At 39.9% G+C, this 562,769-nt stretch overlaps 9 protein-coding genes, 1 long non-coding RNA gene and 1 other non-coding gene across 32 annotated transcripts; 6 read left to right on the top strand and 5 right to left on the bottom strand.

Moving 5' to 3' along the window:
- Positions 1 to 418: 418 nt before the first annotated feature.
- On the top strand, positions 419 to 5,861 carry SLC7A3 (solute carrier family 7 member 3). 2 transcript variants are annotated; one of them, XM_081792356.1, is made up of 12 exons: positions 419 to 634; positions 1,617 to 2,016; positions 2,412 to 2,570; positions 2,754 to 2,931; positions 3,136 to 3,248; positions 3,375 to 3,597; positions 3,773 to 3,912; positions 4,013 to 4,115; positions 4,360 to 4,520; positions 4,708 to 4,874; positions 5,224 to 5,332; positions 5,481 to 5,861. In XM_081792356.1, exons 2-12 carry the CDS (start codon positions 1,647 to 1,649, stop codon positions 5,609 to 5,611), a joined length of 1,854 nt encoding a protein of 617 aa, XP_081648482.1. In that variant the 5' UTR covers positions 419 to 634; positions 1,617 to 1,646; the 3' UTR covers positions 5,612 to 5,861. The 2 variants fall into 2 exon arrangements, with proteins under 2 accessions (XP_081648482.1, XP_081648483.1); XM_081792357.1 differs by lacking the exons at positions 2,754 to 2,931; positions 3,136 to 3,248 and having other exon boundaries at positions 420 to 634.
- Positions 5,862 to 17,350: 11,489 nt separating this feature from the next.
- TEX11 (testis expressed 11) lies at positions 17,351 to 269,878 on the top strand. The gene is made up of 30 exons (XM_081792399.1): positions 17,351 to 17,455; positions 18,215 to 18,272; positions 38,414 to 38,535; positions 39,469 to 39,553; positions 42,947 to 43,026; positions 48,196 to 48,276; positions 48,365 to 48,484; positions 58,186 to 58,266; positions 70,595 to 70,680; positions 91,295 to 91,349; positions 94,768 to 94,863; positions 96,790 to 96,871; positions 101,085 to 101,163; positions 138,798 to 138,949; positions 141,811 to 141,896; positions 148,525 to 148,662; positions 176,148 to 176,250; positions 180,102 to 180,226; positions 182,953 to 183,038; positions 187,255 to 187,311; positions 191,427 to 191,467; positions 192,623 to 192,709; positions 200,833 to 200,903; positions 202,573 to 202,689; positions 215,759 to 215,831; positions 244,546 to 244,695; positions 246,086 to 246,194; positions 247,101 to 247,221; positions 268,590 to 268,754; positions 269,641 to 269,878. The coding sequence occupies exons 2-30, from the start codon at positions 18,236 to 18,238 to the stop codon at positions 269,710 to 269,712; spliced, it is 2,757 nt and encodes a 918-aa protein (XP_081648525.1). The 5' UTR covers positions 17,351 to 17,455; positions 18,215 to 18,235; the 3' UTR covers positions 269,713 to 269,878.
- On the top strand, positions 201,735 to 201,819 carry TRNAR-UCG (transfer RNA arginine (anticodon UCG)). The gene has a single exon. It is a non-coding gene; the product is annotated as a tRNA-Arg (tRNA).
- A 15,771-nt stretch (positions 269,879 to 285,649) lies between the features above and the next one.
- DLG3 (discs large MAGUK scaffold protein 3) lies at positions 285,650 to 343,509 on the bottom strand. 7 transcript variants are annotated; one of them, XM_081792943.1, is made up of 20 exons: positions 342,796 to 343,509; positions 339,407 to 339,457; positions 338,866 to 338,990; positions 338,504 to 338,673; positions 338,069 to 338,205; positions 337,586 to 337,730; positions 336,816 to 336,975; positions 335,051 to 335,207; positions 334,535 to 334,637; positions 312,752 to 312,866; positions 297,997 to 298,173; positions 297,685 to 297,760; positions 294,881 to 294,926; positions 293,125 to 293,166; positions 291,730 to 291,780; positions 291,010 to 291,111; positions 290,232 to 290,404; positions 289,700 to 289,809; positions 288,990 to 289,081; positions 285,650 to 287,887 (listed from the first exon to the last, which is right to left on the bottom strand). In XM_081792943.1, the coding sequence occupies exons 1-20, from the start codon at positions 343,150 to 343,152 to the stop codon at positions 287,781 to 287,783; spliced, it is 2,496 nt and encodes an 831-aa protein (XP_081649069.1). In that variant the 5' UTR covers positions 343,153 to 343,509; the 3' UTR covers positions 285,650 to 287,780. The 7 variants fall into 7 exon arrangements, with proteins under 7 accessions (XP_081649069.1, XP_081649067.1, XP_081649070.1 ...); XM_081792941.1 differs by lacking the exon at positions 294,881 to 294,926 and adding an exon at positions 296,764 to 296,863 and having other exon boundaries at positions 342,796 to 343,508; XM_081792944.1 differs by lacking the exon at positions 293,125 to 293,166 and having other exon boundaries at positions 342,796 to 343,508.
- An 8,126-nt stretch (positions 343,510 to 351,635) lies between these two features.
- On the top strand, positions 351,636 to 354,194 carry LOC145714447 (uncharacterized). The gene is made up of 2 exons (XR_014136863.1): positions 351,636 to 353,172; positions 353,879 to 354,194. It is a non-coding gene; the product is annotated as an uncharacterized LOC145714447 (long non-coding RNA).
- GDPD2 (glycerophosphodiester phosphodiesterase domain containing 2) lies at positions 354,097 to 364,545 on the bottom strand. 3 transcript variants are annotated; one of them, XM_081793952.1, is made up of 16 exons: positions 364,224 to 364,545; positions 362,507 to 362,620; positions 362,132 to 362,235; positions 361,751 to 361,844; positions 361,503 to 361,562; positions 361,169 to 361,267; positions 360,898 to 360,991; positions 360,606 to 360,751; positions 360,398 to 360,480; positions 360,150 to 360,300; positions 357,934 to 358,155; positions 357,571 to 357,719; positions 355,363 to 355,510; positions 355,137 to 355,219; positions 354,868 to 354,896; positions 354,097 to 354,777 (listed from the first exon to the last, which is right to left on the bottom strand). In XM_081793952.1, exons 2-16 carry the CDS (start codon positions 362,609 to 362,611, stop codon positions 354,725 to 354,727), a joined length of 1,620 nt encoding a protein of 539 aa, XP_081650078.1. In that variant the 5' UTR covers positions 362,612 to 362,620; positions 364,224 to 364,545; the 3' UTR covers positions 354,097 to 354,724. The 3 variants fall into 3 exon arrangements, with proteins under 3 accessions (XP_081650078.1, XP_081650077.1, XP_081650079.1); XM_081793951.1 differs by lacking the exon at positions 364,224 to 364,545 and adding an exon at positions 362,833 to 362,960; XM_081793953.1 differs by lacking the exons at positions 362,132 to 362,235; positions 362,507 to 362,620; positions 364,224 to 364,545 and adding an exon at positions 362,263 to 362,378.
- A 1,596-nt stretch (positions 364,546 to 366,141) lies between these two features.
- KIF4A (kinesin family member 4A) lies at positions 366,142 to 488,219 on the bottom strand. 2 transcript variants are annotated; one of them, XM_081793043.1, is made up of 31 exons: positions 488,122 to 488,219; positions 487,659 to 487,799; positions 487,430 to 487,544; positions 483,336 to 483,526; positions 481,896 to 481,988; positions 478,694 to 478,860; positions 478,360 to 478,454; positions 443,877 to 443,993; positions 442,859 to 443,034; positions 436,589 to 436,650; positions 429,127 to 429,259; positions 427,371 to 427,429; positions 427,159 to 427,264; positions 422,623 to 422,670; positions 421,327 to 421,512; positions 412,247 to 412,350; positions 410,922 to 411,066; positions 410,063 to 410,173; positions 407,467 to 407,550; positions 406,787 to 406,900; positions 386,862 to 387,017; positions 386,641 to 386,741; positions 382,201 to 382,330; positions 380,625 to 380,795; positions 380,135 to 380,242; positions 379,039 to 379,116; positions 378,584 to 378,682; positions 377,863 to 378,045; positions 368,831 to 368,947; positions 367,206 to 367,328; positions 366,142 to 366,933 (listed from the first exon to the last, which is right to left on the bottom strand). In XM_081793043.1, exons 2-31 carry the CDS (start codon positions 487,776 to 487,778, stop codon positions 366,733 to 366,735), a joined length of 3,693 nt encoding a protein of 1,230 aa, XP_081649169.1. In that variant the 5' UTR covers positions 487,779 to 487,799; positions 488,122 to 488,219; the 3' UTR covers positions 366,142 to 366,732. The 2 variants fall into 2 exon arrangements, with proteins under 2 accessions (XP_081649169.1, XP_081649170.1); XM_081793044.1 differs by lacking the exons at positions 366,142 to 366,933; positions 367,206 to 367,328; positions 368,831 to 368,947; positions 488,122 to 488,219 and having other exon boundaries at positions 377,869 to 378,045; positions 378,537 to 378,682; positions 487,659 to 487,778.
- A 71-nt stretch (positions 488,220 to 488,290) lies between these two features.
- Positions 488,291 to 517,855, top strand: PDZD11 (PDZ domain containing 11). Of its 9 annotated transcripts, XR_014136774.1 has the most exons (9): positions 488,291 to 488,397; positions 489,147 to 489,246; positions 489,696 to 489,779; positions 490,052 to 490,108; positions 490,405 to 490,503; positions 491,015 to 491,075; positions 514,536 to 514,640; positions 515,579 to 515,727; positions 517,841 to 517,855. XR_014136774.1 is itself a non-coding variant. In XM_081793049.1 (8 exons), exons 2-8 carry the CDS (start codon positions 489,160 to 489,162, stop codon positions 515,656 to 515,658), a joined length of 573 nt encoding a protein of 190 aa, XP_081649175.1. In that variant the 5' UTR covers positions 488,291 to 488,397; positions 489,147 to 489,159; the 3' UTR covers positions 515,659 to 515,781. The 9 variants fall into 9 exon arrangements, 8 of the variants coding, with proteins under 8 accessions (XP_081649175.1, XP_081649178.1, XP_081649179.1 ...); XM_081793049.1 differs by lacking the exon at positions 517,841 to 517,855 and having other exon boundaries at positions 515,579 to 515,781; XM_081793051.1 differs by lacking the exon at positions 517,841 to 517,855 and having other exon boundaries at positions 488,350 to 488,409; positions 515,579 to 515,781.
- Positions 496,704 to 517,831, bottom strand: ARR3 (arrestin 3). 4 transcript variants are annotated; one of them, XM_081793048.1, is made up of 18 exons: positions 516,291 to 517,831; positions 515,560 to 515,621; positions 515,303 to 515,340; positions 514,988 to 515,018; positions 514,592 to 514,652; positions 514,348 to 514,392; positions 502,158 to 502,357; positions 501,972 to 502,031; positions 501,729 to 501,796; positions 500,952 to 501,087; positions 500,673 to 500,757; positions 500,339 to 500,411; positions 499,804 to 499,941; positions 498,166 to 498,249; positions 497,890 to 497,913; positions 497,665 to 497,717; positions 497,379 to 497,388; positions 496,704 to 496,870 (listed from the first exon to the last, which is right to left on the bottom strand). In XM_081793048.1, exons 2-18 carry the CDS (start codon positions 515,560 to 515,562, stop codon positions 496,774 to 496,776), a joined length of 1,206 nt encoding a protein of 401 aa, XP_081649174.1. In that variant the 5' UTR covers positions 515,563 to 515,621; positions 516,291 to 517,831; the 3' UTR covers positions 496,704 to 496,773. The 4 variants fall into 4 exon arrangements, with proteins under 4 accessions (XP_081649174.1, XP_081649172.1, XP_081649171.1 ...); XM_081793046.1 differs by lacking the exon at positions 497,379 to 497,388; XM_081793045.1 differs by lacking the exon at positions 497,379 to 497,388 and having other exon boundaries at positions 498,166 to 498,261.
- An 8,391-nt stretch (positions 517,856 to 526,246) lies between the features above and the next one.
- Positions 526,247 to 531,156, top strand: P2RY4 (pyrimidinergic receptor P2Y4). The gene has a single exon (XM_081794351.1). The coding sequence runs from the start codon at positions 527,877 to 527,879 to the stop codon at positions 528,969 to 528,971; it is 1,095 nt and encodes a 364-aa protein (XP_081650477.1). The 5' UTR covers positions 526,247 to 527,876; the 3' UTR covers positions 528,972 to 531,156.
- Positions 531,157 to 549,839: 18,683 nt separating this feature from the next.
- Positions 549,840 to 555,370, bottom strand: AWAT1 (acyl-CoA wax alcohol acyltransferase 1). The gene is made up of 7 exons (XM_081793133.1): positions 555,295 to 555,370; positions 554,239 to 554,346; positions 553,899 to 553,969; positions 552,822 to 553,026; positions 551,966 to 552,137; positions 550,214 to 550,413; positions 549,840 to 549,994 (listed from the first exon to the last, which is right to left on the bottom strand). Exons 1-7 carry the CDS (start codon positions 555,368 to 555,370, stop codon positions 549,840 to 549,842), a joined length of 987 nt encoding a protein of 328 aa, XP_081649259.1.
- Positions 555,371 to 562,769: the final 7,399 nt, after the last annotated feature.

Raw genomic sequence — 562,769 nt, forward strand, 5'->3', positions numbered from 1 at the left:
AGGGATCAGAGTCAGATGGCTGTCCATAATCTGGTATAGTCCTTGGGAAAGATTTTAGAGGTGAGGAACCTCGTGTAGAAAAGCAAGGCAAGGAAGACTGAGGGAGTGGGAGTTGGAGACTTCCTGTGCTGTTTCCTCCTCCACTTCTCCCCCTCCCCCACTCCCGCCAATCACAGATTCTGACCATTAAGAGATAAAGGTAGAAAATCCCATGGAGTCTCCGGCCAGGCCAGTCTCACTGTCCTGCTCTGACTATAAGCGCGGAGAATGGAAAAAGGCTCCCCTCCCCCGCCCCCTGTCTCGCTCCTTGCCACGCCGGGCTGCTGTTGCAAGTGGGAAGCAGTCTCAGGCCGCACGCAGTCCTTTTTGCAAAGCCAAGGAGTGAATGAATGAGAGGGAGAGAGAGAAAGAGAGACAGAGAGGTGGTGTAGGGAGGATTAGGGGTGGGATTCCATGACGTTACCGGCTCCGCCTCCCGATGTATATAAGGGGGCGCTGGGCGCGCAACGACCCCAAGCAGCAGCTTTGAAGCCTGAGCACCTGAAGTCGCTAGCCCCAGCCCAACTCGGTTTAACTCCGCCTCACCCAACCCGATTTGAGACTCTCCTCTCCCTGGGCTTGCAACAGCTCTCCGGTAAGCCTTGGGGGCCGACAAGTGTGTCGGAAGGGGATGGCGAGGGTCTGGGCATACCTAGGATTCTCTGGCAACCAGAGCATGCAGTTACATCAACGCGGCCGTGACCTGTTGCTGGCGAGACCCCGGCCCCAAGAACCAAGGTTCCCGTCTCCACCTCAGCCCCAGACCGTTTCTAACGGGGACATAAGAATCTGGGAGCTGAGTTAGGGGGCATAGGGTGGAACCGTCTCTAGTGCGAGCAATTTCAGGCTGCTCTGGGGCCCCTCTCGGGGTGCATCTCCAAATCTTTAGATGTCGAAGCCCCGCCCCACTGTTGATTCTTGCTGGTCAGCCTAGCAAGGCGGGAGGAAGTGGGGGAACATTTGCTTACTCCCCTGGGCGACAGTAGCACGGTTTACACGGTGTGGGCAGGGTGAGTAGGGATGGAATTGAGTCGGTGCTCACTTTTGATCAGCAGTGGAGGTCGGTCCTCTCCTCCCTCCGGGCAATCTGGGAACCTTGCCTATTAAGTAGCCCTTGGGGTAAGCACTGAAAAGGAACGTGGAGAGTGGATGTGAGAAGGGCGTTCTGCCCAGAGTTGCTGGCTGCCCCTGGGATGAGTTTGTTTAATTCCCAAGCAGCCACAGGCCAGAAAACGGACACAGAACAGGTTCCATGGTTTCTGGGTTGAGGTCTAGGATAAACCCTAGTTTCTCCGTCAGAGAAAGAGATGGATACTGACTGAACACCCATGAGGTGCCAGGCCACTGTACCATAGGGATCTTTCACCTGCTTTTTCTGCAAATTAGTCCTACAAACCTGTGAGGTATTATTTTTCCTACTTGTTAAAGGAAGAAACTGAGGTTAGAGGAAGAGACTTGAATATCCTCCCCATCCCCCCCCATCGCGCCTGGGCTTGGTGGAGTGTGTATTGTAATGCACTCTTAGAGCTTAGGGATAATGAACCCTATTGAAGGGCTTTTGTCTTGTTTCTCTCCAGATCCTAGAATCCTCTTCAATTCCAGCTAGAATGCTGTGGCACGCACTTCGCAGATTTGGTCAAAAGCTGGTACGCAGACGTACCCTGGAGCCTGGCATGGCAGACACTCGCCTTGCCAGATGCCTGAGCACTCTGGATTTGGTGGCCCTGGGTGTGGGCAGCACGTTGGGTGCAGGTGTGTATGTCTTGGCTGGCGAGGTGGCCAAAGATAAAGCTGGACCATCCATTGTGATCTGCTTTTTGGTGGCCGCTCTATCTTCTGTGTTGGCTGGACTGTGCTATGCGGAGTTTGGTGCCCGAGTTCCCCGTTCTGGTTCTGCGTATCTGTACAGCTATGTCACCGTGGGTGAACTCTGGGCCTTCACCACTGGCTGGAACCTCATCCTCTCCTATGTCATCGGTGAGATGGTGGGGCAGGGAGGGGCTTCAAATCAGGAAGTGGTGAAGTGATGTAGTCTTCAACATTCACAGGACTCCAATACCCTTAAATGTGTTTGTTATGGGGCTGGGAGGGTTGAAGGTGTGGTGGAGAAATTGTTCCTTCTACTTATCTCTGCTCTGGTTTCCTTAATTAACTGGTTTGGGTTTTTAAAAAGTAAGATTAAGGGTGCCTGGCTGGCTCAGTCGTTGGAGCATGTGACTCTTGATCTAGGGGTTGTGAGTTTAAGCCCCACGGTGGGCGTAGAGCCTACTTAAAAAAAAGTAAGAATAGATGAAAACAGTAGGGATTATTTGTGTGACTGATTTGGGGGAGGGAGGAAACTTGACCCCCTGTTTCTCCCTCTGCTCTACCAGGTACAGCCAGTGTGGCCCGGGCCTGGAGCTCGGCTTTCGACAACCTGATTGGGAACCACATCTCTCGTACCCTGCAGGGGAGCATCTCACTGCATGTTCCCTATGTCCTCGCAGAACATCCAGACTTCTTTGCTCTGGGCCTTGTGTTGTTGCTCACCGGTGAGGGAAAAGACAGGGTTAATGGTGGGAGGCAGGGCTAGGAGGGACCAAGCCTGAGAAGGGCTTGATGGAGGTGATAATGGTGAGAAAGCAGAGACGCTGGGCAGGAAAGGTGTGCACTGAGGCGGGGAAACAAATCTTGGACTGAGGACTTCATGAGTCCTGATTGCCTCTTTCCCACAGGATTGCTGGCTCTGGGGGCCAGTGAGTCAGCCCTGGTTACCAAAGTGTTCACAGTGGTGAACCTTTTGGTTCTTGGTTTTGTCATCGTCTCTGGCTTCATTAAGGGGGACTTGCACAATTGGAAACTCACAGAAGAGGACTACAAACTGACCGTGGCTCGACTCAATGACACGTATAGGTTAGGAGATTCACTCTCCGGAGATTCGGAGCTGGGAGCATGACGGGGAGCCAGGGGCGTCTGCGCTAAGGCATTCAGGATTGGGTTGGGGAGGAATGGGAGCTTAGGTCTTGAGCACCTGGCTGAGTAGTTTGGCATTAGGGAAAAGGCACAGAGTTGGCTGAACACACCTTTTACCTTTTCCACCCTTTTCTTCCACTTTAGCCTGGGCCCTCTGGGCTCTGGAGGATTTGTGCCTTTCGGCCTCGAGGGGATTCTCCATGGAGCAGCTACCTGTTTCTATGCATTTGTTGGTTTCGACTGTATTGCTACCACTGGTAACACAGTCATGCGGGTTCTGTCTGGGGCTTGGACACAGCGAATGCTCAGTTTGCATGCAGATTGGGGGTGGCAGAGGAGCGAACCTGCTTAGCTGATTCAGAAACTTGTGCCCCTTCCTGCAGGCGAAGAAGCTAAGAATCCCCAACGTTCCATCCCCGTGGGCATTGTGATTTCACTGTTGGTCTGCTTTTTGGCATATTTTGGTGTCTCTTCGGCACTTACGCTTATGATGCCTTACTACCAGCTTCAACCTGAGAGCCCCCTGCCGGAGGCCTTTCTCCACACTGGATGGGCCCCTGCCCGCTATGTTGTGGCTATTGGATCCCTCTGTGCTCTTTCTACCAGGTCAGTGGCAAACGTTTGTTCTCCTCTGCAGTCAGAGTCTTAGGCTTGAGCATTTGGTACCTGAGAAGAACCCTTAAAAGGGCTGTGAGGAGAAGGGGGAGACTCCTTAACCTCACAGGCTCAGGGGATAGAGATTGCAGTCACCTCACGCCACTCTGGGCATTCCTCCCTCCAGCCTCTTGGGCTCTATGTTCCCCATGCCTCGGGTGATCTATGCGATGGCAGAGGATGGCCTCCTGTTCCGTGTCCTCGCCAGGATCCACAGCGGCACACACACCCCCATCGTGGCCACTGTGGTCTCTGGCATTGTTGCAGGTAAAACGGTTGTCTCTGTCCTTCCCCTCGTTCTTTGACCGATTCCCTCAACTTTGTTTTTGGCTTCCCTCACATCTTGCTTTCTGCCCATCAATTCCAGCATTCATGGCATTCCTCTTTGAGCTCGCTGATCTTGTGGACCTTATGTCAATTGGGACCCTGCTTGCTTACTCCCTGGTGGCTGTTTGTGTCCTCATCCTCAGGTGAGACTCCCTCTGTGAGCTAGGATTTGGGTTTTTGTTCTTGGATGAGGAGTGATGGGGATGTGTTCTCCCTCCTCCTTCCTCTGCCTTCGTTATCCTGACTCTCCTGGAGGAATATGGATATTCCTCCCCGCCAAAAGGAGCTTCCACCCTTCTGGCTTACGTGGGAGCTTCAGCTGCCTGCGAGAAGATGCTCAAGTGGTTAAGGGTTGTTCCTAATACTGCCTTCTTACTCTTGCCTCAGGTATCAGTCTGAGGTGAAGAATGAGGAGGATCAGGTGGAGCTGCAGGAGGAGAAGACAGCTGAAGCCGAGAAGCTGACCCTACAGGGACTATTTTGTCCACTCAACTCCAACCCCACTCCACTCTCTGGCCAAGTTGTCTATGTTTGCTCCTCATTGGTTGGTGAGCGATAGAAATTTTCTCTGGGGTGGCTTTGAGGTCAGCATGATGGGGGGAGAGAGGGTGTGGCATTTGGTGGCCGAGGACAGCCTAGAGAGAACGGTGACCCTCCTTGGAATGGGGTGGCCTAATGTCTTAACGTGTTGGTCTCAAGAGTTGGTTTTGATGTTTCTCAACTTGACCCTTGAAGCTCTGCTGCTGACTCTTCTTTGCCTGGTGCTGACCAAGTGGCCCGTTCCACTGCTTTCTGGAGACCCAGTGTGGACTGCAGTGGTTGTGCTCCTCCTGATGCTCATTACTGGGATCACTGGGGTCATTTGGAGACAGCCACAGAGCTCCACTCCCCTTCACTTTAAGGTAAATGACCTCTTTCTTTCCACCTACCAACCCATGTCAGAAGACTAGGCTCCAGATGCCTTGTGATCTAATAGAGTTTGTAAGTGTTCTTTCATTGGACAAGAAAGGAAAGATACAGGAGATACCTAGGCCAATGACTTCTTCTCTCACTCTCCATAGTTCCTTTCCAGTTCTATTTCCCCAAACGTTGTATTCTTGGAGTCCTATACGATGTACATTCAGTGAGTGGGCATTGAAATACACAATATGAGTAGGAGTTGGACCCTCCATTTCCTGGCCCCAGTAGGTTAGGGATCTCTTTCTAGGTCACCGCATGGTATCTACAAAGGAGATTTTGCTTTGTTCCTAGGTACCTGCTTTGCCTCTTCTCCCACTAATGAGCATCTTTGTGAATGTTTACCTTATGATGCAGATGACAGCTGGCACCTGGGCCCGATTTGGGGTCTGGATGCTGATTGGTAGGTATCCACTTGGGAAGGGTATCCCAAGGGTATACCAATTGGGTATCCTATCCCAATGCTTTTCCCTCTTGGTCTCAGGTAGGGAGACCTATTAAGCCTTTACAGGTCACTATTTCCCTACCTCACAGCTACCTTTCCCCACTAGGGTTTGCTATCTACTTCGGCTATGGGATCCACCACAGCCTGGAAGAGGTTAAGAGTGACCAACCTCCATTCAAGTCTAGAGCCAAAACCTTAGACCTTGATCTCAGCAGTGCCTGTACACCTTCGATTTGACATCGTCATACCTGAATGCTGTCTGGTCCCCCTGCACAATAATGGAGAGTACTCTTGAGCACATGGGAAGCTAGGCCTCCCATGGGATGTTGGTGGGGGAACACTAGAGCTCTGTATTTATCGTGGAGTGAAAGATGTGTCTTTGCTGTGCCTCATTCTTTTTTTTTTATACTGGTCTACTTCTCAATTGTGTCTGTAGTTGCTTACTGGCTTTTACAAAGTTATTATTAAAGGAAACTAGAAAAAGAAACTATGTCTTGTTCTTTGCTTGCTAGAGATGATGTGGAGCCTGACTTTCTGTGTGGAGAGCTTCAGATGAGTGTCCTCTGTGCACTCCAGTCACCACAAAAGTATCTTGTGCCTGTGTGTGTTTCTTGTTGGCTCAGGTTTTGAGGAGGGTGGTGTGACCACTTGTCAAGTCTAGTCACACTTGAAGGAACGATCTTGAGATAGGTTTCCCTCTTGCTGTACTAAAGGTTAGATTCTAAATAAGTAGGACAGCAACAGTTGTCTTTGGGATTTGGGGGTGGACTCTGATCTCAACACTGGCATTGGTTGGGACCTACACTGAGACCATTGTCTTCTGTTCCACCCCTTCTAGTTGGACCAGACCCAGACTCTTGTGATTTCCTGGGCAACAGAAATTTTGGCTGGGGTATTTGGCACTGCCGGGAGGAGGGGTGGACAATAGGGGGGTAACTGGTAAAGGACTGTATGTATGTCTAGATAGTGATTGCTATAGAAGTAGTAAGGGAACAGAGGTCAGAGCTTTTGCTCACACCATGAACTATTCATTTGTCCATTTTTTCAACAAACATACGTGGAGCTCTTATTAAAATGCTAGGCCCCATGCTGTGTCCTAGGGGTATAAACGTGAATAAAACAGTCCCTGCCCTCAAGGAACTCAAAATCCAGGGGAGGAGACAAGCAGGTGAACATGAAACAATGTGACCTGGACCAGGGCAGGGTAAGTGCTGAGTGCTACAGAAGCACAACGGACGTGCTTGACCCAAGTCTTGAATAGGTATTTCTGAAGTGGACTGAGGGAAGGGTTCACTTGTCAGTGAATAGTGTGCACAAAGCCATGTGCATGGTGAAAGAGCAGATTGTATTTGGAGGTATGACACGTAGTTCAGTGTGGCTGGAGGGTAGCGTATAGGGGGTTGTGAAATACAGCAGAGACCATATGAATGGCTTTTGTATATCCGACCAAGGAATTTAGGTACTCTCTTTATAAGTGGTGTGTGTGTGGAGGGGAGGCGGGCAGGTTACTGAAGGATTCTAAGTAAGGAAGATGGTTGGATTTGTTAGTCTGGCAGCAGCAAGGAGGATGGCTTGGAAGAGGCTGGGGGAAGCTAGAGCAGTGAGCTAATAGTTACCATTTGTTGAGTATTAATGATATGCCAGCCCTTGTGCATACAATCTCATTTAGTCCTTGCAATAATTCTATGATATAGAAGTTACGAAAATTCATTTCTACAGATGACGGGGACAGGCTTTGGGTAAAAAATATGCTCTAGATCACATAACTTGGAATGGTCAGTGCCAGGATACAGAACCCAGTTCTGCCTGACTCTGCAGTCTATGCTCTTTAACCATTGTGTGACATTGCTAGTAGTAATTAGTTAGGAAGACAATTGTGATCATTTGGGGGTTCTCGGTCAGTTGGATGTAGGGTAAGAGAGAAGCAGATGGCTTAGGTTTCTGGGTGGAGTTTCTGATCGAATGATCAAATTATTAGCTGAGATAGCAAAAGAGGAAGAGCATATTGGGGGAAAGATGAATTCAGTTCGATATGCTCATTTATAAGTATGTAAATTTAGCTTCCTACGGGTGAAGATAATGTAATCAATAATTGGAACTTGAAGCTAGGTTAGAAGTCTGGGCTAGAGTTACAAATTGAGGGGGCATCAACTCAGGACATACATGTATGTGAAGAAAATTTTGGGGACACCTGGATGGCTCAGTTGGTAGAGCATGTGGCTCTTGATCTTGGGCTTGTAAGTTTGAGACCCACATTGTGTGTAGAGATTACTTAAAAAAATTTTTTTGTAGCATAAATTGTATAATTTTCTTTATATATAAAGAGCTCTTACAAATCAATATGATGAATCACCTGATGAATGAATAAAAGATGTAAATAGTTTTCAGAAAAAACATATAACACCAAACAAATATTAAGATACTCAGTCTCACACATTAAAGAAATGCAAATCAAAACAACAATGAGATCTCGGTTCTTACCTTACAGACCAGCAAAACAAACTTTTTTTAAGATTTTATCTTTAAGTAATCTATACCCAATGTGGGGCTCAAACCCACAACCCCAAGATTGAGAGTCTGAGAGTCTGTGATGTACTGAATGGGCCAGCCAGGTGCCCCACAGCAAAACATTTCAATGACTAGGTGTTGGCAAAAGTGAGGGAGAATAGGCAGTCTCCTGCATCATGGGGATGTACATTTTTGTAACTTTTTTGGAGAGTAATTTGCTAATATAACAATTAAAAACATTCTTTTGGATCTGATGGCTCCACTTATAGGGGTTTATTTATTTTTTAATTTTTTTAATGTTTTGTTTTTTGAGAGAAAGAGACAGAGTGCAAGCGGGGGAGAGGCAGAGAGAGGGAGACACAGATTCTGAAATAGGTTCCGGGCTTTGAGCTGTCAGCCTGGAGCCTGATGCGGGGCTCGAACCCATGAACATGAGGTCATGACCTGAGCCAAAGTGGGAAGCTTAACTGACTGAGCCACCCAGGCACCCCTCCACTTACAGGAATTTAAAACATTTTACATATATATAAGGATATGTACTGTGACAGTATAATACAATAAAACTTGGAAGCTACCTAGTGTGCATCAGCAAGGAACTAGTTAAGTTACAATGCATTAATTCATTGAAATATTTATAGAGCCAGTAAAAAAAATGAGAATTATATGTGCCAAGAGGTGATATGGAAAGATCTCCAAGATATACTATTGAGTAGGAACAAAACCCCCAAGGTGCAGAACATTTGTGTGAAAGTGCAAAAGAGGATGTATTTATACATTATTTATTTTCTGGGAAAATATATAGCAAACTTAACCTCTGGGTTTTCTTCTGTACTTTCAGTTGTTTTTTTCTTTTTAACCCAGATACAAACAATACTTTTTTTCATTCCTTTTATATCATAACAGTAAAAGATTGGGGGGAATTCTGACATTTAAGGGATAGAGGGGGAAGACTCAGCACAAAAGAGAAGGAATGACTGAAGATACAGGACAGTGATGGTGGAAGGAGGGAGGAAAGCACTTTGCAGGAACAGTCAACAATGCCAAATGCTGCCTTAGGGAGTCAAGTTAAATAAGGACAGAAAAGGGTTCATTGGTTTTGTCAGTTAGTAGTTCATTGAAACTATTTCAAGAGTAGTTTTGGTCAGATGGTGGGGAGTGGAGGCCACATTGGAGTGGGTTGAGTAAATGGAGGGTGAGGAAGTGGATACAGCATTTCAGGCCAACATCTGAAGGGAATTTCTAGGATGGGCAGTTTTTGTATTTATATGCTTAAAAGAAGATTGCCAACAAAGTGAATACACTTTGTAACTACTGTTTAAATACATCATTTGTGGGGTTCTGGGTGGCTCAGTGGGTTAAGTGTCTGACTTCAGCTCAGGTCATGATCTCATGGTCCCTGAGTTCCAGCCCCACGTCGAGCTCTGTGCTGACAACTAACTCAGCCTGGAGCCTGCTTCGGATTCTGCGTCTCCCTCTCTCTCTGCCTCTCCGCTGCTCGCACTCTGTCTCTCTCAAAAATAAATAAACATCAAAAAATTTTTTTAAGTAAATCATTTGTGAAGGAGGGACTACTTCTCTGATTTGGTGTTCTAGTCTTTTTTCATTCAGTGTAATATTTCCCAAACCTTAGACTTTCATGAATTTTTCTCTATTTGTGTAATCTTGTAATGTTAAAAAACCCTCACTTTTTAAAGCTTAAATGCATTTATTTTCTATATGTATTTTTAAAAAGTTTTCTTAAAAATTTTTTTTTTATTTTTTTAAAAATTTACATCCAAGTTGCTGAGCATACAGTACAACAATGATTTCAGGAGTAGATTCGTTAGCGCCCCTTACCCATTTAGCCCATCCCCCTCCCACAACCCCTCCAGCAACCCTTTGTTCTCCACAATTAAGAGTCTCTTATGTTTTGTCCCCCTCCCTGTTTTTATATTGTTTGCTTCCCTTCCCTTATGTTCATCTGTTTTGTATCTTAGAGTCCTCATATGAGGGAAGTCATATGATATTTGTCTTTCTATGACTGAGTAATTTCACTTAGCATAATACTCTCTAGTTCCAACCATGTAGTTGCAAATGGCAAAAAAAAATTTTAATGTTTATTCTTGAGAGACAGCATGCGTGCGAGGGAGAGAGGGAGACAATCTGAAGCAGGCTCCAGGCTCTGAGCCATCAGCACAGAGCCCACTGCGGGGCTTAAACCCACGAACCGCGACATCATGACCTGAGCCAAAGTCAGATGCTTAACTGACTGAGCCACCCTGGCACCCCTAAACATTTTATTTATTTAAGTAATCTCTTCAACAAATGTGGGGCTTGAACTCATGATCCCAAGACCAAGAGTCGCATGTTCTTCTAACTGAGCCAGCCAGGCACCCCAATACACTGATTTTCAAAGGAAAACATTTTACCACTATCATACATGGAAAGCAAAGTATTTTCCTAATACATATAAGGATGTCCAAATAAATATCCAACTATTAAAAAATGTTTGGCTCCATACAAAATAATCCTTATCTGTAGCTTTCCATGGTTTTAGTTATCTTTGGTCTGGAACCAAATGGTCTTCCTGATGTATAGTCAGTAGGTCCATAGTACTGCATCACAATGCCTATGTCATTTACCTCACTTCATCTTATCATGGAGGCATTTTATCATCTCACATCATCACAAGAAGAAGGGTGGGTACAGTACAAGATATTGTGAAAGAGACCACATTCACATAACTTATATTGTTATAATTATTCTATTTTATTAATATTTATTGTTTATCTCTTGTTGTGCCTAATTTATAAATTAAACTTTATCATAGGTGTGTATGTATAGGAAAAAACAGTATATATGGTGTTCAAGACTATCTGGGAGGCATTTACTGGGGGTCTTGGAAGATATCTCCTGTGGATTAAGGGGGACGGACTATCATAACCACACTTTAGAAATACTTAGGCTGTTGGGGGCGCCTGGGTGGCTCAGTCTGTTAAGCATCCAACTTCGGCTCAGGTCATGATCCCATGGTTTGTGGGTTCGAGCCCCGCATCAGGCTCTGTGCTGACAGCTCAGAACCTGGAGTCCGCTTCAGATTCCGTGTCTCCCTCTCTCTCTGCCCCTCTCCTGCTCACACTCTGTGTGTGTGTGTGTCTCTCTCTCTTTCTCTCACGCTCAAAAATAAACATTGTAAAAAGAGAAATACTTAAGCCGTCAATGAATAATCTCTGTAGGATGTTATGCTTGAAGATGAGTAGAAAATTGCTTTAGGCGTGGTCTAATGGCCCAAATATGTATAAAGACAGAGCAGGAAATAGTGAGTGTCCTAAGAGAGGTATGCATGAGAGTTCACATCAGAGAGTTCTGGGAAATCTTCATGGAGGTTGAGGCTAATTGGGGCACAAAGGATAGGTAAAATATGTAATTTCAGAAATCGTGGGGAGAGTGTTTCAGGAAGAGGGAAACTTGTGCACAAAGACAAGAAACTGGGAAAGTTCATAATTCAGTTTGCCTACAGCCTAGGATTTTGCTTAGGGATAAAGTGGAAAAATAAAGCAGGAAAGATAGATTCCAGTCAGACTCTTGATGGCCATTCATTTCAGGGCAAGAAGTGTGTCGATGCATGTTCTAACATGTGAAGGAAAGAGTGGTTCTGTGATTTGCTTCAATGAATTACACCTCAGTTACCCAGTCACATGGTTATACTCTAGATCTTGTCAGAATGTACACCTCTGAAATCACTAATTCAAACATCAGAAGTAACCCCACTACAATAATTCTTTGACCTCATGAATTCCTTAATTCATTCTCCTCTCCCACATACATTGTCTCTTTTTATCGGTTTCCTCCAGTCTTCACTTGCTCCCTTACCCACTTAAATTCCTGAATTTATTATCATTATGAGTCTTGCAAATATCTTCACCTCCCTAGGCAATACTCTGGAGTACTTACACCCTGCTCCCCAGAGGAATCCAAATAACACACCTGTGCTGTCCAGGATTGTTGGAGATAATCATATATTGGGCAGCTTAATGATGATCAACCTTCATTAGGTCCTCAAGACTACTGGGGAACCTTTTTTTTCTCACTGATTCCCCAGAACTCTGAAACAACTGTTTCTTACCTTATTCACATTCTTCAAGTCTCTCCCTCCTACTCTCTGCTATTGACTTTGTCTCATATTTTATTGAGAAAACACATGCCCATCAGATAAAAACTCCCTCATCTTCCTGTGGATTTTTTTAAATGAAAATAGCTTCTCGGGGCACCTTGCTGGCTCAATTGGTAGAACATGCGACTCTTGATTTCAGGGTCATGAGTTCGAGCCCCAGTCGAACACTTGGGCATAGAGATTACTTAAAAACATTTTTAAAAAAGACTCAAAAGATTATTTTTTAAAAAAGTTAAAATAGCTTCTCTTTTTTTCCCCAATGATAAAAATATATGTTCATTGTAGGAAATTGAAAACTACAAATATAAAGAAAGTAAAGATTCTCCCAGATTCCACCACTCAGAAGATAAACACTGTTAACCTTTTGGTAAATACTGTTCCAGATATTTTTGTTGAAATATTCATACAATTTTACATAAGTGTATACCTTCTCTGTAAACTTTTTCTTTTCCTTTCGTTTCTTTTTATGATTTATGCAGTTCATACCCAGGTGGAAAGCATCCCAAGAGTTTTTTAGTCACTCAAATCTATATAATTACATCTTTTTGAGCAGTTGCTGACTTTTTTCTTTTTTAAGCTCAATGGTAGCATATAGGCATCTCCCTAGTTTTATACCATTAGATTGTTTTCACAGAAGTGTTTTTAGAGGCTGTGTAAGTCTTCCACTGTATGGCACTAATTACCTTAAGTTGTATAACTAGTCCACATTTAACTAGATGAACATTTAAGTGGTTTACAATGCTTCAGTGAATGTTTCTGTTTATCTTTGCAAATTTTTCCAATTTCATCTTGGGGAAGATTTCTAGGAGAAGAATTGTTAGGTAATAGTACACACATGTAAGATTTTGATATATATTGTCAAACTGCCCTCCAGAAAAGTTGCAATAATTTGTACTCCTACCAACAGTGCACAAGAGCGCCTGCTTTGTTTATATTGCTAATTTGAGGTATTGTTAATCCTCCTTTCAACCTTTGCCAATCTGATAAATGATAAAATCTTAGCTTGTTTTAATTTTCACTTCTTTGATTACTGGTGAGGTTGAATATCTTTTCATATATGTTTCTTCCTGTGTAAATTGATCATGTCCTTTTCTGATATATTTTCTAGAGTAATTTGTCTTTTTAATTTTAAGAGCTTTTTTTAAAGAACTCTTTTTATGTTAGATATAGCAACTCTTTATCTGTTATATATGTTGAAAAAATCTTTCTCTGGTCTGTGGTTTATCTTTCAACCTTGCTTCTAATGCCATTCAGAAGATTTTATTTATTTATTTTTAAAGGTTTTACTTATTTATTTTTGAGAGTGAGAGAGTAGGGGAGCGGCAGAGAGAGAGGGAGAAGAGAATCCCAAACAGGCTCTGTACCATCAGCATGTAGCCCTATGTAGGCTTGAACTCAAGAACCATGAGATCATGACCTAAGCTGAAATCAAGAGTTGCATGCTTAACAGACTGAGCCACCAGGTGCCTCAGAAAATTTTAATTTTTATGTTGTAAAAGTTACTAGTTTTCCTTTTTGATTCTGGTTTTTGGATGATGTTTACATCTTGCCATTGTGTTTATAAAATATTCACCCATATTTTCTCTGAGAAATTTTATGATTCAATTTAATCTTTGATTAATCCCATATTTGTTTATTCATTTATTTTAATTTATTTATTTATTATTTTTTTAATATGAAATTTATTGTCAAATTGGTTTCCATACAACACCCAGTGCTCATCCCAACAGGTGCCCTCCTTATTTATTTATTTTTAATGTTTATTTTGAGAGAGAGAGAGAACACGGGGGAGGGGCAGAGAAGGAGGGAGACACAGAATCTGAAGCAGGCTCCAGGCTCTGAGCTGTTAGCAGAGAGCCCGATGCAGGGCTTGAACCCCATGAATTATGAGATTATGACCTGAACTGAAGTTGTATGTTTAACCGACTAAGCCACCCAGGCACCCTGCCCAGTATTTATTTGGGTATATGAAGTGAGGCGGGGACCTAGTTTCCTAATATTTTATTTTATTTTATTTTATTTTTTTTTTCAACGTTTTTTATTTATTTTTGGGACAGAGAGAGACAGAGCATGAACGGGGGAGGGGCAGAGAGAGAGGGAGACACAGAATCGGAATCAGGCTCCAGGCTCTGAGCCATCAGCCCAGAGCCTGACGCGGGGCTCGAACTCACGGACCGCGAGATCGTGACCTGGCTGAAGTCGGACGCTTAACCGACTGCGCCACCCAGGCGCCCCTCCTAATATTTTATTTTTGAGAGAGAGAGAAGCAGAGAGAGAGAAGCAGAGAGAGAGGGAGGCACAGCTTCTGAAGCAGGCTCCAGACTCTGAGCTGTCACCTGATGCGGGCTTGAACTCATGAACTGTGAGATCATTACCTGAGCCGAAGTCCGACACTTAACCAACTGAGCCACCCAGGCACCCCTGTTTACAGTAGTTTTAATATTTGGTAGAGCCAGCTTCTCTCCCTTACTCCATTATCACTGTCGTTTTTAGAATTTTTCTGACTATAATTGCATGTTTTTTGGGAAAGTGTTTTTGTTTTTTTTTTTTAACAAGGTGTAATGCTACCTTATTAACTAATTTGTATTCTTGGTTGCTTACTCTCTTTTAACCTACTCTATTAATGAGAGTCTTAATAAGCTCTCATTAGAGTCCGAGCTGTTCACCTGTCTTATGTGCTATTTATTTCACCACTTCTGCAATAATTTGTCAAAGAGCAGGAGAATGAAATTTATAGTTTATGCTAGGGTAAGGGAAGATAAGCTACAGCCTGTTGAGTGCCATTTAATGGCATTTCACTACTCATTCTTGCACATCCTTAATATGCACCTGCTTCCTTTATTATCCCCTTTCCTCTTCTTTCTTTTACTTTTTTTTCTCTTTTAATTCTTCTTCCTTACTTGTAACATCTAGGGAGGCTATCTAGATCAAAAACAAAAACATTGGAGAAACCCATATGACGACATAAGGGGTTTCACCCTTTCTGCATATTTTTCTTTATTCACTGGCCCTTTCAATGGAGTGGTAACAGTTCAGTAAGTCCTGAATTTGGCGGCATATTTACAGCCAGTATTAATCAATAGAGCCATTTGATTCTTGTATGCCTTATATAATCTTGGATAACACAATATCCATTCTACTACAGACATTATATTTTGTAAGTAATCTGTACACCTAACACGGGGCTTGAATTCATGTCCCCAAGATCAAGAGTTGCATACTTGGGATGCCTGGGTGGCTCAGTCAGTTAAATGTCCAACTCTTGAGGGGCACCTGGGTGGCTCAGTTGGTTGAGTGTCTGACTTTGGCTCAGGTCATGATCTCATGGCTAGTGAGTTCGAGCCCTGTGTTGGGCTCTGTGCTGACATCTCGGAGCCTGGAGCCTGCTTCAGATTCTGTGTCTCCCTCTCTTTGCCCTTCCCCTGCTTGCACTCTGTCTCTCTCTCTCTCAAAAATAATAAATAAACATCAAAAAACTTTTGAAGAAAATAAATGTCCAACTCTTGATTTCAGCTCAGGTCATGATCTCAGGGTCGTGAGATGGAGCCCTGTGTCTGGCTCTGTGCTGACAGCAAGGAGGCCTCTTGGGATTCTCTCTCTCTCTCTCTCTCTCTCTGTACCCCTCCCCTGCTCGTGCTTTCTCTCAAAATAAATAAATAAACATTAAAAAAATTAGAAAAAAAGAGCCGCATGCTCTTCTGACTGAGCTAGCCAGGCACCCCTACTACAGACATTATTAATCACTAAGAGCTCTAAGATGTATATGAAAGGACCACCCTGGGCTTGACAGACAAGGTCTAATTTTCTCCCTGTTCCCTGTTCATTTATGAACAAAGAAGTTATGGTAGAGCCAGGGTCCTTGGTGGGATGATGGAAGTTGGGAGCCCTTAGTTTGTCAACAGGGAAATGGGGAACAATAACGGGAACTAATATTTGCTATATGTTAGCCACTGTTCTAGATGCCTTGTGTATACTATTCTATTGAACAAGAATCCTAGAACTACTTTTATTTCTATTTTACAGAGGCAAAAATTGAGGCAGTGAGACTGTAAGCAGCTAGCACAGAGTATGTGGTGCATGAGGATTCAGTCAACTATGTGATACTCTACCGCCCTTTTCCACCAGACTTCTTCCCCAAATTTAGCAATCTAGGATTGTAAAATGAATACCAAATTGCAGGATGCAAAAGAAGAGGAGTAATAGCTGTACTTTCCCTCTTTTCCCTTTTTTGTTCACTGTACTATGTGATCTAGCAGAGAATTTTGAAGAGGGAAAAATTATTTTTAGAAACTCCATCTTTTCCATGATAAGTAATGCCTGACTCTGAGACTGTCAGGGTCAGGAGGAAACTCTCAATGTTCCCAGAATTGAGGCCACAACCTCTTTTTTTAATCCTGCTAGCCAGCTTCACATCTGGCTTGACTGAGGTACACAAGACTTAAAAGAGGGGTATGTGAGGGAACAGACGGAAAGCTTGTTAATATTTTGATTTTGAATTTTCCCCCCAAATTTGGAGGCTTCATGCCTTAACCCTGTTGTCTCTGAATAGAGATTTCAGTAAAAGGCCACTCCTTGGTTGCAAGCATCACTCCATAGATTTAGCCGGAACCAAACATGTTTCTTTATATATTCCACTCCCATCCTTAAAACCATTTGTTTGGAAATGGATGGGACCCCTGCCCTTACTGCGAGCCTTGCAGGGGAATCATTAATTTCCCTCCGATTTGACAAAGGCATGGCAGCAGAAACATGTTTTGGAACTACAGGGTTTTTCATTCCTCTCAACTTCTGATATTTCTTCTTAATTTTTTTAAAGTTTATTTTGAGAGAGAGAAAGATGCAGAGAGAAAGAGGCAAAGAGAGAGGGAGAGAATTCCAAGCAGGCTCTGCATTATCAGGGCAGAACGTGGTGGTGGTGGGGGGGGGGGGGCGGGGCTCAAACTCACCAACCATGAGATCATTACCTGAGCTGAAACCAAGAGTCAGACACCTAACCAACTGAGCCACCCAGGCACCCATCTACTTTTGATATTTCTGACCTTTAACAATCTAAAACTAGTGGGCAACATTGTTTATCTTTCTTCCTTCCTCTCTCTTTCCCCTCCCTCCATCCCTGTCTCCTTTTTCTTTGGAAGGCTTGCTCTGCTTGCCTGCACCCCTCTCTCAATAACTGTAGTATACTTCCGCTATTGCACGACATTCCCTTACTCTCAGTGATTCTCACCCTGGCTCTCTAAACTGCAACCCCTGGACTTAAGGGCCTAGACGCTTATGACGCTTACGTTCCCCATCGTGGGTGAAGGCCAATTGGGCGTGGCATTGGTGACGTCGCAATCGGGGGAGGTGCCTTCTGAGCGTCGACTGGCACTGTGCACGGAGTTTGTGGAGAAGAGGCTTCGGCCGTGGCGTTCTCCACTGAGGTGCGTGATTTAGTAGGTAGAAGGGCTAAAGGTGGGTCAGCCATGGGCTAGTTGAGTGGTTTATAACTAGAAGGAAGATGTGGCCCTCATTTAAACACTTTTTAGAGTGGCCCTGAGGCAGTGGTTTTGAACTACAGAGTTGCTGTAGCTGACTCTCAGGTGAAGGAAAATGGGCAAAGGCAGTTTTTTGTTTTGTTTTGTTTTGTTTTTTTACTTGATGAAGTATGGGATTGGTTCGCGGCCACTGGAAGCAGTAGGTAAAAGTTTGGATATGAATGACCAAAATTCTGTTAAAGCCGGAGGGTCGGAGATTTTTTGGGGGCGGGGTGCTGAAGGCGCTAGCTGGCTCTGCGAGAGCGGGGAAAAAAGACAGTGAGTGATTGGATACTTTGAACGTGTGGGCAGTGGAGGGGGGGGGATTTTGAACCAATTAGGAGGCAATGTGTATCAGCCGGACCAATCACAGGATACCCCGGGCCCTGGTTTCCTTGTCGTGGGGTGGATTATGAAAATTTACCCCAGATCGGGTTCTGAGCCGTGGCCCCCGTTGGACTGCCGCAGCCTGGCGCCACGCCTGTTGGGCGTCACGCATGTTTGGCGCTGCGGCAGCCTGGCTCTGGCCCCCCATTAACTGATTTTTCAGGGTTTTAAAATTTCTTCAGCATTTTACCCCTTAGGATAACAAATAACTGGAAAATTTGAAAAGAAATTTATTGAGGATAAAGGACAGAATATTGAAAATATTTTCTTATTTCATAGGTCTGAGCCAGAGATTTAATAATGGACGAAACGGATTTTCGTTTCATGGACTTTAAAGGTATATAGCTTTAGATGTTAATGAAGAAAAATGTCACACTGTTTGTTGCCTTATCTAAGATCCTCTAAATGGATTTTGTTTCTGAATTTTATCACTTTGGTCCAAATTTAACAAATTTAGGTCCAAAGTTTCTCATTTATGTACAGGAAAAACAACATAGATGTTTACGACACTGGAACCCTTTTATAAGCTGGTACAGGGAAACAATTCACAACTCATCGATTATTTTCTGACAATTTTTATGGCATGCAAAATAACAATGGTTTAATCTGAATTAGATATCAATTGTGCTGAAAGTGCATTAAAAATATTACTGGAAGATCCTGAAGTGACTTGCATAATTAACAGTTAAAAATAAATTCTATCCTGTGTGGTTTTATTTATTTATTTTTTCTGTGTAGTTTTAAGTTTAAGTGCATTTTATTGTATCTTAATTATTTTGAAAACTGGTAATCCATGTATGGTATTTATGGGAAATCATAATAAACAAAAGCAATTTGATTTGACCAGAACACCAGATTCCTCAATCATACCAGACATGAGAGAGTTTATGGTATTTCCTTTTTTCTGGGAACATGATTAGACCTGTGGTGCATTCATATTCATATTATAGTGAAGTATGTTTTAACCAGCATGGCTATAAATCTATTAGGTTGATGTTTCATTAATGCTTGTCATTTATTATTATTTTTTATTTATTTATTTTTAATATGAAATTTATTGTCCTGTTGGTTTCCATACAACACCCAGTGCTCATCCCAAAAGGTACCCTCCTCAATACCCATTACCCACCCCCCCATCAACCCTCAGTTTGTTCTCAGTTTTTAAGAGTCTCTTATGCTTTAGCTCTCTCCTCTCTAACCTCTTTATTTTTTTCCTTCCCCTCCCCCATGGTCTTCTGTTAAGTTTCTCAGGATCCACATAAGAGTGAAAACATATGGTATCTGTCTTTCTCTGTATGACTTACTTCACTTAGCATCACACTCTCCAGTTCCATCCATGTTGCTACAAAGGGCCATATTTCATTCTTTCTCATTGCCACGTAGTATTCCATCGTGTATATAAACCACAATTTCTTTATCCATTCATCAGTTGATGGACATTTAGGCTCTTTCCATAATTTGGCTCTTGTTGAAAGTGCTGCTATAAACATTGGGGTACAAGTGCCCCTATGCATCAGCACTCCTGTATCCCTTGGGTAAATTCCTAGCAGTGCTATTGCTAGGTCATAGGGTAGATCTATTTTTAATTTTTTGAGGAACCTCCACACTGTTTTCCAGAGCAGCTGCACCAGTTTGCATTCCCACCAACAGTGCAAGAGGGTTTCCGTTTCTCCACATCCTCTCCAGCATCTATAGTCTCCTGATTTGTTCATTTTAGCCACTCTGACTGGTGTGAAGTGGTATCTCAGTGTGGTTTTGATTTGTATTTGTATAAGGAGCGACGTTGAGCATCTTTTCATGTGCCTGTTGGCCATCCGGATGTCTTCTTTAGAGAAGTGTCTATTCATGTCTTCTGCCAATTTCTTCACTGGATTATTTGTTTTTCGGGTGTGGAGTTTGGTGAGCTCTTTATAGATTTTGGATACTAGCTCTTTGTCCGATATGTCATTTGCAAATATCTTTTCCCATTCCGTTGGTTGCCTTTTGGTTTTGTTGATTGTTTCCTTTGCTGTGCAGAAGCTTTCTATCTTCGTGAGGTCCCAATAGTTCATCCCCTTGCCTTTGGGGATGTGTCAAGTAAGAAATTGCTGCTGAGGTCAGAGAGGTCTTTTCCTGCTTTCTCCTCTAGGGTTTTGATAGTTTCCTGTCTCACATTCAGGTCCTTTATCCATTTTGAGTTTGTTTTTGTGAATGGTATAAGAAAGTGGTCTAGTTTCATCCTTCTGCATGTTGCTGTCCAGTTCTGCCAGCACCATTTGTTAAAGAGACTGTCTTTTTTCCATTGGATGTCCTTTCCTGCTTTGTCAAAGATTAGTTGGCCATACGTTTGTGGGTCTAGTTCTGGGGTTTCTATTCTATTCCATTGGTCTATGTGTCTGTTCTTGTGCCAATACCATGCTGTCTTGATGATGACAGCTTTGTAGTAGAGGCTAAAGTCTGGGATTGTGATGCCTCCTGCTTTGGTCTTCTTCTTCAAAATTGCTTTGGCTATTCGGGGCCTTTTGTGGTTCCATATGAATTTTAGGATTGCTTGTTCTAGTTTCGAGAAGAATGCTGGTGCAATTTTGATTGGGATTGCATTCAATGTGTACATAGCTTTGGGTAGTATTGACATTTTGACAATGTTTATTCTTCCAATCCATGAGCGTGGAATGTTTTTCCACTTCTTTATATCTTCTTCAATTTCCTTCATAAACTGTCTATACTTTTCAGCATACAGATCTTTTACATCTTCAGTTAGGTTTATCCCTAGGTATTTTATGCTTCTTGGTGCAATTGTGAATGGGATCAGTTTCTTTATTTGTCTTTCTGTTGCTTCATTATTAGTGTATAAGAATGCAACTGATTTCTGCACATTGATTTTGTATCCTGCGACTTTGCTGACTTCATGTATCAGTTCTAGCAGACTTTTGGTGGAGTCTATCTGATTTTCTATGTATAATATCATGTCATGTGCAAAAAGTGAAAGCTTGACTTCATCTTTGCCAATTTTGATGCATTTGATTTCCTTTTGTTGTCTGATTGCTGATGCTAGGACTTCCAACACTATGTTAAACAACAGCAATGAGAGTGGACATCCCTTTTGTGTTCCTGATCTCAGGGAGAAAGCTCTCAGTTTTTCTCCATTGAGGATGATATTAGCTGTGGGCTTTTCATAAATGGCTTTTATGATGTTTAAGTATGTTCCTTCTTTCCCGACTTTCTCGAGGGTTTTTATTAAGAAAGGATGCTGAATTTTGTCAAATGCTTGTTCTGCATCGATTGACAGGATCATATGGTTCCTATCTTTTCTTTTATTAATGTGATGTATCATATTGATTGATTTGTGAATGTTGAACCAGCCCCGCAGCCCCGCAGCCCAGGAATGAATCCCACTTGATCATGGTGAATAATTCTTTTTATATGCTGTTGAATTCGATTTGCTAGTATCTTATTGAGAATTTTTGCATCCATATTCATCAGGGATATTGGCCTGTAGTTCTCTTTTTTTACTGGGTCTCTGTCTGCTTTAGGAATCAAAGTAATGCTGGCTTCATAGAATGAGTCTGGAAGTTTTCCTTCCCTTTCTGTTTTTTGGAATAGCTTGAGAAGGATAGGTATTATCTCTGCTTTAAATGTCTGGTACAATTCCCCTGGGAAGCCATCTGGTCCTGGACTCTTATTTGTTGGGAGATTTTTGATAACTGATTCAATTTCTTCGCTGGTTATGGGTCTGTTCAAGCTTTCTATTTCTTCTTGTTTGAGTTTTGGAAGTGTGTGGGTGTTTAGGAATTTGTCCATTTCTTCCAGGTTGTCCAGTTTGTTGGCATATAATTTTTCATAGTATTCGCTGATAATTGTATTTCTGAGAGGTTGGTTGTAATAATTCCATTTTCATTCATGATTTTATCTATTTGGGTCATCTCCCTTTTCTTTTTGAGAAGCCTGGCTAGAGGTTTATCAATTTTGTTTATTTTTTCAAAAAACCAACTCTTGGTTTCGTTGATCTGCTCTACAGTTTTTTTAGATTCTATATTGTTTATTTCTGCTCTGATCTTTATTATTTCTCTTCTTCTGCTGGGTTTCAGCTGCCTTTGCTGTTCTGCTTCTATTTCCTTTAGGTGTGCTGTTTGATTTTGTATTTGGGATTTTTCTTGTTTCTTGAGATAGGCCTAGATTGCAATGTATTTTCCTCTCAGGACTGCCTTCGCTGCATCCCAAAGTGTTTGGATTGTTGTGTTTTCATTTTCATTTCTTTCCATATATTTTTTAATTTCTTCTCTAATTGCCTGGTTGACCCAGTCATTCTTTAGTAGGGTGTTCTTTGACCTCCATGCTTTTGGAGGTTTTCCAGACTTTTTCCTGTGGTTGATTTCAAGCTTCAGAGCATTGAGGTCTGAAAGTATGCATGGTATGATCTCAATTCCTGTATACTTATGAAGGGCTGTTGTGTGACCCAGTATGTGATCTATCTTGGAGAATGTTCCATGTGCACTCGAGAAGAAAGTATATTCTGTTGCTTTGGGATGCAGAGTTCTAAATATATCTGTCAAGTCCATCTGATCCAATGTATCATTCAGGGCCCTTGTTTCTTTATTGATCTTGTGTCTAGATGATCTATCCATTGTTGTAAGTGGAATATTAAAGTCCTCTGCAATTACCACATTCTTATCAATAAGGTTGCTTATGTTTGTGATTAATTGTTTTATATATTTGGGGGCTCCCGTATTCGGCACATAGACATTTATAATTGTTAGCTCTTCGTGATGGATAGACTCTGTAATTATTATATAATGCCCTTCTTCATCTCTTGTTACAGCCTTTAATTTAAAGTCTAGTTTGTCTGATATAAGCATGTCTACTCCAGCTTTCTTTTAAGTTCCAGTAACATGGTAGATAGTTCTCCATCCCCTCACTTTCAATCTGAAGGTGTCCTCAGGTCTAAAATGAGTCTCTTGTAGACAGCAAATAGACGGGTCTTGTTTTTTTTATCCATTCTGATACCCTGTGTCTTTTGGCTGGAGCATTTAGTCCATTTACATTCAGTGTTATTATTGAAAGATATGGGTTTAGAGTCATTGTGATGTCTGTAGGTTTCATGGTTGTAGTGATGTCTCTGGTACTTTGTCTCATAGGATTCCCCTTAGGATCTCTTGTAGGGCTGGTTTAGTGGTGACGAATTCCTTCAGTTTTTGTTTGTTTGGGAAGACCTTTATCTCTCCTTCTATTCTAAATGACAGACTTGCTGGATAAAGGATTCTCAGCTGCATATTTTTTCTGTTCATGACATTGAAGGTTTCCTGCCATTCCTTTCTGGCCTGCCAAGTTTCAGTAGAGAGATCAGTCACGAGTCTTATCGGTCTCCCTTTCTATGTTACAGCACGTTTAAATCTAGCTGCTTTCAGAATTTTCTCTTTATCCTTGTATTTTGCCAGTTTCACTATGCTATGTCGTGCAGAAGATCGATTCAAGTTACGTCTGAAGGGAGTTCTCTGTGCCTCTTGGATTTCAGTGCCTTTTTCCTTCCCCAGTTCAGGGCAGTTCTCAGCTATGATTTCTTCAAGTACACCTTCAGCACCTTTCTCTCTCTCTCTTCCTCCTCTGGAATCCCAATTGTGCATACATTATTGGGTTTCATCGCATCACTTAGTTCTCTAATTCTCCCCTCATACTCCTGGATTTTTTTGTCTCTCTTTTTCTCAGCTTCCTCTTTTTCCATAATATTTATCTTCTAATTCACCTATTCTCTCCTCTGCCTCTTCAATCCGAGCTGTGGTCGCCTCCATTTTATTTTGCAACTCATTTATAGCATTTTTTAGCTCCTCCTGTTTCTTAGTCCCTGGATCTCTGTAGCAAGAGATTCTCTGCTGTCCTGTATACTGTTTTCAAGCCCAGCGATTAATTTTATGACTATTATTTTAAATTCATTTTCTGCTATAGTGCTTAAATCGTTTTTGATCAGTTCGTTAGCTGTCGCTACTTCCTGGAGTTTCTTTTGAGGAGAATTCTTCTGTTTCGTCATTTTGGATAGTCCCTGGAGTGGTGTGGAACTGCAGGGCTCTTCCGCTGTGCTGTCTGGAGTAACTTGCGTTGGGGGGCGGGGCTGCAGTCAGACCTGATGTCTGCCCCCAGCCCACCGCTGGGGCCACAGTCAGACTGGTGTGTACCTTATCTTCCCCTCTCCCAGGGGCAGGACTCCCTGTGGAGTGGTGTGGCCCCTGTCTGGGCTACTTGCACACTGCCAGGCTTGTGGTGCTGCTTTGATGGGATCTGGCGTGGTAGCCGGGGTGGATCTGCAAGGTGCACAGGGGCGGGAGGGGCAGACTCAGCTCGCTTTGCCTTCAGTGGTCTGCTTCGGGAGGGGCCCTGCGACACTGGGAGGGAGGCAGACCTGTTGGAGGGATGGATCCATAGAAGCACAGTGTTGGGTGTTTGTGTGGTGCAAGCAAGTTCCATGATGGGAACTGGTTCCCTTTGGGATTTTGGCTGGGGGATGGGCAAGGGAGATGGTGTTTCCCAGTGCCTTTGTTCCCTGCTGAACTCAGCTCTGTCCTCAGGGGCTCAACAACTCTCCCTCCCATTGTCCTCTAGCCCTCCCACTCTCTGAGCAGAGCTGTTGACTTATAACATTCCAGATGTTAAGTCCCACTGGCTGTCAGAACACACTCCATCCAGCCCCTCTGCTTTTGCGAGGCTCTGCCTTGCCGGGCGGGCTGCCCCTCCACCGCCCCAGCTCCCTCCTGCCAGTCTGTGTAGTGCACACTGCCTCTCCGCCCTTCCTACCCTGTTCCGTGGGCCTCTTGTCTAAGCTTGGCTCCGGAGAGTCTGTTCTGCTAGTCTTCTGGTGGTTTTCTGGGTTATTTAGGCAGATGTGGGTGGAATCTAAGTGATCAGCAGGACGTGGTGAGCCCAGCATCCTCCTATGCCGCCATCTTCCTCCTTATTTCCTTTCTGTAGGTTAGTATTTAAGTGGTACAGGCCATATTTGAAGAATCTGGCTCTTCCTCTTTCCTGGACAGCCCTTCAGGCAGCTCCAATGCTTGTTGTTTAAAAACACCAATAAAGCCTTAAGTATTTAAAAAAAACTTTTTATTTATTTTTAATGAGGGTAATTTAATTTAATTTGTTTTTTAATTTCAGTTTTTTAATTTTTAAATTATTTTTGTTTATTGATGCAAAAAAGTGGTTTTATTCATGGGGACAGGACCTGTGGGCAAAAAGAGCTGCCTTTTTTTTTTAATTAAAAATGTTTTTAAGCTTATTTACTTATTTTGAGAGAGAGAGAGTGTGCAAGCAGGGGAGGGGCAGAGAGAAAGGGAGAGAGAGAATTCCAAGAAGGCTCTGCACTGTCAGCACAGAGCTGTATGCAGGGCTCAAACTCACAAACTGCGAGTTCATGACCTGAGCCCAAACCAGAAGTTGAACACCTAGCCGACTGAGCCACCCAGGGACCCAAAAGCTGCCTATTTTTATTTTTTAAGTAAACTCTACACCAAATGTGGATTTCAAACTCAGGACCCTGAGATCAAGAGTTGCATGTTCTACTGATTGAGCCGGTGAGGGGCCTCCAAAGCCTTAAGTTTTAAGTTAGGATATAGTATCTATTTATATTATTATCTTATTTATTTTAAAGTAATCTCTCCAGTTATAGTGGGACTTGAACCCACAACTCGAATATCGAGAATTGCACACTCCACTGACTGAGCCAGCTAGGCACACCAAGAATAAAGTATCTTAAAGATACAGACATGGAATAAAGATTATGACTTTTAAGTACAATTGTCAGCCAATGCAGGCTTGAACTGTGGAGGTGCACTTACGTGGAGATTTTTTACAGTATGATATTATAAATATTTCTCTTCTTTATGATTTTCTTAACATTTTCTTTTCACTAGCTCACTTTATTGTAAGAATACAGTATATAATATACATAACATAACAAAATATGTTAATTGACTGTGTATGTTATTGGTAAGTCTTCTGACCAACAGTAGTCTATTATAGTTAAGTTTTTTGAGAGTCAATTCATAGAGATTTTTGACTGTGTAGGGGTCAGTGACCCTAACCCCTGTGTTGTTCAGGGGTCAATTGTATATGGTATTTGAAATCTTATATTTACATAAATATTTTAAGCACACAGAAAATTATAGAGAATATCAGAACTAATATCTGTATACCTAGCACTAAGTTTTGTTGAACTTTTTTTTAATGTTTGTTTATTTTTTGGAGAGAGACTGAGCATGAGTGGGGGAGGGGCAGAGAGAGAGGGAGACAAAGAACCTGAAGCAGGCTCCAGGCTCTGAGCTGTTGTCAGCACAGAGCCCAATGCGGGCCTCGAACCCACAAACCTTGAGATCATGACCTGAGCCAAAGTCACACAGTTAACTGACTGAGCCATCCAGGTACCCCAAATTTTGTGGAGTCTTAACAATTTGCTATATGCTTCAGATAGTTCATTGTTTCAGAGAACTAAAAGATTACATGTACCACTTTTTCATCTTTTAAAATTTTACATAAATTATATCAGTTTGTGTAATTTTTTTTCTGCAGCTTGTCTTTTTTTGCTCAGTGTGTGTTTTTAATATTTACCCATATGGATAGTTTAGTTCTAGTTGATTTGTTTCCACTGCTGATGATTACTATTACTTTGAATACAGGTGTTTCACAATTTATTAATCCAATCTCATTTGTTGGCTGTGAGTTGTTTTTTGTAATATTTGCTATTACAAACAACAGCACACAATGAACATTGTGTTTCAGAGAGTTTAACAGGACTTTTTCTTTTTTTCTTTTATTTTTTTTAAGTAATCTCGACACCCAACATGGGGTTTAAACTCCCGACAGGGAGCCAGCCAGGCACCCCTATAATTTGGATTGTCAGAATTTAACCTAATTAGCCTTTCTTCGTGTGGCTACTAAAAACTAGAAAATTATTTGTGTCTGCACTGTTTCAGTCGGACAGTACTGCACTACAGCCTCACCCACCAGTGCTCGAGAAATAAATTTAGTGGGTAATAACCAACATTTTTAAATGAAAAACCACAGAGCAGAAAATGTCATCGTGTACTGCATATAATAAGGGTAAAATCATTTCATTAAACTTTTGGTCCAAAGTGTAGATGTGATGTAAAATATATTTCTTTGCCATAGGTGGTGGTCAAAAAATGTCTGAAAACCCCTGCCAGGGGTGCCTGCCTGGCTCAGTCAGTAGAGCATGCAACTCTTGACCTCGGGGTTGTGAGTTCAAGCCCCATGTTGGGTGTAGACATTATTTAAAAAAATAAATAAACTTAAAAACAATACAAATTATATAGCTCAATATATCTAAAATATATTTATATAGTCAATATAAAAATCATTCATGGGATATTTTACATCCTTTTTTTGGTCCAAAGTCTTTGAAAAAGTCAGATACGTATTTTATACTTAAAGCACATCTCATTTTGGATTTGCCTCATTCTGAGTTCTCAATAGTTACATGTGGCTAGTATCTACCCTGTAGTGGCAGTGCTGTTCTAGGGTATACATTTAGGAGTGGAACTGCTGGGTCAAAAGCTATCAGCATCTTTAACTTTATAAATATTTCCAAATTTCTGTTCAATGTAGTTTTAGCAGTTTATACTCTCTTCCTTTCTCTTTGCCCTGTATCCTTGCTAAGAATTGGTATTGTCAGACTTAAAAAAATTTGCAAGTGTGAAGAGTATTGTTGTTTTTATTTTGTATTTTTTAAAATTTTTTAAAAAAATTTAAAGTTTATTTTTATTCATTTTGAGAGTGAGAGAGTGAGCTAGCAGAGGAGGGGCAGAGAGAGAGGGAGAGAGAATCACAGGCAGGTTCAGTGCTGTCAGCACTGAGCCCAATGTGGGGCTTGAACTCACTAACTGTGAGATCATGACCTGAGCTGAAACCAAGAGTCAGACACTTAACTGAGCCACCCAGGTGCCCCTAGTTTTTAAATTTTTTTAATGTTTATTTATTTTTGAGAGAAACAGAGTGCAAGCCGGGGAGGGGCAGAGAGAGATGGAGACACAGAATGTGAACCAGGCTCCAGGCTCTGAGCTGTCAGCACAGAGCCCCATGTGGAGCTCAAAGTCATAAGTGGTGGGATCATGACCTGAGCTGAGGTCAGACTCTTAACCAACCAAGCCAGCAAGATGCCCCTGTTGTTTTTAATTAACATTTTATTTTGGAATAGTTTTAGATTTACAGAAAAATTGCAAAAATAGTGCAGAGTTCCCATATTATCCCTAGCCAGTTTCTGTTTCATTAATGTTACCATCTTATGAGTGTTGTTTTATTTTTTTATTATTTATTTATTTATTTATTTATATTTATTTATTTTAGAGAAAGGGTGCAAGTGGGGGAGGGGGCAGAGGGAGAGACAGAATTTTTTTTTCTGAGGCAAATTTTATTGGCAGAACACAAGTGTTTTACAAATGCAAGATACTTAAGCAACGAATACATTTTATTTTATTTTTTATTTTTATATTTTTTGACTTTTTAAACAGTGGACTTTATTTTTTTTAAATCACTTTTTACTTACTTACTTACTTATTTATTTATTTATTTATAATATATGAAATTTATTGTCAAATTGGTTTCCATACAACACCCAGTGCTCATCCCAAAAGATGCCCTCTTCAGTACCCATCATCTACCTTCCCCTCCCTCCCACCCCCCATCAACCCTCAGTTTGTTCTCAGTTTTTAAGAGTCTCTGATGCTTTGGCTCTCTCCCACTCTAACCTCTTTTTTTTTTTCCTTCCCCTCCCCCATGGGTTTCTGTTAAGTTTCTCAGGATCCACATAAGAGTGAAAACACGGTATCTGTCTTTCTCTGTATGGCTTATTTCACTTAGCATCACACTCTCCAGTTCCATCCACGTTGCTACAAAGGGCCATATTTCATTCTTTCTCATTGCCACGTAGTATTCCATTGTGTATATAAACCACCATTTCTTTATCCATTCATCAGTTGATGGACATTTAGGCTCTTTCCACAATTTGGCTATTATTGAGAGGTGCTGCTATAAACATTGGGGTGCAAGTGCCCCTATGCATCAGCACTCCTGTATCCCTTGGGTAAATTCCTAGCAGTGCTACTGCTGGTTCAGAGGGTAGGTCTATTTTTAATTTTCTGAGGAACCTCCACACTGTTTTCCTGAGTGTCTGCACCAGTTGCATTCCCACCAACAGTGCAAGAGGGTTTCCGTTTCTCCACATTCTCTCCAGCATCTATAGTCTCCTGATTTGTTCATTTTGGCCACTCTGACTGGCATGAGGGGATATCTGAGTGTGGTTTTCATTTGTATTTCCCTGATGAGGAGCGACGTTGAGCATCTTTTCATGTGCCTGTTGACCATCCGGATGTCTTCTTTAGAGAAGTGTCTATTCATGTTTTCTGCCCATTTCTTTTTTTTTTTTTAATTTTTTTAACGTTTATTTATTTTTGAGACAGAGAGAGACAGAGCATGAACAGGGGAGGGCAGAGAGAGAAGGAGACACAGAACCCAAAACAGGCTCCAGGCTCTGAGCTGTCAGCACAGAGTCCGACGTGGGGCTCGAAGTCACGGACTGTGAGATCATGACCTGAGCCGAAGTTGGACGCTTAACCCTCCGAGCCACCCAGGCGCCCCTCTGCCCATTTCTTCACTGGATTGTTTGTTTTTCAGGTGTGGAGTTTGGTGAGCTCTTTATAGATTTTGGATACTAACCCTTTGTCCAATATGTCATTTGCAAATATCTTTTCCCATTCCGTTGGTTGCCTTTTGGTTTTGTTGATTGTTTCCTTTGCTGTGCAGAAGCTTTTTATCTTCATGAGGTCCCAATAGTTCATTTTTGCTTTTAATTCCCTTGCCTTTGGGGATGTGTCAAGTAAGAAATTGCTGCTGAGGTCAGAGAGGTCTTTTCCTGCTTTCTCCTCTAGGGTTTTGATGGTTTCCTGTCTCACATTCAGGTCCTTTATCCATTTTGAGTTTGTCTTTGTGAATGGTGTAAGAAAGTGGACTAGTTTCATCCTTCTGCATGTTGCTGTCCAGTTCTGCCAGCACCATTTGTTAAAGAGACTCTTTTACTGAGAACAAACTGAGGGTTGATGGGGGGTGGGAGGGAGGGCAGGGTGGGTGATGGGTATTGAGGAGGGAACCTTTTGGGATGAGCACTGGGTGTTGTATGGAAACCAATTTGACAGTAAATTTCATATATTAAAAAAAAAAAAAAAGAGACTCTTTTTTTCCATTGGATGTCCTTTCCTGCTTGTCATAGATTAGTTGGACATACGTTTGTGGGTCTAGTTCTGGGGTTTCTATTCTATTCCATTGGTCTATGTGTCTGTTCTTGTGCCAATACCATGCTGTCTTGATGATGACAGCTTTGTAGTAGAGGCTAAAGTCTGGGATTGTGATGCCTCCTGCTTTGGTCTTCTTCTTCAAAATTGCTTTGGCTATTCGGGGCCTTTTGTGGTTCCATATGAATTTTAGGATTGCTTGTTCTAGCTTTGAGAAGAATGCTGGTGCAATTTTGATTGGGATTGCATTGAATGTGTAGATAGGTTTGGGTAGTATTGACATTTTGACAATATTTATTCTTCCAATCCATGAGCGTGGAATGTTTTTCCACTTCTTCATATTTTCTTCAATTTCCTTCATAAGCTTTCTATAGTTTTCAGCATACAGATCTTTTACATCTTTGGTTAGATTTATCCCTAGGTATTTTATGCTTCTTGGTGCAATTGTGAATGGGCACAAATACATTAAAAAAAATTTTTTTTAACGTTTATTTATTTTTGAGACAGAGAGAGACAGAGCATGAGCAGGGGAGGGTCAGAGAGAGAGGGAGACACAGAATCTGCAATGGGCTCCAGGCTTCGAGCTGTCAGCACAGAGCCCGACGCGGGGGTCGAACTCACGGACCGTGAGATCATGACCTGAGCTGAAGTCGGCTGCTTAACCGACTGAGCCACCCAGGCGCCCCGGGCACAAATACATTTAAAATTTTTTTTTTAACGTTTATTTATTTTTGAGAGAGAGAGAGAGAGCATGAACGGGGGAGGGTCAGAGAGAGAGGGAGACACAGAATCTGAAACAGGCTCCAGGCTCTGAGCTGTCAGCACAGAGCCTGACGCGGGGCTCGAACTCACGGACCGGAGATCATGACCTGAGCCAAAGTCGGATGCTTAACCGATTGAGCCACCCAGGTGCCCCACAAATACATTTTAAAGACAGAAGTGAGCATAGCTCAGGGAAACTCAACAGTATGTCTTCTAAATTATATGAAAGAGAGAATCTTTAGCAGGTTCCACTCTCAGCATGGAGCCCAATGTGGGGCTTGATTCCACAACCCTGGGATCATGACCTGAGCTGAAGTTGAGTCAGATGCTCAATTAATTGACTGAGCTCTCCAGATGTTCCCATGAGTGTTATTTTAGTTTTCATTTCCCTGGTAACTAGTGAAGTTGGGTGTATTTTTATAGATTTACAGGTCATTTGTGTTTTCTCTTCTGTACACGTAATGTTTTCAGTCAAATTTTGTTAAAATGAACCACAAAAGACCATGTGGCAGTTCTAGGTCATTTTCTTGTCAGGGAAAATTGATATAACAGCCATCTTTAAAAGAATTTTTTTTTACTGTTTATTTTTGAGAGAGACAGGGACAGAGTGAGAGTGGGGGAGGGGCAGAGAAAAAGGGAGACAGAATCCAGAACAGGCTCCAGGCTCTGAGCAAGCTGTCAGCACGGAGCCTGACGTGAGGCTGGAACTCACAAACCACGAGATCATGACCTGAGCCGAAGTTGGACGCTTAACCAACTGAGCCACCAGGCACCCCAATATCCATCTTTTTGTATAAACAGTTCAGTTTCAAGACCAAGAAGAAATTGGTCTCAGTTATATACCCATTTGGGCTAAATAAGTGTAATTCCTTTTCTGTATGCCAGCTCTTCAACTATTTGAAGATATTTATGTTGCCTGGGAAGTCTTCTTCAGATTAAGCATTTTCAGTTTCTTCAGTCATTCCTCATATTCTTTGGTTTCTAGTCCTTTCAATGTCTTGTGTGCTTTCCTCTGAACATGCTCTATTCTTTTCATGTTATTCCTTAAAGCATGGTACTCATAACAACACAATTCTTTAGGGTTTATATGATCAGCACAAAACAATCCTTTATAGATTTAGGAGTGATCATTCTGTTATATACTGATGTAGTTAAGATCAAATTTATGTTTTCCTTTTTTGGGGTGTGTGTGTGTGTGGCCAGTCACACTACCCTAGTGATTCATTTTGAGCTTTTTGCCCCCAAAAGACCCTCAGTCTTTTTTTAGTACGTGCTGCTGTTAAGCTACATCTTGCCTGTCATATATTGGTACAGTTAGTTTTGAAGACTTAAATGCAGGACTATACTTTTTTTTTTTAGCAGGTTCCATACCTAACATGGAGCTTGAACTCATGAACCTGAGATCAAGAGTTGCTTGGTGTACTGACTGAGCCAGCCAGGCACCCCTAATAATTTTTTATCTGACATTAATCCTATTGCTACGAACTGGAGATTTCATTTTTATTGCTGATTATATCATCTATCTCAGCTTCTTCATCTAACTCATTGATAAAATTGTTAAATAGGACAGGTCTAAGAACAGAATGCTATGCCATGAAAAACCTCACTTAAGGTTGACATCAGTCTGTTACTCAGCATGCTTTGGTGTGCCTTTGCCACCTGCCTGATTTGTTCTTGTCTCCAAAGTCTAGCAGCTGTCTTATTTTATACTTGGCTTTGGCCCTAGATTTAGAATCTCTGGTTCATCTTTTCAAAGGACTCTTGGGGCCCTTTGTATATGCACTCCAGTTGCCAACTCTCCTGTTCACCATTTTCCCCCCAGTTTTACTGAGATATAATTGACATATAGCATTGTGTAAATTTAAGGTATACAGTGTGGTGTATATATATATATATATATATATGTAAATGATTACCACAATAAGGTTAGTTAACACATCCATCTTCTCTGTCCTCTCACATAGGTTACAGTGTTTCTGGGATGTGGGGAAATGGGTAAAGGTTGTCGAAGTGGACCAACCTCCTTTACCTTTGAGGCTGCCTTTTGTTTTTTGAGTTTTTTGTTTGTTTTTAGTAATCACTATACACAACATGGAGCTTAAACCCATGACTCCAAGATTAGGAGTCGGATGCTCCTCCCACTGAGCCAGCTAGGTGGCCCCGAGGCTGCTTTCCTGATGTTGAACAAAGTTGGATGCCATATTGTGCTATCCTGCTCTTGACCTATAGCCTCCAGGGATTTCAACTCTGTAGAACTTTTTCTTTCTTTCTTTCCCCTGCCTCCCCTTCCTCCCTCCTTCCTTTTCCTTTCTTTTTTTTTTCTTTTCTTGTTCTTTCTTAGAAATCAGTTTTATTTAGGCATACTTTACATACAGTAGAATTCACATATTTTAAATGTCCAGGTTGATGCCTTTTTTGGGCAAATGTAATCCATATAAACAACATTTGAATCAAGAAACTGAACATTCTCCGGATGCCTGGCTGGCTTATTTGGTAAAGCATGCAGCTCTAGATCTCAGGGTTGTGAGTTTGAGCCCCACATTGGGTGTGGAGCCTCCTTAAAAAAATTTTTTTTAAGTAAAGAAAGAAACAACATTTTCGTCTCAGAAAATTCTGTCATGCCCCTTTGTAGTCAGTCTACCCCTCCCTCTACTCTAGGCAACCACTGTTCTGATTTCTCACGGTAGATTAATTTATAAATGAAATTATACAGTATGTATCCTTTTTTTCTATGCTGTCTTTCACTAAGCATAATTGTTTTTCTTGATATTTATTTATTTTTGAGACGGGGGAGAGGCAGAGAGAGAAGGGGACAGAAGACCCCAAGTAGGCTCTGTGCTGACAGCCAACAGCCAGATCCTGGGCTCGAACTCACAAACTGAGAGATCATGACCTGAACTGAAGTCAGACGTTTAACCGACTGAGCCACCCTGGTGCCTTGAAGCATAATTGTTTTGAAATTCATCCATATTGTTGCATATATGGGTAGTTGTTTTTTTAGTCCTATGGTCTCCAAAGTTTAGTGTACCGAATGTGACTGGATGTATTTCCTTACCAGAATCAAGCTGGAAATTCCTTTTTGGTTAACATGATACTGTCAGCTCCTGCTTCCCCCACACTCCCAGCCACTTGCCCTCCAACACTTTATATAGCTTTTTATCTCCTATTGAGCTCAGGCTTAGATTTGCTCCAGTCCCTGAGCTGGTACTGTCCAGGGCAAAAAAGAGAATAGTAGTAAAGTGGAGTAGGGAAGAGTTTGGTTTGAAGTGAAGTCATACTGGCCATCAGGTTTGAGATTTAACATGCTGGGGACATACTTGAGGCACCTGTTGAGCTTTGGAGCTAGCTGTATCATTTTTGTTTGTCATGATTTTCATGGAGTTAGCCTGCCCTGCATCCTTTTCTAGTCCTCTAGGACCAAGATGCTGCTGAGAAGTACAATACATTGCTGTGAATAGTTCTCTTTGAACTGTGATGCATGCAGTTCCACCTGACTTCTGCGTTATGAGTCACTGCTTGGGTTCCCTTATACCATACCCAGTTTGTCAGTTGGGACCTCTTGGAATATTGTATAAAAAATGATTATCTTTTTGACCACAGAAAATAAGATCTATACTCTGATTTTAGTGTAAGACTAAATCTGTTTGCCTGAGTTTGCCATGCCCTTTTGACACTTTGGATATTTGGCTCTCCTCATTCAAGCCAGTCTGTGCTGGAATACCTTTTCTTAGCCCACAATAAGAATTATAGTGTGGTACTCTGAATGGTATTGGCTCATTTTTTCTTTCCCTGCTGTTTTTTAGTTGTGTCAATCTTGGCATATCACTTGCTTCAGGCTTTTCCCTATAGAACTAGTATAGTTGAAAGTATAGGATTTCAAATGAGAAAGCCTGAGTTCAAATCCTAGTTTGCTACTTTTTCTTTTTATCACCTTTGAGAAGTCACTGCACTTTTTAAATTTCAGTTTCTGCATCTTATAAAATAAAAAATGCTCCCTTGCAGAGTAGATTGATGAGTAAATGAGAATGCAGGTGAAAAAGCTTTGAGACTGTAAAGCATTATGCAAATGTTAATTTTATTGTCATTTTTGTTTTTTTCTCACTAAAGAGGTTGCAGATAATCGTTGTGACTCCGAGTAAAATCTTGAATTGACCCTGGCAGGTCTTTGAGCTGCTTTGGCTTTCAAATGACGGGTTGAGCTGATGGAGGCCATAGGGAGAGACTTGGCAGGACTTTTGATAGATTTTTTCCATGTTGTAATGGAACTTCCCTTTCTCAAGGATAGGGAAAATGCTTATTTTATATTATTCCATACCTAGAATGCTGTCTACCAAATCAGAATTAATTGGTACTGATTAACATGGCTATCTCAATAGAGTGACCCCATCAGGATGAATCTCATTTAAATTAAATTGACTGAAGTCATGCTGTAAATCATAGTTTATTTCAGCAGCCAGGAAGATAATGTAATTATTTTCTTTCAAAATGTACAATCTTACTTGATAAAACGTTAATACAGCGTGTTGTCTTCAGATCTCGGGAATAGGCTGTATTTATAGAAGCTCTTTTCTGAGCTTCTCCCAGAAGTGTCTCCTTCATAATGTAAGTCAACGATTCAGCTCTGTGATCTCTACTACTTACCTAGCTTTGCTGACTGTGTTTTATCATAAAACAGTGCAGTGCTGTCATTGCCTCAGCTGGTGTCAATCAAGTTGCTCAACTGAATGACATTGAGAATATGTTTTGAAAGTACCAGGATTATACTGACAATGAATTCTATAAAACATTAAGAGAACATCCACAAGTCAGAATTAATGTCTTTACAATCTCATGTATTATGTAACCACAAGTTATAATTAGTATTCTACTAAAATATATTTGACTTTTTTTAAAAAGGAGCTCAAATTAAAAATTTACATTGGGTTTTTGTTTCCTTTCCAAAAACATTTCAAGAATCTGTTTTTAAATAATATTTGGATACTTAAAAACATTTTTAAACTTTCCTATTTTTTTATTGAAGTATAATTTACATACAACATTCTATTAATTTCAGGTCTATAGCATAATGATTTGGTAATTGTACATATTGTGAAATAATGACTACAAGTCTAGTTAACATCTGTCACCATGAATAGTTACAAAGTTGTTTTTTTTTTGTGATGAGAACTTTAAAAAATTTTTTCATGTTTTTTGAGAGAGAGAGAGAGAGAGAGAGAGAGAGAGACAGCATGAGCAGGTGAGGGGTAGAGAGGGAGACAGAATCCGAAGCAGGCTCCAAGCTCTGTGCTGTCAGCACAGAGCTCAATGTGGGGCTCGAATTCAAGGACCACGAGATTATGACCCGAGCTCGGTGCTCAACTGGCTGAACCACCCACGTGCCCCTGTTGTGATGAGAACTTTTAAGATTTACTCTTTTAGCAACTTTCTTTTTTTTTTTTTTTTTAATTTTTTAACGTTTATTTTTGAGACAGAGAGAGACAGAGCATGAATGGGGAAGGATCAGAGAGAGAGGGAGACACAGAATCTGAAACAGGCTCCAGGCTCTGAGCGGTCAGCACAGAGCCTGACGCAGGGCTCAAACTCACGGACCGCGAGATCATGACCTGAGCTGAAGTCGGCCGCTTAACCGACTGAGCCACCCAGGCGCCCCTTTTAGCAACTTTCAAATACACAATACAGTATCATTAGCTATTGTTGCCATGCTGTACATTACATCCCCATGACTTACTTTATAACTAGAAGTTTGTACCTTTGACTCCCTTCCCCCATTTTGCACCCCCCACTGCCAGCAACCACCAGTCTGTTCTCTGTATCTATGAGCTTGTTTTTTTTTTAAGATTCCACATATAAGTGAGATTATATAATATATGTTTTTCTCTATTTGACTTATTTCACTTAGCATAATGCCCTCAAAGTCCATCTACGTTGTCACAGATTGCAAGATTTCATTCAGATAAAAAGATTTCATTCTTTTATGGCTGAATAATACTCCATTGTATGTATTCCGCAAATTTTTATCCATTCATCTGTTGATGTTCACTTAGGTTGTTTCCATATTTTGGTTATTATTGTAAATAATACTGCCATGAATGTGGGGGAGCATATATTTTTTCAAGTTACTGTTTTCATTTTCTCTGAATAAATACCCACAAGTAGAATTGCTGGATCATATGGTATGTCTATTTTTAATTTTTTGAGAAACTTCCATACTGTTTTACGTAGTGGCTACACCAGTTTACATTCCCACCAACAGTGTGCAGGGGTTCCTTTTTCTTCACATCCTTGCCAACACTTATTTCTTGTCTGTTTGATATTAGCCATTCTAACAGGTGTGAGGTGCTATCTCATTGTGATTTTGATTTTCATTTCCCTGATGATTAGTGATGTTGAACATCTTTTCAGGTACTTATTGGCTTTCTGTATGTCTTCTTTAGAAAAATGTCTATTCAGATCTTCTGCCCATTTTTAAAGTGGGGTTTTTTTTTTTTGCTTTTTTTATTAAGTAATCTGCATCCCACATGGGACTTGAGCTCACAACCCTGAGATCAAGAGTTGCATGCTTTACTAACTGAGCCAGCTGGGTGCCTGTTTGCTTTATGAAGTCTTAATATGAATCTATTTTCTGATGCTTAACTGAAAGTTTTTAATTTAGCAGATTTATTATTGTAGCATGTTAAAAATTCTTTCAGAATGTGCTCTTATAGTATTGTTAAGAATATTAACATTCTTGCTAGTTGATGCTCAGAAATGTAAGAAATTAGAGATGTGTAGAGGTTATGGAGACTTCTATTACATGAGTTTGGAAAAACCTCAATTTGATTATATGAAGGGCATTAATTATGATTTTACATCATACTTGGGTTTTAAGGAATTCTGTGGCCTAGTAAGATTCAGTTATATGGAATCTGGAACTTAGATTGTTTAGAAAATGGTGACATCACTTGTACAGATTCAATAATTGGTTAATGTTGTTGGTAATTGGGCATGTCATTTTTTTTTTCTCACAAAGTAAGGTCAAGACTTCAGTGCCAGCGTGAGTTAGTTATGTCTGTCTAATGCTTAAAAATATTAATAAGTATTTCAATTTTAATGGGTATTCTCAGTCTCCCTTCAGAATTTCTACATTTTCTAGTTTTGAAGACATTGTTAATTTAAATCTTGTAGTTGTAAGATGATCCATTTGTGAAGTCAAGCCATTTTACTTTCTGACAATGAGTGATGATTAAGTTATTAAACAAGTGACTCTCAGGGAATGCAAATTTTATTTGAAATTGTACTCTACCCTTACCTAAAAGAAACTTTATCTCCAGTTTGGTTTTACTCTAATGATAATTCAAGTTTTTTCATGCTATATTTATTTTACCAAAGATCTAAGAACAGATTTAAAGATGATTTTCTACTTTTTCCCAATGGTGATAGTTCACAGCACTTGTATCATCCATTGTTATTTTAGAAATTGTTGAAAACCTGATTGTAAGAGATAATTCACCTAGCATACCTGAGACAATTGAAAGACTCTTCAATGACATAGCAAATATCAACAGGGATTCTATGGCTGAAATACAGGATGCTCAGGTTGGTATAAAAATTTTGTTTATGAAAAATTTTTGAAAGATTTTATTTTATTTTATTTTTTTAATTTTATTTTTTTTTAACGTTTATTTATTTTTGAGACAGAGAGAGACAGAGCATGAACGGGGGAGGGTCAGAGAGAGGGAGACACAGAATCTGAAACAGGCTCCAGGCTCTGAGCTGTCAGCACAGAGCCCGATGTGGGGCTCGAACTCACGGACCGTGAGATCGTGACCTGAGCCGAAGTCGGCCGCTTAACCGACTGAGCCACCCAGGTGCCCCTGAAAGATTTTGTTTTTAAGGAATCTCTACACTCAATGTGGGGCTTGAACTCATAACCCCAAGACAGGAGTCACATGCTCCACTGACTGAGCCAGCCAGGTGCCTCTGATAAGTTTTGATGATTCACCATTTTAATTATATAAAAAAATAGCCATTGTGATTAACCATTATAAATACATAGAAATCTGTCTTTGGATTTTCAAGCCTAATGGCTTAAAAACAACTAAAGCAAAGAATAAATTATACAAAGTGGCATAATTAATTGCTCAATTATGTGAAATTTAATGAATATAGAAGTTCAAAGAAGGGAGAGATCAATATAGACTATAGTGGTTGCTGAAAGCTTCATGTGTGAGACCGAACTGGATTTGAGTTACATAAAAACAAGGGGAGGAGGTATATTAGGTAAAACCAGTAGTATGAATAAAAGTGCATAGATATAAATAAACAAGTTGTGTTCATGGGACAGTCACGTAATGTGACTACGTTTTTGGGAGGCAAGGTAGAATGGGATTAGATTATGAGGGGCCTGTAAATGACCTACAATAGTCACATAAGCATAAGACATGCAAGAAAATCCATATCATTGGAGGTGGATGGTATTTTAACTGAGGTATTTTAACTTTAAAAACATAAAATGTTTTTCTTGTCCAGGTTGAAGAAATGGCAGTAAACCTATGGAACTGGGCAGTTACCAAGAGAGTAGGTTCAGTTATAAGTGAAGAGCAGAAAGCTAAATGTATGTATACATTCATTTTACAAGGAATATTTTTATTATACATTAGGTTGTGTTCCTGCAGTTTAAATAATATTTTGACTGGTTCATAAATGGGTATTTATGAAAAGAAAAATAAACAAAATGATCTATACATAGAAGTTTCTTAAGCAAACATCTTGAATTTTGTGATTTTTCAGAGGTTAGTTCCTGATTAATAAAAGTTTAAAAGCATCACTGCTTCTTTATCCATTCATCAGTTGATGTACATTTGGGCTTTTTCCATAATTTGGCTGTTGTTGATAATGCTGCTATAAACATCAGGGTGTGTATAAAGAAGCTGTGGTGTATATATACAATGGAATATTACTCAGCTATCAAAAAGAATGAAATCTTGCTGTTTGCAATGACATGGATGGAGCTAGAGGGTATTATGCTAAGCGAAATAGAGAAAGACAAACACCATATGATTTCACTTATATGTGGAATTTAAGAAACAAAACAGTGAACATATAGGAAAGAAGAAAAAGAAGCAAACCATAAGAGACTCTTAAATTGGAGGACAAACTGAGGGGTGATGGAAGGAGGTGGGTGAGGGATGAGCTAAATGGGTGATGGGTATTAAGGAGGGCACTTGTTATGATGAGCACTGGGTGTTGTATGTAAGTGATGACTCACTGAATTCTACTTCTGGAACCAACATTGCACTGTATGTTAACTAACTAGAATTTATTTTTATTTTATTATTTTTAAAAAGTGTTTATTTTTGAGAGAGAGAGAGCACGATCAGGGGAGGGGCAGAGGGAGAGAGAGAGAATCCCAAGCAGGCTCTGCACTGTCAGCACAGTGCCTGATGCAGGGCTCCAGTTCACAAGCTTTGAGATCCTGACCTGAGCCAAAATCAAGAGTCGGAGGCTTGACTGACTGAGCCACCCAGACACCCCAAATAAAAATTTGGAACAAAAAAATTAAGTGGGAAAAGTGGAGATTACAAATACACATCCACAGAGTGAGTAAAGAGTAAAAGAAAATATATTAATTTATGAATGCAGTTTAACACACACACACAAATACACACAAATAAAAGCATCACCTCAAGAAATTGTCTGGTAGTGAAAAACAAAGATGATTAAAGGATGGGAAAATGAGAACTTGATGGCACGTTAAAGGACACATGGATTATCTTTCCTGGAGAAGAGATGATCAGAATCTTCAGGATTCTGAAGGACTCTCAAATAGCAGTTTCCTTTCTCCATTAATAATAGAATGAGAACTGTTGCTAAGTGAGAGATTTAGATTTAAAAATTGGTAAAGAATAGTTTCCTCATGAGGTGGGTTGATGGACTTTGGACTGAGTTACTTGAGAACAATTATAGGAGTTTTTTCTACCTGTGAGAGCAAACTAAAAGAACAACAACAAAACAAAACCCCCAAACCAAACTCATGTGCTTGGATGCATTAAATGTGGTCCACTGTCTGGCAGAATTCTAGTGCTTTAGCTAACTGGCTGGGTTAGTGTGCTGACAGTTTCTCATTTCCAACAGTGATAGTGACAGTTAATGCATTTGTGGAAAGTATATTGCTCCATTATAAAGGATACATCGAGGCAACAAGCCAAAACGTGAATCTCTGGCCTGCTTGGCTTTCTGAAGACAAATGAATTTTGTCTGTATGCAGCAAATGGAATTCATTGCTAAGTATTTATGTTTATGAATATAAACCAAACTGTATACAATTTCAGTGTAGGTCTAGGGTAATTAATTAGTGGTTAATACAGTCAATAATAAACTTACTCATTAGTCTATACCTCTGTTAGGATGCTTAGAGAATAGGTCTACCTCTGTAACTGTCGGATAAATATGGATATCATTGCTCCTAGGAGTCTTGGTTCTTGTAGTTATGGGGAGAGAAGAGTTAGAAGTTTATCTGTTGAAGAAACATAGTACATAGTTGAACTGTGTGATATTAAAATGCATTAATTCTAAGCTCCTACAATTCTGCCTATCAAGGAACATTGTTGTAGCTATTTTTCACTACTTGTCAAATAGAGATTTGGTAGATGGACCTCTCCCAGAGTGGGAAAATAATTGAGAGATCAGGTTCCTTGAGAATACCAAAGAATTAGTAAACTTTCGAAAAATAAAGGAAACATTTTCAAAACTGGAAATGTAAGACAATGTAAATACATGATTAGGAATTAATTTGATGAAAGTTTTTTTCAGAAACCACTTTATTAAAGGATGATTAGAATGTACATTTCATGATGAGTAATAAGAAACTGACTTCAATTACCCCATAATTTCACCTGGGCAAATCTCTTTTTCGATGGAATATTAATTGAAAATGGTATTAGTATAGGTTGAATGGCTGCTGAGATCATCTAACATCAGGGCAACTAGTTCAGTTACTTGTGAAGTCATCTTTATTGTTTTTTAATTTTTATTTACTTTTGAGAGAGAGAGAGAGAGTGGAGGAGGGGCAGAGAGAGGGGGACAGAGGATCTGAAGCCAGCCACACGTGGAGCTCAAACCCACGAACCGTGAGATCATGATCTGAGCCGAAGTTGGACACTTAACTAATGAGCCACCCAGGTGCCCCTGAAGTCATCTTTAAAACGTGGACATGTTTTCTGATGAGAGAAACTGTGTAAATAAAGAGCTTACAGTTATTCAGACTTTCCTATTTTCAGGGGAAATGAACTGTATGAAGAGGATATCTATATTTTCTGAGTTATACCTCAAGAACTTTTACATCATCTATAGAAAAGAATATATTTAGACAGATTCACAGTTTAGGGGAATAATCTAAAACTATGCCCGGGGTGCCTGGGTGGCTCAGTTGGTGAAGTGTCCGACTTTGGCTCAGGTCATGATCTCGTACTCTTTGAGTTCGAGTCCCACATCAGGGTCTGTGCTGACAGCTCAGAGCCTGGAGCTTGCTTCAGATTCTGTATCTCCCTCTCTCTCTGACCCTCTCCTGCTCACACTCTGTGTGTCTCTCTCAAAAGTAAGTAAACATTAAAAAAATAAAAAAAACAAAATTATTCTAATGTTCAGAAATTTTGTCAGATGTTGAATATCTTTAGATTCCAGTTGTACTTAGAATTATTTTGCTGTCAGCATGGTACATACAAGAGCATCAAATGGAATCAGGTATCTTTAGTAAGCCTTCAGAATTTAAGACTTGCAGAAATTAAAATTTGAAAATTAAATATCTGATTGGAGCATTAAGCAAATAATTCATTTGATAATTTTCAGGTCATTTATTTTTGATAATTGATTTTTTTCAAAAAGACTTTAAAGTTACTACTTTAACAACAAAAGTGCTTGCACTTTGCTCCTCATTTCTTTTTGTTAAGTGTATATAAAAGGAGAATGAATGTTTTGTGTTTATGGGCATCTAATTACTGTTTTGCAGTACGGCATGTTGCTTGCAAGTTGGTGTGTATGTGTGAAGTCTCAACTGCTTCAGAAGATGCTATTCGAAGACAGATTTTGGTAAGTCCTAATTAAATGAGGAGAAAGTGCAGATGCAATGAGATAGTCGTTACTCCTTATGAAGATGGTTACAGTTAGTGTGAACCTGGAAGGGGGTTATATCCTTTAGTGCTATCCATGTTCCTTTTAGGATAATTATACCTATTACAATTAAAGGTCTTAGCAGTGCTATTGTCATTACAGTGATTCAGTGGACTAAATGTTGAACTTAAATTCAGGATTTATGATAAGTAAAAAAAATAATAGTTCTCTGCTCCATCCTTCCCACCTGTCCTGCTCCCTGGAAGTAAGTATATTTTTTTAGTGGAAAATATTTGTCCAGTGTTGTAAAACACTATTTTATTGAAAAGCTCAAGTGTATGCACAAAGATAGTACAATGATTCCCCCATTTACCCATCGCTCAGCTAGAATAACCTCCAATTCCTGACCACTCATTTTTTCTATATCTTCTCCAACAGCAAATCCCTGGCCCTGTGGATTATTTTGAAACAAATCCAAAATACATCACTTTGTTCATAAATATTTCAATATGTGTCTCTAAATGACAAGATGTCTTTAAAAATTTTTTTTAATGTTTTATTTTTATTTTTGACAGAGAGTATGAGGGGAAGGGCAGAGAGAGAGGGAGACACAGAATCCAAAGAAGGCTCCAGGCTCTGAGCTTTCAGCACAGAGCCCTATGTGGGCCTTGAACTTGCGAATCGTGAGATCATGACCTGACCCAAAGTCAGATGCTTAACCGACTGAGCTACCCAGGTGCCCCTAAGGTGTCTTTTTAAAACATTTTTTTAATGTTTATTTATTATTTTTGAGAGAGAAAGAGTGTGAGCAGGGGTAGGGCAGAGAGAGAGGGAGACACAGAATCTGAAGCAGGCTCCAGGCTCTGAGCTGTCAGCACAGAGCCTGCCGCAGGGCTCGAACTCACAAGCCATGAGATCATGACCTGAGCTGAAGTCGGACGCTCAACCAACTGAGCCACCCAGGAGCCCCTAAGGTGTCTTTTTTATTCAGAGAAACCCAATGCCCATTATCACACCTGCTAAAATTTAACAAAGATTTCCTAAAATAATCAAATATCCAGTCTTCCCCTTCTGGCTGTATGTTCCCACATTCTTACTTTCTCATTTGTTCTTGCTCACTTCTTTCTCTCCCTCTTTCCCGTTGTTTTCTTAGAACCAGAATTAAAGAAAGTCCACATCTTGTGTTTTGTTAATATGTCTCTTTTAATCTACATGTTTCCCCTCCTGTTTTTAATCTGTTGAAAAATTTATTTGTTGAAGAAACGAGATTGTTGGTACTATAGAGTTTCCTAAATTCTGGATTCCGATGACTGTATCCTTATGGTGTCATTTAATATAGTCCTCTGTTCCCTGTTTTTCCTGTAAACTGGCAGGTGGATTTAGAAACTTGATCTGATTCAGGTTTGATTTTTGTCAAGAATAATTCATAGGCAATATGGTGTACTTCCATCAGGAAGCACCAATGTCTGTTTGTCTCTTTTGTGTTAGTGCCCTTTGATGATTATTGTCCTTAGATCCATTATTTCTGTAGGTGTTTGCATATTCTACTTCTATATTCCTTCTTTGTTTATTTACTGGAATAGAGAGAAACTTTCCCTCATCAACTATTTGGCTACCTTGAAGTATACCTTTATAAGAAAGGGCGGTCTTGACTCTTTCCCTTTATTTAGCAGTTTTCAGAACAATGACTTATTTTCTCTAACATCCTTAAATGATACTCACATAGATTTTTTAAAAGTTTCGTTGTGAACTCATGGATTTTTAACATTTTTAATGCATTTAAATCCATTGTAATTATTCTTATTGAAGCACCTATCTTTGGCCAGAAGGAGCCTCTGGAAGTGATTCTGAAGCCTTTTGACACTACTCCAGTAATCTTTAATAGTAAAACTGAAATAATAATCACATAAAATTTGATTTCTTTTTAAAAAATTTTTATTTATTTTTGAGAGAGTGACAGAGCACGAGTCAGAGAGGGGCAGAGAGAGAGGGAGACACAGAATCCGAAACAGGCTCCAGGCTCTGAGCTGTCAGCACAGAGCCCGTCGCGGGGCTCAAACCCACAAACTGCGATATCATGACCTGATCTGACGTCGGACACTTACCCGACTGAGCCACCCAGGCTCCCTAAAATTTGATTTCTAATGTGACAAGATGTCCAGGCTCATCTTGTGTAGTTCTTGCCCTAGAGCAGAAATTATTCATTCTTTGAAGGAGCCCTGTTTCCTTTTAGTGGAGAATGTTATTTAGAAACCACAATCTGGAAATTACAAGTGCTCATTGCTATTGCATTGGTCATTGTTCCTAGACCTTTTTACTGGACATAGATATGAAATACATATTTTTTGAAAGGGAAAATATATGATGAATTCATAGTGATATTTCCAGTGATATTTAGGATTATAGGATTTTACTTAGCTTCTTAATTTTATATTTGTGTCTCTTTTCCTAGTCCTGACAATATTGGTGCCTAACAACATTAATGTAGTGAATAACTGGTTTTATCCAAAAAATGTATGATAGTTTCATAAGATAGCAATGTCGATAATAAAGAATGATTTCTAAAAATAGTTCAAGAGATTTTTTTGCACTTGCTTTTATTCTTAGGATCTGTTTCACTAGGGGTGTATAGTCAAAGTATTGTTTTAATATTATTGAAATATTGTTTTAAAAGTACTTGAAATAATTTCATTTTCTGTGATGAAACTATAGATTGACTCGATACATAGTTAGATTCATTCATTCATTTATTTATTTATTTATTATTTTTTAAAATTTTTTTAGATTCATTTATTTTTGTTTGCTTTTGCTTTTTAGCTGTTGCTTTTTTTCTGCCATTTTGATTGAATATTCTTTTATAATTGTGTCAAATATTTACATGGTTCCAAAGTCAAATCTACTAAGGGAAGTATATTCAGTTAAGTCTAGCCTCCATTTGTGTCCTCTCCACCCTGTTCCCTCCCTTCCCCTGTGGATAGCTATTTTTGTTTATTTTATTGTTTATCCTTTTGTTTTTTAAATAAAAGCAAACATTTGTTTTATAAAAATAAAATTTTCCCCTCCCCCAAAGGTTCTTAGATAAATAGTAAGTAGCATTCCATATATATACTTTTCTCCACTTTTTTTTTTTTACCTCATTTAACATTATAGCCTAGAGATCATTCCATAGCAGTATGTAGAGATATTCCTCATTTTTTTTTTTTTTATAGCTACATAGTATTCGGTTGGTACATGTACCTTATTGTGTTCAACCAGCTTCCTTCCATGGACATTTCAGTGCTGCAATGAATTGCCTTGTACATATGGGTTTTTTTTCTTCCTATTTTAAGGCTATTAATTGTAATCATTTCTGTTTTCATTTCTCATGGTTACCTCAATATATTTTATTTTCTTAAATTTTTTTTAAAGTTCATTTACATATTTTTGAGAGAGGGAGAGATAGGGGGAGCAGAGAGGGAGAGAGAGAATTCCAAACAGGCTCTACATTGTTAGTGCAGAGCCTGACGCAGGGCTCGATCTCACAAACTGTGAGATCATGATCTGAGCTGAAATCAAGAGTCTGACACTTAACCGACTGAGCCACCCAGGTGCCCCTACCTCTATATATTTTAATCATATGCTAGTATCACTGTATTAGTTTGCTAGGGCCTCCATAACAAAATAACACAGACTGAGTGGCTTAAACAATGCACATTTATTTTTTCACAATTCTGGAGGCTGGACATTCAAGATCAAGGTGTGGGTAGGTTTGGTTTCTTCTGAAGCGTTGGGCTCTGCACTGACAGCACAGAGCCTGCTTGGGTTTTTCTCCATCTTTATGCTCCTTTCTCTCCCTTTCTCTCCCCAAATAAACAAACATTTAAAAAAGCTTTAAAAAATGATATTGCCTTATTTCTATCTGTTAGTTCCCTTAATTCTATTTCTTCAGATATTCTTCTGTTTGTTGAGTGTGATGTCCTTTCATGGGGTTGGTTTCCCTCAAGGGTTTGCTGATTCTTGCTCATATTTGATTTGAGATTCCTTGATAGTTTAATAGTCATGCTATTTATTATAACCCTGATCCAGTGACTGATGGAGAAGTAGGACTGGATGTTTTGCTGGAACTCTATTTTTCTCCAGCCTATGTGATTGTACTCACTGTTCCTTCCTGGGGAGGAGAGAAGATATCTCTTGGTGGGGAAGCCAACTGCCTGATACTACTGTTTACATCCAGGATGTTTCCACATTTTGCATTTTTATGCATTTTGGTATGTGGGTTTTTGCTTCATCCCATTTGCTATTTTTCAGAGGTTCCGTATAATTTCAGGTCAACTGAAAATGCCACTTATTTTCCAGGACTCTTATTGAATAAGAAAAAAATATATTTTCTCTTATTTCTAGGGTGTATCCCTAGAGATTATATTTATCATTACAAATATATGATATGACATATGTAATCTAGGGATTTATAGTATATAAAAATTTATACTAAAGTTTATAGTGTACTTATGTCCTATATATAAATATATAGGAAAATGTATAGTATATCTATTATATATATTTTATATACACATACACATCATTTCTAGGGATTTGTGGTAGAAGGGGTAGGGCTGCAGTGTTTGCTCAATCCTCCATCTTGATTCAGTTCTTGTTTGCTTCCATAGCATTTTTCCATATTATACATCAACTATTTAGATGTCTGTTAGTTACGATATTGTGAGCTTCTTTAGTGTGCCTGGCTTGTAAAGGATACTTAATAAACATTGTTGGATTAGTAAAAATTTTATTAGAGATATAATTAAGAACTGGAACTGAGATGTGTTGACTTACATTCTAATGCTTATCATATAACTTTCTTCAAGTATGTGAAACATTAATTTTTCAGAAATGTCTGCTCCTAAGTTATCCCAATGTTTTCTTTTAATATTTCTTAGAAGATGTGTTTTCAAATTATTAATTTTTTATTATTGCTTTTCTTGAGACCATTTCTATTAAATTATGGAGTTCAAAGCAGAACATAGAACTATAATAAATGCTGTTACTTTATTTTTGTGGATTACACTACTGAATATGGACAGACGATTAAATATTTTATCTACTACCTTCCTCAACCAGTTTGGAGAAGTTGCGAATTTTAAAAATTATTTTCTTACTTCTCTCTTCCAGATGAATATGAAAACAGGAAAAGGGTGGGTGGATGTTGGAAATGCTATGATGGCTGATGGATTTTTTCAAGCTGCCATGGTTGTAAGTTACTGATTTTTAGCTGTGGCCATTATTAGTAACAGTTGTGGTTATTCTTGTCATGACATTGTATTGTGATTTTATTTTTCAGGGTCTAGAGCAGTTATATTGCAAATTAATGCAGAGAGCCTCCACTGAGGCCGACATAACTTTGCAGAAGAGTGCTATGGAGAGGGACCTTTTCAAAGTGGTTTCTTACCAAGCAGAGGCGGTAAGTATCATAGTCACTACAGTCTTATAGTGGCGCATTTTGTATATATAAATGCAAAAGTGATGAGATATAACTTATTAGAAGAAAGTCAGGTGTCATTGGATTTTTATATAGGATATTATATTTGACCTTTTATTTTATCTCTGTTTTATATCTGAAGGTAACATTATTAATGGTGATTGGTATCTGTGTGGGGGTGGTTGAAGTTAGAAAGGCTGATATATAACTAAACATCGTTTTCAATCATTGCATGTAATATCCATCATTTATTTATGGCAGTAGCCTGTACTTGAAATACCTGTCTGTTTGTGACTCTCTGTTACCTTCACAGTCTGCCTAAAATTAATTGCCTGAAAAGAGTCTTCTCATTTGCAATTGTTCTGGGTTGTTTGCTGATGTTTTCTGAAAGTCTGCTGTTATCAGTGTTTAAAGTTGTATATTACCTCTGTTTGGCTTGTGGATTTCCTCCTTTGTCACCATGCAGTTAGGTATGCATTTTTAGTTGACAAAATGTAAGCCATGATGAGTTTGCTGTCTGTAATTATGTAATTCTAGAAATGAAAGAGACTTTAAAAATCATCTAGTATAATCCACTTATTTTTATTTTTTTAACATCTTTATTGAGATATAATTCATATACTACAAAATTCACACATTTAAAATGTACAATTCAGTGATTAAGTATATTCATAGAATTATGCAACCTTTACCACAATCAAGCCAGCAGAGGGAAGGAAATAATAAAGATTAGAGCAGAAGTTGGGGCGCCTGTTTGTAGCAACATGGATGGAACTGGAGAGTGTTATGCTAAGTGAAATAAGCCATACAGAGAAAGACAGATACCATATGTTTTCACTCTTTTTTTTTTTTAATTTTTTTTTTTAACGTTTATTTATTTTTGAGACAGAGAGAGACAGAGCATGAATGGGGGAGGGTCAGAGAGAGGGAGACACAGAATCTGAAACAGGCTCCGGGCTCTGAGCTGTCAGCACAGGGGCCCGATGTGGGGCTCGAACTCACGGACCGCGAGATCGTGACCTGAGCCGAAGTCGGCGCTCAACCGACTGAGCCATCCAGGCGCCCCATATGTTTTCACTCTTATGTGGATCCTGAGAAACTTAACAGAAACCCATGGGGGAGGGGAAGGAAAAAAAAAAAGGAGATTAGAGTGGGAGAGAGCCAAAGTATAAGAGACTCTTAAAAACTGAGAACAAACTGAGGGTTGATGAGGGGTGGGAGGGAGGGGAGGGTGGGTGATGGGTATTGAAGAGGGCACCTTTTGGGATGAGCACTGGGTGTTATAGGGAAACCAATTTGACAATAAACTTCATATATTGAAAAAAAAAAAAGGAAGAAATTGGGGCGCCTGGGTGGCTCAGTCTTGTTAAGCATCTGACTTCGGCTGAGGTCATGATCTCACGATTAGTGGGTTTGAGCCCCTGTCCGGCTCTGTGCTGATAGCTCCGATAGCCCAGATTCTGTGTCTCCCTCTTTCTCTGCCCTTCCCCTGCTCATACTCTGTCTATCTTCCTCAAAATAAACATTTAAAATTTTTTAAAAAAAGATTAGAGCAGAAATAAATGATTTAGAAACTAAAACAAATAGAACTGATCAATGAAACCAGGAGCTGATTCTTTGAAAAAAATTAATAAAATTGATAAACCTCTAGCCAGACTTATCAAAAAGAAAAGGACCCAGGGGTGTCTGGGTGGCTCAGTCGGTTAAGTATCCTTCGGTGCAGATCATGATCTCTCAGTGAGTTTGAGCCCTGCCTTGGGCTCTGTGCTGGTTTTGTGGAGCCTGCTTGGGATTCTCTCTCTCTCCCTCTCTCTCTGCCCCTTCCCCACTTGTGCTCTCTCTCTCAAAATAAATAAAAAATGATAAAAAAAATAATTTTTAAAAATAATAAAAATGGCCCAAATAAAACCACGAAAGAAAACCAACACCACAAAAATACAATTATGAGAGAATATTATGAAAAACTATGTGCCAACAAATTGGACAATCTGGAAGAAATGGATATATTGCTAGAAACATATAAGCTACCAAAACCAAAACAGGAAAAATAGAAAAATTGAACACACCGATAACCAGCAAAGAAATTGAATCAGTAGTCAAAAACCTCCCAACAAACGAAAGTCCAGGGCCAGATGGCTTCACAGGGGAATTCTACCAAATATTTAAAGAAGAGTTAATAGGGATGCCTGGCTGGTTCAGTCAGTGAAACATGCGAATCTTGATCTCAGGGTTGTAAGCTCAAGCCCCATGTTGGGAGGAAAGATTACTTAAAAGTAAAATTTTTTTAATGTGAAAAGTAAGAGGATTTTATTAACTTTTGTATGTTCTTGGGGAAAACCATTCACATGTAAAAGTTTAACATTTGTTATAAGATATATTCAACTTTATTTTACACAAAGTTTTTCATTTGGATTGGACATAATTTTTCATTTCGACAGGACTTTGCCATGATTATAGTGAGAAGCTCTTGAGATAATTGCATCATCATAGGGGTCAAGATAAACTGGTAGGGATTTTAGTCATATCTGTTATTCAATTACTGTGGTATAATGGAATATATGCTATAAAGTAGATACAGAAGAAGCTATCCATAAAAAAGGTGTAAAACACAGGTAAAGAAAATATGCAAATTATAGTATTGCATATGTATTTTAATTAATGGAACTAACATTTTTAACTCACATGTTCTTTTATGTGATATAAATGTAACAAGGGAGGATGCTTTTAAATTCCTTTTTTTCTTTATAAATTTTTTATTTAAATTCTAGTTAGTTAACATATAGTGTAATATTGTTTACAGGTATAGAATTTAGTAGTAGTGATTCATCGCTTATATGTAACACCCAATGCTCAACACAATAAGTGTCCTCCTTAATACCCATCACACATTTAGCCCATACCCCACATACTACCTTCCATCAATCCTCAGTTTGTTTTCTATCATAAAGAGTCTTTTATGGTTTGTTTCCCTCTCTTTTTTTCCCCTTTTCATATGTTCATCTGTTTTGTTTCTTAAATTCCACATATGAGTGAAATCATCCAGTTGTCCCAGCCCCATTTGTTGAAAAGACTATTCCTTCCCTATTGAATGATCTTGGCACCCTTGTCAAAAATCAATTGATCATAAATCTGAGGGTTTATTTCTGGACTCTTGATTACTTTTCATTGATCTATATGTCTGTTTTGCTTCTGTTCCCTTCCCCCCTTTACTAGGGTAAGACCACTTGTAGACTCTGGCAGGGTCACATGGATATAGGAAACATGAGTTTATCCATAAAAACTGATGGAGGGTACCCTGACAATGCAAAGCAAGTGGAAAGCCCAGTTTCTCTATTATACCAAGGGCTGTGGTCTACTGTCTCTCTCTACTAGTTAAAAAAGTAGTAATGGGGTGCCTGGATGTCTCAGTCAGTTGAGTGTCTGACTCTTGATTTTGACTCAGTTCGTGATCCCAGCATTGTGGGATTAAGCCCTGTGTTGGGCTCCAGCTGGACATGGAACCTGCTTGAGATTGTCTCTCTTGGGCACCTGGGTGGCTCAGTCATTAAGCATCTGACTTTGTGAGTTCGAGTCCCACATCGGGTGAGCTCGAGCCCTGCTTCAGGTGAGCACAAGCCCCACTTTGGGTGAGCATGAGCCCTGCTTCGAGTGAGCTGAATTAGCTACTTCTGTTTTCACATATCACTGTTTTTACTGGAAAGAGTGACTGATAGATAAATTGTGTTCATTCAGATTTGGGTATTTGGTATAAATTTTCATTAAAAATTTTTTTTAATGTTTATTTTTGAGAGAGAAAGAGATAGAGTGTGAGCGGGGCAGGGGCAGAGAGAAAGGGAGATAGAATCCAGAGCAGGCTCCAGGCTCTGAGCAAGTTGTCAGCACAGAGCCTGACACAGGGCTCGAACTCACAAACCACAAGATCATGATCTGAGCCGAAGTCAGACGCTTAACCAACTGAGCCACCCAGGCGCTCCAGCATGTATTTTCATTAAAATGAATAAAGTGAGAATGTGACTTCAAGGAAAGCAACCGACAGTACTTGTTGATGGATAAAATTTAAGCTTTTAAGTAAAAGTTAGAATTTTGGAAAACTTCTATCTCCATCATGAATTTGACAGCTTCCAGATACTTAAACTTTTCTGATGAAATTGATGATATTAACTAATGTGATTAAAAAATTTTTTTCTTAAAAGACCTTTCTTTTTAAAAAATTTTTTAATTTATTTTGAGAGAGAGAGAGTGAGCAGTGGAGGGGCAGAGAGAGAGGGAGAGAGAGAATCCCAAGCAGCCTCCATGCTGTCAGCACAGAGCCTGATTGTGGGGCTTGAACTCACCAACTGTGAGATCATGACCTCAGCTGAAATCAAGAGTCAGATGCTTAAACTGACTGAACCACCCAGGCGCCCCTAAATTTTTTTTTTACTTTGAAATAATTTTAGATTCACAGGAAGTTGCAAAAATAGTAAGGAGAATTCTGGTGTACCTTTCACCCAGTTTTCCTCAGTGGTAATGTCTTATGTAAATATAGTGCATTATAAAACCAGGAAATTGACATTATTACAATCCATAGGCCATATTCATATTTCACCAGTGTTACATGATAAACTTCTATGTGTGTCTGTAGTTCTATACAGTTTTATCACATGGATAGATTCATATAACCACCAACAACACAATCAAGATCTAGAACAATTCCATCACCACAAAGATCCCTTGTGTTTCCTCTTTGTAGTTATACCATGTCCATTCCCCCATTCCCAAATCCCATCAGCTAATATTCTCTCTCCCAGTAGCTAATTCTCTGTATTAATATCATAGAATATTAATATTCTAAAATTTTGTCACTTGGGATTATATAACTAGAATCATATAGTATGTAACCTTTTGATATTGCTCTTTTAAAAGTTAGCATGATTTATTTGACATCCATCCAAGTTTTGTGTATCAATAGTTTGTTCTTTAGGGGTACTTGAGTGGCTCAGTTGGTTAAGTGTCCAACATCAGCTCAGGTCATGATCTTGTGGCTCATGAGTTCAAGCCCCACATTGGGCTCTGTGCTGACAGCTCAAAGCCTGGAACCTGCTTGGAATTGTCTTCCTCTCTCTATGCCCCTCCCCTATTCACACTCTGTCTCTCTCTCTCCCTCAAAAATAAATAAACATTAAAAAAGTTTTGTTCTTTATTTGTAAGTAGTATTCTACGGTATGGATGTACCACAGTTTGTCTAGCCATTCAGTATGGAAGGCATTTGGGTTTCTCCAGTTTTTGGCTATTATAAATAAAGTCGGTCAGAACATTTGTGTAGAGGTTTGTATGTGGATGTAAATTTTCAATTCTATGGGATGAATGCCCAGCATTGCAATTGCTCGGTTGAATTGTTAGTGTATGTTTATTAGTTTGTTTTTTAAGAAAGGACCAAACTATTTTCTAGCATGGCTGTGCCATTTAATTTAATTTAATTTAATTTAATTTAATTTATTTTTTTAATGTTTGTTTATTTTTGAGAGAGAGAGAGAGAGAGAGCACGAAAGTGGGGGAGAGGGGCAGCAAGAAAGGAAGACAGAGGATCTGAAGCAGGCTGCATGCTCTAAGCTGTCAGCAGAGTCCGACGCAGGACTCAACGAACCGCAAGATTCTGACCTGAGTAGAGGTCGGTCGCTCAACTGACTGAGCCACTCAGGTGCCCTGAATCGCTGTGCCATTTTAAACCCATGAGCAATATATGGAAGATCCCATTTTCTGCATGCTTGCCAGCATTTGGTATTGTGACTAATTATATTACTTATTCCATTAGATGTCTAGTGATATTTCATCATGGTTTAATTTGTAGTTCCCTAATGAATAATGTTGAATATTTTTTCATGTACCTATTTGCTATCTGTATATTCTCTTAAGTGAAATGTAGGTTCATGCTTCTTATCCATTTTCTAATTGGATTATTTGATTTTTTTATTGTTGAATTTTGAGAATTATGTATTCTACATTTGAGTCCTTTGTTGTATATGTATTTATAAATATTTTCTAGTCTGCAGCTTGTCTTTTCATCCTTTTAATAGGGTTGCAGAGCAAAAGTATTTAATTTTGATAAAGTTTAGTTGATTTTTTACAATGGATTGTGCTTCTGGTATTCTGTCTCAAAAGCCTTCACCAAGCTCTAGATCTGAAAGATTTTCTCCTCTGTTTTTTTCTAAAAGTCTATAGCTTTGGGGCACCTGGGTGACTCAGTTGGTTAAGTGTCTGACTCTTGGTTTTGGCTTAGGTCATGATCTCACGGTTTGTGGGTTCCAGCCTCACGTCAGGCTCTGTGTTGCCAGTGCAGATCCTGCTTGGGATTTTCTCTCTTTCTCTCCCTCTCTGTCTGCCCCTCCCATGCTCTCTCTCTCTCTCTCTCTCTCTCTCTCTCTCTCAATAAATAAACTTTAAAAAAATAGAAAAACTACCTTAAAAAAAGTTCTATAGCTTTACCTTTTCCATTTAAATCTATGATTGATTTTGAGTTACTTTTTTTTTTATAAGGAGTGAGGCTTAGATTAACTCTTTTTGTTGTCGTTGTTTATGGATATCTAATTGCTCCAGCACCATTAGTTGAAAAGACTATCCTTCCACTACTGAATTTCTTTGCACATTTGTTAAATATCAATTCACCACACTTATTTATCTGGGTGTATCTATTTCTGGGATCTCTTTTAAATCTATGGATCTATTCTTTCAATACCAAATAGTTTTGACTGTTGTGTCTATCAAGTTTTAAAGTTTAGTACGGAGATTCTTTCAATTTTATTGTTTATCAGAATTGTTTAATTCTAGTCTAATTCCTTTGCCTTTACACATAAATTTTATTTTTTTATTATTTTTTGTATTCATCATTTTTTTATTTATAATAGGCCAAAAATGTAAGCATTTTACAAAGTCAAATTACTATCACAGGTAATTATAGCACATCTATATTTGAAGGATATTTCAGCCATTAAAATATCTGTACAAAGTTTTTTTTAAATTTAATTTAATTTTTTAAAAATTTATATCCAAATTAGTTAGCATATAGTGCAACAATGATTTTAGGAGTATATTCCTTAGTGGCCCTTACCCATTTATCCCATCCCCACTCCCACAACCCCTCCAGTAACCCTCAGTTTGTTCTCCATATTATGAGACTCTTCTGTTTTGTTCCCCTCTCTGTTTTTATATTATTTTTGTTTCCCTTGCCTTATGTTCATCTGTTTTGTCTCTTAAAGTCCTCATATGAGTGAAGTCATATGATTTTTGTCTTTCTCTGACTGACTAATTTCACTTAGCGTAATACCCTCCAGTTCCATCCATGTAGTTGCAAATGGCAAGATTTCATTCTTTTTGATTGCTGAGTAATACTCCATTGTATATATATATACCACATCTTCCTTATCCATTCATCCATCGATGGACATTTGGGCTCTTTCCATACTTTGGCTATTGTTGATAGTGCTGCTACAAACATGGGGGTGCATGTGTCCCTTCGAAACAGCATACCTATATCCCTTGGATAAATGCCTAGTAGTGCCATTGCTGGGTAGTAGGGTAGTTCTATTTTTACTTTTTTGAGGAACCTCCATACTGTTTTCCAGAGTGGCTGCACCAGCTTGCATTCCCACCACCAATGCAAAAGAGATGCTCTTTCTCTGCATCCTTGCCAACATCTGTTGTTGCCTGAGTTGTTAATGTTAGCCATTCTGACAGGTGTAAGGTGGTATCTCATTGTGGTTTTGATTTGTATTTCCCTGATGATGAGTGATGTCGAGCATTTTTTCATGTGTTGGTTGGCCATCTGGATGTCTTCTTTTGAGAAGTGTCGATTCATGTCTTTTGCCCATTTCTTGACTGGATTATTTGTTTTTTGGGTGTTGAGTTTGATAAGTTCTTTGTAGATTTTGGATACTAACCCTTTATTTGATATGTCATTTGCAAATACCTTCTCCCATTCTGTGTGTTGCCTTTTAGTTTTTCTGATTGCTTCCTTTGCTGTGCAGAAGCTTTTTATTTTGGGAGGTCCCAGTAGTTCATTTTTGCTTTTGTTCCCCTTGCCTCTGGAGACGTTTTCAGTAAGAAGTTGCTGTGGCCAAGATCAAAGAGGTTTTTTGCCTACACATGAATTTTAGAATATTATCTACATTCACAAAAATATTGTCTACATTTACCAAAAAATCTTTTTCTGGAATTATGATGGGAGTTGTGTGAAGTCTGTATATCAATTTGGGGAGAATTTACATCTATTAATTTTTTGTTTTTGTTGCTTGAGCCTTAGTTTTCATATTTAAGAAATCATCACCTAACATGAGGTCATGAAGATTTAACGCTCCTGTATTTTAATCTAAGAATTTTATAGTTTTTAGCTTTTATATTTGAATCCATCATCCATTTTTAGTCAGTTTTTCATATGGTGTGAGGTAGGTATCCTACTTCATTCTTTAACATTGGGTATCCAGTGCCAGCATCACTGTTTTTAAAAGACAATTTTTCCTAATTGAATTGTCTTTGCACTCTTATAAAAAGTCATTTGATCTTAAATGTAAGGATTTATATCTGGACTCTGTTTTATTCCATTGATTTATACGTCCCTTGTCACTACCAGTCTCGATTACTGTAGCCTTGTGGTAAGTTTTGAAATTGGGAAGTATGAGCCCTGCAACTTTGCTCTTCATTTTATTTTTTAATTTTTAATTATTATTTAATGTTTATTTATTTATTTTGAGAGAACACATGTGCATGTGAACCAGGGAGAGGCAGAGAGGGAGGGAGAGAGAGATATTCACAGCAGTTCAGACTGTGAGGTTATTAGGAGCCTATTTTAGGACAAAAAGCTCCTATTTAACATTTAAAAATCCCTCTAGGGATGCTTATCTGCCCAACTCTTTTTTTTTATTTAAAAAATTTTTTTAATGTTTATTTATTTTTGAGAGACAGAGCACAAGTGGGGAAGGAGCAGAGAGAGAGGGAGACACAGAATCTGAAGCAGGCTCCAGGCTCCAAGCTGTCAGCACAGAGCCCAACGCAGGGCTCAAACTTACGGACTGGACCGTGAGATCAGTACCTGAGCCAAAGTTGGCACTTAACTGACTGAGCCACCCAGGCGCCCCTACCCAACTCTTGATTTCATGGACTGAGGTCATGATCCCAGGGTCGTGGGATTGAGCCCTGCATTAGGCTTGTACTAAGCGTAGAGCCTGCTTGGGATTCTCTCTCCCTCTCTCTGTCTCCCTCTCTGTCTTTCTCTCTCTTCCTCTGCCTCTCTCCCTTGCTCATGCTCATGCATGTGCATTCTCTCTCTAAAATAATAAATAAGTAAATAAATAAAAAAAAATCCCTCTAATGTGGAGATAAATGCAAGAGCTATTCAAGCTGGGTAAACATCTATTAGACATGGCATTATATCATAATATAATAACATAAGATTGTACACCAGTTTTGCCATTTCCAGAACAAAGTAAATGACTCCCATTCACTGTCAACTCGTGTTACCCAGGATTATTTTTATTTTTCTGTATTTAGAGCTGGCTATTGTGTGTAGTTAGACCAACCAGTGTTGCTAAAAAGACTAGGAAACAAATTAAGACTTTTTAACTCCAGTTACAAATATGTTAAATTGACTTATAGACAAATAGCTTGTCATTTTATTTTAACCAATTATTGATATTTTTCCACTTTCCTAGGCAATTGCTTTAGGGGATTTTCAAAGAGCATCTTCATGTTCACTGCGCTGTAAGGATATGTTGATAAGGCTCCCCAAAATGGTGAGTGAAATCTGCATTTATTCTCCAAGAGTTTGAACATGAGCTACATCAAGTTCTAAGAAGAATCATTACTACTTCATGCAACCTTTTAGAGATTGTATTTGAGTCCATTCCACTTACTTAGCTGATCTTTGAAATATTTTCTTTGTTCTTTACTAGAAAGGGGGTTTAAAAAAGCAAAAGGTTATTTCTTAAAATTTCTTTGCTTTCCTTTTTTGTCAAACCATTTTGATAATATTTCCTTCATATTTCAAGCTCTGTGATGAAAAAAATGAAAAAAAAAAGAGGTTTTTTTTTTTCCCTGCTGGCAAGGTTGACAACAGTTAGTCATATCACTGCCACAGTGTTTTTCTATCTTGGGTTGCGGAAGTGTGAGAAATTTGATAGGGTAAATAAAGCCTACTTCCCAGACCAGTTCTCATCACAGTTCCAGGGTTGAAAAAAATCCAGGGTTGATAAGTTTTAATTTTTCAACTTCATCTCCTATTCTTATCCTGTTCTTTTTCTTTTCTCACTGACTATGTCTACTTCATTCTCTACTATCACAGAGGGAATTGATAACAAAGATATATTTGGATATTAGGGTGAATGTTCCTACTTGTGAGATTGGTGTTACTTTCCCCCAAATACTCTGTTATAATATAGAACTTAATTTAGTAAATATTTACATATTGCCAGTTATATGATTGTGCTATCCCCTGTGCACCTCTCTCTCTCTTTCTCCTCTTTCTCTCTCTGTCTCTTCTTTTTGTCCATGACCAGGGCTCCATCCCCTCTGCAACATCTGCAGCTGTTCATCCCCCAAACCATGTCTCTGCACCTCCTACCTTCCACGATGTGGCCTCTTCTCTTCCTGTAGTTGTGCAGTTTGTTCTGTCAGTCCTCAGATTGATTTATTGGGTATTCATAATGATTTTATACTTATCTAGCTGTGTTCAAGGGATGAGGCAAGCCTAGGGTCCTCCTACCTCTCTGCCATCTTAGCTCCTTATTAGCTTTAATATTATACATAAACTCTGTTACTGTACATCTGTGTTCACAAATGACATATATTTTGTGCCCAATAACATAGATTTATACTTATTTTTAAATATATTTTCCCTTTATATCATACAGAAAAAAAGATTTATAAATTGAAACTACAATAATACTTTTATATTTACCGAGTTACTTTTATCAGTTTAAAATATTTTTATTTTAAAGTATATTTATTTATTTATTTTGAGAGAGAGAGAGAGAGAGAGAGAGAGAGAATAACAGTGCGAGTGGGATAGGGGCAGAGAGACAGAGAATCCCAAGCAGGCTCTGCAGAGCCTGATGCGGGGCTTGAACTCACCAGTCGTGGGATAATGACCTGAGCCAAAATCAAGAGTCAGACGCTTAACTGACTGAGCCATCCAGGTGCCCCAAACCTAGTATGGTCTTCTCTAATTTTTTTTAATGTTTATTTATTTTTGAGAGAGAGAGAGAGAGAGAGAGAGAGAGACAGTGGGTGAGCAGGGGAGGGCCAGAGAGAGAGGGAGACACAGAATCTGAAGCAGGCTCCAGGCTGTCAGCTGTCAGCACAGAGCCTGACATGGGGCTCAAACCCACGAACTGTGAGATCATGACCTGAGCTGAAGTCTGATGCTTTACCGACTGAGCCACCCAGGCACCCCTAACCTAGTATAGTCTTAATAGGACAGGTCCTACTTTGTTCTTTTTCACCATTGTAGCTTTTCTAAGACTTGAGACTTCCATATTCATTTTAGAGACAGTTTGTTAAGTTTGGTGAAAAACTATTGGGATGTTGATTGAAATAGTTGATTAAATTAATTTGGAGAGCATCACTATCTATATAATATTGAGTTTTTCTATCCTTGACTGATAAATCCTAACTTATATAATTTTCTTTAATGTGTCTCAACATAGTTTTGTAATTTTCTGCATAAAGATATTTCATATTCATTTGCTATCATAAGTGATATCTTAAATATTATATTCTTAAATTGATTGTCATTGATGTATAAGAATGAAGCTGCTTTTAAATGTTTGATATCCAGCAACTTTTCTGAACTCTAATTAATTAAAAACTTTTTTTTGTAAAATCTCTTGGATTGTTTGCATTTTAATGTTTTTACCATCTCTTTCTTTTGGCTCTGGCTCTGTTGCTATCTATTTCACATTATAATTTGCTTTAAGACAGAGACCTTTCTTTAATATGCTTTGGAGAGTAAATGGACGCTGAATAGTATATTGAAGATATGAAAGGAGACTCTTAGGTAGTGTTTAGGAAAAGAAAGTTTTTGGTATCTTGCAAAGTGTTAGAGGTGATAAAGGGAAAAGCACATGCAGAGAGAGAGGAAAGGGCTGAATTAGAAGATCTAGTATATATAATACAAGAGTAATTATGCCTTTGTCAGATTGGGGCTACTAGTAAATGACCTTTAATTCTAGAGTTCAGAGTTTGTATTTTATGTGGAAGGTGGTTGATAGAATTATATTGTTAGGACACTAACAGTTTTAATTTTTTGAAGCTTATTTATTTATTTTGAGAGAGAGAGAGAGAGAGAGAGAGAGAGAGAGAGAACGAGTGGGGAAGAGAGGCAGAGGAGAGAAGAGAATCCCAAGTAGGCTGCATGCTCATGGAACCTTACATGCGACTCAATCCCACAACCCTGGGATCATAACCTGAGCTGAAATCAAGAGTCAGATCTTCAACTGACTGAGCCACCTAGGCATCCCAGGACACTAACAATTTTAAAGGTCAATGAAATTATGTAGTGTGTTTTTGATGGGCTTAAGGTTTAGACGGGACTTGAAAATCTAGAGCAGAAAATCTTATGAGAGGAAATGATCAGATACAGGTTAGAGAAGAGCTAACATAAAGTTATTCGCTTAAAAGGAATTAATGAACTAAATAAACCAATCCTCTTTTTCTGAGACATCCTTCCTGTATGCCAAAACTGGGTTAGGAATTACTGTAAAGTGTTAACATGAAGGCAGAAGGTGACTCTGTATTGGTTCAGCAGAGAAATTAAGTGTTTGGAAAATTGTGTCTTAGGGTACAAGAGAAGTAACTAATGACCTATTGTTGGTTATTATTGAGGTATCAGAGGATTAAAGAAAGCTGAGTCAGGGAGGGATTGGAAGGTAAATGTCTTAAAGCCATTAAGGAAGAAAGCCAGGCAATTATCATTCAATTATTGCTACACCGTTATAATTGAACAAAATTAAAAAATACATGATCTATAAACGTATAAAACATAACAGAATCACAAAGAAAATAGCTTGGAACTTGGGACTGGAAAAATAATAGGAAGTTTGTTTTTTTCTGAGTTAAAATCCTAATATATAAAGTAATATGTAGAAGATTAACTTATCTGGTTAATTAAAAATACAAAACCTCTGATTGAACTGAAAAGTTAGTGATCAAATTCATTTGTAGCAGCAATATCTAATAGAGTTTTAAAAATCATCCATATAATCTCATGTTGGCATTGTAAAGTAGATATTCAGTTGGAGCTATCATTTCTGGGCTGGTAGATATAACAGTGGCTGGAGGTTCTAGAGATCCCATGGGTCCTGAATCTTGCATAAGTCCCTTTCTGTATGACCAATATACAACACACTTACAGATCTCTGCCTTCTTTGTATTTTTTTTTTTTGCCATGTGTATTGCTTGCAAAATGAAAGGTTAATACTCCATAGAAGGCTGGGAACATATATTTTTTATTTTTATTTTTTTCAATATATGAAATTTATTGTCAAATTGGTTTCCATACAACACCCAGTGCTCATCCCAAAAGGTGCCCTCCTCAATACCCATCACCCACCCTCCCCTCCCTTCCACCCCCCATCAACCCTCAGTTTGTTCTCAGTTTTTAAGAGTCTCTTATGCTTTGGCTCTCTCCCACTCTAACCTCTTTTTTTTTTCTCCTTCCCCTCCCCCATGGGTTTCTGTTAAGTTTCTCAGGATCCACATAAGAGTGAAAACATATGGTATCTGTCTTTCTCAGTATGGCTTATTTCACTTAGCATCACACTCTCCAGTTCCATCCATGTTGCTACAAAGGGCCATATTTCATTCTTTCTCATTGCCACGTAGTACTCCATTGTGTATATAAACCACAATTTCTTTATCCATTCATCAGTTGACGGACATTTAGACCCTTTCCATAATTTGGCTATTGTTGAGAGTGCTGCTATAAACATTGGGGTACAAGTGCCCTATGCATCAGCACTCCTGTATCCCTTGGGTAAATTCCTAGCAGTGCTACTGCTGGGTCAGAGGGTAGGTCTATTTTTAATATTTAATATTTAATTAATATTAATATTTAATATTTAATAAAGCCACTGTTTTCCTGAGTGGCTGCACCAGTTTGCATTCCCACCAACAGTGCAAGAGTGTTTCTGTTTCTCCACATCCTCTCCAGCATCTATAGTCTCCTGATTTGTTCATTTTGGCCACTCTGACTGGCGTGAGGTGATATCTGAGTGTGGTTTTGATTTGTATTTCGCTGATGAGGAGCGACGTTGAGCATCTTTTCATGTGCCTGTTGGCCATGGATGTCTTCTTTAGAGACGTGTCTATTCATGTTTTCTGCCCATTTCTTCACTGGATTATTTGTTTTTCGGGTGTGGAGTTTGGTGAGCTCTTTATAGATTTTGGATACTAGCCCTTTGTCCAATATGTCATTTGCAAATATCTTTCCCCATTCCATTTGTTGCCTTTTAGTTTTGTTGGTTGTTTCCTTTGCTGTGCTGAAGCTTTTTATCTTCATAAGGTCCCAGTAATTCATTTTTGCTTTTAATTCCCTTGCCTTTGGGAAGGCATGAGTCAAGTAAGAAATTGCTATGACTGAGGTCAGAGAGGTCTTTTCCTGCTTTCTCCTCTAGGGTTTTGATGGTTTCTTGTCTCACATTCAGGTCCTTTATCCATTTTGAGTTTCTTTTTGTGAATGGTGTGAGAAAGTGGTCTAGTTTCATCCTTCTGCATGTTGCTGTCCAGTTCTCCCAGCACCATTTGTTAAAGAGACTGTCTTTTTTCCATTGGATGTCCTTTCCCGCTTGTCATAGATTAGTTGGACATATGTTTGTGGGTCTAGTTCTGGGGTTTCTATTCTATTCCATTGGTCTATGTGTCTGTTCTTGTGCCAATACTATGCTGTCTTGATGATGACAGCTTTGTAGTAGAGGCTAAAGTCTGGGATTGTGATGCCTCCTGCTTTGGTCTTCTTCTTCAAAATTACTTTGGCTATTCAGGGCCTTTTGCGGTTCCATATGAGTTTTAGGATTGCTTGTTCTAGCTTTGAGAAGAATGCTGATGCAATTTTGATTGGGATTGCATTGAATGTGTAGATAGCTTTGGGTAGTATTGACATTTTGACAATATTTATTCTTCCAATCCATGAGCACGGAATGTTTTTCCACTTCTTTATATCTTCTTCAATTTCCTTCATAAGCTTTCTATAGTTTTCAGCATACAGATCTTTTACATCTTTGGTTAGATTTATCCCTAGGTATTTTATGCTTCTTGGTGCAATTGTGAATGGGATCAGTTTCTTTATTTGTCTTTCTGTTGCTTCATTATTAGTGTATAAGAATGCAACTGATTTCTGTACATTGATTTTGTATCCTGCAACTTTGCTAAATTCATGTATCAGTTCTAGCAGACTTTTGGTGGAGTCTATCGGATTTTCCATGTATAATATCATGTCATCTGCAAAAAGTGAAAGCTTGACTTCATCTTTGCCAATTTTGATGCCTTTGATTTCCTTTTGTTGTCTGATTGCTCATGCTAGAACTTCCAACACTATGTTAAACAACAGCAATGAGAGTGGACATCCCTGTCGTGTTCCTGATCTCAGGGAAAAAGCTCTCAGTGTTTCTCCATTGAGGATGATATTAGCTGTGGGCTTTTCATAAATGGCTTTTATGATGTTTAAGTATGTTCCTTCTTTCCCGACTTTCTCGAGGGTTTTTATTAGGAAAGGATGCTGAATTTTGTCAAATGCCTTTTCGGCACTGATTGACAGGATCATATGGTTCTTACCTTTTCTTTTATTAATGTGATGTATCACGTTGATTGATTTGCAAATGTTGAACCAGCCCCGCATCCCAGGAATGAATCCCACTTGATCATGGTGAATAATTCTTTTTATATGCCGTTGAATTCGATTTGCTAGTATCTTATTGAGAATTTTTGCCTCCATATTCATCAGGGATATTGGCTTGTAGTTCTCTTTTTTTACTGGGTCTCTGTCTGGTTTAGGAATCAAAATAATACTGGCTTCATACAATGAGTCTGGAAGTTTTCTTTCCCTTTCTATTTTTTGGAATAGCTTGAGAAGGATAGGTATTATCTCTGCTTTAAACATCTGGTAGAACTCCCCTGGGAAGCCATCTGTTCCTGGACTCTTATTTGTTGGGAGATTTTTGATGACTGATTCAATTTCTTCGCTGGTTATGGGTCTGTTCAAGCTTTCTATTTCCTCCTGATTGAGTTTTGGAAGTGTGTGGGTGTTTAGGAATTTGTCCATTTCTTCCAGGTTGTCCAGTTTGTTGGCGTATAATTTTTCATAGTATTCCCTGATAATTGCTTGTACCTCTGAAGGATTGGTTGTAATAATTCCATTTTCATTCATGATTTTATCTATTTGGGTCATCTCCCTTTTCTTTTTGTTCTCAAAAAGAGAAGAGGTTTATCAATTTTGTTTATTTTTTCAAAAAACCAACTCTTAGTTTCATTGATCTGCTCAACAGTTTTTTTAGATTCTATATTGTTTATTTCTGCTCTGATCTTTATTATTTCTCTTCTGCTGGGTTTAGGCTGTCTTTGCTGTTCTGCTTCTACTTCCTTTAGGTGTGCTGTTAGATTTTGTATTTGGGATTTTTCTTGTTTCTTGAGATAGGCCTAGATTGCAATGTATTTTCCTCTCAGGACTGCCTTCGCTGCATCCCAAAGCGTCTGGATTGTTGTATTTTCATTTTCGTTTGTTTCCATATATTTTTTAATTTCTTCTCTAATTGCCTGGTTGACCCAGTCATTCTTTAGTAAGGTGTTCTTTAACCTCCATGCTTTTGGAGGTTTTCCAGACTTTTTCCTGTGGTTGATTTCAAGCTTCAGAGCATTGAGGTCTGAAAGTATGCATGGTATGATCTCAATTCTTGTATACTTATGAAGGGCTATTTTGTGACCCAGTGTGTGATCTATCTTGGAGAATGTTCCATGTGCACTCGAGAAGAAAGTATATTCTGTTGCTTTGGGATGCAGCGTTCTAAATAGATCTGTCAAGTCCATCTGATCCAATGTATCATTCAGGGCCCTTGTTTCTTTATTGACTGTGTGTCTAGATGATCTATCCATTTCTGTAAGTGGGGTGTTAAAGTCCCCTGCAATGACCACATTCTTATCAATAAGGTTGCTTATGTTTGTGAGTAGTTGTTTTGTATATTTGGGGGCTCCAGTATTCGGTGCATAGACATTTATAATTGTTAGCTCTTCCTGGTGGATAGACCCTGTAATTATTATATAATGCCCTTCTTCATCTCTTGTTACAGCCTTTAATTTAAAGTCTAGTTTGTCTGATATAAGTATGGCTACTCCAGCTTTCTTTTGGCTTCCAGTAGCATGATAAATATTTCTCCATCCTCTCACTTTCAATCTGAAGGTGTCCTCAAGTCTAAAATGAGTCTCTTGTAGACAGCAAATAGATGGGTCTTGTTTTTTTATCCATTCTGATACCCTGTGTCTTTTGGCTGGAGCATTTAGTCCATTTACATTCAGTGTTATTATAGAAAGATATGGGTTTAGAGTCATTGTGATGTCTCTAGGTTTCATGGTTGTAGTGATGTCTCTGGTACTTTGTCTCACAGGATCCCCCTTAGGATCTCTTGTAGGGCTGGTTTAGTGGTGACGAATTCTTTCAGTTTTTGTTTGTTTGGGAAGACTTTTATCTCTGCTTCTATTCTAAATGAGAGACTTGCTGGATAAAGGATTCTCAGCTGCATATTTTTTCTGTTCATGACATTGAAGATTTCCTGCCATTCCTTTCTGGCCTGCCAAGTTTCAGTAGAGAGATCCATCACGAGTTTTATCGGTCTCCCTTTATATGTTACAGCACTTATCCCTAGCTGCTTTCAGAATTTTCTCTTTATCCTTGTATTTTGCCAGTTTCACTATGCTATGTCGTGCAGAAGATCGATTCAAGTTACATCTGAAGGGAGTTCTCTGTGCCTCTTGGATTTCAGTGCCTTTTTCCTTCCCCAGTTCAGGGCAGTTCTCAGCTATGATTTCTTCAAGTACACCTTCAGCACCTTTCTCTCTCTCTTCCTCCTCTGGAATACCAGTTATGCGTAGATTATTTCTCTTTACTGCATCACTTAGTTCTCTAATTCTCCCTTCATACTCCTGGATTTTTTTTATCTCTCTTTTTCTCAGTTTCCTCTTTTTCCATAATTTTATCTTCTAGTTCACCTATTCTCTCCTCTGCCTCTTCAATCCGAGCCGTGGTTGTCTCCATTTTATTTTGCAGTTCATTTATAGCATTTTTTAGGTCCTCCTGACTGTTCCTTAGTTCCTTGATCTCTGTAGCAATAGATTCTCTGCTGTCCTCTATACTGTTTTCAAGCCCAGCGATTAATTTTATGACTATTATTCTAAATTCACTTTCTGTTATATTGTTTAAATCCTTTTTGATCAGTTCATTAGCTGTTGTTATTTCCTGGAGATTCTTTTGAGGGGAATTCTTCCGTTTCGTCATTTTAGATAGTCCCTGGAGTGGTGCGGAACTGCAGGGCACTTCCCCTGTTCTGTCTTGAATAACTTGCGTTGGTGGGCAGGGCCGCAGTCAGACCTGATGTCTGCCCCCAGCCCACCGCTGGGGCCACAGTCAGACTGGTGGGTACCTTCTTTTCCCCTCTCCTAGGGGTGGGATTCACTGTGGGTTGGTGTGGCCCCTCTGGGCTACTTGCACACTGCCAGGCTTGTGGTGTTGGGGATCTGGCGTATTAGCTGGGGGGATCGGCAAGGTGCACAGGGGCAGGAGGGGCAGGCTCAGCTCACTTATCCTTCGGAGATCCGCTTCGGGAGGGACCCTGTGGCACCGGGAGGGAGTCAGACCCGCCGCTGGAGGGATGGATCCGCAGAAGCGCAGCTTTGGGTGTTTGCGCGGAGCAAGCAAGTTCCCTGGCAGGAACTGGTTCCCTTTGGGATTTTGGCTGGGGGATGGGCGAGGAAGATGTCGCTGCTGAGCGCCTTTGTTCCCCACCAAGCTGAGCTCTGTCGTCGGGGCCTCAACAACTCTCCCTCCCGTTGTTCTCTAGCCTTCCCGCTCTCCGAGCAGAGCTGTCAACTTAGAACCTTCCAGATGTTAAAGCCCGCTTGCTGTCAGAACACACTTCGTCTGGCCCCTCCCCTTTTGCAAGCCAGACTCAGGGCCTCTGCTTGGCCGGCGGGCTGCCCCTCCCCCCTGGCTCCCTCCCTCCAGTCCGTGGAGTGCGCACCACCTCCCCGCCTCCCCGCCCTTCCTACCCTCTTTCGTGGGCCTCTCCTCTGCCCTTGGCTCCGGAGACTCCGTTCTGCTAGTCTTCTGGTGGTTTTCTGGGTTATTTAGGCAGTGTTATGCCCAGAATTCGTGATCCCCAAAGACCACCAGGGAGCCGAGTCCGATGCAAAAGCAAAAGAACCTTTATTCGAGATAGCTCGAGCTCAATCCCCTACCTGCACCGACGCAGCGATGAGATACCAGGGAGAGAGAGCGAGTTTCAAAAGCACAAAGGTTTTACAGGGGTCTAGGGGCAGTTGGTGAGGTAATGGCTGTGGCCTCAGCCGATTGGCTGGGGAAGGGTCGTGGCCTCGGCTGATTGGCTGGGGAAGGGTCGGAGTCCTGTTACGCAGGTCGCTGGGCGTGTTTTGATCAGGAAGTGGTGAGGAACGGGTGAGCGGGAGGTTACTCAAGGGGAGGAGGCGCAGTCTGAGGTTTCTGTGATTTTCCCGGAAAAGGGGTCATGTCGGGGACATAGTCACTCAAGGTGGAGAACACAGAACAAGATGGAGTCGGCTGGTGTAGGCCCGCCCTTTCAGCAGGTGTAGGTGGAATCTGAGTGATCAGCAGGATGCGGTGAGCCCAGCGTCCTCCTATGCCACCATCTTCCCAGGGGCAGTGGAACATATTTGTTAAAGACCTATTTTTATGAATTTTAATACTTCATACCCCATTTTGTCTGTTTTGTTTGCTGATCTATCTGTAATGACTAAAATAGTGCCTGATAGGGGCACCTGGGTGGCGCAGTCGGTTAAGCGTCCGACTTCAGCCAGGTCACGATCTCGCGGCCCGTGAGTTCGAGCCCCGCGTCAGGCTCTGGGCTGATGGCTCGGAGCCTGGAGCCTGTTTCCGATTCTGTGTCTCCCTCTCTCTCTGCCCCTCCCCCGTTCATGCTCTGTCTCTCTCTGTCCCAAAAATAAATAAAAAACGTTGAAAAAATAAAATAAAATAGTGCCTGATAGACAGGAGATGCTTAGTAAATATTTATTATTGAATGTATAAATGAGTGCATGGAGCAGTATTGGTAGTTAAAAAGATTTTTCTTGTCATTACATTGAAAATAAGCTGTGAGTCTCTTGAAAGATATTTTAGTATTTTGTAGCTTTGTTGTTGTAAGTTTATTATTTTCTATTCTTTTTTTTGTTCCTAGGAAGTAACATTTAACGTAGGTATACTTGAAGGTATTGTGAGGGCTGAGACAAATACTAAGGAAACTGAATGAAGACTCAGTACAATTAGATGTTCATAGAAAGTTTTATTTTCCATTTTCTCCTGTACAAGTTAGTTGCAGGCTTCTCTGTAGTAAATGGATGTGAGCTGCATTATACCAGTATAGCTGTATAATTGGTGTGTGAACCTGTGGGATCTGGGGCATGTAATGGGTTAAGCTTTTTCTGCTGAAGTGTCAAGAATGCATTTAAGTACTTCTGGATTCTTGCCAGTCCCACATTACCAAGACTGTTCTTTATTTTAGATTCAAATATACAGTAGGTCTGAAGTGCTCAGGCATGCATATTGAATTTCTTTCTGAATGTACTGTAATTCAAAAGGAAACTTTTTTGAAGGAAGACAGGTCTTTATACATTACTTATGAATAACTTGCCTCAGATCTTGGATTCGTAATTGAAGGTCTGCTTCTGTAGTCTCAGGTAAAACTCATAAAGGATTCCATTATATGGGTATATCAGATTTTGGAGAGATGGTGTCTATAAATATTGAAGGGATAGTTGGATAAATTTTTAGAATTAAAAAATTTTTCTCTTATTCTATTTCCTAGTATTTTGACAGATGAAAATTATGTACGATATGGCATTGATGCAGGCACAAAGATGCTGATAATCCATAAAAAGTATTTTCCAATGGCACCATTCACATACTCATTTCTACTTTTATCTTAGTGGTAATTTATGTAAAGAATATTTTTGTTGTGGGGGTGCCTGGGTGGCTCAGTCGGTTAAACCTCCAACTTCAGCTCAGGTCATGATCTCACGATTTGTGGGTTTGAGCACCATGTCGGGGCTGACTGACAGCGTGGAGCCTGGAGCCTGCTTCGGATTCTGTGTCTCCCTCTCTCTTTGCCCCTCCTCTGCTCTCACTCTGTCTCTTTCTCTCTCTCAAAAATAAACATTAAAAAATGAATATTTTTGTTGTTAAAGAAGGTTCATTAAGCTATATCTAAATTAAATAAGTCCTATGACTTGTGTTGGATGCATTTCAAAACTTTAGAATTTTTTAAAATTTATTTTTGAGAGAGAGCAAGTAAGAGAGGGCAGGGGAAGGGCAGAGAGAGAGAGAGAGAGAGAGAGAAAGAGAGAGAGAGAATCCAAAGCAGGCTCCACTCTATCAGTACAGACCCCCCATGTCAGTCTTGAACTCACAAACTGTGAGATTCGTGACCTGAGCCAGACTTGAGCGCTGAACGAACTGAGCCATCCAGGCACCCCAAAACTTTAGAATTTTTTAAAAGTTGTCTTGCTCTAAAAAAATCCCCTTCCATGGTGATTTTTTTTTCTTTTGACTATACTCGCTGACCTAATAATGCCTCTTACTGGATTTGGCAACCTGCAGAGGAGGTTGTTGTTTTGCTAGGCAATGATTAGGTTTCCCATTTCCTGTTACAAAGTACCTTTCAAGTTCTAATAGTAATGTATTGTACTTTCCATATATAACTAATGCCTCAACATGAATATTTTGTAACTCCTCTTTACATAATTTTGGAGGTTTTGATAAGGAAGATTGGGTTATTTTGATGCACAGAATACTTTAAATCATGAATCTGACTTTTTTTTTTATTATTGCAGACTGGATATCTTCATATTCTCTGTTACAACTTTGGAATAGAAGCCTACAAGCAGAATAAATATGATGAAAGTTCTTTCTGGCTTAGGTAATATAAATAAAAAATTTAGGGATATCATACAGTTCACTTAATACTTACTGTATGGTACTTTGTCAGTTTAAACATTCTGTGACGTCAAAAGCCAACATGCTAAATTTATTTATTCCTTTAACATGTGTTGTTTATTCTTACATGTTGCCAGTTGATAGGAAAATGTATTCTATTATTGATATAACAGAAGTGTATGTTCTTCTTTAATTCCTCCTTTGTATCACCATCAAGAACATGGAATTAAAAAAAAATTTTTGTTTTGGTACATATTGCTGTCCGCCAACCCCAGAGTGTAAGGTAGATGGGTGAGAATAGGATCAGGATCAGCTAAAATTGTTAATCTTTTTTTTTTAAAGACATGAATTAAAAAAATTTTTTTTAATCTTTGTTTATTTTTGAGAGAGAGACAGAGTGTGAGCAGGGGAGGAGCAGAGAGAGAGGGAGACACAGAATCTGAAGCAGGCTCCAGGCCCGGAGCTGTCAGCACAGAGCCCAACATGGGGCTCGAACTCACGAACCGTGAGATCATGACCTGAGCCGAAGTCGGATGCTCAACCGACTGAGCCACCCAGGCGCCCCTAAAATTGTTAGTCTTAAGTGAATTTTGGTATTTTAATATCATTGAAATAAGTATATATTTAGCACTTACTATATGATCAGTATTATACTAATATTTATACTGTTGTGTTGAATCTATAAATATTAAGGGAATAGCGTAAAAATATAACAACTGTATACAAGAACTCTGTCTTTGGCCAAATACCTAGGCACAGCACAGGTTCTGACACATAGTAGATACTTAATAATTGCTAGTTAAATGAATTTATGTGAAAAATGAATTTTTCTGGAGATGTCACATAAGGTGCTTTGGACCTCAAAAGATTATGGAGTGAAATACATCAAATCAGTTCACTAAATGTTTCTCCATTCTCAGTATAGGGTTAGTTCTGGTTATTTGGAGATATTTTCAGGGTTAGTTTGACTATGGTGAAAATTACATTTGCCACTAACAAAATAATACATATATGGACTTTAAGATTATAGCAATCACAGGTGTATATATCTCTAACCAAATATTTATGCAAATAACTTTTTATGTAAAAGACTTTTTAAAGTGTAAAGAGTGATCAAAGTCTATAAAGAACCATGTCTTTTCTGCCACATTCTTTTGATCATGTCCCCTTATTAGAGGTCCACAGATTAAGGGAATCTTGGTGTAATTATGAATGAAATTTGGGAATCCTTTAGGTTACTTTACTATAGGAATCAAGGTACCCACCTCAGTGTATTCAATGACAAATTTAGTTAGGACTCTGTTCAATATAAAATTTGAGGTCTTTGAAATCAGAATGCTAGCTTTGGAAATAATATTTAAGAGTTCTTTTGTTTAATAAAATGCATTTTTTTGGGCCACCTGGCTGGCTCAGTTGGAAGAGCATATGACGCTTGATCTTGAAGTGTGGTTCAGTCCCCATGTTGGGTGTAGAGATTATTAAAAAATAAATAAACTTTAAAAAAAATTTCCTCCCTCCAACTCCTCCCCTTTTGTAGTTCTTGCCTATTGAGCTCTGCTCTCTGCTCCTAGCATAAGACACGCATAAGTAGATGGGAAGAGACTATTGACAGATACAGAACTTTCTTTCTTCCACAATCTAGGGGATTTCAATTGTCCTGGTGGAATTTAAATGTAGTGTTGATCTTTTAAAGTCCTAACAATTTGTATATATATTATGTTAAATTTGGCTTTTTATAAAAGGTGTACAGAAATTGCACTGTAACTAATTAGTATTCTAAAAGAAGCACTGTAAACCAAACAAATACAAATAAGTCTAACTCAAAAGGCTTCGTGGTTACACTGATTTACTGCAGAGATTTTACAGATATTTTTTCTCCCTGGGAGAAAAGGACTTTAATCCCAAACCTTTGTCATATTCTTTTTTTTTTTCAATATATGAAGTTTATTGTCAAATTGGTTTCCATACAACACCCAGTGCTCATCCCAAAAGGTGCCCTCGTCAATACCCATCACCCACTCTCCCCTCCCTCCCACCCCCCATCAACCCTCAGTTTGTTCTCAGTTTTTAAGAGTCTCTTATGCTTTGGCTCTCTCCCACTCTAACCTCTACCTTAGTCATATTCTTAATCATGGATAATTTTTCTTTTATGTCTAGTAGTTTTTTTCTAAATCATTCAACTATGTTACTTGGAGCTACTGGTTGGGAAACACTTGGGAGGCTCACTTTTTTTTCCTTTTGCTGTAAGAAGACCTATTTGCTAATTGTGGCAAATTAAATATAGAGGAAAACTGTCAAAATGAAAGGGTAATATAGTGGATATAGTAGGAATGTTTAAAATTTCTTTGCTGATTAAATAAAATAAAATTTCTTTGCTGACTAAAGAAGTTATATATGCTAATTATAAAAATTTAAATGTTACAAATATATATGGTAAGTAAAAGTCCTTTGTAATCCCACACTCATAAATGTTCAGTATTAACATTTTTCAAAGTTTAAAAAAATGTTTATTCATTTATTTTTAGTGGGGAGAAGGGCAGAGAGAGAGGGAGGGAGAGAGAAAAATTCCCAAGCAGGCTCTGTGCTGAGTGCAGATCCCAATGTGGAGCTTGAACTCACAAACCATGAGATCATGACCTGAGCTGAAATCAAGAGTCCAGTGCTCAACCAACTGAGCCACCAAGGTGTGCCACAAATAGTTCTTAAAAGGTTTTTTAATATGTTAAATGACAAGGAAGACATGACAATCATTGAAATGCATTTGGAGGATTTAAGGAATTGAGGAGTTTTTTCAAAATGGACTGTAAATAAGGAAAATTAATGGAATGAAACCAAGCCAAAGAGTATACATGGGACAATTCTGATTTGGTGATCTCTTGTTAGAGACAGTGAAATAGATTGAGAAGATGACAGAAGACATTTGAATTGAACAAAATCATGGAGAATTGGATAAAGCCCTGAAGGTGTTCTATAAAAAATAATCTAATTGATCTTAATAAATGAAATATAAATGACCCTATTTCTTTGACCTATGGGTCAGAGATTGCTTATAAATTCCTGACAAGTTCTTTGTAGGTTAAATTGGGAGTATTTCTCAACCCTTTGTGCGAGAGCTCTGTGCTGCCCTTTCCCCTTCAGAATCCAAAGAAAGCATGCGTGATTTCTTCAGCGTTCTTCTGAGACCGTGATTACAGTTTATATTTTCTTTTTTTAATGTTTACTTATTTTGAGAGAGAGAGAGAGAGAGCGAGCAGGGGAGGGGCAGAGAGAGAGAGAGAATATCCTAAGCAGGCTCCACAGCTGTAAGCGCAGAATGTGACATGGGACTTGAACCCATGAACTGGGAGATAATGACCTGAGCCAAAACCAAGAATCGGATGCTTAATCAACTGAGCTACCTAGGTGCCCCTAGAGTTTATATTTTCTTTTAAAAAACCCCACAATCTAGACGTAGTGTGCTAGACTTTTTGGATTAGGTAGACAGTATGTTAGAGGAGGAGTAATTTTTGAGGTCTTCTAACACCACTTAAAAAAATTGTTTTTAAACATTTGTTCATTTTTTGAGAGACAGAGAGAGAGCACAAACAGGGGAGGGGCGGAGAGAGGGGAGACACAGAATCCAAAGCAGGCTGGGGCCTGAACTCAAGAAACACGAGATCATGACCTGAGCCTAAGTCGGACGCCAACCGACTGAGCCACCCACGTGCCCTCTAACACCACTTTTAATTTCTCTAAAGCTAATCTAAAACCTGACTCAATTGGTAGCTAATGTGAGTTGCTTCCTATTAGTTAGGAATAGTTTTTACTCTGCATGGGATGTGTGTCTCTTTCCTGCTTCTGTAAAACTTCTTGCATCTCTCATGGGATCAAAAGAGGAGAATTTAGCAAAAATTATGCTACTGTTTTCTAAATTCATAGTGCTTAGAGGTAGTGAACTAGATTAGTTAGAAATTTCCATGTTGGGTTTCAAAATAGCTATTATGTTTACAATAAGGTAAGTATTTATGAGATATTTTTATTTATCAGTGCTTAGCCTTTACTGTGCTTATACAGGAATATATATTACCAGAGGTCTTCTGTTTTTTTTTTAAAGATTTTATTTAAAAAAATTTTTTTAACGTTTATTTATTTTTGAGACAGAGAGAGACAGAACATGAATGGGGGAGGGTCAGAGAGAGGGAGACACAGAATCTGAAACAGGCTCTAGGCTCTGAGCTGTCAGCACAGAGCCCGACGAGGGGCTTGAACTCACGGACCGCGAGATCATGACCTGAGCCGATGTTGGCTGCTTAACTGACTGAGCCACCCAGGCGCCCCTAAAGATTTTATATTTTTAAGTAATCTTTATACACAATGTGGGGCTTGAACCTACAACCCCAAGATCATGCATTGCATGCTCTACTGACTGAGCCAGCCACACACCCCACCAGAGGTCTTCTAATAAGGAAAGAACAAAGGAAATAGAAGTGTATTTTATGCACAAATATTGATGATTCAGTATATGAGCCCAATGAAAATTTGTATCAGTTTTTTTTAAAGTTTATTTACTTATTTTGAGAGAGAAAGAGAGAGAGGTGGGGGGGTAGAGAGAGAGGGAGAGAGAGAATCTCAAGCAGACTTCACACTGTCAGTGCAGAGCCCAATGTGGGGCTCGAACCCATAAACTGCAGGAGCATGACCTGAGTGGAAATTGAGTCAGCCACCCAACTGACTGAGCCACCCAGATGCCATGCATCAGTTAATGCTCCTTAATGTTTATCCCTTTATTTTCCCTTTATTCTCAGCCCAAAATCTTGAGAATTTGACAGTATTATTAGTATTTTTTAAAATTTTTGTTTATTTATACTTGAGAGAGAGAGAGCTAGAGAGCATGAGTGGGGGAGGGGCAGAGAAAGGGAGACAGAATCTGAAGCAGGCTCCATGCTCCAAGCTGTCAGCACAGAGCCTGACATGGGGCTTGAACTCAACGACCTTAGTTGAAGTCGGATGCTTAACTGAGCCTCCCAGGTGCCCCAGCAGTATTATTTATGGGCAGGCAATGTGATCTAAAGAACGATCACAGAGCTAGCAGTAGAAAATCTGTTACTAATCAATTGTGTGACTTTGTGTCATTCACCTAACAATGTGCTTGCATTGTCCTTATCTGAAAAATGGGTACAGTATTATCTGTGTTACAAGCTTGTAATGAAGATGACATAAGTGACATAATAGGACTTTGAAAAGTTAAAGGTATTATATAATCATAGACTATCATAAAATTATTAACTATAAAGTTGATCATATATAAGACCTATTTTAATGGTAACTGGAATGTATTAGCACCATCTTGTGGAAATAGAATGAATTGTATAACAGCAATTTTTTTTTATTTTTTATTTATTTTTTATTTTTTATTTATTTAATATATGAAATTTACTGTCAAATTGGTTTCCATACAACACCCAGTGCTCATCCCAAAAGGTGCCCTCCTCAATACCCATCACCCACCCTACCCTCCCTCCCACCCCCCATCAACCCTCAGTTTGTTCTCAGTTTTTATTTTTTTTATTTTTTTTATTTTTTTATTTTTTAATATATGAAATTTACTGTCAAATTGGTTTCCATACAACACCCAGTGCTCATCCCAAAAGGTGCCCTCCTCAATACCCATCACCCACCCTGCCCTCCCTCCCACCCCCCATCAACCCTCAATTTGTTCTCAGTTTTTAACAGTCTCTTATGCTTTGGCTCTCTCCCACTCTAACCTCTTTTTTTTTTTTTTTTCCTTCCCCTCCCCCATGGGTTTCTGTTACGTTTCTCAGGATCCACATAAGAGTGTATAACAGCAATTTTAACAAGATAATTTACTAAACACTGTAAGAATCTTTACTAAACAGCTGTAAGAATCTTCATAGATCGTCTGGTTCAGTAATTTAGGAACTATATTCTGTGGTGCTCTCTGGTTCTACCAGAAAAACTTCAGAATCTCCTCTAAAAGGAAAAGGAGACTTAGCCGCAATCCTCTAAGATACTCATCTTGTTTTAGAGAAGTTAGACATTAATAATTTTTTAAAGTAGTATATCCTTGTAAGATTTTGTTTGAAAAAAATGATTAGCTTGCTTACAGTTTGAAAATGACTGGTATTGATCAATTTCATCTTGTGTAGATATGAAAATGTACGTGTAGAGAGATTTATACAGGGACATCTAGCTGGGACACAAGATCTCCAGTCTTTTTTTTTTTTTTTTTTTTTTTACATTTATTTATTTTTGAGACAGAGAGAGACAGAGCATGAATGGGGGAGGGTCAGAGAGAGAGGGAGACACAGAATCCGAAGCAGGCTCCAGGCTCTGAGCTGTCAGCAAAGAGTCTGACACGGGGCTCGAACTCACAGACCGTTTGGATCATGACCTGAGCCAACGTCGGACACTTAACCGACTGAGCCACCCAGGTGCCCCAAGATCTCCAGTCTTTTAGGAATAGTTTTTCTCCAAAGGTCAGTAATGATGTTCCATCTTTGATTCCTGATTTTGACTAATATGAGTCTTTCCTTTTTTTTGGTCAGTCTAGCTAAATGTTTGTCAATTTGTTGGATCTTTTCAAAGCATCAGCTTTTGGTTCTATTGTTTTTTTCCTATTGTATTTCAGTTATTTAACTTAATTTCCCCTGTAATCTTTATGACTTTCCCTCTCTGTGCTTGTTTTAGATTTAGTTTGCTCTTTCTTTTCCATTCTCCTAATATGGAAAGTTGAGATCTTACTTCTCTTTTAGTATTATTATAGGTATAAAATTTCCCCTAACCATTGCTTTCCATCCTATAAGTTTTGGTATGTTGTTTTCCTTTTCACTCAGCTCAAGGTATTTTCTAATTTCTCTTGTGACTCATTGATTATTTAGGAGTGTGTTGTTTAATTTCCACATATCTACTTGATTTCTAATTTAATTTCACTTAGGTGAAGAACATACTTCCTATGACTTCAATTCTGTTAAATCTGAGGCTTTTTAATATATTTTATTCTGGAGAATGTTCTGTGTTCACTTGAGAAGAAGGTGTATCTGTTGCTATTGGGTGGAGTATGGTATAGATGTCTGTTATGTTAGTAGGTAATATAGTGTTGTTCAGGTCTTCTCTATCCTTTTTGATGCTCTGCCTACTTCTTTTATTGAAAGTGGGGTATTGAAATGCTCAACTGTCATTGTTGAATTATGTATCTCTTGATTCGGTTTTGTCAACTTTCATTTTATGTATTTTGGGGACTGTGTTTTTAAGCTTATATATGTTTATAATTGTTCTATTATCCTGATAGATTAGCTTTTTTATCATTATAAAATATCCCTCTATCTCTGGTAATATTTGTTTTTTGTCTTAAAGTCTATTTCGTCTGATATTGGCATAGCCACTCTAGATAGTACTCTTATGGTTGTTTACGTGGTATATCTTTTTCCATCCTTTTCTTTCAACCTCTTTGTATCCTTGAATCTAAAGTGTGTTTCTTGTTAACAGTACGTAGTTGGATATTTTTTAAAACTTCAGTCTGAAATCCCTGCCATTTGATTTTATTGTTTAATCCATTCATCTTTCCAATGTTGACGTTATTGTTGGATTTATAGCTGATATTTTGCTTTTTGTTTTCTACATGTCCATGACTACATATTTCAAATACACTTTTCCTCCTTTACTACTTTTTTTATCCTAAGTGAATATCTTTTGAAACTTAATGAATTTATTTTTTATTGTGGTAATGAATATATATAACATAAAATCTGCTATTTTAATTATTTTAAATGTACAATTGCATTAATTACATTCATGGTGTTGTACAACCATCATTACAATCTACTTCAAAAAATTTTTCATCACCCCAAACAGAATTCTAACTTTTAAAAAAATTTTTTAATGTTTATTTATTTTTGAGAGAGAGAGAGAGAGACAGAGTGTGAGTGGGGGAGGGGCAGAGAGAGAGGGAGACACAGAATCCGAAGCAAGCTCCAGGCTCTGAGCTGTCAGCACAGAGCCCGATGCGGGGCTTGAACCCACAAGCCGTGAGATCATGACTTGAGCTGAAGTCAGACGCTTAACTGATTGAGGCACACAGGCGCCCCAAAAACTCTAACTTTTTAACGTTAACTCCACCTTCCTCCTTCCCCAGTCCCTAGTAATCTTTAATCTACTTTATGTCTTTGTGAATTTGCCTATCTTAGGTATTTCATGTAAGTGGAATCATATAATATTTGTCTTTTTGTGTCTGGCTTATTTCACTTAGGAGAATATTTTTCTTTTTTTAATGTTTATTTATTTTTGAAGGGGGGAGGAGCAGTGAGAGAAAGGGAGAGAGGACCTGAAGCAGGCTTTGCGGTGACAGCAGAGAGCCCAATGCGGGGCTTGAACTCACAAACTGTGAGATCATGACCTGCGCGGAAATCAAGAGTCAGATGCTTAACCGACTGAGTCGCCCAGGTGCCCCCTAGGAGAATATTTTCAAGATTTATCCATATTGTAGCATGTATGAGAATTTCATCCCCCCCCCCTTACCAATAATTTATTGTGGTAAAATATGCATAACATAAAGTTTACTGCCGTTTTAATCATCTTTAAGTGTACAATTCAGTGGCATTAAGTACACTCACAGTGTTGTGTAACCATTACCACTGTCTACTTCTGGAATGTTTTCATCATCCTAAACAAATTCTGTACCCATTAAACACTAACTCCCCTTTCGCTCACCCCTAATAACCTGTTTTCTACTTTCTATCTCTATGACTTGGCATATTCTAGGGTCCTCATGAATAAGGTCATACATTATTTGTCCTTTTGTGTTTGGCTTACTAGCATAATGTTTTCAGTGTTCATCCATGTAGTAGCATGTATCAGTATTTCATTCTTTTTATGGGTGAATAATATTCAATTTTATGGATTTACCACGTTTTGTTTATCCATTCACCAGGTGATGAAAATTTGGGTTATTTCCATCTTTTTTGTTATTCTGAATAATAATACTGTAAACATTGGTATATATGTATCTGCTCAAGTCCCTGCTTTCACTTCTTTTGTGTATATACCTAGAAGTGGAATTGCTGGGTCTTGTAAATGGATATCTTACAGTATACCATTTTAAATTGTTAAATAATTTTTAAAATTATATATTCTTCATTTTCTTTATGGTTGTTCTTGGGCTTACAATTATACATCTTAATTTATTAGAAGCTACTTCAGATTTATATGAACTTTCAGTAAATTGCAGAAGTTTTACTTCTATATTGACTTGATTCCCTTTTTTCTTTTTTTGCTATGCTCATTATACATGTGCCTACATATATTTATTTATTTATTTATTTATTTTTTTTTTTTTCAACGTTTTTTATTTATTTTTGGGACAGAGAGAGACAGAGCATGAACGGGGGAGGGGCAGAGAGAGAGGGAGACACAGAATCGGAAACAGGCTCCAGGCTCCGAGCCATCAGCCCAGAGCCTGACGCGGGGCTCGAACTCACGGACCGCGAGATCGTGACCTGGCTGAAGTCGGACGCTTAACCGACTGCGCCACCCAGGCGCCCCGTGCCTACATATATTTAAACACTCAACAATACATGGTTATAATTATTGCTTCATATAATTAGCCTTCTCATCAGTTTTGGTTTTCTTCATTTATTCCTGTAGATTTAAGTTAACATTTGGTCTTATTTCCTTACCCTACTTATATCTTTATTCCCACTCATTTCTTTGTGTTGTCATAGTAAAATATATTAAATACGTAATGCCCCAACAATAAAATTTTATAGATATTTATGTAGTTGCTTTCTAAATAAGGGAGGAAATAAGAAATATGTAGTCATATTGTCTTTTATAATTATTCAAATAATTGCTAACACTTTTCTTCATATGAATTCACATTATTTTCTGGGGTCATTTGCTTTCAGCCTGAAGAATGTCCTTTTGTATTTCTTGTAAGGCAGATCAGCTAGCAAGAAATTCTTTCAGTTTTTGTTTATCTGGGAATGTATTTAGTCTTCTTTTGAAAAATAGTGTCTCTAGATATAGGATTCTTAGTTGACAGTTTTTTCTCTTTAAGCACTTTGCGTCATCACTGCTTTCTGGCACTGATAATTTGTGATAAAGAGCCAGCTTTTAATCTTATTTCCTTTTAAATGATGAGTCATTTTTCTCTAACTGCTTTCAAGATTTTCTCTTTATCTTTACTTTCAGTAACTGGACCATGATGTGTCTGGGCATGGATTTGTTTATGTGTGATCCTCCTTGGAGTCCATTAAACTTCTTGGATGTGTAGATTATTGTTTTCCATCAAATTTGGGAAGTTTTCAACCATTATTTCCTTGAATATATTTTCTATTCCTTTCTCTTGCTTTTCTCCTTCTAGTACTCTCATGCATATGTCATACTGAATGATGTCTGACATGTCTTTGAAACTCTATTCTTTTTTTCCACTCTTTTCCCCTGTTTGTTCTTCAGATTTGTATAATCACTATCAATCTATCTTCAAGTTTATATATTCTTTTTTTTTGCCTGCTCAAATCTATTTTTGAGCCTCTCTAGTGCATTTTCCATTTCAGTTATTTTACTTTTCAACTTCAGAATTTCTACTCAGTTCTTTTATAATTCCTGTCATTTAATTGTTATACTCTTATTTTTAATTTTTTAAAATGTTTATTTATTTTGAGAGAACTTGAGTAGGGGAGGGGCAGAGAGAGAGAGGGAGACACAGCATCTGAAGTAGGCTTCAGGCTCTGAACTGTCAGCACAGAGCCCAATGTGGGGCTCAAACCCATGAACCGTGAGATTATGACCTGAGCCAAAGTCGGACGCTTCACCGACTGGGCCACCCAGGCGCCCCTTAATTATTGTACTCTTATTCTCTATTTGCATCATTGTTATCATGCCTTCCTTTAATATTTTAAATATGGTTTCCTATAGTTCTTTAAAGAACTATATGTTTATAATGGCGGCTTTGAAGTATTGAAGTGCAATATCTGGGACCTCTCAAAGGCAGTTTCTGTTGCCTTCTCTTTATCCTCTGTATAAGTCACACTTTACTGTTTTATTGCATGTATTGTAATATTTTGTTGAAAACTAGATATTTTGGATAATATCTGGCAGCAAGTGTGCATACCAATTTCTCCCCTTTCTGGAACTTACTGTTCTTTTTATTGTTCGTTTATTTATTTATTTGGTCATTTGACTGGACTAATTCTGTTTATTTTTCTCACAGTGTGTGACCTATAATGTTCCTGCTCAGAGTTTTTCCCCTTGTTTTTGTCTTTCTGTGGCTTTCTAGGCTTCACCTCTGCAGCCACATAAGCCACTTGTTGGTCAAAGGTATGTAAAGTCCCTTAGCCAGTTAGATATTCACTCTTTCCTGTTGGATGTGTATTTGACTTAGAGGTTGTTTTCATAGTTCAGTGAGTTTATTATTTTGCTCTCCATTCAGCCAGGGGCTAATAGCTAGTAGGTTATTTTTCTGATCATGACTGAGAGGGCAGTCTTGGGCATGTGCACAACCTCCCAGACCCTCAAATATGAGTGCAATATGATTTTTGAATAAAGACGTGTTTTAGAGAAGTTTTAGGTTTGCAGCACATTTGAGAGGTAGGTACAGAGATTTTCCACATGCCCCCTGATCCTGCACATTCATAGCCTAACCCTAATCAACATCACTCACCAGAATGGTACATTTTTTACTAAGAATGAGCCTACATTGACACATTGTAATCCCCCAACTCTATAGTTTACCTCAGGGTTCACTCTTGTTGTATATTCTACAGGTTTAGACAAATGTATAATGACATATATCCACCATTACAACATTTTAGTTATCATACAGAATAGTTTCACTTTCCTAAAAATCCTCTGTGCTCTGCCTATCCATCCCTCCCTTTTCCCTAAACTCTATCAACTACTGATCTTTTTGGTCCCGATAATTTTGCCTTTTCTGGAATGTTGGAATCATATAGTATATCATTTTCAGATTGGCTTCTTGTTTTCACTTTGTAATAATGTTTTGTGTTTCCTCCATGTGTTTTCTTGTCTCAGTAGCTCATTTATTTTTAGTGCTATATAATATTCCATTGTCTGCATGTTCCACAGTTTATTTGTCCATTTCCCTACTGAAGGACATTGTGGTTGCTTCCAAATTTTGTCAATTATGAATAAAGCTGCTATAAATGTCCACGTGCAGACTTTTGTATGATCATATGTTTTCCGTTCTTTTGGGCAAATACCAAGGACCGTGATTGCTGGGTTATGGTAAGAATATATTTTGTTTTGCAAGGAACCACCAAACTCTCTTACGGTGGCTGTATAATTTTGTATTCCCACCAGCAATGTATGAGAGCTTTATTACTCCACATTCTCACCAGTGTTAGGTGCTTGTCAGTGTTTTAGACTTTGGCTATTCTGATAGGTGTGTACTGGCATTTATTTTATTATTGTTTTAATTTACATTTTCCTCATGACATATGATGTGGAACATCTTTTTTTTTTTAATTTTTTTTTTAACGTTTATTTATTTTTGAGACAGAGAGAGACAGAGCATGAACGGGGGAGGGTCAGAGAGAGGGAGACACATAATCTGAAACAGGCTCCAGGCTCTGAGCTGTCAGCACAGAGCCCGACGCGGGGCTTGAACTCACGGACCGCGAGATCATGACCTGAGCCGAAGTCGGCGGCTTAACCGACTGAGCCACCCAGGCCTCCCGCTGTGGAACATCTTTTAATAGTCTTATTTGCCATCTGTATATCTTTTTTGGTGAGGTATTTGTTAGGAACTTTGGACCATGTTTTAATTGAGTTGTTTATTTTTTTTTTACTGTTGAGTTTTAAAAGGTTTTTTTTGGTATATTTTAGATATCAGTCCTTTATTATATGTGTCTTTTGCAAATATTTTCTCTGAATCTGCGGCTTATCTTCCAATTCTCTTGATACTGTCTTTCACAAAGCAGTTTTATTTTTATTTTTTTTACTTTCTTACAGATTTTATTTTTAAGTAATCTCTATACCCAACATGGAGCTTGAACTTACAACCCCAAGGTAAAGAGTTGTATGCCCTACCAACTGAGCCAGTCAGGCACCCCAGGAAGTTTTTAATTTTAATGAAACCTAGCTTATCAGTCATTTATTTCATGGATTGTTTCCTTGGTATTGTATCTAAAAAGATATCACAATACTCAAGGTCATCATCTAGGTTTTATCCTATATTTTAGAAGTTTTATAGTTTTGCACTTTTCATTTAGATCTATGATTCTTTTTGAGTTAATTTTTGTGAAAGATGTAAGGTCTGTGTCTGGATTCTTTTTTTGTGGGGGGAGCATGTTGATGTTCAGTTGTTCCATCATCATTTGTTTGAAGAGACTATCTTTATCTTTGATCCATTGTATTACCTTTGCTCCTCTGCCAAAGATCAGTTTAAGGTATTTATGGGGGCTCTCTATTCTGTTCTATTAATCCATTTGTATTTTCTTTAGCCAATTCCTTGATTACCATAATAATGCACTATCTTGATTGCTGTAACTTTATAATAAACCTTAAAGTTGTGTAGCTGCAGTCCTGTCCTGCAATATTGTATTGTCTATTCTCATCTTTTGCCACTTCATATAGACTTAGAATGTTGAACCAGCCTTGCATACCTGAGATAAATTTCACTTTGTTGTTGTGTATAATTTTTTAAAATTATTTTTTGGATTTTATTTGCTAATATTTTATTGAGTATTTTTACATCTGTGTTCATGACATGTATTGGGTCATAGCTTTCCTGTAATGTCTGACTGGTTTGGGTATTAGGGTAATGCTGGCTTCATAGAATGAGTTAGGCCATATTCCATCTGCTTCTGTCATAAAGAGATTGTAGAGAATTGGTATAATTTCTTCCTTAAATGTTTAGTAGAATTTACCAGTGAGCACATCTGAGCTTGGTGCTTTCTGTTTTGGGATATTGTTAAGTTTTTATTCAATTTCTTTGGTAGATAACGGCCTATTTAGACTGTTTTTGTGTGAGTTTTGGCTGCTTGTATCTTTTTTTTTTCAAACATTGTTAAAGTTTATTTTGAGAGAATGAGAAAGTACAAGTGGGGGAGGGGCAGAGAGAGAGGGAGGGAGAGAGAGAGAATTCGAAGCAGGCTCTGCACTGTCAGCACAGAGCCTGATGTGGGGCTTGAACCCATGAACTGTAAGATCATGACCTGAGCCGAAGTTGGACGTTTAACAGGCTGAGCCACCCACACTCCCCTGCTTATATCTTTCAAGTAATTGGTCCATTTAATCTAGGTTATCAAATTTGTGGGCACAGAGTTATTTAGTTATTTATAGTATTCCTTTATTACCCTTAAAATTTTCATGGTATCTGTAGTGATGTCCCCTTTTTCTTGGTTTGGGTTTTTTTTTGTTTGTTTTTTACGATTTTTTAAAAGTAATCGCCACACTCAACATCGCACTCACAACCCGATGATCAAGAGTCACAAGCTCTACCAACTGAGCCAGCCAGGTGCCCCTCATTTATGACAGTAATAGTTTGTGTCCTCTCTTTTTTTCTTAGTTAGCCTGGCTAGAGGCTTATCAGTTTTACTGATAATTTCAGATACCAGCTTTTGGTTTCATTGATTTTACTCTATTGATCTCTGTTGATTTCTTGTTTTCAATTTTATGATTTCTGCTCTAATTCTTTTCAGTTTTTCCCTTCTGCTTTCTTTCGATTTAATTTGCTTGTCTTTTTGTAGTTACTTAAGGTGGAAACTTAGATTATTGATTTTAGATCTTCTTTTCTAATCTATATTTTCAATGATATAACTTTTTCTCTAAGCACTGCTTTTGCTGCATCTCACACATTTTGATAAGTAGTGTATTCATTTTCATTTAGTACAAAATATTTTTAAACTTATTTTGAAATTTCTCCTTTGACCCATGTGTTATTTAGAGGGGTATTGTTTAATCTCCACATATTTTGGGATTTTTCAGCTATCTTTCCATTATTTACTTCTAGTTTAATTCCATTGTGGCCTGAGAGCAGACATTATATGACTTCTATACTTATAAATTTGTTAAAGTCTGTTTTATAGCCCACAATGTGGTTTATCTTGGTAAATGTTCCATATGAGTTTGGTAAGAATGTGTATTTTGTTGTCGTTGGATGTAGTAGTCTATAGATGTCAGTTATATCCAATTGATTGATGGTGTTGTTGAGTTCAACTATGTTCTTACTGTTTGTTTTTTTGCCTGCTCTATTTCTGAGAGAGTGGTGTTGAAATATTCAACAATGATAGTAAATCCATCTATTTTTCTTTGCTGTTCTATCAGTTTTTGCCTCACACAGTTTGATGCTCTGTTAGGCTCATACACATTAAGAATTGTATGTCTTCTTGGAGTTTTGACCCTTTTATCATTATGTTATGCCCTTCCTTATCCCTAATACTTTCCCTTACTTTGTTTTGTTTTTAATTTTTTATGTTTTTATTTTATTTTGAGAGAGAGAGACAGAGCACGAGCGGGGAGATGGAGAGAGAGAGAGGGAGACACAGAATCCAAAGCAGGCTTCAGGCTCCAAGCTGTTGGCACAGAGCCTGACGCAGGACTCGAACTCGCGGACAGTGAGATAATGGCCCAAGCCGAAGTCTGATGCTCAACCAACTGAGCCACCCGGGCGCCCCTCCCTTACTTAGAACTCTGCTCGCTGAAATTAATATACCTACTCCTGCTTTCTTTGGATAATTTTAGCATGGTATATTTTTTCTTTATCTGTTTATTTTTAATGTCTATGTGTCTTTATATTTAAAGTGGTTTTCTTATAGACAACACAGAGTTGGGGTATATTTTTGATCCACTTTGACAGTCTCTGTCTTTTAATTGGTGTATTTAGACCATTGAAATTCAAAGTGATGATGATATTGTTGGATTAATATCTACAATATTCATTACTGTTGTCTATTTGTTGCCTTTGTGCTTTTTTCCTACTGTCATTTGTGGTTTTAGTTGAGTATTTTATACGATTCCATCTTTCTTTCATTAGCATATAGGTTATACTACTTTTTTAAAAGATTTTAGTTTTAAGTTATCTCTATACCCAGCATGGGCTCAAACTCACAACCCCGAGATCAAGAGAAGCATGCTCCACCAACTGAGCCAGTCAAGCGCCCCACTTCTTTTTTATTTTAACTTTTTTAGTGGCTTCCCCAGAGTTTGCAATATACATTTACAATTAATCCAAGTCCACTTTCAGGTAACACTATACAACTTCATGAGTAGTGTCAGTACTTTGTAAGAATTCTTCAGAATTCCCCCTTCCCATCCATTTGTATCATTGCTGTCATTTATTTTACTTTATTCTAAGCATATATATATATATATATATATATAGCCTATAAATAAGCATACATAATTGAATATCTTGTTGCTATTATTTCAAATTGTTTTCTGTTAGAAAAATTAAGAAAAATAAAAGTTTTTATTTTACCTTAATTTCTTCCTTCTTTGATGCTCTTCCTTATTTTATACAGATACGAGTTTCTGACCTGTATTATTTCCCTTCTTTCTAAAGAACTTCTGTTAACATTCCTTATAAGGCCAGTCTACCGACAACAAATTCTCTCAGTTTTTGTTTATCTGAGAAAGTCTTTATTTTTCATTTACTTTTGAATGATATTTTCTTAGGGTTCAGAATTCTAGGTTGGTGGTATTTTTCTCTCAACACTTTAAATACTTCACTGTATTCTCTTCTTGCTTGCATGGTTTCTGAGAAGTTGAGTGTAATTATTATTTTTGTACTTTTATAGATAAGGTATTTTTTCTTCTAGCTTGTTTAGGGATTTTTTCTTTATTTTTGATTTTCTGTAATTTGAAAATGATATCCCTAGGTGTAATTTTTTTTTTTTTTTGGTATTTATACTGCTTAGTGTTCTCTGAGATTCCTGGATCTGTGGTTTGATATCAGACATTAATATCAGATATTAATTTGATATCAGACATTAACAATGAAATTCTCATTCATTATTGTTTCAAAATATTTCCCCTGTTTCTTTTTCTCTTTTTCCTCCTTTTTGTATTCCCATTATACTTACGTTATACCTTTTGTAGGTGTGCCATAGTTTTTGGATATTCTGTTCTGGGTTTTTTTTCAGTCTTTCTTCCCTTTGCTTTTTGTTTTCAAGGATACTCATAGATTGTTTCCTCAGCCATGTCCAGTTTATTAAAAAAACCCATCAAAGACATTCTTCATGTCATTTACAGTCATTTCTAGTTCTAGCAATCCTTTTTGGTTCTTTTTTAGAATTTCCATCTCTTTGCTTACATTGCCCATCTGTCTTATTTTAAATTTCTGGACTGTTAATTCTAATATCCTTGCCATATCTGGATCCAGTACTTTCTCTGTCTCTTCAAACTGTGTTTCTTTTTGCCTTTTGGTATTCCTTGTGATTTTTTCTTGATAACTTGACATGTTGTACTGGGTAAAAGGAACTGCTGTAAATAGGTCTTTTTTTAAATGTTTATTTATTTTTGAGACAAAGAGAGCCAGCATGAGCAGGGGTGGGGCAGAGAGAGAGGGAGACATAGAATCTGAAGCAGGCTCCAAGCTCTGAGCTGTCAGCACAGAGCCCGACGCGGGGCTCACACTCATCAACTGATGAGATCATGACCTGAGCCGAAGTCAGATGCTCAACCGACTGAGCCACCCAGGCACCCCTGTAAATAGGTCTTTACTAACATGGTGGTTAGGTGTTGGGGAGGGTAAGAGTTCTATAGTCCTGTGTTTAGTTCTTAGTCTTTTGGTGAGTGTATGCCTCTGAACTGTGAACTTCACAAATATTTACCAGTTTTTTTTTCACTCTTAGGTAGTATAGCCTGGCTAGAGTAGTCTAGAGTTGAGCGTTTCTCTTCCCCAGGTCAGTTAGTCTCTGATAATACCCCAGGAGGTTAGACACTAGTTAGTTTCCCTTGAAGGCAGGCCTTGTTAAGAACAGATTGGTTCCTTATCATCAATTCCGACAGAGCCCAAGAGGATTTTCTTTGATATTTACTATGGGAATCTTGAGCAACTGGAGGTAAATCTGACAATATTGTCTGTATCCCCCTAAGACTATGTTTTCCTGGAGTTTTAAGTTCTCAGACTTGTTCACAATGAACCTCCAGCAATCTGTAAATTATAGTTCACAGTTTCCTGCTTCAGCACTGGTTCCCTTGGCAGTTTCCACTGGTGAGTCCTTCCTATGGTAAGCCACAGTTCCTTGTATTTGCCTGTCCATCTCTCCAATGTGGGGGCCAGTGGTTTGCCCTTTGTCCTCCCCTCTCTTAGGGATCCAAGAAGAGTTGTTGATTTTTTAGTCTTTACAGCTTTTTATTTGTTAAGATGAAGTAGTGACTTCCAAGTTCCATGTGGAACTGAAAACTGGAAGTGTGATTTGATTTTTAAGTTTAGCTTCCTTACCATTACCTTGGATCAGAGTAGTTAAATTTTCTGCATTTGGTAAGAGGTTCTACTTAAGTCACTTGAGCCACTCAGGCCTAGGGTTGTTTTGTTTTTTTAAGTAGGCTCCACTCCCAGTGTGGGGCCCAACTCCAAGGCTTGTACGTAAGCATGATCCTGAGATCAAGACCTGAGCTGAGATCAAGAGGATGCTTAACCGACTGAGCCACCCAGGCGTCCCAGGCTTAGGGCTCTTTGCTGATGTATATGTGTGTGCCTTGAGGAATGCTTTCTAGTCTGCCCCACATATCCTTCTGGTTGCTCCTGAGGGGGTGCAGCTAGAGCATATGCATAGCCTTCTGTATCCCCAGGGATGAGTGTGACCTCCCACATTATTCTTCTTGGCTATCCCTTTCCCTGGTTCTCTCTGTTAAAAATCTTGCTGGTCTGCTATTTCACTTGTTGCTACTATTACCACAGAGCTACCAACCCCCTCTTAAATTGCTCACTACCAAAATTTCCCTTGTTTTTGACAGTGTCCTCAGGCAGGAACTTTTTGCTTCATTCCAAATAAGCATAGATGCTGAACTCTTTTTTCTTTATTGCCTGTTTCTTCCCCTGGGCAGAAGCTGTGTGCCACACTACTGGAGTTGGTAGGGGGAGCATGGTTTGCTTCTTTTGGTATAAGAGTGGATGTTGGGGAGATTGGTAACCGCTGATCTTCTTAGCATGTCCTCCTGGCATAGAACCTCTGCTTAATGAGTCTGGTTGAAGGTGATTGGGGTATCAGTATTCTTGACCTGTCACACCTAGGGTAAGAGTCCTTACCCTGAGAGTGAAAACTGGGTGGGTAAGGGAAGATCCTGTCCTCTAATTGTGCCTGCCCAGAATAGCACTTCCACAGCACAGGCCTGGAGAGGATAAGACAGGCTAGCAGTCTGTCCCTCCTAGGTGAAACCATAGCCTAGGAGTCTAGGAGCTGGAGGGAAAGGGAATTACTACCTTCTTGACAGCACCCATCTGGAGTAGTTTTCATCACAGGGAGCTGGTGTGGATAGAAGCAGATTGTGACTCAAATGACACAGACTCTCACTGTTCTTACTGACATTTAGTTGTTGTTGTTGTTTTAAAGAAATGTTTTTCCATTTGCCATATGCCTTTAGGAAAATTTCCAGAGACTTTAACTGGTTGTTTTTTTAATTGATTTTTCCAGGCAAATTGTTGTTTCACTGGGGAGAGGGTCCAAGAGCTCCTTATACCACCATTGCAGAAGTTTTGTCCTCATTGGTTATTTTAAAAACTGGAAGTAGGTTTAATATACCAAAGGAGACCATTCTATGAGATAGAGCTTAGAATAACTAGGCTCATGTTGTAGTCTTGTTAGTGATCTGAAAACTCAGTTTGGTAATTTTGAGTCTTTTAGAGTTTTTTAAAGGGAGTATTTCAAAGTAATGTCTTCAATTTAGTTCAGCTCACCAAAATTTTACTGACATCCTTCCTTGGAATACCAGTTTTATGGTGAATAATCTTTGTTTTGCTTTTTAAGTTTTAGGTTTTAAAACCCTGAGGCTCATATTAATATATTATTTGTGATTATTGGAATGTCCCATAGATAATATGGTTTGCTAATTAAAGCATAGACTGGAAATCAAATTTCACTACTCCCCAACCCTTCACTCTCATTTTCAGTACCAATCTAGGAAATATTAGAAATCACTTAACTGCTAAATTGGTTCATTCAGCTGCAAAATGGAACTAATAGTGCCTCACAAGGGTGTTGTGAAGCTTAATACATATTGCTAAAGCATGTGTTTCTGTGAAAACTCCTGTATTTGTTTTATTTTAAAAATGTATTCCTATTTCTTAGACTTTAAAATGTGCTCATTGAATAAGAGCTTATGTACACAAGTGAACTAGTCTAATGCAGCAAAATACTATATATGTAAGACATCTATATAGGAACAATATGGAAAAGAACAATAATATGGTATTGATTTATTGGCTATACATCCTGAGGAAATTGTGTTTTTTTTACAGTTTGAAAGAATTGCTTTATATAATTGATATTCCTATATTAATTGGCTAATAATATATTGTAGTGCAAAATAGAAAAGTTGGAATAAAGTCTAATTATACCATGTCTTCTTAGTGATACATAATCTTAAAAATATAATTTGAAATGAACATGTATTTTTTTTCCTTTTTTTAATGATAGCCAAAGCTATGATATTGGGAAGATGGATAAGAATACTGTTGGGCCAGAAATGCTGGTAAGGATCATGTTAAATATTGCAGAAGTAGGTTGAAGAAATACATTTTATGTTATTGTTACTAAATTATAATAGTCTATCACTCCTCTTTGAGTAGATTATCCTTTGGGCACATCATTAATATCTTAGTACATTAGTTTCTGTAAAATTACATACTAATAGAATCTTACGTGTATGGTAGGTTCTTACACCCATGAGTTAATATATGTAAACACTTGGAACAGTGTTTAGCTATGTAAATTTTAGATTTTATTATTGCATGTTAAAAATATAGATTTTCCCTTAACTACCCATATAGAATGTGCTTGGTATTTTAATATTTAATCAAGTAAAATATGATTAGGTATGTAAATCTGATGTAAAAGTAATTTAAAATATATACCATAGCAAAATGGAATTTTGTTTGAATATTCATCTTTCCTTCTTATCATTATGGTGTATCAATCAAAATATAACTGAATACCTATGTATATCTAGCAATGTGATAGTTGGGGACTAAAAGAGAAGTGTGAAACATGACTTCTACCCTTAAAAAGCTTCTGTTTGAAGGGTAAAACTAATAGAAATGAATATAATGGAATATTATTCAGCCTCAAAAAGGAAGGAAATTCTGACATATGCTACAACATAGATGAACCTTGAGGACAGAATTATTTTTGTTAATGTTTATTTATTTTGAGAGAGAGAGAAAAAAAGTATGAGCAGGGGAGGAGCAAAGAGAAAGGAAGAGAGAGAATCCCAACCAGGCTACAAGCTCAGCATAGAGCCTGATACGGGGCTCGATCCCAAGACCCTGGGATTGTAACCTGAGCTGAAATCAAGAGTCAGATGCTAAAAAAAAGTTACAGAGAGGGAGGGAGGCGAACCATAAGAGACTCTTAAATACAGAGAACAAACTGAGGGTTGATGGGGGTGGGGGAGAAGGGAAAGTGGGTGATGGGCATTGAGGAGGGCGCTTGTTGGGATGAGCACTGGGTGTTGTGTGGAAACCAATTTGACAATAAATTATATTTAAATAAAAAAGAGTCAGATGCTTAACTGACTGAGCCAGACCAGGTGCCCCTTGAGGACAATATTCTAAGTGAAATAAACCAATCACAAAAAGAAAAATATTGTATAATTCCATTTAAGTATCTTGATGTAGTCAAATTCATAGAGACATAAAGTAAAATGGTGGTTGAAGGAGTTTGGAGGGAGGACAACATGGGAACCTATTGTTAATGGATACGAGTTTCAATTTTGCAATATTAAGAGTTTTGGAGGTGTATGATGGTAATAGTTGAACAACAGTGTGAATATATTTGATACTACTGAACCATACACTTAAAAATGGTTAAGATAGTCAATTTTATGTGTATTTTAGCACAATTAAAATAATAAAAAAATTGTTATAGTGTAACATGGAATATTATATAGGAATGAGAATAAATGAGCTACAATAATTGCAATGATATATTCTCACATACAATGTTGAATAAACAGAGCAATTTATAAAGTAGTACATACTGTATGATTCCATAAATGTAAATGCCAAAAGCAAGTAGAGCTAAAGTGTACATGGTACTGGAAAACAAGTAATTGGTTACTCTTGTTTGGAAATCATGTCAAGGAGAGTCTTGAGGTGAACCTGTTGCTGTTAATGTTATATTTCTTGATTTCTATGTTGTTATCATACACGTGCTAACTTAGTGAAAATTCAGAGCTGTACTATTGAGATTTTTGAACTTTTTTGTATGTATTGTATACTTCAGTTAAAGTTTCAAAAATAGATTTTAAAAACTAGCATAAATGAAACAATTGGGAAAAATAAGTGATAAACTGTGTGGTACAGTAAAGGGAAATATCAGGGTTGCCAGAGCAGTTGAAGAAGCTTTCTGGTAGGAAGGCCATGAAAAGTAGATGGGGTCCATACAGTGAAAATGGAGAGAGAAGAGAATACCAGGCAAGGGACCAAGATGAGATGATGTCTGGAGGAGGGATTAGGGATGGAAGACTACAGTAGTTAAGCATGATTGAAATGTCATATTCATATTGTGAAGTATGGAGAGGTAAGATCATGAAATAGATTATGAAGTAGTTTTTCTTTCATGCTAGCAGCACTTTATTGAAGTATAGTTTATATATACTAAATTGTACAAATCTTTTTTTTAATTGTACAAATCTTAAGTGTACAGCCTGATGAATTTTAACATGTCTAGATAGTCTTGTAACTACCATACAGATCAAGATACAGAAATTTCCATGACTCTCAAAAGTTCCCTTGGCCCTTTCTGGTTAATAGCCATTCATAGCCCCAAGATAAAACCACTATTCTGGCTTCTGTGGCTGTAGATTATTTTTGTTTTTTCTTGAACTTTGTATAAATGGAATCATATAGTATCTACTGTTTTATGTATGGCTTCTTTTCCTTACGTAATGGTTTTGAGATTCATTCATTTTGTTACATCTTTCTGATTATTTGACTCTTTTAGTATTATGAAATAGTTACAGTTTTTCTTAGAGATGCCATATTTACTCCACAAAAGCTCTGGGGAGTTTATAAGTTGAGAGTTGTTCCATAATAATAATAATAATAATAATAATAATAATATTAAGTACATTATATACATCTTATTTGATCCATTTTACTTTTTGAATTTAAAAACTCAGAAATAGGACACACTAAGTACCATTTCTCTAGATTTACAGAGCTCTAATATGTTAAGATTATCTTTGCCTGGTCTCAACATCCTCATTATATTTAGAGGCAGATTCTTTAGTGAAATAGAGCTCCTTCTTTCAAAATCTAAGTCTGTAGTTAAATATATCAATGCTGGCTAGAGTTATTCCCCTTATCAATGTAAACCTAGTTGGAGAAACTGACTTATTCAGGAATACATTATTAATTTTAAAACTTAGCTGAGTTAGGAGAGATCTTCTTTACAGGAAAGTATATGAGTCACTATTAAAATGATGGTATGTGTGCTCTTGGTCCAATTGGTTAATCTCAAGTAGGCTGTAAAGTATTTGAGAGAGGGATTGTGTCTTTCTATTTATCTCTTTTGATGAAGGCCTAATGCAATGCTACCTATACAATAAGTGGGAAGATGATTAAATTGAATATTGCTGTGCTTTAGTTTCCTTTATTTTTAAAGTGAGAATAATAAAGTACTTCAGTGCTAAAACACTGTTAGGAAAATCATTATATTAACACAATTGTATTAAATTGAAATAAACTATTATAAAATTCTTAGACAGTATTTGATGTGGGCAGCATAATGATGAGACGTAACCCAAGACTATGTGGTTACCTAAGGAAATGCTATTTAATAATAATGACTTAAGTTTGAGAAGATGCCTGTCACTTTGTAAGTACTAGGCAGCCATTGTATTGCAATTTAACCCTTTGACCGAGTGCTTTTTCTATTTTTAATTCTAGGCTAAAGTTCTTCGGTTACTAGCCACTGCTTATTTGGATTGGAATGACAGAGAATATTGTGATAAGGCTCTCCATGCTGTAAACCTAGCAAACAAGGTATGAAAGGTTTTTAGTTTTGCATATTAACTTAATGAATTTTTAAAGCTTTGATTCACATTTTGAAATCTAGTTTAGCCATTTGCTTCAGTATTCCTGCTTTTTTAATTTATTTGCTCTTTATTTTTTAAAAAAAATTTTAACATTTTAATTTATTTTTGAGAGACAGAGACAGAGCACGAACAGGGTAGGGGACACAGAGAGAGGGAGACACAGAATCCAAAGCAGCCTGACACAGGGCTCAAACCCATGAACCCGGAGATCATGCCCTGAGCCAAAGTGGGACGCTTAACTGACTGAGCCACCAGGCACCCCGCTCTCTATTTTTTTATGATATGCAGATTGCATTATAATGGAAAATTAGAAGTAAAAAAGAAAATGGTGGTATTTTTTAATGTCTATTTTTGAGAGAAAGAAAGAAAGTATATGTGAGCCAGGGAGGGGCAGAGAAAGAGGGAGACACAGAATCCAAAGTGAGCTCTAGGCTCCAAGCTGTCAGCACAGAGCTCAACATGGGGCTTGGACCCACAAACTGTGAGAGATCATGACCTGAGCCAAAGTCGGATGTTTAATGAACTGAGCCACCCAGGTGCCCCCAGGTGCCCCTTGGTGGTATCTTTTATATTTAGTAAAAAATAACATATAATTAAATTGCCTTGACTTAGTGACAATTCACAGATGGTACCAGGTAAAACAAAAATGTTTCTCTCATATTAAGAGCCCTACATTTTTTTTTCTGGGTGATTGCCAGAAGGGAGGTGGGTTGGGGGATGCGTGAAATCGAGTGAGAAACACCAGTGAGAAAAGTTACAGAAAAGAAAAGAATATTGTAGGGAGAAAGCTGATGGATTTAACAGGTAGTTATGATTTCTGAAAGTGTAAGTTCAGGAAACAAGGATAGACACTATAGTGCAAATGTTATACAAGTGAATCTATGATTATACAATGAATGCAAAGTGTTGTCCATTCTCTGGAATTGTTTGTTAATGAAATCAAAGAGAAAACCAGAATGTCAACTTGTGTGAGTGTAGTAGACTGAAGAAAAACAGATCCTGCCAAGATTTGGAAGACATGTACATCTCTGAAGGTAAAAGGGAATTGAATCCAAGACCTATTTCAACGTATCTTTTAGGAAATGAAGTAATGCAATAAATTAAAATTTGCAACCTCAGCTTATTATTTGTATTTATGTCATCTATATTTGCAAACCCTTTTAATACCAGTGCATACTTTCCCTAACTTTCCATTCTTAAGGCATCTCACACATGAATTGCTATAATTATTTGCTGTGTTTAGAGCTGAGTACAATGTTCATGTAGAAGCTGATTGGCTTTGTAGAGAGAAAGTTTCTCTTCTATGGGCCTAGACTGCACTTTTAATTTTAGCCAGCTGTGTAAAGATGTGTTCTGTCAGGCAAAAGTGGAACTAGGCAAGAAACCCACAGATGGCGTAGAACCAGCTAACAAGGATTTGGAAAAACTGTTGAGAGTACGTTGTTATTAATAGTAAATCTGACAGGCATGTCCTGCAGGGAAGACAGTATATTTTCATTTCATTCAACCATGTTTCCAAAGCACCTTAATTGTTATTAAAATCTCAAAAGAAAGCAAATGTAATTGATATTGAATTTTGCTTACAAGGATAAGAATACAGCCTTATATTTATACAGTTTATTGACCTACCATTAAATGCTTGCCACTCAATCAAATGTGTTTTTTTCCCCTTGTATTATTTCATTTAGATTGAATGAAATATCAGAAAATATCCTCAGGGATAAACTGGATTTTGTGATCTGATCTTTTATAATTTTGATTTTCTTTGATCATGAGTTATTCTGTTATGATTGAACAAAACAGGCAATTATTTGAAAACTGTCTTTTACATTCTACAGTTTTAATGTCATTGTGATTTCTCTGTTTAAAATAGGAACATTTAAATCCAGCTGGGATTTTCCTAAAGATGAAAATCCTCTTGAAGAGTGAAACAGCCAATGAAGAACTCCACGAAGGTATCATCTGTGTGAAGAACACACAATTTTGGAATATCATAACCAATTTGTTGAATATCAGATCGTTTATAGTATGCTAATAATAGGTGCAATTTGACGGTGACTGAGAAGGAAATTGGTCACATAGGAAAGGGAGAAGATTGTTAGCCAGGAAGAAAAAGAGAAGGGAAAGGGAATAGTTACAAATATAATAGGTAGTGAAAAAAGCTGAATAAGAATTATCAATTTTTTTTAGCTTAGCAAAAATTGCAGCTGCCCAACCCTTCTGAAGTTGTTTACCACAATGAAAAAAAGATTAACTTTGGATAGAAAAAGCCTTTGTAGTGCTGTGCTTTTTATAATCACTTGTATAAACATTGCTATTTTTTTTTCAAAATTCTTAAGGGACTAAAATTTACACCTCACAGGGTAAACATCCTGATATACATCTGTGTGTCATTTGGCAAGTCACTGAATTTTTCTGTGCTTCAGTTTCTTCATCTTCAAAGAGATATAATAATAATGTCTACCTGATTAGTTAGTTTGAGAATCCAGTGAGAAAATGTATATAAAGCATTTTGCACCATACCTGGTGCAGAGTGTGCAAAACATGTTACATATTATTGTAGCTATTATTGCTGTTACTACTACCAAAAGTCTCTCTATGCACACTGACCACTTAATAGTGTTTCAACTATGTTTAGACATAAAATAATTGACTCTAAATATTTTTAATGTGTACATGCTTTAATTTTATATAAAAATATAGTTGCATTATAGAGTTGCATAATTTTTACTATATAAAAGTATATTCTAGTATAATAATAACTGATTATCCATTAAACAATAACAATTTAAAATGTTTTTAATGTTTATTTAAAAAAATTTTTTTTAACGTTTATTTATTTTTGAGACAGAGAGAGACAGAGCATGAACAGGGGAGGAGCAGAGAGAGAGGGAGACACAGGATCTGAAACAGGCTCCAGGCTCTGAGCTGTTAGCACAGAGCCCGACGCGGGCGGGGCTCGAACTCACGGACCGTGAGATCATGATCTGAGCCGAAGTCAGACGCTTAACCGACTGAGCCACCCAGGCGCCCCTTAATGTTTAGTTTTTGAGAGAGACAGAGAGCAGGAGCAGGGGAGCAGGAGAGATGGAAGGGGACAGAGAATCTGAAGCTATCAGCGGAGAGCCAGATACGGAGCTCAAACTCATGAACTGTGAGATCATGACCTGAGTCAAAGGCAGACGCTTAACTGACTGGGCCACCCAGGTGCCCCAACAATAACAATTTGTAATAAATAGGACAATAATCAAATTTAGTAGTAGCTCTAAATTTAGTGCTAATTTAGTTTCTGAAACTTTCTGTGCCCTCTAAAATTTTAGCTAATCAATAAGAGACCTCAAGCTGAAATATATAGAGGATTCTGTATCTCTAGGTAATGGTATCATCTCAGTATACACAGGCTGAAAAATGTTAGGAACCAGGAGGACAACTCCACTTGTTTTGTAGTCGGAGAATAAACAAATCAATTAACCAATTAGAGGAATAGGTTTACTGAAACCCAATACAATATAGGAAGACCAGAGAGATTTTTGGAGTCACCTACTTTATATTTTTATGAAATTTTTTAATGTTTATTTTCGAGAGAGAGAGGCAGAGCACGAGTAGGAGAAGACAGAGAGAGAGGGAGACAAAGAATCTGAAGTAGGCTGTAGGCTCTGAGCTGTACGCACAGAGCCCAACGTGGAGCTCGAACTCACGAACATGAGATCATGACCTGAGCCGAAGTCGGATGCTCAACTGACTGAACCACTCAGGCGCCACAATAATTTTTTAAATGTGTATTTATTTTTGAGAGGGAGAGAGAGAGAGAGAGCGAGAGAGAGAGAGAGAGAGAGGCAGAGAGAGAGGGAGACACAGAATCTGAAGCAGGGTCCAGGCTCTGAGCTGTCAGCACTGAGCCCGATGTGGGGCTCAAACTTGAGAACTGCAAGATCATGACCTGAGCCAAAGTCAGACATTTAACCAACTAAACCATCCAGGCACCCCTGGAGTCAACTACTTTAAAGTTGATTAATTTTAGATTAGAATTCTCCATTACAAATTTTACCAAAACACAGATAAAAAGAAGAGCTTAAAATGAAATTATTCTTTATTCCCAGATTGTTTTTATTTAATCTAGTTTCTTGGTATTCAGAGTAATGAAGTTGCTATGTCAGATTACAAATTAAGAGACTTCTCTGAATCCAAGTTTTCTATAGTTTAAAATATTAAATTATCTTTTACTTTGTTGTGTTGAGAGAATATATGAAACTTGCATTTTTTATAGTCTGTTCATTTCTTTGCTAGTGAAAGTACTTTACACTCAGAATGGTCAATCTTGGGGCACCTGGATGGCTCATTGGGAAAGTGTCACAGCTCATGTCATGATTTCATGGTTTGTGAGATTGAGCCCTGCATGGGACTCTGCGCTGACAATGCGGAGCCTGCTTGGGATTCTATCTCTACCCCTCTCTCTGCTCCTTCCCAGCTCACTCTTTCCCTGTCTCTCAAAATGAATATATAGACTGAAAAAAATAAAATGGTCACTCTAACTGCTGGCATTAGCATTTCACCAGTATTTTTTGTAAGTAAAAAAAGTGGAAATCAAAAAATATACATTTTTTTTTATTATGAAAGACTAGCAACACGCATTAAAGAGAACTTTTGGAAAAGTTGTCCGTATGCATTCCATGAGACTATGGAAAAGATATTCATAGTCTTCATCATTCACTGTACAATTCCTGTACAATAAGGATTTTTGTGTTTTGTCCACTACTGGGTTCTTAGCACTGATCATAGTTCCTGGCACAGAGAATACACTTGTTAGTTATTTGGTATATAAATAATCTGAACACAATCACTTCTGGCAGTTTGATCATTTAATTTCAGCATTTTTCTATTTTGGTTAAATTTGTTTGTTTTCGGGGCACCTGGGTGACTCAGTTGGTTGGGTGACCAACTTCGGCTCAGGTCATGATCTCACAGTTTGTGAGTTCAAGCCCCACGTTGGGTTCTGTGCTGACAGCTCAGAGCCTGGAGCCCACTTTGGATTCTGTCTCTCGCCCTCTCTGTACCCCTCCCCTGCTCACGCTCTGTGTCTCTCTGTCTCTCAATAATAAATAAACGTTAAAAAAATTAAAAAAAAATAAATTTGTTTGTTTTCTAGAATTTTGACCACATAATACATGCAGGCTTTATTTTCTGATTTTTTTACTTACTAGTCTTATAAACATTTTTCATATTAGTGCATATTCAGTTTTTCTATGTTATTTCATATTCAACACTTTTAATAGTTTCATAATAGTTTATCATCTGCCTATAGTGGACATTCGAGAATATACTTCCTTTTTATTGTTATTATATATACACTGATTTTAATATCTTTGCTTATAAACATCTTCCCATATTTCCGATGACTTTTCAGAAGTATACTTTCTGCGTTAGAGAGGATACATAACAACAACAGGTGTCATTTACTGAGTCTTACTAAGTTCTAGGTGTTTTACTATGTAATTTTCATTCATTTTCTCATGTAACACTCTCAACAGACCTAAGTGACTAGTGATATATTCCCCATTTTACAGATGACAAAACTAAGGCTCAGAAAAAACTATAGCCTATATGGCCTATAACCATATAGGTGGCAAGTGGTTTCAAATATAAGTCTATCTGATTTCAAGTCTCAAGCTTTTAACCACTGTGTTCATAACATATAGTATTACCAAACTGCTTTGCAAAAACATTTTGTCAAGTTACTTTAACATCCTTAGAAGAGTACCTGTTTCACTATACTCTAGCATTGGATGTCTTTACTTTATAAAAAGATTTTTTAAAGTTTATTTATTTTGAGACAGAAAGAGCTAGTGGGGTGGGGGGTGGGGAGAGAGAGAGAGAGAGAGAGGGAGAGAGAGAGAGAGAGAATCCCAAGCAGTCTTCACACTGTCAGCGTGGAGCCCCAATGTGGGGCTCAAACCCATGAACTGTGAGATCATGATTTGAGCTGAAGTCTGGTGCTTAACCTACTGAACCACCCAGATGCCCCAAAAGATTTTGATAAATTATTAGGCAAGATGTGGTGTATGGCAAACGTTTAGAAAGTAGATTTTGAACAAAGGAAAGTTATTGAAAATAGCTAAGTTTCCTCAGAAATGAAACTGATATGATTATTTCATCTTCTCTCTTTTTTAGCTGTCATGGAAATACTACATCTTGATATGTCTCTAGACTTTTGTCTGAACGTTGCTAAACTGCTGATGGATCATGAAAGGTACAGAATTGATTTTCTTTTCTCTAAAGACTAACATTTTTTAAGGTTTCTATTAATATGTATTGAATATATCCATTTATATCCATCCATATTCACATAGCACCATATCTGCCATTATGCTGATAAAATTAGAAGATTGAACTGCTTGATTAATGATTTAAACAATCAATAGTCAAGTTAATTTTAAAATTTACATTAAAATTTTGAAAAAGAAATAAAATGAAAAAGGAATAAGGTAGTTGGTGCTTTATAAAACAGGAGTTAGGCCTAGGTTAACCTACAGGGCAGTGTCATGTGGAACAGGAAGGCACGAATGAGTGCAGTTCTATGAGTAATACACCTCTCTGGCTCTGTCTTTATGTTACCATTAATGTCAAAAGGGGCCTTAAAGTACATAAAGACTTCTTAATCGTTCCCAAACTTAAGTGTGCCTCAGAATTACTGAGGAATAAGCACTTGAAACAATGTTCAACATCATTAGCCATCAGGGCAATGCAAATCAAAACCACAATGAGAAACCACTTTGAACCAGTAGGATGGCTATTATCAAAAAGACAGATAATCACATATGTTGGCAAGGATATAGAGAAATTGTAACCCTCATACACTGATGGTGGAAATGTAAAATTGGGCAGCTGCTTTGGAAACTATTAGTTCCTCACTAAGTTAAACAGTTACCATTTGACCCAGCAATTCCACTCCTGAGTTAAATAGAAAAAGTATGTCCATAAAACACTTATATGTGAATGTTCATAATATTATTCCTAATACTCAAATGTGGAAACAACCAAAATGTCTAATAACTGATGAATAGGTAAACAAAATGTGGTATACCCACATCATGGAATATCATTTGCCAATAAACGGTGTAATGTATGGAAGTGTTGAATTACTCTATTGTACATCTTGAGATTAATATAACACTGTACATTAACTAACTGAAATTAAAATAAAAACTTAAGAGGTGCCTCGGTGGTTCAGTCTTTTGGGTGTCTGGCTCTTGATTTCAGCTCAGGTGATGATCTTGCAGTTTGTGGGTTTGAGCCCTACATTGGGCTCTGCACAGCACAGAGCCTGCTTGGGATTCTCTCTCTCCCCCTCTTTCTGCCCCTCTCTCCTCAAAATAAATAAATAAACTTAAAAAAAGTAAATAAGAAAAACTTAAAAATATTAAGAAAAATAAAAAGAAACAGAATACTGATACATGTTATAACATGGATGAACCTTAAAAACATGATGCCAAGTGCAAGAAGCCAGTCACAAAGATCACATATTGTTTCATTCCATTTATATGATATTTCCAGAATAGATGCAGTTATAGAGACAGGAAGTAGATAAGTGGTTGCCTAGGGCTGTGAGAGTTGGGGAAGATGGGGAGAGACTGCTATTGGGTATGGCACTTCTTTCTGACGTGATGGAAATGTTTTAGAATTGATTGGGTAATGTGTGCACAACTCTGTGTATATATTAAAAACCACTGAATTGTGTACTTTAAATGGATGCATTGTATGGTATGGGAATTATACCTCAATAAAACTTATCAAAAATGTTCACTAGGGTACTTTATAAAAATATAGAGATCAAGCTCTACCTTATTCCAGCAAGCCCTGACCTCTATTTTTTATTAGTTCTTCAGGTGGTTCTGAGAACCGCTATTTTAGGTCAGTTAGTAAACTATCTATAAAGGGTGAGGTAGTAAATATTTTAGCCTTTGTAAGGCATAAAGTTTCTGTCACACCTACTTTACTCTGCTGTTGTAGTGTGAGAAAAAAGCAGCCACAGAAAATCTGTAAATAAATGGAAGTGACTGTGTTCCAATAGAGCTTTATTTATAAAAACATGTCACTGTTTAGATTTGGCCTGCAACTATATAGCTTGCCAACCATTGTTGCAGACCGATCTCCTACCTGACACACGACTTTTGGATGAGAAGTCATTTAGCCTCTTATAGAATATCTATGGAAGAGGAGATGATGATGATAACATCATGTTTTTACAAAGCTGGAACACAAAATTTTTTCTTATATACAATTGATACATATTTGCCAGTAATTAAAAATTTTTTTAATGTTTTTATTTATTTTTGAGAGAGAGAGAGAGAGAGAGAGCCGGAGAGAGGGAAAGAGGGAAAGAGGGAGAAAGAGAGAATCTTAAGCAGGCTTCACGCTCAACATGGAGCCCGATGCGGGGCTTGATACCATGACCCTGGGATCATGACCTGAACCAAAATAGAGAGTAAGACATTCAACCAACTGAACCACCCAGGCAACCCTCCAGTATTTTTTTTAAAGTTTATTTATTCGAGAGATACAGAGACAGCACAATTGGGGGAGGGGCAGAGAGAGAGAGGGAGAGACAGAGAATCCCAAGCAGGCACATGCCACCAGCACAGAGCTCAACGTGGGGCTCGAACCCATGAACTGCGAGATCATGACCCGAGCTGAGATCAAGAGTTGGATGTTTTATATATAAAGAATTTCCTTTCTTTTTAAGGCTGAGGAAGATTTTATTGTATGTGTATATGCCACATTTTGCTTATCCATTCATCAGCTGATGGAAGGTAAAACTTCCACATTTTAGCTATTGTGGATAATGCTGCGATGAATGGGGGTGTAAAAAAAATCTCTTTGAGAATTTGCTTTCAGTTTTTTTGTGTGTATATTCAGAAGTGGAGTTGCTGGATAATATGGTAATTTTTAATTTTTTCAGGAATTGTCATACTGTTTTCACAGTGGGTGTACATATTACATTCTCAGCAACAGGGCACAAGGGTTCCAATTTCTCCAAATTTTGGCCAACTCTTGTTTTGTTTTGTTTTTTTGTAGTAGTTATCCCAATAGGTGTGAAGTGGTATCTCGTATAGTTTTGATTTGCATTTCCCTAATGACTAGTGATGTTGACCATCTTTTCATGTGATTTTGGCCTATTTCATCTTTAGAGAAATGTCTATTCAAGTCCCCTGCCATATTTAAAAAAAATTTTTTTTTTAATGTTTATTTTTGAGAGAGAGAGACACAGAGTGTGAGCAGGGGAGGGGCAGAGAGAGAGGGAGACACAGAATCTGAAGCAGGCTCCAGGCCCTGAGCTGTCAGCACAGAGTCTGACATGGGGTTGAACCCATGAGCTGTGAGATCATGACCTGAGCTGAAGTCAGACACCCAACCGACTGAGCCGCCCAGGCGCCCCGACCTGCCCAGTTTTTAATCAGGTCGTTTAGTTTTAGGAGTTCATGATGTATTCTGGATATTAAATCCTTTTGAATATATATGATTTGCAAATATTTTCTCCTATTCTATGGATTGCCTTTTCACTCTGTTGGTAGCGTCTTTTGATGCAAAATTAAAAAATTTTTTAAGTTTGTTTATTTATTTGTTTATGTAATTTCTACACCCAACATGGGGCTTGAACTCTTGACTCTGAGATCAAGAGTCACATGCTCTTCCAACTGAGCCAGTGAGGCACCCCCAATTAAAAAATTTTTTTTCGGGGTGCCTGGGTGACTCAGTCGGTTAAGTAGCCGTCTTTAGCTCAGGTCATGATCTTGCAGTTTGTGAGTTTGAGCCTGGCATTGGGCTCTGTGCTGCCAGCTCAGAGCCTGGAGCCTGCTTCAGATTCTGTGTCTCCCTCTCTCTTTGCCCCTCCCCCACTCGTGCTCTGTCTCTTTCTCTCTCAAAAATAAATAAACATTAAAATTAAAAAAATTTTTTTTTCATGAAATCCAATTTGTGTTTTTTTCCCCTTTTATTTCCTATTCTCTTAGTGTCATATCTGAGAGATCTTTGCCAAATATAATATGATTTCCCCTATGTTTTCTTCTGGGAGTTTCATAGTTTTTACGTCTTACATTTAGGTCATGGATCCATTTTGAGATCATTTTTCTATATGGTGTGAGACAAAGTTCCAACTTAATTCTTTTGCATGTGCTACCCAGTTTCCACAGCGTCATTTGTTGAGAAAACTATCTTTTCCCCATTGAATTGTCTTGGCACTCTTATTAAAATTCATTTGACCTTATATGTGAGAGTTTATTTCTGGGTTTTCTATTCTGTTCCATTGCTTTGTATGTCTATCTTTATGCCAGTACCATTCTGTTTTTATTACTTTATGTTTGTATTGAGTTTTAAAATCAGGTAGTGTGAGTCCTTCAGCTTTTTTATTTTCAGAATTGCTTTGCATATTCAGAGTCCTTTGAGATTACATATGAATTTTAGGATGAATTTTTCTATTTCTGCCAAAAAGCATCATTGGGATTTTGGTAGGGATTGCATTGAATCTGTAGATTACTTCAGGTAGTATTGGCATCTTAACAATATTAAGTCTTCCAATCCATGAACATGGAATGTTTTTCCATTTATTTATGTCTTCTTTAATTTTGTTTAAAAATGTCTTTTTAAATTTTTATTTATTTATTTTGAGCAAGAGAGAGAGAGAGCATGAGCAGGGGAGAGGCAGAGAGAGGGAAAGAGAATCCCAAGCAGGTTCCACACTGTCAGTGCACAGCCTGATGTGGGGCTTGAACTCATGAACCGTGAGATCATGATCTGAGCTGAAATCAGGAGTCGGATGCTTAATTGACTGAGCCATCCGGGCACCCAGAAATATCTTATCGTTCTCATTGTACGAGTTCTTTACCTCCTGGCTGAGTTAATTCTTAAAGTTTTTTCTTTTCTTGATGCTATTATAAATGGGGCTGTGTTCTTAAAATTTTTAAATGTTTATTTATTTTTTTTGAGAGGGAGAGAGTGTGAGTGGGGGAGGGACAGAGAGAGAGGGAGACAGAGAATTCCAAGCAGGCTTCATGCTCAAGTTTGGAGCCTGATGTGGGCTTTATCCCATGACTATGTGATCAGGACCTGAGCCAAAAACCGACTGAGCCACCCAGGTGCCCGTGTTAAATTTTTTTCAGATGGTTTATTGTTAGTGTATAGAATTGCAACTGATTTTTGTGGATTGATTTTATATGCTGCTACTTTGCTGAATTCGTTTATTTATTTTAACAGGTTTTTGTTTTTGTTTTTGTTTTTGTTTTTGTTTTGTTTTGTTTTGTGGAGGGGTGCCTGGGTGGCTCACTTGACGGCTAAGCGTCTGACTTCGGCTCAGGTCATGATCTCAAGGCACTCCTGAGTTTGAGCTCCACATTGGGCTCTCTGCTGTTATTGTGGAGCCCGCTTCAGTTCCTGTCTCCCTCTATCTCTACCCCTCTCCAGGTTGTGCTTTCTCTCTGTCTCAAAAATAAATAAAAACATCAAAAAAAAATTTTAAACCCTTAACAAAAAAATAGTTTTTTTTTGTAGAATCTTTAGCATTTTCTATATATAAGATCATATCATCTATGAACAGAGATAATTTTATTTCTTACTTTCCAATTTGGATAGATGCTTTTTATTTCTTTTCCTTGCCTAATTTCTCTGGCTTCCAGTACTGTACTGAACAGGAGTCACTAAAGCAGACATCCTTACCTTGTTCCTGGTCTTAAAGAAAAAGTTTTTAGTGTTTCACCATTGAGTATGAGATTCACTGTGGGTTTTTCATATTACTATGTTCAGGTAGTTTCCTTCTATTCTTAGCTTGTTGGATGTTTTTATTATGAAAGCTTGTTGAAGTTTTCAAATTATTTTTCTGCATCTATTGAGATGACTGTGTGATTTTTATCTTTCATTCTGTCAATGTGGTGTATCACATTTACTGATTTTTATATGTTGGACCATCCTTGTATCCTAGGAATAAATCCCACTTGGTCATGGTATATGATCTTTTTAACATGCTGTTTAATTTTTTTTGTTGAGGATTACCTTATTACTAGTATTTTGTTGAGGTTTTTTGTATATGTATTCTTCAGGAATACTGGCCTGTAGTTTTCTTTTCTTGTAGTGTCTTTGTTTGTTTAGGAAGAAGTTTTTTTTTTTATTGAAGTATGATTGACATACAGTATCCTATTAGTTTAATGTATATATTGTAGTGATTTGATATTTTTATACATTGAAAAATGATCCCTGTGATTAGTTTACTTACCATCTGTCACCATGCAAAATTATTACATTATTATTCATTATATTCTCTATGCTGTTTATTACATCCCTGTGACTTATTTATTTTATGATTGGAAGTTTGTACCTCTGAATCCCCTTCACCTGTTTCACTCACCCTCCAAACCCCCTCTACTGTCATACTCTGGTAATCAACAGTTTGTTTCCTGTATCAATGAGTCTGTTTCTGTTTGTTTTGTTTGTTCGTTTCTGTTGTTTTTTAGATGCCTCATATAAATGAAGTCATACAATATTAGTCTTTTGCTGACTTATTTTGCTTAGCCTGATACCTTCTAGGTCCATCCACATTGTCACAAATGGCAAAATTTTATTTTATTTTTTTTTTATGGCTGAGTAGTGTTCCATTGGAGATAATGTACCACGTCTTTATCCATTCATCCATCACTGGACACTTAGGTTGTTTTTATAGTTTGGCTTTTATAAATAATGCTGCAATGAAGATAATGGTTCAAATTTCTCTTCAGATTATGTTTTCGGGGCACTTGGTTGGCTCATTTGGTTAAGTGTCCAACTTCACCTCAGGTCATGATCTCATGGTTGTGAGTTTCACCCCCACATTGAGCTCTCTGCTGTTAGCAGAGCCCGCTTAGAATCCTCTGTCCCGTCTTCTCTCTGCCCCTTCCCTGCTTGTGCTCTTTCTTGCATGTGCTTGCTCTCTCTCTCGCTCTCTCAAAAATAAACATTAAAAAAAAATTGGTGTTTCCATTTTCTTCAGATCCTCAGAAGTGTAATTGCAGGATTGTAGGGTAGTTCTATTTTTAATTTGTTGAGGAAACTTCATACTGTTTTTCATAGTGGCTGCCTTGATTTACATCCCCTCCAACAGTATACAAAGATTCCTTTTTCTCCACATCCTTGCCAACCCTTTTTATTTTTTGTCATTTTGATAATAGCCAATCTGACAGGTGTGAGGTGATATCTCATTGTGGTTTTCATTTGCATTTCTCTAATGATCAGTGATACTGAGCATCTTTTCATGTGCTCACTGGCTATCTGTTTGTCTTCTTTGGTAAAATGTCTATACAAGTCCTCTGCCCATTTTTAATATGGTTTACTTTTTTAACATCAAGTTGTATAAGTTCTTTATATGTTTTGGATATTAACCCCTTATCAGATGTGTGATTTGCAAATATTGTTTCTTAGCCAGTAGGTTCTATTTTCATTTTGTTGATGGTTTTCTTCACTGTGCAAAAGCTTTTTAGTTTGATGTGATTTCCTTTATCAATTTTAGCTTTTATTGCCGTTGCCTGAGGTGCCTGGTCCAAAAAAATATCACTAAGACTGATGTCAAATAGCTTATTGCCAGTGTTTTCTTGTAGGAGCGTTATGGTTTCAGGTCTTATATTCAAGATTTTAATCCATTTTGACTTTATTTTTGTATATTGTATAAGATAAAGGACCGGTTTCATTTTTTTGCATGTAGCTGTTCAGTTTTCCTAACACCATTTATTGACGAGACTGTCTTTCCCCCATTATATATTCTTGCCTCCTTTGCCATAGATTAACTGACCAAATATGTGTGGGTTTATTTCTCAGCTGTCCATTCTGTTCCATTGATCTATGTGTCTGTTTTCATGTCAGTACCATACTGTTTTGATTACTCTATTGTATTGTATTGTATCTGTGTAAAATCCAGGAGCATGATACCTCCACCTTTGTTTTTCTTTCTCAAGATTGCTTTGGCTATTTCTGGTCTTTTGTGGTTCTGTACAAATTTTGGGATTTTTGTTCCACTTCTGAGAAAAATGCCATTTGTATTTTCTTTTTATTGTTGTTGTTTGATATCAGGGTAATACTGGCTTCATTAATAAGTTTCAAAGTGTTTCCTTCTCCCCAATTTTTTGGAAGACTTTGAGAAGGATGGCATTAAGTCTTTAAATATTTGGTAGAATTTGGGAGTAAAGCCATCTGATCCTGAGCTTTTCTTTGTTGAGAGATTGTTGATTACTGCTTCAGTCACTTTACTAGTTCTAGGTCTGTCAGATTTTCTTTATTATTATTATTATTATTATTATTATTATTTATATTTGAGAGAGAGAGAGAGACAGTGCATGAGCAGGAGAGGGACAGAGAGAGAGTTGGAGACAGAATCTGAAGCAGGCTCCAGGCTCTGAGCTATCAGCACAGAGCCCGACGTAGAGCTCGAACTCACAAGCCATGAGATCATGACCTGAGCTGAAGTCAGACACTCAACCAACTGAGTCACCCAGGCACTCCAGGTTTTCTATTTCTTAATGATTCAGCCTTAGTAGGTGGTTATGTTTTTAGGAATTCATGAATTTCTCTAGGTTTTCCAATTTGGTATATGAGTTTTCATAGTAGTCCTTTATAATTCTTTTAATTTCTGAGACATTAGTTGTAATTTTTTTCTTTCATTTCTGATTTTATTCAAGTCTTCTCTCTTTTTTTCTTAACCTAGCTGAAGATTTGTCATCACTTTTGTTTATCTTTGCAAAAAAACCAACTTAGTTTCATTGATTTTTTTTCTATTGTTTTTCTGATCTTTATTTCATTTATTTCTGCTCTAATTTTATTATCTCCTTCCTTCTGGTAGCTTTGTGGTTAGTTTGTTCTTCTTTTCTAATTTGCTACATTATAAAATTGGGTTGTTGATTTGAGATCTTTCTTATTTTTGAATATAAGCATTTATAGACTTAAATATCTCACTTAACCTGGCTTTTTCTGTTTTTTATAAATTTTGGTAATTTGTATTTTCATTTTCATTCAATCTTAACTATTTTCTAATTTCCCTTGTGATTTCTTCTTCATTTCATTGCTTGTTTAAGTGTGTTGTTTAACTTTTTAAATAATTTTTTAATGTTTATTTATTTTTGAGAGAGAGAGAACGAGAGACAGAGCATGAGCAGGGGAGGGGCAGAGAGAGGGAAGCAGGTTCCAAGGCTCTGAGCTGTCAGCACAGAACCCAATGTGAGGCTCAAACTCAGGAGCTGTGAGATCATGACCTGAGCTGAAGTTGGACACTTAACCACTGACCCACCCAAGTGCCCCAGTGTGTTATTTAATTTCTAAAAATTCTGAATTTTTTCATATTTTCTTCTGTTACTGATTTGTAACTTTATACTTTTGTGGTCAGAAAAGGTAGTTTGTATAATGTCTAGCTGTTAAACTCTATTGAGACTAAATTTGTGGCTTAACTTATGATCTATCCTGGAAAATGTTCCATGTGCACTTGAGAAGAATGTATATTCTGTTATTGGGTAAAATGTGCTGTATATGTCTGTTGGTTTATTGTGTTGTTGATATCCTCTATTTTTTACTTATCTTCTGTCTGGTTGTTCTATTCTTTTTTTTTATTTTTTTTTTTAACATTTATTTACTTTTGAGAGACAGAGAGAGGCAGAGCGTGAGCAGGGGAGGGGCAGAAAGAGAGGGAGATACAGAATCTGAAGCAGGCTCCAGGCTCTGAGCTGTTTGTCAGCCCAGAGCTCGACGCAGGGCTCGAACTCACGAGCTGTGAGACCATGACCTGAGCTGAAGTCGGACGCTCAGCCAACTGAGCCACCCAGGTGCCCGATGGTTGTTCTTTTCATTTTTGAGAAGAGGTCTTGAAGTCTCCAACTGTTATTGTAGCATGCTATTTTACCATCAGTTCTCTTAAATTGATGCTTTGTTACTAGGTATGTAAATATTTATAATTGTTATATCTTCTTGCTTTATTGGATTATTGGATTTTTAATTAATGCATCATGTCCTTCTTTGTCTTTTGTAACTTTGATTTAAAGTCAGTTTTGTCTAATACTAGTATAACCACCACTGCTCACTTTTGGTTACTATTTGCATAGAATATCTTTCTCCATCGTTTCATTTTCTACCTGTTTGTATCTTTGGGTCTAAAGTGAGTGTCTTCCAAACAGTATGTAGCTGGATTCTGTTTATTCATTATTCCAATTTCTGCCTTGTGATTGGAGTTTAATCAATTTACATTTAAAGAAATTACTGATAAGGAGGGACTTACTTTGTTATTTTATTTTTTGTTTTATATATGCCTCATGGATTTCTTTGATCCCTCATTACCTGAATATTATCTTTAAGAGTGACAAACATTTTTTCCCAATTTTACATTCTAAAGGAATCTATCACATAGGAAAGAGTTTGCAAATCAGTGAACCATGAGCTGGGTGGGTGTGGCCAGAGATGTGTTGCTTAGGGATGAATTAATTGCCAGTATTTAACAATTTCACATGAAAATCAGGGTTTCTGACTTCTTTTTTTTTTTAATTTTTTTTTAACGTTTATTTATTTTTGAGACAGAGAGAGACACAGCATGAACGGGGGAGGGGCAGAGAGAGAGGGAGACACAGAATCTGAAACAGGCTCCAGGCTCTGAGCCATCAGCCCAGAGCCCGACGCGGGGCTCGAACTCGCGAACCGCGAGATCGTGACCTGAGCTGAAGTCGGACGCTTAACCGACTGAGCCACCCAGGCGCCCCAGGGTTTCTGACTTCTTGAAAAAAATTGAAAGATCTGGAAACACTTGGTCAATATTTCCTACTAAGCAACAATCATTTGGGGCTAAATGGTCATTGCTATCTTTAGACATGGGGCATGTATTCTCCAGTTTGACATAGTCCCCACACTTCTTTATTTTCTACCTTAACCTATGTGTCAAGTTGTCATTTATCTTTTTTTGTGTTATTATTTTTATAGCAAATATAAGAGGAAATTAAATGTTTATGGCACACACATCTCTTTCAAAAATGAGAGAATGTAAGCCTGAGAGGACGTTTTAAGAAAATGAGAAAGAACAAATTTCTTTGTGATGGAAGTAAAAGATTTCTGTGTTTAATGTACAAAGTGTGCCTGTGTCAAAATATAATTATAAGAGAATATTATGAAAAATTGTATGCCAACAAACTGGGCAATCTGTAAGAAATGGACAAATTCCTAGAAACATACAAACTACCAAGACTGAAATAGGAAGAAATAGAAAATTTGAACAGACCCATAATCAGCAAAGAAATTGAATCAGTAATCAAAAATCTCCCAACAAAGAAAAGTCCAGAGCCAGATGGCTTCTCAGGAGGAAATCTACCAGACATTTAAAGAAGAGTTAATACTTATTCTTCTTAAACTGTTCCAAAAAATAGAAGTGGAAGGAAAACTTGCATCTATTTCTTAGAGGTTAGGGGGCTTATTGGATGAGATGCTTTCAAAGCTCGTGTTGCCCTAGAAGCAAATTTTAAGATGGTGGTTAGTGTCCAGATAGTTTATAAAGGAGGGCTCTTAGGATCAATACCTATGAGGGGAAGAAAAGGAGACTAAACTAGGTAAGGGGAGAAATTGGGCTAATTTAAAGTTAGAAGGCTTCAGCTTACCCCATGGGGAACTCTGAAGCTGGGATGGCCCTTCAGAATTGTTTTCAGTTAGAATAAGATGGCTATGTCTTGAAGGCCAGTGTTAAGTAGTCTTGGATGTCAGCTGCCCTGGAAAGGGGGCATCACCTTGGGTGAGGTGGCTCTCTTCAAGGGTAGTTCCTAAAGAGTCACCTGGAAATAAATACTTCAGTCCTGAAGGGGAGATTTGTGTGATATAGCATTCATGACAAGGTACTAATATTTTTGGAACTGTTGAAAGAATTCAACTTGTTCCTGTCATCCATGGGAAAAATCTCTGCTTTCGCTCAAAGACTTGACCTCTTTGGTGAATATGACAACCCATATAAACACTCTGAATCTGCCTCTGCAAATGCATTCATAAGTAATTACACAAATGTAAATTGTAATTCATATGTTCTTAGTGAAGTAATTTCTTTGGGAAACTCATTTGGCAAAGAATAATCTGACTCACTTTTCTATGCTGAAATTGGTTTCCAGAGATAGAAATGATTACCTTAACTACATATTCAAAGATTGAATTCTTAAAATGTTTTCTCATTTCCAACATCATGATAATGAAAAACATTATTTATTTTGACTTTCTCAATTAATACTAACGTGAATGAAGAACTACAAATTGAACTGTAGTGTAGTGTGGTATTGAATTCTAATTAGACAACTTTGGCATATCAGATGTAGTGGACATTAATTGCTCTTGATCGGCTGTCAGTCATTCATTCCACTTTTCTCTTGATAACAGTATCCAGATTTTCATGTAGGCACCTACTTTTTCCCTATCAGCCATATGAATATTGACATATTGGTATAAAAGAGAGAGAAGAAAGAATTTCAGCTTTCTATTTCCCAATCAACAGAGAAATCAAAGTCAGAAGAAAAATTTGGTAAATTAAGTATATTTATTTTTAAATTTCAAAGTTAAAGTATAGCTTCTATTTTCTTACCTGTTTGTACTATGTTAACATACTTATACCATTGTTTAGTTAATACTAAAGGTTCATTATGTATCTGGCAGTTGCTTTTTCTTATAGTCTGTTTCACTCATTTATGTTACATATTTGGCATCTGTAGACAGTATAGGAAGTTGCATTATATAATGGACAATGATAATTTTATAGCAAAAGCATAAGTATATTTTATGTATAGAAGTTTGTTTTAGCAATTAAAGCTAAGAGCTAAGTGTACAGAGCATTAACTGTTAGAAAGTGAATGCAGTCCTGCTATGTACTATAAGCTAATGTAGTACAGACCTAAGCTTCTGATGATCTACCTTGATGCAAGGATAAAATTAAAAAAAAATTGTTTTAATGTTTATTTTTTTAAGGGAGAGACAAGAGTGTGGGGGGGGTGGGGCAGAGAGAGAGGGAAACACAGAATACAAAGCAGGCTCTAGTCTCTGAGCTGTGAGCACAGAGCTTGACATAGGGCTTGAACTCACAAACCACGAGATCATGATCTGAGCCAAAGTTGGATGCTTAACTTACTGAGCCACCCAGGTGCCCCACGGATAAAATATTGAATGCATTGATGAATGGATGGAAATACCATGTCTCTTAAGTGATCTTTTTTTTTTTTTAATTTCACCACTTACAGCCAAGCTTCATTAGAAGTCAGAGTGTAGACAGTTCTAGGCTATCCACTTATGAGATCCTGATAATATGTGGTGCTAAGATAAGGGAAGAACATATGCTTTACATTCTAGAAAATCAGATAGATGGCTTGATACTCTGTTATTATGAGTCATTTTCCTGAAATTGTTAGGTTATGTCTGTTTACTCTCTGACTTTATCATTTAAGTAAACTTGTCAAAAGATAAAGTAAGTTGAATTTGCGTGCCCTTTTCTGAACAAATCCTTGATGTTTTGTTAATGGTTCTCAGACTTTAATGTGTGTATGATTAGCTCAAGATCTTGTTAAAATAGAGATTCTAATTCAGTAGGTCTGGAATGAGGCTTGAGATCTGCGTTTCTAATAAGCTTTCCATGTGATGCTGATGCTGTTGGTCTGTAGACCACACTTTGAGTAGCCAAATTTAGGACTCTACTGCATTCATTTATTCATTCATTCATTCATTTTAAAGGGGTGGGTGGAAAGACAGAGAGAGGGAAAGGGAGAGAGAGAATCTTATGCTGGCTCTGTGCTCAGCATGGAGCCCAGCGCTGGGCTTTATCTCATGACCCTGAGGTCATGACCTTAACTGAAATCAGGAGTTGGACACTTAACTGACTGAGCCACACAAGTGCCCCTCTACTGCTCTTTTTGTAAAACAAAATCAAAGTTTTCCTTCTCTAGTTTTCATTACCCCTTCAATTTTCTGTAATTTTATTAAAGACATCTATAACTTATAAGTCTCATTTATAAACCTAGGGGACCTGAACTCTTTTACAACAGCTAAGTTTCTATTACTGGCTTCTCACCTTGAGCTTTAATTCCTTCCTTTCAAAATTTTTATCTATTTTATTTTTTACTCTGTAAACATATGATTATAATAAAAAAATGAAAAGAAAAAGATCATATCTAGTTTTATTGTCCTAACAAATAATCTGTATTTAGTTTATTCTTTCCTTGAACTCCTTGTCTGTATTAGTTTTTTCTTTCCATCAACTCCTTGTCTGTATTAGTACATGCTTTTTCTTAGTTGTAATTTTAACATAGGTCACTTTATCTTGTTATTGGCAAAAAGGCTCAGACTCTTTCTTTTGTACTGCTTAGGTGGGGTTAATCAGTTACTGTTCATTCCAGTAATAAGAATACTAAATCACATAATCAAACTAAGAGATTTTGAATTGGAATGAGACTTCCAAGATAGAGTCAGAAACCTTGAGATAAAGTGATCTAGAAATGTCTATGCAACAGAAAAAAAATTTGAACAAGATTGTAGGAGATCAGATTGACATTGCCAAACTAAAATCAAGAATAGAGAAAAGCGGGGACTCTGGGTGGCTCAGTTGGTTAAGCATCCAACTGTTGGTTTCAGCTCAGGTCATAACTGCAACAGTTTTTGTGGGTTTGAGCCCTGTGTAGGGCTCTGTGTTCAGAGTGCAGAGCCTCCTTGGGATTGTCTCCCTCTCTCTCTGCCCCTCCCCCGCTCATGCCATCTCTTTCTCTCCCAAAATAAATAAATAAACTAAAAAAAAAGAAGAATAGAGAGAAGCAAAATCAAGCTTCTAAAGTCAAGATCAGAATTTTTGGAAGTCAGAATTAGATATAGGGAAAGCAGTTTGTTTAGGCTCAAGTAAAAAGAAAGACCAAAAAACCTTGCAGATTAACTACTTTGTTCTCAACCTTCCTATTATAAAAGACCTGATGTTTTATCAACAGTTTTTGAACTCACTGTTGAATATTACAATAAAATTTTTAGAGCTCTCTCAATTCTACACAATGAATGAATTCCAGAAAAGTTCTGTTTAGAAAAAATTTAATACAGTAAATATTATTTTTCCATGGATTAACATTATAAAATAAAAATGACTTACCTCTAAAAATTTTTTTGGCTCTAATATATAATAAAGTTATATTTGGGGATGCAGCATATTTTTTAAATCATACATTTAAATGAAATTTACTCTTCTGATAATATAATAACAAGTTCTTGAATGGGTTGCACAAATGGCATGCTGAGATGAGTGAGATAATATCCTGAAAATCTGGAGAAAGAGACAGATATAATATTGAAGACCTAATACTCTCAACACTAATTCCTTCCTGGGATAGATCTAAAAGGTTATCACCAGACACTAGGAAGTAAAAGCAAACATCACTGGCTCTTGGGATTTAATTTAATCATGTTTGCATGGATATTCTCACCTAACAGCCACTGTCAAAGCTCTCTGTTGGCAAGAATTATCACCATAGATCTTTCATCTCCTCTCCCATTTCAGGTCAAGTATCCAAACAACATACTTTGTAGGGAATCTGTTAGAATTGTTTATTCTAATAAAAATTTTTAATGAGTTTATTGTTAGAAAAAATAGTTCCATTTTATAGGAAAGGAAGGTGGTACAGAATATGTATTCAGTTCTTGCACCTTCACTGTATGTGGTTTGGATCATTGGTTTATGTGTTTTCTTCCCCCCCCCCGGGGGTTTGGTTTTAGGGTACTTGAGATGGGAAGAGGAATTGAAGGGATTTTTAAGGTTTATTGCTTCTTGGAGACAAGAGTTGGATTTTCCTTAGCACATTGGATACAGTTAAGTTCATTTTATCAACAAAAATTTTGCCTGATGCAGCATGTTGTATGGGGTCTGGTTGGAGATAAAAAGAAACATAAGAAACAGACATTCCTCTGGGCACCTGGGTGGCTCAGTCTGTGGAGTGACTGGCTTTGATTCAGGTCATGCTCTCAGGGTTTGTTAGTTCGAGCCCTGCGTCAGGTTCTGTGCTGACCGCTCAGAGCCTGGAGCCTATTTCAGATTCTGTCTCCCTCTTTCTCTGCCCCTCCCCCGCTTGTGCTCTGTTTCTCTCTCTCAAAAATAAATAAACATTTAAAGAAATTAAAAAAAGAAATAGACATTCTTCTAATGAATTTACAATCTGCCACAGCAAGCTAAGCATATATATGATCAGTTAACTGACAATAAAATGCAGGAAATGAGAAATGCATGGTATAGGTGATAAATCCTATATAAATTTAGAAGGGGGAGCGAAAGATCACTGTAGGCTCCATTGATCAGAGAATGCTAAGTGGAGGAGATAGGGACTTAGAGAATGTATAAGATTTGTATAGGTGAATGAATTAGGAATTCCTGGCAGGAAGATTAGAGTGAGCAAAAATGTGAGCACAAGGCAGGTTTAGAGACATTAATTTAGTCCAATTTAGCATCTTTTATGTAAAGAGCAGCATATGGAAGGCATAGGCACTTCTTTTAGGGAACTTACAAGCCTTATTGGAAAGAGTGTATGTGTAAAGATAACAATATAAGATAGCACATAGTAAATGGGGATAACTGCCAAATTAGTATAGGAATTCAGAAGAGGCATAGATCATTATAGACTGGGAACGTCAGAAAGAGTTCTTTGAACGTGAGACTTCAGCTGGGCTTTGAAGATGGGAGAGAATTTAATAAAGTGGAAAGGAGGAGTTAAGGACATTTGTAGTGAGTAGATAGGAGGACAGCGTCATCTGTTCAGAATATGATGACTAATGGATCAGAGAGGCTGTAGCATACATTTTATATAAAAGGTGTAATGAGATATAAAGTTAGGTACATTGGAGTCATTTGTGAAAATCCTTGAAAATCAAATTAAAGTACTTTATGCTGTAGGCAAATCAGGACCCACTGGAGGTTTTCAAAGGTAGTGACGTGCTAATGAAAACATATGCAAGAAGTTGACTGGGGTGAGATTAGAGGTAGGAAAATCAATTAAGAATCATTGCAGGTAGCTCACATATGAAGTGATAAGAACTTGAGTCAGGTTGATAGTAGTGGGAATTCATTCTTTCCCATCTGAGTTCTTATTATGTACTAGCAATTTTGTTGCTGGGCATTAAAAATACAAAAATTAAATAATATATAGTCCTTGGTCTCAAGGAGATCATTGCCTGATGGGGAAGAATAGCTCATAATTATGAAACAAATACAATCACGGAATATTTTGGTGTCACCAAAGAGGGCCTAGTAAGTAGATGATTATAAATATAAAATTATTCTTACCTACATATTTGGCATTAGAATTACATTGTTTTGAGTTACTGTGCTCTCTTGCTATATATGCTTTTTTTCCCAACCATGTTAGTAACTAATTTGCCAGTCCCACACTATCTTCAGGACCTATCTTTTTTTTTTTAAAAACATTTCCACAGTAAAGCCATGAACTATTTTAAAAAGTTCTTGCCATAAACTATACAAATAAGGAATCTTGTTCTCAGACCTTCCAGTATAGAAAATGGAAGGAAGTGATGGAAATGAAAGACTTGACAAATAATAATTGCAGGCTTCAGTACCCTACTTTCAGCAATCCAGACAGAAAACTACAAGGAATCTTTGGGCTTGAACCATATGTTAGACCAAATGGACCCAATAAACATTTATAGAAGAACATTCCATCCAACAGCAGCAGAATATACATTCTTCTCAAGTGCACATGAAATATTCTCCAGGATAGATAATATCACAAAACAAATTTTAACAAATTTAAGAAGATTGAAATCATACTAGTTATCTTTTACATCCACAATGGTATGAAATTAGAAGTCTGCAACAAGAGGAAAGCAGGAAAATCTACAAATGTTCAACAGGAGTATGAAATTAACACACCCTGAAACAACCAATGGGTCAGAGAAGAAATCAAAAGAGGAATAAAAAATATCTCAAAACAAATGAAAATGGAAACACCCCTCCCCCCCAATCTGTGGGATGCTGCAAGAACAGTTCTGAGAGGGAAGTTTATAGCAATACATGCACATATTAAGAAAATAGATCTCAAATAAACAACCTAACTTCATAGTTCAAGGAACTAGAAAAAGAAAAGCAAACTAATCTAAAAGCTGTCAGAAGAAAGGAGGTAACAAAGATTAGAGAAGAAATAAATGAAGTAGAGACCAGAAAAACAATAGAAAAGATAATGAAATGAAGAGGAGTTTTTTTTTTAAAGATAAACAAAATTGATACAACTTTAACTAGACTAAGAAAAAAGGAGACAAGACTCAAATAAAATCAGAAATGAACAAGGAGGGGTGCCTGGGTGGCTCAGTTGGTTGAGTGAACGACTTCGGCTCAGGTCATGATTTCACGGTTTGTGAGTTCGAGCCCCGTGTCGGAATCTTTGCTGACAGCTCAGAGCCTGGATCCTGCTTCTGATTCTGTGTCTCCCTCTCTGTCTGCCCCTCCCCTACTCATGCTCTGTCTCGCTCTGTCTCAGAAATAAATAAACATTAAAAAAAAATTTTAAAAAAAGAAATGAACAAGGATCCATTATAGCTGACACCACACAAATATAAAGAATTATAAGAGAATATTATGAACAATTATATGACAACAAATTGGATAGCCTAGAAGAAATGGATAAAATCTTAGAAACATACAATCTACCAGGACTGAATGAGGAAGAAATAGAAAATCTGAACAGAACAATAATGAGTAAGGAGATTCATCAGTAATCAAAAACCTCCCAACACAGAAATGCCAAGGATCAGAAGGCTTGACTGGTGAATTCTGCCAAATACTCAAAGAAAAATTAATACCAATACTTCTCAAACTCTTCCAAAAAAATGAAAAAAGAAGGAGGTTCCGGAAGATGGCGGCGTAGGAGGACGCGGGGCTCACAACGCGTCCTGCCGATCACTTAGATTCCACCTACACCTGCCTAAAGAACCCAGAAAACCGCCAGAGGATTAGCAGAAGGGAGTCTCCGGAGTCAAGCGCAGACTAGAGGCCCACGGAAGAGGGTAGGAAGGGCGGCGAGGCAGTGCGCGCTCCACGGACTGGCGGGAGGGAGCCGGGGCGGAGGGGCGGCTCGCCGGCCAAGCAGAGCCCACGAGTCTGGCTGGCAAAAGCGGAGGGGCCGGACAGACTGTGTTCCGACAGCAAGCGCGACTTAGCGTCTGGGAGGTCATAAGTTAACAGCTCTGCTCGGAAAGCGGGAAGGCTGGAGGACAAAGGGAGGGAGAGCTGCTGAGCCCCCGGACGGCAGAGCTCAGCTTGGCGGGGAACAAAGGCGCTCGCCAGCGCCATCTCCCCCGCCCATCCCCCAGCCAAAATCCCAAAGGGAACCAGTTCCTGCCAGGGAACTTGCTCGCTCCGCGCAAACACCCAACTCTGTGCTTCTGCGGAGCCAAACCTCCGGCAGCGGATCTGACTCCCTCCCGCTGCCACAGGGCTCCTCCTGGAGTGGATCACCTAAGGAGAAGCGAGCTAAGCCTGCCCCTCCACCCCCCGTGCACCTTGCCTACCCACCCCAGCTAATACGCCAGATCCCCAGCAACACAAGCCTGGCAGTGTGCAAGTAGCCCAGACGGGACATGCCACCCCACAGTGAATCCCGCCCCTAGGAGAGGGGAAGAGAAGGCACACACCAGTCTGACTGTGGCCCCAGCAGTGGGCTGGGGGCAGACATCGGGTCGGACTGCGGCCCCGCCCACTAACTCCAGTTATACACCACAGCACAGGGGAAGTGCACTGCAGGTCCTCACCACGCAAGGGACTCTCCAAAATGACCAAACGGAAGAATTCCCCTCAGAAGAATCTCCAGGAAATAACAACAGCTAATGAACTGATCAAAAAGGATTTAAATAATATAACAGAAAGTGAATTTAGAATAATAGTCATAAAATGAATCGCTGGGCTTGAAAACAGTATACAGGACAGCAGAGAATCTCTTGCCACAAAGATCGAGGGACTAAGGAACAGTCACGAGGAGTTGAAAAACGCTTTAAACGAAATGCAAAACAAAATGGAATCCACGATGGCTCGGCTTGAAGAGGCAGAGGAGAGAATAGGTGAACTAGAAGATAAAGTTATGGAGAAAGAGGAAGCTGAAAGAAAGAGAGATAAAAAAATCCAGGAGTATGAGGGGAAAATTAGAGAACTAAGTGATACACTAAAAAAAAATAATATACGCATAATTGGTATCCCAGAGGAGGAAGAGAGAGGGAAAGGTGCTGAAGGGGTACTTGAACAAATTATAGCTGAGAACTTCCCTGAACTGGGGAAGGAAAAAGGCATTGAAATCCAAGAGGCACAGAGAACTCCCTTCAGACGTAACTTGAATCGATCTTCTGCACGACATATCATAGTGAAACTGGCAAAATACAAGGATAAAGAGAAAATTCTGAAAGCAGCAAGGGATAAACGTGCCCTCACATATAAAGGGAGACCTATAAGACTCGTGACTGATCTCTCCTTTGAAACTTGGCAGGCCAGAAAGGCTTGGCACGATATCTACAGTGTGCTAAACAGAAAAAATATGCAGCCGAGAATCCTTTATCCAGCAAGTCTGTCATTTAGAATAGAAGGAGAGATAAAGGTCTTCCCAAACAAACAAAAACTGAAGGAATTTGTCACCACGAAACCAGCCCTACAAGAGATCCTAAGGGGGATCCTGTGAGACAAAGTACCAGAGACATCACTACAAGCATAAAACATACAGACATCACAATGACTCTAAACCCATATCTTTCTATAATAACACTGAATGTAAATGGATTAAATGCGCCAACTAAAAGACATAGGGTATCAGAATGGATAAAAAAGCAAGACCCATCTATTTGCTGTCTACAAGAGACTCATTTTAGATCTGAGGACACCTTTAGATTGAGAGTGAGGGGATGGAGAACTATTTATCATGCTCCTGGAAGCCAAAAGAAAGCTGGAGTAGCCATACTTATATCAGACAAACTAGACTTTAAATTAAAGGCTGTAACAAGAGATGAAGAAGGGCATTATATAATAATCACAGGGTCTATCCACCAGGAAGAGCTAACTATTATAAATGTCTATGCGCCAAATACCCGAGCCCCCAGATATATAAAACAATTACTCATAAACATAAGCAACCTTATTGATAAGAATGTGGTCATTGCAGGGGACTTTAACACCCCACTTACAGAAATGGATAGATCATCTAGACACACAGTCAATAAAGAAACAAGGGCCCTGAATGATACATTGGATCAGATGGACTTGACAGATATATTTAGAACTCTGCATCCCAAAGCAACAGAATATACTTTCTTCTCGAGTGCACATGGAACATTCTCCAAGATAGATCATATACTGGGTCACAAAACAGCCCTTCATAAGTTTACAAGAATTGAAATTATACCATGCATACTTTCAGACCACAATGCTATGAAGCTTGAAATCAACCACAGGAAAAAGTCTGGAAAACCTCCAAAAGCATGGAGGTTAAAGAACACCCTACTAACGAATGAGTGGGTCAACCAGGCAATTAGAGAAGAAATTAAAATATACATGGAAACAAACGAAAATGAAAATACAACAATCCAAACGCTTTGGGATGCAGCGAAGGCAGTCCTGAGAGGAAAATACATTGCAATCCAGGCCTATCTCAAGAAACAAGAAAAATCCCAAATACAAAATCTAACAGCACACCTAAAGGAAATAGAAGCAGAACAGCAAAGGCAGCCTAAACCCAGCAGAAGAAGAGAAATAATAAAGATCAGAGCAGAAATAAACAATATAGAATCTAAAAAAACTGTAGAGCAGATCAACGAAACCAAGAGTTGGTTTTTTGAAAAAATAAACAAAATTGACAAACCTCTAGCCAGGCTTCTCAAAAAGAAAAGGGAGATGACCCAAATAGATAAAATCATGAATGAAAATGGAATGATTACAACCAATCCCTCAGAGATACAAACAATTATCAGGGAATACTATGAAAAATTATATGCCAGCAAATTGGACAACCTGGAAGAAATGGACAAATTTCTAAACACCCACACTCTTCCAAAACTCAATCAGGAGGAAATAGAAAGCTTGAACAGACCCATAACCAGCGAAGAAATTGAATCGGTTATCAAAAATCTCCCAACAAACAAGAGTCCAGGACCAGATGGCTTCCCAGGGGAGTTCTACCAGACATTTAAAGCAGAGATAATACCTATCCTTCTCAAGCTATTCCAAGAAATAGAAAGGGAAGGAAAACTTCCAGACTCATTCTATGAAGCCAGTATTACTTTGATTCCTAAACCAGACAGAGACCCAGTAAAAAAAGAGAACTACAGGCCAATATCCCTGATGAATATGGATGCAAAAATTCTTAATAAGATACTAGCAAATCGAATTCAACAGCATATAAAAAGAATTATTCACCATGATCAAGTGGGATTCATTCCTGGGATGCAGGGCTGGTTCAACATTCGCAAATCGATCAACGTGATACATCACATTAACAAAAAAAAAGACAAAAAAATGAAAAGAGGGAACACTTCAAAACTCATTTTACTAGGCCAGCATTACCCTGATAACAAAGCCAGATACAAGAAAACTATAGACCTATAGTCTTAATATATATGTAAACATTCTCAATAAAATATTAGCAAACTGAAATCAACACACATTAAAATGGCTAAACAGCATGACCAAGTGGGATTTATCCCTGGGATGCAGGGATGGTTCAATATATGCAAAACAGTAAATGTGATACAGTACACTAATAGAATGAAAGATAAAAATCATGATTTTTTATGTGAGGAATGGGGAAAATAGGTGGAGTTTAAAATATACAAACTTCAAAAAAAATATATACAAACTTCTAGTTATAAAATAAATAAGACTCAGGGATACAATATTCAGCATAGGGAATACAGTTAATGATATGTAGTACATTATATAGTGACAGATGGTAGCTAGATTTAGCATGGTGATCACTTTGTAATGTATATAATCACTATATTGTACATCTGAAACTAATACAATATTGTATCTCAACTGCATATAAATTTAAAAAATCATGATTTTCCCTAGATGCAGAAAAAGTGTTTGACAAGTTACCATATCCTTTCATGATAAAAAAAATCCTTGAACAAATTGTGTATAGAAGGAACATACCTATATGTCTGAGGATTAAGTACAGTAATTCATGTAATATTCATGGGACATAGTAAGCATTCGATAGATTTTGGCTATTATTAATTTTGAAGAATTATTGGAGCTAATACTTTATTTCAAGTTGAGCCATGTGTCTCCAGAATAGAATTCATGTTTACCATTTTATATAAGGCTAGTAGTACTGGACATGATTGAGATGCTACATTTAGCTTGTTAAGCAGTTTTATGAGCATCACTTGTGAGTTGTGCATAAGAGTAAATTACAGGACACTTTTACTAACAGTGAGCCCATTTACAAGCATTGAACTGATGATTACTAAAATGCTATTTAGCATGAGCAATGATTATATGTCAGCAAGAGACAACGTGTAGTGTATTGGAATGAGTCCCTGCTACTAACTGAATGACTTCAGACGCATCATTTAGTTTCTCAGGGCCTTTGAAAAGCACAATAATGGGCCCCTAAGGCCCATCCATAACCTAATTCTTGGGATTCTTAATTTGTTACCTTACAAGGCAAAAGGAATTATGCATATAAAGCTATTAATCAGTTGAATATAAAATAGGGATATTATCCTGGATTATCTGGGTGTGCCCAGTATAATCACATGAGCCCTTAAAAGCAGAAGAGGTATGCAGAAGGTGAAGTCAGATACATTCAAAGCACAGTGTTCAAAAGGAATTCAAGTGGCCTCGAGGGGCTGAGAACAAATCCCAGTTGAAGGCCAGCAAGAAAATGAGACTCAGTCCCCAGAACCTTACAGAACTGATTTTTTGCCAATACCCGAATAAGCCTAGAAGCAGATTCTCCTCTAGAGCCCCCCAGATAAGAGCCCAGGCCAGCCAATACCTTGACTTGGCCTTGTGAGACTCTAAGCACAATTCCCGGGTGAGCCTGCCTAGATTTCTGACCTACAGAGTTGTGAAATAATAAACGGGTGATTTAAGCTGCTAAATTTGTCATAATATGTTACAGCAGCAGTAGAAAACCAAAGCCTCTAGTGCTTCTGTTAATGAGGGGTTAGAGGACGTTGGAATAAATAAACGTTAGGGTTCTTTCTAGCTCTAAATTGTGGTTGCAGGATTCTCAGTTAGCTGCTGGTCTGTGAGCTAAAGCCTAACAATCATAAATAGGATGGTCACATAACACACAGACAAAAAAATACTATACTGGATACATATCTTTAAAGGTTACATATGGCAGAGCTACAGGTTGGGGGGACACTGTAATGCCAGATCAACTAGATTGCTAAGTGGGTTTTTTCAACTGCAAAGCAAATAATTGCAGCCAAAGCCAGGTTCTTCAGGTGTAGCCTAAAATTAGTGTTCAATGAAAAGTTTACTTTCTATATGTAGATTATTTATACCCTTAAATGGAAAATTATTGTTACTATTAAACCAGAAGATCAGTGATGTCTATATACCTACTAGCATTATAACAATTTGTAGTTCCTAATACTTTAAGGAATCAGTTATATCCTATATTTCTAACACATAGCAAATTCTCACAGTTCATTATATTTGGCTTACATATCCTTTTTTTGTGTGTGAAACTAACTCCAGGGAGCAGAGATCTTGATATTATCTGTAAATAAGTAGAGCATTCCTTAGAAATGTAACAGTATTTTTAGAGCAATCTTCAGGGTTCTCTGTGCAAGGTGGCAGTGAGTTTGTAATGACAGTTCTAGCTGGCCTTCCCATCCACTTCTAGCAATTATGCAAAGTAATACTGGAGCACCTGGGTGGCTCAGTGGGTTAAGCGTCCGACTTGAGCTCAGGTCCTGATCTTGCGGTTTGTGAGTTCCAGCTCCGTGTCGGGGCTGTGCTGACAGCTCGGAGCCTGGAGCCTGCTTCGGATTCTGTGTCTCCTTCTCTCTCTGCCCCTCCCCCACTTGTGTTTTGTCTATCAAAAATAAAAAAAATTTAAAAATTAATGCTGAATATCCTTTATTTTCTTATTTTTTAAACAACAGCTTTATTGAGGTGTAATTGACATATAATTCACAGCATATATTTAAAATAAGTGCACAATTCAATAAATATTGACATATATAAATGATATGTACTATATATTCATGTATAGACACACATTTGTATATACATACATTTTTGTATACATAGGATGAATATGTTTTCACGTGTGTATATACACACATGCATGGATATACATATGTGTGTATTTACATACATACATGCATGCACAGTTATGAACTCATCATCACAATCAGGATAATGAACATAGTTATCACCCCCAAGTGGTTCCATGTGAACTTTTTAAAAAAATTTTTTTAACATTTATTTATTATTGAGAGACAGAGAGAGAGACAGAGTATGAGCAGAGGAGGGGCAGAGAGAGAGGAAAACACAGAATCTGAAGCAGGCTCCAGGCTCCGAGCTGTCAGCACAGAGCCCAATGGGGGGCTCGAACTCACAAACCGCAGGATCATGACCCAAGCCGAAGTCGGACGCTTAACCGACTGAGCCACCCAGGCGCCCACCTTGTGACCTTTTATAATGCCTCTTCCCCCTGCCACCACCTCTTTACCAGGCAACCATTGGATCATTTATTGATCACTTATGTCACTATAGATTAGTTTGTATTTTCCAGAATTTTGTATAAATGGAATCAGAGTATTTATTCCTTTTAGTCAGGCTTCTTTAACTCACCATAATTACCTTAGATCCATCCATGTTACTATGTCTATCAATAGTTCTTTCCTTTCTGTTGATGAGTAGTAATCTGTTGTATGGATATATAGCAATTTGTTTATCCATTCATTTGCTGATGAAAACATTTTGGTTATTTTCAGTTCAGGTCTGTTACAAATAAAATTGCTATGAATATTCATACACGTTTTTATATGGGTATATACTTTTCCTTAGTAAATACCTAGAAGTGAAATGGCTGGATTGGATGGTAAGTGTATGTTTAACTTTTTAAGAAACTTTTAGGCTCTTTTCAAAAGTAGCTGTAACAATTCACATTCCCACCAGCAACGTATGAAAAGTGTCAGTTCCTCCACATCCTGGCCCACACATAGAATGTTCAGCGTTTTTAATTTCAGTAAATACAGAATGACATCTCATTGTGGCTCGAGTTTGCATTTTTGTAATAACTAATAGTGTTGATCATCTTTTCATATGCTTGTCATCTGTGCACCCTTTTTTTGTGAAGTGTCTGTTCAGGTCTTTTGCCCATGTAAAAATTTGGGTTGTTTTCTCAATATTGAGTTAGAGAGTTCTTTATTCTGTAACCAATCTCTTATTAGATATATGATTTCCAAATATTTTCTGCCTGTGGTTTGGATTTGTATTCTCTTAATAGACTTTTTTGAAGAACAGAAGTTTTTAGTTTGATGAAGTCTAGTTTATCAATTTTCTCTCGTATGGAGGCTTTGGTGTCCTATCAAAGAAATCTTTGATTAACCCAGGTCACAAATAATTTCTCTTATGTTTTCTGTCAGAAGTGTTTTTGGCTCTAGGTTTTACATTTAAGTCTATGATCCATTTGACTTAATTTTTGTATGTTCATTCTTGGAATAAACCCCACTTTGTTATGATATATTATACTTTATATATTGTTGAATTTGTATATGTGCTGCCGAAGTGAGCACTATATATTGTTGGATTTGATTTGGCAAAATTTTGTTTAGAATTTTTGCATGTATGTTGATGACAGATATTGATTAGTAGTTTTATTTTTTTATAATTTATGTATCTGGTTTTTGTATCAGGGTTAATGCTGGCCTCATAGAATAAGTTGACAAGTACAACCTCCCTGTCAATTTTCTGAAATAAATTAATATTATTTCTTCCTTAAGGATTTGGTAGAATTAAATAGAGAAATTTGGGGCCTGGAAGTCTCTTTGGTGGCAAGGTTTTTCACTACATACACAATTTCTTTAATAGATATAGTGTTATTCATGTTACTGATTTCTTCTTGAGTGAGATTTCATAATTTGAGTCTTTTAAGGAATTTGTTTCACTGGAGATGTCAAATATATTGGCAGATAGTTCTTTATAATATTCCCTTGTTAACTTTTTTTTTTAACATTTGTAAATGTCTATAGTGATGTCAACCCTCTTGTTTTTGTTATTGGTAATTTGTATATTCTCTCATTTGTTTTGATTAGTCTGGCTAGAGATTTTCCAATTTTATTGATCTCAAGGAAATAGTTATTCATTTCACTGATTTCCGCTTTGAAGTTTATTTATTTCTTTATTGTGCTTACTTTGGGTTATATTTGCTCTTGTTCTTAGAATTCTTTAAGATAGATGATGATATGATTGATTTGAGAACTTTCTCTTTTTTTTGGTAAGAATTTACTACTATTAATTTTCCATGAAGTATCACCTTTTAGCAACATCCCACAAATTTTAAATGTTGTTTTTTCATCTTTACTCAATTCAAAATACCGTCAAATTTCCCTTTTGATTTTCTTATTTAGCCCATGGGCTATTTAGAAGTGTGCTAGTTTCCAAATATCTGAGCATTTTCCTAAAGATCTTTCTGTTAATTGATTCCTAATTTAATTCTATGTGTCCAGAGAATATACTTTGTATGATTTGAATTTTTTTGAATACACTGAGACTTGTATTATAGCCCAGAGGATAATCTATTTTGGCAAATGTTCAGTGTGTACTTGAGAATAAGGTATATTTTGCTGTAGTTGGGTGTGTTTTCAGTATGAGGAGAGCTGTAGATTTATTGTAGATGTTCTTTATCAAGTTGAGAAAGTGGCCTTCTATTTTCACCTTTTCGAGATGATAGTTTTTTAAAATCACGAATTGGTATTGAGTTTTGTCAAATCCTGTTTATGTATAAGTTGATATGAGCATGTGATCTTTCTTCCTTACTGTGTTAATATGGTAAATTGCAATGATTATTTTTCAAATGCTAATCAGTCTTACATTCCTGAAATAAACCCTCTTGGTCATGGTGTTACTTCTTTGAATGTATTGCTTTTTCCTACTTGTTAATATTTGTTAAGGATCTTTGCATCTGTATTTGTGAGGGAAATTGGTCTATAGTTTCTGATTTTGTACTGCCTTTGTCTGACTTTGTTACCAGGATAATATTGTCTTGATGAAATGAATTGGGAAGTGTTTGCTTCTCTATTAGGTCTGGAAGATATTTTATAGAATTTTTGTTAATTCTTTTTTAAATATTTGGTAGAATTCCTCAGTGAAACTGTTTTGTTCTGAAACATCTTTTTCGGGAGTTTTTATTTATTTTTTATTTTTTTCAAGAGTTTTTATTTTTATTTTTTTTATGTTTATTTATTTTTGAGAGAGAGAGAGAGAGCACATGTAGGGGAGGGGCAGAGAGCAGGGTGGACAGAAGATCCCAAGCAGGCTCCACACTGACAGCAGAGAGCCCAGTGTGGGGCTCAAACCCACAAACTGTGAAATCATGACCGGAGCCAAAGTTAGATGCCTAACTGACTGCGCCATCCAGGCGGCCCTTTTACAGGAGTTTTTAAATTACAAATTCAATTTCCTTAATAGTTGTAGTTATTCAATTTTATATATTTTATAAATATGTTGTTATTCAAATTATATATTTTATATTTCACTGGTGAATTGTGTTAGTTTTGTTGCTTTGGGAGGAATTGGTCCATTTCATCAAACTTATTAAATTTATGTATGTGGAATTGCTCATAGTATCCTCTTGTCCTTTTGATGTATGGAAGGTCTGTAATAATATCCCCTGCTTCATTCCTGATACTAGTAATTTGAATCTGGTCTCTTTATTTCTCAGTCTTGCTAGATGGTTGTCAATTTCATATAATATATATATATATTTTTTTCATTTTTAAATTTGACACACAATGTTAAACTAGTTTCAGGTGTACAGCATAGTGATTCAGTATCTTTATACATTATGCTTTGCTCACCACAAGTGTAGCTACCATCTGTCAGCATACAAAACTATTACAATATCATTGACTATATTGATGCTGTTCCTTTTATTCCCATGACTTTATCCCACAACTGGAAGCCTGTATCTCCTATTCCCCTTCACCCATTTTGCCCATTCACCCACCCCTCTTTTGTTTATTTATTCATTTTTTTCTGTTTTGAAATTCCACATGTAGAATCATACAGTATTTGTCTTTGACTTATTTCACTTAACTTAATACCCTGTAGGCCCATCTATGTTGTTGCAAATGGCAAAATCTCATTCTTTTTTATGGCTGCTTAATATTCCATTGCATATATATTAATCTATTCATCTGTTTATGGACACTTAAGATGCTTCCATAACTTGGCTATTGTAAAATATGCTGCAATAAAAACAGGGATGCATCTTCTGGAGTTGTTATTGTTTTCTTTGAGTAAATACCCAGTAGTAGAATTATTGGATCATATGGTATTTCTATTTTTAAGTTTTTGAGAAATCTCAATACTGTTTTCCACAGTGGCTGTACCAGTTTACATTTCCACCAACAGTGCATGAGGGTTTCTTTTTATCAACATCCTCACTAACACTTTTGTCTTTTTGTTTTGGCCATCTGACAAGTGTAAGCTGATATCTCATTGTGGTTTTGATTTGCATTTCTCTGATAATGAATGATGTTAAGCATCTTTTCATGTATCTTTTTGTTAATATACATTTTTTGAAGAACCAACTTTAGCTTTTAGATCTATTGATTTTTCTATTTTTTGTTTTAATTTTATTGATTTCTGCTCTTATGTTTATTATTTACTTATTTCTGCTTACTTTAAGAGGTTTAATTTGTTCTTCCTTTTCTAGTTTCTTCACAGTGATAGCTTACCTTACTGATTGGGAGACTTTTTTTTCTTTTCTAATGTAAGCCTTTAAGGATAAAAAACTTCCCTGTCAGTGCTGCTATATCTGCACCCCACAAATTTTGGTATATTGTTTTCAGTTTAACTCGGTTATCTTTCTGGTACTGATTTCTATCTGATCTGTGTTACCAGAGAACATACTGTATGTTTTAACTTAAGCTTCTTAAGGTTTGTCTTATGGCCCAGAATATGGTCTATTTCAGTATATATTCTGTGGACACTTGGAAAGATTGTGTATTCTGCTACTGTTTGATGATGTCTACTGTAAATGTCAGATCCTGTTAGTTGATGAGTATGTATCTTAACTGGTTTTTGTTTAGTTCTGTGAATTTTTGAAAGGGAGTGTTGAAGTCTCCAACTCTAATTGTGGACTTATTTCTTCTTTTAGTTCTAACCGGTTTTGCTTCTTGTGCTTTGCAGGTGTGTGTGTGTGTGTGTGTGTGTGTGTGTGTGTGTGTGTATGTAGGTTTATATCTTCTTTTTTGCTAGTAATAATCATGGCAAAGCTTTCTTTTTTAAGAATATTTTTTAATGTATATTTTTGAGAGACAGAAACAGAGTATGAATGGAGCAGGGGCAGAAAGAGAGGGAGACACAGAATCTGAAGCAGGCTCCAGGCTCTGAGCTGTCAGCTCAGAGCCAGAGATGGGGCTTGAACCCATGAACTGCGAGATCATGACCTGAGCTGAAGCTGAATGCTTAACTGACTGAGACACCCAGGTGCCTCCATGGCAAAGCTTTCTTAACAACTAAAAGCTACAAAGCACAGTCAGGAAAAGTAAAGCTAAAAGGCACTAGGACCAAAGTCTGAAGGACACTGGGAACAAGCTTCCAAGAGTTCCTTCCCAATAGAGTTGCACAGGACATGCTTAATTCTTCTAGCAATGAGTATGACAACACGTGTGAACCGTTATCAGGCAGCTCATTAGAGACTAAGTCCCTAAGGCTTTACAGTACCCCTCCCTAGCACATACCAAGATTCCAGACACCCAGAAGGGAAGTAGATGTTCAGTATAAACCATTTTGTTTGCACAGTCCAGGCATAGTGAGTCACCCTTATTGTTAAGGGAAAGTTTTATATCAGTGTAGGGAACTCAGCCAAGGGCCAACTTTGCCAGCAGGCCTTTCTTTTTTTTTTAAGTTTTCATTTAAATTCCAGTTAGGTAGCATACAATGCAATATTAATTTTGGGTGTATAATTTAGTGTTTCAACACTTACATATAACACCTGGTGTTCATCAGAAGTGCACTCCTCAATCCCCATCACCTATTTCACCCTACCCATCCCCTTCTGGTAACCATCAGTTTATTCTCTATAGTTAGGTGTCTGTTTTTTGGTTTTGCCTCTCCCTTTTTTCCCTATGATCTTTTGTTTTGTTTTATAAACTCCACATACAAGTGAAATCGTATGGTATTTGTCTTTGACTGACTTATTTTGCTTAGCATAATACACTCTAGCTCCATCCACATAGTTGCAGATGGCAAGATTTCATTCTTTTTATGGCTGAGCAATATTCCATTGCATATATATACCACCTCTTCTTTTTTTTTTTTTGCTTTGTACTTTTTGAGGTAGTCACTATGTATTTTATTTATTTATTTATTTATTTATTTAAATTTTTTTATTTTTATTTTTTAATATATGAAATTTACTGTCAAATTGGTTTCCATACAACACCCAGTGCTCATCCCAAAAGGTGCCCTCCTCAATACCCATCACCCACCCTGCCCTCCCTCCCACCCCCCATCAACCCTCAGTTTGTTCTCAGTTTTTAACAGTCTCTTATGCTTTGGCTCTCTCCCACTCTAACCTCTTTTTTTTTTTTTTCCTTCCCCTCCCCCATGGGTTTCTGTTGAGTTTCTCAGGATCCACATAAGAGTGAAACCACCTCTTCTTTATCCATTCATCAGTCAATGAACACTTGGACTGTTTCCATAATTTGGCTATTGTAGATAATGCTGCTGTAAACATTGGGGTGCATGTATCTCTTTGAATTTGTATTTTTGTACTCTTTGGGTAAATACCTAGTAGTGCAATTGCTGGATCGTAAGGTAGTTCTATTTTTAACTTTTTGAGGAACTTCCATACTGTTTTCCAGAGTGGCTGCACCACTTTGCATGCCCACCAACAGTGCAAGAGGGTTCCCCTTTCTCCACATCCTTGCCAACACCTGTTGTTTCTTGTGTGCAAGCAGGGCTTTCTAATAATAGGCAATCTCAGCTTTGCTATGTGTACTCTTTTCTGCACTGTGTCATTTACTGATGTATATATTCTTACCAAACATAAACATATAACTGATGGGTATATACCCCTAAGGCTGTAATTTCTGTAAAGTAGCATTTCCAAGTCCTTTTTAATGTGCCTCTTTCAAGATTCTATATATGTATTTATCTACATTTTTATTCCATTACCTGAATTGCTTCTCTAGTTTTTCAGCCTCAAAATCTTGTTTTTCGGTTTTTTTATTCTAATATAATAATGCATTCTAGTTTTTTTCTCCTTTACTGTATCTTTTCCCCCCAACAATTGTTTCTTCTTTCAATTATATTTTGGTAAAATACTCGTTTTCCTTTACAGCTAATGGTTTATTCACATAGAAAAAAAGAAAGTAAAGGGCCATTGGCTTTCAGGAGGGGTTGTTGAGGAGCCTTTCCTTCTCCTTCAGATCCCTGAAGGGATGAGGGCTCCAGGGAAAGCTAGAGAGGACATCATGCCCAGGTAACAGATTCCTAAGAGGTGACACTAAGAGACAAGGCCTGTGGATAGGGGCTGAGTCTGTAGAGAGAAGGGGAAGTTGCTGAAAGCGTGGATCTGGTAGAGGCAACAAATAGCCTGGATTTGCTGTTAAGTTCTGAGTTGTCAAAGCCCTGAGCAGCTTGGTTGGGTGAGTGAAAGGGCTTAAAGAAATGTGGAAGGCCTGACCCACCCTGTCTGCCTCACTCTGTAGATGGAGAGTTTGTATATGGTAGCATATTCCTGGCAGCAGTTCATATGACTTTATTATATCCTAATTGTCAGCATTTATTTTGACCACATCTTTAGCATTTGTACAGATATCTCATGGGCGGAAGAGGACTCAAGTAAAATGATTTATAGGTAACTTAAGTTATTGAAAACATTTAATAGGGGAGTTAAATAATTTTCCTTCGAATCATATCTATCACCATTGTTATTGTGACCCTGAATATTATTTTCACAGGAAGTCAGAATAAAATGGGAAAAACTCTGGGGTAAACAGACTTGGCTGCAAATCCTGCATGCTGCTTTTGTGTCTATTTTCTGGATTTCTGAGCCTCAACTGCAAAATGAGTATGATGCAACACACTTTATGGTGTTACTATGAAAATTTAATAAGATAGGGTGTATAAGGTGCTTAATGCACTACTTAGCATAGAACAAATACTCAATATTTGTAACCTTTCATTACTTTCATGACTGACTCTCTTTATGCATTTTCTATGAACAGTATCTTGTATCATGCCATTAAATATTCTTCATTTGTAATGTTTGAAGAAAATTTGGGTTTTTCATGGGGAGAATGATTTTAATAGTTTTTTAATTATTTTTCTCCAGAATTGATGACAGGAAAAGCCAAATTGGGAGTTCTGGTTTTCTTTCCTATAGATTTCTATGTAAAAAAGAAATCTATGTTACATGATTTATATCTATATAGTTATCTTCTGATACTTGGATATCAATTTTTTTCTTTTTCCTCTTTTTAGGTGTTAAGGAGACTACTAGGAGAAAAGGGATAGTGAAAGTTTAAAAATCAAGCAGAACTAAAAAAATTTAAATAAATAAAAACCAAGCAGAACTTTTAGGTAAAGCCTTCTGATTTGAGATGGTTGACAATCAAATTGGCCAAAACCAAAGTTTCATTATATTAGGTGATGCTGGTGGGAATTTAAATTTTTATATGCACTGATTGACATTTCCAAGTTGCCAGCTTCTCCAGCACCCATTCTTTTGGGGGACAAATTGACGGGATCAAAATTTAAAGTGCTCATACTCAGCAGTTTTATTCCTTCGTATTTAAATGTGGTACCTCGCATGTTTACAAGGATATTTGCTGGAACATTGCTTGTAATAGTGAAATATTGAAAACATCCTGAATACCATCAATAGAGGAATAGATTAGAAAAGTAAGTTATCTCTATACTATAAAAATACTATGTGGGAATTAAAAAGTATAAGGTAAATCTATATGTGATGAACTCTAAGACATGGTATTGAGAGAAAAAAAAGCAAAGTATATGTAATATGTCATTTATATATTGTAAAAACTATGTTTAAGTACAGACATATAAATGTACCAGGGAAGGCCCAAAGAAGGTACTTATTAATCTTACAAGTGTCTACCTCTTAGCAAGGGGCTGGTACAGGGTAGGGGTCCAAGGAAATGTAAGCTTTATCTTTGTTATTTGTACTTTTTTATTAAATTTTTAAAAATTTTTGTAAAATACACCTAACATAAAATTTACCATCTTAACCATTTTTAAGTGTCCAGTTCACTATTGTTAAGTACATTCACATTGTTTTGCAACCAATCTCCAGAGCACTCTCTTCATCTTGCAAAACCGAACCTCTATGCCCACTGAACAATAACTCCTGAGTCCCCCTTCCCCAAGCCCCTTGTATATACTAATCTACTTTCTGTCTCTATGAAGGACTAGTATAAGTACCCTATATTAGTGAAATTATACAGTATATTTGCCTTTTTCTGACTGGTGTATTTCACTTAGCATAATGTTCTCAAAATTCAACCATTTTGTAGCGTGTGTCAGAATTCCCTCCCTTTTAAAACCTGCATAATATTCCATTGTATGTATATACTACATTTCATTTATCCATTTAGCTGTTGATGAGACTTAGGTTACTTCCATCTTTTGGCTATTGTGAATAATGCTATGAAAATGGATATACAAATATTTATTTGAGACCCTGCTTTCAGTTATTTCTGGTTTATACCCCAAAACAGAATTACTGGATAATATGGAAATTCTATTTTTAATTTTTTAAGGAACTGCTATATTTTTTCCCATAATAGCTATGTCATTTTACATGCCCACCAACAGTGGCACAAGATGTCCAATTTTTACATCCTCACCAACACTTGTTATTTTTTATTTTTTTTGATAGCACCTATCCTAATGGGTGTAAGGTGGCATCTTAATGTAATTTTGATTCGCATTTCACTAATGGTTTGTGATATTGATTATCTTTTCATGTGATTGTTGCCACTTGTATGTCTTTTTTGGAGAAATGCCTTTTCAAGTTATTTACCATTTTTTAATCTTTTTTTTTAACGTTATTTATTTTTGAGACAGAGAGAGACAGAGCATGAACAGGGAAGGAGCAGAGAGAGAGGGAGACACAGAATCTGAAACAGGCTCCAGGCTCCGAGCTGTCAGCACAGAGCCCGACACGGGGCTCGAACTCATGGACCGTGAGATCATGACCTGAGCCGAAATCGGACGCTTAACCGACCAAGCCACCCAGGCGCCCCTATTTACCATTTTTTAAATCAGGTTGTTTGCTTTTTTTGTTGTTGAGTTTTAGGAGTTCTTTACATATTCTGGATATTAATCCCATATCAGATATGATTTGAAATTTTTTCTCCCATTCCATAGATAGCTTATCTTACTCTGTTGTATCCTTTGTTACACAAAAGTTTTAAATTTTAATGTAGTCCAGTTTATCTATTTTTGCTTTTGTTGCCTGTGATTTTGGTATCATATCCAAGAAATTCTTACCAAATCCAGTATTATGAAGATTTTCCCCTATATTTTCTTCTTTTTAATGTTTATTTATTTTGAGAGAGGGAGAGAGAGAGAGAGAGAGAGCATGCACAAGCATGGGAGGGGCAGAGAGAGGGGGGCAAGAGAGAGAGAATCCCAAACAGGCTCCACACTGTCAGTACAGAGCCTGATGTTGGGGCTTGATCCCACTAACGGTGAGATCATGATCTGAGCCAAAATTGAGTCAGGTGCTCAACTAACTAAGCCATCCAGCCCTGTGTTTTCTTCTAAGAGTTTTATACTTTATTCTGTTTAGGTCATTTGATCCATTTTCAGTTCATTTTTGTATATGGTATAATATAAATGTCCAATTTCATTCTTTTGCATACAGATATCCAATTGTCCCAAGATCATTTATTGAAAAGACTGTTCTTTCCTCCGCTGAATGGTCTCAGCACCCTTGTTGAAAATCATTTGATTATATGTGAGGCATTTTATTTCTGAACTCTGTTCTGTTCCATTGGTGTATATATCTGTCTTTATGCCAGTACCACACTGTTTTGATTACCTTTGTTGTAAATTTTGAAATCAGGAATTGCTAGTCTTACAGCTTTGTTCTTCTGTTTCAGGTTTGTTTTGGCTCTTTGGAGTCCCTTGTAATTCCATATGAATTTTAGGGCGGAGTTTTCCATTTCTGCAAAAAAACAAAAAAAAAACATCATTGGGATTTTCATAGAGATTGATTACATTTATTTTTTTTAAATGTTTATTTATTTTTGAGATAGAGAGCACATGTGAGCCGGGGGAGGAACAGAGGAAGAGGGAAAGAGAGAATCCCAAGCAGTCTCTGTGCTGTCAGTGCAGAGCCCCGTGCCCGGCTAGAAATCAGAACCGTGAGATCATGACCCGAGCCAAAATCAAGAGTTGGGCCCTTAACTGACTGAGCCACACAGGCGCCTCAGTAGGGATTACATTTACATCTGTAGATCGCTTTGGTAGTGTTGGCATCTTAACAATATTACATCTTCTAATCCGTGAGCTGTTTGCATTTTTAAATAATCCAGATATATTGGTGTACTATTTGTGTGATCAAGCATAAATAAACTTTTTAAAGGAGCTGTTGGCAGAGGGAACTGGTAAATTTCTTTTTTTCTCTTTCAGTTTTATTGAGATATAATTGACATTCATCACTGTGTAAGTTTAATGTGTATATCATAGGGGCACCTGAGTGGCTCAGTCAGTTAAGCATCTGACTTCAGCTCAGACCATGATCTCACGATTTGTGGGTTCGAGCCCCGCATTGGGCTCTGTGCCGACAGCTCAGAGCCTGGACCCTGCTTTGGATTCTGTGTCTCCTTCTCTCTCTCCCCCTCCCCAGTCCGTACTCTGTCTCTCAAAAATAAATAAATGTTAAAAAAATTAAAAAAAAATAAAGTATATCATAATGGCCTAACGTGGTCAAAATGCACAAACCTCCAATTATAAGGTAAATAAATACTGGGGGTATTACATACAACATGACTGTAGTTAACACTACTGTATGGTATATTTGGAAGTTGCTAAGCGAGTAGATCCCAAAAGTTCTCATCACAAGGGACTAGTAAATTTCTAATGTCAGTTCATGTGTCTTTGCTTGATCTCATGTTCCAATTTTTATAAATTGGCATTAGTTCTGGAGGCAAAAGCATAAATTAGACATTAGGAGAGAGATGATTATTTGACTGTAGGTGTTCATGACAAGAAAATGTTTGTGGCTGAATAAATTAAACTGAAATTGAATTAAATAGTTTATTGTTTGTTTTTTTTAATGTTTATTAATTTTTGAAAAAGAGAGAGACAGAGTATGAGTGAGGGAGGGGCAGAGAGAGAGGGAGACAAGAATCTGAAGCAGGCTTCAGACTCCAAGCTGTCAGCACAGAGCCTGACGCAGGGCTCAAATCCATGAACCATGAGATCATGACCTGAGCCGAAGTCGGACCCTTAAACAACTGAGCCACCCAGGTGCCCCTAAATAATTTATTGTTAACAAATTGGCTTATTTAGACATGTAATTATATTACCTAAGCTCAGATACAGTTTTATCTTGCATGTTTTGCTCACTGTCAATAGTCCCATTGATCTAAAACCAGTTATTCTATTCATGCCATTTAAAATTGTGTTTCATTGAACAGAGAATTTGTTGGGTTTGATTTAATGAAGATTATCTGTGAACGTTTTAAGTCATCAGAAGATATTGGAAAAGCTCTACTGCTCCACATTGACATGCTTTTACAAAGAAAGGAAGAACTGCTTGCCAAGGAGAAGATTGAAGAAATCATTATAGGTCAGTAGGGTTTCTGCAGGTTTTAGAAAGGTGTTAACATACATATAATTCTTAGATAGATGTCAGAACAGTGGCAAAATTCTTAGGTCAGAGGATTCATTTTTCTAACTTCCTTTTTTTCTCCCTAATCGCCATGAACTGTAACACCTCATGGATTCAGATTCCACATGTTCAGCAAGCTAGAATGAGAAACTAAGCAGAAATAGCAAAACAGCAAAAACATACAAACCTCTGAGCTTAAATCCTCCTATGTAGTGAAAAACTGTGAGATTAGAGACCTAATATCATGATTTCAGTGTGATCTCAAGTAAGCTGTGTGCCTTCTGGCAAGTTAATAACATCTCTGGATCTTGTTTTTTTCTAACTATAAAATTAGAGGTTGTGAGGGGTGCCTGGGTGGCTCAGTCGGTTGAGTGTCTGACTTCAGCTCAGGTCACGATCTAGCGGTCTGTGAGTTTGAGCCCCGCATCAGGCTCTGGGCTGATGGCTCAGAGCCTGGAGCCTGCTTCCGATTCTGTGTCTCCCTGTCTCTCTGCCTCTCCCCCGTTCATGCTCTGTCTCTCTCTGTCTGAAAAATAAATAAATGTTAAAAAAAAATTAAAAAAAAAAATTAGAGGTTGTGAAATACATTCCTATTTTTTTTTTAAGTTTTTATTTATTTATTTTGAGAGAGAGAAAGCACAAGTCGGGGAGCAGAGGGGGTGGGGGAGAGAGAATCCCAAGAAGGCTCCACACTCCATGAAGAGCCAGATGCAGGGCTCGATCTCACCAATTGTGAGATCATGACCTGAGCCAAAATTGAGTTGGGTGCTTAACCGACTGAGCCACTCAGGAGCCCCATTTTTTTTTTTTTTTGCATTCCTGTTTTTAACTTCTTTTTTAACCCCATGATCCTTTCTTAATGCAATCTTATTTGAATCCTGTCCCAAATAAAAGATTAGAGTTTCTGTTAAAGCAGAGATGTAGAACCAGATTTCATCATTTCCCTGACCCTCTATCTCTCTGCAGATTTCTATACCTTGAAGAACACAGATAAGTATGATCCCTTTCTTAGAAAATTCTCACCCCAATACATCCTCCTAACTCTACACATATACAGAGATATAACAGGAGTGATAGTAAATCTTAATACTGGGTTGTATTCTGAGTAATGGTGTAGTAGGTGACTTACTGCTTTCTTTATATTTTACCAGATTTCTTGAATTTTTACAAGTTTGTATCATGTTTTTATAAAAACATAATCATTGATACTTTTTAAAAGGAAATATTTTGAGTAGATAATCTCGAAGAACCTTTTGAACTCTAGATTCTGTGAACCATATTTTACTGATAATACGCTCCTTGCAGACCCTCACTAAGTATCCAGTTATTTTTAGACCCAATTTTGATAAGTTTGATTACCTGGTTTTCCAATCCTTAGGATTTTTTTAATGTTTATTTATTTCTGAGACAGAGAGAGACAGAGCATGAGTCAGGGAGGGGCAGAGAGAGAGGGAGACGCAGAATCAGAAGCAGGCTCTAGGCTCTGAGCCGTCAGTACAGAGCCCGACACGGGGCTTGAACTCACAAACCGTGAGATCATGACCTGAGCCAAAGTCGGTCGCTCAACCTACTGAGCCACCCAGGTGTCCCAACCAATCCTTAGGATTTTAATGGTAGCATATTACAGAGAAAGGGTCTACAGGGAAATACACAGATAATGTGACTACAAGGAAGGAGAAAACTCTACAAATTTTATAAATCAGTTTCAAATACTTTTAATTTAAAATATTTTTTAAAAAACAAAAATCTGTACTATATAATAATTCCCAAAGGTATCACTATGATATGTTAATAGTACAGTAAAATACAATAGCTGTTACTGTTGTTGACCTTGAATGAGCAAATGTTAAATTGTGCTTCAGAAAACTAGAAAGTATACTAAAAAAAACATAATTTATAAAACATAATTTTTAGAAAAATTAAGAACTTTAGTGAAATAATTTAGACTTTTTAAAATAAAAAATTTTATGTTTAATGAAAGTTAACTGTCGCTTTACTAGAAAATGTGTTTATCCAAAATGACTAATTTTCCTAAGATTATAGTTAGCCAGTTTTGTTGTGACACCTAATTATAAACTTACATTCTCAAAGTATATTTTAAGTAATATTCAATAGCTTTTTAGTCTCATGTGAGTTATTTTATCTAAGCCATGGAACAAATTATGTCTGCTGACTGGGCTGGGGCGTCAGAGATTCTTAGTGTTCTTATTAAGAGTTTTGTGGAAATTGATAGTGCCAAAAGGGTAGGAGAGAAGGGACTATAGAATTCTATTACAGTTTAAACTTTACCTTAATCTGTGCTAATGTATTTGAGCCCTGTAAATGTCTAGACCAGAAACAATCAGACATGAGTTACAATTTAAAGTAATAAAGTTTATGTGTAAACGTGGTCTTAAAGTATTTTACAAAGGCTTTAAGGTATAATTGGCCTTTCTTGTGAACTTGATCTGATCTTGTTAGTACATAATAATATAAGCAGTTCTTATTAACGATTTTTAACATTGCTGTCTGTTCATTCACAGTAACATTAAAGCACCAGATGATGATCAAATTTGGAACATGGATAATATGTTAAAAAGAGACTAGGCTGGGAAACTATCACAAATTGATAGAAGAATTACTGTGATTATAGCAAACTCTGATTGTATTACATAATCAGTTTTGCTAGTAAATCTAAAATTGATGATGAAAATCTGTCTGAATGTGATTGTGTTTGTAGCCATTACTTAAAGATTATAGGTTCTGAATATAGTTAGCACTCTTTATTTAATGTGATAGATCTTGATTTTTGTTTTTAGAGCTTGGGTTTTTATTTTCAGGTCACCGAAGAGGAAGAAAACTGAAACCAGAATTAGTGAGCTGTTTTCACAACATTCTGTGGCAGAAAGCTGCCAGAAGTTTTGAGGTTTGGGAGCAATCTATTTTCATTCTTTATCTTCTTTCTCTAATCTAACAAATAAGTGTGTTCACTGAAAAATAATAGAGCATCAAATACTTGAATAATCTCTTTGTTTAGGTACCACCTATGTATTAAATATTCATAATGTAGAATGTTAATGGGCATTGGATAAGAATTTATTTAAAGCTACTAAGATGTGGTTTATCCCCATTAGGAGCTTACAGTGAAGGGGAAATGATGTATCTGATATTAAGATATAGGGAAGTAATTTATTGTAACATGATGAGCAAGAAAGAGTTATATTCCCTTTAAAAAACTGATTTAGAGTACACAGGGGATTTGTAGGGCAATGAAAATATTTTGAATGATACTATGATGATGGGTACTTGTCATTATACATTTGTGTAAGCCCATAGAATATACATCACCAAGAGTGAACCCTAATGTAAACTATGGAATTTGGGTGATTATGATGTGTCCATGTAAGTTCATCAGTTATAATAAATGTACCAATTTGGTAGAGGATGTTGATAATGCGGGAGGCTATGCATGTGTGGGGGCAGGAGGTATATAGCCAATCTCTGTACATTTCCTCTCAATTTTTCTGTGAATCTAAAAACTCTTGTTTTTAAAAAATTTTTTATTAACTTATTTATTAGAGAGAGAGAGCTCACGAGCTGGGGTGGAGAGCAGATGGAGAGAGAGAGAAAATCCCAAGCAGGCTCCGTGCTCTCCATGGAATCTGACACAGGGCTTAATATCATGACCCTGGGATCATGACTTGAGCCGAAACCAAGAGTCAGACACTCAACTGACTGAGCCACCCAGGTGCCCCAAACCTAAAACTGCTTTTTAAATAGGTATTGTGCAATAAAAATGCCAAAAAGTAGTAATATTTTTTCTCTTTACAAAAGAATCCAGGTTTATTGTAGAAAAATTTGAAACTTCAGACAAGTTTTTTTTTGTTTTGTTTTGTTTTGTTTTGTTTTGTTTTTTTTAGAAAGTAAAGAATACACGTGCCTGGCTGACTCAGTGAAACATGTGACTCTTGATACTGGGATCGTGAATTCAAATCCCATGTTGAGTGTAGAGCTTACCTTAAAAAAAAAACTTAAGAATACTCAAAAACACAGGCAGTAATTTATCTGACATTGGTGGTAGCAACATTTTTCTAGATATGTCTCCTGAAGCAAGGGAAACAAAACCAAAAATAAACTATTGGGACTGCATTAAAATAAAAAGAATCTGCATAGCAAAGGAAACAGTCGATAAAACTAAAAGGCAATCTTTGGAATGGGAGAAGATACTTGTAAATGACATATCCATTAAAAGGTTAGTATCCAAAATATATATAAAGAAGTGATACAACTCAGTCTCCCCGCAAATAATCCAGCTAAAAATGGACAGAAGACATGAAGAGACATTTCTCCAAAGAAGACATCCAGATGTCCAGCAAACACATGAAAAGATGCTCAACATCACTCATCATCAGGGAAATGCAAATCAAAACTATAATGAGACACCACTTCACACCTCTCAAAATGGGTAAAGGAAAAAAAATGAGAAACCACAAGTGTTGGTGAGGATGTGGAGAAAAAGGAACCCTCTTTCACTGTTTGCAGGAATGGTACGGCTGCCCTGGAGAATGGTATGGTGGTTCCTTAAAAAGTGAATAATAGAACTACCCTACTAACCAGTAATCACACTACTGGGTATCTATCCAAAAAATATAAAAACACTAATTCAAAGGGATGAATGCACCTATTACTGTAAATAATAACAGCATTATTTACAATAGCCAAATTGTGGAAGCAGCCCAAGTGTCCATTGATAGATGAATGGATAAAGAAAAAGTGGTATATATATACAATGGGATATTAATCAGCCATAAAAAAGAATGAGATCTTGCCATTTGCAATGACATGGATGGAACTAGAGAGTATTATGCTAAGTGAAATAAGTCAGGCAGGGAAAGACAAACACCATATGATTTCACTTATATGTGGAATTTAAGAGACAAAGCAAGTGAGCAAAGGGGAAAAAAAAGAGAGACAAACCAAGAAACAAACTCTTAACTATAGAGAACAAAATGATTGTTATCTAAAGGGTGGTATGTGGGGGGATAGGTGTTTGTAGCCATAGGTGAAATAGGTGATGGGAATTAAGGACTGCGGTTGTCATGATCAGTACTGGGTGATGCATGGAATTGTCGAAGCACTGTATTGTACACATGAAACTAATAGAACACTGCAAGGTAACTACACTAGAATTAAAATAGACATAAAAACAATAAACAACCTAACTTTATACCTCAAGGAACTAGAAAAAGAATAAGCCCAAAGATAGCAGAAGGAAGGAAACAACAAAAAGCAGGAGCAGAAATGAATGAAATAGAGATTTAAAAAACAGTAGAAAATTTCAGTGAAAATGAGAGTTGGTTTTTTGAAAAGATAAATGAAATTGACAAATGTTTAACTAGACTAACCAGGAAAAAAAGACAGCAAACTCAAATAAAATTAGAAATGAAAGGGGAAACATTACAATTGATACCACATAAATACAAAGGATTATAAGAAGCTATAGTGAACAATTATATGACAACAAATTGGATAACTTAGAAGAAATGCATAAATTTCTAGAAATACACAATGTATCTAGGTTGAATCATGAACAAATAGAAAATGTGAACAGATAATAATGATTTGAGGAGATTGAATCAGTAATCAAAAATCTCCCAATGAAGTAATGGCTACTACCAAATGGTTTCACTGGTAAAATTCTACCAAACATTTGAAGAAGAATTAATGCCAATTTGTTCTCAAACTCACACTTATCCCAGACACTTCCAAACTAATTTTACATGGCCAACATTGACCTGACAAAGCCAGACAAGGACACTACAAGAAAAGGTAACTACAGGCCAATATCCCTGATGAACAAAACCCTCAACACAATACAAGCAAACTGAATTCAACAGCATTTTAAAAGGATTTTACCCAATGACCAAGTAGGATTTTCCTCTGGAATGCAAGGATGGTTTAACATCTGCAAGTCAGTAAATATGATACATCACATTGAACAGAATGAAGGATAAAAATCATATGATTATATCAATAAATGCAGAAAAAAACATTTCACAGAATTCAGCATCCTTACGTTATGAAAACTCAACAAATTAGGTGTAAAAGGAATGTACCTCAACATAATAAAGGCCTTACATGACAAGCCCACAGGTAACATCATATTCCATGGTGAAAAATGGAAAACTTTTCATCAAAGATCAGGAACTAGACAAGGATGTTCATTCTTACCACCTCTATTCAACATAGTATTGAAGGTCCTAACCAGATCATTTAGGCAAGAAAAATAAATAAAAGGCATTCAAATTGGAAAGGAAGAAGCAAAATTGTGTTTACAGATGACATAATATTATATATAGAAAACCTTAAAGACTCCACCAAATAAAACTGCTGAAGAAATTCAGTGAAATTGCAGGATATGAAATCAATATACAAAAATTAGTTGCCCTTTTAGGTATAATCCATGAACTATCTGAAAAAGAAACTAAGAAAACAATCCCATTTAACATGGCATCTAAAATACTTAAAAATAAATTTAACCAAGGAGATGAAAGATCTGTACACTGAAAACTGTAAGACATTGATGAAAGAAATTGAAGACACAGATAAATGGAAAGATATCTTGTGTTTGCAGATTGGAAGAATTAATAGTGTTAAAATATTCATACTAGCCAAAATATCTACAGGAAAACCTGTCATTTGTAACAACACAGATGAATCTGGAAGACATTATGCTAAGTGAAGAAAGACAGACACAGAAAGACATATACTGTGTGATCTCAGTTTATATGTGGAATCTAAAAGAGTCAAACTCAGGGCGCCTAGGTGGCTTAGTTGGTTGAGTGTCCAACTTCAGCTCAGGTCATTATCTTGCGGTCCATGAGTTCGAGCCTGCGTCAGGCTCTGTGCTAACAGCTCAGAGCCTGAAGCCTGCTTTGGATTCTGTGTCTCCCTCTCTCTCTGCCCCTCCCCTGCTTGTGCTCCGCCTCTCTCTCTCAAAAATAAACATTTTTTAAAAATAAAAAAATAAACAAACAAACAAATAAATAAATAAATAAATAATTCGAACTCCTAAAAACAATAGAATGGTAGTTATCAGGGTTTGGGAATTGGGGGAATTGGGGGTATGTTGGTCAAAGGATACAAACTTCAGTTTTTGAATGAATAAGTTACAGAGACCTAAGTTACTTCATGATGCCTATAATTATAATAATGTATTGTGTACTTGGAATTTGCTAAGAGAATAATTTTTAGGTGTTTTCACCACAAAAAAGGTAACTATTTGAGGTGGTGGATATGTTAATTAGCTTGATTGTGGTGATTATTTCACAATGTATTCATATATCAAAATGTCTTCTTTTACTCCATAAAATCAGGTACTGCAAAATAGAATGGCATTCTTGTTTTCTTTTAGAGGGCCTGTATTTCTTTACTGAGCAGATGTAAAATTACTTCAGAATTCTCTTCTATTATTCTGTATCCTTCCCCTCATTTTCCAGTCTTGCAGGATGTTTATTTTTAAACTCCCATTTCCATCCTTGGAGAAGAATATAATCTTAATTCTAAATAGTCAAAGGCAATGTTGGAGCTAAACAGTATAGCTGTTTCCAGTTACAGAGTGTTTTATTCCATTTGGGTCCTAATGGCTCTTGTTCTTCATTGAAAATGTGAAGCTTCATGATAGAGGGTCCAAGAGACTCATCTTCCTTACCTTGGTGTGCATGAGCAATCCGAATTTTCTTAGCTTAAAAAAAAGTTATCCAGGTTATTTCTATCATTTTTCCTAATGGTGTCTTACCACTGAAAATTTGTTGGTGCCTCAAAAGTGAAAAAAAAGCAAAACAAACATTCTACAAAAACACAGTGGCATTTTATTATAAGAGTGAAAACCTAGAAATCAATGAGATATCCAATATTAAGAAAATCATTGCGTATTAACTTAATATAAATATTCCTTAAATTGACAACTGTTGAGACTCCATAATAACATAGTTTAACATTTACAAAACAAAGTCAAATGGAGAGAATAGGACGTGAAACTCTAACATAAGCTATGATTGCAACTATATACAAATACAAAAGGACAAAGTTAAAATGGAATGTAGAAAAATAAAAATAGCTGTATTAGCATGGTGAATTATGGATATTCTCTTTTAAAAATTTTATCACTGTCATTTTAATAACTTAAAAATTAGATTTTGAGTTTTCTAGGGTAGTTCATTACCCCTCAGACTTTTCATCCTACACGTGACGTTTCTTTTTAAAAATTTATTGAGGTAAAATTGAGAAAATTATATAAGTGTACAATATGATTTGGTTAGGTATATGTATACATTGTGAAAGAGTTCTAACCATTGATTTAATTAACATATTTGTCACCCTTTTCTGGCGAAAACACTTAAGTCCTACTCTCTTAGCAAAACTCAGTTATACAATACAGTATTATCAGCTATAGTCACCATATTATACATTAGATCTTCAGGCTTTTTTCATCTTATAACTGAAAGTTTGTACCATTTTACCAACCTCTCCCCATTTCCCCTACCCCTTCCCCTCACAACCACTATTGTACTCTCTGTTTCTATGAGTTTGACTGTTTGTTTTCAGATTCCACATATAAGTGATCACATGAAATATTTGTCTCTTTCTGGCTTATTTCACTAGTATACTAGTCCTCCAGGTTCATCCTTGTCTCAAATGGCAGGATTTCCCTCTTTTTTATGGCTGAATAAGATTCTATGACATACATATACCATATTTTCTTTATCCGTTCATCAGTAAATGGACACTTGGGTTTTTTATAGCTTGACTAATTGTGAATATTTAACATGGGAGTACAGGTATCTCTTTCACATAATGAAGTGGGATTGCTGGATCATATGGTAGATCTAATTTTAATTTCTTGAGAAACCTCGATACTATTTTCCATGGTGATCCTACCATTTTACATTCCCACCAATATCATACAAGGTTTCCCTTTTCTCCACATCTTCACTAACATTTATGATCTTTTGCTTTTTGATGATAGCAGTTTTTGATGTGAGATGGATGACATCTCATTGTGGTTTTGATTTGCATTTTCTGAAAGATTAGTGATGTTGAGCACCTTTTCTTGTACCTGGTGACCATTTATATGTCTTCTTTGGAAAAATGTCTATTCAGATCCTTTGCCCATTTTTAAATTGGATTTTTTTTTTTACTATTGAGTTGTAGGAGTTCTTTGTATATTTTGGATATTAACCCTCTATTGACTATGTGCTTTGCAGATATTTTCTCCCATTTCATAGGTTGCCTTTTACTTTTGTTGATGGTTTCTGTGAAATTTCTAATATGGGGAAAGGAGAGAATATTAATTGTCACTTTATCTGTAACTTACACTGATCCAGATGGATCATAAAATTTACTTATAACTCAACTAGAGAGGGTGTTGTGGTTTTGTTGCCTGAAAAGGAAAATAAAACAATCTTTTGTTTTTTTTCTAGAGGTGACTTAGAAAAATTAAGGTCAAATGTGGAGATACCTCTGTAATTTTCTTATTTCTTTTTAAACTTCAGGTACAAAATTATGCTGAAGCCCTAAACTGGTACCATTATTCTCTGAGATTTTATGCAATCGATAAAACGGATCTGGACTTGGCCAAGCTGCAGAGGAATATGGCTTCCTGTTACCTGCATTTGAAACAACTTGATAAGGTCCTTTGATTTATCTATTTTTCAGTGGCAGAAAATGTCACGTGCAATGGCAGAGAGATAGACACAGTTTGGTGTGACATCTTGGCTATTAGGTTAGAATGTCTGAGAGTTTCTTCATATAAGATGAACTCAAATTGATATTTTCCTGATTGGGACTTCCCAGAAGGAGAGAATTAGGAAAACCATTAATTCCATTAGTTACTGGGGGGGGGGGAGTTGGCACCTTTTTCTGAAAAGTAATATATCATTGGAACTTTTAAGCAAAGTTGTCTGCTACTAACCATTTGCAGCATTGTCCTTTGAAACAGACTAAATTATAAGGTATGCTTTTATTGGTCAAGCATTCAGTGTGGGAAAATACTTGTATAAAATGGTCTTTTACTTACTGGGTAACCTGTTGCCTATACAACCACTCTAGAAAATGTTTAGCATTTGATTGTTTATCAGGACAAAATTCTAGGAGGTGAATGAGAAAACAACTTATTTAAAGATAAACCATTCATATTTCCCAAAGCAATTGGGACATTTCTTCCTTTGGGTATCATGTAGTATGCACATATTGGGGAAGGGTATTGGCTTGTGGAAGAACAGGTGAAAAGGACAAGTGTGGACCCAGATAAAATATGAAGGCCTTTGTTGCTTTTCAGGTTTTAATGATAAGTTTAGGGGGGGATATGTGATTAAGGGTTGTAATTCCAGACATTTTCTTTGAGTTTTTGTTTACTTTGAGGGGTTGTTTATTTGACTAAATACTTCAAATTTTCTTTCAAAACAATATTTACCATTTAGTTTATATATTCAAAATTCATAGTTCTAGAAGAGAAGTTGAAACGTTACTTAGTTCATGATATTTCAGCACAGGCTAGCACTTAAGTGTTTCAGAAAGACAGTTGACTACTGTTTACTGAAAGTCCTGAAAAAGTTATCACACAGATTTTGTTACCTAATTCATTATATTTCTGCATAGGATACTATTAACTATTTCAGAAAGATAGTTGCTTACTGCTTACTTGAAGACTTAAAGAAGGTGATAAGAAAGTTACTGTAACTTCCATGATTTATGTTGGCCTGGCAGATTGCGAAGGACCTGCACCTGGAGCCAGACATGCCATTTGTGGGGAATGGTTGCATTTTCACACCAAGGAAGGATATCTGTTCAGCTAATGCCAACGGAAAGGGCACGGCACAAGATACTATGATAGCCTCTGAGGTTACAGACGTGAACAAGACGTAGTTGCCTTTGATTTCAACCAAGCAGTTGGCATCAGGGTATTTTAATAGGCAGATAAACAGATCATGGCAAGGAAGAAAATCTAAGTGTTGGAAATATTCTATAAGTTAGGCATGCAAATAGTTGGTATCATATAAGTATATCAGCAGGGAACAGGTCTTCAGCCATAGAGATTTGGATTCAAAGGCAGAACTCAAATCTTTATGTAGACAGACTAGAAAGAGCAAGGTAGAGTTCCAAACCTAAAGGGATGAGAATACAAGGCTGTTTTAAAGGTCAGGAATAGCAGGCCAGGCTGGAATGCAGTTCCTAGGAGAATATGAAGTGAGTAGACACAATCTTTCAAGACTTGAAGCAGTGCTTCTTTTTTTTTTTTTTTAAAGTAATCTATACCCAATGTAGGGCTCGAACTCAAGACACTGAGATCAAGAGTCACATGTTCCACCAATTGAGCCATCCACGCACCTCGAAGCAGTGCTTCTTAAGTCTCCTCTAACAAATATGAAGTTTGATCCTAGAGCCTAATATAGGACTTAGTCTATAATTTGGAGTTCAAATGGTATTGGTAGAAGGGGAAGAAGAAAAGAGCAGGAAACCAGGCCCATCCTAATAGTGTATGTTCAGTATGCGATTATATCACTTAAGGCCAGATTGGTGGTGAAGCCGAAGGTTATTTTCAGTATGATCAATGTAATCTTGTTTGATTACTGTTAGTGTATTTTTCTCTTTCATCCTTCCTGTCTCGAACTTAAACATTGATTTGGTACCCTTCATATGTAAGGAATACTCTCCTATGCACTAAGACAGAAAGGTGAGAAGAAGTAACACAGTCCATTATATTTTACTATTTTACTGTTCCCACCTTGTTAATTTTCATCGTCTGCTTTTTTTTTTCACTCCTTCCCTTGAGCTGTTTGAATGCTATTCAGGAAATTTATGAAACCATGTTTATTGGATCTGCTAAAATTTCATAGTTTTTCAGCTAGGCACTCTGTAAAACGGACTCTTGTTAACTTTCTGTCATATTCCTCACAATGGTGATTCCAGGATTTTTTTGTTTTTAAGCCCCCATACCTTACCCTTCCCTTTATCAAACAACTTTATCTTAAAAAAAAAAAACAAAAAAAAAACGTTATCTTGTGGCGTGCCTGGGTGGCTCAGTCGGTTGAGCGTCCCGCTTTGGCTCAGGTCATGATCTCACGGTTTGTGAGTTCAAGCCCCATGTCGGGCTCTGTGCTGACAGCTCAGAGCCTGGAGCCTGTTTTGGATTCTGTGTCTCCCTCTCTCCTGGATTCTGTGTCTGCCTCTCTCTCTGCTCCTCCCCTGCTCGTGCTCTGTCTCTCTCTGTCTCAAAAATAAATAAACATTAAAAAATTTTTAAAAAAAACTTTATCTTGTAAGTTTCTGAACTTGCAGCCACTAACATGAACTTCATCAACTTCTCCTTTCTTTACTCATCTCTTTACTCTTTCTTCCTTATCTCTTAGAAAGAACATTCTCTGGAAACCTTCTCTACCAATCTCACTTTAGCTCTTTAATATTTTTCTCTCAACTATTTCTTTCCTTGTCACTACAGTTATTTTGAGGTCTTTTTTATTCAGAAACCTTTCTTCATTCTTGTCATCCTACTCAAATTACAGTTCTCTCTTTGTCCTTCCTTTTTTCACCAATCTTTTTAACCTAAAATTAATGCTGACATTTTTTTAGTGTCCATTTATTAAAAAAAATGTTTATTGACTATTATACATTAAGTACTGTCCTAGGCATTGGAGTATAGTAATGAACAAAGTAGACATAAACACCTATACCCATGGAGTTTATCGTTCTACTAGGAGAGACAGACAATAAAAAGATGAATATTATGGTATATTACAGAAGTCAACAAATTTTCTGTAAAGAACCAGGTAGTAAATATTTTAGGTTTTCTAGGCCATACAGCCTTTGTTGTAAATACTCAACTCTGATTTTGTACCATGAAAGCAATTGTAGGCCATATGTAAACAATTTGGCATGGTTGTGTTGTAATAAAACTTACTTAGGAACACTGAAATTTGAATTTCATATAATTTTCATGTGTAATAAAATATTATTCTTCTTTGGAATTTTTTCAACCTTTCAAAAATGTACAACCCTTCTTAGTTTGTGGACTGTACAAAAATAGATGGTGGTCTAGAAGTGGCCCAAATGCCATAGTTTTCTGACCCTGTTATATTAAATAGTGGTAAGTGCTAAGGAGAAAACTAAGCAGGAAAGGGTGGCATTAAATATTTTAGAAGAGCAATGAAGGGTTGAAATTTTAGATAACAGTGGCCAAGGAAGGCCTCAGTGAGAAGGTGGCTTTTGAATAGAGACCTGAGGAAGTGAGGGATCTGGCTATGTGGATATCTGAAAAAACAGCAGTCCAAATAGTGGGAATTGAAAGTGCAAAGGTTGTGGGGATAGGAGCATACCTGGGGTATTTGAGGGATAGCAAAAGGACTAATGTGGCTGCAACAGAAGTAATATTAGGAAAAGCAGAAGCTGTGATCAGGGAAGTAGTGGGGAAACAGATCCCATAAGAAAGACATTGTAGGTCATTGTAACGATTTATGTCATTAACTCTGAGTGAGATGGGAAGCTAATGAGGGGCCTTGGGCAGAGGAATCACATGATATGACTTGCATTTTAATAAGATCACTCTTATCACTGTGTTGGATAGACTAGGGTGGGTGCAAGGGTGGAAGCAAGGAGACCAGTTTGGAGGCCATTGAAATAACAAGGCAAGAGATGAGGTGGCATGGACCAGTGCGGAAGAATTGTGGATCGGGATCAGATTCTGGATAGATTATAAAAGTAAAGATGATAGAATTCCCTGACATACTAGACAGGGTAGAAGAGAAAGAATAGACAAGGCTGACTCTAAGGTTTTTGGCCTCACCACCTACTCCCCACTTGATTTTTACATCTATGATTCTATAAACTGCTCTTTTGAAGACAAGTGACCTTTTAATGATCAAGTCTAATCTTTTCTCAGTCCTTCTTGTCTTCTGATCTCTCTAGAACAAAACAGTATAATACTGTCAACCACTTCATCCTTCTAGAAACCTTCTCTTTGGCTTCTATGACATCTTCTCTTAATCCTATTTATTATTCTGACTATTCTTTATCTATTTCTGTTACTGTCTCTTTTCACCAAATAAATATTGGATGAGGGCAAGTACTATGTTTATCCTGTTCACTATTTTATCCCTAACACCCACAACCATGCTTTCAATAAACATTTGTTGAATGAATTTATTCTCTGATCTCTCTTTTTTCTTCTGTACACTCTACCCTCAGTAATCCTTTTTAGCTTCAACTCTTCATTCCCAAATCTGTATGTCTAGCCCTGATCTCTGTCATAGCCCACATTCACTTTTATACTATCTTTGGGTATATCCAGCTCTTGTCTAAGACTGAAATTTTAGATTCATGGATTCCTTCTTTTCTATTCATCATGTGCCATGTCTGATCAATTCTACCTCTGCAATATTTTTGCCAGCTGTCTCCTCTTCCATCTTTACCTCACTACTCTAATCCAAGCTTTCATCACCTCTATGACTATTAGAATAATATTTTAACAGTTACAGGGAGCCACTCGATAGTCTTCAGTGGCTCCTTGTAAATAAAGACCAAATTCCTTAGTTCTAGTGTCCTCCAGAATCCATAAATAATGATCCTGTTTTATTTCCATTACATGTATACTATGTTTAGCCTGAATTGAATTATTTGTAGCTTCCTAACCATGATCTATGCTTTTCTACCTCTGTACCCTTTTCCATGCTTCTCCATTGCAAAATACCTCTTCGCTGCATCCCTACATTATGAAATTTCCCTTTTCAGAGCCTATCCTAGTGACAGTCTTAGCTTTATAAGGAAATTTCTGAGTCTTGCTCTTCCACTAAAACTTTGTAACATTTCTGTTTATACCCAGGTGCTTATGTTCTGCCTTGTGTTCTAGTTATTTATATACCTGACTTAGTCCCCTATTAGATTGCCACCTCCTTGAGGGAGGGACCATAGCTTACCTTTATTTTCCCTGATAGCTAGCATAGAGCCTAATGCATAGTGAACACTCATTACATAAAGAATAGTCATAGAAACTCAATAAATACCTGTCAGTTTCTTGTGATGAAAGGAATTGCACTTGTTCATGCTATTTCTGATAATTGGAAACTAAAAGTGATCAAGATCTGTGCTTGATTATCAGAACTGAAGGAGATTGTATTATATTAGAAATCACCCCATTATTCCTTTCTATCATTTCTTTTCCTTTTGGAAGAGGGAAACACATTTTGTTTTATTTTTTTTAAATGAAATACTAAATCATATTTCAGAAGTTAATTTGGGTGGGTCAAAGGAGTTGGAGAATATATTCCTCTAAACTCTTAGTAGATTATGTTACAGATTCCTTAGTTCATGCATTTAGCAACATCCTTTTGAGATAGCAATTCTAAATATAGGTAATTTCTTTGGTTTATTTTTGAAATCATATAAATGTATATTTTTCATTGCCATTATCCACTGAGTATCTCCAATACTTTGTTTGAGACAATATTAAACTATGTAGTTTCATAGACATCAACTCTGAGTTTCTAGTACCTTAAGTCCAGTATCTTAATTTTATTATATTATTTTTGAGAGTTTTTAAGTGGTTTGTGTAAGTCATAGGCTTGAATAGACAGATTTAGTGGGTCTAAGTATAGGAGCAATTGATCAGAACTTGATATAATGAGATTTTGTTGCAAATCATAACAAAACCTTAATTTTCATTAAGAGATGGGTAATATTTTGGTGATCTTGGTAAACGGTAATATTCAGCTGAGCATTCTTTAACTCAGTGCAGAAATCTCATCCTCAGGTAACAACTGCAATTTAGCTACATGAAATATCATTAGTACTACTCTAGATTGATGAAATTAAAGCACATTCTCAAAGCACAGTGTGGTGATAAGACTTACAAGATAAGACTTTTTATAGAATATTTATATAACCTAAAGTGAAGACAACCACGTCTCATGTGTCGGTTTTACATTGGTTCTATTTACTATATAGAGTTTTAAAATCATGCCATTCCATTGTAGGACTGAAAATGACCTTGTGATCAGAAGAAATAAACTAGTAATGTTCACTAGGTGGCACTGTGGGCTTTGTTTCTATTATAATAGCTTTTCATTGATTTTGTGATGCTTTGGCAGGTATAGCTGTTCCCACAAATGTATCTGTATGAATATAAAAGAAAACACAAGTAAAAATGAGACGAAGTTCTGTTGTAGCTCATTCTTGATACAGCTATACCATAAAAATACTGTAATTGAGGTTTCAAGTCAACAAATATTTATTGAATGCCTAATTTGTGCCTGGAATTATAGAATAAGTAGAATACATGATCCTTTCTATATAGATCAGCTTAAAGTATTACTGTAGAAACAAAGTTTACATGTACAACATAATTACAAAGTAATAAAAGTACACATTCAAATATCAAGTAGTGTGGTATATATATATCATATGAATTTAGAATCAGAATATGTCGATGAAGCTTTATGAATACTGACTATGAATACTGTATGAATGACTTTATGAATACTGACAGAAGCTTTTTTTTTTTTAAACATTTATTTATTTATTTATTTTTGAGACAGAGAGAGACAGAGCATGAACGGGGTAGGGTCAGAGAGAGAGGGAGACACAGAATCTGAAACAAGCTCCAGGCTCTGAGCTGTCAGCACAGAGCCTGACGCGGGGCTCGAACTCACGGACCGCGAGATCATGACCTGAGCTGAAGTCGGACCCTTAACCGACTGAGCCACCCAGGCGCCCCTGACTGAAGCTTTATGAATATGTACATATGACTTAAAGCTGAAAAGAGTAACTAATATGTCAGAAGACAGAGTCAGATAGATAATCACACCTCAATAGGCTGAAATGGTGATCCCATTTGAACAAGATGCAGATCCAGTTATGGGAATAACAAAATATTCCATACTTGGATCCCCCAAAACAACTGTACAAGAACAGAATAGATGAAATGTCACTTAACAGTAGTACAGGTAGGGGCGCCTGGGTGGCTCAGTCCGTTAAGCATCCGACTTCAGCTGAGGGCATGATCTCGCGGTTTGTGAGTTCCAGCCCCGCGTCGGGCTCTGTGCTTACAGCTCAGAGCCTAAAGCCTGCTTGGGATTCTGTGTCTCGCTCTCTCTCTGCTCCTCCTCTGTTCACGCTCTGTCTTTCTCTGTCTCAAAAATAAATAAAACATTTTAAAAAATTAAAAAAAAAACAGTAGCACATGTAAAAGATTTGTTGTTTTTAGTTGACTGTGAGCTCAACATAAGCCAATAATGCTAAGAAAATTAATTCAAATTAAGTTGTGTCAATAGAAATGTGAAGGAGTGGTAATCGCCCTGTATTCTGCTCTGGTTATAGCATACCTGCAGTATTGTGTAGGACTAGGAGGCAACACTTTTGAAGGATGATTTTGACAAACTCTAAATAGAGTGCCAAGGGGTAGGCACTCAGGGTGGTGAGACCACTCAAACCATCTTACTTGAAGAATAGTTAAAAGTAGATAGGGATTTTAAACTTGGAAAATGGAAGATTTAGAAGGAACATTAATAGCTTCCTCCTAATATTTGAATGAATGCCAATGATCAAAAGAATTATATTTATTTCATGCATATTTCCATGGGTGAGACATATAGGGAGTAAGATTTCAGGTCATCATAAGGAAACTCTGTCTAATGATTAGACCTGTCCCAAACTGAAATGGATTTTCTTAAAATATAGTAAATTCCCTCTCCCTGAAGGTATTTAAGCAGAGACTGAATGACTGACTACTTGGTGTGAGTGTTATAAAGAAGATTCAAGCATCAGAAGAATTTTTTTGACTAAGAGAATCTTCCAACCATATCGGTCTAAGATATTATAGTCTGGCAAAATCTATAAATAGTCAAAGAAGATTTTTTGGAGTTCATAAGTTCAAAGATTGTTGAATTTTTAGAACCAAAGGGGCTCTTACAAATCATTATTAATTTACTTTAAAAATTGAATTTATTGAAGTATAATTTACACTAAAAACCACCCCAGTATACCCACTACCTCAATCTAGTTATAGAATATCTTCACTACCTCAGAAGATTCCTTTGTGCTCCTTCCAAGTCAGTCCCCATCTACACTCTCGGCCCCAGGCAATGACTAATACACTATTCATCACTATTGATTAGATTTACTTATAGATTTATCTAGATTTACAGAGTTTCATATACATGTAATCATACAGTCTGTGCTTTCTTTTGGTCTAACTTCTTTCATCATAATGTTTCAGAGAATCACTCATGTTGTTACATATATCATTAGATTGTTCCTTATCATTCCTGAGTAATATTCCATGGATATATCACAATTTGTTTATCCATTTATCTATTGGTGGACATTTTGGTTGTTTCCAGTTTGAGGCTATTATGTATAATGCTACTATGAACATTCAAGGCAGAAGTCTCTGTATAGATATTTGTTTTGATTTCTCTGGGGAAGTATCCAGAAGTGGAATTGCTGAGTTATGGTAAGTTATATGGTAACAATATTTCTAAGTTTATAAGAAACCACCAAAGTGTTTTCCAAAGGAGTTTTACCATTTTACATTCCTGCCATCAATGGATGAAGGTGCCAGTTCATCCACATCCTTGTCAACATACGGTATTTTCAACTTTTTAATTTCTATAATTCTAGTAGGTATGTTGTGGGTTTGTTTTAATAAAGTCAAATTTATTATATTTTCTGTTATGGTTTGTTTATTATGTCCTTAGAAATCTTTTCTTGCCCCAGGATGAAAGAATTTTTCTTCTGTGCTTTCTTTTTTTTCACTTTTGATATGTTTTATTATAGCATTCCTAATAAGCTGGGCTGTACATTGGCTGTACATTTCTTCTATGCTTTCTTATAGACATTTTATAGTTTTAGCTGTTTTTAGACCTGTGTTCCATTTTGAGTTAATCTATGTGTGTGTGTGTATTTGTGTGTGTGCACATAAAGAAGAGAGAGACAGAGATAAAGGTTAAGGTTCATTTTCCCCCCATACAGATTCCATGTTCTTCTAGTACCAGTATTGAAAGACTGTCCTTACCCAATTGAATTATCTTGGCACCTTTGTCAAATATCAGGTGATCATAAATATTGAGATCTGCTTCTGTACTCTGTTCTATTCTGTACTCTATTCTGTTGATTCCATTGATTTCTTTGTATATGTCCTTATGCTAATAATACCTCACGGTCTTGACTAATGTTGTATTACAGTAAGTCTTGAAATCCAGCTGGTAAGTCCTCAACTTTGTTCTTTTTTAGAATCTTTTGACTACTCTAAATCCTTTATATTTCCACATAAAGTGTAAAATCAGCTTATTATTTACTACAAAAAAGTGTCTGGTGGGATTTTTATTGGGATTGCATTGAATCTTTAGGTCAACTTAAGAAACAGTTAACATCTTAACAGAATTGTATTCAAATCCATTAACACAGCATAGCATTTTATTTATTTAGGTCTTCTTTAATTTCTTTCATCATTATCTTATAGTTTCCAGCACAAGAATCTTGCTTATTTTTTGCTGACTTTATCCCAGAGAATCCGTGTTTTTTTTTTTTTTAATGTTTATTTAATTTTGAGAGAGAGAGACAGAGACAGAGACAGAGCAGGGGAGTAGTAGAGAGAAAGAGGGAGACCCAGAATCCGAAGCAGGCTCCAGGCTCTGAGCTGTCAGCACAGAGCCCAACGCAGGGCTCGAACTCACAAACTGCGAGATCATGACCCGAGCTGAAGTCAGGCGCTCAACCTACTGAGCCACCCAGGTGCCCCGAGAATCCGTGTTTTTGATGGTATAGTAAATGGTCTTACTTTATTATTTCAATTTCCAAATGTTCATTCTAACATTTCCAAATGTTCATTGCTAACATATAGAAATATAATTGATTTTTAAAATTATGGTAAAATGTACCATCTTAACCATTTTTTAAGTGCACAGTTCTGTGGCATTAAGTACATACACAATATTCTGCATCCCTCTCCACAACTCTTTTTAGCATGCAAAACTGAAACTCTGTATCCACTAAACAATAACTCCTTGATCTCTTCACTGCTTAACCCTTGGCAACCACAATTATGTGTTCTGTTTCTATGGCTTTGACTACTTTAGCTACCTCATATAAGTGGAATCAGACAATATTTGTCCATTTGTAACTGGTTTGTATCACAGAGTATAATGTCCTCAAGGTTCATCTGTGTTATAGAATGTATCAGAATTCCCTAACTTTTTAAGACTCAGTGATATTCCACTGTATGTATATACCACTTTTTGTTTATCCATTCATCTGTTGATGAACCCTTGGGTTGCTTCCTTTTAGTTTTTGTGAATAAAATTGCTATGAGCTAGGTATACAAGTATCTGAGTCCCTGAATTCAGTTCTTTTGTATATATACTTAGGATTATATGGTAATTCTATGTTTAACATTTTGAGGAATAGCCACTGTTTTTTACATGATGGCTATGTCATTTTACATTCCCACCAGAAAGCAGAAGTGTCCCAATTTCTCCACATCCTGATCAATTTCTAGTTTTTTGATAATAGCCATCCTAGTGGGTATGAAGTGGTCTCTTGTATTTTGATTTGCATTTCCCTAAATGAGCACTGATGTTGAGCATCGTTTCATGTACTTATTGGTCATTTGTATATCTTCTTTGGAGAAATTCCAAGTCTTTCTGCCCATTTTTTAATTGGGTTGTTTATTTTTTAGTTGATGAGTTGTAGGAGCTCTTTATGTATTCTGGATATTTTTATTATCAAGATATAATTTGTAAATATTTTCTCCCACTCTATGGATTGTCATTTTCCTTTCTTGAATAATGTCCTTTGAAGCACAAACATTTTGTACTTCTGATGAAGTCTAAGTATCTATTTTTTAGTTTAGTGTCTTATCCAGGAAATCACCACCAAATCCAATGTCATAATTTCCTCTTATGCTTTCTTCTAAGACTTATAATTTTAACTTTTACATGTAGGTCTTTGATCCATTTTAAGTTACTTTTTATATATGGGGTACAATAAAGATCTGACTTCATTCTTTTCCATGTGAATATCCTATTTTCCCAGGATAATTTGTTGAAAAGACTGTCCTTCCATTGAATGGTCTTATCAGTCTAATAAAAAATCATTTGAACATATATGTGAGGGGTTATATCTGGGCTTTCTATTCCGATTCATTGGTCTGTATGTCTGTCCTTATGCAAGTACCACACTGTTTTGATTACTGTAGCTTTGTACTAAGTTTTGAAATTAGGAAGTGTGAGTCATCCAAGTTTGTTCTTTTTTTTCCAAGTTTTTTTGGCTACTCAGAGTCCCTTAAGATTACATATGAATTTTAGGATGGGTTTTTCTATTTCTACACACACACAAAAAAAACAAAACAAATGGCATTGAGATTTTCATAGGGGTTGCATTGAATCTGTAGATCACTTTGGTTGTCTTCTTTTTTTAATGTTTATCTTTTGTTGTGGTAGAATATATATAATCTTCAATTCTAGTTAATTTTAAAAATTTCCTCCTTTAAAATTTTAAAATGTTCCCTGTGTTCTTATGACATTATTGACTGTATTTATTACTCTCATATTTCTTTTTGTCAGCCTTCATTTCTGAAGTAATTTCTTCTAATTTTTTCTGAGATCTAACACTTCATTTCTGATTTTTTCTAATTCTGATTTTATGCCATTCTTTTATATCTTGTATAATTTTCTTAATGTTTTCAACCTCATTTTGAAATGGTTGGTTACAGTTTTGACCTTTTGTAATTGAAGTATAATTAACATACAATGTTATATTAACTTCTGGTGTACAACACATTCAGTCAACAGTTCTATAATTAGTGCTGACCGTGATAAGTGTAGACACCATCTGTCACCATACATTATTACAATATTACTGACCATATTCCCTATGCTGTACTTTTCATCACTATGACTTATTTTATAAATGGAACTTTGTACCTCTTAATCGCATTTATCTATTTTGCACATCCCCCCCCCCCCCACAACTTCCACTTTGGCAGCCACCAGTTACTTCTCAGTATTTGTTGTTTTTGTTTGTTTTGTAGATTTCACATATAAGTGAAATCATGTAGTATTTATCTTTCTCTGATTGACTTACCTCACTTATCATAATACCCTTTAGATCCATCCATGTTGTTGCAAATGGCAAGACCACATTGTTTTTTATGATTGAGTAATATTCCAGTGTGTGTGTGTGTGTGTGTGTGTGTGTGCACGTGCACACACACTGTATACACCACTTTATTCATCTGTCAGTGAGCACTTGGGTTGCTTCTGTATATTAGCTATTGTAAATAATGCTACAGTAAACATAAGAGTGCATATACCTTCTTGAATTAGTCTTTTTATTTAGGTAATACCTGCAGTGGAACGGTTGGATCATATATTAATTTTTACTATAAAAATAGTATTACTGTTTTTTATTTTTTCTGATGAGCCTCTGTACTGTTTTCCACAAGGGCTGTAACAATTAACATTTCAATCAACACTGCAATGAGGATTCCCTTTTCTCCACATTTCTTGCCAAAACTTGTTCATTCTTGTCTTTTTAATACTAGCCATTCTAACAGATGTAAGGTGATATCTCATTGTGGTTTTGATTTTCATTTCCCTGACAATTAGTGATGTTGAGTTATCTTTTCATGTGTCTGTTGGCCATTTGTATGCCTTCTTTGGAGGAATATCTATTCAGGTTTTCTGCCCATTTTTAAAAAATGGGTTGTTTGTTTTTTGGTGTTGAGCTATATAAGCTCTTTATATATTTTGGATACTAACCCTTTATTGGCTATATCATTTGCAAATGTCTTTTCCCATTCCATAGGTTACCTTTTAGTTTTGTTGGTTGTTTCTTTTACTATGCAGAAGCTATTTATTTTGGTATAGTCCAAATAGTTTGTTTGCTTTTATTTCCCTTGCTTGAGAAGACACATCCATAAATAGTTGCTAAGGCTGATGTCCAAGAGATTACTGCCTATGTTTTCTTTTAGGAGTTTTGTGATTTCAGGTCTCACATTTAGGTCTTTAATCCATTTCTATTTTATTTTTTGTATATAGTGTAAGAAGGTGGTCCAGTTTCATTCTTTTGCATGTAGCTGTCTAGTTTTCACAGCATCATTTTTGAAGAGACTGTTTTCCCCATTGTATATTCTTACCTCCTTTGTCAATAGATTAATTGACCATACAGGTGTGGGTCTATTTCTGAGTGTTCTATTCTGTTCTATTGACCTATGTTTCTGTTTATGTGTCAGTACCATACTGTTTTGATTACTATAGCTTTGTGGTATCTTTTGATATCTGAAATTGTGAAACCTCCAGCTTGATCTTTCTTAAGATCGTTTTGGGGGTGCCTGGGTAGCTCAGATGGTTAAGCATCCAACTTCAGCTCAGGTCATGTGGGTTTGAGCCCCACGTCAGGCTCTGTGCTGACAGCTCGGAGTCTAGAGCTGGCTTCAGATTCTGTGTCTCCCTCTCTCTCTGCCCCTGCCTCTCCCCCACTTGTGTTTGCACTCGCTCTCTCTGAAAATAAAATAAACATTAAAAATATTAAAGATAGTTTTGACTACTTGGGATCTTTTCTGGTTCTATACAAAATTTAAGATTATTTGTTCTTGTTCTGTGAAAAATGCTATTGGTATTTTAATGAGGGATGGCATTGAATATATAGATTACTTTGGATAGTATGCACATTTTAATATTCTTTCAATCCATGAATTGGGTATATCTTTCTGTTTGTATTCCTTTTTTTTTAATGTTTATTCATTTTTTTCAATATATGAAATTTATTGTCAAATTGGTTTCCATACAACACCCAGTGCTCATCCCAACAGGTGCCCTCTTCAATACTCATCACCCACCCTCCCCTCCCTCCCACCCCCCATCAACCCTCAGTTTGTTCTCAGTTTTTAACAGTCTCTTATGCTTTGGCTCTCTCCCACTCTAACCTCTTTTTTTTTTCCTTCCCCTCCCCCATGGTCTTCTGTTAAGTTTCTCAGGATCCACATAAAAGTGAAAACATATGGTATCTGTCTTTCTCTGTATATGGCTAGGAATTTACCCAAGGGATACAGGAATACTGATGCATAGGAGCACTTGTACCCCAATGTTTATAGCAGCACTCTCAACAATAGCTAAATTATGGAAAGAGCATAAATGTCCATCAACTGATGAATGGATAAAGAAATTGTGGTTTATATACACAATGGAGTACTACGTGGCAATGTTTATTGATTTTTGAGAGAGAGAGAGAGACAGAGTGCAAGTGGGGGAGAGGCAGAGAGAAGAGGGAGACACAGAATCTGAAGCAGTCTTCAGGCTCTGAGCTGTCAGCACAGAGCCCGACGCGGGGCTTGAACTCATGGACCATGAGATCATGCCCTGAGCTGAAGTCGAATGCTCAACCGACTGAGCCACCCAAGCACCCCTGTATTCCTTTTTTATGTAATAAATAGTTTCTTTTATTTTTCATAAATGAAGGTGATGAGGAAAAGCAGGCTTAGAGGAAGAAGAGGGTGCTTTCAAAGGCTTTGGAGGTTCTTTACCTCGTCTAATGTGACTTCAAAAACTTTAAACTTTAAAAAAAAATTTATATATGATTTATTGTCAAGTTGGCTAAGATACAGTGTATACAATGTGCTCTTAGTTTTGGGGGAAGATTCCTGTGATTCATTGCTTACATACAACACCCAGTGCTCATCCCAACAAGTGCCCTCCTCAATGCCCATCACCCAATTTCCCCTCTCCCCTGCCCCCTCCATCAACCCTCAGTTTGTTGCTTGTATTTAAGAGTGTCTTATGGTTTGCTTTCCTCCCTCTCTGTTTATAACTATTTTTTCCCCTTCCCTTCCCCCATGGTCTTCTGTTAAGTTTCTCAAGATCCACATATGAGTGAAAACATAGGATATCTGTCTTCCTCTGGCTAACTTATTTCACTTAGCATAACACCCTCCAGTTCCATCCACGTTGCTGCAAGTGGTAGGATTTCATTCTTTCTCATTCCCAAGTAGGATTCCATTGTATATATAAACCACATCTTCTTTATCCATTCATCAGTTAATAGACATTTAGGCTCTTTCAATAAATTGGCTATTGTTGAAAGCACTGCTATAACATTGGGGTACATGTGCTCCTATGAATCAGTACTCCTGTATCCTTTAGATAAATTCCTAGTGGTGCTATTGCTGGGTCATAGAGTAATTTTATTTTTAATTTTTTGAGGAACCTCCACACTGTTTTCCAGAGTGGCTGCACCAGTTTGCATTCCACCAACAGTGCAAGAGAGTTCCTGTTTCTCTACATCCTCGCCGTTTGTCTTCTTGGATTGCTTTCATCAGTGTCTTATAGATTTAGAGCATAGGTCTTTCACCTCCTTGGTTAAATTTATCCCTAGTTATTTTATTCTTTTTAGTGCAATTATAAATCAGGTTTTTAAAGATTCTATTTAAATTCGAATTAGTTAACATACAGTGTAATATTAGTTTCAGGTGTATAATATAGTGATTCAACACTTCCATGCTACACCCGGTGCTCATCACAAATACATTCCTTAATCCCCATCACCTATTTGACCCATCTCCCACACACATCCCATCTGGTAACCATCAGTTTGTTCTCCATAGTTAAGAGTCTGTTTTTTGGTTTGACTCCCTCTCTTTTTTCCCCTTTACCTGTTTGTTTTGTTTCTTAAATTTTCCACCTATGAATGAAATCATACAGTATTTGTCTTTCTGTGACTTCCTTCATTTAGCATAATACTCTCTACCTCTATCCACATTGTTGCAAATGAAAGATTTCATTCTTTTTATTTACTGACTTTGAGACAGAGAGAGCTGGGAGAGGGACAGAGAGAGAGGGAGAGGATCCCAAGCAGGCTCCATGCTCAGGAGCCTGATGCAGGGCTCAATCTCATGAACCGTCAGATCATGACCTGAGCCAAAATCAAGAGTCAGACTCTTAACTGACTAAGCCACCCAGGTGCCCCAAGATTTCATTCTTTTTGATGATTGAGTAATATTCCATTATACACACACACACACACACACACACACACACACACACACACACACTACCACATCTTTATCCATTCATCAGTCGATGGACATTTGAATTCTTTCTATAGTTTGGCTATTGTAGATAAGGCTGCTATAAACATTGGGGTGCATGTATCCTTTTGAATCAGTATTTTGTTTCCTTTGTGTAAATACGTAGTAGTCTAATTGCTGGATCGTAGGACAGTTCTATTTTTAATTTCTTGAAGAACCTCCATACCATTTTCCAGAATGTGTGCACCAGCTTGCATTTCCACCAACAGTATAAGAAGGTTTCCCTTTCTCCACATCCTGTCCAGCACCTATTGTTTCTTACATTGTTGATTTTTAGGCATTGTGACAGGTATGAGGTGGTATCTTATTTTAATGTTTTTGTTCTTATCATTGACTAATTTTAATAAACTTAAAAAATTATATTTCCATTCTTTCATTGTTTCAACATTATAATTTCCCTTTTTTGTTTCAAATTTTTAAACTCTAGTTAGTTAACATATAGTGTAATATTGGTTTTAGAAGTAGAATTTAGTTGTCACTTACATATAACACCCAGTGCCCCACAGAACAAGTGCCCTCCTCAATACCCATCACCCATTTAGCTCATCCCCCACCCCTTCCCTCCATTAACCCTCAGTTTGTTCTCTGTAGTTAAGAGTCTCTTGAGGTTTGCTTCCCTCTCTTTTTTTCCCCTTTGTTCATCTGTTTTGTTTCTTAAATTCCACATATGAGTGAAATCATATGGTTTTTGTCTTTCTCTGAGTTATTTCACTTAGCATAATACACTCTAGCTCCATCCACGTTGTTGCAAATGGCAAGATTTCACTCTTCATTCTTCTTTATCTATTCATCAGTCAGTGAACATTTAGGCTCTTCCCATAGTTTGGCTATTGTTGATAAGGCTGCTATAAATATTGGGGTGCATGTGCCCCCACTGAATCCGTATGTTTGTACCATTTGGGCAAATCCCTAGTAGTGTAACTGCTAGATTGTAGGGTAGTTCTATTTTTTTAATGTTTATTTTTGAGAGAGAGTGAGAGAGAGAGCACGCGGGAGGGCCAGAGAGAGAGGGAGACAGAGGATCTGAAGTGGTCTCCACGCTGACAGCAGAAACCCTGATGCAGGGCTTGAATTCACGAACTGTGAGATCATGACCTGAGCCAAAGTCAGATGCTTACCCAACTGAGCTGCCCAGGTGTCCTGGGTAGTTCTATTTTTAACTTTTTGAAGAACCTCCATACTGTTTCCCACAGTGGCTACACCAGTGTGCATTCCCACCAACAGTGTAAGAGGTTTCCCCTTTCCCCGCATCCTTGCTAACATCTATAGTTTCCTGTGTTGATAATTTTAGCCATTCCCACAGGTGTGAGGTGCTATCTCATTTTGGCTTTGATTTGTATTTCCCTGATGATGAGTGATGTTGAGCATCTTTTCATGGAAACATGTCTATTTATGTCTTCTGCCCATTTTTTTAAAACTTGGATTATTTGTTTTGAGGGCGTTAAGTTTTATAAACCATTTATATATTTTAGCTACTAACCCTTTATCAGCTATGTCATTTGCAAATATCTTCTCCCATTCCATAGGTTGCCTTTTAGTTCTGTTGATTGTTTCCTTCACTGTGCAGAAGACTTTTATTTTGATGTAGTCCCAATAGGTTGTTTTTCTTTTTGTTTCCCTTGCACTGGGGACATATCTAGAAAGAAGTTGCTTATGGCCAATATCAAAGAGGTTGCTGCCTGTGTTAAGGTTTCAGGTCTCACATTTAGGTCTTTGATTCATTTTGAATTTATTTTTATGATGTTGTAAGAAGTGATCCAGTTTAATCCTTTTACATGTTGCTGTCCAGTTTTCCCAACACCATTTGTTAAAGAGACTGTCATTTTTCCATTGGATATTCTTTCCTGTTTTGTTAAAGATTAGTTGACCATATAGTTGTGGGTTCATTTCTGGGTTTTCTATTCTGTTCCATTAATCTATGTGTCTATCTTGTGCCAGTACCATACTGTTTTGATCACTACAGCTTTGTAATATAACTTGAAATATGGAATTGTGATAGCTCCAAGCTTTGCTTTTCTTTTTCAAGGTTGCTTTGGCTATTTGGAGTCTTTTGTGATTCCATACAAATTTTAGGATTGTTTGCTCTACTTCTGTGAAAAATACTGGTGGTATTTTGAAACGGATTGCATTAAATATGTAGACTGTTTTGGGTGATATATACATTTTAACAATATTTGTTCTTCCAATCCATGAACATGAGTGTCTTTCCATTTCTTTGTGTCATTACTGATGGAATAATATATTCCATCAGTGTTAGATAGTTTTCAGAGTATAAGTCTTTTACTTTTTTCATTAGGTTTATTCCTAGGTGTCTTATGATTTTTGGTGTAATAGTAAATGGGATCTAGTTTTTGATTTCTCTTTCTGCTTCTTCATTTTTAGTGTGTAGAAATGCAACATATTTCTGTATGTTGATTTTGTATCCGGCAACTTTACTGAAATTGTGTGTCAGTTCTAGCAAATTTTTGGGTAGAGTCTTTTCGTGTTTTCTATATGGTGTATTGTGTTGTCTGAAAATAGTGAAAGTTTGACTTCCTTGCCAATTTTGAGGCTTTTTATTTTCTTTCCTTTTTGAAAAAAATTTTTTATGTCTTTATTTTATTTTGAGAGAGAGACACAGTATGAGTGGGGGAAGAGGTAGAGAGAGGGAGACACCGAATCTGAAGCAGGCTCCAGGCTCTGAACTGTCAGCACAGAGCCTGACGTGGGGCTCCAAGTCACAGACTGTGAGATCATAATCTCAGCTGAAGTCGAACGCTTAACTGACTGAACCACACAGGCGCCCTTGGAGGCTTTTTATTTCTTTTTGTTGTTGGACTGCTGAGGCTAGGACTTCCAGGACTATGTTAAATAACAGTGGTGAGACTTGACATTCCTGTCTTGTTCCTGACCATAGAGGAAAAGCTCTTAGTTTTTCCCCATTGAGGAAGATATTAGCTGTGGTATTTTTTGATATGGTGTTTATTATGTTGAGGTAATTTCTCTCTACTTTGTTGAGGGTTTTTTTTTTAATCAAAAATGGATACTATATTTTGTCAAATGCTTTTTCTGCATTTTTGAAATGATTATATGGTTTTTATCCTTTCTTTTATTAATGTGGTGTATCACATTGGTTGATTTATGAATAATGAACCACTCTTAAAGTTTAGGAATAAATTCTAGTTGAGCATGATGAATGATTCTTTTAATGTGTTTTTGGATTCAATTTGTTAGTATTTTATTGAGAATTTTTACATCCATGTTCATCAGGGATATTGGCCTGTAGTTCTATTTTTCAGTGGAGGTTTTTTTTTTTTCTTTTCCTTGCTTTGGAGTCAGAGTAATGCTGGCTTCATAGAATGAATTTGGAAGTTTTTCTTCCATTTCTGTTTTTTTGGAATGGTTTGAGAAGAAGCCATCTGGCCTTGGACATTTATTTTTTTGGGAGATTTTTGGTTACTGACTCAATTTCTTTGCTGATTATCAGTCTGTTCAAGTTTTCTATTTCTTACTGTTTCTGTTGTGATAGTTTATATAATTCTAGGAATTTATCCATTTATTCTAGTTTGGCCAATTTGTTGTCCTATAATTTTTCATAATATGCTTTTAGAATCCTTTGTATTTCTATGGTGTCAGTTTTTATTTCTCTTCCCTCATTTCTGATTTTATTTCAGTCATCTCTCTTTTTTCCTTGAGAAGTCTGGCTAAAGGTTTATCAATTTTGTTTATGTCTTCAAAGAACCGGCTCTTGGTTTCCTTGATCTTTTCTATTTTTTAAGACTATTTCATTTATTTCTGCTTTAATCTTTATTATTTCCTTCTTTCTACTAGTTTTAAGCTTGTTCTTTTTTTTTATCTTTTAGGTATAAGGTTAGTTTGTTTCAGATTTTTCTTGTTTCTTTACAGAGGCCTGTATCACTATAAGGTTCTTTCCTAGAATTTATTTTGCTGCATTCCAAAGAGTTTGCACCCTTCTGTTTTCTTTATTTGTCTCCATGTATGTTTTGATTTCCTATTTGATTTATTTGTTGACCTATGTGTTTAGTATCATGTCGTTTATCCTCCATGTGTCTTTTTCCTCCAGATTTTATCTTTTTTTTAAAAAAACAATTTTTTAAATATTTATTTATTTTTGCAAGAGAGAGGCAGAGCACCAGAGGGGGGAGGTAGAGAGGGAGACACAGAATCCGAAGCACGCTCCAGGCTCTGAGCTGTAGCACAGAGTCCGATGGCGGGGCTGGAACTCAGGAACCCTGAGATCATGACCTGAGTGGAAGTCAGATGCTTAACCAACTAAGCCACTCCAGATTTTGTCTCTTATTTCAGTTTATTGTTGTCAAAAAAATGCTTGGTATGATTTCAATATTCTTAAATTTATTAAGACTTTTTTTGTGGGCTATCATGTGACATATCCTGGAGAAAGTTTCATATTCACTTGATTTTGAAGATTTTGATTACTTATTAAATCTTACCTGTTATTGGTCTGTTCAGATTTTCTATTTCAACCTGATTCAATCTAGATAGGTTGCATGTTTCAAGTATTTATCCATTTTTTTAGTTTTTTCAATTTGTTGGTATATAATTATTCATAGTAATAATTTATGATCATTTGTATTTCTGTGGTGTCAGTTTTCATGTTCTAAGCCAAACATGATGCATCCCATAAGCTTGGATATGCTGTGTTCCCAGTTTCTTTTGTCTCAAAATACTTTGTGATTTTCCTTTTGATTTCTTCTTTGACCCATTGGTTGTTCGGGAATGTGTTGTTTAATCTCCATGTATTTATTAATTTTTCATTTTTCAGTCATTTATTTCTAGTTTTTTACCATTGCGTTTTGAAAAGACACTTGATAGAATTTCAGTCTTCTTAAATTTGTTAAGGCCTGCTTTCTAGCCCAACTTATGGTCTATCCTAGAGAATGATCCTTGGGTGCTCTTTAGGAGAAGTATATATTCTGATGCTATTGGATAGAATGTTCTGTAAATATTTGTAAGGCCCATTTTGTCTATAGTGTTATTCAAGTCCACTATTTAATTTTCTGCCTGGGTGATCTATGCATTGTTGAAAGTGGGGTGTTGAAGTCCCCTATTGTTTATTATTGCTCTCTATTACTCTCTTCAGTTGGTTAGCATTTGATTGATTAATTGTTAAATTCAAGTATAATTAATATACATTGTTATATTAATTTCGGGAGTACAATCTAATGATTCAACAATTGTATACATGTCTTAATGCTCATCAAGATAAGTGTACTCTTGGGGTGCCTGGGTGGTTCAGTCAGTTAAGCATCTCACTCTTGGTTTCAGCTCAGGTTGTGATCTCATGGTTTGTGAGATTGAGCCCCGTGTCTGCTTGGGATTCTCTCTCTCCATAGCTCTCTGCCCCTACCCCACTCACTCATGCACACATGCTCTTTCTCCCTCTCTCTCAAAATAAATAAACTTAAAAAAAAAAGATAAGTGTACTCTTAATCACCTTTGTCTCACTTATCCCCTACCCACCTTTTCTCTGGCAGCCACCAGTTTGTTGTCTTTATTTAGAGTCTCTTAATGTCTGTCCCCTTTTTCCCCCTTTGTTTTGTTTCTTAAATAACACATGAGTGAAATTATATGGTATTTGTCTTTCTCTGACTGATTTCACTTAACATTATATTCTCTAGACTCTCTAGTTTCATCCATGTTATTGCAAATTGCAAGAGTCCATTAATTTTTATGGCTGAGTAATATTCCACAGTGTATATATACTATGTTTTTTTTTTTAATCCATCAATGAACATTTGGGTTGTTTCCATATTTTGGCTATTTTAAATAATGTTGCAATATACTGTAAATAATGCTGCAATAAGCATAGGGGTGTAATGTTTTCAAATTAGTGTTTTCCCTTTTTTAGGTAAATGCTCAGTAGTAGAATTACTGGATCATATGGTAATTTTAATTTTAAGTTTTTGAGGAAACTCCATAATGATTTCCACAGTGGTGCTACCAATTTTCATTGCAACTAACAGTACATAAGGTTCCTTTTTCTCCATATCTTTGCCAGCACTTGTTATTTCTTGTGTATTTGAATTAACCGTCCTGACAGGTGTGAAGTGGTATCTCACTGTGGTTTTAATTTGCATTTCCATGATGATTAATGATGTTGAATATCTTTTTGGTTAATATAAGTTTTAAATGTTTAGTTGCTCTAGGGGCACCTGGGTGGCTCAGTCAGTTAAGTGTCTGACTTCAGCTCAGGTCATGATCTCATGGTTCGTGGCTTTGAGCCCCACATTGGGCTCTGTGCTGACAGCTCGGAGCCTGGAGCCTGCTTTGGATTCTGTCTCCCTCTCTCTCTCTGCCCCTCCCCACTTGTGCTCTGTCTATTTCTCTCTCTCTCAAAAATAAACGTTAAAAAATTTTAAAAAATATTTCCTTGCTCTAATGTTGAGTGTGTATATATTTACAATTTTTATATCCCCTTGATTAATTGACCCCTTTATCACTATATAGCGGCCTTCTTTGTCTATTGTGAGCAATTTTGACTAAAGTCTATTTTATCTGATATAATCACTGCCACTTTTGCTCTTTTCCTCACCATTTGCATATAATATCATTTTCAGTCCTTTCAGTTTATGTGTTTCCTTAAAGATAAGTTAGTCACTAGTAGGTAGCATACTGTTGGAGTTTTTATAATTATTATTATTATTATTATTGTTATTATTAAAAACCCATTCAGGGGCATCTGGGTGGCTCAGTTGGTTAAGCATCCAACTTCGGCTCAGGTCATGATCACTTCATGGGTTTGAGCCCCGTGTCAGTCTCAATGCTGACAGCTCAGAGCCTGGAGCCTGCTTCAGATTTTGTGTCTCCCTCTCTCTGCCCCTCCCCCGCTCGTGCTCTGTCTCTCTCTCTCTCTCTCTCAAAAATAAATAAACATCCAAAAAAATTATTTTAAAAAAACCCATTCAGCCACTCTGTGTTTTTGATTGGAGAATTTGTTCCATTTATATTTAAAGTAGTATTGATAGGTAAGTACCTACTATTCCCATTTTGTTAATAATTTTCTTAGTTTTTAATTCCTGTATTTCTTTCCTTCTATTGCTGTCTTTTTTTAATGCTTATTTATTTTTATAAATTTTTTAATGCTTATTTATTTTTGAGAGAGAGAGATAGAGAGAGAGACAGACAGAGCATGAGTGGGGCAGGGGCAGAGAGAGAGAGGGAGACACAGAACCTGAAACAGGCTCCAGGCTCCGAGCTGTCAGCACAGAGCCTGACGTGGGGCTCGAACTCACGAACCATGAGATATGACCTGAGTTGAAGTCAGACCCTTAACCAACTGAGCCACCCAGGCTCCCCAATGCTTATTTATTTTTGAGAGAGACAGACCGCAAGCACAGGAGGGGCAGAGAGAGAGGGAGACACAGAATCCCAAGCAGGTGCCAGACTCTAAGCTGTCAGCACAGAGCCCAAAGTGGGGCTCGAACTCATGAACTATGAGATCATGATCTGAGCTGATGTCAGACACTTAACTAACTGAGCCACCCAGATGCCCCTCTCTTGCTGTGTTTTTAAAAATTATTCTTGTAGGGGCGCCTGGGTGGCTCAGTCGGTTAAGCGTCCGACTTCGGCTCAGGTCATGATCTTGCGGTTCGTGAGTTCGGGCCCCGCGTCGAGCTCTGTGCTGACAGCTCAGAGCCTGGATCCTGTTTCAGATTCTGTGTCTCCCTCTCTCTCTCTGACCCTCCCCCATTCATGCTCTGTCTCTCTCTGTCTCAAAAATAAATAAACGTTAAAAAAAATTAAAAAATAAAATAAAATAAAAAATAAAATAAAAATTATTCTTGTAGTAGTATGCTATAATTCCTTTTTGTTTATCTTTTATGTATGTAGTATGAGTTTTTTCTTTGTGGTTATCATGCGGTTTACATAAAACATCTTCTAGATATAACAGTCTATTTTAAGCTGTTAACTACTTATCTTCAAATGCATAGAGAAACTCTACACTTCTGCTTCTGCTCTCCCCACATTTATGCTATTCATGTCACACTTTACATACTTTTATATTGCACACCTGTTAACAAATTTTTATAGCTATAGTTGTTTTTAATATTATTGTTTTTAACTTTTATAGTAGAGATAAAAGTGATTTACACAGTATCATAACAGAATTGGGGTGTTCTGAATTTTATATATTTTTATAACCTATTGAACGATATTTTGGATGCTTCCAAGTTTGCACAATTTGAGTGAAGTTTCTATAACCATTAACATGCAGATTTTTGTGTGGACATTAGCTTTCAGCTCATTTGGGTAAATGCTAAGAAGGACAGTTGCTGAATCATATGTGAGAGTATGTCTAGTTTTATAAGAAACTACCAGACTATCTTCCAAAATGGCTCTACTATATTTTTTCTTACTAGAAATGAATGAGAAGTATAATTTCTCCACATACTCACCAGCATTAGCTTTTGTCAGTGTTTTAGATTTTAGCCATTTTAATAGTTGTACAGTGATATTGTTCTAATTTGCATTTCCTTGGTGAAATATAATGTTGTGCATCTTTTTCTGTGCTTATTTGCCATCTGTATGTATTCATTAGTGTGGTGTCTGTTCAAGTCTTTCTCCCAATTTGTTTGTTTGTTTGTATTTTGGGAGAGCACTCACGTTCCCTCTCCCTCTCTCTCAAAATAAATAAACAAACATAAAAAATAAAAATGCAACATCACAAGCACAATCCATGAAAGAATAAAGTGTGGGTTGGACATCATTAAAATTAGAAACCTCTGATCTGTGAAAGACTGTTAAGAGAATGAAAACATAAGCCATACTGTGAGAGAAAATATTTGCAAAATATGTACCTGATAAAAAATTGGTGTCCAAAATATACAAAGAATTCAACAATAAAGCAACAAACTACTAAATTATAAATTGGGGAAAAGGGGGCATCTGGGTGGCTCAGTTGGTTGAGTGTCTGATATCGGCTCTGGTCAAGATCTCTCAGTTCATGAGTTCAAGCCCCACATTGGGCTCATTGCTGTCAGCCTGTCAACCTGTCAGCACTGAGCCCACTTAGGATCCTCTGTCCCCTCTCTCAGCCGCTCCCCTGCTTGTTCTCTCCCAAAAATAAATAAGTAAATAAATAAATAAACCAACAAATAAATAAATAAATAAATCAGGGAAAAACAAATACCATATGATTTCACTCATATGTGGAATTTAAGAAATAAAACAAATGAGTATATGGGGACAAAAGAGAAAGGCAAACCAATAAACAGACTCTTAACTATAGAGAAGAAACTAATGGTTACCATAGGAGAGGTGAGTGGTGGGTAATGGGTTAAATAGGTGATGGGGATTAGGTAGTGCACTTGTGCTGAATACTGGGTGTTGTATGGAAGTGTTGAATGTTCACACATGAAACTAATATTATACTGTCTGTTAACTAACTGGAATTTAAAGGAAAACTTTAAATAAATAAGTAAAAAATAAAGAGTCATCACCAGATCAAAGATCACTTCAATTTTCTTCTATGTTACTTTCTAAGAGTTCTGTTCATTGGGGTTTTATATTTAGGTTCATGACCCATTTTGACTTAATTTTTGGAAGGTTTATGATCTGTGTTCTGATTCTTTTTTTTTTTTTTTTTAGTTTGCATGTGGATTTCCAGCTGTTCCAACACAATTGGTTGAAAGGACTATCCTCTTTCTTTTTTTTAAATTTCTGGTAACCCCCTCTACCAGTGTGGAAATTACTTAGTGTTTCAGTTCTTTTAATGGTTGTCTTAAGAGTAGAGTCCTTATTTAACTGTCCATGTTTTCAATGTCTGTACTGCACTTTTGCTAATTTACGTTATTTTTCAGTTCATTAATTTTCCCTTCTCATGTTTCTAATCTGCCATTAAGCCTATCCATTATGTTTCCACTTGGGTTATTGTATTTTTCATTTCAAGTAGTTCCTCCTTTTCAAATCATCAAGGTCATATTTTGTGTTTTATGTTTCCTACAAAGTTCTGTGATATACAAGATGTGTAACAACTAATATGGCATGGGCAGTGGTCAGTCAGAATTGATATCAGGTGGAAACAACCACTGTATTGTATCAAAATGTCCTATTGAATATCAAACTATATATATATCAAAAATACATATATATCTTTTATTTCCTTGAACTTTAAAAACAGGTGTTTTATAGACAGTTTTTGATAATTTTGGTGTCTGCATTTTGAGAATCTGTTTCTGCTATTTGTTGTTTCTGCTGAGTCTCACTTATGGTGCCTTGCTTTTTAGTATGCTTGATTTTTTTTATGTTTACTACTCATGATTCTTGAAAAATTATTTTTGGAAACATTTTGAAGCTTAAGATGAAGTTTCCTTCCCCCAGAAAGGATTTACATTTGCTTCTTCAGATGCTTGGGACCAACATCAACCATTCATGAATCAACCATTCATCACTTGAGGTCTTTTGGCTTCCCCTATGATGTAATTTGGTGCTGTAAATGTATGAGAAAGCCTGTGTCACCCCACAGAGATTGGTTCTCCCCACCCCATTCTGCTGTGTTCCTCTCAGAACCAAAGGAACTTTCTTTGCACTCCCCTGGGGATGTGGGTAGGAGTAGTTTACTTGTGGTTTGCCCTTAGCCTAAGAGTGTGATCCCTTGGGTCTTGATGTCTTTTTCCCTGACCTGGTGAGTTTCATTAAATCTAAGCTAACATTTGTTTAGATTTATAAATGCCCCCAGAAAAAAAGTGGCTTTAATTCTCTGCTTGTTTCTCTGGAACCTCACTTTTCCTTAGGTTTTAGTGTCTTGTAAGTTGCTTTGGAATAGAAAAAAATGTTATCTAACATTTTTCATTGTTTTCAGTAGGAGGGTCAGTCTGACGTATTTAATGCACACTATTTACATAAGCAGAACTCACTGTTTCTTTAGTGTTTTAAGAGAACAGTTCTTTAAAAATTTTACTTAGAATCACATCTTTTCATGATGAGTATCCTCAGCCATTGTGATTATGTTAATAATATTAGTAAAATATGGTAAGGTCTTCCTTATTACTTTTATAAAAGAGGTCCAATATTTCTCTTTTTCAGGCTAGAGCATCAGTGAGAGAAGCTGAACGACATGATCCTACAAATATTTTCACTCAGTTTTATATATTCAAGATTGCTGTTTTAGAGCAAAACTCTACCAGAGGTATAAATGTTATTTATGAATTATATTTGACTGTTAATACAAATAATAATAATCCTTTTGTACTTTAAAGGAAAAAAATTGTTTTTAAGACAGCGGAGTTGTATATTCTATATTCTAGCTTTCCTATGTAATTAAAAATTATGTTTACAAAGCTTTGGGATAGGAGGGAGTTTATACTGTAAACCCAATTCAGTTAAGAGTTGTTTTAGACAATCAAAGTCTCCAGCTTACTTTTATTTTAATTTTTTATTAGTGTTTATTTATTTTTAAGAGAGAGAGAGAGAGAGAGAGAGAGAGAGAGACCAGGAGCAGGGAAGGGTCAGAGAGAGAGGGAGACAGAGAATCTGAAGTAGGCTCCAGGTTCTGAGCTGTCAGCACAGAGTCCAATGCGGGGCTTGAACCCATGAACCAGAGCTGAAGTCAGACGCTGAACAGAGCCACCCAGGTGCCCCAAAATAGATTTCCTATTAAACTTTGTCATATTCTATTAAAATAAAATAATTTTACTTCTTAAACATAACACCAGCTCAATCTTTTTACTTTTTCCCCAGTTATCTGTGACCATTTTTTAAAGCCATGTTTATTGATGATATATAGAATAAAATTTACTAGTGTATGATTCTTTGGGGTTTATATTAATAATTCTGTGAATAATTCTATTTGTTTTGACAAGTATATACAGTTAGGTAACCACCATTACAATCATGATACAGAACAATAAAATTACTCAGGCTCCTTTGTTGTCATACCTTCCTGCCACTTTTAGCCCTGGGAACAACTAATATTTTTGCCTTTTCTAGAATGTGATATAAATGGGATCATACAATATGAAGCTTCTTGTGCCTTTTTTTCACTTAGGATAATGCATTTGAAACTCATTCATACTGTTGTGTTTCCGTAGTTCTTTTTTATTGCTGAATAGTAATCTATCGTATGTATGTACCACAGTTTGTTTCTTCATTTCCCATTTGAAGTATGGATGGTTTCCATTTTGGGTGACTGTGAATAAACATGCTATAAACATCTGTTTACAGATTTTGTGTGATGACAGATTTAACTTCTGTAGGGTAAATTTCCAGGAATTGGATTTTTGGGTTGTATGATAAATATGTGTTTAACTTTATTAGAAACTGCCAACCTGTTTTCCTAAGTAGATTTACAATTTTACATTCTAACCAGCTATGTATTAGTGTTCTAGTTGGTCTACATTCTCACCAGCACTTTGAATTGTCCTTTAAAAAAATTTCTACCTATTCTAATAGTTGGGTAGTGATATCTTACTGTGGTTTTAACTAGCATTTTTGTAATGTCTAATATTTGACATCCATATATCTTCTTTGGCAGAGTGTTTTTATAAATCTTTTAACCAGTTTTCTATAGGGAACTTTGTTTTCTTTTTCTTTAATTCATCTCTATATGTTTTATTCATCTTATACCATAGTAGCTCGAACATAGGAAAGAAATATATTTTGGTTACTGAGATATAGGGAACTTTGTTTTCTTATTATTGAGATTTGAAAGTTCTTTATATGTTTTAGATATAAATTATCAGGTGTGTTTTACAAATTTTTATTTTTATTTTCATATCAATGTCTTTCATGAGAAATTTGACAGTCTAATTTATCTTTTTTCTTGTTTTATGGATTGTGCTTTTGGTAATATACCTAGGAAATCTTCATCTAATCTAAGGTCACAAAAATTTTCTCCTATATTTTCTTCTAGAAATTTTATAGGTTTAAGTGTATGGTTAGTTCTATGATCAATTTCATATTAATTTTTGTATTTAATTTAAGGTATGAACCAAAGTTATTTTTTATTTTTTATTTTTTTGCACATGGCTATCTAATCATTCGGCATCATTTTTTCCAGCATTATTTATTTTAAAACTATCTTTTTTCAACTGAATTACCTTTGCACATTTATTAAAAATTCAGTTGTCGGGGTGCCTGGGTGGCTCAGTCGGTTAAGCATCCGACTCTGGATTTTGGCTCAGGTCATGATCTCATAGTTCTTGAGTTTGAGCCCCAGCCCCATGTTGGGCTCTGTGCTGGCAGCATGGAGCCTACTTGGGATTCTCTCTTTCTCACTGTCACTCTGCCCCTCCCCTGCTTTTGCTCTCTCTCTCTCTCTCTCTCTCTCTCTCTCTCAAAATAAATAAATAAAACTTTAAAGAAGAAAAGAAAAGAAAATCAATTGTAATATGTGTGTTTGGGTCTCTTTCTGGTTTCTTAATTCTGTTGCATTGATCTATTCATCTATCTTTACACCACTTTTGCACTGTCTTAATTAGTTTAGCTGTGTAATAAATTTGAAATCATGTAGTCAAAGATCATAACTTTATGTGACTTAATACTTTTAATTATGTTGAGGCTTGTTATATGACCCAGAATATTGTCTTTATTTATAAATGTTCAATGTGCACTTGAGAAAAATGTGTATAAACTATAGATGTTTATAACATTCAGGTCAAGTTGATCAATAGTGTAAAGTGTACTATATCCTTGCTGATTTACTACTTGTTCTATCAATTAAGAGAAGGTACTGAAATCCTTGAATACAATTGTGGATTTGTTCATTTTTCCTTGTAGTTCTATAAGATTTTGTTCTTTGTGTTTTGATATGTTGTTATTTGATGCATAGATATTTAGGATTGAATATCTATCTAAGGAGTTAAATGAATTAACTCCTTATCATCACAGAGTAACTTTCTGTCACTGATAATATTCTTTGCTCTGAAATCCATTTTGTCTGATATTACTATAGCTACTCCAGCTTTCTTTTGATTACCTTTACCATAATATATATTATCCCATGGTTTTTCTTTTAACTAATTTTGTCTTTATGTTTAAAGTATGTTTCTTGTAGGTAGCATATAGTTGAAAGTTGCTTTCTTTAAACATTTTTTTTTAATTTTTTTTTTAACGTTTATTTATTTTTGAGACAGAGAGAGACAGAGCATGAACGGGGGAGGGTCAGAGAGAGAGGGAGACACAGAATCTGAAACAGGCTCCAGGCTCTGAGCAGTCAGCACAGAGCCCGACGCGGGGCTCGAACTCACATACCGCGAGATCGTGACCTGAGCCGAAGTCGGACGCTTAACCGACTGAGCCACCCAGGTGCCCCGAAAGTTGCTTTCTTTAATTCAGCATGACTATCTGCCTTTTACTCAAGTCATGTAGACTATTTTTATTTAACATGATTATTGATATGGTTAGGTTTAAATGTAGCATCTTATTTGTCTTCTGTTCGTCCTGTTCTTTTTTGCCACTTTTCTTTTTTCTACTTTCTTCTGGATTGAGTACCTTTTATGATTGTATTTATTTCATTTTTGGCTTATTAGCTCTCTTTGTTGTGTTATTTTAATTGTTACTTAAGTTCTGTAGTGCATATACTTAACTTACTGTATTCTACCTTTAAGATATATAATTGAATGTAATACCACCATTCGTTTTTCAGTTTTCGTTCTGTTTTATAATCCATTTTATGAGTGTACCAAAATGTATTTAGCCCATCCATCATTGATGGAGTTTAGGTTGCCCCTATATTGCACTCTTAAAAAAATTGCAGGATGAACATATTTTTATGTTTTTGTTCACTTTTGCAAATGTATCCATGGGATAAATTCACAGGGGTGAATTGCTCAATTGGGCATTTTTCTGACATTCAAGTCTTCCTTGACAGTTTAGCAATTTAGATGAATTTATGAAAATTAACTAATATTTTAAAGCTGTTACTGCTCTTAAAATGAGTTCCAAAGTCACTGTGGTATAATTAACCCTAGATTGCTATTATCTTTGATAAGAATATCTCCTTTTCTTTTTTTTTTTTTTAACTCTTTCCTTCTTTTTCAGCTTTGCGGGCAATTAATACATTAGAGAAGTTAATAACAGGTGTAGTACCAAAAGAGAATGCGCTACGTGTGGACAAAGATTCACCTGTCACGCTTCTCAGTTTAATTGCCCAATTTGCTCTAGAGGTAATTCTTATGTATTTATCTATAAGATTTTTTTACCTCTTTTCCTTTTTAAGATATAATTAATGGAAGTCCTTAGAGGAGTTTGCTACAAAGAAAACAAATTGGTCAGTTGGTTGTGAGAAGTAGGATCAAGGGTTTGTTTGTTTGTTTGAGATGAATGAGAATGTTTATATGCTGATGGAAATGATCCAGTAAGAGAACAAAAAGTTGACATTGCAAGAGAGAAAAGGGAGAATTGTTAGAGCAATGTCCTTAAGCAGGGGGGAAGTGATGGACACAAGTGTGTACATTCAGGGATTGGCTTTAGGAAAGAACATGCATAGTTCATCTATGCTAGCAGTTGAGAAGTTGGAGTATGTGGTGTGGTCCCTGGTGTGTGAATAAATGTAGTAGTGGTAATCTGGAAGTTTTTTTCCTGGCTGCTTCAGTTTTTTCAACGAAATAGGAAACAAGATCATCACCTGAGAGTGAGAATGGGAGAGGAGGTGTTGGGGAGTTTGAGAAGTTAGGATAAGGTGTAAACTAATCATTCAGAAAAGCAAGAAAGTGAATGACAAAGGTAGTGTGGGATGCTTGCCCAGTAAGAATTAAGGCCTATTTGATGAATTTTTAAAATAAAACAAATAGTTATACAGGTTTTTATCCAGCCACTTTCAGCTGCATGGATGTAGGCACAAAAGTCAGTGGAAAGTTGAATTTAACCAGGCTTGTCGTTTTGCCAGATGAATACAATGAAGCAAAAGAGGAGTAGGATAATCAAGGAACAAGGTACTGGTTATAATAAATTCCCATGGAATTTCACCTGGCCATGGAGGAGGACATCAAGGGGACGAGAGACAATGAAAAATTAGTAGCATGAATGGATTGGAGGTTTAAGTGCAGTTGAAGGATTGCTAGAGTGAATATAAAGGAGTGAATTAGAAAGGTAGGAGATAGTGGTCAGAAAGTAGAATACAGGAAGCAGAGCAGGGTGCAGGACTAGGGTGAGGAAAGGAGGCACTTAAGGAAGCACTCACTTTGTGAGTCATGCAAGTGCAGAGTTAGTTCTTGCGTGATCCTGAGAGCGAGTGCTTCCTTAAATTTTGCACCTTAGGTGCCCCACTTGCATCAGTCACCTAGCTCACCTTAGTCCCAGCCCTGACTATGAGTGTGGAAGGTTTGCAACCATTAGTATTGACAGGGTCCAACATAGAGATCAATGGAACAGAATAGAAAACCCAGGAATAAACCCACAATTATATGGTCAATTAATCTTCAACAAAGGAGGAAAGAGTATGCAATGGGAAAAAGACAGTCTCATCAACAAACAGTGTTGGGAAAACTGGACAGATACATGCAAAAGAATGAAACTGGATCACTTTTTTACACCATACACAAAAATAAACTCGAAATGAATTAAAGACCTAAATGTGAGATCTGAAACCATAAAAATGCTGGAAGAGACCACAGGCAGTAATTTCTCTGACATCAGCCATAGGAACATTTTTCTAGATATGTCTCCTGAGGCAAGGGAAATAAAAGCAAAAATAAACTATTGGGACGCCATCAAAATAAAAAGCTTCTCCACAGTGAAGGAAGCAATCAACAAACCTACAAGGCCACCTGTGGAATGGAAGAAGATATTTGCAAATGACATATCCGACAAAGGGTTAGTATCCAAAATATATAAAGAACTGATACAACTCAATACCCTAAAAACAAACAATCCATGGTTAGAAGACATGAACAGATATTTCTCCAAAGAAGACATCCAGATGACCAACAGACACATGAAAAGACCCTCAACAATAACGATAGGGTCCCATTGATGACTATGCTAGTGAACAGCTAAGGTAAGTGACAGAGTAGAGTTCAAGGAAATAAGAGACAAGGATATTAGGAGGATCATCTGTCTATATATTGAAAGTGCCAAAAACTAAGACAGGAGAAGTTTTTTGAGAAAATAACTGTGCAATAGATAGGTCATCAAGAAATAAAAAGAAATGGCCTGAGAGCTGATAGATCAGCACAATGAGGAGTGGTGGGTGATATAGTCTGATGACAGGAAATTCAAAGCTGGGGAGTTTAGGGAGGAAGAAGGGAGAATAATTTTAAAACAGCAATGAAGAACAAAAATGACACCTATTACATCTCCAGGTCCATGGATAGAAGGGAGATCTGAGAAAAACCACCACTACTTGAGAGGGCTTTTTGGAAGCAGTATCCTTGGTGGGACCTAGATTTCCATTATAGAAAGAATGTGGAGGGAACTTTAGGGAAGATGTTGCTCCTAGAGAAGATTTTGATGAAAATGAACTGAACTTCAGAGACCGTAGTAGAAAGATTGGGGGAGGTGGGGAGAAATTGGAAAAGAGGAAAAAAGAAAGGATTTATAGAGCTTTATCATGATTGGAGTGCTGGAAATGAGAGTCCGGGGTTCTTTTGGTTACTGCTAATAAACTGGGATAAAGAGCACAATAAGATTAGTCTGAGTGGATTCAAGGCAGTGTTGGCAAGGCAGTGAGTATTTATGGATAAGGAGGAGTGGGTTTCTGGGGCCAACATGACCTGTTCTGTTTTTGTCAATGAGTTATTTCTTCATGCTACCATCTTGCATTAGTTCTTTCGATAATAAAAAATGAACAAATTCAGAATTTTTTCTTGTCATTAATGGACAGGAATATAGATAACATTTTCTAAGTATCACTTTGAGAGATAATTTAACATATTATATTTGTCCTGTTTAGAATGGACAACAAATTGTGGCAGGAAAAGCTTTGGAATATTTAGCTCAATATTCAGAAGACCCACAACAAGTCCTTTCGGCTTTAAAGTAAGTAATTCACATCCTATAGATGTGGAAGGATTTCTTGTAAATCTTATTCTTAATCTATAAGCTTTGTCGAAAAGGTGCTGATATGATCAGGTCTACTATACCAACTGTTGTTTTAAATTTTTTTCCAAGCTTTATTGAGATATAATCAACAAATAATATTGTGTAAGTTTAAGGTGTATAACCTGATACTGCGAAGTGGTTTGCACAACAGAATTAGTTAACATATTCATTACCTCAAGAAATTACAGTTTCTTTGGGTTTGGTGAGAACATTTAAGATTTCGTCTCTTCCCAACTTTCAAATATGTAATAAATACATAATACAGTCTTCTTAATAACCATAGTCACCATGCTCTACATTATAGCCCCAGAACTTGTGCATCGTAGAATTTGAAGTTTGTACCCTTCCTCCACACCCACCTTCTAGCAAACATCATTCTATTCTCCTTCTATGGGTTTGGCTGTTTTTTAAAGATTCAACATGTAAGTGAGATAATACAGTATTTGTCTTTCTTTTCACTTAACACAATGCCCTCAAACTTGATCCACGTTGTCACAAAAGGCAGGATTTCCTTTTTCTATATGGCTGAATAATATTCCTGTGTGTGTGTGTGTTGTATGTCTGTCTGTGTGTGTGTGTGTGTGTGTGTGTGTGTGTGTAAATATCACATTTTCTTTATCCATTCATCTATCAATGGACATAGGTTATTTCCATGTCTTGGCTGTTGTATATAATGCTGCAGTGTACATGAGGGTTCAGGTAGCTCTTCAAGATAGTGATTTTCTTTCCTTCAGATCTATACCCAAAAGTGGGATTGCTGGATCATAGGGTAGTTCTGTTTTTAATTTTTGAGGAACTTCCATGCTATTTTCCAGTGGCTGTACCAAGTTATATTTCCACCAACAGTGTTCATAGTTTCCCTTTTTTCCACATCCTCACCAACACTTACCTCTACATTTTGATACTAACAGGTGTGAGGTGATATCTCAGTGTGGTCTTGATTTGCATTTCCCTGATGATTAGTGATGTTCAGCATCTTTTCATGTATTTGTTGACCATGCATGTCTTCTTTGGAAAAATGTCTATTCTGGCTATTCGGGGTCTTTTGTGGTTCCATACAAATTTTAGGATTGCTTGTTCTAGCTTCGAGAAGAATGCTGGTGCAATTTTGATTGGGATTGCATTGAATGTGTAGATAGCTTTGGGTAGTATTGAAATTTTAACAATATTTATTCTTCCATTCCATGAGCATGGAATGTTTTTCCATTTCTTTATGTCTTCTTCAATTTCCTTCATAAGCTTTCTATAGTTTTCAGTATACAGATCTTTTGCATCTTTGGTTAGGTTTATTCCTAGGTATTTTATGCTTCTTGGTGCAATTGTGACTGGGATCATTTTCTTTAATTGTCTTTCTGTTGCTTCATTATTGGTGTATAAGAATGCAACTGATTTCTGTACATTGGTTTTGTATCCTGCGACTTTGCTGAATTCATGTATCAGTTCTAGCAGACTTTTGGTGGAGTCTATCGGGTTTTCCATGTATAATATGTCATCTGCAAAAAGTGAAAGCTTGACTTCATCTTTGCCAATTTTGATGCCTTTGATTTCCTTTTGTTGTCTGATTGCTCATGCTAGGACTTCCAACACTATGTGAAACAACAGCAGTGAGAGTGGACATCCCTGTCTTGTTCCTGATCTCAGGGGGAAAGCTCTCAGTTTTTCCCCATTGAGGATGATATTAGCTGTGGGCTTTTCATAAATGGATTTTGTGATGTTTAAGTATGTTCCTTCTATCCCGACTTTCTCGAGGGTTTTTATTAAGAAAGGATGCTGAATTTTGTCAAATGCTTGTTCTGCATCGATTGACAGGATCATATGGTTCTTATCTTTTCTTTTATTAATGTGGTGTATCACATTGATTGATTTGTGAATGTTGAACCAGCCCTGCATCCAGGAATGAATCCCACTTGATCGTGGTGAATAATTCTTTTTATATGCTGTTGAATTCGATTTGCTAGTATCTTATTGAGAATTTTTGCCTCCATATTCATCAGGGATATTGGCCTGTAGTTCTCTTTTTTTACTGGGTCTCTGTCTGGTTTAGGAAGCAAAGTAATGATGCTCAACGTTGCTCCTCACCAGGGAAATACAAATCAAAACCACTCTCAGATACTACCTCACGCCAGTCAGAGTGGCTAAAATGAACAAATCAGGAGACTATAGATGCTGGAGAGGATGTGGAGAAACGGGAATCCTCTTGCACTGTTGGTGGAAATACAAACTGGTGCAGCTGCTCTGGAAAACAGTGTGGAGATTCCTCAAAAAATTAAAAATAGATCTACCCTATGACCCAGCAATAGCACTGCTAGGAATTTACCCAAGGGATACAGGAGTGCTGATGCATAGGGGCACTTGTATCCCAATGTTTATAGCAGCACTCTCAACAATAGCCAAATTATGGAGAGAGCCTAAATGTCCATCAACTGATAAATGGATAAAGAAGTTGTGGTTTATATATACAATGGAATACTACTTGGCAAGGAGAAAGAATGAAATATGGCCTTTTGTAACAACGTGGATGGAACTGGAGAGTGTTATGCTAAGTGAAATAAGTCATACAGAGAAAGACAGATACCATATGTTTTCACTCTTATGTGGATCCTGAGAAACTTAACAGAAGACCATGGAGGAGGGGAAGGAAACAAAAAGGTTAGAGAGGGAGGGAGCCAAAACATAAGAGACTCTTAAAAACTGAGAACAAACTGAGGGTTGATGGGGAGTGGGAAGGAGGGGAGAGGGTGGGTGATGGGTATTGAGGAGGGCACCTGTTGGGATGAGCACTGGGTGTTGTATGGAAACCAATTTGACAATAAACTTCATATTTAAAAAAAAAGAAAGGAAAAATGTCTATTCAACTCCTTTGTCCATTTTTTAATCACATTTTTTGCTTTTTTTTTCCTATTGAGTTGTATATGTTCCTTATTTGTTTTGTATATGAACCCCTTATCAGATACATGGTTTGTAAATATTTTCTCCTATTCCATAGATTGCCTTTTCATTTTGTTTCCTTTGCTGTGCAGAAGCTTTGTAGTTTGATGTAGCCTCAATTGTTTATTTTTGCTTTTGTTGCTTGTGCTTTGGGTGTCATATCCAAAAAATCATTGTCAGGGAGCTTTTCCCCTATGTTTTCTTTTAGGAGTTTTACTGTTTTCAGGTCTTCTGTGTTTAATCCATTTCAAGTTAATTTTTGTGAGTAGTGAAAGATAGTGGTCCAATTTCATTTTTTTGCATGTGAATATCCAGTTTTACCAGCAACATTTATTGAAAAACTCTCTTTCCCCCACTGAATATTTTTGGCTCTCTTATTATTTCTGGGCTGTCTATCTTTTGGTCTGTGTTACTATTTTTTGTGCTGTTACCATGCTGTTTTGATTACTAATGTACTGTTGCTTTGTAGTATAGTTTGAAATCAGGGAGCATGATGTCTTTAGCTTTATTCTTCTTTCTCAAGGTTGCTTTGGCTATTCAGGGTATTTTGTGTTTCCATATGAATTTTAAGATTGTTTTTCTATTTCTGTGGGAAATGTCCTTGGAAATTTGATAGGGATGCTTGAAGTTAAAAAATGATACCAGTTGAATTTGATTTCTCCCCTCTCTCTTTCTGTGAAGAAAAATGGTTTACCAAAAGGTTTATCAAAAGATAGATGTACACCTCAGATAAATATATAAAATCATTCAGGATTAGATGGTATTTTTAAAAAGATTTTTAGGGTTTGAAACTTTATAAACTACCTTATTTTGTCAGTTCATCATGATGCTGTTATATTCCCTTGAAAGAACAGTCATCCTAGTTTACGTGGAACCCAAAGGCCAGTTCCAGTTTCCTTAAAAAAATAGTAAGATTTCTACATTGTACCTGATGTTCTAGCAGGTGATTTGGATATAAACTGGGGAACTATTTAAGAATTCGTCATAAGCATCACTTCTGTTTTAAATTATTTTCTTAAATTACTCTTCCAAAATTATAAAATTTATGTTTTCATTACAATCATTAAAACAATACAAAGATCTATAAGTAAAATAAACTTAGTCTCCTCCTTACCCTCTCTTTTCTCACTTCTGCCTCCTAGGATAATCAAGATTAATAACTTGGTAAATATTCTTTCACATGTTTTTCCTAAGCATCATTTTTTTGTATTACTTTATCATACAGGTGTTTGTTTCGTCTGGCTCTTCCAAAAGTTTCTCAGATGTCAGAATCTGAAAGCAGGTACATTATTTCAGTAGAAGTGGTGTATTTGCCATTAGAAAAGTTGTAGTAACTTTCAGTATAAACCTTATGTTGAGAGATGTATAGTCTTGTGGGTAAGATTAATATAGGCTCTGGGGCAGTCTTCCTGGGTTCATAGCCCATCTCTAATATCTCTAATATTAACTATGATTTTACTATGACATTGCATCTGTTTTCCCCCTCTTTTTTAAAAATTCACCCATTTAATTTTTTTAATGTTTATTTTTGAGAGAGAGAGAAAGAGAATGCGAGCAGGGGAGGGGTAGAGAGAGAGGGAGACACAGAATCTTAAGCAGGCGCCAGGCTCTGAGCTGTCAGCACAGAGCCTGATGCAGGGCTCGAACTCATGGACTGTGAGATCATGACTGGAGCCGAAGTCAGACGCTTAAGTAACTGAGCCACCCTGACACCCCAGTTTCCCCCTTTCTTAACATGACGCATATATAGTCATATCTCTTACTTTCCCACAGAAATGTATAACCTGGTTGGCTTGTTGATTGTGAATCTGTATTAGCTCAGCTAGGAGTATTCAAATACATTTCTGCTCACAGCTTCTGTGGCATAAGACATCAGGAACTTAACAATTGGTGGAAGAATTGGGTCACCAATTTTTCATTCACAAAATCCACTACCTCCTAATGATTTGAAAGAAAACTCCATCAAGGTCTTGCTTAGGGATAACTTTTAGAGAAGTAACTATTCATCTCTATATTCTCTGCTTAGATAAAAACTCTGTAACAATGTATCTATACTTTGCTTTTCCTATATATATAATTTGTACTTGGGATCAATACATTTTTTCAGCTGAATTCTTTAGGAAATGTCTGACTGATATGACTGATGACATTATTTTTTATAATATAAATTTGGCCTCTTCTTTATAGGTTGTATGAGTACATTAAGAGGGAACCCAATCGAACTAAAAATACAAAAAGATAGAGACAATTGGAAATTTTAATAATGACCACATATTTGATGATATTAAGAAATTAATCATTAGACATAAGATGAAGTGTGGTTATGTCTTTTAAAGGAATTTCTATCTCTTAGAGATACATCCTAAAATATTTATTAATGAAATGATGTGATGTCTGGAATTGGCTTAAAAATAGTAGGGGAGGGAAAGGAGTGGGTGGAGGTATCATTGAAATAAGATTGATGATGAGTTTACTAATTATTGAAACTGAGTAATGGGTACATGGTGATTCATTTATCTGTTAACATAGAAACATCTTGGGAATTTTCCACAGTAGAAAATTTAAAAACAAAATGGTACGATGATAGCATTGTATGGTGACTAATGGCAGCTACACTTGTAGTGAGCAATGCATGATGTATAAACTTGTCCAGTTACTGTGTTGTACACCTGAAAATAGAGTAACATTATGTGTCAATTATACTTCAATTTAAAAAAAACTTTACAAAATCATCTTAAAATTTTTTTTAAATAAAAGAGGAAACTCAGAGACTAAACATAGCTAATAGATTATAACAGCTATTTGAGGGCTAGGACTATTTGTATTTATCTTTGTATCTCTGAAACCTAGGACAGTATGTGACACATAATAGTCCCTCAGTTTATTGAAATGGCTGAATATCAGTTCTTCACAAGAAGATCTTTAGCACTGGTCTTACAAAGCACTTCATATTCCATGTAATTGTATCATATAGTCAAACCCCATTCATTAAAGACAATTTGGAAATGGGGAAAGGAAAGGAATCCTGTTTAAATTCATAATAACTTAAATTACAGAATTGTTTAAATATATACCTATATTGTTTTCAAGTAAATACAGTAATAAAGAACATCTGCTAGCAGTGTTTTCAGATAGCAGTCAGGACCTTATTTAACAAATAGATTAATTTGTTGGTTGTTTTTTTTTTTAAGCCCGATTCAATGGAAGAGTCAAAGAATTGAGTTCCAGTTTTAGCTATTTCACTAACTCTGGTTCACATTAGACAACAACAATTTATTTAACTTCTCTAAGCTTTATTTTCTTCATCTGTTAAATAAAAAAAGCCAGGGGCACCTGGGTGACTCAGTTGGTTAAGCGTCAGACTTCAGCTCAGATCATGATCTCACGGTTCTTGAATTTGAGCTCCGCATTCGGCTCTATGCTGACAGCTCAAAGCCTGGAGCTTGCTTCAGATTCTGTGTCTCCCTCTGTCTGCAACCCCCACCCCCACCCTCTGCTCACACTCTGTCTCTGTCTCTCTCTCTCAAAAAATAAATAAACATTAAAATTTTTTTGAATGAATGAATAAATAAATAAAGCTAGACTGGGTAATTTCTAAAGTTCCTTTTTCTTCTAAAAATTCCATGGTTTTCATTTAGCAGAATCTACCTAAGTAGTATAACAATTCACATGTTAAAAATTTTCTACACAACTTGTCTCTTAAATAGACTATATACATCCCTTTCCAGGTCCTCATTCTTATTTATACTATTTATTTGCATTAATGAACCCTAACTAGATTATTTTATATAGTGACTGAATTAAATAAGTGAAGAAGTCAACTTTAGAGCAGCTGAAATTCAAATTAATAAAATTTACTTTAAGAAGTTACTTTATAAAAACCAGACTTCTAATATTTATCCCTGAGAAAGCTGCTACTTTTATTATAATACTAGAGCTCTTCATGATGAGGCTAGTCTTATAGTATGCTCTACCCTATCTCCTGTTAACTTCCTTAGTTGAGTTGGCCAGTACTTCCATATTCATTCCTTTGTTTAATAAAATGGCATGTTTTCCTCTGTTAAAATGTATATACCCCTTAAAGAAGTTTGACAAAGGGTCAAGAACCTGTGTAGTAGTCTTGAAATTGTCATTAATTGCATGACTTTGGACAAATAATCCCCCATTTCCAGATCTATTTCCTCATCTGTGAAATAAAGGATCTGGACTGGATAAGTGGTTTTTAAAATCTATTCCTCAGAACTCTGGAAATTCTGTGGCACTGCCTCATGGACTTCCAGGAAGATGAGGCTCTAGGCCTCTACCCACCACTGGTTCAACCAGAGCAACTAAACTTGTATCTTTTCTCATATAGTAGATTTTCATAAAACTTTATTTGAAATAAGGGTTCCACCTCTTGCACTGTTGGTGGGAATGCAATGGTGCAGCCACTCTGGAAAGCAGTGTGGAGGTTCTTCAAAAAATTAAAAATAGACCTACCCTATGACCCAGCAATAGCACTGCTAGGAATTTACCCAAGGGATACAGGAGTACTGATGCATAGGGGCACTTGTACCCCAATGTTTATAGCAGCACTCTCAACAATAGCCAAATTATGGAAAGAGCCTAAATGTCCATCAACTGACGAATGGATAAAGAAATTGTGGTTTATATACACAATGGAGTACTATGTGGCAATGAGAAAGAATGAAATATGGCCCTTTGTAGCAACGTGGATGGAACTGGAGAGTGTGATGCTCAGTGAAATAAGCCATACAGGGAAAGACAGATACCATATGTTTTCACTCTTATGTGGATCCTGAGAAACTTAACAGGAACCCATGGGGAGGGGAAGGAAAAAAAAAAGAGAGAGAGGTTAGAGTGGGAGAGAGCCAAAGCATAAGAGACTGTTAAAAACTGAGAACAAACTGAGGGTTGATGGGGGGTGGGAGGGAGGGGAGGGTGGGTGATGGGTTTTAAAGAGGGCATCTTTTGGGATGAGCACTGGGTGTTGTATGGAAACCAATTTGACAATAAATTTCATATATTTAAAAAAAATGAAATAAGGGTTCCAATTCCCCCTCTTCAAAAAAAAAAAACAAAAACTTTAACATCACAAAGATCACTATCTGCTCCAAAATTCTGTGACTCTGTCATAAAACCTTACCAGCCATTGAAATGCTTTGCTGAGAGTGGGGGTAGAGGGGAAGAGAGAAAAAAACTGTGAGGGCACTGGGGAATGAGAAACAGTATCATATAGTGAGGAAAAATGGTGTTGAAATGATAGGTTGGAGCCTTGAACAATAAACTTCACAATTTTATGTTGTCTTTGTGCAGCTCTCTTGGGGTCTCTTTTTGGTACTTTTTTTTTTATAAGTAAAGCCTTGGAACAGTCAGAAAACACTCTTTATTTTTTAGGAAGAAAGAAATGGATCGACTTTTGGCTTGCTTGAATAAAGGTAAATATCTTGTTTATTTTCAGTTCTTCATCTTGCCTCTGTCTTCTATTAAATTCTCCAAGTACATGGAGCACACGGACTCAGACTTCATGTTTGAGTTAAACTTCATGCTTTTATTAATGTTTGCCATAGCAGTCTACTTTGGTTTCTTTATTCACAAGCAGAGAAGAGTTTGTCATCACTAACATTCATCTCCAAATGTGATTTCAGCTCTCTTTTTATTCCAACTCGTTTTAAAGACCTTTATGTCCTTCCTTCCTCCCTCCGTCCCTTCCTTGCTTCCTTCTTTCCATCCTTCCTTCCGCTTAATTTTCACGCCCTCTGAATCAAAACTTGATTATTTACTCTGTTATTTTGAAACTTGTTTAACTACCCGAGTCCATGTCATCTCCCTTATCTATTAATAATTCTTCCCTCTGCACTTCAAGCTAACGTCCTAGCCACCACAGCAAATTCTTTTTTCCAACTCTATGCTTTCTTACCCGCTGTCTCTTTTGTCTAACCGGTCTTCCTATTTCCGCTACTCATGTACCGATTTCCTTTTGTCCAAACACATTCCCAAGTCCCTATCTTAGAAACTCTATTCCATTTATTGCAGCTGTTCAATTTTATAACTCAAATATCTGTCAACAAGGTGTCAAATGTAGCAAAGTGGTTTAAAAGCTTTTAAACTTTGCTTGTTGGTATTCTTTTCTATCAGAAGGGGGTGTGGGTATGTAATGAATGCCTTCTGATGATGACAGCATGTTTTGGTTCTTTACCATGCTTGCTCTGGGAGCTCAGTAAGTATTAATGCCAACCTATTGATACTCTTCCAGTTCTCTATCTCCATTTCAGTCTTTTTAATGATTGTTCCTACTCTTGGTTTCTTTACATGTAAATACTATCTTTCTGCCTCAGGTGTTGAGTGATTACTCTAATTAAAATTTTAAACCTCTCCAAAGATGTGTTTGTTCCCGAAAATTTGAGTTAACGGCTTCTCAGAGCTTTGGTAATGCTGTCATTTTAATTACTTTTGGTATGGGCTTGTACACACACAGACCAAAAGAACGTTCTACTTTCAAATTCATGTTTGAATTTTTAAGGCAGTATTAACAATTTTGCTAAAGATTAAAGTAAAAGACTTCAAATATAAAATCTTTCTGTTCATTGCAGCAGTCCTGAAAATTGCTCATTCTTTTCATGACGAGAACTCGACTGAAGACTCAACGGTTAATGAAGCTCAGTGGTTTCGAAAAATAGGTAAAAGGAAATTCCGTGGCTATGTATAGAATCAGAAATATATGGATTCAAATTCTGGCTCTTTTATTTGTAGCTATGGGTACAAGGATAAATTAATCTCAATTTCATTATTTATAAAAGGGGAACAATTAAACATACTTTATAAGGCTACTAAGGATTTTAAGTAAAACTGTGTATGTACCTGGGACATAGTAGGTACTTAATAAATGTTAGTTTTCTTTTTCTCTAGAAATGGGTCTAAGAATAAAATGATGAATTATAACTGCAAATTCCCAAGGGTGTGCTCCTAAATTTGGTCTAGAATGCCTAACTTATCTCTAAGTTTGATTTATCAGAATAAACTACATTCAGAGCGCCTGGCTGGCTCAGTCAGTACACCATACGACTCTTGATCTCAAGCTCATGAATTCTATGTTGGGCATAGAGATTACTTAAAATAAATAAACAAGTAATAAACTACATGCAACAAAATGGATGAATCTCACAAACTAATATTGAACAGAAGTCAGACATGGATTCTATTTATATGTAGCAAAAAAAGCAGGCAAAACTAATTGATGATATTAGAGCTCAAGATGGTGGTTACCCTTAAAAAGGGTTGGACTTGAAAAGGGGTAATTGGGTTGCTTCTGAGTTTTTGCTAATAATCAAGATCTGTCTTGATCTGGATTGGTTACATGGATATATTCACTTTGAAAATTAATCAAGATGTCCAATTATATGTTGTGTAATTTACTTTTTGTAGGTTTAATTTCAGTAAAACCATTTTAAAAATTGTGGAGGCAATTCCTTCTCAGCCTTTTGGCTAAAATCAAGTACAGAAATTGTGGAGGCGGTAACTACAGTGATAAGTAATCAAGAGCAATTAACCAGCAATGTCACAAAGTAGACTCATTCTACATGAATCTTTTTCTACTTTACAGGATTTACTGGGGCTCTAATCTAGGAGAAAATGGAATAAACACATTGGTCTGGCTTCTAAAAAACCTATGGAAATAATGGAAAATAACAGATATTTAAACTACATAAAGGATCAATGACTTTGATCTTTTGGACGTTTGAAAAGTTATTTTCCAATACTTCTTTTACTGACTTCTCATTTTCATTTTCATTTTCCAATGTGAAGATTATACTAAATGTTGCCTAATGGGGTCTTCCAGTGCTCTATGAAAGATATGAATCTTTCCAGCAATTTTCTTCATCCTTTGATTCTAGTGTATTGTGTTCTTTGCTGATTTTTTTTTCTTTTCAAGTTTTTAAATTCCAGTAGTTAATATATAGTGTAATATTAGTTTCAGTTGTAGAATTTAGTGATTCATTACGTACATACAACACCCAGTGCTCATCACAAGTGCCCTCCATAATACCCATCACCTATTTAACTCATCCCCCACCCACCTCCCTCCGATAACCCTGAGTTTGTTCTCTATAGTCAAGAATCTGTTTCATGGTTTGCCTCTCTTTTTTATTTCCCTCTGTTCAGTATTTTGTATCCTTTGGGTAAATACCTGCTAGTGCAATTGCTGGATTGTAGTGTAGCTCTATTTTTAACTTTTTGAGGAACCTCCATACTTTTTTCCAGAGTGGCTGCACCAGTTTGCATTCTGACCAGCAGTGTAAGAAAGTTCCCCCTTCTCCACATCCTTGCCAATATCTGTTGTTTTCCTGTGTTGTTAATTTTAGGCAATCTGACTGGTGTGAGGTGGTATCTCACTGTACTTTTGATTTGTATTTCCCTGATGATGAGTGATATTGAGCATCTTTTCATTTGTCTGTTGGCCATCTGGATGTCTTCTTTGGAAAAATGTCTATTCATGTCTTCTGCCCATTTTTTAATTGGGTTATTTGTTTTTGGTGTGTTAAGTTGTATAAGTTGTTTATATATTTTGGATACTAACCTTTTATCAGATGTGTCATTTGCAAATACCTTCTCTCATTTCATAGGTTGCCTTTTAGTTTTGTTGATTGTTTTCTTTGCTGTGCAGAAGCTTTTTATTTTGATGTACTCCTCATAGTTTCTTTTGCTTTTTGTTTCCCTGGCATCCAGAGAGATATCTAGAAAGAAGTTGCTTATGGCCATTGTCAAAGTGGTTACTGCCTGTGTTCTCTAGGATTTTGATGGTTTCCTGTCTCACAATTAGGTCTTGCATCCACTTTTTATTTACATGGTGGCGAATTTATTTTCATGATGGTGTAAGAAAGTGGTCCAGTTCCATACTTTGGCATGTTGCTGTCCAGTTGTGTCAACACCATTTGTTGAAGAGACTCTTTTTCCATTGGGTATTCTTTCCTGATTTGTCGAAGATTAGTTGACCATATAGTTGTGGGTTCATTTTTGGGTTTTCTCTTCTGTTCCATTGATCTATATGTGTCTGTTTTTGTGCCAGTAACATACTGAACTGATCACTACAACTTTGTAATATAACCAGAATTCTGGAATTGTGATGCCTCTGGCTTTGCTTTTCTTTTTCAAAATATTGAAAATATTTGGCTATTTAGGGTCTTTTGCAGTTACATTCAAATTTTAGGTATGTTTGTTTTGGCTCTGTGAAAAATACTGGTGGTATTTTGAATAGGGATTGCATTAAATGTGTAGATTGTTTTAGGTAGTATAGATATTGTAACAATATTTGTTCTTCCAATCTATGAGCGTGGAATGTCTTTCCATTTCTTTGTGTCATCCTCAGTTTCTTTCATCAGTATTTTATAGTTTTCAGAGTACAAGCCTTTTATCTCTTTGGTTATGTTCATCCCTCGGTGTCTTATGGTTTTGGATGCAATTATGAATGGGATTAATACCTTGATTTCTCTTTCAGCTGCTTCATTATTGGTGTATGGAAATGCAATAGATTTCTGTACATTGATTTTGTATCCTGTGACTTTAAGGAAATTGTGTATCAGTTCTAGCAATTTTTTGGTAGACTCCAAAAAAATGTGGCTAGGACTTCCAGAACTATGTTAAATAACAGTGGTGAGAGTGGACATCCCTGTCTTGTTCCTGAGCATAGATGAATAGCTCTCAGTTTTTCCCCATCAAGGATGATATTAGTTGTGGGTGTTTCATATATGGCCTTTATAAGTTTGAAATATGTTCTCTCTATCCCTACTTTATTGAGGGTGTTTATCATGAATAGTTGTTGTACCTTGTTAAATGCTTTTTCTGCATCTATTGAAAGGATCATGTTTCTTATCCTTTCTTTTATTAATGTGGTATATCACATTGATTGCTTAATGAATTTTTTTTAATGTGGTGTATCATATTGATTGATTTACAAATATTGATCTACTCTTGCAGACCAGGAATAAATCCCATGTGATCATAGTAAATGATTCTTTTAATGTGGTGTTGGATTCAATTTGCTAGGATTTTGTTGAGAATTGTTCACATCCATGTGCATCAGAGATATTGACCTATCATTCTCTTTTTTGGTGGATTCTTTGTCTGGTTTTGGGTAATGCTGGCCTCATAGAATGAATTTGGAAGTTTTCTTTACATTTCTAGTTTTTTAGAATAGTTTGAGAAGAATAGATGTTAGCTCTTCTTTATTTGTTTTCTTAAAATTTTCTTTTAATGTTTATTTTTGAGAGAGAGAGACAGCGCAAGCAGGGGAAGGGCAGAGAGAGAAAGAGGGAAATACAGAATCTGAAGCCAGCTCCAGGCTCTGAGTGGTCAGCACAGAGCCCAACATGGGGCCCAAACTCACGAACTGTGAGATCATGACCTGAGCTGAAGTCTGACACTTAACTGACTGAGCCACCCAGGCACCCCATTAGCTCTTCTTTAAATGTTATGTAGAATTCCCCTGTGAAGCTGTCTGGCCTTGGACTTTTGTTTGCTGGGAGTTTTCTGATTGCTGATTCAATTTCTTTGCTGGTTATGTGTCTGTTCAAGTTTTCTATTTCTTCCTGTTTCAGTTTTGGTAGTTTATATGTTTTTAGGAATTTATCCATTTATTCTAGGTTGTCCAATTTGTTGTCATATAATTTTTCATAATATTCTTTTATAATTGTTTGTATTTCTGTGGTGTTGGTTGTTATTTCTCCTCTCTCATTTGTGATTTTATTTATTTGCGTCCTTTCTCTTTTCTTTTTGATAAGTATGGCTAGCGGTTTATCAACTTTATTAATTTTTTCAAAGAACCGGCTCCTAGCTTCATTGGTTTGTTATACTGTTTTTGTAGTTTCTATATAATTTCTTTCTGTTCTAATCTTTATTATTTCCTTCTTTGGCTTTAGGCTTCATTTGTTGTTGTTTTTCTAGCTACTTTAAGTGTAAGGTTAGGTTGTTTATTTGAGATTTTTCTTGCTTCTTCAGGTAGGCCTGTATTGTTATACTTCCCTTTTAAGACCACTTTTGCTGCATCCCAAAGGTTTTGGACCATTATGTTTTCATTTTCATTTGTTTTCATGTATTTTTTAATTTCTTCCCTGATTTCCTGGTTGACCCATTCGTTCTTTAGTAGCATGTTGTTTAATCTCCATGTGTTTGTGGTTGTTCCAATTTGTATCTTGTGGTTGACTTCAAATTTCATAGTGTTGTGGTCAGAAAATATGCCTGGTATGATCTTAGTCTTTTTGTACTTGCTGAGGCCTGATTTGTGACCTAGTATGTGATATGTTCTGGAGAATGTCTTATGTACACTTGAAAAAAATGTGTATTCTGTTGCTTTAGGATGAAATGTTCGGAATATATCTGTTAAGTCCATCTAAACTAGTGTGTTATTCAAAGCCATTGTTTCCTTGTTGATTTTCTGCTTAGATGATATGTCCATTGCCCTAAGTGGAGTGTTAAAGTCCCCTACTATTGTGTTATTTATCAATAAGTTCCTTTATGTTTCCTAGTAATTGTTATATATATTTGGGTGTTCCGAGTTGGGGGCATAAATATTTAGGACTGTCAGATATTCTTGATGGATAGTCCCCTTTCTTATAATATAGTATCTTTGTTCATCTTTTGTTAGAGTCTTTGGTTTAAAATTTAGTTTGTCTACAGAGAGGGAGGGAGGCAAACCACAGGAGATTCTTAAATACAGAGAACAAACTGAGGGTGGATGGGAAGGGGTGAGGGAGAGGAGAAAATGGGTGCTGGGCATGGAGGAAGGCACCTGTTGGGATGAGCACTGGATGTTGTATGTAATCCAATCTGACAACGAATTATATTAAAAAAAACATTTAGTTTGTCTAATATAAGTATTGCTACTCTGGCTTGCTTTTGACTTCCATTTGCATGATAAATATTTCTCCATCACCTCATTTCAATCTGTAGGTGTCTTTAGGTCTAAAATGAGTCTCTTGTAGGCGCATAAAAACAAAACTGGGTCTTGTTTTTTTTTTCATTCTGACACCCTGTGCGTTGATTGGAGCATTTAGTCCATTTACATTCACAGTAATAATTATTGATAGATATGTAGTGCCACTTTATTACTTGTTTTGTCATTGTTTCTGGAGATTTTCCCTAATATTTCTAGTCTTTGTTGCTTTTGGTCTTTCTTTCCCACTTAGAGTCCCCTTTAATATTTCTTTCAGGGTTGGTTTAGTGGTCACAAACTGCTTTAGTTTTTGTTTGAGGAAACTCTTTATCTCTCCTTCTATTTTGAATGATAGCCTTGCTGGATACAGTATTCTTGGCTACAGATTTTTCTCATTCAGCATGTTGAATATATCATACCCCACTCCCTTCTGACTTGCTAATTTAATTACAAATTTAATTACAGTATGTCTTGATGTTATCCTGCTTTGTTGATTTACGTGGGAGTTCTCTGTGCCTCCTGGATTTGTATTTTTCTTTCTCCAGATTAAGGAAGTTCTCAGCTATTATTTCCTCAAAAAACTTCTGTCCCCTTTGCTGAACTTTATTTATTTTTATTTTTATTTTTTTTCAATATATTAAATTTATTGTCAAATTGGTTTCCATACAACACCCAGTGCTCATCCCAAAAGGTGCCCTCCTCAATACCCATCACCCACCCTCCCCTCTCTTCCACCCCCCATCAACCCTCAGTTTGTTCTCAGTTTTTAACAGTCTCTTATGCTTTGACTCTCTCCCACTCTAACCTCTTTTTTTTTTTTTCCTTCCCCTCCTCCATGGGTTTCTGTTGAGTTTCTCAGGATCCACATAAGAGTGAAAACATATGGTATCTGTCTTTCTCTGTATGGCTTATTTCACTTAGCATCACACTCTCCAGTTGCATCCACGTTGCTACAAAGGGCCATATTTCGTTCTTTCTCATTGCCATGTAGTACTCCATTGTGTATATAAACCACAATTTCTTTATCCATTCGTCAGTTGATGGACATTTAGGCTCTTTCCATAATTTGGCTATTGTTGAGAGTGCTGCTATAAACATTGGGGTACAAGTGCCCCTATGCATCAGTACTCCTGTATCCCTTGGGTAAATTCCTAGCAGTGCTATTGCTGGGTCATAGGGTAGGTCTATTTTTAATTTTCTGAGGAACCTCCACACTGCTTTCCAGAGTGGCTGCACCAATTTGCATTCCCACCAACAGTGCAAGAGGGTTCCCGTTTCTCCACATCCTCGCCAGCATCTATAGTCTCCTGATTTGTTCATTTTGGCCACTCTGACTGGTGTGAGGTGATATCTGAGTGTGGTTTTGATTTGTATTTCCCTGATAAGGAGCGACGTTGAGCATCTTTTCATGTGCCTGTTGGCCATCCAGATGTCTTCTTTAGAGAAGTGTCTATTCATGTTTTCTGCCCATTTCTTCACTGGGTTATTTGTTTTCCGGGTGTGGAGTTTGGTGAGCTCTTTATAGATTTTGGATACTAGCCCTTTGTCTGATATGTTATTTGCAAATATCTTTTCCCATTCCGTTGGTTGCCTTTTAGTTTTGTTGGTTGTTTCCTTTGCTGTGCAGAAGCTTTTTATCTTCATAAGGTCCCAGTAATTCATTTTTGCTTTTAATTCCCTTGCCTTTGGGGATATGTCGAGTAAGAGATTGCTACGGCTGAGGTCAGAGAGGTCTTTTCCTGCTTTCTCCTCTAAGGTTTTGATTGTTTCCTGTCTCACATTCAGGTCCTTTATCCATTTTGAGTTTATTTTTGTGAATGGTGTGAGAAAGTGGTCTAGTTTCAACCTTCTGCATGTTGCTGTCCAGTTCTCCCAGCACCATTTGTTAAAGAGACTGTCTTTTTTCCATTGGATGTTCTTTCCTGCTTTGTCAAAGATGAGTTGGCCATATGTTTGTGGGTCTAGTTCTGGGGTTTCTATTCTATTACATTGGTCTATGTGTCTGTTTTTGTGCCAATACCATGCTGTCTTGATGATGACAGCTTTGTAGTAGAGGCTAAAGTCTGGGATTGTGCTGCCTCCTGCTTTGGTCTTCTTCTTCAAAATTGCTTTGGCTATTCGGGGCCTTTTGTGGTTCCATATGAATTTTAGAATTGCTTGTTCTAGTTTCGAGAAGAATGCTGGTGCAATTTTGATTGGGATTGCATTGAATGTGTAGATAGCTTTGGGTAGTATGGACATTTTGACAATATTTATTCTTCCCATCCATGAGCAGGGAATGTCTTTCCATTTCTTTATATCTTCTTCAAGTACCTTCATAAGCTTTCTATAGTTTTCGGCATACAGATCTTTTACATCTTTGGTTAGATTTATCCCTGGGTATTTTATGCTTCTTGGTGCAATTGTGAATGGGATCAGTTTCTTTATTTGTCTTTCTGTTGCTTCATTGTTAGTGTATAAGAATGCAACTGATTTCTGTACATTGATTTTGTATCCTGCAACTTTGCTGAATTCATGTATCAGTTCTACCCTTTGCTGAATTTTAACATACTTTTATCAATTCCAGTGGTGAGCTCCTTGGTGATCCTTATTTTTTAGATAGATTTATTCCATCTAAGAACATATCGTATGTCCCCAGTTTTTAAAAAATATTCAGCACTACCTCCATTAGTTATTGGCTAGAATCAAAGATTGGAAGTGACAGAAGTCTTTAAATTTACCTGGAAAAAAATTCTCTAAAAATCTAAAGTTAGCTTTTTTAACCCAAGAAATACCTCAGCATATTAATATTAAAGATGCAGGTAGTGAAGATTATAATGGTACAGATTAAAGAGTAGATTTCCATAATTACATTTCATATTTGTTAACTTTCAGCTTGGAATTTGGCTGTGCAATGCGACAAAGACCCAGTGACAATGAGAGAGTTTTTCATCCTTTCTTACAAGGTAAGTCTCTTCTAATAAGAATCTCATGAAGGGACCGCAACAAGGGTATGTCCACTCTGGCTATGGCCAAGGACTAAATATAGAGTGGTATTGACTTTTACACTGGGAACTTTTAGAATACACATCTAAACAGGAATGGCCTACGGAGAATTAGATCCCTGGGGGAACAATGTGCAAACATGGAGCAGTTCTCCCCATACCAAAATAGCACGAACAACAATCAGGGAACCTAAAGTTCTACCATAAGGGACTTATTCCCTTACTTTTGAAGGAATTTCAGTCTCTCAGAGTCCTATATTAAAATATAACTCTCTTTAGGATTGGAATACTCTAAGTTGTCAACTAATAAAGTTTTGGAACAGTTATAAGTCAATAGGAGTATAGAATAGGCAACTGGGGTCATCAGGATGTGAAAAGAATGCTAAGAATCTTAGGCCTACTTTATAATTTTTCCTAGAACAGGTTCTGGGTATAAGTATTTGTAAGATTATTTTGCAATTAGAAACATTTTAAAACAGTCATTAGCCTCCAAGTTGGAGAGATCAAATGCCAGAAAGGAAACAATATTGATGAGAGAATAAAAAAAGAGGGGCTAAGAATATCTGTCTTACACATTGAGGAGTACACAGTCTGATATGTTGATATAGATGAAATGTTAAGAGTTTTAGAACTGAAATGAACTATAGAGCTAATCTAGTATACTCCCTCATTTTAAATACGAGTAACCTGAGACCTAGAGATATTGGGTGTTTTGAAATGCTGTTAATTCAATGACAGTGATGATTATGATCACTAAACATTCTGAGAGATTAAGAAATAGTCTTTCGGGGCGCCTGGGTGGCTCAGTCGGTTGGGCATCTGACTTCGGCTCAGGTCACGATCTCGCGGTCCGCGGGTTCGAGCCCCGCGTCGGGCTCTGGGCTGATGGCTCAGAGCCTGGAGCCTGCTTCGGATTCTGTGTTTCCCTCTCTCTCTGCCCCTCCCCCGTTCATGCTGTGTCTCTCTCTGTCTGAAAAATAAATAAACGTTAAAAAAAAAATTAAAAAAAAAAAAAGAAATAGTCTTTCACAGCTTAGGTATAATTGCTATTTAAATTAGGTGAAATAAATTAGTTTTAGTTTGAACATTTTTGATAGTACTAGCAGGGTTCTATGTAAGAATCCAAAGTGGCCCAGTGGTTTATTGTAGTAAAAGCTGGGAGCTTTTTCTAAAGTTAGAGGACAAGGTTTAATGATTAGGTTATCCTAATGCCTGTCAAGATTTGGTATTGTCTCTTTCAACCATGACAATATGTGTGGTATTTTCAGCTCTATTCAATACAAAGGAGAAATCTATTTGCCAGGGGAAAACTCACTTAGAAATTACAACATAAAGCAAGAAGTAAATCACTAGATAGAAATACAGGGCCAAATGACAGTACTTATCACTGGGAAGATAAGAAAATTGTGAAGACATGAAGCTTTTTATCTCTAGAAAGTTCCTTAAAAACAATGGAAAGTAATATAAAATTAAAACCGTAAATCAGTGTTATAGTCTGTATAAGGTGAGGTGTGTTTTTCCAGCTGAATTTTTTCATTCAGACAGGATGTTGCTGATATTCATTTTGATTGTTTGTGTTCACCTGGCAGAATTCGCACTATTCATTGATGTTCTGGTTATTTCTTATCAGCTGTCCCGGTTTTGTCCTTCTGATCAAGTAATTCTGATTGCACAGAAAACATGTTTACTTATGGCAGCTGCAGTTGATCTAGAGCAAGGGAGAAAAGCTTCAACAACTTCTGAACAGGTAATGTGCAACCTTCAAAGAAAACACAAGGAAGAGTTTAGTGTGCCATTTGGTGTGTTTGCCTTCCCTGATGCAGTTCTTTCTGATTCTCTTTAAAGAATCCTTTCATCCTTTCCAGCAGCATCTTGATTTCAAAGGTTTGTAATGGCTCATTCCTCCCTAAGGAAAGGTCACATTTGGCTTGGCCTCTTCTTTTAAAAAGATTGAATATCTCTTCTTTTAAAATGTCTCTTTCCATGGACCACTCTTTCTGAATCTGTTTTTAGCTATTCTTCATCATCTCCCTGCAATCATATGTGGCCTATAAGAATGAGATTTTTTTCTATTTTTGTTTCCTTTTACACATTCTCTAAGGAAGAATTCATCTACCTCCACAGCTTTGATAACCATCTGATTATTTACTTGGCTTGTTTTTCTTCACTCTAATTGGATTTGCTTTCTTTAGCCCACACCCTTAAATATTTTATCAGTAACTGAATTTTAACAAGAAGACAGAATTACTGCCTTTGCCTGAATTCCACTCTTAGCTTCGTAAATCTTACCCCTTTTAAGAAATACCAACATCAACATCCCTGTCTCCCATGGACCAGAGTATTGGTTTATCTTTAGTTTTTTACCATCTTTCTTCCAAGCTAAGAAAATTGTCTCTAAGCTAGACCAGTAGCATTTTGGTATGATTTTAAAATCTAGATCTCTCTGCTTATTATCTCTTACCTAGACAAAGAAAACTTCCCAATTTCCCATATTTGCCAGCTTTTCTTTCCAAATCGTATAAAATCCTTCCTGCTGTTTATTTCCTTCCTTCTGTTAATTTCTTCTTTCATATTATTCTTCAGATCTGGAACAAACTGTCACCACATCTCTGCCAACATATTTCCCTTCCTTTCTGTTCCCTTGTTGAGTTCAACTAAACATTAGAGGAGCACCTGGGTGGCTCAGTCAGTTGATTCTCTGACTCTTGATTTCGACTCAGGTCATGGTCCCAGGGTCGTGGGATTGAGCCCTTTGTAGGGCTCTGCACTGAGCATGGAACCTGCTTGGGATTCTCTCTCTCTCTCTCTCTCTCTCTCTCTCTCTCTCTCTCCTCTCCCTCTCCCTCTCCCTCTCCCTCTCCCCCCCCCCCTGCCGCCCCTTCCCCTATTCGTGCTCATTCTCCCTCTCTCTCTAAAAAACAACGACAGAAAAAAAAGAAAGAAAAGAAGACCATTTGAGTACCAAGTACTCTGCTAGGTACTGGAGATAAAGAGGACAAAATCCTTATCCTCGAGGAGTAAAGGGGCCTCTTTTTAGAAATCTTTCCATTGTAAAAGATGAGAAAAGAATCTTTGTGCCCCAGAGCAAAATCAAACCAACCATTTTGCTTCTTAACAAGTATGAGTAAATGTGATTTTATTCTCGATAGGGTCTTTTGCTTTACTTAAAAATAGTAATAACATCTTGTTTTTGCATAGTGCTTTTAACCTTTTAAAAGTTTTTCCTTAAGTTGATAGTCCTGACTTTGTTAAATTTTGTATCTCAGTGAATAGAGATCAAATTGATGTGAGGGAAATTTCACACTCTTAAATTCATTCCTTTGTTTTGTCTTTTTCCAACAACTGTTCTTTTTTTCTGTATTCTTTCTCTTGCATACATTAATGTTCCCTAAAAACTCTAACCTAGTAACCCTTCTATAATCTTCTTTGCTTTTGAAAGAATAGATCATTGAAGATGCACTTCTTCCTATCACCATCTAAGTCTGATCCCTATGAATTAGACCTTGGTGCTGTCTCTCAGTAAAGACTTGTGGAATTCTATTATATTTATCTACTCCTTGTTCTCTAAATACTCATGAATTAGAGTTTTCCAAATAAATAGATGATGAAGGAATATAGATGGAATATGTAATGTTATCAACATTGTCTGTACTCCCCTGAGTATGAGTTAGGGGGAAGTAAAAGATGCTTTAAAAAATACAGCAGGTGTAATATATCTGTGTGTGTGTGTGTGTGTGTGTGTGTGTGTGTGTGTGAGAGAGAGAGAGAGAGAGAGAGACAGAGAGAGAGAGAGAGATTGCATCTTATTCATTCACCTATGAATGAATACTTGGGTTCTTCTATAACTTGGCTATTATAAAATAATGCTGCAATAAACAAGGATACATACATCTTTTTAAATTAGTGTTTTTGTTTTCTTTGGTGATCCAGAATTACTAGATCATATGGTATTTCTATATTTAATTTTTTTAACTCCTTACATGTGTGAATAGGCTTATTTATTTCAGGTGAAAATGAAATCTGTACTTACCTTAAGCTCAACCAAGAATTGAAAACATATTAAAGCACATTATAATTAATGTATGTCATCTAAGAATATTACACTAACATGCTTTCAATTTTCCCTTCCATCTTTTGTACTATTGTTGTTACACATTTTACTTTACATATGTTATAAACCTTCAGTATATTGTTCTTATTTTTTATTGGGCCATAAATTTTTAAGAGCTATGAAATAGAAGTAAAATGTTCTTTATATTTATGTACATTTTAAGTACTTCTTCAAATCTTAATTTCTTTGTGGAGATCCAAATTACTGTCTGATACCCTATTCCTTCTACCTCAAGAACTTTATGAACAATTTTTTTTGTAGCGTAAATCTATTGAATTTCTTTAATGTTTTTCTGAAAAAGCATTCTTCCTTTATTTTTCAGTTATATTATTTAAATCCTTTTTGATCAGTTCATTAGCTGTTGTTATTTCCTGGAGATTCTTCTGAGGGGAATTCTTCCGTTTGGTCATTTTGGATAGTCCCTGGAGTGGTGAGGACCTGCAGGGCACTTCCCCTGTGCTGTGGTGTATAACTGGAGTTGCTGGGCGGGGCCGCAGTCCGACCTGATGTCTGCCCCCAGCCCACCGCTGGGGTCACAGACTGGTGTGTGCCTTCTCTTCCCCTCTCCTAGGGGCGAGATTCCCTGTGGGGTGGCGTGGCCCGTCTGGGCTACTTGCACACTGCCAGGCTTGTGGTGCTGGGGATCTGGCGTATTAGCTGGGGTGGGTAGGCAAGGTGCACGGGGGCAGGAGGGGCAGGCTTAGCTCGCTTCTCCTTAGGTGATCCACTTCAGGAGGGGCCCTGTGGCAGCGGGAGGCAGTCAGATCCGCTGCCGGAGGTTTGGCTCCGCAGAAGCACAGAGTTGGGTGTTTGCTCGGAGCGAGCAAGTTCCCTGGCAGGAACTGGTTCTCTTTGGGATTTTGGCTGGGGGATGGGCGGGGGAGATGGCGCTGGCGAGCGCCTTTGTTCCCCGCCAAGCTGAGCTCTGCTGTCCGGGGGCTCAGCAGCTCTCCCTCCCTTTGTCCTCCAGCCTTCCCGCTTTCTGAGCAGAGCTGTTAACTTATGACCTCCCAGACGCTAAGTCACGCTTGCTGTCGGAACACAGTCTGTCTGGCCCCTCCGCTTTTGCCAGCCAGACTCGGGGGCTCTGCTTGGCCTGCGAGCCGCCCCTCCGCCCCGGCTCCCTCCCGCCAGTCCGTGGAGCGCGCACTGCCTCGCCGCCCTTCCTACCCTCTTCCGTGGGCCTCTCGTCTGCGCTTGGCTCTGGAGACTCCGTTCTGCCTCTTCCTTTATTTTTCAAACATTGTTTTGCTGTGCATAGACTTTAGAACGTTAAGGGTTTTTTTTCTTTTTTCCTTTTTCATCAGTTCTTTTTAACTTTAGCACTTTAGAGATATCACTCTGCTGTTGGGCTTGCACAATTGCTGAGGAGTCTGTTAGTCTCATCTTTATTTGGTATATAGATATCTTATTTTTCCCATTGATTGCCTACAGGAATTTCTTTTCATCTTTGCTTTTTAGCAGTTTGAATATAGCATATCTAGGTTTTTAAAAAATTTCTTTTTAAATCCTTGCCATTCTTTGAGCTTTTTGCAATTATGGTTTGATGTGTTTCATTAAATTTGAAAAACTTCTTGACTACTATCTTTTCAAACATTTCTTCTGTCCCATTAATCTCTTTTCTCCTCCTAGGGTTCAATTTACACATATAGTAGACTATATGGTATTTTGTACCACAGGTCTTGTGTGTTGTGATATTTCTTTTTTTCTCATTTCTTCAATGTAGGTATTAAATATTTAATATGTAAACATTAAATAACACACTACTGCACAAGCAATGGACCAAATCAAAAATCAAACTGCAAATCAAAATATGTCTCCAAACAAACAAATAAAAAAGAAAATAGAATATTCCAAAACCTTGAGATGCAGCAAAAACAGGTTTTAGAGAGATATTTATGCTATAAATGCTTGTGTTAAGAAACAAATTCAGGGGCACCTGGGTGGCTCAGTCAGATTAAGCATCCAACTTCAGCTCAGGTCATGATCTCACTGTTCATGGGTTCAACCCCCCACCTTGGGCTCTCTGCAGTCAGCACAGAGCCTGCTTTGGATACTCTGTCTCTTTCTCTCTCTCTCTCTGCCCCTCACTCTCAAAAATAAACTTTAAAAAAAGTTCTCTAAAGGGGTGCCTGGGTGGCTCAGTCGGTTACGTGTCCAACTTTGGCTTAGGTCATGATCTTACAGTTTGTGAGTTTGAGCCGGCATCGGGCTCTGTGCTGACAGTTTGGAGCTTGTAGCCTGCTTCGGATTCTGTGTCTCCTTTTCTCTCTGCCCCTCCCCTGCTCGCACTCTATCTCTTTCTCTCTCTCTCAAAAATAAGTGAACATTTTTTTAAAAAGTTCTCTAAAAAAAGTTTAAATAAATAATACACCACAAAGAACTAGAAAAAGAAGAAACTTAGCTGAAATTTAGTAGAGGAAGGAAATAAAAATAAATAAATAAAATAGAGACCAGAATAAACAGCAACATAACATTGAAAGTAATTACCAGTTTTTCCAAAAAAATAAAATTGGCTATGCTTTAACTACATTAACTAAGAAAAAAAGAGAGAAGACTCAAAAACCAAAATGAGAAATGGAAGAGAAAATAATACAAGAGTTAATCAGATTATTATTATTATTATTGTGATAATAGATTAGGATAAACAATTATATACTAACAAATAAGATAACTTAGAAAAATAAAAACAGATAATTCCTAAAAATGCACAAGTTACCAAGATTGAATCATGAATCTTGAATCCAAGAAATAAGAAATCTTAGACCATTAACAAGAATGAAAGTTGAATTAGGAATAAAAAATTTCCTAGCACAGAATAGCCCAAGACTACATGGTATCATTGGTGAATTCTACCAAACTTTAAAAAACATAATTGATGACAATCTATCAAAATCTTACAAATAATGGAATAGAGGGAACACATTCAAAATCATTCTGTGAGGCCAACATTACCCTGATACCAAAGCAGGATAAAAACAGTACAAGAACAAAAAAATTCCAATTTGTCTGATATAAATATTGGTACTCTGGCCTTCTTTTGACATCCATTTGTGTGATAAAGTTTCTCTACCTCCTCACTTTCAATCTGTAGGTGTCTTTAGGTCTAAAAATTAGTCTCTTGGGGCACCTGGGTGGCTCAGTCGGTTAAGCATCTGATTTTGGCTCAGGTCATGATCTCATGGTTTGTGGGTTTGAGTCCCGCATCGGGCTCTGTGCTGACAGCTCAGACCCTGGATCCTGCTTTAGATTCTGTGTCTCCTCCATCTCTGCACCCCCCCACCCCTGCTGTCACTCTGTCTCTCTATCAAAAATAAACATTTAAAAAAATTTTTAAATGAGTCTCTTATAGACAGCGTATAAATAGGTCTTGTTTTTATTATCCATTCTGACACCCTGTGTCTTTTGATTGGATCGTTTAGTCCATTTACATTCAGAGTAATTCTTGATATATATGTATTTAATGCCATTTTATTACTACTTTTGTCATTGTTCCTGGAGATTGTCTCTGATCCTTTTTATGTCTTTGTCACTTTTAGTCTCTCCTTTGTACTCAAAAGAGTCCCTTATAGGGGTGCCTGGGTGGCTCAGTCAGTAAAGCATCCAACTTTGGCCCAGGTCATGATCCCATAGTCTGTGGGTTTGAGCCCTGCGTCGGGCTCTCTGCTGACAGCTCAGAGCCTGGAGCCTGCTTCAGATTCTGTGTCTCCCTCTCTTTCTGCCTCTCTCTTTCAAAAATAAACACTAAAAAAAATTTTTAAAAAAAAAAGTCCCTTATAATATTTCTTCCAGGGCTGGTTTAATGGTCATAAACTCCTTTAGTTTTTGTCTGGGAAACCCATTATCTCTCCTTCTATTCTGAATGATAGCCTTGCTGGATAGAGTATTATTGGCTGCAGAGTTTTCCCATTCAGCACTTTGAATATGTCATACCACTCTGTTCTGGCTTGCCAAGTTTCTGTTGAGAATTCTCCACCTAGGCTTATGGGTTTTCCCTTGTAAGTTAAGGACTTTTTTGCCTTGCTGCTTTTAAGATTTTTTTCTTTATCACTGTATTTTTCCAGCTTAATTATAGTATGTGCTGTTGGCCTGCATTTGCTAATTTTGATGGGAGTTCTCTGTGCCTCCTGGATCTGGATGTCTGTTTCCTTCCCCGTATTAGGAAAGTTTTCTGCTATTATTTCTTGAAATAAATTTTCTGCCCCCTTATTTCTTCTGGGACTCTTATAAAATGAATGTTACTACATTTGATGGAGTCACTGAGTTCCCCAAATCTATTCTTGTGTTGCTTAATTCATCTTCCTCTTGTGCAGCTTCATTATTTTTGATTATTTTGTCTTCTAGTTCACTAATTCATTCCTCTGCTTCTAACCAGCATACTGTTCATTGCATCAAGCAAGTTTTTAATCTTGTGTATTACACTCTTCATCTCTGACTCTTTTTCAGCTCATTTATCTCTGTGGTAAAGGTCTCACTGATGTTTTCTATTATTTTCTCAAGCCCAGTGAGTACCTTATGATTGTTGCTTTACATTCTCTGTCAGGCATGTTACTTGTATCTGTTCCATTTAGATCTCTGCCTGTGGCCTTATCTTGTTCTTTCATTTGGTATAAATTCCTCCATCTTTGCATTTTGTCTGAGTCTCTGCCTTCTGTGTGTTAGAAAAGCCAGTTATGTGGGGCGCCTGGGTGGCTCAGTGGGTTAGGTGTCCAAGTTCGGCTCAGGTCATGATCTCCCAGTTCGTGAGTTTTGGCCCCACGTTGGGCTTTGTGCTGACAGCTCAGAGCCTGGGGCTTGCTTCAGATTCTGTGTCTCCCTTTCTCTCTGCCCCTCCTCTGCTCACACTCTCTCTCTCTCTCAAAAATAAACATAAAAAAATTAAGAAAAGAAAAGCCAGTTAATGTCTTCTGCTCCTGAAATGTCCTTTTGAAGAGGAGGTTATGTAGTACCCAAGACATGACACTTCAGGGAGTGTCTCCAGTGTGTGCTGCATGTGATCTGCTTTTGTGATTTGGCTGCTCTTTTAGGCCACTTGTTTGCAGAGGTTCTCCTTGCCTTCTGTGGGCAATGTTTGGTCCTTGGCCTGAATATGGCAAGTTTTAAACTAGGTGTGCTTCAGTCTTTTTGTGAAACCAGACCTGACATCACCTCCACCAGAACTGAGGCCTTACAGAACTCTCTGGTTGGGAGATGTGTGGGCAGGGGTTTGTGCCGGTCTTTTGGGGAAGTGGCTTGCTGTGCTGAGACTGAGGCAAGCTTAACTGAGAAGGGCAGTCCCACTAGCGCACAGCGGGGTGGGAATTGGTGTAAGCAAGTCTGGCAGCCAGTGTCCGTGCTGAGCTGCATCCCTCAGGTGGCTCTGTGTTTATGCTGAGGGGCTGGGGAGGGAAACACTGCCAGCTAGCTCTTTCATTCCCAGAGAGGCCTGAAGGAATAGTCTTCCTCCTGTGTACCCCAGGCGTTCTTCAGATTGCTGTTTCCATGCTGTCTTACCCCAGGTTATTTGCCTGCCTTCTTTCCAGGAGCAGTGCAGTGCCCTCCATTTTCTATCCCAGCGAAGCCTGCTGACCTTTCAAACTTCATGCTTTAAGCCCACTGGTTGCAAAACACGAAATTCAGCCCTTCTCATTTTCCTCATTTTACAAGCCAGTGGCTTTGGTGAAACATTCTCCTTGTGCATTCCCTTATGTGCCCACCGCCCCCCCTGCCTCCCTCCCTCCCTCTTCTCTGCAACCACAGCTCCCTCCCCTCCACAGCACTCATGATCTGTTTCTCCCCTAAACAAAGTCTCTGTACTACCTACCTTTTTCAGTGTGGTCTCTTCTGTCCTTTTATTTGTGGTTTGTTCTGTCAGTCTTCAGGTTGGTTTCTGGGGAATTTAGGATGATTTGATAGTTATTTTTTTAAGTTAATTTATTTCTGAGAGAGAGCATGCACACATGAGTGAACAGGGGAGGGGCAGAGGGAGAGGGATAGTGAGAATCCCAAGCAGGCTCTGTGCTGTCAGTGCAACACCTGACATGGGGCTTGATCTCAAAAACCATTAGATCATGACCTGAGCCGAAATCAAGAGTCAGATGTTTAACCAACTGAGCCACCCAGGTGCCCCTGATTTGATAGTTATCTAGTCATGTTCATGGGAAGAGACAAGCCTCGTGTTCTCCTACTCTCCTACCATCTTCCTTTCTTCCTTCTATGTTTAATTTTTTGACCCATAAAAAAAGAATGAAATTTGATGATTTGCAACAATATGGATGGATATAGAGTATATTATGCTAAGTGAAATAAGTCAGACAGAGAAAGGAAATATATACCATATGATCTCATTAATATGTGGAATCTAAAAAAGAAAACAAAGGGGCGCCCTGGCTGGCTCAGTTGGTTGAGTGTCTCTTGAAGCGTCTCTTGATTTTGGCTCAGGTTGTGATGTCACGGTCTGTGAGATTGAGCCCACATCAGACTCTGCACTGTCTGCTTGGGATTCTCTCTCTGCCTCTCCCCTGCTCGTGCTCGCATGCTGTCTCTCTCTCTTTCTCTCAAAATAAATAAACATTAAATAAAAAGGAAAAAGAAACAGGGCAGGAATTTGTTGGGGAAAGCTGGTGTCAAAATAGAAACTGAGCAAATCATTCAGCATTTTAAAAATAATAATAAAATATAATGGGGCATCTAGGTGGCTCAGTCAGTTGAGTGTCTGACTTTGGTTCAGGTCATGATCTTGTGGTTTGTGAGTTCGAGCCCCACATTGGGCTCACTGCTGTCAGACTGTTAGCGCAGAGCCCACTTCAGATCCTTTGTCCCCCTCTCTGTACCCTTCCCCTGCTTGCGCTCTTCCCAAAATAAATACATATTTAAAAAATAATAATAATTAGGGGTGCCTGAGTGGCTCAGTCAGTTAAGCATCCCACTTTGGCTCAGGTCATGATCTCATGGTTCATGCGTTCGAGTCCTGTGTCAGGCTCTGTGCTGACAACTCAGAGCCTGGAGCATTCTTCAGATTGTGTCTCCCTCTCTCTCTGCCCCTCCCCTGCTCATGCTCTATGTCTCTCAAAAATAAACAGTAAACATTAAAAATATGTATATTAAAAATAATAAAATATAAAAAAGAAAACAAGCAAGCAGAGTCTTAAATACAGAGAACAAACTGGTGATTGCCAGAGGGGAAGTGATTATGGTGATGGGCAAAATAGATGAAGTAGATTAAGAGGTATAAACTTTCAGTTATAAAATAAATAATTCATGGACATGAAAAGTACAGCATAGGGAATATATTCCATAATATTTTTTTTTTTAATGTTTTTTATTTATTTTTGGGACAGAGAGAGACAGAGCATGAACGGGGGAGGGGCAGAGAGAGAGGGAGACACAGAATCGGAAACAGGCTCCAGGCTCCGAGCCATCAGCCCAGAGCCTGACGCGGGGCTCGAACTCACGGACCGCGAGATCGTGACCTGGCTGAAGTCGGACGCTTAACCGACTGCGCCACCCAGGCGCCCCTATTCCATAATATTTTAATAACGTTGTGTGGTGACTACACTTATCACGGTGAGCATTGAGTACTGTATAGAATTTTCAAATCAATATGTCTTGCAAATGAAACTAATAAACACTGTATGTCAGTTATACTTCAAAAAAAAATATACAGCAATTTAAATTTATCAAGGCACTATATCACTTTCCTAGAATGGGGTGGTTAAACTACTGCTGACTGGCCAAATCAGGCCCATGGCCTCTGTTTCTACAGCCTGAGTGTTAAGAATGGTTTTTACATTGGTAAAAGGTTGTAAATGAAAATTTTTTAAAAATGTCAATGAAAGTTTGTGTGGCTGGCAAAGCCTAAAACATTTACTGTTTGACATTTTATGGAAAAATATCCTGACCCCTATCCTAGATTATTTTTTAACAGATTTATTGAGGTATAATTAACATACCTTACAGTTTACACTGTGAAGTATACAATTTAATGATATTTAGAATATTTAGGTTTGTGCAACTGTCAACACAACAGAATTTTAAAACATTTTCATCAATCTAAAAAGAAATCCCTTACCTATTAGTAGTCATTCCCCATCCCAAGCACCAAACCTAGGCAACCACTAATCTATTTTCTGTCTCTATAGATTTGCCAATTCTGGATATTTCATATAAACTGCATCATAGGACTTAGTCTTTTCTGACTGGCTCCTTTTATAATTTTTCAATAATGTTTAATAGGTTCTCCATGTTTCAGTTGGATCGGTACTCCATTCCCATTGATGGCTGAATGATATTCCATTGTATGAATATACCACATTTTGTTTATCCACTAATCCTTTGATGGATATTGAGTTTTTCCGATTTTTAGCTTATTTTCCAAATAATGCTATGATGATCATTCATGTACAAATTTTGTATGGATATGCTTTTCATTTCCCTTGAGTATATACCTAGGAGTGGAATTGCTAGGTTTTATGCTCAATCTTTTGAGGAACTACTAGACTATTTTCCAAAGCAGCTACACCATTTTCCACTCCCACCAGCACTGGACAAGGGTTCCACTTTCTCCACCTCCTTGCCACCACTTGCTGTTCTGTCCTTTGGATTATGGTCATGCTAGTGAGTATGAAGTGCTATCTCATTGCAGTATTGATTTGCATTTTTCTTTAAAATTTTTTTTAATGTTTATTTATTTTTGAGAGAAAGAGTGAGACAGAGTGTGAACAGGGGAGGGGCAGAGAAAGAGACAGGGAGACACAGAATCCAAAGCAGGTCTCAGGCTCCAAGTTGTCATCACAGAGTCTGACAGAGGGCTCGAACCCACGAACTGCAAGATCATGACCAGAGCTGAGGTCACTTAACCGACTGAGCCACCCAGGCCCCCCTTCTCTGTTAACTTCTAAACTATCTTCTGTTGGTATTACACACAGATGTTAATCTTGACTAATTACTAGGGTGGTTGCTTTATGTGTAGGTTGTAGGTGTGTGTGTGAGCACATGTGCATTTGTGTGTGTTTAAAAATGCTTTTTGGCATAAATTGTTCCAGAGTCTGATCCAATTAATGTAAGTCCCCTTTGAAGTAGTAGGGATCTTCTTAACTTTCTCTTTCTCTGGTTCCCTCTGTAAACCTGTGGCTGATCTTCTGTTTTGCATGTTGATATCATTGAGCTGTCAGCCTCTTTTTAAGCACCCAATACCAGAATCTCCTCTGTGGTTTTTGTTTTTGTTTTTGTTTTTGTTTTGTAGTGGTCTTAGACTTGAACATCCCCAACCTCTGTTCCAATTAAAGTCAGTCCCCTTAGGGGGAGATATAGAGCTCACTCTTCTTTTTTCTTTTTTTCTTTGAGACACACACACACACACACACACACACACACAGATGAGCAAGAGGCAGAGGGGGAGAGAGAATCTTAAGCAGGCTCCACACCCAGCATAGAACCTGATGTGGGGCTCAATCTCATGACCATGAGATCATGACCAGAGCCCAAATCAAGAGTTGGACACTTAACTGGTTGAGCCATGCAGACTCCCCTTAAGCTCATTCTTCTAATAACCTGCCTCTCCTCCTCCTGAGAAGAAATTTTGTACCACTGTTTTAGAGCTGGAGGTGGGAACAGTGGCACATTTCTCTCAGAGTGACAGTGCAGCTGTATGAGTAAGGGGCTGAGCAGGAGTCATAGTACCTGTCATTCTGAGCTTGCTTCTTCCAGCAAGCTGGAATCCAAAGATTCCATCTTCCATGGAAATCCTGTCCTATAAGCAAGCTGAAGTGAGGGAAATTGAGACCAAATAATCATAGTTTTCCATGCCTAGTTATTGGGCCTGAACAGAGGAAGAGAGCTCCAGGCCTCTCATTTGTGCTTTTTTTTTTTTTTAATTTTTTTTAACATTTATTTATTTTTGATACAGAGAGAGAGAGACAGAGCATGAATGGGGGAGGGGCAGAGAGAGAGGGAGACACAGAATCGGAAGCAGGCTCCAGGTCCTGAGCCGTCAGCCCAGAGCCCGACGCGGGGCTCCAACTCACGGACCGCGAGATCGTGACCTGAGCCGAAGTCGGACGCTTAACCGACTGAGCCACCCAGGCGCCCCACATTTGTGCTTTTTTATAATAGAGCTTCTGCAATACAGACCTGGGGGAGGAGGAGGAGAGATGCTGGCAGGATGCCTTCTGGAAATCCCTAACCTGGAAGCTGAGAGTAGAGGGACCCCCATCTTCTTGGCCATACCCACCTAAAGTCGCACTCATACTGAGCTGGGGGTGGTTGGTGAGCAAATCATGGTTCCAACTATCACAGGTGCTTACTGTTCTTACTGAGATTAGGAGATTTCTGTAAATAGAGGTTTGTCTGTTTTCTGTTTGCCTTTTGGATAGTTTCCTGAGAGTTTACATAATTGTGTTTTATAATTCACCAGTTATGTTTGTTTTGCTAGGGAGAGGGTCCATGGAACTCCTCATACTATCATTCTGGAAGTGCTACTCTTTTTTCCTAGATTATTAAACAAATTGGTAGTGCTCAAGATTTTCTATTTAATCTTCATTTCCTGGGACATTAAGAAAACTACAAATAGAGTTATTTTTATATAAACTATGAAATGTCCAGTTTCAACTGTTACTTTTCTATCATTGTATTTTAACTGTTTTTCATGAATAAGATATATTATTTTAACTTGCTTAAAGTTTTGTCTGGTTGAGACTAATTTTCTTGTTGCATTGTTGCCAAATAGACCCAGCTACTGAATCGTGCACTTGAGGAGATAAATGAATGCAAACACATCTGGAATATTCTGAAAGAAACAGGTACAGTGGGAACTAGGAGTTTGGTAACACAGTTATGAAAGGCATTTCAAGTCTAAATAACCCAGTCTTTATTACCAGAAATCTGTGCCACTTCAGTGCTTAATAACCAGTCAAGTGTTTCTTTGAAGACTAATTTTTCCCTACTGTCTGTATGTAGTTTGACTCTGACACACTGCTTGGACTAATAATTTTTTTACTTTGCTTTTTGTGGAGGTATAGTATTGAGTATAAAAATAGGATCATTATTGTTCAATATGACATTATTATCCTTAGGTCACTAGATTTTGTGTCTAATTTAATCAAGCTCTGATTCTGAGTGAATGTAGGCTACAGAGCCTTCCAAATGATAATCATATCAGATACTATTAACATTTTGTTATGAAATAATAAAAATAGTAATAAACCTTTTAAAGTTATGTAGTAACTTGCTAATGTTTCTTCATTAAGGATGGTAGTGGCTTTTAGGTTTAGACAGACTTTTATATATTTTGTCCGTCTGTTCCTATTTCACTTAGAATTTTAAAAAATCAATATTGAATTGAATTACATGCCTTTTCAGCTTCTATAGAGATAACTATATGGTTTTTCTCTTTTGAAGTATTAATATATTGAATTAAAGTAATAGATTTCCAAAATTAAGTCATCATTGCATTTCTGGAATAAACCCTATTTGATCATGGTATGTTACTATAAATGTTGATGAATTTGGTTTCCTAATATTTAGAAATTATTGTTCTGTTATTTTCTTTTTGTGTATATGTGACATCTTTGATGAATTTTGGTATTGAGCTCTAGGAATTATAAGGAAGAACATAAACACATAAAATTTAATTCACCTCTCTCAGTCTCTGATAGGCATTTAAAAGAATTAAAACAACCAAAAGAAAGGGTAGAGAATACCTGAGTAACATTTATAGAAGATTTATTAGAAATATACATTATAGCCTGAAAATAGAAAATTAATCTTCTCTTTATGTGCCCTTTGAACATTTACAAAATTGATCACAAGGAAAGCCTAAATAAATTCCAAAACATAGAAGTAAAACAACTAATTGATGGAATCTAGAAACAAAACCCTTGACCACTTGGGACATTTTAAAACACAGAAACTACAAAATACTTAAAAAATACTGATCATGAAAATACTTTATAACAGAATCTAAAGTACTAAAGCAGTTCTCAGAGCAAAATTCATAGCTTCAATGACTGTCATTTAACAAGTATGTCAGAATGTCAACTGTCCACTGAGAAAATAATTTCTTCTTTCTAGGAACATAGCCGGACTATATATATACCTATATATTTCTGTATCTGTATCTGTATCTCTATCTATCTGTATGTTATTACAGAATTGAAAATTAAAACAACAGTGAGATACTACTACATACCTATTAGAATCACAAAAATCTAAAACACTAACAACACCAAATGCTGACAGGTATGTGGAGCAACAGGAAACTCCTATTCGTTGCTAGCAGGAATGGAAAATGGTATAGACACTTGGAAGACAGTTTGGTACTTTCTTACAGAACTAAACATACTCCAGGCACCTGGGTGGTTCAGTCAGTTGAGTGTCCAACTCTTGATTTCAGCTCAAGTCATGATCTCACAGTTCATGGGTTTGAGCTCCACGTCAGGCTCCATGCGGAGTGTGGAGGCTGTTTGGGATTCTCTCTCCCCCTCCCTCTGCCCCTCTCCTGCTTGCTTCCCTCTTTCTCCCAGTAAGTAAGAAAGTAAATAAATAAATAAATAGCATTTAAAGTAAAATAAAAAATTTTTAAAAAGGCAACAGAATTGATTTTTAGGTTTTGATGCTGTCGTATGTTAGATTAAATGGAATAGCAGATCTTGAGTACATTTATAATGTTTATTTTTAAAATTTTTTTAATCCTAGTTAATTAACATACACTGCTACACTAGTTTCAGATGTACAATATGGTAATTCAACAGTCCCATACATCACTCTGTGCTCATTAGGACAAGTGCCCTTCGTAATCCCCATCACCTATTTAACCCATCCCCCCACCACCACCGTCCCCCCTCGTAACTATCAGATTGTTCTCTATAATTAAGAGTCTGTTTCTGGCTTTATCTCTTACTTTTTTCCCTTTTCTTGTTTCTTTTGTTTCTTAAGTTCCACGTATGAGTGAAATCATATGGTATTTGTTTTTCAATTCTGTTGTATAAAAATCTGCAGTATTCAAGCTTAATGATAATCTACTGTCAAGTCTCTGTAACCATAATAAAAAATATAAAAACATAAACTAACAAACTATTATTTAGAAGTTTATAAAAAAGGACAGATTCTTATACAACCAATGCAGATAACTATACTGCCATGAAAAGTAGGGAGACTTTGTAAAAGAAGGAGGGATAAGATAGGGAAGAGATGAATGAGAACCATATTATTTTAAAGTATTTTAATTTAATTTACAGATATAGTGTCTACTAAATTGTTTTGAATTACAAATAATTTACTAAGAAAAGATTTTCTCCTATATTCAGAAAATAGAACATTAAAACAACATCAACAATATTCCAAATACATAACCACAATAAGATTTCCCACGTCAATTTATTCAGTCCTATGTAATTGATGTTCTGCTGGATCTTGGGCCAGCCGTCTGCTTTCATAAAACTGTATGCTTTTAAACTAGAAAAAAAACCTGGAAATCCTCATTAAGTGCACTGGTATGGTCCCAAAGTTGTCTATGCAGTGTCAACTCAGAAACTTGTAATCTAGAGTCTATTCTGACATGTCGACAGTTTGAAGTACCTGATATAGCCCTTTCCTGTGAGGCTCTGAGACTGTAGTACTTGGTTAAATATACAAACTCTTGCCTGTCACTTATGGTAGAGTGTTCAGGAAAACATCAGAGTAAAACAAAAACTGTTTGTACATTACAGAGATTTAATGTCTGTGGTTAATTTAGTAAAGTAACCAATAATATCAGAATGGAAGGAAAGTAAAATTCTCTGTTGGGGTACAGTACATAACTACATCATGAGAGTTTTTTAAGTTTATTTATTTGTTTTGAGAGAGAGAGAAAGTAGGGGAGAGGCAGAGAGAGATGGAGAGAAACAATCCCAAGCAGGCAGAGCCTGATGCAGGGCTTGAACTCATGAGCCTGAGATCATGACCTGAGCCAAAACCAAGAGTCAAGACATTTAACCAACTGAGCCACCCAGGTGCCTCTGATTTTTTTCTCTGACCCGCTGATTATTTAAGATTATGTTATTTAATTTCCATATATTTGTGAATTTTCCACTTTTCTCTCTGTTACAGATTTCTGTATTCTGTGGTGATCAGAGAATATGCTTTGTATGATTTTAGTCTTATTAAATTTATTGAAACTTGTTTTGTAGCCAGATATATGGCCTATTCTGGAGAATATTTCATGAGCACTTGAGAAGAATATGTATTGTGATATTGTTAGGTGGAGTATTTTCTATATGCCTATTAGGCCTAATTGATTTATACTGTTGTTCCCATCCTGTATTTCCTAGTTGATCCTCTATCCTGATATTCTGTCCATTGAAAAAAAACTTATAAGACTTATGATTAGTTTTCTCTTGAGGTTTTACTCAAGATAATAATCTCTAGGAACTGCTCAGAAGGTGTGCAATTTCCAAAAATTTTTATGTTAGTAGAGTTTTACTTATAAAACTTTAATATAAGGAAGGCTAAGTATCTCTTCTGATTTTGCAACTCTTACAACTCTTAAGGAATACTAACCCATCAAATGAACCTAATTACTTCTCACATTTCTCTCTTTATGAGGAGAAAGAATGAATTTTTGCATTTTTTCAGGGTTCCTTTTGGAAATCTGAAAGATAGTTTTAGGTTTAAAAGTTATCCTGAAACCTTTATATCTTTTATATCTGGTAAAGTGGCTTTTTGGAAGGCAAATCAAAAGTTGTTAGAGGGGATTTGGGTACTTGATTAAGATAGGATCATGGATGCCTCAGAAACAACACGTGGTTACCTATCTAAACAAACTGACATCAAAACATTTAACTTATTTATTTTTAATTTTTTTAATGTTTTTTGAGAGAGACCGCGAGTAAGGGAGGAGCAGAGAGAGAGGGAGACACAGAATTGGAAGCAGGCTCAAGGCTCTGAGCTGTCACCACAGAGCCCAACATGGGGCCCAAACTCACGAACCATGAGATCTTGACCTGAGTCAGATGCTTAACCAACTAAGCCACCCTGGTGCCCTGACATCAAAACATTTTAAAAAGAAGCATAGGAGATAACACAATTATAAAGAAATTTAGCTCTTTGATAAATGAGGAAACTTTTGTTCTTTGCCTGCCATTAAATGATCAAGCATAAAGACAACATAAAGATCAGAAAATTATGCAAGTAAAACGCAGACTCTGCTATCTAGGCAGATTACATAGAAAATAAAGAATAACCTTTCTTATTATAAATGAAGGCATTAATCAGTGAACTAAAGGAAGAAGTCCCATCAAAATCAATATAATTTTGCTACATTTAAATATGTTACAGAACTTTATTTCAGACTCAGGTTTAAACCAGTGCAAATAAAATTTACTTTCCAAATCATTCCTTCATTATATGCTCTTTTATATTCTGAAACAAACTGACAATCTATTCTGTGATCTGCCAGGTCAAAACTATTTTCACAGTACTAAGACATGTAGTTTCCCAGAGTCTATGTGATATGTGATACTGTAATAGATTGAATACAGAAGCATATATAAGAATCTAGCTATTTCTATTAAGTCAGATTAAGGAGATTTTCAGAAATTTACAAGTCTTCTCATTGATTTTTTTTTTAACATTTATTTATTTTTGAGACAGAGAGAGAGACAGAGCATGAACCAGGGAGGGTCAGAGAGAGAGGGAGACACAGAACCTGAAACAGGCTCCAGGCTCTGAGCTGTCAGCACAGAGCCTGACGCGGGGCTCGGACTCTCGGACCGTGAGATCATGACCTGAGCTGAAGTTGGATGCTTAACCGACAGAGCCACCCAGGCGCCCCTCATTGAATTTTGAAATACAATTTTATTTTGAAAATTGACATTAGCATTCAGTGATTTTGTCTCAGATAAGTTCAATCAGTATATATAAGTTTTCTGTTCTAATTTCTAATATGGAAGTTATTGGTAGATATAATCTACATATGAAAAATCTCTTTGGAAGCTCCTTATAATTTTTCCAGAGTGCAAAGGGGTCCCAAGAACAGAAGTTTGAGAAGTACTGCTTTAGGAATAAACTACATTTTCCTTTAAAAACAAAAACACATATCCATTTGTTAGATATTGCTTATAATATAATGTCAGCCACTTGTTTTAATTGTAACTTTTAACCAAAATAATTTTTATTTCAAAAAGAAAATTTAGAGAGGTGCAGTTGAGAACCATCTCTTACCCATAGCAAAGTTCATGAGCACACATAGCATAGCTTTCTGTGGCCACCCCCATCCCTTTTATTTATTTTTTTAAAGGAAAAATGAACACGTTCATTAACATCACTCAGAGATACCAACTCTGCATAAATTAAGAAGTGATAGTATAAAACTTAAATCTGTGCTTTGTAATTAATATTTAAGTATTCGATTTTACTTAAAATTTGTCTTTTTATCCAGTAATTGTTTATTAATTAACTCAATAGTAGTCTAACATTTTAAGTTGACTAAATATCTTGGAAATTATCTTAAATCTAACATACTACAGCATATAGTTACTGCTGAAATCAAGTTTGTCACAACAGTGATTCAATTTTAGTCAAATACACTTTACATTTTTTATAATCTTAAATGTTATATATGAGAACTGTATAACATTTAATCAGTAAACCTGTATACATTAGGAAAAAACAGAGCCAAGTAAAATTAAATATATGCTTGTTTTATACTTTATACAGATAAATCTCAAAAAAGACCACTCTTTATTTTAAACCAAAATTATTTAACTAAGCTCATTTGCCAAAGATTTACCCTAACCTTAAAATGTTTCTGAGTTGGCAGAATTTTTTTATAAGAATACTTCTAGATTAGCATGTTTAAAGTATTAGAAGTTCAATTTCCTTTTTGTGGGAATTTTAAGAATATTTGTATATAAGTGCTTACTCATGTCTATAAGCCAGAAGAGAGCTCCTTTAACGTACAAGACTTTATAATATTTTGTGGGGACCAGCCAGACATGAGAAAACATTTCACACTCACATGATGTGAGGTCAAGGCCTTTCTCAATTATTGACAGAGAGGCACAGACATAGGGAGCTTATGGATTCAGAACTACAACTTCAGTAGCTACAGGTCAACAGTAAACACAGAAACTCACCAGTCCAGATACCATAGTGCTGTTTTCCCTTCCAGAAGACTTGAAATAATTGTATAATTTGAGCTCAAAATGGGCAAAAAAAAGCAACAAAAAAGGCTAACAAATTAAATTGCCTGTTGTTTCTTACCCAGGGACATAATCCATTGAATCCATTTACAGAAGTCACCAAATGGTCTGACCACATTCCCATTCATTGCTGCTACTGGGGGCAGGGGGAATAGCTTACTGGCTATATGCAAACCAGAAACAAAATGAAACATAAACTCAATAGGCAAGAAAAAAGTATTCATCAAAGTTTTGTTGGCGCTTGAAATTCAACCTGGAAGCCAAGAGAAGATGAGTTTAAGCAGTCCATGAAAATGAACATGTGTTAAAGATTTTATTTAGGTCACTAATTGATGAAGAAGCCTAAAGATTTTAGAACCAATTTCAATTTTAATTTCACTTTGCTTGTTTTTCTCTTGTTTTTTATATTCTTACTGTTAATTCAGCAGTATCTCTTCTCTCTTTTGTTGTTTATAGTTTACTGTTATTTCTGTGATGGTTTTATTTTGTCTTCTCATTTCCTTTTATATGTCTGAAATGGCTCATATTTCACTTTCTTTGTCTACAAGCCATTCCTGAGCTCTTGAATCCCTGCTTTATATTCTTATTTTATAGACATGATTACTTAATTAATATTTTGAAATTCAGGCTGACATATTTGGTCACTATTTTATTCTGCTTTATAACAATATTTCTCTGGTGAGAATTTTCTTCCTACCATTTTTCCTTATCTCGTTTTCAAGTAATATCTTCTACTGTTATTTCTTTTATCTTTTTTAAAGTTTTATTTTGTTGTGGTAAGAACACTTAACATGACATCTATCCTCTTAACAGAGTATGGAATGTACAATATAGTAGTGTTTACTATAGGTGTTGTGTTGTATAGAAGATCTCCAGAATGTATTCATCTTGTTCAAATGTAACTTTATGCCTGTTGACTAGCATTTCTTTGTTTCCCTTGCCCCCAGCTCTTAGCAACTACCATTCCACTCTTTGATTCTATACATTTGACTCTTTTAGTTATCACATATAAGTGGAATCATATAGCATTTGTCATTTACTGGCTGGTTTATTTTACTTAGTGTAATGTCCTCAAGGTTAATCCATGTTGTCACATATTGAATAATTTTCTTCCTTTTTAAGGCTGAATAGTATTCTGTTACATGTAAATAACACATTTTCTTTATCCATTCTTCCTTCAATGGATATTTACATTGTTTTCACATCTTGGCTATTGTGAATAATACTGCAGTGAACACTGCAGTGCTAATATCTCTTCAAGATCCTGATTTCAGTTATTTTGGATAAATACTAGAAATAGGATTGCTGGATTACAAAGTGGCTCTGTTTTTAATTTTTTGAGGAACCTCTCTACTGTTTCCTATAGTGGCTGTACCATTGTGCATTCCAACCAACAATGTATAAGAGTTCCAATTTCTCCACATCCTTACCAAAACTTGTTATCTTTATATATATATGTATGTCTTCATGTATATAGTAGCCATTCTGAAAGGGCGAGTGATGTCTCATTGTGGTTTTTCTTTATAGATTTTATTTGTAAGTAATCTCTACACCCAACGTTGGACTTGAACTCACAACTCTGAAATCAAAAGTCACATGCTCTACTGACTGAGCCAGCCAGGTGCCCCTCGTTGTGGTTTTGATTTGCATTTATGTGATGGTTAGTGATGTTGAATATCTTTTCATATACCTGTTGGCCATTAGTATGTCTTCGTTGGAGAAATATCTATTCATGTCTTTACCTCATTTTTGAATTGGGTTATTTTTGCTATTGAGTTGTGATAAGTTATCTTTAATTGAGTTACTTTTTTTTTTGTTTGTTTGTTTGTTTTTACAACTAGTGTATTTGCAGAAGATTCATGTGGAAAGGAGGCCAGGGCCATGATTCAGTCTTGCAGAAATTAATGGTTATGACATAAGGTTGTTGTTGTATAAATGATTTCTTGTAGTCTCTACATTTGATAGAGGTGGCTATAGGGCTTCTCATAACAGATTCTTCTCTACTGCCTCACTAACAAGCTACATACTCTTCAGCGCTTTATCTTCTGTCTTCCAGATATGTTCCTTACACCAGCCTAAAAACTCTGTTTTCGTTATTATAGATAAAGGAAATGCACCTTGGGGTGTGCCCTTCACTTTGGAATGTTATACTTTTCCTGGCCTTTTCTGATATTCAGTTTTTATCTTTAAAACATATATGTTTGTGCATATTTGTATGCATATATGCTAGACTATAGGCCCCATGAGGAAATATACTGTGTCTGCTTTTGCTTATCTTTATATGTGCAATACCTATCACATCCATGATATTTGGTTCATGCATGAATGAACAGAAGAATATGTATTTATTATACACAGATACATATGAATGCATATATCGTATAAAGTCTTGGAAGAATACACACAAAACTCAACATTTGATACTGCTATCTCTTAGCATAGGCTTTATTGAGATTGGGAGATTTACTTTTATTTTTTATTTTATTTTTGTATCATTTGAATTTTTCAGTGAATATGTAGTAAATAAAATAAATAAATAAATAATTTTTTAATAAATAAAACAAAACAAATATAATAATAATAAATAAATAATAAATAGGTTAATCAATAAAACAAAATAAATATATAAATAAATATATAAATATAAATAAATAAATAAATAAATAAATAAATAAAAAGGTTCTGTGCAATGAAGGAAACAACCAACAAAACTAAAAGGCAACCTATGGAATGGGGGAAGATATTTGCAAGTGACATATCTGATAAAGGGTTAGTATCCAGAATATATAAAGAACTTATAAAACTCAAAACCCAAAAAACAAGTAATCCAATTAAAAAATGGGCAGAAGGGGCACTTGGGCGGCTCAGTCAGTTAAGCATCCATCTCCTGACTTCAGCTCAGGTCATAATCTCGTGGTCATTTCATTGAGCCCCATGTCAGGCTCTGCACCGGGCATGGAGCCTGCTTGGGATTCTCTCTCTTTCCCCCCTCTCCCCACCCCCTTCAGAAAAAAAGATTCTTTCTCTCTCTCCTTCTGCCCCTCTCCCCGACTTGTATGCACTTTCTTTCCAAAAAAATTGGGCAGAAGACATGAAGAGACAGACATTTTTCCAAAGAAGACATACAGATGGCCAACAGACACATAAAAAGATATTCAGTATCACTCATCATCAGGGAAATGCAAATCAAAACTGCATTGAGATATCACCTCCCACCTGTCAGAATGGCTAAAATCAACAACACAGGAAACAACAGGTGTTGGCAAGGATGTGGAGAAAGGGGAACCCTCTTGCACTGTTGGTAGGAATGCAAACTGGTGCAGCCACTCTGGAATACTGTATGGAGATTCCTCAAAAAGTGAAAAATAGAACTACCCTATGATCCAGCAATTGTACTAAGTACCCAAATAATACAAAAATATGAATTCAAAGGGATACATGTGCCCCAATGTTTATAGTGGGATTATCTATAATAGCCAAATTACGGAAACAGCCTAAGTGTCCATCAACTAGTGAATGGACAAAGAAGATGTGGGGTGTGTGTGTGAGTGTGTTTGTGCATGTGTGTATATATACATACATATGTCAGAGAATGACAAATACCATATGATTTTGCTCATATGTGGAACTTAGGAAAAAGACAAATGAACAAAGGTAAATAGAGATGCAAACTAAGAAACAGACTCTTAACTATTGAGAACAAACTGATGGTTACCAGAGGGGAAGTGGGTGGGGGGACAGGTTAAATAGGTGATGGGGATTAAAGAGTGCACTTGTTATGAGCACTGGCTATTGTATTGAAGTGTTGAATCTCTATATTGTACACCTGGAACTAAAATTACACAGTGTGCTAACTAACTGGAATTTAAATTAAAACTTTAAGAAAATGGTATAGGATCCCCCTTTATAAAAAAATATATCTTGTTACCTTTGAGACTTACACGTGTGGTATTGGTATTTATGCTCAACCTGTTGATTAGATACTTTAAGATTAACCTGGAGAGTAGGGGCAGAAATTATCGGCAAGTTCTTTTAGATAATTCTGTTGATTCATGTAATTTTCAAATTTAAATATAAGGCATTTATTTAAAAAAGAATGAGATGGGAAAAAATACATTTAGAAAAAATGAATCTGACTTGTTAAAAGTTTTTATTTCTTAAGACTGATTAAGACTGGTAATTTCTAATGAAATAATGCCTAAAAGTATGAATCCAGCTTGTGAGTAATGTAAATAAATCATTAAGCTACCAACTGTAAATAGACAAATTACGTGAAAGTGTAAAGCTGATGAATCATAAGCTTCTGGGGCAAAATTGGAAAACACTAACCTTCTAAAAATCTATTCCAAATCAAAGTTAATTAAGAACTATATAAACAATGATTGAAATCTAGTACTATGTGAATTAGCTTTTACAAAAGGTTTAATCCTGACATGTCATTATATTAGTGACCTAAGGAAAGCTGCTTATCACATTTATTTAAAAAGTCCTTATTAAATTCAAAATGCTACTAAGTATTGTGGAAACATAAGGAAATGTTTTATTGTCTCTGTCTTTAAGAAATTTACAGTGAAGGGAAGGAGGTAAGAAACCTAATTCATTGCACATATACAAAGCAAAATGAAGTAGCTTCACTAATAGAAATATAAAGTGTGTGGGACCACAGAGCAAGAAATGGTCCATTCCAAAAGGCAGTATTTGAATTTATTCTTGAAGAATGATTAAGATTTAATGGTTATAAAAAGAAGTAGAAGGTGTTAAAAGCTGTGGGAACTGAATAAACAAAAGCCAAGTATGTAAGAGAGCATTGTTAGTTTTGGAGCTCTTGTTCAGGGTTTATATAGTGGGAGGTGAAGCTGAAAGTAGTGTGATTTATGATGTGTCCTTTCCAAACAATAAATCAGGCCAGCAATATTTACTTAGTCCAAGCTACCTTATCTCTCATCTGGATCACTGTAATAGCTTCCCAACTATCCCCTCTGCTCCCACTTTTGCCCCTTTGTAAATCCAGTAGCCACACAGCAGTCAGAGTATTATAAGTCAGATCATGTCAGTCCTCTTGTACTTCCCATTTGCTTGGACTTAAAATTCAGTCATTGCCATGATCTACAAGGCCATGGATTATCTGGCCCTTGGTTACCTCTCTGACCTCATCTCCCATCACTCTGCCTCTCAGCTCACTGTACTCTAGTCCTACTATATCAATAATACATAGTACCTCCTGCCTCTGAGCCTTTGTGTTTGCCATTCCTTTTTCCTAGAATACTCTTTTCCTGGATATTCATATGGCTTGCTCCCCCACACCCTCTGCTCAAGCGTCATTTCCCCACCTCAGAGAGATCTTTCCTGACCACACTTTTTCTAAAGTAGCAACTTTAATCACTACTTCCATAACCTATATATTTTTTACAACACACATCACATCTCTACTTGATATATTATATATTGTTTCTCTCCCCAACTAGAATCTAAGTTCCATACAAGTTGAAAAGTTGTCTGTCATGTTCATTCTTTATCTCTACCTTCTAAAACTATCTGGCACATACTGGGGATTAATAAATATTTATTAAATAAAATGTTGCTATAGCACCAGAAATTCTATCATTAGGGATGCCTGGGTGGCTCAGTTGGTTAAGCATCTGACTTTGGCTCAGGTCATGATCTCACAGTTCGTGGGCTCTGTGCTGACACCTTACCGCTCAGAGCCTGGAGCTTGCTTCAGATTCTGTTTCTGTCTCTCTGCCCCTCCTCCACTCAAGTGAGCTCGCTCTCTCGCTCACTCTCTGTCTCTCAAATATAAATAAACTTAAAAAAATAAATTCTATCATTAAAGAGTCATTCATTTGAGTATTAGAGTATTTTGGTCTTTGAGAGCCCTCTATGCAAAAATCACTGAGAAAGCTCACAATTTAAGTCATTATCAGCTTGTACTTTGGGAGAGAAACATTTAGAAAAAATACCTCAATAAAGATTCAACTTGGGATATAGGTATAGGGCAGAGAAAGGCACATCAGGTGTCCAGGAAAAGAAAAAGGAAATTTAAGGGGAAGTAGGAATTATGCCAAAGATGACTGCTTATGATTATAAGATACTCCAAACCTTTCTAACATAAGGGAGCTCACTGCTGCTTAATAGGTCTTTCTGGTTCCTTTTCAGAGTCTCCATTGAAGAACATAACTTTTAGATGTTGCTAGGAATATCCTTGGAATCATACTGTACATAAAGTGTCATCCAGTGTTAAGTCTAGAAGTAATCTTAGTGATTAGAATTCTTTAAGCTATTTTGTACTATGAGTAATTTTTTATCCCAAAATAATGAAGATAGAGAAAAGCCTTTAGTTGTTTTTTGGGTCCTTGCAAGGAAGAATTTAACTTATCTCCAGTGCTATAATTTTGACCTTATTTATACTTTATACTAAGTATTCATCTAAAATGTCATCATTCAAAATCTTAGTGGTTATAGTAAACAGAATAAAACCCAGCATGAATCCTCTACCAGCAGAAAGGCAGTTCAGCTGACAGAATTATCTATGTATCTATTTATTTATATTTGTATACATTTATATTTATATATTATAGTCTCCTCAGCCCAGAACTTGAAGGGTCATTCTAATTTATCCAAATGCAATAGATAGAAGCTATCATTTATCAAGGCTCATGTTGGAATTACCTGTTTCACTTGCACACACCAAAACTAGGATTAAATGCTTATTCCTTCATCAGGCATTCTTTGCTTGGTTCCTCCATTGGCTTAATAACTAGCAGTTAGTTTGTCATGAGTTGCTTTTGGCTCAGAGATTAGTACTCATTGGATAAGAAATTCTCAGAGATGATAGTTTTGAGATTAGCCAAGAGGAAAAGCAATTGGAGCTGATCCTCAGGCACATTAAACAGAATGAAAACACTTGAATGGATTTTCTAGTGTACATTTTGGGTCAGGTCTTAGGCCCAGAAATAGAAGAACCTGAACTTAAGATTTTCTCTACAAAGGAAATTAAACAATTATCTGGAGATACCCAAGTATCTCTGATAGAAGTTGCTCCTGAAAATCTTCAATTTTGGCAGCATTCCATTTGAATTATGCCTCACAGGCAGCATAAACTTACCTTAATAATACAAAGCAAAGCCCTATGGCAATGAGTAGGGATTTTGATTACATTACAGGGCTGTGGAGTCACTAAAGAAATGTAGCAGGGGTCACAGTTCAGGAGATAGATTTTTTCGTGGTTCTCAGATATTTATCATGATCTATACTATTCCTTCCCCCAAATGCCTGACCTAATTAGGAATGTCATTCAAGTATCCTTGTACCTGACATATTTCCTTGTGTACATTGTGGTTTTCTTTTATAAAAATACAGATGTGAATCTGGAAATTTTTTCATACAATCATCATGGCACGATGACTCCTGGTCAGAGTAAAGTGTATGTAATAGCTCACCCATAAACCGTCATTATTGATTTCTAGGTTTCCCAAACATTAAACTTCACTTCAGTCCTGATATGTATATAAAACATTATACATATTAACTATAGAATACACATTCTTTTCAGGTGCACTTGTAACATTTACCAAAATAGATCATATGCTGAGTCAAAAGGCAAGTCTCAATAAATATCTAAGGATTGAAATCATACAAAGTATGTTCTCTGAACCAAGTAAACTAGAAATCAACAATAGAAAGATGATTAGAAAACCCCCACTGTTGGAAATCTAAAAGAAACACTTCTATATAACTCACCAAAGAAGAAATCAAAATAAAAATTATGGAATATATTAAACTTTCAAAAATGAAAAATATGACATGAAACCTTGTGAGATATAACTAAAATAAGGGAACATCAATAGCTTTAAATGCATATATTAGAAAAGATGAAGGGTTGAAAATCAATAATCTTAGCCTCCCACCTGAATCTAGGGAAATAAGAGCAAATTAAACCCAAGGAAAATAGAAGGAAGAACATAACAAAAAAGAGAGAAGAAAACAATGAAATAGAAAGCAGATATACAAGAGAAAATCAACAAAGCCAAAAGTCGATTTTTTGGAAACATTACTACAAATTGAATCCAAGCTAGATGGAGCAATAAATAGAAAGAAAGGGCACAAATTACTAATATCAGTAATTCAAATGTAGACATCACTACAAATCTTTCTAAAGATCTAAATCTAATCTAAAAAGGCAATAATAGACACTGTGAATAACTGTATGCCAATAAATTTGATAATCTTGACAAAATTAACAAGTTATTTGAAAAGTATACCTATGACAATTGGTGCAAAGAGAATCTGAATAGTCCTATTTAGAATATTTCAATAGTGCTATGCCTGTAAAGAAATTTAATCTTAAATACCTTCCCACAAGGAAAATGGCTTCAATGATATAAATTCTTCTAAATATATAAGGAAGAAATAATATCAACCCTGTAAAAGTATCTCATATAGGAAATAGAGAAAGAGGGTAACGATTTTATGAGGCCAGCATGATTCTGATGACAAAATCTGACAAATTTCAAGCCAAAAAAAGGTATAGGTCAAAATATTCAATAATAGATGGAAAAATCCTAAAAATCCAGAAAACTGAATCCAGCAATATATAAAAAGGATAACATAAACAAGTAGGGTTTGTTCCAATAATTCAGCCTTTAAAAAAACATACACAAAATGGTTTTCTATCCCTCTGTTTTATTTTAAGTGGTAGTTTTTTTAATGTTTATTTATTTTGAGAGAGAGCGAGTGAGCACAAGCCGGGGAGGTTTGAAGGGGGGCAGAGGACCTGAAGCAGGCTCTGCGCTGCCAGCAGACAGCCTGATATGGGGCTCGGACTCACGAACCATGAAATCATGACCTGAGCTGAAGTCAGACATCCAAGTGGCCTTCTATTTTATTTTAAATAAAAATTTAAAAATAAATGAATTTGGTGTGGTTGCTGGGTACAGGTCAATACACAAAAATTAATTGTATTTTTGTGTACTAGCAAGAAATAAGTGGAAAGTTAGCTTTTAAAATACCATTTTTAGGGACTCTTGATTTTGGCTCTGGCATGATCTCAGGGGTCATGAGATTGAGCCCCACATTGAGCTCCATGCTGACAGCTCAGAGCCTGCTTGGGATCCTCTCTCTTCCCCTCCCCCTCTCATTCTCTCTCTCTCTCTCAATCTCTCTCAAAATAAATAAACTTAAAATAAAGTATCCCATTTTTAATAGCATGAATACCCATCAAATGTTTAGTAATCAATATAGTGAATGTATTGAATCAATATAGTGTAATAAATACACTGAAAACTAAAAAAACACTGAAACATTGCTGAGGGAAAACTTTAAAGGCCTAAATGAATGAAAATACATACCATGTTCATGGACTGGAAAACTCAAATTTGTTAAAATGTCAATTTTCCCAGTTTGATCCATAGACTCAAGACAATCCCAATTGAAATCCCAGCTGATTTACTTATGGAAATTGACAGGATGATATTAAAATTTCTATGGAGATGAAAGGATAATTTTGAAAAAGACGAATAGAGTCTGAGAATTTACACCACAGAATAGAGTCCAGAAATAGACTCACACATGATCATTTTATTTACAGCAAATGTGCCAGTGCTGTTCAGTGGGGAAAATATTTTTTTAATAATAAATGATGCTGAAACAATTAGATATCCATATGGAAAAAAATGAACCTTGACCCTCCCTACTGCCATACAGAAACATTGATTTGAGATGTATCATAGTGAAAGGTACAACAGTAAGGTTTCTAAAAACAAACAGGAGAATATCCTCATGACCTTGGAGACACAAAAAATTCCAACTGTAAAATAAAATATTGATAGTGTGCACTTCATTACAATTGGGAATTTCAGTTTGTCAAAAGATACAATCAAGATAGGAAAAAGACAAGTCATGGATAAACAGGCAGAAGATGTGTTAATACATAAGCCGGACAAATTCCAGAGTATATAAAGAACTCTTAAAATTTAATGAGAAAAGACAACCAAATAAAAAATGGCAACAGAATTAAACAAGAACTTCACAAAAGAAGATATACAAATGGGCAACAAACAAAGGAAAAATGTTCAACATCATTACTCATCAAGGAATGCCAATTAAGTCCACAGTGAGGGATCATTACATACTCACTGAAATGGCTAAAATTAAGATACCAAGTGTTAGTAAGGATGGGAAGCAATTGGAGCTCTGATACATTGCTGGTAGAAATGTAAATTGGTACAGCTCGTTTAGAAGACCTTTTGGCAGTATCTGCTAAAACCAAACATGCTTCTGTTATAGCAATGATCCAGCAATCCCACTCCTAGGTATATACTCAGGTGAAATGAGTGTATCTGTTTACCATAATGTGTACCAGAATGTTCAAGACAGCTCTATTCATAAGAGCTAAAGATTGAAAATTTTAGTGTCATCAACAGGAGGATGGACTAAATGAATTGTACATTCATGTAACAGAATACTACAAGGCAATAAAATAAAGGAATGTACTTCTGACACAGAAAAATATAAATATCACAGACATTATCATGAACAAAAGAAGTCAGGCAAAAAGAATTATCTCACAGGGTATAAATTCATTTTAGAAAACAGCTTTATAGAGATATAATTCATATGCCATACAACTCACATTAAAGTGTATGATTCAGTAGATTTTAGTATATTCACAGATATATACACCACCACCAACAGTAAATTTTAGAACATTTCATCCCGTCAGAAAGAAACCACCATCACATTCCTATCCCTGTATTTCCCCCAATAGCCCTATGCAACCACCAATCTACTTTGTATCTCTCTAGATTTGCATATTTTGGACATTTTATATAAATAGAATCATACAATATGAGGACTTTTGTGACTTCTTTCACTTAATGTAACACTTTCAAAGTTCATCCTTGTTGTGGCATGTATCAATATTTCGTTCCATTTTATGGCCAAATAATACTCCACTATTGATTACCACATTTTAAAAATCCACTCATCAGTTGATAGATTAAAATTAAAATTAATTTAATTTTTTGGCTATTTTGAATAATGCTGCTATAGACATTAGTATATAAGTTTTTGTGTGAGTGTATGTTTTCATTTCTCTTGGTTACACCTAGGTAATATGGTAACTGCATTTTAATCATTTGAGGAGCTGCAGGACAGTTTTCCAAAGTGGCTGCACTATTTTATATTGTCATCAGCAATATGTGCGGGTTCTGATTTCTCCACCTCCAGCATACTTGTATTATCTGATTTTCTTTCTAGCCATCCTAGTGAGTGCAGAGTGATTCTAATAGGAATGTAGTAGTATCTCATTGTTGTTGTTTTTCATTCTGTAACTTGTCATTTCCCTTTCTAGACAGTGTCCTTTGAAGCACAAAATTTTTTAACTTTGATGAAGTACAATTTATTTTTCTTTTGTTGCTCATGCTTTTGATATCATGTGTAAGAATCAACTGCCAATTCCAAATTCATGACTGTTTATGTCTATGTTTTCTTCTGAAAAGTTTTATACTTTTAGCTGTTACATTTAGGTCTTTGATCCATTTTGAGTGAATTTGTGTATGTGGTATGAGGTAAGAGTCCAATTTCACTCTTTTCCATGTGGTTATCCAGTTGTTTCAGAGCCATTTTTTAATTTTATTTTATTTTATATTTTTAGTTTTTAATTTAACTTTATTTTTTAATTTTTAAAATTTACATCCAAATTAGCGTATAGTGAAGCAATGATTTCAGTAGATTCCTTAATGCCCCTTACCCATTTAGCCCATCCCCACTTCACAACCCCTCCAGCAACCCTCAGTTTGTTCTGCATATTTATGAGTCTCTTTTGTTTTGTTCCCCTCCCTGTTTTTATATTATTTTTGTTTCCCTTCCCTTCCCTTATGTTCATTTGTTTTGTCTCTTAAAGTCCTCATATGAGTGAAGTCATATGATTTTTGTCTTTCTCTGACTAATTTCACTTAGCATAATACCCTCCAGTTCCATCCACATAGTTGCAAATGGCAAGATTTCATTCTTTTTGATTGCTGAGTAATACTCCATTGTATATATATACCACTTCTTCTTTATGCATTCATCCATCGATGGACATTTGGGCTCTTTCCATACTTTGGCTATTGTTGATAGTGCTGCTAAAAACATGGGGTGCATGTGTCCCTTTGAAACAGCACACCTGTATCCCTTGGATAAATGCCTAGTAGTGCAATTGCTGGGTCGTAGGGTAGTTCTCTTTTTAGTTTTTTGAGAAACCTCCATACTGTTTTCCAGAGTGGCTGCACCAGCTTGCATTGCCACCAACAATGCAAAAGAGATCCTCTTTCTCCGTGTCCTCACCAACATCTGTTGTTGCCTGAGTTAATGTTAGCCATTCTGACATGTGTAAGGTGGTATCTCATTGTGGTTTTGATTTGTATTTCCCTGATGATGAGTGAAGTTGAGCATTTTTTCATGTGTCAGTTGGCCATCTGGATATCTTCTTTGGAGAAGTGTCTATTCATGTTTTTTGCCCATTTCTCCACTGGATTATTTGTTTTTTGAGTGTTGAGTTTGATAAGTTCTTTGTAGATTTTGGATACTAACCCTTTTTTGATATGTCATTTGCAAATATCTTCTCCCATTCTGTCGATTGCCTTTTAATTTTGCTGATTGTTTCCTTCACTGTGCAGAAGCTTTTTATTTTGATGAGGTCCCAGTAGTTCATTTTTGCTTTTGTTTCCCTTGCCTCCGTAGACGTGTTGAGTAAGAAGTTGCTGCGGGCAAGATCAAAGAGGCTTTTGCCTGCTTTCTCCTCGAGAATTTTGATGGCTTCCTGTCTTACATTGAGGTCTTTCATCTACTTTGAGTTTATTTTTGTGTATGGTGTAAGAAAGTGGTCCAGGTTCAGTCTTCTGCATGTCGCTGTCCAGTTTTCCCAGCACCACTTGCTGAAGAGACTGTCTTTATTACATTGGTTATTCTTTCTGCTTTTTCAAAGATTAGTTGGCCATACGTTTGTGGGTCCATTTCTGGGTTCTCTATTCTATTCCACTGATCTGAGTGTCTGTGCCATACTGTCTTGATGATTACAGCTTTGTAGTATAGCTTAAAGTCTGGGATTGTGATGCCTCCTGCTTTGGTTTTCTTTTGCAAGATTGCTTTGGCTATTCGGGGTCTTTTCTGGTTCCATACAAATTTTAGGATTATTTGTTCTAGCTCTGTGAAGAATGCTGGTGTTACTTTGATAGGGATCGCGTTGAATATGTAGATTGCTTTGGGTAGTATCGACATTTTAACAATATTTGTTCTTTCTATCCAGGAGCATGGAATCTTTTTCCATTTTTTTGTGTCTTCTTCAATTTCTTTCATAAGCTTTCTATAGTTTTCAGTGTATAGATTTTTCACTTCTTTGGTTAGATTTATTCCTAGGTATTTTATGGTTTCTGGTGCAACTGTAAATGGGATTGATTCCTTGATTTCTCCTTCTGTTGCTTCATTGTTGGTGTATAGGAATGCAACTGATTTCTGTGCATTGATTTTTATATCCTGCAACTTTGCTTAATTCATGAATCAGTTGTAGCAGTTTTTTGATGGAATCTTTTTGGGTTTTCCATATAGAGTATCATGTCATCTACAAAGAGTGAAAGTTTGACCTCCTCCTGGCCGATTTGGATGTCTTTTATTTCTTTGTGTTGTCTGATTGCCGAGGCTAAGACTTCCAATACTATGTTGAATAACAGTGGCGAGAGTGGACATCCCTGTTTTGTTCCTGACCTTAGGGGGAAAGCTCTCAGTTTTTCCCCACTGAGGATGGTATTAGCGTTGGGTCGCTCATATAAGGCTTTTGTCATCTCGAGGTATGATCCTTCTAGCCCTACTTTCTTGAGGGTTTTTATCAAGAAAGGATTCTATATTTTGTCAAATGCTTTCTCTGCATCTATTGAGAGGATCGTATGGTTCTTGTCCTTTCTTTTATTGATGTGATGAATCACGTTAATTGTTTTGAGGATATTGAACCAGCCCTGCATCCCAGGTCTAAATCCCACTTGGTTGTGGTGAGTAATTTTTTTAATGTATTGTTGGATCCAGTTGGCTAATGTCTTGTTGAGGATTTTTGCATCCATGTTCATCAGGGAAATTGGCCTATAGTTCTCCTTTTTAGTGGAGTTTCTGTCTGGTTTTGGAATCAGGGTAATGCTGGCTTCATAGAAAGAGTTTGGAAGTTTTCCTTCCATTTCTATTTTTTGGAACAGTTTCAAGAGAATAGGTGTTAACTCTTCCTTAAATGTTTGGTAGAATTCCCCTGGAAAGCCATCTGGCCCTGGACTCTTGTTTTTTGGTAGATTTTTGATTACTAATTCGATTTCCTTACTGGTTATGGATCCGTTCAAATTTTCTATTTCTTCCTGTTTCAGTTTTGGTAGTGTATATGTTTCTAGGAATTTGTCCATTTCTTCCAGATTGCCCATTTTGTTGGCATATAATTGCTCATAATATTCTCTTATTATTGTTTTTATTTCTGTTGTGTTAGTTGTGATTTCTTCTCTTTCATTCTTGATTTTAGTTATTTGGGACCTTTCCTTTTTCTTCTTGATCAAACTGGCTAGTGGTTTGTCAATTTTGTTAATTCTTTCAAAGAACCAGCTTCTGGTTTCATTGATCTGTTCTACTGTTTTTTTGGTTTCAATAGCACTAATTTCTGCTCTAATCTTTATTATTTCCTGTCTTCTGCTGGTTTTGGGTTTTTGCTATTCTTTTTCCAGCTCCTTAAAGTGTAAGGTTAGGTTGTATATCTGAGATCGTTCTTCCTTCTTTAGGAATCCTAGGCCTGGATTGCTATACACTCTTATGACCACCTTTGCTGCGTCCCACAGGTTTTGGGTTGTGGTGCTATCATTTTCATTGACTTCCATATACTTTTTAATTTCCTCTTTAACTGCTTGGTTAGCCCATTCATTCTTTAGTAGGATGTTCTTCAGTCTCCAAGTATTTGTTACCTTTCCAAATTTTTTCTTGTGGTTGATTTCAAGTTTCATAGCGTTGTGGTCTGAAAATATGTGCGGTATGATCTCAATCTTTTTGTACTTACTTAGGGCTGATTTGTGTCCCAGTATATGGTCTATTCTGGAGAACGTTCCATGTGCACTGGAGAAGAATGCATATTTTGCTGCTTTAAGATGAAATGTTCTGAATATATCTGTTAAGTCCATCTGGTCCAATGTGTCATTCAAAGCCATTGTTTCCTTGTTGATTTTTGATTAGATGATCTGTCCATTGCTGTGAGTGGGGTGTTGAAGTCTCCTACTATTATGGTATTACTATCGATGAGTTTCTTTATGTTTGTGGTTAATTGATTTATATATTTGGGTGTTTCCACATTTGGCACATAAATGTTTACAGTTGTTAGGTCTTTTTGGTCTATAAATTTTTTTTTAACGTTTTATTTATTTTTGAGACAGAGAGGGACATAGCATGAACGGGGCGGGGGGGTCAGAGAGAGGGAGACACAGAATCTAAAACAGGCTCCAGGCTCTGAGCTGTCAGCACAGAGCCCAACGCGGGGCTCGAACTCACAGACCGTGAGATCATGACCTGAGCCGAAGTCGGCCGCTTAACTGACTGAGCCACCCAGGCGCCCCAGGTCTTTTTGGTCTATACACCCCTTGATTATGATATAATGCCCTTCTGCATCTCTTGATACAGTCTTTATTTTAAAGTCTAGATTGTCTGATATAAGTATAGCTACTCCAGCTTTCTTTTGTTGACCATTAGCATGATAGATGGTTCTCCATCCCCTTATTTTCAATCTGTAGGTGTCTTTAGGTCTAAAGTGGGTCTCTTGTAAACAGCATATAGATGGGTCTTGTTTTCTTATACATTCTGTTACCCTATGTCTTTTGATTGGAGCATTGAGTCCATTGACATTTAGAGTGAGTACTGACATTTAGAGTGAGTACTGAAAGATATGAATTTATTGCCATTATGATACTTGTAGAGTTAGAGTGTCTGGTGGTGTTCTCTGGTCTTTTCTAATCTTTTGTTGCTTTTGGTATTTATTTATTTATTTATTTATTTATTTATTTATTTATTTATTTATATTGTCATCTTTTCTCCCCTCAGAGAGTCCCCCTTAAAATTTCTTGCAGGCTTGTTTAGTGGTCACAAATTCTTTTAATTTTTGTCTGGGAAACTTTTTATCTCTCCTTCTATTTTGAATGACAGCCTTGCTGGATAAAGAATTCTTGGCTGTGTATTTTTCTGATTTAGCCCACTGAATATATCCCGCCACTACTTTCTGGCCTGCCAAGTTTCTGTGGATAGGTCTGCTTGCAAACCTCATCTGTCTTCCCTTGTAGGTTAGGGAGTTATTTTCCCTTGCTGCTTTCATGATTCTCTCCTTGACTGAGTATTTTGTGAATTTGACTATGATATGCCTTGTTGATGGTCGGTTTTTGTTGAATCTAATGGGAGTCCTCTGTGCTTCCTGGGTTTTGATGTCTGTGTCTTTCCCCAGGTTAGGAAAGTTTTCCACTATGAGTTGCTCACATAGCCCTTCTACCCCTATTTCTCTCTCTTCCTCCTCTGGGACCCCTATGATTCTGATGTTGTTCCTCTTTAATGAGTCACTGATTTCTCTAATTCTTAAATCGTGCTCTTTTGCCTTAATCTCCCTCTTTTTTTCTGCTTTGTTATTCTCTATAAGTTTGTCCTCTATATCGGTGATTCTCTGTTCTGCCTCATCCATCCTTGACGCCACTGCATCCATCCGTGATTGCAGCTCAGTTATAGCATTTTTTATTTCATTCTGGCTATTTTTTACTTCTTTTATCTCTGCAGAAAGGGATTCTAATTTATTTTCGACTCCAGCTAGTATTCTTATTATCGTGATTCTAAATTCTGGTTCAGACATCTTGCTTGTGTCTGTGTTGGTTAAATCCCTGGCTATCGTTTCTTCATGCTCTTTCTTTTCGGGTGAATTCCTTCATTTTGTCATTTTGAAGGGAGAAAAGGACTGCTAAATTCTGTGGTTCCGGTTGTGCAGATTGTTGTGTTAATCTTCCAATCAGTTTTCTAGGTGTGTAGGATGGTTTAGTGTTAGTCTGGCTGTATTTCATGGACGCGAGACACACAAAAAGCTTCCATGCTATTCCACCATCTTCAGAGCCATTTTTTTTAATATTCTTTCCACATTGGATAATCTTTGCCTCTTTGTGGAATAGTAGTTGATCATAGGCAATGTTTTTATTTCTGGATTGTCAATTATATCCCATTTATATGTATATCTGTCCTTATGCCAGTACCACACTGTCTTGATTATCACTGCTTTGTAGTAAGTTTTCAGGTCTGGAAGTGTTAGTCCTCCAAATTTGTTCTTTTTTCAAGATCATTTTGGCTATTTTGGGTTCCTTGAATTTCCATATCAATTTTAGAATCAGCCTGGCAATTTCTGAAAAAAGAAGAAATCCAGCTGGCATTATGATAGGTATTATGTTGAATCTGTAGATCATTTTGGGGTGTATTACCATCTTAACAATGTTAAGTCTTCTAATCTATGAACATGGAATATTTTTCCATTTATTTACATCTTTAACTTCTTTCAATGATGTTTTATAACTTTCATTGTATAAGTCCTGCACTTCTTTTGTTTAATTCATTCTTAAATATTTTATTGTTTCTGATGCTATTGTAAGTAGAATTACTTTCTCAATCTTATTTTCGCTTTGCTCATTGCTACTTTATAGAATTTAGAATTGATTTTTATTTGTTGATCTTAAACTTATTTATCAGTTCTAATGGTATTTTACTGAATTCCCTAGGAACCTTATTTACAAGATTACATCCTGTATGACTAGAGATAGTTTCACTACTTCTTTTCCAGTCTTGATGTCTTTTATTTTTCTTGTCTATTTGGTTGCAATTTCCAGTACAGTGTTGAATGGCAGTGGTGAAAGTTGACATCCTTTTCTTGTCCTATATCTTAGAGGGAAATAATCCAGTCTTTCACCAGTAAGTATGTTGTTATCTGTGGGTTTTTCAGAGATGCCCTTTATCAGATCGAGGAAGTTCCCTTCTAGTTTGTTAAGTATAATTCTTTTTTACATTGCTGAATTAAGTTTACTAGTATTTTGTGATTTTTTTTTTCTTGTGATGTCTTTGGTTTTGGGTATCACATTAATACTGGCCTCTTAGAATGAGTTGTCAAATGGTCTGTCCCCTTCTATTTTTAAAAGAATTTGTGAGAATTAGTATTAATTCTTCTTTAAATGTTTGATAAAGTCCAGTGGTAAAACTGTCTAGGCCTGGGCTTTTCTTTTTCTATAGTTTTTAAAACTATTGCAATTACTTTATTCATTATAGGTCTATTTAGATACTGTATTTATTCTTGAATCGATTTCAGTAGTTTTTCTTTCTAGAAAATTGTCCATTTCATCCAGTTTATCTAATTTATTGGCATAAGATTGTCCATAGCAGTCCTTTGTAATCCTTTTTATTTCTCTAAGGTTGGTAGTGATGTCTCCTTTTCCATTTCTGATTCTAGTAATGAGGCTTCTAAAGATATGTTAATTTTGTTGATCTTTTCAAAGAACCAACTTCTGGTTTCATTAGTTTTTCTATTGTTTTCCTATTGTCTAACTTATTCATTTCCACTCCAGTCTTTGTTATTCTCTACCTTCTACTTGTTTATGTTATTTTTCTCTTAACTAAGTTGGAAGTTCAGATTACTGATTTGAGGTGTTTTTCTTCTTTCTTAATGTAGGTGTTTACAGATATAAATTTCCCTCTAGGCACTACTTTAGCTGTATCTCTTATGTTTTGGTATATTGTGTCTTCATTTTTATTCATTTCAAAGTGTGTTCTGATTTTTCTTTTGATTTATTTTTTGACCTATTGGTTGTTTAAGGGTGTGTTTATTTTCCATATATTTGTGCATATCCCAACTTTTTTCTGTTATTAATTTGTAATTTTATTACATTGTGATCACAGAAGATACTCTGCATTATTTTATATTTTGAAATTTATTGAAGTTTGTTTTATGACCTAGCATATGTCTATCCTAGAAAATATTCTGTGGGTACTTACAAAGAATGTATATTCTGCTGCTGTTGAAAGGAGTGTTTTATAGATGTCTGTCGGGGCGCCTGGGTGGCTCAGTCGGTTAAGCGTCCGACTTCAGCTCAGGTCACGATCTCGCGGTCCGTGAGTTCGAGCCCGCGTCGGGCTCTGGGCTGATGGCCCAGAGCCTGGAGCCTGCTTCCGATTCTGTGTCTCCCTCTCTCTCTGCCCCTCCCCCGTTCATACTCTGTCTCTTTCTCTGTCTCAAAAATAAATAAACATTAAAAAAAATTTTTAAAAAAAATAGATGTCTGTTAGGTCTAGTTGGCTTACAATGTTTTCATTTTTTAAATTTCCTTATCTTCTGTCTAGTTGTTCTAAGTACAATTCATTTTTATCAAGTTCAAGAATACCCAACTATATCAATAATTGCATTGTATATAAATGGTCTAAATCAGAGGTCAGGGAATGTTTTTTAAAGTGCCAGTAGTGAATATTTTAGGCTAACAGGCATACAATCTTGGACACAACTACTCAACTGTGCTGTTGTCACAGGAACACATGGGCCATATTTAAACAAAGGACATGATTGTGTTCAAATTAAACTTTATTTGCAAAACAGGCAGTCAGCTCACAGATTGTAGTTTGCTCACCCCTGGTGTAAACATACCAATTAAAAGATGAAGAATGTCAGATTGGATAAAAAATCAAGACCCAACTACATGCTTTCTATTTTTAAAAAAAACACTTAAATATGAAGACATAGATAAGTTGAAAATAAAAGGAATTGGAAAAGGTACACTAAACAAATGCTAATAAAAACAAAGCTGGAGTGGCTATATTAATATCAAAATACAAAAATATGAATTCAAAGGGATACGTGCACCCCAATGTTTATAGCAGCATTATCTATATAAAATTAATAAAGATACAAATTAATAATGTCAAGAATGAAAATAGAGGCATCACTACAGATCCTACAGACATTTAAAAAGATGATTAAGGACTATTATGAACAGCTATATGCCCATGACTTTGACAGCTTAGATGAGATGGATAAATTCCTTGAAAGGCACAAACCAACAAAGCTCCCTCAAGAAGAAATAGATAATTTGAATAGTCTTATACCCATTGAATTTGTCGTTTAAAATCTTCTAACAGAAAACTCCACTAAGGAAGTCTGCCAACCATTTAAAGACAATACCAGTTTTATACAAACTCTTCCAGAAAGAAGAGGGCATACTTCCCAGCTCACTTTATGAGATCATATTTACCCTGATACCAATACTAGACAAAAAATATGATAAAAAATTATGAACCAATATTCTTCATGAAAATAGATGCAGAAATCCTCAACAAAATATTAGCAAGGTGAATTTAGTAAAATTTGAAAAGGGTAATAGACCACAAGCAAATCAGGTTTATCCTAGGTTCAATACTGTAAACTCAATTAATTTACCATATCAACAGATTAAGTGAAAAGATTGAACATACATTTATGATTTTAAAAAAAGTTCTCAGGAAACTAGGAATCGTAGGGAAGTTTCTCAACCTGATAAAGGGTATGTACAAAAATTAAATCACAGCTCATATCATATTTAGTGATGGAAAACTGAATGCTGGGACACGTGGGTGGCTCAGTTGGCTGAGCATCCTTTGGCTCAGATCATGATCTCATGGTCTGTGAGTTCAAGCCCTGCATCAGGCTCTGTGCTGACAGCTCAGAGCCTGGAGCCTGCTTCGGATTCTGTGTCTCCCTCTCTCTCTGCCTCTCCCTCACTCATGTTCTATCTCTCTCTCTCTCTGTCAAAAATAAATAAACATTAAAAAACTGAATGCTTTCCTTCTAAGGGCAGGAACAAGTCAAGGTTTTCTATTCTCACTCCTGTTCAACATCATTCTAGAAGTCCTAGCCAGTGCAATAAGGCAAGCAAAAGAATGGAAAAAAGACATAGAGTGAAAAAGAAGAAATAAAACCACCTGTATTTGCAGATTACATGATTGTCTACATAGAAAATCCCAAAGAATCTACAGAAAAGTTACTGAAATTAGTGAGTTTTAGCAAGTTACAGAATACAAAGTCAGATTTTCAAAAGTTGACTATATTTCTGTTATACTAGCAATGACATTCAAGAACAGGCAATAGCAATCAATAGGAATAGAAACCAAAATAGTTGTTAACTCTGCTAAGGTGATTTTTTTTAACATTTATTTTTGAGAGAAAGATACAGAATGTGAGTGGGGGAGGGGCAGAGAGAGAGACAGACACAGAATCTGAAGCAGGCTCCAGTCTCTGAACTGTTAGCACAGCTAACAGGGGCTCGAACCCGCGAACCGTGAGATCATGACCCGAGCCAAAGTCGGATGCCCAACCGACGGAGCCACCCGGGTGCCCCAATACTAAGATGATATTGACTGGTAAGGAACACGGGTGTTAGAAGTGTTCTATATCATGATCTGGGTAATGGTTATATGGGTTTAAACATCTAAAAACTCAATAAGCTGCTTGTTTAAGATGAACATGCTTTATTCAGTTTATTTTATCGGTGCTATACCTCAAAACTTTTTTTTTTTAAATTCAGTCTAACAAATATGAATGAAAACTATCTCACATCATGTGTTATATGCCACCTGATATAATATTCTGCCCATGGTGATACCCAAGAAATATTGACTGACTAAATGAAACGATTTGGAAACTCTCTTTTACTTTGCTTGAAATAAAACCACAGTTAGTTTATACAGCACTGTATCTTTCAGTTAACTCAGTCATTAAAGTGAGGCAGATAAACATTGGATCTGGATTGAGGCAGATGAACAGCAGGACTTTTTCAGGCTATTCAGGAACATCATGGCAATAATTTCAAGAAATGTAAGCAATGCTGCTGAATGCATTATAGGGTGCTGAAAGAATTGGTGAGTTTGTAGATTTAAACATATAAAAAATCTGGGTTGCCTTGGTTGGTTAAGTTGGTTAAGTTTCTGACTCTTCATATCAGCTCAGGTCATGATCTCACAGTTCATGAGATCGAGCCCTGTGTTGGACTCTGCACTATGCAGAGCCTGCTTGGGATTCTCTCTCTCCCTCCATCTCTCTGCCCCTTCCCCTCTGGTATTCTCTCTCTCTCTGAAAAGAAATAAACATTTTTTATAATTTTAAAAATGTGAAAAATCTATATACAGAACCTGGGACAGTCTTCAAATTGTAAATAAAATTAATTTTCCTCAACAGGAAAATCTCCCCAGAAGAGAGCTTGGAATAGAATAATAAAATGTAATCACAGAGAATGTTGCATTTTTGCCTCCTTCTTAGGGAACTTCTCAGGTGATCCATGTGAGACACTGCTTCTGCTATATGAGTTTGAAGTTAAAGCCAAAATGAATGATCCATTACTTGACAGTTTCCTGGAATCACTGTGGGAACTGCCTCATTTGGAAAGTAAAACATTTGAAACAATTGCCTGTAAGTGCTATATTTATGTTTTTGGTAGGCTGGTACCTACCCATTTAGATTGTAATACTTTTTATTCCAGTCTCTATTCTTCATTCTTTGCCCTCAGATGGGAAATAATAATAATGTTTCTCCTTCTCTAATGGCATTCTTGAACTGTTATGTATTATAATCATTTATGCATTTATCTTTTTATTTATATGAGACTATAAACTCCTTAAGGTCATGAAAAATAAGTGCTTGTATTTGTTGTACTTACAAACCTGAGTGAAGTGCATTAATCATAATCAATGGTCATTCTAGGTGTGGAATTGAATTATATAACTACACAGTAGAGGGAGCTTAACCTTCAGAAAGTTAGTTTTACTCAGGTAGCTAGAAATGACAGTCAGCTGCTTCACTAATCAAAGGTAATGCAATCTCAGCAACTTATTAAAGTGTACAAAGAGGAGCACCAGGCTGACTCAGTTGGTAGAGCATGTGACTCTGGATCTTGGGGTTGTAGGTTCAAGCCCCATGTTGGGTGTAGAGATTACTTAAAAATATAATCTTTCCCCAAAAAAAGTGTACAAAGAAATACTGGTAATATTTTTTTAACACAATTACCACTCTCAAATTTTTGGTTGGGCTCTAAGTAAGTAGTCGTTGGGGTCCCAGAGCCTGTATGGGAATATGCTGCAGGAAATAACCTAATTATTTTCCCTTTTTTCTCCCTCACCCTCCTTGGGAGCCTATGTGTGGTTAATAAAGGTATTAGATAGCCCCAGGTGCACAAAGGTCACATTTGCTTTTCCTTATCTTGCAAGACAAAATTCTAGAGACATGGAGCCCGTGGTCTATACTTTGTAGACATGTGATGGTGACCACTTCTCCTTGTATAATGGATCTCCAATTACAGAGGCCTGGTAAATGCATTTGGAAGTTACAAGGTTTGTCATCTCTGACACTCACTCTTATGTCAAGTGATTCCTGTTTATAGTATCAGACCAAAGCAGTATATTGTATAAATCTGTTTTTGATTATTGCTCTTTTACTGGTATGCTTTTTGTTTCCATCTTGGTGTGCCCCTCCTTGACTCTGGTTCATAAGATTATTGCTTTACCTATATGACTATGTGTAGGGTCACAGAAACAGTAGGTTCTCTTGATGTTTGCTGAATAAAAGACAATCCTGATAACCCTACCATATTACTTTGCCCAGAAACTATAAACTTTCTCTGAAAGCCACCATCGACTCATCATTTCATTAAATTAATTTTTGTGGGGTTTTTTTTGTTGGTTGGTTGGTTTGTGTTCATCTGTTTCAGGCTAGTTTCATTAGAAAAATCAAGTTGTAGCCTGGGATGAAAATGGTGATGGATGAGACTATGGTGTTCACAGCCTTTTTTCTTTCCCTCTTATAGTGTTAGCAGTGGAAAAGCCTGCACACTATCCTTCCATTGCTCTGAAGGCCTTGAATAGGGCTTTATTGCTCTACAAAAAGAAACAATCAATTGATGCTGTGAAATACAGGTTAGTAAATGTAACTCAACACTGAAGCCAAGCTTTTCGATAGTCAAAAGAGCTATATAAGTCATCAATCATACTCAACTGGTCCAATTTAAAAGTTGATCAGGGGCACTCCTGTAGACTCTTGACCTAAAAAGCCCTCAGAACAGCTTCATATTTAGAGTTGTATTATAGACCAAGAATTAGTTATGTCACAGAGTCTGGTTTTCCCAAAAGAGAAAAAAAGGGAGAAAGTTGCTTCTTTGTTGTGAGACTATATATATGATAAAATTATTGAATACCTTTCAGAGATTAATATAACAAACACCAGTGTATCCACCACCCAAATTTAACAAATGTTGACATTTTGCTAGTTTTGCCTCAGTCGTTTATTTTTCCTAAGCACCTTTCTTTAAGGACCAGTAAGTGCTGTACATCATAGTACAAAATATTATTTATTACATATTTTATGTTTTCTGTACCTAGACATGGAGGAAAATGATGCTATGTGAGTTTTCTGCAGAAAACTTTATTACAGACTTTCTTTTCTGAGACGTGAGAAACAGTTCTCCTGGAATTATTCCCAGGTTAAATCCCAATTTCCTTGCCCGTTTGAGGATATAAAGAGATGCTTTAAAGTGCCTATAGATTGAACCAGCTCACAAAATATAATAAACAGCCACTACTCCTTGATGCAGGAAACTAAAAAAAGGTGAAAGAAACCATAGGCATAATAAAAAGGAGGATTGGTCAGCCCCTTTTATAGCTTCAAAAATCTGTCTTCTGAGGTTGGAGGCCAGATAAAAATGAGGGAAGAACAGAAGTGTTTTGAAGCTCGTAGTCTGGGATGAGATCCAGATTTTACTTATCTTAGCCACGAAGCCAATGATTTATTTCCTTATGGGATGAGTTTTCTCTTTTTGATTTCAGCAAATGTGTGCGAAACTTGATTAACCTCTTGGTGCCAGATGGGGTGCCAAGTACAGAACTCTGTCCCCCAGAAGAAATTTGGGGTTATTTTGAAGATGCTCTGAGCTTTATTAGCCACACCGTAAGTCGAACAGTGATATTAAGCCATCAGCTAATTTTAAAGAACTGTCTTTTGTGTTAGAAATTACACAGAATTAGTGCTTTCTGATATGAATTTTAGGGTAAATAAGTTCATATTACAATATACTTAAATATTATAAAATTTCCCTTGGTTTATGAAATGTAAATAGTTAAAAGTAGAAAATTTATGATACAAGTATACTATGGATTAAGTGAAAATAACAGTACCACCTGGTATTTTAAATTATTTGTGTTTTCAAAACCTGGTAGAATTGTTACTTCCCAGTGAGGTACTAAGCCTTTGAAAAACCTTATTGTTATTCCTTCCATTTCTCAGAGGCAGGTAATAGAGAAGGAGGAACACTGAGGACCTGTATTTTAGTCCCTCCTCTGTTGATTTTTTTCTTTTCAGCACAGGTTTATTCAATGATTTTTAAATTAGCTTTATTGAGGTGTGATTTACATATCACAAAATGCACCCTTTACATGTGTACCATTCAGTGATTATAGTAAATTTATAGTGTTATGCAACTGTGTGTCACCACAATCCAGTTATAGAATATTTCTATTACCACAAAGTTTCTTCTTACCTATTTGCAGTCAATCCCTGTTCCTACCTGCAGGCCCAGGCGACCACTGATCTGCTTTCTATCTCTGTAGATTTTCTCTTTCTGGACCCTTGATATGAATGAGACCATGCAATACGTGATCTCTTGTGTGTGGCTTCTTTCAATTTAGCATAATATTTTTGAGGCTGGTGCATGTTGAAGCATGTATCAGTATTTTAATCCTTCCTATTGCTGAATAAATAGAATATTATATTCTACTTAATGGGATATGTCACATTTTCTTTTTGCACTGACTCAATAGCTGGTAGACATTTGAGTTGGTTCCACTTTTTAGCTATTATGAATAATACTGCTATGACATTTGTGTACAAGTCTTTATGTGGACATATGTTTTCAGTTCTCTTGAATACATGAATTTCTGGGTCATATGGTAACTTCATGTTTAACTTTTGGAGGAGCTACAATCTGTTTTCCAAAGTGGTTGCACTATTTTACATTCCTACCAGCAGTGTATGAGGGTTCTAATTTCCCCACATCCTCATCAACACTTGTTACTGTCCATCTTCTTTGTTATAACCATTTCAGTAGGTGTGTTGTGGCAGCTTGTTGTGATTTTGATTCGCATTTCCTTGATGGTTAATGGTGTTGATATGTGTTTATTGATCGTTTGTCTACCTTCTTTGGAAAAATGTCTATGGTTATTTTCCCATTTTAAAAATTGGGTTCTTGTTGAGTTGTAAGAATTATTTATATATTATAGGTATAAATCCTTTATCAAACATACAGTTTGTAAATGTTTTCTCCCAGTCATTGGCTTGTCTTTTCATTTTCTTAATGACATCATTTGAAAAGCAAAAGTTCTAAGTTTTCATGAAGTCTAATTTATCAGTTTTTTCTTTTATGGTTCATATTTTGGCCATGATAAGAAATCTTTGCCTGTCTCAAATTTACAAAGATTTTCTCCTGTGTTTTCTTGTAGAAGTTTTTATGCTTTTATCCCTTAAATACATGTTTATGATCCATTTTGAGTTTTCAGTTTTGTTGATGGTGTAAGGTAAGTCTTTTATTTGTTTGACTTTCCATATGGATATCCTTCCTATGCTGTTTTTTTTTTTTTTTATTTTTTAATATATGAAATTTACTGTCAAATTGGTTTCCATACAACACCCAGTGCTCATTCCAAAAGGTGCCCTCCTCAATACCCATCACCCACCCTGCCCTCCCCCCCACCCTGCCCTCCCTCCCACCCCCCATCAACCCTCAGTTTGTTCTCAGTTTTTAACAGTCTCTTATGCTTTGGCTCTCTCCCACTCTAACCTCTTTTTTTTTTTTTTTTTTTTTTTCCTTCCCCTCCCCCATGGGTTTCTGTTATGTTTCTCAGGATCCACATAAGAGTGAAACCATATGGTATCTGTCTTTCTCTGTATGGCTTATTTCACTTAGCATCACACTCTCCAGTTCCATCCATGTTGCTACAAAAGGCCATATTTCATTTTTTCTCATTGCCACGTAGTATTCCATTGTGTATATAAACCACAATTTCTTTATCCATTCATCAGTTGATGGACATTTAGGCTCTTTCCATAATTTGGCTATTGTTGAGAGTGCCGCTATAAACATTGGGGTACAGGTGCCCCTATGCATCAGTACTCCTGTATCCCTTGGATAAATTCCTAGCAGTGCTATTGCTGGGTCATAGGGTAGGTCTATTTTTAATTTTCTGAGGAACCTCCACACTGCTTTCCAGAGCGGCTGCACCAATTTGCATTCCCACCAACAGTGCAAGAGGGTTCCTGTTTCTCCACATCCTCTCCAGCATCTATAGTCTCCTGATTTCTTCATTTTGGCCACTCTGACTGGCGTGAGGTGATATCTGAGTGTGGTTTTGATTTGTATTTCCCTGATAAGGAGCGACGTTGAACATCTTTTCATGTGCCTGTTGGCCATCCGGATGTCTTCTTTAGAGAAGTGTCTATTCATGTTTTCTGCCCATTTCTTCACTGGGTTATTTGTTTTTCGGGTGTGGAGTTTGATGAGCTCTTTATAGATTTTGGATACTAGCCCTTTGTCCGATGTGTCATTTGCAAATATCTTTTCCCATTCCGTTGGTTGCCTTTTAGTTTTGTTGGTTGTTTCCTTTGCTGTGCAGAAGCTTTTTATCTTCATAAGGTCCCAGTAATTCACTTTTGCTTTTAATTCCCTTGCCTTTGGGGATGTGCCGAGTAAGAGATTGCTACGGCTGAGGTCAGAGAGGTCTTTTCCTGCTTTCTCCTCTAAGGTTTTGATTGTTTCCTGTCTCACATTCAGGTCCTTTATCCATTTTGAGTTTATTTTTGTGAATGGTGTGAGAAAGTGGTCTAGTTTCAACCTTCTGCATGTTGCTGTCCAGTTCTCCCAGCACCATTTGTTAAAGAGACTGTCTTTTTTCCATTGGATGTTCTTTCCTGCTTTGTCAAAGATGAGTTGGCCATACATTTGTGGGTCTAGTTCTGGGGTTTCTATTCTATTCCATTGGTCTATGTGTCTGTTTTTATGCCAATACCATGCTGTCTTGATGATGACAGCTTTGTGGTAGAGGCTAAAGTCTGGGATTGTGCTGCCTCCTGCTTTGGTCTTCTTCTTCAAAAGTACTTTGGCTATTCGGGGCCTTTTGTGGTTCCATATGAATTTTAGGATTGCTTGTTCTAGTTTCGAGAAGAATGCTGGTGCAATTTTGATTGGGATTGCATTGAATGTGTAGATAGCTTTGGGTAGTATTGACATTTTGACAATATTTATTCTTCCAATCCATGAGCAGGGAATGTCTTTCCATTTCTTTATATCTTCTTCAATTACCTGCATAAGCTTTCTATAGTTTTCAGCATACAGATCTTTTACATCTTTGGTTAGATTTATTCCTAGGTATTTTATGCTTCTTGGTGCAATTGTGAATGGGATCAGTTTCTTCATTTGTCTTTCTGTTGCTTCATTGTTAGTGTATAAGAATGCAACTGATTTCTGCACATTGATTTTGTATCCTGCAACTTTGCTGAATTCATGGATCAGTTCTAGCAGACTTTTGGTGGAGTCTATCGGATTTTCCATGTATAATATCATGTCATCTGCAAAAAGCGAAAGCTTGACTTCATCTTTGCCAATTTGGATGCCTTTGATTTCCTTTTGTTGTCTGATTGCTGATGCTAGAACTTCCAGCACTATATTAAACAGCAGCGGTGACAGTGGGCATCCCTGTCGTGTTCCTGATCTCAGGGAAAAAGCTCTCAGTTTTTCCCCGTTGAGGATGATGTTAGCTGTGGGCTTTTCATAAATGGCCTTTATGATCTTTAAGTATGTTCCTTCTATCCTGACTTTCTCAAGGGTTTTTATTAAGAAAGGGTGCTGGATTTTGTCAAAGGCCTTTTCTGCATCGATTGACAGGATCATATGGTTCTTCTCTTTTTTTTTGTTAATGTGATGTATCACGTTGATCGATTTGCGAATGTTGAACCAGCCCTGCATCCCAGGAATGAATCCCACTTGATCATGGTGAATAATTCTTTTTATATGCTGTTGAATTCGATTTGCTAGTGTCTTATTAAGAATTTTTGCATCCATATTCATCAGGGATATTGGCCTGTAGTTCTCTTTTTTTACTGGGTCTCTGTCTGGTTTAGGAATCAAAGTAATACTGGCTTCATAGAATGAGTCTGGAAGTTTTCCTTCCCTTTCTATTTCTTGGAATAGCTTGAGAAGGATAGGTATTATCTCTGCTTTAAATGTCTGGTAGAACTCCCCTGGGAAGCCATCTGGTCCTGGACTCTTATTTGTTGGGAGATTTTTGATAACCGATTCAATTTCTTCGCTGGTTATGGGTCTGTTCAAGCTTTCTATTTCCTCCTGATTGAGTTTTGGAAGAGTGTGGGTGTTTAGAAATTTGTCCATTTCTTCCAGGTTGTCCAATTTGCTGGCATATAATTTTTCATAGTATTCCCTGATAATTGTTTGTATCTCTGAGGGATTGGTTGTAATCATTCCATTTTCATTCATGATTTTATCTATTTGGGTCATCTCCCTTTTCTTTTTGAGAAGCCTGGCTAGAGGTTTGTCAATTTTGTTTATTTTTTCAAAAAACCAACTCTTGGTTTCGTTGATCTGCTCTACAGTTTTTTTAGATTCTATATTGTTTATTTCTGCTCTGATCTTTATTATTTCTCTTCTTCTGCTGGGTTTAGGCTGCCTTTGCTGTTCTGCTTCTATTTCCTTTAGGTGTGCTGTTAGATTTTGTATTTGGGATTTTTCTTGTTTCTTGAGATAGGCCTGGATTGCAATGTATTTTCCTCTCAGGACTGCCTTCGCTGCATCCCAAAGCGTTTGGATTGTTGTATTTTCATTTTCGTTTGTTTCCATGTATATTTTAATTTCTTCTCTAATTGCCTGGTTGACCCACTCATTCGTTAGTAGGGTGTTCTTTAACCTCCATGCTTTTGGAGGTTTTCCAGACTTTTTCCTGTGGTTGATTTCAAGCTTCATAGCATTGTGGTCTGAAAGTATGCATGGTATAATTTCAATTCTTGTAAACTTATGAAGGGCTGTTTTGTGACCCAGTATATGATCTATCTTGGAGAATGTTCCATGTGCACTCGAGAAGAAAGTATATTCTGTTGCTTTGGGATGCAGAGTTCTAAATATATCTGTCAAGTCCATCTGATCCAATGTATCATTCAGGGCCCTTGTTTCTTTATTGACTGTGTCTTCCTATGCTGTTTGACTTCAGTTTTCTCATTTGTAAAATGGAAATAATACCTTCTTTGATTCCCACACTGAGGTTTTAAGGATCAGTTGAAATAATAATATGTGTTGTAAACCTTATATAAACAGCTTATACACATGTAAGGTGGTATTGTTATTATAGGGGAGCTATAAAATAGTAAGGTTAAACGACTTGCTTAAAGTCACTCAGAAAGTCATTATTTGAGTCCATGTTAATAACTGAGGATCCTGACCCTGCTTTAGGCTCAGTTACCTCTTCATATAAAAATATCTGCAATCCACAGCAGATGGCAGAACAATATAGTAGGGTGACAACCTGGTACAAACCAGCATCGACTTCAAAAACCTAGAATTCTCCTGGAGCTATGTAATTATGGCCTGTGTGAATTTAAGTTTTAAAAAAAAACTTTAGCATTGAACATTTTGGATGTGTATATTTTTTTACTTTCTTTTGGGAAGAAGAGAAAATTCTATTTCTAAGCCATGAGCCTCATCTGGACCTTCAGATGTGTTTGCCATAGTAACTAATACAAACTAAAATTAAATTTTACTGTAAATCCAAATTGATCCATTTCCATAGTCTCTATATAAGGCCCAAACTACTCTGAGCATTTTTGTGCCACTTTTATTCTGTCTCTTACTGTTCCATCTCTCTGGCTCTTGGGTTTCCTGCTGGAGAGCTTAATGTTTTTTCTACTTTTTTGATAAGTCTCCCATCCATTATTGCTCATCCCCTGAAACATGACGGGAAGGTATACTTCCTTATACAGAGATTATTTTAGTAATACCCTTGGCTCTTTATAGAGTATATGTTGCTTTTTCCTTTCAATTGGATGTGTTGTGTATCTCCTTTGTTTTAAATGCTTGAGAGAAAATTCTGCCCTTGTTTGACTTTTCTAATGACCAGGCACTCATTCATTATTTATTGAGCAGATAACCTTTATCAAATGCCTCCATACTTGGCAAAATGGCTATGGCACAGATATAAAACCTCGTGTCTCACAGTATCGTGCTTTATATTTTACAAAGCATTCTTACCTCCATTATTTCATACGATCCCCTCCTTCCCCCCCCCCACCAGCAATTCTGTGAAGTAGAGAGTGCTGTATTATTAACCTTGACAATGAGGAAATTTTTAAGATTTAAAGTCAAGTTACCACATTGGTTATATAGTGGTGAGCATAGCTGCCTTCCAAAAAAGTCAAGTTACCAATTTCCCTAAGGTCATATGGTTAATGAATGAGAGGACTAGAACTCAGATCATATGACCTCAGTTCCAGGGCTCTTTCCACCAGAGCACACATCTTCCTTACCTGCTCTTACTAGGATTCCGTTCAAAGGAAAAGGCTCAAGTTGGTATTCAGAAGCTACTGGCAATGAAAAACCAGGTTGGATGACTTTTATGCTTAAGCAGGCAAGATTATATACAGTAGGTTGATATTCTAGATTATTTTTAAGAGAAAATGGATTGCTCTGGTTGTTTTTCTAAGTTAAAATTTTATTTTGAAATAACTGTAGATTCACTTGCAGTCATAAGAATTAAATATAAGAGATCTTAGATATGCTTTACCCAGTTTCCCCAGTGGTAAAATCTTATAAAACAGTATCACAACCAGGATGTTGACATTATTACAGTCAAGACACAGAACTTTTCCATCACAGGGATACCTCATGTTGCCCTTTTATAGCGTCCACCCAATTCTTTCCCACCCCAGCCCCTCCTTATTTCCTGGCAACCATGAAGCTATTATCGATTTCTATAATTTTGTCATTTCCATAATGTTCTATCAATTGAATCATACAGTATATAATTTTTGAGATTAGGAATGATATGGTATATAACCTTTTGAGATTAGCTTTTTGTCAGTCAGCAGAATTCTCTGGAAATTCTTCAAGTTTCAAGTTGTTGGTTATATCAGTATTTCATCTCTTTTTTGGCTAAGTAGTATTCCATGGTATGGATGTAGCAGAGTTCGCTTAACCATTCACCTATTGAAGGACATCTGCGCTGTTTCCAGTTTGGGGCTATTACAAATAAAGCTGCTGTCAACATTTGTGTACAGGTTTTTGTGTGAACATGAGTCTTCATTTTTTTGGAATAGTACCTAAGAAGGCAATTGCAGGCTCATATAGTAATTGCATGTTTAGATTTTAAAGAAACTACCAAACTGTTTTCCAGAGTGTCTGTAACATTTTACATTCTTGCCAGAAATGTGTGAATAATATGGAATCTCTACATCCTTGTCAGTATTTGGTGTTGCCACCTTTGTTTTATTTTAGCCATTCTGATAGGTGTGTCACAATATCTTACTGTGTTTTTAATTTGCATTTTCCTAATTGCTAATGATGCTGACCATCTTTTCATGTGCTTATTTGCCTTCTGTATCTTCTCTGGTGAAATGCCTGTTCATGCCTTTTGTCTATTTTGTAATTGGATTGTTTTGCTTGTTTACTGTTCAGTTTTGAGAATTCTTTTTTAAAATGTTTATGTACTTAACTTTGAAAGGGGGGAGAGAGAGAGAGCAAGTACGTGAATGGGGGAGCAGCAGAGATTAATGTTTATGTGTTATACCTGTTTCCATCTTTTTACTTTCAGCCAGCCTACAATTGTATATATTTTTTAATGTTTTATTTATTCTTAAGAGAGAGAGAGAGAGAGAGACAGATCATGAGCGGGTGACGGGCAGAGCAAGAGAGGAACACAAAATCTGAAGCAGGCTCCAGGCTCTGAGCTGTCAGCACAGAGCCCGATGCAGGGCTCGAATCCACAAGCCATGAGATCATGACCTGAGCTGAAGTCAGACGCCCAACCGACTGAGCCACCCAAGTGCCCCTACAATTGTATATTTGAAGTGAATTTCTTGTAGACTGCATATAGACAGCACATTTTTTAGTCCACTTTGCTAATTTTTAAATTTTTTTTAATGTTTATTTATTTTTGAGAGAGAGAGACAGAGCACGAGTGGGGAAGGGGCAGAGAGAGGAGACACAGAATCCGAAGCAGGCTCCAGTCTCTGAGCTGACAGCACAGAGCCCCATGTGGGACTTGAACTCATAAGCCGTGAGATCATGACCTGAACCAAAGTTGGATGCTCCACCGACTGAGCCACCCAGGCGCCCCAACTAATCTCTGTCTTTTAATCAGTATGTTTAGATCACTAATCTGTTAGGGTGTAAGTCTGCCACTTCATTTTTTTGTTTTTTGTTTTGTTTGTTTTGTTCTCTCTGTTTTTCATTTCTCTTTTCTCTTTCCTGCCTTCCTGTGAATTACTTGAACATTTTTTAGAATTCCATGTTGCATCATCTGTAGTATTATTAACTGTATTTCTTTGTACAGCTTCTTTTTTAGTGGTTGCTCTAGGTATTACAGAGTGCATACGTGTGTGTGTGTGTGTGTGTGTGTGTGTGTGTGTGTGTGTAAAACTTACTACTGTCTACATCTGTCATCATGTTACCAGTTCAAGTGAAGTATAGAAACCTTACTTCTCTTTACCTTCCCCCACTTATAATTGTCCTAAATTTTCCTGTACCTACATTTAGAACTACATCAGTGTTATAATTTTTACTTAATCCTTCAACCATAATTTAGAAAACTTGGGATGCCTGGGTGACTCAGTTGGTCAAGCATCCAACTCTTGATTTTGGCTCAGGTCATGATCTTGCAGTTTGTCAGATCAAGCCCCAAATTGGGCTCTGCACTGTCAGTGCAGATCATGACCTGAGCTTAGGAGAAGCTTGGGCTTCTCTCTCTGCCTCTCCACTGCCCATTTGTGCCTTCTCTCTCTCTCTCAAAGCAAATAAATAAACATTTAAAAAATATAAATAAAATAATTGAGAAAACTCAAAAGAAGAAGGAATTGTATTTTATTGTATTTACATAATATAAAAATGCAGGCTTATCATTTTCTTTCTTCCTTTTTGATGTTGCAGGGTACCTTTTCTATCATTTCTTTTGTTTAGAGAGCTTCCTTTAGACATTATTTTTAGAGAAGCTCTGTTGATAAATTCTCATAGTTTCCCTTTATCTGATAATGTCTCTATCCCCCCTTCATTCCCAAAAGATGTTTTTGTTGGTTATAGCATTCCAGGTTGATGATCCTTTTCATTCAGTACTTCAAAAATACTGTGCCACTCCTCTCAGGCCTCCAAGGCTTCTGGTGAGAAATCTGCTAATCTTCAACTTGTTTTCTTTCTATAAATAAAGTGTTATTTTTCTTTGACCTCCTTCAACATTTTTCCTTTGTCTTTGGTTTCAGAAGCTGGACTGTGATGTCTCTTGGGTAGATTTCTTTGGGTTTGTATTGTTTGGGGTTCACTCTGCTTTGTGAATCTGTAGGTTTATATCTTTGCCAAATTTGGTAAGTTTTCAGATATAATTTCTTTGAGTACTTTTTCAGCCCCCACCCTCTTTCTCCTCTTTCTGGGACTCCAATGACAGGAAGGTTAGAACCTTTGTTATTGTTCCACGAGTCCCTGGTGGCTTTATTCTATTATTTTTTGCCTATTTCTCTCTGTTGTTCAGATTCAGTAATTTCTGTTGTTCTGTCTTTGAGTTCACTGATCTTTCCTCTGCCTCCTCCATTCTGCTGTTGAACCTATTAGTGGAGGTTTTTGTTTCAGCTATAATATTTTTCAGTTCTAAGATTTCCGTATGATCTTTATATCTTCTGTTTTTTATTTTTTTCTGAGACTTCCCATTTTTTTCTATGAAGTATGTACATTACTGAAACATTTTATGATTTTTTAAGTTTTAATTTATATTTTTTTAATTTTTTAATGTTTATTTTTGAGAAAGAGAGTGAGACAGAGTTTGAGCAGGGGAGGGGCAGAGAGAGAAGGAGACACAGAATCTGAAGCAGGCTCTGAGCTGTCAGCACAGAGCCCACCATGGGGCTCGAACCCATGAACTGTGAGATTATGACCTGAGCTGAAGTCGGATGCTTAACCACCTTAGCCACCCAGGCACCCCAGTTTTAATTTAAGTTGCAGTTAGTTAACATACAGTATAATATTAGTTTCAGGTGTACAATTCAGTGATTCAACACTTCAGTACAATATCCAGTGATCATCATAACAAGTGCATTCCTTAATCCCCACCACCTATTTAACCTATCCCCCTCCCTCCCCTCTGGTAACTATCAGTTCTCTATAGTTAAGAATCTCTTTCCTGGAGCACCTGGGTGGGGGGGCTCAGTCAGTTAAGCATCTGACTCTTGATTTCACCTGAGGTCATAATCTTACAGTTCATGAGTTCAAGCCCTGAATCAGGCTCCATGCTGACAGTGCAGAGCATGCTTGGGATTCTCTCTCTCTGTCCCTCCACTCGTTCTCTCTCTTTCTCTCTCTTTTAAAAATAAATAAACTTAAAAAAAAAAGACTCTGAAAAAAAAAGGAGAACAGATTCTTTAAAAAAAACAAAAAGAATCTTTCCTGTTTGCCTCTCATTTTTCCCCGTATGATTGATTGTTTGTTTCTTAAATTCCACAATGAATGAAATTGTATGGCATTTGTCTTTTCTGACTGACTTATTTCACTTAGCATAATACTCTCTAGCTTTATCCACATCGTTGCAAATGGCAAGATTTAATTTTTTTGATGTTTTTATTTATTTTTGAGACAGCACGAGCTAGGGAGGGACAGAGAGAGGGGGAGACAGGAACCCAAGTGGGCTCTGTGCTGACAGCAGAGAGCCTGATGCAGGGCTTGAACCCACAAGCCATGAGATCATGACTTGAGCCAAAGTCAGACGCTTAGCCAACTGAGCCACCCAGATGCCCCAAGATTTCATTCTTTTTGATGGCTGAGTAATATTCCATTGTATGTATGTATGTGTGTGTGTGTGTGTGTGTGTGTGTGTATATATATATATATATATATATATATATATACGCACACACCCCCTCTTCTTTATCCATTCATCAGTCATTGGACATTTGGGCTCTTTCCATAATTTGGCTATTGTATATAATGCTGCTATAAACATCAGGGTGCACGTATCCCTTCGAGTTAGTATTTTTGTGTTCTTTGGGTAAATACCTAGTACTGTAATTGCTGGATCATAGGATAGTTCTATTTTTAACTTTTTGAGGAACCTCCATACTGTTTTCCAGACTGTCTGTACCAGTTTGCATTTCCATAAACAGAGCATGAGGGTTCCTCCCCATTCTCCATAGCCTCGCCAACACCTATTATTTCTTGTGTTGTTGATTTTAGCCAATCTTACAGGTGTGAAGTGGCATCTCATTGTAGTTTTGATATGTATTTCCCTGATGATGAGTGATGTTGAGCATTTTTCATGTGTCTGTTGGCCATCTGTATGTCTTTGGGAAAATGTCTCTTCATGTCTTCTGTCCATTTTTGTATTGGCTTATTTGTTTTGAGGGTGTTGAGTTTTACAAGTTCTTTATATATTTTGGATACTAACCCTTTATTGGATATGTCATTTGCAAATATCTTCTCCCATTCTATAGGTTGCCTTTTAGTTTTGTTTTGTTTCCTTCACTGTGCTGTGATGGTTACTTTAAAATCTTTGTCAGATATTGACATTTCTCTAACCTTGGTGCTAGCATCAATTGATTTAATTCAGTTTTGAGTTCTTCCTGGTTCTTGGTCTAATGAGTGGTTTTTTTTATTGAAACATGGACATTTTCATATTATGTTTCTGAAATTCTGGATCTCATTTAAACCTCTGTTTCAGCTGGATTTTTCTGACACTGCTATGCCAGGGAAGAGAGTATGACGTTATTACTTCTAGGTGGAAGTAGATGCTCAGGTTCCCCACTTGGCCTCCATTGATACTTAGGGTGGAGGATTCCTTGTTACTGCTGGGTGGAGATAGTATCCCACATGGTCTCCATTAACACCATGATAGAGGTGGCCTCATTATCTGCTGTGTGATGGTGAAAGTCCTGCCTCTTCCTGAGTGTTTACAGACTTTGTTCCTCCTTTGTTCCACCTTCTCTGGGGGTGGAAATGTAGGTTCCACTGATATTTCAGGGGGTAGGGGAATGCCTTATTACCAGCCATTGGATATGAAAGTCTTGTCTCCCTATCTGGCCTTCTGATACTATGCAGGGTGCCTCCTTACACCCTCACAAGGGGAAAAATTTAGGCTCCCCAGTTAGCTTTTTCTGGAGTGGGTGGGGCTGGGATCACAGGCTTTTCTGTGATGTTCAGCTATATTAGAGCCGTTAATGTCTAAAGGTTTTCTGTCTTGCATTGCTGCCCTTTTTCTGGTCCTTTGTCTAGAGAGAACAGTCTTTTCTTGGGGCTTTGGTTTGTCTATGCCTGTTGGCATCTGTACCACCAACTCTGAGCTATATGAAGCAAATGAAAACCCAGAGAACTCACCACTGTATCATTCCTTGGCCCCAAGGTCTCTAACCAATCTTTCTTCTCTCTACCTTTCAGTCTCCTTATGTTTATGAATAGTGTCTTTTTTGAGTCTTATGTTTATTTTATGTCTAGGGTTTTAGTTCTACTTAGTAGAAGGAATAGGGATGAGTACATCTACTCCATCTCATAGAAGTGGAAGTTCCCTGGTTCATTTTTCTCACCATACAGAAACATAGATAATGGGGAGTGGGGAATCCCTACACTTAAATAGAAGGGACAAACCAAACCCTCGTAGCTGACATCAGAGTCACAAAGAGTCACAAAGGCATGTTGCATAACCAGGAAGAAGCCCAGAAGAAATCAGCCTCTATTCTTTTACAAGGGAAGCTAAGGTGGTCCAAACTACTGAGCTACATTTTCTAGGAGTTTGCTCCTCAGAGTATAGTCCATGGACCAGCAGCATCAACATCCCCTGGGAGCTTATGAGTAGTGTAGAATCTTGTGCCCCATCCCAGACCAAATGAGTCAGAATCTACATTTTAACAGTATTCCCATGTGACTTGTATGCACTTTAAAGATTGAGAAACACTGCTTACTCATTTGTCGGTATCATCTTAACATCTCACATTTGATCTTTTAGTTCAACTGAAAGAATTACTACTTCTGCCAATCTTAAAATAGTTTATAAACAAGACTTGGGATCTAAAGTAAATGAAAGGTAAAGCTTCATTGTCTGATAGAATTTAGAAGTGAAATTAATGATCTTTGAAAAAGGTTATTTATTCCATTAATTTGTAAACTGAGGCATTGAAAGATTAAATATCTAACACAAGCTCATACAACTATGTAACAGCAAAGCTGAGAATTGAACCCAGTGCACTTCCTTCATAGCACAATGGTCCTTGGGTTTTCCTTCATCTAAATCTTTCTTCTTCCAAGCTTCACATCTCCTTGAAACTGGAATTGAGGTTCAGGCAAATATATCTTTGATTCAGGCTTTGATATTGTGTCTTTTCTGGATTTCTGTAGTTGGTTTCCTAAGTGGTCTGTAACTCTTTCTTCTCTTCTCCAGTTTTACCTGTTCATCTCTATTAAATGTATCTCCCTAAAACACAAACTTTATCAGTCCTTTTCCCCCAAATCTCTTTTTCCCTCTAGATTTCTAAAAGCTCTGCATTTTCTAAATCCTTACCCTCACTCTAAAGGCTACCTCTAATTTCATCCACCACCACCCCCCCCAAAAAGACAGTGTTTTCCCACACACAAATGTAGGCAATATTCTCCTTATTATCAATCTTTACCTCTTCTCCCTCTTCCTCTTAGAACAAAGCAAGATCTTTCCTCAAGATATGTCTGTCACTAATTGTTTTTGTGGAGGTCTCATCTTCTCCCATTCCGTTTTTCTCATCAGAAGAAGGAACTAAATTACCTGAATCCTTGCTTCCTTTGTACTTGTTACACACCATCTTCTTGCTGCTTCTCTTCACTTGTAATCTGTGTCTTCTATCTTTTAGTTATCAGTGTTGTCATGAACTAGCACTTTCTGAGCCAGTTTTTCCTTCCTTGGTAACTTCAGTTTATTATCCTAAGTGACTTTGGCATCCCTGTTATCTATTCATCCACTTCACAGTTTTTTGCCCTTCTTTAGCCTCTGTCTGTACCCCATATAAGCTCCACTTCCAAGATTGTTAACTCAAAGTTTTTCGAGTTACTATAATCTCTCTTACTTCTCCATACTTGTTCTTTGCTGTCACTTATACTTCAAATAACTCAACCCTTCCCATTCTCTTATAGTCCAGTCTAGCCACATTCCTTTTTTTCCGTTTCCTTTTCTTTCTTTCTTTCTTTCTTTCTTTCTTTCTTTCTTTCTTTCTTTCATTTGGTTATACCTCCCGTTTAATTTTTTTCTAGCCTAATGACCCACCAATATCAGTTCTTCTCCTGATATTAAGAAGCAGAATCACTAGAGAAAAGCACAGAACTAATACAAATTTATGTTGAGTTTTTTTTTAAACGTTTATTTATTTTTGAGACAGAGAGAGACAGAGCATGAACGGGGGAAGGTCAGAGAGAGGGAGACACAGAATCCGAAACAGGCTCCAGGCTCCAAGCTGTCAGCACAGAGCCTGACATGGGGCTCGAACTCACGGACCGTGAGATCATGACCTGAGCCGAAGTCGGCCGCTCAACCGACTGAGCCACCCAGGCGCCCCTATGTTGAGTTTTAAATGGGTTCTTAACACTCCTCAGAATTCTTGCACTCAAGTTTTTTCCAAACTCAAGTAAAATGTCTGCTTCAGGTTTTTTCTGCCTTTCCTACTTTCATAAAAACTTAGAACTACTTCACAATGACCCCAGCAGATGGCCTCATTGTATCTTTCTAATTGAGAAGATCAAGGGCATCAAGTGTGAGTTCCTCCATTGCCCCATGTCTCAAACATAATGTTTTGCCACTGTACCTCTTTACTCATCTTAACCTTTTTCTCAAAAGAAGAGAGATTCCCTCAACCTTAAACTGTTAGTTCAATCTCCTTATACTTCTTGAAGTACCTTAATATCTCTCCATTATTTTCAGTCTCTGTCTTTCTACGTATCTTCCCTTTCTACTCTAAAAAAAGGCATAGGTCTCCAACAAAATACCATGTTCCTGGATGGCTTAATAGGGATCAGTTTCCCTAAATTCAATCAAAATAAAAATCTCAATAAGATTTCTTAATAGGATTTTTTTAGTGAAACTTGATAATTCTAAAATTCTTTCCCCAAAGGAAATAAGCCACAATAGCTAATACATCTTTGCAAAAGAACAAGGCAAGATTTGTCCTATCAAATATAAAAATTATAAAGTGTTATTAATTTTAAGAATATGGTATTAGTTTATGGCACCTGGGTGGCTCAGTGGTTAAGCATCTGACTTCAGCTCACATCATGATCTCATGGTTCAAGAGTTTGAGTCCCACACCGGGTGAGCTCAAGCTGTTCTTCAGGTGAACACGAGCCCTGCTTCAGGTAAGCCCCACTTCTCTCTCCCTCTCTCTCTGCCCCTTACTCACTTGCGCCCTCTCTCTCTCTGTCAAAAAAAAAAGTATGATTTTCGCTTAAATGAAATCATAAATAGTAATAGGAGAGGATAGAACCCAGAAAAAGACCACATACCTATGAGAATTTAGTATGGAATGAAGGAGGTATATTAAATCACTGAGAGGATGATCTATTTAAAACATGACATTAGGACAATTTAAAAAGTAAAGTTAAATCCTTACCTGTAAACTGAGAGGCATTATAACACAGTGGTTGAGCACAGACTTTGGAGCCAGACTGCCCATCTTAAAATCTGGCTATACCATTTATTAGCTGTATGTGAGTTCTGTTACCTAACTCTCTGTGCCTCTGTCTCCTCATCTGTAATATTACAGTGTTGTTAGTAGTATTAAATAATACATGTAAAGTACTTAGGTGTCTAGCACATAATAAGTAGTATATAAGTGGTAAGTATTCACACTGTTTTTACCTCATACCATGTACCAAAATGACCACCAAAAGAAAGAAAGAATATCCAGATGGATTAAGAAACTAAACATAAAATCAAAGCTGTAAAGGTATTAGGAGAAATATAGGAAAGTACTTTTTTTAACTCTGGGGTGGAGAGGACCCATCCAGAAGCTGGTACAGAATAAAAATAGATTCAGTTACATAAAATTAATAAATGACCCAAGATACCATAGAAAACTTTAAAATAAGCCACAGACTTGGATAAAATATTTGTAACATTTTTATTTTTATTTTTTTTAGTACAGTTGACACATAATATTGTTAGTTTCAGGTGTACAACTTAGTGATTTGACAAGTGTATACATTATGCTATGTTCAACACAAGTGTAGATACCATCTGTTCCATTATATCACTATTACAATATCATTGCCTGTACTCCTTATGCTGTGCTTTTTATTCCCGTGAATCATTCATTCCATAACTGGAAGCCTTTATCTCTCTCTCCCCTTGATCTATTTTGCCCAACCCCCCACCTCCCTCCCCTCTGGCAATAATCAGTTAGTTCTCTGCATTTATAGGTCTGATTATGCTTTTTGTTTGTTTATTCATTTATTTTTGGGGTTTTTTTTTTTTTAGATTCCACTTATGAGTAGAATCATATGGGTTTGTCTTTTTCAGTCTGACTTATTTCACTTAGCGTAATACCTTCCAGGTTCATCCATCCATGTTGTCTTAAGTGGCACAATCTCATCCTTTTTATTGCTATGTAATATTCCACTGTGTGTGTTTGTGTGTGTATGTGTGTGTGTGTGCGTGTGTGTACCACATTTTCCTTACCCATTCATCTGTCAGACATTTATGTTGCTTTATACTTGGCTATAATGCTGCAGTACAACGTAGGGGTGTATATATATATTTTTTTTAATTAGTATTCTTGTTTTCTTTGGGTAAAATACTCACATTATGGAATTATTGGATCATATGGTATTTCTATTTTTAATTTTTTGAGGGATCTCTATACTGTTTTCCACAATGGCTGCACCAGTTTGCATTCCTACCAAGAATGCATGAGGGTTCCTATTTTTTCACATCCTTGCCAACACTTGCTATAACTTGTCATTTTGATTTTAGCCATTCTAACTGGTATAAGGTGATATGGCTTTGATTTGCATTTCCCTGATGATTAGTAATGTTGAACATCTTTTCATGTGTCTGTTGGCCATCTGTATGTCTCCTTTGGAAAATGTCTACTCAGGTCCCTTTTTTTAATGTTTATTTATTCTTGAGAGAGAGGGGGAGACCAAAGTTCCAAAGCAGGCTCCATGCTGATAGTAGAGAGCCTGATGCGGGGCTCGAACTCACGAACCATGAGCTCATGACCCAAGTTGAAGTCAGACACTTAACTTGTTGAGCCACCCAGGCACCCCCTCTGTCCACTTTTTAATTGGATTGTTTGTTTTGGGGGGGTTGAGTTGTGTATGTTTTTAATATATTTTGGATATTAACACCTTATCAGATAAATGATTTGCAATACCCCCCCCCCCATTCAGTAGGTTGTCTTTTTGTTTTGTTGATGGTTTTCTTTGCTGTGCAAAAGCTTTTTATTTATAAGTAGTCCCAATAATTTATTTTTGCTTTTGTTTCCCTTGCCTTTGGAAACATCTAGAAAAATGTCGCTATGGCCAGTGTCAGAGAAGGTACTGCCTGTGTTCTCTTCTAGGATTTTTATGGTTTCAGGCTTACATTTAGGTCTTTAATCCATTTTGAGTTTATTTTTGTGTATGGTGTTAAAAAGCGGTCCATTTTCATTCTTTTACATGTGACTGTCCAGTTTTCCCAGCACCATTTATTGAAAATGCTGTCTTTTCCCCATTGTATATTCTTACCTCCTTTGTCATAGATTAATTGACCATATAATCATGGGTCTATTTCTGGGGTCTCTTTTCTGCTCCATTGATCTATGTATCCATTTTTGAGTTAAAAATCAATAAGAAAAAGGTTACCTACACTAGAAAAAACGGGCAAAAGCTGTGATCAGGTAAGCTACAAAAGAAGACATGCAATTGCCTAATAAAACACATGCAAAAGTTGTTCAACCACACAATTAATCAAGGAAATCTGTATAAACAAAAATACATTTCATTGATAAATCAGGTGAAAATGGAGAGATTTTTCTCTAAATTAGAGCGTGTGTTTGGGATAATGTTAAAAATATATAAGGTCAGGGGCGCCTGGGTGGCGCAGTCGGTTAAGCGTCCGACTTCAGCCAGGTCACGATCTCGCGGTCCGTGAGTTCAAGCCCCGCGTCAGGCTCTGGGCTGATGGCTCGGAGCCTGGAGCCTGTTTCAGATTCTGTGTCTCCCTCTCTCTCTGCCCCTCCCCCATTCATGCTCTGTCTCTCTCTGTCCCAAAAATAAATAAAAAACGTTGAAAAAAAAAATTAAAAAAAAAAATATATAAGGTCAAAGGAGCACTCAATCAAGAGTAAGTGCCCCTGGCCTCTACTCTCATCTGTGCCACAGACACACTGTGTGGCCTTAGGCAGATGGCACTGCCTCTCTTGGCGTCAGTTTCTTTACCAGTAACAAAAGGTTTCTAGAGACTTCTACTTCTGGAATATCTAAATCTATGAGAATCTAAATGGATATGTTCCCCAGAAAAACAGCCATATTGGTGAAAATTATAGGAAAAACAGCTATTTAAAGTCTTTGGAAATTTTTTTAAGAGCATATAGAAGATGAAGAAGGATCCATTCAAGAAAATCTACTAAATCTTGATAAGAACCTTGAGAGTCCATAGTACTGGAGCCATGACCTACTCCCTCCCTGTCCTACCCCCAGCTCAGCATTGCATTAGCAAGCTCCACCCCAGGAAAGTGTGGCCAAGGAAACAATGCTCTCACTTTCCTCAGTCTCCCAGTCAAGGGATATGGTGTCCCACAAAGAACAGCAGGCTGCCAGGACTTACTATCCCACCTTCAGCTCCAGGCTGCAAAAGCTGAATTTTGAGCAAGTATGGCCAAAAGAATGAGGCCTCCCTTCCTTTACCCAACCCCACTTGTGGGGCAAAGGACCTACCTTAGGCAAGTCAGACCACTGGAGCCCTTGCCTCAGCTAACTCTTAGGGCAGAGGTTCCACACCCAAAGAGGCAAGCCAAAAACACTAGAAACTACCACCTTACCCAGTAACCTCTAAAAGCAGGTGTATCACTCAGAAAAAAAGGGTCCACTGTCCCCCCTCAAAGCTCTGGAGCAGGGGCTTAGAGATTTTTCCCAAGGGGAAGGGCAATCTATGAGAACAGAGTCTGTGTCCTCTGAGAAGCAATGTAAGAAGCTTCACATGTGAGGGAAACAGACTTTGCCATAAAAAGGAATTAATTATTGCCACATGCTGCAACATGGATGGATCTGGAAAGCATTATGCTAAGTGAAATATGCTGGTTATAAAGGAGTACATATACTGTGTGACTCCGTTTATCTGAAATGTCCAGAATAGGCCAATCTATAAGAGAGAGAAATTAGATTACTGGTTGCCCAGAGATGTAGGGTGGGTATGGGGGGAAATGGAGAGTGACTGCTAATGGCACAGGGTTTCCTTTAAAGGGGATAAAAATTAATTGTGGTGATGATTACAGAACTCTGTGAATATAAAAACCACTGAATTGTATACTTTAAGTAGGTAAATTTTATGGTATGTGAATTATATCTCAATAAAACTGATGTACACAATTATCACTTCAGGAACACTGAGGAGAGCCTATAAATGTAGGCATTCGTGTTCCAGAACACCTACAGTTTTATTAGAGATATTCACGACGGCCATATTTATTATGATGTTAAAGATAGAAAAAACTGGCTTCGATCATGAGCCCCAGAAAGTCCTAAGAGCAAACACCTCTATTTGCCATCAGTGACTTGTATTTCACATAGGCCAGTCCATGTCACTCTGGAGTGAGTAGCTGCACTGATGCATTACTTTACTGAAGATTAATGATTCTCCTGAGCAACACTGGACATGAGGGCAGCTAATACAAATGAAAATAAGACTCCTGCAGTGTTCCCTAACTCATTGAATGGCGCCATCATTCTTCCAGTTGCCCAAGCCAGGCATCTAGGAATCATCCCCCATTTCTAATATATCACCAAGTCTTGTCAATTCTGCCTCCTAAATATCTCAAATTCATTCACCTCCCATATTCCACTGTCCCAAACCTAGTTCAAGTTATCATCTTTTTTTTTTAACTTTTTTAAATGTTTATTTATTCTTGAGGGAGAGAGAGACAGAGTGTGAGCGGGGGAGGGGCAGAGAGAGGGAGACAGAATCCGAAGCAGGCTCCAGGCTCTGAGCTGTCAGCACAGAGCCCGACGCGGGGTTCGAACTCATGAGCCGTGAGATCATGGCCTGAGATGAAGTCGGACATTCAACCGCCTGAGCCACCCAGGAACCCCACAAGTTATCATCTTTTACCTCAGCTACTGTAGGAAACTTTTAGCTGGTTTCCTTGCATCTCTTGCTTTCATTTATACCTTTCTCCATCCAGCAACCAGAATGATCTTTTAAATTTTCAAATATGTGACCTTGCTTAATCTTCTGTGGTTTCCCATTGCTTTTAAAGACCGAAATTCTAGGGGTGCCTGGATGGTTCTGTTGGTTGAGTGTCAGCTCAGGTCATTATCTCATGGTCTGTGGGTTCAAGCCCTGTATTGGGCTCTGTGCTGACGGTTCAGAGCCTGGAGCCTGCTTCAGATTCTGTGTCTCCCTCCCTCTCTGCCCCTCCCCTACTCATGCTCTGTCTCTCTCTCAAAAATAAGGAAACATTTTTAAAAAATTTTAAAAACTGCTTCTTGACACACTTCTCTGAAAATTAGGGGTAGGTGTTGGTGAGATAATCGACAGAGGACAGCACCAAGAGAAGCCCCAGACAGTATAGAGGCTTTTCTCCTGCTTAGACGAGACCAGGAATGAGTCCAAGCAGGCCTCAGAGCTTTTTCAATTTATGTGTCCCTTCATGAAGTCGTCTTGCCTTATGTACAGCTGACAAACTTTTAAGATGCTCTCCTCCTACCTTCAAGGAATACAGGATTGTTCATGGAGGCTGTGGCTCCTTCTTCGCGTTAGCAGAGCACCCATTGTTTGCTTAATAATAATGGGGTACAGCACTGATACAGTCAGTGCTACAATGACTGTGACAGTCATAACTATAAACCCACTGTTCTTGGATTTCAGGAAGACTACCCAGAATCAGAGACTCTCTGGCTGATGGTCAAGTCCTGGAATATTGGGATATATATGTACGGTGGGAAGAAGTATGTATCTGCAGAAAAATGGTGTGACCTTTCACTGCATTTTCTTGACCACCTTGGCTCCCTCAAGAGAAACTATGAAACTCAGGTGAGGAGGGAGAGAGTAGGGGTGAATGATATGACTCGGGGAGCAGAGAGGTTCTATCTGGGCACTCAGTAAAGACTCAGTCCTACCTTCCTTGTCTGGGAAAGAATCATGATCATTGTTCCTCACAGTGGTTCCATAGAACAGCAAGAGTTAGGGGACTGTAAACAGTAATGTTTTAGAGTGGAAACCAGGAAGGGCGATGAACAGAGGGGAACTTAAGGATAGCAAATGGAATCTAAATAAGAAGAATGCCGAGATAGGGGCGCCTAGGTGGCTCAGTGGGTTGAGTGTCTGACTTTGGCTCAAGTCATGATCTCATGGGTTCGTGTGTTTAAGCCCCACATCAAGCTCTGCGCTGACAGCATGGAGGCTGCTTCGGATCCTCTGTCCCCTTCTCTCTCTGCCCCTCCCCCACTTGGGCATGTGTGTTCTCTCTCTCATTTCCCCCACCTCTTCCTCAAAAATAAACATTAAAAAAATTTGAAGAATTCCAAGACAGAGCTCAGGAAAGATGCATCACTGTCAATGCCAGTGCAAGTAGGGAAGGACTGAGCACCATGCAAAAGATCACTGTTTACGAAAGTATTTTCTCTAGAAACTAGGTGCAGACTTTTAGGCCATTAGCTAACCAGGAGAAGCTTGGTGGGGAAAAAAAAGTCTTGCTACCAAATAAGGGCAGGGGATATTTTATGTTTTAAGTACCACCTCCCTTACAATAGCTGCCTGTCCCTAGCAAATGGACCTGGTGCTATGGGGTCCTTCTTCCCTAAGAGAGTACTATATTTTTTCCCCAAAGTGGTTCCTCAGAACTCAGAAGGTCAAGGTTAGACTTCCGTGCTATCACCTTGCATCTCTCAGGAAATCTATTTGCTGTTCTCTTTCCTAGATGAATACTCTGTATGGCGAGCTGGTGGAAGCATTAAGCAAAAGCAAGGGCTCAGTTTTCAACGAAGAGTGAGAAGAGCTGGAATAAGGCATCTAAGCAGACAAGCTGACATCTACTTGAAGATGTTGAATACCTAAATTCTTGCCAGACTTTATCTTGAGTTCTTGTTTCTGTTTTGTCAAACCCTGTTTTCTTGTTGTTACATGAAATTTTCTGAATTAAAGCATTTTGACTTTTACTGCTGTGGCCAGCTCATTTCTGGGGGACAAATTTTCCAAAGTGCCAAGGATGTTATTATATATTGAAATAGCCATATGAGAGTAAGAGTATTCATGGCCCATGTGAGCAAAAACATTCTAGTCCAACACAAGTTGCATTCTATTCCAGAAGTGCTTGAATTCCCACTACCTGAAGGTAACAGAGAACCGCGGACTATTCAATAGAAGAACCTTAGTCGTCACTGGGCCCTGAATTGATCAGATTCATAAACTTGCTCTATGACACCCTTGAGAATGGGTCATCCAGCCTCTATCAGAGCATATCGTATGACAGGAACGCCCAAGATAGCTCAATCCACCTTTTTTGCTGATAGGGAGACAGAAATTTGTCTCCCTATAACAAGTCTGCTTTCTCTGCCCCAGATACACTTTGGAGAACTGAAGACAGAAGTCAGTCTCCTCCCTGTCTTCCTGGCTTTTTCTTCTTCTGCTTGAACATTCCCAGACCCCTCCACTGTTCCTCATATGATACGGGCTCGTACCTTCCAAGAGCCACATCCCACATTCCAGTAAGGTCTGACCCACACAGAATTCAGCAGCCTCATTCTGGCAGGACTTGAATTAGTGTACTATAAGATCACATTGGCTGATCTGTTACCCCTTAATATCTCAGTGCATATTTCATAAAAACAAGGACACTCTCATACAGGACCACAGTTAATCCATCAAAATTAAGAAATTAACAAGGATGCAATTCTACAGACCTCATTCAAATTTCACCAATTGTCCTAATAAAGCCCTCCCTAAGTTTAGAATCATAAGTTGCATTTAGTGGTCATGTCTCTTTCATCTCCTACAAATGGAAATAGGTTCTCAGTCTTTCCTTGCTTTTCATGACCTTGACATTTGTAAAGAGTACAGGCTAATTACTTTGTCGCATGAACTGCAGCCAGGGTCTGTTTGATGTTTCCTAATGATTAGATTCCATTTACGTATTTTGGGAAGGCCTGCAACAAGATTGGTATGTTCTTCCTGGTGCATTGTATCAACAGGCACACAATGTCAATTTGTCCCATCACTGGTTAAGGTTAAGATGGCATCGACCAGGTACTTAGTAATTAAAAAGTAATTATGAAGTGCTTTGTGGAAGATAATTTGAGACCAGATTTTCCATTCCTCATTAAGCTTCCACTTACTAGTTTTAGCATCCATTGATGATTCTTGCCTGAATCCATTTTTACTGTGATGGTTGCTAAATGTTGATTTTTTAATTTCCATCATTCCCACTTCATTTATTAGTTGGCATCTGTTAGGTGGAACATTTTCTTCTCCCCCATTTATTTATTCATATTTTTAAAACAATTTTTTGTAAGTAGGCTCCACACTCAATGCAGGCTGGAACTCACAACCCTGAGATCAAGACCTCAGCTGAGATTAAGAGTGGGACGCTTAACTGACAGAGCCATCCAGGCGCCCCTAAAAATGTTTAAATACAGACTGATGGATTTCTGGTTTACTCAGTGAGTTATAATCCACTATATCTTTGTTTTTTAAGAAACTGTTTCTTTTCTGTCCACCTATTTCCATTTCATTTGCCTTTGTGGAAGAGTAGCTTAAGGCCACTCAGTGGTTGTTCCTCCCCATTCAGTGGTCTGAGCCATGGGAGCTGCGGACCAGTCTTCAGCAGAGAACCACTGAATAGGCACAGAGGGCACCTGCATGCCTTCAGACCAGTCTGTGACTTCAGGTTAAGTAGCAGTGGATTCAGGAGCTGGAGCAGTCCATTCACCCTGATATTCCACCTTGGTCACAGCCTTTTCAGCAGCGGCCTGCTCTTCCTTCTCAATCTCTTCAGGATCTCTGTAGAGGTAGAGATCAGGCATGACCTCCCGTTGGTGTTCGCAGGAAATGGTGCCACGCATGTGCAGAACTTCTAGATCATCATTTTGCTCAAAGCTGGCTCCTATGCCCTTTTGACATGTCCCTATCAGTTTTTGAACACTTCCTTTCTTTGGGACACAGTAAGATGTTCCAGGCTCATGTTATAGTTTCCCTGTCCCAGCACTGGAATCAGTAATTTCTCCAAGAATCCCTGGTTCCTTTTTAATTGAATGGTAGCTAGTGCCCAAGATCTGAGGCACTCATTACCGGACACCATTGTTTCTAGGTCCTCTCAGTGGACAGAGCTAGGAAATAGTAGCCAGAGATATTTTTTTAAGGTTACTTATTTATTTTGAGAGAAAGAGAGAGGCAGGGAGGGGCAGAGAGAGAGGAAGAGAGAGAGAATCTAAGCAGGCTCCACACTGTCAGCACAGAGCCCGATGCAGGGCTCATACTCACCAACCATGAGATCATGACCTGAGCCAAAATCAAGTCTAGTGCTTAACCGACTGGGCCACCAAGGCACCCCCAGAGACCTTTTTTTATGTAATCTGCACAGCCAATGTGGTCAAACTCATAACCTCAAGATAAAGGGTCACATACTCTCCCAGCCAGCCCCCCCCCCAGTGCTAGGAAATAAAATGTGTGTATGTGTATGTACATCTACACATGTACATGCATATCTATAGACAGATATAGATAAAGTTGACCCTAGATAGGGATGCCAATCTCTGCATAGTCAAAAATGCACATACAATTTTTGACTCCTCAAAACCTAACTACAAATAGCCTACTGTTGACTGGAAGCCTTACCAATAACAGAAACAGTCGACCAACATATAATGTGTATGTGTATTATACACTGCATTCTTAAAGTAAGCTAGAGAAAAGAAAAATTTATTAAGAAAATCATAGGGAAAATACATTCACAGTACTGTATCGACAAAAAAAAAAGCCTATGTGTACATACGTATGTTAAAACTGAGTTCATACCGATACCTCCATTTCCAATCCAACACGAGACTGTTCTAGCCATCTTCCCCTTCCGTATTTGCAACTGTCTCTTCCAACAGTGAGAAACCTGGCTCCTGTTACTTCCAAATAACCACTTACTGGCTCAATCTCCCTGTTTGAGAACACTCTCCCAGCCATGCGGCTGTCTCCTCAGTCCTAACCCCACCATCCTGGCCTGTGAGGGCTGCCCCTTTGGCAAGCCCTGGAAAACACACTGACCAAGTCATCAGCCAAGCCCCCATGCCTCTCTAGGAAGCAAGTTGAGCCCTTAGCTGAGTCCCCATCAAGGTAAAGGGCAAAGGACCCCATTCGCATTTATTTATTTATTTATTTATTTTTTTTAATATATGAAATTTATTGTCAAATTGGTTTCCATACCCCATTCGCATTTAAACAGGCATTTCTTATTGTCGACTCACTGGACTTACTGTTGACTCTCCCCGGCCTTCACCTTAGTTTATTCGTACTTAGCTTTGAGAAGTCAGCTCAAAGGCAAGTTCCTCAGAGAAAACTTCCCTGCCTGGGTCAGGTTCCTCTGTCATATGTCTCCTAGCACTCAGTTGTTATTCATCATAATTTGTCAATATATGTTTGTTCGTGGACTAGTTTGATTAATATGAGTCTCTCCCAATAGTGTTTAAGTTCCGTAAGGGCAGACAGTATGTTTTCCTCACCAGAGTATATCTCCATTGTCTAGCGCAGTCCTGGCATCTTCAGCAAATAGTTGTTGAAGGAATGAGTGAGAACTTGGTTTGTTTTCATACCTTCCTGTCATTAATTAGCACCTCAGTTGTACTTCCAGTTTTTTCATCTAATTGCATTCATCCCTATTACGTTGCTCTTGCCAGTTGTTCTTTTTGGGTAGAGTCTATCTGTATTATGTCATTATGCCTCTCAGACCTACTTTTTATCTTGAATAAAATTTTTTTAAAGTTTATTTTCAGAGACAGCACAAGAGAGAATCCCAAGCAGGCTGTGCACTGCCAGCACAGACCACGATGTGGGGATGGAACCCACGAAGCCATGAGATCATGACCTGAACCGAAATCAAGAGTCCGATGTTTCACCAACTGAGCCACCCAGGCGCCCCTGTCAGACCTACTTTATCTGCATATTCTGTCCACATGCCATCTAATGCCTTTTTTTTTTTTTAATGTTTGTTTATTTTTCAGACAGAGACAGAGCATGAACGGGGGAAGGGCAGAGAGAGAGGAAGACACAGAATCTGAAGAAGGCTCCAGGCTCCGAGCCGTCAGCACAGAGCCCGATGCGGGGCTTGAACTCACAGACCATGAGATCATGACCTGAGCCGAAGTCGGACACTTAACCGACGGAGCCACCCAGGCGCCCCTCTAATGCCTTTATCCAAATAAATGATCAAACGTCCTGAATAGGGAGAGGGCTGAGACAAAGCTTGGTGACATGCCTCGCGGTCCTACTTCCAAGTTTATTCATTCATGCAACAAGTACTTCCCGAACACTTGGAGAAAGTACACGGTAGACCATATACTGGGCACTATGATAGGTACTGGGAATAGAGTGAACAAAATAGAAAACAAAGTCTCTCCCGCGAGGAGCTTGCTTTAACATTTGAGTGGTGGGGGCAGGATAGATAACAAACTAGTACGTAAATAAACATTGGCCCATCAGTTAGCACACTTGAGGATGATCACTCACCCCTTTGATAAAGGTACTAAGGTACTATCTACATTTTCCCAACTTTTTCACAAGGATATCATGAATGACTTTGTCAATGCCTTGCTGGAATCTAGATACACTATGCGATGTTCCTCTGCTTTACCCGTTTACTTACACTTACTAAAGTCGTCTCAGCAGAGGAAATGAGCTTAGTCTGTCTTGAGCTATTCTTAAGTAAAGGGCTTTCTGAACCCTTTGTGATCACGAGTTCCCTTCTAGGTGTCATGCAAGCCATCCCTTCCCATAATGTATTCTGGAAACTTGCCTGTGATCAAGATGAAACGTACCTGTCGGAAGCTTGTGATGCCTACCATCTTCCCTTTAAAAAGGAGCATACGGCCTTCTCTAGGCTTCCAGCATCTTTCTTATTCCCCCTGGCTCCCCAAGGGTCACAGACTCCAGTGCAGTGATCTCATCTGTGGGTTCTCCCAACCTCCTGAAATAGAATTTGGGCCAAGAGACTCAAAATCATTTAAAGCACCTTGATGCTTCTTAGAATTTTTGAACTTATGGGGGCACCTGGGTGGCTCAGTCAGTGAAGCATCCGACTCTTGGTTTCGGCTCAGGTCTGGATCTCGTGGTTTGTGAGTTTGAGCCCCACATTGGTCTCAGCACTGACAGTGCAAAACCTGCTTAGGATTCTCTCTCCCCTCTCTCTCTGCCCCTCCCCCATGCACGCCCACTCTCTCTTTCTCTCTCAAAAATAAACTGTCAAAAAAAATTTTTTAAAGAATTTTTGTACTTACTATGATGGTTCCCTCTTAGCAATGTCTGCTTGACCCTTTCCAGGCTCACAGGCAGAGTTTGTATGGCAGAGAAGACCAAAGCAAAGTGGGAATTAAAGAGGTTTCTTGATCTGTGTTGTCTGACAACAGTACTCCATTTCCTTTTTTATTTTATACCTTGTGGCACTACTGGAATTCTTTTGGCACATGCTTATAATTTTAAAAACTAATTTTAATTAAAACAAAATGTACTATCTGCCCCATCTTGCCGACTTCAAGGCCGCCTTCATTTGCTTTTTCATGCAAACAGAAGTGAAAGCAGCCTCTTTTTCTTACTCCTGGAATTAGCTCATTTTGGGTCAGGCCTTCCTAATAGAATTTTGGCGGTTCTGGTGTTACTGTTTCATATTCGGCATTGGTCAGCTGCCCTCCTCTCTACCTTTCTCATTTCTCATCATCAAAGAATTCTCTGTGCATCTACATCATTTCCTTTAGATACCTTTCCTTTTATTTCTTCATTAAAACATTTCACAATTACATGGTCAGAATTTAGTTTCTAAGAACCTTTCAGCCCTTTGGAAGGGTGGCCAAACAGAAAATGCCAGAAAACTTAGTAGATATGAATGAATACCTACTAAGTGCTAAGCACTTCACATGTGCTATCTTTTCTAATTGTTATAACAAGCCCAGAAAGTAGTCAGTGGCATTCTGTTATTGTTCCTTCTTTCCTTTCTTCTTTCTCCCTCCCTCCCTTGTCATTTCTGTGAGAAATGGAACCTCAGAAAGTATAAGTAACTTAACCAAGGTCACACAGCTGCAAAATGACAGAACCATGATTTGAAGCTAAGATCTATTGGACCCCTGCTTTTTCTTCTTTTTTTTTTAAGTTTATTTATTTATTTAGAGAGAGAGAGAGCACAAGTAGGGGAGGGGCAGAGAGTAAAGAGAGAATCCTAAGCAGGCTCTTCACCTTCAGCACAGAGCCGGTCAAGGGGCTTGATCCCAAGAACCATGAGATCATGACCTGAGCCAAATTCGAGTCAGGCACTTAACCCATTGAACCACCCAGGCGCCCCTGGACCCCTGCTTTTTCTTTGCCCTCGTGCTACCTTTTTTTCCTCTGAGCTGTTTGAAGTCTGCCTTCTTAAGTTCTATGGCAAAATACCTTACTGTGTCCAGCCTTACATTCTTACAAACTCTTAGCTAAAATGCTTGCTCTTTAAATTTCCCCTTCACCAATCAGCTCTTCATTACTAGTCAGAATTAGGACCTAAAGAACAAAGAGTCCCTCTTGCTGATTTGTTGGCTTTTTTTATATTTAGCACATTTTTTTTACTGGTTTTTTTTTTTTTTTTTTTTTTTTTTTTTAGAGTGAGACAAAGTACGAGCTGGGAAGGGGCAGAGGGAGAGAGAGACACAGAATCCGAAGCAGGCTCCAGGCTCTGAGCTGTCAGCACAGAGCCCAATGTGGAGCTTGAACGCACGAATAGTGAGATCATGACCTGAGCCGACGCTGGACGCTTAACTGACTGAGCTACCCAGGCACCCCTCATGTTTGTGGATTTCTATGCAGACTGCACTATGTAACCTCCCATTCTCAAAGCCATTGTTTTTCTTAACAATATGTTCCTCTAGATGCAAAATTCCAGTTGTAAGTTTCATTCCTTCAAGTCTTAATAAACTAAAATTTCATATTTACTTCATAATATTAGGTGGTACCATATGAAGTTGCAAATTTATAAGCCCCAAATGGTTGAATGTTGGCAATTTCATATGGCAACACGATGCATGTGCTGTGCATTGATGCAGAAACACCTTAACCCTGTAAGTTCTGTTTATGACTCTGACTCTTTTCCCAGATGTATTCTGTGACTGAATGGGCACCTCTTACAATAGTGCTCTTGTTGTCATATCTGATATCATCCATAGTAATTGATTTTATAATATTATCAGGGCATTTCTGCTTTCCCTTCCATTTTCAATTTCTCTTTATCAGATCAGCAAGGCTCTGGGTAAACACATTTTTTTTTTTTAGTTATCATAGAGAACTCTGTCCCTAGCCAAGAGCCAAGCAATCTGATATTTTAAACTATGGTCCAGACAAAACAAATCCTATTCTAAAATTCCATTTCTATAGGCAGCCATTTCATCTTCCACATATTCTTTTCTATTCCTAAGTACCAGTTTTCCTTTGTAATAAGAAGAGAAAACACTACATCGTCCCCCAAGTCCTTGAATTTGCTATCCACAATTTCATAGTCCTTGAAGATGATTTCCATGTCTCCGTTGGTGGGGCCCCTCCCCCCTAGAAGGCGTACACCTGTTAGATTAAGAGGTGGAGGAAGGTGAGGGCAGCCTGGCTGGCTCGGTTGGGAGAGCACGGGACTCTTGATCTTGGGGTCAGGAATTTGAGCCCCACGTTGGGTGTAGAGATTACTTAAAATCTTTAGGGGCATCTGGGTGGCTCAGTCGGTTAGTGTCCCACTCTTGATTTTGGCTCAGGTCATGACCCCAAGATTGTGACATCAAGCCCTGTGTGGGGCTCCACGCTGATAGCATGGAGCCTGCTTGGGATTCTCTCTCTCCTCTGCCCCTCCCGGTTCTCTCTCTCTCGCTCTCTCTCCTCTTAAAATAAATTAAAAAAAAATATTTTAACGTTTATTGAGAGACAGAGAGAGACAAAACGTGAACAGGGGAAGGGCAGAGAGGGAGACACAGAAACTGAAGCAGGCTCCAGGCTCTGAGCTGTCAGCAAAGAGCCTGACATGGGGCTTGAACTCACAAACCGTGAGATCATGACCTGAGCCGAAGTCAGACGCTTAACTGACTGAGCCACCCAGGTGCCCCAACTTAAAAAAAAAATCTTCAAAAAAAGAGAGGTAGAGTCAGGTGGAAATGAGCAGCATGTGTTTGATATAATAGCTTTCCCACAGCTCTCTGTTAAACTGCAATGACAACACATCAAGGAAAATATTCATATATATATGGATATTTATGATCCCTCCATATTGTCAATCAGGAATTCACCAACCATTCATTCATCTGTTCATTCATTCATTCGTTCTCTCATTCATTAATCTATCTACAACCAATGAATAATGGTGGTCTAGACCAAGATCTTGCCCTCGATGAGTTTACGCTCTAATATAGGAAGAGGTTAGGCTTACATTTACTGCATTAGAGTGACTAGAATATTAAAGATAGAATATGAATCCTATAAAAAGTGAAGGGAAAGTGCTGAGATTCCAAAGGAGGTGATGAGAAAGTGCTTTATGGGGAAGGTCGAACTGGACTTTAAAGATGTATATAAAATTTGAACATAAGGAATGAGAAGGGATTCCTGACCAAAAAAAAAAAAAAAAAATGACAGCATGGCAGAGGCATGCAGTCCTTCCATCTGAGGAACAGTGAATGGTTCTGTATATTTGTAGCATAGAGTGCTTGGGGAATGGTGGGGAAAAGCTTAAAAAGCTAGGTTGGAACAAGATTAGGGAGGATCTCAAATATCTGGGTAAGGAGTTTGGACTTTATTCTGTAAGTCACTGAAGGAATTTGAGCTGGTGAGTGGTAGGGTCAGAGACGGACTCTAGTAATATTAATTTAGGCAATAGTAGGTACATTGGATTGGAGAAGGAAGAGTGTAGAGGAAGGAAGACTTATTTGGAGGCCACTGTAATTTTCCTATTTCACCCTTTTATAAAGCCCCATGTCTTCATTAACAGCACTTATTGGTTTATAAATATGTGTTTATTTGTGTGATTATTTGTTTAATGTCTATCTCCTCAACAGTAAGCTCTATAAGGGCAGAGACCTATATGTTTTGTTCACTACTGTATCCGCAGGGCCTGACATACAATTAGGGGTTTGTTGAATGAATGGAAATAATGAAGAATTGAACTGGAATTACAGTTGTGCCAACAGTGATGGTGAATGTGAGGACTACTGTAGAGTCATAATCAGAGATGAGGTTTCAATTCTGGGTGGGAGAATATTTCAACAATGTTGAATGTGGCAGACAGGTTGATGAGTATGAGGCCTGCAAAGGCATAAAATCTGGTAACTTGGAAGCCATACTGACTTTGGAGAGAACAGTTTCAGTGGCATGCTCAGGGCAAAAGCCAGACTGCAAAGAAAAATTGAGATGGGACATGGTAAAAACTAGACGAGACAGTGTAGCACAGAAGCGTGCACCCTGGAACAAAATCACCTGCGTTCAAGTCTTTGCTCTTGCACTTATTTGCTGTACGACCTTGGGTAAATGACTCAACTTGTCCATGCCTCATTCTCTTCATCTATAAAATGTAGTCAGAGTTGTTGGAAAGAACAGATGAGTAAACATGCCAAGCTCTTACAGTGATGTCTGATATATAAGTGTTTTTTGAATGCTGCTGTTCGACTCATGCCCTGTGGTAGGGGTTCTTTGTTTCCCCACACCCACTAAATCTTGACACCCTCTTGTTCTCTCATACTCTGGGAGACCTGTATTTATCACCTCCTGGAAAGGCTTCCTACTTATTATGGGGCAACTCCAGTGATACGGGTTCTTATTTTGTGTTTTGTGTTCTTCTGCTCATAGTAGTCCTGACTGTGGTTTTTTTCCCCTCCGTCTTCCCTATTGTTTGCCATCTCTTCTCCAGAATGATTCAAATCAGGGGCGCCGAGGTGGCTCAGTCGATTAAACATTCGACTTTGGCTCAGGTCATGATCTCACAGTTCGTGGGTTTCAGCCCTGCTGACCTCGTGCTGACAGTGCAAAGCTTGGGATTCTGTGTCTCCCTCTCTCTCTGCCTCTCCCTGACTCATGCTTTCTCTCTCTCTCTCAAAATAAACTTCATCTGGAAATCCTGCCAGGAAATGCTATTTGCCACCGTGGGGCACCTGAACCCTCCATACAAGGGCATTGAGTGGTATATTTGGCATGTCCATTCTCCTAGTTCCCTGGCACCATTTCTTTTTTTAAATTTTTTTAACATTTATTTATTTTTGAGAGAGAGAAAGAGTATGAGCAAAGGAGGGGCTGAGAGAGAGAGGGGGAGACAGAGAATCTGAAGCAGACTCCAGGCTCTGAGCTCTCAGCACAGAGCCTGAAATGGGGCTCGAACTCACGAGCTATGTGATCATGACCTGAGCTGAAGATGGCCACTCAACCAACTGAGCCACCCAGGTGCCCCTTTCTTCAGTTTTTTAGAAGTTTCTTCAGTTTTGTAGAGTTTTAAGTAATCTCTACACCCCATGTGTGACTCAAACTCACAACTCCGAGATCAAGAGTTGCATGCTCTTCCGAATGAGCCAGCCAGGCACCCTGCCCCCCTGCCGTGTAGCACCGTTTCTTTGTCCAGCTGTAAGTAATCGGAATCTGCACTCTGTTCTATGACAAAATTTTCCATGTTTTAAGCTGTTCTGGAATCCTACCCATCTTCCCAGCTGGGGAAAGGATATTTGCGCTGTCATAGTCCATGCATCTCTTCTGTATCCTTTGCTCTCTCACAGCAGGCACATGGCCTCTGTGTGTGTGTGTGTGTGTGTGTGTGTGTGTGTGTAATGTTTAATTGTGTAGGAACCTAATGTGCTCATGTGCCATGTGCCATGTTATTTGGCAGCTGTAGTTAAACCTTCTCTGTCATCTCCATCACTGTTCATGTTTTTCTGAACCAAACATTGCAAAAGGCATGAACTTTCTTTTTGAGGATTCATAGTGCATGTCCCTTAGGATTTCTCTTCATCATCATTGATAAGAGAGGCCTTGGAGCTCATCTGTGCAACTTCCCTCATGTTTTAGATTAAGACAGGTCCAGAAAGAAGAAGCTCACTCAAGAATCATTTATTGAGCGTCTGGCACATTTTAGCTGCTGTGAGGGATACAAAGATACCAGATGCAATCCCAGCCTTCTAGAAGTTTTTTGCCTGGCTAGAGAAGTACATAATGGACAGCTAGCTAGCATGCAAGGAAGAACAGGGTATGTTCCCTATAACCTGGTGGAGTGGTGCAAAAGAAGGCAAGGGGAAGGCTCTCCTCGAGTGATCAGTGACATCTTCGTGGAAAGTGACATTTGAGCTGGAGCTTGATGGATTTCATAGACATGAGGACCAGAAACACTCCACACAAAGACCTGGCTCACAGGTCAAAAAAAAAAAAAAAAAAAAGACAAATAGTCTAGGTTTGTAGAGAACCATCAGGAGATAATCCTGGATAAGCACAATGGGGCCAGTGGAGGGTGGTGAATAAATCCGTATCCCACATCTCACACCCCCTCTTCCACCAGGCTGATCCTACTGATCTTACAAGTCTCAACCCGAATGTCACCTCCTCAGGGAAGCCTTCTCGGGCACCTTCCCTCAGCAGGTCCTCTCACTATATTAATCCATTGCTACATCCTGTGTACGCCCTTCAGAACGTTTCATATAATGTGTATTTATATACTTGTTGACTTATTCGTTGCTCTCCCCCAACTAGACTATTAGGTCCTTGAGAGCAGGGACTGTATTCTTTGACTTGCCGTTGTATTTTCAGCATCACTCACAGTGCCTATCACTAAGTACTTACCAGGCTGTGGCTCTTGTTATTGTGAGAATAGGAGCAGCGATGATGAGAGCAAAGGACCAAATTGAACAGATACCATAAGGAATCAACATGTTGTGGTAAGAAGTTGAATACAATGACCAAAGGGGGAGACATCAGGTTTGGGGCCCAAGTGACTAGGAAAATGGTGGCACTCAGGAAGTGGGAGAGGAGTGAGGGAAGGAGTCAAAAAAAAGCCCAAGTGGCCCAGGGAGAAATGACATCGACCGTGAGAGCAGGGACATGGCATTTTCTTCTTTCTGCCATGTTAAGACTCAGAAAGGAGTCTTTGAACTGAACATCATGCTTGGGAGGTTGTGGCTGACATTGAGAACTTTCTGGCACTCTCGATAAGCGTGTTGAATGAACACACGGATGTAAGTGGTAGAGTAGGGAGACTGTTGAATTCTTGGTGAGAAGACAGCAGAGTGCAAAGAAGGGGGTAGGAGCTAAAGGAGAGGAAGTGGTTGGAGATGAAAAGGAGTCATAATTGATGGAGAAAGATCCCAGAGGAAGTTGCAGGGACTCCAGAACGGAAGCTCTCCATAGACCATAAAAACAAAATTTGTATTTCCCACAGGTTTAGGCCTAGTCAAATCTCTCCCTAGCAAGGTTGAACCAAAGACTAGTGCATCTCTCCTTTTTTACTGAGCACCTGCTACATGACAGATGTGCTAAATGCTGCGGGTTTACACATGAATAAGATGTCTCTGCTCTCAAAGAGGAGTCAAGGGCAGGAAGGCAGAAAGAGATAAGGGCAATAAAATGTTCCAAGTGTGGCAAAGTGAGAGGCAGCACAGTGTAGCTCTTAAGAGCACAACTACTACAGACAGCCTGTGTTTGACTCAGCCCTGCTGGTTGTTAGCTGTGTCACCTCCTTGTGCCTCAGTTTCCTCATCCGGAAAATGAGATAATATGAGCACCTATCTCATAGGGCTGTTGTTGGCAATAAGTGAATTAAAATGGGCAAAGCAGTGGGGTGCCTGGGTGGCTCAGTCGGTTAAGCATCCAATTCAGCTCAGGTCATGATCTCACAGTTGGTGGGTTCAAGCCCCACGTCACACTCTGTGCTGACAGCTCAGAACCTGGAGCCTGCTTCTGATTCTGTGTCTCCCTCTCTCTCTGCTCCTCCCCCTCTCATGCTTGGTCTCTCTCTCTCAAAAATAAACATTAAAAATTTTTTTTCAATGTGTAAAGCACTTGGTACAGTGCTTGTCACATAGGAACACAAAATGTCAGCTGTTACAGTGACAAACGGTTTTAGAGGTCTAACGGAGCACAGAGGAACGGACAGTCAAGTTGACCTAAGAGGTGGGAGGGAAGAAGAGGTGCTTCAGGAAAGGCAGTGTAGGAGGGTAACTCTTGAGTCTGAAAACATTAAGAGGAGTCTTCAAGATGGGGTGGCCACACTGCACAGAAAAGTGTGAGCAAAAACATGGGGTTGTGGTGTTCAGGGAATTCATGGTCAGAGCAGATGGGGACATAGCAAAAGATAAAGCAGAAGAGAAGGGCCAAGGCCTGGTGGCAGAAGGGCCATGCTAAGGAGCTTGAATTGAACTTCTTCCTGTGGGCCCCATGGGAAGGGAAGAGCATAATATGGCTGGTTCTGTCCACTACGGGGAGGATGACTCTGGGGACAGGAAAGCCAGTCAGGAGAACATCCTCTTGCACATGCCCTTCACGGTGACCAGGCAGGTCTGAATCCTTGTTCTCAAACCACCCCTTTTCCAGTTCCTCAAACTACGCTGGATACATCTGGTTAGAGTGCCAGTGGCGGGACAGGGACCGGACACACAGGTAGTTCATCCGCAGCATGAAAACCACCAGTGGGTGTCATAGTGTGACAAGGGGCACGGCTCTGCAGAGAAAAAATCTAGGGCGTCACTGCTAAAGCAGCTCCTCTATTCTCGGGCAGAGCGCGTGGTACGAAGACCCCACTTGCTGGGGAGGGACAGAGGCGTTGTGGCAGCCAGTTCTGCTCTTTCTTGCAAGTGATGGGTGGGGGAGGTTTCTCCACATCTGTAATTTGAGCTTCAGAAAGTTATTTGTAGGGGCCTGGGTGGCTCGGTGGTCGGTTAAGCACCTGACTGCGGCTAAGGTCATGATCTCACGGTTCGTGTGAGCCCCACGTCAAGTGAGCATGAGCCCCACTTCTGCCTCTCTCTCTCTCTCTCTCTGCCCCTCATTCGTTTGCACCCTCTCTCTAAAAAAAAAAAAAAAAGTCATACAAAAAAATTATTTGTGTGGTGGCAAAATATCCTAGCGGTGCCAAGGCAATGACTAAATGGATAAAAAGATCAATGGAACCAAAGCCATGAAATCCAAGGTAGGAATGGGCATGAAGGACAGAACTTGAGAATATGGAGACTAAATGAATCCTGCCAGGGCCAGGACAGCTTGGTGCACTACTCCCCAACTTTGGCACTCATTTTTTGGACTGGATTGCCTTGAGAAAGCTAACGGCTCTCTGAACACATGCTCATCTCATTCCTACAAGGTTCTCTGACACCTTGGGCTTCCAGGGGTTGGCACCAGGCAAGCACTGTCCCTTGGAAAGGGCTCCATTCCCTTTAGCACTTGCCTTTCTGCTCGAGTCCAGGTTCCCTACAGTCCCATCCTTTTTTGCTTGACCCTTGACCTCCAGGCTCTCTCCAGTCCTGCTGCTCGATCCCACTTTCTTCTGCCTCCATATCAGCTTCATCCTTGAGCACAACTTCTACACACATTTTGGATACAGATTTGGCTTTCACTAGCTAATTTCTAGCAGTGCTTTCGCCTTAAGACAAAGTTGGTCATGTGTCTCTGAACAAATGTTTTTTGTAGTCATGAGTATGATCTTATGAATGTTTTCACTTAAGGTCTGTTAGAGATGAAGGAAGTGAGGCGTGACTAGCTGGGCCGTCAGCAGCAGAACTGGGGAGAGATCCTGGCGCGGACTCCTCATGGAGATGGGGCTCTATCCCTCTGGTCATGGCAGAGCTTAGGGTCGGTGGGTAGTATACTTTGGGGGTTTCCGAGTTGCTCAGTATGTTCCCGCTGGGGCTGAATTTTCTTCAGCTGAGCCTCCCCTAGGAGGAACAGCTGCTGTCAAGACAGACTGAGCCTCACATGGTGGGGTGACAAGGCCAGTTCTTGGTTCCCTTTGTACTTGGGAGCCAGACTCCCTTAAGCCCTCACAGAACACTTGGGGACTCTCTTTTGTCGGCCTACCTTCTAGCAAATGAGAGAGCATGTCAAAAGAAGCACCTTGCAAACTAGAAAGTGCCACAAACAGTTAAGGGTTATCACCCTTTGTGTGGTTCAGCCCACATGTCAGGGCTGCTCTTCTGGTCAGTCATTGCTCTTGACGATAATCACGGTGGTACCTCCTCAGGCTGTTCCACAGAAGCTGCAACGCCATCAGCCATGTCGCGCATTCCTGCTCTCGGTGCTCCTGCTGTCTTCAGGAGGCGGCAGGGGGATGGCCACCTGCCCTGCTAATTGGGGCCTTCCCTGAGCCCTCAGTGCTTTCTGGAAACATTGGGAGCTGGCAGGCCAGGTTTTTCTTGCCATATTTATGACTCAGCCCCCTGCTGCTAGCTTGGCCCCTGCTTTCTCTACCGAATGTCTTTGCTGCAGCAGGCGGCTCACATCTTTTGTACCTTTGGGGGAAATGTCAGCATCTTGCCACCAAGAATATGGACACGCCCCCCACTGGCTGGTGCTGAGGCATTTGGGGGCTATGGCAGAAGACCAAGCGTACAGCCTTCACAAAGGAACTGGTGCAACCGCCAGGGTCTCGAACCATTCAGAGGAAAACCTGACTCAATCAGCAGACGGTCACTGAGGACCCCAGAGGTTTGAGCCTTTCTCCCACCCTCCCTGTGCCCCCACCCTCCCTTCTCCACTCCTTCAAGAAGGTCTCCAAGCCACAGTTCATTGCAACTATCATTTATTAAAAAATATATGTCTCCTTGGAAGGAACACTGGTAAATCAACTAGTGTCATGCTTACTTTGAATCTTGATTTTCTTCCCTGGGAGGGGCAGAGGGTTGAGCACCACTCAGAGTACATCAGTTAACACTGGAGAAATCAACACTCCCTGCTCACCCCCCTCCTCACCAGAGTCACCATCGGCCATCGCCTTATCCCTCTTTGCCTTCAATCCAGTGAACTGCCCAGGTAAAGCTGCTGCCCTTTCTTTACCCTCGGTCTGGACCCCACACTTTACAGCTGGCCTCACTATGCTGGTAGGAGGACTGTTAACAGATTTCCTATGTTTGGCTGGTGGTGCTCAAAGCGTCTTCAACGTGGCATCATCTGCACTGGTCACAACCCAGCGGGTAGAAAACAACAGACTCACCCCTGGGGCTAAGCATGTCCACCCCTTCCTCCCCTGCATGATGCCTCCATTGTGGGGGCGAGAGAGGCTTGGTGGCTTCCAAAGGGCACGGAGGGGCGGGGCCCGAGCCGCACCTGCCACCTGCTCTCGTGGTCAGGGAAAAACTCCTTTGACCACAGTCACTGCCTTCTGACTCTGGGGAAAACCAACAAGGTTTCACGTCTCGCCAGTGAGTGACTCTCAGCTCTACAGGTCAAACTGACAGCCTTAAAGTCTACTTTCTTGAGGAAACAGTAAGCTACCAGCTGTTGGTGAGGGCGCAAGGGTAGGGCATATGAAGCAGCTGTGAACAAAACCCAAATCAAACTCCTTGTTACGTGGCTGGCCAAGCCCAGTGCTGTCCCATCGTCCCAGCACAGAACTGGAAGGCAAGTGACACCCCGTCCCTGTTGGGGGGGGGCACGAAGGGGTCTTAGTGGAGTCCAGTGCGTCCCAGGTGCATGAGTAAAGAAAGGGACACATCGCAACACAGAGCCCCAGCTCCCGCTTCTCAGCAGCCCCCACTTCCCCTCTGCTGACTGGACGGCAGAGCCCGGATCACCTACTCTATCACAAGGCCCGGCTCCTCCACATCATGAGCCTTTAAAACACGGTCAAATTGGATTCTACGCATTCACTTAAATAGTAAAAGTAAAATTTGGAATAATGAAAAGGCTGACACGGTAGCACAACATGGTTTTGGTTTAACAGCAGCTTAAAAATGAACAAAAAGGAAACCTCTCATGCAGACACATCAGGTGGCAGAAAACAATAGGCAATTTAATATGGAGCATCGTTAGCCATTCTCTCTCTGTCCACACACAGGACTGACCGCACCTCGAGGGCAGCAGCGCCTTTGGGTCAAGTCTCCAACCCTCTCGCCCCCCAGGCACAAGCCCCGCTCACAACCAGTCCTAGAGCAAACCTCCGCTTTCAAGAGAATGACCATATGCGAGTGCCCTTGGTACAGCACTTACTACCACTTTCGATCCCTCCCCAACCAGTTGGGATATAAGATGCCATCTGATTGGATTATGAAAATTAAAGCATTTCTCTAATAACACAGTACCATTGATGAAGTCTCCATAGATTTTCTAGTCCAAATGTGAGTGAATATATATATATTATATGAGAGTGTATAATATATATATATAATAATTTCTATATATTTTATATAAATTACATATATATATCTATATATAAATAAGATACTTTCTGTCACCATACGTTACACCGTTCAGCGCCGCATGACAGCAGCACGACAGGCAGAAATGCCCGGGGCATCTCGGCACACGGCGCACTGAGCTCGCCTCACAAGCCGTGCAGCTGTCCAAAGCCTATCTTTCTGGCAGGTCCTCTTCTCTTCTCTTCGCTTCTGCTTGGTTCTTATGAAAACAATGACTCTGATGGATTTGCACCTGTGCTAGTGCTTGGGAAAGGTCCATGCAGGAATGGGCACAGTCACATGATGAAGTGAGATGGCATCATCCCAAAAAGTAAACTAAAATCAAACGAAAATTTAAAAAAACAGAACAGGACTAGAAAACTCAATTTTTGGGACATATCTAAAAAAGGGGACAAGAACAGTAGTCATTTGTTCTCCTGGTGGGGACAGGACTGAAGAGGGAGGAGGGAAGAGGGACTTGATGTCTTCTGTTCACAAGAGAGTGCTTGGTGGGGATTCTTCAGAGTTTTTCAGGGGATGGGACCCAAATGTAGTGCCCAGACTGGTCCTCAATGATCTGTTTGATTTTGTTATAAATCTCTTCCAGTGAGTCACCCTGTACAATGGCTACAGTGAAGAGGAAAACAAAATTATTAATGTGCTCCACAACACCCCCCAACCCGGCAATCTAGCCTGACCCCGCCACCCTACAGCTCAGTCCAGCAGAGACGCCCACGTGGATGTGGGTGCCAGTCTCACCAGCCTGTGAGCCCAGGGCAGCGAGGGAAACTGGCAGGTGCTCCAAGCCCAGGGCTTAATGTCAACTTGCTGAGACAGTGAGACTAAGCAGCAACGAAGAGGAACACGTATTGCTTAAAAAAGGTTTACTGAGCATCCATTAGATGCCAGACCTCGTGGCTCATGTTGCTCTAGGCTGCCGTCAGGCCAGCAGCAGGTCATTCTCAACAGCCTTAGCAGAAGACTGGGAAAATCTCAGTTATCCAAAGAAAAAACTGAAAGAAACAGTTTTCAGCAAGAGGCAGTGCTCCTGGGGCTGTCATATCTGCTCCATATCAGAGGCCAGCCCAGCACATGAGGAAGGACAGGGACATAATGGTAAAGGGAGCTCCAAAAGCCCAGGTCTGAGAGTATGGCCATGCATCCTTTCCCTACTTAACCTGGTGGCACCACCAGCAGGGGTTTACTTAGCACCAACCTGCACATATAGGGCACTGTCCTTTAAAGGTAAGCAACATGGGACACAGAAAGCATCACAACCTTTTAGGAACTGACCTTCCGGGATAGGTGAGCAGGTACACACACACGCACACGCACACACACAGACACATGCTGCCAGACAACTTGAATACCACACAGAGGAACCAACAGCATCGACAAACATATTCAGCACCTACAACGTGCAAAACTGAGTATTGGATCGGGGAGGGGACAAGTTGGGAGGGGAGCAAAGTGACATAGGGAGCCTTAGATGTGGCAAGGACACGAAGATAGGATGAACAAAATGATCTAAAGCAGCTGGGTGGTGGTGGTTGATACTGCAAAATGATTATCCTCCAGCTGGATGGGAGGCACTTGAGTATTTTCAAAAGGTGTGACCTCGAACGCATCCAGAAAGTCTGTGTCGGGTATCTAAGCCTCTTGGAGACACTTCCAGAATAGGCGTCTGGCTTGTCCCATGTTACCCAAGCCGGGCAGCAGGAACTCTTACCTGTGAAGTATTCTCCAAACTCCTGCTCCAGTTTCATGGCTTTGTCATAGATCTTATTGGCTTGTTCGTATGTCTGCCGTCGGTTCATTTCCCTGCCACAGACACGGAAGAAAAATGGTTAGCAAACCGGATTCTACGTTTTGATTGACATAAAGAGTTGCTCCAGGCTCCTTGAAAAGCTACTCAGCTGCTCTCTGAGAGCAGCAGTGGCTCATAGCTAAACATCTTCCACAAACCTTCCAGGTTTAAGAGCACAACCAGGATGGAGCGCCTGGGTTGCTGACTTGGTTAAGAGTCTGGCTCTGGATTTCAGCTCAGGTCACGAGCTCACAGTTCGTGGGATTGAGCCCCATGTTGGGCTCTGCACTGATGGTGCGGAGCCTGCCTGGGATTCTCTCTTTCCATCTCTCTCTCTCTGCCGTTCCCTTGGCTGTGTTCTCTCTCCTCTCAAAATCAATAAGTAAACTTTAAATTAAATAAATAAATAAATAGTAAGTAAGTAAGTAAGTAAGTAAGTAAGTAAATGCACAACCGGGAATAACATGCATGGGCACTCAAATCAGAAGGAGCCTTCAGTGACCAGGGATGGGGTACAGACTTTCCTTTGACCTTCCACTGGGGCTCACCCCTGCCCAACAAAAGTTTATTTTCTTGTTCCTTTCCAGGGCCCTCTCCTAGCTGGAAGTGTCTGAGTCTCAGCAAATACTTACATAAGTGCTTCGATGGACTTGGGCTTAATGAAAATGGCAATGGGATAAAGTTGTGCTTGCTGCAGTCTCTTGATTGCATTGCCGGAAACATCTAAGATGCAGTGCTTGCCCTGAAAAGGCAAAGACTTGTTCTCAGCCCACCCAGTCCCTGTCTACCCAGTCCCAAGCACTTACCGGGTGGCAACCCAAACATCTGCCTGGGGGGGGGGGCGGGAGGAGGAACCTGGGGCCACCCAGAGAGGCCTAGAAGATTCTACCCCTGAGGCACCCAGGTTCCACCTTTTTCTCCTACCCCCAGAAAAGGCCACATCTGCAGAAGAGTCCCTATTCATGTGGGGGACACGCTGGGGTGAGCTGCATGGAGGAGACAGACAGCCACCTCCTTCCAGCAGCTGGGAACACACAGAGCCGACACGCCTTTGGTTGGCCCTGTGCCAGGAGGAGGAGGAGGATCCTAACGGAGAGTCAGCAGGAACTTTTCTGTTTTTCCTTTGAGGGTTACATTTAGCAGGGCCATCTCCTCTCCTCTTACCCTCTCTGCAACTGCCCGCACCGACTGGATGCTGGTCCCATAGAGATTATCATTGAATTGGCCCGCTTCGATGAACTTGTTGTCCTGAATATCCTTCTCCATTTGTTCTCGGGAGACCACAAAGTGGTAGTCTTGTCCATCCACCTCATTATCACGCCGAGGCCGAGTAGTATCTGAAGGAAGAGAAGAAATGCTGTGTGGTCGAGGACAATGACCTACCCCAGGCCCAAAGAGATGACCTGTTCCTCTCTACCTGGGTCCCGAGGCCACTCAAGTATTTTCCAGATGAGTGGTGGGGTGAGGGGGGAAGCAGCTGAAAAGAAGTTTGTCTTGTCTACTTCTGTTATAATTACCAGGTCTCACACACAGGGAGCTATTTGCTTTAGCTTAAACTGGACCAGAAAGGTGGGGTTTCCTGGGCCAAAACCTGGCAGAGGATGCCTAATGTGGTATGGGAGCCAGCAAACCCAACAAGCTGCCCACCAGGCCATGTCAACACCACTCGGGCTGCCCGCCCCCCGCCATCAGTCCAATCCTTCCTGACCATTGCCGTTCAAACTTCTCTCCAAGGAAGGAAGCAGGCCAGCCTGATGTCTTAGGCCTCCCAACCCCATGAGCTTTGTGGGGATCTATTGCTACCTAATCTCTTCCAGAGTGTTAGATATACCATGTACCCAGAGAACCCTAGAACCTGGCCCCAGACCCTTTCCATAAAACATCAGAGCAATAGTTCCCTGGGCACTGATGCCTCACTCCCAAAACCCTCCTGGGCTCTTACGTGGCACACAGGATCCAAATTTATGTGGGAACTCCGAGATCAGGTCATCGTTCACTCTGTCCTTCATTGGGCCCAGGATGATCACAGGCCTTGCATAGTGAACTGGAGAGACAGAGCATGGAGGCAGTGAGTGAGGCCTCCCACCAGACAGCCTATTCTACCTCCAAGTCTGCCTAGAACACCTAGGCTCTGGAGCCGCCAGTCAGACAGAGCAGAGTGTATGCAGCCCATTTTCTAGCTTTTAACTACAAAGACATCAAAGAGCCTTTAATTTGAAAATATCTAAGGCCAAGGCAAGTCTGAAGTCAGAAACATCTCCCCTCCCAGCAGATTCAGGAGAAATCTCTGCATGGGCACCTGCAGCTAGGCAAGGTTTTCTCAGAGGAGCCACTGGAGGGAGGGACCAGAACCTTTCTTTTGGCAACAGTCACACCCACCAAAATTGACTTTTGCCATCTTTGCAAACCTGCCCTATCTTCTGGAAGGCACCCGGGGCAGCAACAAAGGTATGGCAAGGGGTGCACACTGGGTTCCCTTTCCCCCTTCTCTATGAATGATAGAAAGTTGTCGAAGAGAAGGAGGTGCCCAGGGGCTGGATGTGCAATGAGCCATGCCTTCATACTCCACCTGCGCTCTCCCCTCTGCCCACACGGCCAACCGCTGTGCTGGCCCACGACCATGACACAAGCTTGAAGGCAAGACTTTCAGAAGGGGGCTTACTTTCTTGCCGCGTCACTGGCTCATATGACAAAATTGCGTCCTCTTGTCCTTCTGCAACAAAACAGGGAGACATGTTAGCACTTTATAATCTGCCTCCCTGTGTCCTGGTCCCCCTACAACATTCACCCCACCCCCACCTCTGCCAGAAAACAGCCTGGTCAGGAAGTAATTGCTAACACCTGCCCTGTGGGCCTGTCTGCTTCCCACCAACAAGAAAGGACGGGAAGCCCTTCGCCACCCCTGGGACGGGAATCAGGAGTCCTCTTGTTCAGCAAAATATAGCTGACCAAAGGGACACGACCCGCCAGCCAGGAAGCCTCCACCCAAACCCACCCCAATTTCTCAGGAACTGTCCTTAGAGGTCACAGTTACCCTCAGTGCTCAGTTACCCTCTTGCTCTGGTAAGGATTATGAGGAAGCTTCAACAGGTCGAGAAACACTACCCATATCCCATAATCTGCAGGCAGGGGAATCAGGGCACTCACACAGGCCCCCAAAGCTGCAGCCTAACTTTGCCCTTTTAACGGTTTACCTCTCCCTCCCCCCTGCACTAGGACAAACATCCAGACAAGTGGCTCAAGGCTGGGCTAAGGTCCCCAGCGCCCTTTAGAACAATGCTGAGCCCTGTTCTCTCCTCATGGTAGAGCTCTGTATATCCAGCAGTGACAAGCTTTTCCTAAAACAGTCACCAAGCCACTTGGTGCTGGGTGCCCAGAGGTCCCCAGGTAGCTGGTGGCAGTGCTGGGGAAGGCAGCAACATCTGCATCAGGCCCTGGGATGCTTGCTCACAGGCTTCCTCTGAGCCTAAGACTCGTGGGCAGACTGTAGAAGGCCCTCTCGCCACAGCTCCCAAGAGGCCAGTGCTCCCAAAGGTCATAGGGTTTCAACTGTGGCTTCTCTGGCTTGGTCATAGGATCTCTGAAGGAAAACTAGGCAGTTCCTGGATCATTTAAGTCAGGAAAAAAAAGACAAGAACACCAAGCCTTAACCCAGGAGATCCTAGAGACCTGGAAAGGCAATTCGGGACAGTATCCCATGGGAGCCATTTGCCTTTTGGTCTCCAAACCAATGTGTAAAACTGGCAGCATTTATAGCCTGTGAGGCCCATGGCAGGGATTGACTTACTGGCAGCTCACCCTTCCCAGGGCCCCAGGGACAGCTTTCAGCCAGGTCCTGGCCAGAAGTGTGGGGCTTATACTCTCCTTTAATTCATGGCCCGAACCCCACCCCATAAGGACAAAATGGCCACAGCATTTCCAGGATCTCAAAGTGTACATGGCTAAAAGAAGCAGTAGCCTCTGAACGGAAACGGCAGCCATGCAATGCCGGAATGAGGATGATGGCCAGGACATGTGGTGGAGCTACACGACATGAGGGAGAGCGACACACACTTACTGGAACTGCTTTCGCTGTCACTGGTGTTGGATGTCACTCCCTCTGCAAGCCAACAAGAAAGAGACTCCGATTCAGAACACACCACTGAGAGGTCACACGTGGCACAAAACTCAAATGCTCCAGGAGCAAGACTCTGAGCTGCCAACCAAGTCAGGCCACGAGAGGCCTGCCACATCCGGGCTACCAACTGGGAGGCACAGCTCCAATCCAGAGCCCCTGACCATCTTGCACTTGTCCCCAGAGCCCTCTCGGTCTGCCAAGTCCCTCCCTGGACACTACAAGCCTTCCGTTCTTTGGCAGCATCTTCTTCGTCTGAATCAAAAGAACTGACTTGGGTGGTTTCCAAATCCTATCTCAAAACACATCTCCCAAAGCTAACAATAGGAAAGGCAAGGCAGGGACAGCAGCAAAGAGAAGTCCAGGGACCAGGTTGCTCTTGAATTTCCTGCCCAGACAGAGCCCCTGAAGTGTACAGAACTGTGCAGTGCTCCAGAAATAAGAGGCTAAGCACTGGCTAAGTTGAGCTGTCACCAGGGAACAATGCTCTGACCATTCGGTGGCACCAAGAGCCCTCCTGCCACCACTATCTAGTTTCCTCCTCCTAGCTTGGCCTCAATGGTGAGGGATGATGCTCCTCCAGCCACAAGAAGACAGACATGTCAAAACACAGAGACAACAAAGAACATATGGAGGCCACGGCAACCCTCCTGCCTCGGACCACCAGGACTTGCCCACATCTGAGTGTGGACAGAGCAGCCATGCTCAAAGGAGGCACAAGGCACAGTGTGGCCCAAACAGAGCCCACTCCTCCCAAGACAACAGGCAAATGAAGATGGGACACAGATACAACAAACTATGGACAGAGACACTGCTCGTTTCAGCCAAGATGACACTGTTCCAGACTGTGATATGCTGTGGCCCCCATAGGAAGGACTGGCTGTGGTGGCCCCCAAGGCTAGTTCCTGAGCAATCCCCTGAGGAAGCTCCTTTGCCTTTGTGACTTTATTACTTATTGAAGGAGAGTATACCTGGACAGAACCTGCCCGGCAGAGCCATGTGTATGCACCCCTCTGTGCACAGAGGGGACGCTAAGGTCCTGCCATCTAGGTTCCTTCATTTTCAACTCCAGAATTATCTTCCAGACGGGAGAGGTCAGAGTTTTCCCAAGCTAAGGCATTAGATATATATGGTCCATAAATGCTACTGAGACCTGCCCCCTGGCTCAGCCCCTTAGAGATGCTCCATGGAAAGCCAGCCCACAGCTGTTTGCTGAGACCCCTGGAACCTGCTGGGATGTCCCAGATGCATGTTGGGTAAAGGGCTCCATAGTACTCTTGCCCTCAGAGAGACTGAAACACCTCATTCCTAAGCCCAATTCTTTAATGTTGTGTCACTAGAAGAATCCAACCAGCAGGCACCCCTCACCTCAACAATAGGCTAGATGAGCTGAGTGGCCACCCCTGAAGAAGTACTTCTTGCCCACCTTGTTTCTAAGGCGGGGAGCCAAGATGGCTCCCCATTCCTTCAAGGTACAAAAGGAAAACACAGACATGAGTGACAGGCTTTTATTAGGGTACCAGGGATCCAGAGCAAAAGTGTGACACTCAGAGCCACTTGTTCCTCTTCCTGCTGTGGTATGAGTTCTCTCAACACTGTCCTCCCCTAACCCTTTGCCCTCACCCATGTTCCCTATACCCCCATCCCCAGCACCTCCACTCATGCCAGAAATAGTTAGTGGTGTGTAAGTTTGACTTACTCAGGTTCTTTGCTCCACAATAATCGTCACTTAACCCAGGGAAGTCCTGATTTCACAGACAGCAAGGACAAAGAGGGAGGGAAGGAGGGGGTGGGGGAGGGAGGGAAAGAAATGGGGACAAAAGAGAAAATAGAGAAAAAAGACAAGGGGAAGGAAGAATACAGAGTCAGGTGAGCATTAGCGACAGAAGTATGAAATACTATGAAGACCTATAATTATAGTGAGGTTAAGAACTTTGCTACAGAAAGAATGCCCCAACGTCAGATAAGATACATGTATTTTATGCTGTCCACCTTGCTGCCGGAGGGCCTTTCTGAAGTGATCTATAGTCTACAGCCCAACAGGACCGGCCTGGTGACTTTCCAAGGCTTAGAGTACCTGGTTTGACTAAATTTATAGCTACAGAACCCAGGTCTCTGCTCTGCCCCTGAAATCACCATTTCCCTCCAAGGGTGCACAAAAGAGCAAGCAGAATTATCGTCATCCCAAGGAGCTTTTTGCCCAATACTGACTCACTCTGTCCAAACCCTTCAAGGAAAGCTTCATGCAGTGTGAGGTATGGCCTTCAACACTGACCCGAGTTGCACAGACCACAGGGGATGAGCCCAGCTTCCAGACAATAAGCACTAGGCAGTTTCAACTCTCACCCCAACCCTTAGCTGGGCCACCCAACAGCAAACCCTCACCAGGCTGGGTCTGGCATGGAGGTTCTGAGGCTGATCCAGTGAACTGAAGTGAACTGATCTCACTTCAGACCGCCTCCTACTGCTCACAAGCAGAACTAACTGCACCTAGTGCTTCTTACTGAACTGGCCAGGATTATGAGACTTAACCTCCATTTGGATGAGGGCACCCTTGGATCTAGTAGCTACCAGTCCAGATGGCAATGACCTACGTAGACCATGACTGTGAATCAGGCTGGCCTACACAAAGGACCTTCCCAACTGGAACTAGTCCATCTCCTGCCAGTTCCCACAGCCCAGGACCCCAGAGCCCCTCCTTGTGAGGCAGCAGGGGAGACGTTTACAATTCACCATGAGCCATATGAGAAATATTTCACCAGCGTGACCTGGTGTTTAAGGTTAGGGTCAGAACAGTTAGTTTCCAAGGCATATGGAAGAACATGAGTACTTCTCAGGATTAAATTGGTTCTTAAAAGTTTATATAGCTCAGTTATGGCCTTTTCTACTGTTTATTGTTTTGCAATAAATCTTTACTTAGACAATGTCAAGTAATCCCCCTTCCATGTCAATTCCTGTAAGCAGGAAGGATTTTATTTTGAAGGCTGGCTCTGTAATCACTCTGGGATGGCACTGAGTCTGTTGGAGCCGTGTGGACACCCTGGGTGCATATGCACATGCATGTAATTCAGGAAGCAGGTCCCACTCCAGGTGTCTAGGGAAGAGAGAGCTCTTCTCTTAACATAGAGGAGTGAAGTTCAGGGAAAGAAAACACAAGAGGAAGAAGCCAGGAGAGCAACACTGTGTCCCTAGACCTGGTTCTCTTAAAAAACATTCTTCCAAACCTGACACTATAGCTGAATATTGCTCATCACCACCGTGGCAGAGCTCAGCCTGGCACCCCCAACACCAGTGCCAGGGACTTCCTGCTAGGGCAGGCTTGGAACCATTTCTTCCTTAGAGCCTCCAACATTCTTTCAGAGTGAGCAGCTGGATGAGAGACCCAGTGTCTCGCTCTGCACACCAATTTCTACGCTGACTCTGCAAATGAGCGAGTATGCCCGCACACGCATGCACACGCGCGCACACACACACACACACACACACTCTCTCTCTCGCTGTCTTCTCATAGGGGGAGGTGCAAATGAGGAAGAGAGGGCGGGGCTGTGGGCAGTCTGCTCTCTGTACCCTGCTGCTACTTACGTTCCTGTATGCTGCTCTCCTGGGCCATGTTTTCTTTGCTCTTGTAAAATGGAAACTTTCGAGAGAGGCGGAAACTCTTTTTACGTTTCGTTTTGATCGACTGTGAAAGAACATGAAGATGGAGGGGAAGGACAGAAGAAAAAAAAACAGAACAATGGATTTTAAAGCATGCAAGAAAAACTAAAATGGAGACAATGGTGAGCTAAATAAAAGACCATCTCTCACAAATGGAGTCTATGAGATTAAATGAAAAGTTGATGTAAGAGGAAAATTATGTTTACAGGAAAATGTTGTAGGGATGTTAGAGGTTTCTACCTAATCCAGACTCACAGCACTCACTGGCACTTTCTAAAGGACAAACATCATGGTAGCCTCCTGGACACATGCCCTAAGGAGCCACTGATACATTCACACAGAGGCATCTACTCCGTGTCTCTTTTCCCTCTTACTGCTCCAGAAGTTCTTTGGCCTGTGAATCTCACAGAAGAAAAGGGGTGAATGACTGAGCCCTCATGCCTCATTGGTCTGAGGGGTTGGTTGGAGCTCTGAGGCTGGCCTTCCTCGCTGGACAACAAGGCCAGCTTCTGTTAGGGGTCCCCACAGCTCCGACAGGGTCTGCAGCCGGGGAGATACCCACAGGTGGTTTTGTGTGTTCCAAACAAGTCAGCCTTCCAGACAGTCCAACTCTAACACATCTTCAAGAGCCAGTAACCCAGGGGGAGGGAGTATACACTGGACACAGAGTTTGAGTGCCCTCGCTCTGCTTTCTGAAAAGCAGTCAGTATTCTGATAGGACAGAGCCAGCCCGCTGAAAGAGAGATATTCTGTTGTGCTCCCCAGTTCTCTTATCCACCGGACAGACTCCAAGCTTCTTACTCCTCTTCACATGTTGGCTGCACTTCCTTGGGGATCCCCACTTACCCTGTTAGACTCAATCATCCCTGTCCTGGCATGGAACTTCACAGTTTTCAATCGAGCTCTTTCTTTCTTTTCCACCCTGTTTTGGAGTCAGAAAGAAGTCCTGTTACTTACTGCCAGTGCATGGTCTCAGAAGCCACTTTTTGGCTCACCGAGTCACAACCACGTCCTGAGCACAAACTCTCTACCAAAAAGGAATAATAGAGCACATCCATTGCTCTCAAGCAACTTACTTACAGTAGAATAGGGAAAAAAAAAAAAAGAAATCAATACCAAGAAGAGGGCAGGGAAGGCTTCATGATCATGACAACTCACCTCTTCTTACTGGGGATCACACCGATTTGCTCACTTTCTCCATGTGGGGTTACCAGTCTCGCCTGCCACCACTCATCATCAGAGGCATTGATGACATGCAGAATGTCACCATAGGAGAAGCTGAGCCCCTGGCTTGGCAGGCAGCTGTCCCGAGTTCGATCGTAATCAAATAGGGCCCTGAAACGCACAGCAAAAGATGAAGTTACCATCCTACCCCAAAATGCCAGGAACCTGGCAGTCTTGAAAGGATTGTGGAGGAAGAACACCCCAAAGAGTGAGCGCAGACACAGCAGCCTCAAAGAAGACCAGAGGGAATTCTCCAGTAGTCTGCATCCTCTTTTCCATCTTGATGTTATAAATATGTGCCTCTTCTCAAAGAGACATCCCACTCTCCCAAGAAGGGGAATAAGAAAATCTTTCATGAGTCCCATCTCCTCGAAGCTTCCAGATACAAGGTGGAAGTCCAAAGTAGAACACACTCAGTGGTCCTCTCCCTCACCCAAATCCTATGGAAACAAGTTAGCCTACCAAAGGGCTCTCTCAGTTTACAAACATCTCTTCAAAAAGTAGTTGAAAGCAGGACGTAAACATGTTAACAACCATCTCAAACAACAACAAATGGTAAATGTTGCAGGGATACAGAAGAGAAAAGGGCCCTGTGTCCTGGGGCCACTAAGGAAAAAATCTAAGGCTGATGCTCACCCACAGAATGGTAAAGTTCAAAAGGACCCCACCAAGAAGCCTCCTAGTTCAGTCTTTTGCTCTTACATGGGGGGAGGGGGGGTGGAGGCTCAGGGAGGAAGAATAATGTGACCTACATCCCACACCTAACTAACCTAGGATGGAGGCCAGGTCCTCTGGCAGGACATACACAGTAAAGTGATAACAGGAAAGGTGGGAAAAGGTGGGGAGGGAGCTATACCATACAGGCTTGAGGAAAAGGAGGAGCCCAGCATGGCTGCAGCTGGAAGTCCTAGGAAATGAGGTTGGAAACAAATGTCTGGGGCCAATTTTGGAAGGCCTTGAATATTACCCAATCCAGTGGCCCCTGAAGGTTTCGGAGTAGGGAAGTGACACATCAAAAGAGCTTTAGGCACATTAATCCACCCTCACATGTAATTGGATAATCGCAGAGTGGGGTGGATTTTGAAGGCAAATTTAAACCAAAACTACAAGCTCAAATCCTTCAGGATCTACTGCTGACTTTGGCTCTGGTGAAGGTGACACTTCACACCTGAGCTCCCTGCTCAATAAACTCACCTGTGTTTGAAAGTGTCTACTTTAAAAAAAAAAAAAAGTGTCTACTTTTCTCATCCACTGGATCTCTCCTTGTACAGTCACTATGGATGGGTGATTTCAGTGAGAAGTTTGTATTTTTCTACTTGCAATCTAGGCTCTCTTTTTTATATTCTCTTTAACACCTTACTTGTACACACAGCCCAGGGGATTTCCCAGAATTAGTTCCAAGATTTAGACTTCTACCTGTGGTGTTGGTGGTCTGTGGCTCGCCTGGAAGCTGCAAAGTAAAACACGCTGTTTCCCCACATTGCAGGCCCAAATGAAATACAGAATGTAGTAAAACTGTGCAGAGTGAAATACCCATCTACTTTTTAAACTCCGTGAAACAGGATTCTTAAGACATCAGTATCAGATTATCTGAAAATGAAAATACTCAAACTCTGACACAGAGCCCTTTACCTCCCTCAATTTATGCATGTGAAGCAATATGGAGAGGGGCTGAGGCCAGCCGATTAAGGAGGCACTCTGCCCAAGAGGTTCTTTCCCTGCTCTGTGGGACAGGATCAAATCTGAACACATTTGCACTGCATTCGAAACTGAGTTTCCTAAAGCAAGGAAGGCATTCTGTCAGATGTTCCTACAGACACGTGCATGGGGAAGACCTTATTCTAAGTGGCAATGAGAAACACTAGATGTCATTCTGGGCTTCACAGGTGAAAACAAATATAGTGAGGAAAAGAACAGAACTTGGATTAAGCACAAATTAGTTTTGGTGGGGGAAGAAGGAAAGATGTTAAAATGAATTAGGAGAGGGGCACCTGGGTGGCTCAGTCGGTTAAGCGTCCAACTTCGGCTCAGGTCATGATCTCAAGGTGCATGAGTTCAAGCCCCACATAGGGCTCTGCGCTGACAGCACAGAGCCTACTTCAGATCCTCTGTCCCCCTCTCTCTGCCCCTCCCCCACTTGTGTTCTTTCTCAAAAATGAAAAAAAATAAACATTAAAAAAATGAATTTGGAGAGATTAGGATGAGGTTGTAGAATGTTGGAAGGGAGAGCTTACTGGTTACAATCCAGGGACAATCCAATATATATCTGCGCACCCCACAGAACCACGCCTGACCTGTGCCAACGGCAGTTAAGAAGTGGAGTACATATGATAAAGCTGATATAAGAAACATGTTTTCTGAATGTCAGGAACCCAATTACTGGTAATTTTTTAAACATCTGAGATTGAAATAAAACCAATAGGCCAGTGTACTTCCAAGATGAATTTGCGATACCTTACAATATTAAAATACATATAACACAAGCTAAGGAACAACAAACTAAGCGTGGAATCCAAGTCAACAAGAATGCCAGCAGTGGCCACTGCACGCCAGGAATGGCACTGTCTGCTTTGGTTTTTAACCAAGGGCACATGTTCCTTTTACAACTTTAACTTTCAAAAACGTAAGTCACTATAAAAAGAAACTGCTTTCGGGGCGCCTAGGTGGCTTGGTCGGTTAAGCGTCCGACTTCACGGTCCATGAGTTTCGAGCCCCGTGTCAGGCTCTGTGCTGACAGCTCAGAGCCTGGAGCCTGTTTCAGATTCTGTGTCTCCCTCTCTCTCTGCCCCTCCCCTGTTCATGCTCTGTTTCTCTCTGTCTCAAAAATAAATAAACGTTAAAAAAAAATTAAAAAAAAGAAACTGCTTTCAAATATTTCAACTCTTTCTTTTATAACACATTTCTAAATAATTGCTTCTTCTTGCTGTTTATTGATTACTTTTTTTTTTTTTTACATTTCAGGCATTGCCTATTGGTTTTCAATAACTCTCACTCATCCTTCCACCCCTCCTAATTTATTGATATCACATTTTTGAGGTAAATAATATTTAATTTTACACTATTGTGCAAATAGTGTCCACAGAGAACTACCCCCTCCTTTCCTATAAGCTTTTTCTATGGTTTCCTTCCTGGTGGAAATACTTTATCTGATTATTTTTCTATGACCCTACTGTCTTTTAGCTCCATTGTGTAACACATAGAGGGCTACTTAGATTTACTATTTCTTTACTTTGGAGAGCCAGAAAAGGAGAGAACAGGAAAAGGATTATTTTTTTAATATGTTATTGTAAACATTTGAGATTTCAAACTATTAATATGCATTCATTTCATGAACTATTTACTTAATATAAACTTATAGAATTTTTGTAAAACATAAAATCTAAAAAAGGAAAAAAAATCACATTTAATATAACTCAGAACCACTCTTCATACCATTGTGATACTGCATAATACTGTGTAATAAGTAAACAAAAAACAGATTTCACAGAGATGGAAACATGCTGTGTACATATAATTCGGCAACTTTAGTTGTCACTTGAAATTGTATCATTAATATTTCCCATCTCATTGACGATTCATCAAAATTAATATTTAAAAAATTTTTTAATTTTTTTTCTATTTTTATTTTTGAGAGAGACAGAGAGATTGAGAGAGAGAGAGAGAGAGCGTGAACAGGGGAGGAGCAGAGAGATTGGGAGACACAGAATCAGAAACAGGCTCCAGGCTCCAAGCTGTCAGTATAGAGCCTGACGTGGGGCTCGAACTCACAAACACACAAGATCATGACCTGAGCCCAACTTGGAGGCTTAACCGACTGAGCCACCCAGGCGCCCCAAAACTAGTATTTTTAAAGATGATACAATATTGTATTCTTAAGGACATCTATTAATTAAACAAGCATTTTTGAGCATCTAATATGATCAGACCCTCCTCTGGATGCTTAAGGGAAAAAAAAAAAAAGAAAGCAAGTGGGGAAATCGATTTACCAAGCACCTGGCTTGAGTCACTTACTTCTGATAAGGAACATGTTTGGCTCTAAGTTCCCTAGCCAACAAGGCAAAAAAAGGCAATTTTCCAGTAAAAAGTGGTACCAAAGGGTACCTGGGTGGCTCAGTAGGTTAAGCATCCAACTCTTGATCTCTGCCCAGGTCTCAACCTCATTGGGCTCCACAATGGGCATGATGCCTAACTTAAAAAAGAAAAAAAGTGGTACCCAAGTTTATCTGGATTTTGTTTGATGAATTTGTGGATGAGGAACACTGAACAACAGAATAAGCAATGTTTTTAAACTATGATCTTCTTATCGCTTCTCGGCCTTTTGGCTGAGATCAAGTGTAAACTATGCTTTTGTTAAACACACAGCAGCACATTTGAATTTGAAATACGAGAAAAGAAATCAAATTTGAAATTCTGAGCTATAATGTCATTCTCAGTTGAGAATGTGAAATGAATTAACAAGAATTTCCTTTTCTATCAATCAGAACTACAAATGGAGAAAGAGCTTTGCAGGACATCGGAGCCTCAGAGGTCTCTAAGTTGCTTTCCAATTCTAGCATTTAATGAGCCCAAGTCTTTCTGAGGTATTCTCTACCAGGCTGAAGATGCCCAATTCCCTCACCAGTCCTTCCACTGTCATGTGGTGATTTGTTTTCTGAATCCATAATGGAGATGTTCTCTAAATCCACTTTGTTTTCCTGCTGAGACTGTATTTGACTAAGAGCTAGAAAACTTCCTCAGAGATGACACAAACCAGGCCCAGAGTCACACAGGGCCTCATCTAGAATTGTGTGGTGGGCAACTTCACATCAGGGCTCTTAAATCTCAGAAAAATGTCATGAGGTCTAAGTCACAGTCACATTACAAACAAACAAAAGCTAACTCCCCACTTGGCTATGTCTAAAAAATACCTTTCTGGATGGAAGACACAGAAGAAAATAAGTTCTGGCCTTACAGAGTGTGCTGGCCAAGTATGCTGTAACGAGAGGCAGGATAAGCCAAGGCCTAAAAAAGCATTCAGGGAGAGTGTAGGTCACACCTACCTTGGGGAAGTTATGAGGAAGGGTTGACTTTTGAACTGGGCCTCAATGAAGGTTCAGGATTTCGAGGGAGAGAAGGGAGACGCCCGTCTGGCTAGAAAGAACAGTGTGAGCAAGGACTTGGAGGCAAGCAACCAAGGCTGTGTGGCAGGGTCAGCAACACCCATATTTGACTGCAGTGCAAGGCACTCAGTCTGCAGTCCAGCTAAGGAGTCTGGCATCCACTTAGTAGGTCTTGTGAGACTGACTCCATGGCCTCAGACTTTTGATCATTACCAGGCTAAACTTTCACGTGGAAAGTAAAACTAAAAGCGAACAAGGGCACCTGGTTGGCTCAGTCGGTAGAGCATATGACTCTTCATCTCAGGGTCATGAGTTCAAGCCCCACGTTGGGTATAGAGAAGGAAGGAAGGAAGGAAGGAAACTAAAAGAGAACAAGCCTGAATAGTAAAGTCGAACCACCTTTCAAATGATACATATTTCATGTAATTGAAAAAAGTATATAAATTAGACCTTAATAAACTTTGAAAAAGTGTCGGCTACTTACCTGAGATCTTTCAGAAGCATGCTAAACTGTGGCCATCTAGCTGTGACAATCTCTCTTAGGAACAGCCTGGAAACCTAAGAAAGTGACAGGGACTGGCTCCTTGTTACAAATGCCTCAGGTTGGATCTGGTAAGAGGATGAAGGAGCACCTTTTTTGCCAACACTGTTATATCTTCCTACCCACCCCTTTTTATCCTTAGGGCAAGAACTAGAGAAAGTCAAGGCATATAACATACCACCCCTTTTAAATCAGACTGAACCACTGTCCCAAAACTAAAATTCTACACATGCAAGGCCCAGATGACATACCAATGAAACTTTTCAACCTCTGACTCAAAAAGAGTGAGCAGGAAAAAAAAAAGCAATACCTATTTGTCTCCAGACACCTAAAACCATATTTGACCACTCTGGCACCTTGGTTTCACCCCGTGTATGTGAGCTTATTGACAAGATGGTGTGTTGGGAGATGAGCAGCCTCAGAAACCCCTTATTTTTTCTGGGTCTAGATAAAAAGAATTCCATGAAAGCCTCTAAGTGGAGGACTGGTCATCTCAGAGGGAAACCCTATGTCAGGAGAGAACAAAGCTTATGGAAAAATTACCATCTAAAGCCTAAGATCACAGTAAGTGGTCTACATAAAAGATTATCCTTCAACCCTGAATATGTTCCTCCTTGGTTATGGCTGCACAGTTCTGTGAAGCAAGGGAAAGCCACAGATCCTGGGTTTTCCTGCAACTTCTCACATTGTGGCCAGGCCAGGAAAACATTAACGTCTTTTTTTTTTTTTTTTTTAACGTTTATTTTTGACACACAGAGAGAGACAGATCGTGACCAGGGGAGGTGCAGAGAGAGAGGGAGACACAGAATCCGAAGCAGGCTCCAGTCTCTGAGCTGCCAGCACAGAGCCCGATGTGGGGCTTGAACCCATGAACTGTGAGATCATGACCTGAGCCAAAGTCGGACACTTAACTGACTGAGCCACATAGGCACCCCATGTTGTCTTTAAACTTAAAAAAAATTTTTAATGTTTATTTATTTTTGAGAGACAGGGAGACATGGAATCATAAGCAGTCTCCAGGCTCTGAGCTGTCAGCACAGAGCCCAATGTGGGGCTCGAACTCATGACCCTTTGAGCAGTGAGATCATGACCTGAGCCAAAGTCAGATGCTTAACCGACTGAGCCACCTAGGAGCCCCCCACCCTTTTTTAACGTTTATTTTCTCTTTTTATTTTTTAAACACTGATGTATCTTAAGAGCAGGGTAAAGACTGTGCCCCAGAGAAAACGTGGCATGTAAAATCAAAGTGAAAGTGGGTAATGCAGCAACCTTCCAGAGCCAAGTCACACCAGCATGAAAAGCAGATGCTCACTTCCCAGGGTCTGCGGGTTGGAGTTCCCAAGCTAAGATTCAGCACGTCAGCTTTAAATGCCTCTGCCTATCTTCCGACAGAAAGCACTGCCAAAGGTCTTCAAAGATATGTTGTGTAAGTGGTGACCTTTCAAATAGTATCCCCTACGAGCTGCGTGCACCTGCCCACATGATGCACGTGCTCTGGGGGACTTTGCCTAATCTTCCTTTCAGCTGAGACCTCACTGCTGGAGGGGAAAGCAGGAATATAATCAGCTCAAAGTAAACAGATTACTAGGCCAAAGTCTCTGGCAGTTCAGATCCTAAATTGTGAGGTTTGGGTCTAAAAAAGCCCAAGAAATCAGAAGCACCTGGCACAGTCACATCGGTGTCTTGGTGAACAGGAACGCAAAGAAAATAGCAACTACCAAGGAAACTGGTTAGGCGGGTTTCTCGAAGCAAAGTAAACGAGAGCACTTGAGCCCTTCAGCCTCCAAGAAAAATGGCTCGTTCTGTTGCACTGGCCTAGTAAGTGTGCCCACCTCTCTGCCTGTGGCTCCAGCCATCTATGGTGGCCTGGGAGACTCAGCCTGTCCCCTCTCGCCCTCATTAGTTCCCCTGAGACCCAAACCAAGCCCCACTCTTCTCTCTGTGACCCTGCCCACTCCAAATGTCTTTCTTCCAAATTCATCCTACATATTTTGCAATGACTTTTCTTAATGTTTTCTGTTTATTTCTATTTACTTAAGTCCTGCAGTTTTAAATTATTTCATAGTGTATCACCAAAGGGGAAGCCCTCTGAGGACGAAGGCCATGTCTGAGGCTCATGAACAGTGCAGGAGATCAGGCTAGGGCAGGAGGGCACAAAACACACTTCCAGTTACTCTCCAGTTAGTTACTATCCCTCAGAGGATTCTCTCACTGTATTTCCCTCCTATACCAGATGGGGTCTAAGACATTGCTTCCCTCCTTTCATCTGTGTTATGGGCTGAATGTCTGTGTTCCACCAAAATTCATATGTTGAAGCCCTAACCTTTAAGGTAATGGATGGTATATTTGGAGGTGGAGCCTTAGGGAGGTAATTAGGTTTGGATGAGGTCGTGAGGGAGATAGTTCCCTTATGAGAAGAGGAAGAGACAAGGAGAGACATCTCTCTGTCTCTCTTTTCTTCTTTTTTAAATGTTTATTTATTTTTGAGAGAGACAGAGTATGAGCAGGGGAGGGGCAGAGAGAGAAGAAAACAGAGGATCTGAAGCGGGTTCTGTGATGACAGCAGAGTGGAGCTCGAACTTATGAACTGTGAGATCATGACCTGAGCCGAAGTCAGAAGCTTATTAACTCACTGAGCCACACAGGTGCCCCACCCCCCTCTACTTGCACACATAGCAAGAAGGTAGACACTTATAAGCCAGAAGAGGGAGGGGGCACTCACCAGAACTTGAATCTGCTAGCACTTAGACCCTGGACTTCCCAGTATCCAGAACTGTGAGAAATAAATGTCTGTTGTTTAAGCTTCTCGTCTATGGTATTTTGTTATAGCAGCCTGAGCCACAGAAAGTACCAGATAAAAGGCACCTATTATTTGAAAACTGAGCAGCCCCTCCCTTGCCCCGTCCTTATGAAGCATGCACAGAGAGCCGCAAAGCAACTGTCACTTATGAGCCCTTGACTTTAATGTGAGAGTTAAAATGTCTAGCAGCTTCTGAAGACCAACCTAAAAGCCCAAACTCGAGTAGTCAAGTAGATACAAGATGGGTCATCACAAGAGGAACAAATGTAGCTGACAGCAAGTTGGGTCTTCCTGACACTCCTTGCAGACAGGAACATGGAGAACAAGGAAAGGGGCAATGTTCTCCTCAGTCTACCTCAAAGTCTCAGGAATTAGAGGTCAATTATGAAATTAGAGGGGCATTCAAGGACCCATCAGCCCACGATATGTGAACATTTGGGGTTCACAACACCTTTTGGGTCACCTGGGGGGATTATTAGCACAGGTCAAGGAATGGTGACTGGGGAACATGCTCTAGCAATAGGCAGTTCAAGAATCGCTGGTATCAGAAAGTCTTCCCCATCCTCTGGTAGCCCGGAACACTACATAAATTGCTGTTGCATTTTAAGATGTATATTAATGTCACCCTCAAATTCTGTTAGATAGTGAAGCCTGCCCAAATCGCCTCACTGGCACTTTAATCCACTACTGAAACTCATTAATGAATATGTCAAAGTCAGGCTCTCCCCAGCATCACCCTGGGCTATCATCACAGAACACTTTCACAATTCACGTCTGCTTGATGACAAGGAGCATTCTCCAGCCTCCTTTGATGACCAAGCCAATATTTGTGACAATGTTTCTTGAATTGAGACTGCAGATGTCCCAAAAGGATTTCCTTCCCAGAGTGGGGAGAAGACTGGGATGGTAGATGGCCAGCCAGGAGGCCAGGACTCCTAAAATGCCTGCCTGATGCCACCCTGTGGCTGTGAAGAATGCATCCCACCTGGCCAGAACAGACTTGCAAAAGCCATTTCTACAGATGTACTCTCAAGCCTCTTGGGAACCTTTGGACGACAGGGTCTTTTGTTCATTCACTCAAGAAACAGACAAAAGAAAATCCAAGTTTAGAACTTGGAGGTTCCTGGAACTCTCACCTACCCGGTGTCTTTTTGTACTACCTTCACATCAGAATGACCTGAGTTAAACACCCAACCATCCTGACCCTGAGCAAGAGGCTCAAGAGCGGCCTATTTCTGTGGACTTTTCCAGTGTGGAAGGCAAGTTCAATAACAGAGCAAAGACCCTAGAGTAGGCAGAAAGACAGGCTCTGCTCATCCTACCTGTACCATTTAAGAAGTGATTCTAGTATGGTGAAGGGTGGGAAGGTCTTTCCATTAAGTCACTAGTGATTTTAAAAACAAGTTGCATTTTCCAAACATGGTCATCTTTCCTTCTTTCTCTCTCCAGGCTCCACAAATCCCATCTCCCCTCTCATTAGTACAGCTGCAGCTCGTGAGGGCTTTACCTGCTATAGCCTCCATGTTGCTGTAAGAAGGTGCTATTTGCTTCAAAATAGCTTTGCAACCCATGCAAACCAGAGAACAGAGACTCAGGAGAAGGGAAAGGAGGAGAAACATGTCATAGGGAAAACAACAGCTAAAAGAATTAGAGGTGAAACCCCAATGGAAAAGGGTTCCTTCACTTCAACCACCTGCTGCTCAGTGTCTACTGCGTAGATGGCAAGCTACTGGAGGGCAGGAACTGCGTGTGCCGCTTCCTTGAATCTACCCCCCAACCATGCCCAAATTCTTAGCCCTGCGATTTCCTGCTTTCCACATAGTAGGAGCTAAAGTAAGCGTAATGTGGAGCGCCTGGGTGGCTTAGTTGGTTAAGCATCAAACTTCTGCTCAGGTCATGATCTCGCAGTTTGTGAGTTCAAACCCCACATCAGGCTCTGTGTTGACAGCTCAGAGACTGGAGCTGGCTTTGAATTCTGTGTCTCCCTCCCTCTCTGCTCCTTCCCTGCTGTGCTCTGTCTCTCTTTCTCTCTCAAAAATAAATAAACATTGAAAAAAATAAAGTAAGTGTAATGTTCAGCTGTTCAAGCGAAACAGACACAAATACCTATTGTGACAAACAAGCAGTTATTCCTGAGTGTTCACATTGCTTGTTAAAAACATACATTTGGGGTGCCAGGGTGGCTCAGTTGGCTAAGCACCTGACGTTGGCTCAGGTCATGATCTCACAGTTCGTGAGATGGAGCCCCACATCAGGCTCTGTGCTGATAGCACAGAGCTTGCCTGGGATTCTCCCTCTCTGCCCCTCACCTGCTCATGTGCACTCTCTCTCGCTCTCTCTCTCTCTCTCGTAAAATAAATAAACATTTAAAAACATTTAAAAATGTTTTTTTAAATGTTTATTTTACTAGGGAGAGACAGCATATGACCAGGTGAGTAAGCACTGTAGTACGTCAGCGATGAACCACGGGAATCTACCCCCAAAGCCCCCCAGAGTGCACTGTATATACTGTATGTTAGCCAATTTGACAATAACCTATATTTAAAAATACATGTATATAACTTTCAAGTACTAAAAAAACCCCCAAAACCCATACATTTCCCAAATCCAGTGAATCCAAGTCTATAAAAGAGGGGGACTAGGTATCTGTATTTTTATTAGCATGCCAGCAGATTCCTATCACCAAGTTTGGGAAATGCTGAAAAAAGCCACACTCTGTGGTCAGAACAACCAGGTTCAAATTCCAGTTTTGGAACTTCTTGGCTATATAACTGGAGTCTCAGTTTTCACACCTGTAAAATGAGAATAATGTGTACTTTGTAGCATTATTTAAAGGATTTAATCCCAATTTAAAGAGAATAACAAAGGCCCAAATGCACAGATGTTCCCTAAATGTTAGTTTGCCTTCATCCTAAAGACACTAGGGAACTAGTGAAAGCTTCTGAGTAGCTTATGTCCAGATCGTTGCTTTTAGCTTTGACCCCCTCTGCAACAACCAGTCAAATGGGTGCCCCAGCCTTTTCTGTAACACCTCCAGTAACAAAAGATCAAATTTACTATCCCCGGAAGCAGTCCATTCCATTTTCAGACAGTTTTAATCATTAGCTCTTTCTTCCTTCTGTTGAGCTGAGATCTGCCTTGGGTGACAGAACAAATCTAATCCCTTTTCCACATGACAGGGTGATGCAATTAACTTAGATAAGGAAATTGAGGAGCAGTAGGTGTGGAGGGGGGTTCAATTTTGAACACACTGCTTGTTTGAGACACTGTGGGAGCGCAGCTTCATGCACATGCCCAGCAAGTAGTTGATATGCAGGTCTGGAGTTCACTAAAAAGATCAGGGATGTCATTTATACAACAACAGGATCTGAAGCTGTGAAAATAAATGACATTGCCATTTAGGGGGCAGAGCTAATGAAAGGTACTGAGGAATGGTTAGCAAGACAGAAAGAGAGCCTTTAAAGAAGCAAGTAGGTAATTTGTGGGAACAAATGTGGTGAAGAGGTCACACCAATGGCAGAGAATCAGTGAATCAGTCATTGAATGTGATGACTAAGAGGTCACCGTGGATCCCTGACGGAGCTGAGCTTCTGCTCCTCCGGAGCCTTCCGGACTTGCTTGGAACCACACCACCATGCTGAAAAGCAGATGCACACTTCCTTTCCTACCGAAAGAGAGGTGATTTGAAGACATAGCAGGAGTAGGTACAGAGGACTCCAACATTTCCCAACATGGATTTAAGATGGACTTCTCCAAATAAGGCTCCCATGCTCCTATCCTTTGGCAAAACACTGCCTAGTGCAGACCCTCCTGGAGATGAATCACAGTAAAAGACTCTGTTTTCCTCTTTTCACATGGCATTGGCCCAACTTACTGAACCACTGATTTTGCACACAATACTTAACATCTTGTGGAACTAGTGTTTCTTGGCACATAATTCAGCAAATGTGGTAAACAGAAGAGAGATAACAGTTTAAGGGACTACTAGTATCAAGGGAATGTTTTTCTTTTCTTTTTAAGAATGGAAGAAACTTGAATACATACTGAACAATAGGGACGAAGTACAGCATGGAAGGCCAAACAGGCATGAAACAGCACAGAACAAGCCAGGCTCTGGTAGAGAGGTTAGCTTAGTGAAAGACCTCTGCTCACTGTTTTAGCCATAAAATATCATTTCCCTTGATTAATTCTAGTGATCACAAATGTTCATTGTTCTAAACAGTACTTACTCTCCTCAGAGGACACTGATGTTATCTAGATAAGGTTAGGGGCAGATGATATAAACTGTATAAACTGATTTGCTAGAAACAGAGTGCAGTCTCCACCCTCCTCCCCAGAGTTAGACATGATGTATCTCTTCCCCAGGTCAGAGAAGGCTGTTCTAAGTCTTTTAGGTGTTCCAGGTCAGGAGCTAATGCCCCAATCCCCCTACCCAGGCAGGGAGAGCTCTAGTACAGGATAGGTGGAGAGAGGAAATCTAAAAATAAAGCTCTCTGAAGAAACTGTCTTGCCTAAAGAGCAGCTTCCCACGCACCCTGGAGTGCCACATCTGCGGGGGCTGGCAGCACGGGAACGGAACAATCCTGACCAAGTCACATAAGTATTACCCTCTTGCTGGGGGCAATACCACATTTCTGATTCCCCCGTCAGTGCCACAGCATCTAGGCTGCAGACCCAGAGCAGGGGCTTAGTGACAAAAAACAGAAGACTGAAAAGATCATCAGTGACTGGCCCAGCCTTCCTCCAGCTCTCCTCCCTTCACAGCAGGAGGTGAGCACGGCAAATGTGAAGAAAGCTGCTCTCAACAACCAGTGAAGTTGAGGGTTCATTTTTTAAAAAGAACCATGAAGGGTTCTAGTGGGCTTCAGACTCAAAGCTGGGCTCCCTTGGCTCGGCTCTTTGCAGTAGTGTCAGGGACTACCAACTGAGGGAAAAGAACATCAAGCACCATGACAAGAACTGCAATTAGCATTTATATCCACTGGCTAGCATCGAGTCAAACCCCAAAGACAGACCAGTTGTCCCACTGCCAGGCAATCAGCAAATGTAGCCTTCCTTCCTAACCTCCCCCAGCATGTATCAGAGGCCACCAGAAAAGTTCAACCCAAGAGTTTAATACAAGTCCACACCTAAGCATTAAACACACACACACACACACACACACACACGACTATCTCTGGCTCAGGGGAGGAATCCCACCACCTCTTACTCTAAGGATTTTAACCTTGGAGAGATACAATATGTACTTGCACCACACTGTTTGGAGTTTTGCCAAGAAGCTTGGACAGGAAGAAGAAAACTATCCCTAATTCTAACGAGGAGTCCATAGTGTTCATTTAGCAGTCCAACTCCCCAAGAGGTTTGTACTTTGACCTGACAAAGTATCATAATGGGCCTCAAGGGTCAACAGCTCAACCTTGGGCAGTATCTCAGAATAGCTTTCAGCAGCAATACACTCAATGCTATATATCCGTTCCCTCTACCCACCCTTCCTGGGAACCATACACCATTGCATCCCATGTCCCATGATTCAGATACAGCAGACCAGCACAGCAGGGAGCAAGAAAACACCATTAAAAAAAAAGAGACCCTGGGGCACCTGGGTGGCTCAGTCGGTTAAGTGTCTGACTTTGTCTCAGGTCATGATCTCGTGGTTTGTGAGTTTGAGCCCCGAGTCAGGCTCTGTGTTGACAGCTCAGAGCCTGGAGCCTGCTTCAGATTCTCTCTCTCTCTCTCTCTCTCTCTCTCTCTCTCTCTCAAAAATAAAGACATTAAAAAAAAAAGACCCAGAAGCAGCAACCTGTCAGTTTTTGGTCTCCTGTAAAAGACCTTCGACCAGAATAGAGTGATAGCTGATATGCTCAGATACAAATCCTGATGTCTACTATGCATATGTGGAAGGGAGGGAATGCCAAGCTTTCTCCTCAAATCACAGAATGCAAGCAAAGGACTCTGAACATTTGAGTGCTATTTGAATACTGACTAGCAATAATCACTCAATAGTCTTTTACAATTAGAGCAAAGTGAAAGTTTCTCATACTGAGTCATTCATGAGCAAAGAGGAAGAAGCCAGTTCGTAAAAGGGAGAAACACTGACCATAAAGTACACAACCTGAGCATACAGTACACAATGTTGCTTTAGTACTGGGAGTACACACTCCCTACCCCACTAGTTAAACAGGAAGGGCTGTGTTGGCACAGAGCTCCCCTCGTGCAGCACAAGGCCTGGTGCTCAGAAGTGTGACTTACCTGACATACAAAGACCTCTTCTCACTTGTTCGGAGGGACCCAGACCCAGAGCTCATGCTGCTGTTCATCATTTGTTCTCGCAAGTCATGTATCTTCGATTCAAAGCGACTGTACTCTGTCAGGGAGACAAGGGAACAGACAGGAAAAGAATGAACCCAAGAAACCGCACCAAGTCTGTGTGACAGTGGCTAAAGAGCCAGGAGGACACTTGACTTCAAAGCAGCCACAGCCAACAGTCAGTCTCTGCTTTGATAAGTAGAGTCCTTCCTCCAAGCACAGACTTCTTTCCAGCCCCCAACTAAGAGAAAGAAGAAACACACCTGAAAAAGGAATAACATTTAGACATATCAAATGGAAAAAGCTTTTATCTGCCTTGAAATCTCATGTATCATTAAAAAAAAAAACAACAACACACAACAACAACTGGAAAGCGCTCCAGTGCAGCCTTCATAAATCTTTGGAGCAGGGCACTAAGGCCCAAGGATAGCAGATGGGAAAGGAGACTTTCCCAAAAAGTGGATTGCAGAGAACAGATGGCCCTGAGACACAGGGTGGAGGGGCTGGGAAGGACCTGAGGCCATTAGATCATTGTTAGGCAAGGGAGATGACTGGTTTCCAGATGACTTTGTTTTTGGAGGTTGGGGGGGGGGGGGGTGGAGATTGAACTCATGACACAAAGGTAAAAACAAACAAACCTCACAATCAGATAAGAAAATCTTCCCTTTTAACAAACAGGGTCTTTGGTTTCAGTAACAAACATTAAAACAGAAATTCTCCCAAACCAAGAAATCTGCTGTCACCTCTCTCCTCCAAAATCATCTAGTCCGTGAGGTTGTAAGTCCATATGCCCAGCTTTATAGGCCACTAATACCATCACAACAGCCTCGAAACAGCCTTATCACTCTGGAAAGGCAACTACAGATTTACACCGAACTTAAGAAAACCTGATGGAGGAAAGCTCCCTAACCGTACAATTATTTTAAGAGGCTTTTTTATAGGGATGCTTTGCTGTGACATTCTCCTAGTACATTTAAAATATGATATTCACCGGGGCGCCTGGGTGGCTCAGTCGGTTAAGCATCCGACTTCGGCTCAGGTCACAATCTCGCGGTCCGTGAGTTCGAGCCCCGCGTCAGGCTCTGGGCTGACAGCTCAGAGCCTGGAGCCTGCTTCAGATTCTGTGTCTCCCTCTCGTTCTGACCCTCCCCCATTCATGCTCTGTCTCTCTCTGTCTCAAAAATAAATAAAACATTAAAAAAATTTTTTTTTTAAAAAATATGATATTCACCTTTTTATTCCCCCTACCCAACACATACACAGTATTTTTTCAGGTCTGTACTGGCTGCATAAAATGGGATATATCTAAAGCACAGGCTGTGAAAATGGTAGAAAATAGGCATACCTCATTATGACAAGATGATTTCAAAGGAAAACAGAACTGATAGTTGGGGTTGAAGGTTGTGGAACTGTTTTAAAAAACCAAACATATTTCCAGGAAAAAAGAATTCCACAAAAGCATTTTCATGCACCATAGAGGGCTGGCAAGAAGCATCCCCATCTAGTCTGTATGACTCTACAGGCAGAAAACAAAACACCTGTTCCAACACCTGACACTCCCCTTCCCTCAGCAAAGCAACCTGACCTTCAGCCGGCTATAAAGGGAAATGCTAAAAAGCCTTAAGAGGATGGAAGGAGTTCTAATTCACACAGATCCTCACCAAAGTTTCTTTTTGTTCACTCTGGTACCAATGAAGCCAACCCGCTAAATCCATGCCATTTAGCCATTTCTTCATTCATCACACACGGGTGTTAATGGTGATTTGTCCTCATTACCTACTCCAGTCCCTGAAATCCTGCAGGAAGCAGTTAAGTCACTGACTCACTCATTAAGTGTTGGGGGAAAAAGACAGCAGCTGGACAATGTCCCCGATCTGAGGGTTACAAGGCAACACATCAATATCAATGAGGCGTCGCAATCTAAATGCAGAGGGTGGTGACCAATCTGTCATAGAAACCCTGGACTGCCCAAGAGTGCAAGTGCAGCAGCGGGGCCGTCTACCTCTCTGCCTGCCTGGGGAACTGGCCCTACTCCAGAGCTCAGCCCTCCACCCTGGCCCTCTAGTTGGCTCCTTTCTGGTCGTCCTCCTCACTCAGTCCTCCTCACCCGCTAGGAGGAGAACTTGGTGAGACAAAGAGATTTCTGACCAGGCAGCTCTTTCTTGGGGAAGATAAAGTAGAAGGCAGAAATGTGAATTGAACCCAGAAAAAATAGATAACAAATCTTTTTTTAATGTTTATTTATTTTTGAGAGCGAGAGAGCACACAAGCAGGGGAGGGGCAGAGAGAGAGGGGGAGACATAGAATCCAGAGCTGGCTCCAGGCTCTGAGCTGTCAGCACAGAGCCTGATGTAGGGCTCAAACTCATGAACCGTGAGATCATGACCTGAGCTGAAGTCGGACGCTTAACCAACTGAGCCACCCACGCACCCCAAAAATATATATCAAATCTATCCGTAAGCCATTCTTCCCCCATCTCACAACTTGTTTATGTATTCCCTTCTTTGGAATTGACTTGCCTGCTGAACTCCAACTTAGTAGCAGGTCATTGCAGTTGCTTAGTAACTATGTTTCTTTAAAAATCCTTTAAAAAACAACCACCAAACCACTATTTCCTCAGAGCTCCTAATAGGAGGTTGATAATGCTGGGCCAGAGGGCCCACTTAAAATAGACTACAGAAAGAGAACAAGGCTGTTGCTTTAAGGGATCCACTTTCTGTTTTCTATGTGCTACTAAGCTTTCAAGTCTATTAAATTGTGTTTTATTCATTTTTTTTCCCATTCAGATGAACCCTTAGACTTCCAGCCTACCCATCAGTCTCTGGCTTTTATTTGTAGAATTACCTAATGTCCACCAAGCACAAAGTAGCCTCTGAATAAATGATTGTTGGGTAAATGAGGAGCAAATTAGAAAACTGTGCCCAAGTTGGTGCTTCTGTTCTCAAACTAATAAACCTAATGGTTTATTTAACTGATGGCTGCCAGTTTCACTGAGGGCTTGGAAAGGTAGTTAAGAAGTACTCCCATTTACTTTTATTCCCAAGGTTAACTGGGGGGAGCAATTGGGGTGTATGGTTTTTAAACACCCTTTTGTGATGTTAATAACCCACAGTGGGCATCTGATTAACAGACTTTGTGTATAAGAAAGAAAAAAATAATTCTAACAAAAAAAAACCCATTTAGAATAGTCTTAAGATAGATAGTACCTCATCTTAATATTAGAAGCATCATTTTCTAAGGACAAAAGCTCCACTTAAAAAACATCTGAATTCTCAGATTCTGTGTCTCCCTGTCTCTCTGACCCTCTCCTGTTCATGCTCTGTCTCTCTCTGTCTCAAAAATAAATAAATGATAAAAAAATTAAAAAAACCCCAAAACATCTGAATTCTGAAACCTCACAGTTTGTCAAGGTCCCTCCTCCCCTCTTCCACTTATAACTAATGAAGCCATTGCTGGAAGGCATCTCTTAGGCTGAAGTCACTGCCTAGTCACTGCCCACCGGACCAGCCTCCAACCCAAAGGTCCCCACTTCAAATAGGCTACTTTAAAGAACCAACACTTATTACTTAACTCTCAAGTCTACTAAACTGTGTTTTATTCATTTTTCCCATTCAGATGAACCCAATCATTTGTGACCCACAAAGATATCCACAGTGAGTCATCACTCCCTTGTTCCCTTTGCTAATCATGGAGAGAGAAATGAGGGGGTGGGGGCACAATCAGACGTCATTCCCTGAAACAGGGTTTCTCACTGACCACCTGGGATGCCTCTGAAAGATCAGGATTTTGGATCCAACCCCAGACGCACTGACTCAGAATCTATTCAGCAGGCCCATGAATCTGCATTTTCACCAAACATCAAGGCGATTCTGATGTCCAGTTAAGTTTGAAACTGCTGGTCTTGGCTTACAAAATTGAGTTTTGTTTTGTTAGTTTAGGGAAAAGATAAGGTAGCTATCCTGCACTGTGTATGAAAAGGAAGATAGGGCAAGAGGGCTGGAAAATTCTCAAAAAAAATGGCAATACAATTGCAAATCCCACGGGAAAGGAAAGTGCTAGAGGCCTCTGTCCAATATGCCTGCAAAGAAAGCTGATGAGTTTTACACTTTTTTATAATAGTAGCACATGATTTTTAAGAATCTAACTTTTTCCTTTAGACATTCCTATATCACTACCCCACCCCACTACCCAAAAGTAACCAGTTAGTATTTCTAGCATGTATCCTTCTCAACTTACTTCCCTGTATATATTATTTATATACATATATTCACAACTCATACAGATTCCCATAAATCAACTTTTTTTCATCCTCTAATAAGTCATGGAAACCCATCCATGTCACTACATAGAGATCTATATCATTCTTTTTAATAGTGCAGAGTATTTCATATTATAGATAGAGCATAATTTATTCAGTCATATCCAAACTGATGTGCATTTAAATTGTTTACAATTTTTTACATTTATTTTTATTTTTTATTTGAGAGAGCGTGTGCGTGTGTAAGCATGCATCAGGAGAGGAGAGAGGCAGAGGGGGAGAGAGAGAATCTTAAGCAGGCTCCATACTGAGTGCGGAGCCCAACATGGGGCTTGATCCCATGACCCTGGGATCATGACCTGAGCCAACCAGGTGCCCATAAATTGTTTACAATTTTTAATATTACCCCCAACGCTGCACTGTATATTTGAGCATTTCTATAGAATAGATTTCTCAAAGTAAAACTGCAGGGTCAAATTATATGCACACAAAAACATTTGACTGGCACTACCAAACTGAACCCCAACCTTCTGAAACGTTTATGACTGGAAGTGAGGATAAATTGCTATTCTAAAGCTTCCAGCAGCTTTTCTGTTTCTGAAGAAGTAGAGGCAGAACCTACCTTTGAGGATAGATTGATCTTTTTTGTGTGGGGAAAAACACTTCAATGAGACTTTTGGTTTGGCAAAAATAAAGGCAAGATTGTATTCTGGAATGGACATGGACAAAGACAAAGGGGAATCTCATATTTTCTCCCTGCATAATCACAGAAAAGATCAGCCTCCTGTGGGTGGAGCTGCTAATTCAAAAGGCTTGTGCTACCACCTATATGATGCTCTACATGCACTCTGGAAATACTTACCTCTAGACTTGACCACTGTGCTTCCCCTACTTGATAACCTCCCTGTTACTATAAGCAACACCCCCTTTCCCCTGCACACAACCAGTGTTTCCTCAAGTACTGATGATGTTTGCTCCTAATTGTTTCCTCAATCCACCTCTTTCTAAATTTCACTGTTCTTGCCTTACTGTTGATTTTGCCTCTTCATTTTCTCTTGATTATCCTGAGTGATAGAAAGAAGCTATTCAAAGATTTTAAACAGATGACATGATCAGGGGTGTGTGTGTATCACATTGGCTATTGTGGGGAGACAAAGTGTGGTGCCTCACATGTAGATTTAAGTTTCTTAACAGCAAAGGACCATGCTTTCTCTTTTTCTCTAGTTCCTACAGCCCCTAGTATAAGTAACCCCTGCTCAAAAATGTCCAGCTTTGGAAAGCTCTCTGTTCGTTCATTATTAGACTAGACAACAGTATTCAGGAGAAAATTCTTGGGTTAAGAGCCATCTCTTTTGCCAGCTGGTCCTAATTTTGGTGTCTAAAACAACACAAAAAAATGATGGATTTCTTCTTCATAATAGTAGTATGAAGGAATAGTTTAAAGAAGGCCAAAGAGCTGGGAAAGCCTAGAGCAGGTTCCAAGAATACTGAATAAGCCTGAATAGAAGGTAGAGTATGAACAGGGGAAGGTGGGCGGCCAGATTGTAAGAGTTTGAGATAAGAATTTTTTTTTTAAGTGTGTGAAAGGCATGGATGGATTTTATTTATTACCCTATATCTACAATTTAATTTGAGGTAAATAAAATATAAGCAACACATAAAAATGCCTATTTCTGCTACCATGTAATATAATTCTCCATCGTGAATATTGTGATAAAGCTAGTGAAAACTCTATGCCATCACGTACTCTAGTTTCTTATAGCTGGTATTTTACAACTCTCATTGTCCGTGAAATCCCAACACACGTAAGATTCTCCCATGAAGGGTGCAGGACTATCAGAGGGCGCAGAATCAGCTCGTGGACCCCTCCCTCCCCACACTGGAGCCTCAGTGTTACAAGTCGAGATCTAAAGTAGCGAAGGCAATGGAAATGCGTGGGGCCTGACTAGATAAGACTTTTCTTACTAGGTTAGGGGAACCACTGTCAAGTGTTTAAATAGGGACGTGATAACAATCAGAACTAGGTTTGGGGGAAGATTATTCTGGGAATGTAATATAGAATGGAGGACAGAGAGAAATAACAGAGACCAGAAACCTCTTCTAATAGAGACAATGACCTGAAAGGCCTGACACAGCAGGGGGCAATTGAGAATACAAAGAAGGAACAAGAATCAAGAAATATGTTGGAACTAAAACAGATAAAATTTGATATCTGATTGAAGGAATGGATCAAAGGGTTCTGAGTTTTTCCCTGAAAGACCAGGAAAAAGTACAATAACATCAGCCATAATAAAGAATAGTCATCATGGCCTCAAAATCAGCTATCCCTTCTCCAGGCTAAATATTGTTACTTCTGTAAGTATTCTTCATCTAACATGGTTTCCAGACCCTGTACTATTTCTCCCTTTTAAAATCCAGTACCCAGAATTTGTGATGTCATTTCCTTTACAAAATTATAAGCTCCTTGATGTGGTTTTTGTTTCCTTCTCAAAGTTTGGCAATCGGCACCCTTGTTGAGTCAACAAACTTTTATTGAATGTGTTAACTCATGATAAAGATCTGACAGGACAAACCCGGACACTAATTCTCAGTTCTGGCTCCTCGGGAACTAAGGTAAGAAAAAGTACAAAACTTTCTCCTTCCACCCACCCAAAAATGCTAAAAACTGGCCAACAAAACCACAAAGCATTTATGCAAAACTCTGACATGTCAGAGGTTTCAAGATCTACTTAATAGCCTAATAAACCATCAAAGGGGATTGAAACTGCAATTTTCACTAATATGAACTAGACACACATCCAAGCCTCCAAATCCATCTCCCCTCTAAGACTTTGCTCTCAAATCCATCTGCTTTCCTAATGACAAAATTGTCCTCAGAATAAAAAATGACATTTGTCACTAATTCAGAAAAGCTGAAAGGGGCTCAGTTTCTCAACCCACAGAACATTTATTTGGGCCTATTTGATTATGGGTAGGAAAATGTTGTAGAGATAGGAAACAAATGGTACCAACAAAGGGTGCTTATTCTGCGTGTGGTATAGACTACCAATTATTTGAATGACGATAGAAAAGGGAAATGGTACAAAATAAAATAAAAGCCATGCCTATCAAATGTGGAAATGACAACAAAGCTGGGGAGACAACTGGATGACAGACTTTAGACACACGGACTGTGACAGGTAGCAACAGTAGGAAGACACACAAAAAAGAAATGTAACTTCCTGACCTTGAGTCCCCACACAAATACTAGGCAGGGAAGACAGGGCTGAATAACAGCATGTATATTGATTAGCTAGAAACTCCAAATAAGTTGATAGCTGCCCAAAGGCTCATTTATTCTTACAGAAGTACAGATGTTCAAATCTCAAACTCACACAGCTCTTGTTTGCCATTAGCTGAGCTGCCATGAGCTCAAGGGAATCACCCATTGTGAAAATGTACAGAACTGTGGTGGAAATGAAACAACCACCTCATGAGAGTCACAGATTTTGATGAGTATGAATGGTATGTTAGGTTTCTACAGTTGCCTTTGGAGTGCAAACCCTCAGGACTGTTTGAATTACAAGCATCTGTCTCAACAATATAGCTCATGTTTTCCAAAGAAATGGATGGAGCTGAAAGTAAAATAAGTCCATCAGGAAGATATCTGTCATTATGCAGGTAAGTATATGAGTAGCCAAACAGCATGTTTCTACAATCACAAACTGGTCTCTAGAAAAATAATATGAAGCCTATTGCTTGGGTTAGTTTTTATTTTTTTCATTTTGATTTTGTTTTTAGTTATTTGAAAGAAAGGGAGAGAGAGAGTGAATGAGGGGAAGGGGGGTGGGGGAGAGAGAGAATCCCAAGCAGGCTCTGCACTGTTGGCGCAGAGCTCGATGCGAGGCTTGAACTCACGAACTGTGAGATCATGACCTGAGCCAAAACCAAGAGCTGGACGCTTAACCAACTAAGCCACCCAGGTGCCTCTACTTGGGTTAAGTTTTTAATTATGGGGTCTACTAATTAAAGAATCTAAGACCTCTAAAACTAGTCAATTCCTCAGGTCCCTTCTATTTTTGACATAATTATGATTTTATGACCAAGACAATGAGGTCTATAAGGAATCAAACCTAGGATGAGTCTAATTTAATTTCTAAATATGATCTATAAGAAGGAAATCTTCACATCTGCAAATAATCCTAAATTCTCTGGGTCAAAAATAATACCAAATCAATGGGTAGAAATTGCAAAAAAATTTTTTTTCTTAAGGCTATGTGAGAGGCAGAAAAGTGGCAAAGAGGCCTCAATATGAGCAAATATTGCTTGAAGGAAAATAATTTCTGCTCTACTTTTAGAACGGGCTCAGAACTATGACTAACCCAGAACAGACACCTCAGTGTCATTGTTCTCGTCCCTGCACTGCCACAGTGTGCTTCCTCAGCCATACACACACATAGCCAGGGTTCTGGATAGCATCCTGATACTGGAAATGAAATAGAAAACAAGACATGCCAGATTAGCATGCCATGAAAGATTCCAGTTTATCCCTATATAGAGACTGGTTGTCTCTGTCCCCCAAAGAGCTTACTGAGGATGCAGGAAGAGCTACTGAGTGAAAGTGCTATAGTATATAAAGGTTTCATGACATTCAGCCACCTGGTCTGAAATGAGTAGAGTGAAAAATGCTTTGATCTCACATCAAGCTAAGAAAAAGTTATTCACAGAACCTTGCCATTGGTCCTTATCACCTATCCCAGGTGACCCAGCAGACTGGGGTAAAAGCCTCAAATAGGGCCTTTTCTCTATTTCAAAGGAACTTCATGTAGTATATTCAACTGCAAGATTAACAAAGCCTTTAGCTCCTTTACCCATAAGTCAAATTGTATGTAAGAACCACCCCAAGACAAAAACCTCATCCAGAAAACATGAGAATGAAGTCAGAATATACCTTCCCCTGCTCTCAAGGTAGTGGGTAATCTCATCCTCAACAATCTTTCCCACATAACAGAGATGCTACAACATGGTGACTGAAACACAACATTTTATGACTAAGCTTGCTAACCTGAGTTAATGTTAGCAGATTTCTACATTTTACCAGGTCAACTGAGAATCTAGAGTCAAATGTTCTTCAGAGTAGTCACTCTGACAGGATCACAAATCCACTGGTAATCTTTATTGGGGTATCAACTGATTTTCTGGGTCAAGTTTCTGTAGAAGGAACCCAGAAAATGGGACCTAGAGAAAGCCTCTTCCTGTTAATGTGGTCATCTGTGGCCACTTTTCAGTAACTGATAATTCCAGAGTAAAATATTACAGAAGAGAATAAGAAACCCAAAATCCAAATTGCGTGTGTGTGTGTGAAATAAAAGATTAAAGTGGGACTTCAAAACAGTAGGGAAATGATGTTTTATTTATATGTAATAAATGCTACTGAGGAGCGCCCAGGTGGCTCAGTCGGTTGAGTGTCCAACTTCAGCTCAGGTCATGATCTCTCAGTCTGTGAGTTCGAGCCCCACGTCGGACTCTGTGCGGACAGCTCAGAGCCTGGAGCCTGCTTCCGATTCTGTGTGTGTCTCTCTCTGTCCCTCCCCGACTCACACTCTCTGTGTCTCTCTCAAAAAAAAAAATAAATAAATATCAAAAAAAAAACCACTACTGACATAACTCATTAAACATTTGGAGCAAAAATAAGGTACTATCCTGCCTTACATCATAAATAAACTCTAGGCAGGTTAAGGTTTTAAATGCAAAAACAAAAACATTAAATAACTAGAAGAAAACAAAGGTGAATATTTATTTTCTGTCAGGATAGGGAAGGCCCTTTTAACCTACAGGTAGACACTAAATGCATAAAAGACAACAGTGATAGGTTTGACTACATAAAAACATAAAATATCTACACATCAAACTAAAAAGGCAAACTACAAACTGGGAAAAATCTTTGTAATATACATGACCAAGAATTATTATTCTAACTACATTTAAGCTTTTACACATTCATAAGTACTGATGGGGGTGTCTGGGTGGCTCAGTTGGTTAAGAGTCCAACCTCGGCTCAGGTCATGATCTCATTGTTCATGGGTTCGAGCCCTACATCAGGCCCTGCGCTGACAGCTCAGAGCCTGGAGCCTGCTTCAGATTCTGTGCCTCCCTCTCTCTCTGTTCCTCCCCCACTTACGCTCTGTCTCTCTCTCTTTTTCTCAAAAATAAATAAAACATTAAAAAAAATGTTTAAGTACTGAATACACCTCAGCAGAGAAATGGGAAAAAGGTGTGAACAGGCAATTCACACACACACAAAATGACCAATGAACATATACATACACACACACACACACACACACACACACAACACACACACACATTCAATTCTATTATTAAAAAAAGAAATAGGGGTGCCTGGGTGGCTCAGTTGGTTAAGTGTCCAACTTTGGCTCAGGGCATGATCTTGTGGTTTGTGAGTTTGAGCTCTACATTGGGCTCTGTGCTGACAGCTCAGAGCCTGGAGCCTGCTTCAGATTCTGTGTCTTGCTCTTTCTCTGCCCCCCCCCTTCTCTCTCTCTCTCTCTCTCTCTCTCTCTCTCTCTCTCTGTCAAAAATAAACATTTAAAAAAGATATAAAACTGCACTATACATGATAAAGTAAAATTAAAATATAAGTTAAATAACATTTTTTACCTATCAAATTTGCAGAAATTTAAAATAATACTCCATGTTAGCAAGATCTCAAACTACACACTCTTTATACTGTTGGTGGAGGTGGAGCCTAATTTGGCAAAATATATCAAAAGTCTTTTTTTTATTATTTATTTTAGAGAGGGAGAGAGCTCAAGTGGGTGAGAGGAACAGAGGGAGGAAGGAAGAGAGAGAGGGAAGGAAGAGAGAGAGAATCTCAAGGAGACTCCATGCTCAGTGCAGAGCCCAATGTGTGGCTCGATCCCACAACCCTGGGATCATGACCTGAACTAAAATCAAGAGTTGGATGCTCAACCAACTGAGCCACCCAGGTGCCCCTCTATCAAAGGTCATAAACATGTTCATACCCTTTGGACCAATAATGCCGCACAAAGGAATTCATTCTGAAGAAGCAATACCAGATTCACAAAAGTCTCATACAAGGACATCCATCAGTGCTATTTATAAGATAAAACTTGGCAACAACTAATGTCCACCAAAGGGAATGGTTACAGGAATTATGGCAATACATGAAGAAATATTACTTAACTAGTAAAAACCATTTTAGTAAGATACTCATGACATTAAGTTAAAAGAAAGGATACAAAACTGTCTAAATTCAATGATTCCAGTCTTGAAAGAGATTCATACATATTATATGATACATAAAAGTTTGGAAGGAAATAACACCAAACATATAGCCACAAATACACAGACATAAACTGGTTATTTCTGGAGGTAGTTTTACAGGTGATTTGAATTTTTTTTTTTTACTTTGTATTTTGCTATATTTTCCAATTTTCTATAAATCTGAATGCCATAGTTTTTTTTAATTTTTTTTAATGTTTATTTATTTTTGAGAGAGACAGAGACACAGTGTGAGTGGGGTAAGGACAGAAAGAGAGGGAGACACAGAATCTGAAGCAGGCTCCAGGCTCTGAGCTGTCAGCACAGAGCCCAATGCGGGGCTCGAACTCATGAACAGCAAGATCATGACCTGAGCCAAAGTCAGAAGCTTGACTGACTGAGCCACCCAGTGTCCCCCAAAATGCAATACTTTTATATCCAGGAAAATATGAATATAATTTGAGGACGGTGGGGAGGCAGACTGAATAGGACAGGCCCAAGGACAAAGTCAGGATGCACAAATGTATTAGAAACTCCCCTCCACACTGCTCCTGGCTCATTCATCATTTTCCTCTGGGATTGATCATTTAACCAGTTGCAGACAAATCCCCTTACACATATTATCACCTCACATCTTATTCAAAAATGGACCAAAAAAGTGTTGCCAATTCCTTGCCAAAACCTAGATATACCACATCTACCCTATTTCCCTGATCTACCAGTCCCACAACCCTGTCCCATGAAGGCAATCTGGCCCGTCTGACATGACTTGTTCGAACCTGGTAAACCAATACCAGTTCTTGTGCTTACTATTTCTGAGTGTTTACAAAATAACACTTGATAATCTAGTCTGGAATTTAACCCAAGATTTGCAACATTCTTCCTCCTTTTTGAAAATCTGAAGAACATGTATGTAAACCAGACCCTTAATGTATTTAAATAAAATTTATTATTATATTTACATAAAATATATTAATTTTCGGGGCGCCTGGGTGGCGCAGTCGGTTAAGCGTCCGACTTCAGCCAGGTCACGATCTCGCGGTCCGTGAGTTCGAGCCCCGCGTCAGGCTCTGTGCTGACAGCTCGGAGCCTGGAGCCTGTTTCCGATTCTGTGTCTCCCTCTGTCTCTGCCCCTCCCCCGTTCATGCTCTGTCTCTCTCTGTCCCAAAAATAAATAAAAAAACGTTGAAAAAAAATATATATATTAATTTTCTTCTTTTGGTCTATTCAAATTTTTATCATTAATTTCATCAAGTGGAAAAACTCCCAAATCTTTAGGGCTCTTGTTTTTTTTTAAAGATATCTAAATTCAATGAAAAGTAAACAAAGGTCCATTTCAAAACAATGAAATCCTCATTACAGAAAAGAAGAGGGGAAGACAAAACCCTTATTAAAGCAAGACTGTTATTAGCTCAAGACTTTGTGATTCAATAACAGTCTAGGTACAAACAGAACTGTAAATTGAATTTTCAACTCAATTCCATTTATCTAACACAAAATTTGAGTTAGAAGAAACATTAGAGATCATTTTGCACAGTCCCCTCATTTTAAAGATCAGAAAATTGAGGCCCAAAGAGGTTGACTAGCATAAGATCATTCAGCTAACTTAATGTCAGAACTAGAATCCAGGGCCCTGGCTCTCCTCCTCCAAGATGATTCCCATAGAATTTAATGACCGTGTGTGTGTGTGTGTGTGTGTATGTGTGTGTGTGTGTATGACATATATAGCATATAAATATATATATTAGCATATATATGCACACATAAAAATAGATTTATATATGTACACATATACATATATTCTTAACATAAGGGAGCAAAAACTGTATTTTTTAATTTCAGTGACAATGACAAGCCCAAGTTATTCTACTTCTCCTACTTCTCTAAAACAAGGAAACAATTTCCCTATTACAGAATATAAGGCTAAACCTTTAAAGAAATCAACAGTGTAAGTAACACAGTCAAGATTTCAACAAGCAGAATGCCTAACTAGCTCAGTCAGTAGAGCATGTGACTCTTGATCTCAGGGTTATGGGTCTGAGCCACATGTTGCGTACAGAGATTACTTAAAAAAAACTTAAAAAAAAAAGATTTCGACAAGCAATACACTGAATTAAAAGGATTATCTTTAATTTTTAAATTGTTTTTAAGTTTATTTTTTTTTTAGCGTTTATTTATTTTTTGAGACAGAGAGAGACAAAGCATGAACGGGGGAGGGTCAGAGAGAGGGAGACACAGAATCTGAAACAGGCTCCAGGCTCTGAGCTGTTAGCACAGAGCCCGACGCAGGGCTCGAACTCACGGACCGTGAGATCATGACCTGGGCCGAAGTCGGCCACTTAACCGACTGAGCCACCCAGGCGCCCCTAAGTTTCTTTACTTTTGAGAGACGAGAGACAGAGCATGAAGAGGGGAGGGGCTGAGGGAGAGGGAAACACAGAATCTGAAGCAGGCTTCAGGCTCTGCACTGTCAACACAGAGCCCAACGGTGGGGGGTAGGGAAGGCTCAAACTCACGAACTGTGAGATCATGACCTGAGCCTAAATCGGAGGCTTAACCAACTGAGCCACCCAGGCATCCCAGGAAATCTTTAATTTTTTTAATGTTTCTTTATTTTTGAGAGAGATACAGAAAGTAAGCAGGGGAGGGGCAGAGAGAGAGGGAGACAGAGAATCCAAAGCAGGCTCCAGGTCTAAGCTATCAGCACAGAGCCCAAGGCAGGGCTCAAATCCATGAACCACGAGATCATGACCTGAGCCGAATTCCAACACTTAACTGACTGAGCCACTCAGGCACCCCTAAAAGAAAATCTTAAAAAGCTATAACTAAATAAGAATTCATTCTCATTACTATATATTATTGTAATCATTCTACAGTATCAGTAAAACTGATGTTTTATAAGATTTTGTCTCAAACCATCAAACAAGGCCAAGAAAGCATCTGTCTAGCTAAGTGCAGAATGCTTTGCCACCTCTAGTTACCATGTCCCTGGGCTACATGGAATACAGAAAACCCCAGCATAAACACACATATCTGTATATATAAAGTTCAGCCCAGGAGGCAAAACTGGAAAGAAAGCTAACATTTTTTCTCTTCTAAGGTTACATACAGGGTAGGCCTAAAAGGGTGCAGCCACTTTGGGAAAAAGTTTGGCAGTTCCTCCAAAATATTAAATGTTAAGTTACCTTATGACCCAGCAATTCCATTCCTAGGTGTGTATGTATACGTGTGTGTGTGTGTGTGTGTGTGTGTGTGTGTGTGTGTGTGTATCTTCAAGAGAACTGAAACTATGACCACACAAAAATTTGTCCATGAATGTTCACAGCAGTAATAGTCAAAGGGCAGAAACAACTCAATTGTCCATCCTGATGATGAATACATAAACAAAATGGGATAAAGCCATAGGGTGGAATATTATTCATCCATGAAAAGGAATTAAATACTGACACATGCTACAACAGGGATGAACCTTGAAAACATTATGCTAAATGAAAGAAGCCAGACACAAAAGACCACATGTGGTATGACTTCATTTATATGAATCAGCCAGAAAAGGTAACTTTATAGAAACAGAAAGTAGAATAGTGGTTGCCTAGGGCTAGGGGAGGGGAGAAGTTGGAGGAAATGGGGAGTGACTGCTAATGGGACAGGGCTCCTTCTTGGGGTGAGGAAAATGTTCTAAATGTGATTGTGGTGGCAGGTGCACCACTCTGAACATTCCAAAAAACACTGAACTGTATGCTTTAACTGGGTGAATTGTAGGGCATGTGAATAAGCTGTTTTGTTTTTAGGTAGGCCCTATCACTTTTATCGGGTCAGCATTCCTAGCTAAAATTATCTACACCCAAGACTTCAGCCCCTCCAGCACACAGTGATAAGAGTGAAACATAGTCCCTTACCCTCCTGGTTCCCTCTAATCACCTGAGTAATAACATAGTTGGCCCGCTCTGGTCTTGAGTCAATTTGGAAACAGGGTGAGAATCAAATCAGGGGCTCAAGCAAAAGCAAAAATGAATGGCAAACAACAAGCATGCGAAAAGATGCTCCATGTCACTAGCCACTGGGGAAATGCAAATGAAAACCCCAAGATATTACTTCAAACGCACCAGGATGGCTAGAATCAAAAAGACTACCACTAACAAGCATTGGTGAGGATGTGGAGAAAGTGGAACCCTCACTCTGCTGGTGGGAATGTGAGGTGCTGTAGTTGCTATGGAGAACAACCCAGCCATTCCTCAAAAGGCTAAACATAGAGTTGCCATATGATCCAGAAAGTATACATACCCAAAAGAAATGAAAACACATGTCCCTGCAAAAATTTGCATGTGGATGCTCATAGAGCATTATTCATAATAGCCCCAAGGTGGAAACAACCCAATTATGTCAGATGATGAAAGGATAAACAAAATGTGTTGTATGCATATAATAGAATATTATTCAGCCATAAACAGAAATGAAGTACTGATATATGCTACAACATGGATGAAACTTGAAAACAGTTTTAAGTGAAAGTAGCCAGTCATAAAAGACCATATATTATGTGAACCCATGTATATGAAATGTCCAGAATAGGTAAATCCATAAGAGATGGGAAGTAGATTACTGGTTGCCTAGTACTAGGGGAGATGGGGACATGGTTACAGCTAAAGGGTATAGTTTTCCTTCTAGGTTGGTGAAAATGTTCCAAAATTGATTGTGGTGATGGCTGCAGAACTCTGTGAATATTCCAAACACTACTGAATTGCAACCTTAAATGAGTGAACAGTAGGGTCATAAAAAAAGGAATGATAAATACGACTCCATTTCACTTGAACAAATAAGAAATGCCTACTTACTGAATTAATATTCTTAAACCTGCACACATTTGCTATCATAGTCAAAGTAAACCAGCTCCCACCTTTTTGTTCCTCCCGGGTTCCCCCACAATACCATTTTGTAGCAGACTTCCTGAGCCCACTTGCCTTTTTTAGGAGCCTGTAGGTCTCCCTCAGGCCTCCAGCGGCTGGTCTACTCCCTGGTTACTTCTTCCTTTGGTGCAGGAGTTTGGGGCCATCAGGACTAAAAAGCTGACATTTGCTAGTTGGTTTTACTCCATTTGTTAACAGCTTCTGGCACCTAAAGAGTCTCAGAGCAGTACCTTCTGCTGTGTCCCGATGTATCTGGGTAGAAAGGTGGGCTCACAGCTTCTCTGCTGTGATGGGAGGTAGTTGTGGCCTAGAGGCTAAAGCCCTGAACCTGAAGTTCTCAGGAAATCTGACTTGGAACTTTGATTCTGCCCTTTACTGGCTGTGTGACCTTGAGCAAGTCACTCAACCTCTCTGACCCTCACCTTCCTCATTTGTACAATGGGGATGATACCACCTATCCCGCAGGGATATCCTGAAGATTGATATTTACAAAGCCATCTGGAACACAGACATACTCACTAATTCAGTACCACAAAACATGGGACAGGCTGTAGACTAAGTGGTGGGGACACAAACATGAATGCAAAAGGAGCTGCCTTTAAATTGTTCGGTGCAGAAATGCTGTTAACAGGACTTCATTTTCTGCCTTCCCTACATTAGCCTTCTTTCAGGATAGCAGAAGGAGTTTCAAAAGTTTAATTCTTTGCCTTGATAAACTTTCACCTCTGTGCTCTCAAGAGAGATCACACTGATAGGGCAGCAGCTATGTTTACATCTTTCATTCTCAAACAAGGGGAGATGGGATGGTTACTTAAATGTTATGGGAAAAACACTCCTTTTATGCCTTCAAGTCCTTATCACCACTAATCCTTAACTCTTTCAGGCCTTACCTGCAGGCATTTCCAAGATGAAAGTGTGCTTACTCAGCATTTTAAAGTTAAGTATGGAAAACTCATTCTCACTCCCTTACCCCCAGCCTGTCCAGATTTACATGCCAGGTGGAAAGACTGGTCGCAAAAGATCAATTCCCAGTTTAGCTACCTTAGTGACGAATTTCTGGCTCACCTCCTGATTTGGGGCTCAGGGTTTACTCTAAAAACAAAAGGGCTTTCCAGAAAAATACTAGCTCAGCTTATAAATAGAGGCTGACATAAAGTAACTAGGGGGGGAAATGTAGGAGATAGTTTCTAAATTAAAATGTTAGTACACGAAGCCCATCCTTCCCTTGGTGGAGCAATTTCACAAATCACAGAAAAATATTTTTCATTTTAGAATAGATTGGGAGAGAGCCTTTGCCAAAAGCCAGTTGTCTAAATTTTCAATTTGAATTTTAAGCAGGATTATACGTGCCCAAGAACATCATGCTATTTTTAGCTAATAGGTAGGATTGCTGTGTCCACAACAGTTTAGAGAAATCAAGAGTGAAACTATTAAATAGCATCTCTCACTGTGGCATCTTATAATTTAGCATTTCTATTCCTATTTTAATATTTTCCAAAGCTTCATCATAAAAATACACGTAAAGCACCCATGCTAGGCACAATATGGAATTAAAATAGATAGACATGGTTTCATATCTTCATTATAGGTTTAACCCACACTGAACAAACCAGATACATGAAAGAACCTCAGGGTTAAAACATTCCCATCAAGGTGCCATCCAGCCCCTAAGTGCTGAGGGGAGATACACTAGGAAGCAATTGTCCTACCTACACTTACCACCCTTCCAATGCTTAAACACTCTCTGTTTTAAAAGGAGAGGGGTAATGAACATGTTCTAAAATACACTGAAATCCATTGAATTGTATACCTAAATGGGTGCACTGTATGGTATATGAATTTTATTTCATTTAAGATATTAAAAAAAGAAAAATTATTCTTACTCTGTTCCAATTAGTCAAAGCTATTTTTTATGTTTTATTCATTTTTGAAAGCACACAAGCAGGGAAGGGGCAGAGAGGGCGGAGGATCCCAGGTGGGCTCTGCGCTGACAAGCCACGAACCTGATATGAGGCTTGAACTCATGACCTGAGCCGAGGTCGGACGCTCAATTGACTGAGCCACCCAGGCACTCAAAGCTATTGTTTAAGCTCTCATGTTAAATGTATCTAAAGGCTGCACTGGCTTGGCAATGGAACTCAGTGGCCACTATGGAGCTCACTCTAATCTACCCCTGCCCATACATCTTTCTTTCCCTCAGTCTTTCCCTAGTCTCTCTTCTTTATTCCCCCAGTTCCTTTCCTGTTGTTCCTCCACTCCAACTAGGTCTTGGGTCCTCTCAGGTATTCCCAGGCACAGTTTGTCCTAACTGGTGGACCTCCAAATTAAACCGACTGCTGACCACCAACCACCCCCTCCACCCCGCAACATTCCCTTCATGACCTTAGGCAAGTCATGTCCTTGCTCTCCTGTTCCGGTTTGCACAAAGACGAGTTGGACTACTACACAAACCTTTCCAGCTCCCACATTCTATGTGAAAATAATACAAATAATGAACACCTATTTGGTCCATAACATGCAAAGTCTTTGCCATTTTAGCCAACAAACATATAGTTGGATTATTCATTTTGTAAATGGCCATGTGATACAATCTCCCAAAGAACAGTATTTAATATGTTCATAAAGTGATCAACATGGAATCTTTATTTTTTAAAGCTATCACTTTATCAAAGAAGATTCAGAGCCCAATGCGGAATGTTTCATAGTCCCTCTGGACCTGTCTCTAATGGTCCATTTTTGAACAGGACACAACAAAAAAAAGCTTTTGCATGTTGGGCCCCTGCTGGGTTTACCAAACCAAAGAAATAAATAAATAAATAAGGTAGCAGAGCCTTAACAACAGTGGTTCGACTAAATCCTAAGAAAGGCTTTGTTTAGCAAGTGGCAGAGAGACCTAACATAGGACAGCACCTCAACATACATTATAAACTCTCAGAAATATGCGCAGAGAGCAATAAACACTGGCAGGAATGAATCCTTTTACCATGGACAACTTGCAGCTTTTTATGCAAACCAGTTACATCCTCCCAACAAAACTCATAGAAATATGTAGTCACCAGTTTCCAACACACTACCACCAGACAAATTCACAGTATTGTTTCCATGTGCCCAACATCACAGAGCAGAACCGAAAGAAATGCATCAATTTCTCCTATACACACGCGCGCGCGCACACACACACACACACACAAATATGCAAGAGAAACCATTTTCTTTGCAGAACCTACCGTTATCTAAGTTATGGGCATGAACTGATAAATACTAGTTGCTAATAAAACTCAGATGGATAGCTCTCCACTGAGAAGCAAAGAGCACACGCAGAAACAAAAAGAAAAAACAAAACAATAACCCTAAGGTGTGTTTCTTGTCATTAACCGACCACCAAACATGGAGAGAAATGACTCAAAGTGACCGTTTGCATCCCTCTTTCCCATTACCTCAGACTTACAAGTTCTCCTGTTAGCTACCTCCCACACTTCTGCCCCCACCAAAAAAAGCCTAGAGCAGAAGGTGGCAGCCCCTCTCTTCTTCCCCTTCGGGCCCTCGGCTGGAGGCACTGAAGGAGAGTGGGGGGGCGGGGGAGGGGGGAAAGGACAAAGGTAGGCGCTTTCGATCTCTTAACAGCTTTGCGCCTGGGCTCCCGGCCTCTCCCCTTCTTATCACGGAACCGTAGCACCTGCCCGAGAGAGGTCCCTTCCTCCACCTCAGTAACCGGCTCAAGGGGCTTAGGTGTCCAAGGAGCCTGGGCGCTGCAGCCCTAAGGGACAAAGGCCGGGCTTACCAAGAGGAGGGGGAGGCGAAAGAAGTCGGGAGCAGGATGAAAACCCTTGCAAACAAAAGCGGAGGTGGGGGTGGGGTCCTGAGACTACCAAACCAATCTCGGGTGTTCCCAGAGGTAGCCAGGTTTGGCGGATTAATGCGCGTGGGGGAGGGGGACAGAAAATTCCTCTGAGGAAAGGGGACTAGGGAGCTGTGGGGACGCGGAGGCCGAGGGGAGAGCAGAGGTCCTGGGACGAAAAGGGGTACAGTTCGTGAGTGAAGAGAGGTGATGGCCAGGAGGTGAAGGCCAGACAGGGCCCAGTGGCGGGAGAGCGGGCGCTCAGTCCCGGGCGGCGCTCCCCTGGGGCCGAGAGGGGGGCTCTCGGAGTAGGGGGGGACTCCAAAGCTGCGTGCCACACGGGGCTGCGGGCGTGCGGCAAAGGGATTCCGGGAAGAGCGCAGAGTTGGGGGCGCAGTGTCGGAAAAGAGAGAGTTTGAGAACAGAACCGTAGAGAGGCTGGGGGGACTGCGAGGGGGCTTGACCCTCGTCCGCCCCACCTCACCTGGCGCCGGGTCGGAGTCCAGGTCTAGTGCTGAGAAAGCGCCAGCTCCGGCCAGCCCCTCCGTCCCGCGCGGGAGACCACGGACACAAAGCGGGGCGCGCGGGAGGAGGGGAGGAGGGGGAGGAGAGGGGAGGGAGGAGGAGGAGACGCTTGAGGCGCGGACGGGGGGGGAAGGAGGGGCGCCCGCCGCCCTCCGCCTGGGTCACGGGGCGGAGCGTGCGGCTGGAGGCCGCGCTCGGCCCGCCAATGGCCACCCTGCCGGCCGGCTGACTAGGGCGCGCCATCCCGCAGCTCACCTCGGCACCTGGGCCTTGGCGGGCCCCAGCCAATCAAATGCCCTCATTTGCATGTCCAGCCCCGCCTTTTCGCCCCAGCCAGGGGCCCGCTCCCTGAGAACACAAAGAAGGCCCTCCCCGTAGGGGGAGGAGGTCCACTCCGGACTGCCTACCCCGAAAGCCTAGCATCACCTTTCCAGTGCATTTATGGGTCTTTCACAGTCACCCTGATGATAGGAAGGAAGTGGGGGGCTTAGGGGTTTGGGCCAAGATCTCCTAAGAGGTCAGATGTCTTCTCCCTTCTAACCAAGAGCCACTCTTCTCCTGGGCCACAGTTGCGTCTCTGGGTCTCTGAGCCCTGCACCTCCGCCCCTCTCCCCCTCCCCTTTTTCCAGTCGCCCCATCTCTGTGCTTCCTTCCGTAGGCTGCTGCCCACTACTGGCCTTGTGCTGCACTGCAGCCCTGATCAGCAGGCTCTGAGCACAGCCTGGATAGATGCTCACAAGCTACCCAAACCTACCCCTCCCCATGCCCTGTCCAGAAGGAAAACGAGAGAGGAAGAGGTTACTGCACTAAGGTGGAAGGGACCTGATCAAGTGGCTTGGATACCTATGATGGCAAAAAGTCAACACTTAAGTCTAAATTCCCCAAATCATCTCGTGCAACCTTCCTTCTCCTACCTTCAGGTCTGTACTGGGCCACAATGGTGACGGACTGGCCAGCCCGTTTTAGAGCAGCTGCAGCCTGCTCGTGAGTTGCATTCCTCAGGTTCACGCCATTCACCTGTCCAAAGAGAGGAGCTATGAGCCACCCCAAAAGCAAGAAAGGCAGTCCTCTGTCATAGCAGTTAGGAGAGGGAGCTCATCCCTAAGCCTAATCAGATGTCTTTCTCAATTTCCCATCCTTGTCCCTAAGACAGGACCTAAAGAATATGACATCTCTAGTGTCATAATTATCTTTGTGCAGGTCAAGTGCCAACCATGGTTAAGATCCAACGCACACTCATTTTCTCTTCAAGGCTAAGTCTGGTCTCAGTCCCTGTCTTTCCCTAAGGTCATCTATAAAGAGAATATAAGTTTTCTCCAGCTCAGCCTTCCCCCATCTCAAGAAGTGTTCCTTGGAGAAGGCAACATCTCCCCTCCTCCCTTTTCGATTGGCACAGCTCCCATCCTCCCACCTCTCCTTTGTCTCCTCACCGATAAGATCCGGTCTCCCCTGCGCAGCTCCCCACTCAGGTCAGCTGGGCCTCCTGCCAGGATGAAGGAGACAAAAATGCCTTCTCCATCCTCTCCTCCTACAATGTTGAAGCCCAGGCCTGTGGAGCCCTTGTGCAGGATGATCTTGCGGGGCTCTCTGGTGGGAAAGAAGGTGAAGGGTCAGGACAAGGTGGATATAAACTGTCCTCCCTGTCAGGGCCAGCCTAGGGCAAGGCCCACATTGCTGCAGAATGACTTAGGTCCCTATGTATGATACCCTGTTGCTTCCTTCCTCTCCTGAAACCTGCTTGGCTGCTGTTTTCTGCCAGGTGCCAAGTTTCAGTTCCTCTTCCCTCCCTTCTTCCTGAGGCCTTGGAGTCAGCTTCCCTGTGGACAGTCCCCTACTCTCTCAGTTCAACACACCCCTATCCTGTCTAGAGACCATCATCATCTCAGGGCCCATTTACTGGTCTTCTTTCTCCCCAGATTTTCCTATCCTACCACCGGTGTGATGGACCTGGGTCACGACAAGGGGAACCAGTTAGGAGCAATGGAATCACCGGGGGTTGACTGCACTCACCATCCACAATATGTACATACTTACTTTATACATGCACCTCCACAGTCTCAAAATTCCACCCACCCACTATGACCCCTTCTATCTTCCCCAGTGACAGATTTGGTCACCAGCTACCACTATGTGCCCTTGCCAGGTGATGTGGGAGACAGATAAAGAAATCCCAGGTGCCTGGAAGGAGCTTAGGAGCCTAACTTAAGAGAGTTAACACAGGAAAACTTCAACTGCAACTAACCATGTCTAAGGAATCCCTGTGGAAGTGGTCAGTGTCATCAGGTAAGAGTTACAGCCGCTCGTGTATACCCATACAACCCGACTCCTGGCACGCTTTCCTGGCCCACCGCCTTCACTTTAACATCTTTCATCAGAGGAGCCCCAAGTCCAAGACTCCTCCTTTGTTGCCTCTAGTCTAGGGTGCGAGGCTCCCTCCCTTAGTCCCGGATGCTCTGGCTCAAATCCCTCCTCTCCTCCTACCTGGCATCCCCTCCAGGCCGCAGGGAGCGGAGCGGCCAGGCCCACCTCTGCGAAGCCCTCCTCCAGGCCGAGGCCGAGGCCGGGCCCAAGCCCAGGGCCAAGCCGGAGCCTGAGAACTTGCGTGCCCTCTCCATGGCGCGTCCAGCTCTCCCCCCGTCCGCCTACCCTTCCGGCTCCACTGCAGCCAGCCCAGTAGTCTACCAGGCCCCACCCCGCGGCAAACCTGTCCCCCGGAACCCGGGCCGGCCCGACCAGTTCCACGGCCGCCGCCGCCAGAGTGGGGCGGAGCCGTTCCCTGGGAGGCCACCGGGCCCGCCAGCCTCCCAGCGTCCCGCCAACCCTGAACTGCTTTTTTTTTTTTTTTTTTTTTCTAATTTAGAATGACTGCAGCAGAGGGGGCAGCAACTGTCTCGGGGAAGGAAACCCCCGCAGCCGCCACCTTCTCAGCCCCCTAAGCGCTCCATCCCACCCTTTCTCTGTACTTTCCGATCGGGGCACACACTTGGCACTCCCCCTGATGGTGGAACTTGTCCCTGCAGCTACCTCAGTCCCTCCCTAGGGCCCTAAGGGCTAAGAAAGGGCCTCAGACCCCAAAGACAATTGATGAGGGCTGTATCTCTTCTTTGCCATACTACAAGGGAAGACCTGTGGCTAGCCAGAAATGGAGTCCCATTCTCCTCATCCCTAGGGAGGATGAAGCTGTGGGAGTCTTACCTGGTGAAGTCCTCCTCAGCCATCATGTGCCTAGGGATAGGAGAGTAGCGGGCAGGGGGAACCTGAGGAGGAGCAGGGTAGCTGACCTTGCTCTCCACAGCCCCAAGGTAACCCAGGCTGGAATTATGGCTTATGTGGTTATCAGCCAAGGCAGTAAAAGCTGGAATCAAGAAAAGGAGAGAAAAGTTCAGAGACCATTCCATGTGGGTCCCTACCCCACCCCGACAAGGACTGTGCCCCACACCCTACCTCCGGTGCAAAAGCCACCAAGGGATGTTGATTCCTCAGGCCTCTCCTCCCCTCTCCCCACCCCACCCCCACCCCCAGGTTCCTCCTCCACAGTCCCTTTCTGAATCCTGGGCTCACTCCTGTGAGTCTTAGAAAGAGCTAAAGTCAAGCAGTCTACAAAGAAAGGCATGACTAGAGGTGTGACTAATAATAATCCCTCACATCTCTATAGCCTAATACGGTTTTTCAAGGGCTTTCTTGTCCATGATCTCATTTGATCCTTGCAGCAGTCCTATGAGGAAGGCAGCACATATATCATTAGCTCCTTTTTGCCAAAGAGGAAACTAAAGACAGGTGAAAGGGACTCGTCCAAGGGCACCCAGCTATAAGGGGCAAACAAAGCTGGGATGTGGACTCAGTTCTCCTGAGCACTAGTCTTCTGCGCTTACTCACTCTCTGAACAGGGGGTTTGAATTCTTTCCCCTTCAGAAACCAGGGTGGGCAGGGGCTTAAGACCAGGGACAGGGCAGATGGGTACGTACTGCTGGCGTAGTCAGGGGGTGCATACATGTCGTTGAGGTGGAGGCTGCCTGGCTTGGCCACCTTCAGATACACCATATCAGATGTGTTCTTCAGTGAAGCCACAGCTTCCTCATGCCTCACATCCTGCAGATTGGTGTTGTTCACCTAGAAGAGGAGAGGCCTTAGGGCTGGCACTTGGGAGAAGGGAGGGCCTTTCCAGGTAACCCTGAAGGGTGCCCTTTGTGTGAAATTCGACAGTGCTCTAGTAGGGGCCCAGTATAGCGCTGTGAGAAGTGGAGAAGCATGACATAGAACAGGTGAGGGAGTCTTAGCCATGAAAAGAACTGGGTAGGGCCTTGGTATCTGAGTACACACAACTCAGATGATGCTCTTGAAATGCCCCATGATGCTAGTCCCTGAGTGAGGTTCAGGTGGAGGGAGAGGCTCCTAGAGCCCCACCTCCCCACCCTACCATTTGGGCATCCCCAGGAAGGTTGTCTCACCGCCAGCAGTCGGTCCCCAATCTGTAGGCGTCCATCCTTCTGAGCAGCACCCCCCTCGATGATCTTGGTGATGTAGATGCTATTGTCTCCCGGGATGTGCTGGTTGCCAATCCCCCCAGCAATGCTGAAACCCAGGCCTGGGTGGGGGCCCGAAGGGAGTGGGAGAGGGCCACAAGGAGAAGTTAGCGTGCTCAGTCAATCCCAGACCCAACTCCCCACGCAGCCAACCCCCTGGCCCCACAGGAGCTCCCCCCAGGGATCCCAAACACTAGGCTGCCATCCCGAGGTCAGTAAGGGTGAATGAGATGTGAGGTCAAGGAAGAAGCCTGTGAGCTAGAACAGGGAGTCAGGCAAGGAGTAAGGCTGTTCCCTTCCATTTCCTGAAGAGCCAACCAGGGGCTTCTGGCCAGAGCACAGGAACCCAGAGGGCCGCACCTTTGGGTCCTTTGAGCAGGTTGACCTCCATGATAGTCTCGGGTGGGGGCTGTCTCCTCCGCACCACCAACCGCACCACGGGGCCCGCCTCCTTCAGCGCCTCCACGGCCCGGCTGTGCACCACCTCCGACACGTCCACCTCATTCACCCGAAGCACACAGTCATTCACCCTGCAGGGGAAGCCCAAGAGACATCCTGCCACCGCCCCTCCACCCCCTCTCCCACCACATCCTCCTTCCTTCCCCTCCCCTCCCCTGCCCCCTCTCAGCTCTAATAAAAAGGGTCATCCTGCCAGGTAGCCCTCTTCCCCTCATCTCCATCTTGCCCCTGCTACCCGCAGCCTTGCTTCCAGGCCACCTCACCCCAGCCTCCCGTCCATGGCAGCTGCTCCACCAGGGATGATCTTGGTAATAAAGATGCCAGGGTCATCAGGGACATGGGGGTTGTCGATGCCACCTGCAATGCTGAAGCCCAAGCCAGAATTGCCCTGCAGAAGGGGGCAAAGGGGAGCACAGTCTGCTCACTCAGAGGGCATGAGGGAGGGTCCTTGATTTCCTCACTTCCTCCAACCCCTCAGAGAGGGTTCTCCAGGCCTCAGAGGGGGCCATGGCAAACCAGCACACAGCTTCCCAGCCTGTGCTGACCATTATAGCACAGAAGACTCAGCGAAGCTAGCCCCTTCCCAGTTCCCCAGGCCTCAGAGAGCAAGGTCAATTAATATTTGTTAGTTGGTTGATTGATTGGTGCAGTATGTGGCCTCTGAGGGGCGCTGTTTCCCCATCCTCTCAGTGCAGGTTCCCCCCCACCCCCACCCCATGAGTCTTGAGACCCAGGTTCAGGGCCCTTCCTTTTCAGGTTTGAACCCTCCCCTTCCCTTTCATCCTGACCCACTGGCAGACTCACCCGCTCAAGTACTATCTCCTCATACTTGAACATGCCGTCGCTGCCATTCACCTAGGGGGAGACACAGGCTCTGAGTGATTCCTGCCCTCCCCCCCATCTCCTCCTGCTCAACCTGCTCCTCCCCCACTCCCCAAAGAGTAGGAGCCCCAATTGCCCCGAGACCACCTCTTGGCCACCGATGGGGACAGGCTGACCCTGAGGAGACCACATCCTTCGCTTGCTTCCAGCCATATCAGGCCAAACCCATTTAGCCCAGATCAATTGTCTGGGACTGAGCTAGCCAGTGGTGCACCCACTGAGAGGCTGGGCTCCAGGGCTTCAGAGTTCACTAGGAGGGGTGCAGGGCTGGCCTGAGGGGGATGGCAGAAATGGAACATGGCAGGCAAACCACGCCACACCTCACATTCAGGGGGGCACCCAGTGGCCTCAATGGGGACCTAGTCCCCTTCTGAATCATAGCTCTCCCTGACTCAGGGATCACAGACTCCCATCATGTCAGAACTGGTAGGACAACAGACACCATCTTGTCCAACCTCCCTCATGTGACAGATGGTGACAATGTGGCCCAGAGAGGATACAGGTTGTACCTCAGAGCACACTGGGAGTTAGTGGCAGGGCAGGGGCTAGAACCTGGATCTCCAGATACTCTTTTGATTACATCAAGCTGCCGGGGCTACTGATGTTTTGGCCGCTCATTTCCTTCCCCAGCAGAACTCATGAGAAAAGGAAAGTTGCACCCTTCAGAATACCCCAGGAATCCTCATTCTGTGTCTCCTCTGTGTTCCCAGGAACCCAATTCTTCAAATGGGCAGAAGGAGTCAAAGTCCGACTCCATTTTCTACCAAGGGGCTTTTGATCCAGAACCCTTTGTGTTTCCCAGCAGAAAAAGCCTGGGTAGGATCTGGTTGGGAGTCAGAGGCAAAGCCAGGGGCAGGAAAGGAGTAGAGTGGGCAAGATTCCCCATGAGGGAGAAGCTAATAACCCATTGGACGACTAGCAGCAGTGTCCATGGCCTCCAGTATACAGTAGCCATGGGAGGAAAGGCAAGGGAAGAGGATGGAAACAAGGATTGTTCTGACCAGCCCACAAAAGTGGCCTCCCAGACAAGACATACTTGGTGGCCATTGTCAAGTGAAAATGTGATCCTGGAAAGACAAGTAGTACCTGCTTCCTGGCTCCCCCTCTCATCCCCAAGAATGGAGGAACTCCCTCGCCTCTCTCCCCGGGTATCCCAGCACCCCCTCCTTCATCTTTCTCTGGCCACATTGCCTCTTTCCTGACCCCTGGTGTCATCCTCTGAAGGGAGCTGCAAACCTAGGGTGGGGGCTCCTTCTCATGCCCTGTTCTGCTCTCCCTCCACGCAGCTTTGGCTTGGAGAAACAGGGGGCAGGAGGAGGGCTGACTAGTCATGCCTCCACCTTTTCAGGGCCTGACCCCAGGACTTTACGCCCTGCAGCCCTGGGAGTTGGTGGGATTGACTCCAGATGCAGCCCCACTCTGGTCCCTGATCCCAGGAGGAAGAACCGATTGCCTTTCAGAGCCCTGAAACCAAAAGAGCTTCCTAAAGAAAGATGCAACAGACACACAAGCAAAAGTACACCCATGCAGCTCTCGTATGCATCTGGTATGCCATGTGTTTCCACATGTGATAAGCCATGCTTCCAGCCCAGCTCCAGTGAGGCCCAGAGGCTCCCGGCTCCTGCTAGTCCATCCTCCAGCCTCCCACTGCCCCGCTCGGGGCCCCAGCCTCCGGGGCCAGGAGCCATCTAGGGAGCAGCCCTGGCAAAGAAACCTTGACCAACTGGCCTACCCTTGGGACTGGAACCTGTCTGCCAGTTGAGCAGGACAAACATGAGAGAGTGTTTGCAAGGGTAGGGCCCCAGGATACAGGGGAAAAGGAAAGAGGGGGACTCACTGGAGAGGGCAAGAAGCCAAGGCAAGGGACACGGGAAGCAGTAAGTGTGGACAGACAGAAGCCAGTACTGAGGACTCCTCTCCCCGGGAAGTCCCCACCCTTGCTCCTGAGTGAGAGCACCTTCTATCCCCAGAGGAGGACAGAGGTGGCCAGAACGGTCACCACCTTGGGGCAGTCAGCACCTGCCCTCCACAGCAAAGCCTCCTTCTCCTCTCTCCCTAACCTGGGGGCCGCAGAGCCAAATAACCAGACAGGCCCTCCGCTATGCATGCCAAGGACCTGGCTCTGCCGGCCCAGCCTCCATTTTGCTGCTTCTCCCACAGATGCTCCTTCCATTTTCTAAGCTGGCAGTTTAGATTGGGAGTGGAAGCCTGAGTTGTGCCCAGCACCCAGGGGTTCCCAAGCTGTGCCAAGTCAGGGCTCGGGGGCCAAGTTCTCTCACATCTGGAGATGCCCAAGGGGGACATGCCCCACTGGGGCCAGTCCTGCACCAGGACAGCTGCCCCTTGCTTGGCTCCAGGCACCATGCCTGCTCTGGAGCAAAGAAGCTTGCTTGCTTCAGTCCCCCCACCCCCTCCCCTTGGACCCCCCAGCACACACACACTTCAGAGCTGCTTGGACAAAAGAGTCCGTCCTTCTCAGCAGCCTCTCAGCCTTGCTTGGGACGTGTCTCTTGCCTCCTCCCGCTCCCCTCCCTTGCCTGTCAAGCGCCTCTCACCAGGGACACCACACGCACACACACACACACACACACAGGCACACGCGTGCACACACTTGAGCCACATGCTCACACACACATACATGTAGCCACACACACAGGCAAACACAGCTATCTCTGCAGCCTCATCTACAGAGACACCTCCACATTCAAAGAGACATCCCCACATGTCCATGTGCACATTCACACACAAAGGGACTGGGACGGAAAGGGACCCATGGCATTGAGGGAAGAAGCTCAACGAGCCGAGCACATGGGCTCCTCTACATAGATTCACAGGAGCTCCATTGCCTTCCTCCCCACACCTTAACATACATACACACATACACACATATGTCCCCCCTACGCAGAGCACCATGCCCCCTCCTCCTCTCCTGTGGAGACACACACCACACACAGCCCCCGCGGAACCTCCCGCCCCCTGCCAGACACAGAGACGCTGCTAATCCCCCCCGCCCCCCACACTGAGACAGACCCAATTCCCCCACACAGGAAAATGTGCCCCTCCGCCATACCTTCACCTCCTGACACACACAGCTCCTCCCAACCCCCTCCAAATGGAGACCCCCAAACAGACACACACAGGGAAGCACACATTTCTAACCGCCTCTCTTGCCCCAGGTGAAATGCTAGGGCACAGGGTCCACTGGCTTGAAGCCTCCAGGAACCCCTGCTGCAACCCCAGGCCTCTAGGCCTCCACTCTCCAGCCCCCCTGGGCTGCCCCACCGCTCCCCCCAACCACTGCTGGTCCATACCTGCTCATACCAGTCCCGGTTGGTACAGGTGCACTCGGGCCACCAGCTGGGGCCACTGCCGTTGAGTTTGGGGGTGCTCTTGCCCGGGACTGCCTTAGGGGGCACTGGCCCCACATCCCGGCCGGTGGGGATGAGCTTGGCCTTGGTGCGGGTTGTAGGGGTAGCCCCTGCCTGTGAGGGCAGGGTCTGCGAGCTGTAGCCCCCATAACCCGCGCTGGCCCCATTGCCCGCACCTGGCCCATAGGGGTCGGGCACCTGCCAGTCCCCATAGCCAGGAGGTTCGAGGCGCCGCAGGGCAGCCAGGCGGGTCACCTCATAGCACTCCGGGCACTTACAGCAGTGCTGGTGCTTGTGCATGGCACTGCCCCCCGCCGCCCGGACCCCCCAGCCCACGCCGGTTTCCACACCGCCGCCGCCGCTGGGCTCCCGGGCACACTCACACTGCTCGGACCAGGAAGGGGGGGGCACCCGTGGGGGTGCTCTGGCGGAGCGGGGCCTGGGGCCGGGCGGGCGTCCCGGGGCTTCTGCCCCCACGCTGCCCCGCACCCACGGCTCCCCCTCCAGCACTGGCGGCTCCGTGTCGCCCGTCGTGGCTCCTGGGCCAAGGCCCAGCGGCAAAGAAGAAGCGGAAGCCTGGGCAGAGGCTGGGTGCTGAGAGGACCGCTCCTTCACTGGTCCCCAGGATGGATCTGAGTGGAGTCAAGAGCATCTCTCCCTGGCTCCCTTCTCAGTTGATTCCAGCCAATCAGCGTGCAGAGTCAGGCAGCGGCAGCGGCAGCGGCAGCGGCAGGAATGCTAAACAGCGGCTCCTTAAAGGAACAGAGGCAGTGGCGCCCCCAGGCTCAGCCCTAGCTCTCCAGATTATCTGGGGTACCGCCGACCCTAAGGCGGGGGCAGGGGTCTGGGGCCACGGGCGAGCTCAGCCCCTAATCTAATGCCCCCATATCTCCAATTTCAGCCCATCCTCTGCCCACTCCACCCCACCCCACTTCCAAGAGGGAATTGCAGGGAGATGCTCAATGGGTCCCTGGGCTTGCTCTGAGCTGGGGCTACCAGAAGTAAAGACTTGAAGCAGCAGAACGGACCAAAGGGACGTTGGAGCAGGGCAAGGAAGGTGATCTTTCTTAACAGGGGAGCAAGGAAGAGGGCAGCATATGAGGCTACTCTCCTGCTAGTGCCCCCTCCTCAAGACTATTGTTCTCTCAGCCTCTAGGCCCTGAAATGACCGCAATCTCACACTTGACCTGCTTCCACCACTAGTGAGGGGCTCCAGCCTAGAACAGAAGGAAAGGAAAGTTGAAAGCTCTTGTCCCTGGCCCACAGGCTCCTGTCTCCTTCACCCCTCTCCTGCACGTTATGATGGGAGAAAAAGCTTCAGGATGCCAAGAGGAAAGAGAGTCTAGGGCAGAAGGAAAGGTAAGAAGAGATCTGAAGTGAGAGAAACCATTCCAGGGGGCCCGGAGAAGAACTTAGGAATACTTGTCGAAGGACATCTCTTTAGCCTCCCTGGAGCAGCCTGTTGGGGGATGGAGGAAGAATGGCATGCAGGGAAGACCGTCTTTTTGCTGTTCTTGTTTTGTCATTGGCTACCAGTTATTGAGTCTTCACAAAGTCCTAAGTGCTTTACATGCAACAAAAACCTTACCAAGGTGCTACTGTCATTATTTTAATTTTACCAATCGAGAAATTGAGGGTCAGAAATGTCACTACACCTATTAACTCTATACTGAGGCTCAGAGATGGTAGTACAGCTGGAAGTGACAGAATAGGATACAGATCCTGGCTATTTGATTCAAGAGCCCATGCTCTGAATCACTCTAGTACAACAGGTCTATTCTAAGTTCTCCTGTAGAATGTAGATATCAGTTCAATCCCACAAACAGTCATTGCACACCTACTCTATGCAAGACCTCCACCTAGGTCCTAGGGATACAGAAATTCATTCTTAATTCAATGAACATTCATCTGACACTTGCTATGTGCAGACACTGTTCCGTGATTTGGGGTCATAGAAGCAAACAGAACAAAACACAATAAATCCCTGCCCTTGGGGAGCTTATATTCTAGTGAGAGGATACAGACAAAAACTAGTATAATAAATAAGATAATTATAGAATATGTAAGGTGGTAACTGCTGTGGGGAAAAAGAGAAAAGTCGATCAGAGAAGAGGGTGTTGGGAATGCTAGGGGGAGGACACTGGGCTGTGATTCTCTCTCTTCAAGTTTTTTACCTCTACATTTTCACATGAAAATTTTCAAACATACAGAAAAATTGAAAGAATTTTACAGGGAATAAACACCCAATTGCCACCTGGATTTTCATTAACATTTTACTATGTATCTATCCTCCACATATTCTCTCCAACTTTTTTTAAATGAAAATCCACAAACATACAGAAATGTTGAAAGAATAGTACAATAAGAGTCTATCTTTCTCATAGACTCAACAATTGGCATTGTCTTATTATATTCGCTCCATCCATCTATCATCTAGCTACATTGCTTTCGGAACCATCTGAATGCAAGTTACAGATTTCATCACACTTTGCCCCTAATACTTCAGCATATATCTTGTATTCTCCTACATGACCACAATATTATTATGACATCTAAGAAAATTAGCAATAATTTCCCATCATCTAATAGCATCTAATGTCTAGTCTGTATTCAAATTCCCCCAAACTCACCTTTTATATTTAAAAACAATTTTTTTAACGTTTATTTATTTTTGAGACAGAGAGAGACAGAGCATGAACGGGAGAGGGGCAGAGAGAGGGAGACACAGAATCTGAAACAGGCTCCGGGCTCTGAGCTGTCAGCACAGAGCCCGACGCGGGGCTCGAACTCATGGACCGCGAGATCATGACCTGAGCTGAAGTCGGCCGCTTAACCGACTGAGCCACCCAGGCGCCCCGCCTTTTATATTTTTAACATCAGAATCTAATCAATGCTCCCACATCACATTTGTGTCTTCAACCACTTTTAATCTAGAACAGCCACAATCTTTAAAAAAAACCTTATTATTTTGAAATAGTTACAGATTTATAAGGAATTGCATAGATAGTACAGAGAGGGCCCATGTACCCTTCACCCAGTTTTCCTCAATGATTACATCTTACATAATTATAGTACAATATCAAAACTAGGAAAACCACACTGGCAATGTGTGTATAGTTCTTTGCCATTTTACCACATGTGGAGATTCCTGTAACAATTGGGGCAAATAAGGTACAGAATTATTTTGTCACCACAGAGATCAACCTGTCAACATTTTATCAGCCTGAGGGAACTTTAGAAACCTTACCTCCCTTTAAACACCTTTACTGGTCCCACTTATAGCATGGCATTGTATAGCTGTCTTAAATATTTCCTCTGCATATATCGAGCCCCACGTCAGACAATGTTATATGTATTTCTTCCACTATCAAACATAATTCAGACAACTTAAAAGAAGGAGAGTCTGTTGTGTGTACTTCCATTTTTACTCATTCAATTATTTCTTCTTTCCTGATGTTCCAAGATTTCTTCTTTCATCATTCTTTCTGTTTTGAGAACTGCCTTTAACCATACTTTTAGGGTGGGTCAGCTGGTGATATAGTCTCTTAGCTTTATTTTGTCTGAGGATGTCTTGATTTCCCCCTCATTTCCAAAGGATATTTTTACTAGGCAAAAGCATTCCAGGTTGACAGCTCTCTTCTTTTAACACTTGAAATATTTTGTGTGACTTCCTTCTGGCCTTTGTGGTTCCTCATGAGAAATCCACTGACATTGGAATTGTTTTTCCTCCGTAGGTAAGTAAGGTGTTGTTTCTCTCTTGCCTTTTTCAAGATTTTTCTCTTTGTCTTGTTTTCAAAAGTTTGATTATGATGTATCTTGGCATGGGTTTCTTTGAGTTTATCCTGTTTGGCCTTTTTCAGCTTCTTGAATTTGTAGGTTTTTGTCTTTTGCCAAATTTGGGAAATTTTCAGCCATTATTTCTGGAGGACTTTTTTCAGCCTCACCTTCTTTCTCTTCTCATTCCGGGACTCCAATGACACAAATGTTAGGTCTTTTGGTATAGTCACCACATGTCTCTGAGGCGCTGTTCATTTTTTTAAAAAACTCTATTTTCCCACTGTTGTTCAGATTGGGTAATTTCTAATGTTCTATTTTCAGGTTCACTGATTCTTTCCTCTGTCCTCTCCATCCTGCTGATAAGCCCATCCACTGAGTTTTTTAGTTTGGTTATTGTATTCTTTGGTTCTAAAATTTCTATGTGATTCTTCATTATATCTCCTATTTCTTTGCTAAGACTTTGTTCTTCAAAAAAAATTGTTTCAGCCTTCTTTGTAATTGCTCATTGAAGCATTTTTTTATGTTGGCCACTTTAGAATCCTTGTCAGATCATTGAAAGCTCTCTGTCATCTTGGTGTTGACATCTGTGGATTATTTCTCATTGAAGATGAGGGTGTCCTGGTTCCTGGTATGATGAGTGATTTTTTTTATTGCATCCTACACACTTTTAGGTATTATGTTATAAGACTCTGATCTTATTTAAATCTTATTTTTGGTAGGCTCTTCTGACCCTGTTGCCATCAGTGGAAGAGGCTGCTGCCTGGTTACTGTCAGGTAGGGACAGAAGTTCAAGTTCCCCCCTTGGCGTCAGTTGACACCTGAGGCAGAGTTCTTGCTACTGGGCAGGGTTGAGAGTTCCAGCTCCCCACCAGACCGCCACTGACACCTCTGTGGCTGGGAGAGATTGAAGTGCCTTTTTCCTGCTCCCCAGGTGGCTTCCACTGACCATGGGTGGGGGGTACAGGTAGGGGCAAGGATGGTAGGACAGTGGAGGGGGATGGGAGGAGACAGAACATAGCAGTTAAAAGTCCTGAGTCTCCACTATTCCTCCTCTGACACTCCGATATCACTCAACAGGAAGAGGAAGCCATGGTACCCTGTGGGAATGGAAGTCCAGCCTCCCTATTCAGCCTTTTTTTTTAAGTTTATTTATTTTAGAAGGAGAGTGAGAGTGAGTGGGGGAGGGTCAGAGAGAGAGAGGGGAAAAAGAATCCCAAGCAGGCTCTGCACTGCCAGCATGGAGCCCTACGCAGGGCTCAAACTCACAAACTGTGAGATCATGACTTGAGCAGAAATGCGCCCCCAGCCTTTTCTGACACCAGCACAGAGATTGTTGGGGGAGCCTGGCAAGAGTAACACTCTGGGTTTCTACTTGGCTTTTGCTGGCATGGGTGGGCCTGCAGTTTGTTTCTACGATGTTTGATTACAGTAGAGTGGTTATTGTTTCAGAGTTTTCTGTCTGGCTAATCAGCCCATTTCCCGGTCTTTTGGCTAGAGAGAGCAGACTTTTGGGACATCTAGGTGGCTCATTTGGTTAAGCGTCTAACTTCAGCTCAGGTCATGATCTCGTGTTTCACGAGTTCAAGTCCCATGTTGGGCTCTGTGCTGACAGCTCAGAGCCTGGAGCCTGCTTCAGATTCTGTGTCCCCCTCTCTTTCTGCACCCCCTCAAAAATAAATAAACATTAAAAAAATTTTTTAGAGAAAGCAGGCTTTTATTGAGGTTTTTTCTGGTCTGTGTCCACTGGTGCTTCTAGGATGCTGGCTTCTCCAGCGCCAGTCTGGGATATAGGGAGGCAATGAGAAAACCTGGGGAACTCCCCACCTTGAGTTCAGGTTACTTGGGTTCCTAATAAGCCTGCGCTTTCCTCCTCCTTTCAGAGTCTTCTTACACTTGTTTTATATATAATGTCCAGGATTTTAGCTGTAGTTAGGAATAGGGAGAAGTTTACTCAAACTGGGTCCAGAACTAGAAGTGTCTCATCTTTTTGTTTTGTTTTTGTTTGTAATTAATGACATTGCTTTGAAGAGTACGAGTCAGTTGTTTTGCAGACTATTCTACTTTCTGGATTTGTCTCCCCCCAACCCCCCACCATGGTGTCATTTATTTCAATACTTTACACCCTGTATTTACTGTAAACTGGAAATTAGAATAGAGACCATCTTAAATAGCTTGGTCAGGGTAGGCGTCACTGAGAAGGTGACATTTGAGCAAAGATTTGAGGGAGGTGAGGAAGTGAGTCATAGAGAAAGGTATACCTTGTAAGGGAACAGCAAGTGCAAAGGTCCTGAGTAAGGAGTATACCTGGCTTGTTCAAGAAACAGTAAGGAGGACCAAGTGGCCAGAGAAGAATGAGGGAGGGGAAAAGTACCAGGAGATGAGATCAGAGGTTTAGTAGGGGACAAGATTGTATAGGGCCTGTAGGCCATTATAAGTATTTGGGCTATGGGGCGTCTGGGTGGCACAGTTGGTTAAGCATCCGACTTTGGTTCAGGTCATGATCTCATGCTTCATGAGTTCAAGCCCCACATGCGGGGCTTGAGTCCCGCTGTCAGCGCGGAGCCTGTGTGGGATTCTCTCTCTCTCTCCCTCTCTCTGCCCCTTGCTCACTTGCGCCCTCTCTCTGGAAAAATTAAAAAAAAAAAAGTATTTTTGGCTTTACCCTGAGAGACATGGGGAGCCATTGGAGGGTTTTGTGCAGAGAACTGACAAGATCTGACTTGGTTTAGCAAGATCACTCTGGCTTCTGTGTGGAGAATAGGCCACAGAAGGCAAGGATGGAAGCAGTGAGACCAGTGAGGAGGCTTCTGCAGTGATTCAGGGGAGAGATGATGGTGGTTTGGACAAGGGTGGTAGCACTGTGTTGGATTCTGGATGCACAGATATCCCCCACTTTTCAAAAGTTTGCATCACACCACTTTGCTTTTATGAAAGACCTGCAATGGTACCTGTTTTTGCTAACTGAAAGAAACCCAAAGAGGATTTTTGCTTGTTAAAAAAAAAAAGTGACAATGGCATTCAGCATTTGTTGTGCAGCGAGCAGTTATAGAGGCAGCAGCAAGAGCAGCCTGGCTAGGCTCCTTCCTGGAGAACTCCACTCAGCATCTCAGCATCAAGCCACCATAGCTTTGAAGTGTGCGCTCGTCTGTGCTTTACGTTTTTTTTTCTTTTGTCCATTTATCTTGTGCATTCATTAGCGAGATGTGCCCTAAGGTATCAGAAAAGCCTAAGAGAGGTTATGTTTTGGGTCTGGGAATGCCCCCCAATTTCTCCATATACATTAATGGTAATTGTGCTTGCTTTGGCAGCACATATACTACATTAATAGTAATTGCTTTTTTTTTGCCATTTCAGCTTATTAAAGGTTTCACGGGAACCTGTATTTTGAGGAGATGGTCACTAGGATTTGCTGACAGAATGGATATGAGGTGTGGTTCCAAGATCTTTTGGCCAGAGCCACTGGAAAGGTGAAACTGCCATTGACTGAGATGGGGACAGCTTTAGGGAATGGTCATTTTGGGGGGAAAGATCAGGTGCCACATTTCGACATGTTGAGTTTGAGATGTCTATTAGACATCCAGATGGAGATGACTGGTCAACAGACCCTGTCACTGAGGTGCTCAAAGTTAGAGAAATGGAAATAATCATAGGGTTTTTTTGGGGGGGAGGATTAAATGTAAAACACTTAGCACATTCCCTGGTACACAACGGTTATGACCAAGTCTAGGCTAGGCTGGTAGCCCAGGAGCTTGAAGCTTTTTATATATGCTCAGCAGTTTGACAATATAGAGTGCTAGACTCTTTTTTCCACATCCTAAAAGTGGCTCAGGAAAAAAGCCCCCTATAGCCTGGGCCCTCTGAGTTGCTCTGATTGAGGAATAAGCATTGCTAAGCCTGGAGAGAATGGAGAGTGTCAGACTGCTCTCCCCATGTCCCATCCGTACTAACTGGTTCTCTTTCTCTCTCTCACTCACTTGTGCTCTCTCTCTCTCTCGCTCTCTTTTGCTCTCGATCGCGCCCTCTCTCTCTCTCTCTTTCGGTCTCTAGCTCGCTCTCGCTCGCTCTTGCTTGCTTTTGCTCACTCTCTCTCCCTCGCTTTCTCTCCCCCTCCCTCCCTCTCTCTTTCATCTTTTCATTTTTTAATGAATATGAGTAAAATCCCTTTAGAATCGTAGTGAGCTTCTCCTCCACTCACTCCAGAGACTCCGACTGGACTGGGTTGGCGAGGCTGGGAGGACCCGACAGCCCTGAGATGCTTTGACACTTGGCACATCCTCGCAACTGCTAGAGCTCCAGCCTGAGGCCCCAGGGGGACAGGCGCCCCCTACAGGTCGAAAGCAGCCCCACGCCCCTGCAGGCGACTGCGGTTGCTAGGCAACCAGGCGGCCTGTGCAGAGGCTGAAGCCACCAAGGAATAGGCAAGGGGATTTAGGAGGAAGAGAGAGACCACTTCTCATCTCATCCACCGTCTCACTGGGGTCCTCGACAAATTGACCCAGTTGGGGCAGGGGGGCCCGCTGCTGATGATCTAGGCTCGTTCTTGAAGGCAGAGCTGTGTACAATTTAGACAGATTTTGTGTGTGGGAAAACAATCAGCTTTGTCCAAAAGCCCTCTGGTTTCACCTGGGAGCTGGAGATCTGGGTCGCTTGAAGGCAGAAGTTTCTGGTTTGCAAGTAGGGTGTATTGTTGTAGGTGTGCATCCTCGGTGAATGGGAATTCTAGCACATTGGGTGTGGATGGGAATAATTTTGGTGATTAGTCCAGTAAAGTATCAAGATTTCCCCACCATTCTCAATATGTGGATTAGGGAATTCTTACTTTAGCCCACTGAAATAAAAACTCTCCATAGAGGAGCGCCTGGGTGGCTCAGTCAGTTAAGCGACCGACTTCAGCTCAGGTCATGATCTCACAGTTCATGGGTTCGAGCCCCGTGTCGGGCTCTGTGTGGACAGCTTGGAGCCTGGAGCCTCCTTCAGATTCTGTGTCTCCCTCTCTCTCTCCCCCTCCCCCCCATTCTGTCTCTCTCTCAAAAATAAATAAATATTTAAAAAAATTAAACAAACACCTCTCCATAGAAATGACAATGTATATAAAGGATCATTCATTTCTTGGTGGAGCCAAGTTTCTCAGTGGCTTTCCTGAATTAGGTTCCTCTATGGAGTTGGGAGAGATCCTGAGGTCTGTTGACTCCTGTGAGTAGGGACAGAGCCCAACAAGAGGGAAAGAAATAAAAAGAATCGGCAGGTGATAAACAGAATTCAGCAGCTTCCTAGTGCTGTGTTTGGTTTGGAGCTAGCAAATTCTCGGTTCCATGCCCCCTCTCTTAGGACCATCCTGAAGCACCCCATCTCTATGAGGGCCTTTGGGGACCAGAAATCCACAGTTTTTCTTCTACAGCTTTTTTCCCACACAACCTAGTATTTCAGCCCAAGAGTAGGTCCAGGCAGGCCAAGGCTGTAGCCACAATAACTGCTCTACTTGGGACACATCTCCTCACTCAGCTAGCACAACAGGAGCTTTGTTGTGGCAGGACTCCAAGCCATGGCACACTTAGGGGAGAGCTGTGCTCAGGAGTATCACTGTGGGCCTTCCCTCGAGAGTTCCAAGGTAGAGATATCAGGCTGAGGTACTGGTAGCCAGAGAGGTACTGGTCCAGCTACTGCCTCAGTCCACAACATCTCCACAGGGCGTAGTGACAGAGGGAGGCTCCTTGCTCTCTGTGCTTTCGAACTGAACTGGGTCGGAGCTGTGCCTCAGCTCTATTAATAGCCCCCTAGCCCAGCCTGCTAGCCCCAAACCCTGATGCCAGGAGCTGTGACTCAATACCTAAAAATAACGGAGAGCAACTGCACCTCAACCCCAATGAGCAGTTCCGTGAGGCCCTCCACCCTCAAGTTTTTGTCAGTCCCAGTCTCCAGTCCAGGGCCTCATAGAAGTTAAGTGTGCCACTGCTGTCCTGTCCTCCTAGGAAGACAGTAAGGGTAAGCGGCAGCAGGCTCAGGGCCAGGAACTCAAGGCTAGGGGCTAGGCGTAAGGGTTTAGGGTCTGGGACTAGGACCTGGCATTCTGGCCAGGAGCCTGGACTCTGAGGTTACAAGACTGCAGCTGAGAGCCTGGGAGCTTAGAGGCTGAGGCCGCGGGGGTTGGAGAGCCTGGAGGTTGCCAGGATTAGGTCGGAAGGGGAGGGGAGGAAGAAGCTGCAGGGCTGTGAGGCTGGGCGCCCGGGAGGGAACAGAAAAGTAGGGGTGCGGGGTGGAGGTACACGCTGAGAGGTGAGAGCCCTGCAGTATCGGACAGGCTAGGCGCCCCGGAGCTGAGGCCGGCAGTCGGTCAGATTGAGGGGCGGATCGGGAACAGGGAAAAGTAAGAAAATGCAGTTTCAAAGGGTAGTGTGTGAAGGAGACCCGCCCTCTACAAGGCGGCGTGGACGCCCAAGGAGATTGGGACCGGGCAGCTGCCGCGGCGTTGGTTCCCGATGCGCCTACCTCCTTCCCGCCGGTCGCGGGGCGGCGCCCCCGCCCACCGCGCCAGCTGCAGGCCAGGTTTGTCGGCTTGGATGGCTGCCTGTGTGTGTTTGTGCATGTGTGTGCGCGGCGGGGGCGGGGCGGCGAGAGGGGAAGGGGCGGGGCCCGGGAGGAGGAGGGGGCGGGAACACAAATTCAAACGCGCTTCCGTCAATTCCGCGACCGGAAGCTGTCAGGGGCACGTTGGGAATTGTAGTTCCCTGGGCTGCCTTGCAGTCGAGTAGGGTTTTGTCCCGAGGCGCTAGTGCTGCCCCAGGTCCCAGTCTGGCGAGAAAAAAGGAATTGTGAGGAGCGAACCTCCTGACCTCGCCAGCGTCTTAATTAGATTTCCCTTCGTGTGGGGACGCGAACCGGGGTGACTTGGTGCGGTGGGAGGGACGAATGGTCAGCTACAGAGCCCGCCTGGGTGCCTGTTTTTGCCTTAAGCTCCTCCCTCCCCCTTCTACCAGACGCCTCATCCTAGGTCAGCTCCTCACTGGTCTCCTGAACTATTTTAGCCCAGGAACTCGCGAGCAGCAAACACATTGGGGAACCTGCTCCTCGAGGGGAAGGAGGGCCTGGGAACCAGACCCTGCACGCAACAGCCCACGGAGGCGAGAACTTGTGGAAATCGGACTATACCCTCAGGGTCTCGAGTCAAGGACACAGGTCCCCAACCGGCACGGAAAACAGGTGACATTCTTACGTCATGGTGATGACTGTCGCGGCCCTCTTCTTGCGGCAGGTGACCACAAGGTGGAGCTACAACGCAACTCTGCGCAGCGTGCCTTGGCCACCCAGAATGTCCCCTGTGACGGCTGCTCTCCCGCTTCCCCTCTTGCAGCAACCCCTCCAGCCCAAGAATCTCTCCGTGATGACCCCTCAATGTCATTCATGTCACAACCGAGGATGGAATGTGCATCCCCCACCAAGCCCCGGCGTGGAAAAGATTAGACTATGACAAAACAGGAGTTAAATTCATTGAATAAGCAGATTGACACCATACAGGAACCAACCTGTCTTGAAGAAAAGGCTGTGCACAGCAAAAAGCCAGTTATAGTCACAGAATTAAATGGCTAGATGGGCTCTTCGGCCCTCAGCGTCTAGGCAGGAAAGCAGCTAAATTGCAGGGGTCAGGGGAGACAGTGAATGGAGTGAGGACTGGTGACTCCATCATCTTAGTTCTCCAGCAAAAGCCATTTTGTCATCTCCTTCAGTCATAGGTCCAAGCTATCCCATCCCTGACACACCTTGTGTCTTCTACTCGAGAACACGCACACACAGGTCTGAAACATTATCTTGGCAACCTCCTTTCCACTTCCTCTGTTAACATTTGCAGAGAAACTTCCTATGAGTCACTGTCTTCCTAACCTAACCTCAGGTCAAAACCCTAAGGGGAGCAGATTCCATGGAAGCTTGCAGCATGCCCACCATCTGTGCAGAGGGCCCTCATAGTTCAAAACCTCCTGTTGACAAAGTTTACCCCACCCCAACCCCACCAACTTTCCATCTCAGCTGCTCTGTCTTCCTTGCTGTTAGCCAATCCAGAGAGGCCTCAGACTCTGGTAGGTGGGGGTCCGGGGCTGGGCATTCACTCCATTATGAAATTGTTGATCCTGGTCAGCAGCACTGCTGTTTCTAAGCCTGGAGCAGGGGGTGGGGAAGACATATAGGGAGTGACCAAAGAGAAGGCTATAAGAGGAGAAAAATGAGGTGAAGGGAGAAAGTTCTTACCAGTTTTCTCTCTCTCCTTCTTACATCTCCTATAGAGAGAAAAAGCTTCCCATTGTGAGTTCAGCCAGCTGCAGGCATGGCCTTTTGATCCCAGGTTCCCCAAACTGCCTTTCCCAGGCTCAGGCCAATTTGGTGTACAAGGAAGGGTCCAAGAATCTCAAAGGAACCAAATCCCAAGCTCCGGGCAGCATGTAGGAGTCTGAATTGGCCCTATCACCGGGACCCTGGGGGGCATGAAGACCCAGAAAGCTGAGGCATGAAGCACTCACCCTTGCAGGAGGAAGGTCCACAGAAGCAGCAGGGTGGAGACACAATTGGTAATGATCCACATCATCAGGTAGGTTTGAGGGGGCTGTGGGAATAGGAAAAGGCTCCTGTCAGTGGCCAGAGGCCCAAAGGTAGTATATGGGGGGAAATGTGTAAGGAATAGAGGAACAGGGTTAAGGAGAGCCAGGGATGGGAGAAAGGGAGGGGTGACAGCCCCAGAGCCCTTACGATAAGCCAGACGGGGTAATGCATTTGCTGTAGCAGCTGGCAGTCGTTGGTGGTCACCGAGTCCACCCCTGCACACCAGAGCAGGGAAAAGAGCCAGGGCTTGTTCACCACAAATAGGTTCACCGACACATTATCCTGGTGTAGTGCCCTGGGGGGTGGGGTGGGTGGGAAAGAAACAGGAACATCTAGTATCATGGGGCATGAGGCACAGGAAGCAGCCTTTGTCCGTGCTTGAAGCCGCAGTGTCACTGCCAAGGAACTCTCAGTCCTACTTTTACATAGCATCCCCTGAGCAAAAGCAATTTTCTTTGCATAGCTCAACTTTGTCTCCTGGCAGATTCCACCTACAGATCTGAGCTTTGCCATCTGGGGCTACACGAATGTCTCTCTTCTTTGTTCCATGACAGACCTTCAGAGGTCTGAGGAACAGTGACCATGTCCCTGAGTCATCTCCTCTCTAGGCCCAACAGCCCCAGTTCCTTCATCCAGGGCTGGGACCTGGGTTATCACTCCCTTCACCATACAAACCTCTCCTACTCTGATCTTACTTCAGTTGATCAATGTTCCTTTCTTTTTTTTAAAAAAAAGTCTTTCATGTGTATTTATTTTTGAGAGAGACAGAGACAGAATGCGAGTGAGTTAGGGACAGAGAGAGAGGGAGACACAGAATCCGAAGCAGGCTCCAGGCTCCAAGCTGTCAGCACAGAGCCCGATGCAGGGCTTGAACTCACGAGCTGTAAGATGATGACCTGAGCTGAAGTTAGATGCTCAACTGACTGAGCCACCCAGGTGCCCCTCCTTTTTTTAATTTTTAGAAATTAATTTATTTATTTTGTGAGAGAGAGAGAAAGAACATGAGTGGAGGAGGGGCACAGAGAGACAGCCAGAGAATTCCAAGCAGGCTCTGTGCCGTCAGCTCGAACTCACAAACCGTGAGATCACGACCTGAACCGAGATCAAGAGTCAGATGCTCAACCAACTGAGCCACCCAGGCACCTCTATCAGTGTTCCTTTCATAGTATGGGGGCTTGCATCTGAACATGATATCCCAGGTGGGCGTGGCCCAGCTTTGAGTACAGCAACACTTCCTCCTGCCTTCTGGGCACTGTGGCTGTTTGAAGGCAGCCCGGGGTCAGGTTAGTTTTGGCAATGTCACATGCCATTGATGACTCATTATGAACACTAGTCAATCAAAGCTCTGGTCTTTTTCACACATGTTCATGCTGATGCCAGTCTCCTCTCTTGTCTTTGTGCAATTGAACTTCTTTTGGAGTGCAAATGTAGGTAGGTGTTTACATCTATCCCTGTTGTGCTTTATCCCAGTATATTTGGTCCATCATCTTAGAGTGCTTAGACCTTTCGGGGCCTCGATTTCATTACCACTGTATTCATTACTAATTCATGTCTTTTGGAAACCTGCTCAGTGGTTGAGGTTGACCAGGACAAGTCTAAAGTGAGGGCCAAACCCCATGTTGTGTCTCCCTCCATGGTGACAACTTGGGGAAAGGTCCTTGAAATACTTATGCTAACTGGGCTACCATACAGTGCACTTTTTTTTTCTATCTGACCACAAGGACATGAGAAGAGACCTTGGCAACTGCATGCTTTGCAGTCCATCATGTTTACAGGCTGGGTCAGCTTCTGGGGCCTGGCTCACATCTGGGACTCTCTTGCTTCTCTCCTCTCGATCCATCCTCCCTTGCACTTACCTCTTTGGTGGTGAATGAAAGCTAAAACTGTTCTTGTGGCCCACAAGGTCCTACCCAATTGGGCTCCTGCCTATCTCCCCAGCCTCACCTTTCCCTTGCTTATTGGGCTGCTGTTTCTGCTCTTCTCACAGCTCTTCTCCTCATTAGCTCCTTGTGACCTGTCAGGTCTCAGCCCAGACATCACCCCTTTAGCTACTTTTCCGGATGTGGCCCCTCTCTGGCCCTCACTCCCAACCCTAATTGCTCTACTATATCTCCCCATTTTATTATCTTCATATCACTTATCCAGTATGCATATAATTCGTTCAGTTTATTATCTCTTTCACTAGTATGCTCAAAGCCTGCAACAATAGTGCCTTTCACATAGCAAGTGTTAAATATATTGATAAATATTTGTTGTATGTGTGAATGAATGAATGGCCTTTGCCCTCCCTGAGGTGACTCTTCCCTACCATTAAGCTTCACGGGGTCCCCTTGGCTCCTTTCCTCTGGCACTCACTTGATATCCAACAGTGGCAGGTCTTGATAGGGGAGGTTGAGAAACTGGGGCCTCTCAGTTCTGTTGCTTCCCTGCTGTCCATATATCTGGCGCATTCTAGGTGCCCGTTGTTGGACCTTAGCCCGATCTTCATCCGGTAGCCAAAGGACCTGTGGTTCAGGGAAGATGGGCATGAAGCTGAGGAAGGCTTGGGGATTCCAGGGGTCGGGGCCAGGGGCAGAAAGGTTTGATAACAGAATGGGGTATATGAGTTGAGGTGGGGCCCTGGGGCAGGGGGCAGCCTCAAAATTATCACCGTGGCCTAGGGAAGGCAGGGGTAGGGAAATGGGCAAGAGGGGGCACTTGGGGTCCTGGAAATATCACCATGGCTTGGGGCACCCTTGCACTCAGCACAGTCTCCAGTGTCTGGTTCACAAATGTGTCATGGTATGTGTGATTTCGTGGGGGGCGGCGCAAGTCAAACATGATAGAAAGGTTAAGGACTGCAGCTTCCTTCAGCAGCTCTTCCAATGTCGGGACTGTCTGGTTCTCAGCCTCCTTCCGATCAGGGTCTGACAGCCGCTTGGCCCCCCAGAAGGGTTGCCTCTATGAGAACAGTAAAATTATTTCAAGACCAGAAGAAGCCTTTAGGCCATTCCCCCATCCTCATGATCTTCACTCGTTTCCCCCACTTGGCGCCAGGCTTGTGTGCACCGCTGAGCCACAGTCTTTCTTTCTCCAAACTGTGACCCTTTCCAGACCCTCTAACACCTTACTCTGTGACCCTAACCTCCTACCCCTCTGGTTTCCTAACTTTTTCACATTTTCTCTTTGGTCTCACAGAGACCTCTGGGACCTTGGCCCTTTGGTTTCTGCCCAATCCATCAGCCCCTGTCTGCCACATCTACATCCCCTACCCATGGTCCATCTACAGCTCGAATTACTTTTCCATACCACCTTCAACTCCTTTCCTGCCCTGCCCGCCCCACAAATCCTAAACCCTGATTCAATTGTGTGACAGTCTGCCTCCTCCACCCCTAGAATTGGGGGGCAGAGCACATCATGTGGACTATATAGTCTTTTACCTTCATTGCCACTTAATCATCCTTTTTTTTTTTTTTTTTTTTTTTTTTAAGTAAGCTCTATACCCAACGCAGGGCTTGAAAGCACAACCTTGAGATCAAGAGTCACATGCTCTACGGACTGAGCCAGCCAGGTACCCCACTTAATCATCCTTTCACTTGTTCTTGTTTTGCTCCTTCTTCCATTCCTAGTGGCTCTTCCAAACCTCTGCCACTCTCCTCCCTTCCCCTTGTAATCAACAAATGACCTTACCTCCTAACCGCTGACATGGAAAAAGCAAGCTATCTGATACTTATTATAAAGTATTTACTATGTGCCAGGCAGCCTTAGCAGTACTTTATGTGCATTGATTTATTTAATCCTGCCCAAATCCTACAAAGTAGGTACTATTATTATGCCTATTTTACAGACGAGGAAAGTAAAGCAAGAGAGACTAAGGAATGTTGCCCAGGCTCACATAGCTAGTAGGTAGTGAAGCCAGGACTCAAACCCAGACAACCCTTGGTCTTAATCACTCTGGCATGTCATTGTATATAGAGTTAAATGAAAAGACAACCAAGTTGCAAAAGAATATATGAAGTGATCCTATTTGTGCAAAATGACGTGTGTGTGTGTATACACATATGGAATATGTACCCACTGTTAGCAATGATTATCTCAGAGGAGTTGGATTATGGGAGACTTTCAATTTTTACATTATTTCTCTAATGTTTAATTTTTTTTATGTGGAACAAGTATTACTTTTATTTTTAAGCAGGCTGTGTACTGGGTGGGGAACCCAATGTGAGACTTGAACTCACAACCCTGAGATCAAGACCTGAGCTGAGATCAAGAGTTGAACGCTTAACTGACTGAGCCACCCAGGCCCCCCAACATGTATTATTTTTAAAGGTAGGAAAACAGGAACTGAGAAAATAAAGTATCCTTACGAATATTTTCTGTGACCTACAGAACTGAAGCCTGCACTTCTAGGCCTGACATTCTTTTTTTTTTGGGAGGGGGGTGGTTCTGGCATTCAAAGCCCTCTGAGACCAAGCCTCTGCTCCCCTTGACAGTCTCAGCTCCCACTGCTCCCACAAATTTTATCTCCCAGTTGCACTGAGCCACTTTTTGTTTCCTGAGAACACTTCTTCATACTTCTGGGCTTTACGTATGCTCTTCCGTCTGACTAGAATTGCTGATCCCTGCTTTGCCCATCTTAAACAGCATTCTCATTTCATGTGCTGCTCAGGCATTCTCTCTTGTGAAACCACTCCTGATCCTCTCCCACACCTACCCTGCCAAATAGTGCCTTTGCTCTCTCTCCTCTTTGTTTACTAAGGATATTGTTATCGATCTAGGTTTCCTATTCTGATAGCCTGTTGGCTAAGCTCTCTTCTTTCAGCCGAGGGAGTGACTTGAGGGCAGAGCCTCTACACCTATTGCTCAGCACAGGGATCATAAAATACTTATCAATGAATGAACTCTCCCCTCAGCACCCCCGCAGGTGGTTGCCTCTTTTGTGAGGCTGTCTTCACCTCTAGGAACCAGGTCCCGGCATTGAGCTTCTTCAGTTCAGCACAGGAGAAGTCACTGCTGTGGGAGGAGGTTCGGGCTGGGAACACTGAGGCCACATCTGTGGTCCTGCTCAGGTGCTCATCATGCATGAGGAAGGGGATCCCGTCAGAGCTGAGGGCACAAGAGGTGTCAGGGGGCTGAGCTCTAGGGCTGATCATCATTTCCCAAGCTCCCCTAGTGTGTCCCTCTGTCCCCTAGTGTCTCTCACCTGACCATCACATCAGTCTCGAACACAGCAGCTCCACATTCAGCTGTTTTCCTCAGTGACATCAGGGTGTTCTCGGGGGCCAGCTGGGAAAGGGAATTGGTAGGGGGGTAGCAGAGAAGGGTGCGAACCTGGGAACCCACAGGCCTGATTGCTGCAGCCTAGAGGAGCAGACCCTTCCCACCCTACCAGCATTCTACCCGACACTCACCATGGGGGCCCCTCGGTGTCCCACCAGACCAGGCTTGGGGGGTAAGTCTCTGGGTTCCATGATACAGGGTGAGGAGATGCACAGTGGGGCCAGGTAGATGGCCAGGGCAACTCCAAAAAATAGGAGCAGTAGCAGAACCTTGGGACCTGTGGGGAATGAGGGGCAGGCTATGGAGAAAGGGCAATGGGTGAGCTCTGGGGACAGAAAGCAGAGTGTGGGTGCAGTAAAATGGGCAGCAGGAGGCAGAAGCATCGATGGCCAGGGAGGGTATGTTGGGGAGTGGAGTTGGCACCTCTTCGATGGATACGGTAGAAGGTATCAGCAACAGGCCAGGCCAGGAGGGTGATGCCAGCAACTGCTCCAATATGAAGGAACGGGGCTGTGGCCTGTGGACAAGAGTTGGTGAAGAGGGTTCTTCTCTCCAGTGCCCCTCTCCTTCTCCTAGGACCTGACTTTTGGAGTTCAGAGCTACTTGCAGTCGTGGGGGACCAGGGAGCAAGATACGTCCAGAGGTTGGCCACAGGCCAAGGCTCCCACATAGGCACTGGAGATCAGCCACTCACCTGCAGTGACAGACGTAAGCTACGCCACTCCTGCTGCCATTGGACGTCCAGTCCCACGAGGCCAGCGGCCACAAGAAGCATGATGAGGAGCAGCAGCATCTGGGGGACCAGAGATGAATGGGGTCTTCTTTGTTAGCCTGGGGGTCCCTGGGCTTCCCCCTCTCTCTTTCCCCTGGCTCATCCACGTTCTTTCTTTCACTCAACAAAAATTTACTGGGCTTCAGGTCCTGAGCTTGAGTCCATGGGTAGAATATTGAGGTGCTCAGCAAAATAGCTGGCCAAGCCCTGGGCCCAGTGGTCCCCGTTTCCCGCTCACTCCCACCCGCACTCTTACCTTGTGGACACTGTGCAGATGCAGAGGCTGGCCGCAGAGCCGCAGGAGCAGGGCCAGGAGCTGGAAGCAGAGGGTGGTGGGAGGTATGAGGTGCCAAGAGGGGTCACCGAGGTGGGCTTCCTGGGTTCCCAGGCTGACACCGTCCCCCTCCCCTCCCCTCCCCTCCCCTCCCCTCAGTGGCCAGGGGTTGAAGCTGAGCAGGAAGGGAGGACTGAGGTAGGGGTTAGATGGGCCGCTCCCTGACCCACCAATAGCAGGGATGCATATGTGACAAGTAGAGAGATGACCAGCAGAAATGCCAGGGACCAGTCCATCCAGTGTCCCCAGTGTTGGAACAGGAATCTGTGGGAGGGGAGAGAGAGGTGTCTGAGTGGGGGAAGGGGTGTTAATAGTGGCCTGAGGGGAGTTGGGGTGGGTGGGTTCAGAAGGAGGACTAGAAGGGAGTGAGAGGGAAGCCTTTCATGGAGCCAGGGGCTCCAAGGACTGGGGAGACTTCGTGGAGCAATTTTCTAAGGAGGTTGGGTAGCAGGACAGCTGGGCAGGGCCGGGAATGACTGAGTACCCAGGGGACCCAAGGTGGGGCGTAGATTAACATGTATGCAGAGGAAGGGGGGGGATCTGTGACACACTCATTGAAGTTGTGCAGGTCATTGAGAAGGATGAGCCCGATGTACAGCCAGCCCAGGGAGAGGAGAAAGGTGAGGAAGAGCAGGCCAAACCAGATACAGTCGCACTGCAAAGGGGCAGGAGAGAAGCTCACAGCCGATCCCCACTTCCAGCTCAGAGTCCCCAACGGATGACAGCTCCATGGGGCTTCCCACCAGGAGTAGGGCTGCTCTGCTCTGCTCTGCTCCGCAGGCAGACAGAAGTTTTCTTCCTGGGGAAAGAAAGTCCCTTCCCCCCCCTGCCACCCCCCACCAGCTGCCTCTGAGCACACTTGGCTTCCTTATCCCCTCCAGGCGGCCTCTGCCTCGGACTTCCAGTCCCCCCCATCCCTACTCCACCTTGCTGGTTTGCATCCTCTCTTTGGGGCATTTCCTCCAGTGGCAGCTATACAGGCAGTGGAGGCAGCGGGCCCAGACGGAGCAGCAGCCAGGGGACTCGGCCATGGCGAGGGCCTGGGGGAAGGGATACTGGGCCATCAGGGACCCTAGCAGAAGGCAGATCCCAGCCTCCCTCCCAGTGTATCTGAGGAGCGTGGGGGAGGAGCAGAAGCCTGGGCCGCTGCTCGGCAACGGAGGTCATAGGGCTGCTGAAGTCCCAGATTAGATGAGGAGGTGAGCAAAGGGGGATAATCTCTGGGGTCTTTCTTTCCCTTTAATCTGGATACCTGGAAAGTCGGTGGGACAACCAGGAGATCGGGCCTCTTTGCAGGCAGGGTGCATACCCAACCTCTCCAACTCCTCCCCATTTAACAGCATGCATCCAGCTTTGGGGATAGAGTGCTTGCCCAGGGTGGGGACTCAGGAGAAACTGCACCAGGGTGGGGCAAATTCAATTTAGCAAGTTGAGGCAGATCTGGCCAAGCTTTAGGCAGCCCCAAGGTAGGGAGCCTTCCACCCCAGGAACCAAGAGTAACCTGAAGCAGAGGTTCTAGTTCTGACCTGGGGCTAAGGGAGGCTGGCTAGTTGGCCAGTTGCTATGGATACAGAGATTGCACACACCACAAAACCCCGACTATAAGATTCTCACTCTCCACCTCCCAGGGGCCAGGGGACACTGCCAATAACAGGAAGACTTGAGGGAAATAGGTTGCCTGGGTCACTCCCAGCCTTCTGAAGGAACCACTCTCCTGCCCGCACACACCTGGAAAATCTAAGCCCTCTGGCCCCAGTCTTGTCCCTTCCAGTCCAGTCATTCTGCCCCCCCACCCCCCAGCCAGGAACCAGTCTCCACCTTCCCCCTTTTAGGGGCCCCACCCTCTGAGATTACTTGGGTGAAGGTACAACAAATACTGGTCAAAGGTTTGTGTGTGGGGGGTGTGGTTGTGTTGGGGCTGGGGATCATTGGACCTTGTGCTTTTGGGTCAGGCTGAGACCTGGCTGGCTTGCTGATCCCCAAACTAGGCTGGGTGTGTGATTGTCATTCTACGTGAGAGGGTGTGCGATTTGTGTCAGCTTTGTATGTCTGTGTGCACTAGTGGCTGTCGGTAGTGGGTTTCAGTGTGTAAAGGAGTCCCTGGATATACCCAAAGTGTGTGTGGTCTGAGGGACATGACCCCTTGTCATCTAGGCTCCCCTAAGGCTGTGGAGTCTTAGAGGGTACAGTGGTGGGCTCCCTGAAAGGAGGAAGGGTGTGGCTGCTCCTGAAACTGCCCTCCTTATCCCATGCTTGCCTTGGGAAAGGAGAATTAGGGGATAGGGAGTGGAGGGGTAGGGATCGTAGCTGGGGGAAGGAAAACTCTCCCCTCTCTGAGACCCCTCCCAGGAAAAAGCCATCTTAAAAGGAGACCCCTGCTTCTTCCCATCCCAGGACTGGCTTCCAGTAGCCTGCCCCGGGCTCCATCCACACTCCCTGCCTCCCTTAAGGTTCTGCCCCTGTACCCCAGACACTGCCTTCCAGAGTCCCACCTCCCTCCAGGATCTGAGCAGTCTGAAAACCCCAATCAGGGGAGTTGAGCAGGGGCGCTGCTCAATCCCTGAGCCCAGTTCCTGCCAGTGGGAGCCGGTCTCCACCCCACCACCCCCGGCTATAACCCCCAGCCTTCCCAAGTCCTCACACCTTTTCTCAGCGGCAGCTCCACTCTGCTCTCTGCTCTGCACTGCACTGCTTCCCAGCTCCTCTCCGACTTGTCTGCCTCCTCCCTCTTCCAGTCCTTGGCTCAGCCCCACTGGTCAAACAGGTGGCAGTGTTGCCACCTACAGGAGTCTGCGCGGGTTCTCTCCGAAAGCCCTCAGCTGCTCTATGGCCAGTGCCCAGCCGGGGTGGGACGATGGGAGGGAGGAAGGAGGAGGGGGAGCAGAGCTGCTTCTTTACTCGCTGCCGATCCGGGGGCTTGGGGTAAGGAATTCTTTTGTGCAGCCTTCCCCATCCCTCTGTCCCTCCTCCTGTTCCCCTCTCAGTCACTGCCGGGGCTTTGTCTGGACTCGGGGAGGCGAGGGCTGAGGGCACCGGCAGGGGTGGGGTTGGGGGTGACCACACAACTGCAACTTGGCAGTGAGAAGAGGGGGCCCAGTCAACCCCCTGGGAAGGGGTGTGTGTGTGTGTGTGTGTGTGTGTGTGTGTGTGTGTGTAAGTCTAGCATTTCCCTCAAGCTCCCTGGGAGGATAGCCTTGATTCATCAGCTTCCCTTTCCTCCCGGGATCCTACTTCTACTTCTGTAAGGTACATCCAGAAGATACAGGGTTCCAAGCTACTTCCTGAACTCTGGGCAGCAGGTTGCCCTGTTTCTGGACCAGGGATCTCCATGGGCCTTGTGACTCCTGAGAGACACTAGCAGCCCTCCCCTTCCCCCTATCACCCCAGACAGGAGCTGATGATTCAGGATGTAGAGACTTGTGTCATTTCTGTTGTCTTGTCCCCAAGGTATCTAAAGTCTCTTTCCAGGAATCATTTGCAGAGTGTAGTGTGAGGGTCACAAGCTTTTGGAAGATGAATTTTGAAAGATGCTGTTACTATACATACCATCAGCAGGAGAAGGCTGGCTAGCGTGCAATAGTCAGGTTAGTGCTAACACACAGGGCTCGGGGTGAGAGGAGGGCTGGGGGACTGGCTTGACTGACCTTCCCTGTTTACCTTTTGGCTGATGCAGTGGCTCAAAGCCTGGGGGGCTTGCAGTGTTGGTGGGAAAAAAGTCTTCACTGGGGATAAACTTGCTTACCCTTCCCCCGACACGTACTGGATTTGGAACAGTGAGAAGGAAGACTAGCTCTCTTATGCCAAGAGCTGCCCCCCCTCCCTCTGCCTTCCCATTGTATCCAGGGGCTCTAGCTGGCAATGGCAGAGGCTCCTTTGCTCCCCCGTCATTAAAATGCAAAGAGAAGCTGGGCTGCTGGCTGGCAGGACGCCAGAGAGGGCTGCGTGGTCACCTAGCCCTCCTGCAGGCTTCATTTTAGACAGGTTATCCTTCAGTTTCCTTTGCTTGGGGTCTGGTAAATTCTAGAGGAGCCCTGGCTTTCATGTGCCCAGTTCTCGGGGGTGCTTTGGGAGCTTTTAGTTGGGTGGGGGGAGGGGCCTGGGATTCCTAAAGCATGGATAGTTAGCCCAGGGCTTGCAAGCTCCTCAAAAAGCTACAAGGCCAGTCAGCAGCCTGTTTGGCATTCCACGGCTGGCCTCGTTTTCGTTTTCGCTAGAAGCAGAGACGGAGAACCCTGATGCATAGTAAGGAGAAAGCAACACCCCCTTTTCCCTTTTCAAAGGAGACAACAAGCAGCCAGTACTGTGCTGTCCTGGGAATGGGCAGCAGTGTGGTCCCACACCAGTGCTATGCCAAGAAATCAGGCTCTAGGGCATTAGGAACAGCTACTACGGTCACCCTAGATTCCCACAAGAAGCTTTGGTGTAAGCTAAATGTGGGTTCAGGTTAGCTGTCACAAGGCAGTGAGGCTTGGGTACTTGTACCGATTCTCCTTGATAGCATTTCCAGGGGCTGAGGAGCACAGGTATTTCTCCTTGTAGCACAGAGGATCTTTCCAAATAGTGGCTAGACTAAGATTTATTTATGTACTTAATATTAACATTTTAAAAGATTTCATTTACTTCAGCAACATGGAAGACAACTGAGTGTACTGTTAAAACACCTAAAATCCAGAGATGGTCAGGGCAGGAAATATCCCAAATAGCGCCTCCATGCCTGATGTGGGATGAAGGATCAGTGCCAAACCTCCAACCTTGGCCAGGCTCTGCCATTAAGCTGAGACAACCCAGAGGTAAGACGGCTTTGGCCTCATCCCCATCAGTGGGGAGGCCTTACCTGCTCACAAATAAGAAAGGGCTAGATTGGTACTGAGGATCTGATTCCCAGTGAGTCATCAAGAATGTTAGTTGGTTCTCTCTTCAGCAGGTGGCTTAGCACCTTTCTGGAGAAGAGAGAGCAGTAGTCTGGGGCCAGGAGGCTGGAGAGTGAGGGCCAACATCCAACAAAGACTTCCTCCCTTTTGGTAACAGGCTGTCCCTTTTTTTTCAACAGCAAGAGGCCTGAAATCCAGAGGAGTCATTAAAAAAACTCCTTCTGGCTGCAACCTGAAAGTATCTCCCAAGCCAGACTGGGGAAGAGATGGCAAGTCCAGCTTCAGTGGGCTTCTTCTTCAATAGGGGAGCAGCCAGAGAAGAAGCTGGTATTGCTGGCCAGAGCTCGTTTCTTTTTCTTCCCTGGAGCTTTATTTTCTTGGGATTCTGCTACATGTTTCGATTCTGGGAGGCCAAGGGAAGAGGCAGCTGGAGTCGTCTTCTTTAACAGCACCTGCTCCACATCACACATCTCTTTGAGGAGCTAGAAAGGACAGAGACAGGTATGACTAGATCCTGGGTAGGGGCAGAGGCTCAGCTCAGCCTCGCCACTACAAATGCTCAGTACAGTGTAGTATGAGGTGTCCCCCAAGATCTGGCTGTCGAAAAGAAAAAGAAAGACTGGCCTATGCACAAGTCCCACTTCCCAGCAAGCTGATCGTACCTCTGCCCCCTTTTCTCCCACTGCACTCTGTCTTAGCTAATGCAGAGAGGAATGCTAATAGAGTTGAAAATGCCTGCCTTTAGCCCACCTACCTTGCTGTTGGGAGTGGCACAGACAGGGTTAAAGAAGCTCAATCCTGGGGTAACCTCTGTGGGGTCCTCCAGTTTGAAAGAGCCTTCGGAATCCTGGGTGGGCTCAACAGTGCCCAAACTATCCTGAGAATCAGACAGGCCTATTAGAAATGTGGCTACCAGGGTTACAAAATCAGTCTGCTCCCCTTTAACCAGTGAGGTACCAGCTCTGAGTGCCTCATCTGCCAGTCCAAGCAAGTCTCAGGGAGACCCCTGCTTGGGGTTTCTTGCTGGCAGCCTCTGAAGGCAAAGGAGTGGGTAGGATATCACAAAGCAAGGTTGAAAACAAGGCCAAGCCTTAGTCATTTCTTTGATTAATCTTCCACCCTCTATAATATGCAGTACCCTTGTTAGCATGTCTATAGGGTGTTGCCTGTATTGGGTCTTCCTTTCAGAGAAGCAACTAAGGCCAAGAGTGAAAAGTTACTTAGGTAACAAGGAGACTCTGTGGTAGAGCTCAGATTAGAATTATAGCCTGTTGTCATGGAAACAGAATTGGATTGAGAAGTCAGGAAGCCTGAGGTCTAATTTTAGCTGTCATGACCAGCTGTGCAATATCAGGTGCGTCACTTAAGCTTATCTCTCTCTGGGTCTTAGTTTCCCTCTCTGTATAATGGGAGCATTGGACTAGATCAGTGGTTTTACAACCAAAATTCTTAAGGGGAAGCCCAATACATAAATAAGTAAAGAGCAAGTTGCTTTGATTGACATGAAGTCAAACCGAGCCAGGCCATGGTCCTCGGTTCAAGAAGTACTTCCATGGAGCCACTAGGGTAGACTCCAGAACCCAAATTGAAAAAGCCATGGGAACAGAGATCCCTGCTACTTCTATAATTCTTAGCCTGAACCCCAGCTTGCCACGTTAGTCCTCTAATGACTATCTTCCTTCGAAGTCATTTTAATAGAAGAGCCGGCAGAACCGTTCACATGCAGATGTTCAAGAAATGCATGATGAACGAACGATCATTATACCAAGCTTGCTAGAGTTGTTGTACATCACATAGAGAGCTGTAGGAACAGGCTTTTGCCATGAGCACAGGTAGGTGTAAGGCAATCTTTGTTTCCCTGAGTTTGCTATTCCTGGGAATATAAGGAGGACAGGTACAATTAACTTGGCCCACAACAGTGACTATTTGAAAGACCAAGTTCCTGTGGGTCTTTCCTAGAGCCATGGAATAACTGGTTCCCATGGAGAGGGTCTAAGCAACTAATTTCTCAAGATGTCAGAAGGATTAATTTCCTTCCTGGAAGCTGCCACGTGGCCCTTATAGTTTCAGCTAAGCCTCTGGGCTAGTTTGGTCCTGCATGTCTATGTGCCTGTAGTTGCCTGTTTTCCTATTCTGTTTCTGCCTCAGAAACGGCACCACAACTTTACAGCCAAGGCTTGGGGTGGGGAGCTGCATATCTGGAAATCTCCTGGGACAGGCTGTGGTTTCTGAAAGGGGTATGTGAACAGGCTGGCAGCGAGGAAGAAGGACCGAGAAGTGAAATGTCTCTGGTTGCAGAGGGCCAGAGAAGGGGCAGGAGACTCCAGGTTTCACAATGGTGGGAACTGACAGGATGTCTGAAGGGACGGCCGATCCTACCTTGTCTTGTTGACGGTTCCTACACTTTGTGGGGTCACAGCTGCAGTCTGTGCCGCAGTCCGACTTTTGTCTCCTGCACCCACACTGCTTGTTCCCACACCAGCCCTTGCAGGAACACTGCAAAAATGGGTGTGTAGAAAGAAAGACACATTACCAAAAGAGTTAGAAGACCAATTTAACATGCCTTCCCTTCCTTTGCAAGCCTTTTCGGAAAAAAAATGGAAAGTACCATTGACTTTACCATGCTTCTATCTCCTCAGTCCCCTCTTCTTTAGTGAAACAATGATCATCAGAACCACGAGAAGTTGTCTAAGAACAAGTCATGGTAGACAGATCCATTTTCTTATTTTGATACCAGAGGGATACCATGATAACACAGGCTAACTGGCAAAGACTCTCATGACAATTTTATGGTCAAAGCGAAGAACTGCAAGTTGGATGGTAGGAGTGTTAGGTATATTTGAGGACTGAGTATAGTTGCTCAATATCTTTCGATCTACCCAGCTGTACTTGCATCCAAGTCACAGTTCTACAGCTTGTTCAGTGTCAGCCTGGGCTACGTCTGCAGCCGTTGAATCAGTCAACGTTTTAATAAATCACCGATGATATGAAATAAAGTCATTTACATTTTATATGGCACTTTACAGTTTTCAGAGTACTTTCATATATATAAATACAGAATCTCATTTGAATCTCATAGCCAGTTGACAAGGTAGGCATGTTTATTGACTGTAATGACGACACAAAACTGGAAGGGTGATTAATAAGTAAGATATCAGAATCACAATTCAAAAATATTTTGACAGGCTGGAATTATGGGCTGCCAAGTAAAAAGAAAAGTTATAACAAGGATAAACATAAGTCTGGCATCTAGGTTCTCTCCACATCAGCCATATAAATATAGATCTGGCTTAAAAGCAGTTGGTGCAAAAAGGGCCTAAGGATGTGAGGTGTCAGGAAGCTCCATGAGTCAACAGTGTGAAATGGCTGTCAAAAAGCAAATGAGTCAGGGGTGCCTGGGTGGTTCAGTTGGTTGACTCTTGATTTTGGCTCAGGCTGTGATCCCAGGGTCCTGGTATTGAGCGCCTGCATTGGGCTCTGTGCTGACTGTGGAGACTGCTTGATATTCTTTCTCTCTCTCTCTCTCAAATAAAAAAAAAGCAAATCAGTCAGGTAGAAATTTGGAGTTTGGAAATCATGGGGAACAATTGCTTCACTAGACTCAGTATCAGTCAGATCCCATTTGAAATGATGCATCATCTTATATTGGGCATGATAATTTTTTTCAGGTATATCAAAGCACAGACAATAAAAAAATTCACTCATGTTCTTATTCTTCCCTTAATAACTAAAATACAGATATAACTGAAGCCTCCTACCTACCCTTTCTTGATCCCATTCACCTCCCACTCTCCCAGGGGCAAAGTCTCTTGAATTAGGTGTTTATCACTCCCCCACAGGTCTTTGTACCACGTATGAGTTTTCATAAAAAAACAAGGAATTATCTTACATCTTTTAAACTTCATATAAGTGGAATCTTACTATATGTTGACATGCATTGCTCTGGTTCCACTCATTTTATTTCTTTTTTTTTATGTTTATTTATTTTTGAGAGACAAAGCATGAGTAAGGGAGAGGCAGAGAGAGAGGGAGACACAGAATCTGAAGTAGGGTTCAGGCTCTGAGCTGTCAGCACAGAGCCCTACGTGGGGCTTGAATTCACAAGCCGTGAGATCACGACCTAAGCCGAAGTTGGACGCTCAACTGACTGAGCTACCAGGAGCCCCCAGTTCCATTCATTTTCATTCTACGAACACACCATGATGTAGTCACACTCTTCATCGTGCCATGAGCACACTTACCAACCAGGCTGCAATAGTAATAGCTGGCATTAATGTATGCCAAGCACTGTTATAAGTGCTTTCTGTGTATTAAACCCATTTAATCAGGAAGTATGTTTCCTTGTGCACATATTCAGGAGTTCAGTGTGGGTATGTGTTTAATAAAGAGGACATTAAGCAAAAAAAGAGGCAGGTGACTAGCATTATAGGAAGCTATGTTATAAGAGAAATGGTGGAAGGAAGGAAGGATAGTTTGGCTTGGAAGAGACATAGGTGGCAGAGCTCACAGAATGACAGACTGGAGTCAGAAGAGACCTCAGCAACCATCTAGAGCCTGATTTGAAGCCCTTCTCTCATGTCCCTGGTCTAATTATCTGAAGCTCTATTTATCCTGAGATGAGGATAGTTTCTATGTAACTTCTGACCAGAGGATCCAATTCTGCCATGTGGAATGATAAGGGATCAGTTTAACTCCACTTTCACAGCATTCTTGTTCTTATCCTGAACATAATTTCCACTCCCCAGTCCCCCTCTGTTCAGATCCTCTCAAAGCTAAATGGACCTAGTTTCCTCAATGATTCACCACATGACATTGTTTCCAAGAATCCTCACCACCGTGGCTATATGCCAATTTGTCCAAGTTCATCCTTAATTGTGACATCCAGACATGAGCATAACTTTCTTTTTTTTTAATTTTCTAATGTTTATTTTATTTTTGAGAGACAGAGCATGAGTGGGGGAGGGGCAGAAAGAGAGGGAGACACAGAATCTGAAGCAGGCTCCAGGCTGTCAGCACAGAGCCCGACGCAGGACTCGAATTCATGAACTGTGAGATCATGACCTGAGCTGAAGTCTGACGCCTAACCGACTGAGCCACCCCAGTGCCCTGAGCATAACTTTCTAAATGTGGTGTGGCCGTTGTGAGGTAGATTGACACAAACAAGTCCCTTAATACAGATCCAACAGTCTTGTTAATGAGGTCTAAAAAAAAAATCACAGTAGCTTTCTTTCTTCTGTCAGATCTTTGTGAATCCATACTGAGTTTACAGTTAAATTCAAGTCCTTATGTCTCTTTCATATGACAACCATCACCACTGTTCTGTAGTTGTGAAGGTAAAAGAAACCATTATAATATCTCTTTTCCTGATGATCTTACTATATATCTCTTTATAAAATGTGAAAATCAAAACTGTGATTTTTGATATTTAATAGCTGTATATAGTATTTTATCATGTGAAAATGTCGACTTATTTAACCAGCCCCCTAATGGTAGACATTAAGATTGTTTTCAAAGAAAGTATTTCCTATTACAAAATCATGTTACCACATATATCCTGCTACATAAACACAATCTAAATCTTCCCACCATTGACAAGGCCCTCCATGATATGGCCCCTAACTACTCTGGCCTGACCTTGTATTACGCTCTCCCACTTCTCAATACTCTCCAGCTACCCTGGCCTTTTCAGCTGTTCCTTGGTAAACCAAACTCATTCCTGTCTGAGGCTTTTTCCTGCATTTGCTGTTCCCTTTTTTTGAAATGTTTTCCCTCTGATTCTTTTCCCTGACTTACTCCTTCACTTTGTTCAGATCTCTGCTTAACCATCTTCCTCCTTGGAGAGGTCTCTCCCAAGCACTCTTTCCCTACCCCAGAATTCTCTATGGCTTCACTATATTTCTGTTTCTCTATTATCATCATCTAAAATTATTTTATTTATTTGTCATGGTGTGTCTCTCTTCACACGAATGTCTTTAGTTTTGTAAGGCCAAGGATCTTACCTGTCTTGTTTGTTGTATCCTTAGCACCTAGAAACAGTGTTTGATATATATCTAGGTGCTCACAAAAGATTTGTTGAATGAATAAATCTTTTTATGTACCAGTGACTATTTCCTTAGTATAAATTCCTATGTGTATAATTACTGGGCCAGAGGACAGGAACATTGTTAAGATTAAAAAAAAATTTTTTAAATGTTTATTTATTTTTGACAGAGAGAGCGAGAGAGAGAAAGAGCACGAGTGGGGGAGGGGCAGAGAGAGAGGGAGACACAGAAGCCGAAGCAGGCTCCAGGCTCTGAGCTGTCAGCAGAGCCCGACGTGGGGCTTGAACTCACAGACGGCAAGATTATGACCTGAGCCGAATTTGGACGCTCAACCAACTGAGCCACCCAGGCACCCCTCATTGTTAAGATTTTTGATAAGTATTTTTTTAAAAGATTTTTATTTAAAAAAAAAAAATTTTTTTTTAACGTTTATTTATTTTTGAGACAGGGAGAGACAGCATGAACGGGGGAGGGTCAGAGAGAGAGGGAGACACAGAATCCGAAACAGGCTCCAGGCTCTGAGCTGTCAGCACAGAGCCTGATGCTGGGCTTGAACTCCCAGACCGCGAGATCATGACCTGAGCCGGAGTCGGATGCCTAACCGACTGAGCCACCCAGGCGCCCCAAAAGATTTTTATTTTTAAGTAATCTCTACACCCAACGTGGGGCTTGAACTTAACAACCCTCAGATCAAGAGTCACATGCTCTACTGACTGAGCCGGCCAGGTGTATTTTTGTATTTTTGATACATATTATTGATACATATGTATTTTTGATACATATTTTCAAATTGCCTCTCAGACGCACACCAATTTACCTACCCAGTAGCAATAGAGAGGAATGCCCACATTAGTCGCCCTTGCCAATACCGGACGTTATGACGAAAAAAATCTTGTTTCTTTCAGTAAGACAGGACAAAAGACAGAGTTCTATGACATGTCCTAGAGACAACTCACTAGATGACAGTGATCCACTGATTACTATAGCCTGGGCATCTAAATGCCTCACACTCTATTATCCTGTCAATGTGTCTCTATTTTATCCAAAGGGATAATACAATGAGAGTGGTATCTGAAGGGCTGTTGTGAGGAAGAACAGCTAGACTTTTACACAGCCATCTCCTATTGGGATGATTTACAGGTCAGTATATTTTATCTCAAAAAGGAACAACTTCCTAACGGTTAGTGGACTATGATGGGCTGCCCTATGAGGCTGTGAGCTTCCCAGTACTAGAAGTTTTCAAGCAGGCAGAGGCTAAACACCTGATAGTGGTATTATGGGAACAGTCATGATACACACATGACAGATGCATTCGCATGAATGCCATTTCACAAGCTATAACTTCACCTTATTCTCTTTCCCACCAGGACCCAGATCATAACGTACGAGAGGGAACATGACCTTGCCACAGCCATGACTTCAAATATATATGTTTGTGGTACATGGCATGTGTGTGTGTGTGTATACATGTGTGTGTATTGCAACAGCCAGCAAGCCACCAGCATGTCCCAACACCCCAGGTGAGAACCACTATAATAGAGGGATTCTTTATATAGAGTGGGAAGTAGAGCTGAAAGACCTCTGGGGTTCCTTTAAGCCAGTGATTTGCAACCCTGGCTACACACAAATCTCTGGGGAGCTTTTCAAAAAGACCAGGTCCCACCTCAGACCAATTAAATCAGAATATTTGGGGGTGGGTCCCAGGCTCCTTATGCTGGAAAGCTCCCTTGGGGATTCTTTTTTTTTTTTTTTTTTTTTTATTTTTTTTTTTCAACGTTTTTTTTATTTATTTTTGGGACAGAGAGAGACAGAGCATGAACGGGGGAGGGGCAGAGAGAGAGGGAGACACAGAATCGGAAACAGGCTCCAGGCTCCGAGCCATCAGCCCAGAGCCTGACGCGGGGCTCGAACTCACGGACCGCGAGATCGTGACCTGGCTGAAGTCGGACGCTTAACCGACTGCGCCACCCAGGCGCCCCTCCCTTGGGGATTCTAATGTGCAGCCAGGGTTGAGAAATATTGCTTTAGAGTCTCTAATTCTTTTAGCACTGATTTCAGTATTATACTGTATCTCAAAATAAGATCTGGTAAAAACTTTAACATAAAGAATACCAGGCTATGACAGGAGACTCAGGCTCTACTCCTATATTTAATACTTGGTATGACCTTGGACAAGTCACTTCATTCAAGTTTATCTCCATTTTTTCATCACTAAGGTAGAGATTAAGAATACCTGCCCCTTCTTTTCTGCCAAAGGGGACAAATGACTATTTGTAAAAATGCTTATGGTGCTTTAATTTTTTTAATGTTTATGTATTTTTGAGAGAGAGAGAGGGAGAGAGACAGACCACGAGTGGGGAGGGGCAGAGAGAGAGGAAGACATGGAATCTGAAGGAGGCTCCAGGCTCTGAGCTGTCAGCACAGAGCCCGATGCTGGGCTCAAACCCACGAACTGTGAGATCATGACCTGAGCTGAAGTCGGATGCTTAACCAACTGAGCCACCCAGGTGCCCCGCTTATGGTGCTTTACTAATAATACCTGTATGATATTTGATTCTTTACAAGGTGTTTTTGCATATATTCCTTCTTTTAACTTCTCAGATACCATAAAACACCATATAAAGGTAGTATTACTAAAACTCATTAATTAATTAATTAAAAAAACCATATTTATACAACTTTGTTACTTTGACTCAGGATATTAGTGCTGGAAGGGACCTTATACATCATCTACTGTAGTCTAATCCCTTCATTGCATAGATAAGGAATCTGAAGCCTAGGGAGATTAAGTGACCTGTTTTAGGTCATCCAATTAGCCAGTGGCAAACTAAAGACTAGAACCCATGTCTACCTGGCTTTGAACCTATTATTTTTACTATAGCACATGGCCTATCCCTCAGCATCTCCTTAGTACATATAGGAAACATGGCTGAGTGAGGAAGCCTACTTTTTCAGCATTAGCTCTAGACGAGTCCTTAGTTTGGTACCTGCTGCAGTCTCCTTTGAAGCAATCTAGTGCTATAACACCAGGCCATTTCAGCTGGGTAGGAACAATAAATACGGCCTTCATGCAAAGCGTCAAGGTCTGTAACTAATGTGTCTACACGTCTGATCAGAGAGCAGTCATAGCATCCACATACTTTGAGGTTGCCAAAAGGGAGAAACTAGATTGTATGCCAACTCCTTCCCCTTAATGCCCAGTTATATTTTCTCAAGTTACAAAATCAGGAGAAAAGCCTAGAAAAGAATAGTCTCTCACTGTTTTAGACATAGAATTTATCACTGATAGCAAACACTGACTTGCAATTTTTACCAGACTTCTATATTTCCCTTTTATGCTTGGAGCCACAGTGCCATAATACATACAGTAAACTTGTCTCCAGCACAAATATACACACATTTGCTTCACATCTGGAAATGCCTTCCGAGGAGTTTTAGGTCCTCTACCATTTGTTTCTGTGTATACTTCTCAACTCTGCTTCCTATTACTTAGCTGACCCTTGTGTCTACATTCAGCTCATGCTCTCCACTTCAGTCATAGTAGAGTCCAAAAACGTTTGTTGAATAAGTGAGTGAAAAGTCAGACATATTCTGCCCCATTTTCTGTAAGTGTCCCAACCCCCTGTCCCTCTATAACTGAGTCTTTGCAATATGCTATTCATTGTGTCAGAAATGGGCTCTCAATTTGCTTCCAAGACTGTGTTTCCCTTTCTGTCTTTTTTTTAAATTTTTAATGTTTTTATTTATTTTTGAGACAGAGACAGAGCATGAGTAGGGGAGAGGCAGAAAAAGAGAGGGAGACACAGAATCTGAAGCAGGCTCCAGGCTCTGAGCTGTCAGCACAGAGCCTGATGCGGGGCTCGAACTCATGGAGTGTGAGATCATGACCTGAGCCGAAGTCGGACGCTCAACCGACTGAGCCACCCAGGCGCCCCTCCCTTTCTGTCTTATAATGCAACAATAGTCATCTCTTTCATGGTATCTTCCTAAGCGGTATATACTTGATTTGGCTTTATAGTCACTCTTAGGGGGTGCCTGGGTGACTTAGTCGGTTAAGCATAGGACTCTTGATATTGGCTCAGCTCATGGTCTCATGGTTTCATGTCAGCTGTCCTGCTAAAAGCATGGAGCCTGCTTGGGATTGGGTTTCCCTCTCTCTCCCTTTCTCTCTTCCCCTCCCCTGCTCACACATGTGCTCTCTCTCAAAATAAATACATAAGCTTTATTTTAAAAAATCTCTCAGTCCATCTCCCTGAGATGAATATGCTCAGGTTCTATGGTATGCTTCTATTTCTTTGCCTTTTTTTCCCATTAGATTATGAGCTCTCTGAGGCTAAGGATGAGCTCTTAGTCCCACTAAGAGCACATGACATGTTGCATTTTTGATGACTCTTCCCAAATGACTTAATAGATAGTCTATTCCTCATGACTTGCTTCTCTCTGGTGTTGTGGCTTTCTAAGGCTCAGTTCCCTTTGTGGGACTCAATCAGCTGATGAAATCAAGTAACCTTCCAGGAAGCTGGCTAGGGTTAATTTGTGAACTGTTCTCTTTAAGTGGAATGTGGCTACAGGGCACATCTGGGGTAGTGGTGAACTACAGTGCCTGGGAAGTTAATATTTCACAACATGAAACATCTAGGTTTGATAATTATATAGGACTATCATCGTGGAAGTAAATAAGCATGCCTCAAAGTCAAATTGTTTCTGACTGACCTTAACTTGGTGTGTTTGAGCTTAATTATTAGCCCTTTCTGTAATTCCTATTGGCCCTCAGCCTAGGGAACACAATCACTCTAGTAGGCAAGGAAGATGAAGTTCCTACTTAGCTTCTGGTCTGCAACTGTTATTGGTATGACCATGATATGATAGAAACTGACTGGATTTGGAGTTGGATATTTGGTTTCAAATCCTGTCATTTGGTTTTATGACCTTAGGCAAGGTCATTTCACTCCTGTGGGTTCCAAATCTATCTGTAAGATGCAAATAATAAATACCTCACTGGATTTTATTTGTGATGATGAAAAGGGAGAACATATATGAGAATGGCTTCTAAACTGTAAAGTATTATAAAAATATGAAGGATTATTATGATCCCTCAATCAGCCTCAATGAAATGGTATGGAACACTACTACCCATTCAGACTTAGTGAGAACCTGAAAATACGAAAACAGCCATCTTGTGCACTCAGGCAACCTTCTCTGCCAGCCCCAGGTTCCATATAGAGCTGGCCCGACAAGGACTCCTCACGGAGCCAAATGCCTTCGAACGGGATTTAGGGGCTCAGGGGCAGGGTATGGGGCCAGCACCTTCCCACTGACAGTAGAGACTAATGACTAGGACCCCTGACAGAGATGAGAGCTGCCTCCTACCCCTTGGATGTTCTTCTTGGACACCTTAACTAGTTTTGTTGGCTTCCATTCCTCATCATCTCCATCATCATCGTCACCAGCACTGTCCTCAGGCTCATTCACGGAATGCTCTGAATAATATTTTAGATCCTCGATATCCATGCTTTGCTCCAGGAATTTTTCTTTAAAACGAGAAGGTTTGGGCTAAGAAAAAAGGTTTGGAATAATTATTTAATAAAATTTAAAAAATACATGTAGATCATATCTTCCCAGTAGCTACTGCCAGCTATATTCTCAGAGCTGAGCTTTCAGACTCCCTCAAATATACGCCCTTGGCTTTACCAATCAGAAGAAATTCTGCTTTAGCCTTTGGCCTTGCAGAGTCTTTGAAGGGATAGAAACTGAAGGGATAGAGGCTGAGCAGTCTGAGGGAAGAAAGAGGGACTCATGATATGATGAGATAAGTATCTCTGGATGGACAGCTGAACACTGCTCTTTTCTCCTGTTTCTTCTCAGTTGTGTTACATAATGCCTGTAAATGGCCCAAAGTCAGCCTTCTGGGGAGGGAGAATGCCTATTTTCCTCAAGATTGTACTGTAGTTTTGTTTGGGACTCCAAGGAAAATTGAGATGCTGAAATTTGGGCTTTTTAACTCTCAACCTCTTCTAAAAGATGAACTTAATTAGCACACTCACCCCCAACTGTGGCCATGTGCAGGTATTACCAGCACTGAGCAGTTTACCTTAGGTGGGATATACTCAAAAGAAGAGTCTGGAGATAGAAGGGTATCTTTAGGAAGATGAGGTTTCTGCCTGCTGGCTACTTGGAGGAGGGTCAGTTTCTGTTCGGAAAGAAAACACATAGTGTATGCTGCAGGGCAGCCACTGGGAATGTTAATGGCTAAAACATAAAGACTCCTAAGATAGCTTAATTTAAACCATAGTAAAGTGAGGCAAGTTAATAGTAAAGTAGGTTGAAGGACTCACTTTAGAAGATCGGCATTAGATTCAGAAAAGAGCAGATTAAAAAATGTGTGTTTATACCATTTTGAAACGCACATGACTGTATTACATGGAAACTTGACACAGACCTCAAAAATAGAGCCAACTCATCATACTCGGGGCTGCTCCCAAGAGCTGACCTCAATTACAACAGGGTCTCCCAGGGCTTATTAAAGTGGGTGGGAAGCTGTGTTACCTGCTTGATGATTTCATTCTCTCGGAGAAGCTGCTGATTTTGCTCACACACTTCTCGCATCTTCTCAAGTTCTTCATCCTATTTCCAGATAGTGCAGTGATAGGTGGGGTTATTTTGGGCACTACATGTGGGTTACCAAACAACTCACATAGATGAAAACATACTGCTGCCAAGTTGCTGGCAGCAGATGGTTTTTGCACAGCAGGCATTGGCACCCAGAAAAATGCCTGATTCCCACCAGTTCCTAGGTGTCCTGAATGCCACTTCTATTCCAACACTCCCAAGCCGTCCTGACCACACTCACAGGAACCATGTGCTCTACCCTAAATGCTTTCCTTATTCTTTTCTGTTTTCTAGCCTTGCATCCCTTATTCATTCACATCAGGATGCTGATTAAGACACCAAAATGGACAGTTAGCTTTGTTTCTTTCAAGTTGACAGATGCTTTTGTTCACCGTTCTAAACACAGGCTAGCCATTTTATTTGCTACTCTCATAAGCCTGCTTAAACTTCCTGGCACTTAAGACAACTAGATTCATGATTCGTGCATACGACCTTAACTAGTTTGGTTATGTCTTCGATGGGAGGTGCCAAGGAAACTCTCGAGACTGGTGGTTCAGGGAAAAAAAAAAAAGATTCTAAGTTGGATAAAATAGTGCTCCAACATGCTACTAAAGGGTGTGGTGTTCCCAGCCTCTGGAAGAGATTCAGACCTTAGGCACTTTACAAACATGTCAGGTCTCAGCTCAAAACAAGCTCAGGAAGAGACAGCTGAATGCCCCTAGGATTCTGTGGGATGATTGAACTTTCTCAACTCTTTTAGGGCTCAGGGCTGAGGAAAAGAACCAGGAGGCCTCAAAGTCTGGTATGGAGTATGTATCGTCATTTCTGTACCACGAAGGAGGTTATTCGATGTGTGGTTACATTCTAAATACCCCTAAATTGAATAAATAGGGCCAAAAGACTGCAGAGGTTACTAGTATAAATCTCTTTTCAGTGGTTACTCTCTGCTGAAAGTACAATGGTGTAAATCAGACAGGATTCTCAGCCAGGCTTGTGGATCCCACCTCTGGAGACCTTTGCCTCGTTATCATACCTGACACTTCAGTGTGCTCAGCAGCTGTTGTTCCTTTTCGCTGACCGACTCCTCTAGCTGCTTCTCTGCCATTTGGCTTTGCTTCAGTTGGCTGAGCAGGTATAGCACCTAGGGACAAAGGAGTAAGAAGAGGAAAAAGGAATTCCGGCTTAGTTCAAGCAGGGACCCAGATGACTCCTCTGATTTAGAAGTACGGGTTGCATTTTGTTCTCATGGCCTGAAGTAGTAAGCACGGCCACAATGTTACTCTCAGTCTTAACGCTGGAGGCTAAGAGCCACTGTATGTGTACACTTCGACAAGTAATTTCTCTCAAGTTCCTCGCCTGCAAAACTTGGAAAAGACTATGGGGTCTTTTGAAGGGAACTTCATATCCCCCCTACTATCTTTTTATTAAAAAATTTTTTCTCCCCACTATCTTTTTAAAACTAATAACAAAAAGCAACGACCCTTTGTTTCTCAGTATAGCTTCTTGGCTTGCCAGAGTTTTACCTTCTCTTGGTGCTGTTGCTCCACTCTGACCAGCTCTGCCTGTAACTCTGTCTCTATTTCAGCAAAATGATTTCGTTCCTCAAACAGCATCTTCTGCATGTCAGCACAGCTGGCCTTGTTCTGTTTCAGGCTGCTTTCAAGCTTGCTGACCTGTATTTTGGAGGAGACCAGCTGGAAGGGATAAAAGAAGATCAGTTTATTTGGAGAATGGCCACCTTTCCCCATTCATTAGGCAGGAAAATGTCAGCTTTCCTGAAATGGACTGAGAAAAGTTCCTCCATGTCCAAGTCCATTCTTCTCTTTCTATGTCATATGGAATCTCCCACCGAATAGTAACAATGCTACCAAGAGCCCATATTTCTGTTGAGATAGATCTCTTAGAGCTAGAAGCCACTGCTGAGGTCATTTAATCTCTTGCTCTGTCTCCAGGCGAGAATAAACTGAACACAAACAGTATCTGACAACTCCAAGTTCTGATATTTAAGATTTTCTTCCTTCGTCTTAAAAAGAAACCCATAGGACACACCCTTATGGCCAATTATGGCCCATCTCAGAATGTCTGTGTTCACATGTTGGAACTAGTAGACACATTAGCTGGGACTATTGATCTGGCTCTTCAGGCTAGAGTGATATCCTTTGCTGGCCTAGTTTTATAGTCTCTGCTGGCCCACACTGTGAACATCATAAATATCACTGTTCATAAGACTAAACAGGATTGCCTTGGTAGGGCAAATATGGTCACCCAATAAAAAAATGTATAAAGGATATAACATTGCTCAAACTTCCAGGGTTGGAGTTTGTATGCTTGTCTCAAAGTGCAAATGCCTCAGTCACCAGAGTTGATCAACTTCAGTCCCTCTTGTGGCAATGTAAGATGATACATTATTTTAGGGTCAGTGAGGATGGATTTTCCTTAAGATGGATTCATCTTGGGGCGCCTGGGTGGCTCAGTTGGTTAAGTGTCCGACTTCGGCTCAGGTCATGATCTCACGGTCCATGAGTTTGAGCCCCGCGTCGGGCTCTGTGCTGACCACTCAGAGCCTGGAGCCTGTTTCAGATTCTGTGTCTCCCTCTCTCTGACCCTCCCCCATTCATGCTCTGTCTCTCTCTGTCTCAAAAATAAATAAACGTTAAAAAAAAATTTTAAAAAAGATGGATTCATCTTTACATGTGAAAAGATGATTAGGTTTCCTCTTTTCTAGATTGTATCTTAAACTTTTTGAATATACATGTCATAGGTGTTTCAAAAAGCAGTAAGTATAAGAGCTTATGTTTAATGAGTGGCCTACTATGGCATCCTGATATTTTCCCAATAATAATAGCAGATGTTTAATGAGTACTTTCTACGCGTCAGGCATGACAGGTATCAGTTTGCAAGTCCTATATTTTTCTAAGTGAATGGCTTGTACTTGTCCACACCAGCCTTTACCCATAAAATGATTTCTCTAATGCTAGTGTCATTGCAGTTTTCAGCATGAAAAGTGGCAATAGCACTATGACAGTATTCCAAGATAACATCTTATTTCAACCTACCAAGACAGGCCCCTAATTCTTGGTAGGGAAGAGTGATGCTTACCTCTCCAATTAAATATTTCAGGGCACACTTGGCTTCCAGAATGGTAGTGATACTCTCCCAGCGGTGTTTTGGCCTGTCTTCACTTTCTGCATCCAGCAACTTCTGCTGTAGGTCAGCAATCTGAGCACTCCTTCAGGGAAAGAAACAGTGAGACTCATTGCTAGCATCCCTAACACCAAGGAGAGGGGAAGAGCTCTATGGAGAAACTTCAAATAGTTTTATGGATGGAGGTACCAATTAAATATCTTTTTTTTCTAATTTTTTAAAATGTTTGTTTATTTTTGAGAGAGAGAGAGAGAGAGAGAGAGAGAGCGAGCACAAGTGGGGCAGAGGCAAAGAGAGACAGGGACATAGAATCTGAAGCAGGCTCCAGGCTCTGAGCTGTCAGCACAGAGCCCAATGCGAGGCACGAACCTGAGCTAAAGTCGAGATCATGACCTGAGCTAAAGTCAGACGTTTAACTGACTGAGCCACCGAGGCTCAGTTTAAATATCCCCTCAGTTAAATATCTTTTAAATAATGATTGAGTCATCAGGTTAGGTATCTCCATTCTTGGTGCAAAGGGAATCCAAGAGACAATCTTGGTTTTATTTCATTAAATACAGGTCGAAATAAATGGGTCATATAGTGGGATTTGGAAATATTTGTATCAGTAGGGCTTTTGTTGTAGTGCACTGACTGTAATGTGACTTTGTCTTGAGGCCATTTAAGTTCAGACTGTGATATAGTGGCTCAACCATGCAAGAGTAAGAGTCATGTTGGAGACCTGAAGGAAAAACAAAATCTCAAAAGAACAAGCAGGTAAATGTTCTTTGCTGGGACCGAATACCAAATTGATACATATGGCTAATGTTGCGAGAGGTTACCTTGAAGTCCCTGGCACAGGACTGAGAAGTTTCTAAGAAGACTGGATACCATTGACCCTGATTATAACTTACAGATACTTTCAGATCAGGTATGGCCTGAGACCAAGGTTTACACAATAATGCAGTTTCGTTAATAGCTTCCTTCTCAAATTTGCTATGTGTCTGGTGAGAGGTAGTATACCAGCATATGTGTGACGTGCTGCTCTGTAAGGTACTATAAAAGATGGGTACCAAAATAATCTAAGGTGGCAGTTCTCAAATCTTGGAGTTTCAGGACCCCTCTACACTCTTTTTTTTTTAAGTATTTATTTTTGAGAGAGAGAGAGCACGAGCAGGAGAGGGGCACAGAGAGATGGGGACAGAGTCCAAAGCGGGCTCCAGGCTCTGAGCTGTCAGTACACAGCCCGACGTGGAGCTCGAATCCATGAGCTGTGAGATCATGACCTGAGTTGAAGTCAAATGCCCAACTGACTGAACCACCCAGGTGCCCCAGGACCCCTCTACACTCTTAAGAATGACTGAGGACCTCTGAGAAACTCTGTTTATATATATTATACCTATAGGTATTTACAGTATTGAAAGTAAAACTGAGAAAAAATTAAGTATTTATTAATTCACTTAAGATAACAAAAAGCCATTGTAATATATTTTATGAAAAATACATTTTCTAAAACAAAAAATAATTTGGTGAGAAGAGTGGGATTGTTTTACATTTATACAAATCTCTGTAATATCTGGCTTCATAGAAGACAGCTGGATTCTCACATCTCCCTCTGCAACCAGTCTTTTGTGATGTGTTCTGGCTGAAATTAACATCTTTATTAATTGTCTTTAATCTGGCCTCTCATAGATATGTAGTTGGACAAAGGAGGAGCATTTTAATAGCCTATTCAGGTAATTGTGGATAGATACTCTTCTTTGTGATTATACTAAAACCCTGCAAGTGGTAGTTCCCTAAAGTTGAAATGTGGAATTGGAAACCATTACTAGTAAACTTTTCTTACTCCCTTATGTTAAAATCCATCGGTCTATCTTGCAATCTCAATGGTTCTTTTACCCTTACAGGCTTCTGTAATATCATCTGGAGAATGCGGAGTGATGCAAAGTCTCCAAATGTGAACACATTTCATGATGTAATATAAAAAAAATAAAAAATTGTTAATATCACTACTGGTCTCATCAGAAAAGTTATGAAAAACTGTCAAGCTCAATAGTGGCAGACAAAAATTTTCCGAAGTTCTAAGTTTTGCTTGAAAGCTCAAATTCTAACTTTGGTGACAAACACTGCCAGTTGTTTTCCTTGAAGCGACGGGCTCACTCTGTTCACTTTTCAGAAAAGTGTCTGCCAAGTACTGAAGTCTGAATAACCATAGTTTGTCAGTCATTCTTTCAAAGACAACTAATGTTCCATGGAAAAACAATCGTACAAGTGCTTTTCCTCCAGACAACTCTCAGACTTTAGCACAGAGCACAAGTAGTCTGTGTTCTTCCCGTTCTGTCATGCAGAATACTAAATAGATTTGAACTCAAGGGTTGAGATTTAATGAAATTAACAATTTTTACTGCTTTAACAAAGCCATTCTTTTTTTCTTTTACTACTTAAAAAAAATGTGGGGCTTGAACTCATGACCCCGAGATCAGGAGTATCATATTCTACCGATTGAGCCAGCCAGGTGCCCCTATCAAAGCCAGTCTTAAGTAAAACTGACTTAAAAATAAAAGCTGAGAGTGTGTGGTGGTGACTGCTAGTACAGATTGGTGCCACTGCTCTAATTCAAGCTAAGGTCTGAGCAGTTTTGTCCACTGTTGCTTTGCACGGTCATGGCAAATGTCAATATGGTAAAAATGGCAAATGTCATAATATTATTGTGAAAATAGTTCTGATTGCTCAGAGACCCCTAGGGGTTTGTGGGCCACGCTTTGAGAACTCTGGTGTAATATATAGTCCTTTCCTTCAACAAGCTTACGATCAATTTATATCAACAAGACTAATAAATGTAAAAAATTAACAAATATAAAGATGACACATCTGTTGTACCATATGATTGGGTACTGTAAGTTCTGAAGGAGTTTAGAGAAGAGGAGGATTAATGGGGGATGAAGAGTCAGGGAAGACTTCTCGGAAGAGGTGAGCTAGAACACTTCAGAACTGTCAGTTGGTCATATGGCCTTTCCTGTCTCCTCTGATAATTCATGTCCCTTAGGTCTTTTAAAATTTAGTTTATGTCTCATCAACTTTAGGAAAATCCCCTTGGTTAAACTCACCTCTGTTTCATTACTCTCTACTTGGTACCTGTTTAACATTTAATCATTTAATTATGCACAGTGGCGTGCAGGTAAATGTTTAACAACCAGCACTTAAAAAACCAGACCTGATTTGTAGCTTTTGCTAGTTTCTGTAGCATAAATGTGTAGCAAGCTATCAATGGTTTACAACAGTCCTGAAATTTTAACAAATGATTCCAACACACCACTATATCATTATACTATTTCTACTTCAGAGCAAGGAATGCCACCTACTTTCTATATATCCCAACTGCATACATCCAGTGCAGCACAAAGCAGACACTCAAATGTTGAATGATTTATAGATGTATCCAAAGATAAACAGCTAGTGTGTGTTGCTAAAAACAAATTAAATGATCTTTAAGGTCTTCTGGGCAATACAATTCTATTATCGTAAGACATTCTAAAATCTCTGTCAAAGTTTGATTCCTTCTAGATATCATAGATACTTAAAAGATAGTAATAGTAACTAGAGCAGCATAAGTTATGGTATTAGAGCCAGAAAAGGAGAGAGAACGTTCACTGAGCACTTCTAATATGCCAAGTACTGTGTTATGTACTTTATTTACTAATGTAATTTAATGCTCATGGTAACTTTCCTTATATATCTACTTTGCTGATGATCTCTAAACTTCTCTTCCTTCTGTACTGTAGCTCTTTTGGTATCAGTTCTTGACTTCCTCTAAAATTTTGTTTTTAGCCAGTTCTGCATTTCAGAGATACTAAGATGTGGTGCATCATAAAGAGCATGTGTTTTGGAATTAGACCAGGTTTCGAATCCCAACTCTGTATAACCTTTAGCACATTTCTCAAGATTTCTGAACTTCTGTTTAGATCTTTATTTAAATTTTATTTGAGAGACAGAGAGAGCGCAAGAGAGCACACAGGTGGGGGCCATGGGAAAGAGAGAGAATCCCAGGCTCCATGCTCAGCAAGGAGCCCAATGCAGGGCTTGATCCCACAACCCTGGGATCATGACCTGAGCCAAAATCCAGAGTTGGACGTTAACTGACTGAGCCACCCAGATGCCCCTGTTTAAATCTTTAAAGTCAAATGAATGATACTTACCACATAAAATGTAATAATACCTCATAGGGAGGGAATGAGAAAATGTACCCAACATATCTAGTGAAGTGTGTAGTTCAAAAGAATTGCTATGTTCTCTCATTTCTCTACCATCAGAAAGCCTTTGAAAAACAAGCTTTTGAATCACTGGATTGATAGGTTCTCTTTTGATTCCAGGCATAAATTTTTATAAATTACAATGCCTTAGAGACAGTCCCATTACCTGAGTTCCATTTCAGTCTCTAGGCTTTCAATTTTCTTTGTAATGGAATCCTCGGACTCAGAAACTTGACCACGCAGTTCAGCAAGCGAGAATGTACGCCTCTGTAAAGAACAGTGGGAATGAGGGTGAAGTGCTAAAAGGAAAGTAACCCTCCAAAGCTGTGAGGGTTTCTGGGGAGTGCAGTCTGATTATTGATCATGTATGTCCATAAGGGCACTTACCCGGAGTTTTGGAGGCGGATTCTCCCCAGATTCCTTTTTTTCTTTGAGTTGAGCCACATCCTGAGCCAGGATCTTCCTATCTTCAAGAAGGTCATTTAGATGGCGTTTGGCTTCCTCAGTACTGACCATAACCTCAACTTCATTTCCAAGCCAATTCTAGAAGAGAAATTAGTGATGTTGGGTTAGGAATGAGGAATCACTGGCCCATGGCTAGATTCAGCTCCAGACTTAAATTTCACTCAGAACAGAGCCCACATAAGGAGAAGTGAGATTTCCATTCATGCCCACACTCACCAAAAGTTGTAATAGCTCTCCAAGAGCCTTAAACAGAAATATCCCAGAAGGTCATAAGAAAGAGGCTTTCTGCAGAAAATCTTTCTCTAGATATCCTAGTATTTTTATACATCGTCTTTGACTTCTCCATTTTCTCCTTAACTTTTGTCCTTAACTAGTCCTGATAAGGAATTGAAGTATATTTTGATCATCTGATAAAGAATTGAAGTATATTTTGATCATCTGTTGATTTTAATAAAGATATCCATTCTTGTTTTAAAATTTTTTTAGTTGACACATAATTTTACATTCGTTTCCTATGTACAACATAGTGATTCAGTATCTTTATATGTTATGCAATGCTCACAAGTGTAGCTACCATCTGTCACCATACAACACTATTACAATATCACTGACTATATTGATGCTGTTCCTTTTATTCCCATGACTTCATCCCATAACTGGAAGCCTGTACCTCCCACTCTCCTTCACCCATTCTGCCCATCCCTCCATCCCTCTTCCCTCTGGCAACCTTCAGTTTGTTTTCTGTTTTTATAGATCTGCTTTTTGTTTATTTATTTTGTTTTTTTAGATTCCATATGAGTGAAATCATATGGTAATTGTCATTCTTGATCTGCCTTATTTCACTTAGCATAATACCCTAGAGGTATTAGGTCCATCCATGTTGTTGCAAATGGCAAGATCTCACCCTTTTTATGGCTGTGTAATATTCTAGTGTGTGCGTGTGTGTGTGTGTGTGTGTGTGTGTGTGTGAGAGACATCTTCCTTACCCACTCATCTATCAATGGACATTTGGGTTGCTTCCACATCTTGGCTATTGTAAATAACACTGCCACAAACATGGGGTGCAAATATCTTCAAATCAGTGTTTTCATTTTCTTTGGGTAAATACCCAGTAGCAGAATTACTGGATCATATGGTATTTCTATTTTTAATTTCAGGAACCTCCATACTGTTTTCCACAGTGGCTGTACCAATCTACATTCCCACCAACAATGCATGAGGGTTTCTTTTTCTCCACATCCTTGCAAACACGTGTTATTTTTTGTCTTTCTGGTTTTAGCCATTCTGACAGGTGTAAGGTGATATCTCGTTGTGGCTTTCATATGCATTTCTCTGATGATTAGTGTGATGTTGAGCATCTTTTAGTGTACCTGTTGGCCATCTCTATGTCTTCTTTGGAAAAATGTCTATTCTGGTCTTCTGCGCAATATTTGATCAGATTGTTTGGATTTTTGGTGTTGACTTGTAGAAGTTCTTTATATATTTTTGATATTAACCCCTTATCAGATATATCATTTGCAAATATCTTCTCCCATTCAGTAGGTTGCTCTTTTGTTTTGTTGTGAATTCGGTTATCAGTTCTAGCAGTTTTTTGGTGGAGTCTTTAGGGTTCCTATATATAGTATCATGTCATGTGCAAATTGTGACAGTTTTACTTCTTCCTGATTTGGATTCCTTTTATTTCTTTTTGTTGTCTGACTGCTGTGGCTAGGACCTCCAGTACTATTTTGAATAGAAGTGTTGACAGTGAACATCCTTGTCTGGTTCCTGACCTTGGGGAACAGCTCTCGGTTTTTCCCCATTTAGGATGACATTAGCTGTGGGTTTTTCATATATGGCTTTTATCATGTTGAGATATGTACCCTCTAAACCTACTTTGTTAAGGGTTTTTATAATGAATGGATGTTGTACTTGGACAAATGTTTTTCCTACATCTGTTGAAATCATCATATGGTTCTTACTCTTTCTCTTATTGATGTGATATATCATGTTGATTGATTTGTTAATATTGAACTACCCTTGCATCCGAGGAATAAATCTCACTTGATCTTGGTAAATGATTCTTAATATATTGTTGGATTCTAGTTGCTAGTATTTTGTTGAGGATCTCTGCATCTATGTTCATCAGAGATACCGGTCTTTAGTTACTCTTTTCTTTGTGATGTCTTTGTCTGGTTTTGTTATCAGGGTAATGTTGGCCTTATAGGATGAATTTGGAAGTTTACTTTTTTCTATTTTTGCAATAGTTTGAGAAGAATAGGTATTAACTCTTCTTTAAATGTTTGGTAGAATTTGCCTCTGAAGCCATCTGGCCCTAGAATTTTGTTTGTTGGGAGTTTTGTTTTTTATTTTAATATAATTTATTGTCAAGTTGGCTAACATACAGTGTATACAGTGTGCTCTTGGTTTTGGGGGTAGAGTCCTGTGATTTACTGTTTACATACAACACCCAGAGCTCATCTCAACAAGCGCCTGCCTCAATGCCCATCACCCATTTCCCCCTCTCCTCTGCCACCCCCCCGCCCCCGGGAGTTTTTGATTGCCAATCCAATTTTTAAAAATTTCTTTAAATGTTTCTATTTTATTTTTGAGAGAGAGAGACACACAGTGAGAGCAGGGGAGGGGCAGAGAGAGATACAGACAGAATCTGAAGCAGGCTCCAGGCTCTGAGATGTCAGCGCAGGGTCCGACATGGGGCTTGCACTCACAGACTGCAAGATCATGACCTAAACCAAAATCAGATGCCCAACTGACAAAGCCACCCAGGCACCCCCCGATCCAATTTCTTTGCTGGTAAGTGGTCTGTTCACATTTCTATTTCTTCCTGGTACAGTTTTGGCAGTTCATATACTTCTAGGAATTTATCCATTTTTTTTTCTAGGTTGTTCAATTTGTTGCCATGCAGTTTTTCATAATATGCTCTTAGAATGGTTTGTATTTCTGTGTTGTTGGTTATTTCTCCTCACTCATTTGTGATTTCTATTTTAGTCCTTTCTCTCTTTTTCTTGATAAATCAGTTGAGAGGTTTATCAATTTCATTGATTTTTTTTTTTTGCAAAGAACCAGCTTCTGGTTTCATTGATCTATTCTATTGTTGTTGTTGTTTTACTTTCTATATATCATTCATTTTTGCTCCAATCTTTATTATGCCTTCCTTCTGGTGGTTTTAGGTTTTGTTTGTTGTTCTTTTAGCTCCTTTAGGTATAAGGTTAGGTTGTTTACCTTGGATTTTTCTTGCTTGTTGAGGTAGGCTTATATTGCTATAAGCTTCCCTTTTGGAATCACTTTTGCTGTATTCCAAAGGTTTTGGACATTGTGTTTTCATTTCTATTTGTTTCAATGTACTTTTTAATTTCTTCTTTGATTTCCTGGTTGATGTATTTATTGTTTAGTAGCATGTTATTTAACCTCCATGTAGTTGTGGTCTTTCCAGATATTTCCATGTGGTTGACTTTCAGTTTCACAGCATTGTTGGTCAGAAAAGGTTCATGGTATGACTTCCATCTTCCTGAATTTGCGGAGTTGAGGCTTGTTTTGTGGGCTCATATGTAATCTATTCTGGAAAACATTTCTCTGTGCACTTGAAAAGACTGTATTCTGCTGTTTTAGGATGGAATATTCTGAATATATCTGTTAAATTCACATGTTCCAGTGTGTCATTCAGAGCCATTTTTCCTGTTTATTTTCTACTTAGATATCTGTCCATTGGTGTTAAGTGGGGTATTAAAGTACTATACTATTTTTGTGTTATTATTGATTTGTTCCTTCACGTTTACTAACTGTTTTATGCATTTGGGTGCTCCTGTTCTGGGTGCATATTTACACTTGTTATATAGTCTTGTTGGATTGTGCCCTTTATTATTGTATAGTGTCCTTCTTTGTCTCTTGTAACATTCTTTGTTTTTTTAATTTTTTTTAAATGTTTATTTACCTTTTGAGAGAGAGAGAGAGAGAGCGAGCGAGCACAAGAAGGGGAGGGGGAGAGAGGGAGGGAGACACAGAATCCGTAGCAGGCTCCAGGCTCTGAGCTGTCAGCACAGAACCTGACGCGGGGCTCGAACCCATGAACCATGAGATCATGACCTGAGCCGAAGTTGGACGCTTAACCAACTGAGCCACCCAGGTGCCCCCAACATTCTTTGTTTTAAAGTCTATTTTGTTTTATATTAAGTATTGTTCTTCTGGCTTTTTGCCAGATAGATGTTTCTCCATCCCCTCACTTTCAATCTGTAGGTGTCTTTAGGTCTAAAATAGGTCTCTTTTAAGCAGCATATAGATGGGTCTTTTTAAAAATTATCCATTCAGCCACGCTGTGTCTTTTGATTGGAGCATTTAGTCCATTTACATTGAAAGTTATTATTGATAGATGTGAATGCATTACCATTTTATTACTTGTTTTATAGTTGTTATTGAACATTTTCTCTGATCTTTTTTTTGTTCTTCTTGCATGGTTTGCTGGTTTTGTTTTTGTGATACATTTGGATTTCTTTCTCTTTATTCCTTGCATATTTATTAGTGGTTTTTGATTTGTGGTTACCATGAGGTTTGTATATAACATCTGCTTATAGAATTTTATATTAAGTTGATGGTCCTTTAAGTTTGAACTAATTTTTTACTCCTATCCCTCCTACATTTTGGGTATATGATGTCATATTCTACATCTTTTTGTGAGTTTCTTGACTGATTTTTTACAGAAATATTCACTTTTACTGTGTTTGTTTCCTACCTTGATACTGTCATTTTTGATCTTTCCATTTCACGCAAAGGGTCCCCTTTAATATTTCTTTCTGGTCTGGTTTAATGATTATGAACACCTTTAGTTTTTGTTCTTCTGTAAAACTCTTTATCTTTCCTATTCTGAATGATAACTTTGCTAGATACAGCATTCTTGGCTGCAAATTTCCCCCATTCATCATTTTGAATATATCATGCACTCTTTCAGGCCTGGAAAACTTTTGCTGAAAAATGGGCTGCTAGCCTTATGGGGTTTTCCTTGCATGTTACTGTCTTCTTTGGTCTTGCTGGTTTAAACATTTTTTCTTTATCACTGTATTTGGCAATTTCATTACAATATGTCTTTGTATGGATATCTTTTTGTTGATTTTGTTGGAGGTTTTCTATACCTCCTGGATCTGGATATCTGTTTCCTTCCCCAGATTAGGGAAGTTTTCAGCTATTTCTTTAAAAAAAATTTTTTAATGTTTATTCCTTTTTTTGAAAGAGAGACAGCATGAATGGGGGAAGGGCAGAGAGAGATGGAGAAACAGAATCTGAAGCAGGTTCCAGGCTCTGAGTTGTCAGCACAGAGCCTGATGCGGGGCTTGAACTCATCAACAGTGAGATCATGACCTGAGCCGATGTTGGACACTTACCTACTGAGCCACCCAGGCAACCCTCAGCTATTTTTTAAATAAATTTTCTGTCCCCTCTTCTTTGTCTTCTTCTGGGACTCCTATAATACGAAGATTATTGTTTGATGGAGTCACTGAGTTCCCTACTTCTATTCTTGTTTTACATAATTCTTTTTTCCCTTTTTTGTTCAGCTTGATTACTTTTCATTTCTCTGTCTTCTAGGTCATTAATTCATTTTTCTGCTTCTTCCAGCCTGCTGTTCATTGCATCAGGTGTGTTTCTAATCTTGTTTGTTGCACACTTCATCTCTGATTGGTTCATTTTCATCTCTGTGTTAAGGGTCTCTCTGATGTCTCCCACTCTTTTCCAAAGTCCAGTGAGTATCTCCATGATCATTGCTTTAAATACTCCATCAAGCAAGTTACTTATGTCTGTTTTGCTTAGATCTCCAGCCATGGCCTTGTCCTATTCTGTCATTTGGGAGAAATTTATCTGTCTTCTCGTTTTGTCTAAGTCTCTGTGCCTACTTCTCTGTGTTAGAAAAGTCAGCTATATCTCCTGTTCTTGAAGGTAATGGTGTTACGAAGATGTTTTGTTGTCTGTTCCTTGTAGTGTCCCCTTTCTACAGGGCCTGGTGCTTTTGGGAGTGTCTCCAATGTGTACTCTGTGTGCACTGCATCTGTGTCCTGGATGCTTTATCCTTCAGGCCAGTTGTCTGCAAAGGCTTTCTTTGTTGGGGGAAGTGTTTGGTCCCTGGCCTGAATCTGGCAATTGTTTACTAGGTATGCTCTGGTCTGCTTGTAAAATGGGACCTATTGCCACTGACACCAGAACTGAGGCTCTGCAAAACTCCCAGGTTGGCAGACATAGTGTGAGCTGGGGTTTGGGACAGGCTTCTGGGGGAGGGGGCTTGCCACACTTGGACTGAGGTGAGCAAGACTGAGAAGGGGGGTTTCACCACAGCATGGGTAAGCAGAGCTTCGTGTAAGCAAGTTAGGTAGTAAGTGTCAGTGCTGTGTTCCTGTAGGTGGCTTTGTGTTTATGCTGAGAGATAGCAGAGGGAAATAGTGTCTACCAGTTTCTTTATTCCCAGAGAGGTCTTTCCATGAACGCTGCCTTTCTGGGACATACTCCGAAATGAGCAAATACCCGCTCCACTGTGTGCTCAGGTGCTCTTCAGATCACCATTTCAATGCTGAATGTCCAGGCATTGTTAGCCTTCCTTCTCTCCAAGAGCAGTACAATGCCTTTCAGGGTCTATCTGAGCTAAGCCCATTGACCTTTAAGACCCCAGGCTTTAAGCTCCACTGGTTGCAAGAACTCACAAAATTTGGCCCCTCTCACTTTACAAACCAATTGCTATGGGGATTCATTTCCCCCATGTTGAGCTGCTCTGTGTGCTAGTCTGTCTCTCACCCTTCTCTACACTGCAGCTACCTCCCCACTGCAGTGGCCATGATCTTTTTTTCTCCCAAGTCCCATCTTTGCACTTCCTACCTTCTTTGATGTGGCCTCTTCTCTACCTTTAGTTGTGGAGTTTGTTCTGCCAGTCTTAAGGTAGATTTCTGGTCTATTTAGGATGATTTGATAGTTATCTAGTTGTGTTCATGGGATGAGGAGTGTCTAGGATGCTCCTACACTGCCACCATCTTCCCCTTCTCTCCCCTAACTCCATAGCTTTTAACACATTGATCGTGTGATAGGATCAAGCACAGTCTTCCCTCCTTTTTGTCAGTGTCAACCATGATTTGAGATGTTTTATCATAAACTGGTGAGTGAACCACTGAGTTGCCAGAGGGAAGGGGGTTGGGAGGATAGGCAAAATGGGTGAAAAGCAGTGGGAGATACAGGCTTCCAGTTATGGAATGAATAAGTCATGAGAATAAAAGGCACTAGTGCTGGAATTGGTATTAAGGAAATGCTTGCTGACTGAAGGAATCATAACTATACAGATCCCTATGTCTTATCTAAGAAAATTTTCAACATTCCTATATTCACGCATCTTTAATGAACTTAAACATAATCAAAGGCCTAGTGACTGAAGAGTGTATCAGAGAGAGACTGTAGAATGTATGTAATAAGGTTATATAATGATTATGAGAATATAATTCTAGATCCAGATTACACTGTAGCTCCTTCTATTATTTTTTTTCTAAATATAATTTATTGTCAAGTTAGCTAACACACAGTGTATACAGTGTGCTCTTGGTTTCAGGAGTAGATTCCCCCAAGTAGCTCCTTCAATTCTTAGTGATTGGACCTGGAAGCAAGTCCTTTAGTCTCTCTGTGACTCACTTTTCTCATCTGTAAAATGAGGATCATAATCATCCCTATACCTCATAGGGTTGTTTTGAGAATTACATGATTAATATATAAAAAATATTTGACACTTCTTACTACATAATAAGTACTCCATAAATGTTAGCTTTTCTTACCTAAATCATATAGAGTAATCCAGCATATCTATGGACAAGGCAGTTTGGGAGAAGTCTAGTGATCTCTTTAACTTCAAAATTACTGAAAACAGCTATTTCCTGAGTGCCTGCTATGAGCTAGGTACTGTGACAGAGTTGGATAAAATTTAGTATCTGCTGCCTTCAGGAATCTTTCCTTCTTGTTTTGAAAGATTTTCCTGGTGAAAGTCCTTGATATTCTAAGATTTTGGTCACACATGCTAATATGTTAGCATCTGTCATTAAGAGTTTCTTGTAAAAGTTTCAGTAGTTCAGCATGTGATTACTCAACAAAGAGTTTTTTCTTCTGCACACAGCTATAGCTACTGGTATATTCCTCAAAGATGTCTGCAGGCTTTCCTAAGGTCTCAATTTCAAGTTCGTTTACCTCAGGCAACCACTGATTTGTTTCTATTCCTAAAATTGTGTCATTTCGAGAATATTCATTAAATGGAATCCTATATTATGTGAACTTTTGAGATGGGCTTTTTTCACTCAGCATGATGCCCTTATGATCCACCCAACTGTATCAATAGTTTATTCCTTTTTTTTTTTTTTTTTTGCTGAGTAGTGTTCCACTGTATGGATGTACTAATTTGTTTATACATTCTCCAGTTGAGAGACATTTGGATTGTTTGTCGTTTTTGGTGAATACAAATATAGCTGCTTTAAACACTGTCATATAGGTTTTCATGTGAATGCAAGCTTTCATTTCTAGAGGGTAAATGCCCAGGGATGGGATTGTTGGCTCATATATATACATGTCTAATTTTATAAGAAAGTGACTAGCCATTTTCCGGAGTGGCTATACCATTTTATATTCCCACTAACAATGTATGATAATTCTATTTTCTCAGTATCCTTGCCAGCACTTGGTATTGTCACTATATTTTATTGTAGCCATGCTAATAGGTGTGTAGTATATCTTATCTGGGCCTTAATTTCCTTTTCCTTAATGGCTAATGATGTTGAATATATATATTTTATTATTTTAGAAAGAAAGAGGGAGAGAAAGAGAGAGCGTGAGCAGGGGAGAGGGTCAGAGGGAGACAGAGAGAAAGAGACAGAGAGAGAGAGAGAGCATCTTAAGCAGGCTCCATCCTCAGCATGGAGTCTGACACGGGGCTCAATCCCAGGACCCTGGGATCATGACTTGAGCTGAAATCAAGAGTTGGATGCTCAACCAACTGAGCCACCTAGGTGCCCCTGTTGAATATCTTTTCATGTGCTTATTTGCCATCTGCATATTTTCTTTCATCAAGTATCTGCTCAGGTGTTTTGCCCATTATCTAATTGAGTTATTTGTTTTCTTATTTTTGGGTTTAATAAATCCTTTATGAATTCTGGATATGATTCCTTTGTCAGATATGTAATTCGCAAATATTTCTTTCTAGTCTAAGGCTTATTTATTTATTTATTTATTTAAAGTTTATTTATTTATTATGAGAGAGAGAGAGTGCACATGAGTGGCAGAGGGACAGAGGGAAACAGAGAGAGAGAGAGAGAGAGAGAGAGAGAGAGAGAGAGAGAGAGAATCCCAAGTAGGTTCCACACTGCCAATGTGGAGCTCAACGTGGGTCACAAACCATGAGATTATGACCTGAGCCAAAGTCAAGAGTTGGAAGCTTAACTGACTGAGCTACTCAGGCATGTCGTTTATTTTTTTGAATATTGTCTCCCTAGGGTCTTTACCAGAGCAGAAGTTCTTAGTTTTGGTGAAGCCTAATGTATTCACTTTTTCTTTATGTATTATGCTTATGATGTCACTGAAATTTTTATCTTATGTTTTCTTGTAGAAGTGTCACAGTTTTAGGTTTTACATTTATGTATGTATGTATGTATGTATGTATGTATGTAGGCTTCATGCCCAGCACAGAGCCCAATGCAGGGCTTGAACTCACGACCCTGAAATCAACACCTGAGCTGAGATCAAGAGTTGGGACACTTAACCAACTAAGCCACTCAGGCACCCTTAGGTTTTACATTTAGATCTATGGTCTACTTTGAGTTCATTTTTGTATAAGGTGCAAGGTTTAGGTTAAAGTGGTTTGTTTGTTTTTGTCTATGGTATCTAATTGCTCCACAACATTTGTTGAAAATCTCTGTTACTTATTAATTGTGACACCTTGGGAAATCATCTAACCTCTCATGGCCTCACTTTTCTTTCCTCAAAAATGGAGATGATAATAGGACCTAACCTCTAAGGATGAAGTGAAGATTCCAGACTCTATGTGTAAACACGTAGCACACAGTAGATAGTAGTAGCCATTATTATTACTTACAGAGTTTCAAATTTTGGTATTTTACGTTATGACTTACAAAATTTGATAACATATAATACACTGTCTCTTTTTAATCCCTTCCATGGATGTTGGAGAACATGGATCAGTGCTAAGGTAGATTCTGGCAGATGGGTTCTACTGAGATGATGGCTGAAAGTACTTGTAGTGAGGAAATCACAGCAATTCCCAGTTGGGAGGGGTGCTGAGGCCAAGGCCAGTTCAGTACAAGTCAAAAGTGTGTAGCCAAAAACAGGAAATAAGAAATGAAGTCAGATATTATGGAAATCAGAAAGAATTCAAGAATTTTCTTCTGAATAGGTAAGCGCAAATGGGGTCCTGGACTTTGAGTGTGTATAAAGCAGAATACTGAGATACACTGTTACTGAGTTGTGGCCTCACAGCCTTGTTTAAAGGTCTTGGCCTTGGCTTTTCACTTCAGGATGCTCTTTACTAGCTGTGTGGGGAGTCTTTTGCCTTCTCTTCTCTAAGCGAATTTAGTCCAAGACCGTGTTTTTCTGTGAACTCTCTTACTTTGGTGCCAACAGTGGGGTGATGTGCCAGGTACCCTCTGGGAAGTCTTTCTAAAACATTCTGCTTAGCAGATCTGAAAAGGCTGAAGAACCTTCTCAGGAAGCTGATTGTGCCTGTGGTAGGTCTTGGTCTGGAAGCTGTTTCGAAAGCTGGATACCACTGCCACTTTGTTGATTCCCACTATGCTCTCTGGCATTGCATACCTTGTTGGCTCCCCAGGAACTCTCCTTAGTGTCCCTGAGAAAGAGCTGGAAGCTTCAATGTTTTTTTTTCTTTTGTTTGTTTGCTTTTTACTTCCTCTTTGATCTGTGTTCTGAGATCCTACATGAATTAATATTTTGTGATAGGCATGTGTAAGATACCTTGAAAGAAGTATACTGTTATTGGAAAAGTTATAATCACAATCAGTCAGACCAGAGATTCCTACCAGTCTGGTCAAGTGTGAAGGTTTATGGGCTAGGGGTGGTGTCATTGGAAACTGATAGTGTAATTGAAATTGCTTCTGAGTTGCAAGATATAGCAAAACAAATATGTTTTATAGCACAGTACTGAGTATCAACTTATTGTGGTGATTTATGTGTAAGCCTCCAAGATAATAATGGCACCTGACTTCAGTCAGTCCTTTGCAGTTTAGAAATCCTTGTGTTGTTCCCTATTTAAATTGATTCTTACAACAAGGATGAGAGAGGCAGTGCAGGGATTATTATTCATATTTTACAGATATGGAAGCTGTCAGGGACTTAGAGCTGGAGGGGGCTGGGATATCATTCATAGTGATCAAAAGCAGAGGCTCTGAGGCAGATTGCCTACTTCTTTTTTGAATTTCTGTATTCTGGTAAAATATATATAACATCAAATTTGTTATTCTGAACACTTGTAAGTGTACAATACAGTGGCATTACATTAAAAATGTTGTATAACCATCACTACTGTTTCTAAATTATTTTCATCACCCCAAACAAAAACTCTGTAGCTATTAAACAACTCCCCATTAGACCTCCCCTCATCCCCTGGTAACCTCTAATCTACTGTCTGTATGAATTTGCCTATTCTAGATACTTCATATAAGTAGAACAATATAATATTTGTCCTTTTTTGGCTGCCTTATTTCACTTAGCATAATGTTTTCAAGGTTCATTCATTTTGTAGCACGTATCAATCACTAGGTCATTTCTTCTTATTGCCAAATACAGAATGTTCGTGGTGTATGTGTGTCTATGTGATATATATATATACCACATATTGTTTATTCATTCATATGTTGAGAGGCATTTAGGTTGCTTCTACACATTGACTACTATGAATAGTGCTACTATGAACATTTGTGAACAAGTTTTTGTTTGAATACTTGTTTTCACTCTTTTCGTATATACCTAGAGGTAGATTTGCTGGGTCATGTGGTAATTCCATGTTTAGCTTTTTTTAATGTTTATTTTATTTTTTGAGAGAGAGAGAGAGAGAGAGAGAGAACGAAAGAAAGAGAGAATGAGCACAAGTGAGGGAGGGGCAGAGAGAGAGAGGGAGACACAGATTCCGAAGCAGGCTCCAGGCTGTCACATAGAACCTCAACTGTGAGAACTCACAAACTGTGAGATCATGACCTAAGGTGACGTCAGACACTTAACTGAATGAGCCACCCAGGCTCCCCTTATATTTAGCTTTCTGAGGAACTTGCAAACTTTTCTACATCAATGGTACCACTTTACATTCCCACAAGCAATATACAAGGGTTCCAACTTCTCCATATCTTCACCAACACTTGCTACTTTTTTTTTTGTTAAAAACCACATCCTAGGGGCGCCTGGGTGGTGCAGTCGGTTAAGCGTCCGACTTCAGCCAGGTCACGTCTCGCGGTCCGTGAGTTCGAGCCCCGCATTGGGCTCTGGGCTGATGGCTCGGAGCCTGGAGCCTGTTTCCGATTCTGTGTCTCCCTCTCTCTCTGCCCCTCCCCCGTTCATGCTCTGTCTCTCTCTCTGTCCCAAAAATAAAATAAAAAAAGTTGAAAAAAAAAATTAAAAAAAAAAAAACACATCCTAGTAGGTGTGAAGGGGATATATTATTATAGATTTTATTTTCATTTCTCTAATCACTAAGAATGAGCATCTTTTCATATGTTTATTGGCCATTTCTATATCTTCTTTGGAGAGACGTCTATTCAAGTCTTTTACCCATTTTTAAGTTGAGTTGTTTATCTTTTGTAAATATGTTTATTTTTGAAAGAGAAAAAGCATGTGTGTGGAAGCAGCGGAAAGGGCAGAGAGAGAGGGAGAGAGAGAAAACCAAGCAGGCTCCATGCCATCAGTCCAGAGCCTGATGTGGGGCTCGAACCCACCAACCATGAGATCATGACCTGAGCCAAAATCAAGAGTCAGACATTTAACCAACTGAGCCACCCAGTTGCCTCGTTGTTTATCTTTCTGTTGCTGAGCTGTAGGAGTTCTCTATGTTCTGGTTATTAACACTTATCAGATATATGACTTCCAAATATTTTCTCCCATTCTTTTTTTTAAAGTTTATTTATTTATTTTTAGGAAGACAGCGTGAGTAGGGGAGGGGCAGAGAGGGGGAGACAGAGAATCCCAAGCAGGTGCCGTGCTGTCAGCATGGAGCCTGATGCAGGGCTTGAAATCATGAAACTGAGATAAGACCTGAGCCAAAACCAAGAATCAGACACTTAACTGATCGAGCCACCCAGGGGCCCCCAAATATTTTCTCCCATTCTCTAGGCTATCTTTCACTTTCTTGATAATGTCCTTTGATGCACAAAAGTTTTTTTCAAAAAAAATTTTTTTAAGTTTATTTATTTTGAGAGACAGAGAGAGCAAAGGAGAGGCAGAGACAGAGAGGGAAAGAGAGAATCCCAGGCAGGCTCCATGCTGTCAGTACGGAGCTTGATGCAGGGCTTGAACTCCCGAACTGTGAGATCATGACCTGAGCCCAAACCAAGAGACAGATGGTTAACTGACTGAGCCAAAAGTTTTAAATTTTGATGAAATCAAATTTATCTATTTTTCTTTGTTGCTCATGATTTTGCTATATTTAAGAATTCAATGTCAAGTCCAAGGTCATGTTGCTCATGATTTTGTTATATCTAAGAATTCAATGTCAAGTCCAAGGTCATAAAGATTTACTCCCATGTTTTCCTCTAAGAGTTTTATGCTTTTATCTCTTATTTTAGGTTTTATTCACATAGAGTAAATTTTGGATGAGATGTGATGTAAAGGTCCAAATGTATTATTTTGCCTGTGGAAATACACTTGTCCCAGCCCCATTTGTTGAACAGGTTGTTCTTTCGCCATTGAATGGATTTGGCATCTTTGTTAGTTTCTGACTTAAAGTCTATTTTGTGTGTGTGCGTGCGTGTGTGTGTGTGTATGTTTATTCTGTGTGTTAATAGTATATCTACTTCATCTCTCTTTTGGTTACTGTTTGCAAGTAGTCTCTTTTTATGGCTGAATAATATTTCACTGTATTTATACATATACATATACATATACATATACATATACATATACACATACACATACACATACACATACATATACATATACATAGCAATTTACACATTCAATGTGATCCCTATCAAAATAACACCAACACTGGGGCGCCTGGGTGGCTCAGTTGGTTAAGAGTTCAACTCTTGGATTTGGCTCAGGTCATGATCTCATGGTTTGTGGGTTTGAGCCTGGTGTTGGTCTCTGCACTGACGGTGTGGAGCCTGCTTGGGATTCTTTCTCCCTTTCTCTTTGCCTCTCCCCTACCGTGCTCTCTCTCTCTTTCAAAATAAATAAACTTAAAAAAATTAAAAAAGAATAACACCAGCATTTTTCACAGAGCTAGAACAAACAATCCTAAAATTTGTATGAAACCAGAAAAGACCCCAAATAGCTAAAGTAGTGCTAAAAAAGAAAACCAAAGCTAGAGGCATCACAATTCCAGACTTTAAGTTGTATTACAAAGCTGTAATCATCAAGACAGTATGGTACTGGCACAAAAAACAGACACATAGATCAATGGAACATAATAGAGAACCCAGAAATGGACCCACAAATGTATGGTCAACTAATCCTTGACAAAGCAGGAAAGAACATCCAGTGGAAAAAAGAGTCTCCTCAGCAAATGGTGCTGGGAAAACTGGACAGTGATATGTGGAAGAATGATACTGGATCACTTTCTTACACCATGCACAAAAGAAATTCAAAATGGATGAAAGACCTAAATGTGAGACAGGCAACCATCAAAATCCTACAGGAGAACACAGACAGCCACCTCTTTGATCTTGGTCATAGCAACTTCTTATTAGACATGTCTCTGGAGGCAAGGGAAATAAAAGCAAAAATGAACTATTGGGACCTCATTAAGATAAAAAGCTTCTGCACAGTGAAGAAAACAATCAATAAAACTAAAAGAAAACTGACGGAATGGGAGAAGATATTTGCAAATGACATATCGGATAAAGGATTAGTATCAAAAATCTATAAGGAACTTATCAAACTCAACACCCAAAATACAAAGAATCCAGTGAAGAAATGGGCAGAAGACATGAATAGACACTATTCTAAAGAAGACATCCAGATGGCTAACAGACACATGAAAAGCTGCTCATCATTACTCATCATCAGGGAAATACAAATCAAATCCACAATGAGATACCACCTCACAGTAGTCAGAATGGCTAAAATTCACAACTCAGGAAACAACAGATGTTGGTGAGGATGCTGAGAAAGGGGAATGCTTTTTCACTGTTGGTTGGAATGCAAACGGGTGCAGCCACTCTGGAAAATAGTATGGAGGTTCCTCAAAAAATTAAAAATAGAACTACCCTATGACCCAATAATTACACTACTAGGTATTTATACAAAGGATAAAAAAATGCTGATTCAAAGGGGCACATGCACCCCAATGTTTATAGCAGCACTATCAATAATAGCCAAATTATTGAAAGAGCCCGAATATCCATCAACTGATGAATGAATAAAGGAGATATGGTATATATATACAATGGAATACTACTTGGCAATCAAAAAGAATGAAATCTTGCCATCTGCAACAACGTGGATGGAACTAGAGGGTATTATGCTAAGCAAAATAAGTCAGGCAAAAAAAGACAAATATATGATTTTGCTCATATGTGGAATAAAAGAAACACAACAGATGAACATAGGGCAAGGGAAGGAAAAATAAGATAAAAACAGAGAGGGAGGAAAACTATAAGAGACTCTTAAATACAGAGAACAAACTGAGGGTTACTGGAGGGGAGGTGGGTGGTAGGATGGGCTAAATGGTGATGGGCATTAAGGAGGGCACTTGTTGAGATGAGCACTGGGTGTTATATGTAAGTGATGAATCACTGGGTTCTACTCCTGAAACCAATACTATACTGCATGTTAACTAACTTGAATTAAAATAAATTAAAAAAAAGAACTTGACAAAATTTATATGCTCTGATAATAAAAACTTACAACAAACTAAGAATACATAAGAACTTCCTCAATCTGATAAAGCGTATCTATGAAAAACTTAAGGTAATGTCATGCTTAATGGTGAAAGACTGAATCCTTTCCCCAAGATCAAGAAAAATAGAATGGTTTCTACTATCAACACTCCTATTCAACATCATCCTGAAGGTCCAAGCTGATGTAATAGGGGAAGTAAGAGAAATAAAAGACATACAGATTAGAAAGGAAGAAATAAAACTGTATTTACAGATGGCATGACTGCCCATGTAGAAAATCCCAAAGAACCTACAAAATACCTACTAAACTAATAAAGTCAGAAGACAGAAGTTAATATACAAAAATTAATTGTATACCAGCAATGAACAACTGGATAAACAACTTGGAAGTTTCTTATAAAGTTAAACACACACTTAACATATTACCTATAGCAATCCTAGGTATTTACCCAAGTGAAATGTTTATCTATGTTTACACAGAAACCTGTATGTAAATGTTTTTATAGCAGCTTTATTCATAATCACCAAAAACTGGAAAAAAATCCACAAGATATCTTTTAATAGGTGAACAGATAAACTGTGGGACACCCATACAATGGAATACAACTTGGCCAAAAAAAGAAAAAAAGAAGGCAGAAACTACTGATATAAGCAATAACATAAATGAGTCTGAAACACGTTATGCTAAGTGAAAGAAGCCATACTGTATGTTTCTATTTATATGACACTGATGCAAAGGGAAAACAATAATAACAGAATACACATCAGTGTTTGCCAAGTGCTAGGGATGTGGGAGGAGCTGACTACAAAGGGGGTGAGGAATTTGGGAGGATAATAGAATTATTCTACACCTTGACTGTGATGGTGGTTATACAACTGTATGTGTCATCAAAACTCTTGGAACTGTACACTAAAAAAGGTAAATCTTACTGTATGTCAGATATGCCTTAATAAAGCTGAAAAAAAATCAATGTCACTTGCCATACTAACAGAATAAAAACAAACAATAAGATCATCTCAATAGGATTTGGAAAAAATTTTCGAATGTATGTTCATGATAAAAACTTTCAGGAAACTTGGGATAGACAGGAACTTCTTCAACCTGATAAAGGGCATATACAAAAACCTACAGCTAATATCACACTTACTGGTGAATCTTTCCCTAAGATTGTGAACAAAGCAAGGATATCCCTTTTCACCTACTCTATTCAATATTTTACTGGGGGTTCTAATAAGTACAATATGACAAGGCCAAGTTAAAAAAAAGAGGCGTCGGGGCGCCTGGGTGGCGCAGTCGGTTAAGCGACCGACTTCAGCCAGGTCACGATCTCACGATCTCGCGGTCTGTGAGTTCGAGCCCCGCGTCAGGCTCTGGGCTGATGGCTCGGAGCCTGGAGCCTGTTTCCGATTCTGTGTCTCCCTCTCTCTCTGCCCCTCCCCCGTTCATGCTCTGTCTCTCTCTGTCCCAAAAATAAATAAAAAAAAAAAAAAAAAAAAAAAAAAAAAAAGAGGCGTATAGAGCAGATAAGTAAATAAAACTGTCCCCATTTGCAGATGACATGATTGTCTATGTAGACTCTATAAGCTATAAAGAGTCTAAAAAGCTATAAGAACCAACAAATATATGCAAATAATTGTAAATTGAAATTAAAAAACACTTCCAATATCATAAAAATATGAAATACTAAGGAATATATTTGACAAAAGATGTGCAACACTTGTATACTGAAAATTAAAACACAACGGAGAGAAATTAAAGTTTTAAATAAATGGAGAGATGCACTGAGTTCATAAAACACTTAATATTGGTAAGATGTAAATTCTCCTCAAATTTACGTATAGATTCTGTGCAGTCCTAATCAAACTCCCAGCAGACTTTTTTGTAGAAAATGATAAGCTTATTCTAAAATTTATATGAAAATGCACAGAACCTACTTTTCCCAAAATGATTTTGAAAAAGAGTAACAACTTTGGAGTGCTTATACTACCTGATGTCAGAACTTATTATAAAGCTAGTATAATCAAAACATGTTGGTACTGGCATAAAGATAGACATGTACATCAATGGAGTAGAATCTAGACAATGACTTATGGACAACTGATTTTCACAAAGGTGCCAAGTCAGAATGAATCATAGACTTAAATGTAAAGCTTAAAACTAAATTCTAGAAGATAACTTAGAGGGAAATCTTAGTGACCTTGGGTTTGGCAAAGATTTCTCTCTTTTTTAATTGTTTTTAATATTTATTTATTTTTGAGAGAGAGAGCACAAGCAGAGGAGAGGGAGAGAAAGAGAGAGGGAGACACAGAATCTGAGGCAGGTTCCAGGCTCTGAGCTGTCAGCACAGAGCCCAATGTGGGGCTTGAATTCTTGAACCATGAGATTACGACCTGAGCCAAAGTCAGACGCTTAACCGACTGAGCCACCCAGGTGCCCCTGTTTTGGCAAAGATTTCTTAAACAGGACATGAATCCCATTAAACATAAAAGAAAAAAATGTCAATAAATTGGATGGCATCAAAATTATAAAGGCTTGCTCTTCAAAAGACATTGTTAAAAAAGGGAAAGGCAAAAAAAGGGAAAGGCAAGTCACAGACCAGGAGGAAATTTTTAAAAAACATAAAAGTCCTTTGTTGGATGTATCTAGTATATATAAAGAATTTTAACTGAAAAGTGAGAAAAAAGACAACCCAGTGAAAAAATGGGGATGATCTGAATGTATATTTCAGAAAACATACATATGGCAAATAAGCACATAAAAAGATGCTCAACATCATTAGTCATAAGGGAAATGAAAACTAAACCCACAGTGAGGTACCACTACCCCTTCACTAGACCACCTCAGGTTTAAAAGACTGACCATACTCAATATTGGTGAGAATGTACAGCAACAAGAACACTCATAAATTGCTAGTAGGAAGTTATACCACTTTGGAAAACAATTTGGCAGTTGCTTAAAAGTTAAAATGTACACCTACCATAGGAGACAACCAGCCAGTCCACTCCTAGGTTATCTCCCCAAAAGAAATAAAACATATATCCACACAAAGACTTGTACACAAATGTTCAGTACACTATTTGTAATAATGAAAACCTGGAAACAACACAAAATGTCCATCAACAGGTGAATGGATAAACATATTGTGGTATAGCCATACAACAGGAGGCCATTCAGCAATAAAAAGGAAAGAGGTATTGATACACACAGCCACATGGATGAACCCTGAAATACTTACACTGAGTGAAACCCAGAAAAAGAAAATATACTGTATGATTCAATTTTTGTAAAATTCTAGAAAATAAAAAACGAGTCTATAGTGACAGCAGATTAATGGTTGCTTGGAGATAGGGAGGTAGAGGGGTGAACTAGGGAGAGGAGAAAGGGTTTACAAAGTGGAACAAAATTAAGTTTTTGTCATGATGGACATTGACATTATCTTGATTGTGGTGAGGATTTCATGGGTGTATATCTATGTCAAAGCTTACTAAATTGTACATTTTAAATATATACAATTTATTGTGGGCCAATCATACCTCAATGAAAATGTAAAAAAATTAACTGACCCTCAATAGAGGCAGTGATGGAAAGGGTTCTCTACTCTTGATCTTTCACATTTGTTCAAAGATATTCAAAGGTATCATTAGGAAATCAGACTTTCAGGTAGAAGAACTTCATATTTTGAAGTGTTTAATTCTAAACAAAAAGGAAGCTATTTTCCATTTTTTCCTATCCCCAACGTAGACAAGAGAAATGACAGTTCAAGCTGTCCATACCTTCACTCGAGCTGCAGTGCCTTCCATTCCACGGCTCTGAGTCTCTTTCCGCTTATCTGCAACCTCCCGTTGTTTTTGGAGAGCATCCTTGAGACGCTTGTTGGCAGCAGCTGCCTAAATAAAAACAGCTCATAGTAATGTTGAATTGAGGGTTTAAAAAAAACCATTTTAATTTCCAGCATATTAGTAAAGAAAAATGAACAAAACCTTTTAAAAATATTTATTTATTTTGAGAGAGAGTGAGCAAGCACAATCGGTGGCGGGGGAGGCAGAGAGAGAAGGAGAGAGAATCCCAAGCAGACAGCGCAGAGCCCAATGCAGGGCTTGAACTAACAAACTGTGAGATCATGACCTGAGTCGTAATGTGTGACCCAAGGTACACATTTCAAAGTACCACAGACTGAAAGTGTCTGGAAATGTCACAAATTACTCTGTATTTTGTTTGGAAAGAAGCAAGCCCAATTGGGGGAAAAATCCTTATCCGCATGGTACCATTTTCTTCAGATTTTTATCTGCGCACAGTTTGTGACATATAAACAGGGATTAAGACTTAGGAATTGCTGGTCAAGATTGATATCCCTGGTTTCTCAGGACACTGGCTCATTTAAGGGATATTACTATGTCAGCATTTAAGCCTGAAGGTGACAGTACACCTGACCTAGTAGATTGGGTTTTCTTACCTCCTCAGTTTTACGTCTGAGCACATTAGACTGTTTCTGGAAGTTTCTTTCAAGTTTGAGCAGTTCATATTGTCTCTTACGGTCCTGAGAAGAAAAAAGTCAGACTTTTAATTGCTATTCAGCTAGCTGACATAAAACCTTATAATATAACTAAAGAGTCTTTCAGTATAACAGTCAGTATGGAAAACAGGATTTAATTTTCCTCAAAAAATTAAAAATAGAACTACCATACGATCCAGCACAATCTCACTACTGGGTATATATTCAAAGGAAATGAAATCAGTATCTTGGAGATATATTTGTATGCTCATATTCATTGCAGCATTATTCATAGTAACCAAGATATGGAAATAACCTAAGTGTTGACAGATGAATGGATAAAGAAAATGTGGTATATGTATACAATGGAATATTATTCAGTCACAAACAAAAAGGAAATCTCACTATTTGCAACAACATGGATGAACCTAAAGGTCATTATGTAATTGAAATAAACCAGACATGAGAAAGATGAATACTGTATGATCTCACTTATATGTGGAATCTAAAAAAAGTCAGACTCATAGAACTAGAGAGTAATGGTGGTTACCAGGAACTGGGGGTAGGGAAAACATGGAAAGGTTAGTCAAAGAGTACAAACTCTTGGTTATAAAATGAGTAAGTTCTGGGGATCTATATATAATAGTGACTATAGTTAATAATACTGTATTGTATAATTGAAATCTGCTAAGGAGTAGATCTTAAGTGTTCTCTTTACACTGAAAAAAACAGGTAACTATGTGAGGTGATGGATGTGTTGCCAATGGGAAATGTGACATCTCCAAATTTATTCTTCTGAGATTGTTACGACTATGCTGGGTCACCTCCATTTCAATATGAATTTTAGGATCAGCATGTGAATATTTGCAAGTAAGCCAGTTGGAATTTTGATTGAGATTATACTGAATCTGAGATCAATCTGGGGAGTATTCCATCTTAAATATATTAAATCTTCCCATTCATGAACATGGGTTATATTTCCATTTATTTTGATATTTAATTAATTCAAAGATGTTTTATAGTTTTTAGTGTATAAGTTTTACACTTGTTAAGTTTATTCCTAAGCATTTTATTCTTATTGATGTTACTATAAATGGAATTATTTTCTTCATTTTCAAATTGGTTTCTAGTGTAAAGAAATACAACCGGCTTTTGTACATTGACAAAATGTACAAATGCCTCGAACCTTGCTGAACTCATGTATTAGTTTTACCAGTTTTTGTAGTAGATCTTCTAGCATTTTATACATACAATATAAGATCATGTCATCTGCTAACAGGGAGAGTTTTGCTTCTTCCTTTCCAATCTGGATGCCTTTTATATATTTTTCTTGCTTAAGTGCCCTGGCCAGAACCTCCAGGACAATATGGAATAAAAGCAATGAGAGTGGATATTCTTGTCTTGTTCCTGATCTTAGGGGGAAAGTATCCTGTCTTTCCCCATTAAGTATGATGTTAACTGTGGGATTTTTGTAAATGCCCTTTATCAGGTTGAGAAGTTTCCTTTTACTCCTAGTTTTTTGAGTGTTTTTATTATGAAAGGGTGATGGATTTTGTCAAATATGTTTTCTATGTCTATTGAGATAATCATGTGGTTCTTATTCTTTATTGTACTGATATGGTGTAATACATTAATTGATTTTCAGATCTTAAGGAAGGCTTGCATTTTTTCAGATGAACCTTACTTGGTCATGGTGTATCATTCTTTTTATATGTTGTTGGAATCAGTTTGTTGATTTTGGAGATTTTCACATCTATATTCTACAGTTTTCTTGGGATGTCTTGTTTTGGTGTCAAGGAAATACTCATAGAATGAGCTGGGAAATGTTTCCTTTGCTTCTGTTTTTCGGAATAGTTTCCAAAAATTTGGTATTATTTCTTCTTTAATTTTTTTAATTACAAATTTTTTAATGTTTATTTCTTTTTGAGAGAGAGAGCGAGCGAGCAGGGGAGGGACATAGAGAGAGGGAGACACAGAATCTGAAGCAGGCTCCAGGCTCTGAGCTGTCAGTACAGAGCCTAATGCTGAACATTTCTGTTCATCTGCTAGCTTTGGGTTTAGTTTGCTTTTTTTTCCCCCAGTGTCTTAAAGTGGAAGTCTAGGTTATTGATTTGAGATATTTCTTCATTTTTAAAAAATGTTTACTTATTTTGAGAGTGATAGTGCAAGCAGGGGAGGGGCAGAGGGAGAAGGGGAGAGAGAATCCCAAGCAGGCTCTGCACTGTCAGCACAGGGGCTTGATCTCACAAACCATGAGATCATGACCTGAGCCGAAATTAAGAGACAGACGCTTAATGGACTGAGCCTCCCAGATGCCCCTCACCTTCCCCTTTAGTTAAGACATTCTTCTAGGCGAGAGCTCATATAATACTCATCTATTTTCCATGGTATCTAGCAGATAGTACCTTGCATGTAGTAGATGTTTAAGAAATAGCTGCTAAATTCATGAATGTGTCACATTTTTGGAAATAACTAGTTGTTTGAAGAGAGGCTTTAATGCTAGTCAGCCCCAAGAAGGCTTTGTTAGGTAGGCCTTTGAGAAGCTGTAGTTACTTACTCGTTCTTTTAACTGGATTACTTCTTTGTCTTTTTGTTGTTTCCATTGTCTAAACTTCTCAGCATCCTCTTTCATCTGACGCATCAACTGTACCCGCTGGTTTTTCATCACCTGTAAAAACAAAAACGAATACAATTATTAGTCATCTGCACTTATTCTAGGCTGATGTGCAGATGGATAGACTAACTATTAAGAAGAGAGAAAACCCATAGCTAAGCTGAGAAGGCTGCCAACAGATTTTCTGATTAGGCTTGCAATACCCCTTGCTATGCTTGCACAGGGTTTCCAAGTATAGACTACACAGATGAACATGTTGAAGAAATTTTTAAAAATGTACCGACAGCTAAATTCAGCCCTAAATTCATTGTACATAAATGAAATTTCAGGGAAATATCAACTAAGCCCCAAGGACAAATCCACCTAGCAATCACTGTATTCTAAAGGTTTCAGTATAAGTAGCCTGTTCACTCCACTTTGCAGATGTCAGAAGTTGAACATTCAATATCTGAAAATATTCTCCAGGTGTCTGTCAGTTTGCAACTAGTTTATGAAATCCTTCTACATAATCATGGAAGGTGGTTAGGATATCACCACAAAATACTAAGGTATCTTTCTCCTTTGGTTTCAGGGAATCTAACATTAAACTCTGAATGTTAAAGCAGGGTTTCATTGTTCAGACTCTAGATGACTACCAGCACAATGTCCTGTAAAAGGGGCATTTGTGGAGATTCACACACTTGCAGATGATGGCCCTGCCTGCTACTTTCTCACCTGACAATGCCTCCGTAGTATAATTCTAAATGGAACACCTATGTTTGTAAGTTTTAATGAAACAAACCCAAGGATGAGCATTTATTACCCGTATCTCCTGGTTCAGTTTGGAAACGGTATGCTCTGTGGATTCTTTCAGCTTCAGAAGTTTGGACTGTTCATTGAGTTTCTTCTTCAGATCAGCTATTTGACCCTCTAGCTCCTGGAGACGTTTACGGCGGCGCTCACTCAACCTAAAAACAGACACTATAGGAATGAAGACTAGCAGCAGCAAAGCCTGACTTCAAAAGACATAGACTCCCAGGTTCACAATCCTGATATATACAAAATAGGTGACCAGTTGCATAGTCATCTTCAAATAATGAATACCACCCAAACAACCAAAACTGTCTCATTAATGGGAACTCAATACCAAGAGTAAAACAATAAATTTTTTGAGGATATAACAATGAAATTGCCTCAATACTTCATTCCCTACTACTAGGTTAAAAGGATGGTTCTTTGAAGATATTTCACTTTAGTTTAGCTGTAAAGGAATAATTTTGGTGATTATTACACTAGTCTGAGATAGAAAGTAAACATTCAGCATAATATTTAAGAAGATGAACTTTAGGGGAGCCTGGGTGGCTGGCTCAGTCTGCTAAATGTCCGACTGGCTCAGGTCATGCTCTCATGGCTTGTGAGTTTGAGCCCCACATAGGGCTCTCTGCTGACAGAGTGGAGCCTGCTTTGGATTCTGTGTCTCTGTCTCTCTCTGCCCCTCCCCTGCTAGCGCTCTGTCTCTCCCAATCTCTCTCAAAAATAATCATTACAATTTTTTTTAAAGAACATGAACTTTAAACTCAAAGGAGATATAATAGAGTCACAGACTAAAAAATAAGGTAGAATAGCCAATAAGGCAGAGGTCTGAGGAAAAGCAGAATATTCTGGTTATCTGCCTTAGTTTTATTCTTAACTGAGGGATGGCTAGATAGGTTTTTCATTTACTAGCCTGGACATTAATTCTATTCACAAGCTAATTTACAATCTGTACAGGGACAAAGAAACTGTAGCTGTCTGGTAGGTCTGATAATCTTTCAAAATCCAGCTCAAATGCTAACTTCTTATAAGGCCTTCCTTGATCATGCCAGTCTAAACTGATATCCCCTACCTCTGAACTCTTAAAGCAATTACTGCCTAAGAAATTCATTTAGCTACTAATCTACTAATCATATGCTGTTACGGCATTCTTTCACTATCATCATGAGGTATTGTTGAAAATCTCAATTACTTTTCTTTTGTTTAGATCTTCTTTCCACAATTAGGTATAAATCCTGTGGGGGCAGGAAATGGCTCTTTTACTTCTCTATTTCATTTATAACTTCCTCACACACAGTAGGGACTTGAAATAATATTTATTGGATTTATTCTTACTTGGCTTGGTTGACATCCTTCTTTGTTGTCTGAAGTTCAAGAACCAATTCTTCTTTTTCCTTCTGCAGATTGATGACTTCCAACTCTAGATTTTTTATGTTATCCTAGAAATGTTATGGGTCAGAGAGAAAAAAAGCATTAAAAGGCACGAAAGAAAATTTACTTTGAAAAAAAAAAAAGAAGGGCCACCTGGGTGGTTCAGTTGGTTAAGTGTCCAACTTCGGCTCAGGTCATGATCTCGTGGTTTGTGAGTTTGAGCCCCACGTGGGGCTCTCTGCTGTCAGTGCAGAGCCAGCTTTGGACCCTCTGTCTCCCTCTCTCTCTGCCCCTCCCCCACTTTCTCTCTCAAAAATAAACAATTAAAAAAATAATAAATGAAAAAAGAAAATCAACATTCCACATCTTAAGGAACTATGTGTTCAATTTTACCACTTCAATTACAAACTAAAAACATCAGTCTGTACTTGATTTAAGGAGATGAAAGTTACACCCAGTGGAAAAAGTATAAACTTGGAATCCAAAAGTTTGAACATTGAGTCCAGCACTTAATATCTAAATGTCTTAACAAAAGTCATTTCCTCTCTTTTTAGCCTTAGTTTCTACACATAAGAGAGTTCATATAGCAGGCCTGAGATTGCTGTTCTTAAAAAGTATTGCTTGCAAGATTGGCCCTTGGCTCAGGTGTGTGAACTTGGTAGGGTTCTCACCCTTTTGATAAGAATGGCTCATTATGCCAAGAACCAGACTCTTTTTTTAAAGTTTATTTAATTATTTTGAGAGAGGGAGAGAGGATATCCCAAGCAGGCTCCGTACTGTCAGTGTGGAGCCCAACACAGGGCTTGAACCAACAAACTGTGAGATCATGACCTGAGCTGAAATCAAGAGTCCAACACTTAACCGACTGAGCCACCCAGGTACCCCAACAGACTCTTAACTATAGAGCACAAACTGATGGTTACCAGAGGGGAGGTGGCTGGGGTGAAATGGGTGATGGGGATTAAGGAGTGCCCTTGTGATGAGCACTGGGTGATGTACGGAATTGTTGAATCACTATATTGTACACCTGAAACTAATATAACACTGTATGTTAACTAACTGGAATTAAAATAAAAACTTAAAAAAAAAACACCTGGACTCCTAGACTCCAGGGAGGTTCTCTGATAGACAACATTTCACACATGTCACAAACCATTGCTGGAGGAATTAAATAATAACTTACTCCACTAGGAGAAGACTCTTGGAAGCTTGCATCTGGTTCCTTTCAGACTTTGCCCCATGTGCTTTTTCCTTTTGATGATTTTGTTTTGTATCCTTCTACTGTAATAACTCTTAGCTGTATGACTATATGCCACGTCCTCTGAATCATCCTGGTGAATCGTCAAACCTTGGGGTGGTCTTGGGGACCCTCGAGAGTTTCCCTATCTATGTGAACAATTAACAATACCACTTACCTCACAGGGTTGTTGGGAAGATGAAATAAGATAAAGAAGGGAAGACATTCTATAAATAGTAAAGAGCTGCACAAACATTCTTATATTCAGAACTTTCAAACATATATATTCAATACCATTTGCAGTTCTGCATACATTTAGGAAATGAATTCTAGAAACTGAAGTTTAGTAGTTTCCAAGATTGGGAAAACCCAATAGATTCCTTCCTGTTCTCATAACCAAAAAATTAAAGGACACTGGCTGAATGAACAGTTGGTAGCCAAGAAGATTATGTGGTGGTCTTAGACCAGTATTGAAATGACACAGAGGCAGGTTAGGTGGGGCTGTATCAGAGAAGCTTTCTAAACAGGCAAGAGCTGTTTTCCACAAAATATAATGAACCATGCTAATACCCAACGAAAATCAGTCTCATTGCTTTATAGCTACCCTGCATATTTAAACTGGCAATAATGTGTGTATGTGTGTGTATACTTAGAGAAGTAACACATGAAAACATTCTGGTTAAAATATAATCCAGATAGTACATATAAAGGGTGAGTCCCCTCTACTGCCCTACTCTTCCAAAATGCCAGTCCCCTATCCAGAAGTAACCACTGTTAACAGACTGGTCCAGATTTCCAGACATTCTTCCTAGATATTTGCATATTATATATGTGGACATTTACATTTATAGACATTTAAACATATATGTAAATGCCTTAAAATGCATAACTGATAAATATATAAATATATTGTGGCAAATGTCTAGAGTATTTATTTAAATAGATACAAAAATAATATGTGCGTATTTGTATGTGTGTCTATTGGAATGTGTTAAAGGTAAGCAGAATTATACTAAAAGTGTGTATTATTCTGTAACTTTTTTTTTTTTAGTCTTTGAGATTTGTTTATATCATTGCATAGAGATCTACCTCATTGTTTTGCCATAATGGAATATTCTTGTGCATGCCTTCTGTACACACGTGCAAGGTTTTTCTAGGGTAGGAACAAGTGGAATTACAGAGTCATGGGGGTACACACTTTTAATTTTTTAAAATTTATTTATTTATTTAGAGAGAGAGAACCAGCAGGGGAGGGGGAGAAAGAGAGGGGAAAAGAGGATCCGAAGCGGGTTCCACACTGACAGCACAGAGCCTGATGTGGGGGCTTGAACTCACGAACTGCAAGATCATGACCACAGCCGAAGTCGGATGCTTAACTGACTGAGCCATCTAGGCGCCCCCACACTTGTAATTTTAATAGATACTGCTAAGTTGTCCTCTAAAGTGGCAATTCCAATTTCTACTCTTGCTAGCTAGGTAGGAGAGTACTTGTTTCCCTGCACCCTTTTCAACATTTGATATTACTACACTTCAAAATTTTTACCAATTGGATGGGTGAGAAATAGTATCTTTTCATTATATATGCCACATTTAGTCAAAACTGTCTCACTGACTCCACAAAGGGAGTTAATTGAGTTTTGGGTTACTATAACTCATGGCAATCTTCATTAATCAGATGTATACCTCCTCAAATTTTTCTACAGCAATTCTTCAGTGATAGAAAAACTATTTAGAACAAAAAACTACCTTTATTTCTTAGAAAGAGACAGTGATTTACAGGTGATGGAAAGGTACTGTTTACAATAAGAATTTGTTTCCTCTTAACTTTAAGGTTTGGGAGCTCAAGCATATTGGGTTCCAAGGGAAAAAGGGACAAGATATGTTACTACAGCTCTAGCTCATTCCTAGCACCTTCTCATAGAGTTAGAAGTACACTGGGGGATCATATATCCCCATGTTTCCAGGAGTAAAAGAATAAAAGAGAGGAATAATTTCTCAACCTGACCATTAATCCTTTGTTTACCCTGGAAAAGTCAAAATACATTCAACCTTAAAAAGGTGGGGCACCTGGGTAGCTCAGTGGATTAAGTGTCTGACGCTTGGTTTCAGCTCAGGTCTTGATCCCACGGTTCGTGAGATTGAGCCTGGCATCGGGCTCCGGGCTGAACAGCATGGAGCCTGCTTGGAATTCTCTCTCCCTCTCTCTCTGCTCCTTCCCTACTCTCTTTCTCTCAAAATAAATAAATAAACTTAAAAAAAAGTAGGAAAGCAATCTAAAAAAGGCTGCATTTTATGTCCTGCTAACCTGGAAGCTTGAGCTGCATATTTAATTTGCTCCCCCTTGAAATCCCACTAAAATGACCCCCCAAAAGGGTATAAGTTAACAAGGATGAAGGAGCAGTCAAGAAATATAAACAAATATTTAGAAGAGGAAAATAGTTGACTAGTGGTAACTGACTTAGCAGAGTGGAAAAAGCTAAAATATGACTCCTATAGGACAAATGCCAAGAAGAAACAAGCCAATTTGTATCATAGAACCACAGAGAGGAGCACAGGTTTCCTCTCTGGAGAGGCCAAATCTGAGAGGCTGGATTCACAGACAGCACATACAGCAGAAGGCAGGGATAAGGTATCATACTGCTGAGGGAATTAAATAAAAGTCTGTACATGACTGGACGGACTCCTTCAACTCCCTTATTTTCTCTAGGTTGCCAGAAATAAGGCATACCACCACTCTGTCTACACCGCTGCAGAGAGAATGACAGATTTCTTTATTGGAAACTGACCACCCAAGATAAACCCATGCATACACAACTTCCTACCAGCTTTTAGTGTCCCACTGTTAAATATGAATGGGTAGCCCAAGATCACTGGAAATTCGAGGAAAGCTTCTTATATGAAAGAAAAGACCAAACACACTAAAGACAGGAATTTGGAGGACCCAGAGGCAAGGCAGGAAGAAAAAGAAAACCTCAAAAAAATGTAATTTCTATTAGAGATGAGCATTGCATCCATGAAAAAAAATAGAAGGATATAAAAAATTAGAGGATTAAAAACATCTTAGAAATTAATAGGCAAATAGGTGCGGAGGGAAATCACCCATAGAGTGGAATAAAGAGATAAAAAATAGAAAATAGGAGGGAAGAGATAAGAAAAGCAGAGACTATATCTAGGAGATCTAATATCTGACAATGAGGAGTGCAAGAAAAGAGAAATGGGAAAAACAGAAAGGGGGCATTATTAAAGAAATAATATAAGAAACCTTCCCATTAAAGGAGAATACAAATTTCTAGTTTGAAAGGACCCACCAAGTACAATAAACAAGAAAAGTCCCATACAAAGGCACATCATTGTGAAATTCATTCACACTTGGCAACAAAGAAAAGGTTCTTAAAGTTTCTAGAGCAGGAGTGGTGGTGGCAGTGGAATACAGATCAAATAAAAAGAATCAGGCATTATAATGAACTTCTCAACAGCAATACTGAAAACAGAAGACAGTGAAGAAAAGCCTGCACATTTCTGAATAAAAATGATTTCCATTGTAGAATCTAAACCCAACCAACCTAACTAACAACAGCAGCAGCAACAACAACAACAAAAATCTATTTTCAGGTATGCAGTGGTTTAAAACATTTCTCTTTCATGAACACTGTCTCAGAAAGTTATTGGGGTTGTATTTAACCAACACAAAGGGGTATCCCAAGAATGAGGAAGATACGGAATCTGTTTCAACACAGAGATGAGAAGTGAAGCAGACTCCCAGGATGACAGTCCCAGGTTGCCAGCTGGGCAGCAGGCCTACAGAAAGAAAATCAGGACAGAAGATTCCAGGAGGGTTGTCTTCAAGGAAGAAATGGATTGATAAATTATCTGGTATGTTTGACCATATTAGAAGGAGTTTTATAAGTCTGTAAAGAAGTTTGGAGATAAATTATTGACAGGTACATAGAAGACTAAGTAAATGAAAAAATGAGATTATTAACTCTGGGAAATAGAAAAAGCCAAACAAGAAAGGAAGTGGAATCATATGCTATGTGGCTCAGCTGTAAAACATATTTACATAATCATAAAATTTTAAACACGAAATATTCCTTTAATCAAAACTTGTGAGATTACCATTATGAGAGATAAGAGGTGAGGCGGTGTACATGGGTGGTTGTATAAGAGAGCTTTTTCCTATCTTCCATAGTGGGAAATCAATTGATAACATCTAAAACTTTTTTCACAACTGTACTGAACTTACTATTTTTTTATACATAAAGATTAACATTTTAATCATATTAAGTGGACAGCTCAGTGACATTGTGCAACCATCACCACTCTCCATCTCTAGAACTGCCTCATCCTTTTGAGAGATACTGTCTACCCATTTAATCAGAATTTCTTGAGACCATTTAATCAGAATTTCTGGAAGCACAGGAAGCTATCCACAAAAGATGTTACATTACAAAATTACTGTGGTTTTAATCAAACCCTGAGTTATTCTAAAATGTAATAGTAACCAGCTATTATTTTCTTTTGTACTCTTGATCCCCTTCACCTATTTCACCCATCTGCCCACCCACTTCCCCTCTGGTAACCACGAGTTTGTTCATTATATTTGAGAGTCTGTGTTTTTGTTTGTCTCTTTTTTGCTTTGATTCCTAAATTGTACATATGAGTGAAATCATATGGTATTTGTCTTTCTCTGACTGACTTATTTCACTTAGCATTACACTTTCTAGATCCATCCATGTTGTTGCAAATGGCAAGATTTCATTCTTTTTTATGGCTGAATAATATTCCATTTGTATATATACCATATCTTTTTTTATTTATTTATTTATTTTTTATTTTTTTAATATATGAAATTTACTGTCAAATTGGTTTCCATACAACACCCAGTGCTCATCCCAAAAGGTGCCCTCCTCAATACCCATCACCCACCCTGCCCTCCCTCCCACCCCCCATCAACCCTCAGTTTGTTCTCAGTTTTTAACAGTCTCTAATGCTTTGGCTCTCTCCCACTCTAACCTCTTTTTTTTTTTTTTTTTTTTTTCCTTCCCCTCCCCCATGGGTTTCTGTTATGTTTCTCAGGATCCACATAAGAGTGAAACCATATGGTATCTGTCTTTCTCTGTATGGCTTATTTCACTTAGCATCACACTCTCCAGTTCCATCCATGTTGCTACAAAAGGCCATATTTCATTTTTTCTCATTGCCACGTAGTATTCCATTGTGTATATAAACCACAATTTCTTTATCCATTCATCAGTTGATGGACATTTAGGCTCTTTCCATAATTTGGCTATTGTTGAGAGTGCCGCTATAAACATTGGGGTACAGGTGCCCCTATGCATCAGTACTCCTGTATCCCTTGGATAAATTCCTAGCAGTGCTATTGCTGGGTCATAGGGTAGGTCTATTTTTAATTTTCTGAGGAACCTCCACACTGCTTTCCAGAGCGGCTGCACCAATTTGCATTCCCACCAACAGTGCAAGAGGGTTCCTGTTTCTCCACATCCTCTCCAGCATCTATAGTCTCCTGATTTTATACCACATCTTCTTTATCCATTCATCTATCAATGGACACTTGGGCTGCTTCCATAATTTGGCTATTGTAAATAATGCCGCAATAAACATAGGGGTGCATATATCTTTTTGAATTAGTGTTTTGTCTTCTTTGGGTAAGTACCCAGTAGTGGAATTACTGGATTATATGGTAATTCTATTTTTAATCTTTTGAGGAATCTTCACACTGTTTTCCACAGTGGTTGTACCAGTTTGCATTCCCACCAACAGTGCACGTGCGTTCCTTTTTCTCCATGCTCTTGCCAACACTTGTTTCTTGTGTTTTTAATTTTAGCCATTCTGACAGGTGTTGAGGTGATATTTCATTATGGTTTTGATCTGCAATGTCTAAAATTTTTAAATTAACGTGTTACACTGCCAACTCTTACCTACAAAAAAATGAATGTAAGTGTCAGATGAAACAGCTTGAAGAATGTAAAGTATAAGCCTAGGGATCTGGGTAGAAGGTAGTAGGGCAGGAATTGATTCATTTTTCTGATTATTGTACTGTTTGGCTTTTTAAAATGATACACATGCATTTGCCATAAATATTTATTTTTTTGCATTTGACATAAATAAAAATTAAGTTTAAAAAAAGTTAAATATGACTGTAATAACAAAAAAAGGAAATAAAACCTCTAATGGCAACTCAGTTATTATTTTGGAATACCCTGGGGGAATTCTCTATCCTAAGGAAAAAAAGTGATGAAAATTACTTAGGAGAAACACTTTTCTTGTTTTTACTCTGAAAACTGAGGGGAGCTGGGGATAGAAGCTGCATGATTTCTATAGGGATTTCTTGATATGAAAATAATGACCCGAGGGTGGTTGGATGTAGCTCGATGGGGAAACAATCCACCCTTCCCGCTACCAGCCCTGCTAACATCACTTTGTGGATGGGAAACACTGGGCTACAATGGAAAATAAGGTCTGGTTAACCTTGTGGAATAATCTGAAAGCCAAAGACTTGTCTTTCAGTAAAGATCTGATTATTAATTAGCAAGGGCCAGTTAGAACTACCACTAAGTGCCTGGGTGGCTCAGTCGGTTGAGTGTCCAACTTCAGCTCAGGTCATGATCTCGAGGTTTGTGAGTTCAAGTCCCACATCAGTCCCTCTGCTGTCAGTGTGGAGCCTGCTTTGGAACCTCTGTCTCCCTCTCTCTGCCCCTCCTCCTCTGTACATGTGCATCTGTGCTCTCTCCCTCTCTAAATAAACATTAAGAAAAAATTTAAAAACATAGAACTACCACTAAGAAAAACAGTTTAGTCATTTGCCAAGTCAAGTGATATCCATTATTCCCTCTCTTTAAAAAAATTTTTTTTTTTCAACGTTTTTTATTTTTATTTTTGGGACAGAGAGAGACAGAGCATGAACAGGGGAGGGGCAGAGAGAGAGGGAGACACAGAATCGGAAACAGGCTCCAGGCTCCGAGCCATCAGCCCAGAGCCTGACGCGGGGCTCGAACTCACGGACCGCGAGATCGTGACCTGGCTGAAGTCGGACGCTTAACCGACTGCGCCATCCAGGCGCCCCTAAAAAAATTTTTTTATAGAGAGAAAGAAAGCACACAAGCAGGGGAGGGGCAGAGAGAGAGAGAGAGAGAGAGAGAGAGAGAGAGAGAGAGAGAATTCCAAGTAGGGTCTGTGCTGTCAGCGCAGAGCCCAATGTGGGGCTCGAACTCACAAACTGTGAGATCATGACCTGAGCTGAAATCAAGAGTCAGACACTTAACCGACTGAGCCACCCAGGTACCCCATAAGCCTCTTCCTAATTCACACTATAGCCAAGACCATCTACTAAGAGATGTACCTTTCTCAGAATCTCAGTATTGGTATTAGAACAAAATTTCTCCACAAGTAGAGACCACATTTATTATAACATCATTAAACTATTTATTAAATACCTATTGCATAAGGTAAGGTGTTAGATTAAATGAAACAAAATTGCAGGTTCCCTATCCTGAATGTATCCTTTTTTTGAAACCAACAATACAATTCCAGTTGTACTATGCACATTATGTTGTCTCAACGTCATCAAAAACAGTGTCCCCGGGGCACCTGGGTGGCTTAGTCATTTAAGGTCATGATCTGGTGGTCCATGAATTTGAGCCCCACGTCAGGCTCTGTACTGACAGCTCAGAGCCTGGAGCCTCCTTCGGATTCTGTCTCCCTCTCTCTCTGCCCTCCACCTGCCCCTGCTCCACTCACACACACAAGTGGCAGACACAAACAAATGCTGCTCTGGTAAATATTTTACCTGGTACTGGAACTGAATGGGCTGCAGTTGGTTGTCATTCTGAGTCATCTTTCTGGCTAGGGCCTCTTTCAGTGCAAGAGCTTTATTCAACTCAACCAGCTCCTTAGACATCTGAGCTTGACGTAGAGCATGCTGAGTAGTGAAAGCATCAGAAGACCTGCTGGTTTCTGGACTGGTTTCCACTTGCTGGAAAAGATCAAAATGATGACTTGTAAGAGAAACAAGCAATTAGAGATCCTTAGGCCCTACTTCATCAGGTCGGTCTCATAGCCACTTCTCCATTACTGGTACCCCTGTTCTTTTAAAAATATGGCTTCTCATACATCTGCTTTAAACATCTGAAATGAGTCGAGCCTAGCCTCTTTCCCTGTTCTCACAGCACCTTGTTTCTTACATCTTTTAACTCTTAGAGTAAACTGAGTTTCTTGCTCTTTCCTTTATTGATCTAGCTAACATTTCTTACTTTCATCTCATTCTAAGGGGTCTTTACAAGATAAAGAGTTCTGGAAATGGCACTTTAGGAATGGTGGAAATGGAGAAGAGGCTTCATTATCCCTTTATAATCCCGAAAGATTTGGGAACATAATGGTTGCCTTCATAACTGAAAAGGGGCTGTTCACCCATCACTTAAAATAAAAGTAGTTTTAATCCAGAATGAAGGGCACATGCCAGAGGTCACCTGATTTATCTGCCATCTTTCTTTCAGAATACAAAAAATACCGATACATGTTTGTTTTAAGGGCAAAAAGATGTCTCAAGGAAGCCACTGTCTAGCCTTTCATTTTGACTTGGTTCTCTAACCTTTAGCCAACATCTAATACATTTTATCTATTCTTGCAACTTGAACACTCAAAATATTTCCCTTGGTTCTTTTAGCCCCTAACCATCCCATCCACAAGCAAAGTATGATGAGGAAAAAAAGTCTCTTCCATTGCTTCTCTACTACTTTTTTGACTCTGCCATATTTCCTAATTTGTTTTTTTTTCCCTCCCTTAACTTGCTAGACAGCTGTTGCAGAATACTAGCATCTAACAAGAAGTCAGCAAACCAGACTGTAAATAAGGAAAATGACATCCTTGAGAAGCCCTGCCATCCATTAGTAGTCATACTATTAGAGATGGAGTCTATCCAACTTCGGGATTTTACAAAACTGGCATTTATACTCAAGATGTCTGGATTTCCAAGGTATTCTATGTAGGATGGTAGCAATCAGGGATTCTCTTCCTCAGCTGAGTGATAAATTACAGGAAATGGCACAGTTAAAGCTCCTAGTTCTACACAAAGCCAATTACTTACAGCTTCTGGTTCTACTGCAGTATCAATGGTTGCAGCAACAGTTTCATCCTGCAATGACAAATGATATTTCAGTTTAGGAAAAGACCCTGAAGTGAAGCTTACTAGTGGATTTTATATTGGTTACTTAATTTTTTTTCAAGTATACATAGAGACCATTTAAGGTGCTGGACCCATTTTGTGGCACATAGCTACACCCAAAACCACACATTTCCATTTTCCACCTCTTAAGAGTCTATCCTCGTTATAAGGTTGATGGTGTAGTCTATCTAAAAAGAAAAATAGGGTCATGTGGCAATTGACATATTTATTGCTCCTCTCCTGCTCTGCCAGAGATTATTGAGCCAATGAAACATTAGTCATTCTAACAGGCCAAAGTTTAACCCACTTTATAGACTCTATCCTTTAAGTTTTTACCACTAAGTCTACTTCTATAATGTACAGGTCTAGCCAGTTCACATGGACATGCCACCTTAAAAACAGACATATGAAATAAAGGCAACACAGTAGAAAAGTGAATAGAAGGAAGGGTTATTTTGTATTTTTTTTTTTTTACAGTCCATCAAGGTAGCAAGAGCCTACTCTAGAAGGAAATAAATTCCATACAGGCTGATAACCCAGAAAAATGTGCTCATGAAGTCAGACAAATCTCCCTCATATATCTAAGAATGAATCAATCTTATGCAGCTACTGCAGGTAGTGGTTACATGAAGGGAAAGGGCAAGCGCTGATTCCCTTCCAGAGAAGGGCAATTCCTTTTTTGGGCACTGGAATGACAACCATCTAAAAGGGAAACCTAAAACCACTTATTAGGACTAATTTGTTTATAGGCTATCATATGAGCAAGCTCTCTTCTCCCCACTGGAATTTAGGCTTTATTTGGTATTGCAACATATGGATTACCACTTCTGTTTAAGTGATTCCGTGAGCCTGGGAAGAAAGGATTTCCAGGAAGTCACATGATTAAAGAGGTCAAAGGTGAAAGAGCTACTGGCTCAACAGCAAGAAAATAATTTAGGGTTAGCACATGGAGTCTCTGCATCAGCCCAGTGAAACCTTACATAGTTGTTGAAACTTGAATCTCATACCTTCAAGGCGAGGAGTGAAGAGGCCCTTAGTAAGTGCTATTTGTAAAGCACTTCCCCTGCCCAGAAATTCCCAATCAGTGAGACTCAAAGAAAATTCAAAGGAAGCTCCAGTGTTCTCAATCCTTTTTCATCATGACTTAGAATACTGGTGATTCTCCAAGGACCAGGCATATGAAATCCTTCTTGAAAAACAGAGCACTTCGATATATTATAGGTTGATGGTTACCCTTTCTTCCCTCCCATGTTTTAAGTTTCAGTAAATGGACTACTTACAGACCTATCCTAGATGAGTAAAGCCTGTAATGCTGGCTTTTGGAGACATTTTCTACTACCTTCCAGGGGGTCAGGATTGAAGTAGATGGGTTAATCTTTGAAGAAGACATATTACTGTGGTTTACCTTTTGGCTTTTGGCCCAATACAATTTTATAATGCCAAAGATTAAGCTTTGGTGACATGTTCTACACGAACTTGGTAGGATTCTGCCTTCATAATCCTGAATATAAATATATAATGATGGGATTTATTTCAACCTAAAAGCCTCTTTAGTTCTCATTCTCAGGCTACGATGGAGAACCTCTTGTAAGGTAAAAATACGTGATTTGCTGAAGGTGGCGGTCAGGGGGACAAGGCTAGGGTACGTTGAGCTACACTAACCAGCAATGCCCTTCAATAGGAAGTTTGGGCTTGTAGGCTGTAGGCAATCCCATTACCAGGCATGCAAAATGGTTTTTATGGAACTGGTCTTAGAGGAGGGGATAAAAACAACAAAATTTGATTTTGTGGGAACTGAAAGGACTGCATGAATTTCCTCACAGGTGACTGCAGCAAGGAGGTTTGTTTGAATTGTATTTTTAAGGAAGAAATGGTACACTTTAGTGCTTAAAGCCCCAGGAGGAATATTCAGGAACAATGGCTGCCTTCATAACTGAAAAAGGGGTGTTCACCCGTCACTTAAAATAAAAATAGTTTTAATCCAGAAAGAAGGGCACAAGCACTTACATCTGAAACATTTTGCTTTCACTGTAGTGAGTCTTAATAAAAGCCACAGGATACATTGCTGTGTATTTCCAAAAAATACATAGCTGGGAGGGTCTCGAAACAATAGACATGGAAACCTCTGATTCAAGAGTCCAGCAGGAGCTTTGGGCAAAAGGGTTTACTCTGCCTAACTGTGACAGTGGAGGGAAGCCAGAGACTTTATCAGCTCATGTCAATCTTTAGTACCTTCTGGCTGCATGTGCCAAGTGACTTTCAGTGGCAGACACAGAGATTCTACAGAGTTCCTCTGAGTCAGCCACCACTAGCAATTTCCTCTACAGGCACAGCAGGCACCAGTCATATCACCAGATCCTCACCGCGGATATGCCTTCTCTAACGTTATTAACTTGTTTCCATGGGTTTCCTTCATCTTTCCCATGTGACCCAAAGCCCCAGAAATGAGATGGTGTGAAATCCTCTAAGATTGTTGTGGTGGCCATGAACAACGGTGTCCTGGATCACTCTTTTGTAATCATATAAGCTTCGGTTCCAGTATGGTTCTGCAGCCTAGATTATCTTAATTCTGAGGCAGCTCACACAAGGTTTTCATACATCAGATGTTTCAGCTACATTTAAGTGGAATTATAGATGGTGAAATTTAACCTTGTGATAGCCATTCTCTGGCATGCACTCTATAATTCAGCCATAGCAAGGTCCTTATCACATTCTGAACTTTCAACCATTTTTGCTTTGACATGTACCTTTTTCTCTGTATAGACTGTATTTTCCCCATTGTCTGTGTGGCAAACTTGTATTCCTTTTTTAGGGCCCATTGTCTTCTGTACTGACTTCCTGAATTTTCTGGGCAGTTAATCACCCCTTCTTTTGTGTTGTCAGTGCCTTTTGCTCATATTGGTAATGTAAGAGGATTAAAACAGAAAGAGAGGGTTCCTAATTTTCCTTGCCTCCTTCCCCCTTCTTTGCCATCTCTCCCACTTATGAACCTTAACCAGCGAACAAACTACAAGGGTTGCAAGAACGACTCTTGAAAACAACTGGACAGCTAGTAGGATGGATTGCACCAATGTTCTTAATTTAAGCCACAGGCATGAAAACTGGAATAGCCTCAAACCAAAAGTTTCACAGCAATTAACAACAAAACTCCTACATGAGCCAAACCACAAGGACACACACCCCTCCCTTCTCACCTTATAAAACTCCAATTCTGCTTCCACTCAAGGAGTTACCTGGAGTTCAGGTGCTCCCTGAGTGTATCGGCTTTTAACGTCCTTTTTGAGTCACTTAAATTATTTTCTTTTGATATTAATACAGTACTTAGCAAGGTTATACAGCTACTGAGTGGCAGAATTGGCTTCAACCTAGGGTGTGTCTGGCTCTGGGGCCCAGGTTCTCAACTGCTGTGGCCTGTTTGTTGGATAAACGAACTGTTCTGTTGGACTGCTCGTGGTAGTTTTGTATAGCACTACTTGTTCTAAAACACTGCTCTCAAGTCTTTTGGGAATTTACTCACTTAACTTATTGGAACTCATCCTAACCCTTCCTCCCACAATACTGTAGGATATTTTTAAATGGACTCTTTAAGAGTAAAACATAGGTGTAGATGATTTTGTGATACCCTTTTGAAAACTCCAGAAAACACTGGGCAAGACCTGAGATTTTACCACTGTTCTGGTGAAGTTAAAGCCTCTGCCCAAGAGCTAGAAATTACCACCAGTCATTTACAGACATGTCACGGCTTCAGAATGATGAATAAGAGGGTATAGATGGAACAAAACCTACTATAACCCCTTAATCAACCACGGCCCCTTAACATGACTTCAGTTAAAAAAAGAAACGTATATATGCCTAAGGGCTAAGATAGAGAAGGAACACCAAAAATAAAAGAGGTTTTTAGGGTGGTGGGATTGTAAGAATTTTTCTTCTGGGAAAAACAACAAATACCTGCAGCCCAAGCCCACCCACAACTACTGTAACAGTTCTAAAAATAAATAAAAATGGGGACTTACAGAACGATCATTCAAATGAATGTATTACTGGTTATAAAAAAGAACTATGGTATTCCCTGGTTGCTCTAAGCTATCTGTTAGAACCCAGCTTACTTAAGATCAAGGTAAGAGGTACAAGGCCTCTTATTAAGTTAGCCTGCACTGAAAGGACAGCAAATCAATGCCTGCTGCCTGTGTTACCAGGCAATTTTGCACTGCTGTGCTGCTGCTTCCAGTATTGGATTACAGTACTGAAATACTGATGTGCCATTGCATATGTAACCTAGGAGTGTTTTGACTTAACAAATTCAATATTCAGATCATACGCAATGATCCATGACCTCTGTCCTCAAACAGCTCACAATCTAGTTGTTTTGGCCAAAGGCACAAGTTAGATATGTTTATATGCATCAAGAGAAACAAATGAAAGCAATATGTTTATCTACACTGCCCCTACTTGGCTTACCGATAGCTGGGTAATCACTTGCTGCAGGTTACGAATTGTTTCTACATTTTCTTTTAATTCCCGGTCTTCCAAAGTTTCCACTAGCTTTTGAAGATCCACTTTGCAGCTGAAAGTTCAAACAAAGGAACCCGAAGGTTAATCATACTGCAAAGACCAGAACGTGGGTGATTATATGCTAAGGTGGTATAGGAAACATTTAGTATGAAACTTACGCTGCATGCTGCCTCAGTTCCTCTAGCTTGGCATTCATTTTTTCATTCGCTTGTTCTGTCTGCAACAGAGACCCAGGAGATCATCAGTGGCAACGCCTAACAGCCTCACCTAATTATGCCCTCTCTCCTACTCCAATGGATCAAAACCTAGGTAGAAAGGTTGGGTCCTTTGCTATAATAAGAGGATTTAGTGGGCTTTGGTAATTTAGTGAGAAATGTATTTTTTTAACAGAGTCATGGAAATTAGCCCTTCAGTCAACATGAGCTACTAAAAACAGCATCTAAGCAGCTGGGTCTTATGCTTGCCATGAAGCTCAGACTATGGTGTGGAGTGTGAAGCCTTAATTCCATACAGAACTTTGCAATTGGGGGAAAAAGCAATACTTCCTGGCATGCTATTCCCTGTTTGCAAAAAACCCACTTACTTTAAAATGCCTCCTACACTATACTGTTTCCTAGCCCCAGCATAAGGGCATTTAAAACATAAAAGGGTCTCACACTGAATATGAGCTGAGCCTTGTTTCCCAAGTTACACTATCTGATATGGTAGGCTAGTTTTAGTAGGAGAAAGCAAGAAAAAGCGTGAGGCACAAGAACGGTGGCAGAGAAGAAATGGCTGAGGGAGCTACAATTTGGGAAGGATGATTGATATTTTCCATTTTATTTTAATCACAGTATCTGTAACGTGCTAGATGCTGTGACAGATTTGGGAAGGGCAGGTTATACAGGACAAAAATGTGTTTGTTATGACATTCCAACAGCACATCAAATAAGCTTTCTTGAAGCCATTATGACAGCCTTCAAAGTTCAAATGGGTATGTGGCTAGAGTAACAGGTACTGTCTGTTATGTCAGCCACATTCACATATGTGTGAGACACAGCCTCTAGAGTTACTTTCAAGGCACAGAATACAGCACTGGTGGCAGAAAACTGTATATAAAAATCCTCTAGCTCCCATTTTCACCTTCCCCTAGTAATAGACAATGGATATAGGGTTTGGCCCCCTTTAAAGAATCTTTAAGCAGCTTACACTTCCTTGACTAGAGAGCACACTGATGCGTGAAGGTGCATAAATTACAGATGTTCAAGTACATTTTGGTGGAAACTCATTTTCACTTTTGACAATCATTGTGCTATTAAAGATTGAATTGTACTTAGACTAGCAGAAAAACATTAGCTACAGAGGCAGCATGCACTGATCCAGGTTACTATCAGACAGGTAGTAGGATACAGAATTGGTGTAATCAGTTACATAGTGATCCACTATTTAGAAATGAACCATATGTAAAAGAATTGACATTAATTTCCCAGCTGTTCTATCTCACCACGGTAGCTGTTAGGACAGAGTATGAAATGTGATGACATTAGAGGAAGGGAGATAGAGAAGAACTAAAATCTTACTGAGGGGACAGTTACTTGGTATTATGGATAAAGATTAAGTAGGACTTAAGGTGACAGGAGGTCCTGGTTCTTTCCTCTCTGGCATTTTAGAACAAATGTACTTTAAAATAAGATTCATGTGGATTCTTTGTGATGGATATACAGGTGCTCACCATACAATTCTTTTAACTTTTCTGTATGTTTGATCATAAGCCCATGTATGTAGAGGGCTTAAGAGGGGCTCCATGGGGGGACATAGTAAAATTAATTCATCTATTTCCAGATAACTTGTCTCTCATGAGAAGCATGTTAAATATTTCAGAAACTAAAGCTAGTAAATGTCCAGATTGCTAGTAGCTTAGTCTTGGGTCCTCACCAAAATGATCCTCTCCAACATCTGGGCTGTCTGACCAGCTGCCTCGCTTAGACCACGACTTAATTTTTCATTCTCCTCTGCCAGGGACTGATTCTTCTCCATCAGGGACTGTAGATTTTCTGATGGTTCCACACTAAAACAAAGAAAGTAACATAATAGAAAAATACCTCTTGATAACACCTATATCAAAGGTAGATAAAAATATACCCCACAGGCCTTTTAGGTGTGGCGGACTGGTTTAAAATTAACCCCCAAAAATCTGGGAAAAAAGTGTGTCCATTCCAATCTACCCTTCCAGTCAGGCAGTATATTGAATGAATAAGAAACATATGCCTGACAATGAGAAAAAATGAAATATGGCCTTTTGTAGCAACATGGATGGAACTGGAGAGTGTGATGCTAAGTGAAATAAGCCATACAGAGAAAGACAGATACCATATGGTTTCACTCTTATGTGGATCCTGAGAAACATAACAGAAACCCATGGGGGAGGGGAAGGAAAAAAAAAAAAAAAAAAGAGGTTAGAGTGGGAGAGAGCCAAAGCATTAGAGACTGTTAAAAACTGAGAACAAACTGAGGGTTGATGGGGGGTGGGAGGGAGGGCAGGGTGGGAGGGAGGGCAGGGTGGGTGATGGGTATTGAGGAGGGCACTTTTTGGGATGAGCACTGGGTGTTGTATGGAAACCAATTTGACAGTAAATTTCATATATTAAAAAATAAAAAAAATAAATAAATAATAGAAACATATGCCTGAAATATGTTGAATTAATGATTTGTGGGACGGTAATAATTCAGAACCAGACATGGTTGCAACAGAAATGACTAACTAACCTTTACCCTTGGCTCTTGGTTTAAGATCTATTTGTGCCATGTAGTTAAGAAGTAAAGGCTAACTGCAGCTAAGATAGATGTTCTCTTTCTTCTTCCCACCCTCATTCCCTCATTAAAGGTTAGGGAAGCAGGGAAGGAAGAGGTATGGGGGAGGTAGAAGTGACACAGCTCAGGGTGAAATTTAACCCCAACAAAAGTCAACTGCTTATTTACTGAAGTTTAGGGAAATAGCATTTAGGAAGTCAGAAAGTTGATATAATGACCAGCAGCCACTGAGCACATTTCACAACCCTCCATAAATAAGTGTTCCCTTCTAAATGCCTGCCTTACTCAAAACCTCTTGTTCATTTGTCTATCAATTTTAAATTGCTTAGAGTGGGTGGTGACAATTGTGTCCATATCAAATAGGAGTGGGTGGGAGGGAACAAAATAGTTTGAAGGAATACATATAGATGAGAACCTTTGGGACTTATGCAGATTACTTGATATCATTTCCAGACTAATGGAAAAGACCAACGAGAGGTACAGTTTTTGTTTTTGTTTTTGTGTTTTTGGTAATCTACTGGGATTAATTGTTTAAAAGACTGGAAAATAGGACTGGTGAAAAAAGATCAGAAGAAATATGAAGATTTGAATCTAAAGGAGACTGAGGGGAAAAATGAATAGTTGTCAAGGCTAGAATAAAGAGGAAAAAAAAAAAAAAAAAGGACAGGGAACATCTGTTCTCAATCTCAATAAAGGATCGAAAAGGATTTCGGAAATAGATGCCCTCTCACCCAGCTTAAGACCTCAAGGAATTCTCACAGAAAATTTTAGCATGCTTTTCATCAAAAAGTTAATAGCAAGGCCAAACCATAAGGTCTTGTGTTATACTACTGAGAATTTACTAAGACTCTTATGAAAGAATGTTCAATTAAAATGTTGATTATAAAAATAAACTATTGGGGCGCCTGGGTGGCTCAGTTAAACATCTGACTCTTTTCTTTTTTTTTTTTTTTTAAATGTCTGACTCTTGATCTCAGCTCAGGTCTTAATCTCAGGGTTGTGAGTTCAAGCCCCATACTGGGCTCCACGCTGAGCATGAAACCTACTTAAAAAAATAAAAAATGAAAAAATAAATGGGGGTGCCTGGGTGGCTCAGTTGGTTGAGTGTCTGACTCTTGATTTTGGCTCAGGTCATGATCCCAGGGTCGTGGGATTGAGCCCTACATCGGGTTCTGTGCTGAGCATGGAGCCTACTTGGGATTCTATCTCTCTGTCCCTCTCCCCCACTCATGTGCTCTCTCTAAAATATAAATAAACAAACAAATAAATAAAAACTGTTGGTAAATTTAGTGTTATTTTAGATTGCTCTGATATTTCCTTATAGTTATTAAGCTGAAAACTTCCATGTTTCATTCATGTAAATTGACAAACTCCAAAGTAATGATACTTTTAACTCCATAGTTTTGCCCTCCTAAAAATTTCCAAGATTTCTTTAAATGGGTGAAAATACAATGGAACACCAATGTTTCCTCTTTTGCAGGCTATTTAATTGCCTATGCTAGGAATTCAAGTTAGCCGAGCATGTGCAAATTGACAAACACAGAAAATCAATGCAAAAGCTTCCATGATACACATTCAATAAGAAAAGAATATAATCCTAGGACAAAAAGCAAAAAACATTTCATGTATATGAACTGTACATTTTGTGAGATCTTTTATGAAATGTTTCTTAAAATATACACATACATTTTTGAGAAAAGAAGTAGCATCTTTATTTTTCTGTAGAACACTGAACAGGTGAGTTCACTGTTTGATTCAGCAACTGTTTCTTAGAATCTATTCTATTACTTGTGTAGCTGAGACTATATCCTGTAATATATTCTAGGTGGTTGGAAGTGTGGAATAGTTTTTATTAGCCTTGTGTTCATTAAACTTGTCTTACATAAAACAGGTCTATGCTAAACCGAAAGGAAAGGAAGATGGGTCAATTGCTTCTAAACTGGTTGAACTAGAATAGGTCTTTAAGAGACCCTTTAAGGGAACCCCGCTTTCCTCTGTTTCTTTACTCAACATTCTTAAAATATTATCAGGAAACCAAGATTATATTACCGAAAGATGGAAAATTATAAAGGGTGGTAATCTCTGGGTGATAAAATTATGGCACTTTTAAGATTTATTCTTTATACTTTTCATTTTAAATGTCCTACGAGAAGCAACATATCACTTTTATAATAAGAAAAAAATGATTAAGAGTTATGGAAAATAAGGATATTAAAAGAAAATAAGCTCACACATACATAAGAATAAACTCCAAATGAAAATACAAAATGCAAAAAATAAAATCAACATAGGTACTAGAAGGACACAAATTCCTCTTTAACCCTGCTATAGGGAAAGGCATTCTAATTATGAATCAAAATCCAGAAGCATGAGAATATAAACATCATACCCACTTTGGAAAAGTTTGGCAGTTTCTTAAAAAGTTAAACATATGACCCAGCAATCCTACTTCTAGCTATCTACCCAATAATGTCTGTACAAAAACTTGCAGGTAAATGTTCATAACAGCATAATTCATAATAGCCAAAAAGTTGAGGGGCACCTGGGTGCCTCAGTTGGATAAGCATCTGACTTAGGCTCAGGTCATGATCTTGCAGTTTGCGGGTTTGAGCCCCGCATCAGGCTATCTGTTGTCAGCAAAGAGCTTGCTTCGGATCATCTGTACCCCCCTCCTCTGCCCCTCCCCAACTTGTACCCTCTGTCTCTCTCAAAATAAATAAACTTTAGAAAAAGTTTTTTTTTTTTTTACAGTGGAAAATAGCAAGTGTTTGGCAAGGATGTGAAGAAACTGGAACACTCGTGCACTGCTGGTAGGAATGCAAAATGGTATAGCCACTATGTAAAATAGTATGGCAGTCTAATTTAAAAAATCAAAGAAAAGAGTTACTATATGATCCAGCTATTTAGCTTCTGGGTCTACACCCAAAAAGAATTGAAATCAGGGTCTTAAAGCATTCATGGCAGCATATTCACAACAGCCAAAAGGTGGAAGCAACCTGTGTACAACGAAGGATAAACGGATACACAGCATGTGGTATACATACACAATGGGACATTTTTCAGCCTTTAAAAGAAAGGAAATTCTGACACATGCTACAACATGGATGAAACTTGAAGATATTATGCTAAGTGAAAAAATACAATCAAAAAAGGACAAATATTGTATGATTTCACTCATTTTAGGTGCTTCAGATAATTAAATCAAAGTAGAAGGGTGACTGCCAGGACTGAGGGGAGAGGGGAAATTGGGGTGTTATTGTTTAACAGGTACAGAGTTTCACTTGTGCGAGATGGTGGTGATGGTTGTATAAGATTGTGAATGCACTTAATTCCACTGAACTGTATACTTAAAAATGGTTAAAGTCGTGAATTTTATTTTATGTATCTTTTACCACATTTTTTCAAAAAGGGCCAAAGGATCAAAAAATCTGATAGAAAATGAGACATATGAATAGACAATTCACTAGAAAAAGAGATAAAAGTGGGCCTGAAACATATGAAAAAAAGCTGAGATCCACTGATAAAGAAATAAAAATTAAAATGAGATACTGAGATAGTATTTCTCACCTATTGGATTGGCAAAAAATTGAGAAGTATGACAACACATTCTGCTGGTGAGGATATGGGGAAACAAGCCTTGTCACACCCTGCCACTGGGAATGCATATTGGCGTAACTCTTTTGGAGGGGAATATGGCAATATCTAACAAAATCACACATGCACTTACCTTTTGTCTTGGCAATCCCACTTCTAGAAATCTACCCTGAAGATAAGTCACTAATAATATGAGAACTGAATAACACAAGGTTATTTGCTGCAGTATGTTTGTAATCACAAGATACTGGAAACAAACCTAAGTGCCCATACATAGGAAAGAGGATGAATTAGTATGTACAATAAGAGAACTATGCAGCTGTATAAAAGAATGAGGAAGGCTTTTATGAACTGATAAGAAATGATTTACAGGCAATACTGAAAAGAGCAAAGCCACAAAGACCATCTATGGCATATTACCATTCATATAAGAGGATATGAAAAAAATAAATAGGTATATGCTCATTTGTAGAGGAGAAATATAGGAAAGCTAGACCAGAAACTAAAGAGATTGGTTCAATATGGAGCAGGGAGAATAGTGGTAGAAATAAGGGTGCAATGGGAATAGGGTAGCAGGGATGAAGAGGGAATGACATTTCACAAAATATATTGTGGTAAAAAACATGTTAACAAAATTTACCATCATAACCATTTTTTAAGTGTACAGTTCAGTAAAGTATAATCACATTATTGTGCAATGGCTCTCCAGAACTTTCTCATCTTGCAAAACTGAAACTCTATAGTCATTAAACAACTCCCTGTTCCCACCACCCCCTCAGTCTATTCTTTTACAGTTTTTTGCCATTGCTTTTATTTCTACACTGTTTTTCACCTTTATCTATAAAGCACATAGACCTTTGCCTATGTTTTCTTCTAGTTCTGTTGTGGATTTTTCTTTTTCTTTAATTGCGGTAAAAACTTATTGTCTTAACCACTGTTAAGTGTACAGTTGAATGGTTTAAAGTATATTTACATTGTTGTGAAAGAGATCTCCAGAACCTTTTTATCTTGTAAAACTGAAATCCTTTGCCCATTAAACAACTCCCCTTTTGCCCCTCCCCACCCCCAGGCCCGAGTCACTACCATTCTACTTTCTGTTTCTATGAATTTGACTAAGTATCTCATATAAGTGGAAGCATATAATATCTGTCTTTTTGTGATTGGCTTATTTCACTTAGTATAATGTCCTCAAGTTTCATTCATGCTGTAACATGTAATAGGATTTCCATCCTTTTTAAGGCTGAATAATATTCCATTATATGTATATGCCACATTTGTTTATCCATTCATCCACTGATGGGACATTTGTGTTTCTTCCACTTCCTGGCTATTGGGAATACTGCTGCTATGAACATGGGTGTGCAAATCTCTCTTTAAGACCCTGCTTTCAATTCTTTTGGATATATTACCCAGAAGTGGGATTGCTGGATCATGTGCTATTCTTATTTTTAACTTTTTGAGGAGCCTCCATACTGTTTTCCATGGCAGTTATACCATTTTACAATCCTTCCAACAGTGCACAAAGATTCTAATTTTTTCCACATGCTTGCCAACATTTGTTATTCAGTATTTTTACTACTAGCCATCCTAATGGGTGTATGGTGATATTTCACTGTGGTTTTGATTTGCATTGCTCTGCTCTATTTCTTCTTTGTATAACTCTGACTCTTAGAGCATGATAATATTTCATATGCCCTTTGCATACCTGAAATATAAACTAACAATTAAAACCAACCAAGACGTAGGGGAAACCCAAAATGGAATATAAACAGTAACTGTGGGAAACAGTATCTTGCCTGGATACTCTAAGCCTAAAGACAAAAAGAACTGTATGTAAATGCTGTAATCCAGTTCATAAAAGTGTTTCTCACAGGGGTATGGACTAGCAATTTTGAAACTACTGTATGTATATCCTGGAATTGAACAAATAAGTAAATAGATTGTAGATAATAAGAGTTGGTGTCTTACTGTTGGAAAAAGGAGTTATAAATAGGAGGAGGAAGAAGGCTAAAATGAACCCTGTAGTGTTGGACTGGAATCAGAGGTATTTGGTATAAAAACAGATATAAAAATGTAGATATGAGTATATGTGTGCATTACCAGACATACAGATATTTCCTCTCTACCGGCTGAGAGGGCCTAGAAGCAGTGACACCCCAGTAACAACAAGCACACCCAGCACCCAGATTGGGTTTCTAAACACTATTTTCCAATAAAAAATCAGGGCTCTTTTGAGATATGGTTGATTCTAGAACTGGGGAGAGGAAAATACAAGATGGGTGTGGAATATTCTGTAGAAATGTTTAAAAACTGGAGGGTGAAAAAAAAAAAAACAAACTAGAGGGTGTATTGAAGAACATAAAATCACCCTGAAGGAGAGCCTATTGGACAAAACAGGAACAATCTGAGCAATAAAACAAATGATAGCATTGGATGTTAGCCCATAGAATAAAATAAATACCTATGATTCTATATGGATATAAGTAAGTAATCAAATACATAAATGGGGGAGAATAAACAGCCACAGTAAAATTCCAATTAATAAGTTTCTAAGGCTAGAACTCATCACATCAGGCTGCCTCAAAGCTAACTAGAACGTTTGGCAAGATCCCTACCTTGATGCCAAATGCTACCAGAAACTTTAGTCTATCAGGGTAAAACAACCATCAGAAGAAATGGCCTCTGTTAGAATATACATTTAAAATTTATCTACGACTCTTTTAAAAAAATTTTAAAAAAAGCGGGGTGTGGGGGGGGGACACCTGGGTGTCTCGGTTAAGCATCTGACTTTGGTTCATGATTTCATGGTCTGTGAGTTCAAGCCCCACGCCAGGCTCTGTGCTGACAGCTCAGAGTCTGGGGCCTGCTTCAGATTCTATGCCTCCCTCTCTCTCTGTCCCTCCCCCACTCATGCTCTGTCTCTCTCTGCTCTCAAAAATAAATAAACATTAAAAAAATTAAAAAAAAAATAAAATTAATCTATGGCTCTTACTTTATAGATCTGGGCAGGGTACCTCCATGGGCTTGTAGCAACAAGACCTGTAGCTGTTGTACCTGGGAAAAGCAAAGAAAAATAGTAAGCTAATCACCAATCAAAAGCTACTTATCCCTTGTCAGCTAAATTACTACAATTAGCCATAGAGTAATTCTACTCAGTGCCTATGAAATCTAAGGCATATTTAGGCCTTACAGAAATCATCAAGGTTGACGATTCAGTGACAAAAGTCCAAACAGCACTATATGAATAGCTAGTACTTAGAACTTGAGTTGTTCCTTTTACCTAAGCATCTTAATGACTTTTACCGAATGTCTATTTTTAAAACATTTTTCTAAGTTGGGGCACCTGGGTGACTCAGTTGGTTAAGCATCCGACTTCAGCTAAGGTCATGATCTCACAGTTCATGGGTTCGAGTTCCGTGTGGGGCTCTGTGCTGACAGCACAGCCTACTTTGGATTCTGTGTCTCCCTCTCTCTCTCTGCCCCTTTCCCCACTCATACTCTGTCTCTCTCAAAAATAATCATTAAAAAAAATTTTTTTAAGTTTATTTATTTTTGAAACACAGAGACAGAGAAAAAGTGAGGGAGGGATATAGAGACAGACAGACACAGAATCCAAAGCAGGCTCCAGGCTCTGAACTGTCAGCACAGAGCCCGATGTGGGGCTTGAACCCACGAACTGCGAGATCATGACCTGAGCCCAAGTCGGACACTTAACCGACTAAGCCACTGAAGTGCCCTTTGAGCATCTATTTTTTTTAAAGTCAAACTCAGCGCTAGGCCAGGTAATATGAGGAGGATACGAGAATAAACTCCTGTGTTTTATTCTCAAGTTTATAATCTAGTTGACAAAGACAAGCCTATGGCCTGAAATAGTAAGAGACAAAGAAGATAGAAGATGTGAATTCATAAAATACAGTTAAGTACTTTAGGGCTCTGAGAAGAAGCAAATTAATAAAATTCCAGAACAGTCAAAAGGAGGCTTCTTGGGGCTGGTTCTTAAACCAGAGTGCATGCACATTCATCTTCTCTCATTCCCTCCTACGATGAAAGAGGAGCTGTGCCACCTGTTATGACCAGTCTCCTTGCTTGCGCTTTGGATCCCAAACTCTTCTTGCCTCCTGATGAATCATACTGTTATCCCCTCTCTCTTCTGTATCTTCCACGTCTCCCTTTGTACAGGATCCTTTCTATCAAAATTAAAACATGTTCAAGTCTCTCCAATCTTAAAACAAAACAAAAGCACCCTTCTCAATCCCACTTCCTATCTTTTGTCCTATTCTCTCCTTCACAAAGTTTGAGAGCATCGTCTATACCTGTTGCCTCCATTTCCTTTTGTTCACTTCTCTCACCTGCTCAACCTATTCAAATGCGATTTCTGCCTACAGCATTCCACTGACAAAACTCTTGCTAAGGTCACCAATGATCTGCAGGTCACTATATCCTATGGGCATTTTTCAGTCTTCATTTTACTTGACTGTTTGGTAGCAGCTGGCTTACCAGATACCATACTTTCCTGCTTTTCCTTCTATTCTTCTAACTGATCTTCTAAGGCTCTTTCTTGGCTAATCTTCACACCAAGTGTCCTTTAGATGATAAATCCTCAAAACTCAGTATCAGTCTTCTTGCTTTATACTCTTTCCTTAAAGTCTCATCTCTGACTATGGTTTCAATTACCATCTATGAACAGGGGACTCCCAAATTTATCTCAAACACAAGTCTTTTTTAATTTAGAGCTTTATATTCAACTATGTACTTAATTAATATTTCCACTTAGTTGTCTGCTATCCCCAAACCTGTTCCTTTTCTAGCGCACTCAAGGTCAGTGAACATGCAGCTTCACGTGCCAGAAATTTGGCTGTCGAACCCTCATGCCCCTATCTAAGCCACTGGTCATTTCTTTCCATCACTGTCACCATCACCCTAAGTCTAAGCCACTATTTAGCTCTCTCTTGGACCACTGTAGTAACTTCTTTTTAAAAAAATTTTTAGAGTTTGTTTATTTTGAGAGAGAGACCACGTGTGCAGGGGAGGGGCAGAGAGAGGAGAGGGAGAGAGAATCTCAAGCAGGCTTTGCGCTGCCAGCACAGAGCCAGACACAGGGCTCGAACTCATGAAACTGTGAGATCATGATCTGAGATGAAACCAAGCGCTGGACGCTTAAAAAACTGAGCCACCCAGGCAACCCACACCGTAGTAACTTCTTAAAGTGGTCTCCATGAATCCACTCTTGCTCCACTATAATCCATTTCCACACAGCAGCCAGCTCATCTTTTAAAAACATAAATTATGAATAGTACCACACGACTTAAGATCATTTTTAACACAGTCCGTGAGGTCTTGATGAGGTCTCTGCTTCTTCTTTAGTCTCATACTGGAATACTCTTTCCTGGCTCCCTCCACTTTAGCCACACTGGCAGTCTGTCAGTTCTTCAAGGGCACTATATGCCTTCCTAAATCAGGACCCTTTCAGACTTGGTATATGCCTGGCACTGTTCTAAGTGCTTTCCATGTATTAATTCATCTAACCCTCACAAAAACCCTATGAAGCAGGTATAATTATTCCCATTTTATAGATAGGAAAACTGAGGCACAGAGAACTTGCCCAAGGTACATACCCAGTGAGTTATAAAGCTAGAATTTGAATGTGGGCAGTCTGACTCCAGTGTCAATGCTCTTAACCACTATACTTTGTTACATATGGTTTTTCTTCTCCCTGGATGCCTCTTCCTTGTTTTCTTTCCTTCTTTTCCTACTCAATCCCTGAGACCTCAGCTCACACATTGCTACCTCAGGGAAGCCTTCTCAGCTTAGATGTATAACAGAAGACCCTGTTCCATACTGTCATACTACCCTACATAGCATACTATCTCATTTTATAATGATATGTTGGTATGAATACGTGTTTGGTGTTTGTCTCTCCCACCAGGCAGTAAGTTTCATGAAGGCAGAGACTGTCTCCTTTGCTCGACAATGTATCCCAACACAATACCTGGCACATAATAGTGTACAATACATATTTATTGTTGGAATGAATGAACAAATGAATGACTAGGAAGAAGAGCATTTTTGGCAATAGAAATACACATGAAAGAAAATGGAGGGACAGAACTGAGTATGGTATTTTATAATTGAGATGATACTGTTAACAGGTAAATTACTTGTATTTTGTACAGTGACCCCTGGGAGGAAAGGAGATAGGGGAAGAGAAGGGAAGGAAAGCTTCAGACTAACTGAATAGTAGCTATTATCACCAAGGAGGAAGGCCAGAGATGGAGTGAACACTACACAGTTGGGAAATACTAGATTCCCAGTATAAAGAGTACCCTGGAAGGTAAGAAAACTTGACCCCTGCAAGCCTGGGCTGATCCAACTACTCACCTTCTCATCTCCTCTACCAGAGCTACTGAGCTGTTACACAACCAGTTATATTGATACCACCACAAATGCATGCTCCTAGTCAGCTACCTCTTCCATTTCCATGATTTCAAGCCTCTGTGGTCTCTTCAGTCCCTCTACCCTATTATCTGGTTGCTTGCTCTTTGAAGATGACCTTGCTTCCAACTACACTGAGAAGTTAAAGGTCATCAGGCTGAAAATCCCTCAATTTTCCTTCTTTTCCCTCTAAATTATTATCACTGTATTCTTCCTATTCTGACTTTGTTTCTTCTAGTCTTGGTGGCAGGTATCCCCTCCATGGTCAAAAGCAAATCCCTCTTTATTTGTGCTCAGGATCTCAACAACTTAGAGATGGCCTTTTAGCAACTAGTCCCTATTCTCAGTTTCAGTCTCTCCCAACTGGTTCTTTCACTTGCTCAAGTCTCTTCCATTTTTAAAAAAATGTTTATTTTATTTATTTTGAGAAAGAGAGAGAGAAAGAGAGAGAAAGAGAGAGAAAGAGAGAGAGAGAGAGAGAGAGAGAGAGAGAGAGAGAGAGAGAATATATCCCAAGCAGGCTCCAAGTTCAGCACAAAGCCTAATGCAGGGCCCGATCCCACAAACCGTGAGATCATGACCTGAGCGGAGAACAAGAGTCAGATGCTCAACTGACTGAGCCACCCAGGTGCGTCCTGAGCCTCTCTCATGTTTAAAAAAAATTTTTTTAATGTTTATTTTTGAGAGAGAGAGAGAATGAATGAATAGGGGAGGGGAAGAGAGAGAGGGAGACACAGAATCCAAAGCAGGCTCCAGGCTCTGAGCTGTCAGCACAGAGCCTGACATGGGGCTCAAACCCATGAACTGCAAGATCATGACCTGAGCCAAAGTCAGATGCTTAACCGCCTGAGCCACCCAGGCGCCCTGCTTCTTCCATATTTTTAAAAACAAACAGACCTATATCCTTTGACCCTTGACTACCTAGCTATTGCCTTCTTTCATTTTGCCTTCTTGAAAGAAGAGCCTACCAACTTCCTCCACTTCCTTATCTAGCATTCACTGTTGATCCCACAACAATCTGAACCTCTTCTCACTGAAGTCACCAATAATCTCCTTGTTGATTAAAAAAAACCAATGGACACTTTTCAGTATTTATTTTACTCTACACTTCTTTATAAATTTGTACTTTTTAAAAAATAACTTTGTACTTTTGATGGTCCTTGAAACTTTCTTCCCTTGTCTTCCATGATACGACTGTTTTTCTTCCTACTTGTTGGCTCCATCTTAGTCTCTCTTTTTTGCTTAGTCTCTCTTTTTTGTCTTCCCTCTTTTCCCCATTCCTTAAAAACTGCTGTTCCCCCAGTGTTCTGTCTTTGGCTTTCTTCTCTTTGTGGCCATTTACTCATTCAGCAAATATTTAGTGAGTACCTTGAATGTGCCATTTGGTCTCATCCATTCTATAATAATTTCAGATTCCATCTAAATGCTAATGGCTCTTAAATCTGTATCTTCAGTTCAGACCTCTCTACATTAAACCCAAAGGCCAGCTACGTTTGAAAAACTCTACTTACATGTCCCCCAAGTTATTCGAATTCAAAATGCCCCAAACTGAATTCCATCATTTCCACTGTGTGTCTGGGTTCTTTCACACAACATTATTTTTATGAGATTCACCCATGTTTTTCACTGTGGTTACAAATAATTAATTTTATTAATTTTTTAAAAACTTTTCTCACTTTACCCTGTGTTTCCTCCTGTATTCCCTGACTCAATGATTGGTACTACCATTTTAATCAGTTGTCCAAGCAAGAAACTTGAGAACAACCTTGATTCTCCCTACTTACTGACCCTTCCACATCAAATTTGTTACCAAGCAAGCTCTAGACATTCTACCTCCTTGGGTTATTTTCTTTCTAATTTGTACCCTTCTCTTTATTTCTATGGCTACTATCTTTAGTTTAGGCCATAGTTCTCACCTGGGTTATTATAATAGCCTACAGTAGATCTGTGGGGGATATGTTCCAAGACCCCTGATGGATGTCTGAACCTGTAGATAGTACTGAACTCTATATATACTATGCCTTTTCCTATACATATATACCTATGATAAAGTTTCATTTATAAATCATGCAAGTAAGAGATTGACAGTAACTAAAATTAAAATAGACCAATTATAATCATATACTATAATAAAAGCTACATGACTGTGATTCCCCCCCTCCAAAAATATCTTATTGTACTGTCCTTACCCTTTTCCTTGTGATGATATGAGATGATAAAATGTCTACGTGATGAGTGTCTAAGTGAGGTGAATGACATAGGCACTGTGATGTAGTGTTAAGCTACTATTAACCTTCTGACAATACGTGAGAAGGAGAATCACCTGCTTCCAGTCCATGGGTGACCATGAGTAAACTGAAACTGTGGGAAGTGAAATCATGGATAAGGGGGGGTACTATTGTAATTTGTTTTCCTACTTCAAGTTATACCTACTTCTAATCTATTTCTGTATACTTGCTAGAGTGATCTCCCTAAAGCACACATATCACCATGTAGCCCACTTACTTTCAATAGCTTTCCACAGCTTTCTGGTTGAATTTCAAATTCTCTAAGCGGTCATGTAAGAACTTTTGGGATCTGACACTTGCCTGCCTCTCTTGCCTTGTCTCCCACTGCTCACTTTTTTATCAGTGAAATCTCCAATGCCACCCCCAAATCTTAAAGATGACAATAAACATGTTAACAGGAATTACTTTAGAATTTTCCCAAACCAACAGAATGCTTAGCCAACATCTCTAAACTTCTGGTAGAGGAGAAGCTGAGAGACAGAAGCTCTATCATTCCACTCATACACTTAAATTTTTCCCATCAAATTTTAAGTCCCTTTTACCTGTTGCTTCAGATGATTAAGTTCAGCCGTCTGGGGATCGATATTAACAACAGGTTTATTCTTGATTTTTCTTGCTCTGTCAGCATAGCGAAGGGTATTTAATGTTTCTTCTAGATTGGAGTCAGCAGGACTCACACAGGCTATCATAAGTGTATGGCTATTACCTCCTAGAGAATCTGAAAAATAACAATAGGAGGAAATAAAATCAAACAATCAGGATGCAAGGAAAGCTGTCCATTTAGGTCGGTGCCTTCAAACTCAGAGCTCTAAGAAAAAAATTTTTAATAATCTGCAAATTTCCTGTTAGTAAAAATACTAAGATTTTTTGTTGCATAAATGATATAGTTTAGAATCCTATTCCATGTGTCCCCATTCGTAAGACTGTGATTTTGGCAGTTAGTTGGGTTAAAACAACTCAGGCCTAGTGCAAGTAAGTTAGGAGCCACAAGTGGAATTAAACATTCTTAGGATGCCCTCTCTAGGTAGGTTTTAATTATTCAGGGAATTCTGCTTATCAAGTACTAATAAACAGTAATCAAGTTCATTTTCAGTTACAAAGTATAAAGTTCAGTCGGCATTCTGTAGATTTCTTGGCTTTCAAACCCATCTATGAAGACACCTTTCCATTATCTTACAAGCCTGCCTACTAATGGGTCTCTTTCCGATTTATCAGTTAGATAGCTCTGTATAGGATAGTCCAAAAATCTGTTCACCGATCCCGTCTTTACCTTCTCAGCACTATTACTCTGAGTCACTCTCTTATTTTTTTTAAAAATTTTTTTTAACGTTTATTTATTTTTGAGACAGAGAGAGACAGAGCATGAATGGGGGAGGGTCAGAGAGAGGGAAACACAGAATCCAAAACAGGCTCCAGGCTCTGAGCTGTCAGCACAGAGCCCGACGCGGGGCTCGAACTCATGGATGGCGAGATCATGACCTGAGCCGAAGTCGGCCACTTAACCGACTGAGCCACCCAGGCGCCCCTACTCTCTTATTTTTAGAGGCACTCTGGGCTTACCTTGAAGCAGTCGAGTCAACTTGGAATCTCTGTATGGCACAAAGCCACCCTTTTTGTCATCTCCAAGAGCACTGATCACATTTCCCAAGCACAGGAGGCCTCGGTTAATATTAATGCCTAGTAGCAGGAAACACAATTTAAATTGCTTAGTAAAGCATCGAACATACACCTACATAAAATAAAAACCCCACAGAAATATTAAATCATCAGTCTTAAGGAGACTTCTTGATCTTCTTCACTTTTCTGAAAACAAAGGTCTAAATGTTGGATATGCACAACTGAATTTGTTGAGACTTCTTGCCCTTTCCCATGGAAACAAAGTAGACAGACAGATAACTATCACCATGACAACAACAATTTGTATATTTACTTTTTATATCCATTACCACTTTTAATTCTCAAATTAGTGCTGAGAAATTAGATGAACAGCTATTTTTTATCATGTCACTAAATTATATTTACTATCATTCTCACTTTACAGATAAGGAAACTAGATCAGAGTTTCTATGACTTGTCTAAGGTCAAACAGCTGGTGAGTGGTAGGCCTGACATTCCATCTTAGGATTTCAGTTAAGTCCTATGCTTTTTCTTTCACACCACAGAGGAATATATTTTCTCTTGTTGCTTTAAAAAGGGTAAAGATTCTTTTCCACTTCTTGAATTCCAAAGTTTGCTTTTTAAACCCTGTAATAATTTCTGAGGTCCTTCTAAAGCCTCTGACCTTCCCATGATTATGTTTACTGTGAAAAGGCTACATAGTATAGTGGTTAAGTGCACAGGCTTTGGTGTCAGATAGACTTAGATTCTAATCCTGGCTCTATCACTGACTACCTATATGATTTTGGGTTCTGCTCTAAAATGAGGCACATCTATCTACCTCATTGGGTTGTGGTGGAGAATTAAATGATATACAAAGTGGGGTGCCTGGGTGGCTCAGTCAGGTGAGTGTCCGACTTTGACTCAGGTCATGATCTCATGGTTCGGGGGTTCGAGCCCTGCCTTGGGCTCTCTGCTGTCAGCACAGAGCCTACTTCAGATGCTGTCCCCATCTCTCTGCCTTTATCCCACTCACGCTCTCTCTCTCTCTCAAAAATAAAAAAAGATAATTATACAAAGTTAAATGACAAATAAATGGTATCATTTTTGTTTAATGCTACTCTACCTTTTTATTTACTCAGCCATACTGTGGACTCCCATACAGCCAGAAATAACTATATATCTACAAGATCCTGAGCTCCAAAACTCCTCTCTGACTGCATTCTACTAGCTTTTCATTTCTTTCATGGGTCCTGCTCTTCACCCTTATAATAGCCACCAATTTACTGATACTTTATAATACTCCCAGTAGATCATCCTCCCTGGGCCTTAAACTACATATTCTGGACACTATGATCGATCATTTCAGTTAGGCTTTCTCAAGCACTCACTAGACCCATGACCTTCTGCCTTCCCATCATGTCAATTCCCAGTCACACGTTAGACTAACTGTGGTGTGTGTGTGTGTGTGTGTGTGTGTGTGTGTGTGTGTGTGTGTGTAAGTTACTGTAGGCTGCAATGCTGGAGAAAGTCACATAACTAAATGGACTAGATCCATTCATTATAAAACACTGCTCTCTGACTTTTGCTGAACACTTCATCAAGCGGCAATCTTTTCTTCCTCATTCCTACTTCACCAGAGCAGCTATTCTAAACACTCATCATTTTCAAGACTGTAAATCTACCTTCACTCTATTAGTGGATGATTTCAACAAATACATTGTGGAGATCAAAGTTATCTGCAAGGGAAGGTTTTCCCTCTCCTCACCTCATAGTCTTTTCTTTGCTGTTACTGATTCCTTCATCCTTCTTGTTTCAGAGGAGTAAATAACCACCTTTATTTCCCCTTTAGTGTGCTGGTGTCTCTAGTCCCCCCCATTTTCTCTGGGACGTTGAAACCTTTGATCTTCTCCCTCTCTCTTAGATCTTCAATTTATTTTCCCTTTACTAATTTCTTCTTTTCAGTCTCTATACATGCTCAAATCTCCCAAATCTAAAACAAAACCAATCCCTTCAAGCAACCATTCCTGTCTTTTCCTTTTATTGCCAGCTGAAAGGGATACCATTTTTCAGGGCCATTTATCCTACCCAGGATGTGAAGGAGAGTCTGCTGAGATTTATCAAAGCTGCTCACCAATACCTGTACTAATCCTTGTATTAGTTCATTCCTTTCTTTTCTTTCCCCTTTGAGCCAAACAGAACACAGTTCCATCTCATTCGCTCATATCCCATCTGGGATGTTAAGGAAGAGACTGCTGAGGTTTTTCAAACCTGCTGAGCAAAACTTCCATCTATAGTGTCGTACAAGAACAACAATAAAAAAATCTAGATGAACCCTGAGAAGAATCTATGGCAACTTTGATCTAAGCAAGAATCATTTACTTGGGTATAAAGAGGCTGTTTTTTTTTTTCTTTTTCAAATGAGAATTGGGGCTTTGGAATAGAAAGAAGCAAGGGAAATGAATGTCTCTCTAGAAAGAACCCATCACGAAACAGGATCTGATTTTCTGTTAAGAGATTTAAAATGATGAGTTCATGACATGGATGGAGTGTACATCGTAAAGACTGGGAAGAACATGTTTGCAGAGGTTTAAATTTCTGATCAATGACAGCTATGGAGAAAAAATGCCCAGATAAAATTATAAAATCAGAAGTTATTCTAAGATTGAGAATAGATCAAGCAAGGAGAGGATCAAGAATACTACTTGACATTTTTGGGTGTTTATTTACTATGGCAACAAACACATTTTGCTTTTTAGGGGACATCTGGCAATACCTGGAGACATTTTGGTTGTCACAATTTGTGGGGTGGCAGGCAGTGCTACTGGTATTTGGTGGGTAGAGGGCAAGGATGCCTCTATCCTACCAAGAGACTGGACAGCCCCCCCAAATGATCTGATCCGAAATGTTAATAGTGCCACAGCTGAGAAACCCTGCTCTACAGGTGAAGAAAATATCTGCAAGCCCAAGGTAAAATAACCAAGTAAAATGGGGTGAAAAATGGAGGTAATATAGTATTGATATGGTTTGCCTAGTCAGAGAGAAAGGGAATGATCTGTTACTGCAACAGATCACAAAACTTATAGGAGTAAGTACTGAGAAGGGACAGAGTAGAAGGGAATTTGATTAGGAGACAGAATCTTCATTCAGACTCTGCCTCTTCCACTTACAAATATGTGTGAGCTTGGATAAGCCACTGAAACTCTCCTTTATTCATAAAATAGGTGTAATACATACCTTACCTCAGGGGACTATGATAAAAATCAAATGTGATCTACAAAGTACTACCTACATGTTTTTATTAATAGGGTAGACAAACTTGGATTATTTGGATCTCTACTAAATTACATGAGGCTGAAAGCAGACAGCACCTGACAAATTCCTAATCTATTCTGATAACAGTTTCTTCACTCAGAAGACACTTTGAGTGGATAAGGAAATGGCTGCTTTGGCCTTCAAGCTGATACACACGGAAGAACTGATTATAGAAGTAAAATGATGGGAATCTGTTTGCTGGGGACTGAGGGGCACAGTCATACACCAGTATGCTAGATGTTAAGAAAACAGATCCACAAAATTCAGGAAAAAAGACAGCTAACTTTCTGGGAACAGGACGTCTAAAAGAGAAAAAGGATAGAAGGCTTTCACAGCATAAAACTGTAATTATCTAGTCACAAATTATTCCAATAAAAAATCGATGTGGCTTCACAGAGATCAACGTAACAAATAAATTCATATACAAAAAGAACACAGAGCATTATAGGAAGTTTGACCACCAGCATTTCTCTCCTCTCCCTCCTTAAAACACCACTAAAAGGAATTTTAAAAGTACTCACCCACAAGATCACAGAACATAGGAGAGAAATATCAGTAGAGAGGAGGTTTCAACATATTTTTAGAGTACACGTAGACAAGCAATAACGGATTTAGCAAGATGGAAGAAGCCTCAATCTAAAGAGCCTTCGGAGGGACAATAATGACGACAGTGACAATAACAGCTAAGTTTATATAGTGTATACCTATTCTAGGTACTTTATACATATTAACTCATTTAATCCTCACAATAGTCCTATGAAGTATGATCATAGTTGTATTGACAGATAAGAGAGTTGAGGCACAAAGAGGTTAGGGAAGTTGCCTAAGGTCATGCAGCTAATAAGTGGCAGAGTCAGGACTCAAATAAAGGCAGTCTGGCTCCAAAGTCCATGGTCTTAATCTCTATGCTCTATGAAAATGAGGTGATTTACTCAGAGGCATCAGGTACATTGGAAAGGGGACAGACTTGAGGCTGATAAGAGGGGATAGGTAGAAAAAGCATATAAAGAACTCTGGAACTGTCAAGTCTCTGCCCCAGAACCATGCAACTAATGTGTTCCCCATTCTCCATCATTCCCAGGCTACTTAATGGGATGGTTTTTCTAATACCTACCCATTAAATGTTGATATTCTCTTGAAACTGCCTTAAGCTCTTTGCTTACTATATATATTCTCCCTGGGTTTATACAGCCTAGAGTTCCAATAAATACCGATAAGAATGACTCCCTAATCTGCATCTCCAAACCAGACCTCTTTCCTGTTGTCCAGAGCTGTATTTTAGCTGCTTACTGAATAACCTCCAGTGGGCTGTGCCCATGAGGCATTGCATAAAAATACTGGACAAAACAGAATTCATCTTTCGGTGTAAATCTATTTCACTTCTACCACTGTTCCCATTTTCTCGCCATCTAACCAGTCATCCAACAAACAGCAAACCTGAGACATCCTGGACTTGTCTCTTTTCTCACCCCACACATCTGAGTCCTTTTCATCGAACACTTAGTGAACAGGCACAATGTTCCAGGCACTGTGCTAGGTATTAGAGATACAAAGATGAATAAGTCACAATCTCCACTCTCAAGGAGTTCATAATCTACAGGGAGAGATGGATGCACAAACAAAAATAATTGCAAATATAACATTAAAGTATACATATAGTCGAAATGGGTTCTCATAAGAGGGAGTGGTAAACTTTACCTGGGAAGGTAACAGACGGCTTCAGAAAAGAATGAAAAATTTGAGCTGAACTGTGAAGGATGACTAGAACAGTGCCAGTGGAGGAGGGAAGAGTAGGAAAGAACAGTGCAAGGGCATTCCAGGCAGAGGAAGTAGCATATGCCAAGGCACATATTTGTGAAGAACTACGGGTAATTCAGTATGAATACAATGCAAGTTATAAGATGGAGAGTGACAAATAATCAGGTTAGAGGGCAGCTCAGGAGAGATCATAAATGCACGACAGATAGGTCAGTCTCAGGTATTTGTATTTCTCATGTAGGGCAGTGGTTTTCAAACTGTGTCCCTCAGAACCTTAGGGATACTTTAGGGAACCACAGAGATTCTTCAGAGTTTCTGCAATGGTCATTTGGGCTTTGTTTTTTTAAATTTTTTACTGTGGTAAGATAGGGGCCCCTGGGTAGCTCAGTCAGTTAAGCGTCCGACTTTAGCTCAGGTCATGATCTCACAGTTTGCGAGTTTGAGCCCCACATTGGGCTCTGTGCTGACAGCTCAGAGCCTGGAACTTACTATGGCAACATATATGTAACATAAAATTTACCATTTTAACCATTTTTAAGTGTACAGTTCAGTAGCACTAAGTACATTCACACTGTTGTGTAATCATCACCACTACTTACAGTCATTTTAACTATTTTAAAAACTGCCTTTACACAGCTCACTCCAGTGTGCTGTATTTCAAATCTTAACATGCTGAAGTCAACCAGCACATTGTTTTGTGCAGCAAGGTTAGTTAATTTTTTTACGGTCTTTGAAAATACCTCTAATATGTGTGCATGTCTTAATGTTTCGCAAATGTGTATTTTAAGGCTGTGGCTTTGCATAGACTTTTCCCTGGTCACATGCTCGCTCATGGAAAATCGTGCAAGTTATTATACCATTATAGTACAAGTTTGTACTGAAACACCAGGCAGAGGCAATTCTTCAAATTCATGCACTTATCACTGCATCATCGTCAGTTGTGTAGTACCAAATGGATGTTCACAATCTACATGCCCACTGATAGATGAATGGATACACAGAATTCAGTGTACACACACACGCATATACATACAAAGGAATATTATTCAGCCACAAAAAAGACAGAAATCCTGCCTTTTGCAACATGGATGAACCTTGAGAACATTATGCTAAGTGAAATAAGTCTGATGGAGAAAGGCAAATACTGTATGTTCTCAATTATACGTGGAATCTAAACAAGCTGAACTCACAGAAAGAGAGTGGAATGGTGGCTGCCAGAGGCTGAGGAGTGAGAGAAATGGGGAGGTGTTGGTCAAAGAATACAAACTTCCAGCTATTAGATGAATAAGTTCTGGGATCTCATGTAAAGCATGGTGACTATAATTAACATTACTGTATTGTATACTTGATAGTTATTAAGAGAGTAAATCCTAAATGCTATCACCAGAGACACACACACACACACACACACACACACACACACACACACACGGTAGTTATGTAAGGGGATAGAAGTGTTAACTAACCTTATTATGGTAATCATTTCACAATATATACATGTATCCAATAATCACACTGTATACCTAAACTTACATATATGTCAATAATATCTCAACAAAAGTTAGAAAAAATGATTAAATGAGAAAGTGCATATGAAACACTTAGCCAATGGCACTAAAAAAGAGATAGTTTCAGTGCTTCTTGTAAACTTTGCAAGTATCCTGTTAAAAGCATTTATAGTTATTACATAACATAAACTAGAAAAGATATTGCTAGTGATACAACTTTGGATTTAAATGTCCTATCATGTGAAACTCCCAGATCAGGTAAATAATTGAGGAGAATCCTGAGGTTGTAATTTGGACTGTTACAAAGTGTTTAGGGGCGTTGGGGTGGCTCAGTTGGTTGAGTGTCCCACTCCTGATTTTGGCTCAGGTCATGATCCCAGGGTTGTGGGACTGAGCCCCATGTGGAGCTCTGCACTGAGTGTGGAGCCACCTTAAGATGATCTCTCTCCTTCTCCCTCTGCCCCTCTCCTCTGCTCACGCGTACTCTCTCTCTTTTCAAATTAAAAAAAAAAGTGTTTATAATTCACAGCTACATATGATGAATCAGGATATTCTTGGTAATGTGTCACCAGAATAAATTATACGAAAAGTTAGATGCAAAACCTTAAATAAGGTTCTGTCATCTAGAATCCCCATCATGTCATATACTAAGAATGAAGAATGTTCACTAGAGCTTACTTTGTAATGGTGAAAGTCTAGAACCAATCTAAATGTTCATCAGTAACGGAATGGTATAATAAATACAATGGTCTATCTATACAATATATAGACATAAAAAAGAATGTGGTAGAGATGTTTAAGTTAACATGGAACAACCTCCAACATATATCATTCAGTGAAAAAAATAAAGGGTAGACTAGAACAGAGTACATTATACGCCTCTATTTGTATAGAAAGAGAAAATATCTAGAAATGTGGACTAGGGATTTGGGGAAAGAGAAAAAAATGCTTTTTATTATAGTGCATTTAAAAAAGTTTTTCTTTCAAAATAATTATTTAGATTCACAGGAAGTTGCAAAGAAACGTACAGGAAGGTCTTATACATCATTCACCCAGCCTCCCCAATGGTAACATATTGCACAGCTATAGCACAGTATCAAAACCTGAAAATTAACATTGGCACAATCCCCAGAGCTTATTCAGATTTCAGCAGTTTTTACATGTACTCTATGTGTGTGTGTGTGTGTGTGTGTGTGTGTGTGTGTGTGTGTGTGTAGTTCTATGCAATTTTATCACGTGTATAACTTCAAGTAACCAACACCAAAATCAAGATACAGAACTGTCCTATCACCACACAGCTTTCTCGTGCTACCCTTTATATGCACACCTACTCCTTTACTCCCCAATCCCTAGCCCTTGTCAACCATGAATCTGTTCTCCCATATAATTTTGCTATTTCAAGAATGTTTAAATGGCATCACACACTATGCAACTTTTTGAGACTGGCCTTTTTTTTCCCCACTCAGCATAACAATAATCCATCCAAGGTGTTGTCTGCATCGATAGTCATTCCTTTTTTTTCTTTTAATACTTTTTTAAAATGTTTATTCATTTTTGAGAGAGAGAGACAGAGACAGAGCACAATCAGGGGAGGGGCAGAGAGAGAGGGGGAGACCCAGAATCTGAAGCAGGTTCTAGGCTCTGAGCTGTCAGCACAGAGCCCAACGCGGGGCTGGAACTCACGAACCACAAGATCGTGACCTGAGCTGAAGTCGGATGCTTAACCGACTGAGCCACCCAGGTACCCCAGTAATCATTTCTTTTTACTACTGAGTAGTATTACACAGCATGGATGCACTACATTTTTGTTTAACCATTCGCCTGCTGATGGACATTTTGAATCATTTCCAGTGTTTGGTTATTACAAATACAGCAGCTATGAACATTCACGTGTGAATTTTTGTGTGAACATACACTTTCTTTGGGATAAATGTCCAATAGTGCAATTGCTATATTGTTTGATAAGAACATATTTAGTATTTCCCTGAGTGTACCTTTCTACATTCCCATCAGCAATGTATGAGAGATTCAATTCTTCCACATTCTTGGCAGCATTTGGTATTGTCACTATTTTTTCTTTTAGCTATTATGAGAGGTGTGCAGTAATACCTCATTGTGGTTTTCATTTGTATTTCCTTAATGACTAAGGATGCTGAACACCTTTTCATGCAGTTATTGCCATCTGTATGTCCCCTTTGGCGAAACATCTGTTTGTGTTTTTTGCTTACTTTGTACTTGGATTGTTTTTTTTTACTTTTGAGTTTCCAGAGTTCTTCTGAAGTCTGATATATTCTAGATACAAGTCCTTATATATATTCTAGATATAAGTCCTTCATTGCACTTCATTTTTTATTACAGAAATATTCTATATTTCTAGATATTCTAGATACAAGTCCTTTGTTGTACTTCATTTTTTATTACAGAAAACTCTATGATATGCCCATTAACATAAAGAAAGAAATTGTGATCATAATAACTATAATGTTCTTCTCGTTTGAAGATTGACTTATACAGTGTTATACATTTGAACTTATAAAATAAATTTACATGAATTTAAAATCTGTTCTTTAATTTATTTCAACTGTTAGAATTTGTTGTAAGATTTCACTTAAAGAAGCGTTCCTCTGCTTTAAAAGGAAGGCAGATAAAAACATCTGCTGTAGATGATGGAAAACAAATGAAAAGTTTTAAAGAGGGGGTATATGTGATCGAATTTGGATTTGGTAAATATTACTTTGGTCGTCAGTTGGGAGGTCAATTTGGGAGTAAAAAACTGGTGTCTTAAGGAACCATTTAGAGGGTGCCTCGGTGGCTCAGTTGGTTGAGCATCTGACTTTGGCTCAGGTCACGACCTCGCAGTCTGTGGGTTTGAGCCCTGTGTCAGGCTCCGTGCTGACATCTCAGAGCCTGGAGCCTGCTTCGGATTCTGTGTCTCCCTCTCTCTCTGCTCCTCCCCACCTCATGCTCTGTCTCTCACTCTCTCTCTCAAAAGTAAATAAACATTAAAAAAAAGGAAACCTTTTAGGAAGTTATTTTAATAGTTCAGGTGAGAGATCTCTAATGACTGGAACACCAGAAAAGGAGCCTGGGTGGCTCAGTTGGTTAAGCGTGCGACTTCAGCTCAGGTCATGATCTTGCGGTTCATGAGTTTGAGCCCTGTGTCAGGCTCTGTGCTGACAGCTGAGAGTCTGGAGCCTGAATCAGATTCTGTGTCTCCCTCTCTCTCTGCCCCTCCCCTACTCATGCTCTCTCCATCTCAAAAATGAATAAACATTAAAAAAATTTTTTTAAAGAAAGGTATCTGAGACATAAAAATGACATGACCAAGTAACCTTTTAAATGTGGGAAATGAGAAAGAAAGAGAATGAATACAACATGTGCTCATATTCCGGGGATAAGGCAGATATGCATTCATCCGGCCAACTAACAGTTACTGAACGCCAAATGTGTGCCAGGCACAGTGCTTGGCACAGTTAGTGGGAAAATAAGAACTGGTCTTTACCTCCAAGGAACTCAAAGTCTAGTGGGGAAAACTGACAAATAATTACAATGAAAAGGGAGAATGCAGTGAGATGTGGCAGGGTGACAACTGACTGAGAAGGGAAGTAATCTATATCACGATAAGGTGTTAGGTTATATAGGCTTTTAGGTAAATGCATTTGTCAAAACTCAGTATACACTTAAAATTTATGCTTTCCATTCTTTCAAATTTTACATTAAAAAATATAAACAAATATTAAACTCCAGTTAATAACACGTAAGCTTAAGTATTTAGGAGGAAGTGTACTAATGTGTGTGATTTACTTTAAAATGCATTTGAAAAAGAATACTACTTGGCAATGAGAAAGAATGAAATCTGGCCATTTGCAGCAATGTGGATGAAACTGGAGAGTGTCATGCTAAGTGAATTAAGTCAGTCAGAGAAAGACAGATACCATATGTTTTCACTCATGTGGATCTTGAGAAACTTAACAGAAGAACATGGAGGAGGGGAAGGGGGGAAAAGTTACAGAGAGGGAGGGAGGCAAACCATAAAAGACTTAAATACTGAGAGCAAACAGGGTTGATGAGGGGCGGGGGAGAGGGCAAAGTGGGTGATGGACATTGAGGAGGGCACTTGTTGGGATGAGCACTGGGTGTTGTATGGAAGCCAACTTGACAATAAATTATTAAAAAATAAAAATAAATTAAAAAAATGAAAAAGAATATGGCTTAATGAGTGGCTAGATATGTCATAAAGCAAATAGACTAAAATGTTAATGGTAGAATCCAGATGCTAGGTTTAGGGCCTTTCTTGTAAAATCTTTTAACTTTGCTGTATCTTAGAAAAATCTCATAATAAAGTGTTAGGAAAAAACACTATGGAGCACCAGCTGATGCTATGCTTCATATTAGAGATTTCACATTTGGGTGACATCTAAATTGTGAATTGAAATATTAATAAGAATTGCCAGTCAGATCAAAAGGGAGCAAGAAACTCAGGCACTCAGTCAGGACCAACTACGTGTCAGGCACTATGCCAGGCCCTAAGGATTCAAAGATGAATAAGACACCTTTGCCTGGCTTGCTGTCTACTGGGGGAGTCAGTCATTTTAGGAGATGACCGTATGACAGAGTTGGGTTAGTGTTACTGTAGGAAAGAGGTGAGCACGAGATGGCGGGGGGGACTGAAGGTGGTCAAAGAAAGTTTCTTCAAGGGGATGAAATCAGAGTTGAGCATTGAAGGGCAAAAAAAATTAGCCATGTGAAGACAGAAGGAAGGCATTTCCGGCAGAGGGAGCATGATGTACAAAGAAGCACAGACAAGAGAGAACTTGGCACACTTAGAACGGCTAAGCAGATTTCAAGGAAGGGCTGAGGACAGGGGAAGCCAGCCAGGTAGGCAGGGCTAGAGCACAAAGGTTATGCCAAGCAGTGTAATACAAAGTAAGGAGCCATGAGGAGAGCTCTAAGCAGGGATATCCAGTTTACAAAAACATCCTGGCTGCTGATTGGTAGAAGGCTTGCAAGGGTGCCTGAAAAAGACAGGGAAACTAGTTGGAAAGCTTGCTATAAGCTAAGAAATGATGAAGGCTTGAACTAAGGTAGTGGTTGTAGGGTTAGAGAAAAGAAAGTGATTTGAGACATGAGAAAGTAAGACTGGAAGAACTTGGTGAATGATGGGATTGGGAGAAGGAACCAGAGTGAAGGAAGAGCATGGCTTGATGCCCTGGTTTCTGGCATGGGTGACTGAGGGCATATTGGTATTATATACTGAAGGTGATGGAAGGGCAGCTTTCACAGAAGCAGGGAGGGATGAGGAGTTCAGTTTTAGATATGTGGAATGGGAGGTGTCTGTGGGACATCCGTGAGCTGCCCCACAGGCAACTACATTTAGAGGTTGAAATGTGGATGTAAGGTATGGGCTGGAGGTAGAGGTCTGGGATGGGCAGCGTGTAGGTAAGAGTTATAAGCACCTAAGTGTGTGAGACCACCTACAGTTGTGTGAAGGTGGCAAGGTGATGGGCTTGAACAGTGGGAAGAAAAAGAAAAAAAATCCAGGACAGAACCTGAGCTGGTTCAGGTATGGGTGGGTGGAAGAGGAGCCTGAGAGAGTCCTCAGAAAAGAGGAAGCCCAGGAGAGGGCAGTGTCACACATCCAAGCGAGGAAGGAGACTGTCTAGATAAAGGGGCATTGAGGAGGGCACCTGTTGGGATGAGCACTGGGTGTTGTATGGAAACCAATTTGACAATAAATTTCATATTAAAAAAAAGGGGGGGCAGGGTGTCAGGCACTGTGGAGTCACCAAGTAGGAGGAGGACTGAAAAGAGCCTAATGGATCCAGTTTTTCAGGTCACTGGGTGACCTCAGCAGGGACAGTTTCAATGGGATGAGGATGGGGAGGCTGGCAAGCAGAGTAAAAGGTAAAGGGACGAGAACTGTAGTAGGAGGATGAAGGATTTTGTTTTGTTTTAAAATGGGTAAAACACATCAGTATGCTTCTATGTTGGGGGGAAGCCAGTAGAAAGGGAGAGGTTAAAAACGTAGGAGGAAATGGGCGCTTGATGGAGCCAGATTTGCGAGGCAGTGAAGAGGGGAAAAAAAAAAATCTAGCAGAGAACATACAAGTACAACAGCACAGAGATCTGTAACGAAATTACTGTTTGGAAATGATGAGTAGACTGCTGTGGTTGGAACCTTGTCGTTTGTAGGCAGGTGGTGGGAGATAAAGCTGGAAAGACATAGGGGCCAGAAACTGACAATGTAGTCCCCTGGTACTAGAGAATCTCAAGGAGACAAAAAATACATTAGAAGATGGAATGGTTACAAGGGCAGCATCGAAAAATCTAAGACTTAAATTGGACCTTGAAAACATGGCTATGTTGTAGATAGTTTGATGGGGGAGGAGAGCATGATAGCATTCTGGGAGAGGAGGAGATGGCTGTGATGAAAGTGCACAGAAGCCAGAATTAGCCGGGTATGTTGTGAAGGCTGTGTAGCTGGGGTGGCGAGTGTGGGCAGGGGAAGCTGTGAAAGACAGCTGAGCAGGTAGGCTGGGACCAGGGTACATGGGATCTGGAAGGCCTGGCTATGGTGTTTAGAGTTCATCCTGGAAGCAGTGATGTGCCACTTAGTTTCTAATCAGGGAAAGTACCGTGTACAAAGTAGTATTTTTTTTTTTTTTTACAAAGTGGTATTTTAAGGAGGTTAATGTAGGTATGGTATTTAGAACGGAATGCCTCTTTGGAGCCTCCTAGGAGGCTCGTCTCCAGGTGTGTAGGGTGAAGGCAGGGACTTTGCAGAGGCAGAAGGAAGTGGGTGCATCTCTACAATATTACTAAGGAAGAGCTAACAGCAGGCAGTGGGTACTCATTCCTAATCGAGGAGATCATGCTGGGTGCAATAATTAGCATGACAGAATGGGAAAAAGCAAAAGCAAAAGAGAATGAAAAAGAATAGTTCGAGTTAGAAAAAGAACCAGGAGAATGAAGATTTACAAACCAAGAGAAGTTTCAAGAAGGGTGTGTTCAAATGTCAAAGCCACTAAGAGGTCAGGTAAGATGAACACTGGAAAGAACCAATTTGTTTTGGTAATTAAGATATCACTGATGATCTTTTACATAGTGGTTTTAGCAAGGTGGGTAAAGATAGATGACCAAGAGAGGGAATCAGGTTCCTAGATAGACAAAATCAATATTAAAAATAAGTTTTATTTCCATACCAAAAATAAGGTTAGAATATAAAATTTTTAAATATTCTACCTACACTAGTTACATGAGTTTGTTCAATTTGTGAAAATTCAGCAAGCTATTTGCTTACATGTAATTTCCTGGTTTTATATTTCAATAAAAAAGATTTTATAATATCACTTCTAAACCCACAACTACATGGCCAATCTTCAACAAACAAGAAAGAATATCCAACGGGAAAAGAACAGTCTCTTCAACAAATGGTGTTGGGAAAACTAGACAGCTACATGCAAAAGAATGAAACTGGACCACTTTCTTACTCCATACACAAAAATAAATTCAGAATGTATTAAATGTGAGGGGCACCTGGATGGCTCAGTTGGTTAAGCGTCCAACTCTTTTTTTTTAATTTTAATGTTTATTTATTTTTGAGAGAGAGACAGAGAGAGAGACACACAGAGAGAGAGACAGCAGGAGAAGGGCAGAGAGAAAGAGGGAGACACAGAATCCGAAGCAGGCTCCAAGCTCTGAGCTCTGAGCTATCAGAACAGAGTCAGACGCGGGGCTCAAACTCACAAACTGTGAGATCATGACCTGAGCCGAAGTTGGACACTCAACCTACTGAGCCACCCAGGTGCCCCTAGCGTCCAACTCTTAATTTCAGCTCAGGTCATGATCTCATGGTTGGTGAGTAATATTAAGCCCTGCATCGAGCTGTGCACTGACAGCATGGAGCCTGCTTGGGATTCTCTCCTCTATTTTCCTCTCTCTCTCTCTCTCTCTCTCTCTCTCTCTATCCCCTCCCCCCTTCTCATTCTTCTCTCTCTCTCAAAATAAATAAATAAACATTAAAAAAAGACTTAAATGTGAGACTTGAAACCATAAAAATCCTAGAAGAGAGCATAGGCAGTAACCTCTTTGACATTGGCCATAGCAACTTCTTTCTAGATATGTCTCTGGAGGCAAGGGAAACAAAAGTAAAAATAGACTATTGGGACTTCATCAAAATAAAACGCTTTTACACAGTGAAGGAAACAAGCAATACAACTAAAAGGCAACCTATGGAATGGGGGAAGATATTTGCAAATGTCATATCTGATAAAGGGCTAGTATCCAAATATATATATATATATATACACACACATATATATATATATATATATATATATGTTTAAAGCTTATTTATTTATTTAGAGAGAAAGAAATCGCAATTGGGGGAGGGGACAGAGAGAGAGAGAGAATCCCAAGCAGGGTCCATGTTGTTAGTGTGGAGCCCACCACAGGGCCCGATCCTACGACCTTGGGATCACGACCTGAGCCAAAATCAAGAGTTGGAGGCTCAACTGACTGAGCCATCCAGGCACCTTAATATCCAAAATATAGTAAGAACTTATAAAACTCAACATCCATAAAACAATCCAATTAAAAAATGGGCAGAAGACATAAACAGACATTTCTCCAAAGAAGACATATCGATGGCCAACAGACATATGAAATTATGTTCAGCATCACTTACCATCAGGGAAATGCAAACCAAAACTACAATGAGATATCACCACACACTTGTCAGAATGGCTAAAATCAACAACATAAGAATACAGGTGTTGGTGAGGATGTGGAGAAAAAGGATCCCTCCTGCACTGTTGGTGGGAATGCAAACTGGTGCAGCCACTCTGGAAAACAGTATGGAGGTCCCTCAAAAAGTTAAAAATAGAACTACCCTAAGATCCAGCAATTGTACTACTGGGTACTTACCCAAAGAATACAAAAACACTAATTCCACCCCTATGTTTATAGGAGCATTATCTAAAATAACCAAATTATGGAAGCAGCCCAAGTTTCCACTGATTGATGAATGAATAAAGAAGTGGTGTATATATATAATGGAATATTATTCAGCGGTAAAAAAGAATGAAATCTTGCCATTTGCAATGACATGGTTGGAGCTAGAATCTTATGCTAAGCAAATAACACAGAGAAAGACAAACACCATATGATTTCACTCATATGTGGAATTTAAGAAACAAATGAGCAAAGGGAAAAGAAGATAAAGACACAGCAGGAAACAGATAATTATAGAGAACACAATAACAGTTACCAGAAGGGAGGGTGGTCGGGGGTCGGGTTAAATAGGTGATGGGGATTAAGGAGTGCACTCTTGATAAGCAGTGGGTGATGTATGGAATTGTTGAATTGCTATATTGTACAACTTGAACTAATGTTAACTAAATTGAATTAAAATAAAAAACTTAAAAAAATATCTTCTAATACTGTCAAAATATAAATTACCTATAAATAGAACAACAGATATATGGGGCGCCTAGGTGGCTCAGTTGGTTAGGCGACCACCTTCAACTCAGGTCATGATCTTGTGGTCTGTGAGTTTGAGCCACACGTCAGGCTCTGTGCTGACAGCTCGGAGCCTGGAGCCTGCTTAGGATTCTGTGTCTCCCTCTCTGTCCTTCCCCCAATCATGCTCTGTCTCTCTTTCAAAAATAAACATAAAAAAATTAAATGTTAAAAAAATAACAACAGATGTATAAGACATCTACAGGGAAAACTATTGCCCAATATTAAAGAAGTCCTAAGTAAATGGGGAGATATGCTATGGACATAGATTTGGAAGATTTAATTAGACTTAATGAAATAGACTGCCCAGAAACAGACCAAGACATATTTGGGCCTTAGTATATGACAGAAGTCACACTGCTCAGCAGTGGGGAAAAGACAGACTTTTTAATAAATGGTGTTAGGACAAATGGGTATTTATGTGGAAAAACAAAATTGGATCCTCACACCATACCATGTACAGGAAACAGTTCTAGGTATATTAAAGACTTAAATGTGAAAGGCAAAACTGTGAAGCTTTTATTAAAGAATGTAAAAGAATATTTTCAAGACTGTGCAGTACTGAAGGATTTCTTAAACAAGACACAAAATAAAAGGATCATAAGAGAGTGAAAAGACAAGCTAGAGAAGAGGGAGAAGACATTTGCAAAACATGTGAGAGTGGGGAGGTTTGCAATAAATATAACTAAACAGTGGCTAGAATCTACAGCATATAAAAAACTACTTTTTAAAATCAGTAATAAGACAGACACAATAGAAAAACGAGCTAGGGGCGCCTGGGTGGCGCAGTCGGTTAAGCGTCCGACTTCAGCCAGGTCACGATCTCACGGTCCGTGAGTTCGAGCCCCGCGTCAGGCTCTGGGCTGATGGCTCAGAGCCTGGAGCCTGTTTCCGATTCTGTGTCTCCCTCTCTCTGTCCCTCCCCCGTTCATGCTCTGTCTCTCTCTGTCCCAAAAGTAAATAAACGTTGAAAAAAAAAAAAATTTAAAAAAAAAAAAAAAAAAAAAAGAAAAACGAGCAAGACTACAACAGGTATTTTATAGAAAAGAAAATATATGTGGCCAAAAAATATAGAAAAAGGTTATCTGGGGCAGGTGGGTGGCCCAGTCAGTTAATCGTCTGAATCTTGATTTTGGCTCAGGTCATGATCTCTCAGTTGGTGAGTTCGAGCCCTGCATCAGGCTCCATGCTAATGGCATGGAGCCTGCTCGGGATTCTCTCTTTTCCTATGCCCTTCCCTCTCTCTGTCTCCCTCGCAAAAATAAATAAATAAACATTTAAAGAAAAAGGTGGTTAATCCTTTTAATCATTGAGGTAATGAACATTAAAACCACATGCAGAGTGCCTGGGTGGCTCAGTCGGTTGAGTGTCCGACTTCGGCTCAGGTCATGATCTTGCAGTCTGTGGGTTTGAGCCCCCCGTAGGGCTCTGTGCTGACAGCTCAGAGCTTGGGGCCTGCTTCTGATTGTGCCTCCCTATCTCTCTGCTCCTCCCCTGTTCACTCTCTGTCTCTCCCTCTCTCTCAAAAATAAATAAACATTAAAAACATAAAAAATAAATAAACCACATGAGATTTCTCACTCCACACTCACTAGATGGCCAAAAATTTTAAACTCTGACCAAACAGTGTTGGGGAATGTGGAAATACAGGGATGTTCATACACTGAAACACTTTGGAAGACAGTTGAGTATGTACCCTATGATCCAATAATTCTCTTTCTCAGTATATACCCCAGAAAATTCTTATACATCTGCATCAAGGTATATAAACAAGAATGTTCATAAGGGTGTTGTTAATAATACCCCCAAACTGGGAACAAATTTACTATCCATCAACAGTAGAAAGAATAAATAGTGGTACAGTCAATGGGATTCTCTACCAAAATGGAAATAAAGGAACCACAGCTATATGCAACATAGATGAATCTCTCACTCACAATGTTGAATGGAAGATGTAAGACACAAAAGATTACATACAGTATGATTCCAGTTATATAAAGTTAAAAAATAGACAAATCTAAACTATGCTACTTAAGAGATTTATACACAGGTGGCACTACCATCAAGGAAAGTAAGGGAATCACCATCATAAAAGTCAGGAGTGGTGACCTCTACATTTTTTTTAATGTTTATTTATTTTTTAGAGAGAGAGAGAGAGAGAAGGAGAGAGAGACAGACAGAGCATGAGCAGGGGACGGGCAGAGACAGAGAGGGAGACACAGAATTCGAAACAAGCTCCAGGCTCTGAGCTGTCAGCACAGAGCCCAACATGGGGCTCGAGCTCGGGAACAGTGAGATCATGACCTGAGCCGAAGTCGGATGCCAAACTGACTAAGCCACCCAGGCACCCCTGGAGTGGTGACCTCTAGAGGGAAGGGAGGAGGTCATGACCTGAGAGGGGTATACACAGGCATTGGAAATGTTTGGTTTTTCATCCTATGTGATAGTTACATGATTGTTCAGTTAATAATTATTAAACTATATACATTATCTATGCAATTTTCTTTATGTGTTATAGCTCATCAAAAAATGTAACTAAGAGTGAGTCACATGTGTTGCTAAGCAGTGTTAACTTTTTTGAGGACTTGGCTCTAAAGGGAAGGAGATAGGGTAGCAGTTACAGGAGGATTCAGGATTGAAGGAGTTTGGGTACATATGTTCACCAAAATATATATACAAGAATATTCATAGCAGCACTATTCATAACAGCCCCAAACTGGAGATTACCCAAATGCTCATCCAGCAGTAGAAAGGATAAATAAACTGTGGCATATTCACCAATGGAATATGTATAGCGATGAAAATGAATGAACTACAACTACATGCAATAATATGGATTAATCTCAAAAGCACAATGTTGAGTCAGGATTACTAGATTTAGCAAAAGAAAAAAAATACAGAACAACCAGTTAAATTTGAATTCCAGATAAACGATGAATCATTTGTAATATAAGTATGTTCCATGAAAAATGATTCATCGTTTATCTGAAATTCAAATTTAACTAGCTATCCTATATTTTCTCTGGCAACCTTACATTGAATGAAATAAGTCAGACAAAGGTTACCCTGTAGAGAAGATAGAGACTGGAAGTGGGCATAAGTGGTATGCTTGTAATATTGTTTTTTGATCACCACTTATGCATCAAGCTGTATAATTAAGATGTGGGCACTTTTCTGTATGTATATTATACTTCAATTGAATGATCTATGCTATCCATCTGTAATTTATTTATAATCTATCTGGCAGGGATCTGAATATGTTTATAGAGAAAAACTTCACAAGAAATGTACAGCACCCACACTGATTAAAGGGAGAGAAACACTTTGAATGGGTGATTTAAACCAGAATATAAATGGCCTATACATATAAAAGTATGCTTGACTTCACTAATAACTATAGAAATGAAAATGAGATACCATTTTCACTTATCAAATTGGTAATAATACTTAAAGAAGTTAAAAAACTTTAGAAAACTGAATGATCTCATTTCTTCATGGGAATTTGGTAGTATATTTAAAAATTTAGATGGATTTTGGGCAGATGGTAGGTTAAAGATATCCCAGGGTCCCCTCTATTCCCAAGTCTGATCCATCCTCTCTGTTCTTGAGCCAAGTAGGTACTGCAGTCAGCCAAGAGAATGAGGTCACAGGATGGGCCTGAGACCTGATAGTAAGGGGTGATGCAGAGATTTTCATCTGTGGAAGAGATGAGAACTCTGAGCCAAGGGCTTAGGGTCTGATGTAGTAGAGCCAAAGTACAAGGATGGGAACAGGGCTTTTGGTGAAGGGTTGGCCTTCAGGACTCTATGAACTCCTAGGGGACGGTTGATATTGTCTATGGGAGTATACCAGGTTTCTCTGGATGTGAAAATGATGAAAAGAAACTGAAGATTTAGGCTGGGTGCTTTCCACCTTGAGACAAGGACAGCACCAGGGAACAAGAGTACAGAGAGACTTCTTCCTGATACCTCGCAGTGGTGTGAGCAGCTTACTCACATGACAACATGCCCACTGCTACAGTGCTGGCTCATGGGCAGAAACCACTGTGCCCTTTCCAGTCACACAGATGCTGGGACCTAAGACACTTGAGTCCCAATGAGCAGACAAAGGAAAATAACAATCCACATAAGGGGACTCCAAAGCCAAAGAAAGGACAAGCAGAACAGGCCTTTACAAAACAGGGTTGCTGAAAGAAACAGACAACTTGAGCTTAAACAAGACCTCTCTAGGGGCACCTGGGTGGCTCAGTCAGCATCCGACTTCAGCTCAGGTCTGATCTCACAGTTCATGAGTTCGAGCCCCGCATTAGGCTCTGTGCTTACAGCTCAGAGCCTGGAGCCCATTTTGGATTCTGTGTCTCCCTCTCTCTCTATCCCTCCCCTGCTTGCACTCTGTCTCTCTCTCTCTCTCTCTCTCAAAAAAAAGAAATAAAAAAACATTAAAAAAAAGATCTCTTTAGGTGATTAAGTACAGCATAAAAAAGACTTTCTTGAACTAAAAGAATTAAATACTATTTACCAAAACCAGTAGCAATTATCATTCCAAATATTAAAATACCAAAACCATTCCAATTTAAATCAGAAACTAGATCCTCCTGAAGAAAGCAAGTTTACAAGCCCAGGGTGTATCCTTCTTCTTGCTAATAAACAAAAAATAAGGGAATCTTAAGAATAAATATTGGCAATCATTTTCTTTTAACTGATATGATTTTACAGTAATAAAACCCAAGACTCTAGTTTAAAAAACTTAGAACAGAGCTCTATGTATCAGGATGAATGAATCTCACAGACATAACAGTGAGTGAAAACAAAAAAACAAAACACCAGGGACAAAAGAACACGAATACATTATCACTCTGTATTGTTAAGGGATCTTAGAATAAGGAAATGAATGGATAAGATAAACACCACATTTAGAACGGTAGTTAAATGCACTCCCCATCCCCACCACACCCGTCAGATACAACCTGCCCTAATTCCATACCACTCAATGACACCACTCTGGCAAAGATCACCAAAAACCTCAATGCACAAATCCATCTGTCTCTTCTCAGTCCTCAACTTATGTAACCACTCTGAAACATCTGATACAGGTGACAATCTCTCTTTTCTAGAAACTCTTACCTTGGCTTTTAAGCTACTACTTCTCCTGCATCTCTTCAACTGCTTTAAGTGGCTCATTTACTCCTGACTCTTTTTTTTTTTTACTTCTCTTAAATATTAGTGCTCCTCACTAATATTTAGTGTTCCTCACTAATATTTAGTGTTTGCTCTCTTGTTATCTAGTCTTTCTCTACACAACTCTCCCTAGACAACTTTACCCATGGATTTCAACTATTTATCTCCAGCTCAGATCTTGCTTCTTTTTTTTATTTTTTTTAACGTTTATTTATTTTTGAGACAGAGACAGACAGAGCATGAACGGGGGAGGGACAGAGAGAGAGGGAGACACAGAATCCAAAGCAGGCTCCAGGCTCTGAGCCATCAGCCCTGAGCCCAACGCGGGGCTCGAACTCACGGACCGCGAGATCATGACCTGAGTTGAAGTCGGACGCTTTGCTTCTTTTTTTAAAATGTTTTATTTACTTAAGCAATCTCTACACCCAGTGTGGGGAACGAACTTATGACCTGGGGATCGAATTTACCACCCCGAGATCAAAAGTCGCATCCTCTTCTGATTGAGCCAGCTAGGCCCCACCCCCACCCCCAGATGTTGCTTCTGAGTTCTAGTTCTGAATTTCCCATTTCCTCCTGGATTCTTCTAATATGCATTTCAAATCTGACATGTCCAAAATCAAATTTATTATCTTTCTCTTTGTAGTCTGCTCTCTACCTATGTCTTCTTTTCTTGCTAATTTCCCTTCAGCTAATGGCATCTCCCACTTGACCTGAGGCCATGATTTTATCATAAACTTCTTTGCCTCATAAATCAAATCTACTTGAGTACATTGCCTTCCTCCACCTCCAATAATGCAATATGCAACAAAATTCTGATGGGCCGTATCCACCCTCAGAAAATATCCAAGAGTGGCTAGCAACTTTCTTTGCTCTCAATAGGTAGAAAATTATTCCCTCTAATAGTGGGGAGCTTGGCTTTGGGAATGATATTTTATTAACTAAAGAAAACTTAATTCTGCTAGGACAAGTCACACCCTAAAGCTTCTTCCACCCTCAAAATCTACCTCAAATGTTGACAAGCACCCTAGCAAGCTTCTAGGGTCCTTAGTTCAGCTGGGCTTGTCTGTAAATATCAGTAGGGCCCCTATACTCATTAACCACCATCCAGAGCAAGTAAAACACAGGAGATGGAATTGATGATTATTAAGAAGCTACTATATACCAGGAATCACACTGCATGTTTTATATATATGAGTTCACTTAATCCTCACATCCCTGTGGGGGTATGTATATATTTGAGTCCTATTTTACAAATGAGGAAAGTGAAGCTTTGAAGCTAAAATGGGTAACCCAGAATGTATATGCAAAACTCTAATGCAGTTGAGTGAAATTCCTTTGAGAACCCCTAAAAGTCTTTGAAGATGCTGCCAAGTGAGAAGCCACTAACCACCTGTGAGTCTATCACTGGTGGGCTCAAGACTGCAAAATTCTTGAGAGATTGAAAGCAGATGTATAAGACTAACAGAAGAAAAAAATACATACAGGAGAGAACTGCTGTGAAAGGTGGCACCAACTCTAGGGGTAGTGCAGACTTGAAGGTAGGGGATTCAGCAAAAAAGCTTTGGGACAATAGTCCATGGTAATTGGTTGTGGTACCAGAGTAGGAGCAGACCTCTGGGCTAGCAACCAATGACACAGCAGGAATAACCAAAGACAAACATAAGATATATGTAGGATAAAACCCTCTGTTAAAAGAAAACATCGGGGTGGGGGGTGGGCACCTGGGTGGCTCAGTCGGTTAAGTGTCTGACTTTGGCTCAGGTCATGATCTTGCGGTTATTGAGTTCAAACCCTGCATCGGGCTCCGTGCTGGAGCCTGCTTCAGATTCTGTGTCTCCCGCTCTCTCTGCCTCTTCCCCACTCGTACTCTGTCTCTCAAAAATAAACATTAAAAAAATATATATGTATATAATTGTAATAACATTGTATAGTGACAGATGGTGACTATACTTATGGGCACCGAGTAATGTATAGGATCATTGAATCACTAAGTTGTACACCTGAAACTAATATAACATTGTATGTCAACTACACTTCAATTAAAAAAATAGCTGCAAAAAATGTGTGTGTATACATATATATAATGCATACAATGCATATATATACATATATCTAATGTATAAAGAAATACAAGGAGAAACTGACAAATCCTTGGTCATATTGTGACAAAATAACTTATTAAGCAAATAACAAGAAAGAACATGAAGGATCTGAATAATATAATTAGAGAGTTTATCTAATAGGCACATATAGAACTATATGCCCAACAGAAAACACACTTTTTTCAAATACACATGGAATATCAACAAAGACCAAACAAGAATCAGGCCAAATTTCAAAAACCAGAAGTCACACACATTATCGGTCATAATGCAATGTATCAGAAATAAGCAATAATAGGGTACATAGAAACACCTTCTACATAATTCTTAGGTTAAAGGAAAAATTAAAAAGGCAGTATGATCATCTAACTTAGAAATTAATAGAGGACTATTTCTCAAAATTATAAGACCATATCCAAGTGGTACTTAGAGGAAAATGTATAGTTTTAAATGTATCTTTTTAGAGAACAATTGAAAACAAGTGAACTATGCTACCAAAAGAGAGATAATCAAATGGTATACATAAAAGGAAAAAAAGAAAAAAATCTATCCTGAATGTCACTTAGGCTCTAGATCTAGCTACCAATTCGTAGGAAATATAAAGGAAAGAGAAACATATTAAAACTACATGGGATGCAATCAGCAGAATTCAGACTATGAGAAATTCTATAAGACAACCTGATTTCTTCAATAAATATTCCAGGAAATTGAGGGGTAAGGAGAGATGGAGGCAATATTCACAGATTAAAAGAGACTTTAAAAAACCTATCAAGTAAGATCAATGTGTGGACTTTGCTTAGATCTTGATCCAAATAAACAGAATTTTTTAAATGTTTTATTTTATTTTCGAGAGAGACAGAGACAGAGCGCGAGCAGGGGAGGGCAGAGAGAGAGGAAGACATAGAAGGCTCCAGACATTGAGCATGTCTGCACAGAGCCCCACACAGGGCTTGAACCCACGAACTGTGAGATCACGACCTGAGCCAGAGTTGGATGCTTAACCAACTGAGCCACCCAGGTGGCCCCAAATAAACAGAATTAATGAGACTATTGGAAATTTGAACACTGACAAGATATTTAATGATATTAAGGAATTATTATTAATTTTTAGGTGACTATATTCTTAAAAGTTCTTATTTTTTCAGATACAAACTGAAATTAATAAAAAAATATATCTGGGATTTGCTTCAAAATAATATCAGTGGGAGAAAGTAGTCAGGATACAGGTAAAACAAGACTGGTCATAAATTAGCAATTGTTGGAACTGTAGGACAGGTACATGGGGTATTCATTATACCATGCTGACTTCTCTAAAAGCTTAAAAAAAAGAAAAAAAAAGAACTAAGCTTTCAACTCAGGAAGCAATACAAAAAATATAACAAACAAAATAAAACAACTGAGGAAGAAGTCATTAATAGAGAGCAAAAAAAAAAAAAAAAAACAGAAAAAAGGACAGTTAATTAACAAATTTGTCAAATGTGATAGAAAAAAAGAGAAAATACATAAACAAATGAACTAAAAGGAGAGACATAATTACAGATATAGAGATTAAAACTATAAAGTAAATCCATATGCAAAATTATGCCAATAAATTTGACAATCCAGACGAAGTGAATAGTTTTCTAAGAAAATATAAATGATCAACATTGGCTCCAGATATAGAAAATCTAATTATTCAAGAAAACTTCAAAGATAATTCCCATGTTATTTAAACTGTACCAGACCACAGAAAAAAAATCAAAAGTTTCCCAACTAATTTTATACAGTTGGCAAAACCTTCAAACCAAAACTGGACAAAAGGAGCACACATATAAAAAAAAAGTTACAGGCTACTCTCTCATAGGAACATATGTGTAAATGCCCTAAATTGAAAATTAGTACATGAAACCCAGTAATGTACAGGAAGAATAACTTATCATGTTCAATTGGGGACGATTCACTGATAGAAAAGTTATTTTTACAATTCATTCTAACAATAGGTTAAAAGAAGAAAAACTACATGATCATTAATTCCCAATGATAAACTCAATACTCATTTCTTATTTTAAAAATATGTAATTCTTGGGGCGCCTGGGTGGCTCAGTCGGTTAAGCGGCCGACTTCAGCTCAGGTCACGATCTCGCGGTCCGTGGGTTCGAGCCCCGCGTCGGGCTCTGGGCTGATGGCTCAGAGCCTGGAGCCTGCTTCCGATTCTGTGTCTCCCTCTCTCTCTGCCCCTCCCCCGTTCATGCTCTGTCTCTTTCTGTCTCAAAAATAAATAAAACGTTAAAAAAATTAAAAAAAAAAAATATGTAATTCTTAGCAAACTAGGAATGAAAAGTCACTTCCTTAACTTGACAAAGGATAGCTGCCAGAGCTGTACTGATAATTAAAGGCGAAACACTGGCAATATCCCGGCTAGAGTAAAAAAAATAAAAAAATTAGAATGGCCACTATCACTAGTACTATTCAATCTTGTACTGAAATAAGAAATAAAGTACGTTAGGAAGAGGCCAAAGTGTCTACTTGAAAATAATATGAATACCTACCCAGGAACCCAAGAAACGCAACTGCCAAATAATGAGAAACTAAGAAAGCAATTCAGCAATGTGGTAAGATACAGAATCAAAATTTGAAAATTAATACTTTTCCTAGACGGGATTAAAAAATAAAATAGAAGAAGGGATATTCAAAATAGCAACACAAACTATAATACTCCAGAATATGCCTACCAAGGTAGGTGGTGTAAGAATTATATTAAGAAAACTATAAAAGCTCACTGAAAGACATAAAAGAAGACTTGAATAAAAATGCAGAGATCATGCTGCTGGAGGAGTAGGCACAATTCTCCTCAAGTTAATCTATAAATTGAATTCAGAATTTATGAAATTTGTGAATTTTTCATAGAACTTGGCAGCCTGATTCTAAAACTCATCTGGAAGAGAAAATAATCAAACTGGTTCTGATAAAACAACAGTAAGGAGAAACTTGCCCTCCCAGAGATTAAAATACACTATAAACTATATCTATTAAAGGGCTTAAGAATAAACAGATATACTAATAGGGCAGAATGGAGTCCAGAAATACACCTACACACATATCTTCAACCCAACATATCAAGATACCAAGTCAAATCAGTGGGTAAAGGGACTTCTTTTTAATAAATGATGCTAGAACAACCAGATATCCATGTGGGGTCAGGGGAATGATCAACCCCTATCTCACTTTATAACCAAAAACTAATTAAAGATAGATTACAAAACTAATGTAAAAGTTAAAACTATAAAGCTTCAAGTAGAAAACATGGGAGATTATCTTCATGACTCTGGGCAGGCAAAGATTTCGTGGACAGGACACAAGCTTTTATGCTAAAAGCTTTTAGAGCTTTTCTAAGCATTAATGAAAAGAAATGAGAAACCGTACTTCACAAAAATCAAAATTTCTGCTCAAAGATATCATTAAAAACACAGACAAGCCACAGATTATAAAAGAATATTTGTAATATGCACTATCTGACATTTGAATCCAAAATATATAAAGAACTCTCACAAATCATCAATAAAACGATGAATAACTCAATTTGTTAAAATGGGTAAAAGACTTGAAGGACACTTCAAAAGATAAGATACATAAATAGACAGTAAGTACATGAAAAGAGGCTCAACATTGTCATCTTTGAAATGCAAATTAGAACCATGATGAGATGCCAGTTAACACTCACACTAATGTTTCTAAGACTGTGATGAACTGGAACTCTCATATGTTGCTGAAATGATACAAACTGTTAGAAATGGTACAAACTGAGAACCATTAGGCATTTTCTTATACCGTTAAGCATACATCTACCTCTTCCACTCCTAGGTATTTACCCAAGAGAAATGAAAACATATATTAACAAAAAGACCTGCACATGAATGCTCAAGGCAGCCTTATTCATAATAGCTAACAACTGGGAATGACCCAAATTTCCATCTAAAGGAGAATGGAAAGACAAATAGTGGTATAATTATATAATGGAATACTACTCAGCAACACAGAGGAACACATCATTAATCAAAGCAAGAACATGGACGAATCTCCAAAAACGCCCACAACTAACCACATTATGGTAAATAAAAGCAGCCAGGCAAATAAAAATGATATGATTCCATTAATATGAAGTCTAAGAACATGCAAAATTAATCTATGGTGACAGAAGTCAGAAAGAAAGTGGTTGCTTAAGGTGGAAAATGGGTAGGGTGGGTTGACTGGGAAAGGGTACAAGGGAATGATAGTTACACAAGTGCATACACAACTATCAAAACTCAACAAACTGAACATTTAAAATATGTGCATTTTATTGTATATAAATTTTACCTCAAGAAAAAATTAGGAAAACAAAATTGGGAAAACATGAATGAAAAGATTACAAAGTTAAAAAATGAGACTGAGAAAAATATATGTAATATATATGCAACAAGTTATTAATATCTGGAATATATAAACAACTTCTAAAGTCAACAAGAGAAATATAACCTGAAAGAAGAAAAGTAATCAAAGGGTATGAACAGGCAATTCACAGAAATGGAAAGAGAAATGGCCAATAACATGAAAAAAATGTTCAATTTCACAAGTCATTGGGGGAAATACAAATTTTTAAAAATAACATGCAATGTTCAAGATGGACAAAAATAAAAAGATCAATGATATGAATACTGTCAACAGTACAGGGAAACATCCTCATATAGTATAGATAGCATGCATACTGGGACAGATATTTTGGAGAACAATATTTAGCAGTATTGAAAATCTCGGGGTGCCTGGGTGGCTCAGTCAGTTGAGCGTCTGACTTTGGCTCAGGTCATGATCTCACGGCTCGTGAGTTCGAGCCCCGCGTCGGGCTCTGTGCTGACAGCTCAGAGCCTGGAGCCTGTTTCAGATTCTGTGTCTCCCTCTCTCTCTGACCTTCCCCCATTCATGCTCTCTCTCTGTCTCAAAAATGAATAAACGTTAAAAAAAATAAAAAAAAAAGAAAATCTCAAATGTGTATGTCCTTCATCCTAGCAATTCCTCTTCCCAGTATATAATCTAGAGAATACTCTCAAGTATATATCATATACATTGCTATCGACTGAGGTATCATTTTGCAATAGCTAGAAACTGGACAGCCTAAATGTCATTCAAAACAGGAATAGTTAAATAAACATGGTAGACTTTGAACAGTGTAGAATTCTATATAGCAGTTCTAAAAATGAGGCAGATTTATATAGTGATACAAAAAGATTTCAAAGATATTGAGACAAAAGGAAGTTGAAAAATAATATATGCAGTATGATAGTATTTGTCTTTAAAAACAACAGGGAAACACCAATTAAAAAACCAGGCAGGTGAAAGTGGTTATTCCTAGATTAGGATTGGGAGGTAGATCAAGGGGGGCTTTTCTCTTCATCTGCGTTGCTTGTGTTTTTATACTAGGAATTTATCCATACATTACTTGTGTAATTCAAACAAAATTAACTTAGCAATACTAAAAACTGTAAAGGCATATAACAAATATATTACTACATGTATATCCACACTTATGTACAGAAAAATATCTGGTGACAATACACACCAAACTTAATAGCCACAGTTTTAAATAAGAGCCTGCTTGAAAACTTAAAAGGAAGATCTGGGGAATGAAGTGTCCACAGGGGGCTTTAAAAAGCTAGGATATATTTCTGGAGATCTAGAAAGCTATGTGCATGCTCAGGAAAGACCTAAAAATGGCAGGAAATACCTAAAAAGCCCTTATCTTGTACCCCTGGCTGACTTTGAGGCCCAGTTCAAGAAGTGACTAAGATAGAGTTGTAACAAGTCTGAGTGTTAGGGACAAGCCCCAACACCTAATACAGAGCCCTAGGCAAATGCTGGAAAAGTTATAGTTCAAGGCATTTAAGGAAATCTGAGACCAATCATTGACCAACTACTAACCTTCTGTGACTGTATACTACTGGGAATTACAGAATTAGTCCAAGAAAGTCACTAAATATACTAAAGCAACAAGTTAGGTTTATTCTAGGAAAACAAGATTGGTTTAACATCCAAAAATCATTTAATGCAATAAACCATATCAACAGAATAATGAACAAAATAATATGATCATGCCAATAGATGATGAGAAATCATTTGACAAACTGATGATAAAAACACTCAACAAACTAGATATAGACAGAAATTCCTCATCCAGGTAGGGGCATCTATGAAAAACCCACGGCTGGGGTGCCTGGGTGGCTCAGTCAGTTAAGCATCCGACTTCAGCTCAGGTTATGATCTTGTGGCTCATGGGTTCAAACCCTACTCCAGGCTCTGTGCTGACAGCTCAGAGCATGGAGCCTGTTTCCGATTCTGTGTCTCCCTCTCTCTCTGCCTCTCCCCTGCTCACGCATGTGCTCTCTCTCTCTCTCTCTCTCTCAAAAATAAATAAACATTAAAAAAATTATAAAGAGAAAAGAAAAACCCACAGCTAACGTCATACTTAATAGTAAAAAACTGAGTGCTTTTCCCCTAAAATCAGGAACAAGACAACAATATCCATTCTCACCACTTCTATCCAACATTGTCCTAGAGGTTCTAGCCAGGACAATGAGGCAAGAAAAGGAAATAAAGGCATCCAGACTAGCAAGGAAGAAGTAAAATTATCTCTGTTCACAGATGACATGAACTTGTATATAGAAATCCTAAAGAATCCATTAAAGACCTATTAGAACTAACAAATTCAGCAAGGTTGCAGATACAAGATCACTATACAAAGCTCAATAAACAATTTGATAATGAAATTCCATTTACAACAGCATTGAAAAGAACAAAATATTTAGGAATAAGTTTAACAAGTGTAAAACTTATACTCTGAAAGTTAAAAAAAGTATTGAAGGATATTTAAGATCTAAATGAATGGAAAGCCATTTGAGGTTTGTGAATTGAAAGACTTAATATTAAGATGGCAATACTTCCTAAATTGATCTACAGATTCAACGCAATCCCTATGAAAATCCCAGCTGCCTTCTTTGCAGAAAGTGACAAGCTGATCCTAACATTCATATGGAAATGCAAGGGACCCAGAATAGCCAAAACAATCTTGAAAAAGAACAAAGTTGAAGCACTCACACTTCCTGATTTCAAAACTTACTACAAAGCTACAGTAATCAAGATAGTATAGTACTGGCATAAGGATAGACATACAGATCAATGGAATAGAATTGAGATGCCAGTTGTTCTTGACAATGATGCCAAGACAGTTCCATGGGAAAGAATAGTCTTTTCAACAAATGATGCAGGGATAATTGAATATCTACATGCAAAAAGACTGAAGTTTGGACTGCCACTTCACACCATATACAAAAATTAACTCAAAATGGATCAAAGACTTAAATACAGCATCTAAAACCATAAAACTCCTAGAAGAAAACAAGCATAAATCTTTGTGACCTTGGATTAGGCATTTTTTAAAGATATGACACCAAACACACAACAAGAGAAAAAGTAGATGAATGGATGTCATCAAGTTTTTTTAAATTGTGTGCTTCAAAGGATAGCATCAGTAAGTGAAAACATAACCCAGAGAATGGGAGAAAACATTTGCAAAGCATGTATTTGATAAGGGGTTAGTATCCAGAACATTCATAAACTGATAAGGGCTTAGTATAAAGAACACACATAACTCAACCATAAAGATATAAATAACCCAATTAAAAAATGGGCTAAGAATCTGAATGAACATTGTTCTAAAAAGATATATAAATTGCTGATAAGCACATGAAACAATGCTCAACATCATTAGCCACTGAGGAAATGCAAACCAAAACCACAATGAATTATCACTTCACACGCACTAGGATGGCTACAATTAAAGAAATAATAGGGGCTCCTGGGTGGCTTAGTCGTTTAAGCATCCAACTTCAGCTGAGGTCATGATCTCACAGTTGGTGAGCTTGAGCCCTGCTTCAGGTGAGCTGGAGCCCCATGTCTGGTGAGCCCCGCTTCTCTCTCTCTCCCTCTCTCTTCCCCTCCTGGGATTCTGTCTCTCTCCCTCTCTGTTCCTTGATCACTTGCATCCTCTCTCTCTCAAAAATAAAAAATTAAAAAGAAAAGAATGGGGGGAGAAGTATAAATAAAATAAAAAAACAAAAAATAATAAAAGTAAGAATATGAAAGAATTAGAATCCTATTTTTAGAACTAGAATTAGATTTCTAAAAATAACAATCCTAAGAAAGTTAAAGTGGTATAGTTCCTGTGAAAAACAGTCTGGCAGTTCTTCAAAAAGTTAAACACAGAGTTATCATTTGATCCAGCAATTCCACTCTTAGGTATAGACCCAAGAGAAATGAAAACATACACCCACTTGAGAACTTGTACATCAATGCTCATCGCAGCATTATTCATAAAAAACAAAAGTGGAAACAACCCAAATGTCTATCAATGGATAAATATATATATGAATATGTATTAATAATTAATAATAGTATTAATATACTTATGTAATAGAATATTGTTCGGCAATAAAAAGCAATGAAGTAGTGATACATGTTACACAACATGGATGAGCCTTGAAAACACTGTTAAGTGAAAGAAGCCAGTCACAAAGACCATATATTGTATGATCATATGTGTATGAAATGTCCTGAATAGGCAAATCTGTAGAGACAGAAAGAGGATTAATCATAGACAGGCAGGGTGGGAGTGGGGGGAGGTTGGGAAAAAATAGGAAATGACTGCTAATGCGTGTGGGTTTTCTTTTTGGGGTGATGAAAATGTTCTAAAACTTACTGTGGTGATGGTTACACAACTTTGTGAATATATAAAAATTACTGAATTGTACAGTTTAAAGGGGTGAATTTTATGGTATATTAATTACATTTTAATTAAAAAAAATAAATTTAAAAAGTTACCATACGACCCAGCTATTACACACTTTGGTATATACCTAAACGGAAATTAAAACATTTGTCTACACTGGGGCGCCTGGGTAGTTTGATCAGTTGGATGTCTGACTCTTGATTTTGGCTTGGGTCATCAAGTCCCATGTTGGGCTCCATGCTGGCATGGAACCTGCTTGGGATTCTCCCTTTTTCTCCCCTTCTCCCGCTCCCCCCACTCGTGCTCTCTCACTCTCTATCTACAAAATTTTAAAAAACAAAAACAAAAAAACCCCAAAAAACCCATTTGTCTACACAAAAACTTATATACAGATGCTCAGAGAGCAATATTCAAAATAGCCAAATTGTATGCAACTGATACAAACAAAATGTTGTATATCCATACACCAGAATATGATTCTGCAATCAAAGTGAATGAAGTATGGATGATCCTTAAAAATCTTATGTTAAGTGAAGCAAGCCACTCCCAAAAGACCACATATTCTATGACTATATTTATATGAAATACAGGTTATGGTTGCCTAGGGCTAGAGAAGGGGAGGGAATGGGGAGTGACTGCTAATTGGTATGGAGTCTCTTTTTGAGGTTGATAATAATGTTCCAAAATTAGATTGTGGTGATGGTTGCACAACTCTGTGAATATACTAAAATCTACCGAAATGTACAGTTTACATGAGTGATTTTTATGGTATGTGAATTAGATCTCAATAAAGCTGTTAAAAAAACTCAGAACTGTAAACCTTAAAAAAGACAGAGGCAGAAGAACCTTTAAAAATAGTATTAAGAAGGCTAAATCTCACAGTGCAAACACAGAACAAAAAGGGCACTTTCAAATACATTCAGAACAAAAAGCTGCCCTGTCTCTGCCCTGTGCCAGCAGTATAATAATGATATATGACAGAGGTAAAATTCCTCAATTACTATTTTTGCTTCTGCATCCTCAGTTCCCCGGAGGGAACTGAAGCCCAATATGAGTAAAGGGGTAGTAAGTGAGAACTGAACTACTTTAACAGGAGTTCAAATATCTTGGGCCAGAGGAATTATTACCAAGAAAAATGAGAGTAATTTCAAATAAGAATGCTGAAGCTATGTCAATGATCTTTGAGGAAGCACAGAGAAAGACATCCCAGAAGACTGGACAGATGCAATTTCAATTTTCGAAAAAAAAAAAAGAGGTATAAGTTAATTCTATAAATTATAGACCAGTAAGTTTGATGTAAGTCTTCTAGATTATTATGGGACAGAATATTACAGGGATGGCTTGCAAGAACCTAGGAACGGAAGAATAAATGCTAGAAGCCAGCTTGAATTCACAAAGTCAATTTAGTCTAATCCTTATTTCTTTTTTTTTTTTTTTTGAAAATTTTTTAGAGAGCACGTGTGAGTGTGGGGAGAGAGACAGAGGAAAAGAGAGAGAATCCCAAGCTAAGTGTAGAGTCCAACACAGGGCTCAATCTCACAACCCTGAGATCATGACCTGAGCTGAAACCAAGAGTCAGATGCTCAACTGACTGAGCCATCCGGGCGCCCCTATTTCTTTTTTGTACTGTTACTGAACTGGTAGCTATGAGAAATATGGCAGACATAGTATACCTGAACTGTGGCAAGGCATTTGGCAAAATCTTTTATGAGATCCTTAGGTACAACACTGAGAAATAGGAGCTGGTTGTTAATTTTTGTTACCTAGATTAATAATCATTTGAAAGATCATTCCCAAAGCATGCAGATTACCAGGCCACTATCATGCTAGACAAATTTGTCTAATAGCATACACCACGGGGTTCTTTCAGCCTTAGGAGCTTCATTGTGTGTATCCAACAACTTAAATGAACATCTGGAAACCATGCTGATGAGGTTTATAAGTGACAGTGTCTGAGAAGGACAGTGAATGCTTCAGATGACAGAATCAGGATACTGATTTTAATCATAAGTAGTTGGGGTTTAAAGCAGAACAAAAACTAAAACTTGCCTGGACCAGATGAAATCAAACCCAGGGCCAGATCCAAATCTCATCCCTACATTAGAAAATGAGTGTAAGGGAAAGAAACAATGTTTCACTATTTCTGAAATCAGCCTCAAACCTGAATTGCAGCTACCTTGAGAATACGACCTGAAATACTTCAGTCAAGGCAGCAACAACACAGTAAGAGTACTGCAAATTTTCATCTACAACTGTGGCCTTAATTTCTCTCACCCTCTTTTAGACGGTCTCCTTCAGCCTTGGTTTTCTTCTGTCTTTCTGATCCGGCAAGGTCTACAAGATGCAATTTGGAACGAAAACTGCTATTCCTGTGATGACAAGAAGACACCAATGAGAATGGTACGTGAGCTTGAAGGCAGCTGAGTGTCAAAGCTGACCTGCTGGCTCTCATGTTCTTCCAAGTCAGCTCAAATGGCTCCACTGGCTACCAGTACTCAGAGTACTAATCTCCAAGGAATTGTCAATCAGCCAAAGAAGCAACTTAATACTCAACTTCAGTTGAACTAAGTTAAAAATGTTGACTCTTGAAGCTGTAACTGTAACTTACTTGTCGCTTTTCTTTCTTTGTTCGACGGAGATTGTAAAGATGGCATGAGATCGGGATGACTGGGAGTTCATAGCTGTGGAGGCCACAGTCCTACAGTTGTTACCCTGTTCCAAACAGGAAACGGTATCCAGAGCAACTAAAACAGTCTTCTCGGTGAGTCCCACAATCTAATTCAGAGAAAGAAAAAAATTTCCTTAAGATTCAACTTTATTTACTTATTTTAGATTCTACTTTAAATACTTTATCAGAGATACAGGGATTGGTAGTTTAAAAAAATAATGCTTTCGTGTTCCAATAGAACCTCAATAAATAGAACCGTTGTGGTAATGAGGACTGTTTGACTAGCAACTCTGTGATCACTGCAAACCAAGGTCTCTAATCTCCCCTAGGGACTTCCAAAACAAGGGTACCAGACAATACTGGAGCTAGAAGAGATCTCTAGATTTTAGGATAAAGCAATGAATAGGTGCCTTCTGGAGAACCCCCAAGTGAAGGTAAGCTTTGGCCCCAAGAAGGGCAACACAAATAGTTATGGTATTTCTCTTTACTACTTTCTCCATGTGACCCTATGATCCTTCGTATACCTCTGACCTGTTTTATACTTCATTTTCACTAGGGGAAATAGCAGGAAAACAGAGTCCTAGGCTTGGTACATATCCACCTGAGAGAATTTGTACAAGTTAAAATCTCTTGGAGTCTCTGAAGATTGCCCTAGATGATTATAATGTCCCTTCTAGCCCAAATATGCTATTATTTTATTACTCCATGGCTCCCAAATCTACATCTGTGGCCCTAATTTCTAGTCTTTCATTTCAAATTACCTGCCTTTTACACTTTGAAAACAGTGAATTGTAAACCAAACTCATCTTCCTTCCACCAACACTGATTCTCTCCACTACTTCTCCACTTCTATCAGTATCTCTGTTCTCAAAACCTCAGATTCACCTTCAATTCTTTGCCTCCCATTTCTCCCTGTCTCATCTATCACCAGCTCCTAGTCATTTTTCTTTTGCCTCCATCACTTCCTTTTCCTTTCCACATCTACTTGCCTAGTCCAGGTGAATCTTACTACATGCGTGAAGAATAAGGCAAAGTTTCTCCAACAGGCCTTCCTCATCTGTCTTCCTAGTGTGTCTCCTTTTCAGTCTACTTCTGTTCAGTCTCCCTAAAATCCTGCTTCCTAAAATGTCACCAAATTACTAAGTTCTGCGCTAAATAATGAGGATCCAAGGAGATTTTTCTTTGAAGTGTATGTATTTATTTTGAGAGAGAGAGAGAAAGAGAGAGCACGTGCGCATACATGAGTGGTATAGGGGCAGAGAGAGAGGGAGAGAGAGAATCCCAAGCAGGCTCCGCACTGACAGCAAACCACAAGATCATGACCTGAGCCGAAATCAAGAGTCTGCTGCCCAACCGAGCCACCCAGGTGCTCCCAAGGAGATTTTTAAGACACTCTTAAACTTCAGGAGCTAACATAGCTGGAGAGATATACACATAAGACAAAATCTTGGTAAAACTGGCCATAGCAATCTCATTTATAAACTGTTCACAGGGATGGAACACATGATGCTTTAGCCTGGCTTCATAATCTGGTCCTAACACATCTATTAATTCTCAACTCAAATCCTCTAATCCAGACAGACCGGTGTAGTCTTATTATCCCCAAGAGTATATTTCCTGTTTTCCTGCTTAAGCTACTCCTTGCTACAAGAATACCCTTACTTCTTTTCTCTACTTATATTCCATCCATCCCATTTGAAGAGTGTTTACAAACTTGTTCTTACCCACTCTAATTTAAGTCAGATACTCACACTTCTTTGTACTGAAAATTTTACCTCAAATAATGCTTGGGATTTAATTCCTGCCTTGGCATGCATATAAAAGATCTTGGAAATGGGCCAAAACCTGGCTCAGTACCAATATTCTTTCTGGCAATAGCACACATTTTGCCCAGGTTTTGTATCCCCACTATCCAAATTGTCTCCCTGTATTCCAAATTTTTCAGGCTTTCAAATAAGTCTGACCTTTCAAGCCTTGCTTTAATACCTGGCTAATGACCAGAAGAAAAAAAATCATAAGCACAGCTGCTCCTCATGTACCTGTACCCTAAACCTTCAACTTTCCATGCAGGGAAGAGAGGAAGGAAAAGGAGATGGGTAAGATACTATTTTACCAATTTTTCCCAAGTTATATAGACTCATCCGCTTCCAGCCTTGGATTCTCCACCCCTGAATACTCAAGCTGGAGCTAGATCTAAGCTGTGCATGTTTTTGATTCTAGCTTCTGGATTTGGTCCACTCCCGTGTACTAAACTCCCAACCTTGCCTTGAATTTTCTGTTCAGCTCCTCATCCCGCATCTAAACCATATGACAGAAGCCTCTCATGTAAGTGATCTCTTCTTCCTTTGGTACTTATGGATTTTAAATTTTTTTATATTATTCACCCTTTTTCCTTTTTAAATATCATCCCAATGCCTAGCACAATGTCTGTTACAGTGCTGTCCCAACAAATTTTCTGTGACCATGGTTATGTTCTATATCTGTGCTGTCCTACAGTAGCCACCAGCCACATATAGCTAGTGGGCACTTGATATGTGGCTGGTGTGACGAAGGGACTCAATTTTAAATTTCATTATATTTTAGTTCATTTAAGTTTAAATAGCCATTTGTGGCTAGTGGTTACTGTACTAAATAAATAGCCTGGTCTTAGGACTCTGTAAATAATAAATATTTAATTGATTGATATTAACATTCCTTCAAGAGGTAACAGGAAGATAACCCTCAGTTTGTTCTCTGTATTTAAGAGTATCTTATAGTTTGCCTCCCTCCCTGTTTTTATCTTATTTTATTAGGGGAGTGGAATGGGGGGATTGGGCTAAATGAGTGACAGGTATTAAGGAGGGCACTGGGTGTTATATGTAAATGATGAATCACCAAATTCTATTCCTGAAACCAGTACTGCACAATATATTAAAGAATTTAAATAAAAATGAGAAATAGGTAACAAGAAGACGATAAAACTTCCTTCCCCACAAGAGCTCCCATTTAGGAATTCTAGATTAACAAAGGGAATTAAGATCCCACAAAACCCGAAAGACTGAGATGTCAGTAGTCATTTAAAACCACAGTGGCAAATAAAAGAGATGTAAATGTTAGTGGTGGCCAACATTTTTCAGTAACATTAAATGAGAGACAAACACACCTTTATGCCTTCCTTAGGATCTTCCCGTATATTTATTTGAGAGGCTTTCTCACGAGACGGGCATAGAAGATCCAAGATTTCTTCGTTGTAAATCTGGTATTGTTAAAAATAAAGTGGCAAACACAAGATGTTAATAGTGGTAATCTTGGGTGACTTTTAAAATTCTTTGTGACTTCCTGTATTAAAAATATTTCACAACACTTTATTCTTATAATAAAGAAAAGGACTTTAATTCTACATGTAACCATTTGATACTTACAAGAATGAATTCACATATTAGTTGTAACAAAATTGAGACTGCTCTTAAGACAGTTTCTTGGGAATACTGGACACAATGAAAAGTTACATGGGTGCCCAAATTCAGTTCTTTGATGGTGGCATGACAGTATCACCTTCCTGATTGTTAAAATGTAAGTAAAGGGTCCTTATTGGAGGGGGGAAATGAAAAACAAACAGGAGAAGTGGCAACCAATATTTCAACAACCAGAACTCTAAGAACTTAGAACAGTGTTTAGCAGATAGTAAGCACCATATTTGTTTGCTATTATGGCTGTCGCTACTATTTAACATAGGAAGTTCTTAAGTAATTTTTACATTTGATTACCTTGACCACAACTGGGTTAATCAAGATATTCAAGAAGGCTAATCTTAATGATGTTTAACTCCCCATCTTCCAACTCCACACCTCCTATACATATTAAGATTCAACTCCAGGATGAAGTATTCACATACAATATATAATTGCATGCTTAAATTATGTAAGTTTAATTATTGCTTATTAAAGATATCACTACTAGGGAACTAACCAACTAGTTTCCCAGAAGCCACAAATTTCTTAAACATAGGTTTGATGTCATAGGTTAGATATAACTGGCCCATCTACTTGTATAGTGATATTCACTAGAATGAAAACCCCACAAGGGTAGGGATCTTTATGTTTTGTTCATTGATATATCCTAAGTACCTAGAACAGGTCCTGTAACACAGTAGGTATTTAATAACTATCTGTTGAATAAACACATTCTATTATCACACACACAGCTCAATACTTCACCCACTTTTTATGACATTCTTCCTGAAACTAGAAGCATTATCACTTAGGCTTCAAAATAATAAAGGGAAATCAGATATTTTTCTGCATACTCTACAGGGAATCAGCAGTGGAAGCCAAACTGGAATTAAAGAATTCCTATTATCTTTTTATACGGCAATGCCAACTCCTCTAACAATCAGATTAAACAGACTCTTCTGACAAGAAAAGAACTGGGTGGGAGCCAGATCCAACTGAGCCAGTAAATTTTCTCTATCAATTTATTAAAATGTAATTTACTAAAAATGCAATTTACTAATTTGAGTCATGCCAGGAAAAACATGATTTGGATTTATTTTTTCCACCCAAGTTACATTTGAATTCTGTATAATTAAAGATAAATCATTTACCTCCAAGTATGATACTTTCAGAGTAAATTCGATGTCACTCTTTTTATCAATTTCTTTGAAGAGCAATTGTATTACCCTAGGAATAACCCCAACTGTTGGTTCATTCTCTTGCTCTGCAGTGTATGCACCTCCCATTGAATAGGTTTTTCCAGAGCCAGTTTGCCCATAGGCCAGGACGGTTGCATTGTATCCTGGCAAAACAGAAGTCACATACATAGTGGTGTTTAAATATTTTCAACCAATCAATATACTCAACTTCTTTCAGCAATTATTTGCAACAAAATTGAGACTGCTCTCTTAAGACAAGGGTCTCTTAGGACTAGCAGACATACAGAAAACTTAGATGGGTGCCATGATTTTGCATTAGTCCAAATAAGCAAAGGAAAAAAATACCAACTCCAGAATATGTGCCCCTCTTTGTGGCCCTTAAAAGCTAGGAAGTAAAACATTTATTTAGTTAGTTATTTAAATGTTATTTTTGAGAGAGCAAGAGCAAGCGAGCAGGGGAGGGGCAGAGAAAGAGGGGGACAGAATCTGAAGCAGGCTCCAGGCTCTTAGCTGTCAGCACAGAGCCTGATGTGGGGCCCTGATGTGGGGCTTGAACTCATGAACCATGAGATCATGACCTGAACTGAAGTTGGACGCTTAACCGACTGAGCCACCCAAGTACCCCAAAGAAGTAAAACATTTAAAGATATGAATGAGGTAATAAAGGTGGCCCAGTCACTGTCAAAAAGCCATTCAGAGCTTTATAATTCTACTTCTAGCAATTCTAAATTATGGGAATTAAATGAAAGTCTTAGAAGTTGCATAAATAGAAGGAATTCCAACATCTATGTTTTTGATTACCAGTCTTCATCTGAAAAGGCAACAAAGTGGATTTTTTACAACCAATGAAAGCATCCACTCCCTATTTAAACTCTCAGTGCATCTGGACCATATTATCAGGCTCCTTATAGACATGTCATCATTTAAGTATGATTTAATGTGATATAGGTTCTTGGCCTTTTTTTTTTCTTTTTAAAAGAACTTGTACGTCTAAATGAAGACCTTGATATTCTGAAAGATCATAAGATGTTAAATCAAGATTTCCACTGTAATAAATAGCTAGCGTCAACTGGCACAACTACAGGGCAAAAACATAACATTCTGTAATCATCTACAATACCACAGATATGTGTATATAGTAGCAACTGGGGAAACCAAGTTTCAGTACTTTTTCCAAAATATTCAGGGCTCTCTGGTATTGGGAATTCAGAGTAGAAGAGGATGTCACTGAGCTGAGTGAAAAAATATTGGCTTTGCCTTTGCAACTGAGAGCAATGTTAATCAAACATATACATATTAGAATCGCTACCTACTTTATATTGCCTCTAAAGACTATAATTTGATTCTTATAGTTTCCCAAGTTAAGATAAAAGTAGAACTATAGTGCTCTTACTAAACCGTGAAGGTACATTCTGAGGAAGATGACCAGATGATGAAGGGCCTGGGAACCATACTGTTTCTGGAATAACTAAAGGAAAGGAGGGATGGTTAATTAGAAGACTTAGATAGAATCATATAATTGTCTTCCAAATGTGTAAATAGGAAAAAGTTTAACTTTATAGTGGAGAAGCCTCGCAGACAACACTGTAATCAAATGATCAGACAACACTGTAATCAAATGATCAAAATGAACATCAGCAGTAACGAAATAAGTCATCATGTGCTGCTTGATAAGATTCAAAGGAAAGAATACAGCACCACTTCTGTGATATTCCTACTGAAGATATGCAACCTGAATCTAATCATAACATCAGACACACCAAAACTGATAAACAGTTTACAAAATTACTGGCCTGTGATCTTCAAAAAAAGACTGGAAAAACTTTAAAATGAAACAGACTATACGGAAGCAGTACAACTATATACAATAAGTGCTTTTAAATGAGATCCTTTTACTCTAGAGGACATTATTGGGACAATTGGTGAAACTTGAAAGAAGTGTGAGGACTAGATGGTAGTAATACAGCAATGCTTATTTCATGATTTTGATCTTTATATTGTAGTTATGTAGGAGGAAGCCCTTGATTGTAGCCAATATACATACACATTCAGGGTGCATCAGGTCAACAATTCATCTCAAATGATAGAGGAAAAAAAGTTCTTTATGCTGTTTTTGCAACATTTCTATAAGTTTGAGATTATTGCTTTAATATTTTTAAAAAATTTTTTAAGTTTATTAACTTATTTTGAGAGAGAGAGAGAGAGAGAGAGAGAGAGCGTGCAGGGGAGGGGCAGAGAGGGAGGGATACAGAGAATCCCAAGCAGGCTCTGCACTGACAGTGCAGAGCCCAACTCAGGTCTTGAACTCACAAGCCACAAGGTCATGACCTGAGCTGAAATCAAAAGTCCAATGCTTAGCCAACTAAGCCACTCAGGTGCCCCTGATTTAACATTGAAAAAATGTAAAACAGTGTTCAGTGTGTCCTGAGCCATAACATCATTTAAAAAAGTGGGGAAAAAAACACGTGAATAGCTGTTGCCTGTAAGAAGGCTTCTACTTACCTAGAGGGATGAACTAACATCACTGGAAATTATAGGGAAGCAAATTTCATCTCAATATAATCTAACCCAATTAGAGTTGTCCAAAATCCAACCAATAGGACCCCCTATTGCGAGTTAGTGAGTTCCCTATCCCTATTTAAAAGAATTTTAAATAGATGGTGTAAGTTCACTTACAGATATTGCTGGAAAGTATTTTTCTTTGGATACAAAGTAAGACTAGGTGATGTACAAACATGCCTTTCATCTTTAAGGGACTGGTGTGCCATGCTTCTACTTCTATGTAGATCTCTGCTTTGAATCCTGAATAACCTCTGTACTAAAATAACAATAATTAGGGGTGCCTGGGTGGCTCGGTCGGTTGAGTGTCCTTTTGGCTCAGGTCATGATCTCACCGTTCTTGAGTTTGAGCCCCATAATGGGATTGCTGCTGTCAGCACAGAGCCCACTTCGGATCCTCCATCCCTCTCTCTCTGCCTCTCCCCTACTCACTCTCTCTCTCTCAAAAATAAACATTAAAAAAAGAATAACAATAATTAGACACCTCTCAGACATTGCTCCCTTCTTTAGAACCCTGCTATGGTCTTCAACAACACTAAAGCCTTAGCTTCTTTAATAAAGATTATTAACTGGTCAGAGTATTCGGGGGCTTTAGAAAATATCCTTCTTCACCTAAGGATTCTACTCATCATTCAAGACCTATCTCAAAGATTCCCTGTGTTGTGAAATTCACCCTTAATCCCCTGGCAATATTAGTGCCATCCTTTAGGTTATCATACCACTTTGAAAACAGTGCTACTTCTATAGGAGGATTGAGTCTATTATGCATTTTTAACTTTTAAAATGTCTTTTCTTAGGAGTGCCTGGGTGGCTCACTGGGTTAAGCGTCCGACTTCCACTCAGGTCATGATCTCACAGTTGGTGAGTTCAAGCCCCACATCAGGCTCTGTGCTGACAGCTCAGAGCCTGGAGCCTGCTTTGGATTCTGTGTGTGTGTGCCTCTCTCTGCCCCTCCCCGACTTGTGCTCTCTCTCAAAATTCAAATGTAAATAAACATTAAAATAAAATAAAGTGTCTTTTCTTAAAGGTAAGTGCAAAAAGGTTAAAATTTTTTATGTATTTAAAATTATGTATGTAGTCATCCACTTCCACCCCTACTCCTGGACTTTGAACTCCTCCAGGGCCTGGAAGCTATATGATCTTTCTCTGAATCCCTCAACAGGCTTTGCAGTACCTGGGCCTTAAGTAGGTTGGTATACCGATCATCTTCAGCACCCATAAAAGAACTTAGAATCTAATGGAGTTCCAGGACAAACAAACAAAAAATGTATATACAAGGCAAAGATGAGCAGAACCACCTACAACAAATACAGTATCAAACTACTTTCAAGCGTACAGACTTTCACAAATGACACTGGGTTAGTTCCTAGGCTGTGGGCTTTTTGAAGGCAGGGCTCATGTTTCATTTGTTCCTACATTTGCAGCACCAAGGCACAGTGCCTGACATAATACACGCTCGAGAAGGAGTAGAAATTACATAGCCTCACCTTTAAATACGCCTTTTATGAGTGGTGCTACTGCTGTATTGAAGACTTCTTCCTGTTCAGTAGAGGGGTCAAACACAAAATCGTAGGTAAAGGATTTGTCAGTACCAACCACCACCTAGAGAAGGCAAAGAACAAGGAGTAAGAAAAAAAAAATGAAAGGCAAGACCACGCTCCTCACTGCCATTTGGCCCCAGCTGTTCAGAGGCCAGCCCAGGACTCGCCTACGCACCTGTGGCTCCCCGGGTACGAAGGAAAGGCACATCTGGCAGCCCTCACTAATCTCTTTGGGGACCAGAGGGCGACATCGCAATGCCACTCTTACTGGAATTCCCTTCACCTCTTCCTTCATGATCCTACCGCAGCACCGTCTCTGAGGGGAGAAAAGAAGACACTTGCTGATGAATTTTGGTAGGTCAGGAGGGGTGGGAGTTCCGGTCCTCCTCGGAGGGTGGGATGGATTGGTTACGGAACTCAGCAGTAGCGGCGGCAGCCTCCCCATCCCAGGGGGGATCGCTGCCTCAGGAAAGTCACTGTCCCTCAGACAGGGCAGCCCGTCAGCCCGACACTCTGAAGAGAGCGAAGTAGAGCCTGAAATGAAAAGGAAAGCCCCCGGCGGAGATGACGACAAAGAACCAAAGCCCCACGGTACCAGGAAAGGCAGATCCTGAGCTAAGGTGTGCCCCTTCACTCACCGAACTGAACGTCCCTTCCCCTATCTCCCGCCGCCCTATCTCAGCCGGAGCTTTAACCGCCAAGTTTCAAATCGGTCCCTGAGACGCCAGCCAATCGAAGCACAGACAGCTTGCGGGCACAGCACACACGTCGGCGCGCGCAGGAAGACGCTTTGGGAAGGGGCGGGCCTGCGCGCCGCACCCTGAACCCGCCCTTTCCGACCCATCTGAGCATCCGCTTCCGGCTTCCAGAGTGAATTGGCGGCGAGCGGAGGCTGAAGTGCCGGAGGCTTGCGGGTGGGTGAAGTGGTACGGCATTTGCGCGTCGTGTACGTGGGACTCAGGCAGGATGCGGGGCGGAGACCTGGAAGGTGGCTGGTGGTGAAGGAAGGCTCGATCTGGGGACCCCCACCATTACTGATCACATGTAGGGAATGTGGGAGCGGTGCCTTGCCCCGAGCCCCTGTGGACAGTTGGAGTCAGCCCTCCCTTGGACTCCCAGAATAGACAGATCTTTTTAGATGCTCCCGATTTCCTGTTCTCTAGAATGAAGATGGTAACATTTATTTGCAGTATTGTTGTGAGAAAGGAGATCATCTCTATGGATTACCTAACCGGTTGCTTGGCATCCAGATCTTAAGCAAAGTTAAAAGTTTTCTTCCATCTTTTTTCTTCCTTCTCTCTCTCAATCTTTATCACCTAGAAGTGGGCTGAGTGCATAGACCAACAGCCTTGGGACGGATTGGGGTTGTTTTCTGGAGCTTGCTGGACTGCTTTTTGAACCTTTTTTTTTTAATGTTTATTCGTTTCTGAGAACGAGAGAGAGCACAAGCGGGGGAGGAGCAGAGACAGAGAGAGGGAGACACAGAATCCGAAGCAGGCTCCAGGCTCTGAGCTGTCAGCACAGAGCCCAACGCGGGGCTCGAACTCAAACCATGAGGTCGTGATCTGAGCCAAAGTGGGAAGCTTAATCGACTGAGACACCCAAGCGCCCCTGCTTTTTGAACCGTTTTTATCAGCTTTGAGTCACCCTTCCTTCCATTCAGGGCTTTGCTGGAGATGGACAGCCGGATTCCTTATGATGACTACCCGGTGGTTTTCCTGCCTGCTTATGAGAATCCCCCGGCATGGATTCCTCCTCATGAGGTGGGAATGCTTGAGTAGGGGGTTTATCCCTTTGGGCATGAGATGATATATGAAAGGTAGGATGGTGGGGTTAGAAAAAAGCTCAGTGGAGAGTGAATTCTAGCCTTTGTTGTAGCCAGGGGACCCAGAAGTTGGATTCTGAGCAACTGGGCCCATTGGGGACTTCTTATGTTATTGTCCTGTCACAGTTCATTCACACCAGAGAATTCTGGAAATTCAGAGCCTTAGTTTCTATCTTGTCAAGGTAAAGATATGGGGAGCTACTGGGCTGTTGACATTTCCCCGTGCTATCCATCTGCCCATTTGGACAGTGTTACCTGTTCTACTTAAAACTGAGTCCATGACCACACCTTTTCCTGACTTCAGGGTGATACATTTATATTCAAGATGAAGGTGAGTGTAAAATCTAAGGCTGGTAGTAAGATTTCTGTGGTTGCTATGTCTTGCAGAGGGTATACCACCCAGACTACAACAATGAGTTGACCCAGTTTCTTCCCCGAATCGTCACACTGAAGAAGCCCCCTGGAGCTCAGGTGAGCTTAAGGAACAGTTGAGTCTTATTCCAGGCTAGCTCTGTCTGTACCAGGCCCAGAAGTTGACAGTGGTTGAGGAGATGGATGGTAAATCTGGTAGGGAGGTAAGGAAGCTTTTTAATGGGCAGAAAATCTGAGATACCACTTCCACAACTTCGACTTCTCTCTGAGGAAGGAACACGTAAGCCAAGCTATCATGTATAGTTACGCTATTAGATGTTTTTGTGTTTGTGGTCTATATTGAGTCACCTCCCCTTTTTGTGCCCTTGCAGTTGGGATTTAATATCCGAGGAGGAAAGGCCTCCCAGCTAGGCATCTTTATCTCCAAGGTATGTGTGCCTGGTAAGCGACCATATTGCTACTTCCCTTTGTTAAAGTTATCAGAATGCAGAATCCTGATGTCCTAAAGCCTGGGAGAAGGATGATTCAGTAGACTTACAGAAGGGGCATAATGGGGACACCCTTTCCCATTTAAAACTTCTCACCCAGCAAACCCTCTGTTTCCCTACACTGTCACACACACAAAAACAATAGCACCTTACATTTGAAGAGCACTTAATTTTAATTACAGCCTTTGAAATGATGTCACCTCAATCTTACATATTCTCTCTTTACCAACAAACAGGTAATTCCTGACTCTGATGCACATCGAGCAGGACTTCAGGAAGGGGACCAAGTCCTAGCTGTGAATGATGTGGATTTCCAAGATATTGAGCACAGCAAGGTGAGCACAGCATTTGTGCTGTGGTGAGGCAAGAAGCCATCCCCGGTAGGAAGGTTAGACAGGATTAGACTGATCTGTAACTTGATCAGAAGGAAGCTCTGCTGGGGTACCTGGGTGGCTCAGTCGGTTAAGCATCCAACTTCGGCATGGGTCGTGATATCGCGGTTCGTGAGTTTGAGCCCTGTGTTGGGCTCTGTGCGGGCAGTGTGGAGCCTGCTTGGGATTCTTCTCTCTCTCTCTCTCTCTCTCTCTCTCTCTCTCTCTCTCTCTCCCTCTCCCTCTCCCTCTCCCTCTCTCCCCCTCCCTCTCTCTCCCTCTCCCCCATCTCCTACTCACGCTTTCTTTTAAAATAAATAAACTTTTAAAAAAGGAAGGAATCTCTGCTGATGAAGTATACTAGGAAGAAGCAGCTATTAGTGACCCAGAAGGTTGGAGTGGCCAACTTTCTCCTGTTATGATACTGTCCTGGGTCATATCTCTTCATTTGTACAAGCTGCTGTGTTCCTTCCAGGCTGTTGAGATCCTGAAGACAGCCCGCGAAATCAGCATGCGTGTCCGCTTCTTTCCTTACAGTAAGTGCCACTCTCTTTTTTACTTACCTGGCAGGGCCCTGGGTAGGAACTCTTTAAATACTGATTACTAAAGGCTCCACAAGTTGGGGAAGGGGACTTGGGAGCTCAGGCCTATAAATAACCTACTCGTTCCTTCCTTTCCTTTCTTCTTTTCCTCAGATTATCATCGCCAAAAAGAGAGGACTGTGCACTAGAGAGTTGCAGCCCATAGCCCTCCACATTGAATCTTCTAGGATAAGCTGACTAGGCCTCAGGGAAGCCTCTTGGGAAACTCTAGTCTTGGCCCCACCCTAGCAGAGCAGAGTGGAGAGGATGGGGACACAATGACGCCCTGCCCCAAACCAGCTAGCCATCTGCATTACCCAAACTGTACTGCAGTTTTTGTTCCCTAGTGTTCTAGATAAGCTTCATTCCCTGAAAGAAGGATGATGATACCTAGGTATAGCATGTGGAGAATCCCGCTAGAAAAGGCAACTGACATTTATTGAATACCATGTGCGAGACAATTATGCATAAGTCATATTGTTTTCATTAGCATATAGAAACCAAAAGAAAAACGAATCTCGGGGGCCTTCCACCCCATCTACCTGGCCATCTCATCCCATCCTTGCACTACCAGTCTCATACACTCTGGAGACTCCCTGGGACTGTTCCCCCTGCCCCATCCTCTGCCAAAAAAAGTAAAAGGCAATGCTGAGGAAATGCTGGTTTGACTTTTGGATGATACTGACTGGGTTTGCAATGCTGTTGAGTCCAAAACAAAAGTTCTTCCAAAGAGAGGAAAGCCAGTGCAAGTAACAGCAACACTATACCTACTTCACAACCATCTCTATCTGGCCAGTCCATTAGGGAGGCCCGGAAACCTTACCTTCAGTGTAACTGAGGAATGGTATAGGGTTAGGGGTACTGGAGGAAGCAACGCCCCTTTCCTCATGAGCTTTGGACGTTTCTCTGCTGGGATGGTATTAATGTCATTATCTTCTCCTTCCCCAGATTCTTGGATCTGGTACACAAATGAAGGGGGAGGTTTGGATGCATTGCTTTCAGGGACAGCACTAAGAAATTGGTTCCCAATTTCTACCTTGTAGGTTGAATGGTACTGTTGACCTCCTTGTCTTCTTTACTCCAGCCCCCAAATAACCTGCCATGTTCTTTGTTGCCAGTCCGTTGTTAGATATTCCAGGCCACACCTTATACCATTTCCGTTGGCATGTTTAAAATACCCATTCAGAAGAAAGTTTTCTAATGAGATATGGGGTGAAGTACCCCATAATGAAAGTCCCAAATTTCCCTTGAAAGAAGCTTGGGAAGCTTAATTATGTATTTCCAGGCCCCTCCCTTGGGAGTGATTTTTTTGATCTGAGGTGGAACTTGGAAATCTGAATTTTTAAATCTTCAAATATGGGAAACAGTCCTAAATAGTATATCTCTATGAGGAGTTTCTGGCTTGTTCTATAAATCCCATCAGCTTTACTATGCGCTATTGTCAAGTAGCAACATTCTAATGAGTAGAACTGAAGGTAGAATTATTAGCTGTCTGCTTCCTCCAAAATCCCACTCCTATTCTATGCTCCTATTTGCTGTGCTGCCCCCCAGTGGCCATCTGAAAAACTGGAGGCTCAGATACTTGCCCAAAGGCATATTGGCAGAGTGAGTCTTCTGAATGTTGAGGTCCAAGACTCTCCCTGACTCTCCCTCTGGTGAACGGTTTTTTTTTTTACCGTTTATTTATTTTTGAGAGAAAGAGACAGAGAATGAGTGGGAGAGGGGCAGAGAGAGAAGGAGACACAGAACTGGAAGCAGGCTCCAGGCTCTGAGCTGTCAGTGCAGAGCCCGACATGGGGCTCAAACTCACCAGCGGTGAGAAAATGACCTGAGCTGAAGTCGGACGCTTAACCAACTGAGCCACCCAGGTGCCTCTGTGGTGAACAGGTTTTAAGACAACTCATCTAAGTGTGGTAAACGTGCTAAAAAGTCCCAGCAAGGTGCCATGAGCCTAAGAGGCAAAAAGCCTCTGCCCTAAATTGGTTCTCACTTTGAGATACTTGGAATGGTTCTTTGTTGGTACACCAGCATGATATAGTTGCATTGTAAAGGTACAGGTATAGTGTGGAGAAGACATGAGCAATAACAGGCTGAGGCAAAAGGACCAGTCATTTATTGAGGGTGTAGATAAGAAAACAGTGGGGAATGAACTGTATTGGCCTTTGAGGTATCCCAGCTGTTGTAGATCTGCATCCCCTATAGATATCTTTGAGCAGTAAGAGAAAGTAAGGTGGGGTTCCTGGGCCCTGCAAGAACTTTCCACCCCATAGCTGCAAGAGGCAGTCAAGAAAGAATGATCGCATTTTCAGGGGTTTTGTTTTGTTTTGTTTTTAATTTTATTTTAGAGAAAGAGATAGCATGAGCAGGGGAAATGGGAGAGAGGAAGAGAGAGAATGCCAAGCAGGCTTCATGCTCAGCGTGGAGCCTGATGTGGGGCTTGATCCCATAACACTGGGATCATGACCATAGCTAAAATCAAGAGTAGGACGCTCAACCGACTGAGCCACCAAGGCACCATTCATGGTTTGTTGTGCTCCTAAGTTCAGGAATTGTGTGAAAGCTTAGTAAGTATCCAGGTATTTAAACTGTAAGTTTGAGGGGCGGGGATGGATTACTGGGAAGCCCAAATGCAATAAATTAATCAAATTAGGCAGAGACTAAGTTATGAAAAGGAGCAATAGATTTTGATGCCTGACTCCATGGAGGGCTCCAGTTGGATTTCAACCACTGAGGTGTGTGTTAAGGTAAGAGTAATGTGACTGGGGTCAAATCTCAACTATTCCCAGGGAAGCTGCTAGGAGACCCAGAAGAGGAATTCTGATCTTATGTCTGTTGCTTGAAGGCAAACCAGGGAGCTACTTTTGGTTAGTCCCATTTTCCCTTAAATAGTCAGGCTTGGCCATCAACTCAGCAAAGGGTTTGCCTTCTCTGCTTTATACTTCCTGTCCCAGCAAAGCTTGGAGAAAGGATACTCCTCTTCCTTCAGTGGAAATGAATTCTAGATAGAAGGGCAGAAGCCATGTGCTAGAATAGCTGTGTGTGTGTGTGTGTGTGTGAAAGTCCAGGTTCAGAGACAATCCCAGGCCTTTGTACTGCATGATGGGAAAATGACCCTTATACCAACCCCAGTGGGGGGGTAGGGAGGGGGGGTTAGCTAGAGCTAAGAGTGCAACAGAAGTATTATAAAGGGAAATGGGTATTACATATTTTACGTTGTGACCAGTTTTGGCACTGGTGTCAAACATCCCATTGAGGTCTCTGGATTTTTCCTTCCCATTGTCTGCAGAGATTTGTCTGGACAAATGAGAACTGATGTAAGGGACCAGATAGCAGTAAGTGGTAACTCAAAGTGGATACGGATAGATCCTGCTGAGGTATAATGATGCCTCCCCAGGACAGGAACCATAGAAGCCTTTAACCCATCATCTTTCTGGTCCCTGAAACTGGTAACTCCTTCCATGTCAATACAGCACAGTAGACCCTCCCCATAGAGATGGAACCCTAGGTGTGCCAGAAGTTGTAGTTATACCTTACCTTTTGTTGTTCAGATCAATGTTACCCACTAACACGATGATGATGTCATCATCTCTTTCTGTGCATACATCTTGTACCCACTTATGTGTCTCCTTTAAAGCATTGATGTCTACAAGACTGTTGCGGAGAGTTGAAACATTTAGTAAAGGTTTAGAGAAAATAATGTTCTTGCACTTCCACTCTGCTAGTCTTACCAACCTTCCTATTGTTTCCCTCAATCCCTTTTTCAAATAAAACATGCCATAACAGTCGTGATGTCCTAGACAGCCACAGCCATAGTCGAACCATGTATGTAGCTAGGAATTTAGGCTTCAAGAGCACTCCTGGCCAGCTGTGTCCCATAGCAGCAGCTGAACCTGCATAAGAAAATGTCTAGAAAGGAAAGACACTTGCTTTTTAAAGGCTAGAACTTAATAAAGGAAAAATAAAAAGAACCAAAGGAACAAGGTCCCTTAAAGGTGGCTGCCATGGCCACAAACCAAGTGGCCTACCATCCTTGCACAGGTCTAATCTCAATATACTGTTTTAATTAAGGAAGACCCTATAGAGTAGCAGATTTAAGGATTCAAAGCCTCTTGGATTTTGTTATAGGTGGAGATTAGATGAAGGCAGAGAAAACAAAGCAGGGTTTGGTAATTTGGGGAAGCTTCATATCTTTCTTCCCCTTAATTTTTTTAAGTTTATTTAAGAGCGATACAGAGCGCATGAATGGGAGAGGGGCAGAGAAAGAATCCCAAGCAGGCTTTGAGCTGTCAGTGTAGAGCTGGACGTGGGCCTCCAACCCATGAAATGAGATCATGACCTGAGCCAAAGTCAAGAGCAGGATGCTTAACTAAGCCACATAGGTGCCCCTTGTCTTCCCCTTCTTTATCCACAGATAATCTAGGCTGGTGCTACCCTACTGTTATGAATAGGCCTAAGAGGTTGAGGTTAGTGATATGAGAGTAAACATTCACTATTGATTTCTTAGACAGGAAATCAATTCTAATGATTGCCTGCAAATGAGAATCAGATACTCCACCCCTCTACTTCCAATACCAGGTAGTCTCAGAACCAGAAGTGGAGAATGGCCCTTGAGAAGGTTGTCCTGGCTCAGCTTCTCAGTGCTTACAATAGATAACTGAGAAGAATCCCTAGGTGAACTGGCTGAGGAGTGGGCAAAAATGTATTGTGTGAGGGGCACCTGGGTGGCTCAGTCGGTTAGGCTTCCGACTTCCGCTCAGGTCAGGATCTCACAGTTGGCGCCCCACATCCAGCTCTGTACTGACAGCTCAGACCCTGGAGCCTGCTTGAGATTTTCTGTCTCCCTCTCTCCGTCCCAACCCCGCTTGCGCTCTCTGTCTCTAGAAATAAATAAACATTTAAAAATGTATTGAGTGATTCCTTGGTGGTGAGCTCACCTGGCAGGCGCAGTTGAAGCTGTATGTAGTACGTGCCCCAGTGGGGAGGATGAGCGGTATCCTCCCCACTGTGTGGTAGGTAAGTAGGCCAACCATCACCCTGAGCGAGGAGGAAGTTGGTTTCCCTGACTCTCCCCCACGCTCCATACCGTACCGTACCATCACACCTCACGATCTCCAAAGCCCAACCAGATACCCCCCTCCCTTCTCTGCTTCCCCAGATTTGTGCAGAGACCGTCTCAGTGGTTTCCAGGAGAAGCCTCTGGCTTCCCTGTGGGCCTCGCCTGCGAGGGTGGTGAGAGAGATCACCCAGAGCTCTCAGTCCAACCGCTGCTCTTCGCCTTAGGCGCTGCCTCTGGCCTGGGAGCATGGCCACGCCCACAGCTCTTGCGGGGAGGAGAGGTCGGTGATCACCAGAGTGAGGTAGTAGGGTGCTGCGGTGGTAGCGCTGGGGTAGGGATGGCCAGGGCCCTGAGGGAGAGTTGAAGGACCCACGGAGGGTGGGTAGCCTTGGCAGAGGAAAGTCGGGGGTCCTTTAGGGGAAAAGCACACGCTACAGAGTAACCTACTCACTGACAGGGGCAGAAAGTGCTGTTCTCTAGTGCCGTTACCCTCCCGGAGAAGGAACTATCAAAGATATCGCCAGGTATGTCTTGGACAAGCTGATTTATTAGAGCGTTACAGTAGGGCTCCCACACAGAGGCACCAGAGCTTGGTGCTCAGCTTCCCTCATCCCCCTCCGCTGCCAAAGCCTCCTGGCTCTCCTCCCCACGGTGCTCCTGACGAGCGAACTCCTCGATGACTATGTCCTCAGAGCTTGCAAAGCAGAAGAATGGAATGGAGGGTTAGGAACAACTTGCTGGGCATTGTCCACGTTCACTCCCTTTTTGTGATCCCTTCCCTGCTTCCCAGCTCAGATCCTCAGCCCCCTCTCCGTAGCTAACCACTCTGGCTTGTTTCCCTAAGTTCCCTCCCCAACCTTCCAAACACAAAAGTCCCTCCCCACCCACCCTCTAGAGCGCTGGAGGGGAAATAAAAATGGAGGGTCAGAAGGAAGGAAGGGATCGAAGAAGTAAGGGCGAGGGGGTGGGGGAGGAAAAAGAAAAAAGGAAAGGATGAGGGGGGAAGCACGATTCTGAGAAGAGCAAGGGGTGGAGGGCATATGAAAAGCACTGAACTATGACACGAAGCTAAACCATATGTTTCCACTGCACAGTATTGAAAGCAACACTCCAGGGAAGCTTTTTAACATTTCCAACGTCATAAAATGGAGGGTGGCAATGGGGAAAGGGAGATGGGGCATCCAGGCCTCACATTACCTTACCTAGCACCCTCTGTAGCAAGCATGGAGTGGGGAGAGGAAAATGGAGTTGAAGCTGATGTGGGGCTCCTCAGTAGAGTGAAGAAGTGTTTCTCTTACCCCTCCTTTTTTAACCCTCTCCTCTCTACCCCCCAACACACACACACACACCCTGAAAACCTAGGAACCCAACCTGCCTATTGCTATGTAGTCTCTACCCAAACTGCCAGTCCTTGATTCAAGAGATCAGAACTGCTTGGTCCCCAACACTCAGGACCACCGCTCCTATGAGTCCCACCTGGTCACTCACCATGTGATGGCTTTGGATGCATCAGGATCAGGGGCAGCTCCACACCAACATCGCTGGGAGGATTCCAAGGGAGAGTTATGGATCTCCCCCAAGGCAACTCCCTGAACCTCCCTCCCTCAGTTTTCTGGTCCCGGGATGTCCTCAGACACTCCCTTGGCACTCTTTTAGTCTCCCATTCTTGCCCCCAGGCCCCTCTCCCCATGGCTTCCCCATAGCATCTCTTACCTGGTGATCAGGTCGCCTAGGATGCTGAGGGTAGAATGACACCCTAAAATTAGCAGCTGGAAATGAAAGTGGCAACCTAGTTTTACCGGGGGATAAGGGATCAGAAGGCCAACCCAGCCGCAGAATGGGCTTCCAGAAGGGAAGGTGGCTTGCTCACTGAGCTCACAGGTTTGGGAAACTGGTCTGGGGAACAGCTTGATTGGGTCAGTCCACCTGGAAGGAAAACAAAAGTGGCTCCCCAGCCCCTGCCTAGACAGACCCTGACCCTTTACTCACCCTCCACCAGACACCATCAAGTTGACTCTCACTTTGTAGGACACCAGGATCCCCAGCAGCTCCTTGTTCATTCCAGGTTGAAGACTGGAATGAAGACTGGTGGTAGTATTCGTTTTTGTGTGTTTGTTAAGCAGGGGGGTGGTGGTGGTGGTGGTAATTTATTCAGTCCCTCAGTCCCTTCCTGTGCACCTTTTCTAACAGGCCTCCCATGCTCTAATCTCTCCTACTCATGGAAATCACATTTCTGCTCCTTACATCCAGTTTTACCATGTCACCCTCTGCTCAAGAACCAACATCTCTGAATATAACTACTTTCTGCTTGGCTTTCACGACCCTTAACAAACTGGCCCCACTCAGCCTCTTTAACCTTTTCTGCCCTAACTCCCTAACACCTGGGATACAACCTGAGCAGACCCAACCTCTCTCCATACTCAGAACATGCCATGCAGATTCCCACCTTTCTGGCCTTTGCCCATGCTGTGTTCCCAATCTGGAATGCTCTTTCCTTCCTCTGTTGCTATCTAGATCCTGCGCATGCCTTAATATCTAGCTCATTTAGTCTTCTCCGGGAAGCCCACTCCAGCTATGGTGTCTTCTTTTAAATTCTGTTGAATTTCTAATCTGAACCATGTGTGCTATCATTTAACCTTTCGATTGCTTTTGCATTCCTCTTTGTTCCCCATCTAGGCCATAAATTGACTGAAGGCAGAGCATATCTAAAACTTCTTTATATCCTCCCATATTACCTAGCATAGGAATGAGCATGTAACAGGTACTCAGTGAAAACTCACTGATTGGAAAGTAAGACACAGAAAATTGTATGATATTGGGAAAGTCTCTTCATGGCTCTGGAATACTGATCCTTTATCTATAAAATAATGCTGTTTGGATAATTTCTAAGGGTCGGTCTAGCAATGACAATCTATAGTTATAAGATTGATAAGGCATGGAGAGGGGCAGGGGACGATGAGCACTTGTCAGATGGTGGCAGATGGCTTTTGGTGGAAGACACATCTAACACTAGGGCCTCTAAAGGTATAGGGCCAAATGAATAATTGGATAGAATTCTATCAATTCCTATTATATCATTCTCCTTCTTTGGCCCTTTTCCTCCTTCATTTCTCAGCTCCTAGCCTTTTCACTCCATTTCTGTCTTCACTAGAGAGTAGCCACTCTAGAGATCATGGTGCTACAGCCAGATGACACATAGTAGAATCCTGTCCACCTCTGCCACTTATTAGCTGTGCAAGTTTGGACAAGTCCTTTCGTCTCTCTGAGCCTCAGGGTCCTTAAGTATAAAATAGAATAAGAACACATATCCAGCCTACTTTAATGGGATTCTTACAAAGATATAGTATATATATAAGACTTTGTGAGCTGTGAAATATTAGACAACGCAAAGAATTTTCCTCTCTTTCCTTTCTTGCTGTCTGTGACCTAAGCCTGGCATTGGTCCTGTGGACATTATTTAGCTTATTCTTGGCCCTCAGGCCTGCAGGGATCTCTGAACACTGGCCTAGAACCACTTAAAAAGAAATAGGTAGACTTCATTGCAGGTGAAACCTCAGAACTATATACATGGCATGCAGAGTGGGTCACAGATAGAAAATGGAGGCTGGTAATTACATTTAAGCTTACATTGTGCTAGAGGCCAGATTAGTATCACCATGCTTGAGTTTGCCATCCAGTGCCAGGCCCTGTTTCTGGCAGTTGGCAGCCAGGAGTGGGGTTACTGCGAAGCTCTTAGAGAAGTTGGAGTTAGCAGCTATAGTCTCCCTTTAAAAGGAGAAGAAGAAAAGAACTTAGACTAGGCTTGCCAATTACATGTACACTCATTCCCAAGAGTATCTTGCACAATTCCACAAACCTACTGGAGTATCCAGGAGAGCTGGCATGCGTGACTGTGCAGAGGGGGAGCAATTTGCTCTGGTGGGAAATCCTTATGCCCTTGACCTCTCTCAGCATTTTGATGGTCCTGTTATGGGTATCCTCCCTCTAGTTCTCCTGGGAATCCCTCCCTTTCTCTACATCAGCCCTCACGTTGACCTTCGTCAGTCCTGGGCTCTTACCCTCTTCCTTCTTTCCTGAACCCCCTTCTTTGCCTCCAGTCCCTGACCCTTTTCCCACCAACCCACCCCTTGGCTCTCTGACCCCAGCCCCAGTGCCAGCTCACGTGAACTCCTGAATGAACACGGTCTTGGTGTACTTGTCTAGGGAATACAGGACAACGTCTGTGATCTGGTCGACTGAACAGCCAGGAAAAGCACATGACTATAATCAGTTAGTCATCCTCAAGGTCCCAACTCACCACCCTCAGATGTGACCTTATTCATGGGTACACTATGCATGATGTACTAAGATATGCTTATGGACAAAGATATGTATTTTGATAAGCCTTCATTAAAGGGAAAGTCCAGATAAATGCAGCCTGGATAGGTGAGGCAGGATTTTGGAAAAAGATGTGTGGATTAGGGACCAGGTGCAGAGGGATAGGAAAAGAAAATCACCTGAAATCTTGATTTTTTTGATGACCTTGTTGGTGCAGTTGTTGATAGAAACATTGACAGAGATGGGTTTGCCATGGTAGTGAACCTGGAGCAGGAGGAGAGGCTCATCATGAGGTTGGAGGTAGAACACCCAGATCAAGACCTAGAATTCTGTTTCCTTAGCACTATTGCCACCCTGGCTTCCATCCCTGTCTACCCAAGTAGGAAATCAGTGAAGAATCAGGGTTTCAGAGGGCTTGCAGGGTAGGGGGTAGGAAGTGGGGGGGGGGGGTCACAAACCTCCCTGTCCATCCAGGCCTGGAGTTGTAGGGGCTGAGATGACAGAAGGAAGTGGCGGACAGTCTGGGCACAGGGACCAGGGCCTGGTTCCAGGGGTGCAAACTGTACTTTCCGAACCACCAGCCGTACAGAGTCTCTGAAGAGAGGCCAAGAGGTCAGCCAGAACATCTCTGGGACTCACAGAGCTCCATGCCAACCCCATGGCCCAGTCCTGGCTTGGGGTTGGGGTGGAGGTGAGGTAAAACCTCCCTCAGAGAATTCCAATAGACCCTCAGTGTAGACATCTAGACCGTGGGTCAGCAGACTATGGCTCACTGGCCAAATCTGGCCTGTTTTTGTATGGCCCAAGGCTGAGAACGGCGATTACATTTTTAAATGGTTGAAAAAAATCAAAAGAACGATAATATTTCATGGCATGTGGAAATCATATAAAATTCAAATTTTAGTGTCTATAAATAAAGTATCAGAAGACAGCCCGGCTCATTCATTTACATACTATCTATGGCTGCCTTTCACACTCCAATGGCAGAGTTGAGTAGTTGTAACAGAAACAGAAACCATAGGGCTCAAAAAGCCTAAGTGTTTATTTTTTGGCCCTTTACAGAAAAGTCAGTTTACTGCCCTGGAGCAAAGAAGAGAAGTCAGAGGGGGATCGGAGCTGGACATCTGAGTTGGTGGCGATGGTACTATGGAGGTTAGAAGCTGGGCTGTTTCTGTCCTGAGATCAAGATCTGTTTCCTGGCACAGGCAGGGACTCTGGAGAGGACCAAAGACTACCTCTTGGAGATTTTCTCCTCCAGGTTTTCAGCACAGAAGCTCTTCACTTCAAAGTCAATCCCACAGGCCTGCAAAGGTGAAGGGGCCAAGAGAACTCACTTCTAACACTGCCTATCCTTTCCTCTTGGGTTCTATAAGGAAATGCCTGACACCATCCCTTAGCTGTCCATTTTGCCAGTCTTTTTCATTTGTCCCTCTGTCCTTCATCCTGACTATCCCTCTTTCTCAGAACCCAGACCTCACCTTTCCCGCATCTTCGGGACCTGGCTGCAGTGTCACCGAACAGGGCAGGTTAACAACCATCTAGGGGATCAGAAGGAGGTCAGCAAACAGAAGAAATAGGGACCCCCTCCCCAACTGTGTTTTCCTTCTGTAGCTTCCTCTCTTAACATTCCCTGGAAACCTTGCCCAGGATTTGGGGGCCAGTACCTGCAGGGTAAAGGGGTAGGCATTGTCCCCCAACTTTTGCAGCAGTCGCTCCTGTAGGACTGTGAGGGGCCCCTGGGTGCTGGTGGGCTCAGGTGGGAACACTTGCTGCACCTGTACATACAGATCTTTGCGGAATGTCAGACCAATCACATCCAAGTCATCATGGCCATAGCGAAAGGCACATGTCAACATGACAAACACTGCAGGCAAAGGAGGAAAAGAGAGTGAACTGTCATGCCCGAGGGAGAAAGGAAGTTCTTAAATGGCTCATAGGAAGACATGGAGAGACAATGTAATATGATTGAAACCATATGGCCATGAAGAAAAGGATAAATACATTTGACTACAGTAAATTTCAAACTTCTTTCCATTAAGGGTGTTTATAAACACTGAAACAAGCAAAAGCCTGGGAGAAAATATTTGCAACATATATAACAAACAAAAGTTTAGCATTCCTAACCTGAAACTAATGTAACACTGTGTGTCAACTATGCTTCAATAAAAAAGCTTCACATTTGTGATAGATAAAGAACTCCCACAAATCAATAATTGAAAAATACCAATATAGGAGTGTGCAAAGAATATGAATAAGCTCTTTGCAGAAGCACAAAATAGAATGGCCGATAAGACAGGAAAACATGTCCAGTCTCATCAATAATCAGATAAATGCAAACTAAAACCACAATAAGATAACATTTCACACACATCAGACTGTGAAAAAATTTTAAAGTCTGCCAATACGAAGTGTTGGTGAACAAGTGGAGCAACAGGAGTTCATTGCACACTCCTGGTCTCAGTATATATTAGTACAACAACTTTGGAAAACTGGCACTATCCAGTAAAACTCAATCTGCTTGTATATTATGACCTAAGAAGAATTTAGAGGAACTCTTGCTCATATTTATGAGGAGATACATATGAGAATGTATTTGCATCAGTATTTGCCATAGCATAAAATTGGAAATAATTTCAATATCTATCAATCAGTCAATGAAAGAATGGGTAATACAGTTATGGTATGTTCCTATAATAGAATGCTAAGCTGAGCTTAAAATAAGTGAACTAGCACTCCATGTATTAACGTGGGTAAGTCTCAAAAACTATTGAGTATAAAAAAAAAAGCTAGTTTCAGAATGATATGCATAATCTGATACTGTGTATATAAAGTTAAAAAGCATGTAGAGCAATCGAGCAATACCAGAGCTTCTCACAGATACATAACTATTAAGTAGAAGTATAGGAACATAAGAGGAATAATAAACACCAAATGCGAGATAGTGATTCCCGGGGAGGAGGAGAGGAGGACGGAAGAGAGGAGGAAGGGGAATGGGATTAAGGAAGGACACATGGGAGACCAGTTTGTTTCTGTAGTTCTTTTTTAAAGCTAGGTGGTGGGTACAGGGTATTTATTACATAATTCTAGGGTCAGACTATCTGGGCTTGAATATGACTTGTACAAATCCCTCGAGTTCTCTGAGCCTCAGTTATTTCACCTGTCAATAACAGGATTGCACTACAAGCTCTCCATATGTTCTTTAGCCTTCACAACAATCCTCTGAGGTATTACTATCTCTGCTTTACAGGTAGAGACAATGAGCTCAGAGCCATTAAGTGACAGCCCAGGATTTCACCCCAGGCCTTTTGACTCCAATGCCCACGCTTGTGCATGCCCAATCTAACTCATAGGAATTAATGTGAGGAGTTGACGTATGAGAAATCACTTTGGAAATTGTAATTATAGATTTGAATGACGATGATGACCATGGGAATATTGGCAGAAATTGAACAGTTATAAGTGAACTCATGCTTTGCAGCTGATGCCTAAAATTAGGGGCAAATAGAAAGCTGCTTCAATGAACTATGGGGTAGTGAGGGCTTCAATGAAGAGTGGGATGGGGTACAGAGGGCTACCTGTCCAAGGACAGAGTGACAGAGATTGAGGGAAGAAAAGATGTAAAACAGGGGTGAGGAATCTTACTTCTATCAGGAGCCCTGACCCAAAGGAAAGAAAACTACCAACAGCCACACACTAGTAGAAAGCAACTTATTTCAGTATTTTTAAGAGATCAAAATATCTACTGAACAGCCAGATTATCTGCTTCTAAAATTAAGCACAAGGAAAAGGAATCTATATTCAAAAGATACAATGAGGACTGAGAGTAATGATAATGGTAGCGTTTATAAGGACTGGGGCAATGGGCAGTCTCATGTACTGCAGGAGGGAGAGTCAGTTGATAAACAATTGATTTTGTTAGACAGTTTGGCAATAGAAATCTTTAAAAACGTCTGAATGCCCTTCGGCCATTGTTTTCTTCTCTAGGCATTTAGTCTAAAGAAATGATTGGACCAATACGAAGGACATATATATGTTTGTGTACACACACACACACACACACACACACGAAGTATATATTTTACAGGGTTATTTATAATAGCAAAAAATGTCCAATGATTGAAGGTTGGCTAAATATATTATGGTACCCCCCCATGCAATACATTGACATAGGTGAAAAAGAAGATTAGAAAATATTTATAATATAGTCTATTAAATAAAAATATAGCTAATTTTGCACGGAAACTATAAATGAATAGGAGCTAAAATATTATTAGTGATTATCTTTTTTTTTTTTTTTTTTTTTTTTTTAATTTTTTTTTTAACGTTATTTATTTTTGAGACAGAGAGAGGACAGAGTATGAACGGGGGAGGGTCAGAGAGAGGGAGACACAGAATCGGAAGCAGGCTCCAGGCTCCGAGCTGTTAGCACAGAGCCCGACGCGGGGCTCGAACTCACGGACCGCGAGATCATGACCTGAGCCGAAGTGGCCTCTTAACCGACTGAGCCACCCAGGCGCCCCATTAGTGATTATCTTTGAGTGACAGGATTGCAGTCTCTTTTTACTTCATCTGTACTTTTTAATTTTTCTACAATGGAGACACACTTAACAATTTTCAAAAGATATGACAAATTCCCCCCTTGGTTGTCAATTACAACCAATTAAAGAGGGAGAGAAAGTGGGGCACCTGAGTGGCTCAGTTAGTTAAGCGTCTGACTTCAGGTCACGATCTTGCGATTTGTGGGTTCGAGCTCTGCATCAGGCTCTGTTGACAGCTCAGAGCCTGGAGCCTGCTTCGGATTCTGTGTCTCCCCTTCTCTCTGCTCCTCTCCACCTTGCACTCTGTCTCGCGCTCTCTCTCTCTCTCTCTCTCAAAAGTAAATAAACATTAAAAAAAAAATTTAAAATGAGGGAGAGATGGGACAAACAGGAAGATGGCGGCGTAGGAGGACGCTGGGCTCACCGCGCGTCCTGCTGATCACTTAGATTCCACCTACACCTGCCTAACTAACCCAGAAAACCACCAGAAGACTAGCAGAACGGAGTCTCCAGAGCCAAGCACAGACGAGAGGCCCACGGAAGAGGGTAGGAAGGGCGGAGAGGCGGTGCGCGCTCCACGGACTGACGGGAGGGAGCCGGGGCGGAGGGGCAGCCCGCCGGCCAAGCAGAGCCCTGAGTCTGGCTGGCAAAAGCGGAGGGGCCGGACGGAGTGTGTTCCGACAGCAAGCGCGACTTAGCATCTGGGAGGTCATAAGTTAACAGCTCTGCTCGGAAAGCGGGAAGGCTGGAGGACAACGGGAGGGAGAGTTGCTGAGCCCCGGGACAACAGAGCTCAGTTTGGCGGGGAACAAAGGCGCTCACCAGCGCCATCTCCCTCGCCCATCCCCCAGCCAAAATCCCAAAGGGAACCAGTTCCTGCCAGGGAACTTGCTCGCTCCGCGCAAACACCCGAGGCTGTGCTTCTGCGGAGCCACCCCTCCGGCAGCGGGTCTGACTCCCTTCCGCTGCCACAGGGCCCCTCCTGAAGTGGATCACCGAAGGAGAAGCAATCTAAGCCTGCCCCTCCTGCCCCCGTGCACCTTGCCTACCCACCCCAGCTAATAAGCCAGATCCCCAGCACCACAAGCCTGGAAGTGTGCAAGTAGCCCAGACGGGCCACGCCACCCCAGAGTGAATCCTGCCCCTAGGAGAGGGGAAGAGAAGGCACACACCAGTCTGACTGGCCCCAGCGGTGGGCTGGGGGCAGACATCAGGTCTGACTGCGGCTCCGCCCACCAGCTCCAGTTATACACCACAGCACAGGGGAAGTGCCCTGCAGGTCCGCACCACTCCAGGGACTATCCAAAATGACCAAACGGAAGAATTCCCCTCAGAAGAATCTCCAGGAAATAACAACAGCTAATGAACTGATCAAAAAGGATTTAAATAATATAACAGAAAGTGAATTTAGAATAATAGTCATAAAATTAATCGCTGGGCTTGAAAACAGTATAGAGGACAGCAGAGAATCTCTTGCTACAGAGATCAAGGGACTAAGGAACAGTCAGGAGGAGCTGAAAAACGCTTTAAACGAAATGCAAAACAAAATGGAAACGACGACCGCTTGGATTGAAGAGGCAGAGGAGAGAATAGGTGAATTAGAAGATAAAAGTTATGGAAAAAGAGGAAGTTGAGAAAAAGAGAGATAAAAAAATCCAGGAGTATGAGGGGAAAATTAGAGAACTAAATGATACACTAAAAAGAAATAATATACGCATAATTGGTATCCCAGAGGAGGAAGAGAGAGGGAAAGGTGCTGAAGGGGTACTTGAAGAAATCATAGCTGAGAACTTCCCTGAACTGGGGAAGGAAAAAGGCATTGAAATCCAAGAGGCACAGAGAACTCCCTTCAGACGTAACTTGAATCGATCTTCTGCACAACATATCATAGTGAAACTGGCAAAATACAAGGATAAAGAGAAAATTCTGAAAGCAGCAAGGAGTAAGTGTGCCCTAACATATAAAGGGAGACCTATAAGACTCGTCACTGATCTCTCTTTTGAAACTTGGCAGGCCAGAAAGGCTTGGCACGAGATCTTTAATGTGCTGAACAGAAAAAATATGCAGCCGAGAATCCTTTATCCAGCAAGTCTGTCATTTAGAATAGAAGGAGAGATAAAGGTCTTCCCAAACAAACAAAAACAGAAGGAATTTGTCACCACTAAACCAGCCCTACAAGAGATCCTAAGGGGGATCCTGTGAGACAAAGTACCAGAGACATCACTACAAGCATAAATCATACAGACATCATAATGAATCTAAACCTGTATCTTTCTATAATAACACTGAATGTAAATGGATTAAATGCGCCAACCAAAAGACATAGGGTATCAGAATAGATAAAAAAACAAGACCCATCTATTTGCTGTCTACAAGAGACTCATTTTAGATCTGAGGACACCTTTAGATTGAGAGTGAGGGGATGGAGAACTATTTATCATGCTCCTGGAAGCCAAAAGAAAGCTGGAGGAGCCATACTTATATCAGACAAACTAGACTTTAAATTAAAGGCTGTAACAAGAGATGAAGAAGGGCATTATATAATAATCACAGGGTCTATCCACCAGGAAGAGCTAACAATTATAAATGTCTATGCGCCGAATACCGGAGCCCCCAAATATATAAAACAATTACTCATAAACATAAGCAACCTTATTGATAAGAATGTGGTCATTGCAGGGGACTTTAACACCCCACTTACAGAAATGGATAGATCAGCTAGACACATGGTCAATAAAGAAACAAGGGCCCTGAATGACACATTGGATCAGATGGACTTGACAGATATATTTAGAACTCTGCATCCCAAAGCAACAGAATATACTTTCTTCTCGAGTGCACATGGAACATTCTCCAAGATAGATCATATACTGGGTCACAAAGCAGCCCTTCATAAGTATACAAGAATTGAAATTATACCATGCATACTTTCAGACCACAATGCTATGAAGCTTGAAATCAACCACAGGAAAAAGTCTGGAAAACCTCCAAAAGCATGGAGGTTAAAGAACACCCTACTAACGAATGAGTGGGTCAACCAGGCAATTAAAGAAGAAATTAAAAAATATATGGAAACAAACGAAAATGAAAATACAACAATCCAAACGCTTTGGGATGCAGCGAAGGCAGTCCTGAGAGGAAAATACATCGCAATCCAGGCCTATCTCAAGAAACAAGAAAAATCCCAAATACAAAATCTAACAGCATACCTAAAGGAAATAGAAGAAGAACAGCAAAGGCAGCCGAAACCCAGCAGAAGAAGAGAAACAATAAAGATCAGAGCAGAAATAAACAATATAGAATCTAAAAAAACTGTAGAGCAGATCAACGAAACCAAGAGTTGGTTTTTTGAAAAAATAAACAAAATTGACAAACCTCTAGCCAGGCTTCTCAAAAAGAAAAGGGAGATGACCCAAATAGATAAAATCATGAATGAAAATGGAATTATTACAACCAATCCCTCAGAGATACAAACAATTATCAGGGAATACTATGAAAAATTATATGCCGACAAATTGGACAACCTGGAAGAAATGGACAAATTCCTAAACACCCACACTCTTCCAAAACTCAATCAGGAGGAAATAGAAAGCTTGAACAGACCCATAACCAGCGAAGAAATTGAATCGGTTATCAAAAATCTCCCAACAAATAAGAGTCCAGGACCAGATGGCTTCCCAGGGGAGTTCTACCAGACGTTTAAAGCAGAGATAATACCTATCCTTCTCAAGCTATTCCAAGAAATAGAAAGGGAAGGAAAACTTCCAGACTCATTCTATGAAGCCAGTATGACTTTGATTCCTAAACCTGACAGAGACCCAGTAAAAAAAGAGAACTACAGGCCAATATCCCTGATGAATATGGATGCAAAAATTCTCAATAAGATACTAGCAAATCGAATTCAACAGCATATAAAAAGAATTATTCACCATGATCAAGTGGGATTCATTCCTGGGATGCAGGGCTGGTTCAACATTCACAAATCAATCAACGTGATACATCACATTAATAAAAGAAAAGATAAGAACCATATGATCCTGTCAATCGATGCAGAAAAGGCCTTTGACAAAATCCAGCACCCTTTCTTAATAAAAACCCTTGAGAAAGTCGGGATAGAAGGAACATACCTAAAGATCATAAAAGCCATTTATGAAAAGCCCACAGGTAACATCATCCTCAATGGGGAAAAACTGAGAGCTTTTTCCCTGAGATCAGGAACACGACAGGGATGCCCACTCTCACCGCTGTTGTTTAACATAGTGTTGGAAGTTCTAGCATCAGCAATCAGACAACAAAAGGAAATCAAAGGCATCAAAATTGGCAAAGATGAAGTCAAGCTTTCTCTTTTTGCAGATGACATGATATTATACATGGAAAATCTGATAGACTCCACCAAAAGTCTGCTAGAACTGATACATGAATTCAGCAAAGTTGCAGGATACAAAATCAATGTACAGAAATCAGTTGTATTCTTATACACCAACAATGAAGCAACAGAAAGACAAATAAAGAAACTGATCCCATTCACAATTGCACCAAGAAGCATAAAATACCTAGGAATAAATCTACCCAAAGATGTAAAAGTTCTGTATGCCGAAAACTATAGAAAGTTTATGAAGGTACTTGAAGAAGATATAAAGAAATGGAAAGACATTCCCTGCTCATGGATTGGAAGAATAAATATTGTCAAAATGTCCATACTACCCAAAGCTATCTACACATTCAATGCAATCCCAATCAAAATTGCACCAGCATTCTTCTCGAAACTAGAACAAGCAATTCTAAAATTCATATGGAACCGCAAAAGGCCCTGAATAGCCGAAGTAATTTTGAAGAAGAAGACCAAAGCAGGAGGCAGCACAATCCCAGACTTTAGCCTCTACTACAAAGCTGTCATCATCAAGACAGCATGGTATTGGCACAAAAACAGACACATAGACCAATGGAATAGAATAGAAACCCCAGAACTAGACCCACAAACGTATGGCCAACTCATCTTTGACAAAGCAGGAATGAACATCCAATGGAAAAAAGACAGTCTCTTTAACAAATGGTGCTGGGAGAACTGGACAGCAACATGCAGAAGGTTGAAACTAGACCACTTTCTCACACCATTCACAAAAATAAACTCAGAATGGATAAAGGACCTGAATGTGAGACAGGAAACCATCCAAACCCTAGAGGAGAAAGCAGGAAAAGACCTCTCTGACCTTAGCCGTAGCAATCTCTTACTTGACACATCCCCAAAAGCAAGGGAATTAAAAGCAAAAATGAATTACTGGGACCTTATGAAGATAAAAAGCTTCTGCACAGCAAAGGAAACAACCAACAAAACTAAAAGGCAACCAACGGAATGGGAAAAGATATTTGCAAATGACATATCGGACAAAGGGCTAGTATCCAAAATCTCTAAAGAGCTCACCAAACTCCACACCCGAACAACAAATAACCCAGTGAAGAAATGGGCAGAAAACATGAATAGACACTTCTCTAAAGAAGACATCCGGATGGCCAACAGGCACATGAAAAGATGCTCAACGTCGCTCCTTATCAGGGAAATACAAATCAAAACCACACTCAGATATCACCTCACGCCAGTCAGGGTGGCCAAAATGAACAAATCAGGAGACTATAGATGCTGGTGAGGATGTGGAGAAACGGGAACCCTCTTGCACTGTTGGTGGGAATGCAAATTGGTGCAGCCACTCTGGAAAGCAGTGTGGAGGTTCCTCAGAAAATTAAAAATAGACCTACCCTATGACCCAGCAATAGCACTGCTAGGAATTTACCCAAGGGATACAGGAGTACTGATGCATAGGGGCACTTGTACCCCAATGTTTATAGCAGCACTCCCAACAATAGCCAAATTATGGAAAGAGCCTAAATGTCCATCAACTGATGAATGAATAAAGAAATTGTGGTTTATATACACAATGGAGTACTACATGACAATGAGAAACAACAAAATATGGCCCTTTGTAGCAACGTGGATGGAACTGAGGAGTGTGATGCTAAGTGAAATAAGCCATACAGAGAAAGACAGATACCATATGTTTTCACTCTTATGTGGATCCTGAGAAACTTAACAGAAACCCATGGAGGAGGGAAAGGAAAAAAAAAAAGAGGTTAGAGTGGGAGAGAGCCAAAGCATAAGAGACTCTTAAAAACTGAGAACAAACTGAGGGTTGATGGGGGGTGGGAGGGAGGGGAGGGTGGGTGATGGGTATTGAGGAGGGCACCTTTTGGGATGAGCAGGGGGTGTTGTATGGAAACCAGTTTGACAATAAATTTCATATATTGAAAAAAACATCTATTTTATCCAAAAAAAAAATAATACTGTTAAACCAAAAAAAAAAAAAAAAAAAAAAAAAAAAAAAAAAAAAAAAAAAGAGGGAGAGAAAGAAAAGGAAAAGGAAAGAAGGAAAAAAGGAAAGGAAAAGACAGAGAAGATGAGAAGGAGAGGAAAAGAGGTGGCTGGAAGGAAGCATGGGGAGGGAGGAAATGAAGATGAGGAATAAGACAGAAAAAGATCAGGAGGGGTGAGGCAGAAGGTATGTATGTAATAGCCCCTGAGGTGAGGGCGGTAAGCAGATGAATTGTTATTGGCACATCCCCCTGTTTGCAAGTGGGGAGGGCATCACCCCCCTCATCCTTCCTGTTTCTTCAACAGTTTAGGATCATCCTTTTTTCGTGCTAGAAAAGAGCTTGTTTTCATTTTTAAAAATTCAACATCTATTCTAAAGTTTGGGTTTATTTTACAAATAAATGTTTGGGTTTATTTTACAAATAATACATATTAATTGTGTGAAAATCAGAAACTACAAACAAAAAAATCAAAGCTCTGCCATCATACATTATATTCCAGAGATAACTGCTGTTAATATCTCTTGCACTTGTGGGGTGCCTGGGTGGCTCAGTCAGTAGTGTCTGACTTCTGCTCAGGTCATGATCTCATGGTTTGTGGGTTCAAGCCCCATGTCAGGCTCTTTGCTGACAGCTCAGAGCCTGGAGGCTGTTTGGATTCTGTGTCTCCTCTATCTGCCCCTCCCCCACTCTTACTCTGCCTCTCTCTCTCAAAAATAAAAAAAATTAAAAAAATTCTTGTGCTTGGTTCCCAAATTTGTTTCTATAATTAAACATAAGGGTACCTTAGATATTTATGACTTCTTCCTCATAGCCTTTTTGAAATTGAAGTTTTTACCTGAGATCATTGTAGATTCACATGCAGTTGTAAGAAATAATACAGAGAGATCCCACATAGATTTTTGATAAACAACATATCTTTCACACAAGCACATATACTGCCCTACCACTGGCCTTTATCATTCAGTAGTACAGTGTAAGCATGTTTTACATCAACAAATGGAACTTGATAGAAAAAAATGTCAGAAAATGTGATGCAAATATGGGGCACCTGGGTGGCTCAGTCAGTTAAGCATCCGACTCTTGATTTCGGCTCAGTTGATAATCTCACAGTTTCGTGGATTTGAGCCCCATGTCGGGCTCTGTGCTGATTCTGCAGAGCCTGCTTGGGATTCTCTCTCTCTATATCTATCTCTCTGGCCCTCCCCAGCTCGTGCTCTGTCTCTCTCAAAATGAATACATAAACTTAAATTATTAAAAAAAAATATGAGCAGATAAAATTATCTTCAAAAAAGTAGAAAAAAACATAAAATAGCTAAGGAACAAACTTAAGAAATAAACACAACTTCGGGCACCTGGGTGGCTCAGTCAGTTGGGTTGCGGACTTAGGCTCAGGTCATGATCTCACGGTTTGAGAGTTTGAGCCCTGGGTCAGGCTCTGTGCTGAAAGCTCGGAGCCTGGAGCCTGCTTCGGATTCTGTGTCTCCCTCTCTCTCTGCTCCTCTCCTGCTTGTGCTCTCTCTCTCTCAGAAATGAATAAGCATTAAAAAAGAGAAATATACACAACTTAAATGAATAATAATATAAAACTCTACTAAGGGACATAAAAACGATGCAAATAAAAGGAAAAAACACATCTTATTTCTAGATCAGCATGTATTTTTTAAACTAAACATTTCTTCCTGTAGGTTATTCTGAAGATGTGCTAGGAATGTGAAAAATGATTTAGGTTTAAGAAATACAGAGTAATTGAGAGTCTTACACAAGTTGGTTAATTTACTGGTTATTCCCCAGAATTCCTCTGATATTTAAAACTGGCTGGACTGCTTATCTACACTGTTTGTTTGTTTGTTTATTATGTTTGTTTATTTTTCAGAGAGAGAAGGAGTGAGGGAGAAGCAGAGAGACAGAATCCCTAGCGGCTTTGTCCACACTGTCAGCATTGAGCCCAATGCAGGGGCCAGTGCACACAAACCATGAAATCATGACCTGAGCTGTGCTTACCTGACTGAGCCACCTAGGTGCCCCTATCTCATAATATCTTAAAGGTTATGTTTGAACTAGTATTCATCAATTTGTTCTGAGCCTTTTCAAGTCAAACCCAATTTTCAATCTAATTGAATCAAAGAGTAAAAATTATTTTAAAAAGAAATGAGAAAATATTTCAATGGAATCTTGATCTATAGTACTGTGGCCATAGTAATGTCTCTTGTTGTTACTTGCTAGAGTTATTGTTTTCTCTGTTTCTTGGGATTTTTTTTAACAGAAAAGATAGGGGGTTTCCCTCCACAGAAGAGGTGGAAAGATAATACCAGAGGTTGCAAAATGGCAATATGAGGGTCATATCCAGCCTAAGAAAAAATAACATTTTTTGATCTATCCAGGCCTTTAAAAATCTTTTAGTTAGTTGCCAACATTTGAAATTCAGGAAATTTGCATAAAAATATGGATTTCTGGAATACTGAATATTTCCATAGCCAGTGTATGCCCATGTTCATTTTAACAATGAAGCAATAGTACTGCTGACAATAATAAAGAAAATCAGAAATTTTAGAAAGAAACTATTTTAAGTCCAGCACACATGTCAATTCTGTGTAATTTTGAAAAATAAGATTTTATTTCTGGTTTAGAAATCTATTTCTATTTCTATCTTGAATATTACTTGGGGAAGAGGTACCATCATCTGTTTAGAATTTGGGCCTCTGAAGGTCTTATTCTGAGCTTTATTTCCAGTTCTTTTCCAACAATCAGAAGATTTGGCCACACTGGGCAAAAATCCCCAGTTGTTAGCCCCCACCAGATGAGGCATCCACAGTTCCAACCACTTTTTGATTTTCTTATACCCCTCTAGTCCACTTGCCCAGTCTACTCACTCAGGTTACTTGTCTGGTGTGTGTGACATTTCAGTTGGGGGTCCCTGGCACATACAAAGGCCAAAAGAATTTTTACTTACTCTTTCGACCTTTTAAGTAATCAGGATCAACCAGGACTACACCATCTGTGTAGAGAAGGAAAAACAGCACCCTGGTCAGGAAAAATCCTTAGACTATGAAACAGAATCAATCTCTGAAATACTTCCTCCCATTTTCCCCTTTAATTGGCCTCATCTTCTGCACGCCCCTCTTTTTTTCTTTCTTTTAGTCCCTGGCTCCCATTCCCCTTCTCCCCAGGATCTTTCCCTTTTTGGACTCACTGACCAATGGGATCCACCATGTCCACATGGTCCACGAAGTCCCGTTTCCCCAGGTAGATGGCAAGCTGTTGTGGAACAACTTTGCATGTTATTGTCTTAGTCATCTTTTTTGTTTGTTTGTTTGTTTTATTTTATTTTTGAGAGACAGAATGCAAGTTGGGGAGGGGCAGAGAGAGGGGGGGACAGAGGATCTGAAGTGAGCTCTGTGAGCCCGATGCAGAGCCCAAACTCATGAGCTGTGAGATCATGACCTGAGCCAAAGTCAGATGTTCAACCAACTGAGCCATCCAGGTGCCCCTCCATAATCATCTTTGAGTGGATTTCCCCCTGAGACCTTGAAGGATGTACCCAACTATCCCTTTTGCCCCCTCATTTGCCCAGCTAGGCCAGGTTCTCTCACCTTCCCATTGGAGCAGGTCTTCTTATACACCCTATAAAAAGAAAATCAGGAAGAAAATAGGGATGGTCATTGGGAGAGAAGGGAAGAGAAGAAGGGAGAGAAAAGAAAGGGAAGTGGGGGAGAAAAAGGGAAATATTCCTAGGATTAGAAGAGGCCCAAGGAACATGAAATGGGGCAAAGGTGGAGGTAATTGGAGTAGAATTCAAGCTATAAGTTGGGGGAAAGTTGGAGACTCCACTACCCCAAAGGCAAATACTTGGATTTGGGTAGGGGACAAGTCACAGAATCAGAGAATTAGAAGGAGTTCTTACTTACCTTGACATGTTGGCCATGGAGTTGATGTTGAGCCTTTTCTGAGAAGAGGGACAGAGGAGGAAGGCTCATTCATTTGGTCCCTATTCTTGCCCCACTCTGGGATACCATCCAGACACACCTAGTGTGGTGTAACCTTTCCTCCTTAAATACATGCTTCACCACCATTAAGTGCCCTATATTCTCCCTCCTGCCAAGGTTATTTATTCAGTCATACTCTCACCCATCCCAGACACTATTTTTACAAATTGTTGACTAACCATATTGCCTATTCTCTAGAAGGAGCAAGGCTTCCTGGGATAGCTGGAGCACTCTTGAGCATCTTCATTGAGAAGAAACTTGTCTGGAAGGGGGCTTAAGAGAGGCCTCCATCCAGACAAGTATGAGGAAAATTGGACTGGATGAGGCTGGACATCACCTAACACACAGTAGGTGTCAAGATATGTTTGTTAGATACACGAATAAATGAATGAGTGAATGAATGAATGAATGAATGAAGAAAAATGGATTCTGTCTGCTTTTGCTCCTGCAGTGGATTCTGAGCCTGAGTTCACCTCATGGTGGCCTTAACTCTCGGCTAAGAGAGGAGAAAGGTGTGGGAGAGAAGGGGTTGGTGTCCTCATGCTCTTGGCAGAAACTTCCATGGAGGATGAAAGCCTTCCTTGAATCTGTTCATCACTCTCTTCACCTTTCCCTAATTTTCCCAGTCTTATCCCCATCCACGTCCCCAGGTGCTAGGCCTTGGAGTAGGGACCCTGAGAGAGAGGGAGATGTCTGTCTAGTGCTTCTCTTTGATGCATATTAGGTACGGCCTGAGGGGTGAGCTTAAGGGAGATTCCAGAGGTCTCTCACAGGGTTTTCAGCCCAAGTGCCTGCTAGCTGTGTCAAGAAAGGTGCTCCTCAAGTGCTCCTTGATATATTAATGGGGATGCTAAAGGCAAGGGATATGGGACCTAGTACAGGCTAGAAATAGAGGACTTTGGACTGTTACCTTGGGAGAGAGATGAAGCTCACATCCGTCTCCAGGTCTGGTTGCTAAGCTCGCCTCCTCAGCCTCTTATACTTAAGGTCCTTTGAGTTTAGATTGGTGGGGGTCAGCGAAGAAGAATAGAGTTATGGGAGGGGGGCATAAAATACTTCTTTATAAATAGCTCAGGTGCCAAGAATTTGGAAAGCAGATTAAAGACTAAAAGATTAGTGGCTAAAGATTAGCAAGTTCTTGCTGCTGGGACAAGGTGGGGGTAGGTGTTGCATCTGATGGTGTTAAAGTCAGGGGAACTTGCGAAGAAGAACTACAGAGCTTTGGCCTTATGAGGCATTGAACCTGAGGACTGGGATCAAAGGGGAGTCAGAGACATTAAAGGAAAAGCATGGTGAGGGATAGAAATAGGAGGACTCAAAGTATAGGCCTTTGTGATTCTGAAAGGAGAGTGTTGTGTCACACACTAGTGTTTCTGTATCTCTTGATCAGTTATTATAGGCCACACAAAAGCCAAAAGTTTGGGAAAGAGTGCCCCTTTCCCAGCCCCACACCACGTGGGACTTAGGACTCGTGAAGCATACTGTTCAGAAGCCTTGATTATCCCAGCTTATGTGCACAGCAGGAGTCAATCTCCTGTAAGTGGGGGTGGTGATTGGGGAGGGGAGGTTGAGTGTATTGAGCTGTGTGTGCACATGTTTGTGAGCCTTGAACTTTTCTTGTTGGAGAGGAAGGTATCAAAGGGTTCTTGGCCCAGGGGCAGGTTCTCCGGAAAGGATGTTGCATGTGGAGGGAATAGGCAATTGACATTTGTATCACCCCCACCTAATGTAAACCTTCCCCCTCAGTTTTTGAGTCTCCCCAATCCAACTAAGTCCGTGTTATAGGCTCTAAGCAGCTTCACTTGCCTCGTATGACCACTCGTGGAATTAGAGATATTTCTGTCCTACAGCTGCCAGGACCCCCATAGTGGCAGCAGCAATAGTAATCTTCCTTTCTTGGCTGTCCTTCTCATAGGGGCCAGGTCCAGGCTTTGTGGACATAGAGAATATAGAGACAGAACCTCCAAACTCTGGGGATACAGGACCCTACCCTGCCTCCACCTCCCCATAGAGTTGGCTGGTCTTCAGTATCTATCCATAGATGCCAGCCCTCAACCCTCATTCCTCAGGGAATGGCTATGGCTGTGGCTCAGAGGGCTGGGCCTTCCCTACCTCCTTCTCCTTACTGTGGCTGCTGACAGCTGACAGCTGTCCCATATTCCTTTTGTACAGCTAACTATGTTAGCCTTTGCCATTTCTTGCCAGTATATGACCCAGGGGCTTGTATTTTAGTTGCTGTTACTCTGCCCTTCTCAGGGATTTTCAGTTAGAGGCAGAAGCCCAGACTCTGCAGGGACCATAGTGGGACTGAAACTAATGCTGGACATACAGGAGAGTTATGTACTTGCCAAAGTTGGTGTCTGTGTGGAAGGCAAAACTTCAGAATGAATGTACTTTTGGACTAGCCTTCAGCTTACTTTTGTCTCCAGACCCACACTTGAAGCTTTTCCCCTCTTTCAGCTCAGATCCATGGTCCTCTCAGCAGGAAGAGAATAGATCTGGTAGGTCTTTAATTCATTACTATGATTGAACTTAAATCATTATCTCTTTTCTAGGAGTATGTGCATTGCTTGACTGAGGTATAATTTACAAACAGAAAATTACACAAATCTTAATGGCACAGCTTGATATATTTGTATTTACTGTGGTAGGCTAAATTATGGACCCCAAAGGTATACAGTCCTAATCCCTGGAACCTATGAATGTTACCTTATGTGGCAAAAGGGACTTTGCAGGCATGATTAAATTAAGGGTCTTGAGATGATTATTCTGCATCATCTAGGTGGGCCCTAAATTTAACCACTAGTCTTTTTAAAGAGGGAACCTCTGTTTATGTCTATAGCTTCTCTGTAGCTAGAAGGAGATTGGGCTACCTAAACAAGGCAATATGAGAACTGAAGCAAGATGCTATGTTACTGGCTTTGAAAATGGAGGAAGGAGCCACAGTCAAGGAATGCAGCTCTCGAGGGACAAGGGCATGGATTCAAACCCATAGTCTCTTATGGTCACAAGGTGGCTGTTGCTGTTCAGGTGTAGCCTGGCTGACAACTTGATTTTGGCCCAATGAAACTGATTTTGGATTTCTTACCTCCAGAACTGTAAGAGAGTAAGTGCTTTTTTAAGCCACCAAGTCTATGGTAAATTGTTCTACAGCATCAATAGGAAACTAATATACCTGTGTGTACATGCATGTAACCATTACCTGGATCAAGATATATAAAACATTTCCATCTCCCCCCAAAATTCCCTTGTGTCTCTTTACAGTTTGTAGTCTCCAAAAGAATTATCACCAGCTTCATTTTGATCAAGACTATTTGCATTTTCTAGTAGGATTTATTCCTGGACTTCCAAGGTGGTTCAATATTTGCAAATCAACCAACATGATACACCACATTAAGAAAAGAAAGGATAAGAATCATATGATCCTTTCAATAGATTCAGAAAAAGCATTTGACAAAGTACAACATCCATTCATGTTAAAAAAAAAAAAACCCTCAACAAACTAGGGTTAAAGGAAACATATCTCAATATAATAAAGGCTATATACGAAAAACCCACAGCTAATATCATCCTCAAAGGGGAAAAACTGAGAGCTTGTCCTCTATGGTTAGGAACAAGATAGGAATGTTCACTCTCACCACTGTTATTTAACATAGTACTGGAATTTCTAGCCACAATCGAAAACACAAAGAAATAAAAAGTATCCAAATTGGCAAGGAAGAAGTCAAACTTTCACTATTTGCGGATGACATGATACTCTATATAGAAAATCCAAAAATTTCACCAAAAAATTGCTAGAACTGATACACAAATTCAGTAAAGTCGCGGAATACACAATCAATGTACAGAAATCTCTTGCATTTCGTTACACCAATAATGAAGCAGCAGAAAGAGAAATCAAGAAATCAATCCCATTTACAATTGCACCAAAAACCATGAGATGCCTAGGAATAAATCTAACCAAAGAGATAGAAGATCTGTCCTCTGAAAACTATAAAACACTGATGAAAGAAATTGATGACACAAAGAAATAGAAAAACATCTCATGCTCATGAATTGGAAGAACAAATGTTGCTAAACTGTCTGTACTACCCAAAGCAATCTACACATTTAATGCAATCCCTATCAAAATACCACCAGCATATTTCACGGAGCTAGAACAAACATCCTAAAATTTGTATGGAATCACAGAAGACCCCAAGTAGCCAAAGCAGTCTTGGAAAAGAAAAGCAAAGGTGGAGGCATCATAATTTCAGACTTCAAGTTATATTTCAGAGCTGTAGTAATCAAAACACCATGGTACTGGCATAAAAATAGACACATAGATCAATGGAACAGAATAGAAAACACAGAAATGAACCCACAACTATATGGTCAATTAATCTTCGACAAAGCAGGAATGAATATCCAAAGAGAAAAAGATAGTCTCTTCAACAAATGGTGTTGGGAAAACTGGACAGCAACGTGCAAAAGAATGAAACTGGACCACTTCTTACACCATACACAAAAATAAATTCAAAATGGATGAAAGATTTAAATATGAGGCAGGAAACCATTAAAATCCTAGATGAGAACACAGGCAGTAACCTGTTTGACATTGGCGATAGCAGCATCTTACTAGATACATCTCCTGAGGCAAGAGAAACAAAAGCAAACGTGAACTATTGTGACTTCATTAAGATAAAAGCTTCCACACAATGAAGGAAACAATCAACAAAACTAAAAGGCAACCTGCTAAATGGGAGAAGATATTTGCAAATGACATATCTGTTAAGAGCTAGTACCCAAAATCTATAAAGAACTTCTAAAACTCAACACCCGAAAACCAAACAATCCAGTTAAAAAATGGCCAGAAGACATGAATAGACATTTTTCCAAAGAAGACATTTAGATGGCCAACAAACACATAAAAGATCCTCAACATTACTCACCATCAGGGGAATACAAATCAAAATTACAATGATACCTCACACCCGTCAGAATGGCTAAAATTAACAACACAGGAAACAACAGGTGTTGGCAAGCATGCAGAGAAAGGGGAACCCTCTTACACTGTTGGTAGGAATGCAAACTGGTGCAGCCACTCCGGAAGACAGTATGGAGATTTCTTAAAAAGTTACAGATAGAAATGCCCTAAGATCCAGCAATTGCACAACTTGGCATTTACCCAAAGGATACAAAAACACTAATTTGAAGGGATGTGTGCACACTGATGTTTATAGCAGTATTACCTATAATAGCCAAATTATGGAAAGAGCTGAAATGTCCATCAATTGATAAATGGATAAAGAAATGATGGTATGTATATATGTGTGTATATGTGTGTGTGTGTATGAATATTACTCAGCCATATAAAAGAATGAAATCTTGCCATTTGCAAAGATATGGATGGAGCTAGAGAGTATAATGCTAAGCAAAATAAGTCAGAGAAAGACAAATACCATATGATTTCACTCATATGTGGAATTTAAGAATCAAAACAAATGAACATGGGAGAAAAAAAGAAAACCAAGAAACTGACTCTTAACTATAGAGAAAACCTGATGGTTACCATAGGGAAGGTGAGTGGGAGGATGGCTGAAATAAGTGATGGGGATTAAGGAAGGACACTTGTGCACTTGTGATGAGCACTGGGTGTTGTATGTAAGTCTTGAATCATCATATTGTACACCTGAAACTAATATTACACTGTATGATAACTAACTGGAATTTAAATAAAAATTTGGAAAAAAAGAGTATTTACATTTTCTGAGGAGGCCAGAGTAAGAAGGCAAAGGAATGCATCTTTGATTATGGAATTTCTGGCCCCTATGATAGATTGAGGGGAGAGTTTTTTCAGGTCCTAACCCACCTCACTTCCACACCCCAATGATTTTCCCAACCAGGCCTTCCAATTAGGAATTGATGATAAGATCTCTGAATGAGAAAGGGATGGTTATTCAGTAAGGGGTTGTAGCAGACAGAATTGTTTGTTGACTCAATAGCCACCTCCCCCTTCTTTCTTGTGGGCAGAATCTCCATTTTCTATGCCAATCATGGTCATTTCATCCCTCCTGCTAGTGACTGGTTTAGTTATAGGCATGATGTAATTCAGGCCACTGAGATGTGAAAGGAAGTGTGCTAGGGAGGTTCTGAGAAAGGTTTCCTGAGTAATAGCAGTAAACACACAGGAAGAGAGGCCTTCCTCTCCTACCATTGAACCATTGTACCATGTTTGGATACAATGCCTGAAGTGTAACAGCCATCTGGTGACCATGAGAGTTGCTAAACAAACATGCTGAGGGGTTGCAGATCAGAAAGATGGAAAGAATCAGTATTTTTGTTAATGCTTATTTAGTTTTTGAGAGAGAGAGAGAGAGACAGAACATGAGGGGGGAGGGGCAGAGACAGACACACACAGAATCCGAAACAGGCTCCAGGTTCTGAGCTGTCAACACAGAGCCCAATGTGGGGCTTGAACTCACAAACTGTGAGATCATGACCTGAGCTGAAGTCAGATGCTTAATCCACTGAGCCACCTAGTCGCCCCTAGAGTCAGGATTTTTTTTATGACATTGTTGAGTTGTTGAATTAGGCAACTCCAAAGCTGCCCACTCCTGGATTTAGATGCAAGATAATAAATTTCCTCCTTTTAAAATCAGCTGAGTTGGAATTTTCTGTTCTTTCAATTGAAAGTATATACCAACAGACTCAAATGGGATCTGCACAATGGCAGTGACATTGGGAGAGGATAGAAAGGAAACAGATGAGTCAAATGGTAGGAACAGAGACTTCCTGTGCTGTCTTAGGTGCTGGACACAGCAGTACTAGCCTCTACTCTAAAGATTTGTTTAAAAAAATGTTTATTCAGAGTGCCTGGGTGGCTTAGTCAGTTAAGCGTCCAACTTCGGCTCAGGTCATGATCTCACGGCTCATGAGTTCAAACCCTGCATTGGGCTCTGTGCCAACAGCTTAGAGCCTGGAGCCTGCTTTGGATTCTGTGTCCCTCTCTCGCTCTGCCCCTCCCCTGCTCATGCTCTGTCTGTCTCTCCCTCTCTCTCAAGAATAAATAAACATTAAAATTTTTTTTTAAAAGTTTATTCATTTATTTTGGGAGAGAGAGCATGCAAGCAGGAGAGAGGCAGAGAGAAAGGGAGAAAGAGAATCCCAAGCAAGCTCTGTGCTGTCAGCACAGAGTCTGATGTGGGCTCAATCTCACAAACCTGTGAGACCATGACCTGAGCTAAAACCAAGAGTCTGACACTTAACTAACTGAACCACCCAGGCACCCCTCTTCTCTAAAGCTTTTAATAGCCTTGCTGGAGGTAAAGAACAGACATTTAGAAAGACTAAAAGGGCATACTACATAAAAGACACCTGGACAAGGCTAACTTGGGCACAATTATATGGAGCCAGTCACTTTCCCATGATTTTATTAATAAGTTTGGATTATTCAGGGTTTCAGATTACAGTTCCTTTCCGCCAAGGTTGAGTGACTGTCTTGTCCCACTCCACACTGCACCTTATTCTCATTAGGTGACCTCATTATTTCACTTCATAAAGAAAACCCAGGCAACTGGGGTGAACTTTCCAATCTCCAACACCCTTCAAATTCACCTATGTTTTAATTCCTAATGATAAAGAGGATGATAATTGCCAGACGCTGTCTCATTTTTTTCACACAACCAGATAGGTGCTCATAACTTCATTCTACATATGAGGAAATGGAGGTTCAGGAAAACTTACCTACAGTCATATAGCTAGTGGGTGATGGAGCCAGAGTTAAACTCTAGGTCTGACTCCAAAACCTACGTTTTCTCCTGTATTTCACTTATTTTTTCTCCTTCATTTCTTTCCTTCTGTCCTTATTTCCTTCCTCTCTTCCTTCTCCCTCCATCTCCTTCCTTCTTCCTCCCCCACCCTACCCCTACTCAAATGAAAAGATTAGAAACCATACTTTTCCCTCGTTTCCCTCTTTAGGCCCTAAGGCAACAGGAAGAATTGCAGAGAAACTGTCATCAAGGCATGAATATTAGATGTGAGGGGCCAAGAGGAGGAGGACTGGAAAAGACTGGAGGAATAGGGGAACAGAAGGATATCAGTGGGAAAGAATAAACTTTGCCTGACATACTAAATTCTAGATTATCAATTAGGTACCCAAGTGGGTATGTCCTAGAGCAAACAATATATACAGGGCTTAGATTATAGCTGTGGGAACCATTCAGTTCAACAAAGTATAACTGAATCATTCATTCATTCAATAAACATTTATTGCACACCTACTGTGTGGAAGGTATCTGTTTCCTTAACTCTGAACTGGAAGGCAGTTTTATAGACAAGATGTATAATTTGGAAAAAAAAAATGCCTGGAACATATGGGTTTTGTTTTAAGTTTATTTATTTATTTTGAGATTTTGAGAAGTGGGGGGAGTCAGAGAGAGAATCCCAAGCAGGCTCTGTGCTGTCAGCGTGGAGTACGACTTGGGGCTCAAGCCCATGAACCGTGAGATCAAGAGTTGGATGCTTAACTGACTGAGCCACCCAGGCACCCCTGGAACATACGTTATTAAAACTTTACTGGGAAGGCTGCGGGAAAGACAGAGGTAAAACCAGGAGCTTTTCTTCAAGGAGCTCTGGGTCTGATGTGAGGGTGGGAGAATGAGGAGATGGACAAAAATACAAATGAGTATAATTCTATGCAGTTTGTGGTATGTGCCATAATCTCAGTAGAAATCAAATGTGGTATGAGTGTGAGAGAGACATAAATTTTGATTAGAGAGAGATCTGCATGCTGTAGTCTTATTGGTCACTATTAATTATTATGCTTTTTTTGAGAGAGGGAGGGCACAAGTGAGTGAGGGGCAGAGAGAGTGAGAGAGAGAGAGAGAAATGGGGCTCATCCAAAGCGGGGCTTCAGCTCACCCGATATGGGACTTGAGCTCACGAACTGTGAGATCATGACCTGAGCAGAAGTCATATGCTTAACTGACTGAGCCACCCAGGTGCCCCAATTATTCATAAGTTCTAAGTTAAATCATGAGAGTGGATGTTAAGAGAAAGAGGGAGAGAGGGAGAGAGAAATGGTAGAGTGAGGAGAGAAAGGAGAAGAGAAAGAGGGGAGGAGAAGAGAGAAAAAGCTGTAGGAAGAGAGAAAAAGCTGTAGGGGAAGGGTCACATATGGAGGAAGGAGGGAAAAAAAGAGCCAGGGAAGAAGTCAGAAGGGACATCCAGAGGACTTAGGAGAATCAGAGTAATGCAAAGTCACAGAAACAAAAGTGAGAGGGAGTGTCATAGAAGACTGCAAGTGTGGCCTGCAGCATTTCATAAGGCACAAATTCCTTTTGGCCCAGGTGATGTTGGGGGAGGTCTTTTCCTGAAGTAGCCACTGGGCGGCAGCTGTGTCTAGGGACTAGCAGAAACCTAGCTGAGCTAAACCAGCTTGAAGCAGGAAAAGCAGCAAGCTGGCTCAGGTTGGGGCTTCTCTAGTGTAGAGGACGCTGGAGTGACCCCCTGGGTGTATGCCAAGCCTCAAATCACACTTATTCTCCTCTTAAGAGATCAGCTTCATTCCTAGGAGCAAAGTAATAATACAAAATACTGTCTGATGAGAAGCATTTCATGCTTTATGAAGTGTTTTCACACCTATTGACCCATTCGATATTCAGGAAACCGTAATAAGTTGGTGGCATTATCCCCATTTCACTGGTGAGAAAACTAAGTTACAAAGAGGTGTCCACCATCACACAACTAATACGTGTAGAAACAAGGATTTGAATTCATGTCAGTCTGGCTCCAAACACCTGGGCCTTTTTCACAACATCACAGCAGTCAGCTGTCCAGGACTCAAGCTATGACTGCTTGTTCCTCCATGCCTCGCTTTTATCTACCCCCACCCTGCCACAGGGCAAAGATCTCCAAGTTTCCCCTATCCAGATTTCTGGGCCTCCAGGAGATCTAGATCCTAGATTCTAGAGCCTCCCTTGCAGGCCTGCCTCCTCCTCTCACTCCCAGAATCCAGCTGGGCAACATTCTCAGGACCTGAAGACCAGGTTCAAAGTCTACATTGCTTCCAGTTCCCTTCAGAGTGGATTCTGCTCCAGACTGCACCCCCCTCCCCAAGAGCACTCACTACTCACCTCATCTTCTGAGTCCACCAGCCCTGAAGCTTGCCCCTGTGCCTAAGAACCCCATAATCCTGGAGCCTTAGTTAGCCCCAGGGGTCCCAGATCCAGAGCTCCTGACAAGTTGGCATTCTCAGGCACTTAACCTTCAGACACCTAGGCTTGGATTCTGTACTTTCTCTGTTGTATTCAGACCACGGTCTCCTGGAGTGATAGAGAGAGATGAGAGGTGATGTGTAGGAAGAGGTAGAGCCTGTGAGGGAGGCCTGTCGGCTAGCATCCTTGGAGAGGAGTGAACTGCCTCCTCTCCACCTCCTCTTATGTGTGCAATAGGTGTCTTGAAATTGACAGGCTGAAAAATGAACCCCCAGTCTTTCCCCAAACCTGCTTCTCTCATAGCTTTTCCCATCTCTGTCTACAGTAACTCCATTCCTCCAGTTGCTCAGGTCAGAAATCTTGGAGTCATTCTTGACTCCTCTCTTTCTCTCACACCCCACATCAGTAAATCTTGTCTCTACTTTCAAAATCTAGTCAGAGGGTGCCTGGGTGGCTCAGTTGGTTCGCCTGATTTTGGCTCAAGTCATGGTCTCACGGTTTGTGAGTTTGAGCCCCGCATAGGGCTCTATGCTTACAGAGGAGCCTGTTTGGGATTCTTTCTCTCCTTCTCTCTCTGCCCCTCCCCTGCTTGCATGTGCACACATGCTCTCTGTCTCTCAAAATAAATAAATAAACTTAAAAAAATTCTATATAAATCAGACCCCAACACTTATCTCTTCTAAACCTTCAAATGGCTTCCCATTCACTGAAAGTAAAAGCCCAGTAGCCCTCACAATGGTTTGCAAGAACCTTCATGATCTGGTCCCTGCCACACTCTCTGACCTCATCTCTACATGTCCCCTTCCTCACAACCACCTGGTCTTTATCCAAAGTAACCCTAATATTTAAAGCAGCAACCTTCTCTATTCCCCATGTCTTTTCTTCTCTATTCCCCTTCCTGCCTTTATTTTTCTCTATAGCAATGATTCCAATCTATATATTTTACTTGCTAATTTTATTTTCTTTTCCCTCCCACTAGTATGGGAGTTCCATTACAGTCAGAGTCTTTCTCTGTTTTATTCACTACTAGTGAACTGCCAGTACCTAGATCTGGACCAAGCACACAGTAGGGTCTCGGTAAACATTTGTTTATCTCTTTGCTGGATTATGGGCACTGGCTTTAGAGAGGCAACTAAACATAGCAATTAAGTACCAGGATGCTAGAGCCTGGTTCAAATCATGACTCTCTCCCTAAATAGCAGAATACATTCTCCTTGCCTTAGTCTCCTCATCAGCACAATAATAGTACCTCTTTTATAGAGAACTTGTTGGGCCATCAATAAGTGTAAAGCACTTAGAATAGTGTCTTGCACATGGTAAGTGTTATAGAAGCAGTGTTTATAATTGTATGCACCTGGAGTTGAGATTTATATCAGTAGTATAGATTTTCCCAAATCTTTTCGTGTGTTACCTTGCATTTGCCCATGTTAACATTCATTCATTTCCCATGTTTCTCCTCACTTACACAGATTGATATGATTTCCTTGTAGTTGTAGTCATCTCCTGTGGCCTGGCTCTTCATCTATAAACTTGGATGTTTCCTTGTGTACACCCTCTTATAGTCATTTAGAAACTGTTAAATAGTAATCTTGCTGGGCCCCAGTTTCCTAATCTGTACAGTGAGTGGGTTGGACTAGATAATCTCAATGGGCCTTTCTAGCTCTGACAATCTCCCGGGACAGGACGAAGGACAGGCTTCACCCCCAAACCTGCCCTCTTGGATATGACCTCTGGCTGCCAAGGGGAAAGGTGACAGAATCAGCTGGGCTCAGCTTCAAGGGGACCAGGTAGGAGACATGCCAAGTTTCTTGGGTGAAGGTGGCGATGGGGTACCTGGGCTGGACCAGGCTGGGGGAAGGTGTCAGAAGTAACTGTTGTGTGGAGACACTGGGAGCAGGGTGAGGGGAAAGGTCATGGCACCATGGGGAGAAATGTTGTAATCGGCTAGGACACAACTTGGGTCTGGGCATCTTCCCATATTGGACAGTCCTGCTAGCCCTCCACCCCTTCAGCTAGCCAAGATCTGGAGGACAGAGTCAGCTGCAGAATGAGAACAACCCAAGCTCACTGCCTGCCCTACGAGGCCCAGCACTGACTGCTGCCCACCACTCCAGGCTGGACCAAGGGGGCTTGGGCAGAGGCCAGGCTAGCTTGGGTGCACCCAGATGTACTCCTCTTGCTACCCCTAATGCTTCAATCATGGTCCTTCTCGTTCTCTGCTCTTTGGCCTCAGGGCAGAGCTGGGAGGCCAGGGAAATCCAGCCACCCTCACTTCTTCCCTTTCTACCTCTAGGGGGACCATGGCCAGTGCAGAGTCCCCTCTGCTCACAACCCTAGTCCCCAGCCCGGATCCTGGTGACAGTGAGGTGGAGCTGAACTGCCAGTTTGATGAGGAGTTCAAGTTTGTTCTGCTGCCTGTGAGCTATACAGTTGTCTTTGTGTTGGGCCTAGGTCTCAATGCCCTGGCCCTCTGGCTCTTCCTCTTTCGCCTCCGACCATGGGATGCAACGGTCACCTACATGTTCCACTTGGCCTTATCAGACACTTTGTATGTGCTGTCACTACCCACCCTCGTCTACTATTATGCAGCCCACAACCACTGGCCCTTTGGTACTGGGCTCTGCAAGTTCATCCGCTTTCTCTTCTATTGGAATCTCTACTGCAGTGTCCTTTTCCTCACCTGCATCAGTGTGCACCGCTACCTGGGCATCTGCCACCCACTGCGGGCACTCCGCTGGGGCCAGCCTCACTTCGCAGGCCTTCTCTGCCTGGCAGTTTGGTTGGTTGTAGCCGGCTGCCTTGTGCCCAACCTGCTGTTTGTCACAACCAGCCCCAAGGGGGACACCATCCTGTGTCATGACACCACTCGGCCTGAGGAGTTTGACCACTATGTGCACTTCAGTTCAGCAATCATGGGGCTTCTCTTTGTGCCCTGCCTTGTCACTCTTGTCTGCTATGGGCTCATGGCCAGGTGCCTGTATTGGCCCTTGCCAGGGACTGCCCAGTCATCTTCTCGTCTGCGCTCTCTCTGCACCATCGCTGTGGTGCTGACCGTCTTTGCTGTCTGCTTTGTACCTTTCTACATCACCCGCACTATTTATTACATGTCAAGGCTGTTGGAAGCTGACTGCCACGTGCTGAACATTGTCAATGTGGTCTACAAAGTGACTCGGCCTCTGGCCAGTGCTAACAGCTGCCTGGATCCTGTGCTCTACCTGCTCACTGGGGACAAGTATCGCCATCAACTCCAGCACTTCTGCAGTAGTGGTGGGCCCCAGCCCCACATGCCTGCCTCCTCCCTGGTGCTGGTGTCCCTACCTGAGGATAACAGCTGCAGGTGGACATCCACCCACTGGGACAGTGGCTTCCCTGCCTCTGGGGCAAATAGACTGTAACACTGGGAGCCAGAAAGTAAGAGGAAAAAGGATGAGTGCAGGGCAGAGGTGAGGGAACTCAATAGTTACACCCAATATGGCTGCTTCTTCCTCTTTTCCAGGTTCTGGAGAGGCCAACACCCTGAGGATTGAGAGGAACCGGGGAAATCATGTGTGACTCCATCTCTCATAAACCCTTTAGTCGCCCTCTCCTTTTTAGCCAAAGGCAATAACAGCCACTCTTCTTTCTCTTTGTTTCTGTCTCCTTCCTGCGTCCATTGGTCCCGTCTCTTGATCATACAAGGCTTCCTAAAAATCTCACCCAGTCCTCTTGCCCCCTCCCTTTTCCCACACATATTTGTATAGCATGTGTTCCTTCAACCAGACCAGAGCATTAGACTGAAGAGGTGGAGAAGTGGGATAATCTCAGGATTGGTCTGATTTATCTGATGGTGATAGCCAGAATCAGGAGGTGGGGGCGCCAGCATATCACAGATGCCAAGGATGTGACATACGTAGTGCCCACACCCACTTCCTGGTTTCCTCTCAAAGACAGCATAGTCTTGCCTACTGAAGTGCTGAGATAGGGCTCAATCTCAGGCAACCTGCATGTCGGGGTCCCCACATGCAGCTGGAGGCATGGCACTGTTGAACTGGTATATAGCCACGAGGCAGAGAGGGAGCCCTGAGTTTTACCATGGGGTGGGTATCTTGCCTCAAGGGGCAGGGCCCAAGTCGATAACAGCCTTTGGAACAGGACCTCCTTTATAATGTTTGCTGAGAGCATATTTGACTGTTATCCTGTACTTAATGAAAAGAACAGAGGATGGCTTAGAAAGAGATGGGGAAGCTCTCATATTTGTGACTGTAACTTCCAGCATGAAGAGGTAGAGCAGGTTTATGCAGAGTTTGGGGTGGTGGCAGGATTGACGCCCAGAGCTGGCTCTTCACTGGTTTCTCCCCTTTCTCTAGCTCCTGTCCTAGGTGAATAATAAATCTGTCACCAACTCTTTCATATCAGGCTTTAAGGCTTCACTGCCAGGGCAGAGCATGGGGACTAGGACAGCTCCCTTCAGAGTCTCCCATCCAGTTATTCCCCCCCTAGCACCATCTTGGTGCTTATGGGCTTACAGGAGTCGGGGGGTGGGTACAGAACTTGGGCAGCTAACCCCCAAACCTCAGGAAGTAAGAGTGTCTAGGCAGACATTCATAAGAAAGGAGGGCTCACACTTCTAGGCACCCTCACTCTGAAATTGGCTTCTAGCCCACTGGTCCTCTGAGTCTCCAGCCTGCCTTTTCTTTTGCCCCACTATTGCTGACCTGTATCGGATCTCTTACTTGTCTAAGGGGTCTCTATGGAGAGTAGGGCTGAGGCTAGTCTTCAGAAAAAAATGACTTCAATGCCCCTGAGTCTCCCTTTGCATCCTTCCATGTGCTCCCTCTTTCTGCCTGCTACCCATGACTCTTTCCATTAGGAGTAAACGGACTGGCCTTTTCTTTACTAGTTTTGCTGTCTCATGGCCACTGCCTAGACGGTTACATATCTCGTTTTTCATCTGTACTCTTTCTTTTATTCCTATGACCATACCCTCCTTGCCCATCACCTCTCCTATCCACTGACCCCACCAAGTAAAGCTGCTTTCTCTATCACAACTACCCAGTCTCCTCCATTTCTCCAGTCCATTTAATTCCCATATGTTTTATCAAGACTAACTGCCCAGACTTGGTGGTCTGCTACTTTCAGGATGTCTTCCCTTATACTCTAGTTAAACACATTTTCACCTTGGGTCACTTTTCTCCTCTCTCCTATACTGGAGGAGATTGCAGATGAAGCCAGTGGCTGTTTTGACCCACTGAAACTTTATGTCTTGGAACTTCATCTAAACCCCCATTTTTGTTAGCCTGCTGAATTCCTAGTGAACACTCCAGAGCAAGTGTTTCCTGTATTTTCCACCTTCTCAAGGCTCCAACTTCATCCTACCCTATGACCTTCTAAGAGTTACCTTGCTTCTAATGAAACTGAGAAGATCTAATACCTTAACTTCTTTCTGCTTCATTCATGATAACTCTACTTTTATATCCATCTTGTCTTTCTTCCTTTCTTCCCTGTAGACCCCACATAAGAGGTGGCTCTCTTACTTTTTCTTTTGTTTATCTCTTTTTATCACTTTTTGTCTTTCCATAACTGATTTCATCCCATCTTTTAAAAAACACACACACAACAGGGGCACCTGGGTAGCTCAGTCGGTTGAGCGTCCAACTCTTGGTTTCAGCTCAAGTCATGATCTTGCAATTCATGAGATCGAGGCCCACATCAGGCTTTGTGCTGACAGTGTGGAGCCTGCTTGGGATTCTCTCTCTCTCTCTAATTAAATACACATTTTTTAAAGACCACACATGACAAAACCCAACCAAACAACAATAAAGCATTATCGCCCATACCTTGACCATGCTGTTTCTTGTAACTAACATTCTACTCATCTTATTCATTTCACTGTCAGATTTCTAGAAAGAGTACCATACGTATCATTATAAAGTCATCCCTTAACTCTCTGAACCTGGTTTCCTTCTGTACCTGGAAGAACACAAATTACTTCATAAGCGAGATCTTTAATGATCTCTCCTTTATATTCCTCTTTGACTATCTCTACCTCACTTTATCCTCTTGCATATCCTGTTTAACAGCTTAATGAAAACAATTAAAAAATTCCACTATGACAACATTAAAGAAAATTTTGAAAGAAAATATTCATCTATACTTCCAAACCCTAAACAATTATTTTCATTTATCTATGTTCCATGCTTTTTCAGTTTGCATAATATATACTTATATTTTATATAAATGTAAGCATAGTGTGCATGTATTTTAAAATTTTGCTTTAAAATTTTTTATTTTAAATACTGTCCTTGTACTACAGTCTTTCATGTTTATCATTTCAATAGCCACATAAAATTACATCCATTAGTAGATTGTATTTTATTTGACTATTCCCCTATTATCAGACATTTAGGCGACTCCCAATTTTTCTGTGCTTTGAACATCTTAATGGATATAGCTTTTTTTCTTCTTTGCAAGAAGAAAACTTGTAGTGTTTCTAGGACAAGTTCTCAGGAGTGGGCTTACCAGATCAAAGAGCATGAATATTTTTATGGATCTTGATTTTCATTCCAATTTTAGTATATGTGCTGCCAAGGTGAGCACTGGATCTTGATTTTCAAAAAGACTGCACAAATTTTCAATGTCACAATGGCATGTGAGTGTTCCATCTCCCTTGCAGCTGTAGCATTGGACTTTATAAGAAATCTTTTTGGATGGCTTAAACATTAAATTATTAACTTCACCTTTTTTTATTACTCATGGGATAGAACACTTTACATATGTTTACTATTTGCATTTCCTCTTGTGTGAACTCTCTGTTCATATCCTTCACCAATTGGCATTAATGGTCTTATACACACTGATGATCTTATATATCTAAATGCATTCTTTAACATACATGTTAGGGGTGCCTGGGTGGCTCAGTCAGTTAAGTTTCAGACTTCGGTTCAGGTCATGATCTTGCTGTTCTGAGTTCGAGCCCCCACTCAGGCTCTCTGCTGACAGCTCAGAGCTTGGAACATGTTTCAGATTCTCATTCTCTCTCTCTCTCTCCCCTTCTCCCACTCATGCTCTCTCTCTCTCTCAAAAATAAACATTAAAAAAACTTGAAAAAACATACATGTTAACCTTTTGTCACATTTGATATAAACATTTCTTCCATTTATTATAATTTTTACTTTTAATTTTAGTTCCTTATTTTATCATGTTGCTTTAAATTTCTCTCCTCCCACTTTTACTCATCTTACTACTTCCTCTTCCTTTGCTGGCTTCTCCTCTTTTACTCCCTAAGTAAACAGAGTTTCAAGATCTGTCATGTCATAGCATTTGGGGATTATTTAATCCATTCCCCCTCCTACCATCTTGACCCTTGATTTTCTGTTGGAGAGAATATATGCACACACGAATACAAGTCAGTTGACTTAGAGTCCTTGAGAATACTTTGGAAATATTCTAGGGCCTAGGTAACCTGTCACCTTACAAAGCAGGGAACAGGCCCAAAGATATGACTTGCCCATTACTTAGTAAATTAGTGGCATAGCAGGAACTAGGCCTAGCCCCCAAGACCCATGACTCCCAGATCTCCTTCCATTACACCATGCCAACTCAGGTCTAAGCTGTCCTTCCTCCCAAGTTCCACCTCTATATATTTAATTGCCTCCTGGACAGTTTCACTCGGATCTTCCATTGTTACTTCCAACCCAAGATGTCAAAAACTAAACTCTCTTGGGTGCCTGGGTGGCTCAGTCGGTTGAGTGTCTGACTTCGGTTCAGGTCATAATCTCAGTTTGTGAGTTCGAGACCCACGTTGGGCTCTGTGCTGACAGCTAGGAGCCTGGAGCCTGCTTCAGATTCTATGTCTCCCTCTCTCCTCTGCTCCAACCCACTCTCATTCTGTCTTTGTCTCTTTCAAAAATAAACATTAAAAAACAAACAAAAACTAAGCTCTCTAAACCAGTTTCCTTATCTGTCTTCACTTCTTTTCATAGCATCATTTTTCCTCAAGTCACCTAGGCTCAAAAATGCTCAGGTAACTTCAATTCTTCTCTTTTTATTTCATGAGATTCTGGCATTTCTTTAGTTATCATGTCAATTGGCCTTCCTTTATGATCCCAGTACTACCATTCTAATACTGACTCTTGTCACCTTATCCCTGACTGACTGATACAGCCTCCAAACTGGTCTTTCTTACCTCCAGTGTCTTCTCACACAAATGCATCCTATATAATGCATACTGCCAGATTAATCAGCCCTAACACTGCTTTCACAGTTTCACTCTCTTACTTAAAACTCTCTCATTGTTGCCTATTTTCTACAAGACAAATTTAAATCCTTTAGTCAGAAATGAAAAAGAGCTTTTTCAGTCTTATTTTCCATTCCTCCCCAATACAAATCTTTCTTCTCCAGCTAATTTGAGCTCCCTATTCTTTCTCCAAATGAGACTTGCACTTTCTCAGCTCTGCACCTTTAGTCTTCTTTTCCCCTGCCCCAGAATGCCCTCCCTTTCTTCTCTCACTGTCCTTTTCTTACCTAGTTTCCAAAGCCAGGATCAAGCTCCACTTCCTCTTTTAGGCTTTCTCTGGTGACTCTTGCCCACAGTGACCTTCCTGGTCACTCCTACAATAATTACTGTTTATATCAGTCACTTGGCACTTTTATTGTCTTTTGAAATTATACTATTATTGCTACTGGACTCTTTATGTTTGTTTTGCATTCCCTCCTATAAATTCCTTGAGTTGCTGTGATAGAAAGGAAAGAGCATAGGACCGAAAATCAGAAGAGCCAAGTCTGAGCCCTAGTTATGAAAGTAGGGCTTAGGTGTGTCACTTGGGTGAGTCATTCAGACTCTTTGAGCCATAATTTCATCACTTGTAAAATGAGGATCATAATCTCAGCTTTAAGTACTTCAGATTGTGGTAAGGCTCTGCAAATCTAGAGAGCTAAACAAATATGAATGGTTTTTATTATATCATCTCATTTGTTTAATAAATGGTGCTTCATAAATATTTGCTGAATAGTTACATGTCAGTAATTCAGTTTAATGTTTCTGTTCCTGGGCATATTTCCGTGTTAAGAGGCCACAGGAAACACAAGAAACCTAAAGACCCGAGGGCACTTTTTAAGAACAGTGAAGACAGGGAGGGCATTGGAAAGATATTATAAAGGAAAGTGGGTCTGTCCAGCATCTTCCACATTCTACTAAACTGGCTACTCATTATTTGGACTACCTATAAGGCGGATCTGAATGTGGAGATGGGGAGAAGGTGACACATCAGAGCTTTGACTTTCCTCACATTTTCTACTACTTCATCCCATAATGCCCAACCAGTTAGCCTAATGTTTTTCCTAGGATGCACCTAGGACTCTTTTCTCCTTCACTGATGTGATGAAAGCCAACATTTTGGTGAAGAAGGTAATGAGAAGTAGTAGAGAGAACAAGCAATTTACTCAACCAGAGGTGGCTTTAAATCTTCAATATGCTACTCACTAGTTGCATGATGTCAGACAAGTTGCTTAATCTCTCTGAGCTTCTGTTTCCTCATTGGTAAATTGGGGATAGGAATTACTCATTTAGTAGGGCTGTTGTGAAGTGCCAATGGAGTAATGGATGAAAAAACATCATTTACAGTTCCTGTGGGTAGGAATTCCTTTTCAACAGTTCACAACTTTAGTGTGGCTGGATGAGGAGCCAAACTTCTAAATATGGATTTGGAGCTGCTTAGAAGTGATAGTTAAGATCATGACAAAGACTGAACCCATGAATGTGAGAAGCAGGAGGCTGAAAACTGATCAGTGAGAGATGACCGTAACGATGAACTGGGAGGAAACAGATTGAAACGTTGGCATTGCATCAAGAGAGAAGAGAGTTTCAAAAAGAAGGACTTATAAAAGTTATTTTTAAAAAAACTTTTGAATGAAAAAAAAAAGATAAATTAAGGAAGTAAGCAACAGTGAATGCATAAGAGAATTCAGAGAAGATGAGACACTCAGAAAGATAATAAAGAAATACTTCATTCCTTGCCAACTTGTATACAAGAGATATTAGCCAATGACATTATCTAAAGAGGCCAATCTCAAATAGCTTTTGTAATCAAGAACTGTTTACATGTATTTATACTCCTCCTTCCCTTTTAGTTCCTATATGCCTCTGCCTCTTTCCAAAGATTTCAGAATAACCCACTGAATAAGTTACTTGCGATAACCTACAGAACTTATATTTCTAGTATGAGCTGGGATGGGATTTGTCACCAAAAGGGAATACAGAAATACTTGAGCACAACAAAAGAATGAGTCTGTCTATGAGGGCACCTTGGTGTATGTTTGGCAGAGCTTATGGATTTAGATCATAAAGTGGGAGGAAGACAAATTATCTCTCCTTGAGTCAAAGGGTAAATTATTAAAATGTGAGAACTCTTCAAGACAAGATGAAATCCTTTTTGGGGCTTCCTGGTTATTACAATAAATTTTGTACCACAGTTTGAGGCCTTAGTCATGCTGCTGGATCTACTGATGGGAAGAAGAAACCAGACGTACTTGGAAAACTCAAGAGAAAAATCAACTAATGCTTTCATTGTGATGCTGGCACCTGCTCAATTGGTTTACTTCTCACTGATATTTAACTTAATGCTCATTGTAAACCCCATCCTTTTTACTATACCAACAGCTATTTATCTCCAATGTGAATAAAACATTTATTTTTACATGCTCTGATCTTGCTGGATTTCTTTCAGAGGGTACTCATTGCTCTGGGTCTTTGAAGACTTAAGCTAGCTTGATTTTATATGTTTCAGTCTTTATTCATTTCCCTAATGCAGTTTCCCAAAGCACATATTCTGGGGCAGTAACACATGTTACTAAGATTTAAGGGGTGGGGTTAGAAGGTAAGGTCCAACATAGTGAAATGGGCAGACCTTGAACTCACCTCCTGCCATGGACACAGCAAATCTACACCTACATATAGAGTAATTCCTCCTGAAGAAAAACTGAGAGCTGATTGAATTGCTTTGGCACAACAAAGGATAGAGGGACTACAAAAAGAACAGCAGGAGAGATTGGGACACAGTAACAATGTGACCCTCTCTCCCAATGCTGCAAACTGCAGTGAGGAAGGATAACACTGAGGAATCTGTGCACAGGTTTGCCCACCCTCAGGCACAGAAAAAAAAAAAAAAGCCATGGCTTAAAGGGAAACTAAACTGTAAGTGAACACTAGAGCATCCCCTAAATGGCAGGGGAACTGCTGGAACACTATCCAGGGTTGGAAGTGCTGGTGAGCACCATTTTTTACATCCCACCCTCTACCGTGATACTGCAGATGGGAAGGGGGTCTGGACAGTCTAGCCAGCCTGCCACCTCAGTGAGCACAGAGCCCCTAGTCCACACCAGCTCCAGTCATTCCCCCAACGTGGCTTCCCCTACTCATGACCACCTGAGCTCCAGTTGTCCCACCCACGTGGCCTCAGTGCAGTATACACCAAGACACCCCTGTACTACAGCCATCTCACCTAGGTGGCATGGGTATAAAACTCTCCAGGACACGCCAGGTCTGTGCTCACTTCAGCTGCAGCCAACTTGCCAGAGCAGGCCCTTCCTGAAGCACCTTGGGAAAACCTCTCCCACCTGTGCCCACTTCACCTCTGCCTGTCCCACCAGGGTTCCTCCAGTGCAGAGTGCCCCACAGTTCCCAGTCTGTGCCTATTAACCTGGGGAAAGAAACAGATATCCAGGTCCAGGAAGCAAAGAGAGCCCCAAACAAGATGAACTCAAGCAGGTAAACACCAAGACATATAATAATTAAAATGTCAAAGATTAGGGGCGCCTGGGTGGCTCAGTTGGTTAAGCGTCCGACTTCGGCTCAGGTCATGATCTCACAGTCTGTCAGTTCAAGCCCCGCGTCGGACTCTGTGCTGACAGCTCAGAGCCTGGAGCCTGCTTCCGATTCTGTGTCTCCCTCTCTCTCTGAACCTCCCCTGTTCATGCTCTGTCTCTCTCTGTCTCAAAAATAAATAAACATTAAAAAAATTTAATAAAAAAAATAAAAAATAAAAAGAAGTCAAAGATTAAAGATAAAGAGAGAATCTTAAAAACAGCAAGAGGAAAGCAACAAGTTACATACAAGGGAAACCACATGAGGCTATCAGATTATTTTTTCATCAGAAATCTTGCAGGCCAGAAAAGAGTGGCATGATATATTCAAAGTGCTGAAAAAAAAAAAAAAACCACCTACAACCTTTACCTGGCAAGGTTATCATCCAGAATTACTTTACCTGGCAAGGTTATCTTTACCTGGCAGGTATACTTTACCTGGCAAGGTTATCATCCAGAATTAGAGGAGAGATAAAGAGTTTCCCAGACAAAATTTAAAGGAGTTCATCACCACTAAACCAGCCTTAAGAGAAGTGTTGAGACTTCTGTAAGTGGGAAAAAAGGTCATAACTAAAAATAAGACATTTATAAAAGGAAATAATTTCACTAGTAAAAGCAATCATATAATAAAGGCAGTAAATCAATCACTTATAAAGCTAGTATGAAGGTTAAAAGACAAAAGTAGTAAAATCAATTATATCTAAAAAGTAAAGAGACTCATAAAATAAAAGATATAAATTATGGCAGAATATACATAAAAGGTGAAAGAGGAGAATACAAATGTAGGGCTATTAGTTTGTGTTCAAACCTACGTGACCACTTACTTAATATCAAAAGTTATATACTTAATATGATATATATGAACCTCATCATAACTACAAACTAAAACCTATAATAGATACACAAAAAATAAAGAGAAAAGAATCCAAACATAACAGTGAAGAAAGACATCAATCATAAGGGAAGAGAGCAAGAGAAGACATGAATAGAGATCCACAAAAACAATGAGAAAACAATGAAAAAAATGGCAATAAATACATATCTATCATTAATTACTTTATTTTTTAATAAATGTTTATTTTTGAGAGAGAGCACGAGTGGGAGAGGGGTAGAGAGAGAGGGAGACAGAGGATCCAATGCATGCTCCACACTGACAGAAGCAAGCCCACTGTGGGGCTTGAATTCATGTACCTCGAGATCATTACCTGAGCTGAAATCAGATCTTTGAGCCACCCAGGTGCCCCTGGACAAAATGACTTTAAAACAAAGACTGCAGTGAGGACAAAGAAGGGCATGGCACAGCGGTAAAGGAATCAGTCCAACAAGAGGATATAACAACTATAAATATCTATGCATCTAACATAGGAGCACCTAAAAATATAAAGCAAATATTAACAGACATAAGGAGAGAAATAGCCAGTAAAACAATAATAGGGGACTATAACACCCCACTTACATCAATGGATAGATCATCCAGAAAGAAAACCAATGAAGAAACAATGTCTCTGAATGACACATTAGACTAGATGGACTTAACTGATACATAGAGAACATTCTGTTGATAAATAGCAGAATATACATTCTTTTCAAGTGTACATGGAACATTCTCCAGGATAGATCACATATTAGGCTACAACACAAGTCTTAATAAATTTAAGAGATTGAAATCATATCAAGCATCTTTTCCAAACACAATGGTATGAAACAAGAAATCAACCACAAGAAAAAAACTTGAGGAAACACAAACACATGGAGGCTAAACAACATGGAACCAAACAACCAATGGATCAATGAATAAATCAAAGAGGAAATTAAAAAGTTCTTGGAGACAAATGAAATTGGAAACACAATGGTTTAAAATTTAGGGGATGTAGGGGCGCCCAGATGGCTCAGTCAGTTAAGTATCTGACTTTGGCTCAGGTCACGATCTCGTGTTTCTTGAGTTCAAGCCCCAAGTCAGGCTCTGTGCTAACAGCTCAGAGCCTGGAGCCTGCTTCTAATTCAGTGCCTCCCTCTTTCTCTCTCTTTCTCCCTCTCTCTCTCTCTGCCCCTCCCCCACTCATGCTCTGTCTGTCTCTCTCAAAAATAAACACTAAAAAAAATTTAAAAAAATAAAATTGGGGGGATGCGGCAAAAGCAGTTCTAACATGGGAATTTATTTATTTATTTTTCTAAGATAGAAGTTTATTGTGATACAGGCCTACCTCAAGAAACAAGAAAAATCTCAAAATAAACAACCTAAACTTACACTTAAAGGAACTAGGAAAAAAAGAACAAACTCTAAAGTTAGCAGAAGGAAAGAAATTATAAATATTAGAGTAAAAGTAGATAAAATAGACTTAAAAATACAATAACAAACTAGGAGGTGGTTCTTTGAAAAGATAAAGAAAATCAATATACATTTAGCCAGATTCATCAAGAAAAAAAAATGACTCAAATAAAATCAGAAATAAAAGAGAAGTACTATTTGTAATGACATGGATGGAGCTAGAGTGTATAATGCTAAGTGAAATAACTCGGTCAGAGAAAGACAAATACTATAAGATTTCATTCATATGTGGAATTTAAGAAACAAAACAGATGAACAAAGGGGAGAGAAAGAGAGGGACAAACCAAGAAACAGACCCTTTTTTAAAATGCTTATTTATTTTTGAGAGAGAGAGAGAAAGAAAGAACACAAGCAGGGGAGGGGCAGAGAGAAAGAAACAGAATCTAAAGCAGACTTTAGGCTCTGAGCTGTCAGTGCAGAACCCAAGGCAGGGCTCGAACCCACAAACTGTGAGATCATGACCTGAGCTAAAGTCAGATGCTTAACTGACTGAGCCACCCAGGTGCCCTAAAACAAACTTTTAACTATAGAGAACAAACTGATGGATACCAGAGGGGAGATGAGTGTGAGGATGGGTTAAATAGGTGATGGGGGTTAAGGAGTGTACTTGCTATGATGTACATGGGGTGATATGTGGAATTGTTGAATCACTATATTGTACATCTGAAACTAATATAATGTTGTAAGTGAACTAACTAGAATTAAAATTAAAAAATTAAAAAAAGAAATAAAAGAGAAGTAACACCTGACACCATAGAAATACAAGGATTATAAGAGACTACTATGAAAAATTATATGCCAACAAATTGGACAACCTAGAAGAAATGGAAAAATTTCTAGAAACATACAGTCTTCTAAGAGTGAATCAGGAAGAAATAGAAAATCTGAATAGACTGTTTACTAGTAATGAAATTGAATTGCAATAAAAAAAATTCCCAACTAATAAAATTCCAGGACCAGATGGCTTCACAGGTGAATTCTACCAAAAATTTATGAAAGAGTTAATACCTATCATTCTCAAACTATTCCAAAAAATAAAGAGGAAGGAAAACTTCAAAATTCATCCTATGAGGACAGCATTACCCTCATACCCAAACCAGACAATGACACTACACACAAACACACAGAAAAGCCACTAAAAGCCAATAATCCTCATGAACATAGATACAAAACTCCTCAACAAATATTAGCAAACTGAATTCAAAAACATATGAAAAAGATCATTCACTATGATCAAGTGATCTTTATTCCAGTGATGGTTGAATATCCACAAATCAGACAGCATGAAAAACCACATTAACAAAATGAACAATAAAAACCATGTGATCATATCAGTAGATGCAAAAAATCATCTGACAAAATTCAATATTCATTCATAATAAAAACTCTCAAAAAAGTGGATTTAGAGGGAACATACTTCAAGATAATAAAGGCCATATATGAAAAACCCATAGCTAACATCATACTCAATGGTAAAATACTGAAAACGTTTCCTCAAACAAGATAAATATGTCCACTTATTCCATTTTTATTCAATATAGTACTGCCAGTCCTAGCCACAGTAAACGGAGAAAGAAAAGAAATAAAAGGCATCCAAATCAGAAAGGAAGAAGTAAAACTGTCACCATTTGCAGATTACATGGTACCATATATAGAAAATCCAAGACTCCACCAAAAAACTATTAGTACTAAAAAATGAATTCAGCAAAGTTGCAAGATACAAAATGAATATACAAAAATCACTTGCATTTCTATATACTAATAATGAAGTAACATGAAGAGAAATTAAAACAACAACCCCATTTACAATTGCACCAAAGAGAATAAAATATCTAGGAACAAATTTAGCCAAGTGGGTGAAAGACCTGCACTCTGAAAACTATACGACATTGATGAAATAAATTGAAGATGACATAAATGGAAAGATGTGTCATGAACGTGGTTGGAAAAATTAATATTGTTCAAATGTCCATACTATCCAAAGCAATCTACAGGTTCAATGCAATCCCTATCAAAATACCAATAGCATTTTTCCCAGAACTAAAACAAATACTCCTAAAATTTGTATGGAACCACAAAAGATCCTGAATAGCCAAAGCAATTTTGAGAAAAAAGAACAAAGCTGGAGGTGTCACAATCCCAGATTTCAAAAAATATTACAAATCTGTAGTAATCGAAACAGTATGTTACTGGCAGAAAAATAAACACATAGATCAAAGGAACAGGATAGAGAGCCCAGAAATAAACCCAAACTTATATGATCAATTAATCTATGACATAGGTGAAAAGACAGTTTCTTCAATAAATGGGAAATTGACAGCTGCATGGAAAAGAATGAAACTGGACCACTTTCTTACACCATACACAAAATAAACACAAAATGGATTAAAGAACTAAATGTAAGACCTGAAAGCACAAAACTCCTAGAAGAAACATAGGCAGTGATCTGTTGGACAACAGCCTTAGCAACATTTTTCTGTGTCTTCGGAGGCAAGGGAAACAAAAGCAAAAAAAAAAAAAAAAAAAAAAAAAAAACAAATGGGACTACATCACACTAAAAAGCTTCTACACAGTGAAGGAAACTATCAACAAAATGAAAAGGCAACCAAGTGATTGGGAGGAGATATTTGCAAGTTATATAGCCAATAAGGGACTAATATCAAAATATATAAAGAACTTGTAAAACTCAACACCCAAAAAACAAGTAATCCAATTAAAAAATGGACAGAAGACATGAATAAACACTTTTCCAAAGAAGACATTCTGATGGCTAACAGACACATGAAAAGATGCTCAACATCACTCATCATCAGGGAAATGCAAATCAAAACCACAATGAGATATCACCTCACACTTGTCAGAATGGCTAGTATCAAAAAGACAGGAAATGTTGTACACCTGAAACTAATGTAACATTATATATCAACTATACTCAAAGCAGGGAGAAAAAGGACAAGAAATAACAAGTGTTGGCCAGGATGTGGGGAAAAGGGAAACCTTGTGCACAGTTGGTGGGAATATCAATTGATGCAGCCACTACGGAAAACAGTATGATGGTTCCTCAAAGAATTAAAAATAGAAATATTATTTGACCCAGTAATTCCACTAGTGGGTATTTACCCAAAGAAAACAAAAACATTAATTAGAAAAGATATATGCACCCTTATGTTTATCGCATTATTTACAATAGCCCAGATATGGGAGCAACCTAAGTGTCCATTGACAGATGAATGAAGATGTGGTCGATGTATACAATGGAATATTACTCAGCCATAAACAAGAGTGAAATCTTGCCATTTGTGACTATACTCTAGGATGGACCTAGAGTATATTATGCTAAGTGAAATAGCTCAGAATAAGACAAATACCGTACTATTTCGCTATATATAGAGTCTAAAAAAAAAAAGAAGAAGAAATTAGCAAATACAGAGCACAAACTGGTGATTACCAGGAAGGAGGGGGATGGGGAATAGGTGAAACAGATGAAGGGGATTAAGAGGTACAAATTTCCAGTTATAAAATAAACACATTACAGGGATGAGAAGCACAGCATAAGGAATATAGCCAATAATTTTGTATAGTGACAGATGGTAACTATACTGATTGTGGTGAGCATCGTGTAATGTGTGGAATTATTGAATCACTATGTTGTACACCTGAAACTAATATAATACTGTATATCAACTATACTTCAATTAAAAAAATAGCTTATTAAGGGGTTGAGTCAAACAATGTTAAGGCAATTTGTTTACTACAGGATTTATTCAGAGCTTTTAACATGATAATGCCTACTGTGAATTTCTAAGAGGAAGGGGTTCTACATTCAATATCTATCAAGCTTGTTGACCAAGAAGTTTTTTTTTTCTTTTCTTTTTTCTTGAGGTACATCTCAAGAACCTATTATGTCATGACACATTTTAGTAAACAAAATCTAAGATCTTGATCCCATTTCATCAGAGGGCAGGAGTTAGCTTGTGTTTCCTGCTTTCCTAGATATCTTGCTCTCCACCATGGGCAGATACAGAACAAGACAAGAAAAATACTTTTCTTTTTGCAGGAAATCCCATTGCTTTTCAAATCAAAAGACTTTTCCTCATTCTCCTAATAAAAGTTAAAATACTTTCCCTGCAAACCTTTTCCTTTTGAAGTAGAGTGTATCAGTTAGGACTGCATTTGACTGCATGCAACAGAAAGGCTTTTGTGGTGGTTAAGCAAAATAGGTGTTTTTTTTTTTTAACAACAAAAAATCCAAAGTAGGCAGCCCAAGGGTGGGTCTAGTTGCTCAAGATAATGCTTAAGGCTTTGTGCTTCACAATCTTTGTATTGTGTGTTTTATGCCTTTATGATTGTAAAACGGTTGCTCAGTTTCTAAGCACTTTGTGTTCTACACAGGAAGAAAGGGGTAAAAGCATAAGGCAAAGCCTAAAGGATCTAATAAACTAAATTATTTTTCTTTATTAGGAAAACAATGGCCCTTTTAGACTCCCCCTGCCCTCTGTAGATTTCTGCTTAAATCTCATTGTCTAGAGCTATGTCATATGGCCACTCTGAGCTGTGTATTTGGGAAGTTGGGTTTATTGCTGCCCCAAATAAAATTGGGGTTCTCTGAGTAAGGAAGATTGAGATAATGGGTATTGGGTAAGATACTGTCAGTCTGTTACATATTGTTTGGCTTACTTCTGATTTAAAAGCTTGTTTTCCCCTAGTAAAAATTTTTAAATATTTTTATTTATTTTGAAAGAGATAGAGCATGAACAGGGGAGAGGCAGAGAGAGAGGGAGAGAGAATCCCAAGCAGCCTCTGTGCTGCCAGCACAGAACTCAACTTGGGGTTTGATCTCAGGAACCATGAGATCATGACCTGATCTGAAATCAAGAGTCAGATGCTCAACCAACTGAGCCACCCAGGTGCCTCTCCCCTAGTAAACTTTTGTAAGAAATGAAACTCCTTTCTAAAAAAGCTCAGTTACAAAACTGATGGACAGTTGATTTCTTTCCATATTTTGGCTATTGCTGATAATGCTGCTATAAACATCTGGGTGCATGTATCCCTTCGAATCTGTATTTTTGTATCCTTTGGGTAAATACCTAGTAGTGCAATTATTGGATCATAGGATAGTTCTATTTTTAACTTTTTGAAGAACCTCCATCCTGTTTTCCAGAGTAGCTGCACCAGTTAGCATTCCCACTAACAGTGTAAGAGGGTTACCTTTTCTCCACATCCTTGCCAACATCTGTTGTTTCCTGTGTTGTTAATTTTAGCCATTCTGACTGGTATGAGTGATATCTCACTGTAGTTTTGATTTGTATTTCCCTGATGATGAGTGATGTTGAACATCTTTTCATATGTCTGTTAGCCATCTGTAAAAACTCATTTTGTATTAGTGCAAAAGCACCGCATTTGGATCAGAAGATATGGACAAACAAAGATATCCCCATGGGATACAAAAAGTTTTCTTAGGATTCAGAAAACAACAACCATACAAAAATTTGATAAATTTGACTTCATAATTTTTTTAATTGCTAGAGACAAATCTCTAGTACAGAATAATTCCAAATAATTTATTTAGGTTCTCCACCCTCAAGGAAAGGAAGCATAACTCCCCACTCCTTAAGTGTGGGCTGTGTGTGCATAGACTTCTTTCCAAAGAGTGTGGAATGGAAAGAGAGAACAAAGAGTAACTTTATAGTAGTACAGAATGGCAGCTTTGTTTATAATTGCCCCCAAATGGAAATAGTTCAGGCACCCATTGACAGAAGAATGGATAAACAGACTGAAGTCCACTTAAACTAGATAGTGATAACAATGAATGAACCACAGATACATACAACAGTATAGATGGATCTCAAAAACATTATGCTGTATGAAAAAGCCAGACACAAAGAATTTATACAGTATGACTCCATTTATATGAAAGTCTAGGACAGGAAAAACTAATATATAGGGTGAAAAGTTGCCTGGGCGGTGGCTTAGGGCAAGTATTGATAGGGATGAAGCATGAAGGAACTTTTTGCGTAATGGTAATGTTCTATGTTTTGATAGAGGTTTAGATTATGTACATGTATGTGTTTGTCAAAACCCATAAAATGGCACACTTATAATTTGTGCATTAACTGTATGTAAACTTTACCTAAAAAAATAAGACTGTAAACAAATATTAACTCTACCTAATGATATGCAAGCTGAAGTATTTTTGGGCAAGGTATACTACTGTCTGCTACTTTGAAGTGCCTAAAAACAAGATGGATTGATGGATAGATGTGATAAAGAGACTATAGTTAAATATCATTGTATTCATCTTTTATCTTGTCTACACCCTTGATGGGGTTAGCCATTGAGTAAAGACTGACAAAATTGAGTTCTGTCGTAGAGCCAACAAAAGGCTATGGAAGAATGGAGAAAGGGGTTATTAATTGTGCCTGGTGAAGGCTTCACTGAGAAGATGATATTTGATGTGGGCTTAAAAGATGAATATGTATGTTCACCTCCTACAAAGTTACTGGCATCCAGAGTGAGGAGCAAAAGTTTAGATTATTAGAGTATCTCAAAAATATTCAGGGAGGGAGAAGGAGAGATAGGGAGAAAAAGAGATTGCATTGTGGGGTGGAGGCTGAAGGTGAGAAGAAAATATATGGGAGGACTGAAATTTTAGGAAGCAAGTGGCTGATGCTAATAAGAAAGCAAAGGCTTAAACTTGAATCTCTGTGTTTTGTTTGTTTGTTTACTTTTTTAAGGTATAGCCTCACTCTCATGTGTGCCCTTGAGACTCTTTTCTGGAAAAATTCTGCTGTAGTTTGCTCTTCCTGGACAACCCAAACAGATGAGAACCATTCAAATCCAATTCCTTTTATTCAGTTACCTATGGGTCACCCCTTATGAGGTTTTAACCCATTTGGTTAGCCCTAATGGCTCCTACCAAGGCTTCTCCCAATCTGATAGACTCCAAAATCAAATCAGCCACTTTATATTACTAGCAGCCTTCTCTGCCATGCCAAGGTGTCTGAACTTTATCTTGTAGACCAACATTTGCAAGATCCTATTTAGAGAAGCCCTAAATGTTCCATGAGATGGTAATAGGTATTATTTGAAACAAGTGTTCTATTGTTTGGGAATGTTAGATACTCCCTGTTGGATAGTCGCAATGCCCATTAGTGTAGTGAAGATTCTGAAAATAATTCAGTAAATACATCTAACTCTGTTTAATCTAGCATCTCCCACAGTTATTTAACCACCTAATAATTTTTTCTGTGCAATATTAATTAACTTTGATGGGACATTAATGGTACCCAGAACATAATTCAGGATATGCTGGGAGAAGCACTGTATGAACAAAAAAGGCTTTTAAGCAGAGGACTAACAAGTCAGTGTTACACATTAGTAAGAGCACTCTGGCACCAGTGTGATGAATGGATTGATTAGAGAGGACTTTAGTAGAAGGAATGGCATTGTCTAAGAATGTTGGTGAGGGCTTTGACTAGGTTGTGACAGTGGAGAAGAGAAGAGAGCATGTTGGATTAATATTAAGGTGGTAAAATTAATAGGACTTGGCAATAAAACGTGAGAATAGGAAGGGGAAGGTGTTTCACCTGCCATTGGGTATGTTGATGTTAAAATGTTTGTTAAAGACTGTTAAGTTGGATATATTGGTTTTGAGGGAAATAACTTATGAGCGAAACTGGGTTAGAAATATATATTTCAGACTGAAGAGAATTGCTTGGGACCCCACCAAAGCTGAATATTTAAGGATTAAGGAAAGAAAAAAAGCCTGATCTAAAATTTCCCCTTTTTTTCAGTTTATTGGTATATAACTGACATTGTGTAAGTTTAAGGTGTACAACATTTGATACACATATATATTGCAACATGATAACAATGAGGTTAGTTAACACATCCATCACCTCACATAATCATAATTTTTTTTTTGGTGAGAACATTTAAGATCTACTTTCTTAACAATTTTCCAGTATATAATACATTATTATTAATTATAATCACCATGCTGTACATTAGGTTCCCAGAACTTATCCATCTTATAACTGGAAGTTTGTATTCATTCACCACTATCTCCCCATTTTCCCCATTCTTCAGGCCCTGGAAATCACCATTCAATACACTGTTTTTATGAGTTTGGCTTTTTTTCCCCTACATATAAGTGAGATCATACTGCTTTTGTCTTTTTCTGTCTGACTTATTCCACTTAGTATAATGCTTTCAGGGTCCATGCATGTTGTTGCAAATGGCAGGATTTCCTTCTTTTTTTGATGAATAATATTCTATTATATTCCACATCTTATTTATCCGTTCATCTCTCAATGGACACTTAGGCTGTTTCCATGTCTTGGCTATTGTGAATAATGATGCACAGAATATGGGGGTGCAGATATCTCTTCAAGATAATTATTTCACTTCCTATGTATACCCAGATGTAGGATTCCTGAATCACAAGATAGCTCTACTTTTAATTGTTTGAGGACCCTCCATACAATTTTCCACAGTGGCTGCACCAATTTACATTCCCATCAATAGTGCAAGAAGATTCGTTTTTCTCCAAATCCTTGCCAACACTTATCTTTTTTCTTTTTGATAGTAGTCATTCTAACAGGTATGAAGTAATATCTCATTGTGGTTTTTATTTGCATTTCCTTGACGATTAGTGATGTTGAGCATCTTTTTATGTAGCTGTTGGCCATTTGGATGTCTCTTCTTTGGAAAAATGTCTATTTAAGTCCGTTGCCCACTTTAAAATCATATTATTTGATTTTTTGATATTAAGTTGTATGGGTTTCTAAATGGTCTTTTAACTTTTGTTCCTTTGATATTTTTTTTTAGTATAGTCAATACTATAATAGAATACTATAATACTATGTTAGTTTCAGATGTGTACCTTTGCTGTGTTTTTAAGTGTGTCTTTTGTTGGTTGCCTTGTGAAGGAAAAGACATCTGTATTTTTATTTACTCTTCCAAAATTCTCAGAATACAGCTTAAAAAAACATTTAAACAGAACTTAGTAAGACTTTAAAATATAAAGTGGATTCCCCAGAGTATACTCTTAGGATGGTAGCAAATACCTTGGGATTATCGTGTTAGAGGACCAACATGAGGACAAGGTGACCTATGTTAAATGCCTCTGCCAAATGAAAAGTAATCCTGAGTAAGTTGCTTTTGATCTATCTGAAAGGCATGCTTGTTAGCTTATTGGTGTGGAGATAAGGTAAGCCTTTATATTTGGAGATAGCCGATTACCACACAAAAACCTGTACATGAATGTTTATAGCAGTGTTATCCATAGTAGGCAAAAAGTGGAAACAACCCAAAACTCCATCAACTGGTGAATGAATAAAAACTGCTGTGTATATGTGCGATGAAATATTATTCAGCTCTAAATAGAGTGAAGTACTGATACATGCTACAACATGGGAGAATCTTAGAAACATGCTAAAAGAAAGAAACCAGTCCTAAAAACCCACATAGTCTATTATTCTCTTTATATGAAACGTCCAGAAATGGCAAATTGGTAGAGATGGAAGGTAGATTAGTGGTCGCCAGGGGCTGGGGGAGATAGGGGAATGGGGAGTGACTGCTAATGTGTACCGGATTTCTTATTAGGGGTGCTGAAAAAATGTTCTAAAATTAGTGGTAGTGGTTGCACAACTCTGTGAATATACTAAATATCACTGAATTTTACACTTTAAACAGGTTAGATTTATGGTATGCAAAAATTCCCAATGAGAAAATGCATTATGACAAAATAACAACAACAACAAGAGAGGTGGCTACTCAGGTTGTTTGGCTTTCATTTCAGTCCTTCAGGACCTTGGGGGTTGGGCTCAGGGAGGAAAGCCAGTAAGGGGAGAAGTAGGAAGATTGCCTGTGCCTGTGGCTGGACCTGAGGGGCCTCAGGATGCCTCCTTTTGCAGAAATACTGAGTGAAGCACCTCAGGACAGCAACTATAAGGGCTTTGGGGCAAGGAAGGAATACCTAATGCCGTCCCCTACCACACATTGCCTTCCCTTATCTCCTTTTCTCCCCCTTTTGGTTAGCAGCAAATGAGTCTCTTCTCCAAGGCACATGCTCTTGACCATGCAGTCCATTCAGTCACAGGAAAAGCAGCTTTTGGTTCTCTGAACAGCCATACTGGGTCTTATGCTGGTCAAACAGTTTGCACAGGGCATCCATATAGAGTGTGTGGTATTTTCCCACCATTTCCTGGCTTGGTTTTTCTATTTTAGGCAGTGGTAGAGGCTCCCCAACTGCCAAGATAGATGGGAAAAGAGAAGGGGAAAGTGTTAGAATCTTCTCTTTCTTTAACCTCCTTCTCCTTCCCTGGGCAGGATCCTCTCACATGCCAACTTAGCTCCCAGATTCTCCCTCTTTGCTGCCCTTTTCTTTGGTGGGGGGTGGGGTGGGGAGGGCTGAAGCTGAAGTCAATAAAGAGCTGAGGTGGCCTTGGGGCTGAGAGCAGCACTCACCCACAGTGACGATAGGCAGCGAGTATGGCAGGAGCCCGGTGGAGCCTTGGTGGAAGCCTCGTCCATAGAAGACACAAAAATAGAAACCAAAGATACTGCGGAAGCAGCTCTGGAACTTGTGCATCCAGCTGTCCTTATGGAATAGCACCTGATCATATACCTCAGTTTCTCCAAAAGTGAATGTGGGGACCAGATGAGCCCTGAAGGAAAACCTCAATTTATTTCTCAAACACAGGCTAGGGTGAGAACTGCCCAGGAAGAACATTTGCTCCTGGCCAGACTCCCATCTATATAAAATCCCTGTGACATAAAGCATTTCTTCTTGCACTAAACAAGACTCCCATAGTTACTTATCTCTTGTCTTGAAATTTTCAAGGCCAGTGAGAATGCTATCTCTGGGCCAGGATCACAAGGGCAAGATATGCGGGTGTAGGGAAGGATGAGGGGTTTGGGCAGAGATCCCCAGAAACCCACATCATGTAAAGAAAAGCTTCCAGGAGGTGTCCTGTAGGGAAATATCTGACTCTGTTTCTACTGGTAGGAAGCATAGAGAAGATGATGATGATATTGAACAAATGCATATATATGATATGCCCCTCACCCACAGGGACTATTCATAAGGTATTCTGCCCTTGAGATTAGAGCAGAGAAAAGTTGTTTTCCTCTCAAGCCATCCAAATCCACCCTGACAGTGCTCTAGATACAGAATCAGGCTCCTTACCTCTTCCTGTGAGAGAAGAGTAAAGAGAGCACAGTCTGTCTTATACAAATCTTTGTGAGTTATTAGTAACAATCTCTCAGCACTCTGATGTATGTTACCTTACTGGTTCCTCACAGCAGAGAATGTGCAGGGCACAGTAGGGGGCTTATTTTCTTTACCTTACAGATCCAGAAGCCCAGGTTCTGAAGGGGAAAGGGCACTCAGGCAGTGAGTGAGGGTCAGGACCTGGACTAGAACCCGGGATTCTTTCCTTCCAGCTTAGAACTCTCTCCCCTACATTATGCCCCAAACTGATAAACAGGCCACTCAGGCAAGGTCCCTAGAAGAACTACTTCCCTTTTCCCTGAGTCTGCAATAGGGCAATTGTCCTTGTGTCCAGTGGGCTGGCCCCTTGACCTGATGGTACACCCCACAGCTCCAGCTTTGGGCACCTGTTCTTTATCTCCTCTCTTTATCCCTATGTCAGAGTGGCTAATAATTATCCACCACTTACTGTGTGCCAGACACATGTAGGTGTTTTAGGTGGATGACTCCCCACAATAACCCTATGGAGTAGGTACAATTATTAGTAGCCACATTATGAAAACGAAAACACCAAGATTCAGAATGGTTAAGTAACCTGTCTCAGACTGCACAGTAAGTTTTGGAGCCAGGATTTCAAATCAGGCCCCCTGACTTCAGATATTATGCACGTACTCACCATAGTGCTCTGCCCCCTGCACTTACCAATAACAAACAGATGTAGGTGTCAATATTGATAGAGATGATGTGGGCATCAGCTGTATACTAGGGGAGCCCTAGCCAAGCCCCCTGATAATGAATCTGGGTTTCTGATTTGGTTTCCTGAGAATTGGTCCAGCTAGGTCAGAAGGAGGGGATGATGTAAACCTTTTTAAAATTCTATGCCTGTCTCCCCTATGCACTAGTAAGTTCCATGAGGGCAAGACTCAGATCTGATTCATCTTGGCATCACCGAACAGGTCATACTGCTCAGAGAAAGCCACCCCCACTGCCCTGGGAGAAACACCTACCCATGCTGGAGGGCTGTGCGCACAAATCCCTTGCGCTTCCGGAGGATGAGGGTGGTGGTGTTGGGCACACTTTGTAGGGCCTCTCCCACCCCTCCTACTACGATGCCCACGAGGTTGCCAGTGCCATGGCTTAGCAGGTAGTCAATGGCTGGCTGACTCACAGAGCATACACCTAAAGAGAATCAAGGAGCAGAGAGAGGAGCAAAATAAGGAGAGGGGAAAATGCTTGAGACGGAACATCCTCTGCTTTACTCCTCATTGTGATTGCCCACTGTTCCTATGAGTCCTATGAGGAGAGTCAATGAGATGGGACAAAGGGTGTGGAGAAATGAAGGCTGTGGGAAAACCCAACATGTTTCACTTTGAGGCAATATTTCCACTTCGTAGGAGGCACTGGGTCAAAACTATAGTAGGAAGGTTTCCAGAGGGATAACCAGAAGGACTTTCTGAATCCCAAATGTAATCTTACTCTTTTCTTGTCCTCTATTGCCACTAAATAGCAAAAGTTATTCTTTACTGACCATATACTCTTGTGGCAGGCACTATATTGAAAGCTTTACTTGTATTATCTCATATAGCATCACACCACATCTGAGGTTGGATTATTATCATCAATATCACCTTACAGATGAGGAAACAGAGACCAATAGGGGTACAGTAGCTTACCCAAGACCACACAGTTAGTTGCAAAGCCAAGATTCAAACCCAGACCGTTTAGCTCCAGGACACGCTTTTAACTACTATGCTATGATGGGAGTGGGTGAGATGTGGTTGAGAGGTGGGGGTGGGGCTTAAAAAGGTACATCTCTCAGCAGAGAAATGGGCCAGAAGCTCCAGTAAGTATGGTCAGAAGTACCTTTGGCCATGAGGTACTCCCTAACAAATGGGATCTTGAAGAACCAAGACAGTGTGGCTAAGTGGGGAGTGATGCCTGGGAAGATCTTCGAGAAGCCTGTGGCCTCAGTGCAGAAATTGCAGAAGGCTCCAAAGGTCAAAAGGCCATGAGGGTGAACTCCCATGAGGTAGTTGTGCTCAGGTGACAGATCTTTTGTCTTCTGGATCTGCAGCCATGGAAAGAAATGAAATGAGATCACATGAAGAAGCACAAGTGAAGACACTTCAGGGATCAGGGCACTCTCTAAATCAGAGCTTTTCAACAGATAGGCCATGAGTGGGTTTCAGGGGCCAAGATATTGGTCTCCTCAGCCCCTGGAAACCAAGCACGATCTATGGCAGCTAGAACTGCTGAGCCTCTTGCCTACAGCTGCAAGTACCTTCGGCCATTTATCTCAGTGCACTTCATGCATGGTATCATTTTGTCTGAGTGCTGCTATGTGAAAAAGTCAGAAAGCTCTGCTCTAAAAATTGAGGCAGTGTTTGTTGTCTACTCCAAAGAATGCTCAGAGGATCAGCATAGCAGTACATTTCTAGAACCTCTTCCTGATATTTTCTCTTCCCAGCCCCCTTCCAGTTTCTGCCCAAGTAACTTCTATTGAACTTTGAAAACCCTGCTTGAATATCACCATGTCTGTGAAGCTTTTTCTTACCCCTCATCTGAACTACTTGTGTACCTTGTACCAAACCATAAATACATGTCTGTCCTCATTAGATGTGAGCACCTTGATGGCAGATTGTATCCTACTCACTTCTCTGTACTCTAGACATGTGGTACAGAGTAGGCTTTCAATCAATATTTGTAAAACTGAACTGTTTTTGCATTTCTGCCTGTGCTATCTGGTAGGTCATGCCAAGGGTGTCCAAAGTATGCTAGGGGAGTAGCGAGTACCCAGTAGCAATGTTGAGTCCTGAAGAATGTCTAGCCTGCATGGAAATTTCTCTGGTATGCTTATTTTCCTTATGGACAACCCTAGTTATTTGGCATAAATGCCCAGTATTTTGGGAACTGTGGGGATGCTTCAGAAAAGACACTTACCGTAATGGGGAAATAGTCCTTGATATGGGTCCAAGCACACCAGTTCCTTACCCAAGCTGAACGCCTTCCACCTGAGAGAGAAATATCAGTAAGGGATGGTGTCTGTCTTGCTAACCCCATCCCTCCTGGTCACCCAGGGCTTTCCTAACAGCATGGAGAGACCATGGCTCTGCCAGACAGGTGGAAAAGGAAGAGACCCCAAGATGGTCCTGGCTGGCCCAGCTCCTGTGGCTCTGAGAACTTGGATAAGAGGCCTGTGGCATGTTGAGTGGGACTCCCTGGTAACAGGTTAGGGTGGAACATTCATAGGCCCTGTGCTTTCTAGGTCCATGAGTCTTACCTTGCTCTGGGGTCTTCCAGTCCAGGAAAAACCAGACAAAGTAAAGCACTGGTAGTGGCCACAAGGATGTAAATAGCAGGTAAATGAAAAATGGCTGCAAGATCCAAACTGATGAGGAAGCAGGTCAGACCAAATTTGTGCTGCTGGCAGAACTTGACCACATGCATCCCCATTAAGAACCCTCCAAACTACCCAAACCCCTGGTCCTGGCCTTCTGCACAGTCCAACTCCTGGCCATCTGGTATCCATGTCTACTTGTTCTTCAGACATTTCCTTTATCATGTGCCAAACACCAGCCCTATTTGTCTACTTCCCTATCATCCCTGTCCACTTGCTTCCTTGCCCACTTACCATTCCTCTACTCTTGCTCCCTGCCTGCCACCCGCTTCCCCTACCTCCTGCACCCATTTAATCCACCATCTTTTCCTTCTTGTCTCCTGTATCCTTTGCTATCCATTATCCCTGAACCCTTGTTAAACCGTCATCCTTCCTTGCCCATATACTATCCATATCTCCCCACACCCTGCCCACTCAGCATCTGCATCCCTCTACTGTTTCCCATTCATCATTCCTGTCCTCTTGCCCATTCACCATTCCTTCCATTATCAGCATCTCCCCACACACTACCACCCCCACTCCCAAGAATGGAAAACTCTATGGTTTAAACACAGGCTATATTCCTCCAAGTCTGTAATTCTAATGCTTTCTCTGTCCCACTACCCATGCTTCCTTATGATCATGGACACATCATATGCCTATTCATGGGCTTTATTTCCCTTCTCCAGATAGGGTTAAGAAGTGGCTAAAATTAGCTGCGTCTACTCGTATCCATCATGATCCTGTTCTACCCCTCTGCCTGTTCTGTCTCCTGTGGCTCTATGTCTTCCTTCTCCAGGGCACTCGTGGAACTCAAGACTCCTTGGCTTTACTCTGTGGTACCATCTGAGATGATCACAGGTTAGAGGTGAGACTTCCCATGAACATGAAATTCACCCCAGACCTGGCCCTGGCCTCTCACTCTGGCTTCTTGCCGTGAAGTCTTGGATCAGTACTCACACATGGCAAGGTAGCTCAAGGGCCATTGCAGAAGCATCAGACTCTGGAGGTGCTTAGGCTGTTTGAAATAAGGCATGATGGTCAGGAGCCTGAGGAAGACAAAGATCCCAGAACACTCTTCCAGCCAATGGTGCCACCAGCCTCTGGAAGCTCGCTCGATAAGGAATGCATATGACCAGAAGGATTTCTACCTACCTTCTCCCTTCCTTGTCCTGCCCCACACCTACGACCCACTGCAGGGGGTAGGCTTTGGAGTATCAAGGCCTGCCCTATCAGGTTTGAGCCCTGGGCCCTGGCCATTTGCCCTTTGACTCATTCCTGAGATTATTAAGACATCAGGATGAAGAAAGATAAGAAGGACTGTCATCTAGTCCTAGTGACTCAGAGATCCAGAGAGGGGAAATACCTTTCACAGGCCACTTGAAGATTATAGAGGTTGTGGTCTCAGAGAGATGGCTGGTGGGAATGGAGCTCTGGGGGGTTGTGGGGTGAGGAGCACCTGGGATTAGGTTTTTGTTGAGATAGACTATTGCCCTGAGGCAGCCTGGTTGGGGATGTCCCCTTTTTTAACTTTCTATTACAAAAATTTCCAAATATACACAAAACCGGAGAATGCAACAAATTGTTATCTTTGTGTTCATGTTTTTTGCTCATCTTCAAGAACTATGAACATTTTGCCATACTTGTTTCATCTATTGCCCCATTCTTTTTTTGCCTTGGGATATCTTAAAGCAATTCTAAGATATCATGTCATTTCACCCCTAAATACTTCACTATGCATACAAAAATATGAATGTTTTCTTCCACTATCACCTTTAAAAAATTTCATAAATCTTGAATAATACCTAATATCCGGTCCACATTCAAATATCTTTTTACAGTTGTTTAATTTGAATCAGAATCCAAACAATATTTACTGATTATATTTGAATGTTATGTCTCTTAAGTCTCTCTCTCTCTTTAATTTTTCATTTTAAAATAAAATTTAGATACAGAAAACTACCTAAAAAATATATGGCTTAATAAATTATTATAAGACAAATACCTTGCAGCCACCACTACATCAAAAAACTAAACCCCAGAAGCCTCTTATGTGCTCCATTTCAATCACAAACCTCTTCCTCCTCCCAAAATAACCATTATTCTGGCATTTAGCGTGATCTTCTCTTTGCATTTCTATGGTTTTATTACCCAAACATACTTCCTTAAAGATTATGGCTTCATCTTGCCTATTAAAAAATTGATATGTTCCTTAAATTTTTCTTTTTTAAAACTTTTTATTTTGGAAAGTTTTAGATTTATGGGAGAGTTGCAAAGATAGTGTGGAGAGCCCCCTATACCCTCCACCCAGCTTCTTTTTATGTTAACATCTTATGTAACCACGGTATCGATATCACAGCTAAGAAATCAATACTGGTACATTACTATTAACTCCAGAATTTATTAGAATTGTGCTAATTTTTTCTACTCATGTCCATTTTCTGTTCCAGGATTCCATTAGGTCTCACATTGCATTTAGTGATCATGTTTCCTTAGACTCCTCCAATCCGTGGTAGTTTCTTTGTCTTTCTTTTTATGACCTTAGCATTTTTGAAGAGTTTAAGTCTGTTTTCATATACAGTTTCCCCCTCCATCCCTTTCTTTTCCTGACGTTATTTACCTCTTCAAGAACCCACATATGACCTAGAGAATTTCCCGCAGCCTGGACTTTGTTTCCTGCACACTCATGGTGTTCCTCTGTATTTCCTGCAGATTGACATCTGGATTCAAGGACTGGATCAGACATCCAGTTTGAGCCCTTTGGCAAGATCTAAATTTGCTTTTAATACAGAACAATCCTCCTTCCTACCCTCTTTTTTCCCCATGCCATCGGACTGTTGAAGACTGTTCTTCCTTAGAGTTAGCTAGTCTTCCAAGCCTCAGCACCAGCTCCCCTAAGCAGGGGTGATGGTGTGGAGCCTCGTCCCTAGGTGAGTCCCAAATACAGGCTAAAATGGGAAGGGGGAAGTGAAGCCTTCATTCCTCTCTCTGACTTCTGTCTCTTACCTTTTTGTAACTTCATGCCCAATGAAGCAAATTGAGTTGTAGATTTGTTTTTATTTTTTGTCTGTTTTTCACACCTGAAGTCTCTATGCTTCTAAAGGGGTAGGGACTATATCTAATTTGTCATTGCCTCTGCCCCTAAGGCCCTTAGTATTGAATGAATGATCAGTATCTTATTTGTGATCAGGATCATTTTTTATGGATAATGAAATCACAGAAGTCCTGTGGAGTAGTATAACCTAGAGACTTGAGTGGAGGCCAAGAAGCTGTGCAGAAACAGAAGACAAGGGACACATTACAAAAAGGGAGAGGAAGAATGAGAGAAAGGAAAGACAGTTGCTGACCTTTGCGTCAGTTTGGCAAAAGACGTGGAGGGCCTGCCCCACTCCAAGTCTTCCTGCTAATTGGATAGCAGCCTGGCCCTTGAGCAAATGATAGCATTCAGGTATTACAGCATCTCACCCTACACAGGTGTTGACATCCTTATGATAGAGGGTGAGGACTAGCCTCTGGCAATATAGGGGAGATTAGCATTCTGTCTTTCCATAATAGAATTTCTGAGCCTACAACAACTCCCTCTCCATATTCTCTCATCTTTCTGAATTGTCTTCTCCTGGATTAACTTTTAATAATTTGTGCATTTCCCCTCCATTTCCTCTCATCGCTTCTGAGAAAAAGGAGGTAAGCTGTCGAGAAGACACTCAGGCTACAGAGCTGATCCATACATATATTTTTCCTTTTTTAAAATAATTTTTTAACATTTATTATTGAGAAACAGAGCATGAACATGGGAGGGGAAGACAGAGACACATAGAATCTGAAGCAGGCTCTGAGCTGTCAGCACAGAGCCTGATGATGCAGGGCTCAAACTCACAAACTGCGAGATCATGACCTGAGCTGAAGTCAGATGCACCCAGGCGCCCTCATATATTTTTCCTTTTAGCAGCAAATCCCATCCCTTGCTTTAGTGTTTAAAATTTATGGACTTCCACATGATAATAGTTGTATTTTTTATATTCATTGATTGAGAAATATGTAATAAACTCAAGCACTATGGGTATACAACATGATAGTATACAATATGACATTTGAAAAAAATATATGCAAACATATTTATTCACTCTATTTTTATAAATGTTTATTTTAATTTATTTTTGAGAGAGAGAGAGAGGCAGAGAGAGGGAGACAGATAATCCCTAGCAGGCTCATCAATGCAGAGCCTGATGTGGGGCTTGAACTCATGAACTGCGAGATCAAAAACTGAGCTGAAAACCAGAGTCAGACACTTAACTTACTGAACCATCCAGGTACCCCTTATTTATTCATTCTAGACAATGGTTGGATCATGTGGGAATTTCCAGAACCCTTGTGATAGTTTACTCCCTCCACTCCCCAGAAGTTTGCCACTTACAGGTTGGAAACAGTTGGTATTCGCTTTTTTCAAACTGGAAATTTATTGTTTTTCTTGATTATAAACATAATCCACGTAAATCACAAATGTTTCAGACTACTCAGGAAAGCATAGAGGGAACAAAAGTCACTCACAATCTCATCACCCAGAAATAACCAGTTAATGTTAACATCTTGGTACTTCTGTTTCTTGACTTTTTTTTTTCTGTAGAAATATAGACATAGTATCACTGTAAAATTTGGGCTTCTTTTTAATTAAAAAAATTTTTTTGAGAGAGAGAGACAGAGAGCATGAGCAGGGAAGGGGCAGAGAGAGAGGGAGATACAGAATCCGAAGCAGGCTCCAGGCTCTGAGCTGTCAGCCCAGAGCCTGACGTGGGGCTCGAACTCATGAGCCATGAGATCATGACCTGAGCTGAAGTTGGATGCTAAACTGACTGAGCCACCCAGGCGCCCCAAATTTGGGCTCTTTTTTTTCCAATATACGAAATTTATTGTCAAATTGGTTTCCATACAACACCCAGTGCTCATCCCAAAAGGTGCCCTCCTCAATACCCATCATCCATCCTCCCCTCCCTCCCACCCCCCCATCAACCCTCAGTTTGTTCTCAGTTTTTAAGAGTCTCTTATGCTTTGGCTCTCTCCCACTCTAACCTCTTTTTTTTTTTCCTTCCCCTCCCCCATGGGTTTCTGTTCAGTTTCTCAGGATCCCCATAAGAGTGAAAACATATGGTATCTGTCTTTCTCTGTATGACTTATTTCACTTAGCATAACACTCTCCAGTTCCATCCATGTTGCGACAAAAGGCCATATTTCATTCTTTCTCATTGCCACGTAGTATTCCATTGTGTATATAAACCACAATTTCTTTATCCATTCATCAGTTGATGGACATTTAGGCTCTTTCCATAATTTGGCTATTGTTGAGAGTGCTGCTATAAACATTGGGGTACAAGTGCCCCTATGCATCAATACTCCTGTATCCCTTGGGTAAATTCCTAGCAGTGCTACTGCTGGGTCATAGGGTAGGTCTATTTTTAATTTTTTGAGGAACCTCCACACTGTTTTCCAGAGTGGCTGCACCAGTTTGCATTCCCATCAACAGTGCAAGAGGGTTCCCGTTTCTCCACATCCTCTCCAGCATCTATAGTCTCCTGATTTGTTCATTTTGGCCACTCTGGCGTGAGGTGATATCTGAGTGTGGTTTTGATTTGTATTTCCCTGATGAGAAACGACGTTGAGCATCTTTTCATGTGTCTGTTGGCCATCTGGATGTCTTCTTTAGAGAAGTGTCTATTCATGTTTTCTGCAAATTTGGGCTCTTGAGTCCAACATATCTATGTCTGTATTTCAGCTCTGTCATTCAAGTGAACTATGGCAAATTACTTACCTTTTTCCTTCCTAGTTTCCTTATCTGTAAAAACATAATACCTGCTACCTACACCATAGGGTGGTTATGAGGATAAAATAATTAATGTAAAGCACTTTGCTCAGTGCCTTGTTCATATATATGGTTATATTTAAAGTTCAGTAAGTGTTAGTTATTATATATAATTTATTAACCAAACTGGAATCATATTCTATATAGTGTGTTGTAACCTGCTTGTTCACCCAGCCATATATTGCGGACATTTTTCATGTTAATTTTCTTCTCTAACATCATACACAGCATTTCATTGTATGGATATGGCATGGTTCATTCAAGTAATCTCCTATTATAGAGGAAGCACAAGTCTTCAGGCATGCCTTTTCCATTATCTGGTCAGACTTCTAGGTCCTCTAATAATGAAAGGTCACTGATCAGACACCCTCATGTATCTGCAGCTTTTTCAGTGGCACTGCTCAATTTCCTTTCTTCCAATAGTTTTTAGGATTTACTAGTACAGAAAGCGGGGTGCTTTCTAGAGCCTCTGTCAACCTGGGAGGTGTCCAGGTAGCCTGGTCAGCAGAATCAGCCTCTCTCTCCAAGGAGATGACTGGGTCTGAAGAGAGGGCTTGACCCTTTTCTTCAAACAACTCAGGAAACAGGGTTTCATGAAGGCCCCTCCCAAATCCTACCAGACCCAGTGGAGCTGCCGCTCAGATTTACCTCAGCTCAAGGTCAGGGTATATTTAAATGTAAGCCAAGTCCAGGGCTGTGATGATGTGTGGGGAAATGGAACTTGTAAGCTGGGGATCACTGAAATCAGCCTGCACCCAAGAAAATTGGGGGTAAGAAATCTGTATTATCAACACCTTGGTTTCTATGCTTTCATACTGTTTTATTTTTAAGAAAAGAATTAATCTAGTCTCACCTGAACTAAGGATGAGAGTGATCACAGTTTCCTAGGCCAACGACTTTCTTGGTATGTGGGTAGTCCTGGCCACCCTGAATTATATTGAAGAAAATGGAGTGATGGCCAAAAGAAATTAGGAAACCTGGGAATGTGAGAACTGGTTGTTAGTAAGCATACTGATCCTCCCTTTTCTTTCTCTTTTTTGTTAATACGACCTCACAGAATTACTCATGATCCTTGGCTAATGACACACTCTTATAATTGTTTTATGATGTCCCTCTTCTCTATCTGTCTATATTTATTGATTCATGTTTTTCTAGTAGGGATTTCCCTCTTGGGCACTGCACATGAGAAGTATTGTCTTGTCTCTGGGTCACAACTCAGCAGCTAATTTGTCTGGTCTTGGCCTTCACTTCCTTTTCAGAGGCCTGAAGATACCTTTTTGATGCCAGAGCTTTGGTAATAGAGTTCTTTTCCTTTTCTTCAGTCCCTGGCCTGGTAAGGATTTATCAGAGCGGTATCAAATCCTTGAGTTCGGCAACCATAGGATGTTGACAGCAAATAGCCAAAGTAGGTCATGGAGAAGGATGGGCAGGCATCAATATTCCCACAAACTAATTCCTGTTCGTGTGGGGATCTAGGTATCAGAAACAAGTTGAAGTTCTAAAATCTGGGACATCAACTACACGTGGAGGTCAAGGCAAGAATAAACCAAAAGGCAAGACCATTCCAAAAAGTAACATGGCCAGTAGAAACCATTCAATTCTAGTCCTAGGTCAAAGGTGAGTGGGGATCAGAAGTACAAGTGATCTTGACCTCCCTGTCCAGGTGATGAGAACAATCAGACAGGGATCTTGCCATTTCCCTTACTTCTTTGGCTGGCTGATCCAGCTTGTCATGCAGTATCACTAGCCAACCTCAGCTTATTCCCCAAGTGACATTGGCTGCCTCTGGATATCTGCCTATTCCTTCTAATCCTGTTTTGCATTCTAAACAATTGGATGAATTCATGCTATATGGTGTGTGCAGAAATAGCTGAGCTGGGGGTGGCAGGGATCAAGGATTTGTTTAGTACAGTGTGATAGCTGCAGGAATGAAAACCAGAGTTTGCAAAGAAAGAAACTGTCATATTACAGAACATGGCAAGACAAATGCTAACTGGGAAGCTGCTTCAGTTTTTCTAATGTCTCTGAGCAACTAAATCCATCAGTCTGAAGAGAAATGGTTTATTGACCACAAACTTTCTGGTGTCTATGCACCCTCAAGGGATTCTTTCTAACTCACAAGTCCAGGCACAGGTAACAGCCATTTATCTCAGACATTATATACCCGATACAGTAGTTTACTCCCAATGGCCCCTTGATGTTGCTCAAAGATCTTACTTTCCCACCCTTTTCACCTTTGGTGTCAGAGAGACTACAGGAGGCATAAAGAATCATAAAATTCTTCATCTTATCTTCTGGGAGAAGCTAGCTGGTGTGGCTTGCCTGTTTCAAGGCCCCACCTGTATCTTACAATGTATAGTACAGTTGCCAAATTTACTGTAGCTGCTGGATATGGGTACTGTGGTTACTGTAGCTGATGGAGGGTCTCCTTCTCCACTGCAGGGTAGTGGTGAATTACAGCAGTTTGTATTGTCCTGAACCTGTTATAAAAAACAAAACTTCAGGTATGGTTTATTCAGCTTAAGGAAATGAGAGAAACACCTTTCATGTCCCAACACCATGACCTGCTTACATTTAGGAA

The sequence above is a fragment of the Panthera onca genome, chromosome X (genome assembly GCF_046562875.1).
Source record: "Panthera onca isolate mPanOnc1 chromosome X, mPanOnc1 haplotype 2, whole genome shotgun sequence".
NCBI lineage: Eukaryota > Metazoa > Chordata > Mammalia > Carnivora > Felidae > Panthera > Panthera onca.

Bases quoted from the DNA above. Each gene is read 5' to 3' on its own strand.
- KIF4A (XM_081793043.1), bottom strand. From the start codon at position 487,778: ATGAAGGAAGAGGTGAAGGGAATTCCAGTAAGAGTGGCATTGCGATGT. The intron at 387,018-406,786 runs GTATGGACAGCT...TTTCTCTTCTAG, and splicing joins GCACTGCAGCTCGAGTGAAG to AATTGGCTTGGAAATGAAGT. The intron at 380,796-382,200 runs GTAAGCATCACT...TATCCCTTCCAG, and splicing joins TGAAATATTTAATTGGAGAG to CTGGTCTCCTCCAAAATACA.
- SLC7A3 (XM_081792356.1), top strand. From the start codon at position 1,647: ATGCTGTGGCACGCACTTCGCAGATTTGGTCAAAAGCTGGTACGCAGA. The intron at 3,598-3,772 runs GTCAGTGGCAAA...TCCTCCCTCCAG, and splicing joins CTCTGTGCTCTTTCTACCAG to CCTCTTGGGCTCTATGTTCC. The intron at 5,333-5,480 runs GTAGGTATCCAC...TTTCCCCACTAG, and splicing joins TGGGGTCTGGATGCTGATTG to GGTTTGCTATCTACTTCGGC.
- PDZD11 (XM_081793049.1), top strand. From the start codon at position 489,160: ATGGACAGCCGGATTCCTTATGATGACTACCCGGTGGTTTTCCTGCCT. The intron at 489,247-489,695 runs GTGGGAATGCTT...TATGTCTTGCAG, and splicing joins CATGGATTCCTCCTCATGAG to AGGGTATACCACCCAGACTA. The intron at 514,641-515,578 runs GTAGATGGCAAG...CCTATTCTCTAG, and splicing joins ACGAAGTCCCGTTTCCCCAG to AAGGAGCAAGGCTTCCTGGG.
- GDPD2 (XM_081793951.1), bottom strand. From the start codon at position 362,913: ATGGGGAGGAGTTGGAGAGGTTGGGTATGCACCCTGCCTGCAAAGAGG. The intron at 360,752-360,897 runs GTGCCAACTCCA...CATTCCCCACAG, and splicing joins CTACCGTATCCATCGAAGAG to GTCCCAAGGTTCTGCTACTG. The intron at 354,778-354,867 runs GTAAGAACTTTC...CCCCTGCTCCAG, and splicing joins GAAGGAGAGAGAGAAAACTG to GCTTAGAAACAGCAGTGCTG.
- ARR3 (XM_081793048.1), bottom strand. The intron at 515,019-515,302 runs GTAAGTAAGAAC...TTCTTTTTATAG, and splicing joins TCCATGGCCAACATGTCAAG to GGTGTATAAGAAGACCTGCT. The intron at 501,797-501,971 runs GTGAGGTCTGGG...TCACCTTTGCAG, and splicing joins GTCCCGAAGATGCGGGAAAG to GCCTGTGGGATTGACTTTGA.
- P2RY4 (XM_081794351.1), top strand. From the start codon at position 527,877: ATGGCCAGTGCAGAGTCCCCTCTGCTCACAACCCTAGTCCCCAGCCCG.
- AWAT1 (XM_081793133.1), bottom strand. From the start codon at position 555,370: ATGCCTTATTTCAAACAGCCTAAGCACCTCCAGAGTCTGATGCTTCTG. The intron at 554,347-555,294 runs GTGAGTACTGAT...CTTCCTCATCAG, and splicing joins CTTGAGCTACCTTGCCATGT to TTTGGATCTTGCAGCCATTT. The intron at 549,995-550,213 runs GTGAGTGCTGCT...CTATCTTGGCAG, and splicing joins GCTGCCTATCGTCACTGTGG to TTGGGGAGCCTCTACCACTG.
- DLG3 (XM_081792941.1), bottom strand. From the start codon at position 343,152: ATGCACAAGCACCAGCACTGCTGTAAGTGCCCGGAGTGCTATGAGGTG. The intron at 297,761-297,996 runs GTGAGTTGTCAT...ACTCCAAAACAG, and splicing joins GTGATCCCCAGTAAGAAGAG to GGTGGAAAAGAAAGAAAGAG. The intron at 287,888-288,989 runs GTAAGAGTTCCT...TCTTCACTGTAG, and splicing joins GTTTGGAGAATACTTCACAG to CCATTGTACAGGGTGACTCA.
- TEX11 (XM_081792399.1), top strand. From the start codon at position 18,236: ATGGACGAAACGGATTTTCGTTTCATGGACTTTAAAG. The intron at 58,267-70,594 runs GTGAGTGAAATC...TTATTATTGCAG, and splicing joins TGATAAGGCTCCCCAAAATG to ACTGGATATCTTCATATTCT. The intron at 200,904-202,572 runs GTAAGTCTCTTC...ATTTCTTATCAG, and splicing joins TTTTCATCCTTTCTTACAAG to CTGTCCCGGTTTTGTCCTTC.